The following is a 541638-nucleotide window of genomic DNA, read 5'->3' on the forward strand; positions in this document are numbered from 1 at the left end:
GCTGAGGGGACATTTGCTGCCAGCGCAGGAGGGAGGCCCGGGGGGTCTCGGCTCCTTCAGTCCGTGTCGCTCCCCAGCAGAGCCGGGGGTCGTGCAGGGCCCGAAACGTGGCCAGAAGGGGCTTGGCATGCAGGGGATGGCTGGAGGGGGCAGCGCGGAGCCTCTCGGGGAGCTGCCACGGGGATTTTGGCATCCCTAGGGAGGCAGCAACCTGAGGACATTTAAAAAGACTGAGAAGGCAAAATTGCAGCGTCACCAACAGAGTAGTAGTATCGGCTGGGTGAATCCCGCAGATGGTCCCTGTGTCCGGCCAGCATCGCCCCAGCCCTCCTGGCCACGGGCTCGGGGCACGTACAGTGCGACCAGGCCCCCGCAGCCTGAGCTCCCTTTGCACCCGCATTCAGCAATGGGGTCTTTGGTCCCCCCGGTCCGGCGGAGGTTTAATCTGAGGGCTGCTTGCCGGGGATCAGCTTCGGAGCAGCCCTGCCTGGCCCTGGGAGAGTTTCGCCCTTGGCTCCTGGGTGCACGGGGTTGTTTCTCAGCGCCCCAGTCCTCCCTTGGTGCATGGGGATCTCTCCAGCGTCGCCTTTTCAGGGAGAGGAGCCAGAGGCTAAAACTCAGGGTTTGCCAGAGCAGGAGACGGGGGCTGCGCTTCAACCCAGGGCTTGGCTAAAGGGCTCCGGGGGGGCAAAAACCAGGGGGTTTGTGAGCGGCTGCTCAGGGCGATTCTGTCCTGGGCTGTATGGGGGTGTGCAGGGGGGGTTACGGGGCAGGGGACCCTGCAGACCCACTGGGGTGAGCCCAGCTCCCTCTCCTGTGCGCCCCTAGGTGGGACTTTATGGGGGGGGGCGGACGGTGGGGACGGGGGGCCTGAGGTGGGTGGCTGTCACTGGGCACCTGCTGTCACCCTCTCTCCTGTCCTCAGCAAAGGTCAGGCAGGGCTCGGGGGATCTGGGTTGGGGAAGGAGGGTGCCGGCGCCCCGAGGGGTGGGGGCTGCTCTGGGGCCCGATGGTCTCAGCCCAATGGTCTCAGCTAGGACTGGACGGGGAGGGGGGATTGGGAGCAGCCGATCGGGTTGCAGAAAAAGGCCTTTCTGAGGCCTGTGAAAATGACCGCCCGTGGGGGCTTCCTTGAGGCTGGGAGAACAGGCAGGGCTGCAGGGCCCGGAGGTGGCCTGGGGGGAGAGATGGAGGAGGCCCGAGGGATTTGGGGAGTCCTGGGGGGGGGGGTCGGCAGGCTGGGGATGCTGTCCCTGATCCCGACCTCACTTATCCCTGCGGGAACCCGTGGCAGAGCAGTGGCGCGTTTCCTTACCAGCCTGCTGCCACGATGTTTTCAGCGTCTCTGCGTGGCTCCTCGGCTGCGGCTGTGCGAGCGCGGCCGCCCCGCTGCCCCCCAGCCCAGGCCGGCCCCCCCTTTGGCATTCACCGCGTGCCTTAATTGTGTGACATTAAATCAAGGTCCGCGGTGAACACGAAACGCTGGGGCCGATGGCTGAGGGCGTGCAGCGGGGTCCCGGTGTCCCTGCTCTGTCCCCTGCCCCCGTTACCGCCCCATGCTGAGACCAGGGTCTGCCCCGTCCCCCCACCCCGAGGCTGCCCCTGATGTAGGGCAGCGCGCTATAGCCGGGAGGGCAGCCATGGGGACAGGGTGATGCCCCCACACCGGGGGGGCCTCTTCACCTCCCCAGGGCAGGGAGGGCGACCGGAGATCCCTCCTCTCTGAGCTGGGAGCCCCCAGGGTTGCAAATCCCCCCGTCCATCCTTCCTGGCTGCTCGGCAGCATTAGGGGCAGGATTAGTGTCAGAGCCTCTGCTGCCTCCCAGCCCGGGGCTGCGGGGAGGGCACGGGCCCTGCTCTCCGTGGCGCTGGGCGGGCAGCAGGGTTTAGCGCCGCAGGAAGGGCAGATTATCCCTGGGAGTGCGACTGGGCAGACAACTGAACCGCGGCCGATTATGGATGGGTGGGCTCCCTTCATCTCTTGTCCCTGTAGATAGATCAGATGCACCTGACTCCTCCGCCCCAGCCCAATCCTTAGGGTGTTACCGTACGAGCCCTGCAAGATCCTCCCTTCTCCGATTTGAATTCCTGCACAGACTCTCCTGAGAGCCCCTCTCCTCTCTGCCCCAGAGCTCAGCCCCATAGAGAAGGGCCACGGGCCTGGGGGGTGGGTCTGGGGGCAGAGGGGGCTGCAGGGAGCCGCAATGCCGATGCCCCTCCAGATCTGGCCCCATCTGGCATCTTTCAGGCCTGGCTCTGAGGCTGCTGCTCAGCCCCGAGCAGAGGACCTGTCCCAAAGCACTGGGGCAGCTATTTTTGAATGAGATAATAAGCAAATCCCCCTTATCCCCCCCTCCCGGCTGTCCTTGCCTCCCCCGGCTTTTGTCAAGCAATCGGCACCCTCAGAGCCATGGAAACCCGGGGGGGGGGGTGCACATCTTCCTACCGGCTTAAACTCTCCAGTGGATCAATCTGGGAGGGATTAGGGGGGGATTTGGGGGCTGCTTCGTAGTAGTGGAATGGGGAGGTGCTGCATCAGGAAGCAGAAGCGAGGCAAGTTGGGGGGTGCATTCAAGCATTTTTTGAAACTTGGGTCATAGAGGAGTAGGAAAGGGGATGGGGGGGGGGGAAAGCTCCCTGTATGGGTCTCTGAGAAAACCCCACCTGCTCTACTTCTGCAACGAAATAAATGTCAGAATAATCAAAATGACAGAAATCACCTCAAATCCCCCTCCGGTAGCTTGGACCCCCTCACCCTCACCTTTCTGGCCGGGACTTGTTTCTGAACAGCAACAGACACATGAGGGCCAGTGGAGGCCACACAAACTCAGCACAGGTAATTCCCACTCCACCCCCCACCCCAGCCCTTGCCTGCCACCGGGCCCGACCTGCCCCATCCCCTCCCGGGGGGGCCGCAGCTCAATGGGTGCTGGAGAGGTGCGGGGGCTCGCACACTCTCACTCGTACTCACACTCACACTCGCCCTCGCACGCACTGGCGGGGCACACGCTCCCTTTCCCGGGTGAGCAGGTCGGTGGCAGCCATGTGTCCCCCCCACTGCAGCCGGTGCCTGCGGCTTTCCTGGGCTCTCCCCGCAAGAGACACCCCGAGGGGGCCCCAGCCTGGCCCCCGCCCCGGCCGGGCTCAGCGCCGCTCTCCACTGGTGCGTTTAGGGGGCAGAAACAGTTGCTCCAGGCCCAGAGCCTCCACGGGGCCTGTGGCCACGCCACGGAGGTTTGAAGGGGCAAAACCACCGCGTGGAAGATGTCAATAGTCACCGGCCTGGGGGTAATATGTAGAGAGGAAAATGCCGTTTCCTTAGCGGTGCGCCCGCACCGTTTCCCGGCAGGGTGTGATGCCTCGCCGACCCCCGGGAGTTCCTCCCTCTCCTTCATCCCCTTCGCTTCCCCTCCGCCTTTGGGTTTTCGCAGCCGTTTTCCAGCCCCTCTGCAGGAGTGCGGACAAGCCTCATCTGCCAGCTCCCAGGGCCCAGCAGCATCCACCGGCAGCTTAAATCCCGAAAGGACGGGCTATTTCGGGTACCGCTTCCCACGGAGCCCTCGGTGCAGCTGCACTGCGCTGCTCGGGCTCGCTCTACGTGCCGGCACAGAGGGCTGCGCCCCCCCCCCCCACCTTCCCCGGGGAAGCACCGAGACCCCAGGCCGGAGGGGTCGCTCCGGGGGATCGCGGCCCCACGCCGCCGTGTCAATTTCACCTGCGGCTGGTCAGTTTCAAAGCCGCGGGGGCCCCGACGGCTGGTCAGTTGCAGCTCGCTGCCCCCCCGCCACACCCCCCCCCCCCAGCCGGGGCACCTTCCGGGGGGCAGTTTGACTGCACGGGGGGCTTGTGGTCCTGTGGGTCCCGGAGCGCTGCCAAGGTGTGTGTGGGGGGGTCCTCACCCCCCCCCCCGGGGCATCGCTGCTTTGTGCCGCCGGGGCCGGATCCGGCCGGGCTGGAGGCAGCGGGAGGCGCCCGGCGCTCTCCGTGGTGCTGCCGGGGGCTCTGCCCGCCGCCCCGCTCGGCCCTGCCCGCCGGGGGCGTCCGTAGGCATGTGCCCCCCCCCGGTAGGTATGTACCCCCCGTAGGTATGTGCCCCCCCAGTAGGTATGTGCAGCACCCCCCCCCTCCATCCACAGCCCCGGGAAAGCGTAGCGCAAATACCTGGGCTTTGACGCCAGCTCCATCCCTCTCCGTCCTTCCTGCCTCTGCCCTGTTTCCCCGGCAACCCCACCGGGTCCCCCCCTCCCCATCTCTCACCCCACTTTCCCCATCCCCCTTTCCATCCCCTCCTTTGCAGACAATAAAGCGGTGTAGCCCCCCAGGACCCTCCCCCCAGCCCCCCTCCATCACCATTACCTTTGCGTCTGCAGGGCTCCCCACGCTTCTTCCCCAGGAGGGAGCAGAGGAAGAGGAGAAGGAGGAAGGGAGGAGGAGGAAGAGGAAGGGCGCAGGCAGGCAGATAAAGCCCGAGAAGGAGCACGATGGCAGCGGAGAGCTGCTAGGTGACAGGCCCGGTGGCGTTGTCGCCTTCCCAGCCAGAATGAGGCCACAGCCAGGCTGGTCCCCCCTTGCCGCGTGTGCGTGTGTGTGTGCGCGCGCGCGCATGTATGTGTGTGTGTGTGTGTGTGTGTGTGTGTGTGTGTGTGTGTGTGTGTCTGTGTCTGTGTCTGTGTCTGTGTGTGTGTGGATTTAACCCTTCCCTGCTCAGCCCACAGCATGCAGGATCTTTCATTCCCTGCCCAGGCTGTGATGTGATACAGGCCCCAAGGAGACTGGGGACAGCGTCGGAGCAGGGATGGGGAGACCAAGATCGGCTGCTGTGAGCATTTCCCTGATTTCCCCAGCTGATGCTGGTTAATTTGTCAGTGCAGAGGAGGGGGACAGAGCTATCAGCTGTGAGGTGGGGGGTGTTTGAAAGGGGCTGGCTCCCTGCAGCAAGGGCAGCACCCAGCTCCTGCGTAACCCCAGGGTGCTGCATCTCTTGGGTTAGCTCAATGCATGGGCTCCGCTGCGTGTGATGGGCAAAACACCAGCGGATGCTCCCACGGCACTGCTCTGGGGATGCTCTGCAAAGCCAGGCAGCAAGGGCCCCGCTTCTCCCCTTCTCTGCAAGGACCAGCCTGTCGGGGCTGCGATCAGGCTGGATCAGGCCTTGCTGGGGAGGTTACAAGGGGCTGTTCTTTGGCTTACGCTCAGATTGGGGTTAAACCAAGGAATTTTGGGAAAGGCTACAAATTCTTCATGTGGACAGATGATCAGATGGGCACTTTATTCCTGGACCCCTCAAACCTGGGCTGGGCAACTCACCTCCTGCATCTGCCTGTGCTGGCCCCGTCATGACGCAGCCTCCCCGTCCGTCCCCACCTCGCAGCCTATGTGCGCCTCCCGCCGCTGTGATATGGCTGGAGGAGCGTGAGCTTGGCGCCGCCTGGCCCCGTGCCCACCCTGCAGGGCTGCCCAGAGGACGAGCCACCCACCCTGCCACCTCCTGCCCTCGCCTCCCTGTCCTCAGCTTTCATGACTCCTGTATAGCCGGGAAGGGAGGGCTGCTCCTCTCCCTTTGATTTTCTTTCCTCTCCCTTTTTCCCCTTCCTCTATTTTTTCTGGTGCCAGGAGGGTCTGGATCAGGCCCAGCCATGACCACATGAGAAACCCTCGGGCATCCCAGCAGGAGCACCACAGCCCCAGCAAGGCGGAGAGGATGGGGCCCTGGACCAGCCACCTCCGGCGGCCCTGGGGTGCCGGGTGCTGCCCAGCCGCAGGTGTTGCCGGAGGTGTCGGAGCCAACGGGTGGCTGCGAAGGGTTTTGCTGCGGGGTGAAGGTTGGCTGTGTGCACAGAGGGGTGGAAGTGGCTGAGGCCATAGGGAAGGGGTTGAGGGAAGGTTGAATCGAGCCTGGGAGTGAACTTGGGCCCTGGGAGGGCACCGCTGGCCGCGCGCGAGTTAACGATTGACAGACGCGGGGTGGACGTGCCAGGACTCTGTCCCCATCCCGCTTGACGGCCCAGAGCTGGGGGCAGGAGCAATCTCTTGGTTGATCAGCGCTCACCTGCCCTGGCCACCCTTCATCAGCACTTCCCTGGGGCTCGTTCCCACAGGCCTCGCCAGCTTGGATTCTCTGATGTCTCATAGGGGTTGCGCTCACGGAGCAGCCCTGCGCGCTGTTACCAGGCTGGTGTGCGCCTTCCCTCTTCTCCCCGGCTCACTGCTTAAATGAAACAGGCAGTAAAACCCCATTCTCCCTGCGGGGAGAGAGCAGTTAAGGCAGAAAATGAGGCCTAGCCAGAAGGAAAAAGCACGTGGGCTAAGAGCAAATCAGGAAGAGAGCCCAGGTGTGCTGGTGCCAACCCCTCCCACCTCCCTGCAGCTGCATATTGCTAAATTAGGCCCATGAATGTGCCCATGGCCTAAAAAACAGCCCCGGCCCAGGCTCTGGGTGCTCCCTGCTCCCCCTCGGTGCCCCAGTTTAGTGACTGCTGTCGGCGGCTTCATCCCGCAGCAGTCGGGCAGGGCTGTTTGCTAGGGCCCGTCTGCTCCTGCCTCCGTCCAGGCTCCTAATCCAGCTCGTGCCCTCTCAGCCGGTAGCCTCAGACACCTCGATGTCACCGCTGGGGTGTCTGATGGCCTCGGGCAGCCCCAGGAGTGGGAATAGCCCCTTGGCCAGCCATGGACCCCGTCGGGCCTCCTCCTGCTCCTGGGACACACGGCAACACCCAGCCAGACCCCGGAGGGACCGTCAGCCCCAGGATGGGGACACGAGGCTTTCCCGGGGAGTGCTGGCTCCCGGCCTGCGTCCCCCAGCGCCCCTCCCAGCACCCGCAGGTCCCTCCTCCCAGTCCAAAGTTGCAGCCAGCTCAGCCGGGACGGCAGGAGCGATGCCGGGGCACACGGTGCTTCCCAGCCCGGCGGAGGCTCTGCCGGGCAGAGCAGAGAGGCTGCCGGTGTCAGGTACCCCAGGGCGAGGGGGCTGAGGGTGGCAGGGGACAGGGAGGGGACTGGCACCTAGCTGAGCCCTGCAGTTTTGGGGGGCTGCCACGGTGGCGTCTGTGCTGGAGAGGGGCAGCAGTGGCCCCGGAGCGTGGCAGGAGGGTGAAGTCCAGGGCAGGGAGCTGCGGTCTCCCCGGCACTGTGGCTTGCGTGGGGTCAAGGTGTTTCTATCCAGGCATTTCGTCCTCCCAGGCTGGTTGCTGTCACCCGGATGTGTCTGGGGGGGCTGGAGGGGGGCCGAGCTCCTCTGGCCCTGCAGGGATGTGCTAACCCCCTGATTGGGGATAATTTCACCTCCAGCGAGGCCTCACAGGGACAGACAGGGATACAGAGGGCTGCAGGGTCCCCAGACACCCCAGAAGTGGGGAGCACGGAGGAGGGCAGGGGCAGTGGAGTGTTAGTGCTCCACAAGTGTCACAAGTGGCCAGATCTCAGCGCACCTTTGCTGCTGGCCAGGCACCCTGTGACAAAGCGGTGATGCGAGCCGGTGTCTCGCCAAGTGCAGTCAGGCTGACGTTTCCTGGCTCTGAACGGGCCTCGGCAGCAAGGAGGGCTCCAGTCAGGCACTGGGACGCCCTGTGCCGGTGCGGGAGGCTGGTGCACGAGGCACAGGCCCAGCCTTGCGCCTGCTGGAGCAAAGCCAGCTGCGTAGGGAGTTATTCCTCCTGGATCCCCGCAGCCTGCAGGGAAGGGGGGTTCCCAACCCCTGGACCATGGGCAGCATCCTGCTGCCACACGGCCCAGGGAGGGCAGCGGCCCCCCTGCGCACCTGCAGCTGGGGCCCTGCCGCAGGATAAGCCCCTGCTGGGAGCGGGGCTATATGGGCCGGGTGGGATGGGGATGCAGATGGGGGACGTGTTCGCCATGGCAACAGAGGGGGTTGCTAGGAGACGCAGCCCGGAGGGGGGAAGGGATGCTCAGCAGCCTTCCTCCCTCCTGCCGCCAGCACCGTCCTCCCCAGAGCAGCCTGCTCCCTGGCCCGAGCACCCGCCGCCGCGGCGCCAGGGCTGGCAGTGGCATGGGGAGGCAGAGCATCCCCGCAGCAGGCTGCAGCCCCCCCGTGGCTCCCCCGATTGGGTCAGGGGCAAGATCAGGGGGAGGATTAGGGTGACGTGCAGGAGCCAGGCAGGTTGAGGAGCTGGAGCTGGAGCCGTCCCGGCTCAGTGCCTGCTGCTGGCGGGGACATGGGATTGCTGGGCAGAGACTGCTGCAGTTTTGTACCACTTTCCTCCTGGCAATGCCCCATCTCCGGCTCCCCGTGCACAGGGCAGCACCCGGGGGCACAAGCAACGGACGGTGCTGTACGGACCCGTGGTGGTGGGGGAGCCTTGCTCCCCCGGTGCTAGCAAGAGCCCGCTGGTCCTTCTTCAGCTTATGAGACTGATGGGTGGTGGGTGGGTTTCCCTTGGCTTTCTGGTGCCCAAACCTCAGGCGCTGCATGGAGCAGGGGCTACGATCGGTGGCCCGCAGCCGTGTCTGAGCTGTGAGCAGAGGGGACACGGCCAGGTCCTTCTAAAGCAGGCTCGAGGGGCCTGACCCTGCATCTTCCCCCCCTCCAGCCACGCACGCGGTCAACGGGAACCCCATGTGCCCACCGTTCCCCGCCGAGATGCAGGTGGCGATTTTCGGTGAGTGATTTCCCCGCTGCCGGAGGGATCCTGGCAGCAACAGGGGTCCCGAGTGCCCAGGGCTCGCTGAGCTCATGGGCATGGTGGCAGTAACCGGACGCCTCTCTGCTTCCAGGCCGGTCCCCCAGGTCTCGCTGGGCGCTCGCGGGGAGGAAACTCCCTCGGAGCCATTCCCTGCGCTCTCCTGCCTCCGGGGAGACCTCGGGGTGGCTGGAGGCGGCCCCAGCGTGAACTGCGGTGACGGGCACCCAGCTGGGACTGCCCGGCTGCCCTCTTCTTGCACCCGTCTCCCCGCAGGCATGGGGTGCTTCTGGGGAGTCGAGCGGCTCTTTTGGAAGATACCCGGCGTCTTCTCCACCCAGGTGGGCTACGCGGGAGGCTTCACCCCCAACCCCACCTACGAAGAGGTCCGCTCAGGTAGCTTCTCTCCTCCCGCGCAGCGATGGGGACCCCCGAGCCCCCGGCACACCCCGGGGCAGGGAGATCGCCCCGTCTGGACATTTCAGGGTGCAGGGGCAGAGGGCTCAGGGAATTGAACCTCCCAACCTTCAGCTCTGCCAGCAGCTGGAGCGGCCTGGGGAGCCGCATGCAGGGGTGTCCCGCCAGATGCCTCACGGTGGGTGTCCCAGCGACGTCCTGCCAGGCTGCGTTTAAGCCCTCAGCCTCCGAGGGTCTTGCAAAGGAGGCTGCAAGGCGTCGCTGAATTGCACCCGCATCTGGGGCAGAGCAGGGGCCTGTGATGGGCAGTGGTGGGGAGTCGATGGGACAGGGGGCGGTGGAGCTGGTGGCCGCTTTGCTCTGATCCAGCCCTTGCTGGATCCAGCCCCTGGAGTTTGTCGCAAGGCCGAGCAGGATTTTGCAACGGGTGGAGGCGAGCGGGGAGGCCAGTGCGGGTGTAAGGCCGGCTCCTGCGGCCCCTGCCTTGCGCTGATCCGCTTGGAGCTGGCTTAGGCTGTCCCAGCAGATGGGCAAGCTGCAGCAAGCTGGGAGGACACGGGGTGCCCGGCACGGGGCGGTCGGGGCAGGCGGGGCAATTTGCAATGTGCCCCTGTGCACCCCACTCAGCTCCATGGGCCCCGGCGCTGGGTTTCCTCCCTGGGGTCCAGGCCTCGGGTTCGCACTCTGGGACACGGCAGGGCCACGGGCAGCAGGGATGCTCCCGCGGGATGTGCTCCAGTGTTGGTCAGGTGCTGATTCGCCCCCTTCATCTCCCATCCCAGCCCCTGAAATCTTCCCTCAGCCTGGACAGACGGCTGCCTGGCTTATCTGAAGAAGCAGTTTGCAGGGGGTGCTGCAGAGGATTATCTGTCTGCAAGAAATATTATCCACGGCTGCTGTCTCCAGCCGGGGATTTAACGCAGTGCGGAGGGGGAGCAGCACCTCATCCCCACCATCCGCGAGGGGAAGGGGTATGGGTGGTCTCCAGGGTGCTGGAGTCCCTCCAGGAGACATTGGGCACCCTCAGTGCAACCCCTGCCAAAACTCCTGGTTTGCATGAGTTTCACGAATTTGCCAGTTCTCAGCTCCCAGCAGGCCGGTGCATTGGCTGCGACCTCAGGGGGTTTCACTGCCTGGCCACGGCGGCTGCCCCTGGGGCTGCAGGAGGCCACGTGGAGCTCTCGGGCAGGGGATGAGGACCGCGTGGGGGGAGTCTGCCCCCGCGGCCCCGTTCCTGGCCCCTGGGCCAGGGGGGATGCCGGCAGGACGCGGGTGCAGGGCTGGCTCTTGCCCCGCAGGGCTGACCGGGCACGCGGAGGTGGTGAGGGTTGTCTTCGACCCCCAGAAGATCAGCTACAAGGACCTTCTCAAAGTCTTCTGGGAGAACCATGACCCCACGCAAGGTAGGGCTGAACCGCAGGGCCGGCTGGCGGTGACAGGGTCCCTGGTTCAGCCTGGGGGCTGCCCCAGAGCCCTGCCCCGGGGGCTGCCCCCAAATCGGCTCCAAGGAGGGTCCTTTGCACCTCCACCCCTTGCTGCTCCATGCAGGTGCTCTTAGAGACCCAGGGCTTCTTTATTCCCTCCCCAGTTCCCAAACCCTGGCTCCCTGTAAGCCATGAAGGGCAGGATGGGGAAACCGAGGCACAGAGGAGGGCACAGCCCTGGGGCTGGGGGGTGCAGAGCCAAGGCAGGATTAAGCCCCAGACATCCCAGCGTGCTGCACCCACCATCATACTGCCCCTTCCTGGGGTCAGCTCTGCAGCTGTGCCCCTCCTGCCTCAGTTTCCCCATCCGCCGAAGGGTGCCTGTTGCCTCCCAGTGGGATTGGGCTCAACGGGTGCCCCATCACCCCCTCCCGGGTGCTTTCACCCCCCCCCCCCAGGCATGAGGCAGCAAGAGGACGTGGGCACCCAGTACCGCTCCGTCATCTACACCCTAGGCCCCGAGCAGGGCGAAGAGGCCCGCCGGAGCATGGCAGCTTACCAGGAGGTAGGGCTGGGGGCACGGGCCCTGCTTTTGGGGCAGCAGGACCCTCACTGAGGCTTTTTTCTGGGGGAGGGGAGCAGGTTTTGCCCTGGCCTAGTTTGCTCAGGGCAAAAGTAATAGGGTACCTATTACTCATGGGGGTGCTGGGGTGAGTGCTGGGAGGGTCAGGGTGGCAAGGCGAGGACCCCCCCCCTTGCAGCCCTGCCCAGCATCACCCCGATGTGGGTGGCAGGGATGTGGGTGCCTCCTGCCCTCTGCCCGCTCCTAGGAGCTGAGCAAGTGGCGGCGGGGGGCCATCACCACGGCCGTCGAGCCGGCCGGCGACTTCTTCTACGCCGAGGACTGCCACCAGCAGTACCTGCACAAGGTGCCCGGAGGCTCCTGCAGCCTCAAGGGCACCGGCGTCGCCTGCCCCATGGTCCCGTGAGGCCACCGGGGGCCCGTGCCGGAGCCCTCGGCCCCACTCCTCCTTGCCTTCCTCTTCCTCGCTCCCTCTCTCCGGGGATGGAGGAGGGCTCCTGTGGGCACTACCATGGCCTGTGGCCACCTCTGCATCCCTGGGGACGGTGGTGCTGGCTCGTCCCCTCTGTTGTGCTGCTCTGCTTCACCCCAACCCAATTAAAGCTGTGCCCCCCCCCACCTTGTCCTGTTCGGTCTCATGGGTGCAGCCACAGGGACAGTGTGAGGACCCTGCTCGGGCTTGTTCCACGGCAGGGGGGCGGTGAGCTGGGGGCTGGTGGTCCCAGGGCCAGTGGGGAACTGGGGCTGGTGGTCCAGGGAGCTGGTGGGGCACAGGGGGCTGGTGGTCTCGGGGGGTTCAGTGGTCCTGGAGGCTGGTGGGGCACAGGGGGCTGGTGGTCTAGGGAGGCTCAGTGGTCCAGGAGTCTGGTGGGGCACAGGGGGCTGGTGGTCTGGAGGGGGGTTCAGTGGTCCAGGAGTCTGGTGGGGCACAGGGGGCTAGTGGTCTAGGGAGGCTCAGTGGTCCAGGAGTCTGGTGGGGCACAGGGGGCTGGTGGTCTGGAGGGGGGTTCAGTGGTCCAGGAGTCTGGTGGGGCGCAGGGGGCTGGTGGTCTCGGGGGGGTTCAGTGGTCCAGGAGTCTGGTGGGGCACAGGGGGATGGTGGTCTAGGGAGGCTCATTGGTCCAGGAGTCTGGTGGGGCACAGGGGGCTGGTGGTCTGGGGGGGTTCAGTGGTCCAGGGGCTGGTGGCCCCGGGGGGTTGGTGGCTGGGGCTCCGGCGGGGCGGTCCCACCGCCGGCCGGCAGGGGGCAGTGCCGAGCCCCGCGGCGCCTCCGCCCGCCAGGGGGCAGCAGCGGCTCAGGCAGGCACGGCGTGCGCATACGGGGACTTACGGCACGGGCAGGGAATGCGTGCGCCCACAGGTACTTACGGCAGGGCAGGTACGGCGGGCGCAGGTACATGCGTGCACATACGTGCCCGTGCACATGCTCACGCTCAGCCATGTGCACATCACGTGTGCACACACGTGTGCCCATCACATGCACACACGCATCGCATGGACATGTGTGCATGCACACACGCATCCCGCAAACGCCCCGGGCAGGCCAACGCCATCCCACCGCGCCTGCGGGAACCCGTGTGCGGGGAACACGGGGTGCACAGGGTGGGGAGGTGGGGCTCGGGCCCCCCAGGCTGCGTCCTCTGGCTCGCCCAGGCTGTGGGTGCACGTGGGTCTCCCTGGCCCCATGCACAGTCTGGGGTGGGCAGAGAGGGATGCTCTGGGTCCTCATCCTGCCCCCTTCCCCCACCACATCCCTCCTGTCCCCAAACCCTGAGGCTGCCATGGCCCAGGGTAGGAGATGGGGACAGCCCTCCCCAGTCCTTCCCCTGCTCCCAGGCTGGGCTGCAGGAGGAGAGAGCTCCCCTGCCTGGCCGGGGAGCTGGTGCTGAGCACCTGGAAGGGCTTTGGGGGTCAGGACCCTCAGGACGGGTGGAAGATCTGAGCCCCACCGTGGCCTCCTGCTGCGGTGCCCCCGCTGGCCTGCAGCCCCTCCGCGGGGTCTCTGCCACAGCCGGGCTCAGCCCTGCAACACCGCGGGGCCTTTGCATCAGTCCTGGGCCCTCGGCTCCCCCCAAACCACCCCGCCAGCCGGGTGCCGCGCGGAGGCTGATCTGATAGCGCAGCCCGGCGGGGAAGCGGGGCTGGGGCAGCTGCCGGGGGAGGAAACGCCGCGGGGGCCCGGGTGAGCCGGCGGCAGGGCGCTGCCTGCGACGGCGCACGGCTGCCCGGGGTCGGGGTGCGGGGTGCTGCCTCGGTGGGACATCGAGGGGAGGGAGGGCCTGTGAGGCTTCCCCATCCCCCTGCCCACGGGGGATGATTTGGGACTGCCGGCACCCCGACCCCTCTGCATGGCCCTGGCACGCTGGAGCAAGCTCAGCCTCGCCATGGGGGTGTCCCAAATAACCCCCCCACCCGAGCAGAGACTCAGCGCTGTCCCGGCACCCCGAGAGACTCACCCCGTGCCTGCAGCAGCCAGGGTCTCCCCAGCTCTGGGCTGCAGGAACCCCCCCCCCGGCTGCTTCCCGCTGCCTCGGCTCTTTGCACCCCGGCCTGCCCATAGCTACTGGGGTGACTGGGCTGCACTGGGGCAACCTGGCTGACAACTCTCAAAGGGCAAAGGGGAGACCCTGGATCGCCCACCCCATGTTTCTCCCTATAGCACCTTTTCCCAGCTGCTACAGTAACAGGCCCAAGCGATGACGGACAGATCCCGTGACGGACTGATGTGCTGCAGGGGTGCCGGGTGCCCCACGCTGGCCACCAAAGGGTTAATGGCCCCTCTTAGCCCCATCGGAGCTGCAAGCAGCCCCAGGTGTGTGATGGGGAGCCCCCAGGAGGGGCTGGCCGGTGGGGTCTGCGCCCGTCCTGGGACAGGCTGCCCCCGGAGCTGCCCACGGGGTTGCTTTGCCCCCAAGACAGCTCTTTCCCAGAGCTGGGTGTCTGCTGGCTCCCCGTCCTGGGGGGGGGGCCTCAAGCAGCCGATGTGTCCCCACCACCCCCAGTTCCCAGCAACTGGGGGTCCCATGTGTGGGTGTCCCCAGGGGTGGGGAGATGGGGTTTGCTGGGGGTGGAGGGACGGGGGATGCCCTGGGCCAGCGGGGGAAGAGGTGGGTGCAGGAGGCCACGCTGGGCCCCCTCCAGTGTTCCCAGGAAAAGCTGGTGGGTCACGTTTGCTTCGGCTCGGCAAAGCCTTCCCGCAGGGATGGCGCGCCGGGTGCACGGAGCTGTACGGGCAAGCCTGCCCCGTAGCGATGGGCCTGCGTTGGCACCAGGGTGCCCCAAGGCCACCGAGCTCAGGGCAGCGGCGGGACCGGAAACCACGGGCCAGCCAGCTCCGAAACCACACGCGGCCGGGACCCAGGAGTCCTGGGCTGGGTCTGGCTGCGGGAAACCTCAGCATCCCTCGGGGCGGGGGGAACCTGCGGTGCCGTGGGGGGAAACGTCGTCCGCAATGGGGGGTGCCGAGCCGCCTGTGATGTTTTGGAGTGCCTTGAGATGTCCCCCGCGTCCCCCTGTGTGCTGGGGGGGGGGGTTCTGGCCTCCCCAATGCCCTTTTGCTCCTCTCTCAAAGGGGGATTTGGGGGCTGGTTTTGTGGCCCTGGTTTTAAAGCAAAAAGGATGACGAGAAACGAAAATGAAGCCGAAAGCCCCCACGGACAAGGTCGGCGAGGGCGAGTGAAAGCGGAAAAGTGAGAAGGCAGCTTTTGGGTGGGGGGGGCCCACTGGGGTCCATCTGGGCCCAGGGAGGGGTGACAAGCCGGGCCCGGGGGGGTCCCCTGGGGGCCTGCAGGTGCCATGCGCCGGGGGGGGGGTGACATCCCCCCACTGCCCTTCCTCACCACCGCCGCTGCGAGTCTTTGGGGCAGGTTTTCAGCACCGCGCGGCTGCTCCCGTCCGCCGAGACGGACGGACGGACGGACGGACGGAGCCCCAGGAGATGCCAGCCAGCCCGGGCACAGCCACGGCACCCAGCGTGGAGCTGAGCCCGGGGTGGGACCGGTCCGGTGGCTCATCCCCAAACCTGGGAGGGGACAGCAGCTCTTTAGAAAGTGAAGTTACCCCAGTGAAACGAAGGAGAAAAAAGAAGAGGAAGAAAAAAAAAAAAGAAAGAAAGAAAGAAAAAAAAGGCCCGGAGAAAGAAAGCGGCAGGTCGGCTTCCGGCCGCCGCGCGTGCTCTCGGCACCTGGCCCTGCAGCTGCGGCGGCACCGCTTGTTTTTGAAGGGGGAGTTCAATAAGAACGAAAGCCGCGGCCGGTGGATCGGGGCCGGCGAGCGGGCTTGAGCCTGGCTCCGGGGGCTCCTCCGGCGGGGACGGCGCCGGCCGGCTCACGGGGCGCGTGGTGTCCTTTCTCGGCCCCGGCGCGATGCTGCCGCGGGGCCTGGGGGCTTTTTTTTTTTTTTTTTTTTTTTTTTGCACCGGGGTGGGGGGAAGATTTTTTGTATTATTTTGTTTGCATGCAGGAGCCTGCGGGGAGAAAGAGTGGCAGCGTTCCCGAAAGCCTGAGATTTGCGTGGATTTTTTTTTGTTTCCCCCCAATCCCCAGCTGCTGGAGTGCCGGGATGCTGGAGGGCTGCTGGGGACAGAGGCGCGCTGGGGCGGTGACAGCGGGGACCTGCCGGGCTTTGCTTCTTCGTTAGGGCTCGGAGGCTGCGATGGATATTTAGGGCTGGGAAGAACTAGGGTGCCCACGAGGGCCGGATGCTGCCCCCAGCGTTCCTGCTCACCGAGGGAGGGTTTGGGGGTGCTGAGCATGGGGGAATGCAACCGGCCCCGAGCGGGTCCCCAGCCGCGATGGCGCTGAGCGTTTTGTGCCTGGATCTTGCCCAGAGGCTCGGCGCTGCGTCTCCCTCCATCACGCCCCAGCAGGGATTTTGTCCCCAGCTCCCGGTGTCCCCGCGTCCCTCCTGAGCATCCTCAGCAGCCGGGGTGGCTCCCGCTCGGCTGCTGGCCCCGGCTCCGTGGGGTGCAGGATGGGGCGTGGGGCCCGGCGGCACCATGTCCCCGGGGAGGATGGCACTGTGGGGGGACTCTCTGATGTCTATTGGGGTTGAGCCGTGCCCGAGCCGAGGCGCTGGGTGTGTGATGGTGAAGGGAGGCAGGATTTGACCCCAGGGTGCTGCCACCTGTGTCTTCCCTTTCCTGGGAGGGGCCCTTGAGGGGAGCAGCCTGGGGGGGGGTCCTTCCCATCCTGTCCCTCCCGCCGTGCCGTCACCCCTCACCTGGCACCTGCCCCAGGCGGGTGCAAACTCTGTGTCAGAGGAAGTGGAGAGGAGGCTGGGGGGGGGGGGGACGGAGCCATCTGCCCCCCCCCCCCCCCCCGGGGCCAGGCCGGTCCCTGGCACCGGGACAGAAGTGCTGAGGTGCCCCCCGCCGGCCCCGTCCGTCTGTCCCTCCCGCGTTCAAACTGCTGGTTCCAGCCTGGCCCCTGGGAGGGCTGCGATGAGTTTGCAAGGTCTCAGCCCGGCGGCTCAGCGCATCCCCGTGGGACGGCCGGGGTGGGGTGCGGGGGGGTGGGGGGAGACCAGAGCGCCCTTCTGTGCCCAGAGCAGCGGCGCTTCTTGCGCAGGTGCCTGCGGGCCGGCGGCTCCGGCTGCCCCGGCGCTTCCCGGCTGGCGGCTCCGCTCTCTGCCCTGTTCTGAGAAAGAGGTGCCGGGCCGCCCCTGCGCCGCGGCCCGCGGGGCCGGATGAGCGGCTGAGCTCGGGGAGGGGGTGTGCACGCGTTATTTATATTGATGGAGCTATTTGAAGGGCTTTTCGCCGAGTGAACAAAATAACAATTCAGGCTGGTTTGAAAAGCGCCTAAACCGCGGCAGGAAACCCAAATTGTACAAATGCAGATGTGAGTGGAAAATACTCTTGAGTTGGTTGCGCTGGCTTTCACCTTAGCTAAAAATAAAGCGGGCTTATTAGAGGCTGATGGGTGCTGAGATAAAGCATCTTCCTCCCCCCGCCGAGTTTTTCCACGGGGGCCGGGACGGCTTCCCGCGATGCCGTGGGGTCACGCCGAGGGCCGCGGCACAGGCGAAACGCGGCCGTGGGCTGTGCGGGGCTGGCCCGTGGCCCGGCAGCCCCGTCCCCGGCTCAGGGTGCCGGCAGGCAGAGGCCCGGCGTTGTTTTGGGGAGGATCCGGGTGATTTTAGGCTGCTGGGTTTGGACCAGGAGGGATGTGATGGTGGTGGGGGGGGAAGATGGGGCTTTTCCGGGCTGCTTTCACCAGGGGCTGCTGCCAAATCCCGGCGGTGATTTTGGGCTGGGCGGCATGATTTGGGTTGGGGTGAGGATGTGATGATTTTTAACAGTCTTTCTCGCTGTAACGAGGCAGCCTGGCAAAGCCACATCCTCCCGCAGCTCGGCAGGACCCGGGCGGAGGAATTTGGGGTGCTGAGGAAGGGAGGGGGCCTGCCCTAAGCCACCAGCAGGGCTGGGCGACCGGCAGCGAAACCTGGGCTGGGCTGACGGGCTCATCCCCTTCCCAGCACGTTGGGGGCCGATGTGATGCTCTCTGCAGGCGCCGTGCCTCAGTTTCCCCTCTCTGGACCAGCTTGGGCATGGGGCATCCTGATACTTAACCGCTCGGGGGGGGTCACCCCCATCCCCGCTGCTCTGCACCCAGGGGAGAAGCCACTGGCGGCAGCAGCGGTCCCGGCTCCCCGGCGCTCGCCCGCCGCCCCCTCACTCCGCGCTGCCGCGGTCGCGGGAGGATATCGTGGGAGGCGGCAGGCGCTGCGCTCGCGGCGCCCGTGGCAGCGGGGCCCGGGCTCCTCTGAGTCACCAGTGTCCCTGCACCTGCGCCGGGCCCCGGCTGGGAGCTGCAAATAGAGCTGCCGCCACCTGCGGCGCCCTTCGCGCCCGCGGCACCCACTGCCTTCCTCCTCCTCCTCCTCCTCCTCCTCCTCCTCCTCCTCCTCCCTTCTCCTTTGCAGGCGAAACGATGGGCACAAGGGAAAAGACCGGGGAGGAATCAAGTGGATGAAGGGAAAAGGGAGCAGAGCAAAGCGAGGAGGAACGGGAGCACCCGCGGGGGGGCTAAAGCACCCTGGGGTGCTGCAGGTGTTGGAGGGACACATCTGGGGTGCTGCTGCCGCCCCCGCTGCCAGCCTGGCCCCCGCACGGGTGGTTTTTTTTTGGGGGGGGGGGAGTTCAGAGCAATGCACTGGGAGAAAGGAGAGGTGACGGGACGGAGCCGGGTCCCGGGGGATCCCTCATCCGTGCAGGGTGGGGGGGGCCTGCGGGCGTCCTTGGGGGGAGGCCGTGAGAAAGGAGGCGCGGAGCCCGGCGTGCCAGCGCAGGAAGCGGCGGGAGGGGTGGGGTGGGGGGGAGGCGGCGAGCGGGCGGCCGGTCCCAGCTCCCCCAGATGAGCCCGTGAGATACCGGCAGCAGGAAGCAGCTGTCGGGGAATCCCGAGCGCCGGCTCTGGGAACGGCGGCCGCCAGCTGTTAGCGCTGGCCTGGCTGCTGCCGGCTCGCTCCCGCCCTTCCCGGCCGGCCGAGGAAGGGCTGCGGGGGGCCCAGGGCCGGCCGCTGCCTCCCGCGCACCCGCCGGCTTCCGGGTGCCGCTGCCCGGCCGAGGGGCAGCTCCCTGCGAGGATGCTGTGAGTCACCCGCCAGGCGCCCGCCTGCTCCCGGCCTGTCCCCGTGGGCCCTCCGGGAGGGATGTTTCGGATGCCCGGGATTTGGCCTGGAAAGCTCTGCTCCTTCCTTTGAGGAAGCTGCGGTTCCCTCTCGCCCTCTCCTTCCCGGCGCCGCGAGGCGACAGGCTGCAGCGGAGGTGGCGGAGCTGGAGCCGAGACCCTGCTCCCGGGCAGGCCGCGAGGGTCGGGGGAAACCGAGGCACAGAGCGCGGCTGCGCCCGGGCCGGCCCCATCGTCCCCTGCTGTCCCCTGCGGCGTGGTTCGGGGTCGAGGCTGGGTTTGCACCCCCCCCCCCACCTCCGTTTGGGATGGTTTTGCTTCTGGTCCTCCCCAGCTGGGAGCGGTGGGGCACGGCGCCCTGCTGGGCGGCTCGTCCCCTCCGTGCCCCCGTCCCATTTTCCTTACGTGACAAAGTGACATCCTTTCTCTCATTTCTCCTGGACAGGGCCGGTGACTAATGACCAGGCTGGGCAACTAGCCAAAGATGCAGTTGCTAGTCTCCCTGGAGTGAGAAGGGAGGTGTGGGCTCCTCTCCCTCTTCAGGGGACTTGGTAACCAAGTAACGCCTCCCCTTGTTCACTCTGAACCCTAATGATGGCCAGCAAGGCCCTTCAGCACACTGTTGCTTTGCATTGCCTGCAGGCTCAGGCAGGGGGGGCTGGCTCTCCTTCGGCAATGGGACAGGGGGAGCTGAGGAACCCCTAATTTTAGAGGCCCCCGGAGGCAAATAGTAAGTGCTGCTGCACTGAGGCAACAGGGATGGATGAGGTCCCCCCAGGGTAGCTCCCCAGGCTGTGCCTCAGTTTCCCTTGAGCTAGGGGTGGCAGTGGGGTTGGATCCCTTCTCTTCCTTGTCCTCCAGCCGTCTCCGAGCTGGGGGAGCGACACCCGCTGTTTCCCTTTGCTCCCTGCTCCATGCCCCTGGGTCGGCGAGTCCTGCGCTGCCCCATGCCCTTTCCTAGCCCCCCCCAGCCACCCACTATTAAATACATCCCCAGTCCCCTCCCCGCTCTCAGGGTGAAGCCGCGCGAGGAGCTGGGACGGCTGGGGAGCGGAGCCAGGCCTGCGGAGGCCGAGCGTGCAAGGCACTGCACGACCCGGGCACCCCGTCTCGAAGCACTCGTGCTCTAGAGCTACAGAGGACGTTGGGGAAACTGAGGCACGGAAAAGCCAGGCTTGGGGAGGGGGGGTCTGCCCAGCTCCGAGATGGGATGCTCCATCCCTGCCTTGGGCGCTGAGGGGGGCTAATCCCCAGGCCAAACAGCGCTGGGGACGGGCTCTCGCATTCCCTGGGGCCGGGCCGAGTCTCCTAGTGACGCCGGCTGGCGCGGGGGCGCGAGAGCCGGGAACGGAGAGCACCCAGCGGTGCCGTGAGAAGCTTTATTTTGGGTGCCGGCACGGGTGGTCCCGGTCCTCAGCCCGCTGGGGTTTCCCCGTGCACGGTGCCCATCTCATCCCGGCCAACATGGTTTGGCTCACAAAAAGCGCACCATGACCCCGGTCCGAGGCGGTCCCGTTGGGGGGCGAAGGGGTAAACCGAGGCATGGGGGTACCTGGAGATCGGCTGGGAGCGGAGCTGCTTCCCGCTCCCGCCCCCGGCCTGTTTTCAGCATCCTGTCGCTCCTCCGGGTCTGGGGATCCCGTTCGTGATCCCTGTTTGTCCCAAAACATCCGCGGTCCCAGCTGGGACGCCTCAGCCCGGCTCCGCGGGGAGAGGAGGCATCTGGCAAGACAAAAGGACTTTGGGGCTTTGACCCAAATCGGGGGCCTGGCCCAGCCCCGGCTCTGCCACTGAGCGCGTGAGACCTCCCGGCCCCTCGGAGGGTGGCTGGGGACCGGGGCGGTCGCGCCAGCAGCTGGGGACCCCCAGGGACTTAGCGCTTTGCAAAAACGCACTTTGTCACACTGGCCGGGGCCGCGGCCTTGGAGCTGACGCATCCTGTAGGCAGCCGGAGCCAGGAGCGCGGGGGTCTCCTCCCGCCGCCGGGCCTCGGGGAGGGGGGACCCCGCTTCGCTCCGGGCAGCAGCTCGGCTAGCGGCTGCCACTCGGGCGCTGGGGACGAGATGGGAAGGAGGATGCAGAGCTTGTTTAAGAAGCCCGAATCCTTTTTTCCCCTTGAGCGGCTGCTCTGATTTCTTCTGCAGCTTGCAAACTGCCCGGCGGCTGCAGCGAGCCCCGTCCCTCGCCCGGGCGCGCGCGAAAGGGCCTGGGTCAGGGTGAGATTTCCAATCCAGGTTTAACTTGCGGCATCTGCTAAAATCAATCGATCGATGCCGTCGCTTCGAGCGGGCGCTTAAATGTTTAAGCAACCCGGAGCCCAGCGAGCTTTGCTGGCTGAGACCCCCCCCGCCTGCCGCCCCGAATCTTCCTCGCTCACATTTGCAGCATGAACAAGGGACAGTTATAAAGGCCTCCAAAGATCGCAGCGCGATGGGATTTATACCCCATCTTTGTCCCGAAAGTGAATCCAGATGACCACTGGGGAAGAATTCCTCCCTTTGTAGTTGGCTTGGGCGTTTGCCACGTCTCCGTTCCTCTCCTCTGCCGACCAACGCGCGTCCCCGGAGCCGGGGCTTCCAGGCATCCTCCGGCTTGCAAAACAGCAGAAACGGCCCCAAAGCGCAGGCGCCGCCGCCGCCGAGCCCCCCGCGCCGCCCGCTCGCCGCGCCGCTCGCCTCCCGCCCCCGGCGTGTGCTGCGCTCGGACGTTTCCACTCTGTTTTATGTCCTTTCACATCCTGCCACCTGTATGGACTTATTTAAGAGGGGGGGGATTTTTTTTTGGGGGGGGGTGGATCCGTAACTCAAGCCCTCGCGGGCGCATCGAGGCAGCTGTTTGGGCAGCTCCCCGAGGGTGGCAAGCCACAGAGAAGTCCGCAGAAATGTAGCGCAGAGGCAAATCGCACGGGATTAGCAAGCGGTTCCCGGGAAGAGGGTCTGTGGGGGAAAGGTGGCGGGGAGATGGGGACGAGGACGGTGCTCGGGAGGGGGAGAGCCCTTGGCCGCCGTCCCTCAGGTGAGGCCGCCCGGCCCGGGGGCTCGCTGAGCCAAATTTGCCTGCGGGACAAAGCCCAGTTCCCGACTGCTGCTTCTTCGCTTCCCCCTCCTTTTTTTTTTTTTATTTATTTATAATTATTTTTATTTTTTTAATAAAACACACAGTGTGGGCCCTTTTCAACATGAAATCATTGTACTCTGGAGCATTCTCGCTCCCTTTTTCTCCCCCCCCCCCCTTTCTCTTTCCTCAGCGCCAAGAAATCTGCCTTGCCGGCTGGCCCGGAGTGAGAATATCCCGACTCGGGGCTGGTGGGAGGACTAGGCTCTCGGCATGCAAAAAAAAAAAAACACCCAAAAAACCCCAACAACAACAACAACAACAACCACAACCATGCGGGGTCGGGACCGAGCTTGGCTCGACCCACCAGAGTTTGGCACGGTGGGGCAAAAAGCAAAAGCGGGGCGCGAGCGGGAGGCAACGTCCCCGCGCTCCCAGCTTGCTCGCGCGCCACCCCCCCCAACCCGCCCTGCGCGAGCGGCAGCGCGCCGCCCCGCGTGCCGGCGCTCATTGGTGGGCCCGGGCGCGCCGTGGCCATGGCGGCGGGAAGGTTGCCTTGGCCACGCATCCCTGTGTGAATGCATGACGTGCGCAGGGCTGGCGCCAGGCTGTCTGGGGCCGGGAGTTAGATCAACACAGCTGGAGGGCCCGGGCCACAGCTGGGCAAAGGCAGCGGGTCCCGCCGCCCAAGCCGGGCCTGTGGGAACGGCCCGCCAACAAAACCCCCTGCAAACAAAAGCCCCCCGGCGCAGCCTTTCAGCCCCCCCCCCCCGCCTGCCTGCCTGCCCAGCCCCGGGAAACGGGGGGCGGCGAGCGGGGCCGGGCATGGGAACGGCGGGGTCAGCGGTGCCACCGCGGCCTGCACTGGGGGGGGGACGGGTACCCCCTCGGAGGCGCTCGGGGTGTATTTCTGCAAATGGGGGGGGGTGTCGGGGCAAGGGGGTCGGTGCTGCTTTCGCGGGAACAGGTTAAGGGGTGTGTAACGAACGGGGATAAAGCCCGTGCTGCCGGCGAGGCTGTTCCCAAGCTGCCGCCCTCGGCACCGAGAAGGCGATTCCTCAGGAAGTGAGCAAGGGGGGGACCCCAAAAAAGCCCAGCTTGCCGCTGCTTTCCTAGGGGAGAGGTGCTTTCTTGGGGGGTCTTCGGACGGCTGCCGGGCTGGGGCGGCCCCGTGGCGAGGGTGAGCAGAGCGGGAAGGCGACCAGAGGAGACGGGTTCCCCGGGGCTTTGGGGGTCCCGAAAGTCGGTGGGGGGGGGGGTTGTTTCATGCCGAGCGAGGGAAATAAAACCCAACACAACTGAATTTGGGGATTTGGGCAGATCTGGAAGAAATTGCTTTTGTGGGCCGGCGTAATTTACTCCAGGTGCCGCTATGCCCCCCCCCCCCGCCCTGGGCTGGGAGCCCCAGCCCGAGCGGGGTCCCGGGGTATCCCCCACCCTCACGGCTGTAACGTCCCCTTCCCACCACCCCTCGCCTGGGTTCCCCCCCTTCCCCGGTGCCAAAACCCAGGAAATACCACGGAAATCCCCCCAAATCCTCCCCCAAAGGTGTGTGTGGGGGGGCAGTCCCGCTGTAGTTTTCCAGGGATTCACAGTGTGGGTATCAGGGGAGTTTTAGCCCCCCCCCGTCCCAGGACCCCCCTGTGCGAGCAGCTCACTGAGGCCACCCCCCCCCCCCCGCCCGCTGCGGTGACACCCGTGGGAGTCCGGGCTCCCGGCGTCCCTGCGGCTTCACCCCGGGCCCGCGGGGACTCTTTCGGCCGCTCGCTGGTTCGGCTGGGTGAGCTTTGCCCTCCCGGGGGGTCGCTGCCCTCCCCTGCCCGTCGTTCCGGCTGAAACAAGCCCCGTGCCTATAAATCTCTGCTCCCCCCCCTCGGAAAAAAAAAAAATGCAGCCTGCTCGTAGGAGCACAGTCGCTGACCTAAATCTGGTTTCTCCATCGTAACCTCAGCTTTACCGCAATTAATTTTTTTCTTCTGGTCACAAGATAATTCCTGACGCCAGAAAGTCTGGAGGTCATATGAGAAGCGAATTGAGGAACAGGGCGGCACTAATTTCCTACGAGATCGCCCTGGAAAGGGGAAAAAAAACATCGCCCTCCCCAAAACTCGGGAAAGAAACCTCTGCGATGGGGGAGACGGCCCGGGGGTGCGGGGGCCGGGCTGGGGGGACCGGGGTGGGGGGACCGGGGTGGCTGGTGGCCAGCCGGACCCCCCCCTCCGCCCAGGGGGGATTTTGGGGTCCGGCCCAAGGCACGGTGCTGTGGGGTGGCGATGGGAACCCGCGGGGTCATCTCCTCCCCCCCCACCCCCGTGGGGCCACCACGGCCACCAAGGGTCATTTTGGAGGCGGGGCCTGGGGACTTCATTTGAATATACGGGCGGGGCTTTGGGCTCATTTGCATGCGGGGCGGGGCCCCAGCGGGCTGCCTATATAAAGGGCAGCGCTGCGCTGCCCCCTCTCCAGTACGCCAGTGAGGTCCCAGGGGTCGGGGGTGCAAGAGGTTGGCGGTCCGAGGGGTTGGTGGTCCTGGTGGCTCCGAGCTCCGGTGGCTCCGAGGTCCCAGCAGCGGTCGCGGCACCCACCGAGGCAGCAAGGCAGCCCTCCGCGTCCCCGGCCAAGCCAGCGCCACCATGAAAGCCATCAGCCCGGTTCGATCCGTGAGGAGCTGCTACGAGGCCGTGTGCTGCCTCTCGGACCAGAGCCTGGCCATCGCCCGGGGCAGCAACAACAAGAGCCCGGCGCTGGAGGAGCCCATGAACCTGCTCTACGACATGAACGACTGCTACTCCAAGCTGCGGGAGCTGGTGCCGGGCATCCCGCAAGGCACCAAGATGAGCCAAGTGGAGATCCTCCAGCACGTCATCGACTACATCTTCGACCTGCAGATCGTGCTGGAGGAAGAGGCCAAGGGCCGCGACCCTTCCTCCGAGGCCACCTTGCTGTCCCTCAAGGTAAGGGCTGCTCGGGGCCGGGGCGTGCGCGGCGAGGGCCCTGCACGGTGCGGACGGGTTTGGGGTGTGTCGGAAGGGGGGGAGGGAAGGGGACCCCCCCCCCCCCCGCTGCCGAGGCGGCCCTGACCCCTCTCCGCGCTCCCCGCAGGCAGCCGAGCTCGCCTCTGAACTCTGCTCCAAAGACGAGAGAAGTTTGTGTCACTAACGGCGCCTCCGGCAGGTGAGTGTCCGCCAGGGACCCCGCGGCGGCGGCCCCGCCAGCCCTTCCCGAGCTGGGTCGCTCCAGCCCCATCTGCACACAGTTAACACAGAGCTTTTTTTTGTCTTTCTTTTTTTTTTTTCTCCTTTCTCCTCTTGGTGCCAATTAGCAAACACGCAGCGAGTGTCGGTTCCTGATTCGTTATCAGCCGGAGGTAAATAGCAGCTTCCTCTGCGGCGCCAGCCTGTCTGCGGACCTGCCTCTGATGTGCCGCCAGAGTGACAGGGCCCTTTCTCTGTGTCCTTCCCCCCCGTCCCAACCCCGCCGTGGTCCCCCCCTCCTCCTCCTCCGGCCGCCCGCAGGTGCGGGATGGCCCCGCACCGCCCGGGGACACGGCGGCCGCCTCCCGGCGAGGGGGGCGCCGGGCACCCCGGAGGCCCCCGGCGCGGGGGGGGGGGTGTGGGTGGGTGTGTTTAGTGTTTGGGGGGGGGAGTTGGTCTCCGCCGTCCGCTTCCACCATCCTCGGGTTTTTCTCCTCCTCCGAGTTTTGCCTCCCACGGACCTGCCTCGGCCCGCGAAACGCGGGGCCGCTCGCCGCCGACTTCCTCCTCCGAGCGCCGAGTTTTGAGCGTCGCTAGTCAACTCCCGGCTTCATCAGGACTTAAAACCAGAACGAATATAAGCGAGACACTTTTCTTCTTTTTTTCCTAAACGATAGACTGGTGGAGATGCAGTTGTCTGTATATTTTTGGATTATAGTGGTCGAGTTGTTTTTAAAGGTGTTTAATGGGAGGGTAGAGGGCTTTTTTGGGGGGGGGGGGGGCATTTCTCAAATACGAACCAAACTCTCTGGGGCTGTGGCCTCGTGTATTGTGGAGCTCTATACTAGAGTATAACGTTTGTACCTTTTGCAGGAAGGTGATTTTCTGCCGACATGCCTGTACTTGCTTTATAAACTTTTTATAAAAGTTAATTTTTTTAACGTAATAAAACAAAGGTCATTTCCAATGGCTTTGCCCTCCTTTTCTCTCCATCCTCACTGCGGAGGCCAATTCTGTGCAGCTAAACCCAGCCCAGAGGAGCAGAACAACGGGGCTGGGATAAAGCCATGCCGAGCTGCTGGGGTTGACCCACGGGGCGCGGGGAGCAGAGCAGCAACCCCAGAGGCAGAAGCTGCCTTCCTGCCATTGTAACTTCTAGGGTTACTTTAGGAATCTCATTAATTGTTTAATAGCTTTGAAATGTCAGCTGAAGTATGGTAGGAATTAACCCTAGGCTGCTGTCTCCCGGCAAAGGTGTCTGCCAGCTATTTTGGGTGCTGCTCTCCTTATCTGATATGGAAGGAGTGAAGATGCTGTCTTCTTCCCCTTTCCCTCATGCCAGGTGGCCCTGGGGACCATGTGTTGGGGTGCAGCTGGAGCGCCGGCGGGGGGAGATGCACTTTCCTGGGTTTAACCCTGGGAACAGCTCAGCCCTGCAGCAGCTGGGAGCAGCTCTCCTGGCTGGGGTTGGGGTTGCCCCCCCAGGGCAGCTCAGCACCCAGTGCAAGCAGAGATGCTCCTGGGCTGTTTTTCCTGCAAAGGGGGCGATCATCGTGTCAGGATGCTGATGGGATGGTGCTCAGTCCACTGGGAAGCCCCAAGGGGAAGGGTGCTGCTGGGCTGTGCCTGCCCTGGCTGCTTGGAGCCTGGCCTGTCCTTGGGGGGGTCCCTGCATCGTGTCCCCCACAGCTGGGCTTGGAGCCCCTGGGGCCAATGGGGCACCTGGGTACGGAAAGGCGAAGGCAGAGGAGGCCGAAATCCCTCTCCTCCCCCTGGATCGGGGAGGGGTTGCCTTTGGCCTCCCAGATGCGGCTTGCTCAGCTGCGGAGCCCCGTGGCTGCCGGCACAGCTGGGCCGGATCCTGCTCCCCAGGGAAGGCTCTCGCTTGCCTGCAATTAGAGGCGGGTCGGGGGCCTCCTGCCTGCTCCTGGCTCCCGGCCCCCACCTGGAGCCCCGGCTCCTCCCCGCCTTGTGCCGGGCTCTCGCTTTGGGTCGAACGCTCTTCGCCTGAGGCCGGGCACGGCGCTGGTGCTTGGCTTCGTGGTGTGCCTGTGTCCCCGGTGGCTCTGCCGACCTGCAGGTGAGCGGGGTCGGAGGCTGGGGGAAGCGAGTGGGACAGGCTGGAGGAGGAAGAGGAGGAAGAAGGAGCCAGGAGGTGCCGGGCGGGTGCAGCCGAGCAAACCTTTCTCACCTTGCTCGGCGCGCTCTGGCTTTCCCCTCTCGCTCCAGCCCTGATCCCCGCGAGCCGAAACGTGAGCTGGGGGCAAAGCCATCGCCCAGCAAGCCCCTCTCACCTGGGGCAGCAGGCGTTTCCGCGGGGGCCCTTCCAGGGACGGCAGCACCCAGGGGGCAAGAAGCGCCACGGCAGTGTTGGGCATCCGAAAAGCAGCATGGGACCGGCCGATGCAGGGACCTTTCTGCCCCGTCCCCCTTCCCTGCACCCTGACAGCCCCCCGGGAGAGACGGGGGCTCCCACCAGGTCCTACTGACCCTCAGCTCAGCAGGAGGCAGGTGAGGGTGTTCGGCTGAAAACCGCCACTTCTGGGAACTGAGTTGGCGTTACGCTAATAGCTAAAAATAGGCCGCGAAAAATCTTTCGCCATCTCCGTTTGCTCTTCGTTTTGGCGGAGCAAGGCCGCTGCGGGGCGAGGGCGCATGGTGGCGGGGGGCTCGGGCGAACCTCGCCATGCTCGGCCCGCCGCCGGCCCGGCGGGTGCCTGGGACCGGGGCTGCAGAGCCGCACCGGCGGGATTTGAACTCAGGGCCGAAACGGCTGTCGCTGGGATGGGTAGGAAACAACCGTTGTGTAAATCAGGTGGGGGACTGGGGGGCTGTCGCCGCCGTCGGTGCCTCGGTTCGCAGGCGGCTGAAAAACCGGGCACCTTCCAGAGGTCTTGACATCCTGGCTGGCTCGAGACGGTACCCGGCTCCCCGCGCCCGGGGCGGACCAGCCTGCCGAAGTGTTGGTACGGCGCCGAGCGCGGACGAGCTCAGCCCCAAATCGCCTCTCCTTGGGCAGCGGCGACAGCCCTCTGCCCCGCTGTCGCCCTGTCCGGCGTCGGAGCAGCTCCGGAGCGAGGCCTCGCTTCCAGCTGCGCTGCTCGAAGGCGAATTCCTGGCACCGTTAATAATTGCCAATAATTAATAATAGCAATTAACGATGCTCCCCTACTGTTTTCGGCTGCTGCGCTGCAGAGCGGCCGTGCCAACCCGCCGCCTCCATCCCCCCCGGATCGGCTGTGGAGTGGGCGAAGCAAAAACCCCGCCAGCGATCCCTGCTCCCCGCTGCCTGCATCCCACCCCGGGGACGCCGAGGAGCTGGCGGCCGGGTCGCCCCGGAGCGGCAAGGAGGGACGGGGCGGCCGGGGGGGCACGGGCTCCCCCCGGAGCCTGGGTTTGGGCAGCGGGAGGGTTTGGCGTGAGCTCCCGGGAAGCCTCGCGAGGCCGGGACCTCCCGCCCTGCGGCGGACGGAGCGCAGCCCCGTTCCGGGAAGAGACGTGCGGCGGGTTCCCAGGCCGCCTCGCGCCTCTGCGCCGGCGATGGGAACAGCGAGGGGGAGGCAGGAGCGGGGTCCTGGGCCGCCCGGCCCGCCGACCCCCCCGCTCCGGCTCGCGGTCTCGCCCGGTATGTTGATGCTGATGATTTCTCTGGAAACCCTGATAAAAGAAGGAAAAAAAAAAAAAACCCAAAACAAACAAACACCGCTAAAAATAGACTAGTTTGCCTCGCCGGGCCTGGGATTTCCCTTGCGGGGCAGATTTATTGCAATAAATTACTCCATGCCACCGGTGCCCGTCCCCCCCACCGGTGCCCCCGCGTGGGGCTGGAGAAGCCTTTCGCTCCGAAGGGTTTTCCCGGGGCGGGAGGGGGGTCTTTTGTCTTCAAAACGCCGCTTTGTTAGGGGGGACGAAAGATTAAGAATAGCAAAAAAAAAGAAAAAAAAGAAGAAGGGGGTGGGGGGGTAATGCAGAGCGGTCCGGAGCGAGCGGCGGCGGCGTGGAGGGCTGCCGCTGGCCGGCCCGGCCGGCTCGCTCGCCTCGGCGCCTCTTGGCAGGGCCGCGAGTCTGATGCAATCGGCTGCGCTGACGGAGGCCGCGCCGGCGGTTCCCCACCTGTATTTGCCATTGTGTGCCCGGAGCTGTTTGCAGGTGTTTGCTGGCGCCGCGCTGTCTGAGCCGCACTTCCCTCCTCCTCCTCCCGCTGCCTTCCCCGGCCAAGGCCTGCCTCCCCCCGCCGCGCCGGCCCGGCCCGCCGCCAGCCGGCCTCTGCCGCCGCGGACGCGCTCGCACACGCGGGCGCTTGTGCGTGGGGCCGGGCTGGGGGGGGGGGGAGCACGCGTGGACACGCTGCGCTTGCACGCACACGCGCTTGCTTGCCCTGCCGCTCGCATGCAACGCGTTTGCAGGCACACGCGTGTCCTTATGCACACGGGCATGCACATGTACACGCTTGCACGAGCGTCTGTAGGGACACGCATGCACGCGTGCAGATTTGCGTAAGTATCCCGCTGGGGACACACACACACACGCATGCACACGCACACCCTGACAGAGACACATGTGCACACACGTTTATGCACATATACAACAGCCGGGACACGCATGCACTGCCCCAGCAGAAACACGTGTGCACACGCATGCATGCACTAATGGACACTCGCTGCAGCTGTGGTGCAACACACGTGTGCATGCACACCCCCAACAGCGCCGCCTGTGCGCGCTCACATGTCTTCCAGTGACATGCACACACACGTGCGCTTGTGTGCATGCAAGGGCACACGTGCACGCATACCCCTTCCCGGCCAACAGCGACACAAGAGCGCATGCAACCCCCCCCCCCCGGCCAAGTATCACCCCCCAAATTAAAAGGCCCCTTTCCCCAGCGCCGCCGTCCCCACCCCAGGCATCCCCGCTCTGCTGGCTTGCTCCCAACTTGGCGAAATATCCGTCCCCTGGGGCCCTGCGGCATCCGCGGCTCCACCGATGGCTCCTCCTGTCCGAACTGCTGGCGTGGAGGGGCCGGAGCGCGGCCGCTCGCTCCGGGGGGGGAGCGGTGAGTCAGGGACGTGGGGGGATTTTGCTGGGGGGGGTGTTGTTCCCTATCTGCCCGCGCTCAGTGCCTGGTGCTGGCACACGTGCTCGGGGCGGCTGTGGGTGGGAGCGGGGAAACCGAGGCATGGTCGTGGTTTCGAGTGGGAGAAAGGGGCATGTAACACCCCCCCCCAACCATCTCCATCCTGCTGGAAGAGGGGGGCGATAGCGGCTCCCGTGAGTCTACGGAGCGTCCAGACTCCGGGCGGGAGGAACGCCCGGCCGCGCGCCGCGGCATCACTCCCTCCGCGCCGGTCGCTCCGCGCCGGCCCTTCCCGCGCATCCGCCCCGTGCACCCCAATCTCCCCCCCCCCCGCCCCGGCATTGGGCTCCTGTGGGCGTCTGATACATGCAGGGTGATGTGGGGGGAGGCCGGGCTCTGCCGAGGTGCCTGGAGCAGCCCAGGATTGCTCCGGCTTTGCCGGCGCGCGGGCTGCGGCGGAGGGGGGGTGCTGCCGCAGCCCCCGTCGTGACGGTCCGGCGCTGGACAGGGATGCTCCCGGCTCTGGGTCGTGGCCCAGCTCTGCGCTCCCCCCTTTAACCCTCTGGGCTCCCCTCCCCACCCTGTTTTACAGGTAGGGAAAGCGAAGCCCCTTCCCCTCCCTGCCCCTTTGGAGACCACCCGGCAGCGCTGGCAGCGCCGGCGAGGGGACCCAGGCGTCCTGGCAGGCAGCCCTTGCGCTCCAGCCAGTCCTTTGGCTTCCGCTTTCCCACGGGTGATGTCAGGGCTCGGGTCCCCGGCCCGCAGGGGGAACAATAACGCGCCGCCCGCGCTGCTTCCCCAAACGCAGCCCCCGGGTCGGCGGGGGGCTCACCAGCCCCGGCCGTGCCCCCGGCAGCCTCGCCGAAAAAGAGATGGAGGGGATTTGCACCCTCTTACGATGCCCGCGGGGAAGAGCCGGGTGCAAGTGCCAGAGGGGCTTTGCCCGTGGCAGATAGGGGCTCAGCGGCGGGGGATCGCTCCCGCAGCCCGGCCAGCCCCAGACGCCAGCGTGGGGTGACACGGGCGCGCGGGGACGGGCCGGTCTCACCTGCGCCCTGGTGGAGACTTCTTCGTAGCGGGGGATCTCTGCCAGGACGCGGCCGGCTGCTCCCACCGGCTGCCAGGTGCCGGGGTGACGTCCCCGCCAAGGGGGCTGCCCCCCCCCCACCTTCTGCTCTGCTCAGCTGCCTGCTGGCATGTCTCGACTCTGCTAGTTCTCTGCGCCGCTGTGGTCCTGGAGGAGCAGCACAGGTAGGAAGGTAGAGGGGACCGGGTGGGTGTCTGCTGGGATGGGAGGCAGGGAGGGGACGGCAGGGGAGGGTGCAGCGGGCTCCCGGGGCTGCTGGGGGTAGGTGCCGGCTGGCGGAGGGGGCTGCAGGCCCTGCGGGTGTTCAGTGGGGCTGGATCGGGACCAGTCCCTCATCCACCTCCGCTGGGTGAGACCCAGAAAACTGGGGCCAGGGGGGTGCACAACGGGTTTTGGGTACCTGATCTCCATCTGTGCCTCGGTTTCCCCGTCTCCGGGGGGGCGGTGGTGGCAGCCTCCGGTTGCACCCGTCGCGGGGGGCCCTGCACTGTTTAATTCTTCTCTCTGGGAAGCAAACCAGCACAGAGGAAGGCGCAGCTGGGATAACTGGTAACAGTCCCACCATGCTACTGGTCCGGACTGGGACCTGGAGAGCCGGGCAGGTGTAGTGCTGTCCCTCCTCCTTTCCCCTGGCAGCACCGGGGTGCGAAGCCACCCGTGTCCCCCCCCGGTTTCCAACCAGAGCCAGACCAGCGTCAGGCCCCGGGTGCCGGGTGCTGCCGAATTTCCCCCTGCCCTCCGCAACCCCCCTCCCGGCCCTTCCGCCCTCCCTCCTTCCCCCCGCCAGGCTCCCCCATGGCGGGGGGATGCAGTGATGTCACAGGGCAGGGAAGGGTGATGTCAAAGAGCACGGAAGGGTGATGTCACACGTTCCGGAGGCTTGGAACGATGAGGTCACAGCAGCCCAGGTACCCTGGGGTGGGCCGGGGGGGGGATGCCCGGCAGCGCCGAGATGGCCTCGCCACTGAAGAGCAGGCGGGTGAGGGGGTCCACGGCCGGCGGGCGCCCGCGGGCCAGGGCTTCGCCCGGGGCGGCGGGTGGGGTGGGGGGGGACGACAGAGCGGGGGGGTGTTCGGAGGGGCGGGAGGCGGCGCGGGGCTGCCAGGACCCAGCTGACGGCCTGTCCCCCGCCGCCGCCAGCACAACCAGGACGCGGCCGTGGAGTCGCAGCATTTGCCCATCAGCTACAGAGACGTGGTGCGCAGCGAGGTAGGGCAGGGGGCCGGCGGCGGCGGGGCGCTCCGCTCCGGGGAGGGGGTGCTCAGCCCGCCCCGGGCACCGCTCTCACCCTGCGTCCCGCCGCCAGGACCTCTGGGACCGGGAGGAACAGCTCTGCAACGTGCGCGCCGGTCGCTTCCTCGCCCACCCGGCTTTCAGGTTCGCCGTGGCCGGGCTGGTCATGGTCAACGCGGTGGTGATCGCCAGCCAGGCGATACCGCGGTTCAGGGCGGTGAGTTGGGCCGCCGGGCTGGCCGGCGGCGGCCCCTGCGCTCGGCGCTGTACGTGTGCCGTGTCCCTCCCCTCTCCTCTGGCCCTGGGCGGCCTTTCCTGTACATGTGTGACCCCCCCTCGCTCCCCCCCTCCCCGGGCACCTTCACCTGGTGGAGAGATGCCCCGGTGCTGCTCCTTCCCTGGGAGATTCATGCCCGGGGAGGACAGAGCGAGCTGGGGGGATCCCCGTGGACATAGCTGGTGGCGGCGTGACTCCATCTGTACTAGCCACCAGCGAATCCACAGAGCTCGCCTTCGCCGGGTCTGTCCCGTGGGGGACGGCTCCTTTTGGCATCCGTAGTCCCCCGGCATCAGGGTAACTTGCATTAGAAAAGACTTGTTGAGCTCCATCCACCTGGGAACGTCTGGGTCCTCGAAGCATCGCTGGAGGGAGAGGAAGGGGGGGAAGAGGCGAGACACCCCCCCCCCCCCGGTGCCATTTGTCCTCAGTTGCTGGTGGCATTTTTAACCCCCCCCACAGGCTGCAAACCCCAATGGGAGCAGCTAGAAATGGCAAAACAGCGCTGCTGGACCCAGCTGGGGTGGGAAAGCGGGGGGGGCGGTTTGGGCGACGAGATTTTATATTTTGCACCCCATGTGGGCCCTGCGCGAGAACCTGTGAGCGCGGAGCACAGCTCGTCCCCGCTCTGGCAGGTGAGCGACACGTGTCCCTCCCTCTCCCCGGGCCAGGACCGGCTCCCCCGCGATGCTCTTCAGTGCTTGTCTCTGTCCTCTCTCCAGATCTACTTTTTGCTGAGCACTGCCATAAACAACGTCGTGCTGGTCGTCCTCTTCTTTGAGGTCCTGCTCAACTGGTACAGAGGTTTCTGGCTCTACTGGAAGGTGAGCGAGCCCAGCCGGAGGCCTGCAGCATCCCTGTGTTCCCGCGGGCCCGCATCCCTGCGTCCCTGCATCCCTGTGTCCCTGCATCCCTGTATCCCGTGGCCGCTCACACGTCCCCTCCTCGCTGCGGGCGTCCCAGCATCCAGCCGGCCCGTGCGCGCTCCCACCTCTGCCACGGGTCTCCGGAAGCCCTCGCTGCTGCTTGGGAGGACAGAGAAACTGAGGCAGGGCGAGGGGACAGGGATGCGGCCCTGGGCCCAGCAGGGCTGAGCCGGGCTCTCCCAGCTGCGGCTCGATGCTGCCGTCTCCAGGGGAAGAGGAGGAAGAGGCCGCGTTTAAAAACCGGCTCTGTGGCCGCACGGTTGAAGCGTCGCGTGCTTTTATCACGGTTAACGCGGCAAAAAGCTGGACTCCTGGGCCCTGTTCTCATGCCCCTGTGCTGTCCAGGGGCTGGTGACGTCCCCTCTGGGGCTTGCCCTCCCCAGGAGAGACCAGGACCTTCCCCAGGGCCACCAGCCCCCGTGGGCAGATGCTTGGCTGCTGGACCGCTGTAGCCGATGGCTAGTAGCCCTGCTCGCCCAGTGGCCCACGACCTGCTGGATGAGCCCCCTCCAGCCCAGGCCTGACCCCCTGGGCCATGAGGCAGACCCACTGGGGGGCAAATCGACTATTTGCAGCCCCCTCTGCTGATCCCCGCTGTGGATATTGCTGGAGGAGGTTGAACCGTGGGGGAAGAAACGGCTCAGGTCATTTGGGGTCCTGCTCCTGCTCCTTTGGGTGTTTTTTTTGGGGGGGGCAGGTCCCTGTGGCTGCAGCCAGCGATTCAGACCCACCTGCCCTTTGCGCACGGTGCTGCACAACCGTGGAGTTCAGGCCCCTCTTCCTCTCCCCACAGGATGGCTGGAACATCTTCAACTTTTTCATCATGGTCTACCTGCTCATCGGGCCCCTCATCCCCCAGCTCAATGACCAGAAGATTTTCCACATCCTGAGGTGAGCGAGGGAAGGGGGCAGACTCCCCTAAAGCCTCCAGCTTCCCCGGTTTGGCCTGAACTGGCGCCTTGCTTCCCCGAGACGGGGTGCCTCTGTCCTGTCCACTGCTGTGCCAGATCCCGGATGTGCACTGAGGAGAAGTGAGGTCCCTTCTCCCTGGGCAGCCAGGGGAGTGTGGGGAAACTGAGGCATGGGGGAGGGATTTGCCCAAAGCCAGCAACGAGCCAAGGAAGCCCCACAACTTCTAAATTCCCTTGTTTGGACACGCAGCATCAGCTGTGACGCTCCTTTTCCACTGAGGCTGCAAGCCAGAGATGCTGAGGAGGATGTCCTCTCATCTCTTGCTCTTCACTGTCACTTTTTTGAGCTGGTTTGGGGAGCCCCACTGGCAGTGCAGAACCTCCCCCAAACCCTCACAGAAGAGGCAGGGAGGGAACCCAGGCGTCCTGGCTCTTTCCTCCCCCCACCATCAGCGAGGCGACGGGAGCTCTCACCTTGCCCCAGGGTGATGAGGCTGCTGCAGGTCTGCATGCTGGTCAAGGGGCTGGCGAGGATGATTCGGGTGATCTTCAAGGCCATCCCCAACCTACTCAACATCATGTTCCTGCTCTTTATCCTCATGCTGGTAAGCTGCCTGCTTCCCCAAGGAAATGCCCACCCGGCAGTGGGTGTGGGAGCAGGCAGGTGAGTGTTAGCCCAGGGCCCTCTGGGAAGCACCTTGGCCTTGGCCAATGGGATCCAGTGTTGACTGAGCTCTGGGCCCCATGACCGGTGTGCTTGGCAAAACCCTCCTCATGTCAGGCTAATCAAGGAGTATAACCACCCTCCACCTTCTCCCTTGCCCTTGTCTTGCGCTAGGGCTGCGGGTTGGAAGATGCTGAGCATCCTTCCCGGCGTAGCCTGGCAAGGGGATGGTGGAGGTGGGACCCCACTATTGCTGTCTCTTTGCAGGTCTTCTCAATGCTTGGTGTCATCCTCTTTGGCAACATTGTCCCAGCCCACTTTGGCAACCTGGGGAAGGCCCTGTATTCGCTCTTTGTCTGCATCACACAGGATGGCTGGCTGAACATCTACCAGGCCTTCGAGTGAGTGAGCAAGCCCTGATCCCTTTGCAGGGCTCTCAGCCATCAGAGCCACTGCAAGGGGTGGACAGGAAGCCCTGGACATGGGCTCTGGGCTGGGGCAGAGCTGGGGTCCCCCCTTACCCTGGGGAAAGAGGGAGGACTGGGTGGGATGTGGGTATGTGGAGGTAAAGTGAGGGCTCCTTTTCCATGGATGCTGAGAGAGACTCCATGCTTGGACAGTTGCCAGCACCACCCCTGAACCAGATTATCCCTGTTCCCGGCAGGAAAGAAGGGCACGCTGTGAAAATAGGAGGTGCCATTTACTTCCTAATCTTCCTCACGGGCGGGACCTTCATCTGTGCCAACCTGCTGGTGGCCGTGGTGATGTCGAGTCTGGAGGAATCTTTGATCGCCCATGAAAAGGAGGAGGAGAAGGAGCGGGTGGCCAGCCTGGCTGCTCAGCCCAGCCTGGAGGTAAGCTGGCCATGGGGCCAGGTGCCCAGGGCAGGCCGGCTCTGTGGGCATCCTCAGCCAAGGATGGGGCTAGTATGGGCAGAAAACATGCATCAAAACCACCCTGGAAGGACCGCGTTTTGGTGGTTCCCTATAAAAAGATCTCCCTGGGCAGCCAAACTAGGGAGCTGTAGTCAGGGTTGCCTCCCATGCCCAATCTCTCCCTAAGGGGAGCTCCTCCACCCGACTGTCCCCATCCTGTTCTTCTCGTCTTCTCCAAGAGCAGGGAGTGTGGGAACACCCTGGGCACCACTTTGCAGTGCATGATCATTTATTTTGGAGCCTCTGTGGGATATGAGGGAAAATTTCCCCTGCTCAAAGGGAGCTTTGATCCCCCATGGGCTAGCTTGGAGGCACATCCAGCCCCAACACGATTTCTCATATGTCAGAGGGCAGGGTGGGAGTGGGGATTTGGGGTTGATGGTTGTCTCCCTCTCTGGGGGACACTGAGATGAGAGGTGTGGTTTGGGAGGAAGAAAGGTGCATTGCCAGGGGGAGACATGGTCCTTCAGGGAGCTGAGGTGTACTGAGAGGAGAAGGCTTCAGACTGTAGTTCCCATGGGGCTGTGTCCCAGGAGGAGAAACACTCTTAAGTGTTGAATTCACTGCACCTGAGGGACCAGCTGATGGAGCAAAGCTGCTGGGACCAGACAGATTGCACTTCTGTCTTACCGTCATTGGTTCATTTGTTCCTCCCCAGCCAAAAACTAGGAGAATTTTAGTAAAATGGAGGTTTCTTATGCAAAACGTCAGTGGGAAAAGGGGAGAAGGGGAAAAAGTGAATTTTTTCAAAATAGTTTGCAGCTGGCTTTAGTTGTAACTGCACTTTGCACCTGCCATCAGCATTTGAAGGCCTGGATTTTTGTCTCCATTGTGCTGGACCCCAGGCTTGGGTTAATGACAACAGAGGGAGGGCTGGTCCTTGCATGCAGCCCATCAGGTGTGTAAGGACCTCCTGGGTGGGTGCTTCCCCTGGCAAAGGTGAGCGGATGTGGCTGCATTGACGTGCTTAACCCTTTCAGCTGGTCAGCAGGGATGTTGGCATGGACTCTGAGCTCAGCCTGACACACCCGAAAGCAGTGATGTGGGACAAGGCCTCTGTGCACAACTTCCAGGAGCCGTTCACCTACAACAGCCTGGTCAACATGAGAAAGAAGGCCTTTGATGATTTCTGTCCCCTCTTGCAATCTATCCAGGAGAACCTCAGACACTACAAGGAGATCCGTGAAGAGCTCAACACGTGAGGCCAACTACAAAACTCCTTCCTCTTTGCTGGCTTGGTCATAGGCTGGATTAGGTAGAATCAGCCCATTTACACATGGCCAAGGCAAAATAACCCCCTTTCCAGGGAGATCTGTCCCAGAGAGGCTTTCTTTTCAGTTGTGGGTAGAAGCTGACAGCTGCCACCTATCTGGACAGGGAGATACCACCCTTCAGGTTCTGGCACAGCAGAGGACTTTATTGGTGGAAAGCCATGGCTATAAAGTCTGGAGAAGGCCTTTTCTGCAGGTGTTAGGTAATACAGCTCTTGTCTAGAAGGAGAAAACTGGAGAGAGGTTGTCCTCTTGGGTGAAGTCCATGGCCTTGCTGTCTGTCTGGGTGGACAGTGGTCAGAGACATCATTTCTGCTAGGAAACCTAAGACTACCTCGAGTCTTCCATTGGGTGAAACCACCCACCAGCCTCCATGCGTGGTGGTCATTTTGGACACTTCTCCATTGATGGAGACCTCCCAGCTCCTGTCATGCACCTGCCCATGGGTACCAGCCTTTCTCTTCTGTCACTGAGCTGATTTCACATCTCCATCGCCACCACCCCACGTGATTCATGGGACGTGGCCACTCTATAGAGGAAAGCTGTAGGCTGGAGGGTGGTGGAGCAGAGCTTCTGGGCTAGCAGATCTTGGGGGCTGTAGCATGAACAGGAAAAGCAAGAGATGCCCCCTCTTCTCATGGTAGCATTTCAAAGGGCAGATCCCTCCAGCCAAGGGAAAGCCTTTTCTCCCATGAATTTCAGTGAGGTCAGGCTTCAGTCGTCTGCTGGCTGCAGCATCACTTGTGTCCGCACTGTAGGCTCAAACATGCTTCACACACATCCGCCAGCCACATGAGAGTGGCCACAGCACAGGCTGAGCACTACTGTTGGTAGCTGAGCAACATCTGGTTGCCTGGGCAGTAGCACGCTTCGTCCTTCAGACTTCACCAACGAATCCTTCACCCTGGGCCAAGACTCAGAGCATCCTGGTGCTGTCCTCTTCCCAGCTTGGCCTAGGCTGGCTTCTTGTCAAGCTGGCTGCGATGCTCTCGTACCTCCTTCCTGGGGAGGGCTGGCTTGCAGGGAAGAGAGAGTTGGATGGTGGGACTGACGAGTGATGGGCTCGCTGATAGGTGATGGGCTGTGGCAGAGGCAGAAGGTGGACGTAGTCATTGGGGGAAGCTCGCTGCTAATTCCTCCCTTGGTTGTGCCTCCCAGGATAGTCGAGGAGGTGAGGTCCATTGAATTCAACCACGCACAAGAGCAAGACCTGATTCTGCGGAACCTCCTGAATAGCTTGGATAACCCTCAGTCCAGCCATCGGTGAGGTGTGGGGACGTGCTCTCCACTCTTGTCACACTGGGGGAGGTAGGGGCTAGGTCTGCCATCCGCAGCCCGCCGAGGCTGGGCCCTCCGTGCTCTCGACCAGCACCACACCAGCCCTGTCCCTGGACAGAGGCATCACTCCACTGAAGGCAGCCAAAGGCAGTGGGACGACACTCATTTATCCACCCCGTAAGGCACTGCATCGTCTCTGTGTGCTGAAACGGAGACAGCAGTTGCCTTCTCCCTGTAGGTGAGAGAAAAAGGTCTGTTGTGGACTGAGCTGCCAAGCGCAGCTGAGCTCCTGGCTTTCAGACACAGCACCCAGCTGGGCCCGCAGGGTTTACTGCTCATGCTGAGTTGCGCTACGAGGCTTTTCATTTGGCCTCAACCCTCCTGGCCCTGCTTGAGAGCTAGGGGAAGTGAGGCATGGCTCAGTGCTGAGGTTGTAGGAAGGGGAAAAGTTTTTGCACAGTTACAGGCAAAAATTTGTCCTGAGTCAGGGGCCACTGGCAAATTTTTGGGTGTCTCCCAAACTAAGTTAGGACCTGGAAGCCCAGCTTGACTGGGACCTGATGCCTGTCTCTGTGTCCCCTCGCTGGGCACCTTGCACATCAGAAGCCGTGGTGCTGGCATGTGTGAGTGTCTGTCCGTGTGTGTCTTCCAGGAGGTCTCTTTACAGCAAACTCCATCTCCACACCCAAACGCCCCTCGTCCCCAGCCTGGATGTGGCACCGTCTCATGCTAGAGTAGGGCAAACTGGAAGGGGACCAAGGCCTCAGCAGGATTAAATTGTGGCTCAGCCCTGTGGCTGTGGAGACCTTGTACTGGTCCCAGTAGGTCCCTGAGCTCCCCTCACCCAGAGATTTGCCACTGCCTTAGTGCTTTCTGCCACCGCTGCATCCCAAAATACTCCAGCAGCCAAAGTGGGCATCTTTCACACGGCCCTCCTTTCTCCCTTTCCTTCTCCAGGCAAACGTGATTGACCCCGAGGACATGCAGGACAGGCTGTGCCGCAAAGGGGCCGTGAAGACGGGCTGGCTGAGAGCCCCACGCCAGGTGTACCAGCCTGCACCCTTCCCGCCGTAGCCACCCCGAGCCGCTGGGGAGCACGGTGCAGACCTGTCCCCAGCCCAGAGCGCACAGCCCGGAGGACAGGACGTGACGGTGTAGGAAAGGAGAAGAGGTGCCCAGCTCCAAGGGCAGCATGTCCTTCTGTCCCAGGCCCCCCGTGTGAGATGCCAGGATGGATGGAGGATGCAGAACGGCACCAGGGCAGGTTGGGCTTTTGCTTGCAGAGGGGCACAATCCCCTTTCCGGCAGCAGGCAATGACGTAGCGACCTGTGTCCCAGAGGAGGCTGGGAGAGGATCAGAGAAGGCAAATCCATCGCCCTGTCCTGAGAGATGTCCCTGGCTGCTGAGCCTTTCTCCAGGACAGCCTGGCTGGACACTGCAAGCTCCCTCCCTGCTGGGACGTAGCGGGGCGATTAGGGTGAAAACGTAGAGCTTTGGGATCTTGGGGCCAAACCCTCTCATGCCCGAGTCGCTCTCGAGCCCGCTGCCCGTCGCGCAGCTCCGTCCCTGGCTGCGGAGGGCGTTTGCTGCCAGACAGGATTTGAGTAGAGGGCTCCGAACTGTTTTTCTCCCAAACGGATGCAAACCCCAGCTGGCCCTGACAGTAACCCTGCAGTTCTCCACAACCTACCGGACATCAGATAAATTTGGGTGTGTGTGTGTTGGGGGAGGGGGGTGTATTATTTGGGGAGGGGGGGAGCTGCAGCCCACAGGCTGCAGCTGTGGGGCTTTCCTTGCCAAAAAATAAACCCGAATCCCAGTCGCGGTTGCAGTCACAGTCGCCGTCCCAGTAATCACCAGCAAGGCCCCGGCCCCAGCCCGGAGGGGGTCCAATCTGCCCCGCCACCGCCACCGCCACCGCGCTTTAGCAGGAGCAGGTGGTGCCAAGGAGGCCCCGCCCCATGATTTGCATACGGAGCCCCGCCCCTCGCGGCGCGGCGCGCTGCCCCCTTACCACCACCCCCCCCACCCCGCCGCCGCCGCCGCCGCGCGGCTACACTGTATCCAGCGGGGCGGGCGGATGCGGCGGGGGCCAATCAGTGCGCGGCGTTTTCCGCGGGAAATCCGAATTTCGCGGCACGTCGTTTGGCGCTTAAAAAAAAAAAAAAAAAAAAAAGAGCGAGCGAGAGCGAGAGTGAAAGGGAAAGAAGGAAGGGGAGGAAGAAAGAAAGAAAAGAAAGACGCGACCGAGCAGGGGAAAGAGCCGGGGCCGGGGCCGGCCCGCTGCGGAGCCGCCGGCGGGGCCCGGACCGCCCCGGCCTCCATCCGGTTCGAGCGCGGACGGCCGCCGGGGGCGACTTTTAGGGCGAAACGCGCCTTTTTAGCGGGGTTTTGCTGGCCGTGCCCCCCTCCTCCTCCTCTCCCGGTGTTGTAGCCGCCGCTGCAGCTTTTAAGCGCTTTCTTCAGTTTTTTTCGGAGTTCCGGCCGCTGTCAGGGCCCCGCGGATCCCTCTGGCGGCTGCAGGCGGGCAGCTCCCCCTAATCTCCCCTCTCCCCCCCCCCCTCCCCAAAATGCTGCCCCTGCGCTTGTGACCTGCCCTTGCGCTGCAAAGCCGAGCTGCGTGCCGGCCCCCTCCCCCGGGCCAGCTGGGCTTCTCGGAAAGGACTTTGCAATGCTGCGGCTCCCCAGGGGAGTGTCCCCCGGCGCGGGGAGGGGGGGCGCCGCCCTCCCGCCCCACCAGCAGCAGCAGCAGCACCACCAGAAGAAGGCCGTGTCGGTGATGGGCTCCGCCGAGCGGGTGGCCTCCAGCCTGGGTAGCCCCTCGGTGGCCTCTGTCCCCGGCGGCTGCTTCACGCAGGTCTACTCGCAGGCGGCTGTCAGCGTCCCCGCACCCCGGGGTGGCTGCCTCTACGCCACCCCGCAGGGCCCCGAGCTCAGGAGCATCCGATCGGCCTCTGCGGGAAGGCTGCCGGTAAGGTGTCTTCACCCCCTCCCTCCCCGATCCTGTCTTTGCACCCATTTTTTGTGAGTCTGGGGTCTCCGGGCCGCTCTGGCCCTTTGCAGGGAGGGGAGCTGGCGGCGAGGCCCGAGGAGCAGGGCTGGACCATGTCCAAGACGCGCAGCCGTCCCTGGGTTTGGGGCCGCGGCGGGGGTCTGCACCCCAAAAGGTGTTTCTTTGCTCCGCCGGCTGCGCGGGGGGGAGGGTAAGGTTTGAAATCAGAAGTCTCAGTGAAATGGCTCATACGTTTCTCAACTTCCCTTAGCCCGTGCGGGCCCGCAAAGCCGGCTCCGCTCTTCCTCTTTTCTTATTTTTCTTTCTCTCTCCCTTTCTCTCTCTCGCTTGCAAAGAGTTTGGGCTGTGCCTCAAGCTCAGGCCGCGGAGCCGAGGCCCTTGCGAGCTCCTTTTCGCCGTAAGGAAGCGAAGGCTGCGTGCCGGCACCATCCCTGCCCTGCGTTGGAGGGGGGCACCTTCGCTGCCCCGCTAGCACCCCTGTTTTGGGTTGCAGCCCCCAAGGCGACCCGTCACCCGAGGAGCCTCAGGGGCTGCTGGTGGGGGACAAGGGCCAGGGGCAGTTCAGCTTCGCTGCCCGGGCTTGTTTCCTGCCTGGGCAGGGTTGTGATATGAGATATTAGGGGGCAGAGTGGGGCCTGAAATGTGTTTGCTGGGGGGGGGGATTGCAGTGGAAATGGTCCCCTCGCCCTCTGGGATGCCTCATGGCTTTGAACGAGGGACCCTGGTGCATGGGCAGAGAGAGCTGGGCTGGCAGGGTGGGAGATGTGCTGGGACGGTGTTTTGGGGGGACAAGGGGATTGCTGACAGCTGAATTTGGCTGCGCCCCTGTCAGCGTGATGCTGGCGACGTTTGGGGCGAGGGCTGCGCTTGCAAAGCCTCGGAGCCCGCCGGTCTAAAGAGGAAACTGGGAAACTGGAGCCCAGACAGCTTGCCCGGGGTCTGGGCTGGGGATGGGGCAGGGGCTGCCTCGGGGGGGCCGTGCCGGGCTGTGCCGCTTTCCCAGCGGGCTCGGACCCGATCCGGGCAGAACCGCGACATTGCCCGGATCGAGGGGCAGCAGCTTAACGCCGCCGATGCCGGGGCTCAGCCATTCGGACGCCGGCCCGTGGCTTTTGCCAAGCGTCGGGGAGCGTGAGCGGCTTTTCCCGGCCTGGGCCTTCCTTCTGGAGGGCCCCCGCTGAGCCAGGCAGCCCCGCTGGCAGCTGGGGCTGGCATTTAATTCCTGCCTGCCCGGCGCCTGGGCGCGTGTCCAGCCCTCACTGTGAGCCTCTGTTCTCCCCAGGTCCTGGGAGGCATCCCAGCGCGCTGTAACTTCGATTAGTTTTTAAAAGCTTGATTGATCGATTTATTCCCCCTTCCCGCGGCTGCTGCTGCTCCGTGCCAGGTGGGGACGTCGCCGGGGAGCAGCGGTCCCTCGGCTCGCCCTCTCCGCGCCGGGGGCGGCCAGGGCTGGCGGATGCCGGGCTGGCCCGGGACGTTGCGCTCCGCGCGGCCCCTGGCCGGCAGGGCGCTGGGGCCACCTGTCTCCTCTTGGCCCTCGGGAGCTGCTCTGGGCCGTCTTTGTCTTAGAGCTGCGCGAGACGTCGCTTCCCGCGCTGCCGGGGCTGTTGTGTAAGGAAAGACCTGTGCTGCTTCCCGCTCCCATGAAAACACGCCCCGGATCCCCATTAACACCCGCGCTTTTTTTGAGCATGGTGGCGGAGCTCATCTGGGGTTCTGATGTTGCAAACCAGGGGGGTGTTTCTGTGCTGTTGGTTACGGCCCCTCCGGAGGTCCCGTCTCGCCCTCCCAGCCGAGGCCTTCAGAGCTCTTAGTTTTCCAGTCCCCAGTGACTCTATGACGCCAGGCCGGGTCTCCAGGGGTGATCCCAGGGGACCCCAGGAGCCGTGGGCAGCTGCGATGTCGAGGTTGCCGAACGCTGGCTTTGGGATGCGACTGCAAAGCTGGGTGGGAGGGGGTGGGAGGCGGCAGAGGGGTGGGTGGCATGGGTGACTGCAGCAGTGGCCCACGACAGGTCCCTTCGTGTGACCCCGTCCCATCCGAGTCCCAACGCTGGGGATACCGCGTTCAATCCTGACTCGCCGAGCTGCCGCTCGGAGCGGCGCCCCGCGTCCGTTCAGGCCCTCTCGCCCTGCGCCTTCGCCGGCGCAACCTTTGGGTGTGCAGATCTGGGGCGATCAGATAATGAACGTTTCCAGCCGATGACTCCCGGGCAGGGCAATTGCAGCCGCTCCCACCTGCTTGCGGGATTCGCGCGATACCAGGCGGCAGGAAAAGGTCGCAACGAATCCAGGGTCACCGGCTGCAGCCGCCTGGCCCGGCCGTGGGAGAGGACCCGTTCCCGGCGCGCCATCCTCGCGTCCCTCCGTGGGAAAGCGGGCTGGGTTGTCGCACAAAGGCTCCGCGGCGGGGCCCGTTTCCAACGCGGTGGCCTGGGGCGATGCCGTCCCCAGGGTGCCGGCAGGGAAACATCGAGGGGTTTTCTATGTGGGCGGGATGGGTGGTTTTGGGGGGTCGTGGTGGGCACGGCTTTACCGGCGGGCGCATCGGGATGGGTGCCGGGGTGGTGTCTACCCCATCGCCTCCCAGCACCCTCCCTGCAGTCAGGACATCCGCGGGGGCCAGGGCCCTTTCTGGCTCTGTCTTTTATAGCATCCAGCATCTGTGCCCTGGGGAAAGGGGATCGGAAGGTGGATCACGAGCAGGCCTTCCTCGTCTGCGCTGCGGCTTGGGGTTTCGGGGTCTTTCCAGAGGGGAGGCAGATGCCGGCCACGTCGGAAGTGAGATGGGGAGAGCGGTACCTGCGGGGAGGGATGCTGCGTTTCCTCCCCGCCATGAATTTTTCCCAGCTCCCCGGCCTAGGATCAGGGCTGGAGTCGAGCTCTCCCCGTGGTGGGGCTGAAAGGCTCCTCCAACCCCCCCCAAATCCGGCTTTGCTCTGCAGGCAGCCTGCGCGGCCGTGGGGCTCTGCCTACGGCTGGGGGTGATTTGTGCTGAGGACGAGGTGGGGGGCTGTCGGGGTCCCGGCTGGGGGGTCAGCGGGGTGCTGCCGCCTGGGACCAGCCGAGCCGGGTGCTCCCCTAAAGGTCATTGTGGTGCTTGGTCCCGCGATGGTGCGGTGCCCCGAGTCACGCCGGGTGCGATACCCGGGCGCTGCGTTCCCACGGCCCGGGGAGCGCAGGGGGCGGAAGGGCTCGTGCGGGGCAGGGAGGGGACCGGAGAGGCAGGCAGGGCCCGGGCAAGCCCGGAGAAATCAGCGGGCGCTGTCGAAACGAAGCGTTGGCGGGAAGAGCGAGCTGCGGGCCCCGGGGGAGAGGGTTGCTCTGATGCTTGGGCTGGGCGCAGGGTGTAGCCCCTGGCGCCAGGGCTGCTTGGCAAGTGGAGCTGGCAGGGTGCCCGGCCCGCTCCCCGCCTCCCTTCACCCCCGCGTGAAGTCTCCTGCCCTCGCCCAAAACTGGGATCAAACCTCTTTTCCCCCCACCACCCCCCACAGCATCACATAGGGAGCAGCTGGCTCTGTCCTAACGCGGGGTCTGCCCCAGGCAGCGATGCCCGGCGGTCCGTGAGCAGGAGGCAGGGGGGACGGTGCAATGCCCGGGGGGCTGCGGGTGGCTCGGTGTCCCTGCTGGGGTTGGGGACAGGAGGGTGGCTTGTCCCCTGCTCCCATCTGCTCTGGTTTACACCCGTTTTTCCTCCCGCTCCACCGGCGGAGGGGTGCTGGGAGCCCCGCGCGGTGCCTGGCTCAGCTGTCGTCTGCCTAATCCTGCCCGGCCGGGGCTCGGCAGCTGGGACCCAGCCTCCCCCTTGTCCATTGTCCGTCGCCGCCGCGGGGGGGGGATCTTCCCGCACCCCCAGACCTCGCGTGGGAAGGGGGTCCCCATTGGCCCCTCTGCGTAACATGCTTCTCCTGCAGCCCCCTGCGATTGCAACCTGGGGGCCCCCCCCGGGCTTGAACATGGGACACCATTTCGGGCCCCTCGAGGTGGCCAGCGGGACGCAAGGACCTGCCCGGTGCTCCTGACTGCCCCGTCCCAGTCGGTGCCCCCCGTCGCTACCCGTGCCTCAGTTTCCCCCTCTCCCCCAAGAGCTGCTGCTTGGGGAAACGGGAAGGAGATGAAGCCGTGCCCCAGAGCAAGCACGCAGGCTGGAGGGGGACAGGGACACGCGGGGAGCCTCAAAGCCTGGGCCCCGGCAGGACGGGGGCACGTTGTCCCCCCCGTGCCGCTGGCTGATGCCCCCGGGGCTGGAGGGGGGGTTTGGTGGAAGGAGCCGTGTCCCCCCCCGCCGCGTCTCCGTGCCGGCTGGGCGCGGGGCTGGCAGACGCGCCGGGGTCTGAGCCGGGGCAGGTGTTTCCCACGCGCTCGGCGGCGGTGGCTGCTGGGGTGCCGGCAGCTCCGGGGAGGGCAGGGAGCGGGTTCCCACAGGAGCTCAGGACCAACCTGGCTCCCTAGGGGGGCGGAAAAGAGCCGCCGGCGCCTTTCCCACCGGCCCCCTCGGATGCCGACAGCCGCGGCGGCACCCAACCCCTCCCGCGGAGCTGGGTGCCGGGGAGAGCCGAGCCGCGCCGGGGACCATGAGGGACGCGCTGGGGGGGACCCTGCGGCCCGGCCCAGCCTGGGAGCAGGTACTGGGGTGGGAGGGGGGGGCCGCTCCTTGCAGCTGAGCCCAAATCCCTTGGGTTTTGTCACCTGCTTTTTTTTTTTGGGGGGGGGGGGGTCCTGAGGGATTTGCACCGGCTCGGAGGGTGGATTTGGGACCCCTCCGCCGGCATCTCTGGGCTGTGACTGCCCCCCCGTGCATCCTTCCCCCCCGCCGCCGCCACCAAGCGATGCTAGGGGGCCCCTCGGGGGCAGCCAGCTGCCACCCTCTGCGCCGCCCGGCTGGGTTGGGCGCACGGCGGGGGCACCCGCGCATCCCCCGGGGCAGCTCGAGCCGGGTCGAGGCCAGGTGCGCCGGTGCCAGCTGCGCGGCCCCAGCTGCCTCCGACCGCGCGGGCTCCGAGCGCCGGGGGGGGGAGCGGCCGCGCGGCGCGGTGGGCACGGAGCCGCCGAGCCCCCGGCCGGTGCCGCTGCCAGGGCTCGGCCCCGGCGGTGAGGGGAAATCCCTGCGGCTTCGCTGCGCGCCGTGGCAGGGTGCCCGGCGATGCGGGGGAAGCACTCGGGCGAGCGATAGGCGGGCGGCGGGCCGGGCTGGTAGGAAGCGGGCAGGAAGCGATAGGGGTGCCGGTGGCCCCAGCCGGCCCCTCTCCTCCCCACCCGGCCAGGGCACGGCGCCGACACCGTCCGCGCTGCCATCCCGGGGGCTCTCTCGAAGCGGGGTGCAGGGCACAGTCGGGGACCGCCAGGGCTGCGGGAAGGAGAGAGGCGCGAGGTCCCTCCAGCTCATCCTTTCACCCTGGCCCGTCGCTCCCCCATGTCGGGGGGCACCCTGGACCACCCCCTGCTCCCAGCCGCCTTCGTCCCCGGCGCGGAGGGGAGCGCGGGGACGCGGGGGCTCTGGGAGGTGCGGGCTGGCCCTGGGGCCAGGGCTGGTGTCTGGATCTTCCCTAACTTAAGGATTTTTTATTTGATTTTTTTTCTCCTGCTCCAGGCCAAGCGGAAGCTGGATCTGGAGGGTCCCGGCCAGCCGTGCCACCCCGAGTTTCGCACGCCCAAGGGCAAGGGCAGGACCCTGGCCCAGGTCCCCAGCCCGAGGAGTAAGTGGTGCTGGGCTGAGATGGGGAGGAAAGCAGGTGGGGGGCTTGGGAGCCCCATTTCTCTCCCCTATAAAGCTGCTGGTCTCTGTGACATCCCCTCCAGCACTGCCCCACATGACCCAAACCGATCTGCTGTCTTTGGAGCTGTGAACACGGGAGCCGTGTCCAGTCCTTGGCCCTTCCTTTCTGGTGCTCATCAGGCTTTTTGAGCCAATTCAATTCCCTGAACTGCCAGAAAACTCCCTGGGTGTTTTTATTTCTGAGGTTTGTGAGAGCTTTGATTGTCCCTGTGCAACCAGCCTCACGTCCCAGCTGCAGCACCGGCCTCCCCAACCCAACCCGGCAGGTCACCTCCGTCCCACGGCCCAGGCTGAAGCAGGGGGTTGGGGGCGTCTCTCGTTTCCCTGCAGCTCCCAAGTCCCCCGGCGAGAAGACGCGCTACGACACCTCGCTGGGGCTGCTCACCAAGAAGTTCATCCACCTGCTCAGCGAGTCGGCCGACGGCGTCCTGGACCTCAACCGCGCCGCCGAGGTGCTCGAAGTGCAGAAACGGCGCATCTACGACATCACCAACGTGCTGGAGGGCATCCAGCTCATCCGCAAGAAGTCCAAGAACCACATCCAGTGGATGTAGGTGATGCCAGTGGGGAACGGGGAGAGCTGGAGGGGGTAAAGGGTCATCCATGGGGAGAACTGGCTCCCAGGGGTGGTTGGCAAGTGGCAAGCGGGAAAGGATGGGGATAGGTGGCTTGGGGACACAGGGTGTCCCAGTGAGACTTGGTGATGGATGGGGAGAGCCAGATCTCTCCCTGCGGAGGTTGACGGCTCCTCAGACCCGTCTCCGCTGTGCAGGGGGACAGGGATCTTTGAGGACACGTCGGTGACGGTGAAGCAGCAGGTGCTGCGTGATGAGCTGGCCGAGCTGGCCAAGACGGAGAGGACACTGGACCAGCTCCTCCAGGACTGCGCTCTGCAGCTAAAGCAGCTCACGGATGACGAAGCCAACCAGAGATATCCTTGTCGGGAGAAAGCCACGTGCAGTGGTGTGGGCTTGGGCGCAGGGTCTTGGGTGCCCCTCGCCTTCCCTGTCCCGGGCTGGGGAGGACGTTTGGAGCCCGGGATTCGGTAGCAGCATTGCTGGGCTGGGGGGGAATTGAGGCGTCTCCCTTGCAGCATCGCTTTTTCCTATACTTCCTCCTCGTCCACGCTGGCGTACGTCACCTACCAGGACCTCCGCGCCATCAGCAACTTCCAGGAGCAGACGGTGATCGCCGTGAAGGCTCCCCCGGAGACGCGGCTGGAGGTGCCGGACTTCAGCGAGGTGCGCGGGGGCTGGCAGCGGGGCAGGGGGTGGCGGGGCCAGCGCTCGGTGCGCCAGGCGCTGTACACCCACCCACCCCGGAGCGGCTGAACGCCTTCATCTGGGGCATCTCGGGGGTGAGCCCCAGGCTGGTCCTTCCTCAGCATCCTGGGAGGGCTTGGGAGTCTCTGTGTGTCCCCTGGGGCTGTTTGACCCTTTAGGGGCCGTGGGAGCGGGGAGGTGTCCCGCGTGGCCCGAGAGGCACCCTGAGCCCTCCTCTCGCCCCGGCCAGGACAACCTGCAGCTCCATCTGAGGAGCACCAACGGCCCCATCGAGGTATACCTGTGCCCGGAGGAGATCCCGGAGGACAGCCCTGCCAAGGACACCACCGGCTCCTCCACCACGTCCCTGCGGGACCGCCCCACCGCCACCCCCTCGCCGGAGAAAGGTGCCGCGGGGGCGATGCCGGCGCGGGGGGCTGCGGGGTGGGTTGTCGCCGTGGGTGCCCCCAACTCACCCCGGTCTCTGCCTCTCGCCACCCCAGCGGAGCCCCCCCGGCCGGCGCTGGTGGAGGTGGAGGAAGGGCTGCTGGGCTCGCCCCAGCACCTCCTGCAGCAGACGGAGGACCAGCTGCCCTGCGCCCCGTCCTACCTCGACTCGGGGCCCTTCATCGCCTTCTCGCCGCCCCTCGACCAGGACGACTACCTCTGGGGGCTGGAGGGCGACGAGGGCGTCAGCGACCTCTTCGAGGCCTACGACTTGGGCGACCTGCTGAAGAACTGACCGTCCTCTCCCCGTCGCCTGCCTCCTCTTCCCGGCCCCCGCTATGGTGCTAACGGTCTCTGCGTGCCTTCGGCCTCTCCCCTCCCTTGGTCTCCTCGGTGCGGTGAAGGACCCCGAAGGTTAAACCGCCTTTAGGGATGTTTTAACCCCGGCAAACCGGGGTTTCTTGCCTGGCCAGGCGGCGCCGCGGTCGGGCGAAGATGATCCGGCTGCGCGTCGGCGAAGGGTGCTCGGCTGCCCCGTCCACTCGTGTGCTGAAAGCGGGGGGTCTCTGCGGGGGGCAGGCGGGAGAGCGCTGCGCCGCATGGCCTTTTGCGGGAGAAGGGAGGCGAGTCGGCAGGGCCGGGGGATGGGTTTGGGGGATGCTGGGCTTTCCCAGGGTGGTGGACGGGGGACGTCTTTTATGAGGAATGGGTCTGAGGGGCTTTGGGCTGGCTGCGGGTAGTTGCGTGCTGCTCCTCAGAGCCGAGGCGCCCAGGCTGTCTGTCACCCTCGGTGGCCTTTCGTCTCTCTTCTGCCTGTTTGTCCCTGAGGGGCTTTGGGTGCTGGCTTTGGCCCCTCGCTGGGCTGCGGGGGCACCTGGGGGAGACGTAGGCTCCCGTGAAAGGATCCAGTCAGATCCCATCCGATCACTGGCTATAAAAAAAAAAAATCAAGCAAAACCCCCCAAAACGAGGGCGTCTTGGTGGTGCCCTGGGGCTGCTGGCAGACTGGGGTGCGCTTGGGTGCAACGAGGTTTCGGGGTGCCCGTTCCCCCAGGCCGTACGGGAACCTGCGCCTGGAGGGGCTGCTTGTCGTGATGGGGCTCTCGTCCCGAGGTCCTTCCCTGTGCTCCCCAGTTAGGCCCGTTCTTTAAGGTCAGGACTGGTTGTTTTGGGTCATTTTGAGCAAGACCCGTACGGATCATGTACATGTTGAGCTCTGTGATTTCTCATTCCCTGCTCGGTCCCGACCCTTCTCCCACGGTCCCGTGAGGAGGGACAGCTCGGCACTTCTCGCCTCCGGCAGTTCCCCTGGGTTTCGGCTGATCAGAGCTGATTTTTTTTCCCCCAAAGTAGCTGCAGTAGCCTTACAAAAAAAAAAAATAAAGTCAACAAAGATGAAGCCACCTCTGGTTAGAGAGAGAAGGAAGCTCAAGCATGAACGTTTTACCTAAGACCCCTCGGTGATGTACCTAGAAAGAGCAGCTCGGGAACCCCCTTGCCGGGATGTTGAGCATTCGCTGCAGTATATTTTAGGAGGACGCGGCCCCGCTGCCTTCGGTCTGTGCCAGTTCACTTCCGTGTCTTAAAGCTATTTGTACTGGGGATATTTAAACTGGAGCTGGGGAGGAGGGATGGTATTTGTAACTTTGGTAAATCATCTCTCTGGCTTGAAAACAGGAGGGAAGGGTTTCTGGCTGCTCCTCGGCTCGCCCTGCCATCTGGGGGGTGGTGACATGGCCTGGCCGTGCTGGGACCCAAGGGGACGTGAGCAGCGTTGCTGGTGCCGGCTTGGCGGGAGCTGCGGGGGTGACGGGATTTGGGAGAGGCGGAAGCTGGATGTGACCTTGGGGGCTGTGTTCTCCGCCTGCCGCGGGTCTAATCCGGAGCATCACCCGCAGAGAGGGGCTCCGGGAAGCATTAGTGTGGGCCGGCCGTCGTGGCGGAGGAGAGCTCCCCCCCGGCCCCATCCCCTTCTCCCCCTCCCCAAATCCCCCCTCACTGGGTCCTGCATGCGCTGGGCATCTCCGAGCTGCAAACCGCCCCCATGGGGGGCTGCCCCAGGCAGAGCAGCATGTTCCCTTCACTTGGATGGACTTCTCCCAGCAAAATAAAAATAAGCTTTTCCTTTATTTTACTCCTTTTCGCCCTCCTCGCGGCGGGTGGTTGCGCAGGCTGGAGCACGGCCGGGCAGCCGGCAGCCCACTCCCCGCGGGGATCGATTCTGGCCTGGCTCCACAAGCCGGGCTTTCCCGCTGGATCCCAGGCACCGGTCTGGATACAGCCGCTCAGGTTTTAGTCTTAGTCTTACCAAGGTGGGTGCTGCAAGGCTTTTCCAGCTGGGGACGGCATGCTGCAGCGAGGGAACGCCAGCGCCACGCTCGCTGCCGCAGGTGAGCTGAGCTGGTCCCTTGCGGAGACAGAAGCCCCCCGAGAAGTCCCTGCCGTCACCTTGCGCCTTGGAGCCCTTTCCCTTTGGATTTGCTATGAAATCGGTCCGAGAGGGGTTGCTTTCTCCAGGCTTTTAGTTCTGCCCTTGTAAAATGTACATAATTATTGCACTGTATTTATATGGGTCCCACCTTTTGACACTGTGGTGTTGAGGGTTTGTTTGGTATTTTGGTTTTCAAGTGAGTGTATTTAAGTTGTCCTCCCTAGAGTTTGTTCTCCTGCAGTTTGGCTTGGACTTGTGGGTGAGAATGTGTTTTATTGTGAGAAACTTGTGGCACTTGATGTTTTCTGCCCAGGAGGGGATGAAATGAAATAAAACTTTTCGAGTTGGAGGGGGTTGTTTTCCTCTAAGAAACAAAAAGCTCATGCTGTCTGTGGGTTTTTCGGGGGGGGGGGCAGAGGGAGGTGCTGGGCTGGTTTCGCTCCTGTGCGTGAAGACACACTCCTTGGGTCTAAAACGGCGAGTGTGGGAAAAGCCTCGGGGCAGAGAGGCTGGGGTCTCCGCAGGGCGCCGGGGGCCGAGCCGGGCTCACACGCCTATGCTTTAGGGCAGGGTTTGGAGGCTGGAGAGCGAGAGACCTCTTTGGTGCCGTGCCCGAGGAGGGTCCTTCTGCCGGGTGCTGCCTCAGCAGTGCCGGACCCTCCCTATGCTTTGCAGCACCCAGCGCCCGTGACATCCCGTGGTAGCCGGTGACATCCCAGGTACCCAGTGACATCCTGCGGTACCTGGTGATGCCCCGTGGTACCCAGTGCCGTGGCTGCCACCCCAGTATTGCTCGTCTGATGGTATCTGGCTGGGTGGAAGAGGAGGAGGAAAGGCCAGGGCCAGGTAAGCCGAGTGAGAGGCGCAGAGTGATGGGGCAGGGGCCTGTCCCCTGTCCCCCGAGGGGCTGTGGGTCCCAGAGCAGCTCGGAGGGGGTGGGATGGAGGTGCCACCGGCCCGGCTGGCAGTCCCCACGCTGGCCAGGAGGTGGCAGGGCCACCCTAAGAAAGACAGCCCGTGCCCCAGCCCCTGCTCCTGCCTGGAGGGACCCTCTCTTGGCCCGGGGCAGGGAGGAGAGAAGGTTTGGGGGGGCTCTCCCCCGCCGCGAGGTGGGAGCTGCAGGGGTAGGGTGGGCTTTGAGACCCCACCCCGCTGCAGCAGGTCTGCCGTGGGCTGCCCCTACAGGTGCTTTGCTGGGGCCAGGCCCCCTCGTTGCCCCAAGGAGTCTCTTGAGGTGCCTGGTGGGGGGGGCTCACACAGTGCCAGCCCTGCTGGGACCCTTCAGGAATCCCCCAATTCCTCCCGTTCCCCTCCAACACCACCCAGGTAAATATAGCTATGAAGCATCAGAGGATGACGAGGGGCAGCGACAGTTTATTTTGCTTGTATGTCCTTCCCATGCTGTGACGCGACGTGGCCAGATGCCCCTTTTTTCCGTCTGGGGCAGCTTCTTGCTCTACATCCCCTTTCCCTCCTTGCTGTTCCCAGATCAATGGCCTGGGTGGACGCTTTGCACCGGCCTGCGCCCCTTCCCCGTTTCCCAGCCCCAAGGCCTGTGTCAGGTCTCAGGAAGCCACTGGCTCAGGAAGATCCATGAGGGACCTCGCATGGTGGGTCCACCCTGGCCCTCCCCGAACCGGAGACATGAGCCAGGGCACCCCAGCGCTCGCTGGGGCTTAGCAAGGTATTTCTTCCTGATGGCCAGGTGTATTTTGTCTCCGTGAGCTGCTGGCTGGGAGCACTACACTCCGGGTGAAGCAAGGGAAAGGAACCGTCGGGTTGCAGATGAGCGGTTTAGGGGGTCCGCACGCTCCGGCGGCGCTGACTTTGGCTGGAGGCTTGGCCCGGCTCTGTCTAGTTGGACGCAAACCTGCATTTTCCTGGCCTCTTCTCCAGGCAAGAAGAAAAAGAAGGGAGGAAAAGGAGATGGTGGAAAGGGAATTGGGAGTTTGGCACCCTTGATCCGTCACGCCTTTGCTGCTGCGGCGGGACCCCGTGCGAGGGCTGCCTGCCGCAGGGGACAGGAGCAAGGGGCACGGGTGGCTCTCGTGCCTGCGTTGTGCTCTCGTGGGAAACCGGCCTCTACGAGCAGGGATGAGATGCCAGAGGGACGGGGGCCTTCCCTCCCGTTCTCTGCAACTTTGTCCCCAGCTCCGTCCCCACTGCGGGACATGCTCGGCCTTTCCCTGGCCTCACTGCCTGCTGTGGGACTCTTCGCGCTCCCCCATCCTCCGGGAGCTGCAAATCGTCAGGCAAAGGGGATCCAAAATCCAGCCCTTCCCACCAGGCCGGGGTTCGCCCTGCAAGGGTCAGGCGGCTGCAGTGAGCGGGACGATGAAATCCCTGTTTTCTCTCGCTGCAGAAGAGCAAAGAGCTCCGGGGAATCACTCCCTGCCTCTTGCCAGAAGAGCTCTGGAGAATCTCCCCGCAGAGACATGAACCTGGCCTCCATCTCTGCTTCTCTTTCCTGTTATTTGCAATCAGCTCTTTCTTCTCCTTTTTCCTTCTTCTAGAAACCTCCCTTTTGTTATTCCTAATCCTTCCTAAATGTCACTTCTCTTTGGGGCTTTTTGGAGCGAAGCTGTGGTGTAGCATGGGAAACGCAGGGCAGGGTACCGCGCTGGGTTTGACCCTCCGCGGGTGCCCTGCAATGCCGGTCGAGGGGCAGTGTGCGACATTTCCCCTGAGCAGAGCCGATGCCCGCTTCTCTCCCGGCAAGAAGACAGGATGAGGTCGCTTGCAGTTAAACTAGGGCTTTGGTAGGCTGGATTTGACTCTAAGCCCCTCCGCAGATTACTTGAGTGCCCAAGCTGACCTTTTGGTGCAACCTTGGTCCTACTCCATCCCTGCTGGTCTCGAGCTCCAGGCTGTGGCCAAAGGGACCGGTGGCCACCACGTCCCCTGTCGCGCTGGACAGGCCCACGCACTGCCCTTTCCACCTGGTGCATTGCCACCCATTTCCAGGGCACCGCTTGCCCGGTGGGTGCCAGATCCCATGAGGGATTTGGGGCATCAGGGTGCCACCGTCAGGCACCAGCAGACCCTGTGGACGGCAGAGCAGGGCTCTGGTCGTGGCTCAGGGAGCCCCAGGACCCGCCGGAGCGAGAGGTGACTGCGGTGGGGCTGAAGGGTTTTGTCTTCCTCGCTGCTCTGCCCCCTCCCCAGCCCGGGCGGAGGCCGGAGGGGCCCCCCGCACCTCGCCGCTGCCGGGGCTCCCGGTGCACCGGGCCGGCCCCGGGGAGGGGGAAGGGGCCGGGCAGCGCTTCGCCTTTAACGGGCCGGCGGCCAAGCGGCGGGGCCGGCCCACGTGACGGCGGCGGGGAGGGAGCGAGCGAGCGGGCGGGCAGAGGGAGAAACTCCCCGGCGCAGCCCAGCGGGCCTGCCGCGCTGCGGGCATGGGGCGCTGAGCGGCACCGGAACCGGCACCGCACCGCACCGGCACGCCGAGCCGAGCCGAGCCGTCCCGTCCCGTCCCGTCGGCAGCGCCCGCCCGCCCGGCGCCCCCCCAGCTCGCAGCCCCCGGGGCAGCTCCGGGCGGCGCCGCCGGTGCGTCCCGGCGGCAGCTCCCTCGGCGGCGGCCGCATCATGCCGGAGCAGATGAGCGTGGCGGAGTTTCTGGCCGTGACCGGCGAGGACCTGAGCTCCCCGGCCACCGCCTTCGCCTCCAAGATGCCGAAGTGCCGGGGGGCGGTGGGGGCGCTGGAGGAGGTGAGCGGGGCCGGGGGGGGGCCGGGGCTGCGCTCCCCATCTAGGAAACACCACCCCCCACACCGCTTTTCTGCTGGGGCTGGGGGTGCCTCTGCCACCCGTAGGTGCAATTCCTGCGGCGACCGCCTTCCCCACCCTCCCGGCGGGTCACCTTGTGCCCTCCCTCTGCTTACTGGGGTCCCCCCCCGCTTTGGTCGGGGACCCCCCCGGGGGGAGGCCGGCGCCGGCTGGGCAGGGCCGCCGGGCTTGTTGCAAGTGGAGAATTTGCGTCACTCGTGGCAACTTGCTGTATTTTTCATTTTCACTTCTTTTTGGCAAAAGGGCTGGTCTGGGTGCTGCCGGGCTGGGCTTGCGGGGCGCTGGCAGCGCCGCGGCGTTGGGAGTCCCGGACACATCGACTCCCTCGTCTTCCCTGTAAACAGGGTCACGAGAAAGCCGGCACCGTAAAATTTGGGGGGGTGCGGTGGGGGCCTTCAGCAGTTTGCACTGCCCTTCTGCGGGTGTTGGGAGGGCTGGGGAAGGGGACGGGTGCAGGCGGCGTGGCTGCGGGAACATCCCGCTGCTACGTCCCGCGGGACAGCCTGCACGTTAAGGGCTCCGTCCCCCAGGAGCGCTTGTGTTGGCTTTCGGTGTGAGCCGGTGATTCGGGATCCCCGAGCCCGAGGCAGGGGTTTGCATCCTCGGAGCAGCCCCGCTCACCCGGGGCCGAGGCCTGCAGGGCTGGACAAAGCCTCGCCGTGAACGTTGGCTTCGCTTCCAGCCCCAGGTGCTGCCGGTCGCCCTGTCTGGCCCCGGCGGTTTCCTTCGGAGTTGGGAAGAGCATCAGCTCGGCGCCTCTGGCTCTGTAGCTTGGGGAAAGGCTTGCCGGGATCAAGTTGCAGCGCTGGAGCCAGCCCTGATGGGATGCGGTATCCGCCATCCCCCTCCCCGCGATTAAAAAGCCAAGAGTGTTTTTAGCCCCGACCCCCCTTTTGAAAGCCCCAGCAGTGTCTGCGGGAAGGGCAGGGGTCCAGGCGGGCCAGGGCGACAGCTCGTTCGCCCTCTCCTCACTCTCGCCTTCAGTCGAGGCAGTTTCCAGCTGGTCCTGCGTCTTTTGCCAGCTCCTTTTAGTGCAGGAATGGCTTTGAAGGAGAGCCAGGCAGAGCGGGGCCAGAGCCAGCGGTCCCTGCCGCGAGGGACCCGCTCGGCCCCGGGGCTCCGGCCCCCGAGCTGGAACCGTGGGGACGGGGCCACGGGGAGCGTCCCAGCGCGGGTGCTCGCCGTCCCTCGTCGCGGGACGGGGAGGCAGCTCTCTGCCGCGTGGGTCAGGGAAAATCAGCAGCGGCTCATTTGGAAGGCAGGGAAGCCGGGGCGGGCTGGGGGCGCGGGGGACGCTCCCTCTCCGCTCCCTGAGCCCGTGGGCAGGGTCCCGGCCACCCTCGGCTGATGCGTTTGCGGATTTGCTCTCCGTCACCGGTGCTCCCTGCCTGGCTGCTGCCCGCGGCGGTGGCAGCAGGGAGGAAAAGATGCCTCCGAGCTGCGTCCCGCGGTGCCCCATCACCACCCTACGTCCTCGTCGGTATTTCGGGAAGCTGGGGAGGGCGATTTCTCTGTTTTTGCAAGCAGCGCACCCGAACGCGAGGCTGGGAGACGTGTGGTGCTCCCCGGCCCGCCGGCGCGGGGTGGACACCGGGGTCCTGCCGGGTGCCTCCAGCCACCCTGGCGCTGCCCTTAAGCAGGGTGCTGGGGAAGGAGCCTCGGTGCCAGGCAGCGGTGGGCGCGAGGCTGGGGGCTCTGGGGCCTTCGTGGGAGGTCGGCGTTGATGGAGCTGCCGGTGGCCGTGCGAGATCCAGGGCTGCGGGTCCATCCCGCCGAAGGATGTTTCGCTGTGGGTTTGGGGTTGTTTTGCTGGATTTGACAAGGATCCCACGTTCTTGTTCACGCTGATGTTGTCCGAAGGTGCATCGTGCCTCGGTTTCCCTCCTGGTATGAAAAGGGCTTTTTTTTTTTTCCCCCTCCTGGGGAGCTTCAGGGATCTTGGGACAGTGGCGGAGGCGCAAGTCGCATCCCGCGGAGGTTACGGCCCTGCTGCGAGACGAGGCGCCTGCGAGACAGGGGGGAAACTGCTGCGGGTGCTCGAGGAGGGGAAACCGAGGCCCGGATGGGATGTGGCTTGGCCCGGAGACTGCGGAGAGCTCAGAGCAGGGCTGAGATTTGGATCTGAATTTTCCTGTGAACTGAGGTGCTTTTGGGCTGGAAATCCGGCCTCGAATCCCCCACTCCTCCCCTCTGAGCTGCATCAGCCATTCCCCGCCGGTGGCCGCAGCCAGCCCTGTGATTCAGCCCTCCCTGGGGTCTGAATCGGCTCCGGTCCCTCTCCGGTCTCCATCCGACCGTGAACCCTTGGCGATCAGTCTGCCAAGCGATGGGGAGGGAGGGAGAAGGATGAGGACAGTCCTTGACCCCTCCGAGCAAGCAGCCGGGTGCCGGGACAGGCTAAGCCCTGATTTCACCCCCTCTGCAGTGGGCTAAAAGGTCTGGCCGGCAGCCGGTGCTAGGTGGTGTCAGCCGGTGCCGGGCGCTGTTTGCACGAGAAGTGTCGTGCAGGCACTGGGCACCTCGGCAGGCGGCTGGGAGAAGCGTTTGCCCCGCTGGGGATCTAGGCGCGATGACATGATGGAGGGCACGGGCGCGCTCGGTAGCGGAGCCAGGGGCCGAGCTCTCCGAGGGCTTTGCTTTGTCACAGTGTAACTGGCCCGGTGTCCCCGGTGCCCTTTGCACCCCGGCAGCGGCTCCTGCGCCGAGCGGCACGAGCCAGCGGCAGGAGGGGGAGGCAGGAGAATGGCCTCCATTGAGCATCGCCGGGGAAGCCCAGCCGTGGCGCGGATCCGTCCCTCCTCTCCCACCCCGCGTCCCTCCGGGACCGCGGTGCCGCCGCGCAGCCCCAGCCGGGGGAACGACGGGAGATGTCTCCTCCCGGAGCCGGGCAAGGGGAAGCCGGCACGCCAGGCGGCCTGGCGGGATCTGGGCTTTGCTGACGGCAGGGGAGGACTGGGCCGTGATTTCCGACGCGAGATGGCTCTGCTTTCCAGCCCGGCAGCTGATCCCCGGCTCTGCTGGCCCCTTCCCGACTGCCCGAAACCCCAAAGACCCCGGGTCCTTCCCGGACTGGCTCTCCCTGCTCCTCACAGCCCTGGGCTTCGCCTCCTCCGGCTGCGAGTTCGAGCCAGGGTGACCTGCCCTGTCCTCGTGGGACACGGAGCAGTTTCTTGCCCTCGTTGCACGGTGCCTTTACGCATCCAAGGTGTCTAATCCTGCCTCAGTTTCCTCTTCCCCAGGCTAAGCCAGGCCACCTTCTGCGGACCAGGTTTTCTAGCCTGGGACCGCTCTTAGCAGGGATGCCGCAGCCTCCCCGGGGCAGAGCTGCACCGGAGGGCTCGCGCGTCTCCGGGACGTTTGCTTTGGCTCCAAGGTGCCGGGGTTGGGTGCAGCGAGGGGATGTGGGCGGCTGTGGGGGGGACCCCAGCGACCTCCCTCGTGCTCTTTGCAGGTGATACGGTGCGACGCTGCGTCCCAGGGCCGGGGGGTCTGGGCTCAGCCCTGGCTGGGCCAGGAGATGGGTGTCGAGCCCTGCAGCTTGCCCCAGAGCTGCTGTGCTTGGCCGTCCCGCAGAGCGCAGCAGCGGCGGCGGGAGGACGTGGATGTTAAAGGTGAGGTGGCCGTGGCCCCCTCCGTGCTGGCTGGGACCCTGGAGGGAGCTGGTTTCCACCCCTCTCCTGGCTCCGATCCCTTCCCAGCCCGCGCTGGCGCGTCCCGACCAAAACTCGTCTGCAGCCTCCCGGCCAGCGAGGAGGCCTCCTCGCTTCCTAGGAGAGAAACGCCGGAGCCAGGCTGACCTCGCTGTCAGGAAATCGGCCTTGACATCAGCCCGAAAACCTCCGGCGAGCGAGAGAGAGGCTCTTTATTGTAATTCCTCCGCGGTTTCATCCCTCGCCCTTCTTGCCGTTCACGCCCTCCAAATATTTCTAGCCTGTTATCATGCCTCTGGTACCTGCGGCGCAGCCAAGCAGCCTTTAACTCTTTCCTGATGGCTCGGCCCGCGGCCGTCCACCTCCGGTGCTCGTTTTCCCGGCGCTCGGCAGGGGCAAATGCGTCCTGCGTTTGGGGGATCGCGGCTCTGCGGGTCCCTCTTTTCTCCCCAGGTCGGATGCATCCCGGTGCGGGGAAGGGGCTGGCCGGGGAGCGAACGCAGGGGGCTTGCGAAGAGGCTGGGGACGGGGAGCGCGCGCCCTTTTTCTCCCTAGCCAGGCCCAGGGTCCAGCCGGCGGAGGGGGCTGCGGGAAGGAGCTGGGCGTTGGGAAGCCCGTTTGTGCTGACGGTCCGTCTGGGCACGGAGGGAGCCGGCTGCGTGCAGGAAATCTCTGGCACGGGACAGGGCGGAGGGTCCCCATGACCGCCGTCCTGCACGTGCTGGCGGGATCCGCGGATGGCAGCATCCCTGCCTCCGCGATTTGCTGCCTGCGTGGTTTAAGCTGTTGTTGGGCATCAGAAACATGTGGGCCGTGTTTTCGGCTCTGTAAGGAGCCTTGGACTCTCCTGTGCCTTCCTGTCGTGCCTGACCCCGGGACGTGGGGATGCGTGATGAGGACAGGCTGGCATGTTCACGTTACACAATGGGATGCCCTGGTACAGCCTTCATCCTTTCCCTGGTTAAAACACCTCCCATGGGAGCTGTGGAGGCATTTTCCGTGGTTACTGGAACTTGCTTGGGTCCAAACAGATGCTGGCCGCCCTGCTGCAGCCACAAAGCATCTGGGCTCGCCGTGTGCCAGGGATGCTGGCTGAGCCCGTCACCCCGTGCTACCATCTTGCTCGCACGCGGTGTCTGCCCTCGAAGGGCGCCTCCTCCCTTCGTCTGCACAAAGGCTGCAGGGCCTGCTGGCCTGGCAGAGGATGGGCTGGAGACCGTGGCTCCGGCGTCCCCAGGACCGTGTCTCCGCAGGCTGGGATCCCTCGGGCTCCTCTCCCAGCTTGGCTGCTGCCCCGCACATCTGTGTGGCAGAGCAAGCGCCTTTCCAAAGGCCCCTGTGTGGCCAGCTGGGGTGGGGGGAGAGTCATCCGTGCTTGGCAAGGCCAATGATCTCATTTTGTTTTGTTTCTGTGCTTTCGCAGAGCCTGGATGGGGACCAAGCCATACTCCAGAGGATAAGGAAATATGTGAAAGCCATTCATGTCTCCGGGCTCAGTAAGTTGCGCTTCGCGAGGCGTTGGGCATCCCCGTCCCCAGGCGGTGCCTGTGACCGTCCCGTCTCCACGAGCAGTGGCCGTGCCCGTGCCAAGCATGGCCTGCGGGCCTGGAAGCTTAAAAAAAGGGGGAAAAGGGAAATTGGGCTCCTCAGGGAGGTTGTTTAGGGTGCATCCTTGCTGTCCTGAGGCTGGATTAACGCAGCTCTGCTAGTGGGGAGTGGGGATGTGGGTACGACAGCATGGGGGACCTCATGGTCTGAGCATCTCCTGGGGAAGGGGCGCTGTGGGGCTGCCTCGGGTGACCCGGCACCCGCTGCGGTGGGTCAGCCCAGCCTCACCAGAGTCTCCGCCGCGCAGCCCACGTGGAGAACGAGGAGCAGTACAGCGAAGCCCTGGAGACCTTCGGCAACAACCACCTCTCCCAGAACAACCACGAGCTCTCCACCGGCTTCCTCAACCTGGCCGTCTTCACCCGCGAGGTCACCGCGCTCTTCAAGAACCTGGTAAGCTGCCCAGCGTCCCGTGGGACCCACCGGGGAGAGCATCTGGGTGTCTCCAGTCCATGCGGGTTTGGAAAGACCACCCCGTGCGGCTGCCCTCCGCCGCGGCCGGCCCCGGGCAGGCGGTCCGCCGCGCTTGCCCGGTGCTCCGAGGACATCCGATCCCCCCTCTGCTGTGTTTTGCAGCTCGTTCCCAGCTCTGCCGGGGCGGCGAACGCTGTGATTTGCTGTGCGGTTGGGGCCGCGCTCTCTATTTATTTATTTCTTTTTTTCGCATCAGTTGCATCTCTGATGCTCGTTTGCCAAGAAAGTAAATCAAAGCCATGCGGAGACGCGCGGCGGGGCCCCGGGGAGCGGGCGGCCGCGCGGGAGGGAGAGGCGGGCTGCGCGCGCCAGCGCCTTCCCTGCCACCCAGCAGCGCGGGAGGGAGGGGGCCGAGCTCTTCTCGGCCTCTCGCTTTTCCCCGGAGGCTGCTTTCTGTTTCGTTTTTTTCCAGGGCAGTGGCTTGCAGGGAGATGAGGGTTGCCGGAGGGTGGTCTGAAAACTCAGGCTTGGGAAACTCAGTTTGGGAGCCGGGTCTGTGCACACCCGGAGGCAGAGCCCTGGGGCATCCCGTGCCGGTTGCCGCTGGCCACCTCCGCGGTCCCTGTCGGAGCCCCGCAAAGGGGCATCGCTGGCCTCTGGCTCCGCTCACCGGAGCAAGCCAAAAAGCAAAAACCGCTTTTGCTGCAGTTCGCCTGCAGTTCAGGAGCTCTTCTGGCATCTTCCTCTCCCAGTTACCCCAGTCGGGGCCTCCCTGCTTCTCGCCTTCCCTCCTCCCGGTTATCCCAGCCCGGCCGGAGCCCCTGCGCACCCTCCCGAGATTTTGCAGGGAACCAGCCCAGCAAAGGAGTCAAACCGGTTCCTTGGGGAGGGAAGCACCAGCGCCGCGCTTGCCCGGACCCCACGTGCTGGGGGCGTGGGAACAGCCAGCCAGAGCCTCCCGGCCGCGTCCTTTCCCCCTTGTTCCTCCAGGCGGGGGGGAAAACTTGTTTTGCATTTGATTCCCTGGCTGGGCCGGTGCCGCACACTTCCCTGGCCCGTGGGAGCCCAGGTCCTCACCGGAGCGGGCGCTAGCGACTTGCTCCCCGCGATGCCGGGGGGCTGCACGTTGTGCCGGGGTCCCGCGGGGTCGCAGTACCGGGGGGATGGAGAGGGGCAGCCCCCGAGTTTGGCGCCCCGACGCTGGGCTTCCCCCCTTGGCAGCCTTTAAAAGAAATCTCCTAGCGTTGGAGCTTCCCCCTGCCCAGGGCACCCGCGGCCTCCGGCTCGGTGTCGCCCGGCTTGGAGGATGCAGCTCGTCCCGGGCTTCGTGCCGAGCCCCGGCTGCAGCAGGGTGATCCCGCACGGCTGCTGGAGCTGGCCCTAATGGTGCTAAAATTGGGTGCTGGGCGGCAGGGGGGGGGTTTGTGGGGGTGACTAGCTGGGTCCCCTCGTCTCCATCCTCCTCCTCGAGGCCGAAGGCAAGCGCGGAGCCAGCTGGCAAGGTTAGACCTCGAACGCCCAGCGCGGCCCTGCCACGAGGCGGCGGGGAAGGGCTCGAGGAGGGACGCTGGGACCAGGGCTCCTGCCTGGCCACCGCGCGCTGGAAATCCCCGCCGGGGAGGAGGGGACGCGGTTTGGGAAGCCCTCACCGACGGCGGGAGGCCTCTTCGCGTCCCGGAGCCACGGAGGGGCTTCGGCGGGTGCTCACCGGGGCGTCTCCGCCAGGCAGGGGGGACTCGGCAGGGGGAGCAGCTATTTTTTTGGCAGCCTGGACGCCGGTGCGGTTTGTGGGAAGGGCCCAGCGTCACACATCTTGCAGCCAGCTCCGGCAAGCCTCAGCCTGCCCCGGTGCTCGAGCCGGCCCCATTTCCAGCCTCTTTAACCCTTTGCGCGGCAGCGACGGAGCCGGCGGTCCCCAGCACCAAGGAGCTCCGGCTCCTGCCCCGACGCGGGGACGCCGGTCCCCGCGACGTGACCCCGTCTCCCTCTCTGCCCTCCGCAGGTGCAGAACCTGAATAACATCGTCTCCTTCCCCCTGGACAGCCTGCTGAAGGGGCAGCTGAAGGACGGGCGCCTGGTGAGTCCCCGCCGGGCTGGCGGTCCCCCCCCAGGCGCCGTGCGACAATGCCGCCCCGGGATCTGCCCCTCCGGGAGGGAACAGCAGCCGGGGAGGGAAGTCGGAGGGATGGAGCAGCCAGGGAAAGTGGGGTTTGTCCCCCATCCGGGGAGCCTGGGGACGTACGGCAGCGTTGTGGCACGCGGCTCTTGGCTGCGGCCGAGAGGAGGAAGGCGCAAGCGTGCGAAGGCAGCGGGTGCTGGCGGGGAGCATCGAGGGCTGTGAGGGGACGGAGCTGGCGGGGGGGACGTGCCCGTCCCCAGCAAGGCCGGGCGGTGATGCACGGCGGGGACGGCGTCCCGGCGAGGCTTCGGGCGCCGCGAGGTCTCGGCGCGGCCGCTCGCCTGCCCGCGGCTCCCCTCCGCTGCCCTCCCCGCTCTCCTCCTGCCGCAGGACTCCAAGAAGCAGATCGAGAAGGCCTGGAAGGATTACGAGACCAAAGTGTAAGTCGCTCGCTGCCTCCGGTAGAAACCAGCCTAATCCCCTGCTGCACAAAGGGTTTTTGTGCCGGGGCTGCAGCCGGGCAGCGACCGGTGCCGGTTTCCCGTGAGGTTTGTAGTTAAGCCGAGCGGGAACCCCCTCGTCCCCGGTCCCGCTCCTCCCGCTGGAGGGACCCGAGCCCGGAGATATTTTTTTCCTGGTCCCTCCGCACTAGTGCGACCCGCTGCCCTCCGCGTGCCGGTGGAGGGGCACCGCTCCGCGGCAGGGCCGTTCCCCCACCTCTCGCCTCCCGCCCGCCAGAGGGAAGATGGAGAAGGAGAAGGAGCGAGCCCGCCTGGCGGGGCTCATCCAGGCCGAGCCGGCCGCGGCGGAGGCGGCCGAGGACGTGCAGAAGGAGCGGCGGCTCTTCCAGCTGCACATGTGCGAGGTAGGGGCCGTGCCGGGGGGGGCCGCAGCCCGTTCCCAGCCCCGCTGCCGAAGCAGCACCCCACCGCGGCCGTGGTGCCAGTCGCGCTGAGCTCGGCCGTCCCCGTCCCGTCTGTCCGTCGTTCCCCGCCGGCCCGGCCCCCTCCCGCCGTCCTCTGCGAAGCCGGAGGCTGGGGTTTGGGGCAGGAAGTGGGCCTTTTGGTTAAAACCCCTGTAGGCTGCCGGTTAGCTTTGTGCTTTTGCCGCATTTGCAAAAAACACCCGAAGAAACTCTTGTTTTTGCTAGGGAGCCTCCCAAGTGGCCCGAGGGCACCCGGGGGGACCGGGCGCGAGGCGAGCCGTGAAAAGGTGGAGGATGGAGACCTGACGTCAGACCCACCCAGGCGTCGGGGCTCAGGGTCCCGTCCCCCCTCCCCCTGTTTAGCTACCGCTAAGGAAGAAATCCCAGGAGCGCCATAGCTGGTTTGGGAGGGACAGGGGGCAGGGGACAAGTGCCCAAGGTCCCCCGCGTCCCCGCAGCACCGTCGCCCTGTTGGGCAGCTCACGGGGCTGGAGCAAAGGGCAGGGGAGGAGGCTGGGGCTGGGTGAGCCGCTGCAGCGGGGTCGGGGCTCGGCGCGGGGCTGGCGGGCTGGGGCCTGGCCAGATGAGTCATTCCTTTGAATAGCACCACTGTTAAATAAATAACAGCACATGGAAACGCTGCCGCCGCCGCCGCTGCAGCAGCCCGGCTGGGGAGGGGCCCCGCTTCCAGGCAGCCCTGCAAAACGAGGCTGCGTGCATGTGTGCGTGCCCGCGGGTGTGCGCGTGCGTGCACCGTAGCTGCTCCCTTTTCAGGGATCCTGCTTGGAAAGAGGGATGCGGATCTCCCCAAGGGCTGGTGTTTGCCCGTGCTGCGGGCGGGCACACGTATGTGCATATCCACACGCGGTATTCGCTGCTCCTTGTGGCTCCTGGGGTGAGGACACGGTCTGGTTTCTCCCCGAGGTTGATGCTGGAAGGGGACGGAGGTGGCTAGACCTCGATCCTCTGCAATTCTGGGAGGATTGCCCTGCTCCAGCTGGGATGTCTGAGAGCTGGGACTCTCTCCTGCCACCTCCGCCTCCCGCGGGCCCTGCCATAGCCTTGGCAGCAGGGAAGGAAAGTCCCGCAGGAGCTGGGCATCCATGGTCCTTTCCAGCTGGGACTTTGTTCAGGGTTGGTCCAACCCCCAGGTCTCCAGGTTGGAAGTCACGCTGGCTTTGCAGCTCCTGGTTGCATGGAGCAGTTTAATAGCCCCCAGCCTCGCTGTGCCCAGGTAGGGGAAACTAAGGCCCCGAGCGGTGACGTGGCCAAACCACACACCCCTCCCAAGGAGTCAGACTTGGAGCCTGCACAGGAACCCAGGAGTCCTGTCCCATTTCTGGCCACGCAATAGCGGGAACTCCCTGCCGGAGCGTTATTGCTGCTTCACATCTCCCCCTCCTGCTTCGCGGCCCTGTTTGGCACATCCCCCCATGCTGGGCTGCCCTTTTTCCCAGCTCTCGGCACGTTTATCCAGCTGTGCTGCTGGCAAGGAAGCAGAAATCCTCTCCTTTCCCTGCCGGTGGAGTCCTGCTTGGCTGCCTGGGAGACGTCGGAGAAAGGAGCCCGGTTCTCCACGAAAGGCTGCTCCCTGCCGTGTGCTCCCATGCTGCTGGCTGCCGGCGTTTGTGGGATTTTAGAGCAAAAGCTACCTTAACCCCCACCCCTATCTGCTTCCTTGGCCACGTTTCACTCGGGTTTGTGCTGCTAGAAATGCCACCGAGTGCCTCATCCGTCCCACTCCCCAGCCAGCTCAGGAGCCTGCCTGAAGCAGACGAGCTGTGGCCGTGCTCGGGGCACGCGGTGGGTCAGCAGGCTCCGTCCTGGCAGTTTCCAGCAAAATGGGGTGCTTTCCTCCCTTTTGGGTACAAAGGACCCACCGGCTCTGGGCAGCACCTTGTAAACTGCTGCAGCTGGGCTTTGGTCCGTGGTGTCCATGGGCATCCTCAGCGTGGGGCTCAGGCCCTGGGGATGCGCTGGGATCAATTTTTTCCTTTCCCCTGTGCTTGACTCATGTCCTGCTGGGAGCAAACCTGGCCGGCACTGGGCCGTCCTCCCGCAGCTCCCAAGGGTTTCCTCGCGATGGAAAGTCCCCGGAGCTCTCCGCAGCTGGAGGAGGGCTGGTGAAGGTCATCTGCCTTCCCCTCCGCTTGCCTCCCAGTTGCAATCCCTGGGAGAAAGCGCGGCAGAGGAGAGGAAACTTTACCTCTTGGGCAATTTGACAGCTGCGCGAGCCCGGAGATGAGCCTGTGAAGGGAAATTTCTTTTCCCCTTTCTTTGCTTTTTGCTCACGTGACCAAAAAAGTTATGGATGTTGTGGGTTTTCTTTTTTTTTCCTGCCTGTGGTTGATTGATCACTTTAGTTTATGACGCTGAAATGCTGTGTGCCCTTGTCCCCCAGGGTGTCCCCGTGGAGGACCACAGACCTCCTGGGCTGATGCATTGCATGTGTTCTCTGCTCGAGATCTGATTTTTGGGAGCAAAGGGGTCATGTCTTAAAAATATTTGGATATATATATTTTTTTCCTTCAGCTGAGCTGGGCTGGGGTTATTTATTAACTCCAGAAGTAATAAGCAGTGAGAGACGCGTGCTCCGTTGGTAACCCCAGGGGCCTGCCTTGGCCCTTGAACTTTTCAAGGCTTGGAGGACTTCCAAATCCAGGTTTTCCAAGGGTGGTCCCCAGTGAGCTGACTTCAAATCTTATGTTGTGACTTGGCCTCTTGAAACAGAGCCAAAGTTTTAACCCTCCTCCCTGCACAGGGAAAGGAGGCGAGCACAGGGCAGGCTCTGCCCTGGCATCAGCTCTCCCCTCGCCTGCGGGTAGGTTTAATTTGGTGACCAGATCCCCACTCAGACGATGAATCCCAGCTAGCAGACAATGAATTCAGGGGTTTCCAACCATGTCCTTCATGGCACTGCCGTTTCCCGTATCTGATGGGCTGCAAATTTGAAGTGCTGCTGGGAGGGAGAAATCACGGTTTTTGAACTGCTTCAACCTTTTTGCTCTTTCTCCTGGGGTTTTTCAGCCAGTCCCCACTTTTGCTCCCTAACCCGGGTGTCTTCTCCTTCTCCAGTACCTGCTGAAAGCCAGCGAGAGTCAGATGAAGCAAGGACCAGATTTCCTGCAGAGCCTTATCAAGTTTTTCCACGCTCAGCACAAGTAGGTGCCACTCACTCTCCATGGCCCAGCGAGCTGAGATGGGCTGGCTCGGCCCCAGGGCCACGCGGCACCGCTGGCAGCTCTCGCGGGTGGGTGGAGGTGGACCTGGACGGGGGGCACCTTCCTTGTTCTGTGCTCTTTCGAGCTCTGTAATGAAGCTGTTAGCGTTTGGGGCTGCACCGTCTGGGATAGCACTGGCCCGGGGCTCAGCAATGCACCTCGGCATCCGGTTATAGCTGGGGAGCAGGAACATGCTTTGTTGACTTGAGGAGCTATAAACTTGGCCGCTGGGGCTGTGGGGAAGGGGATTGGCCTGGGATATATATCCAGTGATTTAGTTTCTTGACAGATTTCCAGGGATGAGATAAGCTGAGCAACTCATCTGTTAGCTTTAGAGCTCCTATCGAGTGTGTTTTGAAAAAGAATTAGCATCCCTTTTCCCATTGCATGGAGGAGGCTTGCCTAGCCAGCCTCGTCCAGCTTGTGGGCGTTGGGTCATTTCTTCCGTTTCATGAGTGGGGAAACCGAGGCAGGGAGGAAGCAGTTGCGTTGGCCAGGAGCATGCCCTTGGTTGGGGTTGGGCCACAAGGACCCCAGGGATCTGGCCTCGAGCAGGGAGGGTTCCTAACGAGATGAGGAACAAGCTAGTACTGAACACAAGGCCGCTCCTGTGTCCCGAATACCCCAAACATTTGGGATGTCCCAATCCTGTGGGCTGGGCTTGGCCTTCAGCAGTGTCTCTCTAGGTCCTAGTAGCAGGGGAGCCGCAGAGCACGAGCAGTTCCTGGGAGGTTGCTGATGCCTCCTGTCACGTTTTCTCTAAATAACCTCTTTTTCTCCATCCTCCCCATTTGCATATCTCCTTAATTGAATTAAATAAATGCCCAGTTTCTTCCAAGATGGCTGGAAGGCTGCCCAGAACCTCTACCCCTTCATTGAGAAGCTCGCTGTGTCTCTTCATGCGGTAAGTCCCCTGTCCTCCTGTCCAACACTGCTCAGACATGACCCCTAAGATGGCATGTGTCCCCCCCCGCACCCTGTCCCTCAGCCCCCTGTGCCAGCCTGTGGCACTGAGAACACACACGTTCTCAGCACAGCAGTGACGGCAGCTGCTCCTCTTTCCAGCTCCACCAAGCTCAGGAGGAGGAGGTGAAACAGCTCACGCAGACACGCGATTCCCTGCGGAGCATCCTGCAGCTGGAGAGCAAAGAGGTGAGACCCAGGCACGACGCAGGACCAGCCCGAGCAAACCTGGGAAGGAGGGTCAGGGAGTGGGAGGAGCTGAGAAGTGTGTGGATTTAGCCTGGGGACAAGGTTCAGCAGGAAAAGGGAAGCTGGAGATCAAGGGGGACATCTGCAGAAGCTGGTGGAGCAGGAGGCCTGGAGGGTGCTGGGAGGAGAGCTGGGGGCTGCAGGCGCTCTCATCCTGCTGGGCACATTGCCCGCATATAGGCAGTGTCCCTCAGGGCTAGGTCACCCTGGCACAGACACCACAACTGCTTCTCTCGCTTCTTTTAATGCTTTTTTTCCTGGTGAGCTCAGGAAAACCTGAGCAGGAAGAACTCGGGCAGCGGCTACAGCATCCACCAGCACCAAGGGAACAAGCAGTACGGGACAGAGAAGTCAGGATTTCTGTACAAGAAGAGTGATGGGTAAGGACGAATATAACTTATTCTGAGACCCTCGCTGGCACCATCCTAGCACCTGTGTGCTAGGAGAGCATTCTGCTTGAGGGAGGCTGCAGAGCAACAAGAGTTGGGAGATCCTGAGGCAGAAATGTTTGGGTGAAGTTTTTGTTATCTGTTGTACAGGTCTTCGGTTAAATTTGGTCCTGTCTGATCTTAAACACATACAAACACTTGGACCATGCAATTTTGCCTAGCTTGGAGGAGACCTGAGAATTTAGAGGAGGGTAGCTGATGATCAGGGGTTGGTCTCAAACTGCAGCTGGGGAAGGAGGATGGTTTGGAGGTGGTGTCGAGGGGCTCAAAGGAGATGGTTTGGTATCATCAGCCCATTTCTTATGAGAAGACCCTGAGCAGAGGGACAGGGGCCTGACGCAGGGGAGCTCGACATGTTCTCCTCCTGCGTAGCTAGCAGGACACGAAGGCTGGTGCTCTACGTACCCTTCTTGGATGCGGGTCTCCAGGAATAGCAACCCAGTGCCAGGTTCACTCGGAAGTGCTGTGTGCTGTAAGGCTGATAGGAGAGGAAGAAACGCCTTGTTTCTTGGACATGGAAGGAAAAAAGATCCTGGAGAAAGGCGCTAGGATGAAAAATAAAGCCCTTGGAGCCCAAAAGGTCTTCACCTTCTTAAAGCACTTCTGGGAAATGGGCGCTGGCTCACCAGGCTTTGAGCATGTGGTTATGTGCTCTGCTGAAGGCAGACTACCAGATCTGTGATACTGTTTTGGCAGTGTGTGAAGCTAGCGTGGCCCAAAGGTGACAAGTCGAGCAGGACGTTTTGTGCTCTGTGAGTTACAGGGAGCATCCAGAGAGCAATCAGCCTCTGCTGAGGATTTCTGTGTGCAGCGGGAGTGTCGGTGGTTTGAGGGGATGGATGGCTGTGGGTGAGGAGGGCTGTGCAATGATTCCTCACTCCTCCTCCTTCTCTGGCTCAGGATTCGGAAAGTGTGGCAGAAGAGGAAGTGTGGCGTGAAGTACGGGTGTCTTACCATCTCCCACAGCACGGTAAGCAAGGGGGTACTTCAGCCATGAGGTTGTCCTCAAAGAGAAATCTGCTGTCAGACACTGCTCCTGTGCAGACCCCAGTCTGGAGCACAGGATGCCCGTTTGCACGCCGCACATGCCAAATGCGAGAAACCAGTTTGCACAGTCTCTCCTGCTGGATACTGGAGAGGTTTATGCAGGTCAAGACCAAAGTCTGTTCAAACCCTTCCAGCGCTTGGTTTCTCGTGTGTCCTTTTGGAACGTGACACAGAGGCCTCCTCTCCTTCCCGTCTTCCAGAGGGTCCTCCCTTTAGTCTGAAAGCCCCATCTACACCCTGTGGGTCTCAGTAGGAAAGCGAGCCACTGACCTGTGACTTCTAAGTACTACAAGACCAGATTGGGTACACTTTTTCTGTAGGGACCATCTGGTCCTTGAATATATCCTATGAGGGTTTCTGTCTGTTTGATATCGAGTTTAGTTTTGCACATACCATCTTGAAATCTCACCTTGAAAAACAGGGGGTCAACAGTGCCTGAGCCCAGGACTGGAAACGCCACATGGGGAGCTCCCTGCTTGCATCTCTCGTCCCCCGTGATGGCTGTGTGTCACTGTGAGAGGGTGGTGGGTGAGAGGCGTTTTTGGCAGGGACAGCAAGATGGGTGTTGAGGTTCCAGACTAGGCCAAGGGGGATGAAGCGATTTTGGAGGGAGCTGCTGCCCTCTGGCGGTGGAGGGCCTGAAATGCAGCGAGGAAGGCGGAAGAGGGAGCGCACGGAGGGTCCGAAAGCGTCTGACTTGCCTGGGTAGCTAGAGCAGAGGGACCATCAGGAGCTGGTTGCCCTTCTGCTGGAGGGGTGGCTGCTGTAGGAGATACGTGGCTGGCGATGCACATCAAAAGGCATATCTAAACAACAGAGACTCGCGCTGTTTTCCAGCTCCCTTCTCATCCTAGTCCTTTAACCTGCCTCTGACCTTGCTCCTTGTAGATAAACCGTCCCCCTGTCAAGCTGAACCTCCTGACCTGCCAAGTGCGGCCTCACACCGAGGAGAAGAAGTGCTTTGACCTGGTGACCCGTGAGTGACAGGGAGGGAGACGCCGGCAGGGTGCGTGCCGCGCGATCCTCCCTCTCGCCGAGCCAGTTGGGCGTCTGGCTGGGAGTTACCCCGGGCAGCTCCCTGGACTGATGATCTGGAGGTGGCGAGGGGTGGGTGTGTTTGATCTGGAGGCAGCTGGGCTGGAGATGTAAACTCTCTTTTCAAAGGAAGTTTCTCAAAACGAGCCCAAGCGGGTTTTCCCAGCTCCCGATGGCCCTCTGCCAGCTCTGCCAAGGTGCCTGGGCACACTTTGCCCTTTTAATCCGGCACTGGGCGTCTCCCTGGCTGCCTTTATGGAGGAAGGACAAATCCGTCCAAGGAGTAGGGTGAGATCTATCAAGCTGAAGATGTTCGTGACCCAAAAGAAAGCGCAGGGCAAGGATCTGGTGATGAAAATGTGGCATGCAGTGATTTTTTTTTTTTTTTTAAATGCAGCTCTTGGGAGTAGTTTCAACCCCTACCTGTCTTGGCTATCCTGAATCTCCCCCTCACCTTTTTCTCCTCTCCTCCTCCCTGCAGACAACAGGACATATCACTTCCAAGCAGAGGATGAACAGGAGTGCATTGTGTAAGTGGCGTGGCCCGTCCCTGCCCACAGGGTGAGAGCAGCTCTCATCGCGGATGAAGCAGCTGCCTGGGATGCGGGAGATGCAGATTCTGCTCCGGGCTCTGCCCACTGGCTGAGCAAATCTCATCCCTTCTCTCTCTGCGCCATGGACGGCTCTCGGCAAAAACGCTTCGAGACCCCTCTAAGAGCAGAGGGTCGGCACGGCACGAGGGCCGTTGGCCCTCCGGCTGCCCGGTCAGGGTGGTCGCAGGCTGCCTGACCCGTTCTCCCTCCTGCCCAGCTGGGTCTCCGTGCTGCAGAACAGCAAGGACGAAGCGCTGAGCAACGCCTTCAAGGGCGAGCCCAACGGCAGCGCGGCCGCGGCGGGCGGCGTGGTGGACGGCGGCTTGCAGGAGCTCACCAAGCTGGTTATTAGCGAGGTGAAGAACATGCCGGGAAACAAGCAGTGTTGTGACTGCGGGGCCCCGGGTAGGTCGGGGCTTGGGAACCTCCGCCGGCAGCTCCGGGGGGCTGGGAGGGGGGCGCGAAGGAGGCACAGCCTGGCTGGCACTGTGGACCCATCGCTTAGATAGGGCTTCTGCAAAAATCCCCCCCTGGGGCGATGTGCATCGAGAGCATCCCCTGCCCCGTGGCTTTGCTGCTTGGCTTTCCCCGGTGGGCATAGGGGCAGCAAGGGCCCCGTGGCGGCGGGTGGTGGAGCTGAGCCCTCGCGCGGTCTCCCGCAGACCCCACGTGGCTCTCCACCAACCTGGGCATCCTGACGTGCATCGAGTGCTCCGGCATCCACCGCGAGCTGGGCGTGCATTACTCCCGCATCCAGTCCCTCACCCTGGACGTCCTCAGCACCTCCGAACTGCTGGTGAGCGGCTCCCTGAGCCCGGGGGTCATGTTCATGGGGAATCACCCTGTGCTCTGTCCGTTGGGGTCTCTGTAGCTCCAATACCTCCCGGGATGCAGATTTCAACCCTCCTCCCTCTGCTCTGCCCTGAGACGGATCCCTTCGGTGCTCAAAATCTTCCCCCAGCATCTTGCCTCGGTTTCCCTGGCCACAGATCGAAGCTGTCCTGCCGTAGTGGCCCATGGAGTGGGGAAGCAGGCGGGAGCTCTGGGAAGTGATTTGCTGAAGGGGGGATATCGGCACCCCTGTTAAAATGAACTTCCCCCGCTATGAAAGCGAATCCTCCCTGGGGAAGGGAGATACAGTTCTGGGAAGATGCTGCTGACGCTGGGCTGGTGCAAGGAAAGCTGCCCGCGAGCAAATGCCCCCCCTGCTCTTCCTCTTCCTCGGGGGCTGCGAGATGAGGAGTTGCAAACCGCTGCGCCGGGTCCGACGCAGCTGGGCCGCGTCCTGGGCTCGGCGGCCCCTCTCTGCCCACTGACCCTCTCCCCCCGGCCCCTTTCTCGCCCCAGCTGGCCGTCAGCATCGGAAACACCCGCTTCAACGAGATCATGGAGGCCACGCTGCCCGCGCAGGACAGCCCCAAGCCGTCGGCCGGCAGCGACATGTGAGTCGGCCACGGGTGCCCGGAGGTGGAGGACGACTTCTCGCATGGTCTCGCGTTTGGAGCGACTGCCTAAATAACCCTCCTGCGAGCTGCGGCCTCCTCCTCCTCCTCCTCGTCCTCGGGCGCTGGGCTGCAGAAGGAGGCGAAGAGCGGTGCCTGTTTTGCCCTCATCCCCATAGCGTTTGCCATCGACTCTGAGTAGCCCAGTGATGGGAGATGGGGAGAGATCCTGGCTCTTGGTGGGGAAGCTGCCTTTTTTCGGCAGTTTCCGTCTGACCCTGAGTCTCGGGAAGGAGTCGGAGCAGGAGGTGCCCCCTGCTATCGCAGGGAGAAAGGCTGCCTGGGCCCCGTCGCCCCCGGCTTTGCTCTGCCCTCGGGCGAGCCGACGTCCTTGCCCCGCTTCCCGCAGGAGCGCCCGGAAGGAGTACATCGTGGCCAAGTACATGGAGCGGCGGTTCGTGCAGAAAGGCGGCCGGGACGACCCGCACCGCCTCTGGGAAGCCATCCGCGCCAGGGACCTCCTGGCCCTGCTGCAAGCCTTTGCGGAAGGGCACGATTTGGCCAAGCCGCTGGCTAGCCCCGAGGGCCAGGTAAGCCGTGCACGGGGCTTGGCGCGCGGTGCGGGCTGGGGGTGTCCTGCTTGCAAAATAGGTGGCTTTTCCTCCCTTCCCGGGCGCGGGTTTTTCCCCAGCCTCTAGGCAAAAATCTCCCCTTCTTTGCCCGGGGGAGACGAGCATCCTCGGGCGCTGAACGCCTCCGGCACCCGTGGCTGAGCCGCGACTCTCCTCTGGTGGCAGGAGCAGGGCGAGCTGGCGCTGCACATGGCCGTGCGTTACGTGGACAGGTCTTCCCTTCCGCTGGTGGACTTCATCATTCAGAACGGGTGCGTCGGGCCGGGGAGCGGGGCGTCGCGGGGCGCCCGGGGTGGGCGCGAGCCGCCTGTGCCCCCGCCACTCAGCCCTGGCCGAGAGCCGCCGCGGGCCGCGCTCGGCGCCGGAGCGGATGCGGAGCGCGTGTGCGGGCCGCTCGGCCGGAGGAAGCGGGGCTGGCGGGGAGCTGGCGGTGATGCGCTCTCGAGCTGCTCCCGGCCTTGAATTTCCTCCCGGTGGCTCCGCGCAGGGGAACCCTGGACCGAGCGACCCAGGATGGAAACACGGCTTTGCACTACAGCGTGCTCTACAACCAGCCCAACTGCCTCAAGCTGCTGTTGAAAGGCAAAGCTGCCTTCAGCACGGGTAAAGGGGGCCGAGCGGTGGGCTTTGGGGGCCAGGCGTGCGCCCTTTCCAGGGCGGGCGGAGGGGGAGCCGAGCGCCCAGGCTGGTAACCCGGATCCGGCCCCTTTCGTCCCTCCCTCGCGCAGTGAACGCGGCGGGCGAGACGGCCTTGGACGTGGCGAGGAGGCTCAAACACGCCGAGTGTGAAGAGCTGGTAGGTGGCACAGGCGGAGGACGGCGGACCGGGCTGGGAACTGGGGCTGGGGACGCTGGGGAAGGGGCTGGTGCTGCAGCAGCCGGCGGCTGCTGCTGAGACCCCCCCGGCCCGGCCCGCGCCGCAGCTGGAGCAGGCGCAGGCGGGGAAGCTCTCCCTGCAGGTGCACGTGGACTACGACTGGGAGCCCGCCCAGGAGTTCACCTATGACAGCGAGGACGAGCTGGAGGAGAAGGTACCGTGGGGAGATGCCAGGGCCGGGCAGGGGCAGAAGGCTGTAGGGAAGCAGAGGGGGATGCTGGGTTGGGGGTGCTGGCAGCGAGGCAGCACCGGAGCAGGGTGTCTGCCCCCCAGGTGAGCCCCCTGCAGCGCTCCTTCAAGGGCACGTCGCCCCTGGCCGCGAGCCCGCCGGCCGCCTGCCCCCAGAACCGCTGGAGCTGCATGGGCATGGACATCACCAACAAGACCTATGAGAGCATCCTGGTGCCCTCGCGGCCCGTGCCCCGGCGCGCCCACAGCGAGGAGATCCCCCCGCCGCTGCCCGTCAAAAACCCCACGCGGGGCGGCCCGCGGCCCAAACCCGGCCCGAGCCCGACGGGTGAGTTGGGTCCTGGCGCGGGGAGAGGGCGTTTGCCCAGCACGGGATGCTCGGGGCTGCTCCAGGTGTTTGGGGTTGGCGTGAGCCGGAGCACTCGGGGCAGGAGCAGAGACGGGCCAGGGCTGCAGGATGGTTTTTGCTTCAGCATCACCCCAGCCCAGACTGGCTTTTTTTTTTTTTTTTTTTGACCCCCGTCGCAGCAGGGCAACGCATCCCCCTTCACCTCTTCCCACGTGTCTCCCTTCCCCAGAGCGCCCCGAGCTTCCCCGGCAAGCCTCAGAGCCGCAGTTCCCCGGCCCGGCGGAGGCCCCGACGCCCCGCAGCCTCTCCTCCTCCAGCGCCCCAGGCACCCTGGACGGCACGGCCAGCCACCCGGCTGCCGCGTCCCGCAGCCCCCCGGAGACCAGGCGGGCGGCATACTGGGAGACCCGCTCGGAGACAGAGAGCAGCGCGGCGCGGAGGGCGCTGGAGCTCAGCCAGCCCCCCGGGCAGCCGCCGCCACCAGCCGGCACGGCTCCGGACGGGGTGCAAATCACCCCCGTCAAGTTCAGGTGGGGACCCCGAGCCCAGCCGGGCGCTGGTGGGAGGCGCTGGGCAGCGGTGGCGATTGCGTGGCGATGGCTCCCTGTGCAGGGAACCCTGCTGGCTCCCCCCAGGATATGAGGAACCCCAAATTGTCCCCGGCGGTCACAGAGCGAAGGGATCCTCCCCGCTCCCAACCTGGAGTCCCCTTGGGGCTCGATGGTGGCCCTGGGGTGCAGGAGTGGGCAAGGGGCAGCCTTGGGGGAGGCAGGTTATCCCTGGAGACTAGGATCATTTTGGGGAGACACCAAGATTGGGACCCCCTGGAAGTTATCAAATTTATTTTTTTCCCCCCTTTTTGGAAATTCCACGTGGGTTGGCTAGTTGGAGGGAGGACAGGGCTAGTGGGGGCTAGGAAAGGGGACGGACTGGGGCAGCCCATGGGGGACCTTCTCCATCAGCATCTGCTTGGGGTTGTGGTTGGGCGCCAGGGCCTGGTGCCTTGGGTGACATCAGGGTCCCCGACCGCGCGGAGCAGGACGAGGGAGGCACCAGCTCACTGGGTTTTTTGCGCCGTCTCTGCTGCTCCCTGGCAGCTCGGAGAGTACCCGCTCGTACCGACGCATCAGCGGCGTGGTGGGCAAACCTGGCTCGGCCGTCTCCCCGCAGAGCCCCGGCTGCCCCGAGGACCCCGCTGTGAGCAAGGCGCCCCCCGTGCCCATGCCCAGGCGATTCGTGCCGGTAGGTGTCATGACTTGGGGGGGTCTCAGAGGGGCTGCGAGGTGGCTGGGGTGAGCAGAGCTGGGGTGGGGGGGAAATTAACCCTCTCCCTCCTCAAGTGTCCAGGCAGCCCTTGTCACCGGATAGAGGGGTCGGAGGGGTGTCACGTCCCTGCCGGCCGCGGGAGGGTGGCATGGGGTGGCCTCGGCAGCGTGTCCCTCACCCTGCTCGCCGATCCCTGTGCTCGGGCAGGCCAAGGGGCGGCAGAAGCGGGTGAAGGCGGTGGCCGACTGCAAGGGGGACAAGGCGCGGGAGCTGACCTTCTCCAAGGGCGAGGTGATCGTGGTGACGCGGGAGGAGGACGAGCAGAGCTGGGTGAGCGTGGCCCCAAATTCCTCCCCTGTCCTCGCCCCAGATCCTCCAGGACGGGACCCCCCTGACAGCCCTCTCCCTGTCCCCAGGTCGGCTTCATCGAGGGTGACGGCTCCCGCACAGGCGTCTTCCCAGCCAGCTTCGTCCACCTCTTGCAAGACTGACTGGGCCACTTGTTGCCTGTTTTCCCCCCCGTCCCCTCGGCACGAGCTTGGAGCTGGAGCCGGCTCTCCGCGGGCCGGCGAGGGGCCAGGGCGGACTCACCCCCGGAGCACGAGGGACAGGCTCCCTCATCCGTCCCCGGCCTGTCATCCACGGCACGTGGGGAGGCTGGAAGCTGGAGGCTCTCCGTCTCCTCTTGGCCATCAGCCGTTTCCAAGTGGCCTCAGGACCCCATTACCCTGTTTGAGACCTTGGGGCTGCCCAGCCCAGCTGCACGCTGCCCTTGGACAGGGCTTGGAGACCCCCAACTAGGAAAGATCCTCCATGGATGGTGCCTCTGGAGAGCAGAAGAGCTGCTGCTTGCTCTGTGGTTAGCACAGAGAATGGACACGCTCACTACACGCGTGGATGAGGATGTTTCAGTGCTTGCCAGGCAGCCCTCTGTCTCCTCTGCTCTGGCTGCTCCCTCAAACTCCCGGGAGGAGAAAGGGGCCAGAGGACAAGTCTCCCATCCCAGCTCCGTGTTTTTGCAGATGCTGTGGGTTTCGGGTTTGCCAATGGTCCTGCACCCCACACACCCAGTCGTGCGGGGGCGAAGGCTGCCGTGGGGCAGTGAGAGGCAGTAGGATCTGTGGCGAGGTTCGCTCTAGCGAGAACCCGGAGCGGGGACGGGCTCGAGGGTCCTGCACCTAGGGTTGCATTTTGCAACCTGCTCCCATGTCTGCCCCCTGCCCCAGACCTCGCTCCCCCGTATCCTTTAATCACTCCTTGCTCCCGATCCTTCCCGGGGGCATTGCTAGGGAACGGGAAAGGGGTTTTATTCATTTTATTTTGGGGGGTTGCTTAAAAACACCCCCAAAACTCCTAACACAGCGTTGCTTGATGGTCTGGGGTTGTATCTGGGGCAGGGCGCTTTGGCCCGGCTTCACCCCCAAGGAGCGAGGTGGGCGTTTTGGGTGTCACCCCAGGGACACCCCTGTGGCCACGTCCCTCGAGCGGGGGCGGATGCTGGATCACTGCCCCTGGCCTGGCGCGCGGGCAGAGCCCGCTTCGGGGGTCTCTCCAGGGCCTTTTCTGGGACCAGTATTTCCCCGCGGTGCTGTCCACCGCCCGCCCTTGCGCCGCCCTGCGATTTATCCTCCTCCGCGTCTCATTTGAGCGTCAAACGGTTCATCTCAAAAAAAAAACGGTCTTTTTTTTACAAAAAACCCTTTCCCCTCTTTGATTTCTAATAAAGCCATCAGTTTTGTAAGTGCCTGGGTGCGTGTGTGCAGGATGCGGCCCCTTCCCCGGGACCGGCCGTCCCCATCCCATCCCGGCGGCCGCGGGAAGCGGTCCCCAGCGGGGCCGCGGAGCTCTCGGAGGAGGCCGGGCGCGGAGGGAGCCGCGGGCTCGGTGCAGCCGCTCGCAGTTTTTTTTCCCATCGGAGGAGAAAGGCTGGTTTTACCCGGGCGGGTTGGGGCTGACGGGGACGGACCGACCCGCGCGTGGCAATAACCCGCCCGGGGCAGCGCCTTCCCCCTTCCCTCGGCCGGCAGGCGCTCGGCTCCGGGGCTGCCGGCCGGCACCCGCTTGTCTCGGTGACCCCCCTTCCCCGGGGGTCGCGGCCGGCTCGGCACCGGCACGCCGCGCTCGGCCGGGCTGCGGCGCGGGGCGGCCCCCGGCTGCCGGCCCGCTGCATCCCGGCGGGTCGCCCGGCCGTGCGCCTCCCCCCGACCCCCCCCCCCCCGGCTCCCTGCAATCTTTGTCCTGCTCGGCAGCTCTCGGCTATTTTTAGCCCTCCCCCGTGCTATTTCGCCTGCCTGGCAGGAGTTTATAACTGGCCGGGCCAGCCACACCTCCTTTCTGCTTTCTCCGACTTGCTTTCCTTCTCTTTCTTTTCCTCTTTTTCTCCACTCGCCCCCCCTCCCCCGCCCCCCCCCCCCGTCCCGGCCTTCGTCCTTTCCAGCCAGGCCGCGGCTTCGCACCCGCGCCGCCGTGCCCTCCGCCACCCCGAGCCCCCCATGCCGGCGGCGCCCAGCGTGGCCTCGCGCCAGGGCCGCCGCGGTTGTTTTCGCTCGCGCCGCCTCGGCCGCCGCGAGCTGCCAGCATGGGGCCAGCCGAGGAACTGGTGCGGATCGCCAAGAAACTGGATAAGATGGTGGCCAGGAAGAGCACGGTAAGGCGGCTGAAGCTGGCCGAGCCACGTGTGCAGGCGTGTGCAGGCGTGTGCAGGCATGTGCATGCATGTGCAGGCGTGTGCACACATCAAGACGTTGCAACGTAGCTCGGGACAGCGGGATAGAAAGAAACCGCCAAGCTCGCAGCGACGGGAGGGAGGAAGGAGGGGGGTGTTTGCTTCGCACCCCCCTCCCGCTGCTGCCTTGCAGCTCAGCAAGGGCCGAGCGGGGCCCGGTGGTGCTGAGCACCCGCAGGTTGCAGCAGCACCCCGGCGCTCCGCTTCCCCATCCCGCGCTGGCCAAGCTTCTGTTTTTTTTTTTTTTTAATTTTTGCAGCCAGCCCCCGCCGGCAGGTTTATTGCCTGCGATTTCGGTCGGTCCGACACTGGCCGGGAGGGTGAGGAGGGGCCGGTGGCTTGGCGGTGGGTGCAGCGGGGCCGACAGGTGCCTGGCCCCGGCCCAGTGCAGCATGCACGGGGCCGGGAACGTGCGGCTGCCCCGTGCCCGAGCGCCTGCAAACGTGCCGAAGCGGAGGCTCGCTAGGGTGGGCTGCACCCGGCTTTCCTCCCTTCCCCACCCCGGCTGTAGGGATCCATCCTGGGATCAGTGCCCCAGCGAGCCGGTTACGTGCAGGGGAGCAAAGCCCAGCCCTTCAAAGTTAATATTTGACCGTTTCCGCTGGCCTTTGCCCCGACGAAGCACGGCCTCCCGGGCAGGCAGAGGTCGGCGTGTCCCGAGCCCCCGCCGCGGTGCCGGCCCCGGGGAGCTGTAACAGAGCGGCCCCCGGTCTCACCCAGTGTTTCCCGTGCCCACAGCGCCCGAGCGGGGGCACCCAGTGCAGGGGCAGTGCTATACCCCCCGCTGCCACCGGCTACAGCTCAGGCGGGTGAGGGGCTGTAATGGGGTGCCGTCACCCGTGGGACCCCCCACCCCGGGGAGCCCAACTGTAGCATCAGCCCGTCGTGTCCCAGCAGGGTGGCAAGAGCGGTTTTGGGGAGAGCCGGTGCTGTCGGGGACTCAGAGCCGGTCGCCGGTCGCCGTCCCTGTCCCCGTGGCAGGGCCGCCGGGCGAGCACCCCGGACGCGTGCCTTTTTTCGCACCTGCAGACTTTGCAGCTGAGCATCGCGCCCCGGCGCGGCGAGCAGCAGCTCTAGGAGCCCTGCTGCGCTGTGGGGCTGCGTTTTAACCATCTCCACCTCTAGCCCGCTAATCTCCAAGTGTCCAGAGCAGCTTTTAGGGCCACCACCGTTTGCAATCAAGTAAGACTCCTTGTTTGATGCTCAGAGGGGCTGATCCTGCCCAGCCGGTGTCTCGGGCTGTCGTGTAGACTTGTGAACCCTCTGGTTGATGCCCTTGTGCTTGCGCTTTGGGAACTGGGACAGGGCCGGGTCTCCAGGGCCTGGGGACGTCCCTTGCACCTGTTGCCTGGCGAGGAGACGTCCTGGTGGTCTGACCCACTGGTGGATGGAGGGATCCTTCTTCTCAGCCCTGCACAGTGAGATTCAGTCCTGCCAGAGTTGGAGGAAAACCTGCCCCTGCCCTCGGAGATGTGTCCCAGGGGTTTTGGTGGCCATGGCAGGGATGCCGCCGTCATGTCCTGAGCGATCCTGTGCCCAAAAGCCTCAGCAGCGAGCAGGGCTTGCAGCTTTTCAGCTCCCGGCGTGGGAGATCCGGGCTGCTCTGGGGCTATGTAACCCCGCCGGGGATACCTGTGAACTCGCTCGCGCCTGTTTATCTGGCTCTAAAAATACTGAGGAGGAAAAACGACCCTGCTGGGATCTGAGCCCGGCTATAATTAGTGCTGCGAGCCCGAGGGCCGTGCGGGGCCGGAGTGCCTGCGGGTGCCTCGCGCCGCAGCGCGGGGATGCTCGGGCCCTTCCCGGCGGCGGTTGCCTTCTGGCTCCCCGGGGATTTTTCTTAAGGAGTATTTTTTTTCCCCGAGCTCAAAGCGGGTAGGAAAGGAGGGGGATGGCTGAGTTGGAAAGCAGTGCCCCACGCTGCCCGCACACGCGGCCCCTCTGCTTGCAGAGGCTGTGAAACATGGGGTCGCGGTCGGGGTGCTGAGCCCCTGCCAGGGCCAGCAGCGCCATAGCTGCGGGCAGAATCGGGCCAGCGCTTTGCATCCCCGTGCAAGGTCAAGAGCGGCCGGCGCCTGCTGTGATTTCAGCCTCCTTCGGTGCCAGCAGCTCTTGGCAACTCAGAAAGCTGCTTCCCACTCGGCCAGCAGGCTGAGACGTGACCCTGAGCTGGGTCCTGCCCCGTCCCTGCCTGTCTGGGCTCTTCCCTGGGGACGGAGGGGCAGTTGCCGCTGCGGGGACCCGCGGCGGGATTACCCGGTGGAGGGTTTCGGAGGCAGAGGGAACCGGAGGAGGATGTTTCTCCTGGCTCTGTGCTGCCTCAGGGCTGCCCTGGGAGGCCAGCAAGAAATCCCGGCCGGGGCTGGCGCTCGGGAAAGCCACCCGGGAGAGGCCTGGGGGCTGTCGGTGGAGATTTCCCAGCAGAAAGCTGCAAGCGAACGTGCTCGGCTAGTGTTTTTTGGCCCGGCAAGAGGTTTGCAAGGCAGCAGCTCCTTTCCGTCTGCCTCCAAACTGACCTGCTGGTGGCAGAAAACCCCAGAAAGAAGAGAGAAAACAGCTGAGATTTTAAAGAAATGCTGGGCAGGATTTTTTTATTTGTTTTTTTGATTTTTTTTTTTTTGATGAGTGACCATCGGGGGGGTTTAACTCTTCTTAGGGCATTTGGCAACTGGACGTGCTCTGTGCATGCATCGTCGTGAAAATACAGGCAAAGAGATTTGGGGGTCTCCAGCCCTTGCTGCTGCAGTATGGGTGCAGCCCACGGCAGGTGGGGAGGGGAGAGGGGGCTGCGGTGCAGCCCACCCCATTGTGCAGAGGGGAAACTGAGGCACGTTCCTCGCTGCTAATTGTCACGTCGTTCCCTGGCTGGCCGTCCTGTCTGCTTTGGACACCCCTTTGGGTGGCCCAGGGCTGCTTTACACCGGGGTCTCCGCTTTGGATGCGGTTGCAGGTGTTGGCTTTTGTCGGGAAGAGGAACGTTGGAGGACGTGGGTTCCTCCCACCCAGCTCCACCTGGCCGCCAGGTTTCTCTTTGGCTCCTAAAGGGCTCTTGTGGCTTCTCGTTGCTCTAGGAAGGGGCGCTGGATCTGCTGAAGTCGCTGACCGGCTACACGATGACCATCCAGCTGCTCCAGGTGAGAGGGGCCGCGGGCAGCTATTGCCGGCGGTGGTAGTGGTGGCCCCCTGTGGCCGGAGCCGTTCCTCCTGCGTGTCCTCCCTTTCCTGCGGGTCCCCATGTGCCTGGCCCCGGGGCGCCCTTCCCACGGTCCCGCTTTCCTCCTCCCTAACGACAACCCGTGTGCGTCCTCAGACCACGCGAATCGGGGTGGCAGTCAACTCGGTGCGGAAACACTGCTCGGACGAAGAAGTTGTGGCCTCGGCCAAAATCCTCATCAAGAACTGGAAGCGGCTGTTGGGTGAGTGATGCTGGGAAAACGGCCCCCCCCTCCACCCCACCCCGCCCTGCCAAAAAACCTCCCCAGGGGCATCTTGCTCCCCCAAGCCCCTAATGTGATCCTCCATGGGGGCTACCGAGAGCCGGCCGGAGCGGGGATGGGTGCTGGGCGGGATCGACCCCTGCTTTTGGGCAGACCGTGCGCAGCCCAAGGAAGGGGGGGGGGGTTCGCACACCTTCGTGACTTTCCCATGCTGCTTCAGCCTCCGTAATGGGTCCTGCCAGGCACTACGAGGACTCAGCCAGTTTTTTATTTTGACTTTTTTCTACTCTGGCAGAGTGTAGTGTAAATCAGTGCAAAGCCTCCAAGGGCTGAGCCCGGTGCTGGGACCTCGCAGCTGCTTTCCCCCTCGCTGGGAAGCGGCTCCCAGAGTGCCCCGCACTGATTTAGGCCGCGTCGCTGACACCCGGCTCCTTCTTGCAGAGTCCTCTGCCCCCCCGAAGAAGGAGAAGGACACGGAAGGGGAGAAGGAGAAGAAGGAGAAGGAGAAAAGGCTGGACTTTCCCAGCTGGTCCAGCGAAGGGGCGAACTCGCACCTGGCGAAACACGGCAAGAGCCCAGCTGAGAAGCACAGGGAGAAGCACAAGGAGAGGTACGGGCTGGTGCGAGCGCCCGAGCGCCCGCCACGCCATCGGGCCGCGTCCTGCCGCCGGCCCTGCGGGGCGGCCCTGGGGACATCTGGGGAGACCGGAGGGGAGAGGACTGTTTTTAAGGCCCTCATCCGAAGGCTGCTCTCTCTCTAGGAAGCCCGGCAAGTCCAGCTCGCACTCAGCCAACCCCAAGGGCCACTCTGCCGACTCCAACCCGGAGAGGTACTGGTCGAAGGGTCCTGCCGCCGGCGGGGTCGCGGGGTGCTTTGGGCATCGCCGAAGCGCTGTGGGTGTTAGCGGGGCAGCCCTGGCCCGGTTACGGAGGCCAAACGGGGGCTCGGGGTGGGCTCGGGGAGCGCAGCAGGCAGGCAGGGTCCAGCTCACCCAGCTGGAGGCATCTGCCGTGTCTGCGCTCCCCGTAGTGTCAGCGGGCGCTTTTAAAGCCAAATTGCACGGCGCGTACACGGGGTGCTGGCTTGGCTCGCTGACGGCATCTCTCCTTTCCCTTGTGCTTCTGCGGCAAAGAGAGTCCGGCAATGGCAGGACCCCCCCGGCGTCCTCGAAAAAGTCACCTCCGGACAGCAAGAAAGAGAGGTGGGTGCTGTGGGCTGGATGGGAGCGGGAGAGGCAGGACCCCAGCCCGCCGCCGAGCTGTGGATGGCGTCTGGACCCGCCGGGCGAACCCATCTCGGTGCTCTGACATGTGGCTCTTCCTCCCCGGGTCCGTGCAGGAGGGACTCCGCAGACTCGAGGTGCTCCGCTGCCACGGCCGTCTCCTCCTCTTCCTCCCCACAGAAGAGGCCGTCGGGGGAGAGGTGAGGAAGGGGAGGCTTCCCCTGGGCTCAGGGCAGGTGCTGCCCTCTTCTCCGCGGGTTTGCGTTTCCCAGGGATGATACGGAGACATGCCAAGGGCTCTGCCCTGGCAGAGCTGACAGATAGGGGGAGGCCGGGAAAAGACAGGGTGGCCGGACTGCATTGCCGATGGTGAAGCTGGTACCCAGCTGGTGGCCAAGCACCCCCAGCCTGGCGCTGGCAGGGGTGGGCAGCCCTGCTTTGGGGCGTCTCCAACCTCGAGTCGCTCGCGGGGGACAGCTGGAGAAGGCTGCGAGCCCTGATCCCGCAACAGGCACCGGGAAATTCCCCGCAAGGAGCGAATGCTCCCACCTGGGGGATCCCTGTTGGCTGCAGAGCGCTTGCGCCTGCATGCCGGTGCTTGAGGTCTCTGGTCCATGCGGTGCCCTCGTGTCCCCCCGTGGCATCGCCCTCACCCTCTGTCCCACCGCGCTGACCCAGGAGAGCCTCCGCGGGCTCCAGCCCCTCGCCGGCTCCCACCGGTGCCCGGAGAAACTCCAGCGATGGCAAGGAGGAAAGGTAGGACAGGGGCTGACGGTGCACCCGCAGGCCCCACCGGCAGCCCAGGGAGGGGTTCACTCCCCGCCTCCGCCGCGGGGCGCCCGAGCTCGTTCCCGTACCCCCGTAACCACCGTCCCCTCCCCGTGTGCCCTCTGCAGAGCCAACAGCAGCAAGGCCAAAGCGGAGCCGCCGCGGACCCCCACCAGCCCCTCTTTCTCGCCCACCATCTGCCTCCTGCCCCCCTGCTACCTCACGGGCGACTCGGTGCGGGACAAGTGCATCGAGATGCTCACGGCCGCCCTCCGCATGGACGGTGAGCGGGCACCGAGCGCCCCGGCCGAGGCACCGGCCCCGAGAGGGGGGATGCGGGGCCGAGCCAGCCCCTCTGGGCAATTCAGGCAGCTTTAAGCCCCTGGTTTAATCACACGTTGCAAAACACGGAGGAAAGAATGAGCCTCCGAGCCCAAATTCAGGCTTCCCCAGGGGAGTTATTCGGGGGAGCAGCGTGTTACCCTAAATATCCCTCCTTAAGCTGCTTTGCTGGGTCGTTCCTCCTGGGTGAGGGCTACGGGGAGCAGGAGCAACCCTACAATAACAAGCAAGGCGCTGCGTCCTGGCACCCCTGCAGCAGCAAACTGCCCCTGGCCTCGCAAAACAGCAGCAGCAGAAGTTCATCCCGCGCTGCTGCAAGAAAAGGAGGTTGTTAGTAAGGGCTTGAATTGTGAGTTCAAAGCAGGTAAAAACGATGTTTTTTAAAGAGGGGGTGGTGTCTTGGATAAGCCGAGTTAGTCATGGGGAGAGGCAAGGTTTTGGCCACGTCACCAGGGCTGGCTGGGTGCTGGCACCGCGAAACGCGGCTGGTTTGACTCCCTGCCCGGGCGTCCCCGCGCCAGGGGCGCAGAGTCACTCCTCCGCCTCTCTTTGCCCTCTAGACGACTACAAGGAGTTTGGTGTCAACTGCGAGAAGATGGCGTCTGAGATCGAAGACCATATCCTTTGGGACACGCGGGGGTACCCCAGCCTCCCTCCGCTGCGGGGGAGAGAGGCATCGGCCCCCTGAACGGTCCCAGGCGGAGGGTGGCAGGGCCGGGGCAGAGGGTGATGGGCTCTGCTGAGACCTGACGGTGCTCGTTGCCTGCAGAGGGAGCCCGGACCCCGGACTAACGGCGCTGATGTTCAGCCGAGCAGATCCCAGCCGAGACCAACCCCATGGGCAGGGGGACCCGCGCCCGTTGGGGGGGTGCTGTGCATCCCCCTGCCCTGCCGAAACCCATCTACTCAGGGAATTGCCTTCCTCCATGGGGAAATACAGCATTTCCTTCCTTTCCGAACCCAAACAAGGCCTCCTTCTGAGCCAGAGACTGGGCTGTTTTGGGCTGTGGGTGCCCATAACTTGGTGCCGAGGTCTTGCCAGCCTCGGTCCAGCATGATGGCATGGGATGGAGCAACCCCCAGGTCGCTCCCAGCTCAATATTTCAGGGTGTCCAGCAGCATCCGAGGCTGGGAGCAACCACTGAGGTGGTTTCTCCTGTGCCATGGGTATGGAGAGGGCAGATAACACCCCCCGTTCCAGTGCATCCAAAGCTCCCTGGCTGTGCATGCTCAGAGCCTCGTAGGAGCTGGACCTGGGACTGTGGGACTGTCACTTCAGCCTGTTTTCCCACATCTGTTCAGGGAGCAGGAGCTTTTTTTTTCTTTTCTTTTTTTTTTTTTTTTCGCAATTCCCAAGCTTGGTAGGAAGCAAGTGGGCTGAGCCCTCTGCCTCATAAACTCACTTCACAGCACCAGGCTTGATGAAAGTCCCCCTTGCCCAACAAACTTGCCTGGGTGTTGGAGCCGGGAAATGCAAAAGTGCTTTCTTCCCAACATCCCGAGCTGTGTGCAACCCTAAATCCAAAAAGAGGGAAGCACTGGCACCTATTCTTGTGGGATCAGGGAGCAAGGTCCTGTTTGAGCATGGTGGGCCACCCCCTTTCAAATCTGGCCCCCTCCAAGCACACATGGGCATTATTCCTGGTGGCAACCAGTGTTGTCGGTAGCCGAGCAGCAGCGCAGCTTGCAAAGCAGCAGCCGGTGCCCGAAGCACTGGCATCCCCCCCACATTGTGTCCTCGATTCCTTGACGGGCACCACATATCTTCCAGGAGCTGAAGAGCACAGACATGAAGTACCGCAACCGGGTGAGGAGCAGGATCAGCAACCTAAAGGACCCCAAGAACCCCAACCTGCGAAGGAACGTGCTGTGCGGGGCCATCGTGCCCGGCCTCATCGCCCGGATGACCGCGGAGGTATGGAGCGGGGCGAGGGCGAGGGGAACCAGGCTGTATCTGCACTGCTTCTGGGATGCTCCCTAAAATCCACTCTGGGGCGGGGGGGCACATTGGTGCCCAAAGGCCAGCTGGGTCTTGGCTTGGTAGTGTCCACAAGGTGTATGGGCTCGTCCCACTACGTGGCACAAAACAACCATCCATCTGACCCGAGATGCTTTGTGGACCCATGCCTTCCTGGTACAGCCCTACAAATGGTGTTGGCTGGGGCACAAGGAGCTTCCTGGGAGAAAGCAGGGGTGAGCCAGCTGAAAAGGTTTGGGTGCTGCTCCCCCACAGCCCTACACACCTCTGGCCCATCTCAGAGCCAGACACTGGGCTGCAGCCACACGTGGGGAAGAGCTGGGGCCAGGGACGGGCAGACCAAGGCGCAGCAGCAGCGCTGAGTGCCAGAGCAGGAGCAGGGTCCTAGGAGCCCAGGCTCCCATTGCAGGGAGACACTAATCAACATCTGAGGATGGGCTGATTTGTCCTCTGGGTGGGCCTGCTCCCCTCTGCAGAGGACGAATATGGTCCTGGTGAGATGGGGAGGATGGTGACATCTAAGGGGGTTTCCAACCAACTGGGACGGTGGCTGCTTGGCTAAGAGCAGGAGCTGTAGGGCAGAGTCGAGTCACAGCGCTGACCCTGGCCTGGCCACTGCTCGTGGCAGGAAATGGCCAGCGACGAGCTGAAGGAGTTGAGAAACGCCATGACCCAGGAGGCCATCCGGGAGCACCAGATGGCCAAGACGGGCGGCACCGTCACCGACCTCTTCCAGTGTGGCAAGTGCAAGAAGAAGAACTGCACCTACAACCAGGTGAGCCCGGCAAAGTTACCTGGGGGCTTCCCCAGCCCCTCTGGCCAAGGGGGTGCAGGCTCGGGGTTGCTGGCAGGGCTCTGCTGACCCTGCTGCCCGCTCCGTCCCCAGGTGCAGACGCGGAGCGCTGACGAGCCCATGACGACCTTCGTGCTGTGTAACGAGTGCGGGAACCGCTGGAAGGTCTGGACTCAGTGGGGGGTGATGCGCAGATGTCACTCTGGGTCCCCAAATCCGTTTCTCCCCCTGGCCGTGGGTCTGTCGGGGACGGGGTCCCTCCGTGGCGTCCATGCCATGGGGTCTCACCACCCCCTTGGCCCTGAGCCCCCCTCGCAGGCCCTAATGAGCTCAAGGACCCAGGGCTGCAAACCCTGGGTGCTACCACCCAGCCGCCCTGCACACAGCCCTGGGTGTGGGTGGGTGCCGGCGCAGGGTCTCGGCTCACCCCCCCACCCCGCGGCTTTGCTTCTCTTCCAGTTCTGCTGATGGCGCTCGCCTTCCTGGGCGGCTGGAGACGCGACGACAGAGGGGACGCTGCCCCGGCCGTGCCTGGCATCCAGGGGGAGGGAGGGCGGCCGAGGTCTCTGCGCCGGGGTGGTGCCTCCCTGTTTTGTTGCATCGGGTTCCTGCGAATGTCCCGGGGATTTGGGTTGTGCCGCTTTGGGGGTTTGCTCAGCAAGACCGTACTGAGCCCTGGTGAGTTCAGGCTATTCCTGCCTGTCCATATCCGCCCTTCGCGTGGGGTGCGCTGGGAGCCGCTGGAAACGGGCATGTCCCCGCAAAGGGAGGCTGCTCTTGCCTGGGTTGCAGAGGGGATGGCTTGTGGGGGAGCCTGGACTTGAACGATTTTGGGGGCAGGAGAGACATTCCCCTGTGGAGCTGCGGCTGTGTTCACTGTCCGGGGGGGCTGGGGGTGGGAAAGGGCCAGGCTTTGCCCCCCAAATCCTCCTTTCCCCTCACCTAAATGCACACAGTGGGAGAGAGAGAAGGAGGTAGGGCGCTCGCAGTGGCATCCAGATGCTGGTGGGACACCACCGGTGTCCCTCCACTCTGTAACACATGGGCTGTCTGTCCTGGCTTGAGGGAACTGTGTCCCCAGGAAAGAGAAGGGATAGGGAGGGAGAATTGGGAAGAAAACCTCCAGCTAGAGCAATAAAGGTGTAAAACATCTCTGCGGCACAGCCTGTTTTCCAACGGCGCGATGGGGACCTGGGCTGGGTGGTCTTAGTAGAGCAACCAGGGCTCTTGCTGCTTGGGTGTCCTCTCCCGAGGCCCCACGTCCCTCAGCAGCAGCCCTGGGCTGCGGCCCAAAAAGCACCTTGCAAATCTGCCTCTGCCCGTGGCACAGAGCTCGGGGCTGGGAGACGGGCGCTTCGCCCTCCCTCTGGCTCTACTGGGAGGCTGGAAGCCCATCATGGCATTTACCAGGACCCCTGTCCAGCCAGGAATCAAGACACGGATGCTTCTAGCCTCAAGAGGACACAGGACAGAGGAGGGACTCGCTGGGGCCGAGGAACCCCCAACCCCACCAGGTGCCCCACGTCCTTGCCCCGCTCAGTCCAGACATCTCTCCAGCGCTGGTGCTGTCCTTCCTCTCTCCTTCCAGCCTGTTGGGATTTCTCCCTGCTCCCCCCTTGCTGTTGCCATTTATCTGACTTGGTTTATTGCCAGGAGCCTCAGACCTGGGCCAGGACCTGCTGGGGAGGATATGAACCCTCCTGGCTTGATCCGAAGCTTCCTGGCTTGAGTCTTGCCCATCCACCGAGAGCCTTCTGCCAGCTCCAGCACCCGTATCTCCTTGAAGCCATCAGCTCCCAGATCATATTTTAATTGTGCATGAAAAAATGCATCCGAAAGACCTTCTCTCAGGCATGACTAGCAAACAGGGTGGTTTACGACAGTCCCAGAGCAGCATTTTACCAGCCGGAGTCCCAGCGAACGCCCAGGGGCGGCTGTGATTTGTCGGTGACAGGGCAGAGCGCGGCTGGCGCTGAGCACCAAGGGGCATGAGCAGCCTCCTGGCTTGCTCCCTGCCTTTGCATCCCGAATCTGTGCTTGGCCTGGGATGACGGAGCCCTTTGAGCCCCCCCCTTTCTGTCCTGCCCGCGGCCCAGCGCTGTCGCCAGCCCAGGAGCATCCCGGCACCTGGCCTGGCCCTCACCGCCACCAAACTGCTCCGTCCGGAGGCAGCAAGATGTGACGGGGACGGAGGTAAGGGCGGCGTGACCTCGGCCAAGCAGCTTGCCCGGGCGCCGAGGACGGTGGTGCTATTTCTGCGCCTGCATTGGGGGTGTTGGAGGCTGATGGACAAGAGCAGAAAAGGAGGGTGGAGCTGTTGTAGCTACAGTCGACTCACAGCTGTGTGGGTGTTGGGGCACAACCGGAGCCTTTTTTGTCTCCGTTTCGCTAATTTTTTAATCTTGGGCCAAGGCATAAACGTCACCTGGATTTGGGTGCTAACCCACACCTGCCGCTGGGAACTGCCCCAGGCTCTGAGGGTCCCGGCAGCCCAGGGAACGGTTGTCCATCCCACCCCTCTGGATATACCCCTCGGGCTTCTGTGCTCATTATCATGCCAAAGTCATTAATTAGTAAGCCTCTAGGGTAATTATTTACACTTGCAAAACACATGTGGCTGCAATTAAGGGATATAGTGGATTGTGGTAAATGAATAAAACTTCAGCATGACTGTGTGCAGCAAAAGGGGAGTGAGGAGCTTATCCATCCAGGCAGCCAGAGCCCCCCGGAGAGCGGCTTGGGTAGGATAAGATTGAAAGGGGGGATTCTGTTTCTTGCAGAGCAGGTTTTATATACCCCTGCAAAAGCTTTAAAGCCAGGATTCACGTTGCAATGGTGGTTACCATGGGTTCAATGTGCTGTTTGCTCCTAGCTGTCCTGCTGCCCCAGTCCCTGCTCTCCTGGGAGCAATCCCTGCAGCAAGGAGCTTCCCTTCGTGCTGGCTCTGGTGCTGTGCCTCTTGCTGCTTTAGCTCTGGGAATCGCCTCAACTTCCCTGGCCACAGCTCGGGATTCATCGACCTGAACCCAGTGGTGCAAAAGCACCTGATGCCCAAATTTGCAACTGAGGAGAGACTGGGCTGAGCAACGCCAGGAGGGTGCCTGGCCCTGAACGACTTTGCAGTGAGCAAGCAGAACCCAGGTGCCTGGATGGGTCCGTGTGTCCTGGTAGTACAGCAGGATGAGAACGCAGGGCCTGGCCCGAGGAGCCCTGAGGTGGCCGGCGGCCTCCCAATGGGGGCGAAGCCCTGGGAGCTATTGCCTCCCAGAGCCTGGAGGAGGGGACCTGGTGAAGGATTTATTGCAACGGCTTTGCTTGAAATTCCAGTGCAGGGAGGGGGAGAATCACAACCCAGGCCATAAATAAATGCGTGCTACAGCTGCTGGGCTCCAGAGGAGCCCTGTGGCTTGCAAACAGAAGGGGAGACAGCTGAGGGCCAGGAGGGAGCAGCTGTGGGGAGGAAAGCTGAGAGCGGAGGCGAATTGCAGCCGGAGGGCAGATTTCACCTACCTTGAGCAGAGCGGAGAGCTGGGCACTGCCCGCTCGTCCCTCTCCAGCTATCCAAGCGTCTCCCGAGTGAAGGAGGGTTTTCCCACTGCCTGAACGGTACCCAGGGCTCCGGCTCCCTGCGTAACAGCGCACTGGGCCGTGGTACGTGGGCATCACTGGGGCTGGGGGCAATGAGGGTATCCCTGGCATCCGGCTGTTTCCAGTGGTTGAGATGGGCCCTCTTCCCAAAAGCAAGCTTTCCCCCTTGCTCTCTGCAAGCTGGGTGCAGAGACCCCCCCCCCCCACACACACACATCCTGCTGCATGGGCCTGGCAGTAGTAGGCCCAGCAGGAGCAGGGGACGGTCCCCAAACCAGGGTGCCTTGTGGCTGGTGGAATGGGTGGTGGCATTCAGGATGTGGCTGCCTTCACGCGGGCTGAACCGCACATGGGGAATCCCGAAACACCAGGCTCTTTCCGCTCCCCGCGCTGCGGCTTTGCAGAGCGAGCCCACGAGCAACGTTTCCCAGGGGTTTCCCCTCTCGGCTGGCCATAGGTGTCAGACTCCTATTCCTCCCCGAATCCCTCAACCTGGTAAGGAATAAGCGCAGGAGAGAAAGCCGGCAATGGCTTTCCTTGGCTGCAGAGGCCGCGATGTTGGCTCGCGAGAAGCACATCTGTGCTGCAGCACAGGGGAGCGTGGAGAGCCTGGAGTGCGGCTATGCCGTGCGTAGGCAACCTGCAAACTGCAATGCAATACTGCGGTGAAACCTAGCCGATTTTGGATAGCAAAGGCGCTGGGCGGGGGGGGAGGGGGTGGCCAATGCTCAGGCCTGTGCTGCAGCCGTGCTGCATCCCCTCCGGGCTGCACTTTGCAGCCTGCCTGTGTTTCCTTGCAGATGGGCCGTGGAGCCGGCATCGTGGGCCAGGGTGCGGCGGGCAGCGGGATGCAAAGTGCCACAGAGCGCTGGGATCTCTTGCTATGGGATGCTGAACGTTAACGTGGGTGAAGGGGAGACGGGGCAGTCATGAAAGTAAGACCGCCCTGAGGGCTAAAGGAAGCACTTCTGGCTGCGGAGGTATCGTCCACAAGTAGCTGCAGGCTGGGAGCAGGTCTGTTGTCAGGGGGGCAAGCCAATGCAAAGGGAATAGAGACCACGTGGCTCACGCAGCATCGTGTCGCCGGGTTCAACCGCGGCGGCGAGCCTCGGCGCACCCCAGATGCCCCACAGCCTCCCCGTCCTCCCTCCCCATCTCGCTGGCACTGCGCGGCTTTGCCACGGCGCTGCCCTTCTCCCTCGCAATTTTTTTCCAGCCTTGACCAAAAAAAAAAAAAAAGATGCTCTTTGTTCAGTGGTTTCCATGGCAACCTCTTCACCCCCTCCCCAGCTTGCCGCCTCGCTAACCCCTGTGGCCCCGGGGGCTGGCGGGGCTGTGGGTCCCTCTCTGCAGGGCCACAGCGGGGAGCAGCAGCAGTTCGGCCCCCCCCACCCCATTCCCATCCACGACCTGCTGGGCAGGCTGGTTTTGGGGGGTCTCGGCTTGCAGAGCACTGGGGCTTCCTGGGAACGGGGACGGAGGGGCTGGCGGGGAATCGCGTGGCTCTGCACATCCCAGCTACCCGGGCTGTGCTGAAACGAAGGAGATTGCTTGGGAAAAGCATGCTGTCCTGTCCCTGTCCACGGAGAGGGCTTCCCATGGCCTCCGGGGCCGGCAAAGCTTGTGCTTCCACCCGCAGGCAGCTGCTTCCGGCTTGGGAATACGTTTCCAGCTCTTTGGCAGGACTGGGCAGATTGACCCCCCCGCCGCCGGCCAGGGAGCTGCCCCGTTTCTCATGCCGAGGTGCTCGCTCTGCAAGCTGAGAAGTCAATATGTCGTTATACACCGGGGCACAAGAGCTGTCGCCCTCGCCAGATCTCTAACGCGCCATGCAGTCTTTATCCGCCCGACAGGCGCAGGCTCTTGGTCCGAACGGCTTTGCCGTCGGCAGCTGCTGGGATTCGGCTCTCCTGGGAAAACCCGCAGCGGCGCCGCTGATGCACGGCCACGTCCCTCCCCAAATTTGCATCGGTGCCAAGACGGATCGCGTGGCCGCAGCAGCTGCTCCGACGCGGCGACGTTTCTCTCCCGGTGTTACGGGACCCCATGCGCCCGTGCGGGCCGGGTGTGATGCCAACGTTGCCGAGATGAGGCCGGGGAATGATGGAGAGGGGTTTATCGCCACTGCCGGCCACGCGCTGGGACCGGTGTCCGTCCGCAGAGAGCAGGGCAACATCCACGGCCGGAGCCGGCTCCCGCAGGCAGAGCCCAGCCGGGGGCTGCAGCTGCCCCAGGAAGCCCCCAAAAGCGCCTTGCGCTGGACGGAGACAGACACTGGCTCTCCGCGGTGCGGTGACATGCTCAGAATAGCTCTGTGACGCACCAGGACACAATTGCAGTAGATGTTAAAAAACAAACAAACAAACAAACGCTGGCTCTTTGCGGAGGGGGGCTAATACAAGCCGCGGTTTAACGTTCGGATGGCAAATCGCAAGTGGGCTCCTCCGTCCGACGCACACAGCGGGAGAAAGAAACGCAGATGTCTGCTGAGCAGGGAATGATAAAAGTGACTGCTGAAATCTGAACGGGGCTGGTGGACGCCCCCAAAGCCGAGCGGCTTCGGCTCCGACCGCGGACTTGCAGTGAGCGCCTGAACCGAAGCCGTGGTGAGCAGGGCAGGCCAAAGCTGCAGCTGCCCTTGAGAGTGCTGCAGCCGAGGTTGCAGCTCAGTGGCTCAGCTCCATAAAAGCCCTAAATTTTTTTTTAAGAGGAGGACAAGGAAGGAGCGGGCATCCAGGGCCCCGCTCGGGCACGACGCCAGGACCCGGTTCCCCTTTGCCAGTGGGTTATGGCAGAGCAATCGGACCATGCCCGCTAGCCCAGAACATCTGAGCATCTCCTTCCAGCCATAGCTCAGCCCCAGCCTGCTGATGGGCTTTTTTTTTTTTTCCTTTCTTTCTTTTGTCTCAATTAACTCCAAAAGCTCCGGTTTCCCTCAGCACAAGCCCACAGCGAGGCACCCGCCGCCTCCGCTCTGCCCACTCGTCTGGGGACCCCGGGGCCCAGCAGCGTGCAGGCTTTGACCTCCGTGGGGCTGGAGTCGGGGAGGGGGGATCGCGGGCGGACCGCCCCGGCTGGTCGCAGACGCTCCCTGGGCACCGAGCAAGACACGAGCATCGCCGAAGCAGGAAACGTTTGCTGAGCCTCCCAGACTCCCCTCCAGCTCCGGGCTGAGATGCAAGATGAACAATTTCCTTTCTCCTCTATTGTTCTGCACTGATTTTTTGTGACCCAGCTGCTGCATAGCAGCGCCGAAAACAATATAATGATTATCCAAACCAGACCCACCCCCCCCCCCCCCCCGAGGCTGAATGGCTCCGTATATCTCATTGATTAGCGCTGCCGCAGCTTTGGGAAGCCAATTCTGCTGGTTCTGGGAAGGCAAAGCTCCCCTGACTTCCAAACACCTGCACAGTATTCCCCCCCCCCCATTTTCCTACTCAGTGAAGCATTGGGGGAAAGAGGGAGCCACGTGGCCGCTATAGCAAGCAACGGCGAAGCAGAGCAAACCCATGTCTAGCCATATCGGGTGCTGGAAACCGGTCCGGCTCCCCGGCAGCTTTGCGAGAGCATAAGTAAAGTTCAGGATTGACAAATGCTTCGAGGCCGCCAAAGGGCTCCGACTGCCTCGCATCGCCGCCGGCGCTCAGCCGACCTCCGTCGTGGCGGCGCAGAGACAGACCCCGCGCTTCCAACCCGGCGCCCGGGGCCGAGCAGCCCAAGCGCATGAAGCAAAAACACTGATTTGGACTGACTGGGCATTTACTTTTTTTTTTTTCCCCAGCAAAGCAGGTCAAAAATCAATTTGTCACCTGCAACCTTTCTGAGCAGACGGAAACAGCTCCTTGGGTCAGCGGGGCGCAATCCCGCGGTGCTCCAAGAGCAGCCCTTCCCTCCAAGCCTTTGCGTGATGAGTCAGATCAGCCCAAACATTTGGTTTTAGGACAAAACGTGTTGCATGGAAAAGTACAAAATACATGTTTTTTCAAAAGAAAATTTGGGGCCCTGATATTTGCTGGCCAAAGAGGTCTGCCGAGCCTGTGCAGCACTTCAGTCTCAGCCTGCCTGAAATCACAGCGTTTGGCAGTGATTTCTTCTTTCTGCCTCAGCTAAACAGACAGAGGAGGAGGAATGGAGCAAAGATCCCCCCTCCAAAAAAACCACAGTCTCTCTGGAGACGAGCGAGGCTGCGTCCATCCGGAGCCATGCACGTCCTTCCCTCTCGGCGCCTGGAAGGAAACGGCAGCGATGGAAATCGCTCATGTGCAGCTCGCCGCAGCATTCGTCGTCCCTCCGACGCGGCTGTTTGTCCTGCAGACGCTGGGCTAATTGCCAGAGAAATCCCAGAATTGGAAGGAAAAAACAAAAAAAAAAGCCCCCCTGATGTTAGAGGACCCCTGCTCCGGGGAGCAAACCCTGCTCGTTTGCAAGACGAGGGCCGTTGGCTGCCCCGTTGCCCGGCTCCTCCAGGCCTGGACCATCTCCCCGACCGGCGGTGGGGTTGGCTGAACGGGATCTCAGCCCTTCGGGGCGGCCAACAAGCCTCAGTTTCCCCCAGCCGTGTTTATACTGAGCCCTGCGCTTCCCACAACTGTCAAAGAACCTAATTATAAGGGGGAAAAATACCATGCTGGCTTTTTCGCCTGACACTTGTTTTTTCTCCCTGCCAGGAGCTCTCAGGCACTTGGCAATTATGAGCAGCAGATTAATCTTCAGTGATATAATGAAGTGGCGGGCAGCAGGGTAGCACGGGCTCCCAAGTGAGGCCACGGGCTCCTCGCAGGGGCCGTTTGCTGCGTCAATATGTGAGATTCAAGCCAGGCCAGCCTTGGCGCAGGTGAAGCAAAGATGCCCAGGGCAGGAGCGGGTGCCGATGGGCAGCAGCCTGGCCACAGCTCTGCCGAGAGGCACAGAGAGGCTGCCGGTGGGAGAGAGTTTTGGGAGCAAAACCTGCTCTTCAAGGCTCATCCCCATGCCCTGCTCCTGCATCCCAGCCCTGTCCTTCATCTTCTTCCCCGCTGCATGGACCAGGTGGGGTTTGCCCTGCAGAAATGATCTTTGCACTTTTTCTGAGCGGGATTTGCTGCCTGCAATGCCCCCAGAGCATCTTTCCGCTTGCTTTTAAGCAGCCTGGTGTGCCCTGTCCATGCATAGGCCCTGCCAACAATTTCCTTCCCCTGCTCCTGGAACAAACCGTGCTGCGGGCTTGCCAGACAGGCACAGATTTGAGGTTGTGCCCAGTGCTTCTGCTTTGCCCCGGCCACGTCTGTGCCCCCTTTCCACAAGGTCCCTGCTAACCTGTAAGCATCTGGCGCAGAAAGTCACATTTTTGCAACAAGCTGCGTCGTCTTCCAAAGTGCAAATATAAATAGCTCAGCCTCTAACGCAGTCATTACCCAGGAGCTGTGCCACCACCGCCAGCCCCTCGTAGCGAACCCATTACCCACGGCAGCCAATTTACTCCCAAGTCTGGCAGGGTCAGCAATCATCAGGGATGCAAATGCTAATTAATTGCACTCTGCAAAGCAGCCCGCTCATGCGCGGTGTGCAATTAGTGAGTTAACTTCAGCCTCCGCTGCTCGGAGACTGTGGCTAGAGGGCTGACCGAGCTCCTAATTCCCAGGCTGCAGAGGGACCCAGTTTAGCTCTGGGGTGGCTGCGGCAGCAACTCGCAGCTCCCCGCTTGCAGCAGGGACGTGCCTGTCACCTCGGCTCCGAGGTGTTTAGGAAGCAACGGGTGGCCAGCAAGGTTGCAAAAACTAAGGTTTGCAAAGAAGCACTTGGGGGGAGTGGTGTCGGCCCGCAACGGGGACTGTGCAGGTCAGCACGCAAGTCCCCACGGCCAGGGAGGACGGAGGCTGCAGGGTGGCCCCGCTACTGCCCCGAGGACGGCGGTTTCTGGTAGGTGGCATGTCTGACCACGGGAACATTTCTGCCTCGGCTCCCGTCACTGAGTTACAGTTTCAGAGACGTGATGGAAAAGCATGAATACACATTTTTTCCACCCCCTTTTTTTCCCTCCCCCACGTCACTCTCCAGCACATGCAAGGGCCAGGGTGATCGTTGGAGCATCGCTTCCCCTGCCCCGGGCAGCACAGCACCGCCGTGGCCATCCTTCGGCCAAGGACCAAGGCAGCTGCCAGCCGGCCCGTCGCTCCTCTGCCCTCAGTTTTGCAGGTAAACAGGGTCTGCTCGGCGCTGCTCCGAATATAAAGAACTCCTGGCGAAGGGCGATGCAGCGCCGGGGTCTCTGGAGGAATCATGTGCTAATGCCCTTACGTTTCGCATGCGGTGAGTCATCCAAGCCCTTTGAGGATCCAGGCTGCGCTAGGATACGGAGGAAGGTAGAAGCACAAGGCGAGAGGAAAAATTACTTCTCTCTTAAGATATCTTGGCTCCAGCAAGGAAAAAAAAATGTCCCTTCTCTGCGGCTGCCCCAGCATGAATTGGGAAGGTTTGAGCACTTGCTGTTTATAGGGTGGCCCAGAAAAGAGGCTCATTCAGCAGAGGAATGGGAGCACTTAGTCGGGGAACATTTCCAGCCATTAAACGCAGCATGATTATTAGCATTTTTCTTCCCTCAGTAACTGGAATCCCTTTGCGTAGGGGAAGGTGGGTATTTCTACCTGGGGCGTCGGGTGCCGTCTCCCAGGAAATCGCTTTGAATCACTTAACGTGATGCATCTCCACGTGAGCCAGGGAAAACTGGTCCTCGAGCATCCCAAAGAGCAAAGAAGCAGCGGCGGATGCGGGCGCCACAGAGGTAAAATGCAATCGATTGATAACAAAGTAAATTCTCCCTTTGCCATCAGACCCACGCAGAGCAGGTCGGAAAGCAGCCGGCCCGGGCCCGCAGGCCAGCCGTACCCAGGGTGGCATGGGAGGGTGCACCCAGCACCCAGGGCCTTTTGCAAAAGGCAGATCAGAAAATGCAAGCTGAACTCAGGCCAGAAGAAAGTCGGACACCCTCAAGGTGGCTCCGGGCATGTTGCGCCTCCTTCCCTCCCCGCCGGCCGACAGCATCTGGGCGTGCAGTGCCCCGTCCGTGCTCTCGCCTTCCTGCACCCGCAGCCGGGCGCGAGCCGCCGCGTAGCTGCGTGCTATTATAATTATTCCTCCTTCCCGTGTTTGTCAGAGGGGGGGATTTCCAGGGCAGGCGATGACAGGCGCCTGCTGCTGCCACCGAGGAGGCTGCCGTTCGGCGGCGACGGGTGCAACCAGCCCACCGCCTGGCGCCGGGGCTCCAGCCGCTGCCAACGCGGCGGGATGCTAAAGGAAGCGCTGGGTTCTGGGTGACAAAGCGTCGCCCGATGGCGCAGCTCTGCGGACTCCCCGTGGCCTTTTAGGCCCTGTTTTTGCCGCCGTTGCTGACCCGTTCTCCGGTGCGGGAGGCGATGGGGACCTTTCCCGTGTGAGAGCCACCGGGCTCCTTGGTGGCCGTGAGGGAGGATGGAGCCGGGGGGGTGCCCGGCAGCCTGAACCGAGGCAGGAGGAGGAAATCCTTTAAATAACAGCATTTTACCTTAAAGCAACACCTCCCACGGCGAGTCACCTGCGCCGGGAGACGGGATTTGCATCTCAGACGCAACCTCCCTTCCCAGACCGGTGCAGTGAAAACCTTAGGGGGGGAAAAAATATATTTCCAGCCTACACCCCATATCGGTAAACTAATACCTCATGTTAGGAGAGGGCTTTCTTTAGCTGAACGATTTCTTCAGGTGTTGGCCATTTAATAGCGCTTTTAAACACTTGTGTTTGGCTCTCAGCCGCTTAACCTGGGAAACGGGCAGCTGGCGTTGAACAGGGACGCTGGCATTTTGTGTTTAGCAAATATATGTCTATATTTAGATAGATACACAGCTAGATATGAAAGAAGAGATGTTTCAATCATTAAGCCACCGCTTTCGGTTTCTCCTTATTATTATTCTTTATTTAACCACAGGTTGGGCTGGCCAACCACCCCCTGGGGACATGCTGGCTCAAACTGCAGGATTTCTGCACTAAAAAAGGTTCTGCCAAAAAAAAAAAAAAGACTAAATCTGCCCCGCCGATTCGCCCAGCGGGGTCGCTGCACGGGGGTCCCAGAGCCGAGGTCGTCTCCGGCCCCGGCTCGCCTCCCGCCGGCTCCCCACCAGCCGCGGCGGAGGAAGAGCGGGGGCGGCCGGGAGGAAGGCTGCACGCTTCTCCGCACGCCGCGGGCTGCTCACGCAGCAGCCGCGGGCGGTGGGGGGGAGATTTTTCTGCCTTTCAGCAGAAGAAAGCAGAGGGAGAGGGGAAGAGAGGCGAGAAATCGCCTTCTCTAATCAGCTGGCTCAGGTTTTCCAAGCTGGAGAGGAGGCAGGAGGGAGACGGAGGGCGAGAGCAAGATGCCTTTGAAGCTGCGGGAAATATTAATGAGCCGGCTGAGAGCTGCTGCTGTCGTCAGCGCTTTTTTGTCTTCCAGTCCGGCGGGTAGCAAACGTCCTTCACGCGCTCGCCTGCCTCGAAGGGGCGAGCGGCGGCGGGCGCAGCGGCGCACCGCCGCCGGGGGCTGGGACGAGGGATGCCCCTTCCCTTCGGGCATCCTCCTCCGCTCCCTCCCAGCTCCAAACCAGCCGGCAAACGGGGACGCGGCAGCCCTAAAGCACCGCGGCGGGTGGAAGCGGAGCGAGGTTTGGGGAGAGACTTCAAGGGCTTCGCGCGGGGCTGGCACCGGCACGGCGATGCACCCGCTCTGCTGAGGCCGGCCAGCTCGTGACAGCGCCGGGAAGCGGCTCAGAGCCGGCGCTGCCCGCAGGGACCGCAGCACTGCTGCAGGGCCGGGAGAGCCGGCTCGGCTCCCCGAGCCTCCCAGCCCCGCCGTGCTCACGGTTAGCCCTTTCGTTTCTCTTTTCTCCCCACTTCTGCAAGGTAATTTCCCTCCTAATTAGGCTATTTTAAGGGCAGATTGCAAAGCTCCTCACCGCTGACTGGTACAGTACTAAAGCAGCGGGATAAACCCGGAGCCCTTTCCCTTCCCGCTGGGCAGCGGAGGAGCTCGTAATCCGTCCAGCCGGCTGGGCTGCCCTCCCGTCCCTGCCGGGCAGCCGGCAGATGGGCTCTTAATGAAGACAGTGAGTTACGGGCTTGGGTTTTTCCTTCTGACGAGCCGAGAGCGCCTGCGCGCCAGCGACCTCCCCTCACTGGCTGGCTCCTTGCTTTCCGCCAGCCCCGGGACCCCCGGCTGCGCGGCGTCCCCGTCCGACCCTCTGCACCCCCCAACCCGACGAGCTCGATGGACGTCAGCTGCTGCAACAGCCAGAAAGGTGGGAGAGGCGCCGCTTGGCCGGGGTCTCGTCCGTCCGGCGGAGCCGTCAAACCCGGGTGACCGGTCCCGCGGCACCAGGGGCTTCTCCCAAGGCCGCCAACGGCGCGATCCGGCTTGGAGGTAAAGCCACCTGCCCTCGGATGCGCCTGGCCGGGCTGGGTGTCCCTTACAGGCGGCGGAGAGCTGGCCCGAAGGAGGCCACCACGTTTCAGGGTCTGCGTCGCCAAGCGGGACGGCACCTAAGCAGTGGTGCCGTGCACGCTCCGGGGAAAGCCGCCAGCGCAGCCCTTGCCTGCATTCCCGCGCCTTTCCCCCAAAGCCGCTTGATCCCCCCCGGACCAACACCCGCTCAATGCGCTTGGAGCAGCCGTTTACGAAATCGCTTGACTACTTCATTCGCTGTTTATTGAGTGGTTGTTACTCAGTCACGGCAATCGATGCTGCCAGCTGAAGCCCCGGACTCCCTGGCCCGGTGGCAGGAGTCGGGGTGGGAGCAGCGCCGGCCCCGGCCCCGTCGTTTCTGGCCGGCGCGACAAGGCTGGTGGCTCTCGCCGGCTGGGCCGGAAGCACCGGGACGGGCTCCGCTCCGCTGCCCGGCATTGCTCCCGGCAGCCGCAAAAAAAACCGTGGCATGGACCCGCCACCTTCTGGGTCCCTTTGGATGGAGGAGGTGACACCCTTCCTGGGGCCTCTCTGGAGGCCACCGTGATAAGGCCGGGACAGAGGCCAGCGGGCACCTGATTTTTATCAGGTTGGGACCCGAAGCAAAGCAAAAGTCCCAGCCCCTGGCGCTGGCACGGCCAGCGGGGAAGGAGGGAGCGGGGAGGCAGAGCCGTAGCGCAGCACCGCAGCAAACCGGGCAGCTTTATCGCCTTCTTTAAAGCTTTGAGGGCAGTTCCTGGGGCCGAAAGGCATCCTGACATAGGGGGAAGGTTTCAAAAGAAAACATCCAGCCAACAAGCAATATTGTCGGCTCTTCTGCTCTGCTTTTCAACCAGGAGACCCAGCTTGGACAAACCGGTGAGGAGCTGCGGTAATAAATGCAGTGACCGACGGGCTTTGCTTGGGCTCCGGACAAGCCCGTGTCCAGCCAGGCACCGCCGGGCTCCGGCCGATCCCGGCTCCTTCGAGGCTCCCAAAGACTAAACCTTGGAGGCGAGCCCTCGCCTTTCCAAACCCCTAAAGATCCTGCCGCCAAGCGGAGCGCTGGTGCCGGTCGCGCCGCTGCCCGCTGCCGTCGCGCCGGGCCGGGGAAGCCGTGCTGCCTGGAGCGGGGGCTGGCGCCCCGGCGGGAGCAGGCTTTCAGGCTTTCAGCTGGCTGCGAAAAGTGCCTGAGTCGCACGTATAAAATACCCTATTAACCGGCAGCGCTCAATCATACGCTTTTGCTTCCCTGGCTTTCTTCACATCTTGGGTCTCTGCAGGGACCGACTGGCAGGAAAGCAAAGTGCTCGTCAAAGCCAGAAGCCCTTTTTCTGCAGTGCCTGACGCTGATTTCTCCGGCTTCGAGCCAGGCAAATTTCCGTCTTCCAGCCCAAAACCTTCTGTGTTTTTCCACTGGGGCAGCGGACCCCTCCTCTCCTCCTCCAGCCCCAGATCAGCTCGCGCCGGCAGCCGCGGAGAGGGGGAAACGTTTGCATGAGTGAGAATAAGTAAAAGGGGGGCACCGAGGTCTGCGCCCGGGGCAGGAGCCACCGAACCGGAGCCACGGGAGCGGAGCCAGGCTGAACCCGGCGATTCGGCGCGGCTCACTTAGAGAAGCAGATGAGGAGGTTTCCAGCTGGGTTGAGGCTGACCTGGATTCCCGACATCAAAGACACCCCCGTCCTCCGCAGAGGAGAGCTTGGAGGACGTGAAGCGACGCGCCGAGGCTGGAGCACCGCCGGGCTCAGGCAGATCTGTCTCTCCGCCACGTCCGACCTGGGACCTGGCCCCGCGGTGGCTTTGCTGCGGTCGCTGGTGGGATCTCGGCTGCCTGGAGCATCTCCAGGCTTGAGACAGAGTTGGGAAGTGAGGAAGCTTTCCAACCCTCCTTCCCCGTCTCCGGTCATGGCAGGAGCCTGCAGCCCTGCGCCGGGTGCCAGGGCACGTCGGGATACAGTGCATGACCCCCCCCCCGAACCCAAATTCACCCCAGGGGAAACCGGGGCATCCCCCGAGGGACGGCCAGCCAGGGAGCCCGAATGGCCCCAGACTACCTGGGAAGACAAACCCCGTGCCGGGCTCGCCTTGGGGAGCCACCCTTGGCCCCACACCGGGGATGGGGTAATCCTGGCAAATGAAGGCAGCGTAATCCTGAGGCCTGGCCACTGTGGCCAGGGGCTGCGGCAGGAAGCTAAAAAGCTGCAGAAAAAGCAGGTATTTTATACGCTAAGGAGGAGAACTATTTCCTCCGTGAGCAGGGCGGTGAAAGGTGTCCCGGGGAGTCTGACGCAGGTCTTGGCTCACCCTGTCCCGGTGGTACGGGAACAGGCACCTGCAACCCGCCGGCAGAGCAGCGGGGGACGGACAAACGGCACGGACCGGCCGTACTTCCGTAGGGCTCCCCGGCCGGTGCGCTCGCCGCGTCCCACCCGGCTGATCCCCGCCGGGGATGGGGCCTGGGAAGCGGCAGCCCCAGGCACCCCGCGGGGGCAGCGAGCCCAGGGCTCACGTTCGCCCCGATTCCCTCCGCCGCCGGCTCGCACCCTAATTTTTCCATCGCAGAAGGGTTCAGCTCGGGCTCCCAGCATCATGCTGCGGATATCCCCCCCCACCTTCTCCGCGGGGCGTTTCATTTACGAGATGACTCACGGGTTGTTAATGCTCCCGATGTGCATCGGAGGGAAAGCGGAGCCGCTCGCTCCGAGCGGGAGCAGCCGGAGGACGGCTCGGGCCCCCCCCAAATCCGGGGAGCTGCTGCCAGTTTCCAATCAGTGCCCCATTGTCAGCCGAAGGCAGCCCTGGGTTTGGGGGGGGGGGGGAATGTCTAAATAAGCAACAATTAGGAAAAAAAGGCTCTGGCGGGGAGCGAGTCCCCGGGGTTGAGCGGTGTTTTGGTGCCCGGCGCTGCTGGCGCGGCTCGGCGAGGCTCATGGCACACGTCCTCATCGGAGACGCGGGCCGGGTGCCGCAGCCCCGCTGGGGGAAACAAAGGGCTGAAAGGGTGAAGAAGGGGATTTTAAAGATTTAATGCCGCAAATATTAAAGCCCTGCTGCACATTTTTCAAGGAGCCTGGTTACGCTGCTGATGCACCTCGTGTCTGTGCGGTGGAAACCACCTGGGCGCAACGTCACCGGCGCGAGCCCCGGGGGCCACGGCCGCTGCCGAGGGGAGAGCAGCGCTCGGGAGGGACCGGCGCTCCCGGCTTGGCCTCCAGCCGCGGCCATCTCCCCGTGCAAACAGCCAGCGCAAGCGCCTCTCGGAGACAGGCTGCCTGCACGCAGCGCGGAGGAAAGAAGGCTGCGGAAAACCCCTCTCGCCGCTCCTCCGAGTGCAACGGCGAGGGAGCGCAGCAGCTCGCCTAATTTTAACTCCCCTGACGGACGGGCATTGTTCGTTCCCAGCAGCTGCCCCGCGAGGCAGGAAAACACACGGAGCTGCTGACACGTGGAAACCTAAACCCACAAATCAGCCCGTTTTCCTCTTCAGGGGCCGATGTAGCTGGAGCGGGCGGCGGTGGGAGGGGAAGCGGCGAGCCGCGCGGAGGATGCGGGGATGGCGGAGGCAGAGGGGAGCCGGAGCTCAGCGGGGACCCGCGGGGTTGGGCTGATTTGCGCTCGCGAGCATCTGGCCCCTTCGCTCCCTTTCTCGCAATCCCCAAAGCGTCAGATTTGCAGACCGGAGCAACGCGCTGCCCATCCCACTCGCCGGCGATTGCCCGGGGGGCGAGCCTGCTCTCGCCCCGCATCGCACCGGCCTCTCTGGTTTCTCATACACGCGACGGAGAGGACCAGGGATGCTCCGAGCACGTTGGGCCACTCTGAAGGGGCTGCGCTGGGATGGGGTGGCTCAGGCCCTGAAGAAGTGGGCAAAAAAAAAAAAAAGCTCGAGGGAGCAGGTGGGGTAGAGAAATCCCATTTGCAAGGGAGGACTGGTGTATTAGGGGAGGGAGGGACAGACAGACGCCGGGGTTGGCGTGCCATTGCCCCTCGCACCGACTCTGCAACCACAGCCGATGGCTCCTGACACGGCGCTCCAGGTCCCCGGCCCCCTCCTGCAGAAACCAGCTGGAGGCGGCATGGGGAATTGCTGGCTGGGAAGGGATGTCCCAGGAGACAAATGAATGTCCCTGGGAATGACGGGCAGGACACCAGGGCTGACGTCCTCCCCCAGCACCGCTGCATCCTCCCCAGCACCGCACTGCGCCCCCGTGGGGGGACAAGCCCCTGTTTGGGAGCTCCCAGCACCCACGGGATGCCTCCCAGCACCATGTCACCCGGACCTGCCTCTCGGAGCCGGCGGGTCCCCGTTCCCGCGCGGGATCCCCTCCCAGGGCGCCGGCGGGCTCCGAACGGGTGCTGGGGTCGGTCAGCCACGAACCAGCCCCGCGAGGCCGTTTCTGTAGCAGGAGGGGGGATTGTAGCCCATCCTGCTCTGCGCAGGTTGCTGTCTGCCTGCGGAAACCCGTCTGTCCCCGCGCGCGATAACCTCTCCTCCCAGCTCCGTCATCTCTGAGGGCTTCGCGCCCTCAAGGCGAGACGGCTCCGCCAAGCACAAGCGAAAGGGGCTGCTGGGCTCGACAGGACCGATTTCTTGCCGGCGCCACGGTTGCTTCCTTCCCGGCAGGAGGAGCTGCGTTTGCTACAAAGAGCAAATCCGGCCCAACGGAGCCCCTCTCTTGGCAGGGTGCGGATGAAACAGGAAACTTTCCAACCCGCATCTGCTTTTGACTTCTGGCGTTCTGCATTTGTCGAGGGTTTTTATTCATTTGCTACTACAATGAGGTTTTTTGGGTTTTTTTTTTTCCCCTTTTGAGCTCAGGCACCGGCGCTGCCATGCTCTATCGCATCACCAAACGCTGCCGTTGAAGGCGAGCAGAAAAGCATGCAAAGCGCGGGGCAGATTTTGGGAGAGGCCCCGGTGCTGGGCGGGCGCTGAGCCCCGCCGCCGTCCCCTGAGCGCTGCAGGCATCTGCTCTTTCCCGTCCCCGCCTGTCCGACTGCGGATGCTAAGTGCCACGTCTGTGCGGTGTTTGCTTTCAAAGTAAAACATTGTGCAGACCAAAATCTGCTTGTGTACCATCAGGAGGTGAGAAAGCAGCCCCCGAACCAAAAGGAACCCCAGAGAAAACCCAGGCAGTTCGGCGGCTGCCAAAAGCGCCGCTCGCCCAGACCTAAAGCCTCCGCGTCCAGCTGCCCCAGCTAAAAGCTACAGCCCCATCGGGCACCTACCAAAATCCAGTGAAAAGGGAAGCGCTGGGAAGGATGGAGGGGAATGGGAATAAAAAATAGAGCTTCCCTCTAAGTGTCACAGCGCTGAGTTGTCCCAGCCAGGATTAAAGCTGCCTGCCCTGCTGCAAGGCCTGAACGCAGACAGGACGGAGAGAAAAGGCACGTTACATATCACTGTCGTTTGGAGTTATTGAGAGCTGGGAAAGCCTTGGGAGAAAAATCAGCCGCCGTTATCTTTCCTCTTTCATTAACATTCAGAGATTCCCCTGGATTTTGACTGGAGTCCTGCCAAGGCACATTTACAGTTCCCACGTGATATTTTTTACGGCCATTTTAATTAAAACCGATAAATTCCTGAGGGGAAGAGGGTCTTCCCCTGGTGAAATACGCTTTGTCAAGTTTGCGGCCTCTAACTAAATCAAAACGCGGCTGCCAGCAGCCACGGCCGTAAATTCCTGCCGACATGCCCCCCGCTCGCCCCGCAGACGAGCAACGCCGAGCCTTGCCCAGCCGTTCCCCGACGGCCTCGGGAATCACTCGCTCCATAGCGATGTGATTGAACGTCTCTCCCAGGAGCGGCAGGGGTTGTCTGAAGGTGCCGGGAGAGGCAGCTCCGCGGCGTTATCCAAAGCCCAGGGGAGAAAATACGAGCGCGGGCGATGCCGCGGGAGCCGCTGCCGGGACGAGGATCTTCGCTCTGAACCCGGCAGGGGAAATAAAGTGAGACCAAAGATGAGGGCAGGGAGAAAAGTTGCACGTGGGAATTCCCGGCGGCCCTACTCCCACCCGGCCGTGCAGGGAAGCAGCTCCTTTGCTCCGCACGCCTCGGCGGCGGTGGCGACCGGGGGGCCGCGGGCTCCCCTCCCCGGTGCCCTCCCTGCCTCAGTTTCCCCCATTTCAGAGGCACCTTTGGCAGTGGCCCGGCGCGTTCATGTGCCGCGGCACTCGGCAAGCCGAGCGGCAGCAGCTGAACCCGAGCAGATAAACAGCAAAGCCCTTTAAAGATTCTCAATTTGTTTTATGCATCCGCTGGGTTTATTTTTAACATTCCGGCTAAAAAAAAATTTAAAAAGCCCAAGCTGAGCCGAGAGGACGCGTTTGCTGGAAACTGCCAGCATGGCTTTGCTCTTACAGGCAGTCGCTTGGAAGAGGGTCAGCCCAGGGTCTCCATCCCCGCGCGGAGCCACGCGGACGTATCGGAGATGAGCCCTCTTCCAAAGAGCTGCTCAGCCCCTCGAAGCCAAGCTAAAAGCGCTCGCAGACCCCGGCGTTTCCCTCCGGAAACGGGACGGAGCAGTAGCCAGACTGCGTCAGAGCTGTGCAGAGCCGAGAGCAGCAGTGCTGCTCCTGGCCTGGGAGGCCGTTTGCGCTTGAGGAGGGCACCCGATCCCACAGGTTGCTGGAGGGATGCACACGTGGCACACGTCCGTCCGCCCCGCCGGGGTTGTGGCACCCCTCAGGAAGCGCTGAGCTCCCACACTCGGCTCCAGCCGGGGCTGTGCACCAGCACTGTGTTTCTAGTGAACTCAGCAGCTCCCCAAACCGAGCTCCCAGGTGGTCTTGGCAAGGAGGAGCCGTCACAAGAAAAGCAGCATCCTGCAGCCCGCAGATGCAGATGCACCTCTATTTCACCCAGGCTACAGCCGCCCCCTCCCTGCGCACAACGGGGAGGCCGGCATCGCAGATGACCTCCTGCTTTCTCAGCCCCAAATCTTTCCTCTCTGCCAGCAGAAGGGGTTTTTCTCTTTTGGGAAAATTTGATCCCAGCTGCCCGAGGCACAGAGGCCGCACCAAGCCTCCTGCAAGGATGCAAGGTCCAGCACCCCAAAGCGAAGGCAAAGAGCACGCTAAAGCTGCCTGTGAGCTCCCAATTCCTGGCTCCCATGTCCGTCGCACCGGGCCTTTGGCACGTAGCCGGCACTGTTCTCCCACCAGACAGCTCACTCCTGGGACAATGTATATTTTTGCCTCCTTAGTGGTCTGACGACCTGTTTCCCATTCAGCCTATCAGATGAATGAAGAACTGTTAATTCTCTCCTAGGCACTTTTACAAGACTCTCACTGAAATATCTGGATGCTTCCAACAATACAGGATTTTTATGCTTGCAGAGTGCTACACAGGCTGAAAACCCCATCTCCAGGGCTGAACCCAGCTGCCGACAGTACCTGGCCTTCGGATACCCCGTTCCCTCGTGAACCAAAGGCATGCGAACCAGCAGCCTCTTCCCTGGCCAAGCCCACCTCCATCCCTAGGCACCTGCTCCCCTGTAGCATCTTCCTCAAATCCCCCCCTGCAACATCCCCCCTAATCCCCCACCCCAGAGCATCCCCCTAAATTGCCTACCCTAGTGCATCCCCCCCTAATCCCCCACCCCAGAGCATCCCCCCAAATTGCCCACCCTAGAGCATCCTCCCAAATCACTCACCACAGAACATCCCCCTAAATCCCCCCCAGCATCCCTCCCTCAGCCCGGAGGTCCCTGCCTGCCTCTCCATCACACTGGGGGTCCCTCTGCCCCCCAAGGACGAGCCCGAACAGCTCTGGGCTGCCCTGTGCAGTGGGGCTGGGGCAGCCCAGCCTCCCCCTCGGCCTGGGCTGTGGGTTTATTCGGGGAGGGGGGGGCGCACAGTGCTCTGGGCACCACTGCTTGGGGACCGGGATGGCAGAACCCCCCCCCAGGAGGTGATGGGGTGTCGGGGGGTTATAGCAGGAGCAAAGCAGTGGGAGAAAAGGCACAGACAGAGCTGGGGAAGGGGACAGAGCCACCCCAGCCTTGCTTTGAGGACACGGGGCTGTTTGCCCCCCCCTTCCTCCAAAGAAGCAAACCCCCCAAAGCCCCGCAATTCGCCCAGTCCCCGCTTGCACCGAGCCCGCTCCCCCCGGCCCCTCTCTCCTCCCCAGCGCCCCGGGGTGCTCGGGACCGGCTCCCGCAGCGCTCACCGCCCCGGGGGGGGGTGGGGGGGGACAAGGACCGGGGGGCTGGTAGGCGTCGGGAGGGGAGGAGGAAAGCAGGCAGGGATGGGGGCAGGCATGGAGGGGGCTTGGGGGAGGCAGGGACCGGTGTGGGGGCCGGCGAGGAGAGACAGGCACCGGGGAGGGGGAAGGCAAAGATTGGGGGGGGGGTTGGCAGGGAGCGGCAGGCAGCAGGGACGGCGTGGGGCGGGGGGCAGGTAGGGACCCGCGGGCAGAAAAAGAGGCAGGTCCGGCTGGCGCAGCGGGGGAGGCAGGCGTTTGGGGGGGGGGGGGGAACCGGGGGTGGGGAGGCAGGCAGGGCCCGGCCCCACGTGGCTCGCCGGGACGCGCCAGGTTGTATAAGAAATCCCAGTTCCCCCGCCCGGCTGCGGGGAGGCGGCGGCGGGGCGGCGCGCTCGGCGGCGGCGGCGGCGGGGCTCGAACCCGCGGCGCTCGGATGCGCGCGGCGGCCCGGGCGGGCTGCGCGCGGGCACCGCGGCCTCCCGCAGAGCCATGGAGCTGCCCGGCGCCGCCGGGGGGGCCAACGGCACCGCCTGGACCACCTTCGCCAACGGGAGCGCCAACGACACGGGGCCGTACCGGGCCAAAAACGCCACCTCCATCCTCATCGCCATCGTCATCACCGCCCTCTACTCCGTGGTGTGCGTCGTGGGGCTCCTGGGCAACATCTTGGTCATGTACGGCATCGTCAGGTGAGAGCGGGGCACCCCGGCCGCCCGCGGGGACGTGCCGCGCGGGGCCCGCAGCCCGCTGTCACTGTGCACCGCGCCTTCGTGCCGGCGAGGGTGCGAGGAGGGTGTGCGAGAGCGCGTGGGGATGGCTGGGAATTGGGCTAAGTGCACGGGCCGGGGTGAGCGTGTGCTAGGAGCGAGCGTGTGCTGTGAGGCAGCAACAGGAGTGAGTGTGCACCGAGAGCAAGTGTGCACCATGTGTGAGATAGCAGCAGGAGTGAGTGTTCATTGAGGGTGAGTGTGCACTGTGTGCAAGGCAGCAGCAGGAGTGAGCGTGCACTGAGAGTGAGTGTGCACCAGGGGTGAGTGTGCACCAGGGGTGAGTGTGCATCATGTGTGAGACAGCGGCAGGAGTGAGCGTGCACCGGGGGGTGAGCGTGCACCGCGTGTGAGACCGTGGCAGAGCGAGGGTGGGTGTGCCCCGGGCGCTTGTGAGCAGGGGGGGTTAATCCGCCACCCAGGTGGCACTGAGCTGGGTGTGTGCGGAGGGGGGAGCGTGCGGCATGCGTGTGAAGAGTGTGCATGGGAGCACACGCGTGTGTCTGGGGAGGAGGGGGCTGTCTGGGTGAGAGGCAAAGCTGCCTGTCTGTCTGAGGCTTAAAACCTCAGGAAAAAAAAAAAAGAGACAAACCCGTATGCAAGAGGCAGCGCAGGTGGGGTGTGCGCGGGAGCCGGTGCTCGCGGGTGGGTGCCGGGGAGAGGGAACCGGGGGCTCACACCGCCACAAACGCTGCAGGTTGCCCGATGCTGGGTGCGCCGGGGACGGGGAGCCGCAGGGCTGGTCATGCCGCGATTTGGAAAAGCTGGTGGGTTTAAGCCGGCAGGAATCGCTCTAGCTGGGATGCTCTGCACCGCTGAGCGCTAAACCCAGGCGTGAACAAACGCCGCCGCTAATAGATGCTCCGTTAGCCCAGCGGCTTCTGAGTCACCGCTTCCGAGCGTCCATCCAGGAGAGGTCTGGATGGGGTATGACTGCAGCGTGCCCTGCTCTGTCCCTGGGACCTGATGGTCTCCGACAGCGAATTACCGAATCCGTAACACGGCTCTGGGGAGAGCTCGCGTTCCTGCAGTAGATACCCCGCAGCCGGCTGACTCCAGCTTTTCCCTAACAAAGAGCAGGAACCGGCACAGCCCGGCCCCAGCCCCGTGGCACCCGGGGCCATCCCCAGTCCCCCTCCCCGGTCCGAGGTACCAGCTGCTCTGGTGAGCAGCAGAAACCAGATCCTGGAGGTGCCGGGGCAGGTCCCCAGCTGGGCTGAGCTGCTGGAGGTGCCGCTGCTGCAGATTTCCCTGGGCAGGGAAAAATCTGCTGGATCTCTCCTCCCTCTTCCCCCACTGCAAGCGACAGGACCCAAATCCCCCCATCTCGGCATGCCGAGCGCGGTGAGACGCTGCGTCAGCCAGCCCAGCGCTCCTGCCGGCAGCCGTCTCAGCAGGGCGGTGGAGACGTCCCATGCCGGGCCTCCCCGCGCTCCTCCTGCTCCTGAGTATGACCCCTTCTCGGATGCAAAATTCCCTGCCTGTACAAACAGCCCCTTTACCCAAGAGGAGAAGCCTAGGGCTGGATCCAGCTGCCTTTACTCCATCAGCAGCCTCCTCGGGTGTGCGTGGGGGGCAACCAGCCACCTTCAGGTGTGCAGCACCCACCCAGAGCCAAAGCCCCCGTGGGAAGATCACCCTTAAACTCTCAGGGCTGGCATTCGAAGCGCAGAGACCTGAGGTTTCAGTGGGAACCGCAATCACAGATTCCCCGAAAAAGTAGATGCAAGTTTATCCTGCCTAGGTAAAGCGGGACTGTTGGGGAATAATGCGGCTGAGCGTCGCCACCGCCTGCAGCCAGGGCTCACGGAGCTCCCCACGGCTCTCGGCAAGACCCCGGGCACCGGGCCGGACGGCAGAGTCGGCATTAGCCCCTTGTAATGAGGGCGGTCGTCGGACGGCTGCTTTGCGGTGCAGCGCACGGATTTTGCTGTTCCCAGCCGAGCAGCGAGCCAGCAGCTCGCTGGATCCCCCCGCTTTGAAGAGCCCCCCGCGCTCTGCCCCCTCCGGGCCCCCGGGCTCACCCTGGGGATGCCCAGGATTAACGGGGTCAATCCTGTTCCCGCAACACCGCTGTCTTCCCACCCGGGCCAAAACCCAGGGGCCAAACCGGAGCTCATGGCTGGATAGACATGCCACCCAGCATGGCCAAAAGTGGCTAGGGAGAGGGGAATTTAGGGCAAATGCTGCAAATGTCCCGTTTTAGCCATTCTCGCTTCCCTCCGCGCCGGCGCTTGCAGTACGTTACACAAGGTCAGTGCAGCCCGGCACTGCTGGTGCGAGAAATAAATGCTGTGACTCACTTGGGAGAAGTAAAACACAGCCTGAAACATGCGCTGGGAGCTGCACCAGCGCGTTTATCAGCCTCCCGGCCGTCCCTGCTGCCGCCCGGCTCAGCGAAGCCTCCGCTTCCCGCAGGCTCGCCGGAGGCTTGCTGTTCGGCACCCATTTCCCCGGCACCCTGCGTTTTCCCACGCAGGATCGGCTGTGCGGCGGGGAACTTCGCTCTGGGCCTAATGCCAAACCGAACACAACGGGAACCCGCTCTCGGATTTGGACGAGGGAGGCTGGAGCCCGGACTCGGTCCTTGGCTGGGGGGCAGCGGGAGATGGCTCGGCAGTGGCACAGGCGAGATGAAGTAGCCGAGCTGTTAGAAGAAGAGCTGCTACGTTTCTTGAGGCACCCTCACAAGCGAAATAAAACTAGCGTGGGGGTCCCTGCAGTCTTTTCCTAGCTCTGCTATCCTTTGAAATTGGGGGGGGTGGCACGGATGGGCAGCAGGACGGACGCATGGTGGCCGACCCTACCCCAACACCGGCAGGGATTTTTTTCGTGGGCTCAAAGCAGCTTTGAAAGCAGCCCCAGATTGAAAAAAGCAAATTAAAGTAACAGAGAAATATGCCATGTACTGTGTCCTGGTGAAGGATGTATGTTATTAGACCCCCCCCCCGCCCCGGCTGGTTCTGCACAGCAAGGCGGGGGGGAGGCATTTTCAAAAGGAGGTTTTAATGTGCCAACGACATCCTCCCTCATTTAACTCGCTAACCTAATCATTACCCATCCTTTTCACAGCCTGAATCTTTCTACAGCATCCGCATCCTCGTACAGATCCCATCACCATGGTTTCTAGCCCCCCGTTCTCTGACCTGCCATCTGATGCTGCAAATGAAATGCATCTCCGAAGGCAGGACTAATCGCCTCCCCTCCGAGCCCCTGCGACGGCGGCTGGGGCGGGGGGGGGGGGGCTGCGAACGCTTTGCAAAGCCGACCGCGTGCCTTCGCGCGCTTGCAGGAGCGAGCCCGGGTGGAGTTCCTCATGCGTTCGCTGACCCCCTGGCTCTCGCCCCCGGACCGCCTGCACGCGCCGGGCTCCCTAAAACCGGCTGGCTGCAGCCTCCAACGCAACAGCGGGACAGCTCGAGCGCTCAAAGCCCTCGGCTTCCTTTCTGCTCTCCGCTGCGGTGGTATGAGGACGGCGCCACTCGCTGCATGAGTGGAGCTGCTCCTGATCAGCGGGGTTTAGTCTGCACCCGGGCGGACTCTGCCGGGAGAGAGCTGCATCCGGGTGTGCCACGCAGGATAGGGCTGGAAAAGGGGATCTGAGGCACAGCTCCGATTGAGACCCCTCTGCCGGGGAGCCGCGCGGGGGCTGCTCGCCCGCTGCCCCTGGGGACACCTCCCGGCACCCCGGGGACCCGCGGCAGAGCACGCGGGCAGCCCGCGAGCGCGGATGGAGCGTGTTCCCTGGGGCTCAGGGACCCCTGGGGACGCAGCGGGTTAAGGATGCTGCAGCGATCATCGTCCGCTCCGAGTGACACGGGCGTGCGGCGAGAGGGCAGGAGCGGGACCCCGGCACCTCTGCTCCCGGTGGGCACCCCCAGCCCCACCGCCCCGAGAGCCGCCGGGCAGGGCTGCCCCATGCCGGCGCGCGCACAGAGCCAAGCACAGCCAAAACCCCAAACGCTCCTTGCTCAGAGCAGCCAAAATACATCCCAAAGCCCAGAGGCAGCTCGCAGGCACGTCTCCGGCCGCCGCCTGCCTCCCCAGGACCCTCGGCAGCAGCACGGCTGACAGCTTCGGCGGCGGTTGCCACTCCAATTACTGCAGCATTGTCAGGCGCTTTTAAAAATACCCCTGGCAACAATTTGCAGCTGCAAGCTCAGGCTTGCGACTGGCCAGAGCCGAGCAGCGGCCCGATACCCTTGCCGAGCGTATCAGCCCCCCCGCCAGCCCCCGCAGAGCCGCCGGGCCCCTCTCGCCCACCGCGTTGCGCAGGGGTCCCTTTGCCGTGACCGGGGTTCGTTAGCCAGGCTCTTTAAGCCCGAAGCAGCGGCTTTTAGGGAGTTTTGCAGCTGATTTTTTTTTTTTCCACCTATTTATTTTCCATGCTGTGTGGCCTTCCGGAGAGGCTCGGACAGCTAACGGGTCCCCGCCGACAGGTTGGGCAGCGACGGTGAAATCCTGCCCGGGAGCCCAGCTCCCGCCTGCAGGGACAGGCTGTGCCGTGAGCAACCCTTGAGAATGACCCCAAAACCTCAGATCTGGGGGCCAAATCCTGCCAGCCCCCCATCACTGCTCTTGCCTTCGCCCAGCACCTCCGTCCGTGCCCGGGGAGGGGCAGAGGGGCTACAGCCCCCAGCACATCTGGCAGCGGGTTGTGGAAACGCTTACCCAGCGCTGCCGGTTTCGCCTGGCAGAGCACAGTGTGAATCACTGATTTTTCCACTTTATTCCCAGCACCAGAGGGAAAAAAGCACTGGAGGAAAAAAGCAAAGATCAAAGAATTGTAAATCTACCTGAAAAGACTATTTTTAATCTAGGGCAGCCAAAAATTGATGGTTACAGAAACTCTCAGGGTTTTGTTTAACCCAGAAAGAAAGTTTTCTAAAAGACACCTTTGCAAACGGAGATAGAAAATAACCCTAAACAGAACTGAGAAGGACTCGCCAAGGAAAGAGGATATTTCTAACGACCTCCTTAAAAAGAGTTTAGAAATCGAATGCTTCCACCCTTTGGGCAAGGGGGCACTGTCTGCAGCCAAGACAAATGTAAAGAGAAGACCCACTGAGGGCAGGAAACGGGCTGCGCTTACCAGCTGCCTTCTCTTTTTTTCCCCAAAAGAAAAGCTCGGGCAGCCTTTGTCAAAGTGGCAAAACCCCTCACGTTAAACTGTAGGTCTCCGGATGTAAAACTCAGGTGGGAGATTTAGGGATCTCGGTTCCGCCAGAACCTGCAAGTCGCAGTTTCCCTTCAAATGCCCCAGGACAGGAGTCAGGAGCTGAGGACAAAGCGGGAGGTTATTGCAAATTCAAAGAGGTGCATTAGGTTTGCAAAAACCCCCTCCTTCACATAGGGGAAAAAAAAAGAGAAACGGGCCAGCCGGTCTTGCTGCGTCTAGCGGGTCTGGCACGGTGTCCAGCGGGGACTGCCCCGTGCGAAGGGAAGAAGGAGGCTTCAGTGGTTACAGCACTCAGCAACAGGGAATCGGGGCTCCTCATTTCTCCTTCCCGGGACGGGCTTTGCCTTGTGAGCCAGGTTTCTCCCAAAGGCTCTTGGAAAGGAGCTCCAGTCTGGCTAATTGTGCTACTTCCAGATGGCCTGCTTCCGGGGCTAATCGATCCAATTTCTCCAAGTACACTCGATAGGGAAGCAAGCTAGATAATCACGATTTACTGGGTGGAAAATCAGATAAAGGAGGTTTCGGGGAGGTAAAGGGCATTGTGCAACTGATTCAGGGAAATGGAGTAAATCAATTTAATTGGAAAAAGAGAATTCTCTGAAAATCTCTTCAGATTTCCTTTGAACTCTGAGTTAAGGCAGCTGCAGGAATGAATGACACCTCCCTGGTCAGGTAATGGATTACGGCCTTGAGAAGGTCTGAGACTTATTCTACAGGCTCCTGATCAGGGTCTCAGCTCAGCTGAGCACTCCGGCGCATGCATGAGCGTGACCCAGTCTCCGCAATAAGCATGCACACGTGTGCTCAGGCCGTGGTGAGGCAGCCTGGATCATGTGTAACGGCTCCCCTCTCTGCCATCCCCCAGGTACACCAAGATGAAAACAGCCACCAACATCTACATCTTCAACCTGGCCCTGGCAGATGCGCTGGCCACCAGCACACTGCCCTTCCAGAGCGCCAAGTACCTGATGGAGACGTGGCCCTTCGGGGAGCTGCTCTGCAAAGTTGTGCTCTCCATCGACTACTACAACATGTTCACCAGCATCTTCACTCTCACTATGATGAGCGTGGACCGCTACATCGCTGTGTGCCACCCAGTCAAGGCCCTGGATTTCCGCACGCCAGCCAAGGCCAAGGTCATCAACGTGTGCATCTGGGTGCTCTCCTCTGTCATCGGGGTGCCCATCATGGTCATGGCGGTCACCAAGTCGAAAGGCAAGTGGCTTCTGGGGAAAGGTTCCCATCTGTCTGTGCGGGGGGTGATACCTTGACCTGACCCGCCACGCAAACCAAAGCAACCAGGTTTGGAGTTCAATGATGGGCACCCCTCCATGTGACTGTAGGCATGTCCTGCAATGTAAAAATCATCACAATGTTATTTTTTTAAGAGAGATTTCTAGTATTCTCTCTGTTTTAAACCCTCTTTGATGATCTTCTCTCCTGCAGATGGGATGGTGCTATGCACACTCCAGTTTCCTGATCCTCCCATCTACTGGGACACTGTGACCAAGATCTGTGTCTTCATCTTTGCCTTCATGGTCCCCATCTTAGTCATCACCATCTGCTACGGGCTCATGATCCTTCGCCTGAAGAGCGTCCGTCTCCTCTCAGGCTCCAAGGAGAAAGACCGCAACCTGCGACGCATCACACGCATGGTGCTGGTGGTCGTGGCAGCCTTCATCATCTGCTGGACGCCGATCCACATCTTCGTCATCGTCTGGACCTTGGTGGACATAGACAAGAAGAACCCCTACGTGGTGGCCAGCTTGCATTTCTGCATCGCTCTGGGTTACACCAACAGCAGCCTCAACCCCGTCCTTTATGCTTTCCTAGATGAAAATTTCAAGAGGTGTTTCCGAGAGTTTTGCCTGCCTTTCCGGGCTCGGATGGAACAAAACAGCTTCTCCCGAGCTAGAAATGCCACGCGGGAGCGGGTCTCCACCTGCACCCCGTCTGAAGCCCTCAACAAGCCGGCATGACTAGACATGGAAAGCCACCAGTGGGGCTGCCGGGGCCGGAGAGGGGACGACCTGCACTCAGAAGTGACTCAGGTCACCACCACGGAGCTCTAGCAGAGCCGGCACAGGGAACGGTGGCGCAGGGACTGCTCGATAACGCTGCTGTTCTTCATTCTGACTGAAAGCAAGTGACTGCAAAGACCTTTTTTTCCCCTGGAGCATCCAGGACAGTGGGGAATCGGGACTCGCAGAGTGACGAGGGGAAAGGACTCAAACCAGAAGCAACCTGCCCGTGCGGGGCTGGGATGCCCGCAGCAGGACCCCAGCCCCTCTGCTGCTGCTCCCGGGGAAAGCCAGCAGCCCAGTTCCCCCCTGGCCAGAGCTGTCTCCAAACATGTAGCTAACGGCGAAGCCCAAACAGCCTTTGATGCCCTGATTGCAAACTGCAGAGTCGTCTGCACCGCATGCACTCAATAGTTAGGATGTCCTTCTGGCACGACTGCGCGGTGGGAACAACCGAGGGCAAAGCCCACCATCCCGATGGTCCCAGTGCTGGGGTTGCTGCAATCTGCTCAGGTGCCGCTGCCGAGTCTGGTGCAAACGCCCCGGTGCAAAGCGCTCGGCAGCTGCTGGCTCTTGCAACGCAGCCACAAAATCGGCTGGAGAGGTAGCGCCCATCCGGCGGGGCCAGGGACGCCCGCGAGGGCGGCTGGCACCCAGCTCACCTGGCGGCACGGCCCGATCCTGCCTCTCCCAGCGCAGGCTCCAGATCCATATCAGAAATCTTCCTGGAGCCCTTCAAACCGGGACCAGCCCCCGAGGACAACTTCCTACTGTCGATGTTATCGCTGTTTTATTTGGAGCTCTCTACTGGCAGCCAGGGCAGCCCCCTGCGTAGTCACGAAAATACAGACATCCCCGGGGTACGGGGATGGAGCAGAGCGCGTCCCTGGCTCATCCGCCGTCCCCCGGAGCCAGGCACCCAGGCCAAATTCCCCAAGTCTGGCACCGGCCCGCGTGGCCGGCGGGGTCGATCCGTGTTAGCGGGGCGGCTCCGCGGGAGAGGAGCTGACGCCCGATGGGAGAACGATGCAAATTCAGCCCGCCGGACCCCAGAGCTACCCGCTGCTCCCAACAAACACACAACACATCCGGGAAGCATCCCCCGGCCATTCCTCTTTTACGTGCGAACCCCAAATCCGAAGCGCTCTGTAATCATTACAGCAATAGTTCACGCTCAAAGACGGGCATCCCAGCAGCCCCGTCGAGGAGGCATCGCTTCACCCAGCCGGGAAACCCTGCAAAAACCGCCCGGCCCCTCGCAGCAGCGTGGCAGGAGCCTGAGCGAACGGACCGAGAGCCCCGGTGACGCGGAGCGGTCGCGCCGCCTCTCTCGGCGAGGAGCGGGGCGCTGCAGGATGGTCCTCTCCCACCCGGCGCCAGAGACACCCAAGGCGAGGTCTCCTTGCAGGAGCGATCCCGGGCGCCGGGGGAGCTTCTCAGTAGCGCTAAGGCGATGAGCGTGGAGCGGCCGCGCCGGAGCAGCCAGCCCCTCGCTTTCCCAAAGGGAACATTTAGTTTAGAGTTTAGAAAAGGGTAAAATAACAAATGGATGGAGCTGGCGGAGGTCGGGAGGTGCGAACCCTGGCGGGGAACGGGCTCCTTCGCTTCCTCCACCCGCTACCCCGGCGGCTCCAGGGACGCGGAGGGTAACTCAGAAGTACAGGGTGGATGGGACATAGCAACGGGCAACGTCCACGAGCCTGGGGCCGGACTTGGAGCGACGGACGCGCTGAGATTTTCCTGGCAGAGAGGCTTGGAAAAGCCAGAAGAAATAGCATTTTTTTCCTTAGGAAAAGACAGGAAGCAATACAGTCAAAGAAAACGGCCATCATTCTGTAATCACGCAGCTGGGGACCGAAGCCGCGTCAGCTCTATCCGCCCTGGGAAAGCACCCGCGGGGCCGCGGCCGGCGCGAGGGCAGAGGTTTCACGCTCAGCGCTGCTCTGGATCGACTCCACATCTTTGCAAGCAACCAGCCCGAGGGCAAAACTTCCCGGAGGAGCCGCTGGCCGGCGAGCTCTGGACTGCATTATCCGCTGCAGCTCGGGCTAAATGAGAACAGATGGGTCCTGCCGGCCTTCCGCTCTCTGCATCACCGGCCGCCGCCACGTCCGGCTCCGAAGCCGGCCCCAACCAGCGGCCGCGAGCAGCGCTGTTGCCTTCCTCTCACCTTCGCGCAGCGGCGTCTGCGGCCGCGAGGTCAAACGGGCCACAAAAGCCGGGGCTGGCAGGCAGCGGTAATAGCTTTTATTGGACAAATTGATGCTGCCGGAGGAAGCAGACGAGCGTCCGGGTGCACCTGGGGCTCGCAGGCTTGAACGAGAGGCTGGGTTGTGTCTCTGTTTTTTCCAGCCGCATCAATTTAGCCTAATAAAGGACATTACTTCTCTTTATGAGCCGTACCTTCCTGCAGCGCTTTCGGGCTGCCTGCAGAAATCGCAGCCTCTCCGTTTCGAAGGCAGAGCCGCCGAGGCAGCCCAAAGCGATTGCTTTTTTAGAAAGGACAAAATGGGGCGAAATTGCCCATTTGCAGCTTAAAAAAAATGAGCTGCCACCGAAGCGCGCGAGCAATCTGCCTGGCCTCCTGGTGCAGCGGGTACGGGAGGACGAGCAGGATTGGCCCCGTTGCAGGAATGAGGATGAAAATCCCCGCGGCAGAAGCTGGGGCGCTGCCTAGCAGGATAAATCCCCGTCGGAGATTTCTTCTTGCGCCAAGAAGAGACCGGGGCCCTCGGCACGGCCGCGGCAGCTCCAGCAAGCCCGGCCCGGCCGAGGCCAAGCCCATCACCCACGAAGCTTTCGGTGATTTTAAAGTATGGTAAAAGGCTTTGAGTCAATCCCTTTTAAACTCACACACGCTCTGGCAGCGCGCGGGAGCCCGAGCCGCAGCAAGAACGGACCGGCCCAAGAGAAAGCAGAAGAGGAATTGAACCTTGTTTCTGCCCCAGGAGCAAGGAATCAAAAAAATCAAGACACCTACTGGGAAAGGCAGAGGCTTGTTGAAGTTAATTTGTTAATCGCTTGATGCAGCTCTGCCACATCTTGCAGTTTTATCCTGTCTTAGCAAACGCTTCCTCTAATGCCCCAGCTCCTGTAGTCACACAGTTGCAGAAAAATCACAGCCGCTCTCAGTTTAGGTCAGGTTTTGCTTAATAAAAAGAAAGAATATTCACGGCAAATGACAAATACCACATTTTTAACAATACAGACTTTGAGCATCAACCAACTAATGATTTTGACAGTGCCCCAGCAGGTACACGAGGGTCGATCCGGCTTCCCCTCGCGACAGCGCCCTTCCCAAAAGCAGCTCCTCCGGCCACCGGTCGGGCTGGGGAACGGGGTGAATCCCAGCAAAGCAAACGGCCGCTGGGAGCTCGCGGCCGCCCCGCAGCTGGGGTGCCGCAGGGCACCGGGACCGGCGGCCGCGCAGAGACCGCACCGCCGGCTGTACCCAACTGCACGTCTCTGTATACATATATATATGTACATCTCTTTCTGCCTATAAATATATGGAGTTAAAGTGACTTCCAGTCGAGCCAGTTCCCCCCCCCCCCCCCCCGCTAGCAGCCTGCAACTGTGCGTGTGATGGAGCAAGGACTCCTGGCCAATTTGCAAGACCGGTCAGGTCTGCAGGACTTGGCCCTTTTTAAGTGCTTGAGCTCATATTTCTAGCCCCAGGCCTCGCAGTTCTGGGATTTTGATGGCATTTCTGTATTGGAAATGATGCTTTCTAGAAAAAAAAAATAAAACACAGCAAAGAGTCTCCAGCTGTCCTTGGCTTCTCGGGCACCAAGCGAGCACGGCGCGGCTCAGGGCACGTTTCGTTTCGGGGGGCAGGAGGCTTTATGGCTCGGACGAGGCGCTAACACTGGGGTCGCAGATATCAACACGGTGGGGGGGAAAAAATAAACAACCAAAAAACCCCAGAGCCCGGGTGGCCGGAGAGGGGGATGCTCAGCCCGGCTGGAGGAGGGAGGCAGCAGGGGAGGTTGTGCCCCGCTGAGCTGAGCCTGCACCTTGCAGCTGCGAGGGAGCCGCGGACCCTCCGGCGTTCGCTCCGCTCCCCCAGACGCCTTCGTTTCCAGCCTTGCTCAACAGCGGGAGGAGGGGGAAGGGAAGCAGGAGGGTTTTAATAACCATCAGTCCCAGCTCCGATTAAAATTGCAAGCGTAAATGAGACAACCGTCCCCGAGGGCGAGCTGGTACCGATGGGAACAAGGCTGCATGGAGGAGCTCCTGATTTCGAAGGAAACCGTGGCCAAGCCCGGGGCCGTTGGAGCCGCGGCGGGAGCGGAGCTGGCCGGTGCCCGGTCCCCCCGCTCGGTCCGCGGGGTCAGCCCGGCACAGCCGGCTCCGGTTCAGCTCTGCAAATCTCAAAGCACTAATCTTTCAACCCGGTTTAAGTGCTTCGCGTTGTCACGCATGACGGCTCCTCGGGGACAGACGCGGCCTCCCCCCCGGTGCCCCTCGGCCAGCCCAGCCGCCGCGCCAGAATAAATCAGGGCTCCTCACTCCCAGAGGGCGGCAGGGCATCGCCGGCCGTGCTCCAAAGCCCCGAGGGAAAACCCAGGGCTGAGAGACCGGCTCCAACCCTGCTCTGAACCGGGGCCGATCCCCATGGGCACTTGCTGCCATTTTAGCTTCGCTGGAGAGCTGTCTTCAACCGTATGAAAGTAATAAAAACAGAGTTTTCACACCAGCTGCCTCTCGGCCAGCAAACTCCAGCACGTGCCTGGTGGCGGTCCCTCGCCATCCTTTAAAAAATCACTTTAGTCTCATGGGCCGGCTACGGTCAGAGATAGGACAGGGCAGACAAGCAATGTCCTTCTTTGAGTGGGATTAGATCAACTTTTGAAAACCCTCAGGCAGTGGGAAAATCCACCCCTGCCTTCGTGACACCTCTCACCTCTCCGTAATATGCGCCTCTTCGCAGTGACCCCTTTTGCTCGGGTTATTTTGCAGACCCTGGCAGTCAAAAGCCTTTGCACTGAATCGGCGACGTGCAAGGAGTCGCTGCTGCAGGTCATCAAGACAGAGTTTTATTTTAATAGCCCAGTCATTCAGACTTTGGCCCAAATTAAATTTGTAATTTAAATGCAAATGAGGATTTAGTGCAAATGCAACGGAGTGGGGTGCTGGAGCCTGTAACTCTGCTCCCGCTTAATAAGACTTTGGATATTAAAGTATTTATCACTTCTGCCATGGCAATTTATGAAGTGTTTTGCGAGTTCCCGAAGACCGGGAGGATACGGGGCGAACAAGCGATGAGATTAGACAGGAGCAGATCCACACGCCTTTCTGCCCTGCTGAGCAATCCGGCTGGTCGGAGCTCGCGCGCTGCCGGCTGGAAGACGACGGCTTTGAGTGAGGCGGCGAGGACGGAGGGGAGACCCGCTCGAGCTGGAGCCGGGGAGGCAGGATGCGGCCCCGGGGCGCACGGCATCCGAGACGCCGGCCAAGAGACAGCAACTTGCAGGCGGACGGACCGTCCTCCCGCGCAGTCGAAAGATATTTCCGCGTAACGTCTCTGCAGCCTAATAACACATTTGCTTTTGCAGGGAGCATTCTTTTTTGATTAATCAGTCACATAACTAACCCTAATGTAACAGGCTTTATTCTTACACATGTGATTAATTACCCATCCGCCTGTTTCTTTGTCTGCATCTCGGGTCTGGACCGACTCCGTAATTGCATTACTATGCATATGGAAATGACTCGATCTGCCTTTCCTGGCGGAGGTTCAGGAGACACCTTCTCCCACCCCTTCGCCAGAGGAACCTGCAACGCGTTCGGGCTCCCAGGCCTGAAGGGACGCTTCTTGACTTGCAATGCATCATTTAAAACAACAACAACAAAATCCAGCATGAATAATTACTAGGGATTTTTCTTCCCCCCGCCCCATATAGTTGTGCTCAACTTGTGCTGCCTTACTGCAGAGTAAAAGCAGCATCGCGCCGAGGGGGCAGGAGGAGGGCTGCCGTTCGCCCGTCGCCCCGCAGCACGACCCGAACCAAGCGGACAATTTTGCCTCTGTGTTTGGATCGAAGCCGGGAGGCAAGGCAGGACCTCAGCAGCCTGGGCAGGGGGCAGAGAGCTCTGCGTGTCGCTGTTTCGGCCCAATTCCCGACCCCGGAGACCACCGACGCGCTCCTCTGCTGGCAGCCGAACCCATATATATATATGTACACACCGGGATATACCAGCCCGGTTGGTATAGAGAAAGAGATTTTTTTTTTTAATTAAAAAGATAGCAAGGCGATAATGAGGATAAAGCGGAAGGAGAGACTTTGATGCCGCAAGATTCAATATTGGCATGAGGAAGGACAGCTTTGTTGCCGGAAGGTAACCCTGGATTTGCAAAAAAACCCAAAGTCTTTGGAATTAATTAAGCGAGGGGGGTTAGGGGAGGCGCTGGAGAGAGACCATGGCACGGCTCTTAAAAGCTGCCAGGGAAGCTGCTGAGCCCATCGCCACCTCGCTCATCGGCAACGGTTTCCCCACACCCTGAGACCGCCGGCATCGGATGCTCCGTCCCGCTCGGTGCCTCAGTTTCCCCCAGGCCAAGAGGGAATCGCCCTGCTCCTCGGCCCCCAGGACCAGACATTGTCCCAGCGGGGCTGGACCGGGCACCCATGGGAGGCCCCGGCGGACGGCACGCTCTGCCCGGCTCCCCGCCACCTCGAGCCCATGGGCTCCGGCTAACCACGGCGCTTTGCACAACGGAGCTCGAGAAAAACATCAGATTTTGCAGCCGTTTCACGCGGTCGGAACAGCGCAGTCGCCAGCCTCTCTCCTTCGGCTGCAGATCCATCGTTAAAGACGAGCGCAGCCTGATGCGCTGCAGAAGGTAGTTTTAATTAGTCAATTCCCAAAGCCCAAAGGAAAAAAAATACATATATCTCAAATCACATTGCACTGCCAGCAGGAAACTTTGCAATAATTAAAGCTTGTTTCCTATTTGAGGTGGGAAAGGAGAGGCAAGAAATCATCTCAGCATCTCCTAAACTGCACCAGCTTGAAGACAGACACAATTCTCCCCCTTGCCGGTCCTTCGGGAGACTTGCACAGGTAGATGTTTTTGCACCCCAAAAAGCAGCATAGGAAAAACAAAGCAAAGGAAGAAAACAAAAAGACTCCCTGTTGCTCAAACAACACACGAAGTGCTTTTACCCCAGAGGCAGGAGAGCTTCACGACGCAACAGCTCATCCTCCGCGGATGCTGAAAGCCAAAAATCCCACGTGCCGATTAGCTTTCGTCTGCAAACTAAAAAAGCATACTTATGCACGTGAATAGTCGCGGGAGGGAAGGGGGAGCGCAGGAACCGCGTGAGCAGGGACCCGAGGAGGCCAGCGGGCACCCGCAGGGCACCTGCAAAAGCCACCGGCCGGGGCCCGGCTCGGACCACGCGAGGGGGCCTCGGTTTGCTGCCGACCCAAACGTACAGCCCGAGGGGCAGATTTCCTGGCTGCCGAGAGCCAAAACATCCCGCACGACCCGACGCATGGCGGTGTCTCGGAGTCACGCCGAAGCCGGAGTGGGGATCCCACCCCAGGGTCCGGATTCACCCTCCCACCGCATCCGTTCGCCATCCCCTCCACGTGCTGAGCTGCCAGCACATTAATGAGATGTTTCCCTTTCCTCAATTAAGCTGTTTTCCTTCCCCCACCCTCTTCCCCCTCTGCAGGGGCTTAATCCTTCCCCCAATTTCGAGCGTTTCCCATTCAAGTGTCACTCCAGCTCCCAAGACAAAGGGAGCTGATTCATCGACGTCGTTAATTTTAAGCTCCCTATTGTTCACGCTATTGTTCTTCCCCTCCTTGTTTTCCCCTCTTGCTTGAACAGCCTCCTCTCTAAAATGTCAACCGGCTCTTTATTTGCAAGGGGATGTTTGCCCCCTTCCAGGACCAAGCCTAAAGGGTGGCTGGACAAGATGGGGAAAGATCACAGCTCATTCCCGGGTCCTTCGCACGCTGCCCCCATGGAGGTGCTACCTCCGCCTGGACCCTGCGTGGCTGGAGAGCCGGGAAACGCTTCCCAAAAAAGAGGAGGGAACCACAGTGTGGCCGGTGAGAAGGGACGAACCGACCCCCGGCTAAGAGGCCGGGGAGGGGATCTGCTCTTTCCCGCACGTTCGAGGTGATCGATCGTTCCCAGGAAACGGAGTAGGGCGACCGGGAGGGTTTTCACAACTCGCCAGCAGGCAAGTCGATACAGCATTAATGAGCAAGAGACCTTCACCAGCACCAAGGAAATGAGAGAAAAACCCCACGCGGCAGAAGGGATGAGAAACCCTCCCTCTCCCCCCTGCCCCGAGCCGAGCAGGTCCACGCTCCTCGGGGAGAAGACTCCTCAGATACCACCTCTGCCCACCATGAGGGCTTTTTCCAGTGCAGCTTTGCACCATCAAACACACAGGATGGGGAGGACGAGGAGGGTCCAGGAACAGCATGTTCCCCATCTGCTACGTGCTGAAAGCAATGACTGACGGGGAGCAAGGCTGGGGCTTGCTGGGGAAGGGCCGAGCACGCGGCACCTCGGCTCGGCCGGGCTCTCCCGGGGCCGCAGCTGCCTCAAACGCATCGCGTCTGTGCAAGTCCTTGCACGGGAACGGGGTGAGCTCACGCCCCTACACCAAGATGAGTTTTGTCCTTCCTAAGGACATTTTCTACAGGGGCTGGAACAGGCCATTTACAGACTCTCTTTTCCTTACCTTTTTCGGGAGGGTTTCACCAAAGCCCTCAAACTCCCCGAGGCCCCAAGCCTGGACCAAAGCCCCAGATTTACCAGCAATTTAGCCCACCTGCATCTAACCCCACAGCCCAGCACTGCCAGGACCGGAGATGTCTCCCACCCGAGCTCGGCTGAGCAAAGAGCCGCTCTCGGCGGGGGCCGGCAGATATTCCTGCAGCCCGAGCAGCCAGCGTGGCTTGTCAGCATCACCCCATCCGCACAACGCCGGAGGATTCCCATGTCTCCCTTTATTAAATCTCTCTGCACTTATTAGCTATAAATAGACCGGCGATGTTTAAAGTGAGGCGCGTGGATACGCGCACAGACGCACATCCAAAAAGGGAACAGCCTAAATAGGACTTTGTGCAGAGGCCGACGCAGCCATCTATGTCACTGCGGCGCTAACGGGCTTGGAAAAGGGTTTCAAAGCAAGTGGCGGGGTGGCTTGGGTTTTTTTTTTTCCCCCTCGCTGGAAGGGATATAATAACAACAGTGCTGTTTTTGGAAACGAGTTATTAACATTTCCATGAGCTTGTCCCTGGGAATCAGACCCAAGACAAGGAGCAATTTACCCACCAGGTATGCCGCTCCCGGGCCGCGCCGGACGGAGGAGCGCCGAGCGGACGGCGGCGGTCCCCCGGGAGCAGCGTTGCCCGCATCTCTGCGCGCTCGCTCGCGGCTCGGCCCACGCTAATGACAGCGAACGACAGGGAAGGGGCTCCAGCCCGGGTAAGAAAACACGCTCCACATCTTAACTTTGCAGTTACACGAAAGTAAAACGAGGCACCGTCCAACCCCGAATCCCCCGGCAAAGCCTTGTTAAGAAAGCTGCTCCCGAACTAATTACGAGCAAACAGATATGAACAGACAGAGGCTCTGCAAGCGCCGGCCCTGCCGGGATGCGATCGATCAGCGCCGACGCGCCGGCCAGAGCGGAAACGTGCTCCGTCGGTGCCTCTTGCTGCACCAGAGCGGACCAACGGCTCCCACCCGGCACGCCTGGCGGGGACCGGAGCTGGGTGCCGCCAAGTGCCACGTGCAAGCCCAGCCCGGGGTGGATGCGTCCCCAGGGACGGTGCAAACCCAACCGCGTCCTCACGGCCGGCGGAGGGCACACGGGAAGACGCGCTGGGTCACTGCAACCTGACCACGCGACCCCGCTCCAGGATGGGGCAGAAGGGAACCTGAGACCACGCACCGCTCGAAGGGTCCGGCAGCTCTTCTTCTTCCTCCTCGTCCTCCTCCTCTCCCCTTCCCCATGCACCTGCGGCTCCCAAGCCCCGCAGCCCCCAAGCCCCGCAGCCCACCGGGCAATTAGCAAGCTATCGAGGGCCTGCAGGTTTAACCCCGCAGGGCCTGGATGTGCCGCAGGGGCTGGTATTTCCTTGCCTCTGTGCTGAATCACGGCAAAGCACAGCTGGAGAAGCCGGGACAACATAGCAAGAGGTGGGGGCCGGGACCCTGCCTTCACCACTTAAATTTGCAACAGACCCCTGGCCTGGAGCTTATTAATGAGCCTCCGTGCAACGATCGTCCTGGCTGCTTTAGAGGGGGGAAACGGGTGACAGGTGAAGCCCTCGCAGGCTCGAGCTTGGGGAACGTAGGTCAGCATCGCTTGGCATATTTGGGGGAAAGAGAGAGAAAATCAATCTTGATTCATTTCTGCTACCCCTAATGAAAGCATCAGCCAGCCCGTGCTCTGCCTTCGAGCCCTTCCCTGGCCGAGGGACACCCACCGCGGCTGAACCGCGGATGCCACCCCAGCAGCCACCAACAACAGTCACCCTCCAGTCCAGCGGGACAGGGAGTAGGGGGGCTGTGACATATCACCCAGCCTGGACCGATGCCCCTGTCCCAGCTGTAGGGGTTAGGGAGGGACAGATCCCATCCCGTGTCCTGTTCCCACCTCGCCCCATCTTGGCCTTTGGGGTGGCCTCAGGCAGGACAGGGTCAGCAGCCCGGAGGGCCCTGGAGCGGGAAGGGGAGAGCAGGGTCCCCCAGGGACCGTCTCCTCTCCTGTCCCAGCTTCCCTGAGAGCAGCGGTCCCCAACGCCTGCTCCTGCTGCCATCCCGCGGCCATGTCCCACAATTGCACACGTGCACGGGCGCACGGCTGCAGACAAGGCTGCGTGGGGCCACGGCAGGACCCAAGGGTGGCGTCCATCCCTGCAAACCAGGTGCCCATCTTGCTCAGCACCCGTGCCCAGGCGCCTCGGGCACACACCGGCGCTGCCAGCGCTGCCAACCCCGCGCAGCCCCCGCTCCGGGGATTAGCCCTGCTCCGACCCATCCCAGCGCGGAGCAGCCTCCGAAGAGGATAAACACAGGCGCCGGCACCCAGCACCGCTCCACCGAACACAAGGGCTTTCATCTCACAGCAGGGCACACGGGGAGAGGGGATCTTCAGTCCGTGCCTCCATCTCCCCTCCTTAGTGCACGTTAAAGGACGCAAGCAGGACGGGAAAGGCGCCAGAGACCCCGAGCGCATCCGTGCGGAGGCTGGCAGAGGGCTCAGCTCACGGCACGGCTCCCGATGGAGCAGTCGGGGACAGGGCTGGCAGAGACACGGGAGGCGGAGGGGAGGGAGCTGGCCTGCCCCGGCCCTGCCGTCCTCGCAGGGGTGCTGGCACCCGCGGCATCAGCCCGGAGCCAGGGCCGGTGGCCCCAGGAAGGCCACCCACCTCTCCAAAGCATGGGAAAAAGCCCAGGGTTTATCAAAACTCAGTTTATTCCAAATGTTAAAAGATTACAGGTTTTTTTTTTTGCCTCTCTTCCTCATTTAATCAACCAAAATACTTTACATTTTCTTTTAAAAAAATTCAATCTATTCTGAGCCATTGTACAATTCCCAGCCCCCCAACCCCCCTCCCCTGCACACACACCACTTCCCCCCTATTGCTATAACTTAACTTATAAAATTTATCTTTGCAGACCCCCCGCTTCTCAGTCCAGGTACCTGGAAGGCAGCACGGAAAGAAGAAACGGGGCAAGCCGGGCACAGGGTGCGAGACCGGTCGGACCATGAACGGTAGGTGATGGGGAAGAGGGACAGTCCAGTTGTTTTGAGTGATTAAATGCATAGTTGGATTTTGTCTGTCTTCTCAGCAAGGCCCTAATGGCAAACTAACCCCCTTCCTCAGCAAACAGAGAGGAAAGGAATGAAAGAAAATAAAAACAACAACTCCCCACCAGGGACTGTATTTTGTTGGATTCCCAAGGCCAAAGGGAGCAAGGAGGAAAGGTGACTGCAAATGACTGCAAAAAGCTGGCACGGAAGGAGGAGGTTGTTCCAGGAAGATGGGAGGCAGGAGTATTTGATTGAGCAACCTGCTCCCGGTCTCACCTCTTGCAGGATTTTGGTTCAGACCCCTAGGTAGCCAAGCATGGGAGGCAGGAGCCCACCTCCTTGAGCAGCAACCCCAAGTCACACTGGTGGCTCCAAAGCCAAGGACACCTCTGTGTGTAACAGGGGCCAGGCAATGTCCAGCCACATTCCCACTCCTGGGAGACCAAGGCTCCCCAGACTCACCGCGGAGCACACTGGCCGGGGTGAGAGCTGGAAGTCAGCACCTCTCCAACACAGCAACAAGATCCCTGCGAGGATGCGTCGTGTGCAAGAGGAACAAAAAAAAACAAACAAAAAACAAACAAAAAAGAGAATGCCTCCTGTGGCCCCTCCACGCAGGAATGTTTCTGCTGGACTGAGATTTCACCCCGAACAAGCTGAGAGGGGTTTGGTGAGTGGCAGCAGATAAAGCTAAAATAGGAGAGGCCAGAGGGGCACAGAGGTAAAAGATGCTCAGGTTAAAGGGTTGGGGGGAGCACCTGGAGACTAGAGGAACATGGGGACCTCAGCCTCAGATGCCCAAACCCTTCTGTGTAGGAAGGGACAAGGCCCTCGGCTTCACTGGGCCAGGAAATATTAAAAAACAAAACAAAAAAAGGAGGTGGAAAACCCACCCAACTATAGTCTAGGAAGGGACCAAGCTGAACTGGGGAAGCTGAGAGAACACCAAGGGAAGACAGACACACACTTCCAGAGGAAAAAAAACAAGCATCCCTGAATAACCCTGCTCCAGGCATGCAGATACTGCCTGGGGACCTCGGGGGATCAAGACCCCAGGGCTCGGCTCCGCAAGCCTCCTTCCTGTCCTCCCCAACACGTTCTGCAGAAGGTCATGGGAGACCAGACCTGAGAACCTCACCCGACCTCACGCCCTGAGCGCCCCGGGGCCGAGGGCGGATGGTGGGTGTGTGTGCTCGGGCCTCGCATTCCTGCTGTGCTTGGCTGCGCGGAGCAGCTTCATCAACTCTGCTCCTTGTCCTTGACCAGCAAGACAGTGTGTTGGCCTCCACTGGACACGGCCAGGACTGTGCGGTTTTCCAGCTGCTTGCCCGTCATCTCCACGGGGCTCCAGATATCATCCTCCTCCCCTGTGCCCAACTGGTAGTTGGTGCCCATGCCCCAGGCAAACGCTCTTCCTGCAATGGAGGCGACACAAGTTTGGCTTCTAGGCGAACGCTGGACCAGGCGGAGAAGGGATCCAGCAGCCAAAGGAAAGGCAAGTGGATTTCAAACCCAGGCAAAGGCAAAGGGGCTAACCAAAGAGTGCCAGAGACACAGAGCAAGGCATCTCGGCAACACCTGGCAATTCAAACTGGCTAGAGCCTTCCTTTTAGCCAGTGTCTTGCCCCCAAGAAGCAGGACGAATCCATCAACACGCTGCCCGTTCTCACAATACAGCAAATCCTCCTTCCTACACCTGCGGGCTGCACACATTACACACGAACAAACCCTGCGCTGGGGCATAAAGAGGGCCTGCAACAGGAGTTTGCAGCTCAGAGGAAGGATTGTCAGACCAATGACCCCCTCCTGGACCAATAACCTCTTACAAATCTGGCTGTTGAGCAACTACAAAATACTTGAGCGGCTGCTGCCCAGTCCTGCGCCGCGCAGGGCGCTCAGCAGGGGCTGCGCCGGACCCGAGTCTAGTCCCAGCCCAGCCAGTAGCGTGTGACGAAGCTGCCTGGGGCTGGCTGGTTCCAGGGGACCGGTTGGGCAGAGCCCCAGGTGATGGATGAGGGGTGGGAAGGGTACATAAGGCAGCGCTCCCAAGCCCACGGAGGCACGGAGGCCCCCAGCACTCACCATCACTGCTGACAGCGTAGCCGACTGATGCGCCGCATGCAACAGAAGAGACGCTGGGGAGCTCCGGGATGACTGTGGGGGTGCTCTTCTCTTCTGCCCCTTCCCCGAGACCTAACCGACCATACTCAGCCCTGCCCAGGCTGTAGGCTTTACCTGGGGCATGACAGACACACACAGGACGGGTGACTCAAGAGGGAGAAGCCTGCAGTAGGCCATAGCAAGACCCTCCTCCCTCCCCCAGGTCTGACTCCTGGAGGAGTCAGGAACATCGTTCCTTCCCTACCACATCCATCAGCACATGCTCCAAGAGCCAAAAGACGCTAGATCCCAACCAGGATTCCCCCTCAGCTGCACAGTGGGATGAAAGCCCCCAAGCGTCCCAAAATTGATAGGAACGATGAATACCTGTCCAGACTGTAGAGCCTGAGCCCAGAGTTCAAAAGTAACTCTGGATTTCTGTCATTATCCTGGCTCTCTGCTGCAAATTCATACCACCTTTTCAATCCCTGACTACGTTTTTGGAAAATCCAAATAGCCCCTCCACAACACGTCCACACGGACGACGCGACCACACTTGCCTGGAACACCAAGGATTTGGAGGGCTTCAGCGTTTCACCACGACCCCCAAAACCTCCACAGCTGGGGCAAGAATCAAGGGACGCCCCTACCAGTTCATGCAAATCCCATCCCGTCCGTCACGCTGGCGCTCACCCTCTGAGTCCATGCACACCGTGTGGTGCTGCCCACCGGAGAACCCAACCCAGGACTTGGTGGAGTTCTTGAACGACGTCAGGTTCTGCGGAGAGAAGCAGGGCTCGGTGCCCTGGGTCCCTGCGGGACGGGGACGCACAAACCCAGGCAGATCAGGTATATGGGCATGGACAGCGCAGGCCAGCCACAGGCACTGAGCTACCCATCCAGGAGCCCACCCCCATTAGAGAACAGCCCAGCTCCCGAAAGTCAAACTTTTCCTCAAACTCACTAGCTGCAGAGAGCTTTGCAGGGTGACCCCCCCACCCCAATTTCCAGCTCCGGGATGTCCTGCAGTAGACACCTGGAGGAGGGTGCACGGAGGGTACATGGTGTTCTGGATCGGGGGACCCAGATCCAGCGGGGTCGCCACCGCAGGCCAGGACAGCCAGGGAGCCAGGAGTCCATAGCCAGACCAAACAGTCAGGTGATCCGAGGGGACAGAAACGAAGCTTACCCAGCTGGTGATAGTTAGAGAGACCAAAGCCATAGATGTGTCCCTCCTGCGTGACGGCAAAGGTGAAGTAAGCCCCGCAAAAGGCATCCTTGAAGCGCATTTTGCCTCTGTTGCCTCTGCCTTTGACAGGAACACGCTGGGGGACCAGCAGGCGCTCTGGGGGCAGCAAACAAGGGGTCAGGTGCGAATTAATGATTTACGCCCTCTTCATCCCCCACGCAGATCCAGATCACTGAATTCAAGTAACTGATTTACAAATAGCCCTTGAGCACCAGGGGAAAAGACCTGGTAGTGAAGAATATGCAGCCTCCTCAGTCAAGCCGAGTGTTGCTGCCCAAGGACAGAGCCACGCTCTCCGCAGCATCAAGTATCTCTGAGCAGCAAAGCAACTCACGTAGGCCTTTCCTTCCGCCTCGGTTGGCAAAGAGCTCCGGCACTCTCCCCAGCTGGCCCTGCTCACCACAGCCACATGTGAAGAGGTCACCGTCCACTGTCAGCATCACTAAGTGGTCGTTCCCTGGGGGGAGACGACGAGAAAAGTGAAGCAGCAGTCACATGCTCAGATTCCCTGAGAAGCCAGCAAGACCCAGGGTATGAGATCTCGTGTTTAAATCCCAGCTATCCAAGCCTTTCAGAACTCCGTGGGGTTTATTGCACCAGATACCTGGATGCCAGCTTCTGGAATGGCTTAAAATACCAGGATCTCTCTCTCCACCTAATCCCACTCCCCGGTCTGAAATGCCAAAGGAGTTTTCCTGGGAACATTTAGAGGAACAGGTCACCCTCAGCCTCACCTGGGCCTTGGACAAGATTCCTGGCTGCTCTCTTCAGCTTCCCCACCTCTAGAAGAGACTAGTGCTTTGACTCCATGGGGTCACACAGGCTTGGTTAAGTTACTCTTACAGAGTGTTTTAAATCAGATTGGGTCAAACTTTAATAGCTTCTAGCTGGGGCTAGAAGAGACACAAGGTCTGTTTGCTCAGGAACCAGAAGGGAGCAAGCACACCCTAGCAGCCGGCTGAGAGCAGCAAAAAGGGGAAAAGGGATATGGTTCACTCTGGACCTTCACCCACCCCAGGGGCTGGAACAGCCTCGTTCAGCAGCCTGATCAACACACACACCAGGATCTTGCTCACCTGAGACAATTTTAACAACCGGTCCACCGAGCTGAAGCAACACAGGAACTGAGCTCTTCTTCATGGGCTCCAGCAACCCAATCACCCCATTGTTATCCTGGATGGAAAGATGGACACAGGGAGGTGAGTCACTGAAACCAGACTAGCAATCACCAGCAGAGCCTCCCGAGTCCAAGAAATCAACATACCCGGAAAGAGCCCCAGACAAAAACCCTGCCATCATCTGTCAGCGCAGCTGTATGACTGTCTCCTGCAGAGACTTGCACCACCTTTTCCTGCAGCTCCACCTCCCCTGGCTTCATCTCCGACCCTTCTGCAGAGGTGTCACGCCCAAGGGCGCCTTCGTCATTGCAGCCAAAGGTGTAGATCTGCAGATGAGAGCGTCCCAGTGAGGAAGAGACCCAGAAGGACAAGACGAGCATGAAGCCGGTGGACAGAGACCCACCAGGCTGAACTCTTCCCACTGCCCTCCAAAATTTTGTGGTCCAGCACACAGAGACCATGCTCATCCTGGGAGCTGGAATGAGAAAGACATGCAAGCTGCCGTCTAGCAGTACCAGCATGCTGGTGGCAGCTACACATCGGGGCAGAGCACAGGTCTGACAGGCACAGTGCTGCCTGCAGGTTGTGCAGCGGGGATGGCCACTCCGTGGGGCTCTGTTCACCCCAGCGGAGGCAGTGAAAGACTTTCCCGCTTGGGTTCCTGCACGGTGTCCCCTCCCCAAACCTCAATGCTGTACTCACTTTGCCCGTCTCGCTGAGGCACACCGTGTGCATCCCTCCTGCTTCCACCTGGACGATCATCTCCGGGAGCTGCACCAACGCTGGTTTTTTCCTCTCCATCACATCCTCCCCCAGGCCCAGTTGCCCAACATCCCCCTGCCCCAGCGTAAGCACCAGGCCAGGCTCTGTCCGGTGTGAAGGGTGGCAAACTGCATCTCAGGAAAGAAAGGAAACATGTAACATACTGGAGAAAGAGGAAATAGCCCTTCCATCACAGCTGGTCCCCAAAAGCTCTAGGAACGCTGAGGCTTGCTCAAAGGCTGCAGGTCCTTAGACTGGGTGTTTGCTTCTAGCAGGACACTGAAATCCAGGGGAAAATATTTAACTGAACAGACGGTGCTGTCAACACACCTAACCCAAACCTACAGCAAGTCCCAAGTACCAGAGAAAGAACAGAGCTACCCAGAGAACAGGGGGATCTCCCAAAAGCGACACGCTTCCAATACGCTCAGCATCCAGCAAAACCAATGCACAGACCTAGTGTGGACAGGCAAAGTCCGGGCTAAAGAGAGCGGCCTGGTTTCTGGTGGGGTTTATCGCACAGGTGCCAAGCACAATTTAGAAACGGCTCTGCCTGCAGAAGCTAAGGACAGGGCCAGCAGGGCCTGAAATTAAAGCAAGTCATCAGAACATAGGAGGTATAAGATATGGACAGCAACAGATCCGCTCATCTGGACCGGATGAACGAATGATCTCAACCAGGCTCCTGTCTTCAAGAGCTCCAGGAATTTCAGCAGACAGTACAAAAAGAAAAGAGGAAAAACTCAGCTCCCAGGGAGTTTTCTTACCTTTAAGCTTCTTCCTTTCAGGAGACCCTTCCTCTGGTGTAGGGCTTTTCTTTGCAGTGCGTTTTCCTGGCATATTGCTTTAGATCTAAACAAAGACACTCTCTGTTAAGCTACCATCTAACCAGGAGTTTGCTGGAAAGTTGCAATGCAGCTGTCTGGTTTTTTTTTTCTCTCTCTCCTAAAGAGACATTCTGAGATTTCTCCCTTCTGCTTTCAGATCACTGGAGCTCGGGTCTTCCAAGAGGCTGATGAAAGTGAATCAGGATTCAGGCACCAATCTCTACCCCCATTTTGAAAAATGCAGATTTTTTTCCCCTCACGTTATATCCACTGCCTCTGCTCTCAAACAAGAGTGAACCTTTTTCATCCTTCCCATCAGAGCACTTGCTAACAGTCTCGGGAAGGAAGCAGAACAAGGCAAGTGACTGTTCCGAGCGCGACTGTTCCCCCCTCTGCCTTCTCCACCTCCACCAAAGCACTCGGGAGTTTATGCCCTTCTTTCCAAAGGCCCAACTAGTCCACATCCCATCCAGAAACGCTGCCGCTTAGACTCTCGCTACAGAGGCACTCAGAGAACAGAGGCGGTTTGCTGCCTCAGAGCACCCGCCAGCCCCTTCCAGCAAGGAAGCGCTCTCGAAAACCCAGACCGTGGAAGCACATTCAGCAAGGTCTCAGCGTTTAAACAGACAAACCAGCGTGTCAGAGCCTCCTTCTGCTTTCCGAAAATTACTCGGGGGGGGGGGGGGGGAAGGGAAGGAAGGAGGGAGGTGGCTGGCGGATTTCTAAGGACAGCAAGATGAAGCGCCTGCGTTTCCAAAGAATATTAAAGTGACATAATTACAACGCGTAAGGCCACAGTCTCAGCTCACTTCGGAAGAATACTTTATGTTTTTTCCCGCGCTGCCCCCCCCTTCCTCCTCCTCCTCCTCCCTTGATACTCCGCTCCCGGAGCCGGAACGCTCCCGCGCAGCCGCCCCACGTGGGGCCGCGCAGGCCCAGCGGCCGGGCCTCCGCTCCGCTCTCCCCTCCGCCGCCGCCGCCGGCAGGACGGAGAGGAGGAGGAGGAGGAGAGGGCGGGACACCCCCGGGGCCGCCCGGCTCGGGGCCGCCCGGCGCCGCTCTCACCTCCCGGCTCCTCCGCCGCCCCGGCTGGCCCGCTCCCGCGCTGCCCCCCTCGCCCGAGCATGCGCGGCAGGGAGGCGGCGGGCGCCCCCTGCCGGCCGCGCCGCTCCCCGCACCGGACAGCGCGGCCGCCGCCCCCCCCCCCCCCGCCGCCCCGCAGCGCAGCGCAGCGCACGGAGGTTTCTTCTCAGCTATCAAGGACGGCAAAAAAACCCGGGCCCCGCAGTGAGCAGCCTCGCCCCAAGCTCAGCCCGGGATGGAAGCGCAGCCCCTGCCGCCGCAGGCAGCTGCGAACAGCAGCCAAGCTATGGTTCCCATTGAACTTTTGTCTGGTCGCAACAGGGAGGGGGAAAAAGACAAAAAAAAACACAACCTATCACAAACTGAGCTCACAGCAGGGTTAGCTGTCCCCGTTACAGTGCCATGAGCTGAGCGAGGCAAGGCAACAGGATAAACCCCAAACTCTCCGTGGAGGCATCCACTAGCATTGTCCAAGCAAGAACTGGGGCTGTGGTCCCTGAGCCTTTTGCGCACATTGCACTTCTACAAGGACTCACGATCTACTGTTCATCTGCTGGTTTAACAAACACTTGGATTTGATGTCAAGTGTTGTAATCAGATTCACACCCTGAGGACAGGACATCCCACCCCACGGCTGAGGCCTGCTAAGGGGCAGTGGGAGTCATACTGCAGCTCCAGCTGGAGCCCAGGTTGTGAATTACAGTGAAGCAGGTGAAAGTCACTTGCAGGTGTAGGATTTAAACCAGTTTGTGACAGGATGCAATAGGAAAACAAGCACTTGCCAGCTCAGAGTTAGAAAAAGACAACCAGCCTATCTAGGAAAGTGCATGTCAAGAAGAAAGCACATCTATTTGCATTTGCCCTTTCCCCCATGAAAAATTTACATGCCATGAGGTGATCTGCAACCACTTCAGCACAGTTCCAAGCCAGGCGCAACCTCAAGTCTTGCCAGGATCAGCTCAAGCTCCAGAGAGCAAGCAGACAGCCCCACTACCCCCATACACCCTCAGCATTCAACCCATGAGCCAGCAAGTTTCAAACCAGGTACCCAAGACAGACAACTGCTCCTCCAACCCTCCCCCACAGGCATTCACCAGCCTCACCATCCGGTTCAAGCAAGGTTCATCGACTCTCAGAGCAAGGAGAAAGGGCATTCTCCCAAGTTAAATAGCCCATGAGCTATTTAACCCATGAGTGGCACCTCTAGGCCAACTCCAGGCAGACTTTACAAGGCAGCTGTGCTGTTCTCAGACTGCTCTGCAGAGCTGGACTTACAGCTCACGACCACACGCTCGCTCTTACCACGTTCCTCGACTGTGCACGCTCCCTTCAGGTCTCCTCCCACAGCAACCTTCAGTATTTTGTCCTTCAAGGCCCTTTTCCTGTTTAGAAGTTTGTCAGGACAAACACCCCTCTGCTCTTTGTGCCCATTCCACTGTTTCAGACTGTGAAACAGGTTTCTCGTGTAACTCATCCTTATGTTCAACACCCAGGGGTAGATACATGCTCCACTGACCAGGTGGGGAACATTGCAGCTATGAAGCAAAGCTGCTGACATTTAAGTTAAAAGTTCCAAAGGGGTTCATAGGTTCAACAGGAATAAAAAAAGCCTCTAAAGCCTTTGACTTAATTGCAGGGAGAAAATATCTCCCAAAGTATGAAGGATATTTGGAACTTAAAGCAAAGGCACTCCACACCCTCCTCCCCCACCAAACCCTACAGACCAGGGAACTCTGGTGGTTGTAAAGGATACAAAATACCATATATTTATCGGTATCCTCACCAGTATATTTAGTGATAATCATGCTGCTGCTATGACCTTCCTAGCTCAAAAGCAGGCATCACTGGAGATGACGCTGGGCAGACTCTAAAGATCTTCCGAAGGACAACCCTGCTACATTAGCTATGAAACCCTAGAAGTTTAGTCATGGGTCCTGAGCTTCAAGGAATGAACAAATGGCCAACAGTCATGCCAGAAAAAACAGCCATACAACACCATTTCAAAGTAATTTCTTTATTTGTCAGGCATAGCATCACAAACCTCCAGGACATTCACAGAAGTAATTCAAAACTTCCTGAACAGACATTAACACAAGCTATATATGACTTTCACGCCATACTCACACTCTTTTGCCTTCTTCCCCAGCACCAAACAATTCATCTCACCTACAACCAGAAAGATTCACAATGGCTTGCTTCATTTCTCTGGCTCCATTTCAGGTTAAGCACCACAGACAGGTTATCCAAACATTTAACAAGCATTCTCCTAGCTTGTGTAGACAACGTGCACTGGCACACTGATTTCAGGTGCTGTGCACCACGGCCCTTTGTTCCTACAGGCTTTCTCCACTATGTTCCTCAGAGCGTGGCTAAGCCGTGCAGGGTCAGCCCTGCTGAGCAGGCCCTGCTTCACTGTGCAACATTCAACAGTTAGCATGCCATGCAACCACCAGGGCCTTTTCTTCTGATACAGCAGAAAACAGCAGGCCCCCAGAATGAGCACATGCTATTAGATAGCCAAATACAGACATCTTCTCCTTCCAGCCTACTCCAGTGTCTGCGGTCTCATTTTGATTCAACACTTTGCATGAATTGGACCTCATCTACTTCCTCTATTTTCTGGTTGGTAGAGGTGCTCTGAGCATACTCACCATCCCACTAGGCAGACAGGTTACTTTCTGCTGTTAGCATCTCACACTCAGTCAGGGTCTGCAATGTTAAAAAAATTCAACAACAAAAAAAAAAGAATCTTAAAACTTGGCAAGTCACATGGGTTTTTTGCTGTTTATGATCTGCCAGGAAGCACTTTTGTTCTCCCCCTTCTGTAAGGGGCACACAGGGTGCTACGATACTAGCATATATTTTTTCAAGGGACCTCTATCTATTCTGTTAATCCATTCTGCTCATCCATTAAATACACCATTATCAGGTACAAGTACCAGGTATCAAGTACAGGACAGTCACATGCTCCCAGTCCTAAGTAATTGTGGCCCGTGGCTTCTTTCAATGTAATCCCAATGCTCCAGTACCCAGATCAATGATCCACGTTGTTCTTCACAGATGATGTTAAAGTCTGCTCTAGGACTGATTAACATGAGCACATGGGCGATTGCCCCAAGCTCACTAAATCCACAAGTACAATTCAACCATACTTCAGAAACGAATTTTTTTCTATTTTTTTCCTTAAGATTCAGAAGTTAACCTCTCTTTCCCCCCCAATCCATCTAAAGTCTTGTGACATCTCAGAAGTGGGGAAATATCTAAAGCTAAGTTTTCGCTCTTAAATAGTGCCTACCAAGTCTATAATGGTATTCAATTACCTCAAGCTGTTGACCCAATTCATTTTGCGTAAGCCAGCTAAAGGAGTATAGTTCAAGCTTCTTTAGAGAACAAACTATTAAGAGAGCGGCATAACTACAAACACGGAACAATATTACATTACTAGTGCAACATTACCTTGAAAAATCAACGCCCCATTCACTTCAAGCTTCTCAAGCTTACAACTGAAATAAAGAAAACAATATTTTAAGTAACCGCTTGCAAATTAGACCTCATTCGCACTTCTCCCCAAAGCACGCGCAGCGGCTGCCCAACCCCAGCGCAAAGCTATCCCCGAGTTACAGTATTTGTCTCCTGCATGGTTTATCTCCTCCGTCACAGTCCGAGGACTCGGAGAAGCAGTAGGAATATGCAGGCTGCAGACCCGAGGCCCGGCTTCTTCTCCAACGTTGTGGAAAGGGACTGTACGTCACAGGCCCGAAGGCCTACGCTCCCCCGCGCCACACGGACAGAGCCGAGAGAGAGCTACTTCTCCGGATATCCACGTTGGGTTTAGCTCCAGAGCGCCGCAGCCACCCTCAACCCCGGAGCCCAGGGCGCCCCCGCTGCCCCCTACCCCCGCGGCGACACCTCACCTCCGCCCTCTCCGCTCGCCGCCCACAAAGAGACCGAGGAGCTCCGCGCCGCGGAATTTATAGGGCGGGGCGGGGCGGGGCTAGCGTTCCGCGCATGCGCCGCCGGCAGCAGCGCGAGGAGACTGCGCAGCTGCAGGTTTCGATTGGGCAGCTGGTCCGGCGCGTGCGCAGTGTGGGGGAGGGGCCGGGAAGGGCCGCGCGTGCGCAGGGAGAGAGCGCGGGAAAAGGGAAAGGAGCTAACAGCGCGTGCGCAGTGGGAAGGCGCCGGGACGGGGCGGGGGACAGCGCGTGCGTAGCGGGAGGGCGCCGGAAAGGGGCGGGGGGACCGCGCATGCGCAGTGGGAGAGCGCCGGGAAAGGGTGGGGGGACGGCGCGTGCGCGGCGGGAGGGCGCCGGGAAAGGGTGGGGGGACGGCGCGTGCGCGGCGGGAGGGCGCAAAAGGCCGAACCCGCAGCAAACGTCCCGGTTTTTTGTATTTCCCCCTAAAGCTGGCATCGCCAGCCGCTGCGGAGAGGAAGAGGAGTCCGAGCATTCCCTCCCCTTGCCCAGTCCCTTCCCAGAAAGTCCCTTTGAAACGCAGCTCTCCCCCTCCTCACACCATGAAGCCATAAAAATCAGTCTTTTTAAAAAACAAATCCTAAAATACTTTTATTCAATAATTAAAATCTGTTGAGGAGGAGAAGGATATACAACAATGCAATGATTTAGTCCACAGCCATACTGGGGGGAGGGGGGGAAGCCATGAAGGAGGACGCACCCGCTGCCCAGCATGGCGGCAGCAGGGGACAAGGCCGCGCGGGCCGCCCTCGGCTCGGCCTCGCCCGGGAGCCGCAGCGAGCGGTGCCGACGGTCCGGGCGAGGGCAGGGGGACCCCGGCGCAGCAGCTCTCGGCACAGCAGGCCCCAGGGAGTGGGCGCAGAGCGGTGCCCAGGCCCGGCCTGCGGCGGCCCCTCACCCTGCGGTCGAGCGGTCTGTGAACAAGGCGAGTCCTCCCGCCCCGCTGCGCCGCCTCCCCTCTCCCCTTCCTTCAGGGCTGGTGGCATCGCAGCCGCAGGGCTAGGCTTTGCGCACCAGAATTAAAAATCCAAACACTCAGGAAGAACCGACAAGAAATCATTCTCCAAAGAGAACGAAGAGCTGTTTTAAGGTCACTTTTTAAACCTCTTCTCCCCCCCCCCCACCTTCCACCCACACAGTGAAGTTATCAAGTTTCCAGTAGGTTTTGCTGTTTTAAAAAAAAAAAAAGAGAGAAAAGGCAAGTTGCACCCTGATCTGTGAGAATTAAAACAAAAAAAATACAGAGGAAGCCACAATAAAAAGAACTAACTACTATCACAGCTTCCCCAAATTGACTGTTGCCTTTCTACAATGTTTTAAGTTCCTGGCTCTGTAATTTGTTAAACAAGCCTAAGTATCTCAAGGCAAGATCTGTTAACATCAGAGCAAGTGTGAGAGAGTGGAGAGGGAATGTTTTTATACATTTAAGGGTTTTTTTTTGTTGTGTGTGGGGGTTTTTGTTTTTGTTTTTTTTTAAACAAAAGATGCAGCATATGTTAATATCTATACAATTCCCTTCCAGGACAACAAAACCATTGGTCAGTAGTGATTCAGGACATTACGTACATTACAGAGACAAGCAAAACCAAAAAAAAAAAAAGAAGAGAGTCACATGTCAGTTGTCTGCCAGGTCAGCATCTGTGCAGGGTTTCTGTACACAGCTAATATACACACGTGCTTCCTGGCACATCCGCTTCTCCATTCCTCAGCTCTCAAACACCAGAGCTGCCGGGTTTTTTTTTCCCCCCTCTCCTTGGTAAGGAGAAGGAAAACTAAGAAGTTCCAATCATAAGGAGTATGTACAGCTGAGAACTGGGCCTGGCACAGTTGAGAAAGGGAGCTGGGGAAGGAACTGTTCATTCACATGTGCGTGGTCTCCCGGCAGGGATGCTGGTGCCAGGAGAGGCATATTGCTGAGCCGTGCGAGGTATAGTGTTCAGTTCCAGCCTGATGGCACTCGAGACGTGTTTGTTCCAGTGAAATGCTACATTCAGACAGGACACCCCCCTTTGCCCCCGAGAGCCCTTTTCTAGGTGTTTTGAAGGCAAATCGTGGAAGAGTTGAGGTTCACCCTCACTGAATTGCCAGGAGATGGATGCTGAGAACTTTCAGTCCTCTCGGATCTCTTGCTCCCTCCCGGAAGATTACGGTCGATGGTACCTAAACGCCCAGTGAAAAAGCCAAGTGTCACCCTTGGAACTTGGGGTAAATGGTTGCTGAAGTGTTACAGATGGACAACAAGAGTAAAGTGAGTTACATCTGAACTCTCAGCCCTCAGTTAAGCTGTTAACATCATAGGATTTCACCCCACCTTAGAAAGCTCCTCTGAGCCACAAACACACTCACCTTAGCCGCACAGGGCAACTTTCAGGGTAAAAAAAAGAATCACTTGGGCCATGATCCACTAGTTACTTTGCGGATATACCAGAGCTAACTACCAAGGTGTTTGGTGACAGACACCTGCCAGCTGCAGTAGACCTCAGAGCATCCTACAAAGAGCGGTCTAATGCTAACCCCATTTTCCAGGAGGCAAAGCTGAGAGGGAAAGCAAAATGCCTAAGGCTGTGGATTCTGCTGCCCATCTCCAGTCCCAGAACAGCACACTCCAGCTACAGTGGCTCCCAGTGGATCACAGTGGCTTCATCTACACCTCAGACCACCTCTGGTCACTTCTGAGACTACTGTATCAGAGCCCCATTTCAGGGAGAAACCATCACCTACTTCACATCACTCTTCCAGTCACCCAGCAACACCCCAAGGTAGAAAGGGGCATGAAACCTGCAACTATTGCACTGGTCATTTTTCTAAGGTTTTAAAGGTTGGCCTCTCAGCACTACCGCAGCAGCACTTGGTCTTGTTGCGCTCCCAACAAGAACAGCAGGAACTCTGAGCCCATGTACAGTGAGCGAGTAATGTATTCTCACTCACCGCGTGAACTGCTTGCTGTCCTCGTGGACTTCCATTTCACAGCTCTTAAATTCATTCAGTTCCTTCCGGATGGCAGCCTGCACAAAGAGGGAGAGATCTTTTTACCTCCCACTAAAGCACCCATCTCAAGTGAGCTTAGATGGGGTAAGAAGATGCTGTACTTCTACACCTGCTCAGGGCTGTTCCACGCCACCTTTCAGCGGTGAAGTGAAGGGTGACCGCAGTTTTGACAGGCAGGGCTGAGTCCCCCAGATCCTTTCAGTAGACAGAGGAGCTCAGAGTGCAGCAGCCTCCCCAGCTTCCTCAAGTCAGCCCACGCTAGACTGAGTTTAATCTGCCCTACCACTGCTACGCTGAGGGCTGGGCAGGTGGCTGGGGTGTGATAAGAACAGGGGATCTTCCCTGCCACCTTCTTGCCTGGGCCTGCCTCAGCCTGTGAGGAACTGCACTCCTCTGACCAACACCCCATGCCTTCTATTCTTGTATCATTTGGGAACTGAGAGGCAGGCCACACTGTTTGGGCTCCACGTTGCTGTGGAGGGAGCAGGAAGCGGGGCTGGGTACAGTGCATGCGGGTGATGGGATACTGCTGGTGCTTGGTGGGGTGGCACAGCAAAGGGAAAGGTGCAGAGGTGAAGCAAGAAGAACAGAGCAAGTCTCCTTTGCTCATACCCTTTTTTGCATGCAACACTCCAGTCTAGCTCTCCTCCCCAGACCTGGGGACAGGACACTCCCTGTTACCTTGTCAGCTGGTGTTAGCTTTGTCCATGGCTTATCCGCTCGCCGGTCATAGTCTTGAGCATCTGTTACTTCCACATATTCATTAAATCTCAGGATCTTCCTGGCCTGCAGCTCTGCCACTGTAGGCCTTTGGCTAAGCTGAACACAAGTGAGCACATGAGTGAGTTTGTACTTTGTCCACAAAGTGGCTCAGGACTAAGTAGCCCAGGCAAAACAAAGCCCAGTTCCCTCATTGGGCCTGAATTGCAGGTACCGCTAGGTCCTGCTCACGAAGCAGCCTGCAAAGGAGTAAGCAAATCCTCTTACAATCTACCTCTTACAAATCCTCTTACAGTCCTCATTTGGACCACGGGGCTGGGCTAGGGCAGAACCACAGCTACATTCCAGAGAAGGAGGATGCCACCAAAGGGTTTGGGTACAGCCACTGCAAGGGCAAGCCTTGTCTAACACCCCTGAGCCAAGCAAGCCCATTTTCTGCTTCAACAGTGGCAACACTCACACTCCACGTCCACAGGCCCTTGGGAAATTCTCCCCAGCAATGAGTAACACAGCTCAAACTCAGAAGGCCAGAATTAACTGCTGACTACGTCTGACACATAAGTGGGATCAACATATTAGAAAACAGGGTGGTATCTCAGTTTCAAGCCATGTTACGAAGGTGTTTGGTATAGATTTAGAGTCAGACTTCTAATGCCATGATTAAACATCCAATTAGAAGCAACTTGGACATAAGAGGTAAAACCACCTGTTGCTCAGCCCAGCTTCTCCCAAGCTGCTATTAGTTTGGAAATGGATTTTGGTGAGCCTGGGGTGGAAAAGTCATGGCCACTTTAGTACTCTGTTTGTTACATTACCACAGCCAGGCCAGCACCAACAAACTTTTCTAGTGGCAGGTGCCAAATTGCGTTGTCATATAGCTTGTTGCGCTTGATGCCGGCTCAGATCTGTCAGTACCAAACATGGCTGCAGTGCCAATGGCTCGCTGTTGCCGACAGATCAAGTTCCAAAGTCACTGCAGGCAGAGGGCACTAGGGACAATTATGCAATAGCCCCATGACTTCACCCACAGCAAGGTACCTACAGCATGCTCACAGACACCATCGTCCCCAACAGCTCTGCCAGATGGCAATCACAGCACGAAAGCCAGCAGTACCTTTCTGGTGAGTCTGCGCTTGATCTCTCGCTTCTCAGCTTGACGGTCAGCTTCATTTTTTGCTGCCAAGGGAAAAATAATCTTTCCTTTAAGCATCACGTATTTGGAAAGTGCTTTACAGATTTGACTAGAGAAAAATAGCGGCTGTATCAACAAACTAGCTACACATCTGAAAGCTCACTTGGGTATGTCTGCACTTTCTTACAGGCAAAGAACACTAACTCAATACCCTTACTTACTGAACATCCCACTGAATGACAGTGGTAATATGGGCCTTAACACAGCATGAATGAGTCATTCTCTCCAGGCCTAGGTATATTCAAGATTAATGGTCCTAGGTATATTAAAGATTAATGGTCATATTGTCAAAATATATCCAAGCCACTTTGCAAACTGAGTACAGGCTTTTAAAAATGCTCCTCCCCAAAGCCATTATAGTAGTAGTTTTAAGAGAATAGCAGCACAGATAAATATTTTAAGTGGAAGTTTCCAGAACTGACATTTCCCTTTCGTCGAGTTGTTTATTTAAATCTTTCGCAAGGCAAGGTATGACCAAGAGAAACGCCATTCACTGGACAATGAACCACTCCTTTCTGGATCATGCAGTACAATGCTGTAACGTCTGGACCACAAACAGAAGTCCAGCCCAACCAAACACACCTTTAATAGTCCTTGCTGTATAACTTCAGAGTGGGGTCTTAACCAGGCTCCAGTGTTTCCATACTTTCCCCAGAAGTGTCAGACAGGGGACAAGCAGTACTTCTACATGATGCTGTGAACTATGTTTCTTGGTACTCTTTCTCTAGCTTCTACCTGAGAGCTCAGAAGCATGGCGGGGAGCATGGCTAACACAGGCAGTTTCCAAAGGCAAAGTACTAGGAAATTCAGTGGAATTGCCTTACTAAAATGTTATAACCAAAGCACAAACCACCATTGCTGCTATTGTGAGCCCCTGGAGTAAAATGTTAAATGGGAAACAAGGCATCAACTATTTTGTTTCAATATTTAGGACCAATAAAGAAGCATTACTCACGCTGAAGTATGTTCCTCTGCTCCAGTTCTTCTGCTGTCGGTCTTTGACTCAGTCGCCTAAAAAGTGGGACAAGCATGTTACGTTTTACCTGGACATAGACAGGTAGGGGATGAAGAATACAACTGCTTGGTTTGAGTGCATCGGAGAACTCTCTACTCTCATCTCATTCACCAGTCGAGCTCGCTGCTATTCTGTTTTGGACTCTCCTCCACTCAAACAGCTGTTCACCCACGGCCTCTCAACGGCTTGGGGCAACTTCTCAGGGAAGTCAAGCAGATAGCAGAGCCCAGGCTTCCAAGCACCCCAGCTTAATCCACCACCTAATGCAGTGAGACTCAGGCTGCATCTCTCCACATCTGTATAATGCCATCCACAGTTTACAGCAATAATGTTCCTTTAAGTCCTTTGAGATTTTTCTCCCTCAGTCCATTTAAGGACTGGGAACAGAAGCCTGCCACTGGATATTGTTCAACTCCAGGAAAAACTTCCCGTCTTTTTAATCGAGGAGGAAAAGCAACACTGAGCCTTTGTTTCCCACAGGCCTGATCTAGCAGCATTGCCCAGTCACTTGTCATGTTCTAGCACAGGCTGCTAGATGAGGCAACAGCTTTGTCCAATCCACCCTCAGGTTGTGCCAATGGCTCAAACAAAACTCTCCTCTCTTCTTTGTACCTGATCAGTGTCGTCCCGATCTGGTGCCGAATTTCATTCCACTCCTCCTTGCTCTTCCGAGGGAAGACAATCTTTTCCTCGTGGAGGGCAGTCGTGTTCCCCAGCTTCATAGCTAGCGTGTCTTTCCTCTTCACTTTGTTAGCCAGCGTGCCTGTGGGGAGGAAGAGCAATGGGATGTGACTGAAGACTGCAGTGCCCAAGCACAGCAGAATAAGCCACGTGCACCCTGGAGTCCTGCTCCCCCAGGGCTTGCTTTCCAAGCTAAGCACTGCAGCTCCTGAGCTAGCAGGAGCTAATCCCTACGGCAAGAGAAAGTTCCCCCGTGACGCCCACATGCTCGGCTAACGCTATCCCACCTGAAGGATGCGATAGCACAGGCTATTGCAGGAGCCATCTGCAACAGAAGGGTGGGGGGGAGAGTCTATCGCCTCAGAGGTACAGGTTTGGCTGCTAGAGCTTTTGCAAAAAGTAGCAAAAGAGGACACGTGGTACATCACAAAACCAACAATCAGCTGCTTTGAAGCCCTGTGTGAGCTAGCTCTTTGATCCAGATCTCAGTACAGTCAGGCATAAATTCAGCAAAGAAAAAAGCCAGCTGCAATGTCAAGGCCTTACTGTTATGGCTTTCATCTTCTTCCTCATCCTCATCATCCTTGTACAGGATGGGCCCCTCCGAGTCAGAGTCGCTCATCCCTTCATCTCCCTCCTGCTCCTCTGGCAGGGCCTGGGGCACCAGCTTTGGGATGACTGTGACACATGGCACGTCTCCAATATACACACGAGGGCCCGAACTCTGCTCCTCCTCCCGGTCATCTTCCTCCTCTTCCTCATCGTCTGGACTAACAAGAAGCACACTTTTAGATCTCTTCACGCATCCCACAGAGGCTGGAGCACAGCCCCATGGAAGGCGGGTCCTGGGGGGAGCCCAGAAACCAGAAATGCAAGAGCAGCCCTACCCTCAAAAGCCCCACGATCGGTGCACCATTCCCTCTTTCCAAAGGACACGGATGCTTTCTGGCTGAGGCAGTGCTGGGGCAGGTTGCTTGCAGAACCAAGCAGCCCTCTCACCACCCCACTCTGGGACCTTCCGATTCAACTACATTATAATACAAGCCAGTCCTTTTCCCACTTCTGTTTTGCAAAACAGGCTCTTAAGCAGGCCATGAATGGATGAAATCCAGGACCTTGTTTTGTCTTAGCGCAATTAAAGACAGGCCTAGCTTCCTAGTATCGGCTTGTATTAGTACTCCGGAGCAGGTTTTCCGCTGTAAGCAGTAAAATCCCAGAACCAGGGTTAATTTCCTGGCAAAGATGCACTAGGCCCTTAAGAGACTGGTACACAGATTCAGCAGACAGGCAAAATGTTTCTAGACTGTGGCAACAAGCAGCATAAAAAATAGCCCTGCCCATAAGTCCTTTTGACCATCAGAGCCTTTCTCCGATAAGCAAAACCACCACCAAAACATCAGAGCCCAGCGTGACCCCCACTGCTGCTGAACGCCACCACACACACACAGCAGGTACTCACACTTTCAGCATCTCAATGGTAACCGGCAGGGACCTCGTCCGGCCCAGGGTGCCGTTGTCTTCTCCAAAGCCATCGTTCTCGAAGAGCAGCGAGTGAGCCCTGTGCGAGCCCTCGGCAGGCGGCGTGACAGGCAGGGGACTGGCCAGAGCCTGCTGGATCCGAATGTGCAAGGGGATTTGGGGCAGCCGAGGCAGCACATGAGGTTCGCCAAACCCTTGCTCTGTCACCCTCTTCATTGCTTCCAGGGACCTGAAGTCTTCAGGTGGAGCAGTCTCTTTGGGCAGGTCGAGGGAGCGCGGAGGGTCCAAGGCAGGAGTGGTGGCAGGCAAGGGGGTGCGTGGAGGCTCAGGCGGTATGTGCGTGGGCAGCGGTGGTGAAGGCGAGGGTGGTGGGTAAGCCGGGGCCCCGTGCACTGGCATCAGGGCAGGGCGGTTAGCCGTCACTGTCCTCTCGCTCAGGGGCTTGGACGCGACAGTTGACTCTGAGCTGTTGTTAGGCATGAGGCCTCTCTTGGGTGGGAGGGGAGGAGAAGGCTTAGACAAGCCTGTACCACTATTCAGTGCTTGAGAAAGTTCAGCTGGGGGGAAAAAAAAAAAAGAGCAACTACATTTAGCAGGGGCTTCACCCTTCAGTGCAGAAAAAGCATGGCAAAGTATTCAGCACCAAGCAATCTCGGCTGCTTTTTCACTAGAATAAGGTGCCAAAAATAACCAGGTTGCCAACCTCTAGTTTGTCCTTTCTGCAGTAAAGGTAAGACTCAGGAGAGCAGCCAGAAACAGGCAGGCTGGGAGAGGTCTGTGCATCCCGCTGCTTTGGAGGAAGAAACAGCACTAGCCCTCGAACGACGGCAGATGGAGCTCACCCAGATCAGCATGCTGCCTTAGCCAAGGAATGCAGGTATGTAGGGCACTTTATGGCTATATTTACAGCATCAGTCTGCAAAGGAATCTGAGACATCCAGGACACCCCAGACTTCGGTTGTGCTAACAGCTCCCTTGCACATTAAAAGAAACTTTTGGGGAAGTCTCACTTGAGGGCAAAAGTCAGTGGAACTGCAAGCAGCAACGTGCTCTCCCCCTTTCTGTTCATCTGCCTAAAAAAATCTTGCTGCTAGCACTTCTTGTCTAAGGATGAGGTTTTGCTCTATTCCCCGTGCACTCTGTTCCTTAAGCCCTGTACGAGCTTATCTGCAACTACAAAAAAAACTCTTCCAAATCCACATAAGAGCTTTGAGTTGGAGAGGGAGACACAGGGACCACATCACAGTAAGGAAAAACTTCTGCAATAGGCAATTCTACTCCTTGCTCCTAGGGAAGGAGTTGCACTAGTGAAGACTGCTCTTGCTCCAAGGGTTTGTAGCTTTTAATATTCATATACTGAGGGTTTCTTGGGCTCAAGAAGTCAGTTTCCCCTGCTTAAAGGGGGTCAAATGTATTGCACATCTTGAATGGAGCGAGTTACGGTCCCAGGGTTGTAGCCCTCAGTGCAGAGCCAGGAGGAATCTGTGCTATCAGGCACCACAAGAGGGTGCTGCAAGCAGGGAGTGTTTCGCTGAGATAAGACTGCAGAACTGGAGAGAGGTAGGCGCATTTTTGGGATGTTTGGCATTTTCAGACCTTCCCCTTATAGATTAAGGGTTAGATTGTGCAAAACATTGAGTGCTCTCAACTCCCATTCGCATCAGCACAGAGGGTTTTCAATATCTCCTCGGCAGCGCTCAAAGCCTGGCAGGACCAGGATCACCTTTGGGTACTGATAGACCCATTTGAAAAGGAAGCAAGTAGTTGGCAGAAGGAACAGGAGACAGAAGGGCTAGGTGCCATTCAAAGCATCCTCCTGAGCCAGCCTGTCTCCCTTCAGTGCGATAAAGGCTCAGCGCACCGAGTGGCACAACCTCTTGTGACCTGCTACCACAGCATGACATGTTGCTCTAGCTCAGGCTACATTAACTATGGCTCCCGAAACCTGTCAGCACTGAGCACTGGGGCTGCCACCGAGCTCATGGCCATCAAAAAAGCACCACTTGCCCTGCTTGCTTTTCAAGGTGTTGTAGATAAAACACCCACTACCCAAAAGCAAGCGTTTCCTGAGCCTTTCCTGCTCAGAAGTGACATTTAAGACACTGGCAACGTAGGAGCCCAGGGCAGAGAACTGGTGCAGTGGCAGAAGGCACTGTCATGTTTGCCTCACCATGCCCCACTACATAGAGCGTATGTGAAAAGAGCATATAAAGGAGCATACAGGTCATCACAGCATCAGTACTTTACTGCAGGTCTACGGAGAGCTCCTGAAGCCAATTTCACTGCTGTCATTTATCCACATGACAAAACAAGGCTTGCACAGCAGTGGCGGCATGCACGCCGCAGTCACAGCGCCGTCGTGCCGAGGATGCACAGCCCTGCGGAGAGCTGCAAAGCCTCTCTCCCCGCATCTGCATTCTCATCCAGGAAACAAAAGAGGGGCTGGCTGCTCTGCTCCCCTCCCCTCCACACCCCGAAAGCCGCAGGTGCACCGAGCCCAGCCCTGCATTGCTGGAGACAGAGGCAGGCTGGCTCTGAACACAGCTTTGATAGATTGCTGTCTTCAGCCACATTTTTTACTCTGCAAGTACCTCCTGCAATTAGCACTGGGGCATTTCAAATACCATCTGTGATGTGTGCAAGCAGCTTAAAGAAAACAAGAAAGTATTTCATCTGGTGCTCAGGCATGGTCAGACTAATCAAGCTGGTCTGGCATACAGGAGCATTTAATACCATATCAAGGTCACTTGCAAAACCTGCTAGAGCACGGAGAAGCCCCAAGCAGAACAGAGTGATGCACTTCATACTGAAAACAGTGGCCCTGGCTACTTCAGATGGTAACTTGCACATGAGCCCAGCTTCCCCCACCACCTCCCAAACCACACCTGTGTAACGCCTCCAGTTTCTGTACAGACATCTCCCATCGATCTTCCCAGGAGCCTCCCTCCTAGTCTGTACTAGCCTCTGCTAATCCAATCTACAGATAAACAGGAGGTCTGTGAAATATGAGGCGGCCATCAACTAGATTCAAGTTGTTTGTCTCGTTCACTCAAGCAGTCTTGCATCTTTAAGGCCTCTGAGGATCTTAAATAGAGCAGGGACTCATTCAGCTTTAAGAAACTCTCCCAGGCTCTTCACCTTAGAAAAGTTACAGTTAGCAAACGAAACGTCTTATTTCTAAGTGGGAAGAATCAGCTCAAATTATGCTTCACTCCATTGATCCATGGGACAAGAATTAAGGAAACTTATGAGATCAATACAGCAGTACCCTGACCACCTTAAAGAAGATGCCTGAATATGAACCAGGAAAGTCTCAATTATCCCTGCTGTCTCCAGGCCTCTCTACTCTAAGTGGAAACCCTGTGGCCCAGCAACGACAGGACAGCCGTTAGGGCTGTTAGTTGCTGTTATGTGAGGGTTCCTCCCACCCTAAACCATCTGAAAGTATCAATCTCACTGACCACAGCCTGGTGAGGCAAAAATCTCAATACACCATCCTCCAACCCAGGTGAACCATGGCTGAATTCCAGCCCTCAGTGAAATATTCAAAGACATTGTCTTAAAAAGAAGAGAAACGCCTTCCCTTCTCCTTGCAGCATTCCTGTCCCTGCCGAAAGCAGCCAGGCATTCCCTCCTGTAGGTAGTTGTTGGAAATAAGCACGTTTGACAGATTGGATGGCTTATGGCAAAACACTCCCGTAATTACACTGCCCTCAGCGCATGGCTGTCCCAGCTAAACAGTGAGAGATCTTCTGCGCTTGAACTGGACAGTTTTCGTGACAGATTGTCAGACTACATCATAGGAAAAAATCTTCCCTTAAAAACGGGAGAGAATCTCACAACGACGGCTCCAGAACATCCCAGCTTCAGGAGGCAGGCACTTACCTATGACCGAGTTGCTATTTCTGTTCACAGGCTTGGGCGGAGGGATGGGAGGCTGTTTGGCAGGAGCTGTGCTGCTTGCACTCGTGGGAGCAGTAGTGTTGGCATTGGCAAGAGCAGGGGGCAGAGTCCTGGGGGCCGGGGAAGGGGCAGCTGTGGAATTGACTGTCTTTGCTGCCGCCGGGGCTGTGGTGGTGGATGCAGTTCTCGCAGTGCTGCTGGCAGGGGCAGGATCTTTCACCTGCACTTCATTTGCCTCCTGGGAAGCAGAGGGAAGTCTTTTTGGAGGAAGTAGAGGCTGTCTGGGGACATGTGAGTCCTGAAGTGGCTCTGTTTCTGCACCAGGATGGCTGCTGGATGAGCCTGCAAAGCAAAGACAGCTGAGTTTAAGAGATGGAAGGCCCAGAGAGGAGAGGGAAGAGTGAAGGGGGGAAAAAAAAAAAAGAAATCAAAGTTGGTCTTGCAAGAATATGAAGCAACAGACTGTGCAAACATCTGAATTCCTACCCTGTCTTTTCTTTGGTTCCTCAGCAGGAACAGGCTTCCCGAGGCTTAGGGGCTTTGTGGCCTCCTCTTCCTGGCTGGTCTGGTTAAAAACCCCAGGATCACCAATAGGGACCGTGTGGCCATTCTTCAGTGCAGGTGGGTTGAGCTTCTCTGGTTCTTCACCATCTGCAAGGGGATGGGAGGGGAGAGAAGCAAACAGAAAGCAGTCAGAAGGCACAAGACAGAGGAGACATGGCTGAGCAGCCTGAACTGCCATCAATCCACATCCATTTCTCTTGGGCTGCTGAAACAACTGGTCTTCAGTCTACCTCCTGCAGAGAAGAGCACAGCAACACCAACTCTAGCTTAAGCTGAGCGCTCGGTTTCTTTTTCAAGATACAGAATAGTACAGGGCAGTATCCCATCAAGTTTCTTCTTCCCCTTCAGCAGCCTCTTAATCTACCAATTACATTTTAAAACTGTAAGACTAGTAAGTCCAATGCTCCACCGCAGCCCAAAAAAGCTGTATCACAGTTAAGCAAGAAGCAGATTGCTCCAGCCACTTCCATATCCACTCACTATAAGAATATACAAATATTCTCCACCACAATACAAAATCCAATACTGGCCAAGGAGTCTACCGGCCATGCAATATGGATTTAACAGTCTTGCAATGAATTAGTGACTTTATTTTTCTTCCGTTTCTGCCCTGCATTTGGCACAAAGATCACCACCAGTCTACCCTGGGAAGAGGCACGTCCTCACTTTTTCTCACTTTTTTTTTTTTTAACCTTTATTTTGATCAGATGTAACCATACATCTACAGAATCTGTCATACTTCAGCTTAATTATTTCTGCTCTTGTAGATTCCAGTGTGAAGTTTCCCAAACTTTAAAATATAGACTTCTCTTTTCCCAAAAAGAAGTCTTTTCAGCCCTGCTTCATCATGCTTTTGAGGGCATCTAAAGCCCTAGTCACAATGAGGCAAAGCTCAACCATTCTCTACTGCCTTAATTGCCTTGACAGGACAAACTCTTGAAAGTGTTATTCCCAGAGTCACAGTTAACAGCCACTCTAACAGTGCTATGAACATTTTGGCCATTTGGTTTCAGGCTCCAAGGAGACTTCAACTGATATATCACCAGTCTGATTAAAAATCCTTAGCATTTTCATCAGCCTACCACCTCTCAGCCAAATCTAACACACAGCATCCTGGGTCTCCCAAGTGTCAGACCCTAGCACTTTTTGTTGCTCTGATTTTTGATGACTTATTTGGCTGCCTCCTTCCTCCCACTCCCTCCTCCAGGAAAGATCTTCCCTCACCTTCCCCAGCCTGGTGTTATTCAGAAATCAAAGGCAAAGATGTCACGCCGAAAGCTCCCTCTGCTTTCACTTCTGCAAAACTTGCGCTGGTTCCCAAGAGGAGATGGATGAGAGCTCCGCGTCACCTAATTAGCTGCCCTTCCCTGAAACGCAGGGAGCAAAGACAGCAACAAGAGAAATTTCCTCCCCAGCTAAGGTTGAAACTCAAGAGATGAGCTGGAGCTTTTTGTAGCAGCAGCAATTGCCTCTGGCCAGCTGAAGTCTTCAGCAAGGGAGATGGGAACAGTACTATCCAGCTCTTCCTTAGCCATTCAAACCTCACACACCCTTCTCCGGCACAGAGCTTGAGCCCAAGCAGAAAGCTCCTGCTGGCCTTCTCACTCGAAGACGACTTTACTCCAGACTTCAATTCCTGTGACCTCCTTCAAGGTCAAGACAGTCCAACACAACCTTCCTCACTTACTGCACGCCCAACACAACCTGCTTGTCACTAGCCCAGACAGCAGCAGATAGATGGCCTCCTCTCCCAACTGCACTGTGTTTGAAAGCCTCCACTATGCTTCCTTACCTCCTTCCTCACTTGTCTCAAAGTATTTCTGGCATTTTTTTTTCCTTAAGAACTTGCCTAAGAAAATTAACTGATCTTGGAAGCGCAGGTTTTAGAATTACAAGCAAATACAATAACTTACCACCACTGTCTTGTGACTGCTCAAGTGTCTTAAAATCATAGAAGCAAGGGATTAAGATAATGCGCTTTCTAATCTAACCCTCCTGACGATACTGATCGCTCCCTCATACCTTGGGTTTGCACTTTGTCCAGATTATAACCATCTTCTGGTTGCCTAAGCCAGATCAGATGACTTCAACCAGAAAATAATTCCACCTCCTAGTCACACTTCTGCTACACCCTTGTAGTTCGGAAGACTCTCCTCTGTCATCTCTAGCTGGAAGTTTGTTACACAAAGTCTTTGATCTCTCTTCCACAGTTTCATCCTGTGACTTCATACACTTTTGTACCACAGTGAATTCCTCCTTCAGCCCAGCATTTACACCCTCAGGTAACTGTAGATGGCTTTCATCACAGCGTAGCTGCAACCAACCATGTGAGACTTTTCCTCTGTTTTGCTTTCAGTGGTTTGGTCTGGAAACCACTTTTTCACCTCCACTTTTTCCCCTTCCACTTTGGCTACATTTTCTTAGAAGAACAAACCCTGGAGTTTGCCATTATGTTATGGCTGCCTCTGCAATACGTCACCGAGGTGCAATTATACACTGCTGTAAGCCAAAGACCATGCCGCCACCAAAACGGGCGGCCTGCTCTCCCACCACACTTTCCAGCTCCCTCTCCCTTGTACTAACGTTACCTAACACGCAGCCAAATCAAGCCAGACAACAAACTGAAAACTTATTTTGGCAGGGTGGACCCAACTCACCGGAGACAGCAGGGGTGACAGAAAGCAGGAGAAGACTTCTTCAACAGCAGGATGCTTTGATAAACTTACAGCAAACTGTGACCCAAATCATGAAGCAACTCTCATCTCTAACATCTGGAGAAAATTCCCCTACCCAGGCAGCTCAAACAAACAGCAACTGGTTTCTTTCTCCAAGCTTTAACACCTGAATCCCAAGGCCAGAGCCTCCCCTGCTAAGGTTAGGGTGCCATCTGAAGTGTGATCAGAACAAGCCAGAGACAGCAAGTGTGAATGTGACAAAGCAGCTCAGGAGGACAGGAGAAGGCAACTGGACTGGGACAGGTACGACAGGAACAGGACGGAAGTGACACACACAACGCCCCTTCCCTCCCCTCCGGCAGCAGGCAGGAAGAAGCGCAGACAGGCACTACGTTTTCTTAGGAACATCTTCGTAGCCGAGCAGGCTGCCTTTCTAGCCAGGTGCAAAAGCCAGACAAAGGAGCATATTAAAAAGGGCAAGACAAGCCAAGAGGAACAACGTTAGCAAAGAGCCTTTAAATCTCTCCCAAAAAAGAACAGCTGCAAGGGGAGGGGGGAAGAGAGGGAAGACGTCAGAGGCAGATAGCTACACAGAACACAGAGAGGCGGAGGATAAGTTGATTTGCAGACTCACCTTGCTCAGGGTCTTCCAACAGAACCCCTCTTTTTACCAGCTCCTCTCTTGGCTTTCGCATAGAAATCTTTCGTTCTAAAACTGATATTAAATTGAAAAAAAAAAAGGCACTCAGAAAACAGGGCAGCTAGAGGTTCAAGAACAGTTTTTAAAGGCATCTGTCCTTTGGAGAAATAAAAGCACTTCAAACTTCACTCTTTTGCAGGGATTAAGAGGAGGGAGGACGGACTGCATGTTCAGGCCTGTGCTTCATATTAGATGGGGGATCCCAGAGTAAACCCTCCCTCCCCACAGCTGCTTGGGGAGGCTCCTTCCGAGAAAGGAATGTTGCTTCTTTGAAAGTACTTCTCCAAGGCAAGGTGTTTCTGGTGAGATCGCAGGTGCCAGTCCTTCACCAGCAAAGTCACATTGGGTTCTTAGGCATTCAGGCTTGTGGCAAGCCATTCTCATTAGCCACGTGGCTAATTGCAGGTTCCCCAAATGGAGGAAGGGACTCCCGCCCAGCCCATGACTTTACCTTCCGAAGTCTCCTTAAATTTGTCGCTGCTTTTCTTTTTCCTCCACTTCCAAGGCTTGAAGATCTTGCCAAAGCTCGAAAACTTGCTTTTCCTCTTTGTAGGGGGTGTCGTGTCACCCGATTCCAGGACGTCCACCCCCATGCTGGCATCCGTCGGCGGGTGATCCACGTCTTCAGCTGCGCAGAAAAGAATACGCAAGTCACCCCTGTGTTGCAGAGGACGGCTGCCGTCTCCAGCCAGCCTGCCCCTGGCACGCTGCGAACCAGCGATGCACGTTCATGCAAAGACCGTAGCGAGACTCCATGCCTTCACGCAACCAGCCAGCGGCTCACGTTAGCTTGGGGAGACGAGAGAAGCATTTGCAACGTTAACAGTGCAAAGGGCAACTGATAAAAAAAGAGGCTGTCTAATGAAACGAGGATTAGTTCAAATTGGCAGTGTTATAGCTCTGCCTAAGGAACACAAATCACTTTGTCGCCGTTTCTCATCCTCAGTTGGAAGCAACTGTGCTAGACACAAGTAATTACACGAATACAAATACCTTCCAGACAGCCGAACGGCGGATTTCCATGACTGTCTACATACGCTGAAATTACCAGCCCCATTACAACAGCTGTATGGGCTAGAACTAAGCCTCACTGATTTTTCCCTCTATAAATAAGGCCAGCAATGCTAGCCAAGAGCAACAACTACACAGGAAAGCCACACAATACAGGCCTGCGCTCCACCTACTGTACTAGAAGTCTCTGGAGAACAACAGAAGGACACAGAGGAGGGAAGGGACACGCAGAAAAAAACGTCTGACTTGACTTCAGAGAAGCTCATAAAGAAACGATTTGTTAAGCAGAACTAGAACACAAAACATTAAGCTGCTGACTGACTGTCAATCCTCTCTGGCTTGCCTGGTGCTGTCATTTGCTGGGTATTTGATGAAACATAACGGAACACTTACAATCAGCAGAATCCAGCTGTGCCTGCAAAAAAATTAGAGAGTGCACACAACCTAAAGTGAAGTCAGCTGGTGGCCTGCTTCACGGTCTTAATTTACAGACCAAGAATCCCTTGGCATCAGCACTGTGTAAGACAGGACTACCCAAGCTCCATCACCAAACTCCATGAGAACGCTCAATACTGAGGACAGAGCACAGTCCTGCGACGTGCCAAGACGCTACGTACTTCAGGCTGAGGTGCTGCCTTGGAAATTCACTGTGCATCTTGCTTTTGAGCCTCTAGGTCGAACGTTTTGGAGTTTGCAAGCCTCCCGGGATCACAAAAGACTTTTCGGTCAGTCTCAAACAAGCCCATGTGAAGCACTGGCAGAAAAGACAATACCCCCTAGGCCACGCAGCGAGTTCAGCCAAGAATCCCATCTCCTGGGGCTAAAAGATTGAAAAAGGAGTTTTATGGAAACACCATTTTGCACATAAAACAAAAAGCTAAAAACTTATCTGTGCTATCATACCAATATCCACCGAGGGTACAGATGCAGAGGTGAAAAAGCAGATTCCCGTCAACACGGGGAAGCTCAGATTTAGGACAGGGAAAGACAAAAAAGGGAAAACCCCATTGCTGACTTTTGCAGGTGCTCTCCCCAAAAGCCTGTAGCGTCTCCCAGTGTGAGATTTCAGCCCCCAGCCTCTGTCCCCGAGGAGCCTCGGGCAAGCTGGCTGTTCTTGCACACGCTGCACAGGCAGACCCCAATTTCCCTGTCTGAGCAGAAATGAGAGGGAAGATCACTGAACAGGAGGGAAGAGAAGAGCAACAGAGATCACGTTAGCAACGCAAGGGAAGCCGGAAGACGTTTGGCAAGAGGGTCTAGATCACATGGGAGAAGTGCAGTCTTTAAGCGAAGGGGGAAGAGAAGAATCTGGCCAGGATTTAGGTTTCTAGAGAGGCTGCAGCAGCAAGGGAACGCTCTCCTACTGCTGTGCTAGCTAGTAGGGGAAAAAAAAAAAAAGGTATTTTCAAAGCAGACATTGAGGCCATTTCAGACTATCTTCAATGCACGACCCTCCCAGTTCTGCAAACTTGTTTCTCCTCTTGCTCACTGCACAGATATCACACAGTAGCAGTTTGGGGGGGGGGGTTCAATCAGCCCCCTAACAAAGCTCAGGTCACTCAGAACCCATGAAAAGTTGATGCCAGTCAACATTTATTTGAAAAAGGAAGATCATCCAGTATCTGAGCTACTACTTAAAAACCTGGCTTCCCAACAGATGTTTGGTGGAAAGTAGCATAGCCATCAGGACTAATCTGTGATTTTCTGCTGCTTTATTGTGTTATTTTCTGCTAGGAGGGGGCAGGGAGAAAAAATGGCTTTTCAAGCTCCCAGAAACCTGAGATGAATCATCTAGATGTTTAGAGGCACTTTCTTCAGAGACTAGAACATTAGCCCTGGAGTTATACATCCAATTTTAAAAAGCAGTATTCACTTTGTTCAGTAGAGCATTCCCAAAGTTTACTGGGCAAGCAACACCGCTTGCCAGGCACAAGCTGTGGACCAAATTTGGAACCCAAGTGCCACAAAACAGGCGTTTCTGAGCCTACGTTGGGTGACTCTCACCTCACCCTCCCAAAGGGCAGCAACGGCACTGAAGGTGGTTGAACCAAGCTCGTTTCATACATATCCCTTGTTTGAACTGCTCTAAGGAATGTCGCTTATGTGCTGTCTGCCACCCGAGGTTTCAGAGTGCTGCACTAAGCAAAATAAGTTATTAAAAGACAACTCAACCATCAGATCCACTGATTAATGAACGGAGACCTCCGCAAGCTGCGATTTCTCCACTTCCAATTAAGAGGGACAAGTGCAAGCACTTGCCTGCCACAGCCACCTCGGAGCAGCTTGGGAGAGAGAACAGGCACGAAAGGATGAACCGAAACTGTGAGAGACACATGATATCCCCAAACCAAGGGCAGCTAAAAGCAGGAAAGGGTTGAGAGAAGCGCAAATGCAAGTTTTGCTCCACGGGGTAGATTTTTTCTCCAGCTTCCACAGTCCAGGCCTGGCTGTCAAATCAAATACCATCTCAGGGTGGAGCAGTTCACACCAGCCACCTGAGCACCATTAACTCCAAATATCATACAGCTTACTACAAAAGCCAGGCTTCACACTAACATTCAGCAATGATATCTAATAAACTCAGCTCTTGCTCCTCTGCCATGCTACTCTGTCAGCAGCACTACTGCAACTGTTTGTAGGTTTGTGCTATGAATCAAATCTTGTCCAACATAGAAAAAAAATCTTTGATTTTTTTGAAGGGAGGGAGACAAGAGGAGGAGATAAATTCCATGTACCACTTCCTAACATAAAACCACAGTCCAAACCATTTTCACCATCCCCTTTGCTTTGGGCAGAATAAAACTCATTGTATTTTACTGAACAGGGTGAACATCCCGCTTACACCAGCCCACAAGGTGATACTGATGCCGTGAAAGCACCTTCCTCTTGCCACCTTCATACAAAACTGGATTCATTCTGTCCAGCTCTGCAGCACAGACTGCTTCCAGGAGAGTTTAATGCCCTGATCTCCTCCATGGCACTCTTCCTTTTACCATCCATAATTACCATGCAGACATAGATATTTAAAACAGTCTGTTATGAGGCAATTATAAACTACATTTACTGCTAATGAGCAGGTAGATCAGCAGCTATAGGTGTGCTTTAAAGCGATTTGTATTTTAAGTAATCTCATTGTTCAGTGATCACATCAGTAGCGCATACTCCCTCGGAAGAGGGCCTCTCCGTACAGCCCGTTTTCAGCTCAAATTTCCCTAAAGAATGGTGCAGAGGGAACATTTCCCACCCAAGCTGCCTTCATTGCCAAGGACAACTTCACAAGGTGAATCCTCCACGCCTCTCCTTGCTCTGCTCTGTAAGGTACAGGAGGTCCTTAAGCCATTTTGCAATGCAAGGCAGAAAGCCCTTCCTCGTCTGGGGCATGCACTGGGAAACTGCTGAGAAACCCTAGGGGAGTGCTCTGGGAAAGAAACAGGTAAAACAGAGGACCCAGATTTTAAAGAACCGTGAGAAGCATTAGAAAGCGGATATCCTAGCTTTGCCAAGGTCTCGACACTGACTCTCTGCTTACCTGCACGTTCCAGAGACCGACCTCACCTTCACTGCTGGCTCCCAGGCTGGACAGCCAATTTAAAGTTTATGGAAAAGGTTAAATGAGGTCACACTGGCATGGGCAAACCCAGCAGAGTCCTCATTAGAAGGTCAGAGCTTCCAAATAAGCAGGTCTGCAATGCGTCCACCCATGCCAAAGAACGACCTTGTTCAACCATTCCACAAAAGCTGCGTGGAAGCACACATTGCGGAAAAGTGCTCCATGAACAGGAAAAGCTACACAGAGCCCGTGACACCAGCGAGCCATGCTCAGCTTAACACGCTGCTCTGTAACAGAGCCCGGATTCAGGGAAAACTCCGGCGTAAAGAGTCTCCCGCGACCTGAGCACGTTTCCCTAGGCAAGGGCCAGCGTTTCGCCTCGAGGGGATGGCTTGGGCACTGCTCCTGCCGTGCCTCTGCATGCATGTCCTCTCGCACGCAGCTGGGTGATGGAAGGAGTCACTGAACATGGGCTGCCACCTCCCAGTCTCCCTACCAGAGCCTGCCACTGTTTCTCATCTTCTCGCTGCAGTGCTTCACATGCCCTGATCCTCTTCCATCAAAAGGAGCAGGTGAACTGGAGCTGTTTAAACAGCAGATCTGTGTTAACCCAAAATGTTTAGACTGCAATAGTCTAGGGAACAGTCACAAAATTGGCACAGCCAGGAGACGCAAGAAGGCAGAAAGCTTCAGCAGTGCCAAGCAGCCAGGGACGCAATTCTCCCGTCAGCACGGACCGGATCCAAAAGAGGCTGCCTGGCCAGCTGGTCTTTCAAACCCTCCCTCTACAGACTGTTACCCACATTTACGCTCAAGTCTTGCGGCTAAAACGCAGAAGGAAGAAAAGCTTTTCTCCCACTGCACCTCGTGGTAGGTGCGAACTGTTGTGCAAGAACATGGGTGGCGTTTAGCTACTGCATAATGTTTTTTTTCCAGAGAACAGAAACTCTCTCTTCAGGAGAAGCTGGATATTTGCATTTGCTCTGCGAGCTCATCACATAGTCGGCAAGCTTTTCCCAGAGCTTTTGTTGAGCTTGGTGCAGCCATTTCTGTGAAAGGTGGTAAGGCTTTCGCTTCCACCACTATGGAGAAAGTCAGTTCTCAGTGGGTGAAACAGCAGAGCCAGGATCTGTGGAGTCAATTAAAAACACCACAATTGCTCTGCACACAGGACACCATCAACAGCAAGCAGCTACCTAGCTGAACTTTAGGAAGTACCAGCCTATAAATGCAACCGTCTAATGGTCACATCATGGTCCAAGGGAGGAAAAAGCCAGCACACGAGCAAATACAGTAGACCTCAGAGATCAAGCTCCCACATAGCCTTTTGCACAGCAGCATACAATCAGCTATCAGCTTAGTCAAAGGCACAGTAGAGATTTCAGGTACAAACATGAACAAACAAAGCCTTTATTTCATTAAAGATCTTCTTTAACAGTGCCCGAGATGGCTAGACCTCTTATATAAAACATTAAAAGCAATGAAAATTAAAGCCAAACTGCATCCAGTGTAGGTCTCTACACGGCTGTAAGAAATTACTTCTGGCAAATTTTTAAGCCATTTTAACTCAGGCCACACACCATCAAAAGCCAGTATAGCTACGGAGAAGTTTGTTTTGTTGTGAACTGGCACACCATTACATAAGCAGAAAATCACTTCAAGATCCAAGTCAGAGACCCTAACAAAGCAAGACTGACGGATGTGGAGAGGAAAGGGAAAAAAAAAGTCAAGGAACTGCACCTCACACGCTGACAATTCACATTATATTCCTAAATGTCTAGGAAGGAAATTATTAATTTCCAATGTTTCTGAAGAAAAGGACACACACAATCCTTCAATCAGGATGTAGGGTCGGTCAGCCCCAGGACAGGATCGCAAACTGGAGGTAGTAGGAAAGAGACAGAGGACATGGTGTTTTCTCTGCCCGTCCTGCAGATGTTCAGAAGGTGGCGGAGCAGAGGAAGAACAGACACGCCTCGCCACTGCCTGCACTACAGCAAGGTCTTTGTCCCAGGTCATTTTGGAGATGTAGGATCTGTTAGAGTCTCCCTTCATTAACAGATATCCTTGCAGAGCAAATGAGAAAGCATCAGGATTTTGCTTTGTAACAGGGCTTGTGTAGCGTGTACATCACGAACTTCCAGGCCAGATTTGTGCTATGTGCTACAAGATTTCCAAAAATTACTAGAGCTTCGGTTTACAAGGAGCTCACTGGGCATTTCTGTCTCAAAGTCATGGCCTCAAGGCTCACATACTGACATAATTGGAGTAGTGAAACTACGCTAGAGTAAAAGACGATGTAAATGCTGAGCTGAGAGCTAAAACACACTTGAAGAAATTAGGCACTCGAATGTCAAGGCAGCAACCCCCAACACTTCTGCCTAATCACCCATATTTTCCTCAAGTTACACACGCACCTGAAGTTTTGCTATCACCCAGGCCTGGAGACGCACCGAGAGCTTTTGCTGAAAATGCTCATTATACGCCTGACTAATATTACCATACCTTCAAAAGCATGTTTTGCAGTGTAGCATGAACCTAAGGCTATAGCGAGACTGACTGCCTTGCAAAATCGAGCCTGTGTGGGATCCTCATTGGCTAACACCATGGGATTGCAACAAATACTGCCGTTGCCAAAACAGTGTTATGTCCAGGCCAGAGAATAATTCAGCTCCCTCATCTCTGGTTTTGTTGTGCCAGGCTGAGTAGCTAAGAATCCCAAAAAAAAAAAAACAACACTTTCAAGCAAGCAGCTACAACTCAAGAAGCAAACACAAAGAATCTGTTGATGGAGATGCTGTTACGGTTAAAGCATCAAAAAAGCACTTTAGGGTAAATGTTTCTAGCTTCCTATAATAGCTTTTAAAACTCCATGTGCGTTTCCTGAATGGTCCAGGGAAGACGTGAATCCTGACCTGAAAGCAACAGAAGACCATGGGCACAAAGCAGGCTCAAACAGTCCCAGCCCTCGGCTTCCTTGTCTTTTGTACATTTCTAATCACCATAATCTTCATGAGACTTGTTTACAACAGCGTCCTGCCAAAGTTAACGTAAGAACCATCTCTGCAAATTCAATTTATTCAATAGGAACCATGCATGCTGTACCATTACAGCAGACAACAGATAGCAAACGACCAGCTGCAGAAACACCAGGTCTGCTGGCCTCCAGCTGGAGGCAAAGGACAATGTCATGATACCAAGTGATCCCATCTCCCACTCCCTCGAAAATTACAAACATCTCTAGCACTTGATGAGAGAAACAGCCCAAGACTGAATAGATCTGCCTTCCAACACCTCATAAATCCAAGGAGAAGATGCTATTAATCTCTATCGACAGTACAGAGAAGACTGAAGTTTTACTTCTCCCTTCCACTCTCTTGACACCACTTATTTTTAGCAGCTCTTGAACAAAACTAGCTAGAGCACAAACTGGGGGTGGGGAAGAAAAATCACTCATTTAAGCTAAGCCTAGCAAAATACTTGGAAGGTTCAAAGTTATAAAAGTGAGAAAGAACAAAAGAGCAATCTGCACCTCGGGGAGCTCCCCATGTGCAAACGTCAAGTGTTTGATGAGAGATAGTAAGCAACTCAACCCGGACGTCTGACAGCAAGTCAGTATGAGATGCAAGGAAACAGCACCCAGCCTAAAGTCTCCTCTTCTAGTTAGCGCGCCCCGGTCCCACAGCTGGGATCAGGACCTAAGACAGTCCTGGAGAACAGGAAACGACACTGAGCAACAGTGCTCTGGAAGGAGCTCTGCTTGCAGAACTTCAAACAAGGGTTGTATTTGCTACAGCCAGCCAGTTACCTGGGGTGCATCAGCACTCTCCCTCTCCACTGATCATAGCAGCTAAAATTTACACCCAGCAGTATCTTGCAGAGCAGAGATAGAAAACAAGTAAAAAGATGCCTGCCAAGCCCTTCCTCAAACTATCATAGCTGCCCCACGAAGCTGAGGGGCATCACATACAAGGAGGCAACTCTAGGCAGCTTTAGTACAGGAAGATTGTCAAAGGCTGAATCCTAGTCCAGGCAGGTGAATTTAGCGTGGCCTGAGCGCTTAGGTAAAGCTAGCATCCCTGGAAGGAGCACACAAGATCAGCAGTTGCCCTCAAACGCAGCTCGGAGCCTGTCCGAAGATCAGCAGAACATGTTGCACAGTGACTGCATGTGACATGACTAAGAGAAAGGCAGGAAACGGAGTTCTCTCTCAGTCACTCTTCCCAGCCCAGCAGCCTCGCCGGGCACCCCAGCCCGACACAGGTTACACAAGCTGAGCGTTCCTGTCCTCTGGACTCCTCCGGTCCACCTGCAGTCCTGCCCCGCCGCAGCCCCAGGAGCTCCTCCATCGCCCTTGCCCTCCATTACTCACCCAAAGCAGCTGGACTGACCGGTCTCGAGAAGTGTGGCTGCCCCATTAGATTCTTTTCTAAGCAGCTCTCCAAGAGGGGAAGGGAAAAAAAAAAAAAAGAGTCTACCCTGACACAGTACTTTAAGTCTTCTAAAACGATAAATCCATGTCTCAGACCGGGAAAGTATCCAGAGCCTCGCGAACGAGGAGGCTGCCAAATCGCCGGCAGTAGCACGGCTGTCCGACGGTCCAGCGCAGGTCCTGCTCTCCCCGTACCCCAGGGCCAGGCACTTGATTCTCATAAATAAGCTCCCGTGCCAGCTCCCTCGGAGCAGGAATGCCTGTCATTCCAGAGCGCGGCGGCTTAGGGCCGGAGCTCAGGAAGGGGAGGAGACAGCCAGCCACGCTCCAGCCCCTTCGCTGCATAACCCAAATCATCAACACCCCTCGCATCCAGTTTAGCAAGAACGCAGAAATGCTTGGAGTGAGCAGCGAAGGAGACCTGCAGGTTTTGTCAAAAAAAAAAACAACACAGAAAACAAAAACACCCACCCACACACACCCCACAGCTTCAGGAAACTACACACAAATACATGTGGCAGTTTCACTTCCCAAACAGGATAAGGGCGTAATAGCATACCTGAGCCTGCAAAATACAGACCAAAACGGTCAAGAATGATAAAGCAAAGTATTAAGTATTGTAGGTGCTGCAGTATCCAGCAATTAAAAGGAATTTCAAAAAGAGTGTCTGTGGTGATATATACCTAGCCAGATGCATAATAAAAATAGGATTTAATAAAAAAAATATTCCCTAAAGTTACCAGGAAGAAGGTGCAGGGAGCTTGTTCTTTAATTTCAATTTAACAAACGAAAAAAAACTTTCATTTTTTATTCATGTACCCTGAAGTCATATGTTTGACGTTTAAGGTTACAAATATCCCCCTCCGTATTTGCATCGCAACAAGAAAAGTCTCCAGCATTTAAACATAGCCACTTGCATTCTTTTGTTTTTCGCCAAAACTTGTGTTACGACTTCAATGACCTACAGATCCTGTACACTACACCAGAGCAACGGGAAACTCTTCAAACATTCGGAAGTTAAGATTAACTCAGGGGACATGGAAATAATTTTGGAACATGCACAGGAATTCCCTGCAGCATCACAAGAGTGACTAAGGAGCCACCTGAACCCACCTGACATTTGGTTTTGTTCTCTCCGCTCTGGGAAGGGCTGTAGGACCAGCAGTGTCTCCAATGCACCACAATTTGCTGAAGCCCTGGAGGTCTCTGTCCATCAGGGCAGCAGCTGCGTTACTTTAGCATCCCTGAATAAGTCAGACAACCAGGCAGAGTTCAAGACTAACTCACTGCTGCAACAGTCTCAATAGTATAAAGCTTCTATTCTAGGAAACAAGAAAATCCAAGATTGTTAATTAGGGCTGGTACAGCTGGGAACAATCTACATTGCACATTAAGTCCTAGCAGGCAACCCAAATGAACATCCACTTCTACAGCGACTGCAATCGCGATTCACAACTGCACGTAGCAGCGGGAGCGAGTTTTGTGGCCGATACGCACATGAGAAAAGGGAAGAGGGGTGGTTTTGAAATCTAATAAAACCCCACCTAAAGTTGCAAGTACACCTGGAAGACATTGCCGCTCTCAGTTCCCCCACTAACATACTAGACATGCCATCAGACAGCTTGCCAAATCCACCTCTCCCCTTTGAAGTCCAGCTGTAAAGACATGGAAGGAAGCATGCCTCCTGCTGCACCTTCTCTACCTGCAGAGGTGACATGCTTCTCATTAACCCCAGCCAGTGCCATTGCCACCACTGGCCAGCGGGACAAAGGACAGCCATTGCCACCAACAGCTCCAGTTTGACTCCTTCAGCGAGTAGAGGAGCAATGGGTCAGCAGACACGTGGGGGCAGCGGAGAGGACTCTCTCCTCCCTCCCATGCGCATTCCTGAAAACGTGGCTCTTCACACCCTCCCACCACCACACGCATCTCCGCTTGTGAGAGTGGCACAGCCCGCATTGCTGCCTGGTTAGCCACAGCAGTCAGTCTTCGAAGAACTTTTGATTTTCATTGTGGGCAATTAAAGTCCTGATTCACAAGGATGCTCTACCTCATTTAAGGCTCTTTGCTTTGAAGCAAGTAAAAAGCCCTTTTAAAAAGCCACTTAAATACACAGTCATCTAGCAGAGACCCACAAAGTTCAGAGATAGAGGCTGGAAGTCTTCTCTAAGTCAGTAAATCAGTTATCCAGCTTGGAAAGGTTAAGACTGTTAAACCACAGAAGCACAAAGTGTCTGACCCTTGTTCCTGTGTTAGTATAACATGAAACATGTTAGTTTAAGTTTCATTGAAAAGAGGTTTAAACTAACGCACTTAAATTCGCAGGGGCTGCAATTCAAGAGCGTGCACAATGGCCGGTATCCAGGCTCCAGTGCTGCACAGTATCTCACTAGGCCGTGAAGAGACAATCACGCAGCAAGGTAATTTCACATTTTTCTATATCATTGGTCAGGCTTTATCACAAAGAGATCCAACAACACTATCCGGCAAAAAAACTCATATTAAAGTTTGCACCGGAGGCGTTAATATTTGCTTATTAAATGCAGCACGACAGTGTTCCAAGAGCTGCAAATTCATCTTTCAAATTGCAACTGGGTTTGGACTTCACATGATCTTTAGGAACATCAACCACAAGTCTCTTCTCTTTGGGAATGAGGGCTGGAGAGAAAACAAAAAATACCCCACCAGAACAGGGATGACTTAAAACCCCAAAACAACACTACAATGTCCTTCTTTTCAAGATAGGCTCTTGGCCAGAAAAACCTGTCAGTCCATCTTTCACTTCCATCTCTGCAAAGAAAGGGTGCAAATTCTGCACCAGTGGACACAAAGCAGAGGATGTTCCTACCTCACCGCCAGCCTGAGGCCAGAGCATAGGAGCACCCACGCTAACCGTGCTCTCAGGGTAACCCTTTTCACCCACAGGGCTTTATTTCACAGCCGGAGGAAAAAGGCAGGACAAAGTAACCTGCCCAAGTTCCATGTCAGAAGCACGTGCAGACCCCAGACCACCCGATGCTCCGGATTTCACATCTCGTCTCGTAAAGGTGTTTACCAACAGCAGCCAGGAGACAAAACCTCAACCCCCAACCAAGGCACATGCAGGATAAAGGAAAAATCCACCTTTCAATGAGGACAAGTAACAAATGCCCCAAATTCCCAGAATAATGCAGAAGGGCCATCTGAGGTAGCCTCCCAGCTGCCTAACCATCAGAAAAACATTTATAGCAGTGCCCTTACTCCCCAGGGACAGCTGAAGACCATTATGAGAGGAAGGGCTCACAGTGGCAAACAGCTTTCTATAAGAGAGCAAAAAGAGAGATGGTTTTAACAAACCCTTGTACAACATTTTCCTCTAAAATTTAGTAATCAATAAATTTCATTTACATGAAACTTTACAGGATTTCAGGAGACTCAGATGGTTAAAACAAGACAATAACAAGACAGGTTAAGTGCAACAACACCCAAGAAGTGGGTACAGAGCACATGGAAAGCTCTCCTCTGCAGTTTCATTTCCACTCCATCCAGACCAGCGTCCTATTAAGGACCCAGCATTCAAATATTAATAGTCTGTTTATATACATTGTAAAAGAAACTACTCTGGATTGTTTTACTTTAAATGTAATGAAACCCATAATGAGCACAAAAACATTAGCTCCTCTAATAAATACACTGCTGTTCACATTTCAGTTCACAATAACGTGAAACACAGCATTCATCTGCAGTGACTCAGACATTTAAGTTCCATGATTCAGCCACAGGAACATTAAAAGGGACCATCCCGTCCATGCAAGACCGAGCTGTCTATTCATAACCAGCAATCCTGGGCGTTTTCCTTCAGAGCCCGTCAGCACCACCGCCAACCTTAGTTACAGGAAGTTTAAGGCTTTCCTTGATGGAGATGCACTCATTTGAAACGTTAATCCAGGACCACAGTACCATTGTACCAGGAGGGTTGGAAAGGAAAAGAAAATGTGGCAGCAGCGCTACTCTGGACAAGTTTCATCACAGTTTGTTCACCAATGATCCTCAGCAGCTTCGGCAGAACAGGGAGTACATGCAGACACAAGCTTTGGATACCTCCAAAGGCCACTATTTCTGGGCTGCTCAAAAATGGAGCGTGTGGAAGAGTTATTAACAGCAGACCCAACGGAAAGCAAGTGGTTAGGAAGCTGGGTAGTCAGGCTGAAAGGTCACAAGCCAACACAACGTGACGTTCTTCCTTTCTCCTCACATGGTATTAAAAGTCAGCCCAATACCCAGGGTGGAAATGAAAAAAGGTTTATTTATAAGCCAACTGGCATGACATTGTTTAGATCCTGTATACTGCAAGGAAAGTGCGAGTTTGGATGAGACAAAACTGAGGTAACCATTCCTGAACCACATGATTTCCTTAACACTTCCTGTAAAATTTCCAAATGGGAAACTCCTATTTCCTGCAGCATTCCAGGCCCCTTTACCCAGCAGTTAGTCAGCAAGGCCATAGCCGCTGCTCCATCCCAGAAAGCAAGGGAGAACTGGTCTAAAACAAAACCATCTCCACACTAAGTGAGATCACCACCACTGCATGCTGGACAGTCCCCTTAGCTACCCACAGCCCGAGTGCCCGCAACATGACCCAGATGTTGAACAGGTCCGGGCACAGCTGGAGGAAGAGCACTGCACCAAGCTCCGACCTGACAGCAGCCTCTGCCAGGCCCAGCAGCAGCACACCACCAGCGAGCCGACCACCAGCACCCTTGGCCTCACGTTCAGGCAGGAAAAATAAAGCTGAGCACTGGAAAGTCTTTTTCTCCTGGAAAGGCTTGTGATGATAATGGGTGGCTGGAGCACAAGGAACCACTCGCTCCTTTAGCTGTCACAAGGCCCGGATGAAAGAAAAAATAGCATAGTGGAGCTTGGGGCCAAGAGGATCTTTAAGGACAAAATACCCTGTAGTCCTGTCTTCTAATACTGGAAGAGTAACTTTCAGTAAGAGCATATTTCAGCCAGTACTGAAAACTTATCATCTTCAATGCTTCCTCACCATTCACTCTAATTACTTACAACATATGCTAAATATTTGCCTGTTTACAGGCCAGGGAATGCTAAGGAATGCAATAATGACAAAATTAAAGATTCGGTCACCTCTTGGCGAGCTTGATCACTGCAGTGATTCATGGCTATGCCATCTTTAAGCAAGGGAATCTCCAAAGCTGACAAACTACTTTTTGAGCACCTTGAAGCGGCTTTAAGAGAAACACTGGTCAGAAGCCAAAAGCAGCATAGATACAGGATCCATTCCAGAAGAGCACCAGGCATTAGTGAAGCAACAGCATATTCCCAACAGTCAAGCACTCAGAGGTGGGATACCCATCTGTCACTTCCAGCTATATCATTAGGAAGCAAAAACATGGAGAGGAAAATTACATTGATATTCCATTGTTTGGGGAGAATCCAACATGGCATTTAACTCTTGTTTTTACCCATTTAAAGCCACCATCGCTGTCAGACAACATAAATTAATATATTCAGAGAAGAACCTATAAGCTAACGCCACCTAAAGCCTCCCACTGCAAAACACCAGAGATGGAGAACGACAAAAATAACAGAACTACAGCACAGATCAAAAATACAGTACTCTAAAGCCAAAGCCGGCCTGTGCTTTTAGGACTGGCACAACGCAAGCGCACAGCGCTCTTCCTAAGCGAGCAGCTGCAGCACAGATGTGCCACAGTCACATCCTCAGTCTGGGTGAACTCCTTTACGGGACAAACACAACTCACGGCACATGCCCTCTTCCCAAAGACCTTACAGCCTCACACAGACGTTAATCAAAACCACCGACTCCTTTGGCAAAGGGGTAAGTCCATCTATGCTACCTATAAAATTGATGGGAATAGCTCAAAGCATTACACTGGAGGTTGTAAACGAACAGCAAGAATGACCCTAACAGCAAACATTAAGCCTCTAAATTAAATCTGTATTAAGCCTCAGAGGTAGCGCTATGTGTTTATCTCCAGAAGCAAGTCTGCAATGTTTAGGCCAAGGTTAAGAAGCTAATATCCCTTCCCTGTTTCATTAAAAGATTCATCTCAAATGTATCTTCCAACCTCTAATCCTTCAAGAAGGCAAACTATAGCTAAAAACCTGCCTGCTCACAGGTAACTGGTAAGGGCAGGGAGATCTTTCAGCAAGAGTCCTGTTTCCTCTTTTTAAGGTTTCACAAAAGTCTCAGCAAGCGCACTCACTTTTCATACCAGATGATAAAACAGCGGTGAGACACTTCAGCATTTCCTCTACCACCTGAAAGGGCTCTCGGGGCAGGCACGCCACACCAACAAGCTGGATTATTCTTCCACACCTAGAGCTCCGCAATCTGAGCTTGCATTTCTTCCAAATGCCTGCACAAAGCCAGCCGGTGCCAGGGAATCCTAGCACCCTACACACACTCGGCTCTGCCCAGGGAGACTTACAAAAGCGCTTTAGTTCAGCTTTTGGGGAACACCCAACTTCCCCACCGCACCTGCTCTGTTTTAATTATTGACTAGGCTAGAAACTCCTTATTAAAATGCAAGGCAAGTTTGGCACACAAGCTCGGCTGCTGATCCATCTCAAGCAGATACACTGGGAAGCGAAACCCAAATCCTCTGCCACAGTTTAGAAATTAAAAGGAACTGCGGATAGACTTGGTTGAAGTCACCTAAGAAATTCAGCACAAAAAAAAATATAGTTTTTGCATTTATGCAACTCCAAATTCCGATAAATTTTGAAATTTGCAACCACTACTTTAGATTCACACACAAACATCAGGTATAAAAGCTTCCTGCTTTCAACGTAGTACGTTTTTACAAGCCATTTCTTCCAGCATGAATCTCACAGATAATTACAGGTTTGACCTCCGTCTATTGCACAAATATGCCTTTTGAAGCAATGCGAATAAATATTTGCCCAATACTAAAAAACAGCTCCAAGAGGAACCCTTCCAGTTTATCAACTTTGTGATTCATGTTGATACAAGCTTTATTCTCTATTTAAGGAACGAGATAACACTTGGGAAGTTCATCTTGCCAATTGTGTTTCATGAAACTGCCATGGACCACCCTGAACAGTGGCGCATCCAGACCATGGGTCACACCCTAGCAAGAGCAATCAGCAAGACACAGCCCACCAACCTCAGCCTCAAATCCCCAAATATTTATGGTTGCTCAACAAACAAGGTGCTCTGAGCAGCAGCAAGGTGTAAGATTGAAACATGCGGAGGAAAAGACTGCTGCTAACATGATTAAAGCCACGCTTGGTTTTGTGTCTTGAATCATGCCCTTCTTTACCCCCTTTTGCACCGGCTCACTTGGGAATGAATTGTAAAGCAGCTCAAAGGAGTCGAAAGTAAAACGTGAGCTCTCTGACCTTCTTCAGCTCCTTCTGAAATCCCAATCCCTGCCCAAATGCACCTCTGTTTTCTACCAACACAGACAGCTCTTGCAAAAGCAAGGCAGAAACAGACACGAGCATTAAGCACTATCACAGAATATGACCCCAAAAGCATACGTGATCATTGCAAACAGGTAGCTTAGGTCACTAGATACACACAGATCTGGTCCCCAAAACCAAACCCTGTTTATGCATCACATTTGACTCACACAAGCTGCGGAGACAATGCCACAGCAATTGTTTACAGTGTCAAGGCCATTTCAGATAATTAAAGGAAACGTCAAGAGATGAGATAACGCCAACTGAGATCAGGAGGAACAGCTAGTCACTGTTTTTCCCAAAGTTTGTTCCACCTCCTACAGATCCCCAGAATCCTTTCCCTTCCACATAGCTTCACTTAAGTCCCTTGCCCAGTGAGCAGCCCTGTCACTGCATTTGTAAAGCACCAGGCACAGCCATGTTTAGGTGCAAGTAGCAAAAGCCTGTTCTGAGACTATCAAATCATGCTCCTGCCTACTCACGCTTGGCACGGTTGCGTGGGGGGCTGCAGACTGCCTCTAAGCGCTGTTGCAGGTAGTGCTGCCTAAAGGAAACACGGTCAAACTCAAACAGGACTATTTCTGCCAGTAACATGTTTGACTGTAGCCTAGCATACAACCACTACAGCCCTCCAGGACTGGCTTTGAAATAGCCAGCTCAAACGCCAACAGCAGCCTGCTTGTAACAGCCGCAAGCTCTGCGAGGGCCAACTACTCAAATATTTACTTACCTGCTCCGACAAATTTTGCAGCATAAGAGCTACAGCGCACTATTTCGAGTGCATAAGCTAACAAGCTTACAGCCAACTCAGGAAGGCTCAGCTGTAACTTACCCTCAACTGCAATGCAGATGACCCCCAAGTCAGTGGGCTAGACAGAGCAACGTCATTCACCTCGCTCCTGCCTGCAGTAGCCTTTGTCAACTTCACTCCTATGTCATTAAACACCTCGAGATACGGCCTCAGACCAAAGCAGCATGCGGTGAGAGATTAGTCAGCTATGGAGCCCCATGCTACGTCCCATGGCTCCACAGTGTTGTGATGCACGTTTCCCAATGCGCATACATGTCTCAACACAGCCGATTAGGAAGACAGACCTTTTAGGGGAACATCAGTGTAACCTCGCCTCCGTAGCGTCCACCAAGGAGTTCCTGCCTCAAGACCCACAGTACATACACTTGGCAGCACTCTAGCTCAGGGGTTTTCAACTTGCAGGTTGAGAACCCTGCGGTACAAAACTTCTCTTAAGGGATCCAAAAAGAGAAGCTATTAAGAAAAGCAGGAACATTTAAATTAACTTTACAGGAGTCTGTAATTCCTATCAGAAAATGTTCAATGGTGCACAAAGGAAAGGTTGAAAACCATGAGTCCAGTAAGCGTACTCTTCAAGTAATTGTTTTAGCAAGGACACGTTAGAGCAGATTTTTGAATTGGTGCACAAAATTGTAGTTACAGTGTGTAAATGTACTCCTCCCCATTAACTTTGTTTTAAATATGAAGAATCTTCTCATGCTGAATTCCCATTTAAACAAGCTTGCAGAAGGAGCTCCCTCCCTTGCTATAAGAATGCCATCCTGGGGCTTCCCCCAAGGTGATTGAAATTACAGGGTACAAAGAAGTCATCTAACCCTATTACCTTATCAACAGGAGGGCTAGCTGGCTCCTGGGCACTTAACCCACAATCCTAGCTGGTCCGTTGGCTACATCAACCCACATCCTCCTGCTGCCTTCCTTGAAGGAGTCCAGAAGCATGAGTCATTAGCAACCCTGCAGCCTACTCCTGTGCTAAGGAAGCTCCCGGGAGCTTCCAAAATAATTCTCAAAACTAAATCTTCACCTACCTCAAGGGAGTAGAAAAAAATAAAACCTCAAAAAAAATCTCAATTTTTTTTTTTTTTTAACTGAACTTCAGATCAGGCTCAACATTAAAAAAAAATTAAAGCTTGGAAACCAAAAGCCAACTGACCCCTTAAAGGAGCTTTCCCATATTTATGGAAGTTTCTAGTTTAGCACACAAGCATGGGCTCATTTAGTGGGTATTAGAGTAAAAAATCAATTTCAACACCGAGACGCTAAAAGAAAAAGGCCTATTTCATTATTAATTGAGCCTCTGGCTACAGAATAGAGAGAAAAATGTTCTTCCTGACTTTGAAACTCAACTTAAATTCTAATTCATACCAAGGTGCATGTCTCCACCTTTTGCAAGACAGGCGATAGTCTGATTTCTGCCCATAACTAAAGGCAGAGTCATAAGCCATCAGGTTTTACACTGCTGCAGCCAAGGACATAAGTTGACCTTGTAGCTAGAGCTCCATCGTTCCCATTCATGACGAACCCTGCCTAAAACGCAGGCCGCTAAACCTTGTAGGTCTGTGGGACCAACAGGAAAACAATCAAGTCTATAACAAACGTCAGCAAGCGACTGACTATGTACTAGCACTTCTTTTCTTCTCTCCCCTCCCTACTTTATCATGCTTGGTTCTTCCGCTTTCCTGCGTTGGTTACCTTGTTATTTATTGGACGCATGGCTTAGAAATAAACTCAGGACAACCCTTTTTTCAAACACCAGCTACTTTTGTTTAGAACAATTGCTACCGGCTCTCAGGGATGCAAAATAAGCTTTCAAAAAAGAACCACGTCTACCCCTGACAAGCAGATCCATCAGGCCCAGTAAATACCACGGCCTGGGAATAGCCTCCAACACAGGAGCTTACTAAACTGCCAATTCCCGATGCCAGGAAGGCACGACGAAGGGAAGTCTCGTTTTATACTTGCCCAGTTGTGGGTTCTCTCTCTAAGCATTTGTTCAGGAGTGGGCTCAAGGCATCTTCGCTGTGGAGGAACGTAACACTTCATATAGAAACGGGGTGCTCATTACCAAACTCGTTTTCCACAAAGCTCCAGCGTCACTGGAGAACCACCCACCAAAACCAGCTCTGGGAATACCGAGCAGTACTTTCCCTCGAGCAAGAAAATAAAGAAAAAAAATCTGAGCAGATACAGAGTGCTGAGGGTGCCAGACTCGCTAGAATAATCCCATTATGGAGTTGTCCAGAACAAGCAGTTTGCTCAATATTTGAGGGAGATAACAGGATTAACTTCATGTACAACATCATTTGAGCCTAATAATTGCAGAATCACTCCTAAGGCCCAAATGTCATTGATTCAACAGGGGATTCCCATCAACCCCCCAAAAGCCCTAGCTCAGAAAGCCTGTTCATTAGTGTCAGCATCTTAAGTTAATTACTCAGAGATTTTCCTTCCCTCCCTAAAGCAAAATGTTACTTAACCCCTGCAACACACTGGATGCTCGAGCAGAAGAAACTTCTGTATCCCCCACAGGAAGGAGCCATGCTTACTTTCCTAATTAGCGCTAACATCTCAAAGATTTAACATCAAGACCAAAGGGTTAGGGAGGAGCCTTTTTCAAAGTCTCAGTTGAACTCTAGCAGAAATCATTTCAGGTTGATTATAGCCCTCTTCCCTCACGATTGAGGGCCAGCCTCGGACGCCTGCTTATTCCCATAACCCTCTCGACCATCCTCTCCCCCTCCCTTCCCTCCCCTTGGGAAGGTAATCGGCCCTTTGAACGCAGCTACCAGCAAATCCCTCCAGCAGGGATCACTACCTAGTCTTCAGGACCCATTTACTTTGCCAAGTGATGACTCACTCTTAGTCTAGCCTTGCAAATGAGTCCCTTACTGCAGCCGTGCTGTGGAAGTAAAGGAAAAACATACAAAGCAAACAGTACATAGAGCCGTTTCCTAGCCTGCGGGAGAGAGTGGGAAGAACCGCAAGAACTGAGCTGTGTTTTTCTAAGAGATTCTTACTCAGGACACTGAAAGTTATTAAATTCCGCCTTTCTCAAGTGCAGGGGGAGGCTTTTGTTCTGATGCAGTGCACCAATGAAGCCGCTCTTATTGTTTCGTCCCTATCCTGAAGCAATTACAGCATACCACCAAGCCACCCCCACCTCCAGGCTTACTGCTGGCTCACTGCCACCAAGATTCAAGCTCCCCAGCCACCGTTTGGCTACATCATCGCTGCAGCGGCTTTCACAGTCCTCGTCCATTCCCGACTAAGGGTCTGCCCTCCCAGCACAGCCCCGGGGGTGGGAGAGCTGCGCTCCCACCCCAACTCCCCGAAGCCTGGCGCGGCGCCGAAGCCGCCTTCCCGCCGGCCTCACGCTACAAAAAAAAAAAAAAAAACCACACTGCTTTTACAGGAAATCGCTCTGGCAGAGGTTTGAAAAATGCAGTGCCCGAGGACCTGCTGCTTTGGGCCGGGGGGGAGGAGGAGAAGCCAGCCAAGCGAGCAGCACCGCGCAGGAGCTGCACCCCAAACCACGCGTGACCCCGCAGCACGCCGGCGCCCCGCAGCCGGCCCAGTCGCGCTCGCCCCCTGGCGGCCGCGGCGCAGCGCCGCCCCGACGGGGCGCACAGGGAGCCCGAGGGGGCAGCGGGCACGCACAGGGCTGCCCCGGGCTCAGCCGCGGCCGGCCAGGCACCGGGACACCGCGGGCGGAAGGCGGCGGCCGCGCGGGAAAGCACGTCGATGCTTGCGGTACAGCGCTAGGCGGCGAGAAACTCTCCACCTCTCCTTCACTGTCACAAAAACAGCCACTGCTTGCCTTGCAGCAATCATCCCTATGTATCCCCCAGGAAAGGCGGCTCACAGGCAAGGTGCTGTCTCGGAGACAGCAGAGCCAGGCATGGATTCCAACCTCCTTACGTGACTTTTAGGGCAATTTATTTCAATTTCTGTCTCTGCAGATTTCCACTGTGACCGCTCCGCAAACACCTAGGTTAGTGGCAGCAAAGCTTCACGTGCCTGAGACAAAAGCAGGTTTCCAGGCTGAAATGGAAGAGGCTGACAAAATGCCCGAGACACCTCAAGGAAATCTCCTTACAGCTGAGGTACTCCAATGTAGAAAGCTTTAACTCAGGCAGCCTTAAGACAATAGCCAAACAGGAACTAGGATGCTGTTCTATAAAAGCCTGCAGTGCCCAGCTGAGAGAGAAAACAGCCCGAGGACCAACTGAAGCAGGCTAAACAGATCTCGTAAGTAGAATTTAGTAACTCTTACAAATACTATTGCTTTTAATGAGCAGAGAAATACAAGTTCATTGTAACCCAGCTGGTAAGCCCCTTAGAAATTTTAAAGCCTATGCTTTCCAAAGGAAGACAAAAGACAGGCTGGATAGAGAGCAATACTCTCCCCAAGCAGCCCTCAATGACAGCCAAGCTAACCAAGTCGTGGTTATCGCTTGTCCCATCACGCCTGTAAGAAAGCCATGCAAGATAGCTGCTAGCTTCTCGTTGCGCTCAAAGTGTTACAGGAGACAAAAGACACCTTCAGAAATCAGAGCCAGGCTTCTTTTCAACACAAACGTAAAAGAAAACAGATAAAGCAGCGACGTCAGCAGTGACGCTGTGCAACTGTTAGCGGCCAGGCTGCCTCGAAGGGCTTCCCTTCTACCCACCCCCGATAAAATCGGCTACTTAAACCTCTTGACAGCGGATCTACAGACAATATGTTTCAGAGAGCACTGCGAGCCTCCTCTCCCTTTTACACATGGCAAATTTAAGGTCCAGCAGGTTGAAAACTAGAAATTCTCAAAATCCAACACTCGTGCTCCGCGCGCTGCTTACTGAAGCGCAGTAACTCCACGCTCGCTAGTCTACAGTGAATCAGCCCGAATTATCTGGAGGATTGATTACATGTCCTGCAACATCTTATCTCTTAATACAAGGAAAAAGATTGTTCCAGGCGATCACAAAGCAGTTCAGCAGGTACGACATTTCTCACAACATCAGCCTTTGCTACTATCTGGCTCCTGCCAGCCTGTAAGGCCAAAGCATCTCACTCCTAGCACATCCACAGCTCAGCCACTAAACCCAGCAAAATTAACCTCCTCTTTCCTCCTAGCAGAGCTATCTGTAGAAACCGCATTGCCATTTGCTACAACAGCTCTAGGAGTCACTTGAAGGGGGTGCCATGGAATTACAAGGTCTCCAGAGGGTCAGCAAATAATCTCTGCAAAACACTTGCTCATAGATCAAGAGAGAAAAGCAGCAAGAGTTCAGACACCAGCTCAGACCACGGGGGCTGCGTTGTTTTGGTGGATTTATTTGGGGGCAGGGTGGGGGGAATTGTTGGGTTTTCATTTTTCTAAATGCCACGGTGAATAACTGATGCATAAATGATCCGAATTATTTGCAAATGCAATAGGCAGAAGGACAAAACAGGCATCCTATTAACTGCCCCAAGCACCCTGGCAGCACTCAGCAATTTATCTGCACTCAACTAGAACGTCCATTGCAAATTTAAGAACAAAAGGCTACTAGGAGAGTGTCCCAATGTATTCTGCTATCTTGGCAAGTGCAGTCAACCTATCTGCTAACCTACATGAAAGCATTATTGTAAGTATCATATTACTGCATCTTGTTTAAAAGTCAAATGGTCTCACATGAGATCAGCACAACCCTCCGGTAGATCTGACTAAAAACAGTAGGATGCACGCTTGCAAATTAGCATACTTCAACTGTAATTAAATGTTTAATCTGAGGTACTTTTATCACTTTGGCTCTCTTCTATTATATTGCACAAAACAGTAATATTACTATATACATAATTCATAGCACCTCATAAGGGAATCACAGCTTCTTTATCCTCCTGGAAGAAAAGCCTGTTCTTTTGTTACGGAACAGGCATTATAAAGAGATTTCCACCGGCTAGCTAGCATTAACGGCTCCTCTCTGGCACTCTTCAGAGCTCTGTGACAGTGAAGTACCCCAACACTGCAATGGTCTAAATTTGGCTCTGCAGATCAAAACCAGAAAATAGTGAATGACATCTCCAGCAGCCTAGTCTAAACTAAAAAGCACATCTTCAAAGCACTTTAGTTTAACATAAAAGTGCCCATTTGACAAATTTCCCCTAAATACTCAGGAATGGTTGGTTAAAATGTCTGTCCTGGCAGCAGCCTAGAAGCAGCTGATTTCCAGTTAAGCCTTAGTCATCAAAAGGGGATTCCCATCCAGCCAGACTAGCACCAATAGCAAGTTGAAGAAGCCTTGAAATCTGAGGTTGGCCATTTATCCAAATTCTCCGGCAAATGCAAAGGGCAATGCAAAGTGCCCTTCACCTTGTACTCTCTCCTCCTGCCCCCACGCAGGCACTTCTTCCCTTTTAAAGGGCATTACCTAGAGTACCAGAATGACTGTCCTGGAGATCTAAAGTCTTGCTGTTTTTCTGAAGAACACAAGACAGCACAGACACCAGCGGGTATTCCCCCTCACTCTGTCCTTCCTCCACCCTGACACCTTGCAGCAACTGCCGTCAGATCAGCGAGGGAAGCGTGGACTGATGTCTTCTCCCTACGCAGGCAGCCAGGCCACTGTGGTCCCTGCAAACCTCTGCCACCAACCCCCCGTGTGCCACCTTAGATCCACTCGGCAGTGGCGGGACAGGAACTCGTGCTATCACAAGATTCAAACCACCAACTTACATGCAAAACCTTGTACATCCTACCAGCCACTCCCTGTGCTTTCACCGCTGCTAAAAACAAAGGGCTTCAGAAACAAAGGAATAGCGAGAAGGCAGGCACTTGGCAGGCACCTTTGAAGCGGAAGCAGAAAACTGGTTTTCAAGAGCAGGTTTTATTTGTTCCTGACAGACTTCGCCTGAAGTCTTCTGTTCTCTTCTACCTACACCTGCCTACCTGGAGGAGGCACCAAGCTTGAGGAGCCTTTTTAAAGGGCAGCAGGGAGAAACCCCAGCAGGAAGCAAGAAGGAACCCCCACACGATCCGGGCATCATCCAGTGGCCTCTGCAAAGCAAAGTGTTATTTCCAGTCACCGATGCAGCAGGCAGATGGAGCTTGCAATTAAGTGTCTTTGGGACAGGACCTTAGCAGTGGTATCACCCAGCCACAGCACCTTTGCTATTGCATCCGTCCCCCTTCTAAGCATTACTTTTTTAAAAGGCAGCAGAAACAGAACCCACTCAGACAACCTAGTCCTGGAATAGCTCGATACATCTCTTTCATCTCAAACTCTCTTTCAGGCAGCAAGGTTGCTAGAAAGTCAGCAGCAATTGGCATATGCTAATAAAAGCATTACTCATACAGACATGCTTTTAACCAGAAGTGATCTAGAAATCCTGTCACCCATATACCCACAATGATGGCGCATTCTGTTTGCATCCTGACTGTCAACCTCAGAGCATCTGAAGGCATTGCTCTCATTTTTACAGGGGGAAAAAAAAACAACCCAGGAACCAGGTAGCTTGCTGTGCATCCTGCCAGGAACGAGTAGCAGAGCTGGTGGAATAAGCAGCAAGCATTCACATTTCTAGTCCCGTCCTTTGCTCAGACTATATTTGGAGTGCAAGTCTCCAAAAGCAGCAGATTCATATCACACTGGGTTCCTTATGAGGCACGTAGCCCAGAAGTCAGCATGGATGCTAAAACAAATTACTGCTTTGTTTGCACAAAGGTTAGGGACTTGAAGAGTATTTCACAATGGTTAACACAAGCCTATTTTTTTAGCAGGGAAAGAACTAGGGGGAAAACAGTAGCATAGGGGGAGGTAAAAGACAGGATGAAAGACAGCCTTGAATAAAGAAATAACTGTGGAAGACTCTTAAGGCATCCATACATTTAATATTTCAAATGCTACTCTAGAAAGACAGAAGCAGCTTTGGGTAAGAGTCCATGCATGCAAAAAGCTACCTCGCTAGTTTCCCAACAGGCTTCACAATTGTTCCACACAGAGTCAGACCTTCTAGGGAAGCTCCAAAAAAGTTAATCCCAATTCCTGCAGAGTAAGTGCCTAACCACAAGCAGAAATTGCAAACAGAGTAAATCTAAGTTGTGAAGTACAGGAGGCAGGAGGATCCAACAGCCAACGCTTCCCATGAAGAAAGGCATCGCTACGCTCCCTCCACAGCTATCCATAAATGATTAGCTCAAACATTACTGGGCAAACAAACTGCAGGCCTGGCTCCATGCTAGAGCAGTCCAACACCACAGCAGAGCTCTCAACGCACCGTCAGCATAAGGTGAGACTTGCCCTGCCAAGCGCAGAAGGCTCTCACTTCTTAAATGTTTGCTTTTTAAGATCAGAGACTTACAGGCAGATAAAATGTCATATCTTAAGAAGATCCCTTCACTAGGAGAAAGGCCCAAACCTTTAGTTCATATCGCCTTAAGAGAAGGGAACAGCTTTTGGAAGAGGATCTGGACAGTGACAGTGTGGGCAGCAAGCGGGACAGCGGAAATACGCTCTGAAAATAGAATATGCTGCTGCACCCTCGCTACACCAACAGGAAGGATCTGAAAAGGGGAAGGTATTCCAGTGATATTTCCCTTCAGCAAAGCCCTTGTGTAGGTGGGACCTCTAGAAGGCCTTGCAAAGAGGAGAGACTTGGCCCCAGCCCTGTGTGTATATTTAGAAACCATTTATTCCTCTCACTAACCTCTGTCCTCCCACCCACCTCACAGGGCTCAGCTGGCAGTTCGGCAGCAGCACACCCCCCCGCACGCTATGTGTGGCTGTGCCCCGACTTAGCACTGATGCACAGTATCTATTATCACCACCTCTCGGCTCCCGCACAAATCCTCACTGCTTCCCACCCCTTCAACATTCCTTCCAGCTCCCGGAGGTTTCACAGCACTATTCACTAGCTGAAGGCTCAGGCAGACAAGCTACGCAAGTTTCTGCACCTTGAGCAGTTTAGGCACCCATCAAGCCAATGGCCACTCACGCAACCTGGAGCGGAATAACGCAGTTCTGCCGAATCCACCATTGGAGAGAAAAACCGTCATCTGATGCTGCCCTAGCCACAGCACACATGCATGCCCAGATTACCGCACATCAGCTGACACGTGGTAACAAACTCTAGTAACTTGCTCAGGACCAAGTCTCAAGACTTGCAAGATACTACTCTATCCTCTTCTCTATACCCAAAAAGCCTACCTGAGGTAGTGGAGAGCGCAAACTAAGTTGCATACCTGTTCTAAAATAAGAGTGTATAGACAAGCTCTGAGACTTCATGGCAGCTGCCTGGAGAGCATGCTTCTATTAGTCTTCAGGGATGAGCGTGAATTAAAATCTGAAGACAACAGCAAATTTCATTTTTAATTAGCCAGGGCAGTCAGCCAAGGAGGAGCTCCCCCACCCGACCATGGCTAGTGAAGCCTGACAGCTAAAAAGGATTTATGCTTCACTGTGCAGTCCCAGCGGCCATTCGGAGCACACCAACTCTGAACATGCGCCAATGCAGTTAAAACAAAAGCCAGCCATGCAGCATCGTGAGTGCAGTTAATATACAACCAGTTAAGGCCAGCGATACATCAAAGCCCCAGGCTTCGAAGGAACAAAGGGCAGCAGCTTCAGCTCAGCTCCTGCACGCACCTCCATCTTACCTCATCTCCAGCCACGCTGCCGGGAACAGAACCCAGGAGTCCTGAGTTTAGCAGCACTTGGAGAATGAGCATCCTTAAAAGCAAAGTAATTTAAAAAAAATAACAACAGATCCATCTGTTTATTCTGCCATTGACATGGGGCTCTTAGCTCCGAGCACTAACAAGACAAACACGGAAAGCTTCGCAACCAGCTGTGGGGGGAGTCTGTGCCCGCGACAGAACGAACAAATCCAGTTGTGCAGGTTTAGGATGGAGCATCCTCATTTGACCCGAGAGAAAGGGGAGTTAATTCTCCTCGAGTTAGCAAGATGGAAACAGAACAGAAAGCCTTTTGCATCCCAGGCCACCAGTTCTGCCCAGATCAGGAGTCAAAGCAGCCAGTGACCTCGATAGGCTGTAACACTACGGCTCATTGGCCTATCCAAAAAATGGAGTTCAACTACACATAAATAGAGACAAAAAGCTTTGTGATATGGATACAGCTGGCTGCCAACAGTCCGAAGAGAGGTTGAGTCTGGGTAAGTCGAGCCCACAGCATTGCTCAAAGCCATCCTATTAATGCAGGCTGCAGAGATGGAAGAACTGGCCCTGCTGTCGACTGTGCTTTGTCCTGGGGTTGAACAGGGAGCTGCCATCTCCAGAGCTTCAACTTCAGCTGCCAGCACCACACTCTCCCCCCCCCCCCCCCATTTAAAAAAAACAAACATCATCATTTAGGATTAGTCTGCCACAAGCAAATCATAAGGGAGAGTAATCACCACAGATTAAACGTGCCTCTTACAGACTAACACTCAGCACAGGAGCAATTCTTGCCACCAGGATTATTAGCATGACATGTTTCTATGCATGCTCATAGCTGTTCCACGTGTGCCAGTGGGTTCCAGCAGACCAGCTTTCCACGAAGTCAAACCGGCCTTCTCAAGAGAGGCCTGGTACATCTGCCATGCTGGGAACACCACACTGCTGAGAAGCACGTTCAGTCTCAAGTTTTAAGGATGGCATCACCTGGCTGCGCAGGAATAATCCAGAAATAACATCTGTGGTCACAGAGTAGCACTTCACTACGAGTTAAGAGTCATCAGCTGCACAGCTGCCCTTTCCATGATAATTTTATGACAGATTATGAAAAAGAGGCTTTCCTACATCCAGTGCCAACTGGACATTTGCTATGGTTTCATCTGAGATGATTCAACATTTCTTATGTTTGCCAGCAGCAACTGCAAGAGGTAATACCACGTTCCATGCGATGCAAGGTTAATATGCTTAAGGGAGACTGGCTTCCCAAGGTGGAAGCAAGAGCTCTCATGCAAATCCCATTTCAACGGTAAGAAAAAATGGCCATTTAACCAGTGCCTTCCATAGCCATTTTAGACAAACGGAAGGAAAAGCCATTCAAGCACTTATCCTATGCCAAAATCTGCCAGTTTTAATTGCAACAATTAAACCCAACCTCAGTTTAACCCAACGACCAGTTTGCTTGCCTCATGGCAAGCAATACACAGTGCCTAAAGCAACAGCTTTAAAGTCAAGTTTTCTTTAATAAAAAAAATCCGAGATATGTTGCAAGACTGAGCAGCCTAGGGAAATAAAAACAGAAAGAAGGCAGGAGCTACCATGAGCTAATCCTTCTTTCTGGCTTGCAGTGCAGCTTGTTCAAATCACTTACCAGCTCAATGCTTCCAGCCTCCTACTTATTAAAAAAGGGGATATTACTTTGTTTTCAAGAGCTTGGGATATTCAGGAGACCTGTATTCCGGTCTTCACAGATGGGAGATTTCAAAATAAATCTTTCAGACCTACAATACAGTTTTGATCAGATCTGGTGCATGCCATTACCACAGTAGAGCAGCAACAGATGCATCTGCCAAGCTATCTTATTTTCTAATCATCTTCTACATTTGAATTGAAGATCCAAAGTTTAATGTAATAAGGCTCATTATGGTATTTAACCAAGGAAGAAAGAACAGATCCACAACCTGTGGTATGATATCTAAGCGTGTACTTACCAATGGTTTCTTCCATTCCTCTTGCACACTAGCTTTCTGAGCAATTCCTACAAAAACAGGGAACAAGATTAACACACACAATTTCAAGTGTGACTAATGCCAAGATTTAGTTTCATTTCCCTTTCAGTTCTGGTCAGCCTATGTATAACTAGCGTGCAGGGAACCCCAAGGAGAAAACCTGTCCTAGTAAACTAGAAGCTAGAGAGTGTGACATCCTCACCCTTCTGGTGAAGCACAGTAGGAATTTCCATTGAGGAACAGCCCAGGAAGGATGCAGGTTGCCAAATGCAATGAGTTTGTTGCCATTTCACACCAGCAGAGACTACAAAAAGCACACGTACCATCTTTCTTTCACTCCCTGAATAGTCTGAAGATTTTAGTTGCCTCTAAACATGTACCTGCTCTGTATTGGAAAGAAAGGTTTAACAAAGTTAAGGTTTAATTAATGCAACGCATCAAACACTTCTTGTTCCCAGGGAAAAATCCCACATCTGTCTCTTCGAGCAGGCATGTGTCTGCTGTAAAACGGAACAAACACACACACTTACTTAGCAAAGACAGAATAGCACATGCACAGGAAGTAATTTAGAAGTTACATAAAATCAAGGCAGTTTTGAATGTGATGGGGAAAGAGGACAAAAAGGAGGAATTAAGATTTTAATAACAAAACCCAGCTTTTCTCTGGAGAAAGTTCTGAAACGAGATACTCAGGAACTCAGTTTGGGGAAATCAAGAGACATCTTCATTCCCATACATTTATGTAGCACAATAAAAACATGCTCAGCCTTTTAGAAAAAAAGAGCGCTTCGGTCCTGGAGAGCTTGCAGCTCAAATTAAGACAACCACAACACAAGATGTCAAGTGGCACAGCATGGGGTGCTTGGGAAGGAGCTACAAAGTCAGCTTATTTCCACAGACCTGCAGTCAAAGCTAGCTTTTATCCACAGCTCATTCCAGCCTAACCCTTCCCTGCCTCACCTAGAATATCTCATCACCTTCGCTCCCAGCAGCTAAGCCGCGCTAACGCAATTTGTTCGCTGTAACACACATCATCTCCCTCTTATGGGATTTTCTGACTCCGGAGCCCATGTCCAGCTTGCACGAGAGTATTGGTATCGCGGGGCTGCTGTACTGTCAGGGGAGATAACCCTACCGCTACTTCGCTGAAAGCGCGTCTGAACAAGCTATCGCCAGCAGGGCTTTTCAGCTCTGCTTTGCTGAGCCGCGTGGGTGGAACACGCCTTTTGATCAGGCAACCGCGCTCGAGGCTACTTCTCTGTTGCAGTCAGGACACTATTGCAGCAATATTCTTAGATGGGGGAAAAACAACTCTTGACAACAAAGACATGAAGCTTTCGGGGCACTAATGGCAACCACAGCTTTTTAAACAGTTTAGCAAAGAGATGCTATATCTGTGCACAGACTTCTGGGCAGCAAGCTGGTTGCCCAAGTGCATCAGATGGTCTTCATTTCAGAGGCAAATTTTCCTGAAGCTACTTGGGAAACATAACCAAGAATCCCTTCCAGCTGAATCCATTAACACTTATACAACTAACTTGTATACACGTTAGGGACACGTGATTTGGTATATCCGTGCGATACGCCTCTTCTACAGACCGCACCAACGAGGACGCTATTTGCGAAAACTCGAATGACTGCTACCCACTAGAAGCAGGAGAGCGCCATAATGGTTTTACCGGGTTCAGCATCGACTCGGCGACTTCACACAAATCCAAACCCTCAGTTTGCAGCAACTCCGCTGCACAGGGCATTTGCAGGTCAAGTCTCCCTGCCCGCTCTTTCAGTTAGCCCTTTCTGAGAAGGCAAAGCAGAAGAGAAACCAAAATAGACATCTCAAAATCTAACCTCAGCATAGACAATAGCAACTCTCCTACTCCCCCAAACCCACCGGGGAGCTCAGTTCAATTCGCCTTTCAAGGGCATTCCTGCGCAGGCTGTGTTAAGCTTGGCATATTGCAAGGGGCGTACGTGTGATTGGAATACTAATCCTGCCCGCCCGCGCCCCACCAGACACTCGCCGTACGTACGCCAAGGACATCTGTCACAGCCTGACAACACCGCTGGTAGCCTGGACAAGGAAGGAGCCTTCTGAGCACAACACTAAATCCACTAAGTCCGATTATTAATAGAACGAGCATAAAAGGCACATCAGAGAAGCAATGCGCTCTGAGGTTTGAGCAAGAGTAAGCAAAGTCAGGATTCCTGGCATTTCCACGAGGAGGCCAACCCAGGACCGTACATCTACGTGTGTACTAAGAAACAGGCATTCACTTGCTGAAGAAAAGGATTAACCAGGGCATTACCTACTGCTGAGATTAACCAGGACTGGCTAATCTGGGAGCTGCATTCTGCAACAGTTTGAGATAACCTGCCCCGTAGAACAAACGGTCTTTTATCCCATCAAGCGCTTCCCTCCTCCCTGAAGCCAGCAGCTACGCGAGCCTGGGTAAAACTTGGATTTTCCATTTCCTTTAGCACGACACATGCTAGAGCCCCCCTGGATATTCCTGCCCTCCAAGCGTTTGGGTATTCTCAAATCTTACTCTCGGCCTGCGACAGCCGCGTGAAATTCCTCTGCCGCGGGAGAGCTGCGTGTTCCCGACGAAGCACGGCTCCTGCGGCGCTTCGGAGCTCGCCACTTGGCCGTGCTGCTGTCCGCCCCTCGCCGTGAGCAGAAGCGCTGCCTTTACCTGGCTTGTTAGTTTGAACACTTCGCTCACTTTTTTCTTCCAGCTCACTGTACCAATTTAAGAATATATTCTTGCTCCTCTGACCCGTTTCTGAACCCTCACCAGCAAGGGGATGGCTTTTCCCCAGCTAGGCAGCTAATTCACACACAATAGAAAATAACTGGTTCACTGCGGCGCTGTAGCATTTTCCACACTATTCTCTATCCCTTTCATTTCGTCTCTCCTAGCTCTGCCCATTTGCTCAGTTTGGCCGCATCCTTCCCGGGGTGCAGTCCCACGGCAGCTTAAACTGACCAAAGTCCAGGCTCTGGGTCTCCTCCCATACTTGTCCCCACCTTCCTCCGGGCACCAGCGCTCACCCAGCCGCACGGTGAGCGGCGAGAAAGCTGACCCAGATGAAAACTAACCACTTTCGGAGGAATATACACTGTGGACTGGCAAGGACGGGGCTTGGGCAGCCCCAGCGCCAAGCACTAACTCACCATGAAGCTACGCACCGAGCTGCCACTGGTTTTTTCCCCCAACCTCAGGCAAGCCACGTATTTCAACTGCGAGTTTTCCCGATTGCCAGCTGACCAGCTTGCTCGAGTCCTCATTCGCAGCATCCCTCACCCAGAGCCCTTTAGCATGACACTAAGAGCTGCCGATTTAGGACTGTATCGTCTTCTACGGTAACGCTAAATAGCTTCTTCCAAAAGACTAAGGGATGTTTAAGTCCAGCTAAAACAGAGCTGGTCAATTTTTTTCAACTGAGCTACAAAATGGACAACCCTTCCAGACAGGAGTGGCACCTTACTTCCACGCAGCACCTCGCAGCAGGCTTGCCTTGGGCACGAAACTTTCTTTTCCAGGCTGGCGAGGCTCTAAATTACCATCCAGAGACAGAGGAGGCAGCGCCTGGGCAGCTACTGCAGGGCTCTTACTGCAGTGAGACAAAACCTGAGGCTGTCTTGGAAAAAAGTACACAGAGGAGAGCAAGGATGTTCTTCTAACACACTTAAAAGCATATCCATTAACTGCAAAGAAAGGGAAAAGGAAGTGTTAAACATCTAGTAGTTTGAGGAACAAGTTATTACGTTAACACAGACTGTTACATAGCAGTCATGTGGCATAAGGCAGGCAGCACCCAAATGCTAAAAACGTCCATGAAATGAAACCAAAAGCAGCTGACAACCTCCCAGAAGATATTTTATTTTGACCTAATATGATGCTAATAACAGTGTCCATCAATAAATAATATTAAGTTCATTATGCTAGTTCACTCCTTGGCTTTACACCACTGTTTTTGAAGTTATTGGGACTGTAGGAACACGCAGGAGTCCTGCTCCAGAGTAGGTCCCTGCTGGATCAGACCACTGACAAGTGTAGTCAGAGACTACCCCTGCCTGCAAGAGATTCAAACAAGAGAAAAGTGGAGGACAGGAATACAGCTAGCTGGGAAACCAAGGCTAAGCAACAAGCAGGCTGCTCGCCATGCCACAGGCAATCTGGGGAGGTTGAGACTTGAGCCCCGCTTGCCAGATTTCACTCAAGCACTTTAACCGAAGCCATCAGAATAACTTGCCTCACTGCATCAAGCCCAGCTGCACGCATTTCTGAAAGGCTGGGCTCAAAGGAAGCACCAACTGCACCACCAGCTCTGCATGTCCAGCCCTTTTCATAAAAGCAGGGAAGAATCAACATTTTATTCTCAGGCCAATCAATTACTCACTCCAGGAAAACAGATGAGCGGATTTTTGCAAAGCTGAGATAACTCCGCCTAATGCTATGGGTATGCTGTCCATGAAACACCATGAAGTCCTTAGGGGAAAGGCTGAAATAACTCAATTTATCTGCCAGCCATAAGATTAAGAGCATGGTAAACAATATTAAAATTCTGTTCTACAGCGCAGAATAACTGAGCAGCACAGAACAGTTCTCCCAAAGGGCAGTTTATAGCACGGGTGCACAGATGAGAGTTTAAACATCACAAGGGAAATTCTTCTGGTAGGCAGTTTCTGCATGCGGGCAAAAAACAGATTAACTAGGCCAAGTCCACTACTATAAATTATAAGTCAAGGTTTGAAAGTAGAGTTAATCTCTTATTGGACCAAGCAGTACAGATACGCTTTCAGGCACACAAGCCCTTCCCTCAGATCAGTAAAAGCCAAAAAGCTTGTCTTCCTGACAGTCTAATAACAAATTAGCTCTATGTACAAGCCTCGTTTTTGCTTATGTCCTTCAATTATCATGGTTTCAAGATCATTTGTTACAAACGGACATGCTGGTTTCAAAATTCTCCAAGCAGCCTCTACTGACCCAGTTTGCTCTGTACTAATCACGCACAGAGCAATGGAGAGGTCAACTCCTCCGCATCCTGGAGGTAAATCATAATATTCACTTTATTGAAAGTGACACAGATTAAACCACGTTCTTCTCAAAGCCTAATTTGGCAACCCGACAGCGACAAAAGGATCCCCCAACACTTCAGACTGAAACGCAGCTTGGCTTGCTTCACCTGTTGAGCAGCAGTCACCACTGAGGAGGAATACAGCAGCTGTGCGGCACAAGGAGACCATCTCATGGAAGAAGCAACAAGCACATCCCATGGAAACAGTGAGAAAATTCAGAGGTGTAACAACTATAAATGCAATTTAAATAGAATAACTAGATTGAGAAATCTAAACACCGTAGGTATTACTCTAAACGAAACTGGTGGTTTTTCATCACAGATTTAACACTCGATAGCTGCCCTCCCATGCAAAGGGCAAACACCATTTTTCAGCAGCGTGGTAGCTGCCTGTGGGTGGCATAGTAATATAACATTACCTAAGTGGATCCTGAAAGGGAAGGCGGCTGCACGATGCGTTAGGCCAGTGGCTTTCCTTCATTGCTTGCACAAGGTAAACTTTAGAGATGCTCATCACCGCACTGCGCAGCATATCCCAGTGGGACTCCGGACCCGCTTCCGCTTGCAGCTCTGGTACTGAACAGCACAGTCAGCTGGGACCAGGCCCTTTGTCAATCTGTGCCTCAGTTTCCCCTCCCTGTCTAAGGGGGGATTAACTTGTTTTCATTCTATTCTGAAGTGCTTTACAAAAGATGTAATCCTTCCTCTGCTAGAAACTGATACCTTACCTAGGGCTGCCCCAGTAGCACCTGGATGGCTTGCTCAGCTAACAAGCCAAGCATACAGTGAACTTTTTTCATAGCTCTGCTCGAAACAGATCATACCAACTCTCAAAATCCACCTACAGCCTCCCAGGTGTTTTGGTTCACCGAATGAGCCATATTTACCAAACCTTCATCAGAAAGCCAACAGCCTATCAGGAAAGCAGGGTACAGACATGAACAAAGGGTTACTTCTAAGACAGCTAAATAGAAATAGCATTTGTCATGGGGAGCTATCAATACAGTAAACACTTAGAATTTGCCTCCAGATCTTTTGGCAGCTGATCAACTACTCTGGAGGCGTGGATGCACGCAGGAAAAAACCTGCGGGAGGAAAATAGCAAACCAGCTTCCCTGCTCGCTGTCCTTGAAGCAGCTGAAGGGCTTGCCTCTACCAAAATTATCTTCCTGATAAAGACAGCGTAAAATTAAAGCAGAATGGCTGATTTGTGCAGAGGGCAGATGTTCCTAAATAAGCACCTTCATTCTGCAAGCTTATGCAGGAATAAGAGCATCCGAAGGGACGTGGCAAGGCATGGCTGTTCCTTGATGAACCCCTCAAAAACACAAGCCCTGCCTCTCCGAGAACAAGAGACTGTTTAGACTCTGAACTCCTGACCGACACCCCTAACTGTAAAACTTTAGATTTACCTCTACTGTTGAATAGATAGGGAAGTTTTTCCCAAGAAGGCTTGACATATATTCACCACCTGCAGGTTACTACATGTCTGTATGCAGCTGGTATTCACTGCCCCATCCCCTCAACACTCTTGTTTTATCAGCTATGTGTCCGCCCAACAATTAGCGATACAGGTTTTGGCATGGAAAAGTGTCATAAAAGACAAGGTTCTAGCTTCCTCCACAAGAAGGCTTACCACCTAACACTTGAACCACAACACTCGAACAAAACAAAACTCCCTCTAATTTATTGCAAAGAATTTTGCAAAGCAGTTCTTGTGGTGGAGGAAGAACAACATTAAATCATAACACGGAACAAACAAGAACAGCCCAACTGCAGAGATCAGGGATAAGAACAAAAAGCAACCCAACACTGACACTTAAAAAAAGCCAGGGGACCAAGCTTCATTTAATTAAAAATAGGGTATTTAATAAAGACGTTATGGTCATCCACAAAACCAAAACACACTAGTTAACCTATCAACACATAAGAATTACCAAAATGTGAGTTTTAATAAACTAAAAAAAGTAACCGACATTTTGCTACTACCCTGAAAAATCTGGGCATGCCAAAAGAAGAGAAGGAAGAGAACAGTGGTGTATTTATAGAGTCGTTTCCACAGAGGAACACAGTTATCCTACTACCCAGCTCATTCCTGCACAGTGGAAACTTAAGGAAAGGAACCAGCTCCACCAGGCTGCCAGCGGCTGCTTCACTGTACTGCAAGCAAATATCAATGAGTAAATATTTCAAGCGTAGCTCATTTGCCCCAAATCTAGGCTGGGCTTTCTATTTCTCCTCTTTCCAAAGAGCGCGAATGCACAAATCAAACTCCCAAGTCAGAAGTCCCAGATTGGGAGTTATATCACTGCTGCTTGAGAGCCAAGCGGAGCAGCGCTGCATCGAGCTACCATGGCACAGGGGCCCCCCCTCAACAGCTACAAAAATACCAGCTGAGCCTCTGGACACCTAGACCGCAGCTCGATCTCTGCCCTAGAGCAAGGTCTGTGTAAATTAATTGGGGCAGTAATAGGAAACACAGGAAATGCCTACAGTCCAACTCACCTTTCAGAGGGGTGTACTAGCAGAAAGGGAAAGCATTCAGGAACGTGGTCCCCATCCCTCAGACCTGTGAACATGCAGAAGAACAGAAAGCCTTGAGATACCTTTTTTTCTAAAGGCTACAAACCAGCAGGAGCCATAACATGCAACTTATTAAGCGTTTAGCATTCCCCTTCAAGCGCAGAAGGCAGGCTTGCCTGACTGCTTTACACCACCCGAAATGCCGGCCACCAGCAAAAGGATTCATTTTAACCCAGCTCTTTCCCTGATGCAGCGGCTGGCGTGGTTTCGAAAACACTAATGGCAGCTTTTTTGAAGGGAGGAAACGGGGCAAATACGCGGCTGGAGAGGGTCTCCCTTTCAAAAGCAGCCAAAGGGCAGCTTGCAGCTCCTGTGAAAGCCCAGCCTCCTCTTCCCGCAGCACCACGCGCGTTTAAATTCTGGAATTGGCACATTTCCACGGTGCCTTTCTGCACAAGAGATTTCCGCACAATAGGGCTTGTCAGAAATTAAAATTCCTTTGTGAGCAGTACATACCTGCTCATACAACAGTTTGTTCTTGTACCATACCTCACGGGGAACTTCAATTTTCTTTAAAAAAAGCACTAACCAACTTTCTCCTTGGAGAACTTGGGACGCAATTTGAAATTGCAGGAGTCCGGGCTCCTGGGTGAGCAACCTGCAGCAGTCTGAAAGCACGGGGCAGCTTGCCTGAAACACAGATCCGCACCACAGTGCGAAGCAAAGCAAGCGGATGCCACGATGGAGCTAAACGCACCCACCAACTTGCACTCTATTCTGCATATGAAACTACATTTCCCCCCCCCCCCCCAGTTTTAATAGTTCCACTCTGCTTTGTTAATTTGTATAGAGACCAAGAAGTATCACACACCTCTGCCACAAAAGCCAAAGTGGAGATAATAGTCACGTTCATTAGGTCTCAGTTACGGCTGCAAACAGTACTGATTCAGAGGAAAGGCTCTGCTGTTTCAGGTAAAGCCTACACTTTCTGAGGCGGAGAGGACTGCTTTTACAGCTCGTCAGGAACCCCAAAAGCCGCACGCAGTCAAAGTTCATTTTCAGCTGGCAAACGCTACTGAAACACTCAGTCCTCTGCTTCTTGCCATCTGCCGTGAAACCCAAGAGTGGGCTTGTTTGGTTGCATCAGCAACAAGAACCTCCAGTTACATGACCGCCCTTGGTCTACCGTTACCAGCTTGCAGTTGAGGGCTGTGGGCTGCACATATCGTCTGGGCTATATAAAATCTGCTTCTGCATTACATTATAACATGCACCCAAAAGGCACATAATAAAAGGGTTACTTATTTACCTCTGGCTTCTGGGGTAAAATACAAACCACCTTTGCCTTAGTTTTGTGGTTTCCGTTTTCGTCAAAACTTTCAATGAAAACAAAGTAGCTGCGTGCACATTCTAATGCTGCGGTAAAGCCCCTGTAATTATGACTGGAGAGACGATTTCATTCGCAACCACCGTTTCCTCGCCGACATGGGGCCGTTCTCGCTCTCAGCCATCGCAAGGCTAGCTTGAAGTGTTTCTCCGAGTCTTTATAAAAGTGACATGGACTAGTTTAGGCAAATTCATTTCAAAGCTTTCACTGAGGCTTGCTGCTGCAGTCTCCTAACAACACTTACCCCAGGTAGCAAGGCTGTCAGCCCTGCGTGACACGGAAGGAGAGGAGACGGCAAACAGCCCCCTTAAACCATGTGTTGCCAACCTTTGCGAGGACTAATATAGTTGATTCCAAGCATCAACCCTGCTCACTTACAAGACTTCAGATTTTTCATCTGTCTAGACGATGCTCTTGGTGAACATCCTCATGCTCACCAAGTCTTGGTAACTGCCATAAAGAAACTGTGATTTGGTTTGCGGAAGCAGCAACCTAAATCCGACTGGCTACCTATCTTCTTCCAAGAAGGCACAGATGCTTTCCGAGAACTGTCTGCACAGGTGCAGGCAGCACAGGAGACATGCGGGAAGCTGAAGTTTGACACTCCACAATAATTATTGGTCTCCTGTATCTCATCAGGGAAGAAAAAGCACCGAGATCCCCAAAAGAAAGTAACTCGACACTAAGAAACATTTCCCATTGCCAAGCAGCTCACCTGCACTCTGAAAAAGCCAGCAGCGGCCGAGCCAGTAGTGGGACCCGCTGCTGGGCGTTTGCTAAAGCTGAATTTGCAATCAGACCATCTGGGCCCTTCCCAAGGTACCTTGCAGCTCGCACCTTCATTCCATTGCTGCATGCCCGACTGCTTCCCGGGCTAAACAAACAGCAGGGTACACACAACCCGATTAAACCCCACGCTTTAATTGGTGCGCATTCAAGTACATAAAATAGGCACCCTTAATCAAATTCCATATTGAAAGACACCACAGTGTTCTCACCTCTTTAAAAAGAGAAAAAAGGTAAAATACAGGGGACCCGTGCTATGCAATCAATTTAAATTATCAATCTAAAGTACTGTCAACATTCCTTAAGCAGACATAGCCCAGCTATTTAGGATTAAACCCCTACCTCCTGAATGGATGCGCTGGGTTCACATAATTATGTCTAAAGGAAGCTTATTTTCTCCATGCTCTACCTCAGTGCTTGGAAGCTGCTCTCAGTGTAGACAGCTATGCAGAAAACTACGCACTAAAGAGCGCACTGGGGTCTAAATGTCATCTTTTGGTCCAGCGCTTCGCCAAACAGTAAGGAGTTCGGGTAGAGTTTGTAGTTCAGCTATAGCCTTATCTTTCCTTCCCAGTCTTATTGCAATACTTTCTAATTACTTCTGACTTTAAGGTATCAAGTTTCCTTAAAGAAGCCCTCCCCCCTCAATTTATTTTTCTTTCATCTTACCACTCCAGCTTTTATAAAAAGGTGTCCCAGTCATAACTCAGAAAGCAGACATGGAAAAATAAGCTCATAAAGTTTCTGAATGAGAACATTTCCTTTAAAAAAAATTCATTTGTGGTTCTCATTGCTGTGCACTAAATTTATGAAGCAGTAACACTGTTTACATGAGGATTGTGCTTGCTACAGCAATGCCAGACATAGCATACCCTAACTTGAATCTAATCTCAGGGAAAAGACGTGCCCAACGCTGCTCTTCGAGCAGTTTGAGGAAGGGATCAATACCACTGCTAATGAGAGCAAGGTCACTCTTCTTTCAGCTGTCTGTGGGAACGTATCAGTCCAAAACCTTCAACACATTGTAGATGATAATCATGAAGCTGCTGCACAGAAGGCTGCAATCTCCTGAAACTCCACCATGTACAGGGATTTTTCTCTCAAGCCTGCTCCCGTTGCCCCCACACTAACTCAGGCTCCCAGTTTAGAGATGAGAATTTATAGCCAATGCATTCAGCTGCATTAAACCACAAAAGGACCTTCCACCATTGGGCTAGCAAAACACCCAACTGAACAAGCAAATCTTGCAGCGTGCCCTGCAGGCAGGCAAGCTGATCTGGTCCAAGAGAACAAGCCCAGATCTGGTCCACCTGATGAAAACTGCTCTTCTATCGATTGTGCAAAATCAAATGAGAGCAATTAATTCCAGTAGCGACCCAGCAGATCAGTCTCAAGAGAGGATAGCAAAGAAGAAAGCATCAAGTGCCTCGCACAAATTTCCGAGGCACAGCAGCAGCTAGCTGAGGTGGTGTCTTCAGATGGGATGTATTAACTGCAAGCTCACTCCGTTCTCAGCGTCCTGGCACAACGAGCTCCTGGTTCACAAGCGCGGGCTCCTGCACGCACACGTCCACCCTGGCGCTCCTGCCCGAGGCAGCCGTGTCCAGCAGGCTCACAGCCCTAGCACACTGGACACTAGCACACCTAGACTGTTTTCTCCGATCACTTGACTCTGGATGATCTTGAATAAATCTATCTATGAACTAAGCCAAAATTATATAATCTCACAAGGCGATTAGTAGTCTAATATTATAAGAGCACATCAGGCACCTCAAAAGAACGTTAAGATCCAAATGTATAAGGAAAAAAAATCCTTACAAATGAGCAGCTTGAGCTACAGCTATGACTTTCTGGTGACCCCTCTTGTATGCCAGATTCTTCAACAGCCTTTTTGTTCCGTTCAAATGCTGCGTCCTTGGACATCAGAGCAGGTTCATAAAAAATGCTCCGTGACCCCCCCACACATACACACTCCCCAGCACAGCTATCAACCAGCCGAGAGACTGCTGGTTTGCTCAGCAAACAAGACTACTCATAGGTGCCAGCAGGAGGAACGGTTACAGAAGTACCCCCCATTCCCTCCACCTACGCTAACCCTCCCAACGAGTTTTAAACAAGGAGGTTCCTACGAATGGGCTTAACTACATCAGAGCAAATAAATGCATAAAAATGCGTGAAATACGGAGGAGAGCACAGTCACCTATTCAAAAGATGTACTATGGAAGAGACGTTAAGAAAACTGTTTTCTCTTACTGGACCTAAATCAATACCGAGGCATATGAACCAGGATAAACAAAAAGCACCTTACTATACATCTAAGACTTCAAAGATAACTACAAGTAAACTCCATGAGCTAAAAACTGCATGCACATCAGGCAGGCACAGGTATAAGCTGACCACAATTTCTGGAAGCTTATAAAAATATGCTGAAATCACACTACTGGACTGCATCCTTACCTACAGCTGGGAAACGCGCTCATTTTAAAAGAAAGCTAGTATTAGTCCTGCAGAAAGCACCTTCTTGGTTCAGCTCTCGAGAAGGTAACAGATGGCAAAATGTTCCATTTTAAAGAGAACCAGCAGTCTTCAGGATGGCACATGCTGCCGAGGAGACACAGAGCTGGCTACAGAGACACCCGGCACAATCCATGCCCCCTCGCTTTCAGCACTCAACACAGTCAGACGTGTCCCCACAAGGCTACCCAGCTCAGTGGCCTCTCCATGCCTACCCCAGAATACCATGCCCTTCTAAGGAACAAAAATAACCACCTTGTCACTGATGACAGTCATCTCCAACACGTACGCTACAACTCACTGCGCACCCAAGGGTACAGGCTCAACAGACTTGCTGCACGGCTCCGCTATGCAAGATAAGCAGCTCGGTCCCAGCCCTCCCACCTCACTCGCTTTGCAGCATTTAGACACCCCGCACACCACCACTTCCCATTTCCAAATGTTAAACTAAGCTGCTCTAAAAGGGCTCCTCAGAGTAAGACGCCCAAAGTGTTTGCGCTTGCAGAGATTACACAGAGATGATATGATTCACTTGAGATCACAGAGGATATTTGTCAATCAGCTTTAGGGTTTGCCTATAAATGGAGACTTTCTAAATAACTCCACACAGTGAACACCTCAATGCACAAAGGGGTGTGCACAACGGTCCAGTGTTTAGGTGCCCGGCTTAAAGACACCCGCTGGATAACAGCAATAAGCAGCCATGTCAGAATATGGCGCATCATAAAACACAGGCACCCAAACAAACACCAACTATAGCAGCTTTCACCGAGATTTAAACTAACACTTTTTACTCTCGCATCCCAGAAACTAAGAACAAGCATGCAGACAGCTGCAGGGACTCAGTAATTTGCCCCATTGCTGTAAATTTCAGATTATTTGCTGGAATCTGTAACTGCATCTCTGCAGCCTCTCTGGTCCCTCCAGACAGGTGAGGAAGCTCCAGAGAAAGGCAGCACATGGACCGAGTTATAACTGCTCTGCAGCAGCAACTCACTCTCAGGCCACTGGACTGTAACACTTTCTCAGCTCCATCCCAAGTTCAACAGCCAAAGGAAATGAAAGGGCTGATTTTTTTCAGCTGGCTCCCCTCTCACAAAGAGGACTTCCTTCTAGTCTCAGGTTAGGTCTTCAATGCCAAAACAAGATATCAATTGCCCTGCTGTAGAGTCGAGCTTCAGGTAGCTTCTACCACAGGACAAACTAGAAAGGTCTTTATATCCCATACCTGTGTTTGCAGCAAAGAGCTCACCATAGCAAAAAACAAAGCATCCCAATTTCCCTGGTCTTGCAGAGATCCAATATACGAGTCAATTTGGAGTAAAATAAGCTTTTTGATCATCCATCTGTGTCAGCCCAAGGAAAGAACAGGCTTCCAACAAAAATTAACAGGCCTGAGGAAGCATCTCCCAGTAACAGTCTCAACCTCGCGATGTTCAGCCTAGCTCTCCCATGCCTGCAGTGTTGCAGCTCTTTCAGGTTAGCTGGAACTATCAAATTTCCCGACTGGAAGCAGAACTGGAGAAATACCCAAACCTGAAAGCTTCTGTGAGGGAGCAACACAGGAAGGCTATTCAGGCACAGCAACCAGGTGAGGGCATGCAAGCATCAAACACAGACAAGAGAAGCTTCAAACCTTCACTCGAACCTCCAAGTGCCTCAATAGAGACAGTAATGGAAGATGTATTTTCATATGCACTGGCAGCTCAGGGCAGCTCTTCCCGCCTTCCTCTCCAGGGGCATCAGGAACCTCACCAAGGCGCTGACCCCCAGTCAAAATCAGCTTGGTGAAGAAACAGCTGGTTTTAATCCAGTTCAGTTCCCCGACTCACTTGTTACATGGCCCGCAAACATGGGGTCAAGTATAAGGCAGCAGGTGCATAGGGCCATTTCTTCAGTAGCAACACCATTTGTAGGTGTTTATACAGCTGCAACCCAAAGCAGAGGTCTAACCCTGAAGAGAGCACGATTTGCTCTGTCACAGAGAAGGGATAAGATCAAGATGGGAAGGCATCAAGCCAGGGACACAGTCACCAAAACCAGGCTTGAAAAAGCTGATGGGAATCATCAAATCCTGCCCAATCTTCTATTCATTTTTCCCACAGCAAACACCAACAGGAAGGTGTCATCCTTATCTATCTTTGCATGCTGTTTGAGCCACTTAAATCACCAAGCTGGGAGTAGCTAAGCTTAGACGCTCTCCAAGTACCTAAGATTTTGACAAAACAGAACTTGTTTACGCACATTTATACCTTGATTTGAGATCTTTGCTACAAAAATATCACCGAACTCCTCCGATACGCTTAAGAAGAAAGACCTGAAATGCCAGGAGATCCTAATGCAGATATTTGCCAGCCCCAGGTTTTGAAATCGCTTCCCAAACAGGACCTTGCTCTTCATAACCCAAAGCCAGACGTGACCTGGGAATTCCAGTTCAACCAGTTTCACCCTTTCCCCCTTCATTCCTCCCGTTTTCTTGGAAGGGCAGACAGCAACAAAACCCTACCCCAGCCCAGACTGGAATAAGCAATCTGTTGAAATCCACGCACTGAAAAGTCACCTGCTTCCGGCACAATCGCAAGAGCATTTCCAAATTCCAGCTCTCCTTTGGCCAATGCAGACAGATGGGCACAACAGGCACCCGCTGCACTCCCTGCAAAGTCTTTGTACTTCAGAGGCCAGAGATACAAAGCCTAATGGCAAAGACCGTCTCCACAAGAACAACTGTTTTGTTAAGGGATCACAACATAAATCAATAATCCTCCAGCCGCAAAAACAGCTTAAACTTGCATGTAGGCCAATTAAACTTGCAATCCACTAAAACACACACCCTCCCTGTGACTCCGGGCAACCCTGCTTCTCAATCGACAGAGCAGGGCTCCAAATCTGGCTGCTACAAACTGAGATACTACCTGCTCCAGATGTCCCCAGCTGGCAACAGGGACCATGACTAAATTTAAAACGCAACGGCTCGGTCATTACCACAGGCAACTACAGATTTTCACTTTCTTGCTCACCTTCCTCCCATTCAATATCACGTTTCAGGAAGGAAATAACCCCTTTGCAAAGGAAGTGATAGCCCTGAGAGTAGGCAATAAAATGCTGAGATAGGAGCCAATCTCGTGCCCTGCTCACCCCTGCAGGGGCTGCCTCAACAGCACGATCCCAGAAGGCTGCAGGTATTTATGACAGGTCTGCATTCTCAGCAGCAGGGAGGCTGCAGGCTTTCAATACGCAAACAGAGTGCCTGGCTACCAGAACCACTTCTGATTATTCATATACTTGCTACTGGCATCACCAAGACAGAAAATCAATGCAAGGAGCAATTAATGTCATGCTTTGCAGTGTAGACTGAGTACCACAAGCACCAGAGATGGTAAATTCTCCTTCCCTCCTCTCCTACTTGTGGCACTTATGTACTGTCTAGCATATCTAGCCACCTACAGCATACTTTCACCTTGGCATGCTGGCTATTGATAGGACTAGATTCCCAGCAAGGTTAATCATTCCCCCAGCAGCCCAGAAGCAGAGCTGAAACTGGCTTGGGCTGCCCAAGGACCAATTCTGCCAGTCCCCACAAGCGTGCCAGAGACTGAGCACCACTCAGGAACAGTTTCTGGTAACCTTTGCCTTTCAAATCAAATTTATTTGAAGACAAAGGCCGACATACTTAAAAAAAAAAAAAAAATCCCTTCAACATTGTAATGGGGATGGCAAAATAAACCAGGACTTCCACATTACCTGCAAAGTTTCCATATAACCTACTAAAAAAGAGACTAGAGCAGGGAGAGGAGAAGGAAAGCCCAATGGCAGAGCAAGGGGGAGGAGAACAGTGGCCACATCTGGCCACTAACCTTAGCAAGGTTAGTGACAAAAGGTTTCTGGGGAAAGGGACCTTAAAATTAAAGTGCTTCTCTGCATATCCAACCACAAGGGACAAATGTGGAATGGGCACCCACAACAACACAGGAGCTAACTGTCATTAAGTGCAAGAGACTAATAGCCTTGGACAGATGCCACCCAGCTCCTCATGCACCAAATTCCTGACTGCTTCACAGGCATTTTCGAGCAGCATCAGCTTAAATCAACACATCTGAGTCATTCTGGGGACACGGGTAAAAGTTAGTCTGCTGCTGGCGGACCCCAAACAGTAAATTAAGCTCAATGGTATTTAACCAGCACCTCTGTCAAAGCTCTTGAGAATGGACAAATTCTCCTTCAGAAGCACACTGTTTAATGCAGATACCAAATCTGTTCCCAATAGATTCCTATTTCAGCTGCTCACACTGTCAGAAGCAAGTCACATGCCCTTTCCAAATCTGCATTTTGGACTAGAAAGTTTTATTTGCCTTTAAAGCATTCAGGCTCAAAAGGGACCTAAGGATGAATGCAGCGGGCTGTGGCGCGTGGGGAAACAACAGCACAGCTCTGACGTTCTCTCCAGACCATCTACTAACATCAACTTCAGAGACGGTGTCGTTGAAGCCCAGCTCACTATCAGAACAGCCGGCCATCCCAGAATTGCTGCCTCCAAGACATTCAGCTAAAGCACTTCATGATCAAGGCTATGTGCTCTAAGTTCAAGAATGCACTGTATTTTGACAGGACATTAAAGGGCAAGATGACTTGTGGCTCTAAAGAGACAGAGATATCATCCACCACAGACATCTTGACTATGCAGATCAAAACTCCTGCTACTGACGTTCCAAATGAAGGTTCAAATAGCCTCTGCAGCAAAGTCATCTTGGGAATACTTATGAATTTGAGCTTCCAGTAAGACACGGTCAAATAGCAGTTTTGACACGTGTCCCAGTAACTTATGAACCAACGGAAGAGACTGCATAATGTCAAAGCCCGAGGGAATGATTTGTGGAGAGTACATGAGGACACATCAACACCGTCTGCCCATATACAACCAGGTAGTTCACTATCTTAACTGATAATCAAAAGGCAGTAAACTAAACATCCCACACCAGCATAAGGATTCCTCCTCTTCACATTTACTTAGCAATGCAGGCAAGCAGCCCTGTACAAAAACCTCAAGCAATAAACTAATGCTCATGCTAATTAATAAAAAAGGGCTAGAATTGTCTCAGCACTCATTATGTGCACCACAAGTGCAGAATACCCTTTAAAATTACTCTTCTATAAAAAATGACTCTGATCAGCAGAATACATTAATGAACGGGCCATAAACTTCTCCCCAAAAATCCCGCAATGAACTGAAAGCACACTCCACCCTCTCATTAAAGATTTCACTGCTATAGAAACGATGATTAAATATGCAGGGCCATGAATCAGCTACCTGAAACCAAGGTACACCTCAGCAATCAAGGAAGTGCCCAACACCAGCGTTCAGACTGACGTTTTGGTCATGGCAGGGCTTAACATAGCTCCCCCTGTTAATATCATCTGCCCAAACTGCAGCATTACATAGACTGGTAGCCCTACCATGATGCTTCACAAGGTCACATTTAACCTTTCTTGCATTTTGGGTTTGGTTTTATGGGTTGTTTCGGGGGGGGGGGGGAAGGGGGATTTTTTTTGTTTGCTTTTTTGCAAGTGCTCAACACTGTATGCACTCACTACAATAACAGACAGCACAAACAGTTTCCAACTCCATTTTGACACAGCCAGACAAAACACCTAAAACTAGATTGCAGACACCTCTGGTCCAGCTGCGGCTCTCTGTAGGGCCTTTCCAATCAAACCTGGAGGAAGGCAGCAGGATGGCATGGCTTACCAGCAGCTCCCAGTCCACAGTCTGAACTGCAAAGTGGATTTAAAAGAGGTTTAATTTTCCCAGAGACTAATGCTCTCAAATCAAAATAAATCCTTCAAAAGAAGAGATTATCCATAAATTTACTAGCTAGAAATGTTAATATAGCCAGTGTTTATGCAAGGACTGCTGCTCTCTCCATGCAAGAGCATCACCTTCACAGTTTTATATTAAAGGCCAAAACAGATTTCTGCCAGGTCCCCCCCCACCTCCATTTCCACATTGAAACGCAGCACAGCAGCTCTATAAACACCACTTTCTAAGAGTAACATTAATTCACAGAAGAATTGGGGTAAACTTGTTCCTATCATATTAGGAAAGCTCTGAAAATCCTCCTCTGCCAAGAAACTTAACCAGAAAACGAGATCCACAGGCAGAAAAAAAAATCCAGTGTGAAACCTGGTCAAATGTTCAAATCAGGAAAAAAGCAGAGCTAAAACCTCAAATGCGTGATCACAAAACACAGGACGCAATGCGAATTAAGTAGTGACTGCTTCAACATTGCTGATTCAACCAGACCACAGCAGGAACAGCCATCTGTGTTGCTGGACTTACCCATCACATAAATGCTAGTGAAACAAATGCTTCCTTCTGTTATTCATATTCTATTTACTAAAGGCCCATCTGCACACTATACAACACGCAGAACGATGAGACCCAGACCAGTATAACCCGGCTGCTAATTATGGCCCTTAAGGCTGAGGTGCATTACCATTTCCCTCTAGCTACAAACAAGAGCATGCCTACGCCCTCACTAAGCTCACGCCCTCACTAAGCTCACGTAATCTTAGGGAGGACAGACAGGCAGATGAAACAGGTACAGGAAAAAGTGGCTTGCCTGACATCAAACAGCAAGTCAGCAACACAGCTGGGAGCTAAACTAGGCCTCCTATCCACCCAAACATCATCATTTTCCCTGTACTAGTTGATGGGGAGACAGAACTTGGCCATTAGAACGCAGATTGAAGGCTTGATTTTGAAGCTAAAAGCACATAAGAAAAAGCACTTGATTAACGTAATCACCAGTGTCAAATTGATTTTGGAGAAGTAATGGTCTCACAGCACTCCCTCATCCTGCTTTCCAAACCTGACGGGTTCACACAGGTTCTTTCCTACCTTATCGACAGCTTTTTACTGTCAGTAACTGAACTGCATGCACTGCAAACATGTTCAAGACTCCTTAAAAGGCCTACTTAACGTTAGTCCTAATAATTCTCTGCTTTCTCTCCACTAGATGCATGCTATGTGAGCCCACCAATAACCCACAGAGAAGCTGGATACTTTCCTAATGCATTAAAATAACAGCCCTCACTGGGCGAGGTGCAGAAAAAGCCAGCCAGAATTCAAATGTCAGCAACAGCAACTGAGCAGCCCATGCATGAGCAAAGTTTTCCAAACCAGACACTTCCCTCCCTGCAAATCCAATCTATCCTCATATCCAGGAAAAAAATTCAATATTTATGAAACAAAAGAAACAGAATAACACAAAAGCAATAAGTGTACTGCAAAAAACCCACATTTCTTGCAGTCTTCAGAGTCATGCTGAGTTTAGAGAGGATGAATTTTCCGCAAGTTTCCAACAGTGTCAGTACTGGCCCTCCATGAGCAGGTAACAGAAAAGCCAGATGGCCTAAAGCCACAGCTAATTTCAAAACTGCTGTAACATAGCACAAGCCAAGAGAGCCTGACAGCACTCACCTGACAATCCCACCTAAAGGTTGATGTTGCATTCTAAAAAGGTGCAGCTGAGCCAAGAGAAACCGTGTCTAAACATGTCTGCAATCTCACTGGCTTTTTTGTCAATAACTGAGGCTCTACATTAAAAATTGATTGCGAAGTACAAGATGAAACATTCTGTGACCTTGCTCACCCATGGCCCTAATCCACAGACAGTAGGAATGGGATACGGTCCCAGCTAGAAGCAGGATATAAGCACTAATTCAACTCCCAACACAAGCTAAATGAATTTTCAGTGACCCTACAGGGAATATGCCACTTCTTGCCTGCTACTAATCAAAAATTTTTGAATGAAAAAGACTTCTGTTTATTTGCTCTCTCTTTTGGCTCTGTGCACACAGTCTTACAAGGGAGCAAACCCAAATGGACTTAACAGGCCCTTTCCTACTTTTGCCACTTCCTAGCTAACAGTAAATTACATCTGGTTTGCAAGAGACGGAATACACTTAATATCCCCAACAATAAAAGACCAACCTTGCTAGCCCAGGTCAGTTGGCCTATCACTTTTCTTTCAGTAATTATCATCCTCTTATAGGTCCCAGCTGAAAAAGATAACCTAGGTAACAGATAAGTAATTGAAATTCTGAGTCCAATCAGGTTTTTCATTGTAAACACTGCAGTAGAACAGCTTTAAAATGCATTCCTAAAGAACCTGAAGCAGCCTATTCAGCAAGTAAAGACCAAGCAAAAGTCTCCTGACTCCACTTCTGCCCCGGCATAAACTCACGGAAGTCTATTCCACACGAGGGTACAGCAGGCACACCAGTAATAGCTGTACCTGCAAACCCTCTTCCTCCAGATCTTGATGGGATGCTAAATCAGCAAAAACTATTAGACAGCTTTAGAGATCAGAGTCATCAATAACATACAGCATCAGCACTATTATGCATCTGCAGGGGAGCTCTTGCCAAGACAGAAATAATATTGACAGAAATTACACTTTCAGCAGCGCCGCTATAATAGCTGGCTACCTACACCTCAACCAGCGAATTTTACTTGGCTACACAGAAATTACTGCTTTGACTTCCTAAGTGGGAGAGGTGAGGTAGACAAGAGAATACAACCTTCATAAAGGCTTGCAAGTACAGTAGATGCCAAAGTCCCCTTAAAATTGGCTTAGACACAGTTCCATGCTTTGTTCAAAGCTCAAATTCTTTGAGGGTGACCTTCGGCTTTCTCCCCCCCTTCCATAAACACCAATGGAAACTTCACCTCCGTGAGCAGAGTTTCTGGAAACCTCCTGAGACATCAGTGCAAGTCATAGAGCAACGTGGCCTGGGATCCTAACCTCCCACCTCAGGGCCACGTCTAGCTAGAACCTCATTATTTTTTGCTCCTGACTTTTGGCAGCAGAGCATCACATTGACACCAGCAGCCCTGAGCAGGTCCTGCTAAATGCTGCACAGACACCAAACAAGACAATGCTTTTCACGCCTTAATCCGAGTCCACAAATCAAGACTCCTCAGTAGGACTTAGGCCAAGTTTTTGTTGCTTGTGCCCTTAAAAGCTAATCGTCTAAGAGAAGAGTCTATAGTGACTAGCCCAATGGAGAAAAGGCAAGTATCTTCAGAGAGATTCTCCTCTCCCTCAGATAAGGGTGTGACAGGCAATGAAGGAAGCCCATAAGGGCTGCCTCAGGTTTAAAATCAATCATGGCATTAATCTTGATTGATTTTAGATGTCTAAGTCTATGGCAACAGATCTCTAATTAGGGGTTCACTTCTGTGGATTAGGTAACCAAAGGGAAAGCAGGTTGTCAGTAGCTAAGCTCCCTGCAAAGGGGCCCAGCCTTTCAGCAGAAGCTCTTTGAAGCCTGCAAAATGAAAAAGCTTCCAAACCTCTAGTTTAAGTGCCATTAGACTTTACTAAAATCTAATGATCTTTACCAATCTGCTTCAAAAGCCTTTCAGCTGGAATCGTTAGACCAGGAGTTCTGCCTGAGAGCCAGGAAAGTGCCAGACTTGCAGAATCTGACCTCATCAGTATGCACCTTACTTTGCCCAATGACATTCAGCAGACATCATTAATTAGTTCAGGACAGCGCATTGCCCATCATGACTTCTGAACTTAGCCATGCAGCTGTTAGGTAAGCAATTCTTAACCGCGTTTTGCAATCAGCATGCCAAAAGCACAAACACAAAAGAATGAAGTTAACAATCTGTTTACCCATTCTCTCCTCCTCCAATTACTGTTGCTAGCAAATAGATTCGGCAAAAAAAAAAATCCTATTTCCAGGATTCAGCAGAGAGAACTCATTTGGAGTGCTACCAATTTTCATATCTTTGCCACTGGTGCTTCATGTTATTTCACACAATCAATTCATTCAGTTAAGAGATGAAGCTTGTTCTTTTGGCTAAGAGCATTAAAAGCCTGTCTCTAGAGATAATTAGCCCTCCCTCCCCCAGCCCTTCCCCAGCACAAAGCAGAAAGAGCATACAGTCATCAGCAAACAAAGAAACTCAAACAGTGTGACAACAGGCTGCAGCTGGGTCTGGACAGTACCCCTCACCTCCGTATCTTAGCACGGCTGATAATCAAAAACAAGTCAACACCACAAGCACCAGGACAAGCAACACAAAGAGTATCTTTAGATTACTGACTTCCTTAAAGTCATTTAAGTATCAGGAAAAGGGCAATTCCTCATGTGCAAGGAGCAGAAATGCAAAATGCATAACTAGTCATTGTTAGGAGTTTTGCTGGTCGCTTTCCAACCTTCAAAGATTCACCCAAGGCATTCAACAACAGCAGATAAGAGCACAGACGAGCAAGATAGGACAGAATCGGGAAATCTGCGTTCTTTTACTTATGACCCGTGCAAATCTCTACACTGCAGCTTCTTACAAGAGGCAAAATTCCTCTGGGGCAGGAAAAAATTAAGGAGAGTCAGCATTTGGAAAATACTTTGAGAACCTCAAGCAGAAGACTCACAAACATCTGTATATCTACATACCGATTCCCCACTTAAGAGGCGTGCAAAGGGTCTGCCCTCCGATTTGGGGGCACAGCTTGGAAGGAGTTAAAAATCCCCAACTGGAACCAGCCAAAGGTGCAACTGCCGGCTTGCATATTCATTGGCTGACTAATGCGTGACCCCACTGTGCCGAAAAGAACTGGAAATACTTATCACCACAGCATTGACAAGTCAGCAAGAACTACTAATTAAATGACAAAAATAGATCTCTGAAAGGGCTTTCCCCCCCCCCCAACACAAAGCCAAGACCTGCCACTGCTGCAGTCACACATCCATTAGTTTCCGAGGGCTCCAAGCTCACTAGCAGAAAAGTAGTCTCAGATTCACAAAAAACACTCACAGCATACATATGCCGAGTGGTAGGAAATCCCAATGAAACAAATTTAGGGCCCCGATCCTGGATAACATAGATCATCTTCATCTTTTCACTAGGCACGCCACACTCCTACCATCTTGAACGGAAGTAGCAACGAGATGACACCTCTGCCCCAACAGCTGTATCAGCTTCCTTGCACTCCCTAGAGTCCACAGCCCCAGTTTTGCCTGATAAATGGTTAAACAGGTACTGAGGTGATCCAGGTGATCACATGGATCCCATCAACTTGCTTCACATGTGGCATCACAGAGGCCAGTGACAAAAAGCTAACATCAGTGCAGCCTCCACCACTGCACAGGTTTCACTTTAAGCTCCCCCCGTCCCCACCAGACACAGGTTTGGTATAGCTAGTATCTGAATATTCATCACCAACTAATAGACCTGCAGGAACAGCAGTGTCAGCAATACTTAACACTTATAACGCCCCAACACATGCCAAACACAATGAAATTTGATCAAAATAGAAGCCATTTGTTTAAATACAAGTGATTTGGCTCTCAAAACTGTCATCAAATTAAACTGGAAATCAAATTAACCAGCGATTGAAGGAAGTAGAAGGCTGTATAATCACAGATTACTGATGCAGCAGCCTGAAAACAAGGATGCAATCACATTTCCCTTGTCCATGTCAGCCTCTTTGCACAGCCCTGTGCTCCCAACAGGACTCTCCCTCCCCAACTTTCAGGGCTTAAGGATGCTCTATGCCTCAAATATAGCTCCCCCAGCTATTTCTCAGCAGGGCAGAAAGGATACTTACTTTACAAAAACATCCTTTAAGAAGTTATCTGATAACAAAAGCAAAACCCTGTGAAAATGAGGATTGATACATTTGAAACCACATTAACCTAGGACAGGTCGGCACAGTCATTTCCAGCACTAGTAGAAAGAACAAGTTTAAAGCCACTCTGAATAGGAAAAGGGTTTTGTTACCATCACCATCCAAGATACTAATTTAAATTGGCATAGCTACATGTCCACAAGTTTCCACCGTAAGAATTAGCCTCATTAAGGCTTTATTCCCCCCCCCCCCACACACACACACACACTTTTTTGGGGAATTTTAATTGGGAAGGTAGTTATGTAAAATTACTATTTTAGGTCCTATGTACACTCAGAAGTTAATATGAGTTAATGTAAATAGTATGTTTGAAGAGCAATGGGCATTTGTATCGAAATCATAGCAGGTAGAGAAGGAGTTTAATTACACTTTTGTGCAACTTCGACACCAGCACAACAAGCTAATTCAACTGAACCCATCCTTTTACCCGCCACAACTGGACCACAGAAAGCCTCATCTTGCACCTTCTATTACAAGCAAAACAATATTCTGCCAATGACTTGCTGATGTTTATAATTTTTCAAAAGCAAGTTTCAAGTTTAAAACTCACTCCTACACGATTCAAGGCTTCTTTACACATTAAGGAGAAGCAATCACTTCTCGCACCTCTTTAGGCATCCCTAACTCTCCTTCTAGGCTTGTGGAAGCAACGTTTAAACAACTTAATGTTTAGGAGGAGCTTTTACTTCAGAATTTCAGTCGCAGCAAAGCACCTTCTCTTGCGTGTTCGCTTTTTGTCAGTACTAACAGCTCTTCGGCACTCCTACCCCACAGAGGGGCATCAAGACCTCACCTACCTTCACCTGGACAAACACAACACAAAGCAAGACAGAGGTAAATAATTCAGCCGCACGCAAACAGTGGGGAAGAACAATTAAACGAGAAGCACAGCAGGACCGTTTCAAATTTCAATCAACATTAAGACAGAACAGATCAAACAAAGAAATATCAGAGGGGCTGCCCCAAAACGTAGAATTTAGAGGTGAAGCCCTCACATAGGGGGCAACAGGACAGCAGCACAGATGAAAAAACAAACGGTTTTACTTTTAGTCAGGGCCTAAGCACTTCAGAAAACAGCAAAGCACAGTAAGAGACGCTACAGCCAGCTGCTTCTTGCTTTGTTTTAAAAGCAGGCCCCAGACATCCATTCAAACTACCAATTCAGTCACTCGAGCAAGTTTTCAAGCTCCAGCTCCCAGGCGCTGCTGCTGGAAGGACAGAGCCTGTTTGAACCCGGCCGCTGGCACAAGCGCGGAAAGAGCAACGCAGCAGAGCAAACTTCAGGCACCAGACGGCTCCTGAACGCGCGGACTACAGCGGCGCGTCCCAGCTCCCGGGGAAGCAAGGCCAACCCAGGCAGAGCAGCAGCCGCTCTCTGCCCGCCAGCGAGCCGTGTCACCTGCGGCCCAGGAGCGAGCGAGCCTGGGGGGTGGGGGGGAAAGGACGGGAAAAGCAGCGATCACCTGCCCAGGACCTGGAGCCAAGCGCCCGCTCGCCCCTCCGCGACACAGCCCGCCACCCACCCAAACTTCACCCCCCGAAGCAGAGCGGGGAGACCCCCCCCCACCACCTGCAGAGACGACGAGCGGGCTGAGCCCAGGGGCCTGCAGAGGGGCGCCCGGGGGGGGGGGGGGCTCACCCGGGGCCGGCAGGCAGCGAGGGGCAGAGGGGCTTCACCCGGCAAGCGCTGCGGGGGGGGGGGGCAGCAGTGAGGAGAAGAGGGGGAACTCGCCCCCCCTCCAAATAACCGCCCGCCTGCCCCCCCCACCAAAACCCTCTCACTCTTGCCCCACGCTAAGGCCCCACGCTAAGGCCTCCCCCCAACGCCCCCCCCCGCCCCACACACTAAGGTCTCCCCCCGGCGCCCCCCCCGCCCCACACTCAGCCCCACTCGCACCCCCCCACCGCCGGGGGTAGGAGCCGGGGGTCGGGGCCAGGCCGAGCCCCACGAGAGGGTTTCGGGGGGGGGGGGGGCCGGGCGGGCCGCCCGCCCTCACCTGCCGCCCGCGGCCGCCGGCTCCCTCCGCCGCCACCCGGGGCGGCCCCGCCGGAAGCCTGGTAGGGAGGGCGGCGCGCGGGGCATGCCGGGACGTGTAGTCCGCCGGGCGAGGCCCCGCCCCCTGGCCTCCTGGCCCCGCCCTCTCTGGCTCGCGGCCCCGCCCCGCGCCCTCTCCGGCCCCGCCCTCTCCGGCCCCGCCCCGTCCTCCCGCCCTCTCCGGCCCCGCCCTCTCCGACCCCGCCCCGCCCTCCCCGGCCCCGCCCCGCCCTCCCGCCCTCCCCGGCCCCGCCCCCCCGGGCCACCCGGCGGAGGGGAGGGCTGAGGCGGGGGATTTGGGGCGGTTTGAGGCGATTTGGCGTCAGCGGGGGGGCGAGCTGGGGGGGGGCTGGGGAGGGGTTTGGCGTGGAGAGGTGGGGGGGCTAGGGGGGATTTGGGGTGCGGATTTGGGGGGTATTTTGGGTCAATGGGTGGGGGGGTTGCGGGATTTGGGGGTGGTGGGTGAGGGGTCTGGGGGAGATTTGGGGTGGGGGCAGTGGGGGATTTGGGGAGAGTTGAGAGGATTTGGGGTCGGAAGGGGTCTGTTGCAGACCTGGGGTGAGGATTTGGGGGGCATCTGAGGTCACTGGTGGGGACTGGGGGGGCATTTCAGGTCCAGGCAGCTGGGGGGGATTTGGGGTGGCAACTTGGGGTCAGGGTTGGGGGGCTTGGGAGGGATTTTGGGTTGGGGGGCTGGGGGGGTGAGAGTGGGGATTTGGGGTCGGGAAGGCCGGGGGGCGCTGGGGGGCCTTTGGGGGTCGGTGGGTGGGGGGGGAGTGGGGATTTGGGGTCGGGGGGTGCTGAGGGGCCCGGGAGGATGGGGCTGGGAGGGGGGATTTGGGGCCAGGCAGACGGCAGCAATTCGGCCGGCGACCTCGAACCTCCCTCGCCGCAGTGATTTAACCTTCCCCCGGGATCACGACTGAAATATTCCTGGGGTTAAAATATTCCCGGGCCGGTCACGGGGTGTCACTGGGACGTGCTCGGCGGGAGAACGTAAACGGCGTGGAGCACAACAACGGGACCCCACGCTTCGCCAGGAAATACCTATTTTTCATTTCCATTCCCTCCAGCACAGGCTCAAACGTTGACGAACCCCCGTTTTCCTCGGATGGCTTTTTAGCGTGGAAGTTTTCAGCAGCATCCCAGAAACAAATACTCGCTGCACCGGCAAACCTGACAAGTTCGTCCTAACGAACTGCTTAATATTAGCTTTTCTCAGGCCAAACTCCCCGCCGGGGGGGGGGGGGGGAAACACGGGAGCGCCGCCGGCGGACGCGGCAGTCCCGCTCTCCGTGCGTCCGGCTGCGATCCGTCCCTCGACGGCGCGGCGTTCCCGAGCCCCGGCGGAGCCCGTCCCGCCGCCCGGCTTCACGCTTTTCCCCAGCTCCTGCAGGTGCCAAAGACGGGAGGGGAAATGCATCGCTTTTTTTTTTTTTTTTTTTTTTTTTCTTGCGCAAGCCCGGCGACGGGTGCTCCGACCTGCCGCCGAAAACCCCGGGGCTCTGCAAAGGCGCCGCAGCCTCGCGGGCGGCACGGGGCCGCGACGTCCCGCCGGGGCCGCGGCCGCCCGCCCTCTCCGTTGCGCTGCCGCTCTTGCTCGGAGGCCGCGAGCGGGGCGGCGATCGAAGAGCTTTTGCTCTGCCCCGCTCCACCGGCGAGGCCAAGAGCCCTCGGCCGGGAGCCGGCGGCCGACGCGGTGTTTTTGCGCTGCTGAGCGCCTTGCCGGCTGCAGGAGGAGGGCGCTAGCTGAAGCAGCCGCTCGCCGGGACGGGGCATGTTTGTTCGCTCGGATTCCTGATCCATTACTGCATCCTCTGGCCTCCCAAGGCCCCCGTCTCCTCCACCTTCTGACTCCTCTCTGCAAAATTTCCAGCGCGGCCTCATTAATTGCTGGCCTCGAGCCCTACAGCGAATAAATCCTGGGATATTCGAGGCTGCTGGGAGGGGTTTCTGGAGGCAACGCTGCGCCGGGGTTATCTCCCGAGTCGGGAAACCGCGGCGTTTGCTCTCCTGCTGACGGAGATATTCTCCCCGCTCAAATCTTATCTGCGTGCCCGGCAGCCGCGGGAACGCCGGCAAGGTGACCCCCCGCCAGCCCTCCTGCCCCGGATCGGGGCCGCCTTTCCCAGCGGAGCGGGTCAACGAGGAGCTCGCAGCTGCCGGCGGAGCCGGACGGGCCAGGCGCCCGCGTGCACGCACCGCTGCGCGGGGTCTGCTCCCGCCAAGCGGGCAACGGCGGCCCGGAGGTTCCCGCGCGCTCCGGCCCGTCCTGCCGGCTCCTGCAGGGCCGTAGGAGCAGGGCGGGTGCTCAGAGCATCCCAGGCTCCGTCCGCCGGGCGGCATCCGCCAGGCCGTCGCTGCACTTCCAGCTCCCGCTGTCACGGCGTTATGCACAACTCGCCACCCTCGCTTAGGGGGAGAAAAAAAAAAAATAAGGCTTTTGGTGTCGCGGTTTTGGCTAAGCCCTTCGGAAAACAAGCCAAGCGCACGCTACCGGTGCAGAGCCTGCTCCCCGCTTTTTGGGGGTGAATATATGCATTTAATTCCTTTCTGGTGTAGCTCTTGGAATTGTGACTCATCCTTTTGTCGCGGTTGGGCTTCCAGTTTCAGCCACGGAGCGAGCAGCAACCGGGGCGGCTATAAATAGCGGTGCTGTGCGTGCACAAAGCCTGCGTCGCGGCACGGGGCAGCCGCGGGCGGGAGCGGGGCCGGCGCGCCCTCCCGACCTCCCCGCTCATCCCAAAAGCCAAGCGCGGCCTGGCCTGCGATGAAAAATGAGAAAAACCCATGAAAAACGACCAAAACCCCTTTTCCGCAGGGCTAGGGACCAGCTCGCAGCCCGCAGCCCGGGCAGCGGCCAGCGTTATCCCAGGCGCTGATGAAGGGGAGGGATGCTGAAGCTGCTCGCGGCAGAGCTGCCGCGGCTTTCGTCGGAGGCAGGACCGGTGCGGGGCGCTTGGGGACGCTGTGCGCCGAGCTACCGAATTACTGCCCCGCTCCCCGGGAGCAGTAAGGCCGGGCTGGCGTTCAGCAGATCGATGCCATCCATATTTTATGAGCCGTGCAGCGCTGGAAGCCCACCCGGCGGGTGATTAAACAGCAGAGGCGTTCTCCTCTAAGGAGGTCAGGGCAACGCGGCATAAAACCCCGCCACGGCCCCCGAATGCCGAGCACAAAAACCGGAGCCGGGGGCGCGTGGCCCGGCGCAGCCGCTGGAAGCCCCTCTCGGGAGGTCGAGCCTCCCGCCCCAAGCCCGCCGCTCCGAGAGGCGCCTCGCTCAGCTCTCAGGGAAATCGCGAGAGCAAAAGATCGGGGAAAGGGCCGCGCGCTGCCTGGCTTGAAGCCCCAAGCACCACGACACCTCGGCAGCATCGGACCGCGACGCCGGAGAGCCCAGTGAAGCCTCGTGCCTGGGATGGGCAGCGATGGCCCGGCCCGGCGGCCCAGACAGCCTCCTGGGGGGACCCGGGGTATCTCCCGGGAGGGGGACAGGCTTCAAATCCTCTCTGGTAGAGAGAAGGAGCCCACGGGCTTTTTTCTGTGGCGGGGTGAGTCGTCATCCCCAGGCGACCCTACGATCCGGCCCTCAGCATTTGGCAAGACAGTGGGAGGCTGGTGGGCTTTGGTGCGCGGGAGAGCAGGGCCGCTGCTGCGGGGACGCGGGAGGGTTTGCAGCAGGGACACGGGCAGGGTTTGCAGCAGGGACAAGGGCAGGGTTTGCAGCAGGGTTTGCAGCAGCAGGGACACAGGGAGGGTTTGCAGCAGGCAGCAGCAGCAGGGACACGGGCAGGGTTTGCAGCAGGCAGCAGCAGGGACACGGGCAGGGTTTGCAGCAGGCAGCAGCAGCAGGGACACGGGGAGGGTTTGCAGCAGGCAGCAGCAGGGACACGGGGAGGGTTTGCAGCAGGCAGCAGCAGCAGGGACACGGGCAGGGTTTGCAGCAGGCAGCAGCAGGGACACAGGGAGGGTTTGCAGCAGGGTTTGCAGCAGCAGGGACACAGGGAGGGTTTGCAGCAGGGTTTGCAGCAGCAGGGACACGGGGAGGGTTTGCAGCAGGCAGCAGCAGGGACACGGGGAGGGTTTGCAGCAGGCAGCAGCAGCAGGGACACAGGGAGGGTTTGCAGCAGGGCAGCAGCAGGGACACGGGGAGGGTTTGCAGCAGGCAGCAGCAGGGACACAGGGAGGGTTTGCAGCAGGCAGCAGCAGGGACACGGGCAGGGTTTGCAGCAGGCAGCAGCAGGGACACAGGGAGGGTTTGCAGCAGGGACACGGGCAGGGTTTGCAGCAGGGACAAGGGCAGGGTTTGCAGCAGGGTTTGCAGCAGGGTTTGCAGCAGCAGGGACACAGGGAGGGTTTGCAGCAGGCAGCAGCAGCAGGGACACGGGCAGGGTTTGCAGCAGGCAGCAGCAGGGACACGGGGAGGGTTTGCAGCAGGCAGCAGCAGCAGGGACACGGGGAGGGTTTGCAGCAGGCAGCAGCAGGGACACGGGGAGGGTTTGCAGCAGGCAGCAGCAGCAGGGACACGGGGAGGGTTTGCAGCAGGCAGCAGCAGCAGGGACACAGGGAAGGTTTGCAGCAGGCAGCGGCAGGGACACGGGCAGGGTTACCAGCAGGCAGCAGCAGCAGGGACACGGGGAGGGTTTGCAGCAGGCAGCAGCAGGGACACGGGCAGGGTTTGCAGCAGGCAGCAGCAGGGACACGGGCAGGGTTTGCAGCAGGCAGCAGCAGCAGGGACACGGGGAGGGTTTGCAGCAGGCAGCAGCAGGGACACAGGGAGGGTTTGCAGCAGGCAGCAGCAGGGACACGGGGAGGGTTACCAGCAGGCAGCAGCAGCAGGGACACAGGGAGGGTTTGCAGCAGGCAGCAGCAGCAGGGACACGGGGAGGGTTTGCAGCAGGCAGCAGCAGGGACACAGGGAGGGTTTGCAGCAGGCAGCGGCAGGGACACGGGCAGGGTTACCAGCAGGCAGCAGCAGCAGGGACACAGGGAGGGTTTGCAGCAGGCAGCAGCAGCAGGGACACGGGGAGGGTTTGCAGCAGGCAGCAGCAGGGACACGGGCAGGGTTTGCAGCAGGCAGCAGCAGGGACACAGGGAGGGTTTGCAGCAGGCAGCAGCAGGGACACGGGGAGGGTTTGCAGCAGGCAGCAGCAGCAGGGACACGGGCAGGGTTTGCAGCAGGCAGCAGCAGCAGGGACACGGGCAGGGTTTGCAGCAGGCAGCAGCAGGGACACGGGGAGGGTTTGCAGCAGGCAGCAGCAGCAGGGACACGGGCAGGGTTTGCAGCAGGGCAGCAGCAGGGACACAGGCAGGGTTTGCAGCAGGCAGCAGCAGGGACACGGGCAGGGTTTGCAGCAGGCAGCAGCAGGGACACGGGCAGGGTTTGCAGCAGGCAGCAGCAGGGACACGGGGAGGGTTTGCAGCAGGCAGCAGCAGCAGGGACACGGGGAGGGTTTGCAGCAGGCAGCAGCAGCAGGGACACAGGGAAGGTTTGCAGCAGGCAGCAGCAGGGACACGGGCAGGGTTTGCAGCAGGCAGCAGCAGCAGGGACACAGGGAGGGTTTGCAGCAGGCAGCAGCAGGGACACAGGGAGGGTTTGCAGCAGGCAGCGGCAGGGACACGGGGAGGGTTACCAGCAGGCAGCAGCAGCAGGGACACAGGGAGGGTTTGCAGCAGGCAGCAGCAGCAGGGACACGGGGAGGGTTTGCAGCAGGCAGCAGCAGGGACACGGGCAGGGTTTGCAGCAGGCAGCAGCAGGGACACAGGGAGGGTTTGCAGCAGGCAGCAGCAGGGACACGGGCAGGGTTACCAGCAGGCAGCAGCAGCAGGGACACGGGCAGGGTTTGCAGCAGGCAGCAGCAGCAGGGACACGGGGAGGGTTTGCAGCAGGCAGCAGCAGGGACACGGGGAGGGTTTGCAGCAGGCAGCAGCAGCAGGGACACGGGCAGGGTTTGCAGCAGGGCAGCAGCAGGGACACAGGCAGGGTTTGCAGCAGGCAGCAGCAGGGACACGGGGAGGGTTTGCAGCAGGCAGCAGCAGGGACACGGGCAGGGTTTGCAGCAGGCAGCAGCAGGGACACGGGGAGGGTTTGCAGCAGGCAGCAGCAGGGACACGGGCAGGGTTTGCAGCAGGCAGCAGCAGCAGGGACACGGGCAGGGTTTGCAGCAGGCAGCAGCAGCAGGGACACAGGGAAGGTTTGCAGCAGGCAGCAGCAGGGACACGGGGAGGGTTTGCAGCAGGCAGCAGCAGCAGGGACACAGGGAGGGTTTGCAGCAGGCAGCAGCAGGGACACGGGCAGGGTTTGCAGCAGGCAGCAGCAGCAGGGACACAGGGAGGGTTTGCAGCAGGCAGCAGCAGGGACACGGGGAGGGTTTGCAGCAGGCAGCAGCAGGGACACGGGGAGGGTTTGCAGCAGGCAGCAGCAGCAGGGACACGGGCAGGGTTTGCAGCAGGCAGCAGCAGCAGGGACACAGGGAAGGTTTGCAGCAGGCAGCAGCAGGGACACGGGGAGGGTTTGCAGCAGGCAGCAGCAGCAGGGACACAGGGAGGGTTTGCAGCAGGCAGCAGCAGGGACACGGGGAGGGTTTGCAGCAGGCAGCAGCAGGGACACGGGCAGGGTTTGCAGCAGGCAGCAGCAGCAGGGACACGGGCAGGGTTTGCAGCAGGCAGCAGCAGGGACACGGGCAGGGTTTGCAGCAGGCAGCAGCAGCAGGGACACGGGCAGGGTTTGCAGCAGGCAGCAGCAGCAGGGACACGGGCAGGGTTTGCAGCAGGCAGCAGCAGCAGGGACACGGGGAGGGTTTGCAGCAGGCAGCAGCAGCAGGGACACAGGGAAGGTTTGCAGCAGGCAGCAGCAGCAGGGACACAGGGAGGGTTTGCAGCAGGCAGCAGCAGCAGGGACACAGGGAGGGTTTGCAGCAGGGCAGCAGCAGGGACACGGGCAGGGTTTGCAGCAGGCAGCAGCAGGGACACGGGGAGGGTTTGCAGCAGGGCAGCAGCAGGGACACGGGGAGGGTTTGCAGCAGGCAGCGGCAGGGACACGGGGAGGGTTTGCAGCAGGCAGCGGCAGGGACACGGGCAGGGTTTGCAGCAGGCAGCGGCAGGGACACGGGCAGGGTTTGCAGCAGGCAGCGGCAGGGACACGGGCAGGGTTTGCAGCAGGCAGCGGCAGGGACACGGGGAGGGTTTGCAGCAGGCAGCAGCAGGGACACGGGGAGGGTTTGCAGCAGGCAGCAGCAGCAGGGACACAGGGAGGGTTTGCAGCAGGGCAGCAGCAGGGACACGGGGAGGGTTTGCAGCAGGCAGCAGCAGGGACACAGGGAGGGTTTGCAGCAGGCAGCAGCAGGGACACGGGGAGGGTTTGCAGCAGGCAGCAGCAGGGACACGGGGAGGGTTTGCAGCAGGCAGCAGCAGCAGGGACACGGGGAGGGTTTGCAGCAGGGCAGCAGCAGGGACACGGGCAGGGTTTGCAGCAGGGCAGCAGCAGGGACACGGGCAGGGTTTGCAGCAGGCAGCAGCAGGGACACGGGGAGGGTTTGCAGCAGGCAGCAGCAGGGACACAGGGAGGGTTTGCAGCAGGCAGCAGCAGGGACACGGGCAGGGTTTGCAGCAGGCAGCAGCAGCAGGGACACGGGGAGGGTTTGCAGCAGGCAGCAGCAGCAGGGACACGGGCAGGGTTTGCAGCCAGGCTGGCAGCAGGGACACAGGGAGGGTTTGCAGCAGGCAGCAGCAGCAGGGACACGGGCAGGGTTTGCAGCAGGCAGCAGCAGCAGGGACACAGGGAGGGTTTGCAGCAGGGCAGCAGCAGGGACACGGGGAGGGTTTGCAGCAGGCAGCAGCAGGGACACAGGGAGGGTTTGCAGCAGGCAGCAGCAGCAGGGACACGGGGAGGGTTTGCAGCAGGCAGCAGCAGGGACACGGGGAGGGTTTGCAGCAGGCAGCAGCAGCAGGGACACGGGCAGGGTTTGCAGCAGGCAGCAGCAGGGACACGGGGAGGGTTTGCAGCAGGGCAGCAGCAGGGACACGGGGAGGGTTTGCAGCAGGGCAGCAGCAGGGACACGGGGAGGGTTTGCAGCAGGCAGCAGCAGCAGGGACACGGGGAGGGTTTGCAGCAGGCAGCAGCAGGGACACGGGGAGGGTTTGCAGCAGGCAGCAGCAGGGACACAGGGAGGGTTTGCAGCAGGCAGCAGCAGCAGGGACACGGGCAGGGTTTGCAGCAGGGCAGCAGCAGGGACACGGGCAGGGTTTGCAGCAGGGTTTGCAGGAGGGACACGGGCAGGGTTTGCAGCCAGGCCGGCAGTGGGGGCGCTGGGAGCATTTGCAGCAGGGCCTGCGGGAAGCTTCGCAGCGGCCTTGCAGCAGGGATCAGGATCTGCTGTGGGTGTCCAGCGAGTGGCGCTGCCTAATCAGAAAACCCCAAACGCGCTGGCTGGAGCCGAGCCGCGTTCAGCGGGGACCCGCCTGGCCTGGCTGCACGCAGTCCTAATCCAGCTCCCTCCTCGGCCATGGAAAATTTTCCTCTCTGCCCGGGCTCCGAGCCCGCTGCCGGGGGTTAGTCACAGCATCTCGGCCGCTCTGGCGTCTCGAACCCCCCTGAGCCCCCTCGGACGTGGTTATCCCAGAGCTCCGGGCAAAAATCCCACCTCCGGCTTTCGAGCCGGCGACGGCTCCTCGGGGCAGGCTGCAGCCCCGCAGCCCTTTGCATCCCGCGTCCGGGCCGGCTCCCTTCGGCCGGCCGAGCCGCCGGGCCGGCACGCGCCGCGGAGCAGCGGGCGTCAGCCTGCCCCTAATCAAGCACCGACGCTGCCAGGCGGTAAATTTGGGCTGCAGAGAGGATGACGGGCAGAGGAGCCTGCAGCGGAGGGAAGAGCTGCAGCGCCCGGCGCGGCTCAAAGCCCACCCTCGCCCTGCACGCTGCCCCTCTCCCGCCGGCACGTGGCGGCGATTATTCGGCCCCGTCCCCCCGCTTCAGCCCGGGACGGCCCGGCGGACGCCCGGCCGGGGAGCGCGCGGCAGCCGGGTGACGCATCCCGGAGCCCGAGCGCGGCCGGCAAGCCAACGGGTCCCCCGGCGTGCCGAGCGGCGCCGCGGGGCTATTTTGGGCCCCGGGGGAAGGACGCATGCCGTTCCCGTGAGCTCAGGCAGCGGGAACGCGGGCCGCGGGGCCGGCGCGCTCCTGCTTCCCGCGGGAGGCGCGAGAAACGCCGGGTTTCCCGCAGCCCCGAGCCGGGAGCCGGCCCCGCGTGGGCGCCCGCCCTGGCGCTCCTCGCTGGAGCTCAACCTCTGCGGCTCACCTGCAAATTTTCTGCCTTTTTTTTTTTTTTTTCCAGCCTGAATTTAGCCGCCGAGTGCGGCCGGCGGAGCGAGGCGCTGCCGGGCCAGGGCCGGCGCGAAGCCGCTGCGCGCTCCCAGCTCGACAGCGGCGCTCGCTGCCGGTAACGCGCGCGTGGCAAAGCCCTTCGGGCTCCCGTCAGCCTTAAAGCCTTCATTCAGCAGAGCTCCTCCGCGATTATTACTATTTTCCCATTGCATTGCTGCCTTTTAAACGCCATTAACATATGTTTTTTAAATTGAGGGCAATTGCATGCAATTTTTTGCACTACGCTTGAATCGTAACTATCAGCTACAGGTAGGGAGATGATTAACGTGCCTCCTGCCCTGAGAGACAGACAATGAAAGCTGCCAATAAATTATACATATGCCTACAAATTGTAGGCCTCAGCTAAATGCAGGGTAAGGAATTTATTAGTTTATAATTGTGAACACCTGAAAAAAAAGGAAGTGGGTCAAATTGATACCATGACCCAGGCAATGAGTTAAAGGAGTCCCATGGAGCTGGCTCACCCCTGAGTTATTTGATGCCGTGGCAGAAAACCGGGGGAGGATGAAGAAGGTGACTGGTCCTTCCTGGCTGCCTTGCTGCTCTCAGCATCCTTTGGGGTCGAAACGGGCATGGGAAATACTGGTTTCCAGTGGAGCCCGGTAAAAATCCTTCATGGGTTTATTTTAAATCCACGCTGGGGCAACTGGGGAGAAAAACCCAGAGCTCAAAGCAGGGCTTGCTGCTAAGACCAAGCTCTGCAAGACCGTAGAGGGGAGAAAACAAACAAACAAAAAAAAAAAGAGGAATAAAAAATACCAGTTTCAAGAGTCTTCCTGCTTCGTAGCTCTCCCGAGCGAGGCTCGTGGTGGAGCTGGTGCTTCGGGGCTGCCCGGAGAAGCCCTGAGCTCCCTCCGGGGAAGGGGGAGCAGCCGTCCCATGGGCGGCCGCTTTATTTCCTCACCTTTTAGGGCTGCCAGGAGCATCCTTTTCTCTCCTGCTTTGGCTTGAAAACATTATGTCCGCGCACACTGGCAGGGAGGTGCCTAAATTTGAGTTCAGATTCATCTCCTCTATCCTCCCTGCTGGATAATGGAAGAAATAGTAGAAAATAATAAAAATAAAAGGTACGGTCCCCTCCTAGCCGCGGGAACCGAGCCTCGAACCGGCCCCGGGGGGAACATCACTGTGCGTGTACCTATATATGCACATGGATTAACAGGTAAAAACACATCCTCTCTCAGCCTGAGTCTCCACGTCCTCCGCACCGGGGTCTTCCCAGGCTGCCGGCCGCAGCCCCCTCCGACCCGCCGGACCCCAAGCACCCGGCTGGATTTTGCCAGGCTTGCTGGGGTGAAACGGGAGCAAAGAAGGAATTGTTCAAAGCCGCGGCACCTCCCAGCGTGACTTTTTTTGCCATCTGAAACGATGCCTTTAGCCGGCGGATTTCTTCCACTCGAGCGAAATATTTCAGATGCCTCAAAGAGAGCCAAAAGGCGGCAGGGAAAAAAAAAAAATCCCTCCTCAATCACAATCTCAGTGTTGACTTGACCTTCTTCTAGTGATTGCTGGTGATGTGCTGAAGTGTTTTAGTTCCCCAAAAGAGGGGATTTTCTCTGGTCTTTGAAGAGCCAACAGACGAGCCAAATCGTTGCTTCTTTGCAGCATTCGCTGCCGGGGGACCCGGCCGAACCCCAGCCACCGGCCAAACCCCTCTGGGCACCGGCTGGAAAACCCATCAGCATTGAAATCTCAGCGCGCTCTCCCTAAAACCGTGCGATAGTCACTTACAAACACCCGTTTCCTGCCTTGCGGTTGCTGTTTCCTGCAGATTTGGGGGATAACCCCCTCCAACCCTTCGGGTGCTGAGGTTTAATCCCGGCAGCCCGGCGGGGGCGTGCGTCGGGGCGATGCTTCACCTCCCTGAACCCTCGGGCTCGGCGCGGGAGCGCATGCCTGGCGCTGCCTCAGTTTCCCCTCTGCTGACTCACTTCCCGCCCCGCGACGCCCTTGGGCCTGGCAGGAACATGCCAGCTGAGACACATCAGCTAAAATTAGCACCTCCACCCCCAGCTCCACACTCTGCCCATCCTCAGAGCACCGGTCCTGCGTGCCTCAGTTTCCCCAATGCTCCAACCTGCTGCATGGCGCAAACAGAGGCTCTGCTCTATATCCCCCCTGCTCCCCGCTAGCCCTGTCGGGGCAGCCAGCGCTGCCGCCCCCAGCGCCAGGGTGCTGCTGCCTCCAGCCACCTGGCGCGGGGACGTGTTGCGCTCTGCCAGGACGGGGCCAGAGCAGAGAGCTGGGGCCGGCGCGGCCCTTCCTCAGGGCTCTTATCTGCGGCTGCCAGGGGTGCTGCCAGCGGGTGACAAGTGCCGCGCTCAGCGCCCCAAGGAGCTGCTGGGCAGACATGCGCCCCCCACCCAGGGCTGCGCCAACCCCCTCCCCGGGGCCGCGGGCATCCCCTGAGCCGCGGGGCTGCACAAAACCTGCAGCTCGGAAAGGGGAAATGCGCCGCTAAACACAGCTGCATCATGCCGTTCCCCCTCGCAGCCCCCTGCGTCGCTGCCAGGGCAAGAGCTGCAGCCGGGTGATAAGGAGCATCATGCAGAGGCTTGGGGGGGGGGGGGGGGGAGAATAAAAAAAAGAAAAAAAAGAACCATTTTTATTTTTCAAGCAGGAGCTGTAGCAAAGTCACAGGGGCATTTCCATGCCCAGTCAGGAGTAAATACAGCCCAAAAAACAGAAATAACTTAGCTGGAGCTACAATTCAGCAGAGACAAACCCACAGTCATGCAGCAACGGGGCGACGCTGGCGGGTCCACGGACTCGCGCTCCAGGGAGAGCCGGGGCTCTCCCCAACTGGCATTCCCCCGGCGACCCGCGCCGGCACGAAACGCTCTGGCACGTCAGGGTAAAGCTACAGCCGCTCCGCATCCTTCCCCTGCAGCAGCACATCACCCTCCCAGCAGGGTACGGGCCTGGTCAGCTCCGTACCCAAAACCAGCCCCTTTCCCAGGGGCAAACCCAGCAGAGGAAGGTTTTCTGCCAGGGGTTTCACCCGGGGAGAGCGCAGGGGGGAACTGAAGTGCAGGACATGGGGAGGGAGCACGGCTCCGGCTTTGCCCCAGCAGCAAGGGGAGGGAGGAGAGCAAGAGGGAAAACACATGTATCCGAGGCTTCTTGGCCCTTCCACATCGTCATGCGGATCGACGGATGAAGGGTGAGCCGAGGCACCCCGAGCGGCAGCTCCCCTCCTCTCCCTGCCGGGCTCCGAGGGACCGAGCCCGCGAGAAACCTGCCCCTGGCTGCGAGAAGGAGGGGAAGAAGGTGGAAAGCAGCCCAGGTGCTGCTCCCCCTCCACCCCGCTTCTGCCCCGGGACTTTAAGAGGCACTTTATGAGTCCCGAATTGCAGGGGGCTCAGCCAGGCAGGATGGTGCCTGCAGCTCAACCCCTCTTCCAGCCCCAATCCAGGTGCTCAGGGGCTGGGGGGACGCAGCCGGTGCAGAAGGTGCACCCTCGGGCAAGGGCACCCACAGCGCAGGGGGCTCCCGGCTCCGACCCCTCGGCACGGGGGCTGCCCGGGCGGGATGGCCTGGTCCTTCCAGCGCTGGCGGCTCGGGGACGTGGGGCAGAGCATTGCCGTCTGCCTCTGGAGGCGGGCGAGACGGCAAGTCGCCCAGAGCGATGAGTGCGAGAACCCCCCGAGGAGTGGGGCAGGAGGGCAAACCCCGGCCTGGGGAAGCCGGCGATTCCCTCCCGAGATCTTTGGTATGAGGACAGTCCCCTGCAGCCTCGCCCCCAGGACACGGCTCCGAGGGGTAACGCCATTGCACGAGCCCAGCGGGGTCCCGGACCGGGAGCAGACACCCCAGTTCAGCATCGTTCCGGGTCACCATGAGAAAGGCACGGAGCAGGCGAGCATCCCCACCTCTGCCAAGCCCCGGAGCAGCAAGGGGCTGGAGCCGCCCGGCGGGGTGCACCGGGCACGGCTGGGCGCTTCCCCTCTCCTGGGATAAGGGGCAGGGGGAGGAGAAGTTCCCCCTTTTCCTTCCACAGCTCCAGGCCCCTTAAGGCAGGAGACAATATTCCAGCAGAGTCTTTATGGTGCCAGCTCCCCCCTCGCCTGCCCCCCACAACCTGGGGCAGGAGGAGAAGGAGGGAGCAAAGACCTGTCAAGTCATGTAGCGGGTGACGGCTCGCAGGGCATAGAGCAGAGCCGCCTGCATCCGAGCCTCCAGCAGGAGCAGGTTGATGTGCACCTGTGACACAAGGAGAGCAGGGTCAGGACACGGTGGAGGGGGGGGATGAGCTGAGCAGAGGGGGCACGGGCCACGCTCGGCGCCTCGTCACCCCAGGGCGTGGGAAACGCCAGGGCAGGGAGGAGAGGCCACGTCCCTGCCCGCACCGGCTCCCCCGGCCCAGCCTCACGCTCCCAGGACGAGGGGAAGGGGCAGCACCTTCTCCGAGTGCTTGAAGTGCCTCCAGAACTGCGTGTACATCCGTTTGGTTGTCTTCTCCGGGTAGCAGGCCACTGTCTTGATGTAGATTTTCAAGCTGCGCTCCAAGAGCTGGTTGACCTCCCCGTAATCATAGTCGTCATAGCTGGGGGAGAGAGGAGGGCACGTTACTCCAAGCACAACCACTGCCAGCGGGTCTCTGCGTTAGTATTCACTACAACCCTTTCACACAAGGTCGTTCCTAGGGGAAGAGCACGGCATTACCAGCTAGGTGGCTTGCAAAGCATGCTTGCTCGCACGCTGTGCTCCACCAGATCTATGTTGTGTCCCATCTTTTGGCCTCCAGCAGTGTTGTTCTTTTAGTCTTATCAACAGCAACAGCCTCATCGAGACTGGTGTCTGCTCTGACTTTCTCTGGAGGTGAGGATTAGGTTGGCTGGGCCTTCCCTGACCACAGTTCTTTGGCCAGACCCACAGACAGGTGAGAGCAGGTCGATAGTACCCACAAACATCCTTCCTCTGACACCCTCGCCAAGCACCACATACCCTACCCCTGCTGGCCTGAGGCTCATGCTTACTAGAAAGGATAGAGCCTCCAACACGCTTCCCTCTCCTTTAAGGGTCCTAATTTTATCCCCCGGGCAAACACAGTCAATCTGCCTTCATCCTAAAGGGCCTCTCCAAGCACCCTGTCCCCCAAGTACAGGGCCTAGAGGTGGCCTCTTTGGGGAAACGGCTGCCATGGGAGGCCACCAGGGAAGGAACGTGGTGTGGGCAGGCTTGGCTGCTGCCCCTAGACCCAAAACAGGAACCTGCAGGACGGAGAGGCTCCTGGGCTTGCTAGGCAGGAGCCGCTCACGGGCATTGCCCAGCACAGAGCGCGCAGGCTCCTGGCACAGCTCAAGGGCACTTGGGACCTACCGGATCCCAAAGACGCAGTGGACGTAGTTCCAGATGGCCCTCCGGAGCATGGAGGTGTCTACACCGCAGTGCATGGCGATGGTGTTGTACGTCAGGTTGTAGACCACCTGGAACTTCTCATCCAGGAGCTGTCCCACATCAGGGTAGAGGCGGTTGATTAGTGAGTAGCCGTGATCTTCCCAGGTGTAATCCTGCCAGAGAAAGGATGTTGGGATGGAGGCTCTACAGGGAAAACACAGCGTCCCTTGAGAGCCAGGGGACCCGAGTGCCTGCAGATCTCATGTCCTGCCCCTCTCTGGCCTGATGTTTCCCTTCCCTGCGTTGCCAAGATCCCCTTGACAATTCACATCCATCTGAACCACACAGAGGCACCTTGGCCCAAGCACCGCTTGGGTGAAGGCTGCAGCTCGGCACCAGCCCGGCACCCTCCACACCAGCGTTGTCCGTGCAGCGCTACCACAGCGGGAGCAGCCCTGCTGTACCCCAGCCTGGGTGGCCCAGTCGCTGCTGAGCCCCAGTGTGGGACAGAGGGGGACAGTAGTACCAGCTGTGACACACAGCACTTGCCACCCAGCCCTGTCACCTGCTCTCCAGCTGGCTCGGGGCCCAAGGGCACCCACCTGCGCGCGGAAAGTGGGGGGTGCCTGCTCGCCCCGGCGTGTGAAGTCCTTGTAGCCGAACTCGGGGTCCTCCACGAAGCACAGGACGTTGGACTGCAGGGAGTGATCCGCAATATCTGTGGGACACCAGCGCGGTGGCCGTGAGCAAATGCGCCATGGGGCTGCCCCAGATGTTCCCAGCCAGAGGTTGGGGGGCAGAGCTAGCCCCACAGCTGGGGGGCCCAATCCTGCTCAGTGCTGGCTCCATCTCTCCCCTCCCATCAGTCCCAGGCCCTCGTGGACCCTCCCAGCCTGCTGCATCCCTGTGCGTCCTCACCTGAGGGAGCAACCAGCAAGCTCTCCGTCTTCTCCAGCTCAAAGCGTGTCGCCATCTCCTCCTGCGTGACCCCCTCTTCCTCCAGCTGGCTTTCTTGCAGCAGTTTCATCCTCTCCATCAGCATCTCCACCTCCCGCATGGCATCTTTACCCTGGCAGGCAGAGAGCAAAATCAACACCGTCCACGGCACAGCGAGGCTGTAGAGGGCTCACGAGCACTGGGCTGGCTCCTGGGCTGCCCGACAGCTCTGCTTTCACTTGGAGCAGTCCCAGGGCTGCTCCAAGAAGAATTTGCCCCCAGGTTCGTCCTGCCCAGATTCCAGCTGCTCCAGCACCCTGGGGGCTGGGAAGAGGGGGCAGCCCCGTGCTGCTGGCTCCGGGGAAGATGCTACCGCACAGCCTGTGCGTCCTGAGAGCATCTGCTACATCCCAACGAAAGGTCTTGGGGCATTTCCCGGGGGGAGGCACCGTATTGCACCCTGCCATGCCCTCCCTTCCCACCCCACTCTCCCTGCAAAGCAAAGCCCCCCCTTACCCCAGAGCCCCCCATGCCGTCATCAGAGGCAGGGCTGCTGTCGCTGTGGGGCGAGGGGGGCTGGCAGCTGGGCCCCCCGTCCTGCTCTGCCTCGGGGTTGATGCCGCAGCCAAAGACGAAGGAGGCGAGCGAGTGGTAGTGGGTGAGGAGCACCAGGGCCTGCACCAGCTCCGCCAGGGACCAGCTGTTCTCCCCCGTCTTCAGGAGAGCCTGAAAGGCAGACACACACGGGGTTTGGCTCTGCGGAGAAGGAGAGGGGACCCCCCCGTGCCCCCAGGCACAGGGGACAAATCACTCCTTCCCCATCCACCTGGAGCAGCATAGCCCTGGCCCCCAGCTCAGAGACCCCCTCAGCCCCCAAAGGGTTAAACCCTGGGGCAACCCAAGGGTTGTGACCCATGGAGGCAAGTCCCCAAACTGAGGAAGGGGATTTGGGATTTTTGGATTCCCAGCAGCATCTCCAGCCTCACCTCGATGTGCTCCTTGGTGATGAGCCAGGGCCGGTGCGCCAGGAGCTTGTTGATCTCGTTGAGGTTCCTCAGCTTTTGGGGGGCGCAGTGCAGCCCCTGCAGCCACGCAGGGTTGCCCCCCACCTGCAGAAACTCCCCCATGTGCAAACCCACCAGGTAGGAGCACTGGTGCCGGGCTGCCGCCTGCGGGGAGAGGCGCTGAGTCAGCCCACAGCACTGGGCAGGCGACCAGCCTTGCTACAAGCCCTCGGCGAAGCCAAGGCAGGGAGCCACCTTCCCCAGTCTCCACTAAAGGGTTTCCCCCAGGGAGGAAAAGTCAAACCTGGGTCTTTGCCCCCTGCCACAAGGGGCAAAGGGGGTGCTGGGCCATGGGACAACCCAAAGAGCCCCAATGGCCAACGCAGCCACAACAGCAGGCCACATGCCCACGTTGTTCCCTGTGGCACATCAGGCAGGGAAGCAGGAGATGGTGGGACTGGGACTTTGCCTAAAGGGCGCTTAGCTTTCATGCCCCAGCAAACACAAGTCACAGCTGGGTACCCATTTTGGAGAGAAGGCCCAAACCCCTGCTGATCTTTGGACAAAAACCCAGCTGAGGTGATGGTAGAAGTGGTGGGACACACTCATCTCCCTGCCCAGGGGACAGCCCCTGCAGGGTCAACCTCGGACCCACGGCTCTCACCATGATGGCAATGTAGTGGCGCTTGTGGTAGGGCAGGGGCCCGTCCATGCGCAACAGGAGGTACTGGGTCTTCCAGAAGCTGCTGAGATACTGAGGGTGCAGCCCCATGACCATGGCGATGTTGTCCACCCTGCCCGCCGAGACGAAGGCCTCGATGAAGAGCTGCCGCCGGCTGGACTCCACGCCTTCGCGCAGGATCTGCCGGGACATGGGGAGGCGCACGGGGAAGAGCTGCGGATCGTGGCCCCACGTGCCGGCAGTCGCCACAACTTCCCTGGAGTCAACACCCGTCCCCATCAGACACGGCGTGGTGGTGGGGAAGCTACACCGAGCAGGGTGGCAGGCTGGGCCCAGGCGTCCAGGTGCCGGGAAGCAAGGAGGGTTCAGCCCCGCTGTGCAGCCAGGACCAGCGGCTGGCATGGACCCCCCCCTCGCATCCCCTGCCCACTGTTGGCACAGCCCCCTCCCCAAACCTCCCACCCGCTCCCAGCAGGTACCAGCATATGGGGTGGTGGGGGGGGGAAATTGGGGCAGAAAGGCCATTAGTTAAGAGTTGCCCCCACCCTGCAGAGCCACCTCCTCTGTCCCCTCCAGCCTGGGAGGGGACAGGGTAGAAACAGCTGCCCCATCCAGCCCGGAGGGGACGTGTCTCCCTGGGACGCACAAGCACCAACGCGCTCGCTCCGCTCTTACCTCTTCCGCCGGGATGAAGGCGCTGGGACCCCTCCCCAGCTGCCGGGGGATTTCGATTCCTCTGTCCTAGGAAGGAAGGAAAGGGAAAAAAAAAAAAACAACCAGTTTTAAACCCCGCTCAGCTGCCACCCTGGGCACCGCGGGCGGGAGGAGAGTCGCAGGAGCCCCCCGCGGCGAGACGTCCCGCCGCGTCCTCGCAGGCGGGGACGAGCGGAAAGGGTGACTCAGGCAGCCGGGCGGCGGGGGGACCGGGCCGGCCACCTCGGCGGCGCGCAGAGCCCCAGCCCCAGCCCGGCACCCGCCTCCCGGCCCGGCCCGATGGAGCAACCTGCCCCGGGGCGTTGCGTCAGGCTGGGCGCCTGATGAAACGGGGCGGTGGCGTTGCGCGGCCCCCTCCGCTCCGGCTGTGATCCCGCCCCGGGAGAAAGGAGAAGAAACGGCGGCGCCAGAGCCAGGGCGACGGCAGGTCCCCCGCAGCCTGGACCCCGGGGCAATTCGGGTCTCGTTTAGCAGCCTAAATCCAGCGCCCTGGCTTGTTCCTGCAAACCCCCCCGGGTTCAAACACAGCCGTCAGCTGATACACATCTCCACCCCGGGGGTTTTTTTTTCTTTCCCTCCAAATCCGTGAACTCAGTTAAAAGAGAAACGAGCCAATGTTGCTGCCCAGCTCTGCACTCCAGATGCAAAGCTCAGCTCCTCCTAACCCCGTCGCCCCCGCAGCGCCGGGCTGCATCCTGCCCACCCAGCACCCCCATCGCTGGGGGAAGAGCAGGGGCTTCGGCGCTATGTTTTCGTCCGCCCGGGAGCTCTGCGACGGGCAGGCACCGACCGGAACCGCGCAGCGAGCCCCTGCGGACAGAGGCGCCCCGCGGCGTCCCGCTAACTCGCGCACTCACGTCGGGGAAGCGGCTCTGCCCCGAAGGGCGCTCGGAGGGCTGCCGGGAGCGGCGTTAATCCCGGCGCGAGATCCTGCGCTCGGGGAACAGGCTCCCAGACGATGGGACTCGCCCAAGGGCCCCGCAGAGAGGAAACCGCGGAGCAAAAAACCGAAGCCACATCAAACCGTTCCTACCTTAAGGTTTCCACTCCAACTTTTCTCCTTCCAAATAGACGCTCAAAAAAAAAAAAAAACCCTAAAAGAATCCCCAACCTTACAAAAAAACCTATCCGAAGCTCAGAAGCTGCTTTGGGGCTGGGGGAAAACTGGGTGGGCAAAAGGGCTAAAACGCTCCCAGGCCTGGGAATAGGGCGAGGGAAGGAGCGCAGGGCCGGAGGCAGCCGAGCCCTGCTCCGCCAGCCGCTTTCGGGAGCAATCCTGCGCTCTCCCTCTTCCCCCTTCTTGCACGCACGCAGCAAACGGCCCGGCCGGCCGAGCCGCTGAGTCGGCACGTTTCCAGCCGGCCGCCGCAGCGAGGGGCGAGCGGGAGCAGAGCGCGGCCAACGGCGCCGGAGCAGGGACCCGGCAAAGCTGGACCGCGCCGGGACCGGACGCCCGAGCGGTCCGATCGTGCCGAGCCACCCGCGAGGGCGTCACCGGGCCGGCGCGGTTCACGGCAAGGCTGGGGCACGCCACGGCGGCGGCAGCGCTCTCCGCTTTGCAAACTCCTGGGTGAAAGGGACGGTGAAGCGCAGGGCAAGGCCGGCAAAGGGCCGCTCCGGGACGGGGAGCCGGGGAGAGGGCTCCCAGGTGCCGGCTGCTCTCGGCTCCTCACTCTAACCCTGCAAGAGGGAAATACCTGGGTTGCTCCACTTCCTCCCCAAATACAGGAGAGGGGAAAAGAGCACGCTTGCAATCAGGACTCTGCAAGACGGGGCAGCAACAACAGGGAGCAAAAAGGGCATCAGACAAAAACGCCCGCAGAGGAGCCAGCAGCAGCATTTCCCTGCAACACCTAAGGGGCTGCGGACACAGGTGCCGGCGGCCAGACGCGAGGCAGAGCGGAGGACGCACGCAGAGCCCCGACACCGGAGGAAGCGCCACCCTCCTCTTCCCTCTCCCCGCAGAAATCCCCGAAGCACGCTGCGGATTTCCCCCGGCCGGCAGGATCTGGGGTTTCGCCGCCCGGCTGCGCTGCGCTCGCTCCGCCGTGCCTTTCGGGATCCAGCCCTCAAACCGTCCCCGCCGCGTCCCGCTGCTGCTGCTCCAGCAGCGTTCCTGCGGCCGGTTTTGGAGCAGGGGTTGCAGCAGACCCCCCCCCCCATTGCCCTAGAGCCCCCCGAAGCCCAAACAAGCGGCTAATCCCGGCCGGGAGAAGGCAGGATGCCGTCGGCGCGCTCTCGACGGCGGAAAACGGGCGCTCGGCTTCGCTCACAGCTCGCTCCTCGGCTGCGGGTCCGCAGGATGCTGCGCTGCCCGGCCGGGGGCGGAAACACCTCCCCGGGGGGGGGGGGTTTCATGACGGCCGGACCCCCCCTACCCCGCCAGCCCCCCCGCGCTCCAAGACCTCATCCCGCCGCCAGCCCCAGCGCTTCCCGGGCGCGGGATGGTCCCGGCAGCGTGGGCCACCCTCCTGCCAGCCCCAACGGCGCTCTCACCCCTTCCGGCCCCGAGCGCGGCGCTCCCGGCCTCGGAGCCGCGAGATGCACCTGCCGGACAGGGGAGGCGGCGCGCCGGGGCCTGCGGACGCTGCCGGCGTGAGTCACGGCGGAAGGGCACCGGCTCGCGCCGCCGCTCGAGCTGCGCGGGTGGCTCCTCTCCGCCAGCGCCTGCCTCACGTCTGACAAACCGGGGGGCGGGCGAGAGAGGTTCCTTGAGCCTCGCGGAGCCTCCCCGAGAGGAGGAAAAAATAATCGTAATAAAAACACAAACCAGCCCGCCGGACCCAAAAGGCGGCGCTTTAACCCCGAGCGCGGCGAGGGGAGCTGCGTTTCGGCGGCAGCCCAGGGTGACCTTCGCAGGTGCGTTTTAACCATCGCTCAGCGCCGGCACCACGGCTCCCCGGGGGCGGTTAACCCTCGGCATCGCTCCCGCGGCGGGGGGAAACCGAGGCACGGAGCGGGGCTCTGCCCGTGCCGGCCGCAACGCAGCCCGGCGGGCGACGCGCGGGGACGGGACGTTCCCGGCCGGCGCGGGAAGGAGTTAAAGCCGTCGCCGGGGCGGGAGGGCGCGCGTGCCGGGCGCGCGTGCCAGCGCTTAGTCAGGGTGTTGGAAACTCATCCCCGATCAGGGGAGGCCAAACAACCAACCTGGCAGCCAGCCGGCGCGGAGCCGGAGCGGAGCCAGCGGCACGGGTCACCCGCCGGGGTCCCAAAACGTGAAGCCGGTGTAAGCGCGCTTGGGGGCCAGAGCGGGTTCTCGGTGCGAGGGGCTTCGGCAGCCGGTGGAAGCGTCCCAAGCGGGCGCCCCGGCTCGTCCCCGCCACGCTGGCCGGCGGCAACGCTCGCCGCAGCCTGCTCCAGAGCGGCTCTCGCAGGCTCAGGTCGTGCCCGGGCGGGAAGCTGAGCGGCTCCGGGCAGCGCTGCGGTTCGGGGTAATTTCCCACCCTTTGCTGCTGCCCGGGGGGGGTTCTAGCTCCCGTCCGTCCTCCGGACTGACCTTCCCGGCAGGCGCGGCCGAGCTGCAGCGCGGGTGTCCGCGGAGCCGCTCGCTCGCGGCGGGCGACTCCGAACTTTTCAGGAAACTCCAGCGAAGTTCTCCAGGCTCCAAGAGCAAAGGTGCCGGAGCAGAGGGCACAGCGGGCCAGGCTCTCACCCGGCCCCGACGCCCGGTCGCGGGCCGCACCGCCGGGGTCAGCACGGAGACGTGCGGTTTGCGCCGCGCACCGACGGCGGGGGCTGAGAACTCACAACTCAGTTCACGAGTGGGGTGAAACAGCCCCGGAGCACCCCGCTCACAGCACGAAAGCCCACACGGGTAAAGGGACAGGACGGAGTCCCGGGTCTCGGTCCCCCAAAGCGCCCCGACCCCCCCCCCCCCGACGGGGCGGGCAGGCACCCTCTTACCTCGCCGCCGCGCAGGGCCCCGCAGCCCCGGTACTCCACCAGCCCCGGGGGGCCGCACTGTGAGCCCGCCACCAGCATGGCAGCGCCGGGCCGGGCCGGGGGGTCTAGAACCGCCCGCGAGATCTAGAACCGCCCCGGGGCTCTAGAACGCTCCTCGGTTCTAGAGCAGCGCGGCCCGACACCCGCGGCTCCTTCATAGCGCGACCGCAGGGGGGCCGGGGGGGTGTTAACCCATCTGGCCCCGCCCCGAGCGCCGCTCGGCCAATGGGGTCTCTGGGGGCGGGGCCTCGGCGGGGCCGGCCGCCAATAGCGAGGGGCGGCGCGGGGGCTGCCGGGGGTTGTAGTCCGCGGGGTGGTGGGGGCGCGCGGCCCCCCGGCGCGTGCCGAGGGCGGAGCGCGCCGCGCGTCCCGCCTTTCCGCTTGCACCGGTTTGCCCCAGTCCGGCCGTGCGGGGCGGCCAGGGCCGCTCTGCCCAGGGCCCAACGGCGTCCCCCGCCCCGAGAAAGGGGGGAGCTGGCACCCCCGGCCCTGACCCGCGCCCCGGCTTTGCACCCAGCGGTTCCACCCTCAGCTGCGGTGCAAAACAGCAGCCTCCCCCCGAAAAGAGCAGCCGTGCCCTCCCGCCCGCTCCCCGCTCCAGCGCCGGCTCCCCTCCCTTGCAATAGCGAACGCCGATCGCAATAAAAGAAGGGGAGAGGAGGGAAGAAAAGGAAAACAAAAACAGGAAAAAAGAGGCCCCGGACAGCAGCGCTGATAACAATCTGGCGCTGCCTGACAGCCCGCACGCGGCAAAGTCCAGCGCACGCAAGTCGCTGCACAAACAACTCGGGTTTCGCCTGGCAACAGCCTCCTCCGGCTGCCGTGCCGAGCGGCCGCCAATTAGGCGAACGCGTCCTTGCGCCTCGGCGCAGCGGTGCTGGGCAGCTCGGCGCCGGGAGCTTCGCGCGCCTCTGACCGCCTTCCCCCTTCCCGGCGCCTGCAGGCCTGCATGCACCTAGGGCTATTTTTAGTGGGGTTTCACGAGCGCGGCTTGGCGCGGGTTTGGGGCTCCCAGCGGCGCCCGGACGTTCGCGTTTGTGTTATTTGAGAGGAACGGGAGCTTTTTAGCTCCCTTTTTTTAATTGCATCAGATTTGAAGGGGAGACGGGTGAAGCAAGGACCAGGCTGCCCGGGGCCCCCACGCTCCCCGCGGCACCGGTGCAGCGCCGAGCCCGGATCCCTGCACCCGGCTTTGGGGAAGGTGCATGCAACCCAACCACCGGTTTTAAGACAACTCGGCCAAAACCTAGCGCTCGGGAGCGGATCAGGCAGCCTGTACCTCCTCCGTCACAGCGCGGCTCGCGGCGAAAGCGCCAGAGCTCGCCCAGCCCGCGGCGCCCGGACGAGGGCAGTCGCTCCTGCCGGAGACGCCGTTTCGGTCCACGTCTCCCAGGTAGAAATGGCTACAAAAAGAGGGGAACCTGCTCTGCAAACCCCGCAGGAGCTGCGGCGTTGCGTGGGGTAAAGAGAGCTCGAGGATGCTCAGGATGCTCCAGGGCGGAGCCCCGAGATGGAGCAACCCTCTGCTCCCAAAATATTTATCATCAGCCTGGGGGGAACGGTCAGATCCGGATTCACGCCCGGTGCGGGGTGGGAGATCGGGGGCCGAAGCCTCCGCCGGCTGGCGCGCCCGGCTCGGCCCTGCGCCCGGAGCGACAGCTCGCCGAGCAGCCGAGCCTTCGAGACCGCGGCGGCGGCAACGAGCAGGGGGCCGAGCGCCCGGAGGCCCTCGGCTCCGTGGCAGCGGGGCAGGACGCAGCCCCCTTAGCGAGAACCCGCATCGTGGGACAGCGCGGCAGCGAGCCCGGCCGGACCCCCGTGGCAGGGATTTGCACCCGCTGCACCCCGCAGCGCAGCAAGGCCCAGGATGCGCGGCTGAGCAGCCCCCTCCGCCCCCCCGGGCAGTACCAAATATTTAAGATAAAAACATCCCCCCAGAAGACATCGAGGGCTACGCCAGGACCGAGCCGCCCCAGAGCCTGCTGCCCAGAGCCTCCGGAGGGGAAGGAAGGGCCGAGCGAGGTCGGGCGGCTGCAGGGACGAGCAGTGCGCTCGCTCGGCAATAAGGAGCGGCACGCGATCCCCCATCTGCTCCGCAGCCCTGGCTGAGCCGTCGCCGGCCGATTAGAGGCGCGCGGCCGGTTACCTGCAGCCTCAGCACTTTTCCTGGCCTGTTTGCAATGCTCCTTCCCACGTACCAGCCGGCTCGGGCTGTCAGCAGCTTCTCCCCTCTCTCGACAGCAGCCTGGCAAAAGGAGATGACCTGCTGCCACCTCTTAGCTGCAAGGGGCTTGTACCCTCCGCGCTCGGCGCTGGCCCTGGGGGTTTTCTCTCTCCCCCTTCCACCCGGTGGTGGTGGTGCTGCAAGAGATGCAAAGGGGCTCCTCTCCCACGGCTCCGCGTTGCCTGGGCCTCTTCGGTGATTTGCAGGTGATTTGCAACCCAACCACAGGGCTGCAGCCAACAGGAGCATCTCCAGCCGCCGCAACCTTCTTGCTCTGTCCGCCAGGAGGGGCAGAGCGAGGCCCGGAGCGCTGTCGAGCTGGGGCACGCTGGGGACGGCCGGCGGCTTCCCGCTGCACCCAGCTCCTTGCACGTGATCCCAGGAGCTGCTCAGAGCCCCCCCAACCCCGTCCAAACCACCGCCAGGTCCAGCCATGACTGCCTGTAGGATCAGGCCTGAAACAACTGCTGGAAAAATGTCAGAGGCTTCATTCCTCCGCCCAGCCCCTGGAAGTTGCTCTTGAAAAGCAGCCTGGCAACAGGAGCAGAGATCCCCATCGGACAGCACCTTGCCCAAGGCTTCTTGGGGCTTTGCCACGTAGGAGGAGGCAGCGCAGGCAAGGAGCTGCCTGCTGAAACGTGCAGAGATTCAGGGGCGGTCTCTGTGCTGGATGGGGTTGACCACTCCAAATCCCTTCTATCCACACCCCTGCACGTTTATTCTGCAGTGAATAAACAAAAGTGAAAAACAGCCCAAAGCAGTCCCTGAGCCTTTGCATTTAGTTAAATTTCCCTGCAAGAAAACCCTCTGCAGCTTTCTCTGGCATGGAGACAGCCGCGGCGAGAGGGTGCTGCCTTGTCTTTCCTAAACAGGCGCGCTCCAGATGTGCACGGCTCTGTCGGGAGCCCCCGTCCGCGCCACGAACCTGCTGCCCCAGCAGCCGGGCAGACTTTGCCCACGCCGTCTCACCGACTGGCCTCGACGCCGGGCGGGAGGGAACGCCTCCGCGCGCAGGACCGGCGTCCTGCCGGCCTCGGCCCTCCCGGGAGGTTTGGGTGGGGAGGGCACCGCGCGCCAGCCCCGGCACCAGGAGAGCTTCACGTCTGCCCTCGTGACTTGAGAGCCTCTCTAGGATGAACCAGTTTGGTGCCAAGCAGGGAACTGGCCCCCAGCCTAGCAGGGGGTAGAGCTACCGAAGCAAAACCGGTGGCACCAGGCAGTCCCAGAGCAAGCGGCAGCATCTCAGGTCCTGCTTGGCAGCCCTCTGCTCGGCCTTCTGTCCCACAAGCCCCACCAAAGAGCGCTTGAGGTCTCACCTTTTGCTTCTGCGGCAATTTGAATTCAGCAGCGCTCGTTCTTCAGGGAAATCCGACTGCATAAGGGTTTCTCTGCGCTGGCTACTTCACGAGGGTTTCCCCGCCACACAGCAGCACAGCTTGCGCAACGAGGATCGTTACAACATTCGTTGAGAGGAGGGCGACAAAGCAGAGGCAAACTTTTCTAGAGGCTTCGAGAGCCGAAGCCAAACGCCCTGTTTGCAGAAGCACCAAGCATGGGGAACACACAACGGCTCTGTAATTATTTAGGCACTGCGAGCGCCCTAGTTAGCTAGATGCTGACTGTACAATCTGTTGATTTAGTTCAACAGAGTGCTGTTAAGAAAGCTGAACGGGAAGGCAAGACAGATTGCTTAAGATAAGTCACCTTTTAGCAAATAGTGAGGTCATCCAGGGACAGCCGTTGCCTTGCTTGGCTTTCGCCGGCCTGGTGTTTCCAGCCAGGCAAAAAACCCCAAGGACAAAGGGAGGCAGCAGAGACCGCACGGGGACTCTCCTCTCTGCAGGGAGCCGGGGGGGAGGATCTGCAGTAGGTAAGTCACACACAGTTATTTAAGCATTTCCTTTTCCTATGCGCTTTGCTCCTATCAAACGAGCGGCAAGCTGGTTTGCCAGCACAGGCTGGTTACTCTGTGCCTCCCCCCGTTACAGCCTCCTGCCGGAAAAACTACAGGCATTCGGGCTTGGTGGGATGTGATAGGGAAGCCTAATCCGTTTGCAGGGTGGAGAAGAGGGAAATTCCTCCGCAGCAGGACATCAGAGCCTGACAGCGGTTGCATCATTTGAACCCGCAGAGGGTGAAGCTAACCCTGCAACGCGGTCGGAAGCGTCGCAGCGCCACCTGAAACCAAGGCGAACGGCAAATACCCAGCTCCACCTGCCCCCGGGTCTTCTCTCTGTTAAGGATCCTGCGCTGCAAATAGAGGGATAGAGCTTCAGGAGCGTAAACACATCAGAAACAGTGGCTTGTACTGGTCCAAGCTGTTTTGGAGCTTTAGCAACCTGCAGGAGAGAGCGTTTCCATGCGCCTCAGGAGGGAGCACTGAGTACTGTGTGGTCGTACACTGGTAAGGACTGGGGTAACAGCCCCAACGCCTTTGGACTCCCGGACCTTTCGAGATTCCCTTTGGAAGGAGGCAAAGGGTAGCCGAGCTTTCTTTGTGGGAAACCTCTCTTGTGGAAGAGGGAAAGCACCAACCCAAAGGAGCTGGTCTAATTTTCCATTCCAATTTTATCCTCCTAGCAGATAAGAGAGAGTAGTAGGTAATGCTGAATATTCCCACCCCTAAAGCCCCATTTGCTCTCTGCGGTGCTCTGCATCGCCCGCCTCCGAAGCACCCACTGCCCTCTCCGCTGACTTTGCAAGAAGCCTCGTCTCTCAGACAGCTTGTTTCGCTTCACCTTTCTGCCCCTTCTTTCCTCATCTCGAGAATGAGGCTTGCGCTCACCTCTCCTGGATCAGTTACAAAACATAAGTTGCTGAAGCTTTAAAGGATTTTAAGACCCTTAGGTGTTTGTTTTGTTTTTTTTTTTTTAAAGACAATGCAGCACAAACCTGTCGCCCTCCAGGGCATGCTATGTGAGCCAGCGCTCCCAGACAGCCCCAGCAATTAGGGAAAGGAATGGAAGGGAGCATGTTTCTCTGTAATTACCAGCTGGTTAAGGCAGTTTACTTCTGCTGCGGGTACACGCTGTTAGGCTGCAAAGCAGTTTATTCATTCGCCTATTAAAGTTCCAGATCCTTGCCAGGGGGCCTACAGCTTTGGAAAGGAGACATTTATTCAAGTAATTACTTAAAAAAAAAAAAAAAAAGTTGAATCCTCTTGGTTAGTAGAGGTCAAAAATTGCTTTGCAATACATTTTCATTGTGTCCTGAAAACCCAACCAACTCGAACTACCTAGGTTAACATTTCTGAAGTTGCAGCCTCTTGACGCTGGAAGACGGCGAGGGCTAGCTGAGTGTCAGCTCACCTAAACTAGTGGAATGGGGCCCAAAAACTGGAAGTCTAATTTTCAACCCTGATGTCATTACGAGGAGGCAGCTGAGATCAGTATATAAGATTCTTTTCAAGCGCATTCAGCTACCGTCAAAACCAGCAGAGGATATTTTCCGAAAGCTTTGAAATAGAGTAATCACAACCCAAAATAAAAAAAAAATCCCTTTTGCAAACATGCAGGCTGCTTTAGGACCACTGAATAAACCACAGAGAGAAGGAAGTGTGCACTAGCAGATAAAGGCAGGAGCCAATCAATTCTTACTCAAGGTCTGGCTGGGAATTGCAAAAATTGCCCACAACCCATTTGAAATTCTCCCTGCAGCTCTGTCAGGGCAGAGACAAAGTGGCCCCTCCGAGACACAATACCGAAGGTGGAGAGCAAGGGCTTGAGGAACTGAGGAAATTACACTCTGGTTCCAGCTCTACCCACTGACTTGTAGCCTAGCCTTCGGCAAAGCAGTTCTCTTATCTATCTTCCTACCTGCTGTAAATGAGGATAATTGGGCACTTTCAAGGATACAGCAAGGTTTGCGCTGCGATCAGCAGAGATTAAGCGCCATATAAATGCTAAGCACCACTGGCACAGTTACGTAGCGCTAACCAGAGAAAGCGCTGCCAAGCAGATTGTCTCTGCACGCGTTGCCTTCTTGCGCCAGGAGAGCATTTGACTTGGCAACTGTGGCAGGCTAAGAGCTTGCGATTTAGCCACCTTTGGCTAAAAACGGACCTAAGAGGAAAGTACCAGGAGCTACTAAAGGCCACAGGTGCAACGCTCACCTCAGGAAGCCCCTAAGCCACTGGGTGCTAGAAGCCAACAAACTATTGCTTTGTTCATGATCTGGTTTTGTACCCTCTTCCCCAGGATCCCCTCCGTGGCCTTTACCTGGCGAGAGAGGGTACTCATCTAGATTTATGGTCTGACCTAGCACAGCCGTTCGTAAATTCCTACAACAAGTTACCCTGAGTCAGCTGAGCCACAATAACTCAGCAAGGTGGCAATAACCTAAATGCTTCAAGCAGGACATCCCTCCCTCGACACGGCTTGTGGCTACTTCAGGGAGCCAGAGGTCCAACAAATCCAGGACGAAAACTCTGACCATTTACAGGTGGAAAACAACCACATCAGAAGTAGTAACTCAGAGCTCAAAAGAAAGGGGAAGAAAACTTACATCCTGTCCTTTCTCCTTCCCTGAAAGTAGCACTAATGGCTGCTAAAAAAATGAATGACTCACCTGGAAGAGGCTATGAAGAAAAATATACAACTGTTCCTTCCACTGGGGTTGTAAGGCTGTAGCCAGTGGACTTAGGACAGACTGCTACCCTCTGTGAGCTACTGTAATACAGTTCCTAAGGGGGGCAAGTTAGAGGAGGCAACAGCCATCTGAAATACACCATCTCTTTCCTTTCAAATATGTCTCAATGCACACAAATCAGTCTCTTTTCACAGGCATTAGAAGCCAAAGAGATCAGAAGAATAAGACTGATGAAAAAGATTCCCTAGAAACTATTTTTCTTCTCGGTGTTTAACTACAAATTTGGGCATTTGTCACAATTAATGCTTTCCCAAACAATGGCTGTTCTCCGCGTACAGCTCTAGATTTTGAAAAACATAAAAGAGAGAATATTTTGAGTTGGAAAAGCTGCTGAGGTGTTTCTTCAGAGCTACGGTTTGCAGTTCCTCGTTCTCCACTACAGGCAGTGCCCTGAGGACAGACAGGTTCAGGGACACAGCACATCTGCCCCGCCAGAGGAAAGCAAGGTGCATCAGAGAACTGGTCGCCTCACTAGGAAGCTGCAATGACAGATGAGAAGCAAAGCCACAACACGTTGACCTACAGCTCCCACAAGGGCCAAGGAGCACGTTCAGATGGAAGTATCAGGAGAGTTTTGGGCCACCAAATTTCTGCTGGAAAATTAGAAGCTTCCAAAAAAAATCTGTTTTTCCCTCCAAACGACTCCAGTCTTGGCTGAGCTAGGAGGAAGACACAGAGACACAAAAGGTGTTTACTCACCCAGTTTGCATTTATATCTTAAAAGAAGGCAAGACCCATATCTTAAAAGAAGGCAAGACCCTTATCCTCTTGTCTTTTTGTTTCCTATCAAGACTGTATTGTTTCTGTGCTCTATCTTCATTCATGTGTTTGGGGAAGAAAATACAGAGATCTCATCTGGTACAGCCAGATCAGTCCTGGGAAGCTCGATGTAACCAAGTAACAAGGATCCTAGCAACAGTCTTGATTGGGAGGATTTAAAGACAGAAACAAAAGTAGGAGCGAACCAAACAATAGAAAATGCCATCTCATTCCCATACACAGCAAATACCAAAGCGGCATGACTGCTACTCTGACCAGGCAGTCACCAGCAGGAGACAAATCAGTTCCAGGCAGGGAAGGATGTAATTTTTTTTTCTTTAAGGCAAATAGAAAGTATCAGACACACAGATGAGGATTTTTTAAAACACTTTTACATTTGTCAGAGTTTTGTACAAATCAAAGCATCCCTTTAAAATCTCCATTATTACAAACATACAAAGAAACAATGTTATTACTACAAACCATCAGCTACTCAACTGCATGATCAATTTGTCACAATTAAAAAAAAAACATAATAGTATATACAGGGCCTTTCTCCCTCTATTTCTGTGTCTTGAGGGAAACAAAAAAGCAAAGCGCCCATTTAAAAAAAATCCCATCAATCACCTCATTTTCTAAAAACATGTGAAGTATAAAATTAGGTGAGTATTTTCCTGCTGTCACACTCTGGCAAAGTGTAACAACTTTTTTTTTTTTTTTTCCTTTTCACGTCAGAAGTCTCTTAAAAAACAAAAACGAACAACAATAACAACAAAAAACGTGGCAGAGTGTCTGATGCTGCAGCGTGCTCCTTCCATGCCGGAAGCCAACATCATCAAAAAAAGTGCCTTTGAGTAAAGTCATCTTTAGTAACATAAAAAAGGAAAAAGAAATCATAATCTCTAGTTAAAAGCTTAATAAAAACCCTGACAGAGCAGCCAGCCCTGTCTCAAAAGGGCAATTTCTCCTCTTCACCGCATACCTTCAGTGCCACTCCAGACTAAGTGTGCATCCTTTACTCCTCTGCCCCGAAGGTCTCCAAACCCTGAGATGTCTCTTCACACCCTGAAGAGCTCGGTGCTAGGATACCAAGGAGTGTTCTTGCCAGCTCAAGAGCTGTTCTGTGCTTTCCCCCCTAACGGCCAAGTGCTTTTTATCTCCCCCAAGAGATGCACTGCAGACAGAGCTTGGGGAGCACACCTCCCAGCGCCTTGCTGGCGCTGTTTGCGGTCTCTTTGCCACGGCACTCGCACTGTTTCTGAGAAGCACATCCTTGCTACGGAGAACTTTCATAGCCCTTTTATCCTGTTGGCTTTTAATCAGCAGAGAGAAGTGTCTCTGGAGAGCCCCAAGAAACACTTCCTGGCTTGGGTCACTGCCTGAGTAAGCACTTTCCTGGAGCCAACCTGGCCCCTACTTCTGCATCTGGAAAGGAGCAACGGGGCAGGGAAAGGGGGAGAAGAAAGTGAACTTGATCCAGGGACTGCAGAGAGCAGAGGAAATATCCAAGCCTTGAACTCTCCTTCAGCCTCATGTGAAGAAAGGGGAGTAAGAGAAGCTCAGTCACACCAAGCTGCAAAAGTCACCGAAGCCCAAAGGCCACTAAGTAACCAGGGCACCAAGGGGTACCAGGTGGGTCTGTATCATTATGCTCTGGCTCCCAAACCAAAAGCTATCATAACAAAACAAAAACATAAAACCAGGCAGTCAGGGTTGCCAAGCTGACATAGAAAAATACAAAACAAAACAAAAATCCTCCAAAATAAATATATAGCCCCCATTTTGGAAGCATCTTCAAAAAGATGGGTTCTCAGCAGCGACACAACCTTCTGGTTACATCTGTTGGGCTGGTGATTATCAGCTTCCTTTTGAAGAGGGAACAGTTCAAAAAACAAAGCTGCCACCATGCACAGCTGCCGCCTTATCTGCACAACAACTGGCCACGGCTATTGCCTCAGAGCAGCAGGTTTGAAACCAGCAAGAAGTCTCTAATGCAGCAGGTTCCTGTTTGCTATATAAAGGGTTGGCAGTGGTACTAACTGGTTAGGAAAACACTTCTTCCAGAAACTTGGGGGGATTTAGGATGGCTGGGACCTCTCCCCATGGATCACCATAGCACAGAACGGTATTCAACAGGTATTGAAACCAGACACACTCAAGCATGCTGTCGAAAGGCAACACACACCAGGCGTTTCCATCGAGTCCACAGCAATGGGATAGTGACAAAAGTGAGGTTTTGGCTTCCAGCGATCAGGCAGGCCTCCTAGACTCCTTGGCTAATGCTGGGGAAAGCTCCCAGACTGGGGGCTTGGTTTTGTTTTTAAGGGGAGGTTATTGCTCCCGACTTCTCAGGCTTTTTGCCCTTGGATAGGGCAGCTGCTTGCTTCAGGAGTTCTCTGTTCTTGGCCTGGAAACACAGTGAAAATGGGTATTTTAATGGCATGGATCATCATTAGCTCTTGGGATCCTAGAACTGCCTGGACACACACTGCTGGCATCCTGCGTGCAGATGAAAGAGGTAGATATTGCTGTACTGCACCACAGCACGAGCTCGAGTCCAGCATCTCATCTCTACCACCTAGAAAGGACTCTTTCCATCCCTTCCCCAATGCATCGCCTGCTGCTGTAACTTAGAAGTAGGCTAAAGGCTAACAGCTTCCGTTGTGAAATGCCACAAAGGCACAATTCTCATTAAACCTGAAAAAGACACTCGTCAGCATCACCAGGACTGGCTTTTCTTCCTTCTCTTCCTCTTTCACCAGCCACCATATTTTGACAGGGTAAGAAGTGGTGGAATAAAATTCGAGTGACTCAAGCCCCCATCCTGACTCTTGTTTAGGAGGTAGAAGGCAAATTTCCCCCACCCCAAATCCTCACTCATGTCCCAAATCCAGGGTGGAGCAGTTGAAACTGTTCTCCAGCTTTGTTTAACTCTTGGTTTCTTCAGACACTGCCAACAGTTTCACCCGGATTCAGTACTATATTGACTAATTCTGCATCCCTAGAAGCCTTCTGAACCCACCGGAGCACCAACAGGTAACAACTTGCAGTCTCTCTGGTTTGGACTGAATTAACTTAGAAACGAAGGCTCTCCAGGCCCTTTTATCAAACCTCTGAGGTCACTCTCCTTAAACTGAAAAACCCTTTAGCCTACTTAGCAATTTACTCTATACCAGTAGGATAAGGGGTAGAACCCATGTGAAGCCAGATACAGCTGTTCTGCATTGGTTTGCAATGAATGAACAAACATTCAAAGGACTAAGGGTTACTAGACAAATTCAGCCCTCTGCTCCAGCGCTGCCTGTGGTAAAGCAGTTTCCTTTGCCTCCTGCAGAATGGAAGATTGCAGATATCCCTGCTTCCCCCCATGAAAAGACAGACAAAATAATAAAACCAACAGTACATTAAAAAAGTGAATCATATGAACACTTCAAGGCACCTGTGGTACTCCGAGAGGATTTGAACTTTTATTTTGGAATCAATGAATAAAGTTTCCAGAGCCTCAGTCAATATCAGCTGAAGTAAAACATTTGGACACCAGAGAGAACAAGTTCTGGGCAGTCCCATTCCGAGCTAAGTACAAAACAACACAGCGGGCGATAGACATGCACACCCCTCTCCACCCAGGTATGACAGGTGGCTGTGGGCAAACCCATTCATGTATTTGATGCTTCCTCTTTCCTTTTAGGATTGAACAGGTATTAAGGCTGTTGGAAGGTGTCCGACAGCTTTCGAGGCAGACGTCCTCTTTTAGCTACTGCAAAGGCAGCACCAGCGTATGTTGTTCCCCCCTCTGCCACATACACACACTGAGTGAGCAGCGCGCCTTGCCTTGGAGAACCACTGCAAGGAGGGAGGTCAGGTCCCAGTTAGCCCTTGACCTCGTGGCCAGGGCTGTCAAGAAAGGCAACCAAATAGTGGTGGTGTGTGATAATGGATAATTGTCTATTCAGAATTGGAGTAAGAACAACTCATTCTTTGCAGGCCATCCAAAGCTATGAGAGGGAAACATCTGGGCTGAAACACAGTGCAGATTCAAGAAGGCAACACAGAGAGAGAGAGAGAGAGAGAGAGAGAGAGAGAGAGAGAGAGAGAGAGAGAAGGCTCTGGTTCTCATCAGTTCCTTGCATGCAAACCAGTGCCGCACAGCTTACAAGGGGTAGGAAGTGTTTCCAGCCCTCTGCACACCACAGAAAGATATTCCAGCCTTGGGACAGGCTTAAATTGCTTACAAATGTGAGCTGTAGACAGAATCTCAAGGGCACCAGCTTTCTGACAGCACCTATAGTCTCCAAAACCTGCCTTGGGCTCTAATAATTAACTTGGGTGTGTGCTGATGGAGGAGGGGCTGTTTTCTCTGTGTGAATACAGGCCTTTTTTCTTATTGCCTCCCATTTCTCATTGCTAGAGCTTTAGATCATTATAAACCTCACAGTAATTAAAGGGTGCAAAGTTCGTTTCTGTGTCTGATTTCTTCCCTGTAACCAGTTCCCCTTTGACCCGATCTCTTCAGTGGCTCAGAGCGTATTCATGCTGATAGTCTGTCTAGTGTTTCCATGGCCATGACAAGAATCCTGCTCTCCCTGTTCCCTCAAGCTCAGGGACTTCTTTATTTGGACTACATAGATACAGTTCTAAAAAAAACTGCCTGTTGTTTCTTGGGCTTTGTTCTCTTTGGTTACTGGCCACATAAATCACATTAAGAGCTACATGGTGCAGGGGGCTGACAAAGGTTTTGCAGTCTGGATAGACAGGTTCAAACCCGATTTTGGCAATAAGTTCAATGAGTTTGAGAGTTCCCATCTAGTCTGCAGTGGACACAACACAGCACTATGCAATACAGGAAGACTGAGCCCAAGTAGGGAGCAGCAAGGAGTCTATAAATACGGGTTAAGGTGCGCTGCAGCCTAGTACAGAGCTGGGGAGGGGCTGGCCTGGCAGAGCAGAGAGGCTGCAGGACAGGGCTGAGAAGCATTAGCAGAGCTGCGCGTGCAGAAGCTCGCAAGGTGTTCTGATCAAGAGTGTCCTCAGTCACTCCTAGGTACAGTGCAGCTCAGCAAATTAAAACAAAAATGCTGTCACCTGTAACTGCTCCATGACCTCCTTGTGTGTCTTCTCCATTTGGTTCATCTTTGCCCTCATCTGTGACTCCTGGTATTGCAGGTCAGCTTTCAACTCTGTGATCTGCAGGCAAACCAGCAAGGAGCGTGTGAGTGGGAAGAAATGTATTCCTTCACCCCAGATACACCCTGCCACAGAAAATGCTTCTGCAGAAGTTGCCTGAGACTGGAAGAGTATGGAAATGTGCTGGGGTGGCAGGTGGAATGCTACAGGACCAAAATGGTATCACAGAACTGCACAGAGAGACACGGCCTTTCTTGGCCTTACTCCCATAGGGAGCTCTCAGAGACAGTGGTCAGAAAACAGCCTTTTATGCAGCGAGGCCCTGCTGGGGGGAGAGGGGTCCAGAAAGCCTCTCTAACCTTGGAAAAGAGGCAGCCTGGAAACAGGCAGAAACTTTGCTGTTCACCCCAAGATAAAGAGCCAGACTCTGTTTGAGGGTGACCCGTCTGGATGCTGATGCATGCTGTGGGGGGAGGCAAGCCAAGGACTGTACCTTCTTCTCTTTCTCCAAAATCATTTGATCTTTCTGGTGCAGCATCTTCTTTAAAGTAGCCACCTCCTCCTTCAGCTGGGCAATGATAACAAAGTGGTCAGTGCCAGGAGAGTCCAGGGCGAGGTCTGGAGAAAAACTGCAGCAAAGAACAGGGAAAGGCTCTCATCACGACCCCTTCTATTCACTGAGGCAGGGAAATTCCCACACATATGGCACTTGAAGGAGAACGGGAATCACTTCACGACACACACTGCGTTCACCAGCCACTCAGTATCTGGAGGAGATACCTCTATCTCTGCCCTGGATGCTGCACTGAATTTGGGAAACACATGGTATGATGGGCAAGAGGGATGTTTGCAAAATATCAAGCTGTATCACTGCATGATTAGCAGGGAAACTGAACTGCTATGGGTATTCCATGACCATCAGCCAGAGTCTGTAGCTATCATTCAGGTGGTAATGATCCATTTTCAAACCAGAGAGTTGAGGACAGCAATCAGGGAACTAATGAAACTTTATGCAACCACTTAGAAACAGTCTTCACTCACAGGCAGTCCATCGGTATACGGCAAAACCTGTCACGAAATGTAAACAAACATTCTGGTAGGGAGGGAACATGAAAGAGAAACAAATAACCCCTAAGTTAAACAAACAATGCAAAGGGAGACACCTTAGATTAGAGTCAGCACTGTCCTCAGCACGGAAATAGGCAGAACAAGACATGCTGGGCTTTTGTATTTTGATTCCACCACGATATAGGAAGTTAGGAGGAAGCTTCATTACCACTTCAGAGCAGAAAGGACTCTGTTCAGGAAGACAGGGAAATAGCTGGAAGTAGATGCATCTTTCCCAGACACCACTCACACCCCAGCAGGTGCTCTAAACCTAAGCGATCAGCTGAGAACTTCTCTGGACATGAGACACCTCCTGAGTGAGTAATTCACAAATCTCCCTGTAAGTTGTCCAGTGTTCCAGGCAGCCATCCACAGTCTTCTGCTTACAGGAGTACTTCAAATCATCAGGCAGGATAAGCTGCAGCCACAGGCCCAGGGAGCTCACCTGATCTTTCCCTGTCTTCTGTCCCTTACCACTGTCAATGACAAGCCTATCTTTCAGTGCTAAAGGGGCAGCACACTCCCAGCAACACACATCTAATACTGGTGTATACAAATTTAACAGTAATAATAAAGACAACAAACCTTCACCTAAAAGACTACTAGAAATCTGGCCATTATCAGACAGCATTGCTGCTATAAAGATAAACAGGCAAGGTTACCTGAAGCCTGACATTTTTTGAAAGCCTCCAGAGTAGGCCAACCTATGTCTTAGAGCCTGCATTCAGCTCTAAAGCTGGGAGATGCAGTGGACTGGGGAAGGCATGTGCTGAACTCAAACACTGCTCGCCCCCTCCGCTGCCTCTCTCAAGTATGCTGCCATCTCTGTGCGTCTATTCCCCTATGTGTAAAAACAAGACAGTACTGGCTACTCACCTCACAGCGGTTTCCTCTAGTGCCTGGAAATAATCCATTCTCTAATTAAAAGCACAGTCTGCATTGATTGGATTCGTTAGCAAGGAGCTGACAGGAGAAAAGGCTCTTCCCACCCTTGTGCTGGGAACATTACTGGGAATCTACAGAGAGAAACTAAGCAGGGGCAGCTTTGCAGATCTGAGAGTCGCACGACAGCCCCATGGCACTGAAAGAGAAAGTCTGACCTCATCAGCAAAGCTAAACTCAAAACCGAGGGTCTGTAGGACGCTGTCTGCAGGGGAAGAGCCTTGCACAGTTAAAGCACAACTGACAGGCACTCATTGCAGACTGGATCTATTGTCTCCTGCAGCCGGAGCTCACTGACAGCAAAGCCCACACTGTAAGATATGGCAGGTCTCCAGGTGCACCTGATCTAACGCTGTGCTTGTCACACAGCGTAGCTCTCAAATGCAGAAGAGGCTCATGTATGCACACTAGAGAAGAATACCTCCATTTTAAAAACTGCTCCTGAGCACAATTCCCCCAAAGTAGAGGCTCTGTAGCACAGTGGTGATGGTAGATGCTCCAGCACCTTTCTGTGTTATTTCTGTGCTATTAACGGTAGCGTTCATTTCCCACTCAGTGCAAATATGCTGGGGAGAAAAGAAATAAAATACAAAATGAAAAACAGCCTCCACAGAAAAACAAGAAAGGCTTCCTCACTGAATCCTTCTGGCTAAAAAGAAACCCTTGCTTATGCTGTTTCTTTGCCCAGACAAGCTCTCCTCCTGCTGCATCCTGCGGTGATAAAGACTGCCAGGAGATGCTCACATTTCCCTGAGTAGCTCAGGCAGGAAAAATTCCCTCCTTGGCAGCTCCCGTTCCAGAGCCCTCCATGGACCAGGAGAGGTGAGAGCCAGCTCTGCCACCCAGCGGGGAGCAGAAGGGACACGCAGGCCAAGAGCACTTCACAGAGAAGCTCTTGCACTCTCAGTGGCCGCAGGCAAGCTCGGGTGCCCTACCTGAGGTTTTCAGGGACCTCATCCTACCTCTAGGGTATGCAGGTATAGGAGCAGTTTGGCTGGCTCAGAGTGCTAGCATCCTCCTGTCAAGTACGTGCATTCAAGCAGGTATTTTGCTGTCCAACTGCTGCAAAATGCACCCTCAAACATGTCAAGGGGCAAATTAAAGGAAGGCGCTTCCCCCCTCCCCACCCCTTCTCTGAAAGTGTGAAAAGTCAATAATGAAAGGTTTCTGTCTTTAATCTCACATTAAGGAGTGAGCCCGGGGCTCCAAAATCAGAAGGAAAACTGCCTCCATTCCTTTAACAAATGGATTGAAAATAAACAAAAGCCCTTCCCCCCCCACAAATAAATTCCATCCTAAGGATTCCAGCCCCCATGAGAGAGGTCAGAGGGACACGCTCTCCACGTCTGAACAGGCTAAAATTCATGCCTCTAATTAAAGTGAATTGACGAGGCTCCCGTTGCTTTCAATGGGGACAGAGGGGAAAAAAATGGAGCTCTTCCAAAGACACCTGCCTCTCTACTGAGCAGAAAAACCAAAATGATTGCCTTAAACTCAACACCTGTTAAATGGCTGAAATTAGGCAAGATAAATGCCGTGCTTAAAGATTCTGCTATTCAAGTGAGGCTGGTGTAAAGGGGCACAGACCAGGCTGACTGAAACAGCATTCAAATTTCACCTAAGACAAAAATATCCTCCATGCACAAAATTTCATCCAGACCAATACGAATCAGCAGCTGAACTTATATATCCTCTAAGGATATCAAAAGCAGAAGAGGTTCACTCCAAGCCCTAATGCTTTAAGTATAAGCCAGGATTTTTCTATACAAATTAGAGCATTTTTACAAAATAAACTTTGCTGCTCGGCATCCTCTGGCATTACTGCACTCCCCCAGGCAGCTCGGTCAGAAGCGCTCCTCACTGCCTGTAGTGTGTTTGCCCACAGAGGCCAAGGTGGCTGACCTGTAACATGAACACACTTTTGGCAGCATTTACACATGAGGATGAGGACAGCAAGCTCTGGCACAATCAGGTGAGGAGTCCTAAGACCAGAACAGCCACAGAGGCTGCGGGTGAAGCCAGGGCTCTCATGCACACAGAAGCAGCCTGGGACTGAAGGGCACTGGCAGAACAATAGCATGAGTAAGACAAGGTCTGTTGCAGGCTGGCGCCAAGAGTCGCTGCTAAGGAAAGTGAGCTACTCCGTGTGCTGCATGGACAGTGCTGTTAGCTCCTTGCAGCAGGACTCACCCAGAATGAACCATGCAAACACGACCCGTTGTCATTTGCTCAATCTCCAAATAGCGAGCATTGCAAGAGCATCATCCACTCAGAAATATGAAAACACAAAAACATACTGAGCTCAAGAGGAGTTCAGTGAGGAAGCTAAGGACTTTCTGCTGCACCCACAAGACAAAGGAGACAAAGATTCCAGATAAGTTGGACCCTGTTGAGGGCATTACCAGAGTTAACTGAGCTCAGGTATGCTCAGATTTTGCCCACCTAAAGGCTGCACTAGAAATTTGTCTGGAGCCTGCGGCCAAGATGCACTCTCCAGAAAGTTGTAGCTGCTCTCAGCAACGAAGAGGTGCGAGTTGTGTAACACCCCACTCCAGAGCACACTGCTGATGAAAACAAGCCCTGCACTGCAGCTGCTCCCCACTCAGTATACAATCTTATACCAACACAGTGCAAAAGGAGAGGTTTACTTTGGGAGTCACCCTCACAAAAAACCCAGTAACCCCCAAAACAGACTTAATGAGCCACCATTCATTCTGCCCAAGAAATGCAGCCCTGTGTCTATTTAAAGCATCTGCAGCTTATATCTTCTACAGCATGGTGCTGGAGCTCTTCAGTAGTTGCTAAAATTACACACAGTTTGTTACTGGGTTTTATCAAAAAAGTCTGTGGCAAGGACCATAGCCTAAAACCTTGGCAGAAGCCAGCCTGACAACATCTGATACAAGAGCAAAGAGAAATGAAGGCATTTGTTTCACCCAGTGCATGCTCCTGTTTTGCAAACAAACGGCTGAGCAATTGATACCAGAGCACGGGACCTTTTGCTTCTTGATTATTTTCAAGCCAGCAGGGGTATTAAAATGAGTTCTTAGGCCTCAGCCCAGGCTGCAGCGAGCAGATAAAAATACCTGATACTGTCCTATAGCCTGGACAGTAACCGCAGCAGGTAAGCGGGAGCCTTAACAGGACTCTAATGGGAAAGCTGCAGCAATACAGATGGGCTGCACCAGTTCTACCAGACACTTGTCTCCAGTCTCTCCTGTCGCTCTACCAGTGTTAAAAGGCAATCAGGAGAATTCTCTGACCGCTCCAGGCTCAGCTGCGGTTCCCAAACCACAGTTAACCCTTAAATTGTTCCAATTTGCAATCAAAAACACCATTCAGATGATAAAAGTCTTGTAGACCACTGTGCAGGAATCACTGCCCTACAAGATTATTTAAGTTCTATTTCACATTGTAGCATTTCTTATATTAACAACCACAAACAAGAGGTCAATTGTACCTATAGGGTCAATGTTATCTCTGATCTTAAACAAAAGACATTCAAGGCAGATAGCGAACAATTCATTACCAGTAACTTTAACAGCCCCTTCGGCACTAATGAGCCTACGCTCTGGTCCATGCTCCCAATTCACTGCTGTTTGGAAGGAGATCCATCGATAGGGACACTTTCCATATATGAGGCAATTCCCAGGGAGGGAGGGCAACAGGGGAGAAAACAATAGGTGATCTCACTTCAGGATGTCAGTGCCTTGAGAAACAGGACAATGGTGGGCACCGAGACTCTGTTGGGAAGCAGCCCACTGCGCCAACGTGGACGGGGCACTCTGGATAGGGGGACAAAGCATCTCGGGAGAGGAAGGAACGCTGAGAATCAGAGAGGAAAGGGAGGAATGAAAATATGCATGTACAAGAGCGTAAAAAATAATAATAAAAAAAAAAAACCATCTCACTCTCCTGTTTCTGCTAGTGACTCCCATTCTGCTGCACATGCAGCCAGCATCAACATAACCCAGCAGGCACTGTGACAGCAGAATGGGATTGGCTGCTTTCAAGCAAAGCTGCTTGATTGCTTGTCCCTCCCCCAAAAGGCAGGAGGGTAAATAAGAGGTGGGTCTTGATCCTATTCTCTAAGGCTGTCTTCCCTGCAGATCAGTCTAATAGCCCAGAAGCACAAACACTGCAGACCTCAACTCTACAGTGCAGCCAACACCCACCTTTCCTTGTAACGGCAGGGAGAGGATAAAGCTGATCTCGCTGCAGATTCTGCAACTGTTAGTAAGCTCAGACAACAAGCAATTTCTATTCTAGCAGGTTCAGATATCAGGTATTCTTCTCTTCCTCAAAGCTACGTCTAAATGCCAAGTAACATTGGCCTGCCAGGTCCTGGAAAGCTACTAATGCAACCCCTTGAGGTCCCAAAGCCTAAGATTGCTGCTCTAGCATAAGGTCTTCCTGCTATTTGCACAGAACTCTGTTATATAAACTAAGCAAACAAGACCACCCATCCACAATTTCCCCATGTAACAGGCTCACCTGTCACCATTGGCAGATATGGCATCAAACTTGGGTTTCTTCTTTGGGATTTCATTCTGAATAGAAGAGGTGGATAAGGTTTTCTGGCTAGAGAAACAAGGAAATTGTGTGTCAGATCTTGAATGACTTGCAGTCTAAGACAGGGCAACAGATAAACACTCCTACCCACTTCTAGCCTATTAAAACAAGATTTCCTAGCACAAGAAAGAATGATAAAAAATTCATTCCTTTAAGCTTCAATTCTCCTTTCGCTAGAGACTAAAAATAAACAGAAAGCAACGTGTCAGTCAGATCAGTAGGCAGCTGAAGAACTTACGCTTAAAAGCTGCATTCCAATCATCAAATTTTACAAATGCAGTTTAGCTTTAATTGCATACAAGAAAGTTCAGTAAGTCAAATCACTGCAAACCACTGTCAGACTACAAGCCTAAGCCAGAACAGCGGGGCTTGCATACTACCAAAGGCTGATTTAGCCAAATTCTCTTGAACAGACAATTGCCAAAACCCATCACTGTGCCACGGTACTGAGGCCTAAGACGCATCTCCCAGTTACTTCAGAGGTGCATCTAAGGAGCGTGCAGCAGTCAGGCATCCTGTTTGTTCACCCCAGAGGCAAGCCCTGCACAACAGAAGGGATTGCTAAGAAGCTAATGCAGGTTACCTGTTGTAATGGCTGCCACTGCTGAGCCTACTGTATTGTTCCTTCTCTTGCAGGCTTGCCCGGGAAGAGCTGCTCAGATGTTTGCACTGCTCTTTGGTCTTCTGTAGGACCCGTTTATAGGACAGTGTGCATAACCAGCATAGCAGCTTTCCATCCACCTGGAAGACAAGAGAGTTGGAGGGAGAATTGCATCTCGTTTCCTGTCCACAACCCAGGCACAGAAAAGACATGGAGCACCTTCAGGTTTTCAAGTTTTCAACCTTCAGGTTTCAAGTGCCTGGAAAGGATAAGAAGTACATTTGACATGGCTGGTGCAATGCAGGCAATAATTATTAATAGCAGCTAACTTATTACATCTACAGTCTCCTCCAAGCTTTGCTTTTTGACTCTCTTATATCACCTAATCTCCAGGACAGGCTAACTCCCAGTGGGATTTCTGTCAAAGCCAAGTCGGGTAATTGTACATGAAAGAGTATTCCCTGGAGACCAAAACAACCAGGCTCTGTGCTCAAGGAAGATCAGCAGGAGGACAGCGCCTATCAAGGCAGCAACCTAAATGAACAATAGATGTTTACAACCTGCAAAAAGCAGGCCTTATAAATATACAAATCCTTACATTGTTTCAAGTAAAGGATGCACAGAAGCCATGGAATGGGTTTCTTAGTTGAGGTGGGGGACGGAGGAGACTTTCAGCACCTCAGGCTACAGCATAAGTATCGTTTTCCATCCCTTTCGCCCAGCAGGTACTTTTCATTTCACAAAAAGGTCCCTTTTCATTCGCCATCCCACCCACTCTTAGGCCAAATTCAAGAGACCTTTCATCAACAGAGCAGGCCAAGGAGCAGAGGGGCTCAAAGATTAAACAGCTCCAACATACAGCTCCCACAGCAAAGCTCAACTCCAGAAAACCATTTTACAATCAAGAGACACCCTCTTCTGAAACGCTAGAGACTGTGTGAAGACAGACAGACATACAGTCACTGTGATCAGTTTTTTTAACCCTTTCAGACCCCTTTACAAAGGTACCGACCTTCTTCCTATCATCCTTCCGGTCAAACGCACACTGCTGCTTGCACTGCTCACAGGAGTGTGGAGGTCCGTACTTCTTTTCAGAGTTTGTGCAACGCTGACACTTGTTTCCAATAAATGCTGCTATTATGTTGCAGTACTGGCAGGGTTTTGGCTTTAAAAAACAAGAACAAATGATATAGCAGTGTCTTCTAATTACATTAATACACTGTTCTTTCCTCTTCTCTCCATCACTTCAAAACCTTTATTTCCCTGGACAAAGCTAACTGTAATGCTGATCCAGGAGACAAAAGTAATTTGGATCCCCAGTCTCTAGCTAAGCGTATTTATCCGTGATACCTGGACAATGTATAATAAGAAGTACTATGAAATCTTCAGAAAATATATATCATCAAAAGAGAAACAATCAAAATCTCTGCTTCAGCTTTCAGACAAGCAGGAAGAAAGATTTATCACTGCTTCCTGTGGCAATCTCACTTTATGTAATCATGTTCTTGTTTCTATTGGATATTGAATAGTTCATTTCCTGGCCTAAAATGATGCAGAGCTGCTCTGTTCTGTACTAAAAAAAATTAAACAGTAAAGCTTAACGCTTGAGGGAGCTGCATATTATTGATCAGTCATGCTATTACAACAAAGCCAGCGCATAAACTGCTCTGGGCTTCAATAGAATAAAGACAAGAGGGATTAAAAGAAAAGAGGTTGGTGAGAATGAGCCCTGCTCACTTACTGTTCCATAGAGCTTCACATTCTGAGCACACTTCTTGCAGATTGTGTTGGTCTTGCTGTTAAGAAGAAGGATAGATCATTCTATTAACACTTCCCCAAAGAAAATTAAATCTCTATGGTTAGGATCCCAGTCTCCCCTAGGCTTCATCTCTAGTGGCAAGGCCATATTCATCTTCACAAGGGACTCTGGTAACAAAGTATATTTCCTGTCCCCATCTGGTCAAGGATAATTTGCCAAGAAATGGTATTACTAGGAGGTATCTTTTAATTAAGGTGTCCCCAGATGACACCAGTTTTTTGTCTTTACAAATACAGGAGTGTGATCACTGGCTAATTGGCAGTAGACATGATTCGGCACTAGTGGCAACCTCAGTTCTGGAGGAAGCCTGCTCTGGATTGCAAACTAAGGGCAGGTCAGAACAGAGGTATATTTGTCCAACAAACACAGGAAAGAACACCTCACACAATGCCTGCACACATTATGCTCATCAGCTCCGGGGCTTACCAACCCTTCCTCTGTAAGTTATATAACTCGCAAAAAGGCAGACACACAGCAAAGGAAAACGTGTTAGAAAATAAGTTTGGATACCAGAAATCAAATAAGAGAAAACTCCTGGGAAGATGCCTCTGGATCCTTCCCTGGAAAATGCAACTGAGCCCTGACCAGAAATGAGAGCCAAGCGAAAGGTGCAAATCTAAGGATGCCGCACAGGCACACCGACTCTCCCAGCAGACTTCTGAAGGAGGCCAAAGGTCTCCCAAGTCTCCCACAGCAACAATCTACAGGTTAAGGCTCAGACATCAAAGGTGTGGGATCGTTATAGCTCCCCAGGTGCATCTGTTCTAAAGAAAACCTCAGTCTTCCCAATTCAGCAGGCATTTACCTTTCCTGTTGGAATTCAGTCCTGCAGTAAGTGCATTTAACAATGGGATGTGCAATCCGGCACTCCTACAACAACAGGAAGCATTCAGTGAGACGCAGTGCTTCTCCCTCACGCCGTTTCCCAAAGTCCCACATCACCTGCTGACTTCCACTCCCACCACATGCGCTTGTCAAACTCAAACATTTCCTCCCTGTGCAATCATACTGCTCTTACAAGGGCTGAGAGCAGAGGAAGGGTGATAGGAACGGCATGTGTCACAGGTGATGCAGAAGTAAACTCAGATTCCTAACAAGGGCTTACTCCTGCCCAACGCCCACAGACAAGGGTCACGGCAGGCCTCACCTCCTGGGACAGGAACATACAGTCCTGCCACAGTTATTCACACCTCCTCCCTCCACAAACTTCCTGGGCCCAGCACGCCTCTAGCCTGGCTTTCCTCTCTGCCCCATTCCTAGGAGATTCCCCTATACCCCCCTCCTTTGCCCCATCTCCCTCAGCAACCCCACTCTACCCCCTCTCCTGCCCCTACACACATTTCCTATCTCATCCCAGGTCTTGTGCTTCCTCACCTACCACCCCCAAGCCAACCTCCCTCTTCCAAGATACCTCAAGACCTCCACTCAAGTGTTTGCAGAACCCCTTCAAAAAACCCTAGGCTCCCCTAAACACCCCAGGCTTCTCCCCTTGCTACCAACCTGCCTCACAAGCAGCCTCTCAGTTGCCCCCAGGCCTTTGCTCACAAACAGCCCCTATCTTCCTCCCTAGACCTGCAACTATCCCCCAGCATCCTCCAGTGACCCCAGACCCCCCCCAAAAAAAACCCTAGTAGCCCCAAAAGAGCCCCCCCAATGCCCCAGGGCCTGCCCAGAAGAAACAGCTGCCTAATACCCCAGCTCCCGAATGCCCTCAGGACCCCTCCACAAACCACCCCCCATTACCCTTCCTCATAAACAACCCTCCAATTGCTTCAAGCCCCCCCCAAATGCCCCAGGACCCCTCCACAAACAGCCCCCAACTGCCCCCCACAAACAGCCCCCCAATTGCCCCCAGGCCCCCCATGTGCCCCCAGGGCCTCCCCAGAACAGCCCCCCAATTACCCTCCCTCACAAACCGCCCTCCCAATTGCCCCCAGGCCCCCCCCCACTGCCGCCGCCCCGAAGGCCGCAGCCCCCCCAGTTGCCGCCGCCCCCCTCCACGGGCCGCCCCGGACCTTGCAGAGCTGCTGGCCCTGGCTGAGCGCCTCGAAGGGGAAGCGCTGGTGGCACTTGGTGCAGGCGTAGAGCGCCGCCATCCCGCCGCCGCGCTGACAGGCGCAGCCCAGCCCGCGGCGGCCGCCCCGCTGCCCCGCCCCGCTCCGCCCTCGCCATTGGCCACCCTTCACATGAGTCGCGCGTCTCCCGCGTCTCATTGGCTAGCGGGACCGCCACTCCCGAGAGGGGGCGGGGCGGGCCCGGCTTCCCCTCCGTCTTCCCCTCTCACGGGCGTTGGGGAAGGGGAAGCGTTGACGTCACGCGGGGAGTGCTGCGCGCGCCGCGGTGATGCAACCTACCCCCCTATTCCCCCCCTCCCGCGCCGTGCCGTGACGCGTCCTGGGGGCGCGCGCGGCGCTGGGAGCGGCCCACAAGGCCTTGCGGGGAGGGGACCCGGAAGTGGGGCCGGGCCCGGGGCCGGGCCTGGGCAGGGGGCTGAGCTGGGCCAGGCCAGGGCTGAGGGAAGGGGTCAGGGGGCTGAGCTGGGCCAGGCCAGGCCAGGGCTGAGGGAAGGGGTCAGGGGGCTGAGGGAAGGGGTCAGGGGGCTGAGCTGGGCCAGGCCAGGGCTGAGGGAAAGGGGTCAGGGGGCTGAGGGAAAGGGGTCAGGGGGCTGAGCTGGGCCAGGCCAGGGCTGAGGGAAGGGGTCAGGGGGCTGAGGGAAAGGGGTCAGGGGGCTGAGCTGGGCCAGGCCAGGGCTGAGGGAAGGGGTCAGGGGGCTGAGCTGGGCCAGGCCAGGGCTGAGGGAAGGGGTCAGGGGGCTGAGGGAAGGGGTCAGGGGTTTGAGCTGGGCCAGGCTAGGGCTGAGGGAAGGGGTCAGGGGGCTGAGCTGGGCCAGGCCAGGGCTGAGGGAAGGGGTCAGGGGGCTGAGGGAAGGGGTCAGGGGGCTGAACTGGGCCAGGCCAGGGCTGAGGGAAGGGGTCAGGGGGCTGAGCTGGGCAAGGCCAGGGCTAAGGGAAGGGGTCGGGGGCTGAGGGAAAGGGGAGAGGAGGAGTGTGGCTGGGCTAAGCCGGGGCAGGCCTGGCTGGTTGTGTCAGAGCAGTGAGAGGGAGGGGGATGTGCTGGGCTGGGAGAAGGGGAGGCTGGATGAGGGCAAGGTTCAGGGGCTGGGAGCGGGGAGGAAGCTGAGCTGGGCTAGTGGCTGAGGAGCTGCTGCAGGGGAGGGGGAGGCCTTGCTGAGGGGGTGGGTGAAGGAGGGTCACATTAGAGGAAGGGAAAGGGCAAAGGAGTGTACGGAGGAGTGGGAGCCCCAGGCCTGAGAATGGAGCTGAGGGGGAGCAGAGCCACATGGGTGGGCTGGAAGAGCTGGAGACTGATATAAGAAAGGAGTCAGGGCAGGGGCAGAGGAGGGAAAATCGTGTCAGTGCCTGAAAGGTTGAGGGAAAGAGAATTGGAGGAAAAGGAAGGGAGATGAGGCAGGAGGCAGTGTCTGCAGCTAAAGGAAAACCCTAGTGTGAACTCGTTTCCCTCTTAGCCCTAGGATGTTTGCTCTGGTTCCAGCAGTCGGTGGCCTGCTGCTCGGGCAGCTGCTCATCTGCAAGTCTCAAGCGCAGCCAAGGCAAGCTGTGATTTGCATGGGTGGAACTGCCTCTGGTTTGGGGCAGGATCAGCATTGCAAATTGTAGCTTGCTTTGTTTACACCACAACTTGGGCGCTGGAGTTTGCAGCTCTAGCCACCGGGAAAATTTGCCTGCGTTTCGCTTTGGGTATGACATTAGCTTCCAATTGCTGTCAGAAGACAAGGGCAAATAATACAGTGCACGCACACACACACACTTAATAATTGCTCTTTTTTTTTTTTTTTTTAATCAAGAAGTTGTCACAGTTTTACCATGTGACACCGAACAGGTGCTGTGAACTTACATACGTGCTGCCTATCTGAACAAATTGGGGTATTAAAGTGGTTTGGAGTTAAAAGCTCACTCTGCAGATCCATGCTACAGCTAATACTTAAGACAGTAAAACTCCAGAGTTGCGTTAACAATAAACCCCCAGCAGTGTGATCTGGTTGCTTTTGTGTTGCCTGACATTCCTGCGCTCTTGCACCCAACCCCCTCTTGGGCCATCAGGGATACCTGAAATCTTTGGGAAACTTATTTCCCTACTTTTTTTTTTTTTAATACACTAGATTAGGGAGTATTCCCAGTCCTAGTTTGTGCAAGTGTGCAAGTAGTGAAGCTGAAATACGAGATGCTCACTGCAGCGAGCAGTCTTTCCTGAGAGGGACCGGGGGAGTGTCTTGGGTTTTTTGTAAGGCTGCGTGGGTGTGCATATTAAACTGAAATTCTGCTGTGCTTGGCTACCTTGGGGACCAGTTATAATCACTGGGCAAATATGCTGTGTGTAGGAGAAATACTTAATTTCATGAAATTTGTTGCTTTGTGCTGGATGCTAGATTTTGATTGGGAAATATCAGTCAGTGAAAGCAGAAGGCAGAGCAGAGCTTGGCAGAGGCGGTGGATAGCTTTAAACAAAACCCTCCTCGTTCAGGGACTGTGATGCTCTGAGGATAGTTTCTTAGGGAAACGGGATGGAGGTGGAAGACTGGGGCTGTCCAGCTTTCTCAGATTTGACAGAGCACCTGGAAAACGTAAACGCCACAAGCGATTTGTTAGGAGAAATAAAACCTCCTAAAAGTCACGGGGTTTGCAAATCTCTCGAGCTAAGGAAAAGGAACGATTCGTTTCAGAACGTGAACAACAAACCTGCCAGAGCAGTCATAGTCACCAAGGGAAAAACATTTGGCTAAGGAAAAGCATTTGTAAAGCTGCTACTGAAGGAAGTGTAATAAGAAACGTTTAAAAACGTTTAAAAAGCCACTGCCTCGGTGATTTTCCAGGATAGCCTCGCTAACACTGAAGCAGTTTCTAGCTTACTGTTGTGCAGAGCCCGAGACTGTTCTGGTCTTCCCGGATGCAACCATTTGTACCCAGAAAGCTCCAGGTACCACATTAAATAGCAAAAGTGAGAATTCCTGCCCCCGGATTGCAGTTTTTGTCATCCTAAAAGCTGAGGGCTGTGCAGCACGTGTCAGTTGGCTCCATGAAGCACCCGGTTTTCTTCTGACCTGGCTCTGGAGAGAGCAGCCCCCGAAGCACCCGTGCCCCGGCTCATAAGAGCGTTGCTGGAGTTCATGCTCCAGCCCTGGGGAACCGCATTGTCTGGAGCTTTTGGGAGCCAAGAAGTTGCCAAACCGAGTTTGATTCAGCTGCTGTTCTCTGACACTGTCTGTGGTTCTTAGTAAATCACTAACAGATAATATTTTCATATTTTGGCTCTATTCATGTCCCCTGCTTTCTGAATAATTACCTTGTTTTGTGCAAGCCATGAGAGGTTTTCACAGATAATTCATCCAGCGCTGAAAGGCAGCCAGCTTTGGGGCTGGAGCACATTTACTGGCCACCTGGCATTGCTGCACAGAGGTCTGCGCTGGAGCGCAGCTGCCTCTGGAGGGAAGTGCAGTATGTAGGACAGCCGAGGGCAGGGAGAAAACCAAACCCAGCTGAAAAGCCTTCCTAAGAGAATAACCTACTTTGGGCTGCTGTGGCAAACTCAGCCCACCCTGAATTTCCAGATGTACAGCGAGATTGATCCCCCTCAATTCTGGATGCTCCCAAAGAGAGTACATTTCACTGCAACAGAATACCTCTGAAGAGTGGTTCATGGGGACGTGCTGCCTTGCATCTCCAACCCGGCTTGCAAAACCCGGCCAGCGTCTCTTTGCAGTGCAGCGTAGCTGTGTGCCGGCTCCAAGGCACAGCAGAGAGCTCTGCTGCCCCATCTCGCCCCGTGGCAGCCCCATGAGCTATGCGGAGCTGCAATTGTCCCAAGGTTCCCAGCCCTCTTATGACATCCCCATCGTGGGGCTGCCATGGCGGCACAGGGCCCGCAGCCAGAGTCGATCCGAGGCGGCCGAGGAGGAGGGGCTCACAGCCCGGCTGGGGGCAGGGGACCCGGGCAAGGGGCTTTCATCAGCCCAGCGAAGGGGAACCGATGTACTGGGGAGACCTGCTGGCCCTGCCTGACCTAGCAACACCATCACCTCTGCTCTGGGGAGACACAGCAGCTCTCTCAAAGGTTGAGCACCATGCTGAAGAGATTGACGATGCCCGCACTGAGACGACCTGCGATCGGCATTGACTTGGGCACCACAAAGTCCTGCGTTGGTCTCTTCCAGGATGGCAAGGTGGAAATCATTAGCAACAAGCAGGGCCTTCGCACCACCCCTAGCTGCGTGGCCTTCACCGAGACAGGGCGGCTGATGGGTGAAGAAGCCAAGAACCAGGCAGCCCTCAACTCCCCCAACACAGTGTTCAGTGCCAAGCGCTTGCTTGGCCAGGCATACGAAGACGCAGCTGTGCTGAAGGACACAGACTTCTGGCCCTTCCAGGTGGTGAAAGCTGAGGGGAATTCACAAGTGCAGGTGTCCTACAAGGGAGCAGAGAAGTCCTTCTTCCCCGAGGAGATCTTAGCCATGATTCTGGGTAACCTGAAGGAGATGGCTGAGGACTACCTGGGACAACCTGTCACTCATGCGATCGTCACTGTGCCAGCTTACTTCAACGACTCCCAGCGCCAAGCCACTAGAGATGCCGGGGTAATTGCTGGCATCAGTGTGCTGAGGATCCTCAATGAGACAACGGCAGCAGCCCTGGCCTACAGCCTCCATCACCCCGACAACAGAGAGCGCAATGTCCTCATCTTTGATATGGGTGGGGGGGGCGTCAATGTCTCGGTCTTCACTATAGACAGGGGGATTGTGGAGGTGAAAGCCACAGCTGGGGACAGTCACCTGGGAGGTGATGATTTTGACAACTGTTTGGTGAGCTTCTTCATGGATGAATTTTTAAAGAAGCATCGCGAGAACATCAGCCAGGACAGACGTGCTGTTTGGAGGCTCAGGACAGCCTGTGAGGCGGTCAAACAGACCCTCTCCTCCAGCAAGAAAGCCACCATCAGTGTGGACTGCCTCTACAAAGGGATCAACTTGCAGGCAGACATCACGCGAGCCCAGTTTGAGCACCTGTGCGCCAACCTCTTCCAAAGGGTGCTGGAGCTGCTGGAGAGGGTCCTCCAGGATGCCAAGCTGAGCCAGACCCAGATAGATGATGTAGTTGTGGTTGGTGCCTCCACTCGCATCCCCAGGATCCGAGAACTACTGCAAGATTTCTTCGGGGGTCAGCTGCTGAACCAGTGCCTGAATGCAGATGAAGCTGTGGCCAGCGGGGCAGCCATTCAGGCTGCCATCCTGATGGAGGGCAGATCAGAGGTGGCCAGAAACCTGCTTGCTCTCGACATAGCGTCTGTGTCAATGGGAATTGAAACAGCCGCCGGGAGGATGCATGGGCTGGTCAAGCGCAACACCGCCATCCCCACTGTGGTGACGCGGATCTTCACCACCTTCCATGACCACCAACCTGATCTCCTCATCTGCGCTTATGAGGGGGAGAGGGCCATTGCTAAAGAAAACCATCTGCTGGGCCATTTCCTCTTGAAGGGCCTTTCCCCAGCACCTCGTGGCACGACCTTGTTGGAGGTGACATTTTACATCGACGCGGACGGCATCCTGAGCGTCTTCGCCCTGGACAAGGTCACGGGAAACACAAACCCAATCGCCGTGAATGCCAAAAAGGGACGACTGAGCAAGGAGGAGATCCTGAGGTTAGCAGAGGACCATGAGAAATATCGAGCAGAGGACAGGGCCCAGAAGTGGAAGCTGGCCACCAAGAACTACCTCCAGTCCTGTGCTTTCAGCATGAAGCGGACCTCAGAAGACATCTTGAACTACTTCACACTGCAGGCCAAGAAGAAGATGGTAGAAAAATGCCAGCAGGCCTTTTCCTGGTTGAGTCCAGCTGCATGGCTGAAGAGGAGGCGGTCAGGAGCAATAAAAATGGTCTCCGGGGACTCCATGCGAGGGTTTAAATCCCTCAAAAACAACACAACAGGTATCAACAAGAAAAGATCAAAGCTGGTCATCACCACCTGTAGCTGGACCTTGCAGCTCACCCAGACCACCACCATCATCGACCCCTAGGACATCCTGGCATGGACCTGGCCAGTTTCGCTGGCTGCTCAGCCCCAATTTACCATCAGATGCAGCCCATTTGAACAGGGGACCCCTGCAGAAAATCACCACCCCCCTCAGTAAATCTCCTCTCAACGCTTACTTGCGCGGGTGTATTTATGAGCAACAGGTAATGTAGTTGGCCTGGGATTTTCAAGGGGGCATAAGAGAGTTAGGTGTCAAATCCTCTCGACTTTCACTTGCAGGGGAATGCTTGCTCTCTCTGAAACCACCAGCCCTAGTTTATAGTTCAGTGTCCAGGAACCAAGTATGGGGAGTTCCTACACAGCTGGCGGGCTGGAAATGCAGGGTACACAGACAGCACACCTCTTCCAAAGGGAAGCTTGAATTTATACCTTTAGTCCCTCTTTGCTTGAAGTAAAAAGCTGGGATTTAGGGAGCCTGGAGCAGCACTGAAGTTTGGATGTCGAGGTAGGTGTGGGGTGATTGCAGCTCACCTTGGACTGGGAGCTGTAACCAAGGGCTTGCTCTGCGGACAGGGCACCTCTTTTCAGGTACGTCCTTTGTTCACCCTCTTTTCAAAGAGAACAAAGTGACCTTTTCTTTGAAGAGCCCAGCCATCCTTACCTACTTATTTACACTTGGGAGCCACTGGTAAGACAAACGCAAAGTTTCAGGCCCCTGAAAAACAGCTCCTGAGGGTGCAAAACCTGCAATTCTTGAAGCCGCCCTGTGTGTTCGATGGCAAATTCACAACATCACATATTGAAAGAAAGCCTGAAAGTCAAAGCATGTTTTACTGACTGCAGTGGAGAGAATCAAAGATCTGGAGACCTGGAGTCCCACAAAATAAACCACATTATTCCTGCGTGATGATCATTTCTCTCCGAGACATGAATTCGAGTCAGCACCCCTGCTGAGAATGATTAAAGACCACTTCAGAAATCAGTGCAGCAAATTGTAAAATAAGCAGGTGAACAAGTGAAAGAAAACAAGAAAATATCACGACCTGCCGCCCTCAATCGGGAGCAATCACGTCACCTGGACGGAAGCACGGTTCCCTGGGTGCTGCGGCCTGCGCGTGCTGAGCCGGAAGCACGGTGGGTAACCCAGACAATTCGCTATACAAAATAAGGGTGTAGCCATCGAAGATGCCTGTCCTCAGCTACCAGCACCCCTCGCTCCGGGGAGGACGCAGCCCTCACACACACAAATACAAGACTGGGCTACTGCTGTCAGCTAGATGCGCTGCTCTCCTTCGGGCCCGTTAGACTGAGAGTTTTCCTGGCCAAAAACTTTGGCAAGGCAAATCCCCTGCACGTTCTTGCTACCACCGTGCGGGCGGGTGCTGTCAGCATCGCTCCGTTCCCAGGATGCCACAGGCAGGAGTTGTGACCATCTCGGACAAGCGATGGATGGAGGGGCTGGCAGTCACCCCTGTTGCAGATGCAGGGAGACATCCGGGAATCACACGGATGGGAGCAAAGACCCTTCTCCCCACCCAGCTTTGCTCCACAGGAAGAGCCAGAGGTCAACTGGAAACGGGAAAAGTGCTCCCACGTCCCCCCTTCAAGAGGGGAGGGAAAAGGAGGGGGGTGCTAACCCAAGGCAGGAAGCAGGAGCTCTGCCCCTCAGCCCTAGCGCCGGGGCGTGAGCTGAACGTGGCCTTCGTTATCTGCCGCCCCCAGGGACCAGCCAGCCCCTGGAGAGGTGCTTCCCAGCTCTTTCCTTAGACATCTCCCAGGCTTCCTAGCTACCAGCACGGGGGGGGGGGGGGGGGGGGGGGGAAGGCATTAACATAACCCAGGGGCATGCGCCAGCCTTGGACACCCCCAGAGCCAGAGATCCAGCCCCTCCAAGAACCGTTTGGTGTGGCTGCAGCTCCAGCTCCTTTGTCTGCTCCTTGCCACTTGCATCTGCTTCCCACGTGTTCCCGCACAGCCTCCGGGGATGACAGCAAATTCGCCGCTGCTGGCAACAGTTGCAGCAGCCTCAGCTGGGGGGGTATGCAGTTTTAGGCCCCCCCGGGATGAGGCTCCTTGCTGCAGCAAAGCCTTTGCCAGCTGCAGACCCAGCACTGCCCCGGCGGCGCCGACAGAACTGGAGGGCCCCATGGCCGTGTTGCTCCCTGATGCAAGAGCTGAGTGAGATGCTCAAGCTGGACGAGACGTTCAGAGCTGGGCAAGACAGGCACCCAGCCCCTCGTGCAGTGCCCGCTCTCTGCCGGCTCCACCACGCTGCCTCCAGTGAGCCCGTGCTGCCAGCAGTGTTTGTACAGCACCTAGCACACTCTGCTAGCCTGGGTGAACACCAAGCTTTGCGATCTGGATTTTGCCATAAGAAAGAGACTCAATACTCCATCTCCAGGCTCCCTTCAAACATACCTCAAAAACATCAAGTCCAGGCTCAGCTGCAAAGCGCATTAGAGAGGATCCAGCTCCCAGGTGGCCCCAAGCCTCCTTCCCCATTACCAGCTAGTGCTGGAGGCCTGGCCCCATCTCTGCCCCTTTTGTAGATCCCTTCCTGGGCTGCCGCACTGCTAATGGGGACAGGCAGGACCTGGCGAGGCCGACAGCTTCCACCTGGGAGCCGCCAGACCCAGCTCCATCCCCACGCTGCCCCGTCCAGGCGGTCGTACCCATGGAGCACCAGCACTGTGAGAGTGCTGCAAAACAGTGTGCCGTGCCTGCACCAGCCCTGCAGCTGCAGGGGCTGTTCCCCTCCACTGATGCTCCAGGCTGGCACTGCTGCCCCAAGAGCCCCGTGGGCTGGGGGTCTCCGGGGCCAAGCCTGCATGGAAGGAGGTGGGAACGGCCCCCCCAGCGCAGGCTGATGTGGGGGGCACTGCGGGGATGCGATTCCTCTTTGCTATCTCCAGTCCCTCTCTTGGCTCGGGTGGCTTCAGTGAGGGGAGAGGTGGGCTTGACCCCTTCCAGCCACCCGCACGTGGCCCCATGTCCCTCTAGCTTTGCTGGCCAGCTGGAGATGGGACATACCTGGGCGCTGACCGGTCTCAGGGCGAGGCTAAGCCTGTGCACTCCCTGCGAGGACGCGATACGTGAGCAGAGACCCCAGCGTGTCCCCACAAAGCCCATGGGCCAGCCGGCTCCAGGGCAGGGTGGCCGTGCTGGAGCAAGAGGGGACAAGAGGTCCATGATGGCCCCTGGGACAGCAGCTCCAAGCCCAGCTGCTCCCTTCGAGGTTGCACAAAGCCCCCCAGAAGTGTCCTGGTCAAAATTTCCTTGGGGTCCTGCCTTCCCCGGAGCCCCCAGAGAGCCCTTCTTGCCAGCTCAGCCCAGAGTGCCTTCCCCTCGCTGCAGAGCCCAAACGGGACTGCGGGAACCCCTTGGGTTTTGCACACCAGGAGTTTAAACCTCCGGGTGCCTGGAAGTCCCTGGTGGCAGCAGGCCCAGGGAATACTGTGCACTGGAGCGGAGTGGGAGTGCTGCGGGATTCCTTGGAGCAGCACCCTCCTAGGACCTGAGTCTCAGTGCTGCTGTGCCCCGTCTGTGTCTAGCGGGGAGGCTGGGGTTGGACCCCTCAAACGGCCCAGCCCATCCTGGCCCCGCAGCCTCAAGGACCTGGGTAGCATCTGGGAGGCTCTTCCTCAAATCCAGAGCAATACTCAAAACTCACAAACTTCAGCGCTTGCAGCCCGTCCCCCTGGGACTAGTTTGGTAACCCAGCACCCACATTTGCCCCTACAGCCCTGGTGATCGCAACCAGTGTCAATCCCACGAGCACCCCTTGTGGGTGGCTGGGGCCACCTCGGCCTCGTCACTGCGGGAAGCAGCTGGCTCATCCCCAGCTGGCAGGGGCAGGCGGGGGGGGGGGGTGGACAGGCAGCAGGGTTATGCTGGTTTTCCTTTCAGTGAAACAGCGCTTTCTCCTGAGCGGGAGCTGCAAGGTGCCGGGAGAACCGAGGCACAAGCTGGTCAGTGCCTTGTGCAAAGCTGGAGATGCTGCCTTAGTATAAACCCAGCTGCTGACAGAGGCAGCACAGTTCCAGGCTCTGGAACAGGGCCCCAGGCAGCCCTTTAGGGGGTTCCCTGCTTTAGATGCACCACATTTAAAGACATCTTTAATAAGTGGGGGCATGAGGAGGCCAGAGAGGGCACCCGTCCCCGTACACCCCCAGGATAGTCCCCAGGGTGCACAGAGGCGCTTTAGGGCACTGGTGACATGGGATGCTCTAACGATAAATTACCTTGCAAGCAGGGGAAGGGACTGCCACCTGGGCAGGGGCTGGCAGAAGACAGTCCCAGCACAAGAGACTTCTCCAGGTGTTTATTGACAAAATGGTAAAATACTGTTCCAGGGGGCTGGGAGCACCCTCTGCCCCACAGCCACCTGCCAGCATCCCTCTGCCGAAAGCCCATCTGGCTGGAGCCAAGGGGATGTGACACACAGGGGGCTGCGTCCCCTCAGGCCAGGATGGGGAAGGAGGCTGCGGTGGCCACGCCGCAGTTGTTGTCCTTCATGGCCATGAGGATGTAGCCGTCGTTGCCCCAGTACGTGGACCAGGAGTTCTTGATGAGCCAGTAGCTCTTGCCGTGCAGCACGCCGTAGCCCACAGCCAGCACCGCGTGGTCCAGCTGGGCCGTCTCGTTGCCTAGGAAGGGAAAACAGGACAGCGGAGGGGTTTCGATCCCCTTCTTTGGGGCTGGAGCCTGTTCCCAGCTGTGTTAGTGGATGCAGCGATGGGGCACCCCACGGCCGTCCCTGCCTGCAGCCACCCCCAGCAAGGACCCCCCCAGGGCATCCCACAGGCTGGGAAGCGACATCACCAGGGATTTTCATCTCTCTCAGACCTAAGGAGCAGGACATGGACCCTCTGGCTGGTCCACGAGGGTGGGGGTTCCCCACATACCACCGTCGCTCGTGCAGCCTCTCCGGCCACCAGCTCAGCTCACCGCACCGGGGCTCCTCGTAGACGCCGTTGGCGTAGAAGGCGAAGGACTTGTGCGAAGCATCAATGTTGACGGCGATGGGGCCATGCTTGACCAGTGCAGCCTTGAGGGCCGCGGCATTGCCCGGCTCCACGTCGACATAGGAGGCCAGCTGGGCTACCAGCTCCGACTGGTTGTAGTGGCAGTAGCCGTTCTGGAGGGGGAAAGAGGCTGTGATGGGTCAGGGCTCCTGGCGCTCATGAGCGGGATCCGACCCATCTCAGCTGAGGATGATGGAGAAAGGCACATGACTTGGCCGGAGCATCCATAAGCCAGAAAGGAGTCTCCATCCACCACCAACTTGGTGGCAGCAGCTTTGCTGCAGCCCCTCTGCATGCCCCAAGGTTCGGCCGAGGGACTGGCACTGTCCCCTCCGCTGATGGGGCCACCAGGAAAGTCATGAGCTCACTGCGGTGGTGGGACCTCATCTAACTCACAGTGCGAGGGGAGCCTTCGGCCTCACCTGCCCTAGGTACGGCCCGTAAGACTCAGTGCTCGCGATGCCACCGTGTTTCTTGATCCACTCGTAGGCACGCCACTCCTCGCCCCCATCGCACGCCTGGTTCCCGAAGCCCCAGGAGCAGTCGATGAGGACTTGCTGGGACAGGGGGGTCAGCACGCCGGTCTGCGGGGACGGGGACACGCTGCAGGGACCGAGCCCGGCACCTCCCGGCCCTGCGCCGTGGCCGCCCACCCCGGCCCCGCTCGCACCTTGAGGAAGAGGGCCCCCTCCATGGCGCCCGTCGTAGCGAAGCTCCAGCAGGACCCGCAGACGGCCTGGTCCTTCACGGGCGTCACCGCGCCTGGGTAGCGAAGGGACCACGATACGGTCCCCGTCAGCTTGCATCAATGCCCCAGCCCCCCATTCAATCATGATGCTTTTTGCAACGTGCCCTTGGCCACGCTCAAACCCAAAACCTCAGCAGCTTTAAAAAAAAAGCATCTGCTCAGCGCTGGCAGCCTCCGGGGCAAACCCTGGCTGTGCGAAGCAGAGGCAGAGCTTCGTGGGGGGACATGGGTTAAAGCTGCGGCTGGGGACCCCCCTCACCGTACAGCCGCCAGTCGAGGCTCTCGGGTAGGTCAAGGCCGGTGTAGCGCTCGGCGGCGAAGGGCTGCCCGTTGCTGGGAGCGCGGCTCCTGCGGCGGCCCCGGAGCACGGCCAGCTCCTGGGGTGTGCGGTCGGCCAGGTGGTTCAGCGCCAGCGTGTAGGAGAGGGCGGCCCGGTTTTTGGAGTGCACGAACCTGCGGCAGGGCCGAGGCAGAGAGATGCTGCGAGGGGACTGCAGGAAGGGATCCTCCAGCCCAGGGCTGCAGAAAAGCAGCTACGGATGGATTGGAGAGTGCCGGCTGTGTGCATGCAAGCTGGGAGGTCTGACCTGGGCATGCTGGGGTGCAGCTAGGGAGCAGGTCCCTGCCATCACCCTCTCCCAGAAGGGAGCCAGCTGCAAATCCTTATCTGCTCCTAACGCATCTTCTAGGAGAGACCATGAGCCACTGCACCAAGGCATGGGGGGCCAGGACAAGGCTGAGGGTCTTGGCCAAACACCAGGCAGATCCTCCCCAAGCCCAGCATGAGGTCTCCCAAGGCTTCACACCAGACACTTTGGGCATCTAGGCTCCCGGGGTGTGCAGGAGCTGTCGCCTGGTGCAAGCTGGGGCCGAGCAAACACAGCCCCATCCCCCAGACCGCCAGCGTCTTCGCCCCATACCGCATGTTGTGGACGAAGGCACGCTTGCGGTGCTCCTGCTCCTCCTCGCTGCTGTAGCTCTTCCCAAACCTTTCCTTGTAGTGGTGGAAGAGACGGTGATGGACGTGGTCCGTGTCCTGAGCCCTCCCTACAAACTCCTGCATGGGGTTGGCCAGGATGCGATGCTCGGGGCCAGCCATGGGCCACTGCTCACACTGCACACCTGGAGCAGGGCACAGAGTGCAGCTGAACCCTCCCGAGTGGGGATGGACCCTCCTGTCCCCCCAGCCAGGGCAAACGGCAACATTTTCCCCAAACTGCTGGGGCTGCTCCATCCCCTATGGAGGCCGAGGAGAAATCTGCAGGCAGGGGAGCACCGGGAATGGGGGAGATGGGGCCGTGTTTGCTGCTCTCTCTGAGGCTGAATCTAACCCTCTACTTGGGGGTTTATATTGGGGAGGGGGGATGTCCAGGGTGCTCTGTGCCTGTTTACTGACCCGTCCCCTGAGCATCCACCCTCCTGCCCAGCTCCGGTACGGAGGAGCCCAGAAGGTGCCTGCATTTCCCCAGCCATCCTGCCCAATTTCTCCCCACTCCTCCTTTTGCGAGCCAAAACAGTTCCCCAAAATTGTCAGGTACTTGGAAAAATAACCAAAAAGCAAAACAAACAAACAAACAAAAGCCCTCCCTGTGCTGTCCTGATATTGCGGAGGGCAAAAAGGTGGAGCTGGTGCCTGCATTTCAGGGCCGGCGCTTGCCCCGGGACGGCCGCAGAGGCCGGCTGGCGGCACCAGCCCCAGGACCGGTGGCCACTCACCGTCCGGGAGGCGGAAGACGCTGGCGGGGAAGCGGTGACTGAAAGTGGAGTACTCGATCTCGTACTTGTCGTAGTGGGAGCCCAGGAGGCTGTTGAAGCCCCGCATCTCGTAGTGGACGGGCACGGGGCCCCGGGGCGAGCTGGCCACCCGCAGCGTGTAGACGTTCTTCTTGCGGCCCCAGTAGGACACGTTCTGCCACACGGCGCAGCGCTGCCCGCGGAAATGCTCCTCCCGGACCCGCTGGGCACGGCACAGCGGTTGGGGGGACTTGGCACCGTGCCGAGACCTGCCCGGAGCTGGGCACAGTGCCCCCGCAGTGACACCATCGTGTGCCCCAGCAGGAAGGGCTTTTCCAGGACAAAGTTGTGACTTTCAAGAGTTTCGGATGATTTTTGCTGACCTGGGCTAGTTTGGACTGGCCCAATGCCTGGCACTGCGTGTCCGGGGGTTTCTCACCTGAGAGCATGCACAGCTCCTTCCCATGCATCCATCCCACCTCTGGGCTCTCAGCACCTCCTGCCAAGCTGGATCCAACCCTGGCTTGTCCCCTCAGCCTTCCCCAGAGCCATCGTCACCCAGGACCAGATCTGGCCTTGCATTTGCCCGCTCCCAGCCACGGAGGGCTGCCCTGCTCTCGCAGGGTGGCCTAGCGGCGGCCAAATACACCACGGGGTCCCTTCTCCATGCGTCATGCTTCGGGGCCATGCCCCGGAGCTCACCTTGAAGTTTTCCAGGCTGGGGAAGACGCTCTGCGGGGCAACGAGGTCTCTGTCGGTGCCGTTGATGCGGAAGCACTTGCGGACGTTGACCTCCGTCTCCGTGGTCTCGGGCGTCACCTTGAAGCTGGCGCCAAAGGGCTCGATGGAGCCAAACTGGTACGTGATGACTTGGCCTAGGGAGAGGGCCAGACCCCAGGAAGGCAGCCAGCTGTCACCGCCACCCTGCTGGCGGAGGGTGTCCCACGGCGCCGGCCACCCACTCCCCCCGGGGCGGCCGTGGGGAGCTGCCGGGCTGCCCTGAGCACCCAGCCCTCTCCCTGCACCGCTGCGCCTTGGGGTGCCAGCCAGGACTCCTGGGCCCTGCCCTGCCCGGGGGCTATCCCTGCCAGGACAGCCAGGTGACAGAGGGCAGCCCTGCTGCTGGCAAAGAGCTCAGGGCTCAGCGCTTGTGACGGATGAGTGCCAAAGTGGAGCCAAGCCCCCAGGTCCTGGCACAGAGGTGGCTCCCAGGGCTTTGCTGGGGCACCCACAGCTCCTGGGGAGGGGGTCTGCACCTACCGCCATAGTACTCGATGCGGCTCTTCCCCCCGGTGAGGTTGTACCAGGCCTCGAAGGGCTCCTTGATCTCGGCGTAGGGCAGGCTGATGACTCCTGCGGGCAGGAGGGCAGGGGCCAGGTTGGCAGGGCTGCGCGGGGAGCTGGGATGTGGGGCTGAGCCCCATGGAGGGCGCGGGGACCCGGGTGAGGGACAGGGAGCAGCAGGCAGGGCCGGGGCAGGCAGGACAGGGCATTTCCCAAGGGATGCAAGGCCACTTGCTGCTCCTACCCTGGCCTGGGACATGCCGGGGGACCCCAGCTGTCCCCTCCTATGCAGGGGGAACACGCACCGGCTTTCCAAGCCCCGTAGCACAGCAATGTGCCACCAACTCAGGCCTGGCAAGGGGTGACATAGATGTGAAGGAGCTCAGACCCCACTCCAGGTACTGGGTTTGCTACCCGGGGTCTGCAACCCACCCCCCACCATGACCCAAAGCACCGTGCACCCAGGGGTGCTACAGCATCACTGAACTGCTCCCCACCACCGGGTGCTGCCAGCAACATCCCAAAGCAGGGATGCACTCAGACCCCAGGTTTTTGTGGGGGATCGGCACCTCCTCGGCTTCGGCACTTGGGGAGGGAGCTGGCAGCCAGAGGTGCCCAACCACCTGGGCAGCACTGCCCGCTCGGTGCTGAGGTGGCACCTTCCAGGTGGGACACCCAGACGCCATCCCCAGCCCAGTCCCCCCAGTGGTACCTGTGACATGATAGACATCCCCAAACGTGGGTATCTCCAGAAGAGCTTCGCTCTCTGCTCCTGGAAGAGAAAGACCCCCTTTAGGCTGTGGGTTCCCTGCAGTGCCGAGGCTAGAGGAGGTGCCGGTCCCCAGCTCGCCACCTGTGATGAAGCAGCTCTTGGAGACATGGCTGGAGCCAGGGGAGCCTGCGCCGGTGGCACGAGGACAAGGGGCCACAAGGCTCAACCCCAGCCAGGGCAGAGCAGAGCTCAGGGATCCCTATGCCATGCATCCCCACACCTTTGCCAACACTTTGGGTTGAGCCCCCCACCCCTACGCATCCCCCCCCAGGGATTCCCACTGCCCTTGGCTAGACCTGGGGGGCAGCCTCCTCTCCCCAGCTCAGGGGCGTCCCAAAGCCCCCTGTGTTGGAGGCCAGCTCCAAAGCACAAAGGGCAACCACACACACCCCAGGGTGCTGGGCCAGCCCAAGGGCTGTCAGAGCCCCACTTGCCATCCTCACCCAGCAACCCTTTCCAGGGGGTGAAGACCCCACCAGCAGCCAGGACCACCCCAGCACAGTGGCTAAAGGGCTGGACAGCATTGGGGACACAGCACCTATCTGCTGAACTTGACCATGGTGCTCACCTAGCAGCACAGCAACTCCCAGCACCAGCAGCCACCCCAGCCCTTCCATCCTGCTCCCCCAGCCCATGCTGCCCTGCACCCGAGGGCAACTTAAATACAGTGGGTGGTAGGTGGGTGGGCAGGGGACCTTCTGCAGCCAATAGGGAAAGCCCAGCCCTTCCCACTGGCTGGGACTGTAGCAAGGGGGAGGCGTGGCTTTGTGTTGCCCCCTCCCCATGGGTGTCTCCCCCCCCCCATAGCAGGGTGGGTGCCAATGCCAGGTGTTTGCAGGGCAGGGGGCAGCAGGACAGGAGCTGGACCCTCAGAGGCAGCCCCGGGGCCAGCAGTGGGTGCTGGGGGTGCCCCCGCTCTGCCGGCAGCGGTGCACCGTGGGCAGGGGGAGCATTTGCAGCAGCTGGGGGAGAAGAGGCTCCAGCAAGACCCCACCAGCCCCCTGGGAGGGCGCCCGCACCTGGCGTGTAGGTTGAAGCCCCTCGGGGGGCTCCCTGCTCTCCTGCGGCGGAGGCAAGGCATCCCGCGCAGCCACAGCGAGATGCAGGGCCGTTTGCATCCCTGCATCCTCGGGGCGCTAGCCGGGCAAGGCCAGGGCTGCACTCAGAGGCTTTTAATTGGAAAAAGAGGAAAGACATGATTCAAATGCAGTGAGCTACAGGGAAGAGAAAGACACAGCGAGGGGAAGAGCACCGTCTTGACCGCAGAGTGGCCTTCACCCACCCCACTTGCTCCACGTCCAGCTGGCCCCCGGCCCAAGGTAACAGCGAGTGGCTGCAGGGCCACCCGAGCCAGCCCGTTCCCGGGAGCCCCAAACAAGCTGATAAGGGCTGCGCGCGGGTCGGGCGCACGCACCGCTGGGACGAGCCGGTCTGGGACGGATGCACCCGCGCGGAGGCTGCAGCACCTCCCCGGGGACCGCTGCTGGGACAGCACACAGGTGCAGAGGTTTGGGTTGCACGAGATGCCACATGCGCTGCCCAAAAGCTTCCTGCCCAGAGTCTGTATCACCAAAGATAAAACAACTGGGGTTACAGCAGAGGCACAGGCTGCCCAGCCCCTGCCTTGCAGCTGGCATAAAGCAGGCTTTCCCCACCCAAGGGCGGCAGAGGTGACAGGCCTCGCGGGGCAACGGGGCCAAAGGCAAACCCAGCTGTTGACATCCCATCCCGTAGCCACAACACAGGGCTGGGCAGAGGCTGGATGCCATCCCCACTGTGTACCAGGAATTTCCCAGCTCAGCACAATTCCCTGGGCTTCTTTTTGCTCCACCTCGGGAGACAGAGCAGGGAAAAACCTCTGCCCTTGGTGTCTGAGCTGGTTCAGCCAAGGCCTGATGGCTCAGTGAAGCAGGCATTGGCCCTCTCCCCGTGAGGCCCCGGTGGTCCCACCAGACTGAGAGAAAAGGGGTTGGAGGACATGGACTAGGGCAGGAGCTGGAGAGCAGAGCCCCAGGGAGCCAGCTGTACGGCTGGCTGGGGTATGGGGGTAACTAGTCTTCACCATCAGCCCCCAGCAAGCAGCTGGTTGCAGAGACCAGGGTCTCCTAATCCTAGAGCATCCTGCCCATCAGCATGAGAGTCTGGAGCTCAGGGAGGCCCTAGAGGAGTTTTCCCCATGCAGAGAGAGCAGGGCTGGGTGAGAAACCCTTTACTGCCTTTCCCCCACCTTTAGAAGCAAGACAGTGTTTTTCCACGGTTTTTATTGGTCCCCATCCAGCCCAGAACTGCTGCATCAGGGGCCCTGGCCCATGAAGAACAGAGACTGTGTTGTCCAGCACCTCATCCACCTTCCCCACCCCAGCCTCAGCTTCCTTCACCTTGCTGCGCTCCCCAAAGGGTTTGATCCTCCCCCCCAAGGGGAGTTACTCTGCCCCAGGAGGGCGGTGAGGTGGCCCTTCAGGCCAGGATGGGGTAGGTGGCTTCAGTGGCCACACCACAGTTGTTGTCCTTCATAGCCATAAGGATGTAGCCATCGTTGCCCCAGTACGTGGACCAGGAGTTCTTGATCAGCCAGTAGGTCTCTCCCTGAAGCACACCGTAGCCCACAGCCAGCACCGCGTGGTCCAGCTCACCCGGCTTGTTTGCTGGAGGGGAGGACAGCAGAGCCAGGTCACCACAGCAGGCAGCCTTGCGCTCATGTCAACCGGTTGACTCCTCCACCCCTTCCCAAGCTGCTCAAGGGCAGTGCTAGGGAGGGAACCCAGGCATCCTGGTGGCCCAGCTCCCCCCATGCAGGGTAAAAAGAATGATCACATGGGCCTGGCATGGCCCTGGGTGCTGCTGGCCACCCATGTCCCTCATACCGCCCAACTCACCACACTTTGGCTCATAGTAGATGCCATTGGAGTAGAAGGAGAAGGTCTTGTGTGAGGCATCGATGCTCACTGCCACGGGGCCGTGCTTGTAGATAGCAGCTTTGACAGCTGTGATGTTGCCCGAGGTGACGTTGACATAGCCTGTGATCTTGCCCAGCATCTCAGACTGGTTGTAGTGGCACAAGCCATTCTGCAGCACCCAGGAAGACTGGGTCACCAGGAGCCCCCAGGTCCCCTTGCTGCTCCCACGCTCAGGGAGGGTGCGTGGGCACCAATTTGGGGTCAGGCTGCTTCAGCATCCCTGCTTTGGCCCTTCCAGCCTCCCTGGCCCACCAAGGTGGGGATGTTTGCCCAGTCACTGCCTGGGGAGGCTGCTCTGCACCCAAAGCTGGCTGGAGGCCACGTCTCTCACCCCAAGCAGCCCTGCTCCCTCTGTCTGCCCCAGGCATAGAGGGACCAGAGGCTGCAGCACCACCCACACATGGAGGGGCCTCGCCCCTGTTTGGTAAGAAGGGAAACTGAGGCAGGCAGTGACAAAACAGTCTGGCTGAGCCTTGGGACTGGGCTTTGCACTGTGCTTTGAAGTTCAGGGGATGCCTTGGGGAGAGGGAAGTTTCTCCATCTGCAGAACCTGTTGGCAGCTCCGATGCAGGGCACCCATCCCCATCGGCTGCACCAGCACCAGCCCAGGGACCCCACCAGGGCCGGGCCGCCCTCACCTGCCCCTTGTAGGTGCCATAGGACTCAGTGCTCGCGATGCCACTGTGTTTCTTGATCCACTCGTAGGCACGCCACTCCTCGCCCCCATCGCACGCATAGTTCCCAAAGCCCCAGGAGCAGTCGATGAGGACTTGCTGGGACAGGGGGGTCAGCACGCCGGTCTGCGGGGACAGGGACACGCTGCAGGGACCGAGCCCGGCACCTCCCGGCCCTGCGCCGTGGCCGCCTGCCCCAGCCCCGCTCGCACCTTGAGGAAGAGGGCCCCCTCCATGGCACCCGTCGTAGCGAAGCTCCAGCAGGACCCGCAGACGGCCTGGTCCTTCACAGGCGTCACCGCGCCTGGGGTTCACAGGGGTTAAAAGCAGGCAAATGGGAAACAGAGGCAGGCATCGAGGACACGCCGCACTCCCAAATACATCACGGACAGGGCTTAGCCGCTAACTCAGGGCTGGTGAACGCATTAACTCGCTCCGGACTGACCCTCGGGGCTATACCGAGGTGGGGGAGAAATCCAGATGTGGTGGTTCACATCTGTTTCTCCCTAGGGCACTGGGCTGAGCAAGGGCCGAGCATCTCTTGCTCGAGGAGCACTGTCGCTGTCTTGCAGGTGAGCAGAGCGGGGGCACGGGGACGTCTGGGACCCGAGTGACAACACGGCCCCCCATCATGGGGATGGGGAGGGGGTGAGTTGGCCTGCTCTGACTTTGCATCGCCCCGCAGCACCCCCGGCACAGAGAGCCCATCCGTGGGCTGACGGGAGGCAGCATCTGTCCCAGCCCGGCCACCTCCGACCCCGCACGCACCGTACAGCCGCCAGTCGAGGCTCTCGGGCAGGATGAGGCCGGCGTAGCGCTCGGCGGCGAAGGGCTGCCCGTTGTTGGGAGCGCGGCTCCTGCGGCGGCCCCGGAGCACGGCCAGCTCCTGGGGCGTGCGGTCAGCCAGGTGGTTCAGCGCCAGCGTGTAGGAGAGGGCGGCCCGGTTTTTGGAGTGCACGAACCTGCGGCAGGGCCGGGGCGTGAGGGTGGGCACCCGCTCTGCCCCCTGCCCCAGCCCAACGGGGGAAGCCATGCTGCAAGACCCCCAGGGGACGGGGAGCCAAGGCGGGGGGGGGGGGGTGTGCAGCCCCTACCTCATGTTGTGGACGAAGACATGCTGCCTGTGCTCCATCTCCCGCGCCGAGCCGTACCGCCGGCCGAAACGCTTCCTGTAGTGGTGAAACACCTCGTGGGCCCAGGGCTGGTGCCGTCCCACCAAGTCCTCCATGGGGTTCGCCAGGACCCGGTGCTCCACCGCGCTCCCCGGCAGGCCCCCGCACTGCTTGGTCTCTGGGACGCAAGGAGGGGAAGCCGTCAGCTCCGTGGGACCCGCGGCCGCTCTGGGTGCCGTCATCCCCTTGGGGACGGGATCGGGCCCCAGACGGCCCCGGTTTGCCATCCCCCTTCCCTTGGCACCACCCTGCCCGTCTCGAGCCTCAGAGATGCTCAGTACCCCAAGGAGGGGAGCAGAGCCCCTCGGTCCACATGCACCCAGGACTGCCCTGCTGCAAAACCCTCCCCAGCTGGTCGGGATTTGGGGACCCCCTGCCCCTTCGGTCGCCCCTTCCCCATGCTGGGGAGTCCCAGGATGCTGGGGAAGAGCAGGGCTGGCTGCTGGGACGTGCCAGCGAGGGGGTCCCTGCCCTCCTTACCGTTACCGGGCAGGTCGAAGATGGAGGGGGGGAAGCTGTTGTCGAAGTCGCTGTAGGCGATCTCGTACTTGTCGTAGTGGGAGCCCAGCAGGCTGTTGTAGCCCCGCATCTCGTAGTGGACGGGCACCACGCCGCAGCTCGAGTTGGTCACCCACATGGTGTACACGTTCTTCTTCTGCGCCCAGCGGGTGACGTTCTGCCACATGGCGCAGTACCGGCCCCGGTAGTACTCCTCCCGCACAAACTGGGGGCACCAGGGTGTCAGGGCTGCGCCGAGCGGGGCAAGGACACGGGTGCAGCAGGCGGGACAGACCTGCCTGCCCCTGCCCAGCGAGTGCAGCCCCTGGGGGACGTCCCCGCCGCCCAAGGCACTCTATGATGCAGCTGCCCTCCCTCTCCAAAGGGTTTTGGATTTTTCCAGAGCTGCTTTCTCTGTGCATTTCCCAACTTTCTCCCCACGTGCGCTTGTCCTGCACAGCAGCATCTCGCTGCACCGGGCCCTGCTGCAGAGCCCTGGGGCAGCACGGAGCCAAACCGCCGTGCAGGGACTTGCCTGGCCTGTCCAAAGCGCCGTGTCTGCGTGGGCTGCGACATATTGCAACACGGCTGCTGGGATTGGGAAAGAAGCGGTGAGCCCGGTCCGGGCAAGAGCTGGCTCCTCCACCTCTGGAGCCTCCCACCGATCCAGGTGGAGAGTGACCCTCCCTGCACACATGCAACATGGGTGCCCGTCCAGGCACGCGGGAACCCATGGGCCTGTCCCAGCACCCGGGAGAGGTGAGCGGGGATGGAGAGGAGCGTCTCCAGCCTCGGGATGCTCTCGGCAGTGGGTTGGAGCCAGGCTCCGGCGTTTCTCCTCCTGGCTCACCTTGAAGCCGTCCATGCTGGGGAAGACGCTCTGAGCCTTGACCACGTCCTCCTTGGAGCCCGGCAGCTGGAAGCATTTCCTAGTGTTCACTTCTTTCTCGGTGGTTTCTGGTGTGATCTTGTACCGCATCCCATAGGGCTTCACCAAGCCGAACTGGTAGGTTATCACCTGCCCTGTGCCAGCCAGAGAGGGAAACTGAGGCCCCGCGTTTCCCCACAGCGCAGCTCCACCCCCAGCCACCCTTTGCACACAAGTCTCTGGGATCTTTCTTCAGACCCCGCTAACCATCCTGAATGCAATGCAGCTGCACCCACGCCAGCACGGGCACCCAAGGGAGCCCTGGTGTTCGCCAGGGCTCCTGCCCCACTGCATCCTCGCTCCAGCAGGATGGGGCCAGCACAGACGGGTCCCACTGCTCTGCTTACCCCCGTAATACTGGATCCGGCTCTTGTTTCCCGTCAGGTTGTACCAGGCTTCGAAGGGCTCCTCGATCTCGGCATAGGGCAAGTTAATGACTCCTGCAGGGCATGAGACAGGTCACCAAGCTGAGCCACCGTCCCTGTGGCCTTGGGGAGGTGGTGACAGCCAGGAACCCAGACAGGCCACTCGCCGTGGCACCTCCGCGCTCCCCACGCTCCTCCTCAGCTCTGCCCGAGGCACAACCCATCCCAGAGCACCCCCCGGGCAGGACAGGACAGGCGACCCCAGCACAGGCATCCTCCCGCATGTGACAGGCACATGCCAACACCCCCACAGACCCAGTGGGGAGATACTCCCCCAGCTTGGCACAGGGACAGTCTGGCCCTGCCCGGCACCAGGCATCCTCCGCTCCTGCCATGTCAACAGGGGCTGCAGGGTCCCGGCTGTGCTCAGCACCCGCTCCTGGCCCAGGGACCGCTACCTTTGACGTGGTAGATGGAGCCAAACTGAGGGCATGCGCGGGAGAGCTCGCAGTCTTTTCCTGGAAGACAGAGAGGCAGGGATCAGTCCGAGCTGGCCCCCCACAGCCAGGCTGGGAGATGGGGAGATGTGGAGGTCCAGGGACCGAGGGCTGTTTGCGTGAAAGCACCCATTCGCTGCAGCCCCTCATAGATGGCACCAGGGGGCTTGGACCAAAGCAGCTCTCCGTACCAGCAAAGACCATGCAGAGACGGACAGACCTTCCGAGGGCCACCACACCCTGCTGTTCTGCACCCCTAAGGAGCCACATTGCAGCTAGGGTGACCACTGGGCCCACATCCCCGTGGACAGCAGTGCCACCCCCATGGCTGGCAGCAAAGGTTTGGGTTGAGGTTTCCGAGCAGAGATGCCCAAGGCACACAGCAAAGCCTTCCCTGCGTCCCCGATGAGCGGGACGTGGTTCTGGGGTGCTGGGGGACCGGCAGGACCTGCCCCAGCATGGGAGCCTGTTCATCCCCCGTGGCGTCTCGCCAGCAGCATCCCATTTCAGCTTGTGCAACCCCACGCCAACACACCCTGCCTCTGGAAACGCGACTTTCCCTCTGTCAGCATCTTCATCCTCCCAGGAACCACAGGAAAGGGGCGACCCAGCAGCACAGGGGGAAGGACTGACCCACCGTAGGACCAGGACCCACCTGGGTGCTGCTTCTCCTCCAAGACCCAGGATCACCAGCAGCCTCCAATCACCCCCTGGGGCTGCCCCTTGCACCCTCCGCAGCCAAATCCTTGGTGCCAAGAGACACCCCTGCCACTTGGGTTTGGGGCACCCGCTGCCAGCACCTGGGGCATAAGAGCCAGCAAGGGAGCCAGCAACCTGCCACCCTGCTGCCAGCTCGATTTTAGAGCTGCCCAGAAAGGGGGGGTCCCCCTGGGGCACGGTCCCCTCCTGCCGCTGCTTCCGGTGCAGAGCCAGCCCCACAACTGCCTGCAGATGGTGAAAGTAAGGAAGTGACTCGGTTGCATGTGTACGATAAAGCCGTGCTTGCTGAATTTAGCCCCATTTTCATCTCCCCCAGCCCTCAAGGCGTTTCACCCCATTTTCTCACCCCTCCCAACCACTCTTATCTCTCAGGGTGGAGAACTGGGGCCCCCAACAAGCTACGCAAGGGGCACATAGGGATCCAGGCCAGCATGGGGGCAAGAAATCCTTCTCCAGCCCGTTTGCCCTGCATTCCCAGTCCTGCATGTACAGAGGTGGGAAGCAAAACCTTTGCGGGTGCCCTGGGCTCCCCCATCCCCAGGGCATCCCCAGCAGCAGCCAAAACCGCACCGAGATGTCACCCCACAGCCGCAGGTGGGACACACTCACCCCGGACAGCAGCGCACAGCACGCAGGCCACGACCCAGCAGAGAACGCCCATCCTCGCCGCCTGCGTCGCCCCGGCCTGCCCGGGCAGAGCGCTCGCCTTTAAACGGGAGCCAGCGGTGGAGAAACCCAGCGGAGCCAATGCAGAGGCCCGGGCCCTCCCCGGAGGAGGGGAAGGAACCAGCATCATGCGGTGCCTCGCTGCGGCAGAGGGCGCGCGGGGAGCCGGGGCGCTGGGCCAGGGCAGCGTGGCTCGGCAGGGTCCCCGCAGAGGGAAGGGGATGGAGCGATGCTGGGTGCTGCAGGGGGCTCGGGTCGTGCCCAGAACAGCCGCGAGCAGCATGAGGGGGCGCAGACCAGCTGGATCCGCACGGCACTCCGGGCTGCACGTCCCCTCTGCTCTTTGCATCCTCTCGCTGGTCCATCTGCCACCTCCACAACCAGTTGGCGCTGCAGAAAGGACTGTCTCTTCCGACAGGGCATTTCCTCCAGCTACACGGGGGGGAAAACTGCCACCCTCCTCTGTGCCCTGCTCTGCCTCAGACAGCTTCAGGGTCTCCCCAAAGGGAGCAGGGCAGGAGTCCTCTTTGCAAAGTTGTCCCCTACCCCCAAGTGGGGATGTCACACTGGGCTGCAACACCCCCCAGGAGGCCCATGGCAGCCCCATGCCCTGCTCTCTCCAGCAGCAGCAGGCTGGGTCCCCCCAGCCCAAGGCATCCCAATGCCTGGGCCGTTCGGATGCACCCTCGCCTTTCCCCTGCCACCCCGAGATCAGCCTGCGCCTCGCACTCGCCATGGCCGGGAGCCAGGGCAGCAGATGACCTGCACCCAACATGCCAGAGCAGGCCACCCCACCAAAACACAGCCAGCCCTGGGGCAGGGCAGGGCAGGGCAGGGCAGGGCAGCTCCCAAGCAGCTGTTTTTAAGGCAGGGAGTGAAGCTGCTGAAATTTCCTCCCTGGGGCTGAAGCCAACCAGAAACACCTGGGCTGGGGTTTGCTAAAGGTCCCGAGACCCCAGGTGGAGCCATTCATCTGAAAAGGGCCAATGCCCTGCAGGTGACCGGTGACTATTTTGATGAGGAGCCCTTGTCCCTGTTGTGCCGTGTCCCTCCTGGGGGTCTGAGTCCCCTGGCAGGTGGCAGAGAGCCCCCAAAGTGCCTGAAGATGGGACTAAAGGGGAGCTACGATCCCCCGTCCTTGGGACAAGACGTCCCTGTAACAGCACGGCCTGGGCAGGGGGCCGGGGGCAAGCGTGGCATTGCCGTCCCGGCGGGGACGTGGCGAGCGCTGGGCGCGGGACTCCGCCAGCCCTGGCTCCACGTGAGGACGAGAAGTGCCAGGGCCGGACTCCTGTCGCACCGGAAAGTGGTCGGCACACGAGGGCCACCGCCACGAGCCCTGCGACACGCAGCGCCACGCGGGGAGGAGGAGGAGGAGGAGGAGGAAGGCTTTGGAGGCCCCCATCCGGCAAAGCAAAAACTGAGCCGGCCGAGCCGTGCAGGGACAGAGCCACCGCCGGGCTGGGCACACCGGCTGTGCACGACCCCGGCGCGGAGTGGGCTGAACCACGGGGCAGAGGAGAGCTGGCACGGCGCGGCCTCCCCCTCCCCGTGCACCCTTGTCCCCCTTGGAAGCGCGCCCCCGCACCGGAAACAACCTCTGAGGTTTAAAAATATCACAAACCTCTCGCTATCGCTATCCCCCCGGCAGCGGGAAGGTGGCTGGGGCGGAGCCGAAGCTCCCTGCAAACCGCAGAGGTTATTTCCAGCCGGGGAGCGGGCTGAGGGCGAGCGGACCCCTGCGCCTCGCGGCCGGCCCCTGCTCCCCGCCGGGCGTCGGGGCTGGCGTTCTCGCGTTCTCACGTTGTCGCGGCCGCGCTGCAAGCGCTCGCCGCGCCGCGCTTCCTCCTGCTCCTCCCCAGCTCCCACGGGGCGGATGCAGCCCCGCGGCCGGGCCTGCGACGAGCCCCACCGCGGCCTCCAGCCCGGCACGGCCCCCGGCCCGGCACGGCCGTGCTGGCCCCCAGCAGGGGCCCCGATGCCGTGGGGTGCCGTCTGCTCTGCAATGGGGAAGGACCTAGTTTCCCCCAGGCGAGGGAGGAGGCCAAGTGGAAACCAGCATCATTTCATCACCTTTTTGCACTGCTGCAGACAGGCCTGTGTAGCACACGACACCCAAAAAAACCATGCTCAAGCTTCCTCTGCAGCAGTGCAGAGGGGTCCTCCATCCCCCAACGATCCCACCTTCCCAGGCTGGCCTGCAAGAGAAGGCTTCCCCTGGACCCCCATGAGGGTCCCCCTGGTAAAGGACCCCCATCATCCAGGGGACCGGGCTGCCAAAAGCTTCAGGAGGTCTCTGCGGGCTGGGTGTGGGGCAGCGTCACTCCTCTCCTAGGGCTTGCTGAGGTTTCTGCCTTGGTGAGATTTATGCCAGATCTTGGGATCTTTCCAGTAGCAGCTTTATCACAGCAAGGAGGCTGCTCCTCGGCTGGTTATTGATGGCCACAGCGACTGCTCGAGCTGGCAGGAAATGGCAAGTGTTTCTGGGGTAAAACGCAGGAACTGCACAGGTAGCGCGGGCCCAAGCCGCCCGCCAGCAGCCAGGCGAGGTGGGCCCCCCGACACAGAACCCCCCTGGCTGGTGCCGCCCCCACAGAGACATCGCTGGAGGGGTCCCCGCCGGCGCAGGGACGGCGGCTGCTCCCGGTGTGCATGGAGGGCAGGTGGCGGCTGGGTTTGCCCCGAGGGTCTTTCTATTCCTGCCCCTCTCTCGCTCACGTTCCCGCATTTGCAGCAGCACGGTGCTGTCCCCTGCCCTGGTTCACGTTGCTGGGGGGGTGGGGGTGGTGTCTGGGGTCACCTAGGGCAGAACCAACCTAAATCTGAGGACGCAGAGCCCGGGCACCCCTGGGCAAGGTGCGTCACCCCCCCACCCCCCGGGACAGCACAGCGCAGGGCCAGGAAGGGGCAGGCGTGAATCGAGACCCCACCAACTCGCCACGCCGAGAGCAGCGGGCTCCAGGGCTGCCCGCCCGCCCAGAGGGGCCGCGCGGGCGGAGCGAGCCCCCGGCCCCGGCCCCGGCCCCGGCCCCGGCCCCGGCCCCGGCCCCGGCGGCGCCGCAACCGAGCGGTGCCGGAGAGCGCGGGGGGGAAGGGGGGGAGCGGGGAGGGGAAGCGGCGCTCCGCAGCGCGAGCGAGCTGAAGGCACAGGGAAACACACGCCCACGCGGACACACGGACACGCACGGACACGCGGACACGCTCGCCCCGCGCCCTTCGCCCTCGCCGGGGCTCCGTGCGAGCCGGAGCAGCGCGGCGCACGGTAGGAGGGGGCGCGGCGGGGGGGGGGGGGCTCCGCTGGCCCCCTGGCCGGGCGGCGAGCGGGAGCAGCGGGGGACGGCGGCTGGGCGATAAGTCTGCGGTGGGGGGGGGTGTTGGAGGGGGGGAAAAAGACCCCCGTTCCCTTTCCCCCTCCCTCCTCTAGGGCAAGGGCAGCTCAGCTGGGGAGGGGGCAGCGGCCAGCTCGCCCCCCCCCCCCGGCGGGGCGGCCGCGGGCGGGCAGCGGAGCGGAGCGGAGCCTTCGCTCGGCGCCGCTGCGGCTGCGGCCCCGGCGCGGCGGGCAGGGGGCGGCTGGCGGCCCGGGGGCACCTGCCGCCCCGGCCCCGCAGGAGCCCGCGGCCGCCCTTTGGCCGTTTGGTGGTGGTGGGGGGGGGGGGTTCAGCTGCCGCCCCGATGCGGGGTCCCGGGAGGGGGGGGGGTTCAGCTGCCGCCCCCGCGGAGCGGCCGGGGGCGCAGCTCCCCCCGCGCCTCGTCCCGAGCCCTTGGTGTGTCTCGCGTAGGAGCAGGAACTCGCCACTTCCTGTGCTGTACAATTCCCTCCCCACCCTGCTCCTTTCGGGACATTGTATTTGGAGCCCTGGCGGGGCTGTGCTCAGCCTTTGGCTCGTTTCCTCCTCCTCTGCAGCCCCTCGGATCCGGGAATTGCTCTTCTTCCAACGGAAATCCTGCTTTCCCAGCCAGCGATGGGGCTGGGGAAGCTGGCGAGAGCGGGGCAGGGGTGACACCGCCGCGCAGAGCTCCTGCGGCTGCGGGGCAGGTGACACCGCCGCGCTGGGGACGGACGTGCGGAGCCCGGCCGAGGGCGGGGGGTGGAAAAGGCCTGATTGCACCCGGCGAGGGCTGCAGGTGGGCTTGCACGGGGCGTATCGTTGCTGGGTGCAGCGGGGTGTTGCTCCTCTTTGCCCCGGGGGATTTGTGCAGGGGCAAATATGATGTCGCTCTTCTGCCCCCCTGCCGCCCAGCAGAGCCGAAGGGCCTGGCGAGCCCCGCTGGGGCAGGCACGATGCCGTGCACGGCCGCAGCCCCCTCCAAACCTCCCTCCCTGGCTTTCTCATCCCAGTAAGGCGGGAGAAGGGGAAGCGCGGCCACGGGTTGCCGGCCGCTGCACGGGCGCCACGGTCGGGAGCGTTTGCCCGGAAATAGCCCTGCGCTGCGGCCTCGCTTCCTACGGCCGGGCAGGCGGCGGGCGGCGAGAGCTTCCTGCCTGCACGCACCCCAGCCGCGGCGCCGGGACCCTCCACCTGCAAATCTGCGCTCCGGGAACGCTCTCGCGGCTCTTGGAGGCCTGTTGCTCATCCCGCCGGTGCCAGTTATCGCTCCGTCCCCTGTGAGCATGAACCAGCCCAGCGCGCTCCCATCGGGCTGCTTTGCTTGCGCCGTGGGTCCGGCCCTGGGAGCAGGTGGTCACCGGCACGGCGGGGCCTTCCCCCTCCCTCCTCGCGCCCTGTCTCCTCGGGAAGCCTGCTGCCGGCGGGATCTGCCAGGCCCGTTCCCAGCAGCAGCCACCGGATGAGCCGGGAGGCAGGACACCGACCCCGGGGCCTCTGGCTCCAGGTCGCAGGCCCCGATGCAGGACGCAGGGTGCTGGAGCCCTCCCGTCCCCTCCTGGGGACCGTGCGGGCAGCGAGAGGGGTCTGCGGGATTCCCGGACCCGGGATGGGGAAAGGGCTGGGGGACGTGTGCCCTAATGGGCCTCTTCCCCTCCATGCAGGCTGCTGCAGCGGCCTCGTGCCTCGGTTTCCCCCTCGGGACCAGCGAGGTCCAGGGGCCCGGGGTGATGGAGGAGGTTCCCACAGCCGAGACGGGGCTGGGGACCCCGGGAGGTCTCCGAGCCGAGCGGCTCGGGGCCCCGTCGGGCAGCGATCTCGGTTCCTCTTTGCGCGGGGAGGCTGCGGCGGCGAGGCGGGAGCGGCTGGGGGTGCGGGGCCGCGTGCGGAGGCCGGGGGCGTGCGGGGCCGGAGGACAAGGGACGCGGCGCAGAGCGGGTGGCGGGCTGCCCCCGGGGCACCTCTCGCCCTCGCTTCCTCCATCCCCGAGAGCCTGGGATCCTGCCAGCCCGGAGGTTCCCCTTGGCAGCCACGGCACCGTCACCTTCCTCCCCCTCCTCCTCCTCCATGTCACGCTCCCCGGCCACTTCCTCCTGGCGCTGCGAAGGTGCTGGCCGGGGGTGACGTGACTTCCTCCGAACCCGTTGCCCTCAGCCGCCTGCGCCGGGCCTGGACCGCTGCCGCGAGCCCCTGTGCAGCGACTGTGGCTGCGTGCATCGCTCCCAGGGTGGCACGGGGGTGACGAGTTGGTGGGGTCTCCGCACAGGGCAGCCTCGGGCAGTGCCTGGCACGCTGCCTCTGCCGCAGCCGCAAGTTCGATCCTGGCTCCGGCATCGTCCGAGGGGACGGGACTGCGGTGCCGGGACGTTTAGGGCTCGTGCTTGTGTAAAGATGCTCTTTGCTTCCTGCCGCAGCTCCGGCCGCTGCATTTGGCGCAGGCGGACTAGAGAAATTCAGTAAAATGGGAAGTTTTGGAGTCCAGCAGGGTGAGCGTTTCGGGCGAGGTTGTGAGAGCACGGCGGACGTTTGTCAGCTGAAATGTTTCCTTCTCATCAGCAAAAAAAAAGTCCCCAGCCAAGCCCTCTGGGATTTGGCAACGCTGCCCCATCTGCAACGGCCTCGGCCTTGCCACATTGCTGGTGTCGAAAGCAAAGGTGGAAGGGAGCGAGCGGGGCCGTTTCCGCTGGCGGAGTGTGAAAGTTTGGTGTTTAGAAACTCCCTGCCAAGAGGGAGGAAAGTGAATCACAGACCGTGACGGGGGAAACCCGTGTGAAACGTTTCATCGGGCCCAAAACCACCTTTTTTGACTCTCTGATTTCGCCGCAAGACAGCCCCCCAAAAACCCGGCGTTTGACCTGACGTTCAATTTCTTCCTGCTTTTTGGAGCACGAGGTCGGGGGGAAGGCACGCACCTGGCACGTGAAGCGCCGTTTTGGGCCGGCTCCTGGGGCTGGAGCTGGGGGAGACGCCGTATGGCGGCCGGGTCGCCGCCGCTGCGGAGCCGCCGACCCCAAAACGCGGCCCAGCCTGGTGGCGCTGGGTGGCCGCCGCTCGGCAGGGTCCCGCATCCCGGGCAGGTGACGGGGCTGGGGACAGGCTTCCCACTGGGAAACCTTGCCGAAATTCCCGCTCGCACCTGAAGCGAGCGGCGGGGGTCCGGTTTCCGGCTCCGTGGCGGTGCACGGCCCCGAGGAGCTCGGCCCCGACGGCAGCGTGGCGAGCGGGGACCCGTCCTCCTGCACCCGCCGGTGGCAGCATGGGGACGCGCCGGGGGCCTCCGTCCCCGCCGGGTGGCCCCAGGGAGGGATGGGGTGATGCAGACGGGGTGCACAGGGGCTCCCCCCAGCCTTCCCGCGGGACCTGGCTGCAGCCGGGGGTCCCTCACACCCTCTCCCCGGTGTCCGCAGGGGCGTCTCCTCCTCCATGGAGCAGCTCAAGTGACCCGAGGAGCCGTCGCAGTGAGTGGGGCCGGGGTGGGGGGGCGGCCGGGCGCGGGGGCAGGATGGGTGCGGGGCTGGGGGGGGGCGGTGTGAGCACCCTGCACGTGTGCACGGCACGCGTGTGCACAGCATGTGTGTGCACGGCGCACGTGTGCCCGGCGCGCGTGTGCATGGCGCACATGTGCACGGCCCTCGTGTGCGCCACGGCCGCCCCGCTCCCCCCCGCAGGCCGTGCCCAGGATGGGCTGCGTGCACTGCAAAGAGAAGGGCTCCGGCAAGGGCCAGCCAGAGAGCAGCACCGGCGGCCCCCCCCCGGCACCCACCTCCCGGTACGACCCCGACCCCACGCAGCCCGGCGTCGCCTTCACCCACATCCCCGACTTCAACAACTTCCACGGCGCGGCGGTGCCCTCGGCGCCCGCCTTTGCCGGGCCGGGGCTCTACCCCTCCAACACGCTGCACGGGCGCAGCGGCGGCATCGCAGGTCAGCGGGTGTCCGGGCGCGCTGCCGCCGGCAGCGGGGGGGATGCACCCGTGCAGCGCTGGGCGCGTGGGGCCGGCCGGCCCCGCTCACTGCCCTGCCCTCTGCATGCCGCAGGCGGCGGCGTGACGCTCTTCGTCGCCCTGTACGACTACGAGGCCAGGACGGAGGATGACCTGACTTTCCAGAAAGGGGAGAAATTCCACATCATCAACAACACGTGAGCACCCCCGGCCCCTCCGCCGCGGCCCCCCAACCCCGCCCCGGGCCACCCGCTGAGGTGCCCCCGGGTCTGGGTGCTGAGTGGCCTTGGCACCGTTGCTGCATGCCTGGAAGAGAACGGGAGCCACGTGTGTCATGAGTCGGGCGGTCTCAGCACGCACCGCCGTTGGCGTGGTGGACGGGGTTTCTACCGAAGGTGGGGGGAGAGCAGGCGCCCGGGGCTGCTGGGTCGCGGGGAGGGGAGGCGCAGGGTGGGCAGGTCCGTCCATCCGTCCGCCCGTCTTCCTCACCGTCCCTTCGTCTTTCCGCAGCGAGGGGGACTGGTGGGAGGCCAGGTCGCTGAGCTCGGGCGCTACGGGCTACATCCCCAGCAACTACGTAGCCCCCGTGGACTCCATCCAGGCAGAAGAGTGAGTACAAGGAGGGGGGACGCAGAGCCCCTTTCACCCAGCCCAGCTGCCCGGCACCCAGGCGTCCGGGCACGTGCCGCCCACCCCCCCCGCCACCCCTTTACCCCATCGCCCCCGGCCCCAGGGCGACGCGGGCTGCGGGGGCCCCCTGACGCCCGCGCCCGCCGCAGGTGGTACTTCGGGAAGATGGGGCGCAAGGACGCGGAGCGGCAGCTCCTGGGCCACGGCAACGGCTGCGGCACCTTCCTCATCCGCGAGAGCGAGACCACGAAAGGTACGGGGTGCAAGGGGGGCCGCGGGGGCTCACCGGACCCCCCCCCCCCTCCGGCCGCTGCCGCCGGCCCCCCCTGACCCGCCGCCCCGCCAGGCGCCTACTCGCTCTCCATCCGCGACTGGGACGAGGCGAAGGGGGACCACGTCAAGCACTATAAGATCCGCAAGCTGGACAACGGCGGCTACTACATCACCACGCGCGCCCAGTTCGACAGCGTGCAGCAGCTGGTGCAGCACTACGTGGGTACGGCGGGCCGGGGGGGGTTTGCAAAGCCGCAGCCCCGGCTGCGTTCACTGGGTTAAACTGGGTTTAACTGGAGGAGGAAGAGCGTGTTCTGGCGCCGGCATCGGGGCCGGGGGGGACCCTCGGTGCAGGGAGCCGCCGTCTCTCTGGAGAAGGTATATCGGCCCCGGGGGTGGGCGAGGATCGGCCCCTTCCCCAGCGCAGCCGGCCGCAGCCCCCGGGCAGAGGTGGGAATGGCGGCGGCCGGAGCGGGGATCGGTGCAGGCAGCGGGTGCTGTGCCCCCGGCTCCTCCAGGCTGCGATGTTGTGCCCCCGCTCCCCCAAAACAAGCCGTGCCGGCCCCCCAAGGCGGGGGGGAGGTTGCACCCGTTTTTGACGTGGGTTTTGGGGGGCCCCGGCTGCACCCCGGAGGGCTTTCCCGCGGGTGACGCTGGGGTACCCGGACAGGCGGGCGGGGGGCCGCAGCTCACCCGTGTCTCTCTCCCCCCGACCCCGGCGCCCCAGAGCGCGCGGCGGGGCTGTGCTGCCGCCTGGCCGTGCCGTGCCGCAAGGGAACGCCCAAGCTGGCCGACCTCTCGGTCAAAACCAAGGACGTGTGGGAGATCCCCCGCGAGTCGCTCCAGCTCCTCAAGAAGCTGGGCAACGGGCAGTTCGGGGAAGTGTGGATGGGTAGGACCCGGCGGGCAGGCCGGGGCGAGCGGCGGGGCGGGCGCCGAGGGGAGCCCCCCGCCCAGGCCTGGTGCTCGCCGGAGGAGGCCGAGCGACACGAGTTTGCCGGTCTCAGCCCCACGACTAAGGGCTCTGCAAGCGGTGTTTGGTCCTTGCTCTTTGCACACGAGCATAGGGGGGCGTTTTGTCCCCTCCGCTCCTAAATTCAGTCTAAATTTGGCCCCCTCCAGCCTGCCATGGGCAAGAGACGCTGCCCTTGGATTCGCACCTGGCGTGGGGAAACATCCCATCTCCCACTCCGGGGTCGCCCTGGCATCAGCCCCCCCCTTCATGTGGCACTGGGGGGGCTGTGGCACCCCCTTAGCACCCCAAGGTGCCCCACAACCTCCCTGCGTGGGCAGGCAGCCCCACATTTCAGATGGGACCGCAAGCAGAAGACAGGACCAGGCCTGGCGGGGGGGTTCTCTTCCTCGTCTTCCTCTTCCTCCTCCGCCCCGTCCTCCCTCCGCTCCGCGTGCATGCTGCATTCACCCCATCCTGCACTGCTCCCTCCGTGCCCCCCCTTGCAGAGTATAACGATGGGTTGTGCCATCTGCTAACCCACGCGTGCCCCGCTATGAAGCCCCAGACCCTGGGATTAGCTAAGGACGCCTGGGAGATAGCGCGCGAGTCCATCAGCCTCGACACGAAACTCGGCATGGGATGTTTCGGAGACGTGTGGAAGGGTAAGGCTGGCCGGGTGGGCACGGAGCGCTCTGGCTCTCCTTGGCCAGCGGCATCGCGGGGTGCCGGGGGGAGACGGCAGCCTGGCACAGGCTCCCCTGCGGAGGGATGGGGACCAGGGTAAGGATGGTAACAGGCGATGAGCCCACGGGTGCCTAGTGCCCATGCTATGGGGTGAGGGGGCCCTGTCCTGGGGTGGGTATGGTGGTATCATCCCCCTTTCCTGCCCTGCCCTGATTGCCTTGCTCCTCCATCCATGCATCCCTCCGTGCAAGCATGCAGCATCCATGCATCGTCCACCCATGCATCCCTCCATCCATATGTCCATGCATCTCTCCATCCATGCATCCCTCCATCCATGTGTCCATGCATCCCTCCATCCATGCCTCCCTCCATCCCAGCCCTGCCAGGACCAGGCGGGCTGGGTGGCCCTTGGGCTCGGCGTGACCCCGTGTCCCCTGGCCCAGGTACGTGGAACGGCACCACCAAGGTGGCGGTGAAGACGCTGAAGCCGGGCACCATGTCGCCCGAGGCCTTCCTGGAGGAGGCTCAGATCATGAAGCGGCTGCGGCACGACAAGCTGGTGCAGCTGTACGCCGTGGTGTCGGAGGAGCCCATCTACATCGTCACCGAGTTCATGAGCCAGGGTGAGCGGGGGGCATGGCCCGTGGGGTGCCGGCCGGGGCCGTCTCCCCAGCTTTTCCTGCCCCCTGCTCTGTTGGAAGCTGTCACCCTGCCTGGGTGCAGCAGGGACAGGCAGGGACCCAGCCCCAGCCCCACCACCGGGGGAGGGCACCCTTGGGTGGGCACGGCTGGCGCTCGGGTGCTTTAACTAGCACCCTCTGCCCCCAGGTAGCTTGCTGGATTTCCTAAAGGACGGGGATGGCCGATACCTGAAGCTGCCCCAGCTGGTGGACATGGCTGCCCAGGTACCGGGGGGCTGGCACGGGGAGGGGGGGCACCCCCATGGGGTCCCCGTCCTCGCCGGGGGGAGGTGTCCTCACTGCGTCCCCCTTGCCCAGATCGCCGCGGGCATGGCCTACATCGAGAGGATGAACTACATCCACCGGGACCTCCGCGCCGCCAACATCCTCGTGGGCGACAACCTGGTCTGCAAGATCGCCGACTTCGGCCTCGCTCGCCTCATCGAGGACAACGAGTACACGGCGCGCCAGGGTGAGCTGGCACCGTCCCCTTCACCTTGGGGACCGCTGCCTGTCCCCGCCGTGCCGCGTCCCACCTCTGGGTGCCCCAGGGGCTGGGTGTCTCGGGTGCAGGACTCCCTGGATGCTGGGTGTCCCGGGTTCTGGGTGTCCTGGGTGCAGGGTGCCCCAGCTGCTGGGCACCCAGGTGCAGGGTATCCCCAGTGCTTGGTGCAGGCTGCTCTGGGTGCTGAGTGCCATGGGTGCAGGGTGTCCTGAGTATAGGGTGTGCTGGGTACCCCAGGTGCTGGGTGTCCTAGGTGGAGGCTGCCGTGGGCGCTGGGTGTCCTGGGCGCTGGGTGCCCCCGCTTTGGCTCACCCAGCCTCCCCTTGCCCCTGCAGGCGCTAAGTTCCCCATCAAGTGGACGGCGCCGGAGGCCGCGCTCTACGGGAAGTTCACCATCAAGTCGGACGTCTGGTCCTTCGGCATCCTCCTGACGGAGCTGGTGACCAAAGGCCGGGTGCCCTACCCAGGTACGGCCCCCGGCCGGGGCAGCGGGCACCCCGGGGGTTGCGAGCAGGGCAGGCTTTGACCCTTCCCAGTGCAGCATCGCTGGGCAAGGCGTGCCCTGTGCCTCAGTTTCCCCATCCCTCGGGGGCCCAGGGCTGAGCCGGGCCTCCCTTTGCGAAACACGTGGTGAGGCAGGACAGCGTTACGTTCAGCGCTCGGAGGAGATGCCGGGCGCCCGACTTCTCGTCCCGCTCCGTGCCTCAGTTTCCCCACTTGCCTGTGCCCGCAGGGATGAACAACCGGGAGGTGCTGGAGCAGGTGGAGCGCGGGTACCGCATGCAGTGCCCGGGCAGCTGCCCGCCCTCGCTGCACGAGGCGATGGTGCAGTGCTGGAAGCGGGAGCCCGAGGAGCGCCCCACCTTCGAGTACCTCCAGTCCTTCCTCGAGGACTACTTCACCGCCACCGAGCCCCAGTACCAGCCGGGCGACAACCAGTGACCCCGGCCCGCCTGCCCCGCCGGGGGCTGAGCCGCCACCCCCCGGACTTTCTTTGGGCACCAGACTTTGCGGGTGACTTTTGGACAATCCTGCCCTTTTCCGGGGAGGGGGGGGTTTGGTTACTCCCTTTGCCCGCTGTGGGTGCCCTTTGGGGGTGGGGGGGGAACGCCCCAGGCAGGACGAGGGGCTTTGCACAAGGATTTTGGACTCGGTGAGGGGGCAGAGCCGAGCCCCCCGCCCCGGCTGGGCACAAGCCCTCTCTCGTTGCCTTCGCACCCAGCTTTTAACCAGAAAAGTGGCTTTGGCTGGGGAGGGGGGGGGAGGACCGGCGGCCCCCTCCACCATGGTGCAGACCCCCGCTCGCCCCCACCCTGCTCAGAGTTAGGGCTGCCCAAGGGTTCGTCCCCCCCCAGGAACGGCACCCCGTGGGGGGAAATGAGCTGGCGTGGGCGCCCTAGGGACCGCAGGGCCATGCGGGGGGGGGGGGGGGGGGCAGTGCCCTTGTAGGTGCCCCTCTGGGCCAGGGATGGGGAGGCAGCTGGGGGTGAGGGCTCCGGGGAATGGACGCCCACCCCAGGCTCCCCCCGCACCTCCTCAGGGCCCCTTCAGTAGCATTAGCACACGTTGGGGGGGGTGGACCCCACGGTAGCCCCCCGCCAACACCCCTTGCCACATAGCAGCACAGGCCTGGGGGGCGCCCAAGGGTGCCCCCTCCCCATGCCAGTCCCCAAGCTCCTGTCCCCCAGCTCAGCTCTGGGCAGCTATGGTGGGGGTTAACCCCCTCCCCCAAATCCTGGCACTGACCTAGGGAAGCTCAGCCCAAGCCCCCCCAATACAACTCAATGCAACCCCCCTCCCTTATATCATCTTTACTTTATAGGATGTTCCACCCCTCACGCCAGCAGCCATCTCGCCCCCAGGGTTCCCTGTGTTTGGGGGAATTTCCTTGCCCCCCCCCTTTTATCTCCTCTCCTTAAAGCAGAGCCAAATTCTGAAAGCCATAAATCCCTGCTTGCACTGGGGGGGAGGGGGGGGATAAGGGGTCCTGGGGGGGGTCAGGGCCACGGGCAGCCCTGGGGACGCTGTGCTGGGTCCAGGCTGGTGGCAGAGGGGCAGCTCTAAGTGGGGGCTGCTCCCCGCTGCCCCACGAGCGGGTGGGGGGTGCGGGGGGGCCGCTGGGTTTGCGGTGCCCCGGGGGGGGGGGTGCCCCAGCTGCAGCGTGGCTCAGACCCCTGCGGCAAGCGTCAAAGTGGGGGGCTGGTGAGGGGCAAAGGGGGAGCAACGGCAATGCGATGGCACTGGAGGGATCCCGGGGGGCTGGCTGCCCCCCCCGGGCACCCCCTTTGCCCAAGGCCCCTGTTCTCGCGGGCTCGGTCCCAGCCCTGCTCCCCAGCGCCAGGACCCCCGTCCGCCTGCGAGTCGGGGCCGTGGGTGGGCGCCCGGCCCCTCTCCCAGGTGGTGCCAGCCGGGGCGGGGGGTGGGTTTAGGGGGAAGGGAAGGGGTTGGTTTTATTGTGTATTTGTTTTTTTAAATCCAGTCTGTAAATAGAGAGAAATAAAACCTTTCTAACAAGCGTGGGGAGGCCTGAATCCTTCCAGCCCCGTCCCGGGGGAGAGGGGCTGCCCCAGCTGGGGGGTTTGGGATGGGGGGGGTGGCTAGAGCTGGGGGGGGGGAGGCAACCCTGGACTGCAAGACTTGGTGTGGGGGCACCCATCCCCACCCAGGGCGGCCGGCCAGGCTGAGCCGAGCCTGGACCAGGCGCCGTATCCTCACCCCCTCCAGCCTGGGGCAGGGGCACCCACATGAGGTGTGGGGGGGGGACGAGCTGGCCCCCTGCACACAGGAAGGCAGAGAAAGAGCCTGGAAAGCCACGTCGACAGCTAGCAGCGACCCGCAGGCCCCCCAGCACCCCCCAGGGCGGTTTGGGGCTGCAGCACGAGCTTCCCCCTTGCAAACAGCCCAGCAATCCTGGCGGGCTGGGAAGCGCTGGGGTTTCGTTCGGGGCCGCGATAGCAGACTGGCATCCAGAGCTGCACCCACGCAGGGCACCCCGCACCCAGCATCCTTGCAGAGCACGCTGCCCTGCTCGCAGCTCCTGGGGGGGCTGGCGGTCGGTACCCAGCAGCGTGGCCCCTTCCAGCCAGCGGCAGGGAGGAAGGTGCCTGGGTTTTGGAGGGGCTGGGGCTGCTCTCGGTCTCCTCTTGCAGGCTGCAGCAGCACCCGAGAGCCGGCAGCCCCCCGCTCGCCTGCGCACCAGCACGCGGGAGGCAGGCAGCATCCCGCGCTCGGAGGCTGGAGAGGAAGAGGTTAATCTTCCTCGCGGCTTGGCCTCCCCAGCAGGGCCCAGCTGTGGCCGGCTAATGAATTCCCCAGCAGCAGCGGTGGGAAGGGGGACCGGCCCCGGCCCCGCGCGGGGGGCTCGGGCCGGGGGCGGCCGAGGGCAGGTGGCGAAGGGCGGCGCAGGCCTGTGTCCAGCCGGCGGTGGGACGCGCCGCTCCCCCCCACCAAGCGCTGCCGGCCACCTCTGCAGCTCCCCGCCGCCCCCCCTGGATTTTTAAGCCGGTTTCTCCCCGCCCTGCGTGGCCCGGCCGTGCCAGGGCTGCGGATCCCTCGGTGCTGCCCGGCGGGCAGCACGGCCGAGTTGCCAGCGCCTGTTCCCCCCCCCTCCGCCTCCTTCCCCATCCGAGGGAGAAATTCCTCCTGGGAAGGGCCAGGCCCCCGGCCAGGCTTGGCTAGGCGGCGTGGCAGGCTGCCCGGAGCCGAGGGGGCCGGGCGAGCAGAGCAGATTGCGTGGCAAGAACAGCCGCGGAGAGGAGGCGGTTGGCACCAGCCGGCGGCGGGCAGAGCCCAGGTCGCCAGATTGCAGCGCCCGGGCTCCGGGCGCCCCGCGCCTGCGGCTCCCAGGCAGCGCCGGGGCCGGGGGGGGGCTCCGCCAGCGCGGCATCCCCTCCCGCCGCCGCTGCCGCGCTGCCCCTTGGTCGGGGCAAAAAGGAAGCGTTTCTGGGGAAATTTTGCAGCCTGGGAGGTCGGGGGGGATGCGCGCCCCTGCCAGCACGCAGCCACGCGTGCGCTTACACCCGCCCAACACCCCACCGTCACCTGTTTGGCACCCACTAAGGCGAGGGACGCCCAAGGGACGCGTGTCCCTCGTCCCCAGCCCCGTCCCCCCCTTGCTCTGCAAGCCCAGTGCCGCCCGGCTCGGGGCTTCTCCCCCGCCGGGCCGGGAGGAAGCCGATGCCGTGCCCGCCTGGCTGCGCGGCCGTTTCGGGCACCTTAGGGAGAAGAGGGCTGTGCACGGCGGCGGCTGGGGAGACGGAGCAGAGGGGCGCGGGGCGGCCGCGGCGCGGGGAAGGCCGCCAGTCTGGCAATTTCCTCCAGCCCCAAATTCACTGAAAAAGGAATAAAAATGTAAATCCAGGGCCAGGTTTAGCAAGGAGGGGCAGGCTGATGGAGCGGGCTTCCCGGCGGGCGGCCCGCGCGCACGCTGACTTCCTAACGCTCCGCTTTTGCTTCCCGTCAGCCGGCTCCGGAGGCTGGGCCGGATTCTGGCTTTCCGCCCCAAAACAACGTTGCTCCCCGTCCCTGCGGCCCCGGGCAGCGCTGCGGGCGGCGTGGGCGCTCCTGCTCCGCTCCAGCGCCAAGTCAGCGGGCGGCTCTGCCGGCCCGAAGGGGTTAAAGGCTGCAGTTTCGCCACCGAAGGGATTGATTTTATGTTAATGCTGGGCTCCATCGACCGCGGGGACCCGCTCTCCCGGCGGCCGGAGGAGCGGCCGCCGCGGGCACGGCCGCAGCCCTGCGCAGCTCCCCGGCACCCCGGGCAGGGCTCGCCCCGGGGCGCAGCCAGCCGGCAGCGCTGGGGAGCCAGGCTGCACCCCCGGGGACGCTGCAGGGCTCGGTTTTGCCGCAGAGCTGGGGCTTGACAGCTCAGGAGAGGTCCAGCTGCGGGTACCAGGGAGGCCGGAGCACAGCCAGGGCGATGCCAGCATCCGCAACGCGGGGACCCCGGGCCAGCCCCGGCCCCCGTCTCCGTCCCGCCACCTGTCCAGCTCCAGCCGGTGGCCCCGGGCAGCGCTGCCGAGCCGAGCTTCGGCTGCGGCATCACCCAGCGAGGAGGCAAAAGCAGCTCGGCGACAGCCTGGCGTTCAGCATCGCCCTTTGCCGCCCTCCGCCCGGCCACAGCGCGCCTTGCACCTCGGGGTCTCAGCACCAGGGTGCCCTGCAGCGCCCCGCCACCCCGTCCTGCCCGGAGCTGCCTTTCCCGCTCCTCCCCGGCTGCTCCTGCCTGCCCAGCCCGAGCTGGCCAGCTCCGGCTGGATGCAAGCCCTGCTGCCTGCCGGGGTCGGTGCCATGCGAGCGTGGCGCGAGCTCGCGGGCAGCGGGCCGGGGGGGGGGGGAAACTGCGTTTCTGGAGCGAGCAGGCCCGTGCGCTGCCAAGCACGGCGGGCGCAGGTGCGAGACCGCTGCAGATGGCCGGCGCCGGGCGCGGGAGCCGCCGGGCACGCCGCCCCCTCCCCAGCGGGCGGCTAGCGGGGGCCCCTCGCCCAAAGCTGCTGCCGGCCGCCCAGGAGCTGTCGGCACGCGGAGCGGGCTCGGGGACCGGCTCCATCCCCGCACAGCCATCCCCGGGGAGCGGAGCGCTCCGGTCACGCGTCAGACCCCCCCCCCCGTCCCCGCGGTGGCAATGGCCAGACAACAGTGGAAGACAGCCAAAAACTCAATTTGAGGCTCGATGACGCTCAGGACAGGCCTGCAGGGACCGTGTCCCCGTAAGGGAAACCGAGGCGGGGAGGGACGTATCCTGAGCGGCCGCTGCCACCCCAGGTCTGGCTCTGGGCACGCCGGCCAGAGACGCGGCCTCTCCGCCCCTGCTCCCACCCTCTTGCTCTGGCCTCTGGTTTGTACGGGTTTCCCGAGAAACATTTTCCCCCGGGACGAATCCAGAGCAAGGAGCAGGGACGCTGGGGCCGCGGAGTGGGCGCCGGCGCGGGGGGTCTCGTCGCACCGCCGGGGAGAAGGGGATCGGGAGCATCGCTCTGCCGCGGCGGCAGTCAGCGGCGGATAGAAATGCCTGACCTCGAGCTAAGTTTGGGATCGCTGCGCTGCCCGCCGACCGCCCTGCCTGGGGGCGTCGCGGAGCTGGGGGTCGCGGAGGGGTGGGTCCCTTCTGCGGCCGTTTTACTCGCAGTGAAATCCGGACGGCTCCGTCCTCGCGGGTCAGGGCAGGACAAGCTCCCCTCGCTCGGGGCAGCCGCACCGTGTGCTCCTGCACAAAGGCAGCTCCCGGCGCCGGAGCTTTCAGCCCTTCTCTGCTTTTTGGGGCTGGGAAAGTCCAGAAATCCCCCAAATCCGCTCTCGGCACCTCTGTGCCGCCCGGGCTGTCGCTCGGGGCAGGGCTGAGCAGTCGGGAGCGTTTGGTCCCCGCGCCGATCCAGGAGGCATCGGGCCATCCCTGCGTCACCTTGCTTTTTGCAGGCCGGGGAGCTGGAGGATGCTTCTCCTACCACCGGGCAAGCGGAGCCACCCTGAGCTCTCTGGGGACAAGCCCAGGGCAGTGACGGTCACCCGTGGGTGCTGCAACACCCTGCGAGGGGTTGGTGTGGCTGGCCAAGGAGCCTGGCAAGGGCCCTTGGCCCCGGCTCTGGGTGGGTTTGACTCCTGGGGCAGCCACCCCCAGGGCAAGGGGACACGGGCTCAAACCCGGGGACAGCGGTGGCCCCGGCTCGGCAAAGCAGCCACTAGATGGTAGCGTAAGTCCACGCCAACGCTGCTGACACAGCACTTGTCTGGGAGAGAGACGGGGCGTGCGGGTGACCCGGGTGGCCCTGGGGACCCGCCTGCCCCCACCCCAGCAGCCGGAGGTGCAGGCAGGGCCGCCCCAGGGCTGAGCACCGACAGAGCCGGGACACGGGTGGTGCGGGCATCGCTCCCCCGCCCCAACGCCCCCTGCCACGGCTCTGCGCCGCGGGTGCCGGCGAGTCCGGACAGCCACCCAGGGCCACCTGCAAGCTCAGGGCGAGGGGAGGACCTGCCCCGAGTCGCGCGTGTCTCCGTGTGCATCTCCGCAGCTCCCCACCTCCACACCCCAAGCAAACCGCCCGCTGCAGCCGAGCTGGGCGACGACAGGGGGACACAGACCTGCTTGGGAGGGGGCACAAGCCCAGGCCCCGGGGACAAGCAGGACGACCCGCAAGGTTGTGTCGGCCCCGTGCCGTCCCCAAGGGCATGTGGTGGGCAAGGGGCAGAGCTGAGCCCTGGACCCGGGGCCCGGACCTGGGCGCTGCTGCAGCCTCACCAGCGCCCAGGGTCACATCCAGCACGGTGCAAGGGCCTGCCAGGCTGCGTCGATATTTGGCTGCTAATTTTCAAGAGGAGAAAGAGGGAGACCCCACTGCAAAGTGCCTTGCTTTGCTCTTTTTTTCCCCACTCCTAGTCCTGGTAAGGGCTCCATGCCAGACTGATATATATATTTTATGATAACTATAGAGATGCACTTCAAACCTGACAAAGGACTTTGACATTTTTAAGCATCTCTTTGATTAATACATGACCTTTTAATGCTTTGGATTAAATTAATAAATCTTTTACATTTAAACCCATCCTGCTTGCAATGTAATGTTTTCTGTACGACCTCCTTTTCTCCCTGTGCGTGCAAGACATCTGACCCTTCCCTCTGTCCTGCTCCCCCGGTGCACGCGCACACGCATGGCAGATACATCAATATACAGGTTTGCAATATTCATACGGTGCAAAGCCCTGCAAGGCGAGAACGGAGGGATCCTCATCGGTTTTGAACCGTCCCTAAAAATAGCAAGAAAATTCAAAGCTGACATTCAGGGCGAGGGGATGAGGAAGCCTGCAAAGTTGCTCACTCAGCCAACAGCAATTGCAGCGATCCTGTCTGCGTGTGCAGATTCCTCTGCTGACCGGGCTGGAGTGCAGGCCTCCTCTTTGTACAGTTTCCAGGAGTCTGGAAGCGATACAGATGGGTCCCGATCCTCATCTGGGAGCACCGAGTCCTTCCAGTACCCGATCCAAGCCTGCCGATCCCGCTCGGGCACACGGATCCGGAGCTGGCTGCTCCCCTTTTCGGATGCGACGTGTCATAACACGAAGGCCGGTGGCGGTCCCCGCTGCTCGGCGCTCTCCGGCTTGACCTCGGCCTGTCCCAGCACCCGGAAAGCGGGATTTACTCCTCGCTGCCTGTTGATACAGAAACACGCATCAAAACCAAACCTGCAACACGTGTGCGAGGCGGAGGGTTGCTATAAAGCCAGGTGCTGTGTCTCTCCCTGCACCCATGTGTTATTTCATCGATGACTCACGTGTTATTAGCAGCCAAGCAATATTCCCAATTCCCTGGAGTTAACCCTTCACTCGTCACTCACAAAAACACAATGTCATAACAAACATCAGTGGTATTATCTACTTTAATTATATTGTATCTACCAGCTCCGGGAACGTTAACATTGGCGGAACGGTTCGCGAGCCTCGGAGGGAAGGCGCCGGAGAGACGCTTAGGAGAGTCGACGGCGCCACGAGGAGGGAGGCCACGGCGCGCCGAGGAGCCCGGGGAGGGCTCCCCACCGCCGTACGGGGCGCCCCCGGCCGCCGCCTCCCTCCCCGCGGCCCCGCCAGCGGATGGGGAGCCGGCCGGCGGGCGAGCCCTGCCGAGCGCCGTTCCCCCCGGAGCGCCGATCTCGGAGGAGCGGGGCGTTACTTGGATACCAAACAGCAGGGAAGTTTCCAGGGCCGCCAGGCCCCAGCCAGGAAAAAAAAAAATAATAATAATAATGGAGGTTTGGGGGGGGGGGAGCAGCCGGGTGGGTTCCCAGGGTGGGTGAGGGCGATCCCACATGTGGGTGCTGAGGTGGCGCGGGAGCGCAGCGGGGAGGCCACGCCGGGCACGGTGACGGTGGGAGGAAAGCGGGAAGGGGGGATCACCCAGGGGTGGGGGGGGGTACCCCTTTTCCCCCCAGGTTGCCCCCCACCGTGGGGCAGCGGCGGGGGCGCAGGCAGGCGGGGCGCGCAGTGCGGGCGCAACCCGGGAGAGGGCAGCAATGCCCCGCGCATCCCGCTGGGACCTCGGCGGGGAGACGGGGCGGGCGGAGGTGGGGGGAAGGGGGGGAGGACAGGGACAGACACACACACACACACATCGCGGGGGTGCAAACCACCACCCACCCCCGCCGTGTCCCCCCCCCCCACACACACACACTCCCCGCAGCGCCCGCCCGCTCCGCGCAGCGCCGCGCACGGGGGCGCGCCCCGCTTGGGCACCTCCCCGCCTCCCTGCGCGTTTGGCGGCGGCGGCGGCGGCGGGGGGGGGGAGGAAGGAGGGGGCAGAGGAAGGACTACAAGGCCCGGCATGCCCCGGCGGCGCTGCGCGGCTCCCCGGGGTGCCGGATGCTGGCCGTGCCGCTGACAGCGGAGCGGAGCGGAGCCGCGGTCCCCGCCGCGCACCGAGAGGGCAGGGCGCGCCGCGCCGCGCCGCCGGCTCCGCTCCCCCTTCCCAGCCCCCACAAAGCCGGGAGCGGCAGAAGGCAAGAGAGGGAGGAGGAGGAGGAAGGAGGAGGAAGGGGGGAGGCAGCGGCAAGCCAGGGCTCTGCGCTGTGTCTTTCTTTGCTTTCCGCAGGCGGCGAGCGGCGGAGGCGCAGAGGGGAGGTCGGTTCCCCTCCGCCTCCCGCTCCGCTGCCTTTTGTGTGTTTCCAAGGCGAGGGGAGAGGAGAAAAAAAAAAAAGGGGGGGGCGGGGGGGGGAAGAGAGGGAAGGAGGAAAAGGAGAGCGAGCGAGAGGCAAGAGCGAGGCAGGGGACGGCGGAGGGGGCGGGCTGGCAGGGAGGGGGAGCCGCGGCCAGCAGAGTTGCCTGAGGAGAATGTGAGCAGGAGGCGCTGGAAATGCTCTCGTTGAAGGTGGCGAGCGGTGCCGAGGGCTCCGGGACTCTGTCGGGCGGCCAGGACGCAGCCCCGCCGGACGGCAGGAGCCTCGCCAAGCGGCCGGGCTCCGAGGGGCTCGGCGCGCAGCAGCCGGCGGGTGAGTAGCGCCCGCGGGGCCCCGGCGCCGCCTTTGTGCGCCCGGGGAGCCCCGTCGGGGCCGGGGCTGGGGTTGGGGCTGGGGGGGGGGGGCGGGCGGGGAGGGCCTGGGGTTCGCGTTGGGGTTTTGGGGGGACGGCGGGGCGGTCGGCTGGGGGGGGTTGGGGGGGCCGCCGCCGCCTCCTCCTCCTCCTTCCCCAGCGCGCTGAAGTTGCGCGGCGAGTTGTTCCCAAATTGCCGGAGTTTCCCGGCGCTCGGGGCGGTGCTGCGGGGCCGCGCGGGGGGGGGGTGCGGGGGGCGCAGCGGGGGCCGGGGGGGGCCGCCTGGCTGCCCCCGACCCGCCCCCGGCTGCCGTGCGCGGAGCCGTGCGGAGGGCCGCGCTCGCGAAGAGTTCTCCCGCCTCCCCCGACCTTCCTCCCCCCCCCTCCTCCTCCTCCTCCTCCTCCTCCCGCCGCTCCCCCCCTCCCCATGTGAAAGCGCTGAGTGACAGCTGTCAGAGCCGGCTCCGTCCACTAGAAGGCAGGCAGCCGTCGGAAGGGAACATGTCAACAAAATTTGGGGATTAGGCTTCGGCGGCGGGGGGCGGCGGGGGCTGCCCGGCGGCTCGCCCCCCCGCCGCCCGCCCCTCGCCGCCGCGTCGCCCGCTTCGGGGACGCTGCCGGGGCGCCTTCGCCTTCCGCAGGGCTCCTCGCTGGAGCGTTTATCCCTTCGTTTCCTTTTATTCCCGCTCCCCCCCCACCCCCCGAATATGTTGAATATGTTTTTATTGATCAGCTGATTTAAATCCACCCCCCCCTCCCCAGCCCCGGCGTCCGGGCTGTGGCCCTCGGCGCTCGCGCGGCGTGCTCCAGCGTGGGGAGGTTGGAGCCGCCGGTGCTTTTGCGTGGGTTGGGGTCACCCCGCTCGGTCAGGCTGATGCCACGCGCCGTGTCCGGCCTCCCCAAAAAAAGCTCGAGGAGGCGTTTGCCCGCCGGCCGAGGCAGGTGGAGGAGCCTCGGTGGCTGCTTGTTTACTGGCAGGGGGAGGAACTGGCCCCGGCCGCGACCAGGTGGCCTTGTGCAGAAAGCGACTTGGCCCGTTGCTGTGAGAACAGCGACCAAAAGCCACAGGCTGAGCTCATTGTGTGCTGGTGCGAGCCCCGGCGCGCGGTGGAGTGACTCCAGATTTCTCCTGGCGTGACAGAGAGCAGAAGCGAGCCCCGAGGGCTCGGGCACGGCTCCCGCCGAGCGCTTTCGCCGGCGCGGGCTGGCCTGAGCGCTGCCGAATCGGGGCCCCGCGGCCCCCGGGCCCTCCCCCCCCCCCAGGTGTCCCCTTACACTGGCTCTCCTGCTGGTCTCAGGAATTTGCAGAGGAGGGTGGTGGTGGTGGTGGGGAGGGGAGGAAGGGGGGGGGGGCTGGAGAAGGGATGGCGCGGAGCCAAATTCCGCTCTGCCATGTCTCTGTAACCTGAATAGGCCAACTCCATCCCTGGTGCGAGTCCCCCGTGGCTTCGCCGCAGTCCGACGCGGTTTAAGGCGGGAGGTGGCTTTTCGCCCGCGGCCTTGGGGGGGCCGACCCGGCTCGCGCTTTCTGCCACCCTCGTACCCAGAGCCGGAGGTCGGCGAGCTCCTCGCCGGGCCGGTCGGCGAGCGGCCACCGGGCTCCTGGGAACGGCGCTGCCGCCCCGGCCGGCCGAGCCGGGAGGAGGTGGAGACGGCGAGGCGGAGCGGGGTGGCGGGGAGGGGGGGGAGAGGGTTTGCCTGGCGGAGGGGAAGGGCTGGCACCGTGGCGGGGACGGGGTAGCCAAGGACACGCTGGGAGCTGGAGGCTGGCGGCGGAGAAGCGATGGAAAGCCGTGGAAGGTTATAGGAAGCCGGAGGGGGGGCCGGTTCGCGGGAGGCGCTGCCCTGGCCTCCTTAGAGGAGGCAGCAGAGACCCGGGGCAGGCTATTTCTGCTGAGATCCCGAGGAAAGCTCTGGGAGAATTGTGGGCTGCTATAAATAGTGTGTGTCAGCCGAGTGGAAACAGGGCCTTGAAACGCTCCTGCTATTCTCCCGAGCGCTTGGAAGCGGCTCTTGGTAAACAGGGCAGCGGTGGGGAGGGCTGTTTCCTACTTCCGGGCTTGTAACGCGATCGTGGGGGGGCGGCGAGGCGAGGGGGGGGCTTCGCCGCGGCGGCGGCTCCCCGCGGGGCCGGCTGGCTGGATGCTAGCCGGTGGCTGCGGCCGCGCGCCGGGGAGCCACCCCCCTTTCCGCCCGCTTTACTCCGGGGCTGGGATGCGCCGCCGGGGCCGGCCGCGGTCCCCGGGGGGAGCGGGGCTGGGGGCAGGCTCGCCGCCCGCCCGCGAGACGCTCCGCGAACGCGCCGCGCGACACCCCGGAGCTTGCCGGGGACCGCGGCGGGGTGCGGATCCACGGCCCCCCCACCCCGGCGCCGAGCGGCCCCGTGCCCGGGTCGGAGGGCAGGGAGTGGACCCCCGTGGAGGGGGCGACACAGGCCTTCGGGTGACTCTGGCTGGCGGAGGGGATGCGGTGCCGTTTGTGCGGGGCAGCAAGGGGAAGCTGGTCCCTGGTGTGTGATGAGTTTGCGAGTGCTCTCCCGGGGCTGGGAGGGTGCAGCCCGCTGGGAACGGGCCGCCGCGGGGGGTCTGGCGCGATCCTGCCCCTGGGGGGGCTCGGCGGTCCCCGCGTGCTGGCTCCGGATCCCCCCCCCCCCGAGCTCCGTGGCTGGTGCCCGCGCGCGTGTCGACGGCGGGACGCCGTGCCCGGCTCCGGGCTCGCCCCGGGGCATCGCGCTGGGATGCTGCCGCCCGTCGGGGCGTCGCGCGGCCCGGCGCTCCCCCCTCGCGCGCCTGCTCCGCCGCGGCGTTACCCCCCCCCCCCCGCCGCCACGCGCCGGTATTTATCTTCTGCCGTGAAAGGTGGCTCGAAAGCTGCGTTCTTATTATTCCCCTTTCAAAATAACGTCGAGGGGAAGCAAGCGCGCCGCCTTTAAGGTGCCCGCTGTGAGGTTTTTAAGGTGATATATTACGGGCGCCGCGACGGAAGGGGATCTGACGCGCCGGCGGCCTCGTCACGCGAAGCAGCCCGGGGCCGGGCGCCCTGGGCGAAGCGGTCCCCGCGCCGGAGCAGCGCAGCCCGCCGCTCCGCGTGGGTGGGAAGGGGAGAGCGCGAGTCCGTTTCTCTCTCTTTTTTTTTTTTTTCTTTTTCTTTTCTTTCTTTCTTTTTTTTTTTTTTCCTCTCTGTGGGTTGAGCGTTGGGGCGACAGACAGGGAAAGTCTGAGCAATGGTCTCCGCGCTGGTGCTGTCTTCAATCACCGCGTCCCAGAATCCCTCGCGCTGGGGCCTTCTAGGCACAAGGGCTTACAGCGAAAATCGGCAGCTGCAGCTGCGAGTGAAAGCACAAGAGCCCGGCTGGCTCTTTGGCATCGGCAGCAGAGTGAAAAAGCTCGGGGAGGCGGCGGCGGCGGCGGGGGGAGCAACGTGCCCTGTGGTTTTTTCCAGCCCTGCCACCGGGTGTTTCAGAGGCGGCGGTGCAGGGTGGTGGTGGTGGTGGCGGGGGGGTGCGGAGCGATGCCCCCGGGGATCTCATTAAATCCATCACCCCCCCGCCGGCGGCGGGCTGGGTGGAAGGGGCTCGCCAAGCGGCAGCCCCGGGGGGCACCTGCCGGAGCGCGCCGGAGGTTTGCACGCCGCCGGGTTTGCTCGCCCTCCAAGGAGCCCGGCGCCGGGAGGTGCGCGGGGGCGCCGGGGTTGGCGTGCCCCGGGGGGGGGGGGGGGGGACGAGGCTGTTCCCGGGGGGAGCGGCGTGCCGAGCCGGTGGTCCGCGCGGGCAGGAGAGGAGGAACGGCCGGCGCGGTGGGGCACGCGGCGCTTCGGGCGAGGGGGCCGGAGCGCACCCCCGGGCCGACGCTGCGGGGGGCCGGGGCAGAAGGGAAGCGGTATCGGCCCTCTTTTGGGGGGGGGGGAGCGGAGCGGCGGCGGTCCCGCCGCCTGCCCTGCCGGCGCGGGCAGCGGCCCTGGGGCGCGCGGCCGCCCCCGCGGCCCCCAGCCTCGCGCGCCCGCTCCTCGCCTCCCGCTGACTCCGGCGCGGCCGTTTGGGCTCGGCGCCTGTAAATTCCTCGCGCAAAAAAAAAAAAAAAAAACCCGGGCTTGAAATAATCTGGAGGAGGCCGGAGCGCCTCGGGCGAGGGAGACGAGCTCCTCAGCTGCCGCGCCGCGGAGGGAGCCCGCGCCAGTGGGAGCCGCGCCGCCCTCCTCCAGCTGCCGGCCCAGCTGGCCCCCCGGGAATTCGCCGGGAATAAATGTCGCCCGCCGAACTGGACGCCTTGGTTTGGGACGGGGCGGCCGGAGGAGCGGGCGCGCACCTGGGGCAGCGCGGCCGGCGCGGGCTGGGGCTCGGCGGCGGCTGAGGAGGGACAATGAGCGCTTCGAGGGAGGCGCTAGGCGGGAGCCGTGCGAGAACCGGTTTGCGAGGTCCAGATTGGCAGCAGATCCTGAGTCGGGAGGAGCTGCGAATCCATACGGCCCCTGCCGAGATCAGACAAGACGACAGCGACTCGGTTTGGGGGAAGAAATTGGAGGCGGGGGAAAAGCTTTTTTGCCGAAATGAAATTTGAACCCCAAAGTGGGAGGGAAGTGGAGGTGGGGGGCACGGCTCTCTCCACATGGTTATTACTGCTGTTTTCCACCCAGCCGAAAGGAGGATGTAGCTTAATATGGACCCGCGGGGAGGAGAAGCAAGCGGGAACGGGGATTTGTCAGGAGGGAGCTGGGAAACAGCGCGAGAAGCCTAGAGGTGAGAGCGGCCAGCGGATTAACCAGGGAGGTGTTCGCAGCCCGGCCGGCCGCGCAGAGCGGGACGGAGCCGGGGCTGCAACAAGGAGCTTTTGTTCGTGGCCCGCCGGGGGCCGGACCCGCCGCCCCCCCCCCCCGGCCCGCTGCCTTCGGCACGCCGGCTGGCACGTGGGGCGGCTGGAAGGTCTCTGGGGCCGGTTTTCCCGGCGGATTGGCGGCCCAGGCGGCGTCGGGCGCGCGGGGCAGCAGGTAGCGGGCAGAGCCCGGGGACGTCTCGGTCCTCGGCAGAGACGGGGCGGCGCGGAGAGCGGGCAGGCTGGCTGCGGGCGACGAGGGCAGGGGAGCGGGGAAGAGGAGCGGGATGAGCGCCGGGGCGAGGGGCGCGCGGCCCGCCGCCGGCGTCGGCCGGGAGCCGTTGGCAGCCCCGCTGCTTCCTGCCCGTCCGCCCGGCTCCCGCCTCGGCTCCTCCGGGATGCCGCTTCAAACGCGGAGATGCCCTCAAGGCGGCACGAGCACCTTGGCAAGCGCGCGCTGGAGGTTTGAACGCGCAGGGGCGGGTTTGGCCGCTGCTCTCGCCCTTCCCCGGCCCCTGCCCTCCTCCGCAGCCCCCCGAATCGGGGGCTCCCGTCGGGGCCTCTCCCCTCGAGACGGCGGCGCGAACGCTTGCTCGTCCCGAGTTATCGCCCAAGCCCAGGTGAGCCTGCGCCCGTGGGAAGCAGCCGGCGCGGCCCTGCTCCTCGCCTTCGTCCCCCCCACCCCGCACCCTCCTCTTCCTCGCCGGGCTCCCAGCCGGTCCCCCTCCCGGCGGTGGCCGGGCGCCCCGCTCGGCTCCCCTCCCCTCCCCGGCATTCCTCGGGAGTGAAACACAAGAGCTGGCAGGGCGCTCGCGCTTTCCCTGGCCGGCTCCGCCGCGAGCCCTGAACAAAGCCGCCGGGCCCGAAACGGGAGAGGCGCTCGCCCCAGCCCGGGAACGGCGAGCCGCCCCGCCGCGTCCCGCCTCGCCTTCCCGGCGGACCCCGTCCCCGCGCCCGTCCTGGTGGTCCCGGCGGCGGCACCGGGCGGGATGCCGGAGCGCCCCGCCACCTGCAGCATCCTCGGGGCGAGGCGGGCGCCGCGCGGCTGGGTTTGAAACCGGCCTGCCCGGACGGTGCGGGAGGCAGCCCGGCCCCCCCCCCCCCCCCCCCGGCTGAGGCCTGGCAAAACTCGCCGGGCAGCCAAGCGCTGGCTGGGTTTTCGCTGCCCGCCATCTCGCTGCGAGCTGGCCGGCGTATTGCTATGGAAACTGAGCCCCGGAGAGGTCCGGCTCGGCCCCGGCTCCCCTTCCCGCGCCGGCGCCTGGAGCCCCTCGTCCCGCGGCCGGGCCCTGCGGCGCGAAGCCGGCGGGATGCCGCGGCCGGCCCTCGCCCGGGGGTTTGGCCGGCCGGCGCCGGGCCGCCTTCCCAAAGTGCCATCCCTCGCCGCAGAACAAAGCTCTCCCCTCCCCGTCCGCCCCCGGTGAAGCAGGCCCCCATCGGAGCGCGGTCCCCGACAGCGAAGGTTATTTTAATGGATGCATTACTTTAAACGAACCCTCCGCCATCTGTTCCACCCCCTAATTACGCATGCAAAAAAAGCCCATCTCACAGCCAGCGCAGGAGAAAGTAAAGATATAAGTGATTTAAATGCATGTATCCACAGCTCCGCTAGCAGCTGGGATGGGCTTAGCTCGGCGCCTTCCTCCCGGCTGCCAGGCAAATGGTGCAAGTTGCAGGGGAAGGAGGGAGAGAGATGAGTCTCCTGGGTTCAGCGGCGGCTGCTGAGGCCTCTCCCCGCGCCACGGAGCGGGCGGCAGCGGCGGCAGGGGGTAGCGGTTCGGCGGCCCCCGCCGCCCCCCGGAAGGTTAGCGTTGCCGCCGGGCTGCAACCCTCGGCGCGGCGGGTCGGCACCGGCGCGAGAGCCCCGGCACCTCCCGGCCCCGGCGTTTCGGTCGATTTGGGTTTGGGGCGGCCGGGCCGGGGGCGAGCGGCTCGCGCCCTGGGCGCCTCCGGGAGCCGCAGCGATGCAGCCGCCTGCCTGGGAGCTGCGGGGCAGAGCCGCGGTGCAGCGGGAGCGCCAGCAGGGGCGGGGGGCTTCGCCGAGCCCCTTTGCAAAACCTCGTTTGCAAGGCGGCCGCCTGCTTTGGCAGAGCGCGGCTCGGGCCGGGGCGCGGGGTCCGGTCGCCAGCCGCCCCTCTCCCATCGCCGGCCCGTCTCCGGGGCCCTGCCCGAGCAACGTGACTCGGTTTCCCCTCCGAGGCGCTCTGCCCCGTCGGCCGGGATTTGAAGCCGGCGGCGAGGGAGCGCGGCGCGGGGCGTCCCGGCGGGGAGCCGCAGGCCCGGCGCCGCGGCGGGCCGGGCCGCGGGCATCTCGCCCTCGCTCCGTGCCTGGCTGCAGCAGATGCGCCAGCTCTGCGGGAAGAGGGAATTAAGTTGGGCTGGAGGAATTTTAAAGCTCGCTGCAGGCCTGAGGGTCCGCGATCCCCCCGCGGAGGCGGGCAGTCATGCAGAATTAATCCGCGCGGCAGCCCGGCTCGGCTGCAGCCGGCGCGCATCTCCGGGAGAGCGCGGGGGGCGACGCCGGGGGCGGCCCCCGGCCGGCACCGGCGCCGCGGATGCTAAATTAATAATGAAAAATTAAAGCCCCCCCCGACTCGAGCCTTCGCCGGGCCGGGAGGTGGGACCGGAGCGGGGAGGAGGCCGAAGGGAAAACCTGTTCGCCGTGGCAAAGGGAGCCTGGCGGCGCGAGCAACCAGCGGGAGCGAGCCGGGGGGACCAGGGGGCCGGGGGGGGGGCCGCATCCTGCCCTGCAGCTGCCGCCGAGCCCTTTGCTCCTCCGTTTTATAAATAATGCAGCGCCGGGGCGGCTCGGCAGAGCTGCACCGCTGCCGGCGCCCCGGGGGACTGAGCCGCCCAGGGTGCCGCGAGCCGCCGAGCGCCGCGGAGGGTCCCGGGGGGCCGCCCCACGCGCGGGGGCCCCGGCCGTGGCGGCGGTGCCCAGGCACAGCTTGCCAGGTTGCCATGGCGACGTGCCGGCGCTAACGAACCCGGGTAAACGTTAACGAGGGAGAGCCCCGCGCGGGGCCCGGGGACCCAGGCGTCCTGCGGGAGCGCCGGGCGGCCGGACGCCTGGGTCCCCTGCAGGTGCTGCGCCCGGGCTCCGCGGGAGAGCCCTCCTGGGTGCCGCGGCCGGGGCTGGGGGGGGGTCTGCTGGGGCCAGGACTCCTGGGCCCTCTCCCCGGCTCGGGGGGCGTCCCCGCTGGGAAAGCGGCGGCCCCGCGAAGCCGGGCGTCCGGGGGCCCCGCGGCGGCAGCGCAGCTCGTTAGAGGCGCCGGTGCAGGTGCCCCGGGTACCGTCCTCCCTCCCGGAGGGCTGCTAATGAGCGTCGGCTAACGAGCGCTTGGGCTCGGCGCTGCGCCCGCTCGCTCCTCCCCGGCCCGGGGAAGAGGCCTGGTGGGCGCGTGGGGGAGCCACGCGCGGGCACCTTTTGGGCAAGGGGGGACAGCAGCGGCTTTTGACGAGGGAGGCTTAACGAGGCCTGGGGAGCGGGCAGGGGATGGAGGGGCAGCGGGTGCCACCCGCGGGGGGATGCCGCTGGCACGCAGCCTGTGCTTGCCTCGGTTTCCCCCCAAAGTGTTGCTCCCCCGCCCACCCCGCGCCCCCGCCGCCCCCCAAACCCGGGCGGCGGAGAGGCATGCAGGGATTTGAGCACGGCTCCGCACGCCGGGAGCCGTCGCATCCGTTTCCCGTGGGGCGGGAAGCCCCTCGCCGTCTTCCCGGCGCGGTACGGACCCGGCTGGCGTCGGCCCCCGGCGGAGCCGCCCGCCGCACCGTGCCTCGGTTTCCCTCTCTGTGGCAGCGGGCGCAGGGGCCGGGCGGCGGGGTTGGGAGAGGGCTGGCGGCAGGTTCGCCTCCCTCCTTCCCTCCCCGCTTCCTCCCCGGACACTTTAATCTCCTGCCAAACCTGCTTTTCCTGCAGGGCAGTGGTGCACCCTGCGCCCGGGGCGGGGGGACCCAGGTGTCCCCGAGCGCGCCTGCCCTGCCTTGCCTGCCCTCGACCCACGGCTTCGCCCCCTTCTCCAGCCCCGGCGGGGGACGCGCGGGGCCTCGGAGGCGCCGGGTTTGGTGTTGCACCGCGCCGCGCAGCGCCGGCGAGGAGGGCCGGCGGTCGCCGCTCGGCTGCGTGCCGCCCGAGCAGGCCCTAATCCTGGGCGACACGGTGCCCAGCTCCGCGGTGGCTAATTGCAGTGTCCCCAGCTGAGGATTACGGTGTAAAGCAGGGAAGGAGCAGCGGGAGCAGATGAGCTCCTAAGCAACAAAGCTCCCGTTTTCCTGCGACTTTTATTAGGAGTATAATTAAAAGCTGACAGGAGGGGAAAATTGCAGGGAGGACGAGGCCGAAGGCCGGGGCGAGGGGGGGGGGTCACCCTGCGCCGTGCACAAGCGTTTCGGGGCGGCGCGGGAGTTTCCAGGCCCTGGCGGGAGCCAGGAGCCGCCCTGCCCGCGCCGCCGGGAATCGAACCCGGGCATCCGGCTCGCCGCCCGCCGGGCTCGCAAAGCAAGTCTGCGGCCGTCGCAGGGAGAGCCCGGGCGTCCCGCGCGGACTGCCGAGCCCGGGGAGGCGAGCCGGGCGTCCCGCCTGCCAGCCCCCCGCTCCGACCGCGAGGTTTCTCGCCGCCGCGCCGCGCTGCCAGGGCAGGAGGCAGCGAGGTGCTCGGCTGGCGGAGGAAATCCAAACTCGGCCCCTATGAAAGGGGCTTTGTGTGCCCGGGAAGGAGCCGGACGCCTCCTCCTCCTCCTCCTCCTCCTCCTCCTCCTCCTCCTCCTCCTCCTCCTCCCAGCCCCGCCGCGAGGCCGCGTTTCCCGCTGCCGGCCGGGGAAGGCGCTGGGCGCGGGGCTGAGCCGCAGCTCCGGGCGCCCGGGCAGGGGGTTTGCACAGCCCCTGCGCAGAGTCGCAGGAGAGCGTGCACGCACATGCACACGCCTGCACACGCCTGCACGCACATGCACACGCCTGCACGCACATGCACACGCCTGCACACGCCTGCACGCACATGCACACGCCTGCACACGCCTGCACGCACATGCACACACATGCACACGCCTGCACACACATGCACACGCCTGCACGCGCACGCACGCGCCAGCAAACGGCCTTCGGCTGCCCCCAAACGGGGCTCGGCGCCGCGCGGTTCCTGCTCCCGCCGCAGGGCTGGCCTCGGCCTGTTGCAGACCCGTTTTAAGCTGGGGTGGAGACCAGAGCAGCCGGCTGTCCCAGCCGCCTCCGGGGCAGAGACGTCCCCCCGCGTCCCTTCTTACGTCCGCGCCGCCAGCGGTGGTGGGTGCTCGGGGTGACGCCCCCGGCCCAAGGCAGGGGACGCCCATCGTGCCGGAGGGAAACTGAGGCACAGGGCGGCGCGGCTGGCTCCCAGCTCCTGGAGGGGGGGAAGTCGCAGCGTCCACCGTGCTCCCTCCTCGCCGGAGGTGCCCCGCTCGCCCGGGGCTCTCCGCGGTCCTCTCGGGCGGTGCGCAGGGAGCTGCCGCCGGGCCGGGCTGGGGACAGGGCGCCCCAGGGGCTCCTGCCCTGCCTTGTCCATCACTCACGACCCGGGGCTGCCGGGCTCTTGTCCCGAGTCCTTCCCGCCGGGGCCGGCCCCGTTGGGCTCCCCGCGGCCGGGGACGGCGCCAGCGGAGCCGCCGGGATGTGGCCGCGGGCAGCGGCCGGGCTGCTCTGTCGCAGGGAGCGGGGATGACGGCGGAGGTGGGAGGCCGAGCGGGGATGCGAGCGATATTCCTCCTTGCCCTCTTCCCGCCTGCAGGATTGCCGTTTCCCCAGGGCCGCCCCCGCGTGCCTCAGTTTCCCTTTCCCCCCTCCCGCCAGCTCCTGGCGAGCACCGCGGGGTGGGAGGCTGCCGTCCCGCATTGCACGGGGCGGAGGGCACGGGATGGCGCCGGCTGCGCGGTGCAAAGCCCTCCCCGGCCGGGGCGTCCCGCACCCCGCAGCCGGGGCTAGCCGGGCGTTTCGCAGCGGCCCCTCCGCGCCGCGGCGCTGGCAGCCGCCGCCGGGGTTGTTCTCCGCCTGGACAGGAAGACGAATGGATTCCATTACGGGATCGCGATTTTCTTCCACGTGTCAGGGAGCCCGAGATTAACTTGCTCACCGGTCTGTGACAAACGCAGAGGCCCGCGCCGTGCCCGCAGCCTCCCGGGGACCCCGGCGTGCCCCGCGCCGTGCCCCGGCGGGCAGGCGGGGACGGGCCCAGCCTGGCGCTTCCCCCGGCTCCCGGCACCGCGTCCAGCCTGCTCCGGGAGGTCCCTGGGCCGCCCCAGGGCACCCGTCTCCCCGCTGAGCCTGCAAAGAGCCAAGCAGCCCGGGACGGCGGGAGCCCGGCCCCTCTGCCCCGGGCGGGCGGCCCCCCGCCGGCTTGGCCCGTTCCTCTTCTCGGGTCGCTCGCCGTCGAAACCCCTCCGGGGACGGAGGCAGCCGGGAGCTGTGACAACCCACCCCAAGGGCTCCGCTGCCGCCCGCGCCCGGCGCTGCGTGGGGCACGGCTCCCCGGCGCCGCTCGTGCATGCACGCCAGCGCGGCACGGCGCGGCACGGCGTGGCGTTGCACGGCACGGGCCCCGCCGGGTGCAGTGCGCGGACTGCAAGCGGCGCGTGTGAATTCCCGTTAAAAAATTCACGCAAGACCCCGGGCGGAGAGTCCGGCTGTGCGGGTCCCGGCCGGCGGGTGCGGTGGGGATGCTCCGGTGCCCCCCTGCTCAGCAAAAACAGCAGGGGTGAAGGCAGAGGGGGTTCATCCCAAACACGGGGGAGACCGCCCCACGCTGCCTGCCCGCCGGTGGGGTCGGGCCGTGCCCGCTCCCGCGGCTCGGGCTGGGCAACGCGCGCGGGCGGGAGCCGTGCCGGCCGGCTCGAGGGCCCGCGCGGAGCCGCGAGAGCTCGGGGCCGCGCGGGCAAGGTCAGACTCGGCCAGATGCAGCCGCTCCACCCTCCTCCAGCGCTCTGCGCATTAATGCAAATGCACTGGCCTGAGTGGTTCATTAGCAGCATGTGGAATGGAATAATGCATCCGCATCCCATTAGCCTAATGAAAAAAAGGGAGCCGGCACCTGGAACAAAGCTGCCGACTCTTGGCGAGCGCGCTGCCTCGGCCGCGCTGGGCCGCGGGCCCCCCCCTTCCCTTCCCTTCCCTTCCCGGCCACCCGCCCTGGCGCGGCCGAGGGGGCTGCGGCGCGGGCAGGGGCTGGAGCCCCGCGCCGGGCGGGCGGCGGAGGCGGGCGCAGCGATGTCCTCGCGTCCCTGGGGCTGCGAGCGCGGAGCCTGGAGGATTAGAGGAAACGTTGCCAAACAAACCAGGCTGTGCCGGAACCAATTAGCCTCCAGCAGGCAGAGTTTCAGATGCTGTTATTTCTGCCTCTTCTCTTTCTCTCCCTCCTTCTGTCTTTCTCTCCCTGTGTCTTTCTCTCCCCGGCCCTGGCCGGCCCCTGCCGCCCGCCCCCGGCATCTCCGCCGGCTCCATTCCTCGCCGTGTCGGAGCTTGTTTTGGGCACGGGCTTTGCAGTGAGTCATGCCGCGCGCGTAGGGGATTTTAAAAGCATTCTGCTGTCGCTGCGAGCCGGTTCGGGCTGCTCCGCTCTGCGCTGTGGGTGGAGCGCCGGGCGCTGCAGACGGCCCTCGTCTGGGCAGCCAAAAATCCCCCGTCCCCCCCCCCCGGCGCCGGCCCGGGGTCCCGCCGGCCCTCGGCGCGGCCGGCGGCTGAGTCACAGGCGAAACTTTGGAGCCGTTGGCGCTTCCTCCGCCAGGGCCCCCCCCCCCCCCCGGGCGAGGAAGTGGTCTGCCGGGGCGTCGAGGCCGCCGGCGTGGTTAGCCGCTTCCCAGCGCCGGGGGCGGGAGCGCGCAGGCGCGCCGAGGCGCCGCGCGTGGGATGGCAGCTGCGCCCGCCCCGCTTCCCGCGCCTCCGCCCGCCCCGCTGGCGAGCGCCGGGCTTCGGGGGGTGGTGGGGGGGGGCCCTGCGGCGCGACCCCCTGCCCGCCGCTCCGCAGCTGGCCCCCGTGCCCCCCCCCCCCGCCGCCTCGAGCTGCGCTGCTCGGGGACTGCAGCTCCCGTTGGATCAGGAGGAGATTTAGGTCAAGCGCTCGACTGAGTCGAAGCAGCCATCTGCGCGCGGAGCGAACCACCCAGCCGGAGCCCCCCGAGCGGCTGGCCCAGCCGCCCGCCGCCCCGCAGAGCCGCCCGGCCGCGGCCCCCCGACCCGGCGCCGGGCTGCCTTCGTCACCCGCGGCCGGGGGGCGAAAAATGAATAATTAATAATAAATAAGAATGATGCACCTCCCGCCCGCCCCCATCACCCTCCGCCTCTGCCCGTTGGTAGCGCTGTCAAACGAAGGGGAAATTTGGCCCGGAGCTGCCCGGGCACCGCTCCAAGGTCGTCCTGACACGCAGCGGGGCGGTGCGCGCCTCCGGAGAGGGGCCGGAGCGCCCCGGGCCGGGGCCGCGGGGGTCCCGGGGCTGCGGGGGTCCCCGGCACGGCCAGCCCCCCCCCCCGCCTCGCTCCCCCGAGGGGCGGCTCGGGCGGCGTTCCCGGAGCCCGGACTCGGGCGGGAGGCGGCCGGGGAGCTGGTGTCACCCTGGCGGCGGCGGGGGGACCCGGCGCCAAGGTGCAGCGCCCCCGCGCGCCGCCGTGCCTCAGTTTCCCCAAGTCACCGATCGCCCGCAAAGTCCCCGCGCCGCCTTCTCCCGGGGGAGGGCCCCAGGCGCGCTGCCAGCCGCCGCGGCACCCGCGGGTGCCCCGGCCCCTCGGGGGCGAGAAAGGAGCGGGTGCCCTCTCGCTCCCCAACCCGCCGGCCTCTGCCCCGCGCTCCTGCGGCGCGTCGCCCAGGCCCGCGCGCGGCGAGAGGAAGCGCGGTGCCGGGGGAGGCGACGCGCGAGCCCGGCGCTTTCCTGCAGGTGGCCTTGCCGGCGCCTTACGGGACTTCCCGCAGCCGCGAGCTCGGCGCGCCCTGGCCCGGCTGCCTTGCAATGAGTTTTGCCGGTTCTCAGCGCGCTCGCCGGGCAAGGCGCGGGGGTCGCTGCCTAACGGCTCGGCCCGGCCGCCCCGCCGGACCCCTCGGGAGCCCGTGCACGTATCGATGGTGCCCGGTAAGGAGCTTTGCCCGGATACTCAGCCCTATTGACGCGTTAATCCCGCCGCGGCCGTGGGGATTAAGCGCGGGGAGAGGTGCGGGGAGCCGGAGAGCGGAGGGGCTGGGCGCGCGACGAGCTGCTCTCCGGGAGGTCGAGGTTTCCCCCGGCGCCGCGGGAAAGGGAGACGGGGGTGTCGGGGCGCGGGGCTCCGCTCCGCGGGAAAGCCTCCGTCGGCGCGGCCGGGACTTCGGCCTCGTCCGCCTGCCTCCTCTCCCTCGCCGCGGGGCGTGCGGGCGCGCGCGGCGCGGCTGGGGAAGGGGCCGCGTTTTGGGCACCGACGGGGGGACGAGCGAGCTGGGGCTGGCTCCCCTCGGGGGTCCCGTCCTGATTTTCCCGGGAGGCCGGGGGGGCTCGGAGGGGGCTGGCGGATGCTGGGAGCTCGGCGGTTCTTTACGGTCTCAGAGGGCTCCATTAATTCTTTAAATATCCAGCCCTTTCCAGGTGGGTTTTGTTGAAAATTAATTTCCGGAGCTATTTTAATTTTGCTGTATTTAATTTGCTGTTTATTTTAATTAATTAACGTCAGGAAAATCTCTTCTCCCCAGCATCCTGCAGCCGTCTGCGGTGGCGGTACCCGGGTGGGGAGAGCAGGGGGTGTCACAGGTATTGGGGGGGGGGACCCGCCGTGCCCACCCGCCTCCGCGGCGACCTGTGCAGCGACACGGGCTGCCGGCACCCGCCGCTCGCCGGGCCGAGGGCAGCGCGGTTTGGGTGCGGGCTCGGGGAGGCGGGAGACGCCTTCTCTCTTCCCAGCGCCGTGCTCGGCTCCGGGAGCCGGGCGCTGCGACGGTTTCACCCCCGGCGCCCGCTGGTTTTTCTCCGCCTCGGCACGGTTGCCGTGTCTTTGCGGCGCGCCGCGCGGCGCCCCCCCTGCCCCCTTTCCCCCCTCCTGGAGGGCTGCGCTTGGCCTCAGGCCTTGCACCGGGCGACCTGCAAGAGCAGCAGGGACGTTTGCACTGGTTGGGGGGGGGGAGGGCGCTTTTTGGGTGCCCACAGCCCGTTTCGGTGCCTGGTGCATGCAGGGGGGCAGAGCAACGGTGGAAAAGCCCGGCGCGGAGCTGGATGGTCCCGGCTGCGGGGCTGAGCGGAGCCTTGCGCCTCCCGTCCCGTCGCCGGCGGGCGCGCGGCCGGCGCTCGGTGGTCTCGGCTGGCCGCAAACGTGCCGCTCGCAGCCGGATGAACCCCGTGCCGAGGCAGGAGCCGGGCCGGGGGGGAGGCAGGGATGCAGCCGCCTTCCTGCAGATCAAGGCCTCTGGTCTCTCGCATGTCTAGACACTGCCACACACACCTAATGTGGTTCTTGGCAGGAGCCGCGGCTGCTCTCTCTAGGTTAATTGCCGCGCGCCGAGCTCTGCAGACAGCTAGCCGGGCTCCGCTCTGCCCCCGAGGACGCGCGCCTCCTTGCAGGGCAGGAGCCAGGGCAGCGCGTCCGGCGGCGGAGCCCCTCCGGGGACGCTGGGCCCTGCCGGGGCGCAGGGCTCGCCGGAGGGACAGGAGCGAGCTGCATCGCTCGGTGCGGCGAAGCCCCGGCCTCTGCCAGGCGGCTCGGGGCGGGCAGCGTGACGCCGGTGGCGGGGGGGGTTTGGGGGGGTGCCTGGATTTGGGGAGCAGGGGGGCATGCACGGAGGGAGGAGAGGGGGGGCAGCCCTTTGGAGGCGCAAGGGCGGCCCCGGGGCTTTGCAGCCGGAGCGGGCGCCGAGCAGCGGAAGAGTTAACGGCCCCGGGAGGCGCAGGCACCATCTCGCTCGCTCCCCGGCTGCCGTCCTCCCTGCTGCCTCGTGCTCTTGGCAAGGCGGCTCGGCTCGATAAGGGGAAGCGCGGTGGGGGGAGCCGGACAAAGGCAGGGTCTTGTTCAGCCTGCGTGTCTGGATGCAGCCTGCGGAACGGGAGCAGGAGCGAGCGGCGGCGGCGGCGACTCGGGCGGCAGGAGCCGTTTCCTCCGCCGGCCCAAACATCTGGTTCAAAGCAGCGCTGGCCAGGCTGGGAGCGGGCAGGGCCGGGGGCGCCGGGCGGTGATGGGGGGGTCTGAGCGGGGCCGGTCGCTGGGGCTCTTCCGGCTCCACGCTCCCTGGGACGCGATGGCCAAGCAGATTCCCAGCAGCTGCTTTCGCCGAAAGGTCTCCGGGACCCGCAGGGAGCTCAGGATAGCGCGAAACCGGCTCCATGCCCCTTCCTCAGTTTCTCCATCGGCACCGGGGCGGAAACGCGGTGCTGCGGCGCTGCCGTTGGATGGTATTAGCGCGGCGCTGAAGCTCCTCTCGCGGCGTGCCCTGAACCGGCAGCGCGGAGCTGCCAGGGCTGTGCCACCCGCCGGCGCCCTGCACCGGGGCTGGGTGCTGGCGGCGCCAGGCAGGGCCCACCAAAGGGTGCTGTGCAAACCCCCTTCCCCGTGCAACCCTCCCCCCCAAGGGGCCGGGTTTGCGGACGCAGCCAGGGCGCGCTTTGCAGAGTCCTGCCGGCCCCGGTTTGAGGTGCAGCCCGGCGCCGGCGGGAGGGAGCCACCGCCGCCGCAAGGTGCTGCAAGCGCGGCTGCCTCCTGCTCGCGGCCGGCGGGCGCCGGGGTCTGCGGGCAGGCGCGGGGCGTGCAGCACGCAAACCGCCCCGCTGCCCGGGCGGCGCGAAGCGGGAGCGGTGCAGCCGGGTGAAATCCCGGCCCTGGGACCTGCCCCCGGTGGGATCCCTCGGCCGAAGGTTTCCTTCCGCGCTGTGTTTTGGTTTAGGGTTTCGTCATGTTTCGATGGCAGGGAATTTCCGTCCTTAACCAAAAACAACAACAACAAAAAAAGAAAAAAAAAAGAAGAAAAGCCCACCCCTTTGTTGAGTTTTTGCCAAAAAAATGGGATGTTTCCATTCTTGTTTTGGCTTTTGGCAGCCCCAAACTGCAGCCAATGGAAGAAAATATCTGGGTGGAAGGGCTGCTGGCCTCCTCCGCCGCGCGCAGGCGCCGGGCTCCTTCCTGGCCCGCTCCGGCCGGCGGCTCCGGCGGGCAGCGGGGCGCTCGCGGCGTGGAGCACAAACCGGCCGAGGAGGAGCGCGAGGCTGGCGGCGGCGGCGGCGGCGCTGCAACGCGGCGGCTTTTTTTGCGAGGAGCAATGAGAGCAGAGCAGGCATCTGCTCTAGGCAGAGCCTAGCTAAGGAGCTCGCCCGCGCCGCGTGCCCGCGTCCCCCCGGCCCGGGGCTCGCTCCCTGCAAGGGGCCGAGCGGACACTCGGCTGCCCGAGGGAGAGGGGCCAGAGCGCGGCCGCCGGCATCGAACGAAGCCGCTGAGATGCTCAGTGCCCGAAAGCGCCCGGCCGGCGGCGCGGCCGGCACGCCTGGCGCGGGCTCGCGGCGGCTCCGGGCTGCCCGCCGCGGTGGGAGCACGGGCCGCTGGAATCCGCCGGCGGCTCCGCGGGGCGCAGGGTGCTCCGCGCCCGGCTGCGCCTCCCCCAGCGCCGCCGTGCCCCGGTCCTGCGAGCACGACCGCCGCGCGGAGAATTAGCAGTAAATCGCCGTGTGCATCTCCTGTAATCAGCTCGTGGGATGCTGGGTTTCGCCGCGCCGGCTCCGGGAGCAGCCCGCCGGTCCTGCGCGGCGGCAGCCCAGCCCGGATGGTTTCGAGCAGCCGCGGCCACGGGGGAGGCTTTGGTTTTAAGCCACCTTTGCAAAGCACTGAAGCGGCTCTTGCAAACCCCGACGTGGCCGGTTGCAGCCGGGCTCCCGCCCGGCGCGTCGCCGTCCAGCCCGCGGGTTTCAGGGGCCGGCGAGCGTCGCGTTTCGCGGGCCGTATCCGGAGATCCCTGCCGAAACGCCCGGGCTGACGGGCTCCGGCCCGGAGCTGGAGCGTGTCGCTAACAGATGGGATCGTTAGCGGTGGTCAAAATTATCCAGCCCCTCTTAAAAACCCAGGTGCAGCAACCTGACCCCGCAGTCTCCCGTGGCCGGCATTCCCGCCGGCGCCTGGAGCAGCGTTTGCTTTCCTTGCCGTCAACTCCCAACCCGGCCCCCCGCTCCGCGTCCCAGCCGCCGCCGGGATGGGGGGACCGGCCGCCCTGCCCGCTCCGGCACGGCCCCTCGCCCGCTCCGAGGCCGCCACCCGGACCCCAAACCTCGTGCGGCGGCCGCGAGCCCCCGCCGGCGCCCCGTCCGATCCGCGCCGCCTTATTTCCGATTTCTTTCCGAACGCGCCCCGAGCCTCCTGTTTGCTTTTTGAACTGCAGGAACCGCAGGAGGGAAGTTGGAGCGGTGCGCGAGCCCGTCGCCGCCGGGAAGGGGGAGCCGGGCGGGAACGGCCGGGGCTTGGCGGGCTGCGGCCGGCCGCGCCGTTCCCGTTCCCGGGCGCAGCGGCAGGCTTTTTCCAGCCCCTTTTCCGTGCCGCGTGCCTCCGCGCCCCTCCAGCCCCTTTCCTCTTGGCGGCGGGCGCAGGGGGGTTTTGCAAGGGCTGGGGCTCGCAGAGCCGTGCTGCTGCCGAGCCCCCGGGGGGACTTAGGCCCCCCAGCTCCGATCGATCTCTTTTTCTCGCTCTCTCTCTCTCTCTCTCTTTTTTTTTCCCCCTGTTTGTTTGTAGCCGCTTGAGGGCTCTTGTGATGAATCCAGCCTGGACAGATTTCAAGAACAGCTGAAACGCAGCCCGTTGTGGGGGTGGGAGTGGGAGGTTAGCAGGCCCCGGTCAGCACCAGAATGCAAAATGGTGCAGAGCCGGGCGGCGGGCGCGGGCACGGGTGGCGCGCGGCCGCCGCGCCGGGCACGCGCCGAGGGCCGCGGCGAGCGCCCGGGCTCGACCCGCCTGCCGACGGGGCACGCCGGCCTTCCCGCACGGCGCGCTCGGCTCCGAGCGAGCCCTCCGTTGCACCGGGGCCGGCGGGGCTCGGGCTTCGCCCCGGCGCCCGCCGCGCGCCCCGGAGAGCGGCCGAGCCGGGTGCCCGGTGCCGGCCAGCCCCAAGCAGCCGTGGGGTTGGGGGGGGGGGTGATCGGCTTCCCGTCCTTCGATGGCTGCAAAATGGTGGATTTTTAATAAAAACGAGGAGGGGGTGGAGGAAACCTTTCCAAAAAAGCCATAAACGCGCTGCAAAAGGAGGAGAGGAGGGCGAGCAGCGGCGCGGGGCTCGGGCTGCAGCGGCGCGGGGCCGCGGCGTGGGCCGCCGGCGCCGGGGGGGGCGCGTGGCCGGGCCGGGCTCGGGCGGGGGGGACAGCGCGAGCCGGCGGCAGAAGCAAAAGCGGAGCCTGGCAGGAAAGATTTCCCGGCTCTGATTGGAGAGGCTGTTGCTGCCATGGTGCTGGGCGCCGGGGTTTGCTGCGATTTTGCAGCTGTGGCTCCGGGAGGCGGCAGGGCGGGAGCGTGCGCGCGCGCGCGGGCAAGTGTGCGTGCACGCACTAGGAATAATTAGTCCCTGCTATAGCACTTCTCGCTCCAAAGTGCTTCTTAAAAGCATCCATTCATTAGGCTTCACAGCTCCCCGGGGGTGGCGTGTCCTGATTCTCCCCCCCCGCCGCCCCCATCCTGCCCCGCTGCAAATGGGGATCCTGGGACCGGGAAGGGAAGTGCCGTGCGCGGAGCCGCCGCCGCGTCCTTGCCAAGCCCGCGGACGCCTTCAAAAATCGTCTTTAAAGCTGGCGGAGGTTGATTTGGGAGCGGCGGGCAGGAGCAGGGCCCGGCGGAGACGTGGTGCCTCGAGGGCCGGAGCGAGGCGATAAGGCTGCGGGTTTGCCGCGTCTCTCCGGGCCGCCGTCCGTCCGTCCGTCCGTCCGTCCCGGGGAGGTGATGGTTCCCCGCCTCGCCGCAGCACCGCGGGTGCAGCCCGGCGGCCCCAGTTTCCAAACCGACGGGAAAGGAGGGCGGAGGGCGGGCGGACGGCGCGTCGGGAGCGGCTCTTCCCCGGAAGGGGCGCCGGCGCCGCCGAGCATCACGGGCGGCCCGCGCCGGGCGGGCTGGCCTGCGGGGCGGCGAGGCGGGCGGCAGCTGGAGAAGGACCTGCCTTCGCAAACCCTAACCTTGTTTTCCCAGGTCCGACGCCGGTTTCCATGGAAACAGCCGGGAGCAGGAACGGGAACGGGAATCCAGGAAGGCGAAGCCTCGGGCTGCCCTTCGCCTCGCTGGGTTCCAGCTCCCGGGCGCCCGGCGGGCTCGGAGGCGTCGCGCCGGGGGGCACGGCCTACGGTCGGAACGGGCGTCGTATGCACCCGCACGCGCGCCGCCCCGGTGCGAGGGGCGCGTATAGATCGTGCGCGGCTGTGCGGTCCCTGGGCATCCGCAACATGCCGCGGGTTTGCGCCGGGAGCGCCGCAGCCGGCGACGGCGGCGCCCGGTCCCGTCCCTGCCTCCGACGCGCCCGTGCCCGCAGCGCCCGGGCCGCCTGGCTGTGCGGGTCTCCTCCCCGCCGGAGCGGAGGCGCAGGTAGCGCCGGGGATGGGCGCGCGTCGCTCCGCGCCTCCCCGGGGGCGGGTCGCCGCGGGATGCGCCGCCCCGGCACCGGCTTCGCGTCGCCGCCGCGGGTCTCGGCCCTCGGGGCGAGCCGGGCCGCCTGCCCTGCCGCGCCGGCCCCCCAGCCCGGCCGGCCCGCCGCGCGGGAGTTTTTTATTTTTTTTTCCCACGGGGCGGCCGGGCGCCGCGGGATGCGGGCGCCGCAGCCGCCGGGCGCCCACCCGCCCCGCCGTGCATCCTTTCCAGACGGACAGGTATTAAGATACATTATGGATAACTCGCAGGGAGCGCCGCTATTAATAATAGAGCCGCATACAGAGGGAAGAAAGTGCACACTTGATTTCCAGGCTGCTACCAGGAGTTCTGGAGCTGGCTCGGGCTGCCTCTTCCCACACGTGACTGCAACACAGTGGGTAGCTGACAGCCCAGCGCGCCTGGCTCGGGGCCAGGAAAAAGCAGAAAACACAATGTCTGTGCATATCCTCTCTCTTAAAATAACACTCCAACACCGTCTGAGACGAATTAAAATAAGATCAGGAGCGGTCTCGCGGAGAGGCAGAGACGGAGGGACGAGGCAGGCGGGCGAGCGGCCGGGGCTGGCGCAGGGGGCTCGCTCGCGGCCGCGCCGGCCCGGGCCGGCGGGAGAGCCGAGGCCCCGGCGCGGCGGCCGGCGGAGCGGTTCGGGTGCGCGGCGCGCGGCCGGCGTTGGAGGGGAGCCGCGGCGGCAGGGCGGGGGATGCGCGCAGCCTGCATGATGGAGAACATCAGGAATTTCCTGCAGCTGAGGAACACACCAAATACCAGAGCGCCAGGGCGAGCGCGCGGCCCGGGGCGGGGGGGAGCACAGGGCTTTAAATAACCCTCCGGCAAGGCGGGGAGGGCACGGGGCAGCGGGGTTGGGGGGGGGGGGCGTCGCTGCTGGGGGAACAACCTGGCGCTTTGGTGCTTTTTCCATCTGTTTGCCTTTTTTGTTGTTGTTCCCCCCCCTCCCGCTCCCCCCCCCGCCGCCGCCCCGGCTCGCTCGCTGCTGTTTCAAGGCATGTCTCAGCTGGGAGGCTGGCGGAGCCTCGCGGAGCCGCCTCGCGCCCGCAGGCCCCTCGCCGTCCTGCCCCGTCCCCTCCCGAGCGCCGCTTGGCTGCGTTTCGGGGCCGGGCGGCGGGGGTCACGTCGGCGCTCCCCTCCCTCGGCCCGGCTCTGCGGCGGCACGCGGTGGGGGGGTCTGCGAGGCCGGGGCGGCCAGGGGCGAGCGCCGCCGGCCGGAGAGCTGCCCGGCCGAGCCGAGCCCGGAGGCGCGAGGGCGGCGCCCTGCCACCCGTGCGGCGAGTTTGCACGGCGGCGCCGGGGAGCGCTCCCGCTTGCAAGGCTCTGGGCCGCGCGTCCCGGGCCGGGGCCGGGCGCGGACGAGAAAATGCAAAAAAGGCCCCTTTCGCCCGGCGCCTCCCGCGCGCCCGGCAAGCCCTTCCCGGCGCCTCCCCGCGGGCCGAGCCGATCCCATCAGCAGCAAGCGGGGGGCAGAGAGCAGCAGCCGGGGGCGCGGGGACCGCGGCCGGAGGCGCTTTGCCGGGGCCGGCAAGGGGAGCGGGCCGGTGCAAGGCAGCATCCCTGGGGCCGGGCGCCCGAGGGGCCCCAGCGTGGCCCCGGGCCACCCAGGCGGTGACGGTGTCTTGCAGGCGCTGCGGTCGCAGCCTGGGAGCTGCTGGCGGGGACGAGGAGCCCAGAGGCAGCCGGCGGCCCAGCGGGCAGCGCCGGGGGGAGGCTGCACACCGGGAGGGGGCCGCGGGCTGGCTGCCTGCCGGGGAAGGGGAGCGGGCGGCACGGGGAGGGGGGGACCGGCGCGTGCAGCCCCCGGCGCCTCGGCCCCCCTCGCGGCGGTTCGGTCGCCTCTTGCAGCGCGTCGCCCCGTTTCCCCCGCCTCCCCCAAGCAGCCCGCTCTCCTGCCTTGCTGTCCGCGGGTGCGCGGCCCCGGGGCCGGCGCGGCGCGGCGCGGCGCGGGCAGTCGTCTCCCGGCCCTGCTCGGCCAGCCGTGAGACGTCCCTTTGATCGCCGGCCGCAGCCCGGGGGGCTTTCGGGGAGAGGGCAGGGAGCCCTGGGACCAGCTAGTCGACGTCTTTGCAAAGTCCGTGCGATGGGGGGGTCCTTCCCCCCGCGGGGCGATGGGCCCGTGCCCCCCCGCCGTGCCGACAGCAGCCTGCGCCCCAGCCAGGCCCGACGCTTGGGATAAAGGCGCCCGGCGCGCGGGTTGCCCGCGGGGCACGCGGCGCCCCGGTGCGGAGGGGCGAGGGGCGGCGCAGAAGCGCCCCGGCGGGGTTGGCACCCTCGGAGCCTGCTCGCCGCCTGCTCGCGGGCCGCGCGGGACGGGAGGGCTGCGAAAGGCTGCAAGGAGGGAAGGAAGGAGCGGGAAGGAGCTTCCTTTAGCGGCCGGAGGGGACAACGTGCGGTTTTGCCCTGCGGGTTTCCACGCACGCTTGCAAATCTTCCGGGCGAGCGTGCAAATGCGCAGCGCCGGAGCCGGGCGGGAGCAGGTCTGCAGCGGGCGCGCGGGCGCGCGGGCACGCTCCCGGCGGGCGCCCGGCGGCCCAGCAAGCACCAGGCTGCGACGGCTTGGCCCCGGGGCGCCCGGCTGACCGCCTGGCCCCCCGCCGCTGCCGGCCGCCCTGCCTCGGCTTTGCACGGCCCGTAAATGCCGAGCGGGCTTTTGCTGGGGGCCGGGCGGAGGGGAGGGGGTCCGGCGGCAGGCGGAGGTCCGGGGGTGGGGGGGGACCGGCTCGAGCGAGTCTGAACCTGGCATCTGTCGAATGTCACCTTAGCCAGACGGCCTGCGCTTCCCCGTCTCCATACCAACCGTTCTGCTCCAGCCACCTGCGGGGGGGCGGCCGGGGCTCCGCCGCCCTGGCCCCACGTGCCTCGGTTTCCCCTCGCCGCCAGCCCGCGCCCCGGCGGGGGGACACGTGGCATGGTCGCTACCTGGCCCGGCCCCCGCCGCCGCCGCCGCCGCCGAGCCCCGGCGCAGCTGCGGAGCAGGAGGGAGGCCGAGGTTCGCTGCAGCCCAGCCCTCGCCGCGAGGGCCCCTCTCCAAGAGCTCTGCACATTTTCCTGGACTGTCCCTCTTCCCTGCGGCCAGATGTTCGCGCCCGCCTCCCCCCCGGCGGGGTCCGGGCGGGAGCCAGCCCGCTGCGCCGCAGCGCGGCCGCCGCGGCCGCCCGGGGTCCCTCCCGCCCCGCGCCCGGGCGGCCTCCGAGCGCCGGCCCGGGGGGAGCCGGCGGCATCGGCCCCGGCGGGCTCAGCCCTCGCAGCCCCAAACCCGGGCGGCTGCTGCTAGGTGCATGGCGGGGGGTGTTGCGTTGAGGCCCGGTGTTGCAGCTTTGCATTTGGGGTGACGCTGGGGTTTCTCGGGGGACGAGAGCGGCCGGAAGCGGTCCTTGGCCGTTTGCACCTGCCAGCAATAGCGGGGCGGTGGGGAGAGCCGAATTCCCACGCCGCTCCGGGCGACCGTGCCGCGGGCCAGATGGGGACGGGAAGGGGCAGGTGTGCGTGTGCGCGCACGGTGTGCATGCACGCACCGCACGTGCGCGTGCAATGTGGGTGCACCCACCGCACAAGTGCATGCAATGTGAGTGCACGCACCGCACGTGCGCGTGCAATGTGGGTGCACCCACCGCACAAGTGCATGCAATGTGAGTGCACGCACCGCACGTGCGCGTGCAATGTGGGTGCACCCACCGCACAAGTGCATGCAATGTGAGTGCACGCACCACGCGTGCGCGTGCAATGTGGGTGCACACACCGCACAAGTGCATGCAATGTGAGTGCACGCACCACGCGTGCGCGTGCAATGTGGGTGCACCCACCGCACAAGCATGTGCAAAGTGGATGCACGCACCGCGCGTGTGCGTGCAGTGTGGGTGCACCCACCGCACAAGTGCATGCAATGTGAGTGCACGCACCATGCGTGCGCGTGCAATGTGGGTGCACCCACCGCACAAGCATGTGCAAAGTGGATGCACACACCGTGCGTGTGCATGCAATGTGGGTGCACGCACCGTGCGTGTGCATGCAATCTGCATGCACCCACCGCGCGCGCGCATGCGTGCAATGTGGGCGCACCCCCCGCACACGTGCCCGCGCACCGCGCGTGTGCCCGCGCGCGAGGCCGGGCAGGGCGCGCCGTCTCCCCGCCGGGCAGCCAGCAGCCGCCCGCCCGCCGCCGGGCCGCGTGGACGCCGCTCGCTCTCGACGCGGTTTGACTCCGCTCCAGCGGGAACGCCTTTCCCGGCCGCGCGGCCCCCGGCGCGCCTCGGCCAGGCACCGGCGGGCGGCCGGGAGGGGACCGACGCCGTCGCCCTCCCTCTCCTTTTGCAGCCGGGCGAAGCGCCTCCTGCTAGTGTGTAATTTCACCACAGTGCCTAAATGAGGGACAGAAGTAAATTGACCTTTTCACCCGTTTTCCTACCAGGGGGATTATAGCCTGTTTCCTGTTAAATCTCTCCAAGAACTGGTTCCATCCTGCTTCCGAAGGGGGGGGGGGGGGCGTTTGCAGGGAGCCCGCTCCGAGGGGGGCTTGCATTTTCCTTCCCGCATCCCCTCCCTCGCCGCAGCCGCTTTGCCTTCCCAAACCCCGCCGCTCGCCTCCTTCTCCTCCCTTTCCCCCCCCCCCCGCTCCTTTTTGTCCCCCCTTCCCTTTTGGCCCTGCGCCGCCGCCGCCGCTCTCGCTGCCGTTGCAGCCTGCGGGCTCCTCTCGAGCCCGGGGAACGGGGAGGCAACGTGGAAAATTGCTAAGAGGAAGGAGCCGAAGGCGGGAGTGATAAATATTGAAAGGGTGGGATTTCGATGTAGGCTGCAACAGCTGTGCTGGTTACAGTGTCACACTATCTCTCCACAGGTTTACTGACCCATTTCCATTCACACGGCTGCCAGTATCTTAGCAACTGCAACAGTCCCCCAAGAACAGGCATATTGCCTGCTATTAGTGACTGCTGCAACTGTGTCAAGGTTAGCTCTCTCCCTCCAAGCCCCGCGGTGTTTGTTTTGCGCCCAGAGCCGGCACAGGCTGTTCCCTGACGCATCCCCGGGGCGCCCGGCCGGGCCAGCCGGCGTCCCCCGAAAACCGCCCCGGCGCCCCGGCTCGGCCGCCGGCGGGGCTGCGGTCCGGCTCGGGCGCGCTCGGTGCAATGCTCGCCGGCCGGGGCAGCGGGGCGGCTCCGGCGGGACCGCGGCCGAGGGAGGCGCCGTGGCTGTGCCCGCGGCGCTCCCGAGCTCGGAGCCCGTCGCCGGCCCGGGCAGGCTCCGGCGTGCAGCGCCGAGCACCGCAGCGCCCTGCCGCCTTCCTCCCGAGTCGCCGGATAGCCCGAAGCGCGTTGGGTGGTTTGGTTTTTTTTTTTGCCGTTTCCCTCCCCGCTTGGTGCCGTCGGTTATGGGCGTCGAGTCGTTCCCGCCTAGCGGTGTCACGAATGGGGCCGGTCTCAGGCCGGGCCCTCGGTGGGTGGCCCTCGCGGTCGGGCGCAGCGCGGGGACGGGCGCCGGGGAAGCGGAGGTGCGGCAGGAGCCGGCGCGCGCGATGCCGAACCCTCGGGAAGGCTGTCCGCGCCGGGAAGGGAAACTGAGGCACGGCCGCCCTTTAGGCCGGCGGCTGGGCTAGCAAGGGCACCTGCGTGCCCCGCGGGCAGCGCTGCGAGGGGCAGGGGGCCGGTGCCCCCCCGGCAGCGCTGCAGACAGCAGGCTCCACACGAGCACCGCCGCGGGGACGGCTGAGAGGGAAGCCACAAAAATGATTTAAGGGGCTGGCGGGATTGATTTATTAAGAACAATTAAAAGCGCTAAATACGCTTAGCTCAGCCAGACGCCGAGCAGGGAGCCGGGGGTGGGGGGGGGAGACCTGTCTGCTGTATCCGGAGGGTGAGGCTGGCAGCGGCGGGGGGAGACCTGCGTCGCGTAGCGGGAGGGGACAGCGGGGGCACTGGGCTGGGACGGGGCCACTGGGGAAGGAGGGGGGTGCTGGGAGCGGGGGGCTCAGCTGAAGGTGCGGGTCACCGGGGACGTAAAGGGGCCGCAGGTCCCTTTGGCTGGGTTTGCACCCACGGCTGCTTTTGCACCCGCAGCCGGATTTGCACCTGGGGTTGGATGTGCACCCGGGGTTGGATGTGCACCCAGGGTTGGATGTGCACCCGGGGTTGGATGTGCACCCGGGTTGGATGTGCACCCAGGGTTGGATGTGCACCCTCGGTTGGATGTGCACCCAGGGTTGCATTTGCACCCGGGTTGGATGTGCACCCAAAGGCGTGTTTGCACCCGGATGGGAGGTTACGTGGACGGACGGAGGGGGACAGGAGGTCCCCCAGCAGCGCTGAGCCCCTGGGAGCTGGTTAGGGCTGGTGCCAGCTGCTGGGGTGCAACGGTGTCCAGTATGACCAGTAAGCTGGGCTGGGCTGGGATGCTGCTGTCTCAGCCCTGTCCGGCAGTACCACCTTGTGTCCGTCTGTCCGTCCCAGGGAGCTGTACAAAACGCCGAGTAGCCAGCCCGGCTCCGGGCGCTCGCCAGGGCGAGAGCGGGCGGCGTGCGGGGACGGGCGCTCGGGTGCGGGACGCCTCGCCGGTGGGCATCCAGGGCGCGGAGCGCGCGCGCGGGTCCGAGGAGCGCGCGGAGGGTTACGACATGCGCCAACCCACAGGCAGCTCAGGAAATCCCAGCCGAAAACACTCGGAGGCTGGGAGAGTCCCCAGCGTCGCACAGACGCGCGACGTCTTGCGCTTCCTTGGGCACCCGCCGGCATGGGTGGCTGCACGGGAGCCGGGGGCGCTGCAGCCAGCACGCCGCTGGGCTGCGCGCCGCGTCCTCCCGGTCCCCGCGGGGGGACCGCCGGTTGGGGAGCAGCTCCCGCCGCCGGGGCCGGCGCGGCAGCACCTCCATCCCCGGAGTGCCTGCATCCCGGCGCTCGCCTGCATCCCTTTGCCCTCCCTCGCTTGCCCGCGGCGGCGGGTGCTGGGGACCCCGCGCGGCGGGACCGGGGCTCCCGGCCGCAGGAGAGCCCCCCGCTCCGCTCGCCGGCCCCACGAGGCGGTGGGAAAGGTGCCGAACGGGAACAAAAGGTCTGACGGGCGGCTGGCAGGGGCGAGCAGAGCCGGAGGCTTTCTGCTGACCCTGCTGCGGCTCAGCCCCGGCCCCGGCCTCCCCCCGCCGCCCCCCCAGCCGCTCGTGCCGACGTCAGCGTTTCTCTGCAGCTCTCCCAGGTAGAGGAGCCGGGCGGGAGGTGGGAAAGGCAGGGGCTGCTTTTACCCTTACGGCGACGGTTTGGGGACAGGCTCGCGCGGCGCGGGCTGGCAGACGTCGGCGCAGGGGCCGCGGGTCGCCGCGCGCCCTCCCGTGCCGCGGCCCCGCTGCCCTCGCCCGGCAATCGCCCGGCTCTTGTCACCGCCACCCCGGGGGCTGGATCTGGACAGCGGAGGACGAGGCGGGCGGGAGGTCACCGGCGTTTCATCGCTTCGGGAGCGGCTGTCGGGGAAGAGGCGGCGGGGAGGAGAATCGCCGCGCGGGCCGTATCCTGCTCCGGGCCGTATCCTGCTCCGAGCATCCCTATCTGGATCGGGGTGGCTGCGCTGGGATGCTCGGCCTCCGCCTCCCGCCCGGCGTGCACCGGGTGCCCCCGCGCAGCCGCCCGCCGCTGCCGGCCTCCATTGGCATGCACGGGCGTCAGCGGGCCGTAAAGCGGCTCGGTGGCAGGTTTTATCCTGGCGCGCCTCGCAAAGCCAATAAATCGCCTCCTCGGCCGGCGGGGCCCCGGGGACGGCCGCTGCGGTGCGGGAGAGCAGCATCCGTGTCCCCCCCCTACCCCCCCACCCCGGAGCCACGCCGTGTCCCCCCGCAACGCGCGGGTCTGGGGGACGCGTCGGGCTGCGAGCGGGGTCGCGCCGGCCTCCGCCGCGCCGTTCCCAGGCTTGGCTTTTCCCTAGGCGGGGGTGGGTTTGCCCCAGCGGCACATTTGGCCCCTTGAGACCCAAAAAGCCTGAGCAGGAGGGCGAGGGGTGAGGAGGGGACGCCGGGGGCCGTCCTCGCCCCGCTCCCGCCCGCAGATCCTCTCCGCGGGGCTGAGAAAAGGATGCACCGCCCGCAGCGGCAGCAAAGCCCTGTGCCCTGGACCACGGCGGTCCCCGTCCCCGTGCCGGGTGGCCCCCACGTCCCCGGCACTTGCCTCCCGGCCGGATGTCAGGGCAAAGCGGGGCGCGCGCAGGACTCCGGGGCCCCGAGGACGCGGGACCGCGGGAGCGGAGCGGGGAAGAAACGGGGCCGGTGCCCGGCGCCGGCTGCCCGAGGGTTAACGAGAGTTTGCTGCTCCTGCAGACAATTAGTGACATCTTTGCTGACAACGGCACACTGAGCCGCTCCCCCCCCCCCCCCCCCGCCAGCCGCCCGGCAGAGCCAGCCCGGCCGCCCCCGCGCGCCCGGCTCCCCGCCGCCCCGGCCCTCTCCCGGCCGCCTCGCCGCTGCCTCTCCGGCACAATTGCCATTCCGACCGGAGCAGCCGGCTCCCCTCGCTGCCCTCTGACCCGCCGTTGCCGTGGAAACCGCATCCCACGTCGGATTACGGAGCCGGGCTTCGCAGCATCCAACCTCCCGTCCAAAGCGAGGCGCCCGACGGGGCCCGGGCGTCCCCCCCCCGCTCCCCCTCCCGCCGGCCCCCGGGGCTCCCTGCCGGCCCCGCTGCGGGGCTCGGAGCCGGGCCGCCCGAGCGAAGCCCGGCAGCAGGACGCCTGGGCCCCCGCCCCGTCGGCACCCGTGCGAGGCGTCGCGCCGCCGTGCCAGCTCCCCGCCGCGATGTCGTTCCCCCCCCCCCCACCGCCCCCGGGTGCTCCCACCTTCCCCATGGCCAGCGCCCCCCGCCTGCTCGCGCCCCCGGGGTCCCTCCGGCTCCTCCGCGCCCCAGCTGGGATGCTGGAGCCGGGGGTGGGCAGCCCGGACCCCCCCCACCACCACCAGCAGCACCGCCACCGCCGCCACCAGCGCGGGCCGCGCGGGTTCGGGCGCCCGCGCCTCGGGGAAGGGGTGCGCGCGGGGGAGCGAGGAGCCCGTTTTGGGAGCTCTGTGGGCTGGGTTTGTGTCTCAGCATCTCTCCCCGCCACCCGGGGAGGTAGGAGCTGAATTAATCGCGATCAATTAGTGCTGCTTGCAGTCACCGGCTTCCTCCCTGCACCAGCTTTGTGCCGTGGCGCTGAGCAAAGGGGGGCGTCGGGGGTGCGGGGGCTCAGCAGCACCCGCGCCCCACGCCGGGGAGCCGCGGCCCCTGCGCCCCTCGCACGGGCACCCTCGCCGGGCGGCCCCCCTCCCTGCCGCGCGTGGGCACCCGGCGGCCCCCGGGGCCGCAGCCAGCCGCGAAGCAGCTTTGGAAAACGGCCATGCTGTGAAATTTGGAGGGGGCGACGATGCAGGGACCGGCGAGGGGGCCGAGGACACGCTCGTGCTGCAAAAACCCTTAGCGGAGCTGCCCGCCCAGCCCGCTTTCCGCCGCTCGCCGGGGCCGGAGCGGGGCGGCGGGGGTCCCGGGCGCCTCTGGCTTGCAGTATACTGCAGCGGCCGCCCTGCAATCTGCATCCGAATGAGTTTCCACCTTCCTTCCCCCGCAACGTGCTGCCCTGGGCTACAGCTAATCTATTGTGCGCTGGGCTGCAGCCAGCGCGAGCTGCAATACAGTAAATCCTTCTGCAGTATCCTGCAAGGGGGGACCGAGCCGCAGCCGCGCGCCTCCTGGCAGACAAAGCCGGGGGGCCCCCGGCAGCGCCCGGCGCCGGTGGCCGATCCCCGGGGACGCCGGAGCCCCGGGATGCCGGCGGGTGACGGGAGGGCGGCAGGGACACGGGGCGGCCGCAGCGGCGCGTTGCTGCTGGCGCCGGGCGAGTTCGGCCCCGAAGAGGCTCCCGAGTCGGGAAGTTCCCGAGGGACTTTTCGAGGGAGTTTTGCCAGCGCCGGAGCCTGCTCCCCGCTCTCCCCCAAAGCCCGCGGCCGGGATGGCCTCCCCCCTCCCCGGGCGCGCCGCGGGGCTTCGTGCTTGTGGCCTCTCCCGGCGCAGGGCGCCAACCTGCTCCGCGCCTCGGTTTCCCTCGCCGCCCGAGGCCCGCCAGGCTGCTGGTCCTCCTGCCAGCGGGCTGCGGTGCGCGTGCACACCGCGGCCCTCGCTGAGGGTTTTTGCTTGGATGCTGTTGCTATTATTACTATTAGTATTATTATTATTTGGCTGTTGGTGGGGCTCTGCCGGACCCGTCTTGGGAGAGCGAGGCATCCTTCAAAGGGAAGGCGCTCTGTCACCGCCCCACGGCAGCTGCGTTCTCCTCAATTAGAAGAGGTAATGAAGCAATTTATGGGCATCTACAAAGTGATGTGTGAGTGACAGGCTGCGTACGATCCGCGCCGGGGCTCTGCCGGCAAGTTGCCTTCTTCCACTGTTAATGGAAAGCTCCCCAGCGGAAGAGGAAAAAAACAAAAACCAAAAAAACCCCCCGTTTGCATAGGGCTATGCGATGTAAAGCTCATAATCGCGACCCCGGGGACGCTGCGGGTCGCCCTCCAGCCTCGCGTGGGGGCCGGCAGAGCCGGGCGCCCTCGTGCCACCGTCCCTTCTCGGGCCGCCGGGGACGCGGCCGTAACCGGAGCCGGGAGGGCAGCTGGGGGGGAGCGGAGCGGGGGGCCGGGGACAGGCCAGGACGCCTGGGTCCCCTGGGAGTGTTGGCCGGAGGCTGCCGTTTGCATGCGAGCCCGGGGGCTGCCGGGCACGGGCGCGGGCGAGCGCTCGACCTTCTCCCGGCCTCGGTTTCCCCGCAGAGATACGTGCCGGGGCCGCGCGTTGCCGGCGCCGCGGAGCGCTGCCCGCTCGCCGGGCCGAGGGCAGGCGCCGGGAAGCGCGAAGCGGCATTTCCCTTCCCTTCGCACCTCCCCGCCGCGGTGCGGCGCGTCCAGCGCTCTGCGGGCATCTCTGACTTTTCGGGGACGAGGCGGGTTAGTTGTGGGGCCTCCCGAACGGTGGCGAGCAGGATGCTTGAATTGCGTTTCAGGGTCACCTGCTCCGGTGGCAGCAAAAAGCAGCGTACCCTCTGGCAGCAGCGATGCGCTGAGATTTATGGGCGGCCGGGCTCGGGGAGCTGCGAAAGGCCTCCCGCTTCCGGCGTGTCGCCCGCCGCAGGGGCCGGGAGCGGCGGCTCGGTGGCGGCCGGGTCGGGGGGCCGGGGGGGGGCCGGTCGGGCGCTGCCTGGGGGATGCAGGAGCAGGGCTGCGGCTGTGCACGTCGGCACCCGGAGCGGGTGTGCGCGGGGTGTGCGGCCCCGCATCGCTGCGTGGAGGTGCGTGCGGGTGCACCCCGGGGGCTGCCCCGCCGCCCCCCCCCCCCACCGTACCCCAACCCGCCTGGGCTTTGGCAGCGGCCCCCGGTGACTCCCCCCCCCCCCCAGGCTCGGCCCCGGCCCTGGCCCTGCACCGCCGCATCTCCCAGGAAACAGGAGCCCCAGCCAGGAGTTTCCGCTCAACTAATACGTGCCTCCGAAAAAGAGTTGGGGGGGGGGAGAAAAAGAAAAAGAAAAAACCACCCTGACACCAGCTTGGTCGTAAATCCTGCCCGGCCGATTCTGCCTTTCTTGTCTAGCCAGTTTCTAAAATTGGCCAAGGGAGGCAACTGGCTGTCGTCCCCCTGCCCGGCCCCGATCTGCCGGGGGGCTGCGGTGCACCCGCGCGCCGCCGGCACCCCAGGGCTGCGGGGGCACCGCCGGCGGCTCGGCTCGGCTCGGCTCGGCCGCGCACCCGGCCCGGCGGCGGGAGCTGCCCGCGCGGCTCGCTGCCCCGCTCCTGCTCGGCCGCTGCGCTGCGCCCCGCCGGGGCCGGGGGCCGGCGGACCCCTCGGCAGCGCCCCGGGCCGGCGCCGGGGGAGCATCGCCTGCGCAGAGCTAGACCTCGGGACGGGCACGCGTCCATCTGGCGCCTTCCAAATGTTACTGGCCTCGCGGTGTCCCGGCCCCGCTCGGCGTTAACCCGCGGCGCCCCGGCGCCCTGCGCGCCGCTGCCGGCGGGCCCCCCCCACTCCGGCCGCCCGCCGCAGCCGGGGTGCGGAGCCGCCGAGCGAGCCGCGGCGGCCGCAGCCCCCCCTCCCCGGGCTTTGCTCCGCGCCGGGGCGGCCGCGGGTGTTGCGTGACCCGGCGCTGGGCAGGGACGCACCGGAGCCGTGACTCATGCTGCGGCTACAGGCGGGAGCGGGGAGAAGAGGGGGGCTGCGGCCGTCTGCGTGGCCTCGGGCCTGCTGGGGGGGGGGGGCGCAGCGTGGCACGGGGGCACGCCGGCGACACAGCCCGCAAAGCGCCCGCCGCCGCGGTGCCGGGAAGCAGCACCCGGCCGGCGGCGGGCGCGCGATGCAACCCCCACCCCGTCCCCGCGTCCCCCCCCCCTGCACCCTGGCACCCCAGCGTCGCGCCCCGGGGGGCCAGGGCCACGGAGGGGGCCCGGCCGGCTGCTCGCCTGCCGCTCGGCGCAGCGGGGCGGGGGAACAAAGCTGGCACCGAGGGAAGCGGCTAAATTTAGCCCGTTTCCCTGCTAGCTCTGAACCGCGGCTCTCCGCTCCAGCCGGCCGAGGTGCCGCTGTCTCTGCAGTCCATCTGTCGCCCGATTTCACAGCCCCACCTCCCCGGCCCCCCCCCCCCCGCCGCTGGCCCCCAGCCCGGGCAGGGGGGCGGCACGGGGGCCGGAGACCCCTCGCGGGGCCAGGCAGGGTGTTGGCAGAGGGTCCGGGTGGGAGAGGGGGGCTGCGTCCTCCCTAGCTGCCTCCGCCGGGGCTGGGAAGGATCTGGCCGTCCAGGGGAGCATCGCCCTCCCGGGGTGCCCCCGGGGCAGCTGCTGCCCCCCGGGCCTGTAACTCGGGGAGAGGGTTTCTTGCAGGGCAGATGGTCCTTGCAGAGGAGATGGTCCTGGCGGTGGGAGATGTTTTCCTGCAGGGGAAATGTTTTCTTGCTGGGGAGATGGTCCTTGCAGAGGAGATGGTCCTTGCAGTGGGAAGTGTTTTCTTGCAAGAGAGATGGTTCTTGCAGTAGGAGATGGTTCTTGCAGTAGGAGATGGTTATTTCAGTGGGAGATGTTTTCTTGCAGGGGAGATGGTTCTTGCAGGAGAGATGTTTTCTTGCAGGGGAAATGGGTTTTTGCAGGCAGAAATGGTTCTTTCAGGGCGAGATGGTTTCTTGCAGCAGTGAGCGGGGGCTGGCTGGCCATGCCCCATCGCAGCCCCCTTGAGGGCACCGGGGCAGAAGGCTGAAGCCAGCAAGGGTCCCGTTGGCTCTCGGCCCAGCAGGGCTGGAGGGTGCCGCTGACCGCAGTTCATAGCTGGCAGAGGATGGCAGGCCAGCGCCCTGACGCCCGCAGCGCGCTTGGGGCCAGGCCCAAGAGGAGGGCTGTGTCCTGGCTCGGCGTCGTCCCGGCAGCGTGGGTCGGGAGGCACAGGCATCCTGGGGGCCGGGATTTCAGAGACGTTTTGGAGATGAGTTTCCAACAGTGCCCAGCCGCAGAGGTGGGTAGCTAGGGGTGAGGCCAAAAGCTGCAGGCGCCCGGTGCTCATCGCTCCCAGCGTCTGGGCACGGTGCCCCCCGGTGCCCGGCCAGGTGCCTGAGCCTGCCGCAGGGAGGTGGCACCCAGGGGTGCTCCCTGCCCTTGGAAAGGCGTCTCCCATCACCAGCGCTCCCTCCAGGCCACATCTGCCAGGTGCGTCTGCCCCACGGGGCACTGGCCAGGCCCTTCGCAGAGGTGCCGTTTCAGTCCCCGTGCCATATTGGGGGAAGCGTCCCCCTGCCAGCTCCCACTGCTTGGGGGGAACCCAAAAAATCTCTGCTCTGGCGACCTAGGGCCCTTCAACGGGAACCGGCAGCCGAGCAGCTCGGCTGGACCCGTTACCTAAGATGAAACGCACGCACCATCTGCTCTGTCTCCTAATTACGGCCGCAGCAAAGGGAGCGAGGCGGCGGCGAGAGGTGACGATGGATGGGTTGGAGCAGCGACGGGAGCGGGGCAACAACTGAAGAAAGGGTCAAAGCTGCCTGGAAGCACCCGCAAAGCCCTGGCGCCCTCGTGCCCTCGCCCCCAGGCTTCCGTGTCTCCTACCCTGGCCCCAAGCCCTGGCCGCATCCAAGTGCTCGGGGGGTTCCCTAAGCCTGGAGCTGTTTTCACCAGGTGGCACCAGGGCAGGGGGGTTTCTAGGTGGCAAACGGGATCCCCAAGTGCTCCACGGAGACATCCCGGAGCCCCCGGCGCTGGCGTCCGCTCGTTCCCGGTGCCGCCCCAGCAGCGCCCGCGGTGGCAGGGGCACAGGACCGGGGCGGCCCCTGGGCTGGGACAGAGCCGAGGGGTGGCAGAGACGGGGGCAAAGCGCCGAGCAGCCGAAGCAGAGGGAGATGGAAACCAGGGTGGCGGGCCGAGGCCGGGCGCCGAGCGGGGCTGAAGAGCTGCAGGGAGGAAGAGGAGGGGCCGGGGCCAGGCGGGAGCCAGTTGCAAACGGGGCCGCGTGCGGAGCGAGGAAGGTGATGGACGTTGGACGCGCTCAAGAACTAAATTCGGCCTTTGTGCGGCCGCCGGCTTGTTCCACGCGTGTGATGAGCGCTCCGGGCACAGGGCAGCGTTCGCGTCCCAGCCCGGCTGCGGGACCGAGCACCCCCAGGGCCGCACTGACCCCGCTTCGCCCTGTGCTGTAACCCCGAGCCCGGTTCACGGCACTTGGTTGAGGCTGGATTTTCCCAGGACAACCCCAGGGTCGCTCCATCCCAGCCCCTGGCTCTGGTCCCTACCGGACCCCTCGGGCGTGGGGACCCTTTGTGCCGTCCCCTCCGCTCCCCGTGGGCGCCGTGGCGTGGTCCCAGGGCCCGCGAGGGCTGCCCTGAGCTCCCGGGGACAAGGACCCGCGGTGGAGGGGCTCACGCGGCCCCCAGCGCCGGCACGTTCCCGCGCCCCGGCAGGGAGCACCCGGGCTGCGGGGCGGCCGAGGGTGGGGGGCCGGGTGGTGGGGCGAGGTGGACGGGGTGGGGGGTCTGCCAGCCTGACCCCCCCGCGCAGTGCAGGGAGGAGCCGGCCACGGAGGGGGGGCCGGGGAACACGGAAACCCTGGGCAAGCGCCTGCCAGGAAGCTGTCACTGGAGGGGATTTTCCACTGGTGTCAGCAGGCGCGGGCCGGGCTCGGCGGGGGGCGGCAGGGCGGGGGGCCGGGGCAGCAGCGCCGGGGGGGGGGGGGGGATGGGGCGCAGAGGGGACAGCGGAGACGGGGGGAGGAGCGTGGGAGCGGGATGCACACCGCCGCCGTGCCCGCGTGTGCAAGGCAGAGGCACCCGCAGGGGTGTGCGTGCCGGCAGGCAAGGGGGGCACCCTCCGCGGGGAGCCCAGGCACGGGGGGGGCCACGCGTGTGCGAGGAGGAGACACCTCCGGTGCCCCCGGCCGCGTGTGCATGTGCGTGTGCGAGGAGGAGACGCCCCCGGCGCCCCCAGCTGCGTGTGCACGCGTGTGCGAGGAGGAGACGCCCCCGGCGCCCCCGGCTGCGTGTGCAAGGGGCAGAGGCACCTCCACCATGCCTCGAGCATGTGCTTGTGCGTGCACATGCGGTGCAAGGGAGACGCAAATCTGTGTCCCCAGGCATCCCCAGATGTGTGCGTGCACGCGTGCAACAGGGAGCAACACCTCCACGGTGCCCGAAAGGCACGCGTGCACACGTGCAATGGGGAGTGACACCTCCACGGTGGCTGAAATGCACGCGTGCACACGTGCAATGGGGAGTGACACCTCCACGGTGCCCGAAATGCACGCGTGCACACGTGCAATGGGGAGTGACACCTCCACGGTGGCTGAAATGCACGCGTGCACACGTGCAATGGGGAGTGACACCTCCACGGTGCCCGAAATGCACGCGTGCACACGTGCAATGGGGAGTGACACCTCCACGGTGGCTGAAATGCACGCGTGCACACGTGCAATGGGGAGTGACACCTCCACGGTGCCCGAAATGCATGCGTGCATGCATGCGATGGGGAGCGACACCCCCCCGGCGCGCCCCGCCGGGTGTGCACAGGCATGGGCGTGCGAGGCACCGGCGCGGCGGGCGCGCACAGGCAGCACAGACGTGACGGGGCCGTCCAGAGACCCCATGACACGCGTGTGCGGCGTTGCGGGGCGCCCCGGCGGCGGCGCGGGGGCCGGGGCAGCGGGGCAGGCGGCAGCCAGCCGGCGCGTCCCCGTCTGGGTGGCGCCCGCGTCCCCGCCGCCTGGCTCTCTCGCCGTGGCATCTCCGGCCGCACCCCGACGCCTGGGTGGCCTCGGAGCCGGGCACCAAACCAGCTCCGCGTCCCGCGGGGCCGTCCCTTGCCCGCCTCGGTGCCAAGCGAGCCCTGGCGGGGAGGGCGCCGGCGGGGGGACGACACGGGGCTGGAAGACCCCCTGCGGGCTCACGGTGCCGGGGTGCAACCCCGCGGCACGGGGTGGCCCTGCCACCCACGCGCTGGCCCCGGGGGACCGGCCCTGCCGTGGGGGGGCCGGGGGCGGCGGGGGGAGGCCGCCTGCTGCCTCGGCAAAGCCGGGAACTGTTAAACTAATGCAAGATGTTGCAGGAGCAGGATTAAGGCCGGGCCGGGGCGGTGGCGAGCGCAGGTAGTCGGTTCGGTCCCGTCCCCCCCCCGGCGCGGGCGTTGGATTGCTGCGCGGCGAGTCGGCGCTCGTCGGGGGCCGCGAGGCTCCGGGGGTCGGGGCGGGCCGGGGGGGCGAGGTGACCGCCTTCCTCCTCCCCCTCGTCCTCCTCCTCCTCCTCCCCCCCCTCCGCCTCCTCCCCGGCTGCCCCCCGCCCCGCGGCGCCCCGCTCGCTCTCCCTCTCTCCATCCCCTCTCTCGCGTGTGGTCTCCGCTGGTGTTTTGTAACCAGCGAGGGGAAAAAAAAAAGAAAAAAAAAAGGGAAAAAAAAAAAAAAAAGGCCCGAGAAGGCCCTGCCCCTGGCTAGCAACCCAGGAATGGCGGAGTCCGGAGCGCCTAATGCGAAACATGTGGCAGCCGCCCGGGGCTGAGCGGAGGAGGTGAAAGTGAGCGGCGGCGCAGCGAGCATCCCGGCCGCTCGGCCCCGCGCGGGGCCGGCTGTCGGCGGGGGGACGCCGGCCGAGCCCGTCCCCGTCCCCGCCGCCGCGCGTCCTCGAGGCGCCGACGGCGCACCTGGCACGCGCCCGCCCTGGCCGTCCCTTCGCACCGGCGCCCGCCGCGGGTCCCGGCAGCCTTGGGGTGCCGCCGGGGGCCTGGCTGGCACCCGCGGGTGCAGCCCCTGCGCCGGCCCCGTCTCCGCCGTCGAGGCGGGCGCAGCGGGCGCCCCGGGGTCCCGGTGCCGGCGGCTCTCCTGGAAAGGCTCCCGGTTGCTTCCTTCCTGCCTGACTCCCCTCCAGCGGCTCTCGGCTCCGGGCGCGTTAGCAGCTTCAGCAGAGACGAGACCCGTCTTCCGAGCACATATTTTCCTGCTGCACGTTGCCCTCGGTGTAACTCTACACCGCGGCGGCGGCGGCTCCGCGCCGGGCGGCGGGAGAGGTGCCTGGGCGGCCGCGCCAGCGCCCAGCCCCAGCCCCAGCCCGGCGAGGCGGGAGGGGGCTGGGGCGGACCGACAGGTTTGAGGTCTCCTTCCCTGCCTTGCTGATAAGTTGTCACGCTGCTCCAGACGCCAGGAGCAGCCTGGACCACACCGCGCGGTGTGCGTGCGTGCGTGCGTGCGTGCGGGTGTGCGCGCGCGCTGGCGGAGGGAGCGCGCAGGCAGAGCTTCGCACGCGGCTCGGCGGCAAAACCAACCAGGCACCCCGGCACGGGCGGACCGCAGATCCCCGTGCACACATGCACGCACAAGCGAATGCACACCCGTGTGCCCATGCGCACATGTGCACGTGCACACATGCACAAACGAATGCACACCCGTGTGCCCGTGCGCACATGTGCACGTGCACACACGCACAAGCGAATGCACACCCATGTGCACGTGCACACACACACACAAGTGAATGCATGCCCGTGTGCCCGTGCACACATGTGCACGTGCACACACACACACGTGAATGCACACGCACACAAACACACAGATAGACACACATATGCACACACATGCACACACATGCACGTGGACACACACACACACACGTGAATGCATGCCCATGTGCCCATGCGCACATGTGCATGTGCACACACAGACACACACACAGGCACATGCACACACACACGTAGACACACATATGCACACACATGCGCACACACGCACATGCACACACACACATAGACACACATATACATACACATGCGCACACATGCACGTGCATACACACACACGTGCACATGCACACACACATACACACACACACATGCATGTGCGCACACACACGCACATGCAGAAGTGAATGCACGCCCACATGCCCATGCGCACATGTGCATACACACATACACACGCAGCACGCACACACATGCACACACACAGGCACACGCACACACACGAACGCACACACACGCACACGCAGCATGGCAGGGGACCGCCGTGGCTCGGGCGCCTGGCAGAGCCGCCCCAAGGCTGGAGGCAGCCTGGGGCGCAGGGAGCGGAGGGGTGTCCTGCCCCCTGCAAGACGCCACCCCCTCGCCAGGGCAGCCCTGCAGCAGGGTGCAGCCGGGGGGGCCGGCGGAGGGTGGCCACGTCCCCGGCGGGGGGCAGGAGGGACCGCAGCCCCCCCGGGCGTCCCCCCATCGCAGGCCGAGGTGGAGCCGGCGGGCACGTGGGGGCGGGCGGGCGGCCGGGAGGGGGGTCCGCGCCCCGCCGCGCGGCTGCCGGCGCCTGACGCGCGGGGGGGTCTCTGTGCTTCCTCGGGCAGATGGGAGCTCGGTCGCCTGCCAGCCCGTCGGACTGGAGAACGGTGCCAGCCCGCCAGCCGAGTGGTCCCCGCGCGCCCCGGGCTCCGGCCCCCGCCAGCCCCGCAGCGACGGCGACGGCGCCCAGAGGAGCTCCCAAGTGAACCTGCACTGCAAGCGCTCGCGGCCCAGGTACGGCCCCGGGCCCCCCGCTCCGCCCCGCGGGGAGGTGGCAGCGCCCGGGGGCGTCCCCGCCGCTCGGCCGTGGGGCGCCGGCAGGAGGGCTGTGCCCAGGGGCGGCCCCCGCGGGCGCAGGACCCCCGGGGCGCCCGACGGCAGAGCTCCGGCTGGCGCCGGAGCTCACGGCTGCTGCCGTCACCCGCGCCGGCGCTGAGCCCCGGGAAACACGCTCCAGCTGCGGCGGGTGCTGGACCGCGTTGGGGTGCCAGGCCCTGGGTACCGCGTTGGGGTGCCTGGGCCGTGCGCCCCGCGCAGACCTCGGTTGCACCCGCTCGGTGCCGCCCTTCCAGAGAGGGGAAACTGAGGCAGGAGGGGTGACGTGGAGCCGCTCCGGAAATGGGAAGGGGGGGGAAGGACACCCCGCCGGGGGCTCCCAGCGGCGGGCAGCGCGGCCTGGCGCCTTTGATCGCCGCGGGCGCCGGGGCCGTTCCCAGGGATGCGACCCGACCCGGCGGGCTCCACATCTGGCCGGGCGTTGCCTGGCGACGGCAGCTGTGCGCGCGGGGGGGAGGGGGGGGACGGGAGGGGGGGCAGCATGGCCGGGCGCCCGGGCAGGGTGGGGTGGGGAAGGAAGCGAGGCCGGGCGCGGGGCAGCTCCGGGCCGGCGCGGGGGGCGGCCGGTCCCGGGGGTGGGAACGGCACCCGGCGGTGCCCGGCGAGTCCTGCCAAAGAGCTGAGGTCACTTCCTCCAAACGGCGACTTTCCATGAGCCGCGGCCGCGCTGGGAGGGCCGGGAGACGGGGCGGCCGGCTGCGCCGGGGGCCGTGGCCCCCCCCCCCGTGTCCCCTGCCTGGATTTGGGGGTGTGCCTGGGATCTCCGCTGCCCTCGTGCCGTCCCCACCGGCACGCGGTGCCGCACCGCTCCCGGGACCCCTGGCAGATGCCCGCGGCTCTGGTGCGGCCCCCCTCCTGCATGCACGGAGGGGGACATGGAGGGGGGCACACGGAGGGGGGGGGACATGGGGGTCCCCCGCTGCGGCGTGCCCATCGTGGGAAAAAACCCCTCTAGGCATTGAGGTTCCCGCGGTCGGGGTGACCCCCGGGAGCCCCCCGCTGCACCCTGCGGCCCGGGAGGGGGTGACGACGGGGGGCGGACGCGAGGGGCCGGGGACCCGCCGCCCCCCGCGCAGCCCCCTTGCTGCGGCCGGCGGAGGCAGAGCCAGGCGGTGCCCGGCGGCGGGACGCGGCCCCTCTCCGTGCCCGGGGCCGGGCGGGGGGGGGGGCTGCACGCAGCTGCCCGTCTCTCCCACCAACAAAGAATTTCTTTCTCTGCTTTCTCCGTCCTTCCGTCCTCGTCCCGTCCCCGCGGCCCGGCCGGGGACACCGAAACCCGCCCGGCCCCGCCGTCCCGCCAGGTGTTTTCGGCAGCGGTGCGGAGGGGCCCGGTGGTCCCGCGCCGCCCCCCCGCCCCAACCCCCCGGGGAAGGGCCAGGCAGGCGGCGAGCGGGGTGCGAGGCCGAGCCGGCGGCGCGGGCCAGGCCGCGGTGGCCCGCGGTGGCCCGCGGTGGCATGGGACAGTCCGGCACGGTCCGGTCTGGCGGAGGCGGGCGGGCGGGCTGCGCGGCTCGCAGGGGACACCTAGCGGCAACGCGACCGCAGAGCCCCCCGGCCGCGGCGGGCGGTCCGGCGCCGGACACCCCGCCGATGGGCACGCCACCTCGGCCGCCCGCGCCGGGGGGACGCGGGACCCCGAGCCGGGGGTGGCCGCGGGGAGCGGGGTGCAGAGCGGGGCCGAGGTGGCCGCTCGCAGAGCCGGGGGCGCGTTTCGGGCGCGCAAGACCCGCCGCGAGCGGCCGGGCGTCTCCCGGGCCCACGTCTGCCCTTCGAGGTGTAATCCAAACAGCCCTTGTCACCGAAGGGAAGGGCAAACTTGTGCCCCTCTGTCCCCCAGATCGGAGGCCGCCGCCGTGTGAGCGCGGGCAGCCTCCCCCAGCCGCTTCCCCACTTGCAGCCCTGACGCCGGGGTGAGGGGCAGACGCAGCCCTCTCGGCCACGCGAGCCGGGAGCGCCCCGGGGAGGTGCAGGGCAGACCAGCCCCTCGGGGGAAGCGAGGTGGGATGTGCGGAGGGGCCGGCGACGGCGGGCGGGCGCAGCGGGCGGGCGCCCCAGCACCCTGGCTCGGCGCTAACCCTCCGCACCCCTTCCTTTGCAGAGAGCTCAAGTGCAATAGCAGGAGCAGCAGCAAAGCCGAGGGTAAGTTGCAGGCTGCCCGGGCGCCGGGCGAGCCGGGGGCTGGCACGGGCGGTCCCGCTGCCGGGAGGGCGTCCGGCTCACCCGGAGCAGGGCCAGACCCTGCTGCGGGGGCGAGGACGGGGCAGCGGACAGCAGGGGCGTGTTGCAGCGACGCCAGCCAGGTCCCCGTTGGTGATGGGTGGCGAACGGGGGGACGAGTGGCGAGAGAGACGGGCGAACCCGAGACCCCCCCCCTCTCCGGGGGCGGCGGGGACGGAGCGGGGTGCGGAGGCCGTCAGCAGGACGTGCCGGTCCCCGGCGGTGCCCTCGTCCCCTCACTGTCCCTCTCTGCCCCATTCAGGTCCCTGTCTCACCTTCCCCGACCCCCATGTCAGCAACTGCTCGGCCAAGCGGCACGCGGGGGAGGAGGAGTTCAGGATGCGCGTGAAGCCCCCGGGCCCAGTGGTAACGACCAGCGTTGTCCGAGGCTCGCCCGACTACGTCCGAGAGCCCAAGTACTACCCGCCGGGGCACCCGGCGCAGCGGCCCGCGGCCTGCCCGGCGGAGAAGGCCTTGTCCTGCAGCGTGCTGAGCTTCCCTGAGGGCTCGTGCCCCGCGCTCGGCCGGGAGCACCAGGCGGGCTCGCTGCTGCACGGCGACCCGGCCGACCGGTGCCAGAGCTTGCACGGCGGCACCAAGGGTGAGGACTTGCTGGGCTGCGCCGGCGAGCCCCGGATCCTGGGGGGCAGCGCGGACGAGAGCGCCGCCCGCGACCGGGCGCCCAAGACCTTCCCCAACGCGACGCTGGCCTCGGGCCGCTGCAACGTCGACAGCATCGTTGCCCTGCTGAGGAGCAAGTGCGGCAACGGGCACATCAACCTCCACCCCGTGGTGCAGCTCATCGACATCATGAAGGACCTCAACCGCCTCTCCGAGGACCTGAAGAGCAGCGGGGTCCACCTGGACTGCGGCACCCTGCGCGGCGGCGGCGGCCGCGAGGAGAGCCGCCTCCTGCCCGCCGACCGCGACCTCCAGTACAGCTTCTTCTCCTCGCCCTCCTTGGCCAACAGCATCCGCAGCCCCGAGGAGCGGGGCGTGCTCTGCAAGACGGAGCCGCCGCGGCACGCGCGGCCCCGCGACGGCCAGGCCGAGGGCGGCGGGGCGAGCGCCCAGCAGCCGCCGGGCCACAGCGGTGGCATGGTGGGCTCCAAAGCACCCGGAGAAGAAGCCGGGTGCTCCCAGCCGGACGCCGGCGATTACTCCGACCTGGCCGAGGCGGATATCCTCAACGAACTGGCCTCCTTGGCTTGCCCCGGGACGCAGCTGCTGGAGTCGCAGGCGATGGAGGCGCAGCCCCAGTTGCTGCCGGCCCAAGAGCTGGATTCCCAGTCCCGGCTGCTGGATTCCCAGTCGCTCGAGTCCCAGCCCCAGCTGCTCGATTCGCAGAGCCTGGAGCCGCTGCCGGAGTCGCTGGAGCTGCAAAACCTGGAGCCGCTGGGGCTGCAGTCGCTGGAGCCGCTCTCCGAGTCGCTGGAGCTGCAGTCGCTGGAGCCGCTCTCCGAGTCGCTGGAGCTGCAGTCGCTGGAGCCGCTGGCGGAGCCGCTGGGGCTGCAGGCGCTGGAGCCGCTGCCCGGCGCCCTGGAGCCGCCGCTGCTGGACTCGCAGGCGCCGCTGCTGGCCGCCGAGGCCTCGCTGCTGCCGCCGCCGCTGGAGACGCAGGCGGGCGCCGGGGCCGGCGAGCCCCTGCGGCCCCACGGCCTGCAGCCCCGGCTCGGGGGCTGCCCGCTGGGCGGCGGCGCGGTGAAGCGCGGCCCCTGCGGCGGCCGGGGGGCCGGGCGGTGCGGCGAGGACCACCGCAAGTACGCGCTGCGCCGCACGGACAAGCCAAAGATCCTGTGCCGCCGGAGGAGGGCCGGGCGAGGGCGCCGGGCGGACGCGGCCCCCGAGAGCCGCCTCCTGCCCCTCGCCCTGCCCGCCGAGGCGCCCGCGGGGCCGGAGGAGCCCAGCGCCCCGCCGTTGGCGCCCCCGTCGCCCCCCACCGCCCTGGAAGCCGACGAGGGGCCCAAGGCGCCGGCGGCGGGGAAGAAGAGCAAGTGCCGGGGCGTGCGGAAGATGGTGGTGAAGATGGCCAAGATCCCCGTGTCCTTGGGGCGGAGGAACAAAACCACCTACAAGGTGTCGTCTCTCAGCAGCAACCTGAACCTGGAGGGCAAGGAGCTGGCGGCCAGCAGCTCCATGGAGCCCACGCCGCTGCTCAAGATGAAGAACAACGGGCGCAACGTGGTGGTGGTCTTCCCGCCCGGCGAGATGCCCATCATCCTGAAGCGCAAGCGGGGCAGGCCCCCCAAGAACCTGCTGCTGGGCCAAGCCAAGCCCAAGGAGCCCACCCCGGAGGTGAAGAAGAGGAGGAGGAGGAAGCAAAAGCTGGCGTCGCCCCAGCCCTCCTACATCGCCGACACCAACGACAGCAAAGCCGACTACTCGGACGTGCTGGCCAAGCTGGCTTTCCTCAACCGGCAGAGCCAGTGCTCGGGGCGCTGCTCGCCGCCCCGCTGCTGGACGCCCAGCGAGCCCGAGTCCATCCACCAGGCGCCCGACACGCAGAGCATCTCCCACTTCTTGCACCGCGTGCAGGGCTTCCGCCGGCGCGGCGGCAAGGCGGGCGGCTTCGGCGGGCGCGGCGGGGGCCACGCCGCCCGCGCCTCCCGCTGCTCCTTCAGCGACTTCTTCGAGGGCATCGGCAAGAAGAAGAAGGCGCCCGCCGCCGTGCACGCCGACCCCGTGCACCCGCGCAAGAGGGGGCGGCCCGAGCCCGACCCCGTGGGCAAGCCCAAGCGGAAGCGGCGCGCCCGCAAGAACGGCGTGCTCTTCCCCGAGCAAAACCCCGGCCAGAGCTTCAGCGACAGCGCCTCGGAGTGGGCCGGCGACAAGGGCAGCCCCTGGGCCCCCCACCACGGCCACCCCGGCGGCCAAGCCGGCCGCAACTGCAGCTACCAGGGGGCCGAGGCTCGGCCGTTCCACTCGGCGGCCCTGGATTCGGGCTCCTCCGGCCGCGCCGGCTTCTTCGCGGGGAGCGCGCCGTCCTCGCAGGCCGAGGTCAGCCAGGAGAGGCACAGCCTCTTCACCGGCTACTTCCGCTCCTTGCTGGACTCGGACGACTCCTCCGACCTGCTGGACTTCGCCCTCTCGGCCTCGCGCTCCGAATCGCGCAAGTCGGCCGCCGCCGCCGCCTACACGGCCCCCCCCGGCGCCCTGGCGGGCCAACGCGGCCTGGCCGCCTACCCGGCCCGCGGCGGCAAGGTGGCGGCGGCCCCCGGCGCCGAGGCCGCCTTCCACGCCGCCATGCAAGGCCGGCAGGCCTTCCCGGCCGGCCGGCCCGCCGCCTACGGCGTGGCTCAAGCCGCCTCCGAATGCCGCGGCGCCGACTCCTTCCCCAAGCTGGCGCCGCCCTCGGCCGTGTCCCGGTCGCCCACGGCTCACCCGGCGGCCAGCGCCGGCCCCGCGTACTCGCAGTACGGCGGCTACGGCCCGGGGCAGAGCGTGGCGCCCGCCAGCGTGTTCCCGCCGGGCAAGCAGTACCCGGCCGCCCAGGACTGCGCCAACAGCAAGGACTGCAGCTTCGCCTACGGCAGCGGCAGCAGCCTCCCGTCTTCGCCCAGCAGCGCCCACAGCGCCGGCTACGCGCAGCAGACGACGGCCGGACCCAACCTGCCGCTCGGCAAGGCCTCCTTCTTCAACAGCTCCGAGGCGGGCCAGTTCTCCAGCGCCTCGCACACCCCGCTGCGCTGCGACAGCCGGGCCAGCACCGTCTCGCCGGGCGGCTACATGGTGCCCAAAGGTTCGGCCTCCTTCCAGCCCTCGCCCGAGAACTGCCGGCAGTTCCCCAGCGCGTCCCAGTGGGCTTTCCGGCAGGGTTACGGCGGCCTCGACTGGAACTCGGAGGCCTTCAGCCAGCTCTACAACCCGGGCTTCGAGTGCCACCTCAACGAGCCCAACGTCATCCTCGACATCTCCAACTACACGCCCCAGAAAGCCAAGCAGCAGACCGTCTCGGAGACCTTCTCCGAGTCCTCCTCCGACAGCACCCAGTTCAACCAGCCGGCCGGCTACCGGCGAGCCAACAGCGAGGCCTCGTCCAGCGAGGGCCAGTCCAGCCTGTCCAGCCTGGAGAAGCTCATGATGGACTGGAACGAGGCGTCCTCGGCCCCGGGCTACAACTGGAACCAGAGCGTCCTCTTCCAGAGCAACTCCAAGCCCGGACGGGGCCGGCGGAAGAAAGTGGACATGTTCGACACTTCCCACCTGAACTTCTCCTCCTCTTCCTCGTCCTCCTCCGTGTACCCCTCCAAGAGGAGCACGGGGCCCCGGCAGCCCCGGGGCTCCCGCGGCGCTTGCGCCTCCAAGAAGGAGAGGGGGACGGGCAAGGCCAAATTCCCCACCAAGTCCCAGCCGGTGAACCCCCTCTTCCAAGAGAGCACAGACCTGGGCTTAGACTACTACAGCGGGGACAGTAGCATGTCCCCCCTGCCCTCCCAGTCCCGGGGCTTCGGGGTCGGCGAGCGGGACCCCTGCGACTACGCCGGCCCTTACTCCATGAACCCTTCCACCCCTTCCGACGGGACGTTCGTCCAAGGCTTTCAGAGCGACTCTCCCGGCTTGGGGCAGCCGGATTTGGAGAGCAAACACTTCCCTGCCCTCCCTCACCAGCTGGCTGCCCCCGGCCAGCAGACTGTGTTCGAGGCCGGCTTGCAGAAAGCCTTCTCGCCCAACTGCTCCCCGACGCTGGCCTTCAAGGAGGACCTGCGGGCGGGCGACATCCGCAAGCTGCCGGCCTGCGACTCGCTCAAACACAGCATGCAAGGGGGGGCCCTGCCGCACGCCCCGCACATGGCCTGCCGCGACCTCCCCATGCCTCAGCCACACTACGACTCCCCCAGCTGCAAAAACCCCCCGTACTGGTACTCCCCCAACGCCAGCACCCGGAGCCCCTCGTACGACAGCAAAGCGGGGGCCAGCATGCTCGTAGACTTCATGGGCAGGACGGACCCCTCGTGTCTCAACCCCCACTTGACCAGCCCTGGCGGCACCCATCCCTCCAAGGGCGAGAAGGAGCCCTTGGAGATGGCCCGGGCTCACCACCGAGGGCCGTACGCTTGTCCCTTGATCAATGACTTGAATATCTCCCCCGTACCGAGAGACTCAATGCTGCAGCTGCAGGACAACTACAGGTACCCCAGTTTTGCACCCCAAGGGCACCCCGTCATGGCCCCCACCCAGAAGAGCGGGTTTTTGGGTCCAATGGTAGAGCAACACCCCGAGGACACTTTTACGGTCACCTCATTGTAGTGTCAGCTGACGTGCCAACCGGACAACGAGGTTTTGTTACAGGGTAGGTGCCGGCGCCTCTCGGGGCGGGCGGCGGAGGGGGTCCGGGACGCGGGCGGCAAGGCGCCACGTCGGTGCAGCCGGGCGGGCTCTGCCGACGGGGAGGGTGACTGCGGGCGGCCAGCGCAGGCATGGGGTGCCAAGGGACGCGGCTGTCCCATTGGTGTCACCACCCCACCGAGCCGGTCTGGCGGTGGCTCCTGGGGACGAGCATCACCCGGGACCCCCCCCACGCGCGGCAGAGCCGCCCCAAGGGCCAGCTCAGCACCGCGCCGGGTTCGGGTGCGGGTGCCGGCACAGCCCGTGGCGCGGCGCGGCACGGGGTCTCGGTGGGGACGGGGCCGCCCGGGACCCTTCTCACCCTGCGTGTGTTGTGTTTCTCTTGCAGAGGTAATTTAGCCAGCACTTTTTTCTGGAACACTTTTCAAGTTCTGTATTTAACTGGGATTGGAACTGTTTGTTTGTTTTCTAAAAAAAAAAAAAAAAAAGAAAAAAAGAAAAGAAAAAAGGAAAAAAGTTTTAAAAAGTTCAAAAATAAGTGAAACGCAAGGAAAAAACAAAAGAAGAAATATGGAAGAGAGAGAAAAACCCTGTTTTTTCCCCTTCAAACTCAAACTCGCTCCGTCTGAGAACAACGTGGCTCTGCTTTCCGGACTGCCGCCCCCCCCGCAGCCTCCCGCCCCGCAGCAGGACAATCGGACGGACGGACGGACGGACGGCGCCGGCGCTCCCGCCGCGAGCCGAGGGAAGACCCGGCGGGCAGGGAGGGAGGGCGGGCCGGGCAGGAGGCGGCCGCGGGACCCGTGGGTTAGCCGGTTGGTTTGTCCCCCCCCTCCCCAACTCCCCGACGAGAAAAGACGTCGAGGCGAAGGCAGAGCCGGCGCCGGAGGGCCGCGCGACGGCCCCGCTCTCGGCCCTTCGGCTGCTTTCGGAGAGTCTCTTTTTCTTTTTCCTTCCCCCCCTCTTCGTTTGCTCGCTTGCTGGGGGTGTTTTTCTTGCCTGATGACGCCGACGGGTGTTACTTTTTTGGAGAGCCGACCGCAACGACGACACTTTCTCAGCTCCGCCAATGGGTCTCGGAGACGCAGCCGTTGCCCAGTAAGTACCCCGTGAGCCGAATCCTCACCTTAGCAGCGGGCTAATCACGGGCCAGGGCTCTGCTGTGCTTCCCGGTCCTCTTTCGAGAAGGAGCGCCCTGCGACGCCCCATCGATGCCGCGTCGGCGTGCCCTGACCGCCTAATTACGGCCCCGCTAAGCGGTTCCTGGCAAGCAGGTGCAGGCGTGTGCTTGGTGCAAGGTGCCCTTCCGGCTGGGTTGCCAGCGTGCCGTCCTGCCTGGGTAACCCAGCACCCTGCTCCGCCCAAAACAGGGGCACCCCGCAAGATTCACCCGCGGGCACGGGGTGCCCCAGCCCCATCTCTGTCTCCAAACGCTCACCCTGCACCACAGGCCTGGCACTGCCTTGGCAGAGTGGCCGAGCGCCAAAGCGGAGACCCATCTGCTGAGCATCTCACATGGACCAGAACCTGGGTGTGCAGCATGCTGGAGCGCAGGGTGTGCAGGGTGCTGGAGCCCAGGTGTGCAGGGTGCTGGATCGCAGGTGTGCAGGGTGCTGGATCGCAGGGCATGCAGGGTGCTAGATTGCAGGGTGTGCAGGGTGCTAGATTGCAGGTGTGCAGGGTGCTGGAGCAGAGGTCTGCAGGGTGTTGGATTGCAGGGTGTGCAGGATGCTGGAGGCCAGGGTGTGCAGGGTGCTGGAGCACTGGTTGTGCAGGGTGCTGGATTGCAGGGTGTGCAGGGTGCTGGAGCGCAGGTTGTGCAGGGTGCTGGAGCCTAGGGTGTGCAGAGTGCTGGAGCGCAGGTGTGCAGGGTGCTGGAGCGCAGGTGTGCAGGGTGCTGGAGCCTGGACGTGCAGGGTGCTAGATTGCAGGGTGTGCAGGGTGCTGGAGCGCAGGTGTGCAGGGTGCTGGATTGCAGGGTGTGCAGGGTGCAGGAGCCCGGGTGTGCAGGGTGCTGGATTGCAGGGTGTGCAGGGTGCTGGAGCCCAGAACCTGGGTGTACAGGATGCTGGAGCGCAGGCTGTTCGGGATGCTGGAGCACGGGTGTGCAGGTGCTGGAGCGCAGGCTGTTCGGGATGCTGGAGCGCAGGTGTGCAGGGTGCTGGATTGCAGGGTGTAAAGGATGCTGGATCGCAGGCTGTTCAGGATGCTGGAGCGCAGGCTGTGCAGGGTGCTGGAGCGCAGGGTGTACAGGATGCTGGAGCGCAGGAGTGCAGGGTGCTGGAGCGCAGGTGTACAAGATGCTGGAGCGCAGGGTGTGCAGGGTGCTGGAGCGCAGGCTGTTCAGGATGCTGGAGTGCAGGTGTGCAGGGTGCTGGAGCGCAGGTGTGCAGGGTGCTGGAGCGCAGGCTGTTCGGGATGCTGGAGCGCAGGGTGTGCAGGGTGCTGGAGCCTGGGTGTACAGGATGCTGGAGCGCAGGTGTGCAGGGTGCTGGATTGCAGGGTGTACAGGATGCTGGAGGCCAGGCTGTTCAGGATGCTGGAGCGCAGGGTGTGCAGGGTGCTGGAGGCCAGGGGGTACAGGATGCTGGAGCGCAGGGTGTGCAGGGTGCTGGAGCCCAGGTGTGCAGGGTGCTGGAGGCTGGGTATACAGGGTGCTGGAGCGCAGGCTGTACAGGATGCTGGAGCGCAGGAGTGCAGGGTGCTGGAGCGCAGGTGTGCAGGGTGCTGGATCGCAGGGTGTGCAGGGTGCTGGAGCGCAGGCTGTACAGGATGCTGGAGCGCAGGGTGTGCAGGGTGCTGGAGCGCAGGTGTGCAGGGTGCTGGATTGCAGGGTGTACAGGATGCTGGATCGCAGGGTGTACAGGATGCTGGAGCGCAGGGTGTGCAGGGTGCTGGAGCGCAGGAGTGAAGGGTGCTGGAGGCCGGGTGTACAGAATGCTGGAGCGCAGGTTTACAGGGTGCTGGATTGCAGGGTCTACAGGATGCTGGAGCGCAGGTGTGCAGGGTGCTGGATTGCAGGGTGTACAGGATGCTGGAGCGCAGGCTGTTCGGGATGCTGGAGCGCAGGTGTGCAGGATGCTGGAGCCTGGGTGTACAGGGTGCTGGATTGCAGGGTGTACAGGATGCTGGAGTGCAGGGTGTGCAGGGTGCTGGATTGCAGGGTGTACAGGATGCTGGAGCGCAGGAGTGCAGGGTGCTGGAGCGCAGGTGTGCAGGGTGCTGGAGCCCAGGTGTGCAGGGTGCTGGAGCACAGGGTGTACAGGATGCTGGAGCGCAGGTGTGCAGGGTGCTGGAGCGCAGGGTGTGCAGGGTGCTGGAGCGCAGGGTGTGCAGGGTGCTAGATTGCAGGGTGTGCAGGGTGCTGGAGCCCAGAACCTGGGTGTGCAGGGTGCTGGAGCGCAGGGTGTGCAGGGTGCTGGAGCCCAGAACCTGGGTGTGCAGGGTGCTGGAGCGCAGGGTGGGCAGGGTGCTGGAGCACGGGTGTGCAGGTGCCACATTGGGTCTGAGCAGGGTCCCGGCCCTCTGGACGCGGATCTAGAGCCCAACGCAGGAAGCACCGGGGTCCCGCTGGGAGCAGGGCCAGCACACGGGGCTGTGGGGGGCTCCCGGGACCCCTGAGCGGGCAATGGGTGCCGCCGCTGGGACACTCACCCCTCTCTCGCTCTCCTCCCCAGCCTGCCCCAGCGAGCCAGAGCACCCCGCGCCCTCGGCCCCGCGCCAGCCCCGACGACCGCCCGCGGCCCCCGGCCCGGCCAGGAGAGGAGAGGGCCGCCCCGCCGCCCTCCGCCCCGCGCGCCCGCTGGCCGCCGGCACCCAGCTTCGCTCGCCGGCGCTCTCTCTCCTCCGGTCAGAAGCAGAGGGACTCTATTTTTAATTTTTATTTTATTAATTTTCGTTTTCTGCACAAAACCAGCAATTGTAAATACTTTTGAAGAAAAGGAATTAAAAAAAAAAAGTCGGGAAAAAAAATTTAAAAAGCTGAAAATTCAAAAAAAAAAAAAAGCCACACACCTGAGGAAAAAAAATCAAAAGTGAAATAGAGAATTAAAAAAAAAATAAAGCGACAGAGCGGCGAATATGCAGGAGAGAGAAGCAAAAACCCACCAGTATGCACTGAGAAAAATTTATTTACAGATCGATCGACAAAAAAAAAAAAGTAACAATAACCTATTTATTGTATATAATGTTTTATTATAAATCGTGTCTTGTATATTGCATTCTGTACATCTGCTGTGGTTTTGTGGTGTGCAACTTCCGCATGGGTTCATTGGGTTTCCGTTGCCTTTTTTTAATGACGATGATTTGAGTTTTATTTTTATTATTATTAATAAGAACGACGCGGGTTTTTTTTTTTTTTTGGCAGTACACACCCAAAGATCCAAATTTGTATAAAAAAAAAAAAAACAAAAAACAAAAAAAACCACAAGGGAGTTTTAAAAAAATTTTAAAAAAAGAAAGAAAAAAACAACCACAACAACAACAAAGGAGAGCTCAGTAACCCACCCTGCTGGTGGGGGGGCCGGGGGTGGCGGCGCGGAGGGGCGGCCGTGCGCTCGTGCGCGGCTCCCGGCGCGGCTGCGGCGGGCTCAGGCTGCGCGCGGGCGCGGGCGGGACGTGGGATTTGGGGCTCCTCTCCTTTCTCCCCAGCCTTCTCCCTCTATCCCTTTCCACCTTCCCCCCCGCCCCCATCATTCCCCCGGCCTCCTTCCTTTCCTCCCCACCGCCCCCTTCCAGGGTTTGGAAACTTTTGTACAGCTTTGTGGATTGTGCAAAAAAAAAAAAAAAAATTAAAGAAAAGCTGGAAAAAAGCAAAAAAAAAAAAAAAGGAAAAATGCAACAACAAAAAAAAGAGGGGGGGGGAAACAACCCGATCGAAGTAGGAAAAAAACCCACGAAACCGACAACCACCGACCGCCCCCGCCCCGCGCGGTGCGGCCCGTCGCCGCCCTGCCCCGCGCCGCGCCCGTGCTGCGCGCCGCCCCCGCCGGCGCCCCCCGCCCGGCCCCGCTTTTCCCCTTGACTGCTCTTTTTGTGTATTTAGGAAGGAATTTTTAATAGGCACCTTCTTCTTTTTTTTTTTTTTTCTTTTTTTTTTTTTTATATTAAAAGAAACCTATATATTGAGCGCTGCCGCTGCTTCTTTCGCTTCCGTTTGCCGGGGCGGGGGATGGGCGGGGGCGCCCGCCGGGCCCCCCCTCGCCCGCCGCCGCCGGCCCGAGCAGCGGCTGCGGCTTCGCAAAGCGCCGGGCGCTGCCGCAGCACCACGAGCACGAGGAGGGCGAGGAGGAGGAGGAGGAGGAGGAGGAGGAGGCCGAGGCCCACCCACCGATTCCCCGCGTTTCAGCGCCCCGAGGTGCCACGCACGAGGCCGCCGTGGGCTTTGCAAAATAATAATAATAATAGTAAAAAATAAAATAATAATAGTGATAAGGGGATGCTCCCGGCCGCAGGGTTTCGCTCCCGGGCCTCCCACGCCGGCGGCCAGGGCGCAAAAACCGCGATTGCACAACACTGATTTGGGGTCCCTGCGCCGCCGGGGCAGCAAGGGGACAGAGGTGGCCCTGGCACCCTGCGGGGCGACACAGCCGAATATTCTCGGCTTTGCAGCCCCCTCGGCGCCCCGGGGCGGCAGCGCGGAGGTGGCCGAGCCGCCGGGCCGCGGGAAACATCGCTCTCCTCCCCGCTGCACCCTTCGCCACGCCGGGGTGCTGGGAAGGATGGCAGGCGGGTGGGTGGCACCGGCGGGGTGCCCGCATCCATGGGCGCCTGTCGCATCCGGGGGGGCAGGCGGCGGCGGGGTGGGGGGGGCAAGGCTGCAGGCGGGTTAAGGGAGACGGATGGGAAAAGCGCCAACGCCATAAAGGGAAGGGGGGGGGGAAATAATAAATACTTCCAGGAATGGGCAGAAAAACCCTGCAGCCTCCTGGGCGCGGGGAGGGGCCGGCGGGGGCTGCGGGCGGCGGGGGCCTTCGGGGCGGCGCGCCAGCTACCTGTGGGTGGGAAGAGGTTAGCAATCTCCGCGGGGTCACGGCTGCTGCAGCTAAGTGCTTTTGCCTCGGCAGGGCGAAGCGGGGGGGGGGGATTTGGGGAAGGGGGGGGAGGGAAGAGGTTGCTATGGAGAAAAAACACATGATGCATACTGATGGCGGGGGGGGGGGGGGGGAGCCAAGGCTGCCGCCGCCGCCTCGGCCGTCGGTGCGGTGCGGGGAGCGCCAGGGCCCCGCTGCGGCCCCTTCCGTCCCCGTCACCCCGCCGAGGCGCCCGCCGCCACCAGCACCCACAGTCCAACGTGACCCCCCACCGCGAAGCGGCACCGCCCAGCCGCCCTGGCGCAGGGTGCAGAAGGTGCCCGGGAGCTGCCCTCTGCAGCGGCGGCGCGTGCGGCCGGTTTTGGAGAGGTCGGGGCATCTCCTTGCAGAGCCCCTGGTGCTGGGCTGGAGACGGGGTGGGGGGGGGGGGTGCCTGCCCCTTCCCCCCACCCTCGCCAGGTGATGAGGATTTGGCCTTTGGCATCGTTTCCAGGCCCTGCGGTGCCTGCGAGCAGCGGAGGGGGCAGGATTGCACCCGCGGGAGCCCCGGCCAGGATGTTCCCGCAGCCCCGAGCCAGGCGCTCCGGCACGGCAGCCCGGCAGCGCCGCGGGCTGGGGGGGTCCCGGCCGCCCCTGGGCCCTGCGGCGGGCGACGAGCGGCCCCTCGTTAGCGGCCCCGGCCGGCACGAGGCACCACGAGAGACGAAGACGAGCAAGGGCCGTTGCCTGGCAACTGCACAGCTGGCGGCTGACCTAGAAGATGCTGCTCACTCCTGGCACAGCTGGTGTTTACACCGCGCCAGCCCGCCCCGCGCCCCCCCGGCACCCCGGCACCCCGGTCCCGAGGCGCCCGCGGCAGCCGGAGCCCGCCGGCAGGGCCACCAGGAGGTGGTTCCCACGGTCCTCGCACGCACGGCGCCCCCAGCGCGGCGTGCTGGTGGCGAGCGGGTGCCCTGGAGCCCCCCGTGGCGGTGTTCCCGAAGGATGCTCTGCTCTCGTCCCACCGGACACCAAGCAATCCCCCCCCGCCCACCGCCACGGCCCACTGAGCGATGGGGAAACTGAGGCATGCAGCAGGGGAACGGGTTCCCTGCGGCGCTCAGACCGCCCCGCCGGCGATGCGGCCGCATCCTGCACGCCGCCCCCAGCACCGGCCTGGCCCCCGCGGGACCCCCGGGGCTCCCGCGCGGCCGCTCCCGGGGGCCTGAGGGTTTCTGTGCTCGCTGAGCCCGCACGTGGCTCTCTTGCTTCGTTTCTTACGAGCATCAAATTAATTCGCTTCCCCCCGTTTTTTTTTTTTCCCCCCTCTTTCATGCTTTTCACTTCATTAAAAGGGGTGGCAACAGGGGAAGAAATCTGTTGTGGCCTAACGAGAAATGAAGGTAAGCGGCACGCACAAACGAGCGGGAGACCAAAGGCGGCCCCAGCCGAACGGGCTCGTTCCGGGGATCTCCGGGAGATCTGAGACGCAGGCAAGCTGGAAGAAAATCCCGTTTGTAGTTTAAAAAAAAAAAGAAAGAAAGAAAGAAAAAAGTTGAGGCGCGTTTAAAGGGCCGCTCTCAAAGATGCATGGCGGCATTTCCTCGCTCGAAATGGCCACAACTTTCAGCCACTAAACCGGTTTCTTGGAGCACAGCGTGATTTTTTTTTTTTTTTTTTTTTGGAGGCTCAATTAAATCTATCAAGCAGCGTGCACCGTTTCGGAGGCTGAAAAGCCTCGTGATTGGGCTGATTGCTGGGGGTTTATCAGCACAACCCAGCGGCTCCCGCGCTGCCGCTCCGCCGCGCCGGGCTGTTGACTAGGTTTTGCCAGCAGAGGCTGCTTGGGGGAAAAAAAAAAAAAGAAAAAAACGGAAAAAAGACTTGGAAATTTGTTGGGGAAACGGCGGCGTTTTGCTCGTTCGTTCTTTGCGCGGCGCACGCGTACCGAAGTTTTCGGGGGATCACTGGCATATACCCTCCTTCGGGGTATATGTGGGTGCTGCGCCCCGAGGGGAAAGGAGCCCCGGGTTTAGCTGCTTTCTGCTGATTTCCCCGCAGACCGGCGGTGGCGGCGCCGGCAGGGTGGCGCGGAGGGGAGCGTGGCGCAGGGCGCCGGAGGGGTCCCCGGGCGGCGGGGAGGGTGCTGGCGGGCCCGGCTCGCCACGGGAGCTTTGCACCGCGGGGGGAGCGTCGCTGTAATGAGCCTTGTCAGGTTGCTGCAGGGATCCGGCGTGCGCCGGGCGCCGGGGGGGGAGAGGGGAGGGAAAAAAAAAAAAAAAAAAGCAGGTTTTCCGCCATTTCGACTTTTTCCATTCCCTTGGAAACAAAGCAGGAATTTGCCTCTCCTCCGCCCGCCCTCCCCTTGCAGCTCCTCGGCGGGACGCGGGCGGAAAGGCCGCGGCGCTGCCCTGTCCCCGGCAGCCCCGGATCTGCGTGCCGGGCGGGACAGGCGTTGCGGAGCCCGGCGACGCGAGGGCGGCGGGGCCGCGGGGGCCGGCGGCGCCCTTTGGAGCTGCCGCGGAGATTTGGACGCCCCGTTCCCCTTCCCGTTAATAGCTGTGCTGCTAAGAAAATTGAAGCCATTATTCTTTGCGCGCATCCTTTATGCCCACCAACTTCAACCACTTGACATGCTAATCACAAGCTAACAAGGACGGGAGGCGATTTCCCACGGCAGCCCTGCAATCCAGCACATCTGGCAGCCGGGGTTCGGCGCGCCGCGGACCCAGCGCAGGCCGGACCCCTCCTTGCCCGGCCCTTCGCTGCCTTTCTGCAGCAGCGTTGTCCCATGAGAAAGCGGTTTTTTTAGCCTTTTTGCCCCCCTGCCCTTCCCCAAGCCGCGGCCCTCCCTGGACCGCTGCAACCACCTCTCCGGCTGCAGCGGTGCCGCCGAGCGCAGCTGGAAGCAGGGACCCGCCGCAGCTGGAGGGCCGGACCACCCCCGGCTTTTCCCAGAGGACGGGCCAGGCCCTCGGAAGCTATTCCGCCGCCTCCTTCCGCCACCCGTTCCTGGGGCCTGGCCCGCTGAGACCCGACGCGCTCGTTTCGCGCGCCTGCCACGGAGCCCAGGCGGGGCTGTGTCTCTCCATCCCCAACCACCCCAGGCTGGATTTGACCCAGCCGCCGTGCGGGCAGAAAGCTCTGGAGCCCATTAACATTCCCCTGAGCGAGCTAATCCCCTCGCTGCCCTGGCTCTGGCTTTTACTGTGTTTTAATCAAGCGCAGCCCTGGCGCCTTTTAAATAGCCGGGGCGGGCTGCAGCCCGCGGCGCTCCCGGCCCCGCGCGGGCCCCGGCCGGCTTCTGGGCCTTTCCCACCGGCCGGCCTCCGCGCGAGCCCCGGAAACGGGGCCGGAGGGGCGGCGCGAGCCGGCGCGGCTGGGGGCAGAGCGCCGGCGAAGCTCTCCGCTCGCCCGTGATTGTAAAAGGCGTTTTGGAGCCGGAGGAGCTGAGCTCAGCAGAGCAGGGGCCGGGAAAGGTGGCGAACAGCGAGCGCGGGCTCTTGCCCGGACCCTTAGTGAAGATGCTCTTGCGGATGGAGGTCGCGCGCGGCCCCCCGGGGGGGCCGGGGTGCTGGGCTCCGCTGCTGTCCCGCGGAGCGAGCTAGCGGTTAACGAAGCCGGAGCGGGCAGCAGGACGCCTGGGCTCCTTCCCACCGCCGGCACGGCTAGGGCAGGGCGCGAGAGGTCAGCGGGGTCCCGCTGACGGGGGTCGGGGTCCCTCGGCACCCGGCGGGTCCCCAGCGGAGGACGGGAAGGCCCCGCGGGGCGCTCGGCCTCCAGGCGCTTAGCCACAGCCCCGCTGCGAAGCCGCCGAGACCCTGAGCTAGAGCACGGCCCTGATTTTTTTTTTAGGCTCATCCGAACCGAAAACCCTTCCCGAGTGGGGCTGGGGGTATTTCTGTGCGCGGTGGGGGGGCATCCGGCCGCCCCGGGAGCCTGACGCCGGCTGGGGAAAGGGGCAGCTGGTTCCCGTAAAGGGCTGAGCAGGCTCGGCCGCGCCGGGGGGCTGGATGCGCCGCCGCCGGCCGGCCCTTGCCGGGCTCAGCCGGGGCCCGCGGGAAGGGGCGGCAGCGGGAGCAGGGGCGGTGGGTCCGAGCCGGCGGGCACTGGGGCGGGAGCCGAAGGGCAGAGCGTGGCTTGGGGCTTTTTTGGGGCGGGGGGGTAAAGCACAAGCCGCGGCTATTTGTTTTTTTTCCAGGGGCCCAAATTGTCTGAGTTATCAGCGGTGGCAGAAGCGCTGCGCTTCCTGTCTCGGTGTGCACGCCGGCTCCTCAGGGAGGGATTAAGGGGATTATATTATTATTTGTTATCACTGAGGGGGGAGAAAAAAGAAGAAACCTCCAGTGCTGGGAACTCTGCCTAATCGGAGCTGAGATTAGCTCCCTCCCTCCGCCTCCGCCCAGCCGGGCTGGCAGCCCGAAACGGCTCCGGCGGGCACCGGGGCCGCACTCGGTGCCGTCTCCCTGCCCCTCCGGTCCCGCGGGGAGGTGAGAGGGGCCGGGTGACTCGGGGCCGCCGGCGAGCCCCGTGCGGGACGGGACCCGTCTGCGGGAAGAAATCACTGCCTGCCACTCGGCCCGCCGTGCCGGCATCGGCCCGGGGGCGGCGACGCTCCAGCGGCCGGCAGATCGGGCTGATACGGCAGGGCCAGGCGCCGGCTCGGCTCGCGAGCTGGCAGGCGGCTTTGGCCGCCTTCGTCGGCAGCCCGGCTGCGAGGCGGAGCGCCCCTTCCCTCCGCCCGTCGCCCCGGCTTGCTGCCACCCAGCCCCGCTCCAGCTGCGCCCTCGTTTTCTGCTCCCCCCCTCCCCGGATGCCGCAGCGGGGATCTTGGCTGCTCGGTAGCGGGGAGGGAGCAGGATCTCGGCGTTGCAATGCGAGCGAGGGGTTTTTGCCTTCCCGGCTGCAGGGCCCCGGGCCGGGGGCGGGTGCCCTCGGCGAAGCCCCTGCTCCGACGCAGCCGGCCGGGCTGCCCGGACGATGCCGGCGAGCCTGCCGCCGTTCCCCACCTCTTGCAGCCCCCCCGTCCTGCGCTGGCATCGGCGCTCGCCCCGAGCCCGCTGCGAAGCTCAAAAGGAGCCGGGGCAGGAAAGGGAGCCCTGGACGGCGGGCCGAGACGAGCTGGCCGCGTCCCTCCCTGCTGCGTGCCCGGGAGCCGCCGTCTGCCCTCTGTCCGCCCTCGCCTGCCGCCTTCGCTCTCGCCCTCGTGCCTCGGCGCGGCGGGCGGCGAGCCGTCGCCCCGGGGCCGGCTCAGCCCTGCTCCCCGCTCGCCGTGCCCGGGCTCCCTGCGCCCCGGCTCGGGATGCCGGCACCGCTCCGCACCCCAGCCCGGGGTCTCGGCTTGAGAGCGTCTCGCCGCTGGGCGTCCCCGCGGGCACGGAGAGCGCCGTGCCAGGCCCCGCTGCCTCGCGGCGTTCCCCAGCAGCCGCTCGGCTCCGTCCCGGCTTCCCAACCTTGCTGCAGGCGGAAGGGGGGAGCAGGGCGGCGGGCAGGACCCGCAGGGCGACCGGCCACCTCCGGGCTGGAGGCCGAGGCGATTCGGCGCTCGGGTGACCACGGCACCCAGGGCTGCCCTGTGCCGGGGCGGCGCGGCGCGGGCTTCGGCCGCAGCGCTGGCCCTGGGCGCGCTCCGCGGGCCGCCCGCGAGCTCTCCAGGGATCAGGCTGGTTTTTTGCATTTCTGAAGACCACAGCTCTTTCTGCCGGACTGGGACTCCCACGAGGACAGCCTTTCTCATTATATTTCAGCTCACCTATTCCTGCCCAGAACAAACAAGTGCACAGCTTGAATTTTACGTTAAAAACCGCCCCCCCTTTTTCTTTTATTTATTTTTTGAGCACCTGAAGCCCGACGCAGGTTCAAACGTGGGGCACAGGCGTGGAGCAGCCCCCATCCAACCTCGCCTTGTCTGTAGCGAGGCTGAAACCGCTGACACCGATGCAAAAAGACTGTCATTAGAGGTGGTTCTTGCACCCTTTCGCCGATGGACCACGCTATTTTCTTTAGTCTTTTATTTACACTTTATTGCTCTTGTTTTTGCACCGGCAAGCGCTGCTGGAGTGCACAGAAATCCTTCAGATCTCGGCTGGCAGCAGAGCTCTGCCTAATCATAGTCATTATCTGGAAGCAGGTAATGGGCATCTTTCCCATGTTAATTTGAAAACAGAATCCATGAGAGCAGGACACCGGGGAACGGAGCACGTCGCGGCTCCCCCGGCGGCGCCCCCCGGCGCGCTGCGGACCCCTCTGCTTTTCCTCGCCCGCCGCCGGCGGGTTTCGCAGGTGGTCGCCGTCAAGCGGAGGAGGATTTGGGCTTGGCGAGGGGGGCGCACGGTAACCTCGGGCGAGCCGGGCCACGAGTCCCGCTCGGCTGCGGATTGTGCTGAACCTGCAGCTCGGGGAAGGGGGGAGCGGGCACGGCGGCGGCGGCGGGGGGGGGGACGGCCCCGGGCACGGCCCGCCGCGGCCGACTGCTGCCCGCGATGCCGCGGCCGGAGCCCTGGGTGGCTGCTGCAGCGATAAAATCCCGGGGCCTTGTTTTATCCCAGCGAGGACGTGTCGAGCCGAGTCGCTCTCCCTCCTCCCCTCGCCGCCGTCTGAACTTGCCCCCGAATCACCCACCGGGGCTCCGTCCTTCGCTAACAAGGACTCGTACCTTTTATCCCCCGGCTCCGGGAGGGGAAGAGGATGGAGGGGAGAGGCAAGGATTTCTCCCGTGGGCGAGCCTCCCCCTTCCCGGGGGGCGGCAGCGGCGGGGGGGGGGGGGGGGAGGCTGGGTGGCGTTGGAGTTTCGTTTGCCGAGATACCATTAACGAGTGAGCAAAGGTTGCGGTGTCTCCATGGAGACAAGACAGCAAGCGAGACGGAGAGTGTGTGCATCTAAGGTTAGAGCTGATTAGTAAATGTCAGCAGCACAGCGACTGCCCCGCGCGCCGCTGGCTCGGGGCCCCGGCGGGCACCGCGCGCCCCCGGCCCCGCTCGGAGCATCCTCGCAGCCGCGGTGCCGGCGGCCGGACCCGCCGCGGTCCCCGACGCCGGGCGTTCCCGCGCCCTGCCGCCGCGGCCATACGGCCGTGAGCCCCTTCTCGGTTGTTTTCCGAGCTGCTCGCGGAGCCGGAGGGCGTGGAAGGGGCACCAAGGCTCCCGGCACCCTCCTGGCGGGTGTCCCGGGAGAGCCGCTCGGCCGACCTCCCGGGCGAGGACGGGGCCGCCACGGGAGGCAAAGCCACCCCGCGTCCTTGTCGCGGAGCCGCTCGCGGCCGGGCCGGCGGCTCGGCAGGCTGAAGGCGCGGAGCTGGCTTCGAGCAAGGCTGGGCGAGATACGCCGCGGCCGTCCCGTCGAGGATCTCCGCTCGCCCCCCTCCGTGGGTCGCGGGGAGGAAGGATGAGGCCGGGCCTGGCAGGCATCGCTTAGTTTTAGGAAGGAGCAAGGCCTGGGTTAAGGAAAAAGGTGGGGTGGGATGAAGCAGCAATTTGCGGCAGGGCCTTTCTAGGGTTATCGGGGCTTCAGTCGCAGCCTGCGCCCGCTCGGGAGGGAAGCGAGAGCCGCAGCACGCCGGCTCCGGCCCCTTCCCTCGCCTCGGCCCTCGCGCGGGCGCATCAGCATTTTACGCTCAGCAAAATGCAGGGAGGCACCTGGCAGGCGAGAGCATGCCTCTTGCAGAGAAACAAGTGTCAGGGGGTAGCGCGGGGGGGCTGGATACTGCAATTTAGCAGGTATTATTCGGCAGCTATAAACAGAGCCTCTCACACAGACGGGGAGAGATAAAGGTTGCAGTGCAGATACAGATTAGGTGGTTCCCTTGAGGCTGTGACACCTTGAGATAGAAGCAGATCTTCAAGGGAACGGCTTGCTGGCAGCCTGGAAAACCTGGAGCCGAGCGGCCTCCAGCGCCGCCGTGCTAGAGCCGGCTCCCGCGTCCCTGCCCTGGCGCCGCGGCGGCAGCTTTCCCCCAGTATGCGGGGGGGGGACGGGGCGGCGCAGGGCGTCCGGCCTTTGCACCGACCGTTGCCGAGGACGCCCTGCAAAGAGATGCATAAGGGAGAAACAGCTATTTTCAATAGTGCACGTGCCCATCTCGACCTCGAGGGCGCCGGAGGCGTGCCAGCACAAGTCGGAGCAACCCCCGGGCTGCTCCAGCCTGGCCGGGAGGCAGCCAGGGCCGTCGCCTTCGCCGGTCGGCGGCTCACGGCGCCGCCGAATCAGGCCGGGGAGCGCGTGGGACCTGTGCTTGGCGTGTGCTTTCCCTGGCCGCCGCAGCAGTTAGCAGCAGCGCTCTTAAATGGATTTGTTTGCTTCCAATGGGGAAGTGACAGAAAAGCCAGTGATTTACTCACTGCAGTTTGTTTTAAAGCACGATCACTTTGAGCTCCGAATAGATAGATGTCTGTGCCTTACGCCATTTATTTTGTTAGTGTCCATTTCTTTTCCTGGCTCCTTTAGGTATAAATGAAGTCAGCAATTATGGTTATAATCAGGCAGTGGGGAAAAAGATTTACCACAAGTGCACAGACAGAGAGGCTGTGGCGAAGGCGTACTGGGTACCGTGTGCTGTTAATTTTTGATCAGGTATTTACTCCTGCAGCTTGGGACAATGGAAATCTTTGTTCTCTTTCCTCCTTCCCCCCTTGAGGATAGCTTTTCCAAGTAGAAGAGGATTATTGGTCTGTAGCAACCTGCACTGCTGTACACCCCATTCCTCATCCCTGCGCAGAGCTGACCCCTGCGATCTCAAGGGGGTTTCTGCGGAGGGTCACTAGCATCACCCTTGCTCTGCCGAGGGCAAAACCGAGGTGAAAAGGAGGGGGATGGATGCACCCAGGGTCACCTAAGCTTGCAGCAGGGCAGAGAGGAGAATCAGGCTTTTCTGAGCCCCGGCATGCTCAGCACGCTGCTTGTCCCACTGCGACCCCCCCATCCTGCAAGACTTCTGCCTTTACCGGGGCCAGTCACACGTGAAAAGCAGAGCAGGGACAAAACGTCCTTGCAGGACCAGGACTTGCAGCGGCGTCTACTCAGCGAGGCCCTCCCGCATCGCTGCCCGTGTCGGGGTTTTAATTTAGAGCGCGTGTCCCCGCCGCGCACACCGTCAGCCCCCTTCGCTAAATCAGGAGGCTCGTTTGTGCTGCGACTCTGCTCCCAGCCGCGTATGGGAGTGTCGGGGCACGGAGAGGAAACGGTGCTGGAGCCAAAGGCAACGTCACTCGACAGCTTCCCGCAGCCGCCGCCCCGGCGCGGCCCCAAATGGCCCATGCAGAGAGGGGCCGCCTGGGCCCGGCACTGGCACCCCGGGGGGCTGGGTACCCCCCCAGGGCTGGGTACCCTCGACAGTGGGTAACCCTGGTGGTGGGTAACCCTGGTAGTAGGTGCCCCCAGCAGTGGGTAACGGTGGTGGTAGGTACCCCTGGCAGGGGGTACCCCTGGTGGTGGGCACCCCTGGCAGTGGGTAACACTGGCGGTGGGTACCCATGGTGTTGGGTAACACCAGTGCCAGGTACCCATGGTGGTAGGTACCCCTGGCAGTGGGTACCCCCGGTGGTGGGCACCCCTGGTGGTAGGTAACACTGGCAGTGAGCACCCCCAGTGGTGGGCACCCCTGGTGGTGGGTAACCTTAGTGGTGGGTACCTCCAGCAGTGGGTAACATTGGTGGTGGGCACCCCTGGTGGTGGGTAACCTTAGTGGTGGGTACCTCCAGCAGTGGGTAACATTGGTGGTGGGTACCCCTGGTGGTGGGTAACCTTAGTGGTGGGTACCTCCAGCAGTGGGTAACATTGGTGGTGGGCACCCCTGGTGGTGGGTAACCTTAGTGGTGGGTACCTCCAGCAGTGGGTAACATTGGTGGTGGGTACCCCTGGTGGTGGGTAACACTGGTGGTGAGTACCCCTGGCGGTGGGTACCCCTGGCAGTGGTTCGTGGCTGACAGGCAGAGGTGGGTGTCTGGGTTTGCACCCCCAGAGCTGGTGACTGCCAGGCTCCTGCCTGGCCCTGTCCCCCTCAGCCCCCTGCCCTGCTCCCTCCTCCCCTCTCCCCAAAGCCCCTCACCCATACCCCATCACTGCCACCCTGTCCCCTAACCGCCACCCTGTCTCCACCCCTACCCCCTAACTGCCACCCTGTCCCCACCCCCTCCCCTAAATGCCACCCCTGTCCCCAGCCCTGTCCCCTAACCACCACCCTGTCCCCACCCCTGACTCCTCACTGCCACCCCTGTCCCCAGCCCTGTCCCCTAACCACCACCCTCTCCCCACCCCTACCCCCTAACCGCCACCCTCTCCCCACCCCTGACTCCTCACTGCCACCCCTGACCCCCAACTGCCACCCTATCCCACCGCCGCCCCCTCACCCCCACCCCTGCCCCTCTTCCCCCCCCCCCCCGGCGGCCGCGCCGCCCTGGCGTGACACCCCCGCTCCCCCAGGTGGAACTTTCCTTGCGGGGCGTCAGACCATAGAGGCGAAAGGCAGCACCAAGGTGCAGCACTTGGGGGGGGACTCCGGAAAGGAAAGAGACCCTTTTCCTCCAGGCTAACCTAGAAGAAAACCGTGCTCTGGCACCCACAGTCCCAGATGTATATTTTGAAATTCTGTCGCTTTGCGTGACGTCGGGATTCTCCCCGCTTCCCTGGAAATGTTTCTCTCCTTGTCATCCAAGGATCCCCTCTTTAATCCCCTGGATGGTACTTTCCTCCCTGTTTACTCACTTTGCGCGGCCCGCTTGGGTGGGGTTCTTTTGCTGCTCCGATTTCGTACGCAAGTGGCGTAGGACGGCTTTGATAGACGGCAGCGCTCAGCCAATGGCAGGGCAGTAGCCTTGGCCAGCGAGCCAACGGTGTAGCGGACCGGCGGCCGGGAGGAGGCGGGGCAAAGTTTAGTCAGGGTAGGGAGGGGGAGCCGTGGAATGGCGGACGGCCGGGCTGGCCCGCCCTGGTGGTAGCGAGCCGAGGGGGCCGCAGAAGACAGCCTCGGAGTGGGGTGAGTGCGAGAGGGGGTAGCGGCGACCCCCCGGCCCCCCCCGGCCGCCTCTTCCCCGGGGAAAGAGGCGGAGGCGCTGGGGTGGGCCGTTAGGCCCTTGCCAAATAGTGAGCTCTCGGGGTGAGCCGGGCCCTGTTTCCTGCTACATAGTGAGCCCCCTGCCCTGTGTGGGCTCTGGTGCCCCCGGTCTTGGGGGGGGGTCTGGCCCCGGCCTGGGGCGGGGGGAGGAAGGGGGAAGGGAATGGCCTTATCCCAGGCTGACACTTGCCCTGCCCCTCCCAGGGGCCGTGGCTCAGTGCTGGGCTGCGTGGCCTGGGCTGGGGCTGCCCTGCCTGGGGGGCTGAGGGGGAGGGGGCTGCCCTGCCCGGGGGGTGCCAGTGCCCTGGGCTGGGTTAGGGGAAGGCTGGGTGCTGAGCTCTTAGTGGTGTCAGCCCCTGTCCTGGGGTTGTTACTGAGGTCTAGCTTAGCTGGGAATAACTTGAGGGGCCTGGGGAGGAGGAGAGGTTGCTGGGGTGCTCCCTAAAGGAGAAGAAGTGCTGCTTTGCTGGGGGTGGCGGGGGTCCTTCCCTTACCAGGCTGGTCGCAGCCTTTGCTCTCAGGCCTTGACATTAGTTCATCGAAATGGTGCTTGCGCAAATGCGTGCGTGTCTCTTACTTGTGTAGAAAGTTTATCCGTGCGAGTGGCTGACTGCCCTTGTTGGTGCAAGTTCTGGTGACTGCCCTCATGGAGGGTTGCTGTGAAAATGCTTTCTCCCTGCTGGCTGTCCTCCTGCCCCAGAAGTGGGTGCATCCTTCAGTATGTGTGGGTACACCTTATGGATGTGTGTAAGCCCCTCAACTAGCAGCTAACCATGCAGCCATGTAAAATGTCAAACTACTTGAGGTAGGACTGTGTGGGTGCATATGTTGGAAATATCTTCCCTAGTGTTAAATCCCTGGGCACTATCTGAAAAGAAGCTTTAAAGGGTGTAACGGCATATGGTTGGGTAATTTGGTCAAATGTGCTGACCTACCAGTGACCTCAGATCATATTTCTTTCAGAGAAGAAATAAGTTGCCAGGCAATGTCCTCAGGGTTGTACCTCACTAGCATTTGGGTTTATATTGGAGCTACTCCTTTGGGATACAAATAGCGTATGTCCTTTGGAGAAAGGCAAGATGTTGCAGCTCCTCCCTGTTAGCTATTGTTTGACCTTAAAGACCTTCCTCTGGTAGGAGTTTTTTTCTGCTGAAAGTTTCACATTTGGCCTTACTGATTTACTTCCATTAGTAGCAGCAGACTTGGGAGCCCTCACGTAGATGGACCTGCTAGCGGGACTATATGGCGTGTGAACGCCAAGTATTGGCCTGTTCAATAAGACATTAGAAAATGCTGACAGTCTAAGACTCCCAGCATGGCAGATCTTAGTGGATATGAAATAATCTTAATGATGATAAGGAACTTCAGTGAGTACACCTGATACAGACCAGGCTATAATTGCTGCAGACAAGGCCACAAGTTATCAAACCTTTTGTAACTCTCACACTTGTGCATCTTTCCCTCGAACTGGGAAATCTCGTGAGAACGGAAAGATTGAAAGTAAAAGACGTGACAGGCCAGTAGTGTGTGTGTGCGTTTCCCTGTGGCAAAGTTGATGCAAAATGTTACTTTATGGGAAGTATTAAAGTGTGTCTGCTTGATCACATGAGGAAGGGGAATAGTTATGTTTTCTGCTAGTTTTAAAAGCTTGTAGAATTGGTTGCTATAAAATGCTGCTGGAATTAAAATGCTGTGTTGCAACCCTATTCATTAGGAATTCTGACTGGCCTTTTAGTGACCTTGAGTGGATTTTTGTCATAGAAACTAATACTTAGCTAAAACAAACTTAGTTTAAAAACAAACTAAAGCTTACATCTACCAACTGAAAACACAGACAATATGTTGATAGAGTGACTTTGAAAATCCACTTGCACTCGCAGCCAAGGACAAGCTTTATCCAGCGAGTGGGGTGGAGTAGGTCAGGCACTTCACAATTCTGCAGGTTTTTTTTTTTTTAAGGTGTGTACTTGAAATACAGGATTTGAATGAAACAGCTTGACCACAGTCTTTGAGGCCTAATTCAAATCCTTGCACAAGGTGCAGTGGGCAGTATTGCACCTGAGCAGGTTGGTGACAGCAGGGATTGAACCCAGAACCTCTCATTTTGAAAGCATCACATGCTGCTTGACTAAAAGACTCCCTTCAGTTAGGGGCAAAGAGCAGGCCTATCAGCTCCCTATGTAGCCCAGGCGAATCAAGGTGAAGCTTTGCTATATGTAATGGGTGTTGGTTGTAAGAGCATAATTTTCCAAGGGTGAACTGAATGTAAACTCTTTCCCAAAGTGCAGCATGTTTTCACTGCTTTAAAAAAAGAAAGTTGATATTGTTTATTTATCTTGTAACAAGTTCAAGAAGTAAATATCCCAAATTCCATCCTTTTTTTTTTTAAAAAAAAAAAAAAAAAAAACCCTTCTGGTGGCTCATGCCTGTTAGACTCCTTCCTCTTCAAAGCAATGGAAATAAGCCTTTCCAATCTCTCTGCTGCTGATCAGTTTTTCCAAGCTGCTGTACGGTGATGTTAGCAAGAGCCCTGCTTCATTTCACTGTTCTCACAGCCCCAGCCCCACAAAATCAAAGGTGCAGCAATGAAATGAAACAGTCTTCTCTTACCTGATCTTAGGCTATAGGCTTGCCCCCATTTCTCGCTTTAGCTTCTGTCTGGTGTACATTCCTAACAAATCTTTCAAGCTCTGGCTTTGTAAAACTATGCTGGGGGGAGGGGGGGAAATGCAGGCCAAGAGTTTGGGGAAAAGGAAATGCAGTGTGTTTCCAACTACTTTGTTTTGTGCCTACCCTATTTGAAACGTGGTGGTATTAAACTAGTGGCTTACTGAAGGAAGATAGAGGCCTGGAACTGTAACCTTCTTTTCCTTAGAGGTATCACTGCTGGAGTTTGAAGTAATGAGTTAATAAAGTGGTGTGGTGGGTTGGTTTGTTTTTTAACAGACTATAAAACTCATTTCCCTCAGAATAATATAACACAGTGAACAGAAACAGTGTATTTTTGAGTTACTGCTCAGAGTGTATATGTGAGCAGTGATTCATTAAAAATCATATAACCTTTACTGTAACTAGCAACCCAGTTTCTCTGACTGCTTTGAATGTATCTCATTCTTCAGGGCTGGGGTAGGAAAAGTTGATTTCAATCACAAAGCTTAGATAATCTTGTAGTGTGGGTGGAGGGGTTAAAACTTTTCAGTGATTGCCTCCTATGCATGTAGGTACGTTGGTAAGTCCATCTCCTGATTATTATTTTTTGGGGATGGAAGAACAAAGAAGGTTGTTTGGATTAATATTTCTACCAAAATTAGGTTAGTTTTCTTTGACAGACTGTAATAAGGAAGACTTCAGCAAGCGTAAGACTCATCTTTAATCCTTCAGGATAGCTTCTCTCCATGGATATTCTGCAATCAAACGTCTAGTAATTTTAAATGTAAGGTTTTCTGTTTTGTTTGTGCTCTGTTTAATGATAATACTTAGCCTTCGGTCATTTGGCTGAGCAAAACACATTGCTGTCTATGCTGCACGAGTCAGAAACACTGTTGAATGGCAATTGTAGGTGCTTGCATATGGTATGTATAAACTTCCTGTTTTCATATAGAATGGGATGTGAGGACTCTGCAAAAAGCATGCGTTTGTCTCAAGGGTTAAAATGGCCAAAACCAGCCACTGTCTGATGGCTCAGTTCTGAATTTGATCCTAAAATAATGCTATAGGGGTGCAGAATGCACAGGGGACAAACTAGAATTGAAATAATGTTTCTCTGATGTTTTCATTGTGCTGAAGTTTAGAAAAGCAAAATACAGCTATTTTTCCCAGCAGAACATTTACCTGTCTTATGGTATTTTACTATTTTCAGCAACGCTCTCACTTTTAATGGAATTTGTAGTAAGAAATTGTGTATTTATATTGAATATTTATTCTCACTGTGCAAAAATAAATATGTGTGATCACACCCTTAGTTATGACAGATTAACATTTATTTAAATATCTTAGGTATTTATAAACACTGGATTAAAAAAAATAAAAGTCATGTGGAAATAGCTTATGGGTAATAAGCAAGTGACTGCTCAGAACAGAACCGCCCTGTTGAAATTTACTTCCTCTCTATTTTTGTAACTGTATAATAAATATCCAGTATGTTTTCTTTTTGAGAAGAGTAGGCTACTAACACTACTGATCAGGCTTCACTGTAAAGGCCGTGGTAATAAGTAAAAGGCTATCAGGAGCAGGCCTAATTCAGATTTGTACGAGATTAGTTTTTCCACCAGCAGACTTGCAGGATTTTTTTTGTTCTTGGGGGCAGTAGGGGGGATGGTCCCCTCCCAGAAGAGCTGAAACATGAACTTCCATCTTGTTTTGTTGAGCAAACAGTGCAGAGGGCAGAACATAGCATTAATTACATTCTCAAATCCAAAGCTTGTGTTTACTGTAGTGCAATAATAGGACTAAGGAATGGTTCTTCAAGATCCTGCCCTAATTCTTGAAATCGCAGTAAAGCTTTCTGGTATTACGTTGCTACTCGAGAAGCGGTGGAGCACAGATACCTCAAGTATGCGTCTGCCAGGGATTTTGCTGAAGAAATTTTATAGGGGGGGCTTAGGAGTCCCTGTTGGTCATAGGCCTGGTGGCAAGCAGTAGCGCTTGCAAATGTGAAGGATAGTCTGTTTGTCTTCTGATGCTGAAGTATTTCTGATTTAGCTTTGGTGTTTTTGTGTGATGATAGTTGACTTTTCCCATACAATTCTGTGTGGCATCTCTTTCTAGCTGTGCTCTTGCTCCCACAAATGGGGTCAGTGGTGGCCTGCTCTAGTCCTCTGAGGAGTTCTGCGTAGTCGCCTCCTGTGAAGCAGTGTCCTTGCACCTGTGCCTGGGAGAAGTGGTGATTTAAAGGATGCTGTGATGTGAAGAGAAGATGGAACGTGCTTATGAAGCAACAGCACTTAGCATTTGTGCTTGAAGGCTTCAATTTCTGCATGGGAGGTTGCTGCTGTGCCATCAATTTGGAGGTGCTGCTCTGAGATCACTAGTGACCTGTTGTTTTAAAGGTTTTGATTCTCCTATATTACTGTTGAAGAGGAGCACAGTAGAGAATGGGCAAAGAGCTTTGCACTAAAAATAATTTCTTCTTACTGCTGCTGTAAATCAAATCTAAACCAGGAGTGTGTGTGGTTTTTCTTTTTTTCTTTTTTGGCTTCTGCTGAAAAGTGTTCAGTAAGAATTGAAATCTCTTCTGTTGTGTGAGGTAGCCAGATAACCTTCTTCTCAGAAGGTACTTATTTAATATGGATGGTGGTGCATTTATTTGAACAATCTCTTTATGAAGCAAAGACCTACTTCTTTCCATACCTGGAGTTGAGATGAATATCTCCTAATTGTAAAGCGCAGGGCATAAAAGGAAGTGGGTTTTTTTTTTTTTCACATGGTGTATGATAAATATTGGACTTGCTGCCCCAAGATTTCATGGATGCCAGCAGTTTAGATAAGTTCATAAGTTGATGAGACAAATTATCGGAAGTGAAATGCATAAAGGGCAATTAAATGATATTATTTGTTTCAAAGTGGGCTTAAGGAGCAGACTGCTGCAAAGTGGGAAAAGGGAAGATTGTTGCTCTTGAAGCATCTGATAGCTGTCCACTGGTGGAGAGGATGCTGGTTTAGCTGAAGACTGGACAAACGAGCACGGCTCTTCTTGGTTCCAGTCCTGTGGTTTCAAGTTTTGTCTCGTTTAGCTGCTGCTATTTCATATGCTGTTACAGAGTCACCTAACTGTTTTGAGTCTCCCATTTCTGCTCGCTCATAAAACTGGGCTAATGATTCTGACCTTTTGTTTGTAAAGCAAAAGGAACAGGATCAACAAAATAGTAGAGCTTATTTACTATCATTACTGAAATGATGAGCAATGCCACTTTGCGGTACTTCAAAGAGGCTTCTCTTATAAGATGCTGGGATTCCCTAGAGAGAGAAAATGTTTCAGATGGGAAAGGAGGAGGGGGAATGTGACTTAGATTCCAGTCTTGCAAATATCCTCTCCTGAAACCCATGAGGTAATACCCCTAGCCCTCGCCCTTTCCCAGCTGAACTGCTTAAAATAGCCATTGAGAATCTCTGCTCTTTCTGTAACAGCCAAACAGGCCGGTGTTACTTGCTGCATAGGAGTTCTGCATAAATCGTTCACTCGCTGTAGAATTTTGCAAAGTGCTTTGACCTATTGTATTACCGCTAATAAGATTGAATGTGGTTTTAATTTCTCATTTCCTCTTTCACTGCATGCCCTTTTCTACTTCTTAGAGTCCTACTTCAAGTGTCTGTATAGCAGAAGTCTCTTCTGTTGCTCAAAGAATGAATGACGCTTTACTTCCAGGCAGCGCTGCACTGGAGGGCTTTAAGTGGCATTCAGAGAAGGCTATCAGCCACAATATCTGATGTATTGGTGTAGCTGCAGTTCATGCATGGAGTGCAAAAAATGGGATTTAATTGGGAGGGAGGGGGAACAGCAGCCCTGGTTGAATGGATGGGTGAAAGTTCCACGACCACCCCTTAGCCCAGCAAATAGTTAGCTGAGTGCTTGCCAGAGCGGAAGCGAGTTCCCTTTCAGGCACCCAGCTTTTGTGCACCGTAAGAAAAAGCTCGCACTCTTATGGTTTTGGCCTTGCAGCTGCAAAAAAAATAAATAAATAAAAGGCGAGCGAACCATGCACACACCCAGATCCTGTTCTTTCAATACCAACAGCTGTTGAGCCGATCCTTTCCTGGAAGAAGGCATATAGCTATAAACACAGCTTGTAAAACCTTTACCTTCTGTCTAGGGCAGCATGAAATAACTGGCCACTTCCCCCCTGGAGGCTAAATTAAAAACCCATGTAATTAACTTATACAAAATAGCCTTTTGGTTGCTATTGAGAATTCCATATTGTATCAAGGAGGTTACATCTAGGGTCTGGCTTCACATGAGAGGCTTCCATAAAGCAGCTTATTATGGACCTTGTGGTGAGCTTTGATAGAAAGACTTGCATCTCTAGCAACCCTAATACAGTCTAATCTCTCCTCCTGAAAAGATCAGTTAAATAAAGTGATGGTTTCAAACACTCTGGAGTAGTTTTGCATGGTGCAGAGCTTGGAGCTTGCACTGCAGATTACATAAGGTGAGATCACAGCTGGGCTCGGAACATACAAAATGGAAACAACTGCAGTTAAAAAAGAATATTTTTCTGAATGTCCCAAGGAGATTACACAGGCATCTGCCACCAAATCCAAATTGAAACTTGACCCTGCCCTCTCAAACCAGAGGGCCTGACTGAAGCAGTGAGGCTCTTGCTGAAGTCTGCTTGGAAGGCTATTAGGTCCCGCTGGCTGGGCTGATGAAGAAAGTGAGTCCAAGAACTGTGACTCTGTTGAGCAAAACCAGAGGGCTGCTCCTCGCAGCTTCCTGCAGCTCTGCTGGCAAATCCCAAATGGCAGCCTGGGACTGTGCACTGTGCCCGTGCGCTGCGCAGACGGCTTGTGCATGCACAGCAACCAGAATCTGTTACTGCGCAGGTGAGGTCGCCTCACTGGGTGCCTCTGTGCCTGTGCTGTGGCCACTTCTCCGAAATAATTGGCTAATCCTAAAAATAGGACGGACTCCTTTCCCCCTCCCCAGCCCCTGGTTCCTTTCCCCACCCTCAGACAGGACAGTCCGTAGCGCTAGGGAGGGAGAATGTGCTTGGAAAACCCAGGATTCGCGGTTGCCTTAGGTACTTGCAGGTGTGGGGGTTTGTCCGTCCTGCTAGGTTTTTAATGGTACCCGATATTGCCCTTTTTCTGCCTCGCTTGACTCGGGAGATCCACGAAACACATTAGGGGCTTTAATCTGTACTTTTTTTTCCTTCATAGTAGAAAACCCATGTGTTATTTTGACTTAAGACATTGTTCATAAACCGTTTGAATTTAGATGCTTAAGGCTGTTCACTTGTTTTTGTGACAGAAATCCCAGCAGATATAACACTTCTGAAAATATAAGGGAGTCGGTATGGTTTTTTTCTCATGTCAGAGGTTAACTTAAAAATATTAATGCTGCAAAGATTCATTTAAGATATTGAAACTGTTCAGGCAAGAATACATGTACATATTGTAATTACTTCCTTTTTCTTACAATTAAAGTAATTGGATTATATTTAATGAGCTATTTACATTTAATAATTAAGAAAAGACTTATCTTTCCAGTATTCCCCAAGTGCAGCAGAAGGGTGGGGGCACTCGGTGCTGTGATATAATTATCTAGGCGTGAGCTGAAACCGAAAGAGCAGTTGAGCTGTATAGAAAACAGTTGGAACTGGTTTGTTCATACTCTTTCGTTAATCAAAATAGTTTAGTGTGTGTTAAAGGAGGGGAGGCTGGGCTTAGTTGCAAATGAGAGAGTTTATCTGCTGAAAAGGAAGGTTAAAATATGCTCAGGCTTCAGGAATAAGTCATTTAGAGAAAAACCACACCCTCTTCTTCCGTATTAATTGCAGAGCACTGCCCTAGAATGAGAATATGCTGATGTATTGTGAGAGTTGTGCTTTGCACTGAATGTTTTGTTAAGAGCTAACAGGCATAAGCCTTTCCTCTTGCTGGAGGAGGCTGGTGTGAAGGAGAGGAAGAAAACATGCTATCCTCATTAGCAGTAATTCAGCTTGGGAATGAGCGATTCAGTGGCGTTTGCTTTAGCAGCCGTGCACCATTTGCAGAAGTTGGCCTGTAGTTCTGTGCAGGCATCCGCATAGCGATGTCGTGAGGCTTGGATACCAACAGCAGTTAAAAATTAAGCTGTTGAGAATAATGGTGCTTGCGTCGTCACCTGAATTGCCTGTTTTCCAGTTGACACCTTTTCAAGAGTATTCAGTGCTGTTAGAACGTGCTAAGCTTAAAGACTTGGGAAATTAAATCTTCTGATTTTATCCGGAACTCATTTTGCCTGGATTGGGACAGAAATGAAACCGTCTCCTTTGCCAGTGAATGCTTCCCAGCCTTGCCCTCTGAGGACTCGCTTCGGGTGCCAGAGTGGCTGTCCCCTTTAGCAGAGCTCTGTCTCTTGGGTTGCTGTGGCTGCTGAACCTGGTGCTTGTTACTGTTTAGGGGGCCCTTAACTGCCTGGGAACAGATGATTGAGACTGACTCATCTAGTGTAAGTCATTGAATAACCTTTGGACAGTGAGTGGTTCAGCCTCAGGCCATGTGTAGCTGGAGATCTGCTGATGGGCTCATACCTGTCCCTGTGACCAGGCCGCTCCCCACATACTAGATAAATATTTGAGAACCTAAAGCAGGATTTCTGCATCTGAGTAGTCCCAAGCCACCTGTTGGTTGAGGCTTACAATTTTGTTCTGTATTGTCACTGACCTTGTATCCTTGCCAAAATTATTCATAGGTTTAACAGAAGATGTTCTGCTCCCTTTATACCTCCTGTTTCCTAGGAAGCAACAACGCCAGAACTCTTCTAGTGCCGAGGGAGTCCTTCCAGTCTCTCTCCTGATGTATATTCTCATGGCAAAGACCTTGAAACCTTTCTGTTTCTGAGCTTTAATTCCTGTTTAATCAATAGTTCTGTATTCTGAGAATCAAATCTCTGTGACAGCTCTCTCTAATTGAGCTAAACTGCCTTTCTCTTGTCACATCTCTTCTAGAGTTTTATTTAAATGCATTTGTTCTGCCTGTATCTTGGTAGAGCATTGATAGGAACACCAGGTGACCCTCTTTGTTTAACTTGTTTTTCAGCTAAATGAATGAAAACATTAATTAGGCACTGGTATGTTTTTGGGGGGGGGGGGGGGGAGGCTAGGTCAAACTGCTGGCCCTGTAATTACACTCCAACGGAAGCGAGAAGATCTCCATGTTCCCCCTTAGTGACAACCTCCCCATCCACCCCCGGTTCGATTTCTGCCAGCAGCTTAGAGCTAGTCCCTCTCCTGGAGGGCAGGCTGGCATCTATTCCAGCAAGATCATCTTCAGCAAAGCTGATAACAAAAGTTTGAAAGGAAGAGCCAAATTTTCAGTCACACCTGTGCAATCCCCTTTAGGGCAGTAAATGATGATAATACGTGAGTCAGGGGAAAAACAAAAAAAAAAAAAAAGCAAATGGCTTTTTGGGTCTCTTTTGCATTTTTTTAGAGATGGCAGACAAAAAAAAAGAGAAAAGAATATTTTTAGTATTTTTACTCTGGGAACTGAGCAAGCTAGGTATTTGTTGGCTCAAGGACTCCTCAGTGCATTGTATGACGCTTCGTTTTTCTGCGAGATCAGGGTTGACATTTCCTAGTGTCAGAACATAGCTGTGGAAATGTGCAGTGCTGCTCTTACCCCATGCTATTGCTGAAACACTTCTTTCGCAACGCTGGCAGATTGTATCTCTGAAGTTCTCGAGCTGGTGATTGAGGTGGAATATTAATATGCAGAGGGTTTTATTGCGATCAGCTTACTCTCCTCTTGAAGGCCCCGTGCTTTCAACAGATCCTGCTTCAGGAAAGCTTTTGTGTGATGGTGGGTAAGAGGGCAGCCCGGGTTTTCCATTCTTCGCGCCTGGTAAGCGATGGTGGGCAGCATTTTCCCCTGCGCGTGGGGATTTACCCATGCAACTCCCCTGCGGCTTATGGGGAGAATAGACCTCTGTGAAAGGAAGTAGCCCTGCAGCTGCCCTTCACTGCTGACTCTTGCTCAGCTGCTGGCAGGCTGGGCTGTTAATGACAGATGAGCCTGTGACGCGTTTTTGGGAATGAATACTTGTTACAGCTGGCGGAATGGAATAGTTTGTGGCATCACATGGCAGTTTGCTCTATAATTTCACTCCCTATTGCTCAGATGCAGCACTGATTGCTAGGTCTCGCTCTGAGTGTGTAACTGTAGCATTTCTGATTGCTGCATCCCACTTCTCTGTGGCTGCATTGTGAGCTTGGATATAGCCCTGAGCACTCAGCAGAGCCTTCTGCCGAATTTTTTTTTTTTTCTTCCAGTTCTCTGCGTGTGTGTGGCTGCTGCTTCCCTTTCTGCTAGTCTTTTGGGGTTACATAAAAGCCGGTCTCTTTCTGGCCGTTACAGCTACATGGGGGAGTAGTTACTGCTGAGAGAGGCTTGAAATTTGAAGCAGAGTTGTCATAGACATTAGAAAGAACAGTCAGTCTGCGTTGGCAAGCTACAGAGTTAAGTCTCATTTCATACTGATGGGAATTTCAGATCTGATTATCTCCTTCCTCCCTCATTCCAAAACCTGCTGGTGTGTCTAATCCCCCAATGGGTACTCCTAAAGGCTGCTCTCCAAGGCACTTAGCTGAAGGCTAGATCTTCTTGACTATGTTGCTTGTTTGTGTCCAGGCAGAGGATTTTATAACTACTGGTGAGGGCAGGGGGATTGGTCACCACAATGTACTTGGAAATAAAGCTTAATTTCCCCTCCTCCGCCCCCCCCCCCAACCGCACCCCCCAGAATGTGCTCTGTCCTCCTTAGGTGCTTTGTGCTGCACCAGACATCATGACAGATGATATCACTGCTGGGGTCCAGATTTATTTGCAGATGGTCCCTGATCTAAGAGGTTGTGTGTCACATTGAGTGGGGAATTACCCAGGTGACTCCCACTAATGCTATGCTAGTTGGTCAAACATCGGTGAGAAGAACCTTGCCAGATCTCTCTGTCAAACTGTTATTTACAGCTCTTTGTGTGCATCGCATGCACGCATCTCACCTTGTAGTCCTGCCTGCCTTCTCTGCTCCGCGGTATTGACTGTGCTATCTGCCTGCCATACCAAAAAAAAAAAAAAAAAGGGATGGTTCCTCTCTTGCTGTTCTCTGCTGTTCTCCCAAACTGCTTGTTAAGGAGTATTTGGTCTGAGTAGCTGTTTTCAGTTGACAGAACTTGTGTTGGAAAGCAAATACTCAATCCTAAAATGTCCCTGTATTGCTTCTGAATACTTGTAATCAAAGTCTGTCTCCTTTATTGTTCATAACAATTGTCTAATTTTACTGTGCCAGCCCTATTTATTAAAAATAGTCAATAAGACACAGCTTTGTTCAAGGGGTTTATAGACTGGCAGTTTTGTTTGAAGCAAACCAATTGTGCTTGATTCCAGTCCAGAACTCGGATTCCTGTGTCATCCACTACAGCAGAGCTCGTGGAAAGAATGGTCGATGGCTTGCCGGTCAGAAATCTTAGTAGCAGCAAGCTCCTCTTTAAATTTAGCTTGTGCTCTTCTCAGAGTGGTGGGTTAGGAAAAGCAAGAACCACAAGCTGCATTCTGCATCTTGCTTTTACTAGCCTGCGTTGTGCCGCGCTTGTTCCTTAGCACCCCAAGAGTATTTGACAAAAATAATTGTCAAAGTCAGAATCTACTTACAAACTGGTGAGAAAGACATTCAAGGTGAGAACTTGTTGTGGAGCGATAGAGTGTCAGATAGGCAGCCGCGTGAAGAAAGGCTAGGGCACGAATCCTGTTTCCCTGGGGAAATTTGAGGAGTTTGAGACCACCGGGTGTGAAGTGAGCAAGCAAAGGAGTTGATCTGAAGGACGATGTGGAGCCAAAAAAGGCCAATGGATCCTGGAAACGAGATGCCAGTTGTGGCTGGAAGATCGCTAGGAATCTAGGAGCGGTGATCTAAGCTTCCAAGGCTTTTGTTGTGCTCAGCAAACTTTTTCTGGAACGGCGTGGGGCTGTGGAAGAGGCCGGCACTAAGCAATGCCTGCATAAGCATTTCGGGAGAGGGGAAAAGTATGAGGAATGTTGGCAATGCCCAGCTGGAGGTGGGGCAGCTTACAGCTGTGGGGAAGTAAGCGGAAAGGAGTTGTGGGGCGAAGCTGGCCTTTTCACATAGTTTGGCTTTTAGTCACTGCCATCGTAACAGGGCTTGGAGCTGCCTTTGATTCAAGCCATGACTTGGAGACTTCCGAAGAAATACTTGCCATGAGCAAGTAGGGAAGCTCTGATTCAAGTGAGAGAGAAATTCATTTGTTACCTTAAGAAAAGCCCTTACTTCTCATTTTTAAGGTGTGAAGCACAACACCTGAAGGTAAGTATTTTAAATGTGAATTGGTGCAATGGCATTTGCAGACTTTGCACCCAAGCAGCGTCAGCGTTGGTGTGTTTTCCCGTGGCTTTCCCCACCAGCGGGGTGTTGCAACTTGCCTCTTCACATAATGAGCGCTGTGTTCCAGTTTGCCTTTCCTTTTCCCATATTCATTAGAAATCTGCTGCAGACAGTTTTGTTTCTCAGTGGCAATTTCCTTTACTTTTAACGTACTTGATCTCCTCTCGGGTTACGGTGGGAACAGTGCAGGTGTTCTGTGCCCGTGGACTGCCGTTCTTGCGGCTTTTTATAAACGCTGTATGCACCCACCATTGTAGTATAGAAACAAATTTAATCTTCAGTGTTAATAAACAAGTAGAGATGCTCATCTCTGCCAAAGAGATAAAAACTTTTGAATGGTGGGATTTAGTCGTAATATATGATCTGTAATAGTTGCATGACACTGACTAATGCCTGATGACCAGGCTGGCTAGCCAGGGTGGAAAATTGCTGCGCTGTCATGCACTGACAACTGAAAGTAAGGCAGTTCTGCGTGGCCCTTACTTAATGGTAGCATGCTGTCAATCAATTTCTTAATGACTCTTTTAAAGAATAAAAGCCAGAGCCTCCTGGAAAGCTCTTTTAGGCCAGTCCCTTCCTTGTTTCATTTGCTGTTTCTCTGTCCCCTTCCTTTCCCTGCCCCCAGAGAGCTCTCTACAGCCCTCTGCTTCCTCTTTCTCTCCCTCTGCTCTCATGGCTTGTCCCTTCTCCACATTTTATCTTCTCCCCCTCCTGACTGCCGCTTTCGAAATACACCACTTATTTTCCAATCCAGCCTATTAATCTTTGTCCCACCTACTCATGAGGCATGAAGGTTTTACAGGAGTCCATTAGCTGTTATCTCTATACCTACCCACCAAAGACTGATTGGGAAGAGGGAGAGGTCTAACAGGGAAGTGTTTTCCTGCGGGGGCATTGACTTCTCTTTCCACTAATGCTGACGCTAGGCTCTGCTTGTAGATCCCAGATTTCCTGTCTGCCTGGTTCCATCATAAAAACGTCCTTCCACTCGGGACAGAGGAAATCTTTCTTTAAAATGCTCCTCGTCCCAGAGGCCGCCGGCTACTGCGAGAGCAGAAGGGGGGTTGACCGTAGCCTGTCCTATCCTCCCTGCCTTGCCTGTCTCTTGGGCTTTGCTGGGTTAATCTCATCTTTTAGTTTCGCTGCTGCTCGCTAGCTTGTGACCGGGGTGAGGAGTAACGACGGGGCAGCAGAGCTCTCCGGGTTGCCTTGGGAAGGAGCGGCGCCGCTGTCCTCTCTGCGAGGAGGCCTGTCGTAACAGTCACGAGGGCGAAACTCTCGGTTCTGCAGTGGAGTGTGGCAGCCTGCGCGGGGAGGGTGGGGGTGGCTGGCAGGATGAGCGAGGCTATAAAGGGAGTGTTTTTCTTAGCCTTTATCTCTGCTGACTGTCTTGCACCAGTGCAAATCCTTACTGTAGATGTGCTGTACCATTGTAAAAAGCGACTTTCACCACTACTCTGTGCTTCCAGTTTCAGAACGTGCTTTGAAGGCAGACGCTTGGAGGTGGGGAGGGGGTGCAGGTGCAGACAGCATACTCTGAGCTGGTGTTTGTCGGGGGTGTTCAGGGCATTATTCCATTTTCTGCCCCTCATTCTCCCCATACTTGCAAAGATTAGCAGTACCTGCTTCTATCACCCTAATATGACCTAGCATAGCTGTTGACTTGTTTGGGGTTTTTTTGTTTGTGTTTTTTCCCTTGTCTTTATGTGTACTGACTTGCATCTCTTTCCCCCTGCAGATAGACTTTATTTTTTCCCTTCTTGCTGTTTTTCTTCTGACTGTCCTGCACCTTGGAAGGTTTCCAGCTGGTCTTGGTGGATGGGCTGTCCACCGGTGGCTCTGCAGATCCTAGCCACATGTGTTCTCCTGGCTGAGCCCTGGGGACGCGCAGGAGAGAAGCTCGATGCAGGCAGCCTGCAAATGCTGCCTTGTTTATGAGAGCTGCTTGTTGGTGCAGACTGCAGTCTGGGGGGAGCTGGGAAAGTTTGTCTTGCGTAAAGCACCAGAGCCAACAAAAGACTGTAGGAGTTTGGCTGTAATCGATAAAACGTGGGTTTTGTAGAAGCAAGGGTCAGGGTCCTTCCTTAGTTCACCTTGTTCTTTAAATATCCCAGCAGTTACTGGAGGCTGCTGTGGTGCTTGGACACAGTGAAGTCCAGCATGGTCTTCAGTCCTCAGAGAGTCTCTGCTTTCTCTATTTGCATGCAGATCCTCTTGCTCCCCTCTTCGGGAAGGCTTACAGACTTTGGGGGACCGTTTCCTTGCGCAGGGACAGACGCATGAAATGCCTTGCTTCGAGGCGGCGTAAAATGGCAACCCGCATCTGTTTGTCTGGAAGCTATCCTTGCGCGCCGTGCGCTGTGGCTCTTGAACTCCTCTGCCTTAATGGGTCAAATTTAGCAATTCAAAATCTGGCTTCTGAGGTAATTAGGAGGGATAATGCCCACTTCTTCCTCTTAACACCCTGATAGAAAAGCATCCAGGAAGGACTCCTGGACCTCAAAGATAAGCTGCCAGCTGCCACAGAGACTATCAAAGGGTGGCTCAAAGTCAAGAGCGAACAGCTGATTTTTTATGGTTCTTGGTTTTTTGCTGTTGGTGACAGGAAGCCATGTTCCCCAAGCTGTTAGCTTCCTGTTTTATTTTTACACCCAGCCTGAGCAGATCAGCATGCCTATCACATGGGAGCTGGCTGCTTCTGTTGGGTTGTTCCTTAGCTGACCTAGAAAAGTGATTCTTTCCCCTTCTAAATTAATCAAGAAGTTGGGATGTATTTGCTTTCACTTAGTTTTAAAGATTTCAGGCATGCATCACGCTCCTCGTCCTGAGCTCTGTTTACCCAAGTTTCCTTCTCTCCCCGCTCGTCCGCCTCCAAGTGAGAGAACTATTTGTTGCTTCAATGTTTCGGCATGTTAGCGAAGGAGATCTTTGTTAGTTCAAGGCATTGACTTGCACATGAAAGCATTTTCTGTCCAAAGCATAACTTCCGGACACTTTCTTGATGTATTTATTATCTTTTTTTTTTTTTTCTTAAGAAAGAACTGGAAGCTTGTTCCAACTGTTGTACAATCCATCTTGATTTCTTTCTGAGCGTGCTCTAGTCCTGCATCCTGATTAGAGCTCCCACAACATTAAAAGTGCTGTAACGCAAAAACAATGGTGCAGTGTAAACCTTGGCCCCCGGGGATTTTCCAAGGGAAGAGGGGTGCAGCCTGCAGGATAAGGAACAGTCACCAGAAAGTTTCCTGGTCAGCTGCAAGCACTTCCTGTTGTTTCAGGAGAGCCCTTTCTGTCTGTGCTCCTAGGGAGGAGGGAGGCACTGTGCTTTGGCGTACTGCGAGAGGCTTTGTTGTTGTTGTTGTTTTTCTTCAGTTCTCATGCCCTTGGCTTAAGAAAACGTATTAATTGTGAGTTAAAACATTTTGAAGAAGAGCTTGTAAGGCTCGCCTAAGACACTGCGCCTGGCTGCGGAAGGAAGGAGCCCGCTCAGGGGCGGCAAATGGGTAGGAAGGGAACAACGGCTGCGGTAATGCCAGCAGCACCTCGCTTGTGGGCTGAATGTGCAGTTTTCTGCCTCGACACCTGAGCTGATGGGTCTTTTCTGTTACTACAAGTAATAGAACAGCAGGATCTTTATTTCTGAAGAACCAGTTTTATAAGGGTGGGGAGGGGGAAAGAAGGCTTATAAATAAAGCTATTTGAGAGCAGGAAAAACGAACACCATGGCTCTGGTGTGCCTGGAATTTGCGGTTGAGTAATCCTTTCCTGTTTCTTTTTTGGGTTGTTTTTCATCTTTCAGAACAGTGCCTGAAGCAGGTCCACCATGCCGTTAGTAACGAGGAACATTGAGCCAAGGCACCTGTGCCGTCAGACGTTGCCTAGCGTTCGAAGCGAGCTGGAATGCATGACCAACATCACCCTGGCAAATGTCATTCGACAGCTGGGCAGCCTGAGTGAGTACCATGGCGAGCCTGCGCGTTGCCCTCAGGAGTCGCTAGTGCTCTTTATTTAGCTCCCTTTCTACTCCTGTGTTCCTATTTCTCCCCCATCTGCCTTCCCTGGGTAATGCTAAAATGTTTTCCTAAAGAAATCTGATGCTAATTTCATATCCTTGGTCCCACTGCCTTCCTGTCTAAAAGCAAATGGGGGGGGGGGGTTCGTGCGTGTGTGAAAGGCTGCAGCAAAACTGCAGATGGAAGGATGGAGCACAACTCGGGCTTGTAAAATGGGAGGCTCTCGGAGCAGCCAGTGTCTTGTGTTGGAGAATGTGCCTGTAATTGCACGCGCTATTAAATGGAGCTCGACTGTGTTGAATCTACCGTGTGGCAGGAGTCTTATTTTTAATGAAAGGTAATTAAAGCACACATGCAGAAACCAGCCTGTTTGCCCATGCTGTTTGCTTCCTCATAAGACCCAAAGTCCCCTGTTCAGGCAAAGCATTGCCCCAGGGGTGTTGGGGGTTTTGGACCGCTCATTCAAACAGCAGCACAAACTGTAGCTGTGCCTAGCTCAGCTCTCCAGTGGGCTGACCGGTAGCCTTGTTAAGGGCCGGAGGGAAAATGAGGGCCTACATGCCGTAAGAAGAATAAAGAGTTAATTGTGGTCTCTCAGGGATGACTCCTCGCTCTGTTGAAATGCTCTGGATTCTGATTAGCCACCTTTGCCCTTGAAGCAAGACTAGCAAATACTTCGATAATCAGATTAATGCATGGTTTAGCTTCTCTCTGGTGTCCGTGAGCTTTCTGCTTGCTCTGCAAAGTAGGCCCCTTGTCTTCTGCTGTAGTATGCATGTGGCTGAGAAAGCTTGGGTACAGTCTCTTTCCATGTGTTTATTGCCAGTAGGTATCCCATTCTGTTTGCTTGTAGAAATGTCATTGCACAGGCAAGGCCAGTCTCTGTTCACGTTCGACTGACCCTTGTTGTTAATTTCTTAGGTTTTTTTTAATCTAAGATGGTTGTGGAGTGCGAATAAAATCCATCTTGTGCGTGTGAGATGAGGAGGAGGAAGGCAGTAAAGCTGTGCAGTTCTCGGCTACCGAGAAAGCTGGCATGCAGCGAGTTAGTGTGACGGAGCCCCGGTGCGATCCCTCAGGTTTAGACCTTCTTTGTGCAGCTCAGATATTCAAAGCTGCTCTGTTTCTACCTCGTCAGAGAGTGAAGTGCTGGAAGCCAAATTGCAGCCTGGTTCCTTCATCGGGAAGGTACCATGGGAGCCTCGCTCTGGGATGCGGGGAGGTGTGTGCTGCTGGACCAATCGCAGATACCTCTAGGAGAGCGCTGGAGGGGGAAACTTGGGAGAGCTGGTTCTTACCGACACTTGCGTGCATCCCTGCATAAGAAGGGAGAGAGGCGGGTGGGGAGGAAATGCTGAGCATTGTCTCTTATCCGCTTCCCCAGGGTCAGTGGTGTTTTAAATGAAGTGATATTTAGAGTAACTGCTACAGAACGCTTGCGCCCAAATGACCAGACTGTTGTCTCCCCTCGCCCCCCACCTTATCGCTGCTACTTTGGAAAAGAAATCCGCTCCTTCCTCATGTGTTTGAATATTACAGGAATGTAAAGCAGGTTCAGTAGGCTGTGACAGCCCTGTCAAGTGAATAATCAGCCATGCCTAGTGCACCACAGTCTCTTTACAAAGACGCAAACATAAATCTTGTCAAACTTTCATATTCCAGTGAGTTTACCCTTCGTTACTATCACAGCTGGTAGCACTTTGTATAAGTCGACTGTGCATTTGTATGTGATTTTATAGAATCCACAAGCTAAAGATGGAAAGACCTATTAAATCATGCCGTCTGTCTTCCTGCCAGTGCATGACAAAGATAATTTTGATTGTAAGCTGCACTTTTGCAGTCAAAGTAACTAAACCAGAAAACTAATCTCTAGCTTACCCCATCTAAAAGTGTGCATGAAACAGAACAGTATGTGAGAAATCCTGGATGATAACCCAGTCTTGGTGCCCTTGCACAGGTAAGGGAATATGGACTGTCCCTTCCTCTTCCTCCAGGGTCAAGACCAGCGCATGCAACGCTGTTTGTGTTATTTTATGCTTGAAATGTACCACTTGGCACTGCAAGCCAAAGACTTTGTTTTTTCCTAGTGCTTATCGCAATTCCTTGTGAAATTCAGAAATGGTTTTCAGTTCTCATTAAAATGAAAACTAAATTGCAACTTTTGCTTTTTGAGCTGTTCCTGGGAGGTGTCACGTTGCCCTGTAGGTAAGCCCTTACTCTCTTTAATAAAATAGGGCAGCTGGTCTTGTGCTGCTGTTGAACAGAGAGCACCCTTCATGAAACCTGGTTTCAGCAAGAGCTCCCTGCTCCGTAGGTCTGCAGAAATAAAACCCTTCTCGTGAGTTTGAGGGAAGCTGGTAGAACTTGTTAGTGGAGCAGATGCAGAGATTTTTGTGTTGTCTAGGGGCGTGGAAGAAAGAGAGGTCAGTTGAAGTCAACTTCCAGCGTTTGCATTCCACAAACGCTTCAAGCTGGCACTGCCACCAAAAGGAGTGGAGGAGGTTGATTTTTAACCTAGCTTGTTCCCCAGTGCTTGGCAGTGAAAGGAGCACTGCATGGGAGTGGGAGCGAGTAGCTGATACAGGGAGGGACAACTTCTTCTGGCATCGGTGTCTATTTAGACTAGTTCAAAGTATTAGCGCAACTGTGATGTAGGGCCCTCAAATTGCCCTGCGGAGGAGGCACTTGCCTTTCTGATGTGACTTATTACAGACCACCAGATTTTTCAAAATTGCCGTTAAAGTGGGGCTTCCAACTGGTTGTCCTTTCCTGAAGGTTGGAGAGGATCTTTAGGAGTAGCAGCGAGCAGGTTCCGGAACAAACTGTTGACTATACCATGATGCAGTTCAAAACCAGACTGCTTACTGGGAGCAGCCTTGTTTTCAACAGCTGTGGCTGAAAATGGTTCCCATCAGCAGGGACTCCATGGGAGCACCTTTTGCTGTCGGTGCCAAGTCAGTTTTGATCAGTGTTGTGCTGAGCATGGTTAGGGCCCCGCTGTGCTAGGCGATGCACAAGGGCAAAACAAAAAGTCAGTACTTGGTGTAAGTTCTTGTTCCTCCTTCCATTTCTCCCATCTCTGTCTACCTGGGGCCACCTTGTTGTATGTGTAGATTTTAAGGACAGAGGGCATCTTTTTGTTATGCTTTTAAGAGGTGCAGCGAGCTCCTGAGCTGAGCCTCCAGGCACTCTCGCAGTCCAGACGATGGATGATGTTTGTCATGGCAGCCCAGTGGGCAATCCAAGCTGTTACGGAGAGAATATCCCTGTTTGAGAAGTTCCCATTTGATTTTGATTTAGGATAAACGTGAATGCATCAATTTTTCAGATGCTGCCACCTGAAGGAACAAAAGGGTCAGTGCTTTTGTGTGTGGTTGTAACTCAGACTTTAGGATCAAGGACTGGGTCTGCTCTATAGTTCCAGAGTACTTTGAGCTTGTAAATATGTGCCAGTTACCCTGGAGGCGGGCCTGCTGGAGAGTGGGAGCTTTTGAGATTCTCCAGAGCAATAAAAATCTAACTGTATTTGCTTGTCTAACAAACAGAACAGCAGAGAATCCTGAAGGACCTGCAGACCAACCCAGACTCAAAGCACTGTAGCACTGTCAGCCCTTTTTTGTGACTTTAATAATGACTTCAGAAGTGTATGTCAGTTGTTTCTTTATAGCTTAAAGATGCCTTAGAAGGCTCAGGTTTTGGTGGAACAGAGCATTGCCTTATGGGGTATTAGTCTCAACCCTGGCAAACATGAAAACAACCATGTTTCTTTTAAATGCCATTCATGGCTGGCTGATGCAATATGAAGCAGCAATGGCAGATTAATTTTGGTGGGGATGGTTTCAAGAAAGCAAGCTAGGGGATTGAATATGGTCTGATATGGTTCACGAGAGTAATGCGGACACTTTAATATTCCAGGTAAATTTGCAGAGGACATATTTGGAGAGTTGTTTACTCAAGCCAACACCTTTGCCTCTCGGGTGAGCGTTCTCGTCGAGAGAGTTGACCGCTTGCAAGTCAAAGTCACTCAGCTGGATCCCAAAGAGGAAGAAGGTAATGGAGTGGTGCACAGTCCTAGCAGGCCAAGCATGCTGAAGATTCTCACCAAAGTGTGGTTCGTGGCCCTAAAATGAGCTTGACACTGTGATGGGTATTGGAATGTTTTTTTTCTCTTGGACTAAGAGGGACTTTTTCCTTTTTTAAAAAAAAAAAAAAAAACAAACCACTTATGTGTGCTGCTTATGTGTATAGCCTTGCTGGGTGAGACTAGATTTGCTTGTTAGCCAGTCTCCGGGTAAAAACTGGCTCTTCAGCAGTTTGAGCAGCAGTGCACTGTGTGTCTTGGTCACAGGGGTTTGAAACCACATCAGCAGCTCTCAAGAGAGCCACGTCTTTGCAGCAACAGATCTTGGCACAGCAAGATCTGAGATTTGCCGGGTTTCCCGAGAGATCTGTGGGAAAAGGACCCTGACCTTAAGAAGTGCTAGGCATGCCAAGAACTCCAACTGAAGTCAGATGTTTGCTACTTGATCTTCAGTGTCATTGGCCTGGGTCAAGCTGTTCTTCACTTGCTCTCTCCTCTTTCTTACAGTCTCCCTGCAAGGCATTAACACCAGAAAGGCCTTCAAAAGCTCCACTACACAGGACCAGAAGCTCTTTGACAGAGATTCTCTCCCAGTGCCTGTCCTTGAAACCTATGGGACCTGCAATACTCCTCCACCTCTCAACATCCTTTCCCCTTACAGGTAATGCTACAGCATCTCCTTGGCCCCTTGTTCCCTTGCAAAGGAGTATCTCTTCCTCCCAGCCAGCTGAGGAGATTGCTACCCATCCATGAAGCAGTGTCTTGGCTGCTTTATTGAAATAGCAGTTCCCAATGGGAAATTGCATTCCTAAAGTGAGATCCACCAGGAAATCTCCATCCTCTGGATTACATGAAACGTTGCTTTTGGGGCTGTATGAATGAGCGTAGCTGGAAAAATACGTTTGGTTACCTGATGTAGCTTTTGTGACTGCCTTGGGGCAAGGCTTGGCTGGCACTACATAAGCATGCTAGGTGTTGTGCAGATGATGTTTTTCTTGTGCTTCTCTGTGGGCCTGTGGCTTCTTTCCAGAAAGCCACAGTGCTGACTGCAGCGCGTACATCTATGTGTGGCTCTCGCCCAGGTGGGTGCAGCACACTCCTGTAGATCTGGAGGTGCTTTCTTATGGCCTTCTGTGCCTGGTCTGAGACATCTGATGTGACCTACACTGTGGCTGTCTAACCAGTTCTCCTTAGCAGTCCCGCTCTACCATTTCATCTTGTAGATAGGAAGTAAAGGGGGTCAGAATACAGCGATTTCTTTAGCCCGCATCCATAAATATCTTTTGAACAGGTAAAAAGTAATTACAGATAGCTGGAGGCAGCTGTCTTCTGCCAGACGCGGCTGCACTGCAAAGTAGGAGTGTGTGTTTGTACTCGTGAGTTTCAAGGACGCTGCTGGTCTGATTTAGGGTTCCTGGGCTGGAGAAGGATTTTTCACACCAAAAAAAAATAATAGAAACAAGTGGGAGCTGGAGTGAGAGACCTGCGGCTCTCTTGGTGATTGTTCAAAGCAGTTGAGTTCTTCAGGTGCTGAAATCCAGAGTAATGGAGTGTGTGAGGGGGCGAAAGCAATGGAAAGTGGGAGAGCTGGGACAACTGGATGGCTCTTGTGAGGCTGATGGTCTGCTGCCTGTTTTGAAATGGAGGACCGAGGCAAGAGCAGAATGTTTGAGCTTCTCATTTGAGACCTTTTAAACTGTTGTGTAGGGTTGTGCCTTGTGTTTTCTTTGGGCTTCAAACAAATGAGTGACTTGGTCCTTGTTTATGTGTGTGTTTTGGTTTTTGTTTGTTTGTTTGTTTGTTTTCCCCCTCTGTGTTCTAGGGATGATGGCAAAGAAGCACTTAAATTCTACACGGATCCTTCATATTTCTTTGACCTTTGGAAAGAGAAAATGCTTCAGGACACCAAGGATATTATGAAAGAGAAGCGGAAACATAGGGTGAGGATATGGGAGATCTCTGCCAGCAGGGGCACATCAGGGGAGAAAAGGAGGTGGCAAATGTTGACGACTGTGGGGGCCTCAAAAGTTACTATCCAAAATTGAGATTTTAATCTCTTAAACTTTTTAGGATCAGTTCAGTGAATTTTTTTTCCTCTCTTTACTCTTTTAAATTAGCAAGGATGAGGAGGGAAAAAAAAAAGCCCCCTTCTTGGTTTAGTTATAGTGGCTTAATTTGTAGTCCTCAAACGTAGCGCTGGTGCAGTCAGCAGGTGAGAAAGTTGTATCAGAGTCTTTTCTGCCCTTCTGACATTGCACCAGGGCTCTGTGCAGTGTTGAAGCGGTGCAAATACCCCAGCCTCGGTGCCTCAGTGTGCCGAGTCCTGTAATAAATTCTGTTGCAGAAGAGTAAAGAAAGGAAAATGTCCCTTCAGGAGTGCAAAGCGAGGTCCTAATGTTAAAATAAAGCCAAGGAGGAGCCTTGACAAAACCGTCTAAGCTGAAAACAGCAGGTAGAGTTCCTGGTTTGGTTTCCTGGGGATTTGGAGCCGTGTTCACCAGCATTGAAAGCTGCATCATGAAATAATTGAATTGAATATATTTTATTTAGCTTTCAAGCAGCTGAAGTATTAAATATCAAAGCAGATAATGATTTTCCAGTCAAAATAACAAAAGCGATGTAGGGCGTATCAAAATACAAAACAAAGCTAGCTAAAACCTAATTCTTTGTGGGCAGGTGTCCACATTGCACACCTGAAGCAAAGCGCTACGTGTGAGCCAGGGGCTGGTAAGGATTTGGCAGTCTTGACACAGAGGCCAAAAACTGAATTGATGAGGAAAACTGACCTTCCTCTCTGCCCTCAAGGTGATCATGCCAGAGTGCGATGATGGCATGATGTCTGGGCTGCACAGGGGAAATCTGACACTGTCTCTTTTTGGTACTGTCTGTGCTTTGTATGGGTGTGTCTTTGGAGCTATCAGCAGCTAGGAAAGTGAATTAAAAAATCTCAGCCCTCTCTGAGAATATATCTTCTTAAAACTGCTACAGGTCTGTCCTAGTCCTTTCCCTTCCCAGTGAGTTTAAAGCAAGGCTTTCTTTTTTTTTTTTTTTTTTTGATTCCTCCTCCCTTTCCTTTCTTCCTGTAGAAAGAGAAAAAGGAGAATCCTAACCGAGGAAATGTGAACCCACGGAAAATCAAAACTCGGAAAGAAGAGTGGGAGAAGCTGAAAATGGGGCAAGAATTTGTCGAGTCAAAGGACAAACACGGTCCTGCCGGGTAAGCAAGTCTGGGGCTCTCTTTTCCCCTCTCCAACAAGGGGGAGTGGGTGGGTGTTGTTGATTGTAATGCAGTTCACCCTGCTCTGCAGCTTCTCCAGATCTGCTGCACCGTGTGGATCGATATTGCCACTAATCAGATTCTCCAAAGTAAATCCGTCTGGTGATTTAAAATTTGCTAAATAAATCAGGGAGCTGTGCAGTTTAAACAAGGTGGCAGGAACAGCTTCAGCAGCAAGTCTGCTCTCAGCTGCCTGTCTTGTGGGCACAGAAGTGTTGAGAGCTTTGGCTCTGCACCCCATTACAGTGCCCTTCTCATCGCACCTAGCCTCTGGGCCTTACACTGAGGAGCAGGGTGGCGTTTCGGAGGTATTGTGTGATTGCTTTGTTACATTTTGCAAACGGCTCTTCACACCCCAAAGTTGAAGCGGAGGCAGTCTTCATCCAAGTATTTCAAGCTACAGATCTCTCTTTAGCGCTTCTGGCTTGGGAATTCATTTAACTTTTGACACCAGCTAGGCTGGAAGCAGACAGAATTCCCCACAATGCACTTCTTGCTTGCTCTCTCCTTGCAGCTTCCTTTCATATAAGAAAAATCTCTCTTTTAAATCATACTCCCCAGCTAAAAATAAAACTTGCTTTTAGTTTAATAGGGGAACGGGTTTGGTTTCTAGCAGAGGAATCAAGCAGCACAACAGCACCATTTTCTTGCTCCTGTTTTCTAGTGTAAATGTGTCCATGCATTTGAATTCATTTGAGGTCCAGAGCCTCCAAGACTACTTCTCTTTTTCTTTTTCCCTTCTCTGTGGAGTGAACTCATTGAAACTTGAATGTGAGTGTGGTCTCTTCCTTCAGTACTGCTTCTGCTTTGGATACTTATTTTTAATGGCATCACTGTTTCTTGGGGGCTTTCTGATGTTCTATTTTCAAGCTTTATTATTTGGCATCTTTTGGCTCTCTTCTTTTTTTGCCACTGATATGCAGTGTAACTGGTAGCCCCTTGAGTCCAAGCTGGCCAAAACGCACTCTTGCAAGCATATCTCTACACCCAAATGCTAATGGAAATATTCTTAATTCGTTTTTTGTTCACTAAAGCATATACTCTTGCTTAAGCAATTCTGAAAATCAGGTGTGTGGTAGCAGTGTAAAACCAGGAGAGCATTTCTAACCAAAGAATTATGCAGAAGTTAACTGTTAAAGCAGTACCTGATTCTTCATATGGGATGCTTTGGGGAATAGAGATATTTTGTGAAATGTTGCTTTAACATTGTTGTTGTTCTGTGTGTCCTGTTGTGGTGGCTAAGGTCTCACCTTAGGGCAGGTTCCACTCTGCTGGACAAAATCATTCTGGCCAGGAAGAACTAATTCCTAAATCTTGCAGGTTGATCCTTTTACTGTTAATCTTGCTGCTGTTTGTGGTCAAATGGTTGCTTGGTTATGTTGTAGCCCTTCCAGGGGGCAAAGCTCTTCTGAGTGAGGGGAAAATGAGCTTTTGATGTTACTTTTGAGCTCTGTATTTGAAGTGCTTGTGTTGCCTTCTCTCAGGTACCCCTCTAACATGGTATATCAGAACGGCAGCATCGGCTCAAACGAAAGCATGGACGTGAACTGCTACCCGCCACCGCCGCAGACTGACTCTATTGTGCCACCACCTCCTTCGTTCCCAGATGACAGCCTGCCTCCACCCCCGGTGGAATTTAGGTAAGCCTACGGGATCCCTTCTGTCACCAAGTAGTAGTAGGTGGTGTAAAAGGATGACAGGAGACAGGCTGGGAGAGTTCAGCATAATTTCCTAACGGGTGTTGTATAGGAACCAGAATGCTTCTGTCTGGAGGGGAAGTGCAGCTGCAGGCAGGGATGGAGTCAAAGACAGAACAGCTCTCCATAAATCCCGACCACCGTTGTTCCTTACAGGAAGGAAGAATGGGCTTGGGCAAGAACTGGAGCAGACTTGCTTTGCTTTGTGACGGAACAGAGTCCTACTTAATGGTCTGGCTCCATTGCATGAGTTTGGCTAGTCCCTCTTTTCCAGTACAGTAGTTTTAAAGTGCATAGACTTGTGTTCCTGACAGAGCTCTGCAAAGAACAGTTTCTTTTGTTTGTTTCTCTTTTGGTTGCCATTTGCCCTGTCATTTGAGCAAACGTGGATGCTGAAGATGTAGGTAATATTAAAGGACCTGAGCATGCAACTGACTACTCAGACTTCAGTGTGAGTTTGGGGCAGCTGCTCTGTATAGGATGAAATGGTGACTTCCAGCCACCTTTAGAGATTAGGGATTGTGGGCCGGTGCTGACTCGGAACACAAAGGTCAAAACAAGGGAGTAGCTTTATTTTCCTTTTTTAAGGAAAGGGGGGGGGGGAGACAGTAAAATGGAGTAAAGAGGAACAAGAGGAAGCGTATCTGATAGACAGGTCTGCGTTGTCTCCATCTTATCCAAAGGCAGCAATGCTGCAGAAAAGGCTCTTCTGATGTGTCAAAGAGACCGAGCACTCCACTTTACAGCGTGTTCCTCTAGGGCAGAGCTAAGATGAGCTTTCAGATGAGGCTTATGCTGCCTTCTGCAGTTGCTTAGATCTCTGCCTAGCCACAGAGATCTCCCGTCTCTGGTTTTATTTTGGTGGTTTGTTTTTAAAGAACCCTGGGAGCTAGATTTGATCTCCAGTAGTCTGTCTTGGATCAGCACTGTGCACTGTTAAAATCTGTGACGTTTTTGTAGCAAATGTACCTTACTTGGCTGTTTTACAGTGCAAGGAGATGTCAATTTAGGGCTTCCTTTACATGTCCGTAGGATATAACAGTATCTTCTGGGCAGTAGTGTTTTTCTGGTATGAAACCACTCCCATAAATGGAAGATTCAGTCACTCGTGAATCAGTGTTTTCCTTACCCACAAATTGGGTCTCTGTGTCTTTCTCTTCGATCCCTACAGCAAGCCATGAGACATGGTTCCTACGCTTTGCTTCTAAGCCGTGGAATCCAGTGAGGAGATCTGTTCCTAGCAGGTGTTGAGAGCATATGTTCTCCTGATATAATCACTAGTCCTTGCGCGACTTAGGGTAGACATCTCTGCTTGGCATGTCATAAGTCTGACCTCAGCGTGGAGGGGTAGTGGCTTGCATTGCTGCAGGAGCTCTTAAGCTAAGAGGCTGCTCTGAGCTCAGAAGTGATGCCTGGACTCTTGAGGAGAGGTGAGATGGCTCGTATCCTTGTCAGCCTGGGAGATGGGACAGATAATAGCATTTTTGCCATCCCCAGAAGCTCTCCTTTGTTCCGATCGTGTTGGCCAAAAGAAACATCATGGGAGAACTAAAACCAAGGAGTGAGGTTTCAGGAAAACAGCAGTTAAAGCTAGAAGTTGGGTGTTTTTTTTTGTCTGGACTGCAGCAAACACATGATCTGCATTAAAATTGAGATTGTATCAATCAAATTGGGTCTCACAGCTAACAGCCTTATTTCTCTCTTTCTCTCTCTTTCTCTCTTCCCCCCACTGTCTCCATTACGACAGCTATCCAGTAGATAACCAAAGAGGTTCTGGCTCTGGAGGGACCAAAAGATCCAGCCTGGTTAGCCCGAGTCACCCGCCACCAGCTCCTCCGATCGGATCTCCCTCTGGGGCCAGACCAGGCTTTGCTCCCCCTCCAGCACCACCTCCACCACCGCCGTTGATGGGAAGCAGTCCACCTCCACCGGCTCCCATGGGCTTCCCATCCCCAGGAACCCCCCCACCACCCTCACCGCCCTCCTTCCCTCCCCACCCCGAGTTTGCTGCCCCGCCGCCACCACCGCCCCCTCCAGCGGTCGAATATGCGAGTGTGCTCCCACCTCCGCTGCCCCAGCCGGGCAGTGGGAGTGCACCACCTCCCCCTCCACCGCCACCTCCTCCTGGTCCACCACCTCTAACTTCCAGTGGCTTGGATGGCCCCCCAGCCCCTCCTCTACCCTCAGATACCTCCACCTCCAAGCCCAAGTCGTCCCTGCCTGCAGTTAGTGATGCCAGGAGTGATTTGCTGTCAGCTATTCGTCAAGGTAAGTTAGCTTTGTTTCAGTACCATTTTTTTCCTTTGCCTCTGGGAAGACCCCACAGTACCCTGCGCAAGAGCACTTGGGAGCTGTATTACAGGCAGTGCTCTCACTTCCCTGCTGCTTGGGACCTATCCCTTGTGGGCTCTCCTTGTCTGCCCACCTGTTGACAACTTTCCCTCTGTCTTTGGAGAAGGTAGTTCCAGAGTTGGGGCGGTCCAGGTTTACAAGTGGGCTGAATGGCTGTGGTGTAAACCCTCGGAAGAGCACGGAAACTGCTCGCTTCCTGTTCCACCTGTCCCCCTGCCTGTTCTGGCTGTCATTCGCCCCCCAGTGTTAACCCACTGTGTCTCCAGCGATTGCTGGCAGAAGACAGGCTGTCTTGCTTAGAAGACTGCCTTGAAGTCTGCATTGAAGGGCTGCTTTTGAGATTTGGTGTGACCAAAGCCTTTGAGTGATCCCCCTCTGTCACCTTCTTCCCAACAGGCTTCCAGCTCCGCAAGGTGGAGGAGCAGCGGGAACAGGAGAAGCGGGACGTTGTGGGCAATGATGTGGCAACGATTCTGTCACGCCGCATCGCTGTAGAATACAGCGACTCTGAGGACGACTCTTCAGAGTTCGATGAGGACGATTGGTCGGATTAACCACGGTCCCATCCTCCCCCCCCTTCCCTCCTGGGTTAACAACATCTTAAAGAATCAGGTGGCCAAACCTTCCACGTCTTCCTTTTTCATCCTGTAACCAAAGGTGTGCCAAGGGTTTTCAGACAAGCACCAGCATATCTCCCCTCTCCCTTCCCCTCCAGCTTTGGCAAGACTGTGTGCTCTACCTTTCCGAAAAGTTTCCTCATGGACACTGAGGATGATGGTGCTAAGTTTTAGCTGGAGGGCATGTAACGGTTGCTTATTTAAAAGAGAGATAAACCTACAGGATCTTAATGCCATCAGGGAGAGCACAAAAAAACCCTCCATCCTGAGGGTTTTTTAAGGTAAACATGGATGATCCTGTTGTGGCCACATGGCCTTTCAGATGAAGGACATTTTCAGCTAGTTTTCTCATTGCTACAGCATACAGTAGATCTAATTGGCTCTTCTGTCCCAGTGAATGCTGGTAGTGCTGCAAGAAAATGGGCTTTAAATGTCTGTTCTCTGCTGCATCCCACTGTTAAACGATCAGTTTTCAGCAGTCGTGCACAATTCTCTTCCCCCTTGGCTCCCCCGTATTCCCAGACTACCCTGTGTGGGATGCAGTTCCTAGCTCTGGGACTAGAACACACATTGGGTGCAATGTGAGGAGTGGCTTTTAAAAGCTGCCTTTGCCTTCCTTAAATCTCCTGGACTGCTTCTCCAAGTCTGCCAAAGGGGACTTGGACAAAGGGGTGCGAAGCCCAGGCAGAACAGCTGCTTCTGGGTGAGCTGAGCCCAGCTGGGAGCTCTCTGTGTGGTCAGTGCTGAGCAGTGGCAAAACTTGGCTTAGCTAATTTCTCCAATCCATGCTGGGAGGTTTTTTTTTTTTTTTTTTTTAAAAAAAAAAAAAACAAGTGCCAAAAGCAGGGAGTTTGGGTAGGGAGGAGTTCTCTGAACACCAGGCACTGAATTGGGGTGATGGTTACAGGTGAACCTGCAGCTGGGGCTGAAATGCTCTGAGGTCTTTTTGGCCTATTAAGGGCAGTGCTGTGGTCAGTTTGAGGAGAGGTGCTTTTCCAGTGGGGTGACTGTGCTCTTTACACAGGGACTTGAGCAGCAGCAGAAAATGCTGGTATTACCCTTGCTGCCTCCTTTCTTCCACCTAAGGAGAGGAGTGTTTGTGCCTAGAAACATCTTGTATGTGAATTGAGTTGCCCATCAGTTACAGCAGGCCTAACCTATGTTATGTTTCCCATCATTTTGTTATAGTTTATTAGTTAGTTTTAAGAAAATACTTCTTCTCCTAGCTAACCCTACAAATTCCTGGGCTGCTCGCTACAGCTACAGTACCGGCAGGGGGAGAAAATGGGGAACTCGAACTAGCTGACCTAGGTTTTATTGCTGTTTTATATTACCTTACATAGAATATTAGCATATCCTGGAAGCCTAGATAAAAACACCCCGATGCTACAGATGTGCTTTTCATATTTTAATTTGAACTTGACTAACTATCTCAGTAAGATGCAAGAGAGCGATTCCAAAGCCTTTTGGAGATAATGGGCCCAACTATTGTGGGATGGGACCAGGAACATGTCCCATTATGACCAATTCTCCAACTGCTTTGTCTTTTCTATTGTAAAGTATTTTTCCAACTTGTGCCTGTTCATTCTTTTCTGGCGTGCCTCATTTAATGATGTTGCTGATACCTGGAATGCCAGGTCCAGCCTGAGGCTGCCAGGTTGCTGAAAATCCTTCTTGGGGTTTGATTGATGCTCTCAGTTTGCGTGGTTGAGTTCTTACTGATTTCTTGTGTGTGTGTGTGTGTGTTGGGTTGTTTTTAATCTTTGATAGAGCAGATAATGGCCTGGAGGATGGGCTCTTCTCGGGGGTGGATCGAGCTGAGATCCAGTTTGACCCTGAGCACCATCAGGAGAGATTTACTGGACCTCTACACCATTATATTTTGTCAGCAAATGAGCTGCTAGGCAGGATGCAAAGGACATAGACAGTGAGGCATCCTGATGGTCTGGGAACATCTGAGCAATACTAGTTCCAGGTTCTGGAAGAGGGAACAAACCCCTCGAGTGCCAGTGAGCCGTTGTGCATTGGAGGGATTTGGAAATGCAAACTGATTATTGCTGGAAGCTGGGTAAGGGGGGGGGGGGGTGGAGGAGAATAACTGGCTCTGTTCTGCTCTTTCGGTGAGCATCCTCCTCTGGCTTCTCTTGGAGACAGGTTCCTGGGGTAAACGGACCTTTAAGCTAACCCAGGATGACAGCATTATCACACAGGGAAGTGAGGAGCTCACAAATGCCAGACCTGGGTTAATTTTAAATTGCCTTAACTAGACTTGGCCCCAGTTGTGAAAGGGGAGCGAGTGTTCCTGTCATGTGAAATTCAGAAAAGTGCCATATTCTCTGTGACCCAGATGGATGGTCCGTCGGGCTGGGCCGTGCCTCGGGGTGGAAGGGACGTGCTTACCCCATGCGCTGCCTGTTGCACAACTGTGCTTTGTGGGCGATCGGCGTGGCCACGGGTGGAGTCCAGTCCTCTGACTGTCTCCCCTGCTTGCAAGGCCCTCCTGGCAGCCGGAAGAAGGCTGCTTTGTCTGTGCAAGCCTGCCGTAAACCACCGTGTGCTTTCAGGCTTGTATCCCAAGGTAAGAATCAAAGCTGCTGGATCCTAAACAGAGAGGCTGTGGACAGGTGGGGAGAGTTTTTTATCTCCTTTGATCGCAAAAAAAGCAGTATGAGCCTAGCATAGAGGCTCCTGAGAAGCAGCTTGGGTAAAGTGGCAGTCTATCATTGCAAAACTGCAGAGCACTGGGCCACCAAGTAAGCTGAATGTTTCTTAAACCAGTAGGGGAGGAGGAGAGGTGCCAAAAACAACCTTTGCAAGGCAGAGCAGCTGAGCTCTAACGGCAGGGCTGCTGCTCCGTGTAGACCGAGGGCATGTGCTGGTCTCCCCTGCCATCTTTGTCGTCTAGTGTGTTAACTTGTTCCTTCCTCCCTTTCTGCGTGAGGCTCTTGGGTACGGTCCAGTTGAATGGCACGGTGGGGGAGCCTCGAGCGTTTCACAAAGCCAAAAGAGGGAGCTGGAAGCTGGGCTTTCCCCCCCCCGCCAGCTGCCTGGGGTGGCCCCTCTATTTCCATTTCAGCCCGGACCCTGGTCCACGTGGCGACACGGCGCTGCAGCAGCCATTTTGCCTGTACCGGAGCCGTTTGCCGCATGCTCCTTCCCTCCCCGCGCGCGGCGTGCTGGGGCAGGTCGCCGTTGCCTCTCCTTCCTGGCCCTCGTGCTCCTGGTTAAACATTCTCCCGGTGTCCTCGGCCGCAGCGCTCGGCTGCGGCTCCCGGCAGCCTCTCCCCCGCCGCCCCTCCTTCCCGCGCTCGCAGGGAAAGCCTCGGCCGGCTCCCCGGGCTCAGCCTGGAGCCTCCTCTGCAGTCGGTGACCTTCACTGGTTTCTCCTCTCCTTATCAGACCCGGAGCACCAGACCGGATCGAGGGAAGGGGCTGCTGGAGGTCCCAGATGGCGGAGAAACTGCAGAGTGTCATTTCAGGGAAAGGATATTTTCAGTCCTTGAACTTATTTAACATGCCTCTTCTGAAGGTACCTGCCCTTGACGGGCGCTGTGGCTGGGAGCTGGCTGCGCGGAGCCCGGCGTGGGGCAGGCAGGATCCTTTGCAGCCCTGCTTGCAGCTGCCCTGGGTCAGGTTTCATTGCTGTTAGTTTCTGAGGGTGCTTTTTTTTTTTTTTCCTTCCCCCCTTTTTTTTTAAACAAAGCCTTGAAGTGGGAAGCGGATCCAATTCTTTTTATTGCTGTATTAACGTTTTAATTCATTTCAGAAACTAACCCGTTTCTCTTCCCGACTAGAATGTCATAGAATTAAGTGAACTGTAACCCTCCCGAAGTGCCTTATTTTCCTATATGATATAAATATATTTATAAGAGTAATTATTCCACTTGTATATTAAGGGTTGAATGCTGACCAGAGGTGGGAGGAGAGATGGAAAGTGCCCTGGAAGGACCCAGGCCCGCCGCAGGGCCAGAAGGGTGCTGGGGTCTGTCGGACTCTCTCAGGGTGCAGGGGGTTGCTCGCTTTCAGACCAAAGGAGTTTCAGCAGTGAAGCTCTGGTAAAACCTCGAGCGCAAAATACTGTAGCAACCGCAGACACTGGCACTGAGGTCGAAGAGTGTGGAGTTTTTTTTCCCCCCTTCCCCCCTGCAAAATCAACACAGATGGCCAGACTCTGCTGCCTCGTGTACATGGCTGCACCGGGAATAAAACTGCCGCCTTTGGTGGAGCCGAGCCCGGTCTGTACCTGTGCAGCTAGACGCAGACTCTTGCTGTCTTCTGTTTTCCCTTGTCATGTCTGTCTGTATTTTTCTCTGTTGGTTGCTGTGTAAGCCAGGCTTTCCTGCTGCCTTTTTTTTTTTTTTTTTTTTTTTAAATAATCGGCTCGGTCTCCCCTGGATGAAGATCCCAACTGCAATTTTTTTGTAATGTACATGTTTTAAAAAAAAAAAAATTGGGGTCCTTTTTTTAAAACTGTAAACTTAAACTTGATAAAAACCTTTCTATCCTATGGGTGCCCATGTGTGTTACTCGGGGCATGTGTGGGGAGCCACGACGCTTTCCTTAGCGCGCTGAGAGCGGCTGATGGGGGCACAGGGGCTGCTGTCACTTGTTCCCCTGCCCAGGCGCCTTGTGCTGCGTGAGCAGCTTGTACCTTATAACCCGAGTGTCCCACAGTGCATCTCGCTGGGCTGTAATATGAGGAGACTGGCCACGCTTGGAGGTTTGAGGGCTCCAAGGCTTTGTCCTGTCAGCAGGGGCCTCACGCGGGTGTCGGGGCAGAGAGGTGAAGAAAAGCAGCAGGTCCCAAGCTGCCTCGCAGATGCCATCCGTGCGGAAAGCTCTTCCAGCACCGAAACGCAGCCACCACCGGGCTGGGTTGAGGATTATCGATGGTGGTAGTTAGCACTGCCTGCAAGGGGTAACAATGCCAAGGAACCGATATCTAGGAGGAGCTACCAGCCTCCTCTCTGTGCTCTTCCTGCCACGCCAAATGAGCCTGCGCTCCATCTTGTGAGAGCGGAGCGGCTGGAGCTGGGGTGGGAGGGGGCTGGCTCTGATTTGCTTCCATTTCAGTTGTCACGGTCCCTTTTGCAGTTAGCCAGAGCAGTGGTGGGTGGTGGCCCTGTCCCCTGTCATCAGGTGTGTTGTCTGGCCCTTGTCCGCCAGCCTGTTGCATGGACGTGTTTCTTGACGGTTGGTGTAGAGTGACAAAAGCATCTGCCCCTGCTCCTTGCTTCTGCCTTTCCTGCAAGCCTTGCCGGCCAAATTCCCCTGGCTTCTAGGAGACGCCCGTGCACTTGTGCTGCAGCACTGTGCCCTTTCTTGGCTGGCAGGAGTCCCTGGCTGCAAAACCTCATTAGTTTAACTGCCTTTGCCAGCTTGGGAACAAGAAACCCCTTTACTAGTGGCGGGACATGGAGGGCAGGGCACGGGGAGGCATCTCTTGGGCTTTCAAGCTCAGTAATGCTGTCTGTCCCAGCTATTGGCTCCATCTCGAGTACAGGAGGAGCAGCTGGGCCCCTCAGCTTGCCTTGCTCCGGGCTGGGAGAGCGGCTCTAGCTTGCTTTGCTGAACGTGTTTTGCTGCGGCCGGGGCTAACTTGCTGCCCCTGCTCTTTGGGGCACAAGCTAGCGTGTGGCCCTGTACCCTTGGGGCACGAATCCTTGTGAGTCACCTTTGTGAACTGTCTTTTTGTCCCCCTCGTAGCTGGTGGGGTGCCAGCTTATCTTTTTATTCCCAGCTATTGTCTCGCTGGTTACTGAACTTGCATAAATACACCCCAAGAGAGAGGAGATCTCAGACGTGGATCTGCCTTGCAGGCGGACCACGTCGCTGTACCTGCGCCGGGGAAGGAAGGCTCCGGGCTGCCTGCTGCAGCAGGTCGCTCTGCGTGCGGGCTGGAGCGGCGTGACTCATCCTTCGGCGGCAGCCGGCGTGCTGATGCAGGGTTTGTCCGGCCGGGGCCGGGTCGTGCCGCAGGCGCAGCGCGTGCAGGCAGCAGGGAGATCGCGGGGCACCGTGTTTCACGCGCCGCCACTGCGGGGGGAGCCGGGAGGAGCTGCTGGCGCTGGAGACCGAACGGTCTCCCGTCAGCTGCCGCTCCTTGGGCTGGCGCTTGGTTCAGCGCAGGGAGGAGAGACCAGCAAAGAGATTAATTGCGTGCTGGTGCTCTCAGACCCCGAGTCCTTTCCGTGAGCAGCAATTTCCTGCGGCGGAGCTGCTTGCAGCTGGGGGCGAGTCTCAGGCTCTGCTCTGGCCTTGTGCAGGGCGTTTGATGCGTCCGCGTGTCTGTCTCTTCCCGTGGAGTTCGGCGCTGGATCACAGCTGTCTGGGCTCCGGCTTCGCAGGAGCCCCCGTCTCCAAAGAGCCATTTAATTTTCTCCTTCAAGGTGGTGTTAGCAACACCCAGAAGATGCTGCCGGCTGCCTTGGACGAGTGGGCTGCGTGTCCTTTCCACCGCTGACGTCAGCTTCTCTCCCTTAATTCCCCCTCTGGGACCAAAGCGAGTGCAGGCGCTGCCAGCTCCGATCAGCGTTAGCAGCCTGCTCTCGCAGCGTGTGGCGGCGCGCCGCGCTGCCAATGTCACCCCCTGCTCGGGCTGCCTGCCTTAGCCAAGCATCCACGGGCGGTGGGAGAGCACTACCCTCTTCCAAGTCCCCGGGAAGCGCCCGCTGCCAGCCGAGAGTCGCCGTTTCTCGCACGTAGGTGTGCCGAGATGGCAGCTCAGCCCTCTAGAAATGGCTGACTCCTTCCCTCTCCATCTCTTTCCGTGCATGTGGTTTGTTTTTTTTTTTTTTTCCCCCTCTTCTTCTTCCCCCTTTGCTGTTGCCTACGCGGTTGTGTGGGGAAGGCAGTCGGCTCCCGTGCTGCGGATGGCTTTATCTGCAACTCTTCCATCTGCTCACAGCAGCTCGCAAATAACCGCGGGGTGCCAGAGGAATTATGTATTTGGAGCTCGAGTTTCCGCAGTCTGGCAGGGCAGCAGCTCTGCGCCGGGCTCAGCCGCTTCCACAAAGGGCAGCGCCGGCACGCGCGGGGCTCGAGGCAGCCGGCGCCGAGCTCGCTCTGCGGCGGGGGCCGTCTCCAGGCCGGGGCCTTGCCCCTTCCACAAAGCGTCGGCCCCCTCCCCGCGGCGCAGCCCCCCGAGCCGAGCCGGCGCGGGCAGCCTGGCCCCGGCACGCTGCCGCCGAGCCCCCCACGGGCTCCGTGCGCCCGTCGGCCGGCCAGGAGCTCCCGGGGCAAAGTCACCTTCTCTGCGAGGTTGCCGCAGCAATAAAACGGGGAGCTGCTGGGTGCTGCTAGTGAGAGACTTGCTTTCCACCGCGCTGTTGCTGGCAGGGGCGCAGGGCAGCGCGCGCGGACGGGCAGCCGGTTTGCGCACGCGGCCGTGGTCGGCGCCAGCGGAGCTGCAGCGTCGGGACTCGCGGGGAAGCGGCCCTCGCGGGGCGAGGTGGCCGGCGAAGCCCCGGCTGATGCCTCCTGGAGCCGCCACTCTGCTGCCGGCTCGGGGCGATCCTCGCCGCCCCGGCCCCGCCAGCGGCGCGGGGAACCGCCTCCTGCCCACGCCGCTGCCGTGGGCCCCGCTGTGCTCCTTTCCTGCCTGCTCCGGCTTCCAAGGAAACCAAATCCCCCCAGCCAGGGCTGAGGTTGCTCATTTAAATTTAAGCCAGGCCAGCAGCGAGAGCCACTTAACGCTGCGGACAGCCTGGTGCTGCCACCTCGGGGGCCGCGCTGCCGCCGGGCACGGGCATCCCGGCAGCGGGTAAATCACCCGGGGCCGCGACAGCCCCTTCTCCCGTCTCCGCGTCCCAGCGAGGCGCCGGGGGCGACCGGCAGCTTTCGGCTCCGTCGCAGGCAGGTCAGTCGGGTTTCGGGGGGCCGGCGAGGTTCGGGGGTAGCAGGGATTTCCCTACCTTCTCCGAGCCGGCAAAGCCCCCCGTTTTCGGCGCTGGGGTTTGAGATGAGCCTCCTTAGCGGGTTGCTAAGGGAAGTCTCTCACCTAGCGGGGACGGGCCCTGGCTTTGCCATGGTTACTGCGAGCATCGGCGCCCGGTGTCCTTGCTCCCGGCGAGGCGCAAAGGGCCGAGCCCTGCTGCTGCCCTCGTGCCTGCCGTGCCCGGGGGGCTGGCGGAGGGCAGAGACGGCCCCGTAACCCGCGTCTCTCTGCAGCAGGAAAATCGCTGCTGATTCGGGGAACCCTCTCCCTGCAGCCTGGTGCCCCAGTAAGGAGAGCCGGGCGCCAACGCAGCCCCGGGGAGCGATATCCGCCCGGCCAGGCTCCGGCCGGCGCCCGGAGCCGCGGGAAGCCTGCGGGATCCTTTCCCGCTGCGGTCCCTTTGCTCCGCGCCGGCTCTTGGCTTGGCCACGCCGCGGGCAAGGATCGGCTTAGAGCATCCAGCAGCCCAGCTGAGAGCGCCGGCGGGGCTGGGCCCGGCCCAGATGTGCACCAGCAGCTGGGCGAGGGCATCGCGCCCGCCCGCGCCTCGATCCCCGCCACGGCCGCGCGAGTCTTATTTTCCGACCCCGAGGCCGGGCCCTCGGTCGTCCCCCCGCTGCCCCCAGCGCCGCCCCAGAAACCCTGCCCGCACAGCCGCACGCCTCCGGCGGGGCGGCTGCTCAGCGCTCGGGCGCCTTCTCGACTGAATTTGACTTTTTTCTTTTTTATACCTCTATTTTCTGCTGCTTTTTTTTTTTTCCTTGAAAAAGGGAACAGGCTGGTCCCCGCCGCCGGCTGTTTATCTCGCCGCTCGGTACTGCCTGCTCTGTCGCCGGGAGGCCTGGAACAGCTCCGGGAACGGCTCCGGACTCGCTTGTTTGCATCCAGGGAAAGCAAACACCACGGAGGCGCCGGCAGGGTCAGGCCCGCGGCTGCCTCCGGCCCCGCGTCTGCGCGTGGGCTTCGTGACCTGGCGCCGCGTGTCCTGCGGCGCAGGGGAATCGGCTGCAGGTAGGAGCCCGAGGGCACGTTTCCCAGCCGGGAGCGGGGAGCGCCGCGGGCAGGCTCTCGCCGGCTGGGTGCCGGTGGGACCGGACGCAGCAGAGAGCACGGGAGGGGGGGGGGGGTCGGGATTGCTGGGACCCAACATGCAGCCCGAGGAAAACCAGGGCGCTGGCGAGAGCAGAGGGACGGCGGCGGCGGCCGGGGCTCGCGGGGGCCACGTGCTCTGCGAGCAGCCGTCGCGTGCTGGGCGCCAGGGCTGAACGCAGCCTCCAGCCGCCGCGGCGTCAGCCCCGCGGCCCCATCCGGTGCGGTGCGGCTGGACGGCGGCCGCTTTGGCGCGGCTCCGTGGCTGCAGATACCCTGCTGTCACTGCAGGTTGGCTCCCGGCTTTATCAGCCTTATATAACGCGCACGCGCATCCCCTCGGCGGGATGCATTTGGGAAGCTCAGCAGCTCCGGGGAAACCCTGCCGGGAGCCGGGGCGCATCCGCACCGCGTGTCACCCCCGCCCCTGGGTCCGGGGAGCAGGAGGGACCTGCCGGTCCTGCTTCGGGAGGCGCCCAGCAGAGTTTGCCGGGTGCAGCGAAGCGAAGGGGCTGCGCTCCCCCCCCCCCCCCGAAGACATCGGCAGGGCGAGCGCGGGGGAGAAACGAGCCGTTGAAGCTGCAGCACGACGCTGACGTAAGAACAGACGGGTATAAACTGCCCATGACTAAAGCCAACCTGGGAACTGCGTGGTTTTTCGCTGCTGGAGGGGATCCCCCGAGGAGGAGGAGAGGGGAGCAGGGCCGGGCACCCCGGACGTCCCCAGGCGCCGAGCTCCGCTCCTTTCCCGGCGGGCTCCCGTCCCCGGAGATGAGCCCAGCCGCGGGAGAGCAGGAGCCCTTGGCCTCCGCAGGGTGATTTGGCCTCTTTCCCCAGCCCCATCTTTGCCGGCCCAAGCCTTTGGCAGCGCTCAGCTCGTCAGCGGGCCGAGAAGAGGAAGGAAATCTTCATTTCCTTCGCGATAAACCTCCAGCAGACCTCCAGGCCACCGCCAGGCCCCCGAACAAGGGTCCTGCGGGGGGGGGGGGGGCTGCCCACGTCCTTCCCACCACCGGCCGCAGCCCATCCGTGCGGGGACGCGCCGGCCGCGCGCCGAGGCTGCGTTCCAGCCCGCGGCTCTGCCACGGCCGAGCGCGTTCGCCTGCTCAAACGCCTGCAAGAAACCTGCCGCTCCGGGCGCGGGGCTGGGGGGGGAAGGAGGGCAGGGGAGCAGGGGCTCTGAGCCCCGCTGCCAGCCAGCGGTGACGAGCTGCCCTAATTATCTCGGCCACCGTTAACCCTGCGCTGCCCGGTGCGGACCCTGCTGGGAGGGTTTAGGATGAGGTCGGGGAGGTCCCCGGCCCCTCCGTGCTCCTTCCCCGGGGAACCCGCTTCCCGCTAACAGGATGCGATGGGTGGGCGAAGCGCTGTCGCTTAGGATTTCTTAACCGGGCGCCGGGAAAGGAGCCGAGGGAAAGGCCCTTCGCTGGACTCGGGGCGACGACCTGCTCTTCCCTGTGCCACCGCGGGGAAGGGGACGCTGCGCCCCCCCCCCCCCCCCCCCGCAGGACCACACAGCCGCAGGTTGTATCACAAATTACTTTTATTCCCCCCCGCCACGGTTGTAAACAAGACCCAGCACCACCCGAAAGCTCGCCGCCCGTGCACCGCCGCAGCGAGGCGTTCCCCACCACCTCCCCAAAGCGCCTCTTTGCCTCCCTCCCCTCCCCACCCCAAAACGGGCAAAGCCGATGCCAGCTCCAGTGCAAGGAAACGCTTTCCCCAGGGCGCGGGAGGCCACTCTGAGCGCGCCGGGGTGGGAAGCAGCTCTGCCCTGCTGCCCCCCCAGCCCGAGCTTCGTTCCCACGCTGGGGACCCCACACCGCTGGGGTTTGGGGGCGCAGGGCCTCCAGCAGCATCTCCTCCCCAAAACCAGCGAGCACTAGAGGGCAGCAAGTCCCAGAGCTGGGACAGCCGTGGGGAAAAAGCTGGGCAAGGAGAAGAGGGAATAAAAAAAAATAAAATAATAATATGCATGGACAGCTGAGAGAAAGGGGAGGTATATTTGAGTCCCTCCTTCTCTGGGAAGCAATAGGATTCCCCCCCCCCCCATAAATGTACAAAATATATATTTATATATATCTGAGGTAAATAACAAGGCTGTAAAAAAAGCAGAGAGGAGCAAACGGTTCTGGTATCAATCCCCTTAAAAAAATAATGCATCATAAATATTTTCAAAGAAAATATGAGGATCTCCCTCCCTCCCTCTCATGCACACATAAATATATTTTATATTATGGATTAAAAAATATGTTTTTCTTCTGTAAATTCACAAAGTGGAAAAATAGAGGAAGAAAAAAGACTGTGCACAAAAGGACAGGGCTGGGAAGAGCTGCTCATTTTAGAGAGCTCTTACAAAGTGCTTCTGGACGTGAGTGTGTGGCGGGGGGGAAAACAAAGAAAATAGAAAAGAAAATGCACCAACAAAAATCAATGAGTGAAACATGTGCAGACAGCTTCTGGAGGGGGTGATGTGCTAGACATCACTGGGGGACCTGGACCGGAAAGGCATCGTGGAAGAGAAGCACCCACAGCACACAGTCCACAGGACTTTCCGGATCTCTTGGTTTCTGAAGGCATAAATAACCGGGTTGATCATGGAGTTGTAGGTGGCAGGGAGAAGGGTCATGTACGTGTAGAGGGCTGGGTAGCTGTAATCCCCCAGGAGACAGTAAATGGCAAAGGGCAGCCAGCACGAGGCGAAGGTACCCAGGATGACGGCCAAGGTGGCGATGCCTTTTCGGGTGGTGACGTAGTGGGAGCTGGCCAGGAAGTGTCTCTGCACAGCGATCTGGTGGGCGTGCCGGCACACGATCTTGCAGATCTGCATGTAGAGCTGGAGCATCACTGCAAAGACCATGAAGAAGGAGACGGAGAGGATGATGAGGTGGTTCTTCATCAGCGGCTTCACAACACTGCAGGCAGAGTGGTCCTTCAGGCAGTTCCAGCCCATGATGGGCAGGAGCCCATAGCAGATGGAGGCGCCCCAAGTCAGGATCAACATGATGTAAGTCCTGGTGACTGTCCTCTCCGAGTAGTAGGTCAGGGCATTGTAGAGAGACAGGTAGCGGTCAATGGTAATGGTCAGCAAGCTGCTGACGCTAGCTGTGAAGGAGGTGACCAGGAGCCCCACCGTGAGCAGGCTGACTGCCTCTGATGGGATGAAGTAGATGAAGGCAAAATGCAGGATCAGCCCCAAGCCAGCCAGGAGATCAGCTGTGGCCAAGCTGCCGATGAGGAGGAACATAGGAGCCCGGAAAGTTGGGGTGTAGAAGATCACCACCACCACGATGGCGTTCTCACAGGAGATGATGGTCCCCGAGATGCAGAGGGCAACATCCCATGGGTTCAAGGCAAGAGGTCGCACCACAGACTCCAGGTCCAAGGAGCTGCCACTCCCGTTCCTGGCCGCAAACCAGCCTTGCTGGACTCCAGTGGAGTTGTGGGGCCCTTCCTCCATCATGCTGCCGGAGGCCAACCTGCAGAAGTGGAAAGCAAGAGTGTCCCTCTGAGCACCCCACTGCTGACAACGGGCGCCTGCCTGAACCAGCCCAGAGCAGCAAGTCCCTGGAACCATCCTGGTCCCACGGTCCCAGGCACAGCCCTGTGCGCCTGTCTCCCCTGGGCTTCCTCCAAGAGTTGTCTCCACTCTGAGCTCAGAAGCCAGGCAGGACCAGAGTCAGTTTAACCTCCGTATGTTTACAGCATGCTCACTGTTTGCTCAGAGAGGGGATTTTTCTGGACAAGGGGTTTTGTTTTTCTTCCTTTGCAAGCAAAAAAAAAAAAAAAAAAGAAAGAAAGAAGAAAGGAGAAGCAGCTCAGCCTATCTGCTCCTGCCTGCATCTGCTACCCTGGAGCTGCCCAGAAGGGGTTGTGCATTGCACAATTTTGATGGATAACTAGTCCAGAGCAGGACTGGCCTTGCCACCCTCCTGCAGCAGCTCTGGGCAGCTCACCTCCCACCTGAGGACTTCAGCAGAGAAGTTGCAGGGGATAAAAAGCAGCAGGTGAAGAGGGCAGGGGGGGGAGGCAGAGCCCAGGCCAACTCATCACCTCTCCAGCACCGAGAGCTCAGCAGAGGCAGAGACACCTTCCCGGCCCTGCAGTGCATCCCCTGCCTGGGGGCTGCCTTTCCTGGGTGGGGAGGGGATCGGGAAGGCAGTACAGCCCCTCGGAGTATGGGGGGGGGGGGCTGCTCCTCTCCCCCGCTTTCCATAGCTCTGCTCTATGCCCAAGCAGCCTCGCCCCCTCCCCAATCCCCCCCCCCCGCGGTGCCAGGCACTCACCTGCCGGGCTGCTGCGCCGCGGGCCGGGCTGCGCTGGGCTCCCCGGCTGGGGGCCCGCTGCCATGGACGCCGCCGAGTTATAGTGACCGAGCCCCGCCGGGGGGGGCGGGGGGGGGAGAGACAGAGGCCGGGGGTGACTCACCGCCGCCCCCCCCCGCCCCGCTCTCCCCGCTGTGACGTCAATAGCGCGCCGGAGCCAATCAGCGCCCCGCAAGGCAGCGCGGGCGCGCGCGCGCCGCATAGTAATCGCGCTGGGGATGGAGCAGCCCATTCATAAAAATAGCCCCCCCCTCTCTCCACATACCCCCCCACCCCACAACCCTCACCCACTCGCCCCCATCCCATCCGCCCCCGGCTCCCCCAACCCCGGCGGGCTGCCGGGCCCGGGCCCCCGCTGTGTACTTGCGGAGCCCTTGCAGGGCGGCGGTGCAGAGAGAAATGGGGGATCCCCCTTCCGTCCCTCCCCCCCCCCCCGCCTGTGCAGAGGCGGTTCGGTTCCGGGGCTCCGTGTGCAGGGGGCTGGGGGCGGCACCTGGGTGCTCCGTGGCTGCGGAGGGGGCTGCAGCCCCGCTCTGCAAAGCCGCCTCCCTTCCTCCCTCCCTTCCTCCCCTCCCCTCCTGGGACCTCTGCTTTCCGAGCTCCGCGAGGGGTCCCCGGGGCCCAGCTTTTCCGAGCGGGCCCTAAATAATTAATTCACCGCCAGGCGAGAGCCGGGAAAGTCGGCCCCGGCCGGCGGGGCTGCGGGAAGGGCGGCTGGCAGGGCTGCCTCCTCCCTGGAGGAGGAAGAGGAGGAGGAGGAGGAGGAGGAAGGAGGGGAGGCCAGCCCTAAGTGCAGCGGGAAGACGTGTGCGACTCCCCGGGACCCTTCCAGGAGTGCCCTGCGCTCCGGTTCCTCGAAGCCCGCGGCGGAAGCGGGCGCATTTAAGGGCATTTCAGTGCTTTCAGGCAAGCTGTCCCGCGCCGGGAGGGAGCGGGTTTGGCCAGCCCCGGCCCCGGGCTGGCAGCGCCCTTGCCCAGGCGCGGCAGGGCCCGTGGTGGGGGGGCCGGGGAGGGGGCCGCGGCGGCCGGGGAGGGGGCCCGGCCCGGCCCGGCCCGGCCCGGCCCGGCCCGGCTGGCGGCCGCCGGGAGCTGTTCGCAGTGCTGAAGCCCCGCCGCGACGGCGCGGCCCCGCCTGCAGGCTGCCCCCCCGAGCCTGGGGTCCCCTCCGGTTCTAGGGGTCCCCCCCGGTCCTGGGGGCTCCCCGGTCCCGGGAGCCCTCTTCCGGTCCCGGGAGCCTGGGGGCAGCGGGCTGCGGGCCGTGTCGGAGCTGGCCGACTCTCCCCCCCACCCCCGCGCTCTCCGACGGCTCCGGCCACGTCCCCGGAGTGGAGCCCCCCGGCTCTACCCCCGTCCCGGGCAGAAGGGTCCCACGGGAGCGTGTTCCCACGGAGGAACACCCTCACCCGCAGCCCCTGAGAAGGGCCACAGCGCACCGTGCGGCTGTAGGGCCCTGGGAGAGCCGTGTGTATGCACATATGTGTCTCTGTGTGTGTGCGTGTGTGTAAGGTGGGTGGGTGTGTGTAAGGTGGGTGTATATGTGTGCATCGAGTGTGAGAGCGCAGTGCGAGCAGTGTGTGCGCAGGGCGCACGCAGCCTGCAGCGTGTGCAGTGCAGTGGATGCAGCGTGCCGTGCGCATGCAGCGTAGCGCACACCGTGTGCAGTTCGCGAGCGGCGCGGAGTGCGCGCCCTGTGCGCAGCGTGTTGTGTGGGCAATGCAGGCAGCATGTGCAGCGTGCGTGCAGCGTGTAGAGCATGCGGGCTGGGCAGCGTGGGTTGTGTGCGCAGCGCACAGTGCGTGCAGCGCGCCGTGTGTGGTGGGCAGGGCGTGCAGTGCGCAGGCAGTGTACAGCGCATGCAGGTGCCCGCCTGTCCTGCGCCGCGCATCGGCCCCGTGCGCGGCGTGTGTGCAGCGGGCGGGCAGCGGGCCGCCCCGGCTCGGCGTGCAGTGCGCACCCAGCCTGCGCTCGGAGCGCAGCGCCCGCGCTCCCTCGGCCCCGCTGTCCCCTTGCAGCGGGCCGGGCCGGGGGGGAGGGCAGCGGGGCCGGGCCGGCGGCGGGGGCCGGGCTGCCCCGGGGCGGACCCGGCCGAGGCGGGGCCGCCGCTGCCCGCCCCCCGCCGGGGCCGCCTCCCGCCCGGCGCGGCGCGCATGTGCCCGCCGGCTCCGCTCCGACCCGCGCCGCTGCGCTCCGCTGCGCTCTCCCGGGAGCTGCCAGCGCGCCGCAGCCCGCGCCGCCCCCCCTCCCTCCCGCCGGGCCGGGCCGAGCCGAGCCGAGCCGGGCCGGGCCGGGCTGGGCCATGGCCCCGCCGGGCGCCCGGGCGCTGCTGTGCGCGCTGCTGTGCGCGCTGCCCTGCACGCTGCCGGCCGCGCAGGGGCCGGCTGCCACCCGCGCAGGTAGGGCCAGCCGGGCGGGGGGACACGCGCGCGTGGCCAGGCCGTGAGTCCCCGTGGCACACGGCGGGGAAAGGTGCGGGGAGTTTGCTCCTTTAGGGCAGCCTAACTTTTTTCCGGAGCGCGAGGGTGTGTAGGGGGGTGTTTTTCATCTCTTCCTGCCCCTCCCCAGCCTGGAGAGGTTTAGTGGGAACCCTGAGGCAAGGACACTCCGATTTGCTCGGCTGGCCCCAGTTTTGGAGACGGGAGCCCCGACCCGGTGCTGGCTCCCTGCGGCTGCCAAACTTGGCTGGGCGATGCGTTGGGAGCAGAGCCGGGCAGGGCCTGGCGGCTCGCTGTGGCCTGGCGGGTTGTGGGGAGGCAGCAGGGCTCCCCTGGCTGGTGGGGGACAGCGTGGTGCAGGAGCTGCCCTCCTCTCTTTAGAGCTGGGGAAGTCGTGTGCTTTGCGCCAGACTCGTTTCCGCGCGGAAACTTTCAGCCGGGCGCGGAGCGTGGTGCCCTGCCAGCTTGCAATCCTCCCGGACGATGTGCTTTAACTCTGAGCATGAATTATGCAAACCTCGGGCTTTCTTCTGCTCCCCTTCTCCCATCCCCCCGCTGCTTCAAAGCCACCAAAGCATCACGGGAGGCATTTCCAGCCCAGACCTCTCGCGTTGCCCACCAGAGAGCCACGCGTGTTACCAGGCGCGTTGTGCTCCTGCCGTGCCCGCTCGCCGCCCCGCTGGAGCCTGGTGCTCAGGCGGGACAGGGCTGACCTCGGGCAGCCCTGTTTACCCCGTTTATTTTCCTTTCCTTCCCCACACCTGATGCCAGGAGCGGGAGTTGACGATGTTCTGCTCAAACGTCTGTTCTTGTGCCTGCCGCGATAAAAATAACTTAAATTATAAACCTGCCTGAAACCCTGCGAACAAAGTCCTACTTTCCCATTGGTTCCCGGCAGGTCTCTAAATGCTGGAGGGAGGAAGGCAGGCGCGTACCCACCACGCCGTAGCCATGGCAATGGGTGCCGCAGCATCGCACTTTGTGCATTAAGGCAGTAGTTCAGTTGCCCCTTTGCTCTTGCTCCCGGGGCACGGATCATCTGGAGGAAAGAAAGAGCCTCTAGTTTCAGCCAAGAGGAGTTTTCGCAGCTGGGCCTGGCCTGGTTAGGGGAGACCCTATAGGGGAGGATGTGCTTGCAGGTGTGGGACCTGTGTGAGTTGGGCAGGACGGGAGGGCCCATGACTCCCCGCAGGGAGCCCGGTGCAGCCTCCCTCGCTGGCAGTCATTGCCTTAAATTAATGATGAGTGCATGCGTGGGGGAAGAGCTTGCAGCAGAGCGGCTCTGCGAACGCCCAAGTGACTCACCACCAGCGCTGGGGCAATTGCGCGCGGGAATGGGGGGACCCCGTGGGCCGGCCCATCGGGGCGGGGGGCAGAGGCGCAGGGCGTGCGGTGACACTCGGGTAGCCTAGTCCTACTCCGACCTCTCGCCTGACTCCCACCTTGCTGGTGGGGTGACAGGTCAGACGCCGGCCGTGCCCTGACCTCACGTGTCCTCCGGCTTTCGCAGGAGCGTGCAGAGAGCTGGGATCCTGCGAGAAATGCCTCGAGGGCGCTGCCTCCCACAACGGCACGGGCTGCGTGTGGACGGGCTGCGGGACGCCCGAGCGACCAGGTGAGCGCAGGCTCTGCGCGCCACGGGGCTCCCTCTGGGCAGCTCTGCACTGCCGAAACCTGGAGGCAACTCCGTGCTCAGCCACCATGAGAAGGAGCAGCCGCAGGGCTGGTCTCCCAGAGCCCCCGGCGGTCACGGACCCGGTGCCGACCGAGGAAGAGGTTACCCAAAGCCGCCAATCTGGGCTTGGACCGTGCTGGGCTGAACAAGCTGCCCGGAGACTGTGCTCTTTTATTTAGCTGCCAAAATGAGCTCAGCACCCCCTGAAACCATGTGGCCTTCCCCGGGGTGCCCAGCCCCAGCTGCTTTCCACGGTCAAGGCCCTGTCTCGCCCTGTGGGGAGGCAGGGGATCCTGCAAGCCCTGACCTTTCAGCCCAGCCGCCTGCCAGCCTGGCGTGCTGGGGGTGTAGGATTTCGGCATCTGCTGCTTCCAGTCGCGCTGGGCTTGGGGTATTGCTGGAAACCCTCCACCTCTCGATCCGGGAGCACGGGGAGGAGTGGAGGGAGCCAGGGTGGAGAAGCGCTGGGCTATTGGAGAAAGTGGTTATTTAAAAAGCGCTGGTCCCGCAGGCTCTGGGGCTCTTTCCCGCGGTGGCACAGATGCGAGTCCCGGCTCGCAGCCCTGCTGATGTGCGCCCACCTCTGGGCGCTGGGGCCTGGTGGGTGACAGGGGTCCACGGGGGTCTGCGGGCGAGGGAAGGGCCGACGCTGCCGAAGACGCGCGTCCAGGGCAGGCCTGGGCTCGACGCCGTCGGAGGCTGCGCGTGCCAAGCTGCTGGGGACGCACCGGCCGTGCCGGGTGTCTCTGCGGGTTGGTTTGCTGGAGGTGCCTGGGGAAATTGCTGCTGCCTTTTCCCGCAGAGCCGGGGAGCTGCGTGCCGAGAGAGGAGGCCGTGCGGGGGACGTGCACGCTCTACAACAGCACCGCGCTGTGTCAAGGTAACCCCGCTCGCCCTCCGCCAGAGCGGGCACCCTCCGGACCGCCGCAGGGGGATGCTGCAGCCATCGGGAGGAAATCCCAGCCATCAGGGCCAGCCCGCGGGCTGGACGCAGGGTGCTCGGGGTGCACGGCCCCATCAGCTGCACACACGAGCCAGTTTCCCAGGGGGAGGTGAATTCCCGTCTCCTAACAACCCTTTTTTCCCCCCGCCCTCTTCCTCTATCATCGCCACCTCTAGCACTGAAATCCCCCACCGAAGAGCCGCCGCGGTCACCTAGCAAGGAGCCGGCGACGCACTCCCCACGTGAGCCGGGGCGGGAGGTGGCGTGGGGCTGGGGGGGCCGGGAGGGACGGGGAGCCGCGCGCCCTGCTCGCAGGTCTCCTGGGGCAGAAGTGAGCAGTGACGGGTGGCATAGGGTAAGTCGCTTCCCTCCGCGCTTCGGTCCCCTTGGGACAGCTGAGCGGAGCCCCCTTCTCGGGGCTGCATCGAAAACGCGCCCACCGCTGGGGTGGGCGATGGGGGCTGCCCAGCGGGCTGGGTGATGGAGGGGGCTGAACGAGCCGGGGGAATCGCAGGGGGCATCTGCCAGCGGTGAAAGCTCTTCCTTGCTGGTGAGTCCATCCCGCTGCTGGGGATGGAGGGCAGCTGGAGAAGGGGGAGGAAGCGTGCGCGCGCAGGGAAAGAGCTTCTTCCAGGAAGCAGGAATTGGAGAGTGCTGGGCTAATTAAAACGAGTAACTGGATGCCGGAGCCCTGTGAATTATTGATCTGAGCGGGGCTCCTTTATCTGCACGGCCGCTGGCTCCTCGCCTGCTCGGTGCTTGTTCGTTCTGGCTGGGGTGCAGGAGGGGGCTGAGCCCATCCCTCCACCTGCAAGGCTTGCAGGGGACCCTAAATCCCCTCTCACCCCATCCTTGGCCCTTGGAGCGGGTACCGGACCCGCAGGGGTGCCGCTGCCCCTAGGTGCAGGGGCCCTGGTGCGGGTGGCGGAGCATCTCCTGTAACCCCCCCACGTCCTCCCTCCCCCTGCAGGGACCACCACCACCAGCGCCCCGTTGACAGGAAGCCCTGAGTTTCACCCACCTGGTTTCGACACGGCCAGCTTCATCGGCGGCATCGTGCTGGTGCTGAGCGTCCAAGCCGTGGTCTTCTTCATCATCAAGTTCATCAAGTCCAAGGACAGCACCTACCAAACGCTGTAAGGCTCCCGCTGCCCTCCGCCCCCAGGCCGCGGTGGTGGGTGGGGAGGGGGCTCCAGGGTGACGCTGACATGTGCCTGGGCCAAAATCCATAAATCAGGGTCAGCCCTGGCGCGTGGGGCTCTGTCTCCCGTCTCCACTGTGTCCTGTCTTGCAGCTGAGTGTGTCCCCTGTGGCTGTTTGTGCCAGTCCGTCCTCTCCCGCCGGATTGGGGAGATGGAGAGGCTCTTCCCCCCGCTTTCCAAGCGGAGGATTAAACCCCTCTCCCTGTCGGTGTCTGGCCGGTCTCTGCCTCCTCGTCTGTGTCCTGCTGCCGGCTCCCTCCTCCAGCTGCCACGGGCTCCCTGCCCCCTCCCCAAATCTGTCGCCCCGAGGCTGAGCCAAGCAGGGGCTGGTGCTGTTCGTGCCCGCTGTGCCCACGCGCCTCGTGGCCTTGCCGTGTCTAACGTCCGGGGGCCCTGCCCCATCTCTCTTTCCTTGCACGCTGCCAGAGAGGACAACCAGTAGGTGCTGGGTGCCGGCGAGAGGACGGGGAAGGGGCTGCCCCCTGCGCCCCGAGAGCTGAACCCTTTCCTCGCCCCTCCTCAGCAGGGAACGGCTCGTCCCCTCTTTCCTGATGTGCATGAAGGGGGCTTTTCTGCTGGTTTGCTCTTTTCCTGGGAGTAGTTACCCTGTGGAAGGCCACCCTCAGCGGGGGAAGGAACAGGAAGGGGGTGCCCCCCCGTTTTTTACCCCCCCTTCCATGCACTGAGCCCCAGCAGGATGGAGCTGATGCGTGGCCACTTGGCACAGCCGTGCCCCTGCTGCCACTGACCCACCGCTACCACCCTGGAGCCAGGAGATTTGGGGTTGCTCCTGCCACCGGCGAGGTCTGCGGGTTGCAGCCACGGGCTTTTCCTTCAGCACTTTGGCTCGAGCATCCAGCCCGTGTGCATTAACATCCTGCAGAGTCCCAGCCCCGTGCATCGCCCCACCTCCTTCCCCGCTCTCCCCCCTCCGAGCCCCCGGCCCCCGTTTTCTCCCCTGGCAGCTCTGCCCCGTCCCCTCCGTGCCCGCAGGAGGAGCAGAGCCAGGGCCTCGCTGTGTGCTTTTGCTGTGCATCTGTGTTGCCGTGTGGTCCGGGGGGTCCCCAGCCCCCCTGTGTGTCGTTCTGGGTGGGGGGATGTGTGCCGTGTGCCGTGGGGTGAGACTTGTAGCTCGGGCTGCCCCAATTAAACTCTGCAAGGTGATGCCTGTGCATCCGGCCGCGGCAGCCCCGGTGTCGCTGGAAGGGGTGTCGCAGCCCAGGGAGGTTCATGCACCCAGGGTGGGGGTGCATGAGGGGGTGCCTGGGTGTGGAAAACCTCTGCCCCCCATCCCGTCCCCGCGGTAGCTCCCGTCTATGCACCATTTCCCAGGGCTGTCCCTTCCCCGTGGCAGCGTTACATGCCCGCCTGGGCTCCTGAGTGCTCCCCGTGCACCGCAGTGCAGTGCGATGCAGTGCGGGGTGGGTGCAGGGGGCTGCCCTGCTGCACCCATCCTCCCCACGGGCCAGCGGGTGCCCGGGCACCGCGGGGCAGAGCCTCCCGGGCCCGTTCTGCTACTCGCTCTCGTCTGTCTGCTGCTCTAGGATCTGAGGCCGGTGCCCACCTGGGGCTGGGGAAACGCTTCCCTGCTCCTCCGCGGGGCAGGCGGAGAAGAGGTCAGCGCTGCCGGCTGCCTTGCCCCCTGCTAGGATCGTCTCGACCCGGCTGCAGGGCCCCTGCCCACCTCCCTCCCACACCACGACTATGCAAAGCGCTGCCCGCGGTGGCGGGGGAACGGGCTCACCCGCTCCCCTTCCCTCCTGGGGGCTGGTGCCGGGGGGACGGCGTGGGCTGGCTGCGGTCAGGGAGCGGGCGCTGCCCCGCGTGGCCGCTCTGCTCCTGGGTAATTGCACGGCTGCCCCCTGGGGTGGGGGGGACGTGTCACCCAGGCCTGAGCGCAGTTTGCCGCAAGGGTGGTGATGCTCCCCTGCACCCAGCGTAGCCGTGGTTGCACCCTCCAGCCTCTGCGGGAGCAGAGCAGGTTGGAGGGGTGCAGCTGGGCACGGCCTGGGGTGCTGGGGCAGGGGGCCCCATCCAGCCCTGACTCCCAGCTGTGGGCTTTCCCCTCTCTTTTAGCCTGTCCCGCTCCCCTGGCCCTGCTTTGTGTGTGCTGGGAGGGGGCACAGGAGCCAGAGGGGGATCCAGGGCACCCTTGGGAGTCAGGGGACACTTGGCCAGGGCTGGGAGCAGGATGGCCGTGGCTTTCCCAGGAGCAGTTCGCCAGCCCAAGCCCCGGCCCCCCAACCCCACGGTGGGCAGAGCTGGAGCATCCTGCGGGGTGGAGCTGGCGCAGGGCGGGCGAAGACCCAGTAAAGGATTTTCCTCCGATCTCAGGTCTCCGTATCGTGGTTATGCATGCAGATAGCAGCCCCGAGCCACGCACACCCGCAGAGCCCGAGCGACAGGCCCTTCCTCGGGAAGGGCGCCCACAGGGACTTTGAGCTGTTTTGTTGCCTGCTGAAATTTTGGTTGCTGTAGTGCGTCATCTCTGGGATGGAGCAATAGGACAGTGTTCCCTCCTGTCCCAGGGGAACCACCAGCATCTCCCTGCTGGCAAGCATCACCCCTGGTCCCCGCGGTGTCCCCCATCGCAGCCCCTCCGCGGGCACGTGCTCCTTGCCTCCCCTCGGGGAGGCTGCAGCAAGCGGGTCGGAGCCGTGGGGCCGAGGCCGGAGGATTTCGGGAATTGTTGGGCTGGGCTCTGTGGCTCCGGAAGAGCGTGGGCGGCTCCCCCGGGCCCGCCTGGCTGGAAAGCTTTGCTCAGGCCCAGCTTTGAGGCTTCGTTCGCTGGCGGCCAAGCAACGTCATCCCGACAGCCCGGGGAAGGAGAGCTGCGCGGGGCCCCGGGCCGGCAGCCTCTGCCATGGTGCAGGGACAGCTTTGGGGAGAGCAGGGGGTTCGCGCGCGTGCAAGACTCAACCGAGCCTTCGCCAGCGGTGCGCTCGCACCTTCTCCCTGCACCACGCCAAGCCTCGGCAGTGAAAGCTTTGCTCCTCGCCGGGCTCAACGCCGCTCCTTGCAGCAGTCCCAGCTGGTGCTGGTGTGGCCGGCGCTGAGCCCCTGCAGCATGGAGTGATCCTGATGAGTCTGGCAGCTCTCGCTGCTGTCGAGCCAGCTAATTTTAACCCTGCTCCTTCCAGCTCACCCAGCTCTCGTCACCCCTGCATGAAAGGTCTCCCTGCATGAAAGGACTGTCTCTGTGCACTGAACTCCCCTGCACTCTCCTCCAAAGGGCTGAGTGCTGCTGGGGCCACCCGCTTGGGCTCCTGCACGTGGGGCTGAGCCGAGGCAAGGGCAGAGGGCACCCAGGGCCTGCAGGCAGGACCAGGAGCCGAGGACGCTCCTGAGGGCTGGGAGAGCAGGGCCAGCTGGATGCAGCTGCCAACACTCGGCTCCGCGGAAGAGGCCGTGTCCCCCCCAGGGATGCGGCTGACACAGCGGGGGTCAGCCGGCCGCGGGAAGGGCACAGCGGCTGTAGCCCCAGCCCCGGTCTGGGGCGTTCGAAGCGGGAGCAGAGCCCACGCCACTTTTGTGGGTGCTCAGAGCTGTCCTTGCTCCCTGAATGTCCTGCTCCAGAGAGCTCAAATTTCCATGGCTGGAAACAGGCCACGTTTGAAAATCCACACGGCTGTGGGTTTCCAAACCCTCCAGCCCCCATGGCGCTGCAGCCTGGCTTCCAGCTCCCCACAGACGCAGGAGCTCAAGGGGGAGAAAAATCCCTGCGGCTACATCAGCTCCTGTAACGTCAGGCTTCCCCGCACCCCAGTGCCTTGAAGTGCTGGGAGCGGGGACAGCGAGGAGGGAAGCGCGTTCCCGTGGCGGCTGGAGAGGGGCCGGGCACACTGTGTTCGCAGCCGCCAGACCCTCAGGCTCTGCCTTTCCCAAAACTGCATCCTGGCAGAGCAGCGAGCCCGGACACGCAAGGGACTGGTGTCCCCAGTGTCCCCGCAGGCATCTGGCGCTCCCCTTTTCTTCCTCCTCTCCAAAGCTGGCCCGGTCCCGGGATGGGAACAACGCCACGACGGCTCACCCAGCCTGGAGGTGCTGCGCGAACCTGTCCCCCGCGTGCAGCCATGCACCTGAGACTTTCCCAGCTGGGAAAAGCTTCCCCGTCCCACTGGATTTCTTCAGAGCCAGCTGGGTCTCAGCCAAGCCTGCGCCTCCCTTTAGCTCTGCTGGGACAGCTCCCTGACAAGCGCCGCCAGCCCTGTTTGCGTCTCCCCGGGGACCTTCCCCAGCCCCTTGCGGGGACGCAGGTGGGACAGCAGAGCCCGTCACCCAGGGGAAACGCTGCTTCGCCTTCCCCTCCCACCACAGATCCCACTTCATCATATTTATTCCAGCTGCGATATCTCCAGCAGCGCTTGGCGGGACGGAGCAGGCACACGGGTTCCCACGCTCCGTGCAAGCGCCGCCGGCCCGCACCGCACCGCAGCCCCGTCCGGCTGCAGCGTGCCCAGGCCCGGCCGCGCCCCCCGCCCCGGGCGCCCCCGGCCCGGCCCCCCCCCCCCCCCCCGCGCCGCTTCCCCTTTCCTGCCCCGCTGCCGTTTTGCAACCGGCCCTTTCGCCCTTTGCAACCGGGGCGGGGGGTGCCGGGGCGCTGCGGCGCGGCACCCGGCGAATCGGCCCCCCCCCGCCGCATCGGCCCCCCCCCCCGCCGCCGCCGTCGCTTCCCCCCGGGGGGGCGGGCGGGCCCCGGCCGGCGGCGCGGCCCCACGTGGCCGCCGTTGACTCAGAGCCGGGGCAGGCGGAAGCGGCTCCCGGTGCCCGGAGCGGGGCGGCGCGGTGCGGAGCGGAGCAGAGCGGGGCTCGGGGCGGTGCGGAGCTCGGGGCGGTGCGGGGCTGCCCGGTGCGGAGCGGGATATCTCCTTGCGGAGTCGGGTGCGGAGCGGAGCAGCCCGGTGCGGAGCCGCCTGGGGCGCAGGAAAGGGCAGCGCGGTGCGGGGCCCGGTGCGCGGTGCGGAGCCGTCCAGTGCGGGGCCCGGTGCGCGGTGCGGAGCAGGGAGCAGCCTGGTGCACGGTACGAGCCCACCCGGTGCGGAGCAGGGCAGCCCAGTGCAGAGGAATAGGTAATAGCCCCCCTGACGCGGGGCAGGCAGCCCCCAGGCATGGAGGGTCCGGGGATGCCCCTGGTCGCCGGGAGCTGCTGGCAGGACCCACTGGCCGTGGCGGGCACGGCGGGCCGGCCGGTGTGCGGGGCCCGCGGGCGCCCCAGCGGGCCGCGGGCGCTGAGCGTCGTGTGCGTGCTGGGCCGGGAGCCTGCGGCGTGCCCGGCGCTGCGCAGCCTGCGCGACGCCTGCCGCGACGTGCGGGCCCAGCTGCACACCGTGCCCTTCGGCACCCTGACGCTGGGGGACACCGGCACCCTGGACCGCTTCTACAACGCAGGTGAGGATGGGCCCCAGGCTTGGCTTTTTCCCTTTGCTAGCTGGGGAAGGAGTTCGCAACATCATCCCCCTCTCTGCCATGCATTGCTCGGGGAATAGCTTTGCAGCTGCTTCCTGGGTGGGGAATTTCTTTTACCCTCCTTTGCCTGCTGCCCTGGGGCAGGGACTTCCCATGGGGTGGAGGAGAGGGGTTTTCCCATGCCGATGTCCATCTGAGAGGAGAAGGCGTTCCCACGCCAACCCCAAACCCGCAGCTCTCCTTGCTAATGTCCAGGGCTGGGGGTTGCTGCGGCTGGCACCGGCCTCTGGGATAAAATGGAATCAGGAGCCATAACCTGGGTGTCTCCCTCCCGGGGAGCAGACACTGTCAGGCTCTCAGGACTGATGTGGCCAGCCACAACAACCAGCCAGAGCAGCGCCCAGTCGCCCTGGCCGCCCGCCCGCGAGGGCCGGGAGGAATATCCCGCCTGCGCCGCAGAGTTTCTGGCCGGCTGTGCTGTGTCTTTCCTTAGCCTCTTTGCAGCGCCCAGCGGAGCTGCGCTTGCCGGCTTCGGGATCAGGTGGTTTGCTGTTTGCTTTTCTGCCTTCCTCCTGTTTATTTTCCAGGGTGGTCAGAAGTTTGTCGGGACATCTTCCTCCCTGTTGCTTAACGCACGTGTATCGCTTCTGAAAGGGTGTTTTTGTGGAAGAGCTGACCCGGGGCGCGGGACCCGCAGGCTGCGTCATGCCGGCGGCCGAGCGGGTGCCCGTCCGGGTGCAGCCCTGCAGGGCCTGCGGCTTTGCGGCGGGGAGGGCTCACGTGCTTGCGGGGGCCACGGCCATCTGGGAGGCTGGGGAAGTGAAAGCGCATCCCCTGAAGGAAAGGGAAGTCCGGGGGCCGTTGGCGAAGATCCAGAGCGATGCCGAAAGAGCTCGTTCAGCGTGGTCGGGGCCCACAACGCGCCACGCTCGCTCGGAGGCGAGGGGAGAGCCGCGCGGCCGGGGCGGGCCGCTTCGGGGGCGAGGACTGTAGGAGCTGCAGGGGAGATGCAGCCCCTCTTCACCCTCCCCCGGGGCAGGGAGCAGCCTCCCCGCTCCCGGCCCAGCGGCCCTGCACCTGCAGTCGCTCTGCACGCAGCCCGGTGCAGGGCGTCCGGCTGAGACGAGCTGTCCGAGGCTCAGCCCCGGGGAGAGCGGCCGGCGAGCGGCTGAGTCAGCCGGGCTGTGTCATCCCACGGCCCCGGCCGGAGTGACCGAGAAAGGGGGTGACTAACCTTAGACCGAGGGCATCGGGACGCCTGGGCTCCCCCCCGCAGCAGACCTCGGCTGGGTGGTGCAGGGCCTGGGTTGTCTGGGGCTGGTGACTCTGCTCCCCGAGAGGGCTCGGACCGCCTGGGTGTCCGTGCCTCGGTTTCCCCGGCTGCTGCCTGCTCTGCTTGGCCAGAGGGGAGTTTCCTCTCCTACGTTCCCTGGGTGCCATCCGCCCTGCTCCCACGCTGCCAGGGTGCCAGCGGAGTCCCCGGGGCCCCAGGGACAGCTGCGTCCCCTCCGTGCCCATGGCCCCAGGCACGGTGGGCTCCCGCCTCCCCAGCCCCTTGCCCGGGCTGGGGTGCCGTACAGGAGCTGGGGGCTCTGGGGGGTTTGGGGGCCCCTTCCCGCCCGTGAACGTCGCTGCCGTCCTGCCTGCAGACGTGGCCGTGGTGGAGATGAGCGACTCCATCTGCCAGCCCTCGCTCTTCTACCACCTGGGCGTCCGCGAGAGTTTCAACATGACCCACAACGTCCTGCTGTGCTGCCACAGCGACCTGCCCAGCCTGCAGGCCCTCCAGGTGAGCGGGGACGGGGGCCGCGCTCTGGCGTCCCCGGGGAGCCTGGCTGCTACTTCTCCCAGGGTAGAAATAGCCGCAAAAGGGCCTGGCAGCCTCTGTGGTTGTGTGGCAAGAGGAGCTGAGATAGCAGCTCTGAAACAGCCAGAGCGCCTGCGTCCTTGTCCTTGCTAGCTGTGCTCTGGGCCCGCTGGAGGCAGCGGGGTCTCGCAGACGTCTTAGCTGGGCGCCCGGCTCTTCCCGAGGGGCGGCTCTCCCCTTTCGGCAGGCGCTGCATGTCCGGGCGCCAAGCCCCGTCTGCCTTGTCCCCGTGCCCGTCTCCCAGCCCTCCTGCCGCGGCCCCGGGCAGCCTGCAGGCTCTGCCCACCCACGCTCGGACGCCGCGGCCCTCGCCGGCCCGCCGTGGATCTTGGTCCTCCCCGAGCTGGGCCAAGTTCCCACGGTCGCATCCAGCTTCGGCAGAGACCTCCCCGGGCCTGAGGGGACGAGGAGCAAAGGGACGGCTCGGGCTGGGGACCCGGAGCCCAACCACGGGGCACAGAGCGCTCCCACGGCCTGAATCGGCCAGGAATTTGGAGCTGAAACCCTTCACGGGAAAGGGGCTGGCGGGAGGGGTTTTGACTGCTCGGAAAAAATGCGGATGGGAGCACATCCAAATTGTCCCCAAATGCCATTGCGACTGGACTTGGGTCACGGGCCAGGGGGGAGCCCTGGAGCACCCGTTTGGAGATGCCTTTCCGTGTTGCCGGTTCGGAGGAGAAACCGGCTGTGTTTTGAGCCTTGCCGGGGGGAGTCCGCACACGATGCTCGCTTGCGATGCGGGGTCGCTGGCCGCTCGGCCGGGTGTCCCTCGCGGGAGCTGGCTGTTTTCCAGGTAACTCCAGTCCCGGAGTCTGAAAGCAGCTGATTTCTTTTGCTGGGCCGTGGGGCTCATTAAACCCCTGCTCCCTCCCTCCCTCCCTCCCTCTCTCTCTCTCTCTCCCCAGGAGGACATCTGCCAGAAGAACTCGGTACGTCTCTTTTCCCCGTGCTTGCTGCCGTCTCCCTGCCGCAGTGCCGTAGGGAGGGGGAGGTTTAGGGGGAGAATTGAGCCCCGCGGCTTCAGCAGGGTGGGCTCTGCATGCGACGCAAGGCCTGTCCCCCAAGGCTGAGCGGGGGTAAGAGGTCGTCACTCACTCAGAGTGAGCACCTGGGAACAGCAGCATGGGAAGGGGCACCTGGTTTTTAGAAGGTTTGGGGCTGTTCACTCTGGAGCATAATGATGGCAGTCGGGAGAGTTGGTGAGCCTTTCCTTGCTGATGAATTATGGACAGGAGAGCAGGGCCAGTTGCATTAACATGGTCTGTATGGTCTGGGCTGCGTGGGCTTGGAGAGAGGGGGCTGCTTCATGAAACGAGCAGAGGAGTCCTCTGCTGGGCTGGCACAGCAGCTCACCTCTTCTCCCCTCCCTCAGGACCTCTGTGGCAGCTACACCTTCATCCCCTACGTGGTGACGCCCCAGAACAAGGTTGTCTGCTGCGACGCCAGTGCCCTGAAGTGCCTGACGGAGCTTTTCCAGCCCAGCTTCAACACGGAGGGCTTCTTCACCCCGCTGGTGGGCCGCCTCGTCAAGCTCCTGGAGGGGATTCCCACCAAGTCCTGGTACTGCCGCTCACTGCTCTCCCCAGGGACGTGGGCAAACCCAGGTGCCCTCGCGGGTTTGCTCCCTCCCGGCGGGGTGCGATAGGGCTGGGTTAGCACCCCCCCCCCCTTGGATGCCGGGGTGCTCAGGCCCTGCATCTTTGCCCCCCAGCGGCTATTTCCGGGAGACGATCCGGCGCGACATCCGCCGGGCCCGCGAGCTGTACCGCGGCGAGCAGCTGAGCCAGGAGCTGGCCCGCATCCAGCAGCGCCTGGACAGCGTGGAGCTGCTCAGCCTGGACATCATCATCAACCTCCTCCTGTCCTACCGCGACGTGCAGGTGAGCCGTGCCCTGGGGCAACGGGGCGGCCGGGGACATCCAGGGGGCCGTGTCGGCATCCCCGAGAGGGTGGCAGAGGCAAAAAGCCCCCGGTCACTTGGCGGAGTTTGGCGGCCCTGGGAAGAGCATCCCCAGCGAGGCAGCCGCGGGCTGCCGAGGTCCCACGAGGGGCAGGCGCGTGCGTGCCAGCCGGCACAGCCTTGCCCGCCGCGTCCCGCAGGATTACGATGCCATCGTCACGCTGGTGGAGACACTGCAGGCGCTGCCGACCTGCGACGTGGCCGAGCAGCACAACGTCCGCTTCCACTACGCCTTTGCCCTGAACCGGTGAGCGGAGGGAAGGGGGGTGGCGCGCGGCGAAGCCCGCCAGCGGCAGCCTGGCGTCCCCCTTGCTGCGCCCCAGCCCCTGTCCTTGCCGGGCGGGCGTTCGGCGGGGACGGTGCCAAGAGTCGGGCTGAGCACCGGGTCCCCCCCACGGATGCAGCTCCGGGTGAGCCGGGGCAGCCCCACGGTGCTGGGGGGGTGGTGGGGACGGTGCCCCTTGGAGGGGCCGGCGCAGCCTCGCGGTGCCCGTTTGCCGAGCGCCGGCCGCGTGTGCGCAGGCGCAACCGGCCCGGGGACCGGGAGAAAGCCCTGTCTGTGCTGCTGCCCACGGTGGAGCGGCGCGAGGGGGCTGCACCCGACCTCTTCTGCTTGTGCGGCCGCATCTACAAGGACATGTTCATCAGCTCGGGCTTCACCGACACCGAGATGAGGGACCAGGCCTTTTACTGGTGAGGCCGGGCTCGGGGACAGGGCTGGGAGCGGCGCACGTGCCCGTGCGGGAGCCCCGCGGTGCCTGCACGGTGCTGCAAGGCCCCGTGTTCGAATCCTCCCGGGAGCAATGCCCTTTTCCTCCCCTTTGGGATCTTTCTGACCGGCCTCGTTTGGGAGCGTTTCTATGTCACGTGGGGCAGCGCACCGGAGGCGGTCGCGTTTTGGCTGGGTGGAAGGGCGGACAATGCAGCAGCCGTGCCTCGCACCCAGCACCGCCGTCTCTCCCCAGGTACAGCAAAGCCTTCGACGTGGAGCCGAGCCTTCACTCGGGCATCAACTCCGCCGTCCTCCTCATGGCTGCCGGGCACCAGTTCGAAACCTCGACGCAGCTCCGGCAAATAGGTGCCTCGAAACCGGGCGGTCGGGGACGGGGACCGCCCGGAGCCTGCGGGGCCCCGGGATGTGTGGGCATCGGGGCCGGCAGCATCCCGGGAGGGCGCGTGCCCCGGCGGCGTGGCGTGACGGGGCTCCTGCTCCCCGCGTGCAGGCGTGAAGCTGAACTGCCTGCAGGGCCGCAAGGGCAGCCTGGAGAAGCTGCACTATTACTGGGACGTGGGGTTTTGCCTCGGCGCCGGCGTCTTGGCCAACGACCTGAGCAAAGTCATCCAGGCTTCGGAGAAGCTCTACAAGCTCAACGCGCCGGGCTGGTGAGCGGCCGGTGCTCCCGGCACGGCACGGCACGTCCTCCCCGGGCGCGATCGGCTCTCCCCCCCAGCTTGCCCCACGGGGATTTTAGGGGGCAGCGGGGACATCTTTCCCACCTTGCCGTCCCCACAGGTACCTGGTGTCGGTCATGGAGACGTTCCTGCTCTACAAACACTTCCAGAAGACCCCCCCGGTGAAATCTGCCCGGCAGGAGCTGGCTGACTTCTGGCTGGGTTTCCTCCTCGAGGGCTGCCGGCCCTTCGTCCCCGCGTGGCGCTGCCCGGTAAGGGCCGACGGGGTGCACGGCCCCTCCTTCCCCAAACTCCCCGGTGCCTGTTCCCAGGGATCGGTGGGTGGGACGGGCTCACCTGGGATTTGGGGAAGCGCCGGAGGAGCCCGGTGGTTCCAGAAGGGAGGCACCGGTGCTGAGCCTGGCAGGTCGGGTATCCCAGTGGGATGATGGGGCTGCCGGTGGGGAGGAAGGGGCAGCCGGGGCCAGGGCGAGGGGGACGTGGGCTCAGGCTGCTTTTAGGCACCCCATGGGCAGGGGCTGCCGGGCTGCGGAGCAAGCGGTCTCCCCTCGCCGCCGCAGGTCCTGGTCCTGGCGCTCAGCAAGGTCCTGCAGCCAGCGCAGCTGGCCGTGCAGAGTGGCGCGGAGGAGCCGGCGGTGACACTCAGCCTTGTGTGCCCCTCAGACGAGGTAGGACCCGGGGTTGGCCGGGGTGGGGGTCCATCCACCGGCCCCCTCCTCACCTGCCCCCTTTCCTCCCTGCAGACAGCGGTGTCGAACTGGACCTTTGCAGCCGCCTCCATCCGGGGCATCAGGTGAGCGCTGGTGTCACTGGTCCCCTGGCACGGCTGCAAGCTGGGGACCCCCCGAGGCTGGGCAGGGCGAGCCGGGGGACGCCATGGGCAGCGTCTCAGCCCCCTTCACTGACGGCCTGGGGGCTCCTTTCCCTCCAGCATCTGCAAGCGCGACGAAAGGGGCTGCTTCCTCTACGTGATGCACCCGGCAGAGGATTTCCAGCTTTATTTCCCGTCCCAGCAGCATTGCCGCTGGTGAGTGGGGAGGGATGGGGCGTACGGGGACCCCCATCACCGCCCCCCTGAGCAGGGAGGGATGAGGGCATGCAGCTCCCCACCTGCAACGTGCTGCTAATTGGGGGAAAGGAGGATCCCAGGGACCCCAGCCCAGGGTGGCACGGGCACCCCTTTGTGCTGCGGGCAGGCTCGGGGGGGCAGGCTGGGATGGGGAGCGTGAGCCCCACATGTCCCGCTGGAGGCTGTGCCAGGGCTCGGGCAGTGCCTGGGTGCTCAGGACCCGCTGTCCTCTCCCGGACAGGTTCTGCGACCTGGTCCAGTCCTTCCTCGCCGAGCAGGCGGCGGGCGGCGAGGAGGTGCCCAGTCCCACGCAGCCCGTCCTGGAGGTGAGCCGGGCGCCTGGGCAGTGCCGGGTGGTGCAGGGTGACACGGGCTCTCAGCACATGCCTTTCTCTGCAGTACAGCTACGAGTACTCGGAGACGGGCGAGCGGGTGGTGCTGGGCCGGGGGACGTACGGGGTCGTCTATGCCGGGCGCTGTCTCAGCAACCAAGTGCGCATCGCCATCAAGGAGATCCCGGAGCGTGACAGCCGGTAGGTGCCCGCAACATGCCTCGGGGTCCCGGGGCACCCAGAGCCCCGTCGTCACCCTGCTGTGCCCACCGTGCAGGTACTCGCAGCCCTTGCACGAGGAGATCGCCTTGCACAAGCACCTGCGGCACAGGAACATCGTGCAATACTTGGGCTCTGTCAGCCAGGGCGGCTTCATCAAGATCTTCATGGAGGAGGTGCCGGGAGGTGGGCAGCGCTGGGGCCGCACGCCCAGCCCTGGGGGCCGGGGACGGCCGGGCGGGGGGGTCTTGGGGCATCCTGGGGACATGTGCTGCCCGTGGAGGGTTGCCCTGCTCCACATCCACCAGGTGAGGGAGGGTGGCTGTGGCGTGGGGCACTGGGGCAGGGCGCTGACGTGGCCCATGGTCCCCCCTGTCCCCTCTCCAGGGAGCCTCTCGTCCCTGCTGCGCTCCAAGTGGGGCCCCCTGAAGGACAACGAACCCACCATCGTCTTCTACACCCGCCAGATCCTCGATGGGCTGAGCTACCTCCACGATAACCACATCGTGCACCGAGACATCAAGGTGAGCAGGGGTGATGCACGACGGCCCTGGCTGCTCGAGCCCTGGGAGCTTTTTGGCTCGGCCTGTTGGTTTATTTTCAAGTGTCCTTCCTTCACCAGGGAGACAATGTCCTCATCAACACGTATAGCGGGGTGTTGAAGATCTCTGACTTCGGCACCTCCAAGCGACTGGCAGGCATCAGTCCCAGTGCCGAAACCTTCACGGGTAAGGGGGCATCCCAGGGCTGGGGCGGCTGGTTCCCCCATTGTGGGGGCAAGGGAAAGGGAGGATGCTGAGGACAAGGCAATGCTGGGGTCTGCATCCCTCTGCCGTCCATGGGGTAGAGGAGGACCCACGGGAGGATTGGTTGGGTGATGGCTGCTGGCTCCCTTCATCCCCCTTCGTCCTCGTCTCCCCAGGCACCCTGCAGTACATGGCCCCAGAAATCATCGACCAAGGGCCGTGGGGCTACGGGAAGCCGGCAGATATCTGGTCCCTGGGTTGCACCATCATTGAGATGGCCACGGGAAAGCCTCCTTTCTATGAGCTGGGCAGCCCCCAGGCCGCGATGTTCAAGGTACCTGTGGGGCTGGGGACGGGGGGATGCCCCCTCCCTGTGGGGCCAGACCCTTCACAACCCCACGTGTGCCTCTCCTCCAGGTGGGCATGTTTAAGATGCACCCCGAAGTGCCTGAGTCCATGTCGGACAAAGCCAAGGCTTTCATCCTCCGCTGCTTCGAGGCCGACCCAGCCAAGCGGGCAACAGCGGCTGCGCTGCTGCAGGAGCCTTTCCTCGCCCCGGCCAGCACCAGGAGGGCCAGGAGTCAGGCAGTGGCTGCCGCAGGGGGCACCCCGCACGGGGCGGCAGGTGAGGTTGGGGGTGCTGAGCGTGGGCAGGATAGGGGCTGCCTGGTGCTGGCTGCTAAGTAACCATCTGCATCTCCATCATCTCCCTGGTAGGTGATTCCCCCCACTCTGGGCACCCAGGTGGGGACCCGGAGGGCACCGAGGGGACCCAGGGCCATCCCTGGTCCACACAGGGCGCCCGGGCGGTGGGCTCAGCGGGCAGCCCCCTGCTCCCGCGCTGCTCCAGCAACGCAGCCTCCAGCCATGGCTATTTGGGGTAGGGCATCCTCGCGCTGGGGGGTGGCAGAGGGACCCCAGGGCGGTGGTTGGCTTTCTGTCCCTGTCCCCACTGCCTCCCCAACAGCCCGCTGCCACATCCCAGCACTGCATCCCACGATGCCCCCGTGGGCATCCCTCCCCGTTACATCCCTCCTGTTACGGGACAGGGAGCTTGGGATGCAGTTGCAAACCCAGTGCCTTCTGCTGTACCCAGAGCCTGGTGCTTCGATCCCCCAGTTACCCCAGTGCTGGCATCAGGGGTTATAGGGAAAACCAGGCTGGTCACCTGGAGGGTTTGTCCCCTGTCCCAGTCCCCCCAGTCCAGACTGGGGAGTTTCTCTGGGTATCGGCAGGGCCCTCTTTTGCTGCCCTGGTGCCTGGAAGGCGATGCCATGCCGTCCCCGGGCTGTGCAAGGGGACGTGCCCGAGGCTGTGGGGCAGCGCCAGCTCTCCCCCCTTCTCGCCAGGGCTCCCGAGGACTCGGCCGGCTCCGACCTCAGCTTGCGCTCGTCCTCCCCCGAGGAGAGCAGGGACCTCTTCCTCCTCCGCAAGGACAGCAAGCGCCGGGCCACGCTGCACCGCATCCTCACCGACGAGGCCCCCGGCATCGCTGCCGCCTTGGAGGAGAGCCAGGTGGGCGCTGGGTGCCCGGCAGGGTCTGCCAGGCAGAGAGGGACAATACAGCTCGCGGCGGGCACCGCGGAGCTGGGAAGGAGGCGAGCATGCCCTGAGCCTCTCTCCTGCCCGCCCAGAGCGCAGAGGGCCCACGGCTGGGCTCGGAGCACGTCGCCCTGCTGCTGAGCTGCCTGCGGAGCTACATCCAGTGCCCCAGCCAGCACCAGCTCCGCCAGGACCTCCTGGCGCTGCAGACCCGGCTGCGGGCCGACGGGCTGAGCCTCCGCCACCTCCAGGCTCCCCTCTTCCACTTCCAGGCGGCGGTGAGCGCCTGGGGTGGCGTGGCAGGGGGCTGCACTGGCGATGCCCGGGGACCGCGATGCGCAGTGCAGCGATGCCCCAGTGCTGGTGACACCCCGGCGTGGCGATGTCCTTTATGGCAACGCCCCAGTGCTTGCAATACCCCGGTGCTGGTGACATCCCAGCACGGCAATCCCCTAGCCTCTGCCCCTCCTAGGTGAAACGGGTCCTGCGCCGGCATCACATCAAACCCCACTGGATGTTTGCGCTGGACGACGCCGTTAGCCGGGCAGTGCAGGCGGCTTTCACCGTGCTAATGCGAGGTGGGTGGCACTCGGGGGTGGCCGGCACATGTAGCCGGGTCCCAAGGGGGAAGAAGGTGGCCACCCCTGGGTTGGGATGGCGGCGAGGGGGGCTTCAGGGTGCTGGGAAAGGGATGAAAGGGTTCAAATGCCCCCAGGTGGCACCCGGGCAGCCCTGGTCTGGCCCAGCCCAGCTCCCCTTTCTGTCCCCGGTGCCTTGGTGGCCGATGCCATCGGGCTCTTTGCCAGCTGCTGCCCTTGGCCTCTGCCCCTGCAGACCTGGGAATGAAGGCCAGCTGGCTGGGGGGAGATGACGCCAAGGACACGAGCGACGAGGACGACCCCGTGCCGCCGAGGCCGGCTGTTCCCAGGAGCCGGCCCCGGCGAGACAGCTCCAGTTTGGGGCTGGGCACCAGCTCCAGCACCCAGACGGGCCCCGCGTCCTCGCTGCTGGGTCCCTCCCCGCTGGTGGCACAGCTCCGCCACCTCCGCGCGGAGACGGCCAGGTAGGGTGCCCTAGGTCCTTGCTCCTTGAGCCGCCTGGCTGCCGGGCACCCGTGGGTGCCAGTCGGTGCCCCTGCTCTGCCCCCAGGCTGCTCCGGGAGCTGGCTGCGAAGGAGCAGGAGTGGCAGAGGCTGGTGCAGCGGGCGCTCCGCACCGCCCAGGAGGACGCCCCGGCCCCGCACCGGCCCCGCGGGGAGCCCGCCACGAGGGCAGCCCCCGGGACCCGGGGAGGGGCAGGCAGCATCGCTCACCCCGCCGCGACGGCCGAGCCCCCCCCGGGGCAGGCGGACCCCCTCCTCGTCGAGTGGCTGCAGCGGCACAACACGGACCAGGCCGCCACGGACGCGGTAAGACCCGCAGCCGCTCGGCGCGTGCACCGGGCGCTGCCCCCTGCCCGTGCCCCCGGCACCCCCACCCTGCCCATCCCTTGCAGCTCCTCCGGCACGGTTTCACCCTGCGGGACCTGTTGGTTTGTGCCACCCGCGACGACCTCTTCTACACGGGCATCAGGTACCGCCAGCCGGGGCAGCTTTGCTGCTCCTGGCCCGGCCGGGAAGGGGGAGAGCCGGGGGCCGCGGCTCGGCTCCGCGCCCACCCCCAGCGCTGCCCCCTCTGTGCCCGGCAGGCGCGGGGTGGCGTACCGCCTGTGGGCAGCGGTCCTGGAGCATCGCCGCACCCTCGCCCAGCGGGAAGCAGAGTGAGACCCATGCCGGGGACCCAGCCACCTCCTCCCGGCACGGCAGTGCTGCCGGGCATCGCTCCTGCCAGCCAGGGGGGCTCCCGGGCCGGCCCCGGGGCACGGCCGCCCGCGTGGGCACCCACGGGTGCTGAGGGAGGGGACGGCCCCGTGCCAGGAGGCTGAGAGCAGCAGGACGCAGCATCTCCAGCCAGACGCAGGAGGGAGAAGCCGGGGCACGGCGCCCCGAGGAATAAAGAGCCGCCAACTGTGCTGTTGGGTGCCACTTCATTGCAGCAGAAACACCGGGGGGCCGGAGGGGGCACAGACCCCGGCCCTCTCCCTGGAGTGATGCTCCGGCCTCAGCTCTGTCCCGGGGGCCGGGGTCCCACGGTCCTGCTGGCGCCGGCCGGCCGGCGGCTACACCCGGGGCACCAGGTTGGTCCGCAGGGGCAGCAGCGCTTCGACCCAGCGGCCGGGCTGCTGGAGCAGGCGGCCCCAGACGCCGCGCTCCTCCGCCGTCGAGTCCATCCAGGGCACGGGCAGCCCGTAGCTGCTGCCTGCGGAGAGAGGGCGGGCGTCACCAGCTGGCGCGGGGTCTCCGGCAGCCCCGGCCCCGCGGCTCAGCCCCTCACCTGTGCCCAGGCTGAGCCGGATGCCGCCCAGCTGGTGCTTGGAGAAAGCCTCGTGGTGCCAGAGGGTGAACTCGGCGCACGCCTCGGCCAGGTCCTGGGCCTGGAAGCCATCGTACACCATGGTGTGGTTGAAGACGGGGTGCAGGCTCCGCTTCACCACCCGCGTCTTCTGGCGGCTCGCCTTGCTGTCGTCGGGCAGCACGTAGCTGGGGGCGAGAGCGGGCTGAGCCCTGGCGGCGGGACGCCCCCCCTCCGGCCCCGCAGGGACCCCCCGCCGCCGCTGCTGCCTTACCACTGCACGAAGGCGTCCACGGTGCCGCCGTGCAGGGGCACGAGGCTCTGAGCATTCTTCACCCAGATGTGCAGCTCGCCCGTGGGCGGCAGCCCCGCGCCTGCGGGGAAAAGCGGGTTCAGGCTGGGCATACCCCCCCCCCCGTCCCGTGCCCATGCGGGTGCTCACAGCCACCTCTCACCTTCAAAGCCGGCCGGGATGAACTTCAGTGCCAAGTTGAGGTTGCCCCGGCTGGCAAGATCATCCAGGGAGATGGGTGTCTGCAGGCGCAGAGGAAGGAGATGGTGATGGGAGGTCAGGGTTGAGGGCTGGAGTGGGTGGTCTGGGAGCAACGACGGGTCCGGGCCATGGTTGCTCACCCGGGGCTGGAGGTTGAACCACTCTGGCCGCGTGTTGGCCCAGTCCCAGGCGCCCAGCGCAATCTCCACCTCGCCCAGGAAGAGGTTCCTGCCCAGGCTGTCGTGGTGCCACACGGACAGGTTCAGGGTCCGGCCCTGCAGGTCTGTTTTCTCCAGCTTGTACTGACCGGGGAGGGGACAGGGACATGGTGAGGACACAGGGGACCTGTCCCCACCATCAGCTCCCCAGCCCCCCTCTTTCCCAGGAGGTCCCACCACCCCAAGGCTGGGAACCTTGAGGGTCTCGTTGAAGATGGGGTCCAGGCTCCGCTTGCGCACCGTGGTCTTGCGCTTGCTGCGGTTCGACTTGTCGGGCAGCAGGTAGGTCTTGATGTACCTGCAGCCAAAAAACGGGGTGAGGGGAGGTGCAAAGGGAGCCAGCAACCAGGTAGCACCGAGGGCATCACCCAGGCATTGCCGCAGGGTGGAAGGGGGAAGAAAAAAAAAAAAACCCTTGAGGCCTCCCAAGCTGCAGCACCCAGCATGGGCCAGGGGCACTCACGGGTCCGAGCGCTGCTTCTTGGCCTCGGCCAGCTCCCGGCACCGCACCACGTGGACGTGCAGCTCCTTCTTGGCCGGGTCGTAGTGCAGGGCGAACTGGACGCAGCCCCGCACGGCCACCTTGCCCAGCTCGCTGTCGCTGTACAGGCTCATCAGGCTGCCGCTCAGCTGCGGGGCAGCAGCACGGGGTCAGTGAGGGGCCGGGACCCCCCCCAAACCCGGCAGCATGGCCCCCCCTCCCCAGCCCCGTACCGTGGAGGAGCTGAGGCTGGACACGGAGGAGCTGGCTGTCAGCAGGTTGCTCGGGGGCGCGCGGCCGCTCTGCGGGGACGCCCGGTCTAGGGACGCCTGCCTGGGCTGCGGGGTCCCCGGTGCCTGCAACCGCAAAGCGAAGGGGCCTTGAGCCACAGCAGGAGGGTCAAACCGCACCCCCGCCCCCCCAAAGCCCAGGACAGGCTCCTAAGGGCACCCGGATCCCAGCAAGAGCCCAGCGCTGCGGCACGACCCAGCCGGAGAGGAGCCCGCACTGGTTGAGCCCTACCTGTCCGGTGTCGGGGACGCTGGGCACAGAGTCGGGCTCATTCTCCTCTTCCTCCGTGCTGGACGTGCCGAAGGGGTTACCGTCCGCTCGGTCCCCTGCAAGGACACAATGTCGGAGGGGGAGTTTTCAGGCAGGACAGCTTGAATATGGGGGAGCTCCCATTTTCCCCCGCACCTTCCTCTTTCCCCCACCTTCGCAGCACCGAAGGGCGCTGGCTCCAGCCCGCAGTGGCCCCCCAGCACGGTTACCTGGCTGGAGCGGGACGTCCTGCTCCCTCAATGGGACATCGGCCTGCAGCAGAGACTGTGCCGCCGGCGTCCCCTCCAGAGCCGGGGCTGCGGGGCAGGCGTTGCAGGGCTGTTAAGCAAGATGCACGGGAAAGACAGGCTGAAAATGGGAGCCCCCAAGTGCCCTGCTCAGCCCCAGCCCTGCAGCCAGACTCGGTCTGTCCCCTCCGGGTCACCGGGGCTGGAGGCAGAGGGGACGGCAGGACGGGTCCCATCGCCCCCTGCCACGACGTCAGGCTTGCTTTGCAAGGTGGCAGCAGCCTCCCGGGGTACTGCTGCAGCTCCCACCCCCTCTCCGGGATGCCAGGAGCCGGGCGGCCTCGGCTGCCTCCCCAGGGTGCTCCCCTGCCGAGTGAGCCCATCACCGGGGCGTCAGGTACCAGCCCCGGCCCCAAGTGTGACCCCCTGCCAACACTGGGCACCCACCTGTATGGCCGCCTGGGCCTCATCCTTTGAGGGGCTACATGAAGAGAAGATAATTTAAGCAATATTAACAAGGTCAATTAAAAGATGCCGCCAGCCCTGCCCCTTCCCTGGGGCAGCATCCCGGCCGGGCGCTGGGCACGCGGGGACCCCGCCAGCCGCCCTCACCTCGCCTCCGTCTCCGCCGCGCTGTCCTCCTCCTCCTTTTCCTCCGCCGAGGGCTCTCCGATCGCCTCCAGCTCCCCCGGCCCGGGGCCACCCTCCTTTTCCCCTGCGCCGGGGGACGAGGGGGGGGGGGACCTCAGCGGGCTGCGCCCCGGCGCAGGGCCTCGGCCGCCGCGCTGTCCCCATCCCTCGCCTACCGCGCGGCCGCCTCCTGCGGCGGATGGAGGCGCGGACCAGGTCGGAGCCCAGGTGGTGGCGGTGGCGCTGGGCACGGACGTCGCAGAACCAGTCGCCCGTGAGGCTCTTCAGCCGCGCCGGGTCCGAGACCGACTTGCGGAGCTTGCTGGCGACGGCGAGGGCAGCGGTGGCGGCCACGGCGTGCCGAGGCGCCCACCCGCTCCTCGTCACCGCCCTGGGTGGCCCGGGGGACCTTGGCGGGGGGGTCTCCATCCCCGTTAGCCCAGCCAGCCCTCCCCAAAGCACCAGCAGGAGCCCCGGGGAGAAAGGCGGGCGGTGATGCCACCGCCATCCCCTCCGCAGGGCTTTGCCATCGGCCGGGTCCCACCACCAGCGTCACCTCCGGCAGGGCCCAGAGCGGCTCGCGCCCGCACCCAGGGCGAGGGGTCTCCTCTCGGGGGGGCCCCCGCTGCCCTGAGGGTGCCGCCGAGCGCTGGGGCACCCCGGCCTCACCTGACGCGTCCCTCCTCGCGCCTGCGGAGCTGCGCGTCCCTGCGCAGCACGGCGGCGATGGCACGCCGCTCCTCCTCCGTCAGGAAGCTGAGGTCCAGCAGAGCCTCCACCTGCGGCTGCAGTGCCATGGCCGGACCGGGCGCGGGGCGGGATGCTGCGGGCCGGGATGCTCCGGCCGGTCCGGTGCGGTCCTAGGTGCCTGGTGAGATGTGGAGGGGGGCTGCTGGGGGGGTGGCACGCGGCCCCAGCGCACATCAGCAGCGGGGCTGAGACCGCGGCGATGCCTCCGGGTGGGATTCGCGCACCATCCGGACCCTCTGCAAAGAGGCAAAGCAGGGGCTCAGCGCAGGGCAGCGCCTGCTGCAGCCCCTCCAGCACCTCCAGACCCCAGCGGGGCTCGGGGCGGGGGGGGGGGGGGACACCAAGGGGTGGCAGGAGGGGACGGCACGAACAGCACCCTGAGCACAGCCAGAGCTCCCGGTGACCCCACGGCGCGGCGGGGGGGGCACACAGCAGCCAGCCCCGCTGGCTGCCAGCGGCTCGGGAAAACCTGGCCGCCCCTGTGCGTGCCCTGGCGCAGGGGCCCCGCTGCCGGCCCTGGGCCAAAGCCAGCCCTTCCCGCGGGGTGGGGGCCTTGCCAGCCGGGACGTGCCGGAAACCTGCCCAGAGCCGCTGTTTGCACAAGGTGTTTGCTCAGGGCTGGTTCGGCCCCTGCTAGCGCTGGCCCTGGCAGGAGGCCATGCCGGGGAGGGCTGGGGCTGGCCCCGCTCGCACCCGTTTTCCCAGAGGGAGGGGGAGTGTTTCCTTGGGGTGCCGCAGCACAAGGATGGGCAACAAAAGGGGGCTCAGCCACCCTCCGCCTTTGTCCTGGTGATGGGTGCTGGCCAGGCCAGACCAGGCTGAGACCTTACTCAACTCATCATAGCCTCTGGGGCAGAGAGATGGCAGCGGTTGAAGCAGGGCTCTTGCCCCATTGCCTGGCATTGCCTCACCACTGCTCTGCACCCGCTGCTTCCTGGCACCTGCATTGGGAAACAGCAGCTTGCCACAGGAAAGCCAGGGCAGGAAATTGCAGCGGAAGCGGGGCAGGATTGCTCGGGCCACCCCGGGGCATGAAGCCACCCTGCGTCAGCCGGGGGATGGCGGGGGTCCTGCCGCCAGCGGTGCAGCTCGGCGACTGGAGCAGCACCGGCAGCTGCTGTGCAGCCGCGCGCCCGCCGGGACGGGAGCATGGCCGCAGTGGCACCCCGATGCCCAGCCCCGTCCTCTGCCAGGGGAACCGCTCCCAGGCTCCATCCTCCTCCTCGGGGCGCAAACGTGCCCCACGGTGCTGTAACCGCCTGTGGCCTGCCCTGCCTTGTGGGTGCCCATGTCCTTTGCCGTGTCCCTGCCCCAGGGTGGCCCTGTCCCCAGCCCCAGGTGGTCTCAGGTTTGCACCAGGACAGCCCAGGCCGGGATCCATCAAAGGATCTGAGCGCGCTGGGGCTGGCGGGCGGCTGGATGCCAGCTGCACCCAGCGCTCACTCGTCAGACCAGCCCACCACCTGCCATGGCCACCCTGGTGTCCCTGGCCATCCTGCATCCCTGGCAACCCCAGCATCCCCGGCCACTTGGGCCACCCCACCATCCCCGGCCACCCCAGCATCCCCGGCCACCTGGGCCACCCCAGCATCCCTGGCCACCTGGGCCACCCCACCATCCCCGGCCACCCCAGCATCCCCGGCCACCTGGGCCACCCCAGCATCCCTGGCCACCTGGGCCACCCCAGCATCCCCGGCCACCCCAGCATCCCCGGCCACTTGGGCCACCCCCCCATCCCCGGCCACCCCAGCATCCCCGGCCACCTGGGCCACCCCAGCATCCCTGGCCACCCCAGCATCCCTGGCCACCTGGGCCACCCCACCATCCCCGGCCACCCCAGCATCCCCGGCCACCTGGGCCACCCCAGCATCCCTGGCCACCTGGGCCACCCCAGCATCCCTGGCCACCCCAGCATCCCTGGCCACCTGGGCCACCCCAGCATCCCCGGCCACCCCAGCATCCCCGGCCACCTGGGCCACCCCAGCATCCCCGGCCACCCCAGTCCTGGTCCTGCACGCCGGGCAGGGAAGAGGTGGTGGGAGCACCCTGCTGTTCCCCAGGAGCCTTTGGCAGAGCTGGGAGCATCATAGCGGCAAGCGGCCTCCCCCCCCCCCAACTGGAGCCGGGGGCGGGGGGCTCAGGACACATCCCCGCGGAGGCTCCCGGCGCCGAAGGGTTTTCTCTTGAGCCGGGGCCAAGGCTGGCAGCGGCTGCCGCCTTGCCGCCACAGCGGGCTTGGGGCCGGCTCCGTATCCTGTTTACGCGAGGTGCACGCGGGGGCCGGGTGCGCAGGGGTGCTCCCCCTCCCGGAACACGCCAGGCACCCAAATAAAGCTGTGGTCGTGCCGATGCGCTCCTGCGGTCCCCTGGCCCCCGCGGAGACATCGGGGCCACAGCGAGCGCATAAACAAATGCCCCAGCACTGCTCCTGCTGGCGTGGAAAGGGGTGCTGGGCACGGACCCCCCCCTCCCCCAACACAGCCAGTATGGGAGACCTGTTAAACCAGTTAAACCTCCCCAGTAAGCCACGAGGAGGCGGGGGGGGGGTGCACGTCCCCCCCTTTTTCTTTTCAAACAGCTCACTGTGCCAGAGGGGTGTGATGGGCAGTGCAGCTGCAACCTGCCCCGCCCCCCCCCCCCCCAAAACAGTCCCAGCTGTGCCCAGGGGCTCTGCAAGGGGCTCGGTCCCCTCCTCCGGCTGGACCACAGGCCACTGTGGGGCTAAAAGGCCCCAGGCTGCTCGCTCCTAGCACCCAGCACCCCTTTCCCCCTGCCCCCAGCCTTCACTCTCCAGCCAGGGCTCTGCAGCCCATCACCATGACCTCAGGCCCTGTCCAGCTCAGGGGCAGGGGGGCACCGCCAGGCCTGCAGCACACAATGGGGGGGGATAAGAGGATTTGGGCTGCAGAGCCAGCAACATCCCAGCCCCACCCCCCCCCCCCAATAGTAGTGGTACCCCCGTCTCTGGAGATGTGCCGTGCCTGGAGACCAGTGCACCCGGCGGGGGTGGGGGGGGTTTGCACCCGATGGAGCCGGACCCCCAAGCCCCCCTTCCCCAGATACCAATCCTCCTCCCAACAGGTTGCACCCACCGCCGTGGGGCCCCGCACTGGCCTTACCTGCCCAGGTGTGTGCGTGGGGGCCATGGGCCAGGCCACCAGGGCAGGCGGCTGTCCCCCACGACGGGCGCCCTGGCACCCCGCGCCCGCCGGCACCCCGCGCTCGCCGGGGAGGGCAGCACCCGCCGCCCCGCTGCCTTCCGCCTCGCTTCGCCTCGGCACCCTGCTCAGCCCTGACCTAAGGCTGAGTCAACCGCAGGCGAGCAAGCGCCTCCTCGCCCCGGCGGCACGAAAGCAGGGACTGGAGCCAGCGGCACCCGCCGGACGGGACTGGGCTGCACTGGGCTGAACTGGGAGGCGGCAGGCGGCCGGCGTGGAGGGGGACACCTGGGGCAACGCAGTGGCTGCCTGCCCCGGCACAGGGACGATAGCGGAACCGGCTCGCGCGCCGGGGTGGGATGTGCCTGGGGCGGGGGGGGGGGGGCTCGGTGGGTGGGTGCCCCCGGTGCCCCGGCGGGGGCTCACGCCCAACACTGCCGGCCCAGGAGGTGCCAGGAGCCCCCCCCGCAGCCCTGCACAGAGGCTTTTGGGGCAGCTCATGGGGAAGGCTGCATCCCCCGGAGCTGCCCAGCTGGAGACCCCCGGCTCAGCTGGGCTGCACTGGTCTTTGCTGGGAACCGGGAGGGACACCAACGCCTCTCTCCCCACAGCCTCCTCGAGCCCCCCCGGCCCCACAGAGGGGTTTCAGGCCCTCCTGTCTCTCACCCCAAAAGCCGGTGTGGGCTCTGCACACAGGGTGCCCGTCCTGGGGGACGCACAGCCCCCCGCCGGGGCAGCCCCAGCCCCACATCCCCCAACCCGCAGGCATGCGTAGGGCTTGCTTTGAAGGGCCTGGGCTCCTCCTCACCTGGGACAAACCCAGCAATTCCAGCGCTCAGCCCCTGCGCAGGATCAGGCCAGTGATGCCTGGAGGTGGCAAACCCCTCCGTGAGGGTTGCTCCTAATATGCCGGGTGCCTGGGGCAGGAGCATCCTTCCCGGCCCCTGCCTCAGTTTCCCTCCATGGCGCAGGGAGGACGGTGGGCTGGCAGGAGCACCAGGCGGGACTGCACCCGTCCCGCTCTCGCCACCGGCCGGCGTTAAACCCGGGCGAGCAGCCTGCAGCCCCCAGCGAGCCGCGGCGCTGGCGGGAGGCAGCCTCGCGGAGGGGCTCCGCGCCCGCCAGCAGCAGCCTGGCAGCACATGCCGAGCAGAAGCCCGCAATGAAAGGGGATTATTTTTAGCGTGGTTTCTAAGGAAATGAGACTTTAGCAACAGCTCTGTCTGTCTGTCTGCTGCCCTCCCCTTCCTCTCTCCCTTTGCAGAGCTGCAGGGTGCTTTCAACTGAGATCTGAAGGGCAGAGGCCTGAAATGTGTTAGATTCCTGCACGTTGCACGAAAATCGATGCTGGGAGGCAGAGACCAAAGTCGCCCTCCCCGCGTCCCCCCACCCCGGCGGCCAGCACCTGGCTGCCTGCACGTGCCCTGGCCTGGCCGGCTCTCATTAACGCCGCAACTCGAGAGAGCGTCAGGGCTCGTTTTGCTCCAGACGCTCTCAAAATGGGTCAGCCCAGCAGCTCTGCGCCCTCCTGCCCATGCTGCACTGGCCACAAGCCTTTCTCCCCATGCTCATACAGGCGCCATCCCCCCCCCCCCCCAGGCCAGCGTCACCTGGATGTCCCTGCTGTCCTCGGAGTGAGCACAGCCAGGTCTCTGCCAGAGGAACTCGGTGGGTGGAGGGGGTGGATGACTTGGAGATGATCATGCCCAGGGGCACTGTCAAGCCACATATGCCCCTGCGGGGATGCTCGAGGGCTGGGAACGCTCCTCCAGGTTGTCCAGGCAAGGCACCAAGCCATCTTGCCACCTCCTGGCTTGGGACTCTTCATACCACCAAAGTCCAGACCAAGAAACCTTTATTGGCAGAAGCCGGCACAGGAAAGGAGGCACTAGACAGATGGACAGATGGATGGACGAACAGATGGATGGATGGACGGACGGATGGATGAACAGATGGGTGGATGTATGGATAGATGGCTGGACGGACGGATGGATGGATGGACAGATGGATGAATGGATGGATGGCTAGATGGACAGAGGGACGTGCAGATAGTCCTGGCAGCCAGTCTGTGCCCATCACCGCCCAGGAAGGGCTATGCTCCTCGTGGGTCCCAGGCGAGTTGTGCTCGGGCGCCAGACAGTGCAAACAGGCTGCAAGGAGTCACGAGTCCATACCTGGCCCATTCCCTTGGGGCAAAAAATCCCCGTCACCTGCTGCAAGGCTGGCTGGGGCAGCGCGGGCCCCCGCGGCAGCAGTGGCAGTAGAGCCAGCCCATGAAGTCCACTGCAACACAGCTACAGATGAAGGGGTCATGGTGCAGGAAGAGCCGGAGGCCCGGCTGCCGGCCCAGGGTGACGAGAGCGTTGAGGCTCAGCTCGAGACGTTCCCGGGCCGGCGAAGGTGGTCCATGCAGGACCCTGGTTATCCAAAATATTTGCTACCCCTGGACCCATTTCTGCGCAGATTTGGGAATGCTACTCCTCTCACCAAGGTTACCTCAGGGGTTGACATGCCAGACCCCCCGGCATGTGCAGGCTCCCGGGCCAGGGGGAGCCTCTACCTGCCCCGGGGCAGCGGCGGCTGGAGGCTGTGTCAGCCTGCGACGGCTGGGCATGCCCTGCTGCCCAGGAAAAGCCAAGCAAGGCGCTGGGCCATCCCCTGGGGACAGTTTTTCTTGCAGAGACCCCAGGCCGGGAGCAAGCCAGGCAGCCTGCGATGGCCTGGAGGCCTGCGGGGCACCGGGCGCAGACGCAGAGCGGGGCAGCCCCGTCGGGTGCTGGCACCGGCGCCGCGGCGGCCGAGCGGGCGCCGAGAACAGGTTCTGCCTCATTTCTGCGCTGGGCGTTCGGGGCGCGCGTGGGCCGCCAGCCGGGGCATGCCCAGAGCCGGCACCCTGCCCCACCGCCGCTGCCGGCCCTCCGCTCGCACAGCAGGAAGGGAGTGGGTGCAAGGAGGCAATTCCCATCCCGCACTGCGGCCCTGCTGCCCTGGGACTCGTTCTTCTGGTCCATGTGGCACAGCTGGGACATCCCAAACGAGCCTGGCTTCACCAGGGGGAAACTGAGGCAGGGAGCCAGCGCCAGCATCTGCACTGTCTCCTCCTAGCAGGTCCGTGCCCTGGGGTCCAGCCCAGCGACCTCCCACCCCAAGCGCGGGGTTCGTCTCTCCTGAGCACCCGAAACGCCGGTACCCAAGCCAGTGGGTGCCCTGCCTCCCTCCAGGGAGCTGCTGCCCTGAACCCGGGCAGCTTCTTTCCCCTTGCTGGGCTCAGCACCCTTTTACCCTCCCTTTGAAGCCAGCCCAGAGGAAGGGAACTGGGCATTTGGGCACAAGCACTGAAGACCTCCCCCTCCCACAAAATCCGCCCGAGCAATGCAGCAAGGCTATGGGGGCCCCCTGATCCCCCCGCCCCCTCCCCGCCGAGGTCTCACCGGTTGTTGGCCAGCGAGAGGCTGGGCAGCCCCTGGAGGTCCTGGCTGCCGACGCAGGCGACGCGGCTGCCGGTGACGAAGTGGCTGCGGGTGTACGCGGGGATGCCCCAAGGGATGCTGCTCAGCTCCTGGAGGACGCACTTGAGGCTGCCGGCTGGCTCCGAGCGCTCGCAGGCAGCCGGGCAGCGGGTGCAGGATGAGTAGGGTCAGGAGCCCCCAGGAGCCCAGCCTGGTGGCGGGGGGCTCCCAGAGGGACATTTCTGACCCGCACAGACCCGTCACACGTCTCTGCCTGCAGGGAGAAGGGAGGCACAGGCCGGTTCAGCATTTCTCCCTGCATGGAGGAGAGAGGAATCAAGTCACCCCAAAGCTGGAGGATCGGCAAGGGCCCCCCCCGTGCCGCAGTGCTCCCTGGTGCCCTCCTGCTCCCAGTCCCACCAGCACCAGCCCCTCCATCATCTTTAGGAACCACCAATGCACCCCTCCAAGCCTCTCTCCACCCCAAAACCTCAGCCCCACTCAGAGCCTGCCCAGGGCTCAGGCCCAGGGATGCTCCTGCGATGGGGGTCCCCAGGACGCACCCCCTGCCCAGCCGGGGACCCGGAGCCCCTCCGCTCGTGGCACTGCCAAGCCCACAATGAGATTAAACAGCTTCAAAGGCAGCAGGAGGGGACTAGCTCCCGGCCCAGCCTCCTGCCCCTTCCAGCCGCGGGGCCTCACCGCTCGGCTGTCCCCCCCTTTCCCCAGCCCCAGCCCCGCTGCTGCGGGGGGGCCGGGCGGCAGGGGGTGGGCAAGGAGGGTTGGGGGCAGCAGAGCCCCAGGCCTGCTGTATCTGCCCAGCCAACCTCTGGGGACCGCAGCAGTTTCCTGGGGGTGTCAGGAGAGGTGATGCTGGGGGGCCTCGTACCCCTCCATGAACTGTGCATCCCCTGCTGGAAAGGGTCCCGGCACCCATCGCCCCCAGTCACGCAAAAGACCATCTGGTGGCAACAGCGTGCACGGGGGATGCACGCCCGGGGGGCAACGGGCCGCGCTGCGAAGCGTCGCCCCCCCACCACCACCACCAGCACGGCCGAGCACAGCCCTCACCAGGGGACACCAGCCAGCCACGCGTCTCGCCAGAGCGGGTAAGGCCGGTCACACACGTGAGCCCTGCTGCAAACCTGCCGCTGGCTCACGTGTGCGGGCACGGACCCCTCGTCCCACGCGTCCCCCGTGGGCAGTGCCCGAGCCCTGCTCCTGGCGGCGAGCACACGCGTGCACGTGGCTGGGGAATCCAGGCACAGGCACCCGCATCTCCCACCTTCTCCCAGGGTGGAAAGTTTGTGCTTTGCAAAATTTTGGCCTCCTAAAACCAAGGAAAGAGCCAAGAACGGCACAGCAATTGTGGGCTGGGCAGGCTGGAGCTCCATCTGCTGCAAAGGGCATCTCTGGAGGGTCAAGGCCCCCAGGGAGCAGGGGGTGACAGGGCAGGGCCTCATCCTGACATGCAAAGCCCAGGGATGCAGAGGACATGGGAGATGCTAAGTCACCTCCAAAAGGCTCCCGTTGCAGGGCACAAAATCTTTGCAACCTCGGGGTGGGGGGAGTTTGCACCCCATCAGCTCAGCTTTGCACGACCCCGGCTCTGAACCCTCCCTTCCCTTTTGCCGTTGCTTTCGCACTGCTGCATCCTCCCACCAGCAGCGACGGGGCCACAGTTGCCCAGGCGGCTGGGGGCCGGGCGAACTCCCCGTTGCCGGGAGCCGAGGCTGCACCAGGCCATCTGGCCCGCTTCCCTGCCGCGGCTCGGCTCCCCGGGCCCTCTGCCCTCCCGGCTGCCAGCACCTTTGATGTGCCGCTTGCCGCGCTCCCCGGGCGCGCAGGGACGGAGCCGAGCTGCCGCGGGTGGGCAACCGAGAGCCTCGGGCAGGGGGGGGCTGCTTGTTTGCAGCCTCCTCTTCGTTTTTATTTTTTAACCTGTGCAACAGAGCCGGGATCTCCCAGCGCTCCCACCTTTGGCTTCGTTCGGGGATAAAGTCCAAAGCCTTCCCAGGAAGACGCAAGCAGCGGAGAGCCCCAGCGCTGGGTCTCGCACCCCTCTTTCCCTCCCCTCCTTGGCAACAAAGTGGGTTAGGGGGTTGCTGTGCGGGACAAGGGAGGCGCAGCCCGGGAGGCACCAGGGCTGCAGGCAGCCCAGACACCGCCGCTGGCATTTCAAAAGCTCCTAATGTGCAAATGCTTACGTGCAACTTGATATCGTTCCCCAGGGAGCCCTTTGATGCAGCCCTGCTAACAGGATGAGGGACGTGGGGCCCCCCCCCGCCCCTCCGGCCAGCTGCGACAAAATGACCCCACTTCAAAGCCGGCTCCACACCAGCCCCGCGGCGCTGGTCCCTGCCGGCGCTGGGGCGCCCGGCTCCCCCGACCCCGCTGGAGAAGGTCTCCTTCAGCGGGGACGCTGGGTCTCGCCGGGACGCTGCGGCCAGGGAGCGGCCCGAGGGGAGTGCTGAGCCCGCGGCACGGCTCGGGGACTCGGGGCTGAGCAGGGACGCGCCGTCACTCATCCGCCGTTTTGTTGTATTTAACAGCTTTTAGCTTTCCAGAAAGCAGCAGGGTTGAGATGAGGGAGCAACGGAGCTCCAGCCAGGATAGCGAAACCTCAGTCCCAGCTCCGACTCGGGCTCCCAACTGCCCCGGGCTCCCCTCCAAACCGTGACCTCCCTCCCCTCCTGGCCCCTTCACAGGGCAGTAATGGGAAACAGGCCCTCAGCATCTCCCAGCAGGGCCCTGCCCTCCACCAGCCCCACTCTCCGTGCCGGAGAAGAAATCCTTGGCACAGGCGGCTGCCAGGGTGAATTCACTGCGCTCGGCCGTCCTGGGCACACACAGACACAGGGAGGCAGAAAAAGTCCCTGTGTACATGGTGCTCAGCAGGTCAGGATGGATCCTGCCGCTCTGCTTTGCAATGTCCCCGGCTTTCTGCAGCCTCCATCCCTCCCTGGGGCTGAGGGTGGCCACGGTGAGCGTCAAAGGAGAAGGATCAGAGGAGCGGGACTACGTGCAGGCACAGCCTCTCGCCATCGCCCCGGCTGCAGAGCCGTTAGTGCCACGTAACCAGCCCCCGGGAGAGGCCTGGTGTCCAAGCGTGACTATCTTGGCGCAGTCAGGCTAGCTGGCTACGTATAATCCCCAAATACCATGACCCAAACCGTTCAGCTCAGCTCCCACGCATCATCGTATTCCCTGCAGCTCCCTCACTCGATGGGTAGCAGGAGCCAGACAGAAAAATCCTGCCACTCTTTGGAGGCAAACGTGACCCCAGCCCAGCAGCCAGCAGGACGGTTACACCCATATGAAGCTGCGCACGATGGGCAGAGCGGATTTTGCATCCTCACCTTTTTCTCCCGAGACAGACATGTGCAGGACAAAACGCATGGAAGGTGCCTTTTCCCCCGCTGCAGCCGCACGCAGGCCGTTTCACAGGTCACACACGGCCCCAGAGCCAGCCCGGGAGTTACGCAGCCGCAGGAGGAAGCGTAGTTTGGATCTAGGATCCAGGTAGGGGAGGATCCAGGTGGTATTTTGTGAGATGACTGCACTGCAAAATCCCTGAGCCTCGTACACAACCTAATTGTAAGGCTGATCTGCTTCTCCCACCATGCAGCTTTGGCCTCTGGAAACCAGATGCAACAAAAAAGCAGCTGGCTGCGTTAGCAAGAGTTACAGCACGCCACAGCCCAGCTTCCCTCTCCCCCCGTCAGGCAACAGGGCCCTGCTGGGAGAGGGGAAATGAGGCCTGCTTTTTGCATCCTACTTTGCCCTCAGCTCCTCCACAGCTCCCAGCACTGCCCCAGCATGCACATCCCCTCCCCAGAAGCTGGCAGGGAATCAGAAGCCAGCAGCTCTGCTTTGGCAGGGGAAGGAGCGGGAAGGTAAGTCTCTCTCAGTCTCTAAGAAAACAGGGATGCCACAGACTTAAGACTTTATAAAGGGACATTATTCACAGCTAAATGAGATAAACTTGGGGGGCTTATCTTCTAAAAGAGCATTCTCATCCCCAGAGGGCTCAGCTCCCAGCCGATCGGGGCCACGCAGGGGCTCTGCTCATACGGCAGAGGCTTAGGGACTCGGGCCTGGTGGATGCTAACAGCAGGCAGGGCCACTTCTCTTCCTAAACACAACAAAAGCCCCCAGAAGGCCCCAGCTCTTCAGGATCAGTTTTTAGGGCTCTGGCACAGCGACTGCAAGGGCCGAGGCCTGCTGTAGCTGTGCAAAGGCAGCAAGCACAGGCGCTGCAGCCAGCACTCTCCCCTGTCCCCAGCTGGGGTCCACCTGCAGCAAGGGCTTCCCACTCTGCGGCAATCGGTTTCCAGCACAGTTCCTCCTGCCCCCAGCATCGCCCCTTTTTCCCTGACAGCAGGTCTGAGAACAGGGCTCCCAGGGAGGGGCTCATGACTTCTGCCCTGCTGCTTCAGGGCAGGTTCAGAAAGCAAAAGGCCCAGGACCTTTGAGTTCGGACTCCTGCATGAGGCCAAAGACACGCTGCCCTCGGGCAGGAGGGAGGCCAGAGCTCAGCTGGGCAGCAGGGAATACCAGCCCCACTCCTGGCTGACAGCTGGAAGGAGAAAAGTGTCTCAACAATAAGAGATGCAGCACTTGGAGACATCCACAGAAATAAATTTATTTCCCCTACCGTCAGGATTATGAAACCACAGAAGCAGAGTTTAAATATTTACAAAGTAATCCAGCACCCCACAGAGATCAAGAGAACAAAGGATGAGGGTATGGAGGGCCAGCCACCGCCAAAGAGCAGCTCTGCCGCACAGCCATGTGCAAAGGGGAAAGGAAGGAGGCATAAAACTGGCAGCTGGAGGGTAAAGGACAGGGTAAAACTTTAATGTGGCTATTCAAAAGGGGCACTGCAAAGAAGCTGGCAGTGAGATGAGGGGAGCTGCAAGGAGAGGACATTCCCTATCTGCCCACCCTCTTCCACCTCCCACACCGAGAGGAAACAGCTTGTCTCCCCCACAACCACAGCCACTGGATGCAGCACTACCGGGGAAGCCGTGCTGAGCCCAGGCTGAACACTGCCAGTGTTTCTCTGCGCTACCATAGTGTTGCACTGACACCACTGCAGTGCAGGGTCAGGCCAGCCCAGCAGGTACAGCCCACCCACAACAGCCAGCATCCAACCTCTGCAGGCCACCACCCACCCTCTTTCCTTTCGCAAGTGCAAACAATTTTGCACATCCAGCAAGGATGTTCAAGCTGGCTCTGCAGCACCTCGGCTTTGGGCCTGCCTTTGGAGTTAGCCATATTTCCTCCAGGTGCCTGGAGCCCTTCTCCCTCTCTGCCAGTCCGGGCCCAGCCGATCAGCCAGGACTTAGCAAAGCGTTGCCCTCCTTCCCTCGCAGCCGGCAGTCCCAACCAACAACACTACCCGTTTGCAGCTGCACCTAAGATTCTCAGTTCAAAATCCAGATCCGGTAAAAATCATTAGGAGCAAACAACAAGGATTTTCTGCAGCGGGGAATGGCACTCGATATGTTTTCAGAAATCCCAAGAGCAGGGATTGGGGCCACCAGCCCTGCTCCCGGCCTCCCTCAACAACTCAAGGTCTCAGCTTTGGCAACACTTGTATAGCTTATCAATAAAACACCGTGAATCAACTTGTGAGATAAGACATAAGAGTCTCTAGGTTATTGCTACTGCGTAAGACAGGTTGGCTTCAGCCCTGGAGCCAGGGACTCCTAGCACTTCCTTGGCAGGTCACTCTGAGAAACAATATTTAAAAAATTAAAAACTGGGGCAAACGACTCCTCTCTCCTGTTCAGCTGGCTAGTCCTAGGGCACGTTAACTGGCAGGCTCGCTGGGTAGGAACCACAGCAGTGCAGGATAACTCAGTAAGACATCATCCTTTCATTGTAAGGTTCTCTTTGATGCAAGATCTTGGCTTTCTAATCAGCCCCAGACCCAGCTATCAGCATCTTCCAGCCCGCTCTCCACTCAGGCTTGAAATGACTGCACACAGGAGACACCAATGACTATTTCAGTTCCAGGAGCAAGAGGGAGGGCACAGAAGTCTGCACACATCCTCCCTTCCATCCCAGAAACACCAGCACCAGATGAGAAAGAGACAATTAGATGCCAGAGAGAAGGGGAGATTTAAGGGACTGTTTAAAAGTGACTGACACAGGAGGAGGAGAAAATGGTGAAGCCCAAGAAGAGGCCCCAGTCTTCCCATATGGCTAGAGGAGCCAGGGAGATGAAAGTGGATGGGGAGACACACAGGGACAATTTGAGAGCCCATTCACAGTCACCCCGCTGGCTGTTAAAAGTCAGAGGAAGCCACAAGGATGATATGCAGTCAATAAGAGCTTTCCTGCTGGCTACGAGGACTCCTTGAGGCTGAAAACCATCAGGTCCTGGAGTAAAGAGCTGGCCTGGCAAGGCGTGCCTGGAAAAACTAACTCTTGCTTTGCAGTCTGAGGAAATGTGCTCAACTGCCCATAACCCATCAGCCACACTTTTTAAAAAAGTCACCTGCCTAATAGCCCCACAGAGAGCAGCATCTGCAGGCCAGAGCCTCAACACAAAGACCTGTGCCTCTTGCCCTGGACTCAGCTCTGGGTCACATCCAAGCCTATTTCCTGCTTAGCAGTCAGAAGCAACCTGTCCCTCCGGTACCCCCTGCCCACTCTTACGGCTCAAAAAGACCATCAGATCCCCAAGGCTGCCAGACCGGCATTTCTCATGTTCAAAGCCAGTGCTGCAAAGTGTTTTTACACCAGGTGTGCCAAAGCACTCTCCTCTTCAAAGCATGCCAAGGAAGTTAGCAGATCTTCCTCTTCACCGTCCTGGAACCAGCTACAAGAAAGCTAGCGCCCTCGTTTGCCACTGCACAGCCCAAGCACTGGAATATGGCAGTCATTCAAACCCTTCACCTCCTCTTTTAATCTGGTGCCTCCAATAAGCTCAGGACTCAGGTACTGCTCTCCAAGGCATGGATGCTTTCAAAACCCCACATTAAGCCGTCTGTTGGCACATACCTGCTGCTGCAGCCACCTCGGCAGTTAAGCTGTGATACATGAAGTAGTACGGTTCAAGGGAAAGCTGGTGGCTTGTGAGACGTGTAATGACAATTTCAGAGCACAGAAGCAGCAGGGAAGCTTTATTTTCTCTGGCACAAGCTAAAAGAGATTTGGCCCATTTCTGCAACATGCTACTGAAAGTGTGCCGACTGCCATGAGCCGTGCCCAAGCCAGTCAATCTGCTTTCCTGCCTTTCTGGGCTCACTAGCAGGATCAGATGAATTTGCCCCGCCACAGCGTTCCTCTCCTCAGAGGAGCCCTGCCATCAGCACTCTTCTTTCACTACAGGGGAGGCTGTCAGCAAGTGTTGTGGCACTGTACATCCCCTGGAGGAGCCCCACACCTCCACTTTGAAACATGTGCTACAGAGGAGTCATGCAGTAGGGAAACAACTTCTCCCCCTTGGAGACTCAGGAAACCTGAGGAAGCATCTGATGAAGTCTGCTAAGAGGAAGAAACCAGGTGATCAGAGAGAACCTTACAAGGCGTATCTGCTTGTGCTCTTGAACCAGGAGACGGGGTTAGCCTTGCAGCCTTATCTCACACTGAAAGAAAAGGTGTCCATCCCTCTTCTTTCCCAATTGCATTTCTACCCAACAAAATGCAGAAAGGGAGCATGTTCAGGGAGAGATCAAGAGGCTTCAGGACCCCAACACTGGGAGACACCACTGACAGAATAAAAACAGAAGGAAAAGAAGCCAGTCCCAGGAAACAAAGATGAGAGCTGTTACTATGGAGTGGAGCTGACGCTTTCCCTAGTAAATGCCTCCCAGAGTCCCACACCTCCATCTTGCTGGATCAAGCAGCCAGTTTCCTCCTTCATGTGCCCGTGGAACGGGGAGTTCACAGTTGCCATCACCGCAAATGAAGAGTCAGAACAACCGTCAGGATCACCCCCAAGAAGAGGGCAAAGGGAAGCCAGGTCTTCACAAACCCTCCTATGCTGCAAGATGGGGAAAAAAAAAAAAAAAAGGAGGTGGGGGGTGGAGGGGTTTAAAACATAAGAAACGAGCAGAAAAGGACAAGAGGGAGAGAAAGATGTGAGGACAACTGGAGAAACTGCAGGGAAACACAGTGCCCTTCTGACTTTATCTGTTGCTGGCACTGCCCTACATTATATCCTGGACATTCAGTCTGGGTTAAAAATTAAAACTAATAGTCCAGGAATAACTACATCATGACCAACAGGGCTGAAGTCTCCTTCCAACTCAAATCCAGGTCAAACTCTAGCATATTTGGTATCTACACAGACAGGAGTGGTGATGGCAGATCACAAACAAGGAAACACCATTAGAGCAGGCCTCACTATTCAGACTTGTGATGCATTTACACTAGACAGCAGGGACTGCACTTGCCTAAAAGCTGGCAGAGAAGCTCTTCTGGAACGGGGCATGACCCAACAGAAAGGGAGCAATGGGAAAGCTTTACGCAGGGTAGTCCTCCCAGAATCTCCTCTCCAGGTCCAAAAAATTGAAATTAAGTTCCTTTCCAGTAAGGAAAGCTCAAAATTTTCCTCTCCACTCAAGCTGGAAGCTCTGACAAAATCTATGACTAGTTTTAATATAAACAAGATTCGAGAGAGAAGATGAGATGAGTAATCCTCAGGAACAGGCCATTCTGTGACCCCGCGTTCTGACCTAACCCAGCTAAAAGACTCTAAAGAGGAAGAGTTTGACTTAGCTGGCATTTCCCAAATTCCAACACAACAAATCTGCGCGTTGTGGGGATGAGACACTTCTCCCTTCTCCACAGGACAGGGCAAACCTTTGCAGGGCTAGGATGAATGAAAGAAACCGAGCCCATTTGCCTGCTGAATCTAGACTGGTCCTCAGCTCACCTTACATACTTCCCATACAGCAGTGAGAAGAAGCAGAGTTTGACCATGTTCCAGGAGGTGCTGTTATCATATCTCATCAAGTTCAAGGCCAGAGCCACATGAGAATGGCAGTTATCACAGCAAAGGTTGTGCTGGAACAGAAAAAGAGGCACAGCATTAGAAATGCTGTCCCTGAGGCTCCCCATTGCAGCACGCTGTCCTGGTGCAGACCAACAGGTTCAGGTCACACCACAAGGACCCCGATGTCGTGGAGATGCTGGTCCATACACAGACAGGACATCAGAGCCGTACCATTCGGTGCTTGTACTCCTCCGAGGCATCATGCACGGCTGTGTCCCAAGCATTGGGACTGGTGGAGTACACTTTGCTGGGATCCAGTTTCCAGTACCTGAAAGGAGGAGAATAGATCCCTTCACTTACTGCTGCTCCTTTACAACTTCTTGCTCTTCCCAGCAGGAAGCTACTTGAAACAAAAGGACTCGGACAAATCTACTACCTCTGCAGTCCAAGGAACCACACTGTTCAGGACAAGCGTATGCTGTAGAGGGCAGCAGAAGCTAATGCTCAGCACCCTCAAGGCCTACAGCACCCCAGGGACACAGACCAAAGTCTTAGTTGCTGTTCTCCTCTGACAGGAGACCTTCAGGCCATTCAAAACACGAAATTGATCTGACAAACATACGAAACTCAGGCATCTCTCCCCCCATCCCTCCCTAGAAAAACATTAACAAGATGTGAGTGATGACAGTTCATTACTGTAGCATAGCACAGCACAAGTGTTATTTACTTGGAGTGCTTGTTGCTAACATTAAACTGTTTTAATCCTTCTTCAAAAAAAAAATAAAGGCGCCATACAGCTATAGTTATTAATATAACTACGTTGCTGTCATGCTTCTAAAAAGAAGATTTAAATTAATGTGGTTGATTGAAAAGCACAGAAACAGTAGCCATCCATTCAAATTAGGGCATCTGACCACCAAGAAGAAAAGTGATGTTGTAGTGCATCTGTCTCCATGAATTAAAGGACATTTGCAGGTCAGTTGGTTAGTTTAATAAAAAGTAACGAGAGCGCTTACTTCACTGGCTTCCCAAATGCCATGTTGTCTTCCTATAAAGAAAAAAAAAAGTCTCAAGAGAGTAATCCCATACAATATTCACGACAAGCCTCTCACTGTGGTTGTTTAGCGATGAAACTGCTGAGGCAACGTGACAGTATTAAGACACCAGTCTTATTTCAATGCCTGGATTTAGATTGTGACTGTTATCAGACTCCTGTTCTAGGCCTGAATATATTTATACTATATACGCTAAGACACAGTCTAGCTATATAGCACATGCACCTTGTTCCCCTCTTCTTTTTAAATTGTTAACAGATTATTAACTCAAGGTTTTAAACGTCCTGCTCTGTTAAGAGTATGATTTACCCCAACTTTAAACTCCCTTACGTTCAAAATCCACCAAACTACAAAGCAATTTAGAAGAGTTTCACATACCTGCTACTAAGCAGCATGATAACAGCAGGCATGTTGAGCAAGCTAGGAAGCAGTTTCTGTTACTCAGGATTAGACTACTGCACAAGAATTGAGGTCCAAAATTCCCCATCCAAAGCATGGGCTACAAGATTTTTTCCCTCCTGCTCACCAAACTAAAGCAGGCACTACTTATCATATCACCCAGATGATCCGCACTGGACAACTATCCACAGAGAAATGGCAAAGACCCAGGATCTTCAGAAATGTCTAAAGCCATTAGTTTGCAAAACTCTGAGCTGCAAAAACCAGGGGATAGCTCACAAGTCCTCCACAAAGGTGACACCAGACCAAGCACAGATTTCTGCTTAATTACCCAGAACCATCATCTACTTACTGAGACGTAGTACGGCCCCGCAAAGTCCCGAATGACTCCAGCCGACGTGCAGATACCCATGTGGCCAATGATCGGGAAGAGCCATCTACCGAGGTAACAAGTGAACCATCAGGCTGAGATATTTGCCCCCTGATCGCACTGAGTACGTGCAACATGCGGTCAGAAGACTGCTGGAGCGGCTGTACAATGAACTGCATAGCGTGGAATAGACAGACACAGTTACAAGTTATACACAGCTGGGGAAAGACGAAAGCTGGTGAGCCAAAGCCAGGCAGAGACTAGTAAAGACACAGAAGAGGCACAAGCAGGGACAAATACATAGGTAATACCCAAACTTACACTACTACTCCTGAAAACAGATCTAGAGTCAGCTTATCTGTCGGGCAGCGAGACTCCACGTTTTTACCATGACTGGCTGCAGTTATGGAGAGAGCAAGTGTCCAAAGGCCTGCACTACACGCATCCTTGGCCAGGGAAGGGCAAGCTTCTGTCTCCCAGGACAAACCCATTTGTGTTTTCAAGTAAAACAGTTAAATTTAGAAGAAACTATCTTGAGATAAAACTGGGCTTTGCACTTCAGCAACTGAAAAATGAAGCAATCTTACCCATGTTCCCATCAAGACCACACTGCAGATAGATTTAAGCATCCCAGACAGAACACAGGGCTCCTGACCCCTAGAAGAACGTTCCCTAGCCTAAATGAACCCATTGTTTCAAAGACCTTCTCCTCCTCCCTTGGTATTTACAGCCCCAGCAAGCAGTAAAGCTATGTTTCACCCCTCTCCCATCATCACTGAGAAGTAAATACTTCAGGATCTCTCCCACATCCTCCAGCACTCTCAGGTTTGCTGACCTCTCTCCAATTTCTCACTCCTTTCTCCCTAAGGGATTGTGCACAGCAACTAATATTTCAGATGAGATTACAACAGAGCTAAATAGAAACAGATTCACAAGCCACAGCCCAATTAGAGAGATCCTAAAACCATGAAATGAAATGCAAGGGACTGAAGTGCTTGGATGTTACAAGACAAGACGTGCCCTACACATTCAGAAGCATAGCTAAGGTTACAAAGAGCAACTTCTGCTAGTAACGTAACCCTGCAAGAGAGAGAAAGGACTCTAAACAGTTTGATTAGTTTTTCGCATTTGCACCACTTACCCTCTGCATTTCACTAGCTGATGCAATGCAAAGCAGCCAGTTTTACTGTCTGTGCAGAGTGGCTTTTATATTCAGCTGCACTTTCTGGCTGATAAGTGCTGTCGTAGCTTTGTTACATTTGAAGGCCTAAACATTTCTTCCCCGGCCTCCTCTTTCTTTCCCTCCTCTCTCAACATTGACTAGTTTTCAAGCCTCCAAATCCAAGGACCACAGGAGAAAGAAAATGTAGCTATTATGCAATTTAGCAAGAGACTTCACCAAATAACAACACTGAGATGGCTGCTGCAGAACATCAATGGGAAGATGCCGCTGTTTGTTAGGGAATGAACTCACAAATGAATACAAATGCCCAGTAACTTTAGCAGCAGGACAACACTCTTCATCAGCCTCAGTAGGAGATGAGAAAGTTAAAAGCTTTGAAAAATCTTCCAGGACAAGACTAAGATGGAAATTTTAAGTAATCGAAGAAGAAAAAGAGGTAGAAATCAAGGCTGTTTTGCAGCTGTATGTGACAGTAACAAGACAGTTATAAGCTTTTCCTCATTTAAAAAAAAAAAGAGTTACAGTGCCATTCCCAAACCTGGCATAGACCATACAGCATCTTCTACTTCTCTTTCAAGCTCTAGCTCAGTAAACGTATCATCGCCTAATTTTAACTGGAGAGCAAGAAGGCGGCATAAAAATAAATAACTTTTTGTTCTCGGAATACCCCCAGGGCGATCTTTGATAGCTTTTCATTCTCCCAGAGAAAAACCCAGAAGTCCTCCTTGGAGCCTGCTTACACTTGACTAACAAGGCCAGGAAGGCAAGTTAACTGAGGGCTCATTAGAAGGGAAGCAGAGCAGCTCTCCTGAAGGCATCAGGTGGTCTAACAACCCTGTGACAACACCTTGGCTCCAAGAACATGAAAGGCTTCCCGCGTTTCACCCGACCCCCTTCAGCCCGGGCTCCTGTGCAGACAAGCCTGCTCATGACGAGACGAGACGAGGGGAGACGAGGGGAGGGAGAGCCCCGGGTGCCCCGCCGGGCCTGCGACAGCCCCGGCCCCCAGTCGCCCCGGTACCCCGACGTGCGCGCAGCACCCTGCCGGGCCCGGCAGAAGCGGCGGCGGCGGGCGGCCCCCGGCGGGCGCGGACTCACGTGAGCACGGGGATGGGGGTCCACACCACGCAGAAAGGGAACCGGCCGCGCTCGGCCTCCAGCCCGGCCCCGCCGCCGCCGCCGCCATTGAACTGCTTCATCTTGGCCTCCGCTTCCGCCATCACCGGGCTCCGCCCCCCTGCCCGGCCCCCGCCGCGCTGACGTCACTTCCTGGAGACCGCGCCCGCTTCCGGGCACGGCTGGTAACTAGGAAGTGGGAGCGGCCTGGCCTCGCCCGCCCGGGCCCCCAGCGGGCAGCGACGGGCTCCGGGGGGGGGGGGGGTCACAACCCTGGCAAGGCGCAAGAAGGGCCGAGGGCCTGGCCGCAGCCCCGGGCTCGGTGACCAGCAGGTCCTGCCCTTCCCTCGAGGCCCCTTGGGCCCCGCGCTTGCGGAACACGCACCTCCGCGGCCCACGGTTTGGTTCCAAAAGCGCCGCTTTCGGCTCTGGCAAAGCTGCTCGGAGCGAGAGCCGCTGCTGCTCGCACCTACCTGGCGCGGGGGAGCCGCGCTCAGCCCGGAGGGTCTGGCCGCAGCGGGCAACTTCTCCCTCTTGCCCGTCCAGCCCTCGAAAGGAGCATGGTTGTCTCCAGGACCTGCCTTTTGATGGCACCTAGAGCCCTCCACGGTTGGGTGCAGGAGAAAATAAACATCACACTAGCGCTTCTGTGGAAAAAGAGGACTGGAACAGGAGGAACAGCATTTACAAATTGAGAATCAGATTAGAAAAATAACAATTGCTTTATTAGGAAGTTGAATTCAAACTACACGAGAAAGCTGAAGAATACGTTTGTTCCAGATTTCCACCCCCACAAAACATCTGGCAAAACACAGAGTGACAGTTCGCTGAACTAGCGGAGAGGGAACAGGGACCACGTCGTTTGCCCCTGCCCAGCACAGCCAGGAGCAGGATGTTCTGCCCTAGTGGGTGCAGGAGAACCACTCAACGCCCGGACACCACTCGCCCGTTCAAGTCCTTTCCTGCCCTTGGAAGCCACACGTTTCCACCTCGCGCAGAGATGGCAAGCTGCGTTTCCCTTCAAGGCTCACAGCGAGCAGAGCACTCTCGTACGGCTTGTGGTGTTACACAGCGTGATGCCAAGGGAAGGGGACCATGGGTTTTGCTAATAAAACAGTCTTGGCTCCCTTCCTGCACACGGTTGGATTCATCTTCCCTTGTAACTCCAGCGCAGCGAGCGCAGGCAACGCAGAGCCAAGCTCTGTGCTCGTACAAGGTGCTTGCTTTTGTTATTAACCACCAACCCCTCCAGTGAGGGGGGCCGTGTTCCAAACAGTCATCACAGACTTACAGCTTCCACATAAGGGGCCCATTTTTGCATTTTTCTCCCTCTCTCCTTTATCAAAGACTTTGCTCATCTCTGCTTTATGCATTCCACTTTCCCTTACCTGGCTTTGCTCAAAAATTAAGCTGAGACCAGCTTTCCACCATCATCACTGTACTCTCCCCAAGAACCGTGCTCTGGAGACGGAGCCATGCTTACATACTCACAACATTTTAGACTAGTGAAAGGTCCAGCTTGAAAGCCCAGGAGATCAGTAACCTCTGCCGCCCACAGAAGAGGCACTTCATAAGGACACCAGTTTGGATTTGCCAGTGTGGCAGTAGAAAGCTTTGGCTAACAGTCTAGTTTAGAGGTGGCCTACCTGCCCTTGACACACACTAACTTGCCAGACGGGTACTTAGGCTTCAACTCAGCTAGCTTAATACTGCACTGAAGTCTACATTTCCTCACCTATACCAAGCCCTCAAGAGATTACCTAACATCCCACCTTATTTCCTAGTCTAGACCATGTCTTAGAACAGACCCCTCCAAGAGCTGCTTCAGAGATCCAGCAGGAAAGGGGGCGTCTGGATTGACGCCGAGCTGTCCACTGAGGCACTCGAGTGGAGCAGCTCGAGTCAAGCTGTAGCACGGACATCGCCTCGGCATGACCTGTCACTGCGTCAGAGCTGATCAAAAACCTGAGGCCGTCCTCCCAGTAATCTGAAGGATTTACAAAATAGTCCAGTTCCAAAAGGGAGAAAGCAAAGGGAAATACAGACACCTCTGAGAGCAAAGCCATGCCTGGTGCTTTGGTTTTTAGAAGACACTTCCTATTTTGGCACTTTGGCTAGAGGATACCCATAAAGGTTGTATGTGTTTCAGTGAACGCTTTGTTCTATGAAGGAAAAAAATTGCATTGATTCGCTCCAAGTTAACATAAATATCAGAGACTGTCGATATCTGAAGAGGGCCCAACGTTCACATCAGCTAACGCGGTCCTGGCACGTTTGTAAGATTAGGCAAAGGATTTGCTCTTCCCGCTTGTCTCAAAGGCTGCCAAGCAGCATATCACCAGGGACCAGCTCCCTGGGCATAGCTATGCAACAAGGACGACATCAACAGCCGCAGTAGCATTGCAGGGCAACTAGTCCTATCTCACATCCTTCCCTCCCGCATGGGCAGGGGGCACTTCAAACAGCCCAGTTTACTCTTAAACCAAGCACAGGAGCACACATCCAACTGCCGGAGTACAGGAAGAACACCATTTTTTGCCAGGCTGGATTGGGGGGGGAGGGGGAGAAAAATCAATACAGCACTCCTGTACTGCATAGCTCTTTTGTGTTTGTCAGGCAAGCAGAAGGGCTCTCCATCCCCAGCACCGCACTGGCAGAAAACGGGTGAGCTGTAGCTGACAGCAGGGTCTTCCTAGTGACAACTGGAAAGCTGCTGCTGTTCCTCTGCTATTGATTTAAGCAGAATACAAAACACCTGAAGTCAGCAGGGAAAAATAGCTGCAGTTGGAAAAGAAAATGAGGGAGGGTGGCGGGGGGGGAGGAAGAGAGCAGGTAAGAAGTTCTCCATGCATAAAATTAAAGGGGAGGCTTTTTATTGCAGCTATCTTGTCTGACTACAATACTGGATCGATGTACAGAGCAGGAATCCTGCCATCGTTGTTTTTGCAACCTCTCTCTCTTTTGAGGAGGAACAAAAGGGTTTGCTCCCATTTCTGCCAGCAACTTGCTACCAACAACTCCTCTCTCCTGTTGTTAACAGGCAAGCAAGCAGCTCTACCTCTTGTTGGCCCCAAATTTCCTCAGGACAATGATCTTTGCCTACTTACTGCAGGTGCCAGTGCAGCCGCTCAAACCCTGGGGACTCGGAGCCTTTCCAAGAGAGGAGCCTGTCCGTTTTGGGAAGGAGCGGTCCGGACTGCACATGGGCACGGGTTTGCCCGAGCACACGCCACCATTGCTGTAGCAGGAACTGGGGCTGCAAGGAAATCAGTTACCTCCCCTTCTACCCCGGCTCATCTCTGAGCTTGAAAGAAGCAGGCACCCAGCCAGCTCTCATTCGGTAAGCAGCTTTCTTGGGAACCTTCCCTGTTGTGACAGCTCAAACATTACAGGGACTGCCAGAACCAAACCACTCAAGGAAGAGATCCCCTCCCCCTTCTGACATTGACAACCAAGGCAGCAGCAGGCACCACCGCGTGCAGGAGCCTATTTAAAATGTCACCGAGACACTGGCTGATGGAGGACACCAAGGCGTCCTTCCCCCGCCCTGGAGGTGATGTTGGGGTAGGTTGCTCTGCGTTTTTGTTGTTCCTTTCCTGTGGTCTGCGCCTGCTGCAACGTGACAGCCTCTAATCGCTCAGCATGAACCAGAAACGTCACTCTCGTCTGTATTGATGGTGGTGCTGCTCAGAAGCGCGAGAACACGCGCGAGCTCAGCTACCCACCCCAAAAGCATGCCCCTGAGCCATCCCACCCCTCAGCTTTACCCTTCAGGCCTTTTCTGCTTCCCTGTCACTTGAAAGCTGCCTTTCCTTATCTCTCCCTCTCCAATTGACACAGTCAATCCACAGGGCAACTTTTATGTTTAAAGGGAAAGCCACCAGTTTCTCAGGGAGCCAGGGCACAAGCTCGAAGAGCCAAGTGCAGGTCACGATGCTATCTCAACCCTCGCTATCAAGTCCACAAAAAGGCCCACCTTATTTCCTTGCCAGCCCCAGAAGGGCTTCCCATCGGTCTCGTCTCCTGCAGCAGCAAGGCCCGAACAAGCTACAAGGAGCACAACACGCAGAGGACTTGCTTCCTCACTGTTTTCTGACATCTTGCTCCCATTTTGCTCAAAGACAGGAGCCATTTTGAGCCCTTCGCAGACTCATTCCTGGCATTGCAAGCAGTTACCTTAGAGAAAAGTGAACGCATCAGTAGGGCTCCTGTTGTTCCTCTCCTCACTTACAAGGGCAGATCACTCCTCTCTCTCCCTTTGACCCTACTCCCTTGCCCGAGTTACAAAAATAAAAAACACCACCCCCTCACACACACATTTTCTGGGCACTTATAATCATTTCTACCCACAGTTCAACCACTCTGCTCCCCCTTCCATGCTTCCTTTTTGTCCAGCCATCCAGCCCAACATCTGACCTAATTGGTTAGTTGATCCTCAATTCCAGCTGTGGATGCACATTGCTTTGTTAGAGCAGAGCTGCCTTTTAGAGCAACAGTTTAGCTCACACAGGATTTGAAGAGAAGCAGCCTCAAAAGGCCTTCAGCTGAAAAGTGTCTAACGGGAATTTCTATAAGAACAGTTCAAACGGATTTTGAAAATAGCAGACTCTACTTAAGGCCTGATAATTCTGCATCTCCGAGGGCAGGAAAGTATTTGGGAGCTTTTCCAGCAGGAGCCCAGAGGAAAAAGTGAGTTTGTGATATCCTTTAAGAAGCGATCGTCTTTGGGTCTAAACGTTCATGTCCAACACACCATGCTGAGCGCAAGACACTAAGGCAATAAGTGCACTGTTTCTGGCAACAGAAACATCTCAGAAGATTTGTCAGTAACATGGTGGCTTCAGGCAGGTGACCTTGGGTCTACCCCACAGCCCAAGCCACCTGGCTTCTGTTTCTCGGGGCTAGAGTCTTTTTGAGAAGAGCTAAAAGCCAAGGAAGGGCTATTCTCCCTACTTAGCTTTCTGCCACCCCACTCATCTCCATCCCTTGGACTATGCAGGGACTCCAGTAGCATTTGATCAGTTCTTCCTCCCCTCCCTGCCCAACAATATGCAACTCAGAAAAAATTACTTCATTACACCACTGTTATCTTTCCTTAAGACACGTACATCAATTCAGTCTTCCCCAGTAAGTCCCAGGCAGCCCTTCTCATTCCCACCCCAGCATCTGCTGCTTTAGCTCTAAAACAAATAGGAGGTGGACTCTGCTCCCAAAACAGCACATGCCCTTGTTCTGAAGGCAGGAGAGCTATGAGGTCCCATACTTGGATAAGCTAAAATCAGTACTAACCCATGACTACCATAATTCGCAGGACAGGTTTCTGGGTCCTCAGCCCCCTCCCCACTCAAGGTTACAGCGAACTCTGTTCTCCAAGCAGCAGCTTGTCGATTAGACAACATCCAGCCCAACCAGGCCACCCTCAGCCCACCCTTGCCACCTTTATCAAGGAAGACCGTAAAACAAAGCCAGAACAGTCCCACAAACAAAATGACACCGAGAAAGAACTAGAACAAAGAATTGTTTAATTGCTTAACCCTTTCTCTTCCAGGGACTAGAGAAACAAGTTTTCTGCTCCTTCTAATGAGGACAGTAAGGCTTGTGTGTTACCTCTACAACTGCAGGGGCAGAGTTTACGAGATGATCATCTTTAGTACTCGAAAAAGCTAGAAGCAATGGTCTTTGCAACACCAAGAGAATCCTAGAGTCTCCGAACGGAGAGCCCATTGCTAGAATACAAAAATAAAGGAGGCATCCCTGCGTATCCCAGGCTAGAAAGAGTTAACCAGAAAGAGCAGGAAGAAGCTTTCCTGAAGAGGGGTCAAAGTAAACAGCAGAGGTCAATAAAGCAACATCTTTTCCCTACTTCCCTAGCATGTTTTTCCTTCACCAATAAATACAAATTCCTCATTAACAAGCAACAAAGCAGGCAATCTGCCCACAACAAGGGGAAAAGGGGGCTAGAGACATTTTTCTCTCCCCTTCCCTCCCATTATTATTTATCTTTTTAACCAAAGCAGCCATTAAAAAAAGCAATCCACTGCAGAGGCAGGGAATTTTGTAGCTTTCACACTGCAACTGGCAGGTAAAAGAGCTGCACTGTCTCACAAGGATAAAAAACAACAAAAAATAGCTGCCACAGCAAAAGGTGAATGGGGAGGGAGAGGTCTGTTCCTTTCGGAGATTCCAATCTTTCTTTTAGACTTTCAGTTTAAAAATCCAAGTCTACAGACATTGTCTAGTAGAAGCTGAAAAAAGTTTGAGTGGGGGGCAGGGGGGAGGTGTGTCTAGTAGGAAAGCCTTAAGCAAAAAAGAAAAGGCCAGACCACATCAAAAAGCCACCCAGGTGAGAAGGACTTTCAGTTGCCTCTGGGTTCTAAAGAGCATTGGGTGCCAGGGTACATGTCGGGTGGGGGAGCATGTACACAACCAAATGGGTAAACCGAGCAAGCAGGCACATCTACCACACTGGTGGTGTGTTAAAACTAGCAAACATGCCCTCAGCAGCTACGTGACTATCTGTCCCAGGAGAGCTCTGCTTCAACAGGAGACGATGGAGGGTAAGTCTGATTGAACTACAAAACAGAAGCCTGCCATCACAGCTCAGTAGAGCGCAAGGGTAGCTGGTCTTTCCTTGGTGGTGTGGGGCATGCTCCCTAAGGGCTGGGGCTTGCTAAGGCTCAGCTTCACCTACACATGAGAGAGCAGACGGAAATGTTTGTCTTAGGAGCAGAGATCAGGTCCCGATAGCTCCACTGTGATTGCGGGGTCAGGGGGCGATGTCCCTCTATGCAAGGAATAGCACCCTTTGAGAGAGGCTGCCTGCTACAAGACTCTGCCACCTCTCTCCCTCTTGTACAAGGCTCACCCACCTCAAAGAGTGTTTTAGAAGGGAGAGGAAGCCAGTTACCTTGATCAGCCAGCACTGTGCAGTCTCTCTCATCAACACCTGGCAGCCAGAAGCAGCCAGAAAAGGAAAGAGAGTCCTCATCCTTCCACAGCAGGGACGGGAAGACCAGGGATTGCACCACATGGAAGAACAACCCTAATGCAGCATACACACGTGCGCACACACTCCCACACACATCTCACACCCCTGGGACCAAGGTTAGCATGTTCAGACCTTCAGCAGTAAGAGATAAGAGACAGTGCAGAGCAGTTAAGATCTCCAGGGGCTCTTTGGTCTTAGTTGATAGTCCTAGAAAAAACAACCTCTTCAGCTTCGGTTGTAGCACAGCTGTGTAAGATCTACTCAATGTTTAGTGTTTGGCAACTGCAAGAGGGGAAAAACAGGGCCGCATGTTACATGGGAAGAGAAGAAATGGAAGTACAGTGCTGCGTTTCTAGGTGTATTTCTGGCTTTACAGCCAGAGTCAGTGAGGGAGGGGAATGGGAAGAGGAAGGAGGGTTCCTGAGAGGACCACTAATCCATCGGATGTTACAACAACAATGAGGTGGAGAAGCCCATCTTGGTCAAGACAGAGCAGCTGGCTGCACTAAAAACCTGCTGTCTAAAAGCTCAAAACATTAGTTGCAACAGACACATGGTGGCAACGTTCTCAGCTCCAGCACAGGTGACACGGAGGGAAGGTGAATATAGCTACACATATTTGGGGGCAATAGAGAGAGAAGCTCTGGAAGAGTGCTGTTACCAGCCCCTTTCCTCAGTAGCTTTAGGTACATTAAGTCTTAGGCCTCTGATCAAACCTCCTCCCATTGTTGCCACCTTTCTCCACAAGTTCTTAACCCATAGAAGAAAGTATCAGAGCTGGGCAAGCATCTCCTGCCCTGTTGAGCTGCACATACTCAGTGCCTCCCCTGATTCATCAACTAAGACAGATGCCCAGGGACAAGAACAGGCAACGTCCAGTCCTTAACACAACACAGATATATCTGGGGATGACATGTTAGAGATGGAAGCCAGAAGAAAGATGTTACAGGACAAAACAGGTGTTTCACGGCCAAAAACCCTAAAGCAGGGCCCCGACACAGGCTGGCAGCAGAATGTCTAAGCCAAGCTTCTAAGACCAAGATTACTGCAGTAAAATCATTCCATAACCCCTGCCCTAGGTTTGTATTTTATTCAGGAATTTAACATCCCCTCTGCAAATGCATGAATGCGGGCAACATCCCTCTGTACCAGGTCATACAGCAGCTCTGGAAAAAATCACCAGCTTATACTGCTTACAGACAACTCAAAGATCCCTGCCGGGACTAAATTCCGCTAAAGGCAAACCCTAGACTGCACTGCCATACTGCTCAGTAGTGTGACAGGAGGAGGAGGTGGTGGAGGCGGTGGTTTACAGAGACGGCTGCTCCTGCCCCTGCCAGCTTGTCCTACTCTGTGCATAGTGCGAAACAGTGCAGTCATTCATCAGAGAAAGTTCAGGACCAAGGAAACTAGGTTCCCTTTCAACCAAACAATTAGAGGAAGGAGAGGCAGTTCTGTTTTAGCTGGGCCGGCACTGGACTTGCCCCTCTGAGCTGTCTTCATCGTCTGAGCCTCCAGCCCCACCACTTGTCAGTCCTGTAATCCGGTACCCCATGTTCAGCAACATCACCTCCAGCGGGTCTGCGTTCATTCGTCTCTGGTTAGCTTGGGAAGCACCTTCCATGTCTACCACCACACGGCCATTAAGGGTTTCACTCTGCAAGGCAAGAAGGGAGAAAACTCAGCAAGACAGTGCTAGAGCCAAAGAGAGGTTATTACCGCTGCCACAGCTATCAAGAGATCCCAGTCAGGAAGGCAGGGCTGTGTTACATCTTATGCCACCAGGACAGTCTTTTACTGTGGCTCTTACCTCTGGCCTGGGATTCCACAGCCGTACAACTGGGTCAATGCCGCTGGTGGCCAGGAAGCAGTAACTGGGATGAGGCTGGAGACAATTCACAATCGACTCGTCTCCCTGCAGCACTCTAACAAGATTGGTGGTTTCTTTCTCCCAGATGAAGAATGAGCCGTCATCTGACCCACTGACTATGTACTGCGCATTGCTAGGGTGAGAGGAGCAGAGGCTGGAGATCACAGCTCAGAGCCAAAGCTAGTCTCTAGCAGACATGAGAATCTCAGTTGGCTTCTATAATCAGCAGGCTGCCACCCCTCACACACATGCTTATGGATCCAGACAAAGCTTTCTGTGTTGCTTCCCTCCAGCCCCAGAATCCTTGTTTTCAATCCCAAATGTTTTTTCTGAAAAGCTAGCCCAACCAAGTCCTCTGTGGATCGGCTACTGAACCTGCTATTCATGCAGCCACGTAAAAAGGAGAGTTTCTATCATCTTTTTCAACCCCATAAACCAGTGCCAGCATCGTTTTATGAACAGTCATGTGGGACTATGCATGAGGCTTTATCCGATGGAAGAGAGCATTCTGCTGCTGCTCAAATTCCTGTCCTGCATCCCTATCACACTGTACCAACATACCTGCCAAAGAAATTGGCCTCTTTGATGTCTGTAGTAGTGTTACAGTGGCCACAATATCGAAATTTGTAGTCGTAGCTGCGCTCCCTCAGCACCATCTCATCCTCTGAGATGGAATCCTTACGGCCTGTGGCTCGCAGCCGGATGGGGCCACCCCCCTTCTTGTCTTCAGCTGGAAGGACAACAGATTTCCCTCATCACGATTTGGGCAGGAACACATTCTAAGCAAACAGAAAGCACCCTAGAAGAGCCCACCAGCTTTAGAGGAGCGTTAAGGACAGTTTCAGCAGGGAACAGAGCTTAGCCCACAAGCTTCTCTCCAAATCATCTCCTGGATACAAGGGATTTTTATCATGCTCTCACTTAAGAGTGGACCAGGACCAAACCTGAGGCAAGAACAGGCTCAAGCCAGGTTCTGTCCACAGTAACAACCAATCTCTCTCAGAAGTTCAAGCTTTACTTCACAGGGGCAGGTTAAGGAGAAAAATCCTTGTAGAGATTTGACTATAACCTCGAAGAACCGCCCTGAACACTGGCACTCACCGTTATCACTCTTGGAGAAGAGGGCTGCATTGATGTCTCTGTCTAGTGCATCGCAGGCACTGCTATGTGCTTGTTCTGGGAACTTCCCTTTAAAGTCATCCAGACACTCCAGTGCTTCTGCCACATACTTGAGTTCAAAGAGACAGCGGGCAAGACGGAAATGGGCCTTCAGGTGGCATGGATTCAAGGATATGGCCTTCAAGCAGTCTCTTAGAGCATCATAATGGTCCCCATCCCTGAAGAAAAGGGAGGGGTAAAATAGATAGTCCAGGTAGAAACAACATGCGTCTTCCACTGCCATTTCCCAGCCCTTGCTTCACTCCGAAGTTTATTGTTTCCATTTCTCTCTATTCAAGCAGACAACCCACAAGCTCACATATTAACAACATTTGCTGTCTCCTGGGGCACCACCTGACCAAGCCCAGCTTGTTGAATACACCTCCACAAAGAACCCCTTTCCTGTATACAGGCAGCCCCGTAACATGACCACACAGCAAAGCCCAGCAAGTCTTGACCTGCCATTTTAAATCCTACAGAGCAGAGCTCAGATATAATGCGTTTAGGGAAGTCCTTTGAAGATGGAGGATGCACAAGGCCTCTGGCCAAGCACACACAAGGCATCTCCTGCAAGGCGAGTAGGGCCTCCTCAGAGCACAGTAGCTCACGCGTGCCCCTTTGTGGACGCACAGCGTGGCAGCATGTTTCCCTGCCCACAGCCACTTGTAGTCCTCAAGAAGGAGCTATAGAACCACCACACTTAATAGACCATGGGCACAGATCTAAAGCAGCAATCTTTTCTCAGTTTTCTAGGAAAGAAAGTAAAGTCTAAAAAAAAAAAAAAAAAAAAAAGGTGTTACAGCAGATTCATACCATAGTGGATACTTATAACCTATTTACCCTCACTGGAGACTATGCCTGATTTCCCTATGCTCCATAGCTGTGGGACTAAGAGTGCCTCAGCTTGTGCTCAGGAAGCAGGAAAGCTTTGACAAGGCTTGCAGGCCGGTGTTCAATTCAGTTTGATAAAGGCTGAGAAGTCAGCCAGGGCTGACAGGCCGTTGCCTGGTATACTAGCATCAAGCCTAAACTGTCCAGAGACACCACAATCCGTCTTAAGAGTGCCAAGTCTGCATATGATGGCAATAAATAAATCAATATGAGGGTTCATACCTGTAATCCAAGTGCCCTGGGTCTGCCAGAGTCTGAAACAGCCCCGAGGAGTGCGAGTTGTCCTGTACTTCCCATAGGGTGTTACTTTTGAATCTTGTGGAGCCTTTATCAGGAAAGGGGTACTCCTGTATCTCTACTAATTAAAGGGAGCCCTGAATCTTTGGGTTATACGCTGAGCAGTGCTACAGGCACGTTCTGCAACCCATCCATCCCATTGCTCTTTCGCTCCTCTAGGTGGATACTGGCCACAAATCACAGCTCGCTAGCACAGTAGAGAAGGTGAAATAGCTTGTCCATGCCATCAGCAGCAGAGCAGAAGAAACCCGGTTCTTGATGCCTGCAGCCATCTATTCAGCAATGGGTCAGTATGGATCCAGGAGGCTGGATGCATAGCATCAAGCTACTTTTATTCAAATAAAGATGTAGTGCAAATTACCAGTTATGGTGGCAGACCGGTATCTTGTATTTTTCAGAGCCGGCTAGGTCATTAGCTACTTTGCCACCCTCCAAAAAAATCCTTCAACCCCAACTACCAGAGTCAGACAGCCAATGGACTGGCATGAAAATTTACACGCTGGGATGCGAAGCAGGTGCTGACTTCTCCCATAGGTACAGGTTTGACCCGGCTTGTGTACAAATGCTTTAACTAGAAGTCCACTGAAGTACTGTCAATATAGACTGCTAAACGCAATCTGGACAGCAATGCAGATGGTTCTTATAACCACATTTTAAAAGGACAGTGTTTGCAGTGATACAGAGCATGGGTAGCAAATTGAGGGAAGTGAGCAAGGGGAGGTTAGGGAATTACAGATCTTCTTCCTAGCTCTCTCTGTTATTCAGAGAACGAGGCCAAAGCAAAGCCTGCAAAATTTTACAGGGTGGCTTCATTCGTGCCTTGAACGTGAGGAACACCTTAGAAACACAGCATGGTTCAACATGGGTCATAGTCCAACTGCCTTCACCTTACCTTCTCCCTCAGTGAGGTCACAGCCCTCACCTGCCAAACATCAGTAGCAGAAAAATGCCCCATCTTTTCTGCTCCTGAGAAGATACCAGCTTAGAACTGAGCATCAATTCTAATCATTACGAGTCACAGAAACCCATCGTGCATATATTTTCACATCTGCCAGCTACAGAAAACTGTAGCAAGATCTAGCTGACACTCAAAGGAGCAGTTTACTTTCAGATCTGCCATCCTTCAGGAGAACAATTCCTATAATGAAAAAGTAACTCATGAGATCAGCACTCAGCTTTATCTTCCGTTCTTTAAACCCACCCTATTGTTCTTCTCCCTCTGAACACGGGTCTTTTTGAGGCAGCTCCCAAATCTCTGCTATTGCAGAACAGCCAGTAGGCCAGTTACCAACAGTCACAGCAAGTGCTGGCTGCTCTTTGTCTTGGCAAGAAGATGGGAGAATTCATACTGGGGATTTCAGCGGGGAGGGAAGAAAGATATCCTCACAAAGCAAACGTAGATGAAGGACCACAGCTATTTTAAATATGTTAATAGTAAGTCATGTTACTCAGTCTTACTCTGCTCAAGGGGACAGATACTAAAATAGCTCAGCTGTATTTTGCAGATGCAGCTCTGGCTATTGGTCAGAAAAGACATTAGATACTGTAGAGGCTAACAGCATACTTCGCTACAATCACGACAGAACCTCCCTCCCAGACTCTGGGGCACAAGTGCCACCTCACCAGATCCCTCATAAAGGTTTGTTTCCAGTTGATCAGAAGGTGGGTAAGCTACAGTAACAAGGGAACCACCAGGTCACATCTGCCTTTATCTGCAACAACACTAGTCACTGGGCTCAAATGGCAACCAAAGTAACTCCAGGCAGTCCTGCAACAACCTTAGATCATGAGATATGAATTAGGAAGCATAGTAACCACTACCTCACCCTTTGACAGCAGATTTAGGGACACATTCTCATGCACACCAGAACTACCCAAAGAAATACAGGCACCCTGCAGACACTCGTAATGCTATCACTCAGAAATGGATTTTTGGTTTCTTTTTGAACAGAAAAGGACCAGAGCATTACTCAGCACACCAATGGGCAAAACGATGAGCTACTGCCAGCTACGCTTGCCTATGTGGTATCTGTGGCCATGAGCCTCCAATACATGCTGCTGTGCAATCTACTTGTTCTGTGCTAGGGGTGACCCACTTACTGCTTGAACCCATAACCCCAACCCTGCTTCACCCATAGCGAAGCCAGGTGCCTCACAGTGGACAACAAGGTATCTGTAGTACCCAGAAATCAGACACCAGCGCTGCCTGTGACACTAAGCTCTCTGATACTGTGTCTCACAGAGCTTACCACTTGCGCTTCATGTAGGCAGCGGCTCTGTTTCCATACAGCATGGCGTTGTTGGGGGCTTTCTGGACTGCTTTGCTGTACAGCTGGATGGCTTGAGTCCACTGCTGGCAAGCAAAGGCCTCGTTGGCTTGCTGCTTAATTCTCTCCAGATAGGGAGGCAACTCCACCTGGGGACTGAAGGGAAAAAAGGAAAGGAGCACAGTTAAGTCTCACATGTTAACACTCCAGTCCAGCTAAATGTCTGTAGGGTTTTATTCTAGCATGACAGCTTCCAGCAAGCATTGGCTAATATCAGAAGTTTCAGAAAAAGGCAGAAGAGACCTTGCCCCTCAATACAGGTTATTCAGGTACAGGTTTATGACTTTTTTGTTTGTTTAGTTTGTTTTTTTTTTTTAAACTCAAATTGAATAGTGGGTATTCTAAGCATCTAATCCTTCAAACTTCACCGGTACACTTTGCTTTGACTGCATAAACAACATTTCCAATCCCGTTCCAGCAATGCTTAACAGAGGCAAGTTCAGAAGGAAATCAAGCATCTGAGCTCACAGGGCTGCACAAGGCTCACGCTCAGCCAGCCGAAATTCCACCCACAACTCTGTTGCCGTGATGGAGGGGCCACCTAGAGGAAACAAGCTGAAAACATTCAGCAAAGCGACTTTAGTGGAACCTAGACTACCCATATATGGCATTAAGCAACTGCGCCTTGACTGTTAACCATGCCTCATCAGCTGGAGGAAAACCAGCCAGCAAGATGTGCCGCAAGTCTGCTTCTGCTCCCCCCAACTGCATTTAGCTTGTAAAGAAAAAAGCAGCAGACCACAGAGACAGCAGAAGAGGGTTCTCCACCCATTCCTAGCTCAAATGCAGACTGCGGGAGTAATTACTCCAGTATCATTATCGTGAAGCAATTTTGGCGGCTCCAATTCAGTTTGCAGCAGGCAGGAGCCCAACAAACAGCAAAGGAAAGAAAGACTCTTTGGATCTGACAGTCTCCCCCATCTACTAAGACACAGTCCCTGCAGGTCAGGAAGTAACAACCACTCAGGACAACTAAAAAGGACCTGGTTTCCAGGTCTGAAAAGTCACTTCTCAGTTTTGTCAGCAGTAATTCGCTATAAAAATTGATAAATCCTAACGGACAGCACTTCTCCCAGGACACTGTTGTCTGATCTGACTCTTGTTCATAGCCCGTTCACCAGCAGCAAAGACAGCCCCTAGGACAGAGACCCCTTGACAAACAAGTCAGCATGCCAAGTAGATTTGCATTTCACACCCTGTTTAGCAGCATCTAACCCCAGCAACAGGAAGAGACCGTGAGTGAAGCCACAGGACTTTCGGTTAGGCAGACCTATCCTCTTACCTCACATGTGCTCTTCCTTCAGACAAGCGGAAGCCATTGCTGTGGAGGTGGATGCCATTTGACACTCCATTGGTTGAGGTTTTCCCATTCTGCACTTCTGAAGGTTAGGAAGAAGGAAAAAAGGATCAAACGATGCTATGGATCAATGTAAATTATACAAATTAACCTCTGAAGCTTCAGAGTTTTCTTTTACAGCAGAGCCATGGTTACACCACTGCTTCTTTTACTACCTGGATTTGATTTGCCAGCTTGCATTTACACAAAATTTCTGCCATATCCTTCAGAACAGAACTGTGGAAACAGAAAGCCAGATACACATAGAACTACACACACACACACACACACACAGAGACGGCAGTTTGAACTGAACTACCTTCAGACTGAACCTAGGCCATAATCAGAGTACCTGACTGATTACCAGAAGCCTAATATTTAAAACTGTAGCTGTACAAATGAAAATACTTCTACATGCCTTTGCATTTTTCAGTGCGTTGAGACAAAGTATCATGGAGCTAAGTTGTTGAACATTTAGTAGAACAGGAAGAATGAGTGGACTCAATCTAGGAATTCAGTGAAGGAATTCTAGATGCTTTTTCTTTTTCCTTCTTTGCTCTTTAAGCAGTAGGGTAAGAAAAATTTAAAAAAGAGTTATCAGCTAAAGTAATCTTCTGAAGATCATGCAGCCACATCACCTGCCATTTCTATAGAGAGCATTCAACTTCAGGTTTTACAAACGGCCCCGCATTTATATTGCGGCTGGGAGTGTTCCTGCAGCCATTTTGGAAGCTGGCAAACTGGGGACAATGTCCAACCAGTCTTCAGAACTGTATGGAAGTTTAAGCGTGCAGAGACATGCATGCACATGAAGTTCATCCTCTGTACAGATGACACCTTTTTCACAGCCTTTGCCTGAACTTTCTGTGCCCAGCAGGATGGAGCGTTTGCTACAGTTGTACCACTATGTGCCTGTTCAAACACCGTCCTGCCTTTTAAAGTGTGACCTCACCAGATACCACAGTGTAGATCACCCACGTGCATTCAAGACAGAAGAGAAAGGCAGGCAGGGCTGGGAGTCTATTTGCTACCAGGATGTGAGCTTTAGATTAAGGCCCAAGGCGAGCCGAGTACACAGATCAAACTCTGCCAGAGAGTGCTCCGAGAAAAGGGAAGGAGCTGAGCTGGGAACCCTCCCTGATAAGGGAGAGTCAGCCTCTGCCTTCAGGATGGCGCTCTAGAAGTTCACCGCTTACTGCCTGCAGTATCTGTGTATGAACAGGCCCTGTAAGAAACAGGGCCAGGAATGAAAAGGCTCTTGGATTTAATTATTATATCAAATAAGTGACTTTTTGATTCAACTATCCTACCACCAGAAGGGAGATGAATTCTAGACTAGATTCTTAGGCTAGGGAAGAGATTCCCTTGCGTCCTCCCTAATGGATACATAAGGGGATAACAGATCCATCCTACGTTTCATTAATTTAAAAAAAAAAAAACACACAAGAAAAACACACCACACACACGCACCTCACACATTCCCATGTCTGTCCACACAAAATTATCTGCTTAACTTGAAGGCAGGATACTACGACCTTAACCACCTTCATGCACCGTTTTAAGCATCCTCCTTAGCTGACACACATATACACCTCTTAACAGCTCACTTCTCCCCTTACAACACGTTTTGTCACTCTCTAGAAGAGTTTTGGAACCCAGGGCATGAACTGCACTGCAGAAATAGCCCAGCCACAGCCATGCCCTACTTTGTTTCCCTAGCTCCTGCCCAGATCAGGCTGCAGCCTGAAAAGAGTTGTGAAGTATGTGGTTTCTCTGTGCCTTCCACTAACTTTCATGACAGCATCGTACTTACCCCCTGAAGTATGGCACTTCTTTGGGAGAAGAAAAGTGTATGGTCGCTGTTTGTAAGTTAGGTCAAACAAATAGACCTAAGGAAGGAAGAAAGAGAACAAGAAAGAAAGAAAGAAAGAAAGAAAGAAAAAAAGTCAGTGAAACAGACACCAAAGTCACAGAAGTCAAAGAAGGCTAGTGGATACATGGCTCCACACACTGTTCATCATTTGCTATGTCCAAATTTCTAACTGGGTGATTTTTTTTATGGACATGTACACACAGGATGACAGCAGTACCAGTGTCCTGTTACATTCCAGCACTAGGTTCAGGAAAAACAACACTGACAAACAGGAGCCTCATCTTTCTCGTAAGGTAACAAAGCCCTCTCCACACCTAGAGAACTTAAAAGATGACTTGACCAGAAACTGACGTGTTCAAAAAAATTTCAATTTTAAGAATATATTAACTATTCTATTAACAGAGCAATTATATACAAATCAAACATTTATGGGCAGAAAAAGGCAATATACTAAGCCGAGGCCAAGATCTCCTGAGAAACTTCAAAACCAACCCTGCAAAGCCCCAGTTTAAAATTTTATTGGTATATAACCTGACAGTCCAGATCAGACCCATAATTCATCTAACTCAGTACCCCCTCTCAAAGAGTGCAAACGTAGTGTGAGAAAGAGCTCTACAGAGGATGACCACAGAGTAACCTGCCTACAAGGGAAGTTCCCGCTTAATCCATGCTGATTAGTGCTGTCAAGCGGATTTTCTCATTTCACTGATAGGCTTTATAAAAGATCCATGCATATCACCTAGCGCTTAAAATTAAAGCAATCAATGCCCCATGTGAAGGTCTTTGGTTCTGCAAGTTCTTTATTTACTAGATTCTATTACAGAAGCAGTTTGATGTTTCAAGAATGAGTTACAAAATCTTTTTTAGGTCAGGAAAGGTCCATTCCAGAATTTCATTTCTTTCCTCTTCCAGAGAGGGGAAACGTGAATTGCAAAACCAGATCAAAATGCTGTTCAAGTTTAATCAGTGGGAGCATAACGATTAAATCCCTCATACCAGACATTTAGTCTGAATGAATTAGAAAACAATTTAAAAAAAAAAAATCAAATTACACACAGAGAAGTTGCTATACCTGTTTTGAAGAATGCATGACAACATATGCTGGCCCAAGAAGCACACCTGAATGTGAAGCTTTGTGCCAAACTTTAGCTGTCATCTTACCTGCTCCCCTCCCATGTTGACTAAGAGCTCAGTGCCATCAGGACTGAAGGTCACGTACGTGGCCACCAGAACTCTCAGCCGGTTGTTGTAGTCTGGAAGCTTCACTGGAAGGTGCCCTGAGGAGGGAAGAGGTCCATACATATTAGTGTAACTAGTAACTGTCATCTTTGTCCTACTCCAGCTGCTCCCTTTTCCCAGAGGTCGTTAAGAGAGCAAGGTCATGAAATACAAGCACCTCAGTGATTTTCTGCTTTCCTACTGCTGTTTATTAAAACCTTTCATCAGCCACTGAAATGCTCAGATGTACACAGCTGTCTTTCCACAGATTCTAGATACCATTTTTGCAAGGCCACCTCCATATGAACAGAAGACTGGATTCCAGCTGGCTTACTCACACTGAACTCTGCAGAATCCAGCAAATCTCAGTTTTAGGGATTCACTAAGGACTCGGCTTCTGTGATTTGTGGCCAACTGCAAACACACGTCTCCATCTACAACCCTCTAATCAGGTTTCCTTAATAAAGCTCTTACCACAACCAAACCCAGCCTCCTAAATATTCAGCTCACACAAGGGTTCTTCTGCTTCAGACTGGAGATGCGTTGCATGACCAATTCAGGGGACCTAAGAAATCCTCTAGTGGGACTCATCATAAGCAAAACTGTCTAAACTGGTCTGCTGAACATGCTGGTCTAAGATACTTAAAAAAATAAACATTTGGGGGAGGAAAAAAAAAAAAAAAAACAATCAGTAGCGGGGAAGAACGCCATCTAAGTTGTCCAGGATTTACATCTCATTTTTTATTTACAGTATGAAGACAAGCCACTTGTCTTCTGTGCCAAAAAGATTTTAAACAGTAGCCTTGATGGGATCAGTTCCAAAAGAAAGTCTATAGCCCCCAGGTTATCCAATCCTTGATTTTTCCAATAAAGCTGACAAAAAGACATTTATGCTAGACAGGAAGGAGTAAGGCCAGCTCACCAGCACACACTACTGCCAAATTAGGGAATGTGGGCAGGTAACATACTCAAGCAAGAACTCACAGCATAGAAGTGAGAGAATCTACAATTTCAAAAAACACCCCTGTGCTAGAGAAGAGCTCTTCCAAGCAGTGGCTTCTGATGTGACGGGTACAATTCAGTTTCTTTAGGCTTTAAATTAAAGTCCCATCAGTCACCCCTTGCTCAAGTCTCAATACCTGCCACGTAGTACTGTGCTGCACCATCCGGGAGGGGTTTCTGCCGGTCGCAGAATGTGTGTACTCCAGCTGAAGGACTCTGCTTCATGCTTTTTCTAGCCAGAAAGAAGAGTAGTTTTATAATCACAGCATTCAACCGCTGGAAGCCTGATCTATCCTGACACTCCTTGTTCACACACAAGGGTAAGGCCACACACTTAGACAACTGTGCAGTCTCAAACCTGCCTCACACCACCCTAGTGTACTTACACAGATCAAAAAGATTCTGTAGGTGAGAAAAAAGACTTGGTAGAACTGCACAGTGAGACAGGTGAGCTCCAGATCCTTGCAACGTCCCCTTCCCACCAGAGCCTTTAGCAGGTCTCTGCACCACTCCTGTCTGCCAAGAAGGCCCAGAAGAGCCAGTTGCCATTACCTGTGGTTGTGGATCATGCGTATGTCATAAAGCCTCACGAAGGGCCCACTTGCCCCCACTGCTAAGTAGTTGTTATCTTGGGGGTTGACTGTGAGGCATTTGGCCTCCACCAGCTGCCCACAGTACTCTGTCAGGTCTATTAGGACTTCTGAACGTTTGCTGTTCTCTCGCAGATCGTACTGTCTGTAAAGGGAAGAAAGAGTCAGGTGATCTGCATCACTAGATAACAGAAGTAGCAGTAAGGGAGAGTTTAGCTTTCCATGGTGACCAAACTGAAGACAACTCAAGCCATCTCATTCATACTGCTCAGTGGTAACCTACATTTAATTATCTGGCTTGTGTATGAAGAGATGACACTTAACCACAAACAGTCATTCATGTCACAGGTAACTGGGAGCACCTCAGTTCAATATGTGCTAAGCCTCAATATCAGGAAAATCACTAAAAACAACTTTATAATGTCCACAGATTTATTCAAGCGCCAAATTAAACTCCAAGTCATGACCTCACAAACAGGTCATGAAAAGCAGAACAGATTCCAATGGTAACATCTACTCATTCTGGAGCCTCAATGACTTTGGAGGAAAACTTCACTATGTTTTAACTGCCTTCCTCCCATTTGATATGGCTGTTCCTCTCTTAGCCTCCCTTTTCAGTGGGGGGAAATACTCTCCCCAGCTTCTCTACTTTATCAAAGTAGTCTACATTTCAAGATGAAACCTTCCAGTTTCAGGAAAGGGAGCGATTAGCCTATGCTCTTTACAGAATCACAGAATAGCTGGCACTGGAAGGGATCTCTGGAGGTCACCCAGTCTAAGCCCCCTGCTCAAGCAGGGTCAGCACAGAACAGGTGGCCCAGGACTATGTCCAGTCGGGTTTTGAGCATCTCCAAGAACGGAGACTTCACAGCCTCTCTGGGCAACCTGCTCCAGGCTGTTTAGTATAGAGACAGTCTCTCATTAGGTCTACACATAGCATATACTGCAATGGATCCTAATCCAATTCATTTTAGGGCAGAATGACTAGATTGCTGTACCTGATTAGCCCATCTTCTGCTGCACTCCAGAAGGTGTTGGGCCACATGGGAGCTGTGGCAATCCGCTTAACTCTGTTGGTGTGATCTCCAAACATGTGGATGGTCTCCTTGACAGTCAAGTCATGGACATGCACCTTGGAATCTGCAGCTCCTGTGATGAGGATCCGATCTCCTGAATGTGGCAAGAACTGTGGAAGACAGACTTGACGTTCAAACTGCAGAAGTGCTAAGGCTCTTCACATGTCACTGACTTTTCTGGCAGGTCACAGACAGAGCAGCTTGCTTTAGGAACACAGGACGACCCACATTGCTACCTACGTTCCCCATATATGCCAGTGGAACACTCACAAGCCACCAACTACAGTAATGGCCTTTTCATCACACCTCTTTTGCTACAACCATTTCCTTTGACTTTATAGAGATAAGTAGCAAAGCCCAGGAGCTGCAAAAACTAAGAGGCGCAGGAGTGAGATTTAATGCAATTTTTCCTAACCTTAGACATTCTAAATTATTTCTTTGGGAAATTGGCTCACATAAAAGAGTTTCCCAGCAACATTTGAGGATCTGTTCTCTTGCTGCTTAAGTTGCTGATGTTATGCCAGCCATTTATTCCTCTTAATCACACACCTTGACAGAAAAGATGTTTGCAGTGTGCCCTGTGTGCATAGAAAGGAGCTTCTTGTGATGCAAAGGATCCCAGACAATGGTATGCTGGTCATCAGATCCAGAGGCCAACAAGCTAAAAGAAACAGAAGAGGAGAATTCAGTCTGCGTTCCTCTTCCAAGCTATGACCAGTTTCTTAGAGTGGTTTGATCACAGTCAGCCATTAAGTCAACTCAGCTGCAGGAAGCCCCCCTCCCCTCTCTTTTCTCAGCTATGTATTCTTGTTGCTTCCTATGTGCCACTCCCACACAGCCAGTTCAGGGAACTAAACCAGCCAAGCGTCAATTCCCTAGAAAATAAAGCAACTGTTTTTAGCTCCTTGAACCAGCTCACCACAGGTTCAGATGGCACAATGGAAACAATAAGAGCACGCAGTCAATAACCAAAAGCTGGGCCTCCATTCTCTATCTTAGCTTGACTGCATTAACTGCTTCCACATCAACCTCGAAACCAAGCCAAGCCATTCATTCCTGGACTACAGATATACCCAAGCAGTCCCAAGCTGGAACCCATTCAGTGATTCACAGATTGCTTTTTAAGTACAGGGTGTGTCAGTGGCACTGCAAGGAGCTGTTTGCCTTGTACATCTGTCTTCTGCTGCAGCAAATAAATTTGACATCTGCAACCATCACCTGTTTTAAACTTATTTCTTTGGAGTCAGATATCACTTCCAAGTACATGAAACTTTCACCGACAAATAATTTGGAAGATTATCAGACAGCGGACTTTGGGTCTTATAGGAAGTAGGTCAAGAACCGCAGGATCTTCCTTTCCACCCAGCTTTTTCTCATGCAGATATTGTTTACTCCACTTGGTTAATGGAAAGGCTCTTATGTTTATTTTCCCTCTAAAATTGCAAAGATTGGTAAACGTTCTATCTCCCTCCCTTATATATTTGTCGTCGTCGTTCCCCCCCCCCCCCCAGCAAAAGCTTTTAACAGCATGGGGGGTGGGGAAATGTCACTTCAAACCAGCTGGGCAAATCCTAAAGATTCATTATAATCCATAATACCACTTAAGAGAAAAGAACCAGCCTTCAATCTCCACTTCTTAGACTATTTCCCTTCTGAATTCATTAAAGGGGCACTTCTAATAATACCTAGACATATTTAACAAAATAAAACCTCTTTTGAAGTGTGAGCTCCTAGTATAGTTCAAAACTTTGAGCTTGATCCTTATTCATTTTATTAGGAATGGGAAAGGGCTGCTTATGATAAGATGACCTATACCTTACACTCCTGCGAAAAGCTGGGTTACCAGTTTGTGGATCCCCTGACTCAAAGCATATACTTACTCTCCTTTTTCATTCCATTCTAGACAGTTGACACACCCAGAGTGACCCTGAGCAAAAAGGGGAAGAGAGTATTACACAAACTTCAGACTTATCAAACAGGGCTGTTCTAAGACAAGGACACAGTGAGCTCCCCACACATAACAACTTGTTCCAATACAAGCAGCTTTTTATTCCAACCCTGCAAAAAACCACCCACATGGCAGATAAGCACCTCCAGAAAAGATAGACATGCTGTAGCAGTTGGGGGAGAAAAGGCAAAATGAAATAAAATAAAAAAAAAAAAAGTAGGTTGAATAAAATGGCAGTTCAGTCTCAGAGGCTACTGGTGAAATCCTGCTGTACACAAGGAAAGGTGACTTTGTTTCAAAAGCCCTTGGCTAGACTGACAAATTGCATGTACAGGTTCTCTGGAAGTCCAGGGAAAATGCACTTTTGATAACTCTCTTTTAGAAGCACCTTGCTGCTGGGTTACTACATCATACCTCCTCAGACAAATTAACTAACAAATGTCATAGGAAAAGACTAGGAGAGCATTGAATAGCATTTGAAACGGGAAACTTGGTTGAGAAGGGGACAGAAGAACTCTTTTGTCTCCCAAACCAAGACAACCTTAAGATCATCTTAAGCTGTGTCAGACTGCAGCACAACAACTGGTTCTTTAGATAACACATTACAATCTTCAATATTGGAGCCGAATATCTTGACTAGCTGACAGTTCAGAGAGGTTTGCCTTCTTCAGGCACTACAGTTAGGATTAGTCGATAGACACCAGCTAAAGGCTCTGTTGTAGGTGCGTTAGTTAACACAGAGAGCTCACACAAGATCTCACTGAGCTATTCCTGTCTCTAATGCAGCTTAGGGGAGTAAGTAAACAGTGTATCTCTCCCAAACAAGAGAAAGAAGTCCATACAGCCTAGCATGCTGCATTTCCTACAAGTAGCTCAGTTTGTTCTTTAAACACTACCCCACTTACCTGCAATTCTGCCTCTAGGCCCAGGCGTCGAATGAACGGATCAGTGACATGATAGTGTCGTTCAAAGCCTAGCGCACCCCTCTCCTGTACGAAGCAAATAAATGTCACACTGAATACAGCAAACACTTTTTCCCCTTTAAGGGAAGACTCCAAAACTGTAAAAACAAGCAGGGACCTTGCCAGATATTGGGGCATCCATGGCATCAAGTACCAGTCCCGTAGTAAGGGGCACCTTTCACATCAGATCCAGGTAGGGAGTTTGTAACCCTTGCCCCGAATCAGTTCAAAAATGACATCTATCTTATTACCAAGCTCCAGCTGGGTAGCCAAGATAAGGACTGGAGAGGCCCACACCAAGACAGAAATAAGTCGCCTGCTTTTGACCAGAAATGGAAGATACAAAAGAGCTTGAGGATGCCTGTCTCTATCCCTTGGCAAAGATTTCAGAAACAACTCACACCTGAGAAGGCAAGACCATAGCTGCTGAGGAGAAAAGTCTGCCATTACACAGAATCTGTCCTGAAGCGCCACAGATTACCGTGAAACAGAATCAAATGCTTATAATCTCAGTATTCCCAGGTCATTCTCACTGCTCCCTGAGCCCACTACCACCAAGGAGAAAAGCATTGGGGATCGTTAGTGGACAGCATCCTTTAAAGATGGCTTGTTTCATCAGAAATGGAATAGTAGCATGTAGCTGCAGTACCACAGCACAGTCTGTTCTACAGGGAAGAGAACAGCTGCCACATAGCCACGTCGGTACAAATGAAGGTGAAAAAAAGCAGGACAGTTGTTTCCCCTGCGATCTCACAGGGTTCACAGATGCGTAAGCAGATGGCTTGGATGAAAGAAGGACAACTGCAGGGGCAGAAGTGAACGCAAGTCATATTTTGGATGGAACAGCTAATGACTGGAGGAGGTTCCTTCCTGGGACACCTGGTTCGGTCTCAGGCCTGTCCAATGCCATGCCATAGTCCAGTGAAGACTACTTAAGCCTTTGTTTAATCACCATTTATAGATAAGAACACTAATATCTGACAGACTGTACTTATGGTACCAGGAACACGTTAGTAGTCACAAAGCAAACACAAAGAATGGAACAAGAATACCAAGCTACAGCTCTGCAGGCCAAAATTAAGTAATCAACTCCAGACACTAAAAGCTGTTTGAAATCAAAATAGAAAGAGACATAAGGCGACGGAGGTAGGGGGCAAGTGACACAAAACAAAATAGGCTTTTTATAGTAACTTACATGACAAACTTCAACCCCCTTTACATACTTTTATGGGCAGCATTCCCAAAATATTGCTAGGTCCCATGCAAGGTGCTGCAGTTATAATTACCTTGCTATTGCAACCTCAGTAACTTTGTGAGGTCTGTGCAATGGGATACTGCTTTTCCTACAAGGAACTGACAGACTTAGCAGCCTTCCCAAGGTTACACACAAAAGCCTCTAACGGAGCAGATAGAGTAAGCTAAGTCCCAGGCTAACACAAACCACAGAACCATCCTTTCGTCGTTAGAGCAACAAGATAAATCTTTGCACATGGATTATATTACAAGCTTATCATACAAAGTTAGGTACCAAACTGCAAAGTGAACTGGAACTTCCAAGCTCCCAGTTCCTAATTCTGACCACTAACAAACCACTTTTGCAGCTTTGCTGGTAATCAGCACTCACAAATGATTTGAGGCCTCCAAGCCCAAGTAATAACTGCCTATTGTGCCTGCTGTAGCTAGTCCTTTCACGTTAAGGGATATTTCACTAATGTAGCCATCAGATGACTGATGTGACCACAGCAGAAGTTTTTCCCTACACAAAGGAAGCAAAACATAACTGCTCAAAGGAAAAAAAAAAAAAAGGGGGGGGGGAGGAGGAAACAAAGAGAGAGATCATATGCTTTACTAAAGCCAGACAATCTTTGATGGCAAGATCACACAGAGAGAAAAAAAATACAAAGTAGACAGAAAACTCATGAGGGAAGCTAGTTAAGAGTCCTTTACAGTAACAAAAACACAAGTAGCCAGAGTTCTCTCTTCAACATTATATTAAAAAGAAACAGACATGCTGATGTCAAACTATCAAGAAGCATTCCTGCTTGGGAAAAGGACTATATTCTTGTCATAGCATAGTACATCCCAGCTCCTCATTAATAAGGGCAGTAGGTCCTGTGCATTTGTTCTCTTAGCTTTTTATACAGCTTATCAATATGTAAGTAGCAGAGATCTTTTCAGGAGTAAAAGGCAACATTATGACTGCTTCCTGACCCAGCGTGAACACCACTTCTCTACCCACTCTCCACCCAACACAAGAGAACGTTTGGTTAACACATACCTTTATCTGTCTGTGGATGATGTCTCTAGTAATGTTTACTTTTGCCATCTTCTTCCAGTGGAGCAGAGGAAGAGAAGCTATGGGAAGAGCTGCTGTGCAACCAAGCATGCCAACAGAGCAGAGATCCGCAGTAAGGGCATTTAATTACCTACAGGACAAAAAAGGGAGTGAACAAAAGCAAGCATACAAACATATTAGGCCATTCATATACAACATTAAGCACTTTTTTTGAAAAACAACAGTGCCTAAAAACTGAAAAGTTTTGTATAAAGGCCCTTCAAGAAATTCAAGAAGGGCAAGCAGCAATATAGGAATGAAGAAAAGCTGACTTAAGAGGCCACCCCCAGTTTATAGACAAATTCAAAATGAATTGCAGGACTCCACATGTGTCTAGAAAAGCATTTCCAAAACAGCAAAGAACTTGCAAGTCTAGGACCACATCCTGTCCCACAGCCCTTCTGCCACCTTCACATGTGCAGCCTACTTTCATCCAATCTCACTTTTCCCATTCCCCAACTCTAAAACCAACAAGCTTAATTACACTGACAGGCTATATGACACGGATACTTTTTGGCCACCTCTTCAGACCAGTGTTGTTAACAAAATTTGCAGTTGAACACAAGACATTCGTTTACCACATCTGATTATCAGTCAAAGTAAGATAACTAAAAGAGCGTAAGCGTTCCTTAGAAATCATAATAGCCAACCACCAAGCAACGCTATCATCTGAACACTCGATTATATCAGTAAGAGAAAAGGGATGATCTTTTTAATCTGTATTTCCAGGAATAATTTGCATTTTCCACATCGCTAGCCGAGTTCCATATTTAATGCACTAACCTAGATAATTTAAACCCCACAAAGTTAGCCACACCTGGTAGAAAACATTCAAGCTGCAAAGTGTTTCTGCCAACCCTGCTTCTGCAAGGCTGCCCAGCAAAGTACCAGTGACTCTCGAGAAATGATGTCATTCACCTCATTTGCATACCACAGACCAGGCACTATCCCATTTTGACATTTCTAAAGTTTGCTTCAAAGACAAATCATGTTTTAAATACTCGTTTTGTCCTACATAAACTAGTAGTTTTAAATTCTCTTTAACAAGCGTTCACAAGCAGAACAAGGCCCAAATTTTCAAATGAATCCTCCTTTGAATGAGGAAATGCTGATTCACTGAAACAAGAACATTTCACAGGAACACAATTACAAATAACTCCACTGAGTTCAGAGAGAAGTTTTAACGAACCCTGCCTGCTGCTCCATTGGTTCATCTGGCAGGTGGCTGGGCATCCACGGTTAGCAACTTCAGGGCCGCGCAGCCGCACCACGGCTTCCACAGCCCCTGCACCTCAGAAGAGCCCTGGACCTCAGGCTCCATGCAGCTTCAGAAAGCTGTTTGTGTGCACACGCAGGCGTTTCCCCATGGGTAGGGAGTACCAAGGATTCACGTTTCTTTTAGAAAGCAGTTTTCAGGCTTTTCCCTGAAGCGGAATTTCTGGTGGCTTTACTAAAATAGCTGACTCTCCTATGCAACTCCAGAGCAAACGTAGAAATCTCATTCAGTCTACAGATAGCAAGAAAAGCTATATAAATTCAGGATCATGTTGTCTCGTAGGGAGCTCCTACACAGAATTTTCAGGGTAGCCACAGGTTTTCACAAATACAGCACACACAAGAGAGGCACAGCCTTTTGTAGGTCTGTGAAGACAAACATATCCTACTGCAGATCACACAAGACCAGGTGCCCTTACTTGTACTCTAGTCCTGTTTTGTATGTATTATGAGAACTAAGTTGATAAAATGCACACAACGAGAATATAGGCCTTGAACGCAAGGCAAGTCAGGACAAAGAGATGATTTTGCACCGCAAGTCTGTTCTCAGTCGAAGCATAGCTAGTGCTAATGAGGCCTTACTTTCACCAGGACTAATTCCTCTCAAATGTAAACATAACGGGCCAAATTCACCACAGTCCAACTCTAGTTTCTGCAACAGAAGTATCTGGTAAGCCAAAAGTTCACATCAGAAGAAGCTCCACTCATACCCCCAGACGCTGGTGCAATCTGCTTACCTTTTGTCAGACTGCATCTGTTTTAGCACATAAAGCAGGGTTCCCGTAGAATCCATGTCACTTGCCGGCCTGAAATTGTCCCTTTCACCAGAGCTAGTATGCATTTATTTATCCAATTTGTCGTCATCTATGAATTTAATCCATATTTCTTTTACTCCAAAAGTAGCACCAAAAAGGTTATCACGCATGCCCAGGAAGGCACCTCATGTTTTAAGTGTCCTTAACCTTACTCACTCTCATGTTAAGTAATAGCTGCTCCGCTCCCAGGCCTAATGGCAAGAGGCAGCACTGTGAATGCATTTACTCATCAATATTTCATACTAATCCTTGTAGTAGGATGATTAAGCTATCAGATTTTGATACCTATCCTCTGCTTTTTCAGGCCCGTTTATCACTGGTATTGTTTGGCCTATTTATGGAGACCAAGTCCATAACAAAATAACAACTGCCTTTAAGAATAACCCAGCAGCAAACAATAGAAAAGACCATTTATTTCACAAGCATCTGAAGGAGAGAAGGCAGATACCAGCAGCGTAGCGTGTCTGCTCGAGCCTGCCCCTGTATACGCCCAACAGGGGAGCAGGTGGATCGTGCTGACTCTGCAGCTCAGAGGTAAACATGGGAAAACAGGACAGCCGAGCTGTTACTTGTGTCCAAGGCCAGCACTACATAAACATGCCAGCAGTGCAAAATAAGCTACATTGCTATGGACATCCACGAGGATTTCGTTTCCAGACACACTTTTCTGCTAGGTTCTTGAAGTGAGACAAGAGGCTTGCTAACTTAAAAAGCAGCTTCAAGTTTGGATAGACTAGAAGTTCAGGGATAAATGGTATCTGTGATCTCTCACCTCTAGCTCCTCCACTGTCACCTTTTTCTGCTAACAAGCCTCCACCTCCACCTCTTCTCCTCCTAGGCTGGAACCCCACAGGCTGACGTCTTTAAACAGATCCTCCAAGATATGCAAGTATTCTCTCTAGTCATAGTTACAGGGCAGAGAGTACCTCAGCAGCTCACCACTCAGGTGAGGGACTCTGGTGCTCACTGTACAAAACCTAAGACTTTCTCACTTCTAACATAAATCTCAAGGCTACAGACTCCCTTCCTCCTCTACACAACCCTAACACACACACACAAACTGCCTGACTTCATACAGCACGCGCAGAACACTTTTCTACAGGAATCTGTGACCAGTGACCGATGGCACTTAAATAGCTCCTTTCAGAAAGGTGAAGGACGCATTAACCCAAAGCACATAAAAAGACAAGAGGACAATATTCCAGAAGATCCAAGCATATTGTTCTTGTCTGAGGTTTTCCACTTGCCCTAATACTTCTGCTATCAGACTGACTGCCCTACAACATACTCTGACTATCCACAGTCCCCCTTCTCCAAGTAGCATCCAACTAATCACTCCTCTTCCCTGCCCAGACAGGGATTTCTTGTTTTCCTTTTTAAGAACAGTTCAGTTTTCTTTTGATCTTAGGACCCCAGACAGGCCTGCTACCAAGCTGAAGCCAAGCAGGCAGGCACGTACCAATTGATAACTGACCCACTGCTCTCTTAAGACCCCTGAAAGTATTTTAGTCAGATCTCTTATCTCTAGTCATTGCAATTTCCAAGCAGCTCCTTTTCTTTCAATGTCTATCTAGCAAGAAAGAAGATCACCAAATGACCTGAAGGTCATTCCCCACACACGGGGAAATATGCGTTCATTAGATATGGATCCCCTATATTCTATACACAGAAGACAATAAATAACCCACACTGAGGAGCCAACTTACTACTAAATAAACAAGTTACTGTGAAATAAGCTAGAGTATGGCGTTACAGCACATTACATGGTGAGTATATCGCCTGGGTATGCTTTTAACCCATGTTAGGGGCAGAAAAGCTTATTCAAGTTCCACATGACAAATCTTTCCTTTCCTGCAACATAAAGGCTAGACAGATAGTTACTACAAAACTGCTAATACATTATAAATCCACTTGTTGACTGCATAGACAGGGTGCTCAGAGGGAAATACGATTATCAGAACCCCTAAATCCTACCACTCCTTAAGAGAGTCTTAAAGTCACTTGCTCTCCATTGAAGTTCCATCTACAAATCCTTTCTGTTCTACCACAAGATTTTACACATCCTGGATTTCCAGAACAGACATTTGCTGAGGGAGCACAGAAATACACAGGAGCTTGCCATCTCTGTGAGGGAAAGCTGGCTTTTAGGATTAGAAGTGTGTTGTGGAGCTTCTCAACTCACTGGACAGGTCACTGTCAGCTGCAGCAACTCAGAGGTGTCCCAACAGATCGTCACTCAGCAGGTCTCAATGAGAGATCAACACACCTTAACTTTACTTCTTAGAAGACACAGGTCAAGGAAATCACTCATGAAATTGGCCCTTTGGTTGGCAAAAGTGGAATAAAACAGACATTAGAACAAAATACATTTGACAAAACTGACTTTAAACATACTAACTAAAATCAGTATCTAAGGCTATATACTAGCAAATTGTTTAATGCCTAGCATACCCAAGAGGACAACGCATGCTTTTAGCATTTGACCATTAAAAGAAAGGCAGTGAGATGGCTTGGAACAAACTGGTCAAATGGGAACGCATGAGTCTACGGTGTCTCTCTTGCCTAGAGGGAGCTTGGTTTGGCAACTGAACATTTTAAGATGGTTAAAGGCCTTCCAGCACATGCACACATGCTTTGGCAGAGAAGATGCTAAGAGCCTTTCTTGCTTTCATGATGCTACTCTTTGTTGCTCAGCAGGAATTCAGCAGTAAGAAACTACAGCAGCAAAGAGTTTGGCAAGCTTAAATTATTGTGGAACAGCAGTCTAAGATCAAGAACTCCCAAATTCTCATTTCAGGTCAGACTTTGTCCCTTAGCCACAATCAGTCACAACCCCAGACTCATGTTCACCATGTGTATGATGCCTACCTAGGTCATGAGTTAGCATGTAAAATATGTGGCGCTTCTACTGTGAAACAAGCATCAAATATTTCTTAAACACTAACTGACCACACCATCATATAAGTAGACTGACAGTCTCCAATTAAGTTAGAAACTGATTCCAGTATGAAGTTTGAATAAAGACTCCTAAGCTTTGTGGCTCTCCTGGAAAATATATACAACTAATTGGAGAAGAATAAATTGTGCGTCTGATTTCTCGGACACATGTAGATTTACAGTCAGGAGGTCCGTCCAAATAGTCTGTCCATTTGTTATCACCAAGAGAATATAAATGGGTATAAGTCATTTCTTTTTCAACCAAACCCGCCCACGGCGTAACTTCCATTCACTTTTAGATACATTGTCTCCCTATTATTCATGCAATTCTCCAGCTCTTAACTAAACAGCACAACCAACTCATGAAATAACAGGATTAAGTTCCAGTGACAAGGAACATTTTAAGATAAATCTGTACTACTGCTACCAGCAACGGTCTCACAAGCGGCTTCACTTTGGCTATGTATAAGAGATCGTCTTGACCGTTTTTTAGTCATTTATCGGATGACTGGAACACGTTTCTCCATCACACTTGTGGAGTGTCTCTGTGCTCAATTCCAAGCCAGAGTCACCCTTCCCTTGTCCCTCACTGTTCCAAAGTTGTCTGGAATACCACAGATAGGACTGCAAATTTAGGATCTAGTTACAACTGTCACCTCATCCACAATAACAGTCTTTCCTCAAAAAACCCTCCTGAAGCAGAAAGATGACCATCCCACCTGTGTTTAGCTGTAGTTCCCTTGTCCAATTCCTCTGCTCTTGCAACACATAGCTCCACAGGCAGAAGAAGAACTTTCGCAATACCTGGCCTTTAAATTTGCAGTCAAAAATTAACAAGTCACAGATTTCTACAGGTTGTGACCTCAGGATCTGCTAGACAGTATTCACACTGACAGTAACTTAAGAGCGCCTCCAGCTCCTGGAAAAGTACTCTTTCAAAGAGTGCTTCAGGGTACGGGGGGAGTACCAAGATTCTCTGGCTTTCCCCAGCTAGCTCTTCCAATTTTCCTGAAGCACTTGCTCCAAGCCTGGAAACAAAGCCTCTACGCTCATAAAGCAAACAATTCAGTCCTTTTATTGTTGAGCAGTCCCAGTATAGCTAGGATTTGAGGGGGGTTGATTTTTTGCATGAATGGATTTCCCCTCACGGGACCACCTACACACATACGCACACATCCCTAACTCACTCACGCATGCAGTAATACACTGGCACAGAGAAGTGCCCTGCAAACTGACACTTCAAAGTTCAAACCTCAAAACCAGTGCCCTTCAGAAAAGCTCCATCAACACTTAAGAATCTCCACAAAGCAGCAGGACCCATCATTAAACTGGCAATGTAATTCCTAAGCATTCGGATGTGTCTAAGCTTTTCAGCCTCTAAGCTCAAGGTCAATGAAAAAGCAGCACTTCATACACTACAAATTTTTGCAGATACGCGAGTCATCCCAAAGGAAGATTCTCATGGCCCTTCCTGCAAGCATCCATAAATCACTTCACCCATCCAAATACTGCCTGGGACCCAACTCAATCACTCAGCAGGTAACTTTCCCTACCCTCCTCTTTACCTTGACTTTCCAAGAGGTCATGGGTCAAATGAAAATATATATAATATTTACAAACCTAAAAGAAACAAGAGGAAATAGCCCGGCTAGCAATAGACACTTAATAACAAGAAGGTTCTTCTACAGCTGAAGGAGTTGCCAGGAGCAGCAGTCACTCCCTAGGACAGATGGTTCAGCACACGGAGACAGCCAACAGCAGAGAGGAAGGAGTTGGTTGCAGTGGGATGGGGCAGACAGGAGAAGAGGTAGGATCTGAGCTCTGACAGACCCAGCACAAAAGGACAGTAACGTCAGGGAAACTTTGATATGCCCAGAGCAATAATGGCCCACACAGCAGAGTGCCTCAGACAGCAACCCTCTTAGCTGGCATCCTACCACTAACCTTCATCCTTCAGCTGACACAGCCATCCACAGGATGAAAGGGGAGAGGAAGATGTGAGACAATACCTCAGCCCAGTGCAAGAAGCAGCCTGATACCCAGACCCACAAGGCCTAGTAGCCCCAGGAAGGAGTTTAGTCAGCCGACACTTGCAGAGGTGCGAAGGCTGATCTCCTCCTCTCCAAGGAAAGGGGCTGCAAGACATCCACCAGGGCAGGAGAAAGTTTCTCATGAAGGCCTAAGCGAGGGCAAGGTGAGCAGAAGAGGGAGCAGGGAAGAGTTCACTCTCAGGAAGGGGGAGGAGGTGAGGTCAGGGCAGTGCCTGCTGTGAGACGGAGGGGGAAAAAAAAAAAGAGAAGTCAACTGGCAGGAGGCTGAGCCTGGCAGGAGGGAGGCACCAGCTAGAAGAGGCAGCTAATACAGGGCTCGGGGAAAGAGGTGCTTGGTAAGAGGTGGCAGGTGTGCAGCTGGGATGGGGAAACAGAGACAAGGGGTTGGGGGAGGACTGGATAAAGCGGGGCAGGGGGACTTCTTAAGAGGGATACAGCCAGGCTGTAAGCAAAGCGGGGAGGGGAATACCTGACAGGGGAGATAGCTGACGGGGAGGGGGATACCTGAGGTGGGGAATAACTGACAGGGAAGGCGAGGGAGAGTAACTGTCACGGAAGGGGATAACTGACGGGGAAGGGGGGTTACGGGGAGGGGGGAGGATAACTGACAGGGAAGGGGGGGGTTACAGGAAGGGGGGGTAGGATAACTGACAGGGAAGTGGGGGGGGTTACCTGAGAGGGGAGGAGGGGGAAGCAACTGACAGGGAAGGGGATAACTGACAGGGAAGAGGGCAGCTGGCCGGGGGGGGGGGGGTCTTCCTGCGGGGGCGGGAAGGGGCCGACCGGCCCGGGGGACCGTTACCTGTCAGGCCTCCCGGGTGCGGGCGCAGCGGGCACTGGAAGTTGCGAGGCTCCATCCATGCGGGGGGGGAGGGGGGGGAAGAACGGGACCGAGCGGAGGGGGAGCCCCAGGGGCCGCGCAGGCCCCGGCGCCGGCCCCACAGCGCGGGGAGGGCCCTCAGGCTCGGCCCGGCCTAGGCCCTGGCCATGCCCCCCCGCCCCCTTCCCTGTTTACCCCCTCCAGCTGTCTGGGGCTCAGCAGCACCCCCCCCTCCCGGCCGCAGCTCTCCCAGCGCGGCTCCGCGCATGCGCCACGCCAACTGCGCCACCACCCCCCTCTCACCTACGGCGGCCCCAGCCCCGCGCAAGCGGCGCAAATCGCTTTCTAGAATACCTCCCCGTCCTGCCCTCCCTACCGCCGCTACCGTCTTGATTGGCGGCCCTCCGAGCCAACGAGAAGTGGAGAGCGCTCCGTGAGGGGGGGGCCAGGCCAATCGGCGCGGGGAGAGGCGGGTAGGAGGGGCGGGAGCGGCGCGCGGCGAAAGGGCTGCTGGGAGTTGTAGTCGGCTGCGGGAGGAGGTGGTCGCTTACCCTGTGGGCCCTGTGCCAGCAAGGCTGGAGGCCTCAGGGCCCGGCCTCATCCCTCTTTCCCTCCTTCGGGGGCTCTCTCCTGCCTTCCTCCTCCTTTGACCAAGCTGGGGGCTACTTAAAACCAGCCACTCTGCCTAGGGCCCCTCAGCTTCACTGCGGTTTCCAGGCCCTGTCGCCGTCTTCTCCTCGCCGGGGCGCGAGCCGCGGCGGGGAGCCGCCCCGCGTCCGCTCGCCCTGTGGCCCGTCCTGCCGCCCTGCATCCAAACTCGGGCCGGCGCGGAGCTGCCGCAGGCCCCGGGGCAGCAGGAAGTTAATCTCATGAACTCCCCACGTCAGGCAACAGGTTATGACTAAGTCCCGGTGGAAAAATCTAATTACCGAACCATAAGCGTTTGGTCTTGCTACCAACTTATTGTAGAAGTCAACGCGCCGGCTTCCACAGGCGGCCAGAAAGTTAAGTTTGGGGAAAAAAATAACTGTGAAAAGAGCCAGGCGGTGGCAGTGTTTGCAAGAAACCTTCCCTTCCCTCCACCTCGTCCTTCCAGCGCAGAGCGCCCCGGCCCAGGACTCCCGACCGCTGTTTGGGCTCGGGCAGCGCGACCAGGCTGTGGGGTGACGGCAAGGCTGGAGGCACCGCTGCTCCTAATTATCTAACCTTTGCCCTCCCGACAAGGCGAGGAGGGGAGGGAAATAAATATTTCAGAAGTCATAAATCCATTTCTCTAAAATACCATTTGCTTCCACAGTTAAACATTTTGACGTCTATTAATAAAGCATGATGAATAGCGTAAATGTTCATTTAGAACGTCAGGCCGCAGCTCCTGGATAATCCCAGCAGCACAACAGGAGAAAATGGCTACTTCCCCTTCCTGCCCTAACAGAGGGAGCAAAAAGCCTCTTAAATCAGACATTATATATGAACTCGAGGACTCTCTCATACTACCTCTAGATCTACAAAAGACAGACCAACCATTAGCTTTAGTGATTTGTTTTTATCTCATAACCCATTAATTCATTCAGCTGTTGTCAAAGTTCTTACAGAAGATAATTGTTGCCTCTGCATACGTCCAGACTCTTTTAATTAAACAAATAATACTCAGGATCCATCACTATCATTCTTACAACAGGGTTTTATCTTCTTTTCTCAGTTGCCTTCCTCAGGGGGATCTAAAGCTCTCCACAAAACTCAAGCAGGCTTCAGATGCCCTTGACATACAAGTTTTGCTTACTGACAGTGAAGAAACTGGGGCACGCAAGACTGGGTTTTTTTCAGAGCTCGTGACAGATGTTAACAGTGGCTGAAGTCAAGGAGAGCTGTGGGTACTTCCTTATTCTGCATGTCAGATCTGCAGCGTTGAAGTAACTCACCCGCAGTCACAAAGAAACTGGAAGCAGGTCGGGAATGTAAACAAGGCTTTGTCTTCCCAGCGCCCGACTTCGCGCCGTATAAACACTACTTTTGATAGCATCCTCTTGGAATAAGGTTGCTGGATTTGCAGTGCAAAGAAGCATGCAAGGAATAAAAGTGCCTGAGAGTTGGGCTTGCCCTTCTGAAAACATTTGAGTAAAAACAATTTAAATCATATAGAAGGCATCGCCTAAATTCAGTATTCACTAAACACCCAGTTCTTCTATACTGTCCTCAATTTAGGTTATGCCCAACAAAAAAGGAAATTCAAAAATAAACTAATTGTTTTTGTTAACAAAAATGAACTTGAGGAAACCCAAGGGAAAGTTAAGTTTTACACCCCATGCCACAGGTCGGAAGTCACCGCACACCTGCGCACAGGTACACAGATGCAGACCGTATTCTGTGAGAGAGAAGCAAGACAGTTTGTCCTGCTCACACCTGGCCTGTGTAGGCTGGAGCTGGGCATAGGATTTGTCTGCAGATGACTAGAGCAGATGAAATAAAATCTGGAGTCGTTCCATCATTTACTTCCCACTTCCCTATGCTGTTTATTGGGACAGACCATTTCTAATACACCTGGGATAGGACTGCAAAGAAAATCATTTGATTGAGAGAGAAAGCCTGATCTTCATCCACTTTGATCAGCTAATTGTGAGTTGCAAGTTGGGGTGAGGAAATAGGGAAACAGAAAGAGAGCTACAGATGCTCAGTTAATCTTTATCAAAAAAAAGCACAGAGAATGAGAAGGAAACAGTGAGGTCTAATACAATAATTGACCATAAATGTATGAAAACATATTTGTAGTCCTGTGGTCTTCAGCCAGCATGTACAGCAAGGTCCCCATTCCTGGTTTCTCTGAACAAATCGACCACTCATTCCTTGCGTGACTTCAGAAAACGCTGCCTTCCTCCTGGTGTTTCTGTCTGGGTTTACCTCTCTGCGCCACGCAAATGATAATTACCTTTTGACTGATTAACGTCTGCCGGAAAACTTTTAGGCCCTTTAGACCAAGACAACTATGGCAGAGCAAAGCTTTGCTGCAGATTCACTCAATATGAGGGCTGACTTCTGCGTGATTTATATACAAACGCAACTCCTGGTGTTTGCTGGATGCTGCATTAGTGTGCCTGGAGGCAAGAGGGAGGCCGTTGGTGTCCGCGTCAGAAAAGGTGCCCACCTGCGCGGCTGCTCAAAGGAGAGCGGTGTGAAGCGTTTCCAGGGCCCAACGAAGATAACGATGAACGCTTAGAAATGGAGGCAGCTATATACGCAGTGTCTGGTTTTGCTCTCCAAGACACAATAAGCTAAGCTCTGGTGTATTATAACTTACGTAATTTGCTTGATTGGACATTTTTAAAGCTCCATCTGCCCGCTTCATGCAGTTGTATTGCTCTCCCTTTGCGGGTTAAGAAGCTTAAACCTAATTACGCGCCCTCCTGGTGCGAAGGTGGTGCAAGTTCCCAGGCTCACAGTGGGCATCTCTTCTGGCTCATAAAGAGCCGCAGGTAGCTGGACTATTCTTGTAACACAAGAGTTATGAATAAATGAAAGAGCACCGAGGCGGCTCAGGCCTCAAGGCTCTGCCGGGGCTATCTGCCGCTGTCAGAGCGCCGCGGTGTTGATCAATTTACTTGGGGACACAGATTTACCAGCACGTGTCCCGATCAGGAGGAGGTAGGAGTATCTTCCCACTTTGTCCAACTTAACTCATCCCCAGAGCACCAGCCCGTTCAATAGCTTGGAAGACCTCTGTCCAGCCGGTATTACTCAGCCAAGCAGGCCACGAAAGTAGGCTACCAAAGTAGGGAGAAGTTAATTTGCTGCTGCATTCCCCACTGGCAAACGTGCAACAGTCAGGGACTAGACAGTTCAGGCCGACCCGGGGCTGCTGATCGATCCAGACACGAGGAGGTGGAAAAACCTGACCCAGTTATTTCAAGGGAACGTTGTGCCAGTTTTAGCTTCTAGGAACTGCTTCTGAGAGAAACCCAGCCCCAGTACGTTCTCCAGAACAAGTGTCCCGTTGTCCGTGTGCTCCCAGCACGCAGCCCGGCTTCAACGGAAACAAGTATTAAGTGTAATCATCGAGGATCAGGCTTCTGGCCCAGATATGACTAAGCTCCTTCAAAATGGAAAACGCTCAGGATTTCTTGCTTAATAGCTAAACCAGCTTAATTTGATTATTCAGAACATAACCAGGCAGAAGGGAGGAATTGACACACCTAGCTCGTTCCCGCTCTGGCTGCTGATTTACTTGAATTCACAGGTCACGTTTTCTGTTGATCACTTCCACCACGTCGCTGCAGCAAGAATCGATGTTTCCTCTTCGCACCCAGCTCTGCCGGGAGGACGAACTGAGCCGCCTTCCCCGAGCACACCCACCTCCAGTGCTTCGGGAGCCCGTGCCATCTTACAACAAAAACGTAACTGATTTAAATCAGCTGGCGTGCACCCTCAAAACCCTCACTTTTTTGCCACCAAGGGCCTCTGCCTTCCCCGCACCACGTCCCCCGAGGATTAGGGTCTGCACCTTTGCCAAAAGGATAATACATCCATAACGTTTAGCATTAAATCAGTTCAAAACTCCCGCGGGCTGTGATGGCTCCAGTTGTACACGTGACACTCAGGAAGTTCACAGCAGAGCCAAGAAACGAGGGTGGCCGAGCCCGGGCGCATGGTGCTGAGCCACCCCCCTACGCTCCTCCTGGGGCTTTATCTGAGCCTTATCAGATTTCCTGGTGACTCAGGCTGCCTGGTGCCTGGGTGAAGGCCAGGGAGGTACGAGGGGACAGGCAGACACGGAGCTACGACAGCGTGTCGGCCTGAAATAGCAGCCGATGCCCACCGGCCGGTCTCTGCTGGCAGTCATTGTTTCGCAAATCCCATCGCCCCGTGCCTGTCCCCAGGGCTCTGTCCCCAGGCCGGGGCTGCGCACAGCGGACACGGCTCGCGCAGAGGATGCCGCTCTCCATGCGGCAAAGGCAGTGGAGGCAGGGGGCTGCTCTGCACCCCCGGCCAGGCCCCGGGCGCTTCGCTGACCCTGGCCCCGCAGACCCTAGGCGGGCTGCCTCTGCATAGGGAGTGCTCCCACCTCACCGGGCACCGCACCGCACCCTCTCCTGCGAGGGGCACCCACCAGGCCTGCCCACAGATCTGGTTTCTCTCGCTCCTTTGTGCACCCCCTCCTTGTACCCTCCCTTGCATTGCGCTCAACCCCGCCTTGCCCCGCTTCCACAGTGCCTTCTGCCTCCTTGCACTCCCTTTTGCACTTGTATCCCCTCGTCTTTGCACCCTGCTTTGCATTGCGCCCCAGCCTCCTTGTGCCCTGCCTTGCATTGCACCATCACCTATGAGCACTCTCCTTGCCTTCTAGCACCCCCCTTTGCATGTACCCCCCAGCATCCTTGCACCCTTCTTTTATTGCACTTCCCTTTTCTTGCATCCCCTTGCACTGCACCCCCACTCACCTCCTTGCACCTCACCTTGGATTAGCACCCCTGCTTTGCAGTGCACCCCCCCTCCCTTCCTTGCACTCCACTTTGCATTGTGCCCTGACTGGCATAAGCCCCTCCCGTCTCCATGTACCTCCAAGCACCCCCCTCACCTCCTTGTGTCCTGCTTTCTTTTACACCCCTTACCTACTCACACCCTGCCTCACATTGTGCTTCCCTCCCTTCCTTGCAGCCCGTTATTGCTCCCTGCTTTGCACTGTGTGCTTTGCATGCCCTGCCTCCATGCAGCTCCCTTTTGCATTGCACCCCTTGCCTCCTTGCTCTCCTCCCTTCCATTAGCATCCCCTTTCCCATTTGCACCCCCTCCTTTCATTGTACTTCCCTCCCCTCCTTGCACCCTACTTTGCACTGTACCCCCTTCATCTCCTTGCACCCCCACATACCTGCACCCCCCCTTGCATTATTCTTCCCTCCCGTCCTTGCACCCCTGGCATTGTGCCCCCTCACCTCCTTGTACCCCTCCACCTACTTTTACCCTCCCCTGCATTGCACTTTGCTCCCCTCCTTGTTCCCCGGCATTGCACCCTCCTGTGCTTGCACCTCCCCCAATCTTCTTATATCCTGCTTTGCATTGCCCCCCATCATCTCCTCGCACCCCAATTTGCATTGCCCCCCCTTGCATTCCCCCTTGCATTGCACTTGCCTCCCGGCATTGCACCCCAATTTGCATTGCCCCCCCCTTGCATTCCCCCTTGCATTGCACTTGCCTCCCGGCATTGCACCCCAATTTGCATTGCACCCCCCCCTCCTCCTTGCATTCCCCCTTGCATTGCACTTGCCTCCCGGCATTGCACCCCAATTTGCATCGCACCCCCCCTTGCATTGCTCTTGCCTCCCGGCATTGCACCCCAATTTGCATTGCACCCCCCCCTCCTGCTTGCATTCCCCCTTGCATTGCACTTGCCTCCCGGCATTGCACCCCAATTTGCATTGCCCCCCCCTTGCATTGCACTTGCCTCCCGGCATTGCACCCCAATTTGCATCGCACCCCCCCCTCCTCCTTGCATTCCCCCTTGCATTGCTCTTGCCTCCCAGCATTGCACCCCAATTTGCATCGCACCCCCCCTCCTCCTTGCATTCCCCCTTGCATTGCACTTGCCTCCCGGCATTGCACCCCAATTTGCATTGCCCCCCCCTTGCATTGCACTTGCCTCCCGGCATTGCACCCCAATTTGCATCGCACCCCCCCTCCTCCTTGCATTCCCCCTTGCATTGCACTTGCCTCCCGGCATTGCACTCCAATTTGCATTGCACCCCCCCCTCCTCCTTGCATTCCCCCTTGCATTGCTCTTGCCTCCCGGCATTGCACCCCAATTTGCATTGCACCCCCCCCCTCCTTGCATTCCCCCTTGCATTGCACTTGCCTCCCGGCATTGCACCCCAATTTGCATTGCCCCCCCTTGCATTGCACTTGCCTCCCGGCATTGCACCCCAATTTGCATCGCACCCCCCCTCCTCCTTGCATTCCCCCTTGCATTGCTCTTGCCTCCCAGCATTGCACCCCAATTTGCATCGCACCCCCCTCTCCTCCTTGCATTCCCCCTTGCATTGCACTTGCCTCCCGGCATTGCACCCCAATTTGCATCGCACCCCCCCCTCCTCCTTGCATTCCCCCTTGCATTGCTCTTGCCTCCCAGCATTGCACCCCAATTTGCATCGCACCCCCCTTCCTCCTTGCATTCCCCCTTGCATTGCACTTGCCTCCCGGCATTGCACCCCAATTTGCATCGCACTCCCCCCTCCTCCTTGCATTCCCCCTTGCATTGCACTTGCCTCCCGGCATTGCACTCCAATTTGCATTGCACCCCCCCCCTCCTCCTTGCATTCCCCCTTGCATTGCACTTGCCTCCCGGCATTGCACCCCAATTTGCATCGCACCCCCTCATCTCCCGGCCTGCACTGCACCCCTACCTGCTCGCACCCCTCCCCCCGTTGCCTTGCGCTCCCCGCCCCGCTTGCCGTTGCACCCCCTCGCCCTGCCCGCCCCCCGCCGCCGCCGCGCTGGCGGCGCCGCACTCCGCAGGCGCTGCGGGGCCGCCCGGCGCCGGCCCTGCGCCCGCCCCTGCCTCCTCCCCGCGCCGCCCCCGGCCCGGCCCGGCCCGGCCCGGCCCGGCCCCGGCCCCGCGGCGGGACGTGCCCCAGCGCGGCGGCCGCCCCCGCTGCGCGCGGCGCGGCTCGGCTCGGCTCAGCCCGGCTCGGCTCGGCTCGGCTCAGCTTAGCCCGGCTCGGCTCGGCTCGGCCCGGCCGCGGCGCTCTGCGGCTCCCGCCCATGCGGCCGCCCGGCGCCGGCGCCCGCTGAGCCCCGCCGCCATGGGCGCCGCGGCGCTGCGCGCCCTGCCCTGGGCCCTGCTGCTGCTGGGGCCGCTGCTGCCCGGCCAGGGCTTGCAGGCCGACCCCGTGCCGGCCTCGGAGCCGCTGCAGCGCTTCCCGGGCGCCGAGCCGGGGGGCATCACGGCGGCGCCGCCGGCCGCGGCCCAGGAGATCCAGCCGCTGCACAAGCAGCCCGCCAACCACTCGGGCGAGGGCGCCGCCAAGCCCCGCAAAGCCTTCCCCGTCCTGGGCATCGACTACACGCACGTCCGCATCCCCTTCGAGATCTCCCTCTGGATCCTGCTGGCCTGTCTCATGAAGCTGGGTATGTTGGCGGCGCCGCAGCCCGGGGCAGGACCCCCGAGCATCCCGGGGCAGGAATCCAGTATCCCAGGGCAGGACCCCCAAACATCCCGGGACCCAGCCCCCGAGCATCCCAGGACCCGACCCCCAGCTATCCCAGGGCTGGACTCCTGAGCATCCCAGGACAGGGTACCCCGCATCTTGGGGCGTTAAGCCCCAAGTACTCAAGGAAGGGCCCCGAGTATCCTGGGACAGGACCCCCAAACATCCCAGGACAGGGCTCCCTGCATCCCTGGGGCACAACCCTGAGCATATGGGGCCGGGCCCCCAAACATCCCAGGGCAGGACCCCCAAACATCCTAGGACAGGGTCCCCCGTACCTTGGGGCACAACCCCTGGCCACTTGGGAGAGGCATGCCAGGACATGGCCCCCCACCTCCTGGGACAAGGCCCCCAAATATCCTAGGGACAGGATATCCCCCAAACATCCCGGGACAGGGCCCCCAAGCATCCTGGGGCACAACCCCCAAGCATCCCGGGGCAAACATCCTGGGACAGGTTCTCCGAGCATCCCCAGGAAGGGACCCCCAAACATCCCGGGGCAGGCACCCAGGGGCAGGACCCCCGAGCATCCCATGGCAGGGGTGGGCACTGCTCTCCCCCACGACCTTGGGTCTCTGCCGTGGGCCTGGCAGCCAGTGCAACGGGCACCCTGGCCCCGCTGGGCTGAACGGGCTTGCTCCGCTCGCTCTCCGGGAGCAGGATAAAGTCGCTCTCCCGCCGCTGACCGCCCGCTGTTTGGGCAAGGGGCGTTTTGGGTTCGCTCGGTTCTCTTTGGCAGCCAGGAAGCACTAGGGAGGAAGTGGCCGCTTTGTTTTCTTGCTTCTTTTTTTGACCACAGACACCTTTTGTAACCTTGGAGAAGTCACTTAAAATTTCCCAGTGCTTCAGCCTCCCCTCCCTTCCCTGAAATGCAAATCGGGGTGGGCAGCCTGCCTCTGTGCTGCAAAGCATCCTGCATTAATGATAGCCAGCGAGCGGCCGGGGTCGGAGGGCCCGGAGAAGTTACCCGCTAGCATGACCACTCCGGAAAAGCATCGTTATGCTGGGGGAGACAGTGTTGGCAAAGTGTTTTCCAAACTTCTGCAGCTGGATCGATACCAACCGAATTATCCAAAAGCATGATGTGATGTAACTTGCCGCTCACCCGCTGACACCGCACGGCAGATCTGGCCTCTGCCGGTGCAGAGGTCAAACTCGTCCAGATCCAGGAGGCGATTTCGCTGTTTGCAGGCAGCGATAAAGCCAAAAGAGTGCGGGGTGAAACATTTGCCTGTTCCCATTTTGAGTGGGTGGCAGGAGGGAGGGAAGATCTGCATTTCCTTGATTTTTGCTCCTCAATTCCTGTTAGAGATTTAATAACGCTGCCAGCGGTGTTTCTAATGGAGCCCGGGCGCTCGCTGACGGGGATCTTGCTCCGGGCTCTCGGCACTGAGACGTCTCCTTTGGGAAACCTCTTGGTGATGCTCCGTCCCGGGTGGTCCCAGGGGCTCCACGAGACCCCCAGACCCGGCCAGGGATTCGGAGTTTATTCGCTGCCTGGGTTTTCCCCCCCAAACCCCATCCCCTGCCTGGCCTGTTACAAATGTGACAGGTAAAACCCCGTTTTTATGATCTGCCCTGTGTGTTTTATTTATACGTAAAACATGTTGGGCCCAGAGGCTTCCTGCGCGCCGGCGAGAGCAGCAGGCAGGATGAAGCGTAGCCAGGCGGCGTGCGGGGCGTTTCATCCCTTCCCCGCTTGGCCCACGGAGCAAGCGACTTAAAGCCCGCTTTAGCAAAAAGGTGCCTCGCCGCCGGCCGTGCAGCCGCGAAAGCTTCTTTCCTGTGGCTCACCTAGCGCATGTTAAGCGACCTCTGCTAGCTGTTTCGGGCTATTGCACTGCGTTTCCAGCCGTCTGCCGCGGAGAGCGAGGAGTGATGAAAGCCGGAGGATCTGTGCGGAAGCCGGTGGAGAGAGGAGGGGCCAGCGGCGCTGGCCCGGTGCCCTGCTCGGCCGCGCTCGAGCCGAGCTTTGCGAAACTGCCGCTTGCTGGTGGAAAACGCCAGGACGGGCGGCAGAAACGGGCGCTCCGGGGGTGCGGGTGGAGGGCGGCGCGGGGGAGCCTCCGCGTTTCGCTGCGGGCTGGAGGGGCCGTGCGCGGGGCGGCCGTGCGGGGCCGCTCCTGCCGGCCCTGCTTTAAGTTAGGGCCGTTCGCGCTGCTCGGGAAGTTATTTCTGGTCGTGAGCTGAGCCCGGGTGGTTCTTACGTGTTAAAAGGATTATGCAAGACTGCGTGTTTAAGGGGTATATTTTAGGAAGAGCAGCCTTGCAACTTGGGCTGAGGGGCCTTGGGAGATTGCAGGTGCTCTGCAGAGCTGATTCTGCCAAAATCATACCTCACGTTGCCTACACATCTCCTAGGGGCTTTCGCAGTCGTGGAGCGTCCTTTCCCGTGTCCTCCTTTCCAGGGGTTTTGAAGCTGCGTCAGATTGACGGGGATAACATCGCAAGCTTGTCGTTCCCAAGCTGCTCGGTATAACCGAATATTCAGGTGCGCTTGTGACCTGCAGAGCGCTCTCTCTGCTCGCTGTCTAAACCTCGGCCCCTTCGATCCCATCCAGGAGCAGAGGAGCTAATGCTGGAGCAGCAAAATACGCCTCGTTCTATCCGCGAGCGCTGGAGCCGGCGGAGGCCGGCTGTGGCACCCTCAGCCTTCCCGGGAGAGCTGTTACACAACCGGGCAGGTTGTGCAGTACAATTTCAGACAGCAGGAAGAGGCGCACACGCCTCTGGGCTCGCTAAACCGGATGGCGTTTGGAGGATCCAGTTTCCACGGGTAGGGGAAGGGGGCTGATGAGAGGAGCAGTGATTTGCAGCGCTTCCTCTCTCCCCCCTGCCCTAGTCGCTGTGCAGACACCGCTGCCTCGGGCTCACTTTGCAAAACCCCGCGAGGCCGGGGGTGAACAAGGCACCTTTTCTTGAAGAGGGGGTAATTATTAGTGCAGCGTGGGTCGGGGTTGGCTGTGCATTACTGCTTGGCACCTTCTGACTTCTTTTCTTACTTCCAGCGCAGGAGATTCGTTAAGCTTTTCAGGCGTAAGCGAGACCTGGGGATGTCCTTAGGAGGTGATTTGTTCTCCCTCCGGCAGTAAGTGCTCAGTGCGAGATGGGGGGCCCTCGTTTCTCTGGGGAGCGCAGGCGTGAGTCGAGCCCTCCCCTCTCGATGCAGTCCTTGCAGAGGGCTTTGAAGCACACTAGTTCCTGGAGAATTCGCCACCTGCCACCTTGCAAAGGGGTGACTTTCTGAGCGAGAGCGCCGCAGGGCTCCCGGGTTATAACACGACTTTGTCTCAACCTGTTGCAATACGTTATCTGGTGGGAACAGCCCCGTGGAGTACTGCAGGGTGGCTGGGGCTTTGCTCCCTTCGCTGAGAAGAGAAACCAACAGCGACGTTTTCTGCTAGGAGCCTTCCCCTCCTCGTAGGCAGAGCCGAGCGACTCCCTCGTGGTTCGGCGTCGCCCCAGGAGCTCAGACCTTTGTAACCCGGCCAAACCAGAGCCCCTCCGTGCCTGGCTCCCTTGCTGCCTTCTCACCTCCCTAGGGCTATCTGCAAGGGTTTTGTATGGGCATTGCAAGGGTTTCCTTGGCATCTCGCTGAAGGGGAGGGCTGCGTGACTTTGCAGCCCCAGATCGGGTGGACAACCCTGGTTTCCTGACTCTGAGCTCAGTGGCAGCAGAGGGGGGACTGACCTTTCAGCTCAAAAGGCTCCAGGAGATGTTCAGGGCAACTCAGGTTCAACTATAAACATTTTTCCGTTTCGGTGGAAAGGGAAGGAATGAGTCAGGAGTGTAAACAACACATTGTGGTTAGCAGTCCCTTTGCTGGCTGTCCGGACACGGGCTGGGGCCCAGGGCTCAGAGCTTTATCGCCAGCCCCCAGCTCTTACCCACCTGTACGCCCGTGACCTTGGAGAAGTGTCAGGGTTACCTTCATCTCCAACGCACATCTCAGGACTTGCCTTCCGAAAGAAAAAAAAAGCACAGGAGTAGTATTTCCAGCCCGCATTAGGAGTCTGGTTCGATCGCAGCCTGTCGTTTGCGGGGCCGTCTGTCTGCACCAAACGACTCTTCTGCATCCGGGAGCCTCCAAATCTCCTTGGTCCTGCTTCATGCCCTGCCCACTTCAGCGGGCAGCTCAAGGGGATATTGAGGACTTTATTTCCTAAGTCTCTGCAGAAGAGACCGCCGCAGAGGGTCCCTGGGAGGCAGTGCTTCGCGGCTGAGCTCTCTTACCCTGTCTTTGCTCCCCGGCACATGCTAGACGCTAACTGCCGATGCGGCTCTCCGGTCTTGGTTGGAGCCTGTAGTAATTACTGAGTCATTGCTCTGCCTTTTTTCGCCGTCACAGCCCTTCGTCTTTTCATGTGTCTGGGCAGGGGCTGTTGCCTGGGGTGCTCTGCCTCCCTCCAGACCGTCTCTGACAGCAGCCGGCGTCAATCCGATACTTACAGAAAAATCACCGTCGTCGTCCGTGTGTTTGTGGGGCTGACGTAAAGTGGTCTGGGGAGCCCGTCTTTGCAACGAAGCGTTGAGTGAGCTGCCTGGCCACGAAGGGACAGTGGCGTGTCACGCGGGGGACGTGACACATCTGGGCCCCGCTTGCACGGCACGGGGCACACGCCGCGTCTGGCTCCTGTATCAGTGACGCTCCCGCGAGTCGGCAGCTCCCAGAGCCGCTCTCTTAGGAGGAACAAGAATAAGGAAGTTCACGGGGGCCTGTGAGCTGGCGATAGGAGTTGGAAAAAGAAGAGCGAGACGCGACTGGTCCAAATGGGGTTGTGGGCACAGTGTGGCCAGCGAAGTCCGGGGGGGTTGTGGGCACGGCACGTTGGTTCCTGCGTTCGAGGGAGCAGGACAGTCTCAAAATGTCCGAAGTAGCATTTTTAGACCTGACTTGCTGCTGGCTGGCAGCAAGAGTTGGGTGCTAAAACACTTAAGAGCCGTTCCAGTGCCGCCCTCTGGTTTTTAGAGGGCCACATCCATTCCCTGAAGCCGGGGCTGGGTGCTCCTGGAGGGTCTGCTGCAGGGACCTGAGACAAACCGGTGCAGTGCGGGAGAGGTTTTGTTCAGGTGAGCAGCGCTAAGCCTGGCAAGAGCCACGTCACGATGAAGGCACAGAGGGGCCGCGAGGGAGACCGGGAATCCAGGCTCCTGAGACCAGACGTGCTGGAAAGGCCGAGATCGCCCCAAGCCCTCGTGCACGTTCCCCTGTTTGTGCTAGCAAACCAGTGGCTGTTTTGCACAGGAGTTTAGGCTTGATAGATAACCATTGGTAAAGGATTTTGAAATACTGATGCAGCTGGTGCTACAACAGTAGAAATTGTCATGCTAATGAATTTAAATAAGTCTCTTCTACTGCAGACTTGTTGCATTCCCGCTTCGCTACTGGGGAGCGATCCAGACACGTGCTGCGGTTTCTCCTCTCTCTCTGGCTTGCCATCTCAGAAGAGAATAGCTACGGTGTTTTTTTTTTTTTTTCTTCCTGGTCTGCCTATTGCAGGTGTCTGAGCAGAAAACAGCCAAACTGTTCCCTCTAGGGATCCAAGAAAACCATTAGATTAATTAGGGCTGGAAGAGTGAAAGGTTCCTGCTGCGAAATACGGGGTGGTGATGGAGTGGAAAAAGATGAGTGTGTCTGTAAGCGCGGTGCTGCTAATCACAGCCCATACCTCCCCGGTGAGCTATAATGTCCATTAAAACCGAAAGACGCTTGGTTTGCACTTACGACTTCCACCAGCGCAGGGACCTTGCCGCCTGCGTCGGTGCCCGTCTCACCGCAGTGCTTTGTGCACCTCGGAGGCGCTCGGGAGCAGAGGCTGTTGCTTCGGCCCATTTATTAGCGAATGCTTGGACGCGCTGTGCCAGCCAGGGCTGCCTTCCCGCAAAATTTGCAGGTGGAATTTGGGATTTGCAAGGGAGGTAGTGAGGTGGTCTCACCTGTGAGCGGCGGGTTTTCCGTGGTACCCAAAGGCACTGGAGTTCCTGCAGAAGCCAGTGGGGTGCAGGAGCGGTCCCTGGTCCCTGGTCTGCAGGGAGCATGGCTAAAGAGAGCGCTTCAGGGTTTGAGGAGAAAGCATGGGAGAAAGGGAATCTGGATGGTGGTGGAGGGAAAGGGAGTTTGGGTCCTTTGGGTTATAAATCTGCGGTGCTGAGGGAATGAAGTGTCTCTTTTGGAGGAGAGGGACAGACACCAAACTGATCTTCTGTTATACAGGCTAGAAGCTTGTTTGGCATGAAAGAGAGTATTTCATTAACGTAGCCTCTTTGCTCTTTGACGTCCCTTTCCCTCCCCCTCATCCTGGTTTTGGCTATAGGCTGCGGAGACAACTGGGTGCGCCGAGACTGTCCCAGGGCCCTGCGGGAGTCGAGTCAGTCCTCTCCTGCGAGCATCCCTCAGGCGGCTGCTCCCCGGATGGAGCGTGGGTGCCGAGGGGGGAAACTTCAAAAGCAAGCGATAATGAGGACGAATTACTGCAGCCGCCTTGTAAACATTTGATTTCTTTTTTTTTGTTTGTTTTTTTCCCCGTTGGTTCCCCAAGGCTTAATTTGTTCAAATAAAAACCGAAATCCATCAGGATTATTTGGTGAAAACAGAGTCTTGCTGAGCCGAGCCTGAGCCCAAGCCCGAGCCCTCTCTTCTGGTGCCGTGGTGGAAGGGTCCCAGCTTTCCCTCGGCCGCCCTGGCTGTCAGCGGCTTCTTCTCGCCTCTCAGGGCTCAGAGCTGCTGCTGTAGGTTTGATAACATCTTCCCTGTTTTGGAATCTGTGCTGGCCGACTTAAAAGTGAAGGTAAAGGAGCAGGGAAGTTGTGGCGATAGTTTGACTTCGACCAAGCGTCGACGCTCGGGCCTCTTGCTTCACGGTGCCTGCTGGTGTGCCGCTTCAGGCAAGCCGTCTAATCGCCATTTAGCCTACGTGGCGTTTGATATCGAGCTCATCTCTCTGACTTTCAAGCATCTTCCAGTTGTGTGTTAATTGAGGGATGGATATCTTGCTATGTTTTGTTCTCGTGCTCTTTCCTCAGGCAGAAGAACGTATATGTGCTTCTGCCTGGGAACAAAGAAATGAAATTAAAATCTATCAGGACGGGCATGCACACACACGTTGCTGTTTGCCAGAAAAGATGAGATCAAAGATCAGATCAGTGCTCCGACGGAGGCAGTGAGAGCTGTGTGGCTCTGGCTTCAGCAGTACGTCACCGCGTGGCTTGGGGTTACCTCCCCAGAGTGCTGGATCCGTCCCCCGCGCGACCGATTTTAAGGGACCGGACTGACCCAGGGCGCGTTTGAAGTTTGTGTGATGTTTTGAGATCCTTGGGTGGAAAGCTGAAGAATGCAAAGTATTTTTTGCAATCAGAAGAGAACGAATGCGTTTCCCTGGGTTGCCCGGGACTGACTCATAAGCACCAGAGCACGCAATCTTCTTTGTCTCCAGATGGGCCATGAAAGTCGCAATACAAACAACCTCCAGGGACAGCTCTCAAATTCCGCTTAATGGTGGGTGGTGGTAGGGAAATAATTCCTCTCTCTTCTCCAAGCCTGCAAGAGGCACATTTGTCGACACAGCTTCCCTCTTGCAGAGTTACAGCAGGATTTTTTTCTTCAGGGCTTGGAATTACCCTACATTTAGGAGTCATGATATGCTAAATCTTAATGGCAGGTTTGGAGAGAAGGCAGTTTTCTCACCCTGGTGCTGGAGATTTTTAGCAGCACAAATGCCACAGGCTGATGCAGACGTAGGCCTTTAAATAGAAAAGCCGGTATACCTAGCCGTGCTAGTGCCTCACTTTCCTTTGGGAGAGCTTTTCCCACTGCAGCGCGAATCTCGGGGGGGGGGGTGCGTTGGAAAGGCACGGGCTCCCCGCCGCGTCGGCAACACGCTGCGTGCGAGAGCATCTGCCCCCAGGAGCACGCACGTAGACTGGTGGGGTGTGAGATAGCGTCACCTCTATCCCCACCGGGAGAAGATGCTAGAAGGCTGCTTCTGCGTGAGCGTGGGAAGGCTAAAACGGTGTCCGAAGAGGATGGCTCTCCAGCCCCTGATCTTCGCCGAGGTGCCCCAGCCGGCTCGATCTCCCCGCGAAACTGCGTCACGGCAGCTCCCGCGGAAAGCGAGCTCAGGAAGAGTGGCTGGATGCTCGTGCTGGCTCTCGGCTCGCCGCCGTCGTGTGCTGCGGATGGCGCTGCTTTGTCTCGGGTTGCAAAGCCCGGTAGTAATCAGTGATATTGCCACTGCCTCCTCCCTCCGTCTGGAGTGGAGACCGACAGGTTGTTTCCTGAAAAGCTTTGTTAGTTTTTCCTGCCCTTGCTCATGGTAGGAAATCTGCCCTTCCTGGGAAGGACAATTGGCATCGCTTTTGCTGGGGGAGTTTATCCGTGGTCGCCTTGGGGTGGCTCAGGTTTAACTCTTCCTGCAGCTTCAAGCCCTGCGGGAGCTATTAAACGCTAAACCAGGTGTGAAGGCAAGAGGCTGGAAAAGCAATTGTGGTCTCATTTTGGGAGAATCTGAATACAGACTCGGGATTTGGACATTGTTTTGAGTATCCCCTACTGCAGCGCCCTTCAATGCTTGCGTTGTGTAAAGTTTAACTTTGCATCGTGGTGAAAGTAATTCGGACAGTTTTGTTGCAGAACTCTCATAGCTTCAGCCAGCGCTGCCTTGACCCCTCCTAGCCCAGCTATTTGTGGCATCCAGCACCCGTTGCGACAGCTGAAGAAATCTGGGAAAAATATGGCCGGTGAGCAGTTATGTTTAGCTCCTGGCCCTTTTCCCTGGAGCTTGAGCAGTTTTCTCTAGACCTTCTTTTATTAGGCCCTCTCAAAATATACAGCTCCGGCTGCTTTAACTGTTCAGATGCAGCAGAAGGATATAACCCTGGATGAGGATGCTGTTGCTCTTTGGAAAACTTAATTTCCCAGGGATAAGTGAGGCACGCTGGTGAGGGCCCAGCTTTGCTGGTGTGACCCTGCGATGGACCAGTCCAGAGGTGGTGGGGAAGGAGCAGACTGAGTCTCGGAGCAACAGCAGCAGAAATCGGAGCGGTGATTTGTCCCTTCGCCCCTTCTTACCGGTTTGCCCATCTCCCATTGGACCAATGCCACAGGACGGTTAAGGTTCGTACAGTCACACCTTAGAAAAACCGTGCACAGAGCAAGCCTGGAGGCTTTAAACAGGTTTGCTAATCTCAGCCTGTGGTTTGGGAGCGGCCTTGTAACATGCCCGTAAGAGGAGCGTAATCACCGAGTCAGCGGGGATCGGAGTTACTGGGGCACCCTGCAGTCACTGGAGATTTTTAATAACAAGTCTGGCACGTAACTGGGCAAAGTCAAGGTTGCTTCTCTCCAGCCTTTTCTTTGATTTTGCAGCGCCTCCCCTTCCTCGGCCGGTTTTGCAAAGCTCATCTGAAGGAGAGCGCTGTTGTTTTGCACTGTCTCATCATGCGCGCGGTGGGTACGGCCACGTTGCGCCTCACCAGACCTCGCGAGGAGATGCAGGAGCGCTGCTGGGCTCGCGGCTGTCCTCAGCGGGGTCTGCGGGAGGTTTCCTCCCGATGCCAAGCGCCTGGCGATGGGATTAAGCCCAAGTTGCCCATGCCGTCGTTGCTTGCTCCACCAGCGTCTCGGGTTGGCTCCATGTTTTTCTCCCTGTTTGAAGTTCCCGCGCTGTTGGGTGACGGTCCAGGGCGCAGAGGGCTTCTCCTTCCTTAGTGGGCAATTAGATCTTTCTTACTATCTGCTTTTCTTTGAGTGTGTCCTTGGCTTTTCTTCTGGTTTGAAGGAGAAGCCTTATCTAAATGCAGGACTGGAAATTGGGAGCTGCTGAGTTCTGACGCCAGCTCTCACGCTGTACGCGCCGGGGCTCGGGCAAGTCCATTTAATGTCTTTTGTCTCATTTCCTTTTTGCAGCAGCGAGGAAATTAATACCAGCTCTGTAAAAGAGTCCCAATTGATCTGTTAATTCCTTCTGAGTGCTTTGGAGATAAAATGAGGGTATGTGCCTTTTGCCGCATCGGTTGTCCCTGCTCTGGAAAAAAAAAAAGTAAGCGTTTCTCCTCCTGTCTGCCGATTGCCGTCGCGGTGCTTTATTGCCCTGCACGGAAACGGTCTCCTCCCGGGAGGCTGAAGCTGTCCTCCCGGCGGCTGCGGGCTGGCCCAGCCTCGTCGCAGCGGGACGTCCCGTCCTTTCCCGGGTTTGGTTGCTCTGGGCCAAGCGGAGCATCGCTCGGGCGAGGGCGGAAGGACGAGGGAGCCGCCGCTGGCTCCTCTGGCCGCCTGGACGTTCGCGGTCAGGGCAGCGAAGTTTTAACGGAGAGCGATCGCGGCTGCAGAGCCGCGGGAACGACGCCGGGCTGACGTCGAGCCCCTTGGCCGGGGGACGCCCTTCGCTTCCCAGCGGCAGATCCTCCCGAGCCGGAGCCCGGAGGGAGGACGTGGGGACGGGCAGGAGTCTGGACGGTCCGCCGCGGGAGCGGGTCTCCGCCGGCGGCCGAGCGAGGCCGGGAAGGGTGCTGCGGGTTGTCCGTCTGCCCTGGCCACGCTGCTCCCCCTCGGGCATCTGCTGGAAACCAAAGTAGACGTGGTTGGACTGAGGGCTTTTACGCGGGCGGTCGTTGCTGTGACGTCCAGGGCTGGGGTGGGCCGGCGCAGCGCTGGCAAAGGTTTGTACGTCCCTCGTCGTTCAGGAAAGATTTCTCCCAGTCGTGGCTGAAATGCTCTCGGTTTACATAAACCGGCTTGTTTGTATGGAGGAGCTCTGTGCGAGGGGGTCCGCCCAGCCCGGCAGGCTGCTCTCCGGGCCGCCTGCCCCGCGGCGTCCTCCCCCCGCTCCGCAGACCTGCAGCCCAGCCCCGGAGGGGTTGAGGATGTCTCGACTTGTCTCCCCTCCCTTCGGAGGATTTGTTAGGGGCCCGCGAGCGGGAGCGAGTTGCAAAAATGCTGCTGGGGGAGGACGGTGCAGCTGGGGAACCGTCAGTCTTCTCGACCCCGCTGCAAAAACCCCGCCGGGATTTTCCCAGACGGACGAGCGGGGCTGGCAGCGCCGGGCCGCGATGCTGCGGGGAAGCAGCGCGATGCCGGTGGGTCAGCGTGGGCTGACGCCTCGCAGCCGTGCCAGCAGCACCAACACCTTTTAGCACCGCGGGTGCACTTCCAGCAGCTCGAGCGAAGGCGGCTTGCAACGCCCGCGCGCGGCCGAGCACGTTGGCGGCCGCGGCGGCCGACCTGCTAAGCTGCAGCGACGCCGTCGCCGGCTGGTGCCCGTTGGCGTCTGCTTTTCGTTCTGCAGCTTTCGGGGTTTGACTCATTCGTGGCTTGGCCCGACGCTATCGACGCCGCTCTTATCTTCTGCAAAGCGGCGGGGTCCCGGCAGGTCGCTCGCTCGTGCCCGCTCGCCTCGCCGTCGGCGTCGAGGTTGAACACGTGGCGGTGGGCGAGCCGGAGGCTGTACCAGGCGGCCGTGGCTCTCCTATCGCAGGAAACTCTGCCGCCTTTCGCCGCCGGCTTGTTTGCTCTGCAAAAGAGGAAAAACAAGGGACAATTCAGCGGCTGCGAGGTGGGACCCGGCTGTTTGAGCAAGGGCTGTCGGCAAGGGGGACGGCAACGTCAGACCTAAAGAAAACAAAGGCCCTACCTTTGGCAACTAGCAACGGGTCTTAATGGCTAGTGACTGCCGCCCGGTAGCGAGGCGGCTTCTGGGGGCGTCAGGCGCAATGCGGTGCGGTGTCGGGCTCTGGGAGCTGGCCGCGGTGGCAGCCAGGCTGCGTCGGACGCCTGGGGTTGATCTGCCCTGCTTAAAGCAGGCAGAAAAGGGTTACGCGCGAAGCCAACTTCTGAACAGGGATGTCCTTTCCGAGGGGGAAATCGGAGCCCTTCCATTCTGTGCGCTGAGGCCGTCGGATGCGTTTCCGAAAGGTTGCCCCCAGCTACGTCGAATTGATGCAAGCAGCGCAAACGGAGCTGCGCAAGTGCCCTCGGGAGGCCGGGACCTGCATTAAAGTGCCGTCTGCCCCTTGCTAAAGCAGGAAGTGTTTTGGGCAAAGCAAACTGGCTGTGACCAGCGTCCCACCAGCCCGACGCTGGGCCCCGCGTGCCGTCCCAGCGAGCGGGTCCTGCCGGCGAGCGGCCGGGCAGCCGGCAAGCGGCTTTCCGGCGCGTGCTGGGTGTAACAGCGGGTTGAAGGTTGAGGGCAGCTGATGATGTTGGAGCTTGCAAGATGCAACGGATGTAATTTAAGTATCATGGTTTTACGAGCTCCCCTTACAGGGCGGCACGAGCTGTGGCTTTGCTCTATTTTTAGGTGCAAATCATCGGCTATTTAATTCCCTCATAGCAAGTTCAATTTCCATCCCTTTCCCTCGAGACTTCCCCATTACGTCGGCTACCTGCGCAGGTGCCGGCTGCGCGTGGCTCGCTCCGTGCCCCCGCCGCAGGTTCCTCGCTCTGCGTCTTTGCAGGCTGGTTCATGGTTCATCTCCGTTTTGCAAGGGAGCCTCGCTCTGCGGCTGCGCGGCAGGGCCGAGACGCGGTTAAAGCATCCGTGAGACATCCCGTGAGGTGGCCGTGCCGGAGGCCACCGGCCGCAGCCAGCAAAGCCTGGCTGATCTTTGGGCAATTGCAGCAGTGGCTGCGGGTTGGGCGCTTCACTGCTGTGCAGGGACGAGAAAATCCCTCTCCTTTTAGGGAGTGCGAGAAATAAAAACGAGCTGCAGCCAAAATCCAGGAGCATGACGTGGGTTTTCCCCCAGGAGCTGGTTGCAGACCTCATCCGGGGCCTCGGTTCTGCTCTGCCGCCAAACAGATAGGACGAGCCCTTTCCTCGCAGGCAGCTCAGAGCCGGCCGGGCAGGGCGAGAGGAGAGGAGGAAGAACAGCCAACGCGAGGGCCGGCTGTTTCCGTGGCCCTCGGTTATCTCCGAAGGCGGCGCGCAGCCCGGGGAGCCCCCCGTTCTCCCACTCAGCCCGAGAAGGGCTGGCAGAGCGCGGGAAACGGCGCCGAATTCGCGGCGGGCCCCCTGCGCCGGGACAGATGTCTCCCCGGGCGGCCTCCCCGCGGGCTGGGCAAGGCCTGGCGGAGAGGAGGGACCGCGGCACCGCGCCAGCGCGAGAGGTCTGTTTTGGAAAGCAGTTGGCCGGTAGAGCAAGAGCTAACGAGACGCCGGCGTGGCGGGAGAGCTGGCAGCGGCGTTTTCTCCTCCTGCTTCTCCATCCGCGCGGTGCTTTCAGCCTGCCTTGGGGTTAGTCGCACGAACTCGACCCTTTGCCACCTCTTGCTCCTACGTAAGAGCAGTGTCAGAGCCAGGCCAGGGTGATCCCTGGGGCCCAGACCCTGCCCCAAGCTGTCCGCCCTCCTTGGTGGCCCCATGGTTATTTCTAAGCAGAGAAAAGAGAAAGAAGTCTCTGCCCTGGAAGGAGAGGGTCTGCAACAGCTGGGACTCGAACCCGCTGTCCCCGTCCCTGTCTGCCATCTCCGTTCCCCAAAGACATCCCCGCTACCGACGTGCAGGTCTGTTTTGGGAGGACATTTGGGATCCCGGGAGGGGGCAGTGGGGGAAATCTTGCCCTGTTCAACCTCACTGGGGAGCTGGAGAACTCAGACCAAGGCGTCCTGCTTCTCTGTGCCCCGTCTCCCCGTGCGGAGACAGCAGCTTCTCCAGCCCTCCCATTAGAGGAGGGAGGTGCTGGACTGGGCGCTCAGTTGCTCTGGGGTGGGACTGGCTGATGACTGTACAGGTGACCAGCCTTGGTGGCTTTATCCGTGGCTCATCCAGCAAAGCATCCCCATGTCCGGCCTCCGCGTAGTCCCCCGGTCCCGCAGGAGGGCGGGAAGGTGCCTGCGCCCTCCTGCATCCTTCCCTGCGTCCATCGCCACCGCGGCTGATGGGTTTCACCGCTGAAGCATCTCCATATGGCCCCCCCCCCCCGCCGGACGCTGCCAGCCCGGCGTCCCGAAGGGTTAAAGCGGCCTTTGGAGGGGGCTCTGGTGTTGCTGAGACACGTGGGTCTCCTCCAGCCAGCGCTCTCTGCAGTGTCCTTCACAAGGGCAGCCCTTCTGAGCATGTCTGCTCCCCTGGCTGCCTCCTTGCGGCCCCGGTGCCGGCTCGGGGGGCCCCGCGGCCCGCTCCAGCCCAGGCAGGCGCCCGCGGGTGCCCGAGGCTGCAGCGAGCGCGGTGACGTGGGTGCGTCGCCTGGGGCGCTCGGCTCCCGTCTCGTCCGGGCTAACCCAGCGCTTACCTCCCCGCGGAAGACATCTGGCGGGGGGGGGGGGGGGGGGGCGGAAGGGCTATCTAAACCCCTGCTTAATAATTGTATGATTTCCCTCCGGGGGCTGCCGCGTGCTTGCAGCAGCTCTAATAAACCTCTGAAGCCTTTTGGGGGAGGGTGGTTTTTGTAACCGCTCTGACTTCTCGTGCCTCCTCCTGGCTGACGGACGTCTTCCTGGAAGCAGCGCGGCGGCTCTTCGGCAGGGCTCGGTGCCGGCAGCGCGGGGGCCTTGGGCGCTGCCTGGTGCCGGCCGGGGCCCCTGGCCACCGCAGGGGGTGGAAGCGGCTCCGACGCGGTTCCCGGCGGCAGCTGGGGCCGCAGCCTGGGAGGGCTGGTTGAACGGGGCGGTGGGGTTGGCTTTGAGTCCTGCTGGGCTGCAGCAGGGAGCGCCTGGGTCTTTGCGACTGCTGTGAAAATAAAGCCTGGGATTTTTTTTTTTTTTTTTAAACTTCCAAACAGCCGTGTTTTTTAGGGGCCTGAGTCATGCTGCGCTCCGGAGCGGCGTCACGAGGGCGGCTGCAATACGAGCTCGGTGGCTGCCGTGCCGCGACCGCTGCAGCCGGGCCGCCGCGGTGATCCTTGCCGGTGCAGGGGGACGTTTGCTCCACCTGCGCCGCCGCTCTGCTGGCGAGACGGGCCAGGGCGTTGCAGGGGGCTCGAGGCTCCCGCACCCGGAGCGGGGCGGCGAAGCGCCCGGAGGCTTCACCTCCTTCCTCGCCCCGTAAATGTTCTTTTCAAGCTTTTTATTAAAAAAACGATTCAAAAGGCCTTTCCGCACCGCTTTGGGGGAGGTCTTTACGTAAGGGGAGCGGTGGCCGAGCTCCGACTAAGCCGGGCCTCGGATGCCGTGCCGTATGGAGCCGGATTGCTGCTGCGTCCGGGCGACGGGAGGGGAGGGAAGTCCTGAAGGAGGGGGATGATAGGGGTGGCAGGCCCGCGACCCTGCAGGCGCCGCAGGACGCCGGCCCCGGGGCTTTGCGCTGCGGGCCGCGCGGAGGGCGACGTCCCTTGCTGCCTTCTGCAGCCGGCTCCCCGCGCTGGAGCCAGCTCGCAAAAAGAGCGAGCGGCAAAGTCGAGGGAGAGGATTCCCAAGTTGCAGCTCGGGGCGATCAGCTCGCCTCCGGTGCGAGAAGCATCGCTGCGCTCAGGTGCTCGTCGCGGGTCCCGGCTCCTTTTGACAGCAGCGGGCCGCGTGCTCCGCCAGGGCGCGGGTGCTGGGTCTGGCGGGGGTTCCCAGCGCCCGTCCTTTCCTGCGTCCCTTTCGCCCGCATCCCTTCCGGCTGCGGCTCAGGCTGGAGACGGAGGCAGGTCGGATACGGCGTTTCTTGAGTTAGTAGGAGCAGGTGCTTCTGGCTGCTGGGGGCAGCGGGGGCGACGCCAGCCCGCCCCGTCCCACAGGGCTGGTTTAACCCCCTTGCTGATAAGGAAGGAGCAAACCGCGTGGAGGCTGGAGTCTCTCCCGCGCTGCTTGAGTGGGAGTAAATATGTGCATGGCGTCGCACCCGCCAGCGTGCAGGTCCCTGCGGAGAGGAGCCCGTTGGTGGCCTGCGAGCGAGCCCTCAGCGGCCGAAACGGGAGCCCCGCGCCTGCCGGGGCACGGGCCAGCCCTTGCTTACGCTAACCCCGTGGCAGCGCTGGCGATCTGCGTCCCCCCGCTCGGCGGCGTCCGAGGCCGAAGGCCGCTCGCAGGGCTGGGTCCTTGTTCAGCCGGGCGGGTTCGGCTGTGCAACACAGGCCTGTTTTATGCCCCTGGGGACAAGAGACCCCTGCCTTGTTGCAAAATCCTCATGCTGCCGAGCGCCGGTGGTTCTTGCCTCGGTTGCGTTTAGCGGAGGCAAGTTCCTGGCGCTGCCCCGGATTAGGTGCATTTGGATAAAAATCTGCGCAAATCTGTTGACGCTGAAATTGAGACAACTGCTGCTTGGCAGCTGCAAAGCGCTTCCTTTTACAGCACAGTTGCAGCCTTGCAACAGCTTTCGTTGCCTCAAGTCTCTTTCACTTGAAGGGCTGCGATTCCCACTTGTCCTTCAGGAGCTGGGGCTGCACTTAACTCTGCTAACGTCCAGGCTGGAGACGTCTGCAGGCTGGAGAGCTGGCCGCCCGAGGGGAGCGGTCTCCCTCTTCGCCTTGCTGGGGATACGGGGGTCCCGTCCGGCGCGAGCCAGCCGGCGTGCAGGATGCACGGCGTGGACAAGGAGCCGTGTAAAAGAAACTATTAACTTCTGGATTTCCTTATCACAGAATCACAGAATCACGGAATGGTTGAGGTCGGAAGGGACCTCTGGAGATCATCTAGTCCAACCTCTCTGCTCAAGCAGGGACCTTTAGAGCATATTGCCTAGGATCACGTTTCCTTGTTTGCTCAAGCTCTCAGGGTTGATGGTGACTCAACTCTTCTTGCTTTTCACTGCCGTGCTGTTGTTCGATGCCTTCGATAGCGGAGGAACTGCCCCCGCCGAGTTTGTTTCCAAAAGTAAGAAGTTTTGGGTGATGGTGTGTGGCCTGTGCTGGTAATTTGGGAATCGAGGGTCACTCTCAGCCCAGCGTGGCAGGGAAACGGGGTCTCAAAGGAGCTGCCTTCTCATGGGGTTCCCGAAAACCAGCAGAAACCCGCTGGGCGCATCTCCGCGGGGAGAGCGGTGCTGCCGTGCAGGACGCCGGGCTGCCCAGCTCCTCCGCTTGTGGCCGGCCCGAGGGAAGAGCGCCCGGGCGAGGCGATGCCCGGCCGCCGCGGCCCGTTCCCCGAGCTGCGGAGCGGGAGCAGCCGGCGGGGCGGCCGCCCCGGGCCCTGCAGCCGAAGCCCCCTCGGCAGCTCGGGGAACAGGAACCCCGGGGCCTTTTCCAGAAAGCTTATTCCAGCCGGGAGAGGCAGCAGGTCCCAAGCGGAGGAGCGAATCCTAAGGGGCTGCCATCGGCAGGCTCGCGCGTCCCCTCGCTGCTCCCTTCGGCAGGTCGCGGGGCCCTTGGCCGACGGCCCCCTCCCCGCGCTCTCCGCGGCGGGATCGCAGCAGCAGCTTGGGGCCCCTGAGCTTTCCGGCGCTCTAAAACCACCGAGCAGCGAAAGCGGGGAGCGCAGACGGCCGAGGTTCGGTGGCATCGACGGCACAATTAACACGCAGCCCGGGCGCGGGTGTTTTTAGACCCCTGCGGAAAGGCTCTTAAACACGGGATTCACATCAGCGCGCCAACGTCCCCGTTTCATGGGATCCCGGCGCCTGCGGGGATGAGGCGAGAAGCGCTTAGTTGTCAGCGTTTGCGTTTTATCCATGCCTGAACCGCTTTAGCAAGCGAAAACTGATATGCTGCAGGCTTCTGGCCGCTCGTGTAGCCTTAAGCCTTGCTCCGGCCCGGGCCGGCACGTGCTGAGCCCCGTGCGACGAGCTGGGCTGGGAAGAGGGGTTGTCACCCGCCCTGCGACGCAGGAAGGGGCTGATCCTCCTCGCCCCTCTGCGTGCCGAGCGGCTGCGCGAGCGGCTGCTCTTCGCGGTCGAGCCCCGTTTGCCTGACGCCTTCCCGGCTCGGCGGGCTCCGCAGGGAGGTGGCGAGCTCGCTGGGGAGCCGAACGGCCCCGGGTTGTCAGCGCGCCGGTGCCGCGTTAGGGAGCTTTTGGAGCTGCTGTGAAACGACGCGCAGGTGGCGCAGCCGCGCGTCCGGAAGGAACGGAGGAACGCGGCATCGGGGATGCCAAGACCAGGTTCCTCGTTTTAAACCGGTTCCCTTGCCAGGGAACAAACGTGCCTTACTTTAAAGTAATAAATACAAAGCCTGGGACGTTATCCAGGGAAGTTCAGACCCAAAATCTGCCGCGGGTATCGGTGCGGTTGGCCGAGGTGCTAGCCGGGTCGGCGCTGCGCCGCCTGCCCCGTGCGGCGGCTGGATGCTGCGTGGCTGGGGCTCGGGGATGTTTGGGGGCAGAAATCGTCCCAGCGGGTCCCGGCCGGCTCCGAAACCTGCATCTGGCATCGTGCTTTGATGCCCCTTTTGCCGGGCTACACCGAGGAGCAGCTCCGCTCCGCGGGGACGTGACCCTTGTCGCCCGTAGCGGAGAGGTGCGAAGCGGCTCAGGTGGGAGCCGGGCACCCAGGGGCGAGGCGGGTGCTGCTGCAAGCGCCTGGCCCGCTCGGTGCAACGGCACGCGTGTGGGCAGCCTGCTGTCCGACGGGAGATAACACCGGCGCCTACGTGGGCTCGGGATTTATACCCGGAGCCAGCACCAGCTCGTGCGAGAACTGTGCATGCTGCAGACAACTGTCGTGGGGTTTGGGGGACCCCGAGAGACCTCGGCTTGCGTGGAGAGCCGTTTCCGCCTGTCGAACAGGCAGTCTCAGTGATTTCTGGCCTGTGAATAAGCAATGTCAGGGTATGTGAGCCTGGTGAGACTAGTTTCCATGTTATAGCTTGGGAGCATGGGCGAGAAGGGGGATAGAAGAGGGAAAGTGAGGCACGCAACGTGAAAATGATTTTGAAGTGCGTGGGGAGGGGGTGGCAGGGCTGGGACCTGGCCCCGCTTCTCACGGGGGTGTCCTCCTCCAGACAGCATCCTCCAGTCGCTTAGCCAGCGTGTGTCTCGCTCTCTCCTCCTCCTCCTCTCTAGGTTTCCATGTGATTCCCTCGGTGTCCAGCATCGTTCCCGAGAGCTGCCTGCTCATCGTGGTGGGCCTTTTGGTCGGGGGGCTCATCAAAGGGGTGGGGGAAAAGCCCCCCATCCTCAAGTCGGACATCTTCTTCCTCTTCCTCCTCCCACCCATCATCTTGGATGCCGGCTATTTCCTCCCCTTGCGCCAGTTCACGGAGAACCTGGGCACCATCCTCATCTTCGCCGTGGTGGGGACGCTCTGGAACGCCTTCTTCCTGGGCGGCCTCATGTACGCCGTGTGCCAGATCGGCGGCACCGGCCTCAACCACATCGGCCTGCTGGCCAACCTGCTCTTTGGCAGCATCATCTCAGCCGTGGACCCCGTGGCCGTGCTGGCCGTCTTCGAGGAGATCCACATCAACGAGCTGCTGCACATCCTGGTCTTCGGGGAGTCCCTGCTGAATGACGCCGTCACGGTCGTAAGTGGAGCGCGTGGGGCAGAGCCGGTGGGCTGGGTGAGGGGGATCAACCAGGAGGATGCGGTTCCCTTGGGAGCAGGATCTCTGGGTAGAGTCACCAGGATTGGCAGCTGTCGGTCATGCTGGCAGAACCACAGACTGTGCCACTGCCAGCTCTGAGGTGCCACCTGCCAGCTGAGCTGCGGTAGCTGTGCTCGCCTCTAACCTTTTGCAGGTGCCAAACTAAATATAGCAGCTTAAAACACCGCAGAGGTGGCTTAAGGTGAAGCATTTTACTTGGTGGTTTGGGGAGACCAAGAGCACGTGCCCAGGCAGCTCCTGCCTCTCGGCCGGCGAGCGGAGGCTGATTCTGCTGGCGTAACCTGACTGCGCGCGATGCCACGCTGCCTCTCTCATCCTCCGCGGCTGCGGGATACGGGGAGAGCAGGAAACAGGCCAAGGGGATCCGCTTTCCTGGCCCTGTTGCTGCCGGCTGCCGTGGCCGTGCTGTCCGCCCGGGGAGGCGAGCAGGACCGCGGAGGGGCCACCACGGGTTGCCCTGTGGCCGGGTGTCCGAGGCAGCCAGCGCTCCCTTCCCCCCTGCCCCTTCCGCCTCCCCAGGCCTGGCCTCGGATGCGGTTCTCCTTGCTGTGGTTTTCCTTGCTCCCCTTGTGAGGGGTGGATGTGCCCAACCGTGTCGAGGGGGGAGCCGCGGGGGCTGCATCCCGCCTGGGGCTCTCCTCCCCCCCCAGCTTTGGGCTGGGTGACGGGAGCAGTACCTTTGCAGGAACCTTTGGGAGCTTTTGGGGACATCTGTGTCCAGGTGCCGGCTTGGCCAACAGCGTGGCGTCCTCCTCTCTGCAGTGCTGACCTCTAAATTTTCTTCTAACCCACTGCTTTTTCCTGGCTCTTCTCCCGTATCCCATCTGTCTGCTTCAGAGCCGGTTGCGCAGCATGCTGCAAAGGGCGACGAGGAACACACCGTCCCAGCACAGGGCTTTTCCCCGGTGTTTTTTTCCTCTCTTGGCTGGGGGCTCTCTGCAAGGTCTGCAGCCCCTCTCCCATCCCTGGGGAATGCTTTCGCCTTCTGCTGTCACGTCTGTCCCTGCCCCTCTCCCAGGGACTGGCTCTGGCTGGCGAGAGCTGGCACCTTGCCCTCTTGCTGCTCGCAAGCGTTGCCGTCCTTGCAGGAGGCTCTGAAACCGATTCCCCCCTCCTGACACTGCTGCATCAGCTTCTCCTTTAAAATCTGTCCAATAAATATGTCAGCGGTGGGAGAACGCGATGCAGCTGGGATGGGCTCCTCTGATGAGTTTGCCCTTTTTGCTACAAAATGGCCTAAGGATTTGGGCTGTTCTCTGTGCTGAGCTGTGCAGAGCAGGGCAGATGCTGGATTTTCTCTGCATGTGGCTATCAGGTGTCCCCAGCCTGGATTTGTCCTGGCTCGCTCATTGGGAAGCAGGAACTGTCTCTCGCTGGGTCTGACCTTGACCAAAGCCTCTCCTGGGACGGCAGTCAGGGCTGTGTTGGACAGCAGAGCGGTCCTAGCAGTTTTTCCAGCCGCACCGCGTCCCTGCGAGACGTGGAGGACGAAGAGCTGGGTTCCTCGGCAAGCTCTAGCTTTCCATGTCTCGCACAGCAAGGCGCTGCTGGCTTTTTTTGTGTAGGGTTTGATCAAACAAACACAGCCCAGGGCAGCGTTCCCAGAAGCAGCGTGCAGCAAGGCTCCTCTGGGATGTGCGTGTGCCTTGCTGGGTACCCTTTGCTGCTGCTCTCCCAAGGACAGTCCTCGAACAGGTCTCTGAGGTGAAGGTGTCACTTGCCAATGGGGCAGGTTGAAATCCTCTCTCTGTTCTCCCTCCCAGGTCCTCTACCACCTCTTTGAGGAGTTTGCCAACTTTGAACAGGTGACCATTATCGATATCATCCTCGGCTTCCTCAGCTTCTTCGTGGTGTCTCTGGGCGGCGTCTTCGTGGGCGTCATTTATGGGGTGATCGCTGCCTTCACGTCCCGCTTCACCTCCCACATCCGAGTCATCGAGCCCCTCTTCGTCTTCCTGTACAGCTACATGGCCTATCTCTCTGCTGAGCTCTTCCACCTCTCCGGCATTATGGCGTGAGTTGGGCTCCGGTGGGATGAGGTGCTCAGTGGGTGCGAGGACGCAGGGAGGCAGAGTGGTCCTGTGTCTTCCCTGCAATCCTCTGAACCACTCTCCATTTTGCCCTCCTGCCCCGAGAGCTCAGCCCCGCAGTAAGTGCTGTCTCCAGCCTGGTGGCCTCTAGGATGGTGGCTCTTGCCCTGGCCCCAGGCTCGTTTGACAACACAAGGGCAGCTCCTTTGCAGGCCCACGACCCTCATGTCCCCAAGGCAGGCTGCAACACAGGGGGTTTACCCCCGTGTATCTGCATCGCTGCAGCTGCCCCAGTGTGGTGAGCACACGGCCAGTGAGGGCCAGGGGTGTGTTTGGGATATGCAGGAAGGTAGATGAGAGAAACAGCTCTGTTGAGTTGTCCCACAGATCCTAGAGTGCTGGCTGCCAATTTCCCATTCTCGTGGGCCCATGGTAGCAAGCAGGGCCTGCTGAGCTCTCAAAAAGCCATGGTTGTGGGCTGCCTGGCTCCAACACTCACTTCCACTTTGCCACAGGGAAGGAGGAGCTTTGTGTTGCCTTCCCTGGAGGCCCTGACTAATTGCCAGTGTCTTGCAAGCCCTGCCCTGTACTGGGTTTTGGCACAAGAGCATGAAACGCTGCTCCAGGACCCAGTGCTGAGGCTGTCCTGGTGGCTGCTGAGTGCCCTAACCTTGCCCCTAGGCTCATCGCCTCTGGTGTGGTCATGCGGCCCTACGTGGAAGCCAACATCTCCCACAAGTCCCACACCACCATCAAGTATTTCCTCAAGATGTGGAGTAGCGTGAGCGAGACCCTCATCTTCATCTTCCTGGGCGTCTCCACTGTAGCTGGCCACCACTACTGGAACTGGACCTTTGTCATCAGCACGCTGCTCTTCTGCCTCATCGCGAGAGTTTTAGGTGAGGTGCTGGCACTGTGACGAGGCCTCTGGGGGCGATCGAGGTCACGGACTCCTCTAGGAGCCACGAGGCCCAAGTCTGCCTTGCTGAGGAGCCTGTCCTAGCTGGGTACTGGTGCTGAGTGAGTGGACACTGCTTCTCCATGGGCCTCGGACCTTGCTGGTCCTTGGCCCTGTGGGGAGAAAGGGGTGAAACCAAGTTTGTGCTCGGCCACAGCCTCAGAGCAGCCAGATGTGGCCTCTGTTGTGGAGCTGAAGCTGGTGACTGGTGATGGGGTGCCCATGCAGGGCGGCCCCCACCTGGGCCCGTGGCCCTGAGACTATGGCAGTGCCCCGGGGGCAGTCTGGGCTTTGGGGGGGGTCTCTTTGGGGCTGGGGTCATCCAACATCCGCTCACCCGAGGCCGCTGCCCCACTCCCCCAGGCGTCCTGGGCCTCACCTGGTTCATCAACAAGTTCCGAATTGTGAAGCTGACACCCAAAGACCAGTTCATCATTGCCTATGGGGGCCTGCGGGGAGCCATTGCCTTCTCCCTCTGTTACCTCCTGGACTATGAGCATTTCAACATGAGGGACATGTTCCTCACCGCCATCATCACTGTCATCTTCTTCACCGTCTTCGTGCAGGTTGGTGGCTCATTGCTTCCCAGAGGGCACTGCACTGGGCGCAATGCGGTTACGGGGAGGAAGGGGGTATCCAGTGGGTAGTACGTGCATGTGCAGAGCATGTCCCCAACCTCCGTCCTTGACCCTGTCGCTGTCCCCTCCCTCTAGTTTGCAAACTTTAGGCTCGCTGGCAGGTGGCACCAGCAAAGCAGAGCCTGGTGGTTCAGCTGCGCCTGGAGGCTGTGCTGAACCCAGTGGCTCCTGCCCATGTGCTTTAACCTCTGCAACGAGAAGAGGTCTAACGCGCCCCGGCTGTTCCCTAGGGCATGACCATCCGGCCCTTGGTGGACCTGCTCGCGGTGAAGAAGAAGCAAGAGACAAAACGCTCCATCAACGAAGAGATCCACACACAGGTAACCCGCTCTGCCCAGCTGGCCCTTCCCGCGCGCTTCGCTTCGCCGCCTTAGCCCTCTTCTCTCTGCTTCTGCCCACCTCCGCCGCTGTAACCGGGCAGGTTTACAGAGCGGGAGCTGCCCCTAAGTCGGTGCCAAGGTAAGGGGGGACGGAGTAAGGGCTCTCCCCCGTCTGTGTCGTCTGGTGCCTGCTCCAACCCAGAGCTCCCCTGTGACTGGTAGCGCAGCGGCCCGGCTGCGTAGGACCGTGCTGCCCTCCCGAGGCCCATCCTGGACCCGCACCCCTGGTTTCACACCCCTTGAGTGCTGTCACCCCTGTGTCCACCTGCGTGGTGGGGGGCCAGCAGCCCTGCGATCCGCCTCCACCCTGGGCCTTCTCTTCCAGTTCTTGGATCACCTTTTGACCGGGATCGAGGATATCTGCGGTCACTACGGGCATCACCACTGGAAAGACAAGTGAGAGCGGAGGTTTTGTGACAGGGGACCGCGTGGGTGAGATGGGGAGGATTTGAACCGCTGCCTGGCAGTGTCCCCAGGGTGTCCCGCCGGGTTGTCCCAGCCACGCGCACTCCCCCCAAGGGGTCACGGCCCTGGGTTGGGGGTGAATCAGGCTGCACTGCTTTGCTCCCGGTGATGAGGGAGCTGCCGGTGGCTGGTCTCTGCAGGACCTGCAGGAATTCAGGACCATCCGTTGTCGGCCCGAACGGCTGCTCTGACCCTGAAACAAATGGTCTTCTGTTGGCCTGGGCTAATCCCGGGGAGGGGGACAGGGTGCCGGCGCAGAGGGAGGTCTCACGTATCACCTGCCTCTCCTTTCCCCCGTGTCCTCGGGAAGGCTGAATCGCTTCAACAAGAAGTACGTGAAGAAGTGCCTGATTGCGGGGGAGCGGTCCAAGGAGCCCCAGCTCATCGCTTTCTATCACAAGATGGAGATGAAGCAGGCGATCGAGCTGGTGGAGAGCGGAGGCTTAGGCAAGATCCCCTCGGCTGTCTCCACGGTCTCCATGCAGTGAGTTCGGCAGCCTCTGCCCGCCCTGCTGCTCTGTGAAGGGCTCCCGGCCCCGCTCCAGGCTGGATGCTCCCTGCTTGCAGCCTCAGGGGAGCAGCCGTTTGGCCCTGCCTGGAGCCATCGCGTGACGACTCTGACTCTGGTCTGTCCGTGCAGGAACATCCAGCCCAAGACCCTCCCCGTGGAGCGTGCCCTTCCAGCCCTGTCCAAGGACAAGGAGGAGGAGATCCGGAAAATCCTCCGCAACAACCTGCAGAAAACCAGGCAGAGGGTAAAGCGTCCCGCGGCACCGGGCCCCTGCGCCGTGCGTGCCCCCTTCCCTTTCCCAGCCTCTAAACCCTGCTGTGTCTCTCCCCGCGCGTCAGCTCTTCTCTTGGCTGTAAAGGAGACCAGCGAGCCTCCTTCCGGCTCTCGGTCTGCGATCCTCTGCGCTGGGGGGCTCTTTGGGGGCACGGAAAGGTCTCTGCCGAGCTCAGGCCCCCTGGCAGGCCCCCTCGCATCGCACCTCAGCTCAGAGGGCGGCAAACACGTCTCAAGGGCTCCGAGAGCGTCAGGGAAGGTTTTGCCTCCCCCGCCTGCTCGAAGGGCTTTGCCGGGTTGGGAAGGTGATGGTGCCTGGCCAGACAGCACGGTGAGATGGGGTTGTCCGAGATGAGTCAGGATGAGGCGTCCCCGCAGTGAACGTGGGCAAGGTGAGCCCCTGGCTCGCCCGGGTGGGCTCTGCCCACTGGTGGCGGTTTATCTCAGGCAGCATCCCTTCTCCAAGAGCAATAGTGCCGTGATCTTCCTGTGCCTTTCTGTGTGGTTTTTAATCCCCGTCTCCTTCTCTTGGGGCCCTTCCCAGTTACGGTCCTACAACCGGCACACGCTGGTGGCCGACCCCTACGAGGAAGCCTGGAACCAGATGCTCCTGCGGAGGCAGAAGGCCCGGCAGCTGGAGCAAAAGGTGCCGAGGGGATGCCGGAGTGGGGCTGCGGAGAAGGTGGGGGGCAGTCGGGGGTCCCAGCCTGGGAAGGACACTGGTGTCCTGCATGTGGAGGGGACCTGGGGTTCAGACGGTGGCAGGGGACCCCAAGCCGTGGGGGCCCTCGCCCCGGCACGAGGGCAGGCTGGGAGCGAGTCGTGGTGGATGCACGCACGCATTGGCCACGTCCCGCTGCTGCTCCTTGCCCCCGGCCTGGGGACGATTCCCTGCCTGGGATTCCCAAGCACGGGCTGTCCCTCATGCCACCCTCCCTGTGCTCCGATTCCAGATGAACAACTACCTGACGGTGCCGGCTCACAAGCTCGATTCGCCCACGATGTCCCGGGCTCGCATAGGCTCAGGTACGGTGGGACTCAGCTGTCGGAGGAGCGCCGCTGCCGCCGTCGTGGTTGGCTCTTTCGCGCTGTGGCACTCAGAGGTGTCCTTGTCCTCTGCCCTCTCCATCCCCATTTATCCTAGTCCCACACTCCTGCGTTCAGTGCAGCGAGCGCCAGGGGTTTGCTGGCTCTCGGCTGCGTGCCGCCCCAGCGCGTGGTGAGCTCTGCCCGAGCAGCAGGACCCTGCTCGCTTCGCCGCGGCAGTAGCGGCAGGGAAGTCCGTTTGGTCGGTCGGCAGCTCCGTCCGGAGCTGGGCTCCCTTCTTCCGTGCAGCCGTGTGTCCTGGCCGTGTCTCTCCCGGCCCTTCTCCGGTCTCCTCTGCAGGGCAGAGGATCGGGAGCGCGATGCCGAGACCTGCCCGCGGCTCCTGGGCTCTCCGTCACTGATTTGCTTTGCCGTCCGTGGCTCCTCCTGCCCTTTGTGTCCTTCCGTCCGCTTTGGGGGCAGCGGGGTCGGGCAGGAGGGAGGTGAGGGGTCTGGGTGGGACCTGCTCGGTGGGCACCAGGGACGCGGCGCGCTGCACTGCTGCCGGCACTTGTCGAGACGGTCTTTAATCACCAGAGGGCGGCTTTGCCCGCTGCAAACTGCGCGGTCCCGGGGCTGGATTACCCTGCACTTCTCCAAATAGGCTGTGGAGGTCAGAAAAAGAAGTTATGCAGCAGGCTTGGAAATTTGGGTGAGAGAGCCCAGGAGTCCTGACCCCAAACACCTGGAGTGTGTTAGCTGGGGGGTCCTGAGCCCCCCCTTCCGTGCCAGAGCCCCGCGGGTTGTCTTGACCCAGTTTGTTTGGTGCCGACACGCCATGAAATGGGCTCTGCCTGACCCCCCTCTGCCTCTCCAGACCCGCTGGCCTACGAGCCCAAGGCGGACTCGGAGAACCTGCCCATCATCACGATCGACCCGGCCTCCCCGCAGTCCCCCGAGTCCGTGGACCTGGCGAACGAGGAGCTCAAGGGCTCCAGCCACCTCTCGTCCTCGCCCGAGGAGGATGAGGAGGGGCTGGTGATGCGGGTGAAAGAGCCGTCGTCCCCGGGCACCGACGACGTCTTCACCCCGGGAGCCAGCGACAGCCCCAGCAACCAGCGGATGCTGCGATGCCTGAGCGACCCGGGGCCGCGGCCGGAGCCGGAGGAAGGGGAGCCCTTCATCCCCAAGGGGCAGTAGCAGGCGGCGCGCGGAGCCTCGCTCGCCTGCCTGCGGATTCTCTCTTTCTTCATTCGTTCTTCTTTCTTTCCCTTCTACTTTGGTTCCTCCGTCACTACACACCGGGTTTGGGAAGGGGAGACCGTCCTGGATGGACAGGGACTGCCAGGACAGCTCTGCCCAGCAAGCCCTGAACCGGCCCCGAGGAGCGGGGAAGGAGCCCCGGGGCCGCCCGGCCGCGGAGGGGACGGCGACGGCCGCCCGCCGCCTCCGCCGCCGCCCGCTGCGGCCCCGGCGGCGATGGACGATGTACCGCCGGGGACGGGGGGACTCGCAGGCGCCTCGCGGGGCTTCTCCTGGAGGCGCTCGCCCCTCCTCGACTCAGGACCCGCGAGCGGCTCTCGGGGCGGCTCCGGCGAGCGCGACGCCGGTGCGCCCTGGGGGGGCGCGGGGCGGCCTCGGGGGCTGCCTGGCGGCACCGCTTTGCCTCTCCGTAGTTTGCGTGTTAGCTGCCTCCCCGCCTTGTTCTGGAGCGGAGCGCTCGGAGGCGGGAGCCGGTGCACGTCACCCCGGCACCCTGCTCGGGCCAGCGCTCCCCGCCGCGGCCGCTGCCCCCGCCGGGAGCAGCCCGGCAACGCCTCCTCCGGCACTGCATTTCACGCTGGGTCTTGTTAAAGAAGTATCCTATAGCCATGCAAGGGGGACGCAGGTCCCCCCCCCGCCGCCGCCGCGCGCTTCGAGGGGTCCCTCCGGCCCTCTCCGTGCCTCCTGGATCACCTGGCCCTGCGGGGACCTGCTGCCAGGGGTCCCCGGGGGGGCGAGCGTGGCCTCGGCTCGCGGCTCGGCCCTGCCCCGCGCCCGCCTGCTCGCTGCCCTTGCCGGGCGCTGCGGGACCCCCCCCCCCCCCGGGCAGGGGCTACCAAAAGCGCCGGGTGCTCCTTAACCAAAGACAGCCACCAAGTTTGACGTGCGCGGGGACGTGGCGTGCAGATGATTGTATTTTGGTTTTTTACGCCATGTGTTTTCTTTTTTCCCCCCCTTACCCATCGCCTAAAGGAGCTTGGGAAGAGCCAAGGGTGGTCCCCCCCGAGGGGACGGCCGGGGGGGGTGTGCCGGCGTCCTGAGATCACAAAGAGCCCCGCGGCTCGGCCGGGAGGGAGCGTCGGGCGTTGGGGTGATTCGCAGCCCTCCCCGGAGCCCGCGTGTCCCGCGTCGGGCTCCCGCGCCGCCTGCGCCCGCGATGCCCGCGGCCGGGGCGCGCGCCTGCCCTCGCTGTCCGCACGCGCCCGCTCTGTCTCCAGGAGGAAAAGAAAAGAAAAGAGAAAAAAAAAGCAATGAAAATTCTCTCTTGTATAAAAAAGGGGAAAAAAAACACATGTAAAGAGATTCTTGTTTTTTTCATGAATATTCTAATAAATTAATGTTAATTTTTAGTGGGTTTTTTTCCTGGCCGTTCGGGCATCCTTCCCTTGCAGCAGGGGCTCGGCCGTCCCTCGGGGGCGGCGGTGACGGGACGCCCCCTCCGGAGCCCTGCAGCAAGGGCTTGCAGTGCCAATGTTCCTCCTTTGTTAATTTTTTTTTGGGGGGGGGGATAAGGAGAGCATTCGGGGCCTCGACCCCCCCCCCAAGCGGAGGAGCGTTTTCTCCCTCTCACCCCCCCCCCCGGGGACCTGGGTGCCCCAGGGCCACCAGGGCTCCCCGGTTTTTAGCCCATCGCCAGTCGGACGCGTTTGGTCACTGCAAATTACAGCTCTGCTTCGACGCGGCAGTGACTCACGCGCCGAAAATCCAGTAAGCACCGAGTGGCTGGCGTTGCTCACGCGCTTAAAATACCTGCGGCCCAGGGTCGCCCCTGTCTCCGGGCTGGGATTCACCCGCGCACATCCCGGGCAAGTGCTCTGCAGGCGTTCCCGCGGGCTCTCTCCGGGGGCCGTGCCGGGGAGGCGACGCCGCCGGGCAGCCCCCCGCCAGCCGGCCGGAGGATGCTCCGGAGGGCGAACGGTGGCGCTGGGTCTGCGCCAGGTTGGTGGGTGCCAGGCTGGCTCCCTGCACGGGGTTCGGGGCGTCTCGGCCGGCGGGATGATCAGGAGTGGGAGGCGGGAGGCGGGAGGCGAGAGGCGGGATGCGAGATGTGGGATGCAGGATGTGAGGGCTGCAGGATGCGAAATGCAAAAAGGGGGTTGCGGGATGTGAGAGGCGAGATGCAGGATGCGAGATGCAAGATGCAAGATGGGGGATGCGGGATGAAGGATGCAGGCCTCGGCGCCACCCGAGCATCACGCTCCTCACACGTGCTGGAGAGCAGCACGTGCAGCCACCCGCTCGGTTTTGGCAATGCCCTTTAACGTGAGAACTGGCCAAACAAAGGCATTTCCAGGATATTCTCGTCTCTGAAGGCATGAGTAACTTTTTTTAATGAGGGCGGACTCAGAATCGCTGCGGGGCTGGGCCGGCTCCGCTGAGCAACCGCTGAAGCACACGGGGCAGCCGCTGCGCCGAGGCCGCGGCGGGGGCGGACGGGCCCCGGCGGGAGCCCCCCGCGCCCCGGCGGCCCTGCCCCTGCTCGAGGGCTTGTGCGGGGAGCGGAGGACGGGCCGCGCTGCCGGGCAGCAGGGACGCGCAGCCATGGAGCCGTTTGATAAAGGCGGAAGCGGCAATTAGTGAGAGCGGCGAGTCCCGGGTCGGCACGTATCCTGCCTCCCTGGCACGCGCATGCACACAAACCCTCCAGCCCGCACCTGGGCTGGGCCATCTGAGCCCAGGGTGCAGAGGGACCCTGCGCGGGAAGCCCTTGCGGGTGCACAGGGTCCCCGGGGCATCACTTCCCTGGCTGCCAAGACAGGCTGGACATAAAGCCCAGGCCAGGCTTACCATAAAGCAAGGCTTGGGGAAAACCCAGCTAATTACCGACGGCTCCACGAGTGCCACCTCCAGCTAGAGGGATTTGCTGATATTTATCCTGGTGGCGTCTGGCGTTCCCAGCACGCAGGGACAAGCCCGGAGCAAACGTGGGTGCTGGCTCCCGTGCCAAGACACCGCTGTCCATTGCATCCGCCCCAGCCGGAAACCGGACCCCGGGAAGGAGGAAAGCCGCTTCGCGAGGGGCCAACGCGTGAGAATCGTCCCTTCGGGAGGCCCCGGCGATCCCCACGCGGTCCCAGGAGCAAAGAGGCACCGCAGAAGCGGAGGAAGATGGAAACAAGAATTCCCAGTTTTTGCATCGGGTGCGTCCGCGGGGCGGCCGGCTGGTGGGGCGCTGGGACGGCGGGTGCCGCGCGGTCGTCCCACGGCTGCGCCGCTGCCTGGATCAGCGCACCGGCATCGCCCGGGGCCCGGAGCAAAGCCCGGCACGTCGCAGCGGCATCGGGGGACGGAGACCGTCCCAGCGGGGATGCTGCTGGCCGCGGCTTGGGCAGTGCCATTCCCAAGTTTGGAAGCGCATCCTGCATCCTCGGTGCGCCGCAGCGGGGCGGCGGGGGGACGGCGCGCCCCGGCCCCCCGCGTGCCCCGGGCAGCGTTTTGCAGCCACCCAGGGAGCTGACGGGTGCCGTTCCCCAGCTCTGCGTCACCCTCGGTAATGACACCCCGTGCTGCGGTGGCACCTTTCATCCTCGGACCTCGGAGGTTTATGGCTCACGACACCTCTGCGGGTGACGGCGTCGCGGCCGGCGCGAGTTATCGTTATTTCCGGGAGGTGGACTGGGCTGCTCAGGCACCGAGGGCTTCGGGGATGCCCGGGGATGCCCCGATCATCACGCCTGAAGCCAGGGCCAGGGCTAAGAGCAGACCCGCCGCGACGGCTCCACTTTGGAGCCGGCTTTTGCACAGAGGGAGAAACCCTCTGCCCCAGCTTCCTCTTTCAGGGTGCACGTTTGGGGACGGCGGCCCTCTCAGCAGCCAGCTGCTGCTTGCAGGAAGCCTTTGGTTTTTAGGCTGAATTAGGCAGAAATCAGCTAAGCTGTCTCCTGCTTTCTCACTTCTGCAAAACGCAGCCCCGAGCAGCGTGGGCAGATGGTTCCCCACGGCCGGGCCAGGCTGTCTCGCGGTTACAGATTTGCTCTTCCAGATTTCTAGGTTTCGCCACACTCTGCCACGGCTCCAGCTCAGTTCAGCCAGCCCACGGTGTTTTCGGCATGGCTCAGGCTTGACGGAGCACCACCTAAACTGGATTTAATGAGAAAATTGCTGGCCAGTCCCATTTATTGCTGCAGGAAATAAGCCGGTAGGGAAGGGCTCAAATATTGCAGCAGGTCCCAGCCGGAGGCAGCCCAAAGCGCCTTGGTGACGCAGGACAGGGCCGGGTGCAGCGCACCCCTCCTGCACCCTGCGCGGAGCTTGCGCAGCCCCGTGCACCACGGGGACCCGCTCCGCAGCATGGGTGTCGCAGCCCTTCGCAGGTCGCCTGAAATCCTCCTCCTCCTCCTCGCCGCGGCGGGCTTTCCGCTGGGGCGCTGCTGGGAGAAGCGAATCGCTCTGTTGGGGTGCGGCGGGGTGCGAGGTGTCACCGTGCTCCTTCGACCCGGGCTGGTGGCCGCACGCTCGCCCCGGCCGCACGGCTGGGAAGGTTCCCGCTGGCCCCGGGCCCCGGCGGGGAGGCATCGGGGCAGAGCGGCGGGCGCCAACAAACAAGAGCTGCATTTGCTAAGGGAGGTTTTGCACCAGCCGGGCAGAAGGGCTCCACCTCCTAAGTCCACAGCAGCGCTGCATGGCGGGCATGGGTGCGGGGACGGCGGCACGGGTGCACGGGGACAGAGGCACGTGTGTGCAGGGATGGCCAGCCAGTGCACAGGGACAGCTGGTGTGGGCACGGGGACAGCTGGCTTATGCACAGGGTGGCCAGTGCATGCACAGCGGTCACCGGCACGTGCATGAGATGGCCGGTGCTTGCACACCGGTGACCGGCATGTGCACAGGGTGGCCAGTGCTTGCACAGGGGCAACCAGTGTGTGCATGCGGCAACCAGCACATGCACGGGGCAACTGTCACGTGCACGGGGTGGCCAGTGCATGCACACCGGTGACCAGCACGTGCACAGGGTGGCCAGTGCATGCACAGGGGCAACCAGTGTGTGCATGGGGCAACCAGCACGTGCAGGGGGCGACTGTCACGTGCACGGGGTGGCCAGTGCACACGTGGGGGTGACTGGCACGTGCACGGGGTGGAAAAGGGCCCCAGATACCTGCAGCTCAGCCCTGGTGACGGTTCACCTTCCCGTGCACACACCGATGCACGTCCCCACCTCCATCCCGGGCCGTTTCCCGGCTGGGCGAAGCTGGTGCGTCAGCTCGGGACACCCTCCCGCCCCGGCTGGCCCTCGGCACGCCGACCCCGGGCGCCGGCACGGGGGGCTTCGCCACGCCGTCACGCGTGGCATCATCTCCCAAGCAGGATCCGCCTGCGTTTCACCCCGAGATGATGATTATTGCTTAATTGCTGGCAAAACAAATGAATAAAGCCAGGGCCAGCCCTTGCTGAGCTGGAAGGAAATCGCCGCGGTGCCATTCCCTGCCCCGGCTCGCTCCTGGCAGCTCTTTGGGGCGATCGTTTGGTGATGGATGTTAACGAGCCGCCCAGCCAGTCCGGCTGGAGCGCGTCAGCTCTTTTTAATGGGGCCGATGTTTTCTCCGGAGCCGTCAGCATTCCTGCCCCTCTCGGCCCAGCCAACGCCGGTGCCTATCTCCCAGCTAATTGCTGGGACATTTGCTTTTCTTCCAAGAATCCGCAGCGCCTTGTTCTTCCCATTAATAACCGCTCCACACCTTCCTCCCGCCGGGCTCCCTCTTATCGCAGCGTGTCTGCCCCCGCGGGAAAAATCCTCGCCGTCGTGGGTGCCCCGGCCCCGGCGAGCCTTCCTCGCTGTGCCGGAGTCTTCCTCGCTGCGCCGGAGTCTTCCTTGTGACTCCCCCGCGCCGGGGGTCTCCCACTCCCATCTCATCCCCGTCCCCATGTGCGCCGGGATGGGTGACCCTGCTCCCCGAATGCCACCGGCGCCCTATAGGGACCCCAAGGCGGTGTTCCCCCCCCTCTCCGGGGGCGCTGATTTGCCCAGCTTGGTGCTACTGGGAGGAGAAACTGGTCTGGGGAGATGGAGATGCTGCAAGGCAAAGCCACCGCGTGGCCAGACTGCAGCTGGGCCGTTCCTCTCCCGTGCCGGGCCCGCCGGCACCTCTCCGGCAAATTCACGAGAGCGCCCAGACCGCCGACATAGGCTCGTACGGCACAGGGCAATCACTCCTGTTTTCCCAATTGATTTGGCACGCCCCGACCTCTTGGGAAACTCTTCCCTAAAACGCTATTTCGCCGAGACAATCAAAGGGTTTTGCAACAAGAGGCGGCTGCCTGATTTTTTTTTTTTTTTTTTTTATTTTTTGCATCGAGCTCCTCGGAAAATCGCTTTCACTCGGAGCGTCCCTTCTCCCACCGCCCCGTCCCAGAGCCCGCCCGGGGCCCGTCCCGGCAGCAGCTCGCCCTCGAGTTCATGCCGGCTCCCCGGCGGGTCGGAGCCAGGGATGAGGCGCCGTGGGGCAGCTTAGCCCCTACCAAGCTTTTTCCAGGAGACACTCGCTCCGCTGCGACGGCGGGGCCGGGGCGGCCGGGGCTTAGCGCGGCACCCCGGGAGCCGCCTGCAACCGGCGCGAGACTCCCCAAGGACGGGGATTTTGCAGAACGGAGCGTCCTGGCGTTCGCCACCCGCTGCTCCATCGCCCCGCGGCTTGCCGCGAAACACCCAGGGACGGGCGCGGGCATCCTGCCTGCTGCCCCAGCGGCGCCCTCCCCGTTTCACCCCGGCTGGTCCCCCTCCGACGGAGCTGCGGGGACGAGCCCACGGGCTCAGCGGCTCCGGCGCCCCGGGGACAGGACAACACCGTCCTGCCAGAGACGCGGCCCCACGAGAGCTCGGTGGAGACTCCCATGCCCCGGCGGGACCCCAGGGTCCCCCTGTCCGTCCCCCCCACCCCATCGCGGTCCCCCTCCAAGCTCAGCTCACCCAAAACAGCCCTTCGTCACCCAAACCTCTGCCCCAGCATTGCTAAGGCGCAATTTAGGTAGCAAACTCCAGCTCCCACCGGGAGACCCCCTGGGCCGAGAGTTTCCTTAAAAAAGACAAAACGTGCCGTTACGATGTCCCAGTTCAGGGGATGAAGCAGCAGCTTGGAAGAGCCCCGCGCCGGCCTCCCCGAAATGCCGGGAGCGTTTGCACCCGCCGTCGGAGCGGGCAGCGCTCGGGCGCGACGGGTGAGCTCTGCCTCCGAGCCTGCTGCAACGGGAGCGAGGGGGCTGCGCGGGGGTCACAGGGACGAACGCAAGGCGCTGAATTCGGGGATGGCGAGAGGTGAAGGAAGGACGGAGGCTTCGGCCCCGGGGCTGCGGCGCAGTGGCGCTGGGGCACAGCTCAGCCCCGCGGGTCCCAAATCGGGGCCTTTGCGATCCAGCCGCCCACGCGGTCCCCGCGGGATTTAAAAATAAGTCAAGCCCGGCTCCGACCCCGTCGGGGCGCTCAGCTTTAAGGGTAGAGGACAAGTTGTGTTAAGGAGGGCGGATGGTGCCCGGCCACAGCTCCCCCTGCCCGGCCCTGGCTGGGCCCCGTCGCCCCACGGCGCTGCCCCACGTCCAGCTGGCGCTGCTGCTCCTGGGGGATGTTCCTGCCCAGGCAGCAGGGTGCTGGGGGCCGCGCTGGGTCCTGGGGCACCAAGCCATGCAGTGCTGGGTCCGTGGGGTGCCAGGATGTGGGGCATCAAGGCATGGGGTGCTGGGTCCTGGGGTGCCAGGATGTGGGGCATCAAGGCATGGGGTGCTGGGTGCCAGGGTGCCAGGATATGGGGCATCAAGCCATGGGGTGCTGGGATGTGGAGCATCAAGCCATGGGGTGCTGGGCCATGGGGCACCAGCATGTGGGGCATCAAGGCACGGGGTGCTGGGCCATGGGGCACCAGCATGTGGGGCATCAAGTCATGGGGTGCTGGGTCCTTGGGGTGCCAGGATGTGGGGTGTAAAGCCATGGGTTGCTGGGTCCTTGGGGCACCGGGATGTGGGGTATAAAGCCATGGGGTGCTGGGTCCCGGGGCACGAGCATGTGGAGCATCAAGGCATGGGGTGCTGGGTCCTTGGGGTGCCAGGATGTGGGGCATCAAGCCATGGGGTGCTGGGATGTGGGGCATCAAGCAAGGGGTGCTGGGCCCCACGGCGCCGGCATGTGGGGCGTCAAGCCATGGGGTGCTGGGTGCTTGGGACGCCAGGATGTGGGGCATCAAGCCATGGGGTGCTGGGTCCTTGGGACGCCGGGATGTGGGGCGTCAAGCCATGGGGTGCTGGGTGCTTGGGGCGCCAGGATGTGGGGCATCAAGCCATGGGGTGCTGGGTCCTTGGGACGCCGGGATGTGGGGCGTCAAGCCATGGGGTGCTGGGTGCTTGGGGCGCCAGGATGTGGGGCATCAAGCCATGGGGTGCTGGGTCCTTGGGACGCTGGGATGTGGGGCGTCAAGCCATGGGGTGCTGGGTCCTTGGGGCGCCGGGATGTGGGGCACCAGGCCATTGGGCACCAGGCCGTGGGGTGGTGGGTTGTGGGGTGCAGAGCCATGGGGCGCCGAGCTGTGGGGCACACAGCCACGGGGCGGCGGGCTGTGGGGCGCCAGGCCGTGGGGCAGCCAGCCTGGGGGTGCCGGGCACCGAGCTGCGGGGCGCGGGCTCCGCGAAGGCCGCAGCCCCCACGGCCCCGCCCCCGCGGCCGCCTGTCCCTTTAAATCTCCGGCCCTCTCCTGACCAATCACAGCAGGGATTCCCACACGCCGCCGAGCGGCTGGGGGGGCGGGACTGTGCGGCCTCACCGCCCTTCACCCCGCCTCTTTCCCTCCCCTCCCCTCCGATTGGAACTCGAGGGAGCCCGAACCTTCGCCTTCGGCCAATGAGAGCGCCGGAAGGGCGGCGGGGCTCGGCGGGGATTGGCGGCGGGGCTGGGCCAATGGGGGCGCGGCCAGGCGGCTATATAAAGCGGCGCCAGGGCGCGAGCGAGCGCACTGCTCAGCGTAGCCGGTGGCGGGCGGGTGGGGCGAGCTGCAGCGTCCCCTGCGGGCACCGGCCGCGCCAGCGTGGGGCCTCCCCGAAACATCCCCTCAGAAACCAACGATTTTTTTTTTCCTTTCTCTCTTTTTTTTTTTTTCCCCCCCCTGCCAAATCCCGCCGCTTCCGGTCAGTCTCCAGGTGACTGGGGCTCCGCTTCCGGTCGCGTTTCCAGGCAGCGGTGGCGGCGGCGGGGGGGGGCGCGATGCTGGCGGCGGCCGGGGCTGGCGGCTCGGAGCAGGGCGGCGGCGGCCGCTTCAGCGTCCTGACGTGGGAGCAGGTGCAGCGGCTGGACCAGATCCTGGGCGAGGCGGTGCCCATCCACGGCCGCGGCAACTTCCCCACGCTCTCGGTGCGGCCGCGCAGGATCGTGCAGGTGAGGCTGGGGCGGCCGGGGGCGGGGGGGCGGTTGGACTCTGCCCCGCCGGGGCCGCGGATCCCCCGGTGGAAAATAAAACCGCTGAGGCGGTGATATCCGGCCCGCCTGGCCCCCCGCCAGCCCCCGGGGCGGGGAGGGGGGAAATCACGCCCCGTCCCGCGAGTGGGGGCTGCGAAATTTGAGCGCTGGGGGGGGGGGGAAGAAAGTAAGCTTTTCCGGGCTATTTCTCCCGTGAAACGTCCTAATGCTGGTGGGAACGCGGCTCTCGTGTATGGCAAGAGCCGCTCTGCGATTTAAACGTCAGCTCAAATGTCGGCGTCCTCTGGTTCTTGTCAATCCGTTTCCTGCGCCAGGCTTGATCTCGTTAAACTATTCCTGCTAGTTTAGCCATAAAGCAATAACGATGTTTAATATTAAACTGACAGTGCAGCTCGAATAAGCTGATGCATATTCATGTTTGGGAGGCAACTTCGTTCCTCAGTCATGACTCATCAAATGTAAAATCAGGCACGTTAGCTTCTAATTAAAAAGGCTATTCACCCGCTGCAGACCAGAGTGGCTTTCACAATAAACTAAGCACTAGGGTTTTTTGGAAGCTTCAGCTGCCTGAGCAATATTTTGACTTGAGTTTGGAGAATAATCGAATGACACTTGAAAGACACGCCTTTGTGTTAAAGCTTCAGCTGACTTCAAATTCCTAGAGTTCCTACTGGTTGCTAAATATCAGCTGTTTGCGCTTCTGAAGCCTTAATGAAATACTGAACAAAAGATGAGCGTCACTATTAGACTGCTGCACTTGAGTTTTAATAGGTTAGCGAAAGACGGCGTGGTGAAAAGCCAGGCGCGGTGCAGCGTCAGATGTTCCGTCGTTTATTACCGCTTGGCTCCATGAAAGAGAAGAGACTTGGTGTCGAAGCTGCTGAAAAGGATGTTGCCACTAGCAACTTCAAACACTAAATACTAAGGGCTGTAATTCTGACCGGCGGCACTGGCAGACCCTGTATTTAGGTCTGACTAATCTGAAACAAGTAACCCAAAAGGCAGTGACTTTGTTTATTAGACACGCAAGCGCCCTTGTTGTAGGAGGTGGGAAACAACAGGTCAGTGCGCAGGTAGGTTTTGTTAGTGGCTGGCTGTCAGAATCAATTATCTGAACCACGCTTAGCATGAGCTGCTGTTTTGGGAAACAGGTCAGTAGCTGTCTAACCCTTTAAATAGCTAACCCTCTGGGGAAAATGCATTCCTGAACCCACTAGCTGCAGTGAGGGTGTAGACTTCAGGTGTGTTTCAGGTTGAGACTAGTATGCTGAAGCCTGCCATGCCCTCACGGGCCCTGTAGGATCTGCGGAGAGGACATCCTCGCTAAGAAGTGAGGCTGTCTGCTCTCTGTTGCTCTCCAGACTGGAGCTTCTTGGCTGACTTGGCTTGGGACAAGGCTGACTCAAGGGGTTGCGTTGTTACCTCTTCTGAATAGTCACTGCTCACCTGGGCTGGACCTGTAAGCCCAGAGCTCAGGGAGCTTCAGTGTTGGGTTGCAAGCCTGAAGCTTGTGGTCTAAAATGCTGTAGTTCCTGAGCTAAGCCCAAGATGGGATTAAGTAGGCATTTCTTGGACGTCGCTATGAAATTGATCTGGAATGGGATCTTATCTGAATGGTAGTCCTAACTCTGCATCTAACGCATGCATGACCTATATCCCGTTTCACGCTAAGCCTGGTAGCATAAAACTCTTACTTCCACAAGTAACAGTGTGCAGAGCTGTGCCTCCTGTGGGTAACTTCAGCCAGGAGACTGCACTAACTGATCAGTTGGCAGTAGCTCTGCTGTAACTTCATCCAAAGGAGTGTCAAGTGTGGCTTGTCTGATATTCTTGTGCTGTACATGAAAATAACCCCTTGTCTTGTTCTGAAAGCCAAATTTACTGCTAAGTTACCTAGGTGCACTTGAAGATAGATATGTCTGTGACCGGATTGGATCTGCTGGTGGGGACTTGGGACTTCCGATGGTGAATAGCTCACTGGTTAACTGTTGCCTGACATGTGACTATCGCCATTTGGTTGGCAAGGAGCCCAGCCACACTTCTAGCTTGAGCAGCAATTGCTAGTGTCGAGGAGTAGTTGAGAAATGCCACTGGAGAAGCTGCATCATGAAATTGTAACAAACTCCTGAACTTATGATTTAACAAGCTTTAAAACATTCCTACAGTTGTACCAAAATATCTTCCCTTTGCAAGGGCACCTCAGGGTCAGTAGAAGCTAGCTGACACACAGCCTATCTTAGCTTTGTCACTGAGCGACTTGTAACAGGGAAAGGATTGCATTTTGGAGTCCTTCACCTTTGTATGCATTGCTGCTTCTAAACAAAACTCATGGAGGAGGGCAGTTTTACAACTGCCTAGTCTTCTTGTAAGGCTGCAAAAGCTCTCGGGGAGCTGCCTGATCAGAACAGGGCCATGTCAACAGAACGAGGGTTTCAGCCCCTCTGATACGGTTCTGTATTTTTGTGGGACCTCTCTTGAACTGGGATGGCCTTGCAGGACTCCTAAAGCGGGCCTGATGGGGCTACTCAGTGATATAACTTGTCTATTTGGACCCCAAGGTTTGGCTTTTTCAGCCTTGCTTCAAACACCAGATGAGCAGGCTGGCTAGCTAAGTTTTACAGGACTTTTTATGGGAGTAGGTAATTGCTGGAGAGACATGAAAGCAGGAGGAAGGACAGGTTGAGCTTCTGGTGGAAGATGTTAACGTAATCTTCCTGAGATCTTTGAGCTCAGTTAAACTCAAATTACAAGCTAATGTCCAGATGAGTTTATTTTATGGTCTTAAAGTTATTTTAGCCTCCTGCATGTTAAGTAATCGGGCAAGTGATTCAGCTTCATACTAAGTGAACAAAGCTTTGGAGGTGGTGGTGGGTGTGTCAGGACTGAGCAGGCAGCATTAAAATCCCTGAAGTAACACCCGTGAGATGAAAGGTGCCTCTTGTGCTTGATAGTATGCCAAGTTCAGCGCAAAGCTCTGACACACTGGAAATTGTTAGGGTACACTTACTAGTTAAGACATGAACTTGTATGTGCCTGGCTCAGGCTTTTGAGCAGTCTGGCATCTTGATTTGCTTTTAATGAAGCTTGACAGGCAAAGGGGACAACTAAAATGAGTGAGCCACCCTGATTAAATCAACAGGGACTGTTGCAGACTGCTGCCGCCTTGTATTTAGAGTCCTCTTTGGATCAGCTGGCCTTAAGATTAATGCCCTAGAATGACTGTCTGCATCTTCCCTGGGTAAACCGAGAAGTAGGGAGGAAGGGAGCAGGGACCAAAGACTCAATTCAGATAACTGTTTGGCTTTGGTGAGGAGAAGTAGGGGGACAGCAAACCACTGTACTGGGAGTGGAAATGCAGCTACTGGTGTGCGGTAAGAGCCCCCTAATACAAAGGAGTAAGTAAATGAGATGCCTTCTAGCTGCTGGCAAGACTGGATGCCTTCCAAAGTGACCTATTTCTAATGGATTAGCTTTTTGTTTCACTGGTCTTGCACTGGAGTGACCCATATAAGCACAGGGAGCAAATCCTGCTGCTGTAACCGATCTGTTTCGTGAGTGCTTTCTTGCTTCTCACACTGAAACTCTCTTCATACCAGGTTGTCCGTAGCCGTCTGGAGAAGAAAGGAATTGCAGTCCATAATGTAAGGCTGAATGGCTCAGCAGCTAGCCATGTTCTCCATCAAGACAGTGGCTTGGGGTACAAAGACCTAGATCTCATCTTTGGTGTAGATCTGAAGACTGAAGATGTCTTCCAGCTCGTTAAAGATGTGGTCATGGACTGCCTTCTTGACTTCCTTCCAGAAGGTGTCAACAAAGACAAGATCACCCCTATGACTCTGAAAGAGGCCTATGTGCAGAAGCTGGTGAAAGTATGTAATGAAACCGACCGCTGGAGCCTTATATCGCTCTCCAACAACAGCGGGAAGAACGTGGAACTCAAATTTGTGGACTCCCTCAGACGGCAGTTTGAGTTCAGTGTGGACTCCTTCCAGATCATCCTGGATTCGCTCTTGCTGTTTGGGGAGTGTTCAGAGAACCCCATGGCGGAGAACTTCCACCCCACGGTCACTGGGGAAAGCATGTATGGGGACTTTGAGGAGGCAATGGACCATCTCCGGAACAGGGTCATCGCCACGAGGAACCCTGAGGAGATCAGAGGTGGGGGGCTTCTGAAATATTGCAACCTCTTGGTGAGGGGGTTTAAGCCTAAATCAGAAGTGGATATGAAGGCGCTACAGAGATACATGTGCTCCAGGTTTTTCATAGACTTTTCTGACATCGGTGAGCAGCAGAGGAAGCTGGAATGCTACCTTCAGAGCCACTTTGTTGGGATGGAGAGCAAAAGATATGACTATCTGATGACCCTACACAGGGTGGTCAATGAGAGTACAGTCTGCCTTATGGGACACGAAAGGAGGCAGACCCTGAACCTCATTGCCATGCTGGCTGTGAGAGTCCTGGCTGAGCAGAACATCATCCCCACAGTCACAAATGTTACCTGCTTCTATCAGCCAGCTCCTTATGTCAGCGAAATAAACTTCAACTACTACGTCACCCACGTGCAGCCCTTCCTGCCTTGCAATCAGTCCTACCCCACATGGCTTCCCTGTAACTGAGCCAGGACAAACTTCAGGGTCTGTCCTCCAAGGTATTTTCTTGCCTTGGGGAGCAGGGGGGAGGGAACCTTCCCAGAACTGCAACAAAAGGAAACTTCCTGGACTCTTGCTGCAGTGTCTCGTTCCTGGGATTCTTGGAACGAGGCCTGTCTGCTGTACACTGTGATTGGATGTGCAGTGTTATGGAAACTAGATTACTTGGACGTTTACAGGAAGACTTGATCGCTTATTGAGTTCTGTAGGCAATGGGGGGAGGGTGGGTGTGTGTGTAAGGGGAGATTGTAGAATTACATTAAGGTAGAGCTGCACTGCCCTGAAATGGATCTGATTTTTTTTTTAGTGCAGGAGGTGTTATGTGTGTGCAGACTTGTGGTTTCTGAAGATAGAAGCCAGAGTGGCTAATTCCTTTGAAGGACCAAAGAATCCTGTTTAAGTGCCTGTAACAATATAAACACAACTGTACTGTAAACCTTCTTTTGCAGGGGTTGACATCCCAAGAGCTTGAGTGGGGATGTCTCAAGACGAACATGTTCTGTTTTGGGGGGGAGGGTCGTAAGATCATTTCTAGTAACCTCGCTGAAGCAAGAATGGGACTGCAGGTTACATGTTGCTGAGGTTTTTGGCATGGCTTGCTGCCTATGAAGGACCAGCTGTAGCAAATAGCTGTCAAAGCTGAGTTGCATAAAACAGGCGGGGTTTGAATGACTACATGTAAATGCCTGAAACTGGGGACACGGGGTAGGGGGGGAAGTGCATGGTAGAGAATGCTGTGCAGAGCTTTATGGAGAAAAGGCAGCAGGGACCTACACATGAACTTATTAAAGCTCCCAAGTCTGCAGTGCCAAGATGTAATGATGTACATAAATGATAAGGCAGAAGATCTGTCCAGGGGCCTGCCCTAGGCTACTGTACATAACTGTATTTTCTAGGGGAATTTGAAATGCTGCTTTTTTTGGCATGCAGTGTGGTTTTAATGCACAAGCCAGAAGCTGGCTGGGTTGTCTGGGAAGATGAGGCTTGTCCTTGAAGCACAAACCGACTAGTTAACTAGTCGGTTATCCCCGGCAGTTGCTGTGATGGGGCCTGGAGCTTGTGTTCTTCGAAGGGAGATTTGCAGAACTTCTTGAGGCTCCAGCCTCCTGTGGCCTGAAGTCTTCCCTCTGCCCCTGGGCAGGTCCTGTCTTCAAAAGCAGCCTATTTCCAGCTATGTGATTCCACATGTGCACAACAGATAGCGTTTTAAATTCATTCTCTAGTTAGAAAAGGACCTTGTGGGGTTTTGTGCGAAAGTCAGTTGGCCTTAGGAAAAAGTATGTCTTCTCCAAACAAACCCTCTTGTGTGCCGAGGGTTCTGGTTATCTTAGTCAAACATGACTTTGAAGTTGTTGGGTGTCTAGAGCACAAACAGTCCTTCACTGAGATGCCTGGACTGCAATGCCCATTCTCATGGAACATCATCTCAGATTTAACTATGCATGGTTGCGGAGATGGGAGAGCAAACAGGCACTTCCTAGATATGCTGCTCTGGGAACACTATGGCTTCATGGTGCTTCCTCCAAGGCTAACGTACTTGAGTATCTTTACTAACTTGTTTTTGTTTTTGTGACAAAACTGTAATAGCTGGGCAGACTGAACACTCTAATAAAGACTAGCTACTTGGAATGTGTATAGCCAGAATGCTACCTTTTTTGGGGTAGGGGTGATGTGGAGTGGGCATAAGGGGTGGGGGGGAAGGATCTGGGGGCTTTTGCACATAATGTAAACTAACCAATTTAAAATTGGTCTGGCTTTGCTTCCAATGCAGTAAGAGCTGAAGAGGAAGCATCACTAACGCTGTAGTTGTTACAGATTTAACAATGACTTCCCATAGGATGGCTTTGCCTTCACAGACAAGGCTTGCATGTAGACTCCACGGCAGTCCAGTAACTCCTTGGTGCCCAGAGCCTGCTCCTTGTGATGGGAGTTTGAGACTTTTCAGTGCAAGGTAAAAACTGGTTTAAGGGCTGCTTTTGAGGTACTAAGTATGCCACCTTCATGGCTTCAAGGGAAGATTTTTTTCTTACATTTTAAACTTCAGATCTACATAGATGACATGTAGCATGCTTTTTTACAGGCTTCTTACTCTGTACCCACAAACACATAGCTGCACTAAGCTGAGATTCCCTCCCTCCTGTTTAAGATGTAAAGATTCCCTGCAGCCAACAGCTTGGTAGGGCAATTTAAGTTGAGATTGCACTTTTGATTTATGGAGTGTGTATGGTGGGACTCTTGTGAATGAGTTGAATCTGAATTTTCTAGGTCTTGCAGTGATACTGTGCTGCCTCCTGTGAGGGAGAAATTGGAGAATTCCAGTGGCTTGAATGGCACTTGATTTTGTTTTAATGTTTTTTCCTACACCTGTATCACTTGTCATGCGATGGGCTTGACATAGACTCACTAGATTCTTTAGAATCTGTTACAAATAAATACAGTGTATTCAAATTTGTTGGATTTTTATTTACTTGCCTATCAGGGTAGGGTGGTGTTAAGATTTTCGCCCCTACTCCCAGGAAGAACCAGGCTCTGAACCAACTGGTTGCCTTGAGAGAAGAACAGGCTGTTCTGCGCAGGCGTGCTGGGCTCCTGCTTCTTGATCTGTCCAAAGACTACTTGTACTTCAGGCTGCTTAGTCCCTAAAACTGAAGCAGCTATAAAGCCTTGCAGTGCGTAGCTGTTGGCAGGTTACTCCTAGGGCTGAGAGAGGCTTCTATTTATAATGCTGTTCTTTAGTGTTGGGCATGTTCCCTTTCCTAGTGGCTTGTCAAGTTGCTGGTGGGGGAGGGAGTCCTACTGTGGCTGCCTGCTCAGTTGATAGTTATCCAAGATCCCCTTCTGCTAGCGACTGTACCGGGTGTCTCTGCTGCTACTAGCTTTCCACAACTTTATTCTCTTCTGCTGACAGTCATGAACAGCAAAAAGGCTCAAGTAACTCGGACGTGCTTGTTTTGTGTAGCCGACCCACCTGCAAAGTGGTCCCTCTTGGAAGGGGAGGGCGAGAAGCTCCAAAAGGACTAATCTTCCAGATCAACTGATGTTCAGGCCCGATTCCCATGTGATGGCTGAATGCTGGCTGCCTGTAGCTGGGTGCGAGCTCCTCGGAGAGCTCTGGCTGCCCTCCAGCCTAAGATGAAGTTTCACTTCCCCTTGTTAAGCTACAGGCAGTTCTGGTTCCACTGCAACAATCGGACTTGGCAACATGCCAGTCACTGTTTGGGACAAACTTGCTGGCTCTGCTTCTCCAAATTCTTACAGTTCAGGGGCCAAGCTTCCCTCTGACAACAGTCTGGGATTGTTCTTGCTGGGCTGGCACCACGGTTACTCATGTAAGAATGCATCCCTATTGTCTGCTTAAGTAGGACTCGGCTCTTGCAGAGCTGATTTCTGTTTGAACTGTGCTGGCTTTCTCTCTAGACCTGTTGACAGTGAGATAGGATGCCTGCCTACTGTTCACTTGCTGGCGTGCAACCCTTAGGGCTCCGCACCAGGCATGAAACTCCTGCCTTCCCCTGAATGCATCTTACGTGTGGGAGGGGCTCTAAAATATCTGCTCAGTCAGTAAGCTGCCTTCTCACTGCTGGGAGTAGGTCCTGCAGAGTGACTGTTGATGCCCTGGTGAATAAGCCGCCTCTGAATTTGTGACCCTGAGCGGAGCAGCAAAATCCCTGACAGAGTTGGCTTGTCATTGTTGGAGAGGATCAGACTATACAAAAGGATGTTAGTGGAAAGTACTAGTTGTGATCAGAAAGGAGCTATCAATGTTTACAACTGAGATTTGGATCCCTCTTTTGTTAATTGTCAAATAAAAACATATATTTTCTCACAGTGTGGAGTCTGTCATTATTTTTGCTCTAAACAGGAGGTGATGGACAAGTCAGGGTGTGCCTGAGTATCTGGTTTGTGTATGAAACATGGATTCTAGGGATGCATGCATTCATGTGTTGGGTGCTCAAGCACTTCCACTGAGTGTTGGCTCTAGCGCTTTGCTCCTAGGGAAGAAGCGTGTGTTATGTAGTGCGTAGAGCTTAGCAGTGCTGGTTAGAGAGCAGAATCAGGGCCATGTTTAACGTGACTAAGCTGTTGATTGCAGGAAAAACTGAGGAAGGGCTTAATGGGAAAAAGTTGCTGAAGAGCTGCAGGTAGTCCCTGCTGTAGGTGGAGCAAGCTTCAGACAAGGGCTTCCTAGAGGGTCCCTTTCCTTTCTCCCCAACTCCTCATGGGTGTAATGGGAGTGGTTTTTTACTCTGTCCTAGTAACTCCCTATTTTTAGACCATTAGTGTTATGCCCATGGTAGGCTGGTCTGGATTATGCTTGGCACTGCCCAGCTCAGTGACTTACTGAGCCAGTAGTGGCATTGCCCACTCTGAAGCCCACGTGTGAGCCTGGTAGTACAGTATGGCACATGCCCTGCAGCTAATCTCAGGGGTGACTGATGCCTTGATGTGTCCTAAGGTGTTCAGCAGCCCCCTGTATCGACCAGATCCAGTTACAGAGCTTGTCATGTAGGGTTTACATCTGCACTGT

At 59.0% G+C, this 541638-nt stretch overlaps 25 protein-coding genes and 1 non-coding gene across 69 annotated transcripts; 15 read left to right on the top strand and 11 right to left on the bottom strand.

Annotated features, from left to right (window-relative positions):
• Positions 1-6822: 6822 nt before the first annotated feature.
• LOC104145770 (peptide methionine sulfoxide reductase MsrA-like) lies at positions 6823-11679 on the top strand. Its single transcript, XM_068917571.1, has 6 exons — positions 6823-6948; positions 8547-8615; positions 8913-9032; positions 10352-10456; positions 10936-11042; positions 11308-11679. Exons 1-6 carry the CDS (start codon positions 6876-6878, stop codon positions 11464-11466), a joined length of 633 nt encoding a protein of 210 aa, XP_068773672.1. The 5' UTR covers positions 6823-6875; the 3' UTR covers positions 11467-11679.
• Positions 11680-24204: 12525 nt separating this feature from the next.
• On the top strand, positions 24205-25906 carry ID3 (inhibitor of DNA binding 3). The gene is made up of 3 exons (XM_068917620.1): positions 24205-24699; positions 24848-24919; positions 25068-25906. The coding sequence occupies exons 1-2, from the start codon at positions 24379-24381 to the stop codon at positions 24902-24904; spliced, it is 378 nt and encodes a 125-aa protein (XP_068773721.1). The 5' UTR covers positions 24205-24378; the 3' UTR covers positions 24905-24919; positions 25068-25906.
• Positions 25907-26891: 985 nt separating this feature from the next.
• Positions 26892-40418, top strand: CATSPER4 (cation channel sperm associated 4). Its single transcript, XM_068917422.1, has 12 exons — positions 26892-27019; positions 31107-31264; positions 32241-32309; positions 32407-32550; positions 33333-33434; positions 34330-34427; positions 34932-35052; positions 35379-35512; positions 35776-35965; positions 37027-37244; positions 38476-38580; positions 39553-40418. Exons 4-12 carry the CDS (start codon positions 32500-32502, stop codon positions 39560-39562), a joined length of 1029 nt encoding a protein of 342 aa, XP_068773523.1. The 5' UTR covers positions 26892-27019; positions 31107-31264; positions 32241-32309; positions 32407-32499; the 3' UTR covers positions 39563-40418.
• Positions 40419-40802: 384 nt separating this feature from the next.
• Positions 40803-51890, top strand: E2F2 (E2F transcription factor 2). Of its 2 annotated transcripts, XM_068917420.1 has the most exons (7): positions 40803-41567; positions 47199-47304; positions 47715-47934; positions 48157-48315; positions 48511-48625; positions 48897-49053; positions 49150-51890. In XM_068917420.1, exons 1-7 carry the CDS (start codon positions 41268-41270, stop codon positions 49386-49388), a joined length of 1296 nt encoding a protein of 431 aa, XP_068773521.1. In that variant the 5' UTR covers positions 40803-41267; the 3' UTR covers positions 49389-51890. The 2 variants fall into 2 exon arrangements, with proteins under 2 accessions (XP_068773521.1, XP_068773522.1); XM_068917421.1 differs by having other exon boundaries at positions 41031-41567; positions 48897-49536.
• A 3154-nt stretch (positions 51891-55044) lies between these two features.
• ASAP3 (ArfGAP with SH3 domain, ankyrin repeat and PH domain 3) lies at positions 55045-78079 on the top strand. Of its 3 annotated transcripts, none has more exons than XR_011136007.1 (26): positions 55045-55232; positions 60384-60456; positions 60816-60961; positions 62985-63059; positions 63492-63541; positions 63840-63966; positions 67102-67187; positions 68076-68151; positions 68313-68399; positions 68730-68839; positions 69809-69878; positions 70844-70931; positions 71472-71520; positions 71801-71988; positions 72246-72379; positions 72931-73025; positions 73435-73615; positions 73823-73908; positions 74145-74260; positions 74386-74453; positions 74581-74688; positions 74808-75051; positions 75302-75602; positions 76243-76314; positions 76546-76668; positions 76755-78079. XR_011136007.1 is itself a non-coding variant. In XM_068917418.1 (26 exons), the coding sequence occupies exons 1-26, from the start codon at positions 55110-55112 to the stop codon at positions 76827-76829; spliced, it is 3024 nt and encodes a 1007-aa protein (XP_068773519.1). In that variant the 5' UTR covers positions 55046-55109; the 3' UTR covers positions 76830-78079. The 3 variants fall into 3 exon arrangements, 2 of the variants coding, with proteins under 2 accessions (XP_068773519.1, XP_068773520.1); XM_068917418.1 differs by having other exon boundaries at positions 55046-55232; positions 76170-76314; XM_068917419.1 differs by lacking the exon at positions 55045-55232 and adding an exon at positions 58898-58921 and having other exon boundaries at positions 76170-76314.
• A 548-nt stretch (positions 78080-78627) lies between these two features.
• Positions 78628-88756, top strand: TCEA3 (transcription elongation factor A3). The gene is made up of 14 exons (XM_068917574.1): positions 78628-78985; positions 82135-82197; positions 82374-82479; positions 82942-83110; positions 83262-83330; positions 83634-83702; positions 83840-83923; positions 84402-84479; positions 84620-84774; positions 85394-85449; positions 86593-86748; positions 87440-87586; positions 87698-87769; positions 88064-88756. Exons 1-14 carry the CDS (start codon positions 78917-78919, stop codon positions 88070-88072), a joined length of 1302 nt encoding a protein of 433 aa, XP_068773675.1. The 5' UTR covers positions 78628-78916; the 3' UTR covers positions 88073-88756.
• Positions 88757-109227: 20471 nt separating this feature from the next.
• OPRD1 (opioid receptor delta 1) lies at positions 109228-120548 on the top strand. Its single transcript, XM_009687710.2, has 3 exons — positions 109228-109517; positions 115640-115989; positions 116221-120548. Exons 1-3 carry the CDS (start codon positions 109318-109320, stop codon positions 116751-116753), a joined length of 1083 nt encoding a protein of 360 aa, XP_009686005.2. The 5' UTR covers positions 109228-109317; the 3' UTR covers positions 116754-120548.
• Positions 120549-128233: 7685 nt separating this feature from the next.
• RCC1 (regulator of chromosome condensation 1) lies at positions 128234-139733 on the bottom strand. 4 transcript variants are annotated; one of them, XM_009687700.2, is made up of 12 exons: positions 139647-139733; positions 139189-139235; positions 138384-138441; positions 134590-134674; positions 133763-133956; positions 133207-133386; positions 133019-133115; positions 132277-132399; positions 131883-132038; positions 131387-131506; positions 130676-130828; positions 128234-130008 (listed from the first exon to the last, which is right to left on the bottom strand). In XM_009687700.2, exons 4-12 carry the CDS (start codon positions 134660-134662, stop codon positions 129833-129835), a joined length of 1272 nt encoding a protein of 423 aa, XP_009685995.1. In that variant the 5' UTR covers positions 134663-134674; positions 138384-138441; positions 139189-139235; positions 139647-139733; the 3' UTR covers positions 128234-129832. The 4 variants fall into 4 exon arrangements, with proteins under 4 accessions (XP_009685995.1, XP_009685996.1, XP_068773820.1 ...); XM_009687701.2 differs by having other exon boundaries at positions 128240-130008; positions 133763-133950; XM_068917719.1 differs by lacking the exons at positions 138384-138441; positions 139189-139235; positions 139647-139733 and adding an exon at positions 135715-135797 and having other exon boundaries at positions 128240-130008; positions 133763-133950.
• On the bottom strand, positions 139357-139561 carry LOC138062075 (small nucleolar RNA SNORA73 family). The gene has a single exon (XR_011136074.1). It is a non-coding gene; the product is annotated as a small nucleolar RNA SNORA73 family (small nucleolar RNA).
• A 531-nt stretch (positions 139734-140264) lies between the features above and the next one.
• On the bottom strand, positions 140265-210580 carry PHACTR4 (phosphatase and actin regulator 4). Of its 11 annotated transcripts, none has more exons than XM_068917728.1 (16): positions 210509-210568; positions 192105-192168; positions 184500-184546; positions 165727-165857; positions 156072-156248; positions 155555-155635; positions 152168-152332; positions 151664-152023; positions 147759-148335; positions 146846-147069; positions 146231-146381; positions 145559-145614; positions 144526-144587; positions 143373-143510; positions 142632-142708; positions 140265-141863 (listed from the first exon to the last, which is right to left on the bottom strand). In XM_068917728.1, exons 4-16 carry the CDS (start codon positions 165731-165733, stop codon positions 141848-141850), a joined length of 2091 nt encoding a protein of 696 aa, XP_068773829.1. In that variant the 5' UTR covers positions 165734-165857; positions 184500-184546; positions 192105-192168; positions 210509-210568; the 3' UTR covers positions 140265-141847. The 11 variants fall into 11 exon arrangements, with proteins under 11 accessions (XP_068773829.1, XP_068773830.1, XP_068773824.1 ...); XM_068917729.1 differs by lacking the exon at positions 165727-165857 and adding an exon at positions 182494-182566 and having other exon boundaries at positions 210509-210561; XM_068917723.1 differs by lacking the exon at positions 165727-165857 and having other exon boundaries at positions 210509-210580.
• Positions 210581-222516: 11936 nt separating this feature from the next.
• Positions 222517-236562, bottom strand: SESN2 (sestrin 2). 9 transcript variants are annotated; one of them, XM_068917821.1, is made up of 10 exons: positions 236084-236562; positions 228563-228628; positions 227870-228067; positions 227188-227370; positions 226718-226927; positions 226184-226334; positions 225868-225983; positions 225248-225438; positions 224327-224471; positions 222517-224128 (listed from the first exon to the last, which is right to left on the bottom strand). In XM_068917821.1, exons 3-10 carry the CDS (start codon positions 227981-227983, stop codon positions 224042-224044), a joined length of 1197 nt encoding a protein of 398 aa, XP_068773922.1. In that variant the 5' UTR covers positions 227984-228067; positions 228563-228628; positions 236084-236562; the 3' UTR covers positions 222517-224041. The 9 variants fall into 9 exon arrangements, with proteins under 9 accessions (XP_068773922.1, XP_068773916.1, XP_068773913.1 ...); XM_068917815.1 differs by having other exon boundaries at positions 227870-228143; positions 236084-236219; XM_068917812.1 differs by lacking the exon at positions 236084-236562 and adding an exon at positions 234690-235424.
• Positions 236563-240497: 3935 nt separating this feature from the next.
• FAM76A (family with sequence similarity 76 member A) lies at positions 240498-256626 on the bottom strand. Of its 6 annotated transcripts, none has more exons than XM_068917823.1 (10): positions 256354-256496; positions 255144-255208; positions 254261-254315; positions 253532-253684; positions 252502-252659; positions 251841-251927; positions 251040-251171; positions 245791-245926; positions 245256-245357; positions 240498-242580 (listed from the first exon to the last, which is right to left on the bottom strand). In XM_068917823.1, exons 1-10 carry the CDS (start codon positions 256432-256434, stop codon positions 242494-242496), a joined length of 1056 nt encoding a protein of 351 aa, XP_068773924.1. In that variant the 5' UTR covers positions 256435-256496; the 3' UTR covers positions 240498-242493. The 6 variants fall into 6 exon arrangements, with proteins under 6 accessions (XP_068773924.1, XP_068773926.1, XP_068773923.1 ...); XM_068917822.1 differs by lacking the exon at positions 240498-242580 and adding an exon at positions 242587-244016; XM_068917826.1 differs by lacking the exon at positions 240498-242580 and adding an exon at positions 242587-244190.
• Positions 256627-260495: 3869 nt separating this feature from the next.
• LOC104152391 (heat shock 70 kDa protein 1A) lies at positions 260496-262427 on the top strand. Its single transcript, XM_009687707.2, has one exon. The coding sequence runs from the start codon at positions 260496-260498 to the stop codon at positions 262425-262427; it is 1932 nt and encodes a 643-aa protein (XP_009686002.2).
• Positions 262428-266687: 4260 nt separating this feature from the next.
• On the bottom strand, positions 266688-272587 carry LOC104152390 (digestive cysteine proteinase 1-like). The gene is made up of 11 exons (XM_068917442.1): positions 272515-272587; positions 271887-271946; positions 271151-271243; positions 270593-270765; positions 269873-270113; positions 269077-269278; positions 268416-268609; positions 268079-268170; positions 267831-267992; positions 267332-267521; positions 266688-267030 (listed from the first exon to the last, which is right to left on the bottom strand). The coding sequence occupies exons 1-11, from the start codon at positions 272579-272581 to the stop codon at positions 266843-266845; spliced, it is 1662 nt and encodes a 553-aa protein (XP_068773543.1). The 5' UTR covers positions 272582-272587; the 3' UTR covers positions 266688-266842.
• A 1603-nt stretch (positions 272588-274190) lies between these two features.
• Positions 274191-280883, bottom strand: LOC104152389 (counting factor associated protein D-like). Its single transcript, XM_068917441.1, has 11 exons — positions 280367-280883; positions 278999-279058; positions 278523-278615; positions 278098-278270; positions 277230-277473; positions 276672-276867; positions 276346-276539; positions 275790-275881; positions 275542-275703; positions 274823-275012; positions 274191-274591 (listed from the first exon to the last, which is right to left on the bottom strand). The coding sequence occupies exons 1-11, from the start codon at positions 280770-280772 to the stop codon at positions 274404-274406; spliced, it is 1998 nt and encodes a 665-aa protein (XP_068773542.1). The 5' UTR covers positions 280773-280883; the 3' UTR covers positions 274191-274403.
• Positions 280884-283508: 2625 nt separating this feature from the next.
• Positions 283509-293933, top strand: FGR (FGR proto-oncogene, Src family tyrosine kinase). 4 transcript variants are annotated; one of them, XM_068917507.1, is made up of 15 exons: positions 283593-283685; positions 284328-284459; positions 287157-287207; positions 287418-287673; positions 287788-287890; positions 288204-288302; positions 288473-288576; positions 288670-288819; positions 289324-289488; positions 290679-290858; positions 291064-291140; positions 291234-291387; positions 291756-291887; positions 292154-292573; positions 293818-293929. In XM_068917507.1, exons 4-14 carry the CDS (start codon positions 287430-287432, stop codon positions 292360-292362), a joined length of 1617 nt encoding a protein of 538 aa, XP_068773608.1. In that variant the 5' UTR covers positions 283593-283685; positions 284328-284459; positions 287157-287207; positions 287418-287429; the 3' UTR covers positions 292363-292573; positions 293818-293929. The 4 variants fall into 4 exon arrangements, with proteins under 4 accessions (XP_068773607.1, XP_068773605.1, XP_068773606.1 ...); XM_068917506.1 differs by lacking the exons at positions 289324-289488; positions 293818-293929 and adding an exon at positions 290058-290213 and having other exon boundaries at positions 283509-283685; positions 292154-293218; XM_068917504.1 differs by lacking the exon at positions 284328-284459 and having other exon boundaries at positions 283546-283685; positions 293818-293933.
• Positions 293934-300791: 6858 nt separating this feature from the next.
• On the top strand, positions 300792-352617 carry AHDC1 (AT-hook DNA binding motif containing 1). Of its 4 annotated transcripts, XM_068917502.1 has the most exons (7): positions 300792-300902; positions 301271-301391; positions 340624-340792; positions 342993-343033; positions 343374-348401; positions 348786-349495; positions 352075-352617. In XM_068917502.1, exon 5 carries the CDS (start codon positions 343451-343453, stop codon positions 348356-348358), a length of 4908 nt encoding a protein of 1635 aa, XP_068773603.1. In that variant the 5' UTR covers positions 300792-300902; positions 301271-301391; positions 340624-340792; positions 342993-343033; positions 343374-343450; the 3' UTR covers positions 348359-348401; positions 348786-349495; positions 352075-352617. The 4 variants fall into 4 exon arrangements, with proteins under 4 accessions (XP_068773603.1, XP_068773602.1, XP_068773604.1 ...); XM_068917501.1 differs by lacking the exon at positions 300792-300902 and having other exon boundaries at positions 301158-301391; XM_068917503.1 differs by lacking the exons at positions 300792-300902; positions 301271-301391 and adding an exon at positions 303186-303231.
• A 12625-nt stretch (positions 352618-365242) lies between these two features.
• Positions 365243-395398, top strand: WASF2 (WASP family member 2). Its single transcript, XM_068917203.1, has 9 exons — positions 365243-365378; positions 382349-382502; positions 386478-386612; positions 387151-387304; positions 388466-388583; positions 389730-389860; positions 391405-391560; positions 393365-393885; positions 394366-395398. The coding sequence occupies exons 2-9, from the start codon at positions 382373-382375 to the stop codon at positions 394521-394523; spliced, it is 1503 nt and encodes a 500-aa protein (XP_068773304.1). The 5' UTR covers positions 365243-365378; positions 382349-382372; the 3' UTR covers positions 394524-395398.
• A 9742-nt stretch (positions 395399-405140) lies between these two features.
• GPR3 (G protein-coupled receptor 3) lies at positions 405141-408072 on the bottom strand. Its single transcript, XM_068917204.1, has 2 exons — positions 407898-408072; positions 405141-407090 (listed from the first exon to the last, which is right to left on the bottom strand). The coding sequence occupies exon 2, from the start codon at positions 407072-407074 to the stop codon at positions 406088-406090; it is 987 nt and encodes a 328-aa protein (XP_068773305.1). The 5' UTR covers positions 407075-407090; positions 407898-408072; the 3' UTR covers positions 405141-406087.
• Positions 408073-410200: 2128 nt separating this feature from the next.
• On the top strand, positions 410201-416516 carry CD164L2 (CD164 molecule like 2). 3 transcript variants are annotated; one of them, XM_068917206.1, is made up of 6 exons: positions 410201-410329; positions 411879-411983; positions 412846-412923; positions 413163-413228; positions 413957-414122; positions 415733-416516. In XM_068917206.1, the coding sequence occupies exons 1-6, from the start codon at positions 410233-410235 to the stop codon at positions 415737-415739; spliced, it is 519 nt and encodes a 172-aa protein (XP_068773307.1). In that variant the 5' UTR covers positions 410201-410232; the 3' UTR covers positions 415740-416516. The 3 variants fall into 3 exon arrangements, with proteins under 3 accessions (XP_068773307.1, XP_068773306.1, XP_068773308.1); XM_068917205.1 differs by lacking the exon at positions 415733-416516 and adding an exon at positions 414615-414754; XM_068917207.1 differs by lacking the exons at positions 413163-413228; positions 415733-416516 and adding an exon at positions 414615-414762.
• A 2795-nt stretch (positions 416517-419311) lies between these two features.
• On the top strand, positions 419312-430752 carry MAP3K6 (mitogen-activated protein kinase kinase kinase 6). Its single transcript, XM_068917831.1, has 28 exons — positions 419312-419576; positions 421244-421383; positions 422367-422390; positions 422834-423021; positions 423173-423341; positions 423562-423668; positions 423944-424114; positions 424387-424499; positions 424645-424804; positions 424935-425085; positions 425395-425502; positions 425578-425627; positions 425766-425861; positions 426145-426229; positions 426303-426436; positions 426513-426640; positions 426842-426978; positions 427077-427182; positions 427377-427534; positions 427618-427825; positions 427918-428080; positions 428550-428715; positions 428835-429020; positions 429215-429320; positions 429577-429805; positions 429892-430150; positions 430237-430313; positions 430429-430752. Exons 1-28 carry the CDS (start codon positions 419312-419314, stop codon positions 430502-430504), a joined length of 3960 nt encoding a protein of 1319 aa, XP_068773932.1. The 3' UTR covers positions 430505-430752.
• A 2-nt stretch (positions 430753-430754) lies between these two features.
• Positions 430755-437838, bottom strand: SYTL1 (synaptotagmin like 1). 3 transcript variants are annotated; one of them, XM_068917512.1, is made up of 16 exons: positions 437612-437838; positions 434717-434728; positions 434412-434610; positions 433919-434133; positions 433725-433827; positions 433560-433593; positions 433095-433203; positions 432847-432941; positions 432558-432680; positions 432307-432473; positions 432039-432141; positions 431766-431927; positions 431588-431666; positions 431407-431506; positions 431115-431320; positions 430755-431039 (listed from the first exon to the last, which is right to left on the bottom strand). In XM_068917512.1, exons 3-16 carry the CDS (start codon positions 434537-434539, stop codon positions 430900-430902), a joined length of 1764 nt encoding a protein of 587 aa, XP_068773613.1. In that variant the 5' UTR covers positions 434540-434610; positions 434717-434728; positions 437612-437838; the 3' UTR covers positions 430755-430899. The 3 variants fall into 3 exon arrangements, with proteins under 3 accessions (XP_068773613.1, XP_068773612.1, XP_068773614.1); XM_068917511.1 differs by lacking the exon at positions 434717-434728; XM_068917513.1 differs by lacking the exons at positions 434717-434728; positions 437612-437838 and having other exon boundaries at positions 433919-434064; positions 434412-434674.
• A 1651-nt stretch (positions 437839-439489) lies between these two features.
• Positions 439490-454334, bottom strand: TMEM222 (transmembrane protein 222). Of its 3 annotated transcripts, none has more exons than XR_011136064.1 (7): positions 454158-454334; positions 451859-451943; positions 451069-451100; positions 450284-450380; positions 449993-450123; positions 441082-441415; positions 439490-439800 (listed from the first exon to the last, which is right to left on the bottom strand). XR_011136064.1 is itself a non-coding variant. In XM_068917808.1 (6 exons), the coding sequence occupies exons 1-6, from the start codon at positions 454277-454279 to the stop codon at positions 449011-449013; spliced, it is 555 nt and encodes a 184-aa protein (XP_068773909.1). In that variant the 5' UTR covers positions 454280-454334; the 3' UTR covers positions 445720-449010. The 3 variants fall into 3 exon arrangements, 1 of the variants encoding a protein (XP_068773909.1); XR_011136063.1 differs by having other exon boundaries at positions 439490-439836; XM_068917808.1 differs by lacking the exons at positions 439490-439800; positions 441082-441415 and adding an exon at positions 445720-449098.
• Positions 454335-459680: 5346 nt separating this feature from the next.
• WDTC1 (WD and tetratricopeptide repeats 1) lies at positions 459681-488763 on the bottom strand. 3 transcript variants are annotated; one of them, XM_068917807.1, is made up of 16 exons: positions 488496-488763; positions 479990-480137; positions 477655-477738; positions 476682-476728; positions 475351-475462; positions 474724-474911; positions 473688-473870; positions 473273-473367; positions 472077-472192; positions 470856-470931; positions 468989-469085; positions 467629-467802; positions 464135-464370; positions 463595-463763; positions 462974-463166; positions 459681-462820 (listed from the first exon to the last, which is right to left on the bottom strand). In XM_068917807.1, the coding sequence occupies exons 2-16, from the start codon at positions 480095-480097 to the stop codon at positions 462623-462625; spliced, it is 2076 nt and encodes a 691-aa protein (XP_068773908.1). In that variant the 5' UTR covers positions 480098-480137; positions 488496-488763; the 3' UTR covers positions 459681-462622. The 3 variants fall into 3 exon arrangements, with proteins under 3 accessions (XP_068773908.1, XP_068773907.1, XP_009680715.1); XM_068917806.1 differs by lacking the exon at positions 488496-488763 and adding an exon at positions 487927-488124; XM_009682420.2 differs by lacking the exon at positions 488496-488763 and adding an exon at positions 487018-487139.
• A 6965-nt stretch (positions 488764-495728) lies between these two features.
• On the top strand, positions 495729-524419 carry SLC9A1 (solute carrier family 9 member A1). Its single transcript, XM_068917380.1, has 12 exons — positions 495729-496053; positions 514985-515445; positions 517290-517540; positions 518238-518455; positions 518878-519080; positions 519383-519472; positions 519858-519928; positions 520308-520481; positions 520638-520752; positions 521326-521427; positions 521735-521807; positions 522685-524419. Exons 1-12 carry the CDS (start codon positions 495729-495731, stop codon positions 523005-523007), a joined length of 2406 nt encoding a protein of 801 aa, XP_068773481.1. The 3' UTR covers positions 523008-524419.
• Positions 524420-531997: 7578 nt separating this feature from the next.
• On the top strand, positions 531998-539567 carry TENT5B (terminal nucleotidyltransferase 5B). The gene is made up of 2 exons (XM_068917510.1): positions 531998-532419; positions 536058-539567. Exons 1-2 carry the CDS (start codon positions 532249-532251, stop codon positions 537075-537077), a joined length of 1191 nt encoding a protein of 396 aa, XP_068773611.1. The 5' UTR covers positions 531998-532248; the 3' UTR covers positions 537078-539567.
• The last annotated feature ends 2071 nt before the right edge of the window (positions 539568-541638 follow it).

This window comes from Struthio camelus, chromosome 23 (assembly GCF_040807025.1).
Source record: "Struthio camelus isolate bStrCam1 chromosome 23, bStrCam1.hap1, whole genome shotgun sequence".
Classification (NCBI taxonomy): Eukaryota; Metazoa; Chordata; class Aves; order Struthioniformes; family Struthionidae; genus Struthio; species Struthio camelus.

Excerpts from the sequence above, each read along its gene's own strand:
- LOC104145770 (XM_068917571.1), top strand. The coding sequence starts at position 6,876 with ATGCCGGGGCACACGGTGCTTCCCAGCCCGGCGGAGGCTCTGCCGGGC. Across the intron at positions 6,949-8,546 it reads AGAGAGGCTGCCGGTGTCAG|CCACGCACGCGGTCAACGGG; the intron begins GTACCCCAGGGC and ends CCCCCCCTCCAG. Across the intron at positions 8,616-8,912 it reads GATGCAGGTGGCGATTTTCG|GCATGGGGTGCTTCTGGGGA; the intron begins GTGAGTGATTTC and ends GTCTCCCCGCAG.
- ID3 (XM_068917620.1), top strand. The coding sequence starts at position 24,379 with ATGAAAGCCATCAGCCCGGTTCGATCCGTGAGGAGCTGCTACGAGGCC. Across the intron at positions 24,700-24,847 it reads CCACCTTGCTGTCCCTCAAG|GCAGCCGAGCTCGCCTCTGA; the intron begins GTAAGGGCTGCT and ends CGCTCCCCGCAG.
- CATSPER4 (XM_068917422.1), top strand. The coding sequence starts at position 32,500 with ATGGTCAACGCGGTGGTGATCGCCAGCCAGGCGATACCGCGGTTCAGG. Across the intron at positions 32,551-33,332 it reads CGATACCGCGGTTCAGGGCG|ATCTACTTTTTGCTGAGCAC; the intron begins GTGAGTTGGGCC and ends TCCTCTCTCCAG. Across the intron at positions 34,428-34,931 it reads AAGATTTTCCACATCCTGAG|GGTGATGAGGCTGCTGCAGG; the intron begins GTGAGCGAGGGA and ends ACCTTGCCCCAG.
- E2F2 (XM_068917421.1), top strand. The coding sequence starts at position 41,268 with ATGCTGCGGCTCCCCAGGGGAGTGTCCCCCGGCGCGGGGAGGGGGGGC. Across the intron at positions 47,305-47,714 it reads CCAGGTCCCCAGCCCGAGGA|CTCCCAAGTCCCCCGGCGAG; the intron begins GTAAGTGGTGCT and ends GTTTCCCTGCAG. Across the intron at positions 48,316-48,510 it reads GATGACGAAGCCAACCAGAG|GCTGGCGTACGTCACCTACC; the intron begins ATATCCTTGTCG and ends CTCCTCGTCCAC.
- ASAP3 (XM_068917418.1), top strand. The coding sequence starts at position 55,110 with ATGCCGGAGCAGATGAGCGTGGCGGAGTTTCTGGCCGTGACCGGCGAG. Across the intron at positions 73,909-74,144 it reads GACTTCATCATTCAGAACGG|GGGAACCCTGGACCGAGCGA; the intron begins GTGCGTCGGGCC and ends GGCTCCGCGCAG. Across the intron at positions 75,052-75,301 it reads ACCCGGCCCGAGCCCGACGG|AGCGCCCCGAGCTTCCCCGG; the intron begins GTGAGTTGGGTC and ends TCCCTTCCCCAG.
- TCEA3 (XM_068917574.1), top strand. The coding sequence starts at position 78,917 with ATGGGGCCAGCCGAGGAACTGGTGCGGATCGCCAAGAAACTGGATAAG. Across the intron at positions 83,331-83,633 it reads GCCGACTCCAACCCGGAGAG|AGAGTCCGGCAATGGCAGGA; the intron begins GTACTGGTCGAA and ends TCTGCGGCAAAG. Across the intron at positions 83,924-84,401 it reads AAGAGGCCGTCGGGGGAGAG|GAGAGCCTCCGCGGGCTCCA; the intron begins GTGAGGAAGGGG and ends GCGCTGACCCAG.
- OPRD1 (XM_009687710.2), top strand. The coding sequence starts at position 109,318 with ATGGAGCTGCCCGGCGCCGCCGGGGGGGCCAACGGCACCGCCTGGACC. Across the intron at positions 109,518-115,639 it reads GTCATGTACGGCATCGTCAG|GTACACCAAGATGAAAACAG; the intron begins GTGAGAGCGGGG and ends GCCATCCCCCAG. Across the intron at positions 115,990-116,220 it reads GGCGGTCACCAAGTCGAAAG|ATGGGATGGTGCTATGCACA; the intron begins GCAAGTGGCTTC and ends TCTCTCCTGCAG.
- RCC1 (XM_009687700.2), bottom strand. The coding sequence starts at position 134,662 with ATGCCAGGAAAACGCACTGCAAAGAAAAGCCCTACACCAGAGGAAGGG. Across the intron at positions 133,957-134,589 it reads TGAAAGGAAGAAGCTTAAAG|ATGCAGTTTGCCACCCTTCA; the intron begins GTAAGAAAACTC and ends TTCTTTCCTGAG. Across the intron at positions 133,116-133,206 it reads TTGTCTGGGGCTCTTTCCGG|GATAACAATGGGGTGATTGG; the intron begins GTATGTTGATTT and ends CTTTCCATCCAG.
- PHACTR4 (XM_068917721.1), bottom strand. The coding sequence starts at position 164,599 with ATGGGGCAGCCACACTTCTCGAGACCGGTCAGTCCAGCTGCTTTGG. Across the intron at positions 152,024-152,167 it reads GGAACCAAAGAAAAGACAGG|GCTCATCCAGCAGCCATCCT; the intron begins GTAGGAATTCAG and ends TTTGCTTTGCAG. Across the intron at positions 143,511-144,525 it reads AGCGCAGACTCACCAGAAAG|CTTAGCCAAAGGCCTACAGT; the intron begins GTACTGCTGGCT and ends ACTTGTGTTCAG.
- SESN2 (XM_068917812.1), bottom strand. The coding sequence starts at position 235,202 with ATGGCTGGACCTGGCGGTGGTTTGGACGGGGTTGGGGGGGCTCTGAGC. Across the intron at positions 226,335-226,717 it reads ACGGCATGGGGGGCTCTGGG|GGTAAAGATGCCATGCGGGA; the intron begins GTAAGGGGGGGC and ends TCTGCCTGCCAG. Across the intron at positions 225,984-226,183 it reads CTTGCTGGTTGCTCCCTCAG|ATATTGCGGATCACTCCCTG; the intron begins GTGAGGACGCAC and ends GGTGTCCCACAG.
- FAM76A (XM_068917822.1), bottom strand. The coding sequence starts at position 256,434 with ATGGCGGCGCTCTACGCCTGCACCAAGTGCCACCAGCGCTTCCCCTTC. Across the intron at positions 251,172-251,840 it reads ATATCTGCCAATGGTGACAG|CGTTCCTTCCTCTCCCGAGA; the intron begins GTGAGCCTGTTA and ends TCTGATTCTCAG. Across the intron at positions 245,927-251,039 it reads CAAGGCACTGACATCCTGAA|TTTTTCTCCAGACCTCGCCC; the intron begins GTGAGATCACCT and ends TCTTTGCTGCAG.
- LOC104152391 (XM_009687707.2), top strand. The coding sequence starts at position 260,496 with ATGCCCGCACTGAGACGACCTGCGATCGGCATTGACTTGGGCACCACA.
- LOC104152390 (XM_068917442.1), bottom strand. The coding sequence starts at position 272,581 with ATGGGCTGGGGGAGCAGGATGGAAGGGCTGGGGTGGCTGCTGGTGCTG. Across the intron at positions 267,993-268,078 it reads AGGGGGCCCTCTTCCTCAAG|ACCGGCGTGCTGACCCCCCT; the intron begins GTGCGAGCGGGG and ends CCGTCCCCGCAG. Across the intron at positions 267,031-267,331 it reads CTACGAGGAGCCCCGGTGCG|GCAACGAGACGGCCCAGCTG; the intron begins GTGAGCTGAGCT and ends TTCCCTTCCTAG.
- LOC104152389 (XM_068917441.1), bottom strand. The coding sequence starts at position 280,772 with ATGCAAAGAGCAGAGGGGACGTGCAGCCCGGAGTGCCGTGCGGATCCA. Across the intron at positions 275,013-275,541 it reads ATGGCACCTACAAGGGGCAG|AATGGCTTGTGCCACTACAA; the intron begins GTGAGGGCGGCC and ends TGGGTGCTGCAG. Across the intron at positions 274,592-274,822 it reads CTACTATGAGCCAAAGTGTG|CAAACAAGCCGGGTGAGCTG; the intron begins GTGAGTTGGGCG and ends CCTCCCCTCCAG.
- FGR (XM_068917504.1), top strand. The coding sequence starts at position 287,430 with ATGGGCTGCGTGCACTGCAAAGAGAAGGGCTCCGGCAAGGGCCAGCCA. Across the intron at positions 287,674-287,787 it reads GCGCAGCGGCGGCATCGCAG|GCGGCGGCGTGACGCTCTTC; the intron begins GTCAGCGGGTGT and ends TGCATGCCGCAG. Across the intron at positions 291,888-292,153 it reads AGGCCGGGTGCCCTACCCAG|GGATGAACAACCGGGAGGTG; the intron begins GTACGGCCCCCG and ends CTGTGCCCGCAG.
- AHDC1 (XM_068917500.1), top strand. The coding sequence starts at position 305,977 with ATGAAATTTGAACCCCAAAGTGGGAGGGAAGTGGAGGTGGGGGGCACG. Across the intron at positions 340,793-342,992 it reads TGCAAGCGCTCGCGGCCCAG|AGAGCTCAAGTGCAATAGCA; the intron begins GTACGGCCCCGG and ends CTTCCTTTGCAG. Across the intron at positions 343,034-343,373 it reads GAGCAGCAGCAAAGCCGAGG|GTCCCTGTCTCACCTTCCCC; the intron begins GTAAGTTGCAGG and ends TGCCCCATTCAG.
- WASF2 (XM_068917203.1), top strand. The coding sequence starts at position 382,373 with ATGCCGTTAGTAACGAGGAACATTGAGCCAAGGCACCTGTGCCGTCAG. Across the intron at positions 386,613-387,150 it reads GGATCCCAAAGAGGAAGAAG|TCTCCCTGCAAGGCATTAAC; the intron begins GTAATGGAGTGG and ends TCTTTCTTACAG. Across the intron at positions 389,861-391,404 it reads GACAAACACGGTCCTGCCGG|GTACCCCTCTAACATGGTAT; the intron begins GTAAGCAAGTCT and ends GCCTTCTCTCAG.
- GPR3 (XM_068917204.1), bottom strand. The coding sequence starts at position 407,074 with ATGATGGAGGAAGGGCCCCACAACTCCACTGGAGTCCAGCAAGGCTGG.
- CD164L2 (XM_068917205.1), top strand. The coding sequence starts at position 410,233 with ATGGCCCCGCCGGGCGCCCGGGCGCTGCTGTGCGCGCTGCTGTGCGCG. Across the intron at positions 410,330-411,878 it reads GCCGGCTGCCACCCGCGCAG|GAGCGTGCAGAGAGCTGGGA; the intron begins GTAGGGCCAGCC and ends CGGCTTTCGCAG. Across the intron at positions 411,984-412,845 it reads CGGGACGCCCGAGCGACCAG|AGCCGGGGAGCTGCGTGCCG; the intron begins GTGAGCGCAGGC and ends CTTTTCCCGCAG.
- MAP3K6 (XM_068917831.1), top strand. The coding sequence starts at position 419,312 with ATGCCCCTGGTCGCCGGGAGCTGCTGGCAGGACCCACTGGCCGTGGCG. Across the intron at positions 425,503-425,577 it reads TTGTGTGCCCCTCAGACGAG|ACAGCGGTGTCGAACTGGAC; the intron begins GTAGGACCCGGG and ends TCCTCCCTGCAG. Across the intron at positions 430,314-430,428 it reads CTCTTCTACACGGGCATCAG|GCGCGGGGTGGCGTACCGCC; the intron begins GTACCGCCAGCC and ends TGTGCCCGGCAG.
- SYTL1 (XM_068917511.1), bottom strand. The coding sequence starts at position 434,539 with ATGGCACTGCAGCCGCAGGTGGAGGCTCTGCTGGACCTCAGCTTCCTG. Across the intron at positions 431,667-431,765 it reads GGTTCAACCTCCAGCCCCGG|ACACCCATCTCCCTGGATGA; the intron begins GTGAGCAACCAT and ends CTGCGCCTGCAG. Across the intron at positions 431,321-431,406 it reads GTGGACGCCTTCGTGCAGTG|CTACGTGCTGCCCGACGACA; the intron begins GTAAGGCAGCAG and ends TCTCGCCCCCAG.
- TMEM222 (XM_068917808.1), bottom strand. The coding sequence starts at position 454,279 with ATGGCGGAAGCGGAGGCCAAGATGAAGCAGTTCAATGGCGGCGGCGGC. Across the intron at positions 451,944-454,157 it reads ACCCCCATCCCCGTGCTCAC|ATGGCTCTTCCCGATCATTG; the intron begins GTGAGTCCGCGC and ends TTACCTCGGTAG. Across the intron at positions 449,099-449,992 it reads CTGTATGGGAAGTATGTAAG|CATAGGAGGGTTTGTGAAGA; the intron begins GTGAGCTGAGGA and ends CCCATCTTGCAG.
- WDTC1 (XM_068917807.1), bottom strand. The coding sequence starts at position 480,097 with ATGCTTGGTTGCACAGCAGCTCTTCCCATAGCTTCTCTTCCTCTGCTC. Across the intron at positions 470,932-472,076 it reads TCAACATGGGAGGGGAGCAG|GTCTATTTGTTTGACCTAAC; the intron begins GTAAGATGACAG and ends TTCCTTCCTTAG. Across the intron at positions 462,821-462,973 it reads TGTGGAATCCCAGGCCAGAG|AGTGAAACCCTTAATGGCCG; the intron begins GTAAGAGCCACA and ends CTTGCCTTGCAG.
- SLC9A1 (XM_068917380.1), top strand. The coding sequence starts at position 495,729 with ATGGGCGCCGCGGCGCTGCGCGCCCTGCCCTGGGCCCTGCTGCTGCTG. Across the intron at positions 519,473-519,857 it reads ACGAAGAGATCCACACACAG|TTCTTGGATCACCTTTTGAC; the intron begins GTAACCCGCTCT and ends CTTCTCTTCCAG. Across the intron at positions 520,482-520,637 it reads GTCTCCACGGTCTCCATGCA|GAACATCCAGCCCAAGACCC; the intron begins GTGAGTTCGGCA and ends CTGTCCGTGCAG.
- TENT5B (XM_068917510.1), top strand. The coding sequence starts at position 532,249 with ATGCTGGCGGCGGCCGGGGCTGGCGGCTCGGAGCAGGGCGGCGGCGGC. Across the intron at positions 532,420-536,057 it reads GGCCGCGCAGGATCGTGCAG|GTTGTCCGTAGCCGTCTGGA; the intron begins GTGAGGCTGGGG and ends TCTTCATACCAG.